The sequence below is a fragment of the Myotis myotis genome, unplaced genomic scaffold (genome assembly GCF_014108235.1).
Source record: "Myotis myotis isolate mMyoMyo1 unplaced genomic scaffold, mMyoMyo1.p scaffold_m19_p_1, whole genome shotgun sequence".
NCBI classification, from domain to species: domain Eukaryota; kingdom Metazoa; phylum Chordata; class Mammalia; order Chiroptera; family Vespertilionidae; genus Myotis; species Myotis myotis.
In genome coordinates, this window is record NW_023416313.1 from 96,127,351 (window position 1) to 96,614,937 (window position 487,587).

The 487,587-nt window shown below is 38.9% G+C and overlaps 2 protein-coding genes across 3 annotated transcripts; one reads left to right on the forward strand and one right to left on the reverse strand.

Annotated features, from left to right (window-relative positions):
* Nucleotides 1–64,326: 64,326 nt before the first annotated feature.
* PLXDC2 (plexin domain containing 2) lies at nt 64,327–477,125 on the reverse strand. 2 transcript variants are annotated; one of them, XM_036345506.1, is made up of 15 exons: nt 476,981–477,125; nt 475,875–476,663; nt 305,995–306,206; nt 267,645–267,791; nt 249,162–249,231; nt 195,693–195,815; nt 189,834–189,952; nt 174,989–175,088; nt 160,592–160,687; nt 160,290–160,371; nt 121,112–121,172; nt 118,561–118,711; nt 117,120–117,158; nt 100,141–100,301; nt 64,327–74,240 (listed from the first exon to the last, which is right to left on the reverse strand). In XM_036345506.1, exons 2-15 carry the CDS (start codon nt 475,984–475,986, stop codon nt 74,124–74,126), a joined length of 1,590 nt encoding a protein of 529 aa, XP_036201399.1. In that variant the 5' UTR covers nt 475,987–476,663; nt 476,981–477,125; the 3' UTR covers nt 64,327–74,123. The 2 variants fall into 2 exon arrangements, with proteins under 2 accessions (XP_036201399.1, XP_036201388.1); XM_036345495.1 differs by lacking the exon at nt 476,981–477,125 and having other exon boundaries at nt 475,875–476,875.
* LOC118674154 (dynein light chain 1, cytoplasmic-like) lies at nt 223,134–223,750 on the forward strand. The gene has a single exon (XM_036345519.1). The coding sequence runs from the start codon at nt 223,197–223,199 to the stop codon at nt 223,464–223,466; it is 270 nt and encodes an 89-aa protein (XP_036201412.1). The 5' UTR covers nt 223,134–223,196; the 3' UTR covers nt 223,467–223,750.
* Nucleotides 477,126–487,587: the final 10,462 nt, after the last annotated feature.

Sequence of the window (487,587 nt, forward strand, 5' to 3'; positions counted from 1 at the left end):
CCAAAGACAGCAATCACTACAGATTAGCCTATTTTTACTGAGACCACATTTCTTCAACTTGGATCCAGTTGAAATTTTTGAAAAAAGAAAGACTTAGAAATAGTGAGATCTACCTCTGATTCATTTCACATGCAAATAAAGTTATGAAAGAATTATATAATTACCATGATAATGATACTTTAATAATAAATATAAATTATAAGCTTTATTTAATGTATTTTCCAAACAAAAAGAAACTCTTGAAAAATTGACTTCCTTTTCTAGCAACTTTAAGAATGTGATAATTACACGTACATATCTTCAGAATCTGGATGGCTTTGTTATTGGGGAAGCTGAGGTTTCCCTCTCCTCACTGAGTGCTGGGGCTGAAGCCTGTACAATAGCTCCAGAAAAAGTATTTTCTGAGACTCACGTGGGAGGTCGAGTGATTTTTATTTGCATGGGATTACATCTCTGTGTTTCTAAAGTCCTATTTCCTTTGATCCAGTCCTGGAAGAAGTATGGGTGGGGGGGGGGGGGCGGCGTGCGGAGGGCTGAGGGGTGGTCAGGAAGCAGGAGAGTGAGAGACCCATAAGGTAGGAGGCAATCAAGAGCAAATTTCTTTGTTTAGGGGATTAAATATCTCAAATTTCCATGCACTTGCAGTGTCCACACCCATTCTGTGCAATAATCTGATCCCAGGTGTGACTGACAGGCAAGAACCCTCTTGACATCACCCCAACTTTATTGTGTCTCTCTTTCCTCTGTTCCCTTCCTGTTATTGATAACTAGGTGAATTACAATAGTATCAGTTTCTCCTCATTGTTTCTCTAAAATGCCTAGGTTTCTTTATTTCTTCTCTTAGAGTTCATGATTAAGGAGAAAATAGTTCAATAGCTTTCTGTCATGGTGCTAGGATCTCTCAGGGAGAAAGCAGTCCTTGACCTTTAAGAGTTTACATTCTGCTTAATTTCTCATTAGAATACACTGAAGTCTCACCTCTGGAGCTTGCCTTAAAGGTAAGAGCATAGAATCAGAGGAGGGAATCCGGCTTGTTGTCCATATTCAGCTTGACACTCTAAAATATGGGTGCCAGGAAATGCATTTCTGGACGATACCTGTTTGACTACATGGGCATCCACTATAAAGTAAGGAAAATCTCATCATCTACTAATTGTCCTCTTATATTATGAACTGGTTAATTTTTTAGGTTTTTTTTGGATTGCTTATTTTCCTCTTCAAGTTTAGACTCTAGAACACTAGTTCACATTGCCCTATAAAAAGTTATATCCCTAATATTAATCTTCAACTTTCCTAACTAAAAATTGAAAAATTTTCTCCTTGCTCTAGTATCCCAGGATTTGATGAACTGTTTCTCTCCTTTATCTTCACCTTTTGAAAGGGTGAGGGCTACGCCCTCCATCTTGCCCCGAATCCTCATTTTTGGGCAGAGCCATGTGCTCAGCAAGGAGCTTCTTCCCGGAAGAAGCCCAAGCCTCTGCTAGCCACACCTAGGTTTCTTTAAACTAACCAATGACAATCAAGGGAAGTGTGCGCCATAGATATGACCACATCCTGTGTAACAAGACACCGACTTGCTCCTGGCCAATCGGCAGGGCCCACTGTCCTCTCTCCTCCCCTTACTCCAACCCCCCTATAAAATCCCTCTACCCACAAAGCTCGCTCTCTTTGCCCCAGCAGCTGTGTGGGTGAGTGTGGGGGGAGCTCAAGCTAGCTTGAATAAAGATTCTTATGCTTTTGCATCAGACACAGCTGGCTCCCTCGTGTGGTCTCTTGGGGATCCTAAATCTGGGCATAACACTTTTACATTTTTTTAACAAAAAAAATGTAGCCTTACTCAGTCTTTACCTTTCCAACTATGGTTCTAAATTTTTTCAAGTGTCTTCATCAACATGCCCTCCACAAGTCTCATCATTTTACTTGTCTTCGCTGCACCTTTCCAGGTCATGATATTTTATTCATCACAAATAGATCTGTTAAATTTTCATTAACAAGCAGGAGAAAGAGGGAGAGCATAGTGTGTAATAAGCTTCATGGTAAATTTAGATCAGTGTTTAGGATGTATAGTAACTTAAAACATTTGATTGTTTTTGAGTATTCTGACACATGTTCAATTCTCTTTTAATTTAGTGATATTTTCACATTATTTTATACTATTATTTCTATGACTTGGTATCTCAGAGGTTACTCAGATAAAGTGTTGACACTGATAACATTTGCTAAAAGCTAAACAATTATTTCTGATCATTCATTAATGTGGTTTTCTGATTTTCCACGAGAGTTTTAAAGCATATTTTAATAAAAATGCTTTAACAGTCATACCAAAGAATTCTTCACATCTTTCATAAAAAGTGAATCTAGAAGTTTTTTTTCTGGTGCTTTTAGTAGTGAGATATTTATTATCTTATAAAGTTGATGTTTTCAATAAAATGGTCCTTGTGAGACTGTAGTATTCTATAAATCCTCTGATTTCATAATTTTAAAGACCTAATTCCAGAAATAATTATGATTATTCCAAGATTAATATGATTAATAAGTTAGGAGATATTTTCTGGCTTATTCCCAAATAGTCATTCTATTATTCTCTTACACTATTGTCTTTTTTCCTTAAACATGTGAGTCTAATATAATAATTTGGTGTGGGAAAAACATACTTAGTCACTTATCATAGGTATATGTAATGGAGCATAATTGATAAATTAAAATCTATTCTTATGGATGTATTTGCATTTAATTATTAGTTCATTAGCTTTTTTAATGCTCTCTTAGAATGTATTAGTCATTTTTGGAGTGGTTGTTTAATAATAAAGTATGAATTCATCTGCAGTTTTTCTTTCTGGAAGAATTTATTGGTGTATGTAAACTTGGTGATTTCCTCTTATACATTTTCCAATACTTAAAATATATATTAAAATAAGACTGATTTTAGATCTAATTCTTTAAAGAATTTCATTATTTATATTTGTTTCTTGCAAAAATGTGACCCTTTATGCCCTACAAATTTTATATTTTTTTTTGTGCTTCCTTTCTCATTGGGTTGAGAATTTGGGGGAGTATGCCTTACTTTGTATTTCCCATAGTTCTTACTAAGCACAAATATTCATTGAATTCAATGTCATCCTATATAATAAAAGCCTAATATGTTAATCATTTGAACCGTGTAATGACAAGTTGGTGGGGGGTGGGGCTGGCGAAAAGGCAGTGCCAGGCCAGACAAGGCGGGTGCCAGTGGGCAGAGGGAGGGGATAGTGATTGGGGCGGGGGGGGGGAGCAGGAGTGACTGGCAGAGGTGGAGGGGTGATGATGGGGGGTGGGGCTGGCCACTCACTGGCCGGTTTCATCCTCCAATTGGCTTGCCAGTTACCTCTACAGAGGGAGGCCTAAGCCGTCAGTTGGACATCCCCAGAGGGCTCCTAGACTGTGAGAGGGTGCAGGCCAGGCTGAGGGATCCCCCCCAAGTGCATGAATTTTCGTGCACCGGGCCTCTAGTCTATATATATAAAAGCCTAAGTGACCTTTATGACCAATGACTGGAATGACCAGAATGACTGGTCTCTATGATGTGCACTGACCACCAGGTGGCAGACCCTTAACACAGGAGCTGCCCTCTGGTGGTCAGTGCACTCCCACAGCCAACTTCCCCCAGCCAGCCAACCTCTCGCGGTCCCACCTCCTGGCTGGCAGGCCCTGATTGCTTGTTTGGGGCTGGGCCTCGGGCTGGGACAGGGAACTGAGGGGGGGTGACAGTGGATGGGCCCCTTTCCCAGGGTGGCCGAGGGCCGGCTCCCTTCTTGGGACCAGTGGCCAACGTCCCGTGCCCTGGCCCCGATCAGCCTACTACCCACCTGCCATGGTGGCGGCGCTACAGCCAGGGAAGGAGGAGCGGGGAAGGCGGGGAACTGTGTGGTGGTGGGGCACTGATGATGATGGTGTCTGCATCTAGCATCCGTTCCTTCCACACCTGGCCCGACAACCATCGCCTCCTCTCCCAATCCTTTGGGACCTTAGGGCCCCAATCAGACTGGCCCCAATTGGCCTGGCCTGGATTGGCTCTGATTGCCAGCCAGGCCTAGGGACCCCACCCATGCATGAATTTCGAGCACCAGGTCTCTAGTATTTTTATAATGGTGAAACAGTTTGCTCTTATTTCCAGTTCCATGGTGATTTAATTAAAACATATAGCCTTGGTATAAAACTTTCTCCAAGACATTTTGAAAGTTTAAACAAGCCATATACTCAGTGTCTGTTTTTCTACGTTAATATTTAGCACCTCAAAGAAGTCTATTCGATTAGTCAGGCATGATTTATGCTTAGGGAAACTACATTACCTTTCCCAAATAGATTATGTTTGAGAAAATGTTCCATGGTCCTGCTCTTTATTTTATATATATGCAATTCATTCTAACCAATTTTTATTGATGCTGGGAACTGGGAGGCCTATCTTGGGATGCCTTTCCATAGAGCATTTACAAGTGTAAGGTATTCATAATGTATGTGCTGACGAATGCAATGTGCATCTGGGCACAATTCTCCCCTTTGAATTGTCATTCTATCGACAAAAGTAAACTGAACACAATAGTCAAAAAGTAGGAAAAACCCAGGTGTCCATCACCAGATGAATGAAAAAACAAATGTGGCATATATATATACATATATATATATATATATATATATATATAATAATATATATATATATATATATATATATATATATATATATATATATATATATATATATATATATATATATATATATATATATATTACAGGCCCTGTGCACAAAAATTTGTGCACTCAGGAGAGGGTGGTCCCTCAGCCCGGCCTGTGCCCTCTCACAGTCTGGGACCCCTCGGGAGATAACCTGCTGGCTTAGGCCTGCTCCTGGGTGGCAGAGGGCAGGCCCAATCCCTAGGTGCAGCCCCTGGTCGGGCTCAGAGCAGGGCCAATTGGGGAGTTGGGGCGCTGTCCCCTGTCATGCACAGAGTAGGGCGGATCAGGAGGTTGCAATGCCACCCTCAGTCACGCTCAGGGTAAGGCGGAATGGGGGGTTGGGACACCGCCCCCGTCACACTCAAGGCAGGGTCAATGGGAGGTTGTGGAGCCACCCCCTGTCACGCACAGAGCAGGGCCAATCAGGGGGGTTGGGGCTCAATACCCTATCATGCACAGAGCAGGGCCCATCAGGGTGTTGGGGAGCTCCCCCCTGTCATGCACAGAGCTGGGGTGCCTGGCCAGTCTGGGTGAGGGGCTGAGGGCTGTTTTCAGGCTGGCGGGTGACTGAAGCTCCCAACTGCTCCTTTTTTTCTTTTTTTTTAATTCTGGGCCACCTTTAGATCTGGCTCAAGCTCTGAGGCCTCTGCTGCTGAAAACAGGTATCTGGTTTATTTGTGTTCTATAATCGAAACACTGTATCAGCTCCAGCTCTGAGATCCCGGCGGGCTGAAAGCAGGTTTCTGGGATTTTGTTTAGCTTCTATATTTGTTACAATGTTTCAAACTGCAAGCTCAGAGGCCGGCAAGGCAGGCGGGGAATGTTGGTTTCCTCCGTCACTGAAGCAAGCAAGCCTCATGTTAGCTTCAAGCTGCCTGGCTGCCGGCCACCATCTTGGCTGGCAGTTAATTTGCATATCTCGCTGATTAGCCAATGGGAAGTGTAGCGGATGTACGCTAATTACCATGTTTCTCTTTTATTAGATAGGATATATATATATATAATTTCATCCATGAAAAAGTGTGGGGGTGAGGGGGAGAGATCAACCAAAGGACTTGTATGCATGCATATAAGCATAAACAATGGATGTGGACAACAGGGGGTGAGGGTGAGTTGAGGGCAGGATTGGAGGGATGAGGGGACATTGGGGAGATAAGGACACATTTTTAATATCTTAATCAATAAAGGGGGAAAAAGAGAATTCATGTGTTGCCCTAACTGGTTTGGTTCAGTGACTACAGCGTTGGCCTGTGGACTGAAGGGTCCCGGGTTCAATTCCAGTCAAGGGCATGTACCTTGGTTGCAGGCATGTCCCCAGTAGGGGGTGTGCAGGAGACAGCTGATCAATGTTTTTCTCTCATTGATGTTTCTGACTCACTGTTCCTCTCTGTTAAAAAAAAAAAAAATCAATAAAATATATATATAAAAAAAGAAGTGACATCTTAGCATATTCTATAAAATGGATGGACCTGGAAAACATTATGCTAAGTGAAATATGCCACACACAAAAGGGAAAATATTGCATGATTCCACTTATATGAAATACATAGAGTAGGTGAATTCATAGAGATAGAAAATAGATGAGAAGCTATCAGGGGCTTATAAGAAGAGGAAATGGGGAGTTGGTGCTTAGTGATGCAATGATTTTAAAATAGTGGTGATGGTTGCACAACATCATGGACATAATTAATGCCACTGGACTGTAAATTTTAAATTAGTCAAAATGGCAAATTATGTTTTATATATCTTACCATAGTTTAAAAAAAATTAATAATTTAATATGATAAAAAACGATTGTACACTTTAACTGGGAAAATTGTACGGTATATGAGTAAGATCTCAAAAAGCTGCTTTAAAAAGTCAATTAATGAGTGGAGGGTTGGAGCATATGCCCCTTTATTGCCTTCGTGATCCTTTCCTTGGGAGAAAATATAGACATAATAATAACTCTAAAGTGACAAGAAAAGTTTATACTCTCACCGTAGAGAAACCTAGGAGTCTAGGCTGATTCTGGGGAATGTGTGGAAATAACACACGAATGGTGTTCTATAATGTGCAATCATCATTAATGTACTTTAAAAGTTTCAAAATAAGGTTTCTATTGGAAAGTCTTATTAAATACATTCTGTCTCACTCCCTCTCTTGGCAGAGCTGGTCATATTTCCAGAATGTCTTTAGGTGCCTGCGATGGATCATTTTGTTCCCCCACTCTCCGCCCCCCCTTCCCCACGCTCCCCCCTCCACCTAGGAACTTTGCAAACTAAGAGAATTGCTTTGTAGTCTGAAGGGCTCCCTGAGTCTGTGAGCTGCCTGGCTTTGCCAAGATTGCCAGCCTGCCAAAGATCAGCTGCCAAAAGACTAGCCCAGGCTTCCTCGTATAATGAAAGTACAAAAAAGGCCATGTGCTTAGAGGACTTGCCCAATTTTGTCTGCTTCATAGAGAAAATAAATCTCTGAAGAAGTCCAAGAGAGAGCTACCATCTGGTCAGGCTCCTGGCTTTCTCAATATGGCTCCCACCGCCTATCGCCAAGTGTCAGGAGGGCTTCCTGTGTTGGACGGAGGCGGGCTGAGGAGTGCAGGGCCAATATGCTAAAATCAGATGGGAGCCTAATGAGGTGGGGCTTGGCAGATTGATTTCAACCTGCAGTCTCATCATTGCTTCTGGCACATTCACAGAAGGGTCAACATTTCAGCAATAAAAATTGGAGCAATTTAATAGCTGGCTCTGTAGTTGCTGACTATCTGTTAATTTTTTGAAGAAACCACAACATATCCAAGTCAAAACTTACCCAACTGCTACAACACTGTGCATCCCAGATGACTCGAAGGCAACACTGTTGGAAAAAGCTTCAGAACTGTTTTCACAGTGCTGACACTTTGCAGCTATTTGGCCCAATTTCTGCACACTTTGATATTCAGTCCTAAAAGCCAAAACCAATGTTTCTTTTGCTATGAAAGTTCACATCTTACAAGAACCCTTCTTTTAGAGTAGATCATAGTATGAAATCTGTGCACTTATTATGTAGCTACATCGACCTTGGTGATCAGCTTGGTTTAAACATTAATCATGTTTATTCATAGAAACTTTGCCTTTAATATCTGAAGATGGTAATAAATAATAAGGTCAACATATTGATCTATATGTTCATATTTCAGATTTTTAGCAAGATTAGAAGTCATTGGTAGGTGTGCAGATTTTGAATCAGAAAGATCAGTACCAATTTGAGACTGTGAGAGAATTGAATTATTTTTATTATTTTATTTTTAATTTATTATTAGTAAAGGTTGTACATTAATATTTTTCTTCTTTAACCAAAAACTCTCTTCTATAAATTCTCCAGTCTAGTGAAACATCAGTATGCAGTTGTCCCCTGAACCAAACTCTTCAGCACAAACTGAGCCTCAAGATCACATCATATGCAAGTTTGTTTCTCCTAGCTGTGTTGTGCTGTTGTCACTTGAACACACTGGGAACCCCCTAAGGGATTCCCCTCTCCTTCATCTCTCTATCTAGTCAGGCATCAGGTCCTATTGGTCATGCCCCTGTCCCTTCCTTTCCCCTGAAGGGATGCAGAAAATGCCACCCCACAACATGCTGCTTTGGCATAGGTTATTTTGAATGGAAGGCACTTGAGAAACTGCAGATGCAGGAAAAGTTCTTTTCTACCTAAAAGCAGATCATAAAATTTCCCATGAGAGGTGAAAAAGGTCAAGGGATTAAGAAGTACAAATTGGCAGTCACAAAATAATCATGGGGTGTAAAGTACACCATAGGGAATATAGTCAATAATATTATAATAACTACGTATGGTACCAAGTGAGTACTGGAAATATCAGGGGGAACACTTTGTAAAGTATATGATTGTCTAACCACAGTGCTGTACACTTGAAACTAATACAAAATAATATTTAATATAAACAATAATTGAAAAAAACACACAAATACTCCATTGTCTCCTGCCAGCAGGAAGAATATAATTATTTTCTTATAAGAAATATGACATCATTTAATATGGAAAATGATTCATTATATATATATTTTAAAATTTATTTAATCTTTTTTTAAATTTTCAATTACAGTTGGAATATATAATTATATTAGTTTCAGGTATATACCCCAGGATTAGACATTAATTACATAATTTAGTAACTGATTATCTTGACAAATCTCACACCCATTTGACACCATACATAGTTATTAGAAAATTATTGACTATATTCTTTATGCTGTACTTTGCATCCCCATGACCATTCTGTAACTACCAATTTGTGCTCCCCACAGCCCCTCTCCTATCTGGCAACTGTCAAAACATTCTCTGCATCTATGAGTCTGTTTCTGTTCAGCTTGTTCATTTATTTTGTCTTTTAGATTCAATTGTTGATAGATGGGCATTTATTGCCATTTTATTGTTCATAATTTTTTTCCTTCTTCTTCTCAAAGAAGAACCTTTAACATTTCATAATATTGTTTTGGTGTTGATGAACTCCTTTAGCTTTTTCTTGTCTGGTAAGCTCTTTATCTGTCCTTTGATTTTAAATGATAGCTTTGCTTGGTAGAGTAATCTTGGTTGTAGGCCCTTACTTTTCCTCACTTTGAGTATTTCTTGCCAATCCCTTCTGACCTGCAAAGTTCCTGTTGAGAAATAAGCTGATAGTCTATGGGAGCTCTTTTATAAGTAACTAACTTCTTTTCTCTTATGTCTTTTAAGATTCTCTCTTTGTCTTTAACCTTTTGCATTTTAATTATGATGTGTTTTGGTGTGGGTTTCTTTGGGTTCCTCTTGTTTGGAACTTTCTGTGCTTCCTGGATTTGCATGTATATTTCCTTCACCAAGTTAGGAAAGTTTTCTGTCATTATTTTTTTCAAATTGGTTTTCCATTTTTTTTTCTCTCTCTCTTCTCTTTCCTGCATCCCTATGATGTGAATATTGGTATGTTTGAAGTTGTCCCAAAGGCTTCTTACACTGTCTTATTTTTTTTTATTCTTTTTTTTTCCCCTGTTCTGGTTGTGTGTATTTTTGCTTGCTGATATTCCAAGTCAATGATTGATTCTTGGCTTCATCTATGTACTGTTAATTCCCTGTAAATTATTCTTACTTCCAGTTAGTGTATCCTTTATTTTTTTGTAGGGTCTTCATGTCCTTCTTTATGCTGATGCAGCTCTAAGTTCATTGGGCATCCTTATCATCAGTGTTTTGAACTCTGCATCTAGTAGATTGCTTGTCTCCGTTTTGTTTAGTTCTTTTTCTGGAGTTTTGTTCTGTTCTTTCATCTGGGACACGCTTCTTTGTCTCCTCCTTTTGGCTGTCTCCGTGTGTCTGTTTCTGTGTATTAGGCAGAGCTGCTATGTCTCCCGTGCTTGGAAGAGTGGCCTACTGTAATAGGTGTCCTGTAGGTCCAGTGGCAAAACCTCCCAGATCACCCAAGCTGTGAATTCAAGGTGTGATCCCCCATGTGAGCTGTGTACATCTTACTCTTATATTTGAGCCTTGATTGTTGTTGGCATGTCAATGGGAGGGATTTACTCTAGGCTGATCAGCTGTTAAGAACTAGTTGCAACTAGTGACCGCCAACCTCTAATCACCATGGAGGATCAGCTGTGCAGGGGCCCACCCCATAGAGCAGGACTGCCCACTCCCCCTACCCCTTGAGTGTGAAATTTGTGGAGGTGGTTGGGTAGTGGTGCTCCAACATGGCCTGAAGCTATCCACTTGGTGCAATGGCCCTGGGGCCTCCTGTGAGGTGCAGGTCGAGGTCAGCCACCACTTGTGTTCTGTCTAGAGCCACCCAGCATGAGCTACAAAGCACTCTTCAGATGGCTGTTACATGTGCTAGGCTTCAAGGTGCCCAGGCAAGGCCAAGATGTAAACCACAGCTGTCTGCTGCCAGTGCTGGACCTGGGGCCACTTCACAAAAGGTACAGGACTCACTAAAGCCAGATATTGTTTGTTTGAGAGATTTTAGGAAAATCTGAAGCTTGAGCCAGGACAGGCCATTCTTATGGAAAAAACTCTGGAAACAGTTTGGGTGGGTCCAAAAGTTGGGTGGGGTAGGGCCTCAGGGAATCACCAAGGTGAGGCAACCAGTGTGAGCCATGTTGAGTCTCAGATATGGCACCCACCTGCCAGCTCTGTCAGAGGAGGGTCCGTAAAAGGAACAAAGGCCTCTGCCAGCATTTCTGTCTGGGAAAAACCTACCCCCCCAGCTCTTGCCTGATGATGGACTGTTCTGTTTCTCCCTGTATGTATCTGGTGCCTTTCAATTTGTCTACCCTCCTCAAAGTTAGTTTATTGAGGAAGAAAGAAATAGGGTCATTAAAGCTACAGTATATGGATTGAGGAATGCTTATATTGCTATGCATGTGTACATTACTAGGTGAGTCCAGAGAAATCTTAAGGGAAAATGATATTTGAGTTGAGACCTAAAAGAGTGAGCAGTCAGAGCTTAATAACCGTTAATAATTCTCTAATAGAACCAACTTGAAAGAGTAGACAAAAGGTTATTGTGGTAACTTCAATATAGGTGAAGGATAGTTTGTAAAAGAAAATGGCATTTTATTTCATTTTCAATTTCTCTAAAATCTTCCTCAAGAAGAAAAATTGTATGTTGTTTATCAGTTTAGCTTTTAAAAAATAAATTCTTCTCTACACTGAGATGAACAGTTTTAATTCAGTTTAGTGGACAGACTTTCCTGAGTAAAGTAGACAAAGAAACCAGTATTGAAGTAACTGGCTGAGGAGGCTAAAGCAGAAGGCCAAGATAAGACCAAGGGAAGAGAAATCAGAGTAACAGACAAAAGTAGGAGAATTCCATGGCTAAGCTAACAGTCGGGCCAGTTGGACCCAGGTTGGCTCGTGATGCAGATAACTACCTAACTGATGGTTAAAATACAGGTTGCATGGTTCTTAGAGTCACCTGTGTTAAAAACAATTTAATCATTTGTTGCTTTAGTAACATTTACTTTCATACCTAAGTGCTTGTGAATATTACATGAATTAATCAACATAAAAGCTTCTTGAAAATTGAAGGTTTCCAGCACTTTTTTTATAATCCTCATCCAAGGATATTTTTTCCATTGATTTTTAGACAGAGTGGAAGGGAGAGAGGGAGGAGGGAGAGAGAGAGAAACATTGATGTTGGAGAGATACATCAATTGGTTGCCTCCTGCTCAAGCCCCAGAGGAGGGTGGGGATTGAAACTGCAATTAAGGTAGGTGCCTTTGACTGGAATTTGAATCTGAGACCCTTCAGTCCTTGAGCCGATGCTTTAACTAGTGAGCAAAACTGGCCAGGTTGCCAGTACTTTTACTTATCACCTTCCTTTGTGTGCTACAATAGAGGTGTGTTTGTTTTTTTTTTTACAGAGTATACTAAAGAGCAGTGATTAAGCATGTTCTCAAATAACATAAATGTGTACAAATACATAACTACAGCAGGCCTCCCCTTATCCAAGACCCCCAATGGATCCCTGAAACTAGGGATACTACCAAACCCTGAATTCTATATATACTATGCGTTTTCCATACACACATACCTATATAATCTTGAATTTATAAATTAGGCAATTTCATGGATAGAAGATTAGTTGTTATGATAGATTTCAACAATCTTGGCATACAATTCTTTAAATTTGTTTATTAAATCAGGAACTTTCACATTTTCACTTAAAGGAAGCATTTTATGGCTTCTATTGAGCACTTTCAGCATTACCACTCTTATTTTGGGGCCATTTTTAAGTAAAATAAGGGTGACTAAATATAAGCATTATGATATAGTGGTAGTCAATCTGATAACCAAGTCAGCTACTGAAAGACTAACAGGTGGGCAACGTATATGTAAGTATACTGGAAAAGGTACACTGGGTGGGGCGGGATGGCAGGGGACAGTACAGGATAGCAAGAGGTTTCATCACTCTACTCAAAACAGCACAAGATTTAAAACTTAGGAATTATTTTTTTCTAGATTTTCCATTAATTTTTTGAATCACAATTCGCTATGGGTAACTCAAACAATGGATTGCAAAACTGCAGATATGGGGGCCACTACTGTACCAGAATTATATGGAGACTCATAATGGTGTAAATAATAGGAAGAAAATACATCTGTAGACTCTTTTCCTATAGCTATGTGAGACCCCTGTGACCCCTGGAGGCCAGGCTGTTCCCATGATGCATAAGAAAAGTGCACAGAGGACTGAGGGGAGAGCCTATGGGCAGATCAGATACAAGATGAAATGCTGAGATTTCCCCAATAACCAGTTTGCCTCATACAAAATTTCTGCAATTAATTAGTTTGACTCATGGGAGACATAACTTTAGTGACTGCAGACGCACCACTGAGCACTCTCCTTTGATATGTGCAGCCAGCGTTAGCAATGGGAGGTTGTGAGTGGATCTACACATAGACCTGGAAAGTGAGCTTTCCTGGGACTCAATGAATAGCATGTCAGGGAGTATTGTCATTGGCTCTCATTTTCTGTGCTGGATATAAAGCAGTACTTTTCAAAAGGATTTCAAAAATGCAAGAACTCCATTTTCAAATAAGATAGTATATGTAACTTTCATATACACACTGATAAACATAAAGATTCTCTGAATGAAGCTGGTGATTAAAGTCAATAATGGACTCCCTTCTTGGCCAGTCTCTGTGATGATGTCACTGCTCCTAGAGGCCCTCTCCCAGCTAACACAGACCTTCCTGGGATGGCTAAACCCAGGTCAGCCAATATCTTCCTTAAGCCAGGCTACATGGCAAGGTCTGGCGATGCATGCCCATGGTCTGTGATGGATAAAATAAGAAAGTACAGAAGGAAACATTGTCTCAGAGGGTAAAATAGGAATAGTGCTTCTACCACAACTGTGGATCCAAAAGGATCAAAATAGACACTCAGCCAGACTGGTACGTAGATGGTAGATAGTCCAAGGTGGGGCTGGGTGTAACTTCAGCTCAAGCCAGTAAGCAACGTTTTTGAACTTGGAGCAAATGTGAGTTATAAGCTATTGAGATATTCCAGGGTGTTTAGATTTTCATATTTTCTTATTAGACATCTGAAATAGTTTCATTTATATTTCAGTGTTTTATTCATTTTATAATATTCCCAGATATAGGATATGTGTTTAGAGTTTAGTGAAAAGACATAAAAATGTATCAGGATTCAAAATTGACATTGCAGCAATATTTAGCCAATGACTATTAAGCACTGAACATGGAAATAGAGAAGATAAAACTTTCATGTGTTAGAAATTTATTTTTAATGAAGAGCATTTTCTGTCTACTTAAATCAAGTACTGGTACTGTAAATCAGTTGATCATAAATTATAAATGCTGATATTTGAAATATGCATGTGTACACTTAGTCCATTAGAGTAGTCACTATTCTTTCATTATGCAAAACAAAGCATCCTCACAGCACCGTGCTTCAATGTGGGAAAAAATCATTAACATTCATTGTTGTCTCTGTCATTCTAATCAGTTTGAAAATAAATAGGGTTCCTAGTTGACAATATTTTATTCCTTTTTTTCTACCTGCTATATATAGCTCACTGCTTTGGTATTTCTTGTAGGCCCAGGTTCAGCTCTGGGTACCATGTATATAATACCTTATCCCCTGAACCAGAGCAGTCTGAATCATCAGAAGCATAGCCAATTTCAGACTTATAAGCATGGAAATAAAAGTGTGTTGCTCTAAGCCACTTGGTTTTAGAGAGGGTGGTTTCCAGCATTATTGTGGCAATCACTTATCCACATAGAACTTTAACCCTTCCTACTCCATGTCTTCCCTCCAAGCAGGTCTGAAGGAGAGAACATTCAGTCAAAAAGCACATTGTTTGAATATGTAGAAAAATAGGTTGCAGTGACATCACTGAAGAGTGCTTCTGTCATCTTGATGGTTGTACTTAAAGCTGAAGAGGAATTCATCATAGGCATCTAATGTGCCTTTGTTGCATAAAATATAGGCTCAGGTTTTTCACAGAAAATTCATAGATGAAGTAACTAATGAAATGCATACATAGGATATGGTGCAACTCTAACTCCTATAGGGGCTCAGAGTTTGCATATTTTGTCCTTTTGGAGGGAAAGGTTAATCCCATGTCCTGACAGGAGTATTAGCACACTGAGTGTGTTATGCATGGACCATTGTTGTTTTGTTCAGCTGGTAGAAAATATATAGCTTTCACTATCACACAAAGACATTTTGCTAATGAAATGAGAAATTGCAGGCAATGTGCTATGGATTAAAAGGAAAAAAAAGGAAAGGCAGGAATCCTAGGTTCCCATCTCCAGTTTTCCAGGTCTGTGGCCTTAGGGGAGGCACTGGATCTCTCTGCTCTTGGTGCTCATACATAGAAGTGATGTCTACATCAAAGTGCTGGTGTGAGGATCCACTGAGGATGCCGTGAAACTGCAAAGAGCTAGATGTGCGTTACTCTGTTAAGAGGCAATGCATCATCACACTGAAGACTAATGGCTTTGAAGTCATACAGACCTGGGTTGAATTCCAGCTCTGTCATTACCTGCACGTGTGATCTTGAGCAAGTTACCTTACCACCCTGAGCCTCAGGTTCCCCTGCATAAATTGGTAATAGCACCCTCTGCAGAGTGTGGGTACTAAATGAGCTACAGAATGTGAAGCTTTCAGGACAACACCTGGCATAGAGTAAGGGCTCTAACTAAGTCTGGCAGATGGCTTGATACCAGGCCTTGTTTTCTCAGCCTTGTTCATGCAGAGACAGTGCACATGGGCATCGAACCTCTGTTGTCACACCGTCTCTTTCACTGGGGAGATGGCCTAAACATTTGCCAGGCTTTCTGGCCTTTGGTTGCAGAAGACCTGTCCTCTTCCATCACTTTTGCTATTCATGATGGATGCTATTTTCCAGGCTAGAGTTTTTACCAATTGCCCTTCTCCATATTTCCTTGACTAGTTTGACTCTCCAGTGCTCACTCTATAGGATAACATCTGGGTTAAGCTGAGTCCAGGAGGATCAGCCTTGCCTCACCCTGATGACTGTCCTGGAAGTCCACCTCCATCATTCATTACCGTACGATTTGGTATGTCTCCATGTGGCAACTAGAACATGCCAGGAGGAAGCTACAGGTAATTCGTATTAGGGAAACCTAAGGTTCCCTGATCTCCAACATTTGTGAGGGTCTGAGCTTTCTCTATATACCAATCAACAATATATTTGTTTTCTTTATCTTATAAATTGAAAATAGGGTCCAGGGTCAGTGAATTGTTTTCCCTGATATGAATTACCTGGAGCTACCTCCGTGCCAGGAACATCTAATTAGAACATCTAAAAACATTTAGTTTCATCTCAGTTCATCACCATTCCATCCCCAGTGAAGAAAATTTAGAAGAATAAAGAGAATTTGGAGAAGGGTCAAAAGTCACACGTAGCTCTCCCACCTACCAGTGATGACTGTTTACATTTTGATGTATTTTCTCTCAGTCATTTTTGCTGTGGACAGTTTTTACTAGAACATTTCCAAGTGAAAACTTTCAACACTCTTCTGATAAAAGGCTGGGTGTCACTAAAGACATGCTGATGTCACAAAGCTAAGCATCTTCCAAGCCCACACTGGGTATTGGGCATCTTTGTCTTTGGGCTTTTCCAAATCCCCAGTATCTGGGCTGGCCATCCAGAAAGATTGTTTAAATCATCATGTCAACAAACGCTTGCTGTCTTCAAAGTTTATGTCCAAACCTCAATCATTTAACTAAAAAATTAAGGGACAAGTTTCAGCAAATTGAATTGTGTGGTATTATTCTTAGTCTTGCTTAAAGGAAAATAACAGATTGCAATTGACAATAGCAGACCCACCTTTTTTGGATTTGCTTTTTCTGAGTGTCTTCCACTTGAAATTTCCAAAATCTACACAGGCTCTGAAAAAAAAGTCAATTTCCTGTCTATTAAGCCCCAAATGGAAAATAACAAATACAATGAAAAACAGCAACCTAGTTGACAGACTCATGTATATTAATCCCATCGCCATGGTTGAGAGATGGAAAATTATTATTGAACAAGACCCTTTCATCAAACCAAATATTTCTTAATGCTCCAAAGTATGTATCTGGCATTGTTTCTGCTTTACACATCTGCTTCTGTCTTTGAACTCTGATATTAATCTGAAGTTTGCATGCAGCTGCACAGTTCTAAGATAATTAGTTCTTTCTATTACATATTACGATGGATAGGGCAGACCTCAAAAACATTCAGAACTTGGATTTGCATGAACTCTGGGCAGTTAGAAGACTTTTCCAAAATTCAAATCAATCTTCTGAAAAAACTTGTACTACTTCCCAGTGCCTTCCTGAAATCTTTTACATTTTACCTCTTTCTGAATATTTTTCCTTTCAGCCTGCTTCTCTGCATTTTTATACTTAATCGCTGGCAGGACTTCATGATTCTCTTGTTGGCTTTTCCGATTAAACATGGAGGACTTTGATGGCATTGCCTCTAGAGCAGCGGTTCTCAACCTGTGGGTCGCGACCCCTTTGGGGGTCAAACGACCCTTTCACAGGGGTCACCTAAGACCATCGGAAAACACATATATAATTACATATTGTTTTTGTGATTAATCACTATGCTTTAATTATGTTCAATTTGTAACAATGAAATTGGGGGTCACCACAACATGAGGAACTGTATTAAAGGGTCGTGGCATTAGGAACGTTGAGAACCACTGCTCTAGAGCTTCAGGAATTTGGAAACATGTATGCAAAGTGGTTTGACAGTAATCGCCCCACAAGAGATGAAACCCACCAGCCCAAGGATGCTGATGCAGCCGTGCATGCCGTGCGTTATAGTTTGTTTCCACAGCTGGACAATCATCCATAGAGAGGGATCCGGGGCCTCTCAAAGAACAAAGACTCTAGGTGTTCTCATTTTAGGTCCCATGTGTGTTGTCCATTGAAGGAGACAGAAGGCCAGGAAGGAGGTAACTCCTGACATCGGAGTGGGCAGCAGCTGGCCTGATGGGGAATGTGGCATGCTTGGATGGAAAAATAGTTTAAGCAAATTGCAGTGTTCACTTCCAATCAATGCAAGCCAGCTTGTACTTGCCCGGGAATACCACCCAGGAGGGCATCCCTCCCAAAACTCAGTTTCATGAACAGGGTTTGAAATGGAAATTTATACTTGTTAACAGCATTCTTATTTGATTTATATGTAGTGTCAAGATATATCATATCTTGGTTATTAATTTTCCCGGGAGACTGTCCTTATCTTTAAAAACAAACAGATAAAATGTCAAAATGTCAGATGCTTGTGTACAAGGGCAGTTTGCAGGCATGCTGTTGGTTTTATGCTCCTGTTCCTCATTCCTGCATATTGTTCCTATTAGGGATATATTCTGCTCAACCTGTAATTTTTTTCCCCTAAAACATCACATTATTTAAATATTTCCTTACTTTTAGAAAAACAAATTTTACAGTCTGGCCAAAACCCTGCTGGTAATTTTAACCTGGTAGAAAAGTCTGTTGTTTTTATTTGTTCTAGAATGTGCTCCATCCAGGGAAGCTGGCAGAAAGCCCGATGGGGAAGAGCGTGCCTATCATCTGCCCACTCTTTCCTTCTTCCCTGGTTCTCATCTATGACTTTCCTAGTACTGCACTGGCCTGGTCTTCCTGCCTTTCTGAACACTCTTCTGTCTACACTGCCGGCTGCTCTATTACTTGAATAGGAACTTCTTAAACATTAGTCTCAAGCTTCTTTTCTTCTTGCTCCACACTCTCTTTGTGGGTAATAGTATTCACGTTCTTAGCTCCCAGATTTATCCTCTAAGCTCAGATTTCTCTTTGGGAGTCCAGAGACGTATCCACATGCCTGTTTGAAATATTAACTTGTCTGTCTCCAACTCAATGTGCTGAATTAAATTGTCATCTTCAAACCTGCTACCCCTTTGTGCTTCCCCATCTGTATTAGATTAAAGATGCCTCCGATTACTTGATATTGCTTTACCTTTTCATAACTCTAACAGTCAAAGATGGATAGCTTCTAAGAAGAGACAGGATGATTTTCCTTCGATGAATCACAGTTTAATTTTGCAAGTCTGTTTACCCCATGGGGCAACTGCTTACTTTCCTTGACAACTTTAAATGCAATGGCTACTTCCATCGAGGGGCAGGTCTACCTATGTGCTCTACCCTTGAGTCTAGGCCAGCTTTATCAGAATGAAGTTGAGAAGTTTCTGGAAGCTCCCATGTTCTCTTTCCTGGAACACTTGCAATGTAGCTGGAACAGAATTTGTTACCTGGATGTAGGATGCTGCCATAACCAAATACCAAAACATGTAGCACCAGGTAGCATATGGGAGCTCAGAGTGCCATAAGGAGGCAATTGGTGAAGGCTCGTAGGACAGTGAGGAAACAGCTGGAGAAAAGATGACCTGTATTATGTAGTGGTGGGAAGTATAGCAAAACCCTCACCTGCAGAATGTGTGAGGCAGAGCAGGTGTATTATAAACTTGGGTATCTGGTTAAGGAGATTTCCAAATAGAATGTCAGAAGGACCAACTAATTTTTTTAATCCACATATGATAAAATATGAGAAGAGAGACATGAGCTTTTAAAATATCTTGTTAAATTTCAACCTGAGTTTAGACGAACATAAACCGTCTCTCATTCCCATTTTCATCCAGGCAAAAAATTCCCAAAGTAAGAAATGGCTTTAAGGCCAAGACCAAATCCAAAGCTCCACCAGGAAAACATGGTCTCAGGGCAAAGGTCTCAAGAATGTGGCTTTAATATCTTTTGTTGAGACCACAGAAAGCTTTAAGGGTATGTGTAGTAGCATTTCTGAGGATCAGAGGACTGTGCTTAAGAACCATAAATACTGTAGGTTAAATAACAGAGCTTTTAGGTTTTGGGGTAATGTTCCACAACAACCCCACCAATTACCCATGGCACTGAAGGGTCTACCCTGGAAAGAATCGTATAATGGAATTGATTATAAATCATAAACCTACAATTTTAAATATGCTTTTATTAATTTCAGCGAGGAAGGGAGAAGGGGAGAGAGATCGAAACATCAATGATGAGAGAAAACCATTGATCGGCTGTATCCTGCAGGATCAGGGATGGAGCCTGCAACCCGGGCGTGTGCCCTGATAGGGAATTGAACTGTGACCTCCTGGTTCATAGATTGATACTCAACCACTGAGCCACCACGACCAGGCAAAACCTATAGTTTTAAAGAAGAAATTGCTATCAGCTGAGAATGAAAGCGACAAATAATACCAAAAATAAAAAGAGGTGTCTGGACCACCAACCTTCCATAGAAGAAAGCAGATTTTAAAAAATACTCAGCTGCACTGTGGGTTATTTCTAATAGAAGAAGGAGCAGGGCGCAGAGGGGAGAACTAATTGCTTACAGAGCAGAGCCAAGAGCTCTGCAAGATCATGCTCAGCTAGCGGGAATCACCCTGATCAAGAAACTGGTGGTGTGTGCCGGTGCCATTTGCAAACTTGCAAAGGATCAGTGCCGGCTATGCGACTGTGTTCTGCTGCTTTTGGGTGAGACTGTTGCTCTCTTTTCCTGGTTTCTCCTCCTCTCCACAATCTGTAAACATCAGTTTCCCAAGCTTGGTCTGCTCTTCTTCTTTCTCTACTTGTAATCGCTCTCTGAGGAATCTCATCCCACCAAATGTCTTTAAATGACATTCACATGCTGATAATCCCCACATTTTTATCTCCAGGCCAAAACCCTTTCCTGAACTGCCGACTGAGTTAGCCTCTTGCTGCCTTGCTGACTCTGCTGGATATCTAATAGACATCAAACACTTTACAAGTCCAAAATCAACCTTCTGAACTTGTCCTACTTCACCTTTTAAACCTGGTTGTCTTCATCTTTCCCATCTCTGCAAAGAGCAGCTTCACTATTCCAGCTGCTTAAGACAATGATCTTGGAGGAATCTTTGACGGCTTATTTCCCCTCCTTCATCCCATCTCCAAACTACCAGCTAATTGTATTGGATCTATCTTTACAATAAATGTGGAATATGACCAATTCTCAACTCCAGTACTACCACTGGAATGAGCCACTAACATCTTTTGCCTGACTTAATGCAATAGCTTGACAACTGGTCTGTCTACTTCTGCCCTTCTTACCATAGTCTAATCATTAGACTCTAATGTCCTCCTGTGGTTTCATTTGCTTCTACTGTCATTCACGTTTACCATCTGGGCACACCGGCCTCTTTGCTGTTCTTCAAAAAAGCCAAGCACACTTCTTCCTCGGGGCCTTTGCACTTACTTTCCTATCTTCCTAGAATGTCATTTTTCTAGGTTGTTAACATGGCCCCTCCCTCAGTTTATTTGTTTCTGCTTAATTATCACCATAGCAGTAAGACCTTTGCTTACCATGCACAATAAAATACCTCACTTTCATTCTGAGCTCACAAACTCCTTTTCCCTGTTTTATTTTAATCAATGACACTGTTACTTGCCATAATACATATTTATTGTTTATCTATTTATTGTCTGCAGTGGAAACTCCATGATAATAAGTAGTTGGGCTTTATTCCATGTTGTACCCCAGTTTTAAGACAGTATCTGGCTTGTGGTAAATGTTCAAAAGATAACACAAATGAAGGAATGAATAAATGGAGATAGATTCAGGAACCATTTGGGGAGATTCATTTGGTCAAGTGTTGTCAGGAGCCATTCTAAGAAAGCTGATGTCAGAAGAGGAGAGGGTGTTTTCTTGCTGTATAAGAAAGCATCCTACAACGTTAAACAGAAACAGAAACAGGTTATAAGAAACCATACCTAAAAACAAACAAACAACAAAATACAACAAAAGAGTAATATCCACACATCTTGCTCTTCCTGATTTCACTCGGAAAAGGAATGTGGGAAGGAGGCTGCTAACTGTTCATATGCTAAGAAAGGACAGCTGGCAGCAAGGGAGGAGACAGCAGTCAGCAGTCTTGGCCATTTATCAATTTATCATCTTCAGTCACCATCATCAACAAATTGCCTCTTGCCACCTTTTGTGTATGACCAGAAAATGGAAAATTTATACGATACTAGAGACTTAGTGCATGGATTTGTGCACCAGTGGGGTCCCTCAGCTTGGCCTGCACCCTCTCACAATCTGGGACCCCTTGGGGGATGTCTGACTGCTGGTTTCGGCCTGATTCCTTCTGGCCAGGCTGAGGGACCTCACCGGTGCATGAATTCATGCAGGGGTGCAGGGGGCTTCTAGTATACATATAAGATTTTTGGTTAATCTCTTCCCACCCTCCCTCCTCCCCCTTCCCTCTGAGATTCATCAGTCTGTTCCATGTCTTCATGCCTGTGCATTGAGCATCTGCCCCCTGTTGGTCAGTGTGCATCATAGCTACCAGTCGAACGGTCGAACAGTTGAATGATCAAATGGTCAAACGGCCACTTAGGCTTTTACATATATAAATGGTCTCTGACCTTAAGAAACTCCTAATCTAATGAGAGAAACATGGTTTGATGATAACAATGTTTTAGAAACATAACTTAATCACTTTCTTTTCTTGGTTTGGTACTCTGGGCCAATGCAAAAGAAATTCTGTGATAGTACTCAGTGCCCTCTGCAATTTCTCTTATAGCAGTTAGCTTATTTTGATGGCTTTAAAAAATTAATGAGCTTTATTTTGAACCCCACCTTTATTTTTGGTGGCTTTACCACTGGTGATAATTTAAGGTTACTAACTTCATAGTTAGATTAACAGTGTCATTATTGCATTAAGAATTTTATAATTGTATTCCTGGTTCTGTAGTAGGTAGAAGGCTCCCCTGCATCCTCATTGGTCTAATATGCAACCTACATGCCAGCCAGATTACTTTTTTTGACTATTCTTTAGAATAAATTCTTATTTTCACTTCTATCCATTTGTCCTTCCTTTTTTCTTTCAAGCTATTCAATGATGACCCATCTGTAAGCTGTTTCTTCTTTTTTGTTTCATTTTGCTTTAAAATAATTTTATTTTTAGGTATTACAGAGAGATATTAAGCTGCTTCTATTTGATGAAGCCTCTGAGACTCTTTCACGTCAACATAGAGTTTTCTTTCTCAAAGCACATTTTGAGCTTACAGTTACTGCACACAGATTATTAATATCCTCTATTTCATGGAAGCTACGTTTTGAAAGGTCCTTAAAGGTGGTGCTAAGTCTTATGCATCTTTTTGTGACCTACAGGGATGGGTACACTGAAGATAATAGTGCTGTATAACTTTGTTCAATAAAATATGACTGACATTGAGTGACACACTGTACAAACCTTCACCTGGTAACATCGAGGGATACATGGGAATGAGGGTTCTTTTAAATCTTAGTGATTCTATTTTAGGATTTGAATGTCAGTAGTGAGCATGAGTAGAAAATAGAATTTGTGCTTAATTGTGAATAGTAGGTAGTATGAATAGAAACTACTTTCAAGAATGAAGAGTGGGATTAACGGTAGTAATAGATGTGAGGCAGAGTCTGGGCAGTAATTACTACACTTCAAGGCAAAGCTAATCCAGCCTTTCGTCTCCTTTTCCTTGGGCCCAGAGTAGCACTCAGGAGCACACAGCTCAGGGTGCATTAAAAGCTTCCCAGCTTCACTGGACTTTGGGTTTTCCTGGCCACCAACTGCATAAGCCTGTCATCTCTGAGGAGATTTGGGAGCAAAATGCAAAGCCAACGTAAGTGACAACTGTTAGATGTTCATGCACAAAGTGAAGTCCCATGTCCCCACATGTCCTTGGAAGTGTGTGCTCCCATGTGCTTGTCTAGGGTGGCGGTCACACTGCAGTACCACAATCTCTGCGACTTTCTGGGATGGTTAAGGTTTTCTCTCAGACTCAAGTCATTGAAAAAAATTTAGAAGAGACAACACTGAAAAACAAGATACTCCAGAATAACACCAATCCCATTAGCAGCTTTTCAAATGGGCATGTAGGGGAATGAAATATAACCAGCAAAACAAAGAAAGAGAGAGTGTGCCATTTAGTTGCTGACTTAAGTGATATGTTGCCCCACACTATTCTGTTGGCAAGAGCAGAGTAAGTTCAAATATCCTTGAAGTAAATATACCCAAAGAAAAAGACTTAAAACCATTATCTTCAGAAAAAGCCATTGGGTTTGAGTGGTTTCTGCCCAAATCCTCTGCAAGTTAATGACTTGGCTTCAGGTACACACATACACACACAAACACACACACACTCCAAAGTGCCTGCATTACGTGGGGTCCTTGGACTTCAAAGGTCAGACACACCTCAGGTGACCTCAGATGATGAAAATTTAACAAAGGCTATAAAGGGGACAAAATATCAAAAATTAAACTTAAGATTCCATTCTATAAAGACTCCTCTGAGATCAAGGTTAAAAGTCTTTAATCTCTACTTATCCTTTTTAAAAAAGTATATATTTTTTATTGATTTCAGAGAGGAAGGGAGAGAAAGAGAGATAGAAACACCAATGAGAGAGAATCATTGATCATCTGCCTCCTACATACACTCTACTGGGGATCAAGCCCACAACCCAGGCATGTGTCCTGACCATTGAGCCATTACTTCCTGGTTCATAGGTTGATGCTCAGCATCCACCTATCCCTTACGGCATTCCTAGTCACACATTTCCATCAAATTTCCTCCTATTGCAATGATTTTTAGCTGATCTCTGTGCCTCATCCTTCTTTGTTCTAATTTCTCATGTGTGACTCCACTAGATTAATATTTCTAAAATACTAATTTGATTGTTAATACCAAAATTTCTGAGTGCCTGTGTATGTCCTTAAACTTGACACTGAAGAGACAATAAGAGCAAACCAAACATTCTGGGTAAGAGAAATGCACCAACAATAATTACAAAAAATATATTATCAACAGAGGCAATAATAGGTACTATGGAATTTTTGGATCTATACCAAGGGGCTTAAGCACATTATTTTACTTAAACTTTTCAATAAGTCTATCAAGCATATCTTATTATCAGGCTGAAATAAAACATTTTCATAGTAAATATATTACTGTCCAGACAAGGAAACTAAACCTCAAAAGGCTTCAGTAAAGGCAAGTACATGGCAAAACTAGATTGTGACCCTAAGTCACTGGAATGATCAAGTAAGTTGCTAGAACGCCAATGCTTTCCAGCTTCTCACTCATAAAGTGCTCCTCTTTCTCCACGGAAGGTCTCTGAGGTTATAACCATTGGACATCGAAGGATGTGAGCTAAGATTCCAAGCTCCTACTTCAGATCACATGCCCCTGGGATAGTGGTTTTGTCTTTTATGTTGGAATTCTGAGCATTTCCCAGCTATTACTTAGCTCAGATGGCCCAGCCCCCTGTTTCTTTTCTGGGAGCCCCTGCATCTGTGAGGAGAGGAAGCCTTTCAGGCTGAGGCACTGGGACTTAAGCATCTACTTTTGTAAACCTGTAATTCGAGCCACTGGTCCATTTACATTAATTACGAAGTTGCTAAGGGTATAGATCGTGAAAGTTCTCATCACAAGAAAAATAGGTCACTGTGAGGTGATGAATGTTAACTAAACTTAGCATGGTGGTCATTTTGCAAGATAGACATAAATCATTATGTTGTACGTGTTCAATGAATATGTTATATGTCAATTACACTGCAACAATATTTAAACAAAAGTCTAAGAGAATATCATCACAAACAGACCCATTGTGGAAAATCACGACAGGCAGAATGCTATAGAGGAGGGACCCCAAAGATTATAAAAGTCACATTTTATAATCAAAGAAAATGTGGAAAAGAGAAATTGAGTGACTTGCCCAAGGCAACACAGCTAATAATTGATGGAACCAAGATTTGAACTCCTTGTACCTGGCAAATCTGATACTAGTTAGAAATTAAGCCAGAGTTGGCCAAATAAACAAATAAATAGAAAAAAAGAAAAAAAATGTTATGGATTTCATGATGAAATTGAAAAGGGGACATGACTTGTACTTCAGTTTATGTGACATACACCAGAAATGTGAAATTTTCAAAACCCTACAAAGCATGCACAAAAAAGGGACCTTTAGCACTGATCCTCAGAGGGAAAGGAAGGAGAATTTTATAATTATCAGATTGGCCAATTTTAAAAATCAGGACCAAATGAGAATTACATTATGGGGGATTAGAAATTCTTACACAGTGCTAGAAAATGTCAACATTGTTAAATCACTGTTAAGAGCAAGTTGGAAAGACTGAGTAAATTTGAAGGTGCCTGGGCCCTGGAACCCAGCCATTGCATTTGTATTATAAACAAGAAACCCTCATGCATGGCATTGTGGATATTTTTAATATTGACAAATTAGAATTAGTCTAGATGACCAAAAACATGTGTATACACTTTAACAGCTAATAGCTCAATTGATGTTTCTTTCTTTTCAGCCAGACTAAGCTTTGAACAAAGGAGATTCATCCTAAAATGCTACTGAAAGTTTGAAAACACAATTGAAGAACAAACACTGCCTTTATAATTATTCAGTGTGCATACATTATTTTTGGGACATAGAGTTTATCAGCTATTAAAGTTATGCAAGTTTAGCACCTGATAAAACTCACAATTTTCACTCCTTTTCAAGTTTAACTGATTTAAAATAATGGGTGAAGCCAGACTAAGCTCCAAACAAAGAAAATGTATTCACTAGACTTTTTTATGGGGATGCATCAAATATAGAGTATATGGATACAAAACTGACAATAGTTGATGAATTGAGGGCACACAAATACTGAATGAAATGATTATTGATGTTTGCGATTCCATTGCTTCAAGTTATCAGCAGTGCCTGGACCAGAACGGTCATCAGTTTGCAAACAGGCATTGACAAAAAATTATTCGCTTCTGCAGATTCTTTTAAATTTTAAAAATGAACTGTATGTTAATAAAGACTGACTTTATAAACAAAATGTGTATCCTTTTTTGGCACACCCTTTAGTTTTTTTAACGAGTTTTTTTTTGTGTGTGTTGTTGTTTTTCATAGAGGAAGGGAGACGGAGAGGGAGATAGAAACATCAATGGTGAGAGAGAATCATTGATCAGCTGCCTCCTGCACGCCCCTGCTGGGGATAGAGCTCACAACCCAGGCATATGCCCTTGATCGGAATTGAACCTGGGACCCGCAGGCCAGCACTCTATCCGCTGAGCCAACTTGCTAGGGCATTGGCACACCTTTTATATCGCTGTCTATCATATAATGGAACACTCTTTAGCAGGCGAATGAATGAATGAAGTTTACATATAAAGTTAGATAAATCTTAAAAACTTTATATTTAGCCAGAACAAAATAAGTTGACATACTATATCATTTATATGAAAAATAATACTATACATTGTTAGTGGTTACCTACATATCATAAAATTGTAAAAATACTTACTGTAATGATAAATATGAATGCAGGATAGCAGTTTCCTCCAGATAGGGAAGATGGAGAATGGAATTATAGTGAGATAGAGAGAGGGGTTTAAAATACCAAATAATGTTTCATTGCTAAAAATAATCTGAAATAGATGTGATAAAATAAAAAGAATTTATAAAATAAAGTGTGATGTGCAAGAGCCTTTATTTAGCCTCTATATTACTTGTCTAAATGCCTGAAATATTTTATATTTTTAGTTATGAAAGAAATAGCTGTGATCTTATTTTGCAGCTATGAATTGTAAAGATCTGGGATGCTGATTTGCAACTAAATACAATTTAGTAAATACAATTTGGAAGTAATAGAACAATTAGCTAGTTTATCTGATTTTTTATGCAAATTTATGACAAACCTTAGTGCAAACATTCTAGCTCTGATTCTTGAGCTCTTCTCTCTTCAAAGTCAGGTGATCATTTATCAAAGCCCTAGGGCAGTGGTTCTCAACCTGTGGGTCGCGACCCCTTTGGGGGTCAAATGACCCTTTCACAGGGGTCGCTTAAGACCATTGGAAAACACATATATAATTATATATTGTTTTTGTGATTAATCACTATGTTTTAATTATGTTCAATTTGTAGCAATGAAAATACATCCTGCATATCAGATATTTACATTATGATTCATAACAGTAGCAAAATTACAGTTATGAAGTAGCAACGAAAATAATTTTATGGTTGGGGGTCACCACAACATGAGGAACTGTATTAAAGGGTCGCGGCAGTAGGAAGGTTGAGAACCACTGCCCTAGGGAAAAACATCTGAAGCAATTTAAAAGCTCTTAAACTAATCTGGATTACTGGGTGACAAGGTGGATAAGAGGGTTCTATTAATCCTGTCAGTATCCTGACTCATCTGATTCTACTTAAGATTCAGGATTTGTGTGTGTGTGTGTGTGTAATTAAACAGCTTCCTTTGATTAAATTTTTATATATAAAAGGCAAGATTACCATAATCCATTTTTAAAAAAATGCATGAACAGGAAAATGAAAAATTATAATAGTTGTGTGCCTCCTCACACAACTCTCATTTCCCAATTGAAATCCAAGTTTTCTCCTCCTTGAGGTGAGAAAGTTGGTCTCCATTCCCTATAAAATAATAGAAATTTAAGAAATCCTACATAAATAACATGGCTAATTCTCCCCAAAGGCTCCGCTTTACCCTAGTTATTACTTTTGATCTCTTAATTATACTTATGACGTGAACCAATGGACAACAAATAGATTATGGTATCATATTAGCTAGCATTAGTTAGACTTCAGCTAGCATTTTCCCAACAACATTCAACAGTGAATTTGGTGGGTGTTTGTGTTCTTTTCCTAGAAAAATATATCCACAGTAGGTATATAAATCCTCCAGTTTTTGTAATAGCCTTCCCAAGATGTCTGGTTTGCTATGTAAGATACCCAAACAAATTACTCCTACATCTTCCTATAATTAAATGTTATTATTACTTTTATGATTGCACTTGCCTGAAGATCTAATTAGAGTACATCTACCAAGGCCCAATCATACTGAATTGTAACCTTTTTTACAACCAACTTATTGAGTATGTACAATGTTGCAGACATTGTATTATCATATATCTTATAACAAAAACTCTCTAAGGGAGTTATTATTCCAATTTGCCAGATGAACAAACTTAGGCGTGGAGAGGTTTAACCTCTATTTGCAGCACTAATCGATATCTGAATTACTTGGAGAGCTTTTAAAACACATCCATTCCTGAAATGGAGATTTGCAGGCAGGGGAACTCTCTAGGCCGTGCACCTGGTAACAAGCCGGAAGGAGATGGGGGAAGCAGGATGGGATAAGGGGAGAGCTGTGATGCCATTGCGCAATCCCACAGATTGTTCAACTTGGAAGAATCTTCAAAGTTATAGGCAATGGAAGGATAGGGACAGCCATTGTACTATTCTTTTTTTATATATAAAGCACAAGAATTTGTTGTTGTTTTCACACAAGGAAAATCCATCATTTTGTTCATATCTACTTTTGTTTTTATTTACTTATTGTTTTTTAGAAAGGAACATATACTTTATTAGGTATGGTTCAATCTGCAACTGTGAGTTGTTATGGCCCATAAATAAATGGCTACTGTAGATTTTATTTTTTATAATTTTTATTTTATTTCATTGTTGACAATATTATAGATGTCCCCTAACACCCACTCTTTGCCCCCTTCCTACCAGTGCCTGCCCTGTCCCAAGTCTACACCACACTACTGTCTGTGTCCGTTGGTTATGTATATGTGCATGTAAGTTTTTTGGTTCATCTCTTCTGGCCTTCCCTGCTCCTCCCCTCTGAGATATGTCAGTCTTTTCCATGCCTCCATGCCTCTGGGCCTCTTGTTTGTCAGTTTATTATGTTCATTAGGTTCCACTTATAAGTGAGATCATGTGATAGATATTTATCTTTCTCTGACTGGCTTAGTTCACTTAGCATAATACTCTCCAGGTCCTTCCATGCTATCACAAAGGGTAAGAGATCCTTTTTTATAGTTTTTTTATTCTCTCATCTACTGATGAGCTTCCAGATCTTAGCTTTATAAATAATGCTGCTATGAGCATAGGGGTGCAAATATTCTTTCCGATTGGTGTTTCCAACTTCTTAGGCAATTTCTTAGAAGTAGGATCGCTGGGTCAAACAGTAGTTCCATTTTTTATTTTTTGAGTAAATTCCATACTGTTCTCCACAGTGGCTGCACCAGTCTGCATTCCCACCAGCAGTGCATGAGGGTTCCCTTTTCTTCACATTCTCACCAGCATTTGTTGTTTATTGACTTATTGATGATTGCCATTCTGGCAGGTCTGAGGGATATTTCATTGTAGTTTTAATTTGCATCTCTCTGATGTTAGTGACCTTGAGCAGTTTTTCATGTCTCTTGGCCATCTGTGTGTCCTCTTGAGAAGAGCCTAGGCAGGTCCTGGGCCTGTTTTTAAATTTGGCTGTCTTCCTTTTGTTGAGTTGTATGAGTTCTTTATATATTTTGGAAATTAAGCCCTTAACAAATGTGTTCTCCCACACAGTGGGCCCCCTTTTCATTTTGGTGATGGTCTCTTTTGCTGTGCAGATGCTTTGTAATTTGATGCAGTCCCATTTGTTTATTTTTTTTTCATTTGTTTCTCTTGCCCTATGAGATAAATTGAAGAAAATACTGCTACTTGAGATGTCTGAGATTTTAGTGACTATGGTTTCTTCTAGGATTTTTATGGTTTCACGACTTACATTTGAGTCTTTGATCCATTTTGAGTTTATTCTTGTGCATGGAGTAAGTCGGTTGTACTTTTGCTCAGTTGATCTTTGCGAGCAGGCTGCTCCCAGGAAGGCCATCTCCTGCTGATGTGGCCATTCCCAGAGAGGAGCTCAGCTGTGAGCTACCGGCAGCCCACATGTGCAGCAGCCGGGGGAGTGAGTGTCTGGGTCCCAGAGGCACGATCTGGGTGGCACCTCACCCAGTGCTATTTCTTTTTAATTCCAAGGATGATTGCAAGACAGTTGAAGCTCTATATCATGACGTGCCTTTTTGGCATTGCTATCAACCAGGACGCAGAGGTCCTTGCCTACTTGTGTATTCATAGGTAATAGAACTGAAGTGTAGTACTGAGTCCCACCGCGGCATGACCTCACCTTTCCGTAGCATGGCACTATTTACAAAAAAAAAAAAAAAGGCTTTCATTTTCATTTTTTTATTCGAGACTAAAATCAACCTACCGAGGGGATCCAGTTTCACAGGATAGGACACTGAGATGCAAAGACTTCAAGTGCACGAGTCACTAGGTAGAAGGTTTCTTTGGCTGATTTCACAGCCAGTTCTCAGTTCATACAGACCCCGTTGCCTTGTGTATTTCAGCCTGTGTCCAACCTGCCAGGATGTTAATAAAACCTCAACCTCCCTTCATCTCTAATTTCTGACAAACTTTTAAGCTTCTCTACAAAGTACAAGCGTAGCACATCCAATGACTTTAAATGGTGAAGAGAACACAGAAACGGTATGTCCCTGAATAAATGTCTGCTTTATAAGTCACCCTTAATAAGGAAACTTATTAAATTATGAATTTTAGCACAAAATAAACAGATTGGTTTTGACAACCATTACATCTTACTTACCCACATGTTGTACTGGAAACAGATGAAATGTCATTGATATGAATGAACGAACCTAAGAAAAGTGTTTGTGTCCAGTATATCAAGATAAAGTGGAATGGGCCACTTTAAAGCAATACAAATATATCAATATGTAATGGTCCTCTTTTTCCAATCTTCATGGAGTGTGCCCTTAGCCTCTGCACAGTTTTTCTTCAACATTCCCAGGGTAATTCTTTTCCCCTTCTCTCTCTCTCTCTCTCTCTCTCCCTCTCTCTCTCTCCTCTCTTCTCTTTTCCCCCTCCCCCACCTTTTTCACTTCCTCATTTTTGTGGAACCTCAAAAGGTCCATAGGAATACATTGTTTTGAGAACTGACATGTCTGAAAAATTCTAGTCTACACTTATGCTTGATTTATTATTTGACTAGAAATGGAATTCTCAATTGTAAATTATTTATTCATTTTAAGGTAATTTTCCATTGTCTTCTATCTTTCAGGGTAGTTGTTGAGAAACTTGACGCCATTTTGATTCCTTCAGTATATAATCCATCCCACAATCCTCTCTTCCCTCTCCTTATTCCTACAAATCCCTGGAATGTCACAATGAATATATTTAATATGTCTGTCAATTTGTTGGACAAAATGTGGTATTTCATTATTCATTGAAATCTTGGGGAAATTTCAAATGAAAGGCCAGGAGTCACTTTCTGGATTCTTTTCGACATACTGAGGCAAAAACCCCTGCAACACGAATGTTCTTACTAAGTGGCGAAATCCACCAGACACAGGATACTAGTTAAATTAGGCCTATTTGTCAAATAGGTTGAATTCTGTTCACATTGACTCCACTTATCAAATGAGACTACTCTTCTCACTTAGCTGTGATTTTGCTCCCCACTTGCATTTACTTCATGCCATAGAGGAAAGTAGATGGCTTGGGGTGGATGCCAAAAAAAGAAAGTGTTTAGTGCGGATTTCTGTTGTAATACACCAAAATATAAAATGTGTTTAAGCCTAACAATGTAATGAAAAGTTAGAAAGTATTGCTAGAAAAATTCATATAATCCTAAAGAAATAGATATATTAATTTTGAGTTGTCTCATAAATTCAAACATGTTCTTAAAGTGAAATTCATGATAGTGTACATGATTTGGTTTAGCAATTAATCTTAAATAGGATAAAGGTGTCAAAACATAAAAAAGGGTCCTATAAATATTTTAAGCAGAGATCATTACAAATCACAATGCCCAAAGAAGCCCAACTCTAATTTGCAGCATCATCCCTTTCACACTTGTATAGTCCCCTGTGAAACTCTGCACACTTAACCTTTTGAATATGCAACTCTTGCTCCTGAAACTCTCACTGGTACCGCCCACTCTCTAGCCTCCTCTCCCCTCATGTTCTAGCCATATGGACCACCTAACCATGCTCACAGCTCTAAGCTTCACCTATACCACTTTTGCTCATTTCTCGTTATATGCATCTTATATTTGTCATTTAAAACTCCCTTCCTGGTTCACCTTCCCTAGAGACCTTGCTTGAGCCTGAATGTGACTTAGATTTCTAGACTCGATGCATTTTTTTTTTTACCCTGTTGTTACGTTTTAAAATTGTTTAGAACATGTTAAGGTTACTTATTCCCTACCCCCACCCTGCCGCCTGCTCCCGAAAGCTTCCTCCGGGCATTTGTCATGCCTCAGTCTCCTTTGAGCCTCCTGGCTCAGATCAATTCAGAGAGATTGTAAGCACCAGAGTCAGGCAGAGATTTTTGCGGTAGGTTGAACATAGAAAAAAGTAAAAAAGATGTTGGTGAAAACAAATCAAGACAAGGGAGAAGGCGAGAATCATGAGAGGTTAGTGTGAATTGTGGATTTGGGTGCCCCTGCTGGAAGTGAAGATGTGCACCGAGGAGAATGGCTCTGGAGGGAGAGGACGATAAAGGCGTCTTCCAGGGACGCTGATGGAGGGGTGCACTGGACTCTGAGAGAGAGGATAAGCATGGATAGAAATGGGGTGATCTTTTTCTTTTTCTATGGAAGCTCATAGATTGGCTGAGATTTCAGAGGAAAAGAATCTGGTGCGAGTTGTGTGAGACATGGGATGTGGGAAAGGAGCCGAGGAAGCAGAGCCAGTGAAGGAAGGAGAGGGGACAGGGAGAGCACCCTCTCTCAGTGCACCCCAGAAGTGGCGGGAGGCGCCTCCAGGAAGAGGATGTCCAGACAAAATGATCCAGTGAGAAAGGGTAGCAGGAGTGGGGCTGGGAACCCACTGAGTATCTTCGAGGCAGATGTCAGACCAAGGGTATTGAGGAAGGAATGGGAAAGGAAATGCAGAAGGACATACTGAAGAATTCTGAGGGGGCAATACTGAGAAGTGAGGAGGAAGTAAGCTTTTGAATATATAGAAAAAATGAGGAAAGTTTACTTAGATTTCTTCATTTGTGGAAATGAAGGAGACGGGCTTTTCATTCATACCTGCTGTCTACGCTTAGAATGCCTGGAAGAGGGTACAACTAGATAACTTTCATTGACTCTAATTAAGAGTAGGTAGCCATGGGTAGATTTAAGTGGGCATGATTTACCCGAGTCTCCATGTCTTTTGTAAATTAAAAAAGAACTTTTTTATTGAATTTATTGGGGTGACATTGGTTAATAAAATTATGTAGGTTTCAGGTGTACAATTCCATAACACATCATCTGTATGGTGTGTTCACCACCCCAAGTGAGTCTCCTATCACCATTTATCCCCCTGTTTACCCTCTTCCATCTTCCCTCACCCCGTTGTCCCTCTGGTAACCACCATACTATTGTCAGTGTCTATAGGTGTTTTTATTTTTTTTATTTTTGTTGCTTGATCCTTTCAGTTTTTTCACACAGCCTGCAATCCACCTCTCCTTTGACAGCTGTCGGTCTGTTCTCTAGCTGAGTCTTTTTCTATTTTGTTTGTGAGTAAAGTTTGTTCATTAGATTCCAAATAGGAGTGAGATCTATGGTACTGGTCTTTCTCTGACTGACTTATTTCACTCAGCATAATCCTCTTCAGGTTCATACATGTTGTCTCAAAGGGTGAGAGGTCTTTCATTTTTACACTTTTAAATTTGCATATTGTCTTACAGTATTTGTCCCACTGACCTTGGTTAACAGATGGAGGTGATCAGTGGCAGCACATATTTGTATAAGACGTTATTATTTTCATAATTAACTCCAGACTACTTAAGCATTGCTTTATCATGTTGTCTTTGCCATTTTGCCATTCAGTGTATCCATCTTTTGATCTCTTTAGTGGGGGAACCTGTCTACACCATGCACTATGCAGTTGTGGTTACCCTTTTAGGGAAGGAATTTTTAGCAAAACCTCTTGATGCAAGTCTTAGCATTTAATACTCCTTTTTTTTTAAAAAAAAAAAATAGTTATCTTTATTGTTGAAAGTATTACAGATACCCACTCTTTCCCTCATGGACCTCCTTCTTCATGCCTGCCCCTCCCCAGGCCTTTACCACACTATTGTGTCCATGGGTTATGCATATAAGCTCTTTGGTTAATCTCTTTCCATCCTCCCCCTGTCCCCTTCCCTCTGAGAATCGTCAGTCTGTTACATGCTTCCATGTCTCTGGATCTATTTTGTTCATCAGTATGTTTTGTTCATTGGATTCCACATATAATTGAGATTATGTAATATTTTTCTTTCTCTGACTGGCTTATTTAGCCTAGCATAATACTCTCCAGGTCCCTCCATGTTGTCTCAAAGGATAAGAGATCATTCTTTACTACAGCTGCATAGTATTCCACTGTGAATATGTACCACGACTTTTTATCCACTCATCTACTGATGGGCACTTGGGTTGTTTCCAGATCTTAGCTATTGTAAATAATACTGCTATGACCATAGGGGTGTATATTTTCTGATTGGTGTTTCAGGTTTCTTAGGATATATAGGCCTTTTAAATTTAAAGTTTTGAAATTAGAAAAAGAAAAATGTTTATTTCTTCCTAAGAAAGCTTTTTGCCAACATACCAACACTAAGATTTTCATTACAGTAGTCATGTGCTCCCAAGGCTACTTTCTGGGACTGCAGGCAAAGCTGAAAGGGCAGACACCAAGGCTGATGTGCTGCTTCTCAGAAAACAGAAAGTGAAGAGCAAGTTGATGCGACACAGGATAAAATAAACCCTGTGACTAGACACATGTGACAGGTGCAGCCTAAAGGCGAAAAGGCAGTGCTAGTGGTATTTCAGTTAGAGAAAGGAAAAGAAAATGGGATTCTAAAATGAATAGATATTAAGAAGAAACTGGTAGATAATGAATAGTAAATGCTGAAATTGAAGAATTTGGCACCTTGCAAAAAGTGTGCAGAAAGAATAGACCCAGCAGGGGAATGGAAGTAAGACCTGGAGGTGGGTGGGTGGAATTTTTCTTTTTCCTCGTCTTAATATTTAAAGATCCTTTCTTAGTTGGGAGCGCAGAATGAGTCTTGCTTCGGAGGTAACAATCTGTACCGCACCTCAGCCTGTGCTATCTAAAGGATGCTAAACACAGAAAGCCTGCTGCAGTGGCCCCTGCCTCAGTGACACTAATGGCACGAAGAGCGCGGCTTGCATTGTTAATTGAGTGAGTAGATTCCTAAACCTTGGTAGACATCTTATTATGTTTTAAAACAAGAGATGCAAGTTCTAAAGTACAATGTTTGGGTAATTGGATGTAGGTATATAAATGAATATGGCTACTACCTATCCTTCCAAAATTTAGAATGGATGGAAAAGTTGGAAGTGATGGAATTTCCATTGACTCTGAAATCAAGATAATATGGATTTTTGCTTCCTCATAATGCTGAAGCTAATGGAGAATGAGAAAGCACACTGACATATTGTGTAAAAGTATTTTGCAACATATCTTTATTTAATGTATTTTTTTAAAAGCATTTCTACTGGGTATTCTATACTCTAATTTTCTGATTCTGAATATTTGAATTCTGCCTGCATTTGCCCCTCAACAGCAAAGAGATGACTCATAAAACAGGAAAGATTTTTTCCAAGGGACCTTATACTATGCTTCTACTCAGAGCCTTGAGCCATAGAGTAAAAGCCATGCCCCTTGATGCCAGAAAGGTTAAAGCTGTTTAACTTTGAGAAGGGTTTTTGAAATGATGAAGTAAGTTCCCTGATTAAATAACTTCACCAGGACTTTCAGAAATGATGGAAGTTAATAGTGGGCCAGGTTTGTCCATCATGAAATATACATATAAGCGTATAATGCCACGTTATTCCTACATAGTACTTTACGAAAGGACTTTGACAGAAGCCTCTAAAGCAGCCATTCTCAACCTGTGGGTCGCGACCCCTTTGGCGGTCGAACGACCCTTTCACAGGGGTTGCCTAAGATCATCCTGCATATCAGATATTTACATTATGATTCATAACAGTAGCAACATTACAGTTATGAAGTAGCAACAAAAATAATTTTATGGTCGGGGGTCACCACAACATGAGGAACTGTTTTAAAGGGCCAGAAGGTTGAGAACCACTGCTCTAAAGTAAACCTTTACAACGAAGGCCAGCAGCATCCTAGATAAAGAGTGGTTTGTACTTGTGGTAGGAGTAAGGGGAGGGGATCTGCAGAGACAATGGCCCAGCGTCTCCCCTGAATTACACATCTCCGAGAGGCTTTGCAGAAGGAGCTCAGCTATTCCATTGGCCTCTCCATTTATTTCCAGAAAAAGCAACCCTGGCAGGTATTCTTGACACCTACCAACTGTGGTAGAGATGATTGTTTTCGTTGTCAGTATACACTGTTACCCTGTTTTCCTTTGTGAAACATTCTCCCATAAGTCTCAGTCCATGTGGTTAAAGAATTCTTGTTATTAGCGGCAGAGATGTGCAAGTGACTCATGCCTGGCTCATCAGAATACTCCCAGCACAATTATTAGTTCAGGGAAGGTCAGAGGTCCCTTTTAGAGACACATACCTTTTTTCTATGTTCCTGGAAGGTGTGCAATGCAAGTCTAGAGCTGTTAAGAGCCACTTTGTCATCATGAGGGGTGACTGGGCATGTTGTCAGCACATGGGGATCCAGTAATATAAGTTCTCATGAAAAACTGAAACACCTTTTAGAATAAAACAGTAACATCAGTATGCTATCACAGATCTACTAATCTGGTTCTAGGTTTGCATTGTATCACCTCTGCTGCCATTACTGAGAGCGTACTCTCCTCTTCCACGCCTATGGCTTCTGCTTACTCATGGCTCTTAATTACTGTTCTCTCTCTGTGTGTGCGCGCGCGCGCACGCGCGTGTGTGTGTGTGTGTGTGTGTGTGTGTGTGTGTGTGTCTTAGCTTCTGTGCTACTTTACTATCTGGGTCTTGCTATGCTTTTCTCATATTCAACATAATTAAGTAAGGACATCTGATTGAATTTCCCTACCCAGTACAGAGGGTACAAAGATTTTTTTTTAATGTTTTCCTTTATAGGAGAAGAAAAACTTATACCTTCTGAGGTTCTATGGCAGGGCCTGAGAATTAAGCTAACATAAGACAAATTAATAGGAGAAAAGCATATGTTCTATTTAGTATGTTTACATTCACACAGGAGTACCTATAATGAAAAGGAAGATCCAAAGAAGTCTTTTGGGCCCCAGAGTTTCATATCTTTTCAAATGAGGAACAACAAATTGTGAGGATGTGACAAGGGGCTTGGGCTTGGGGAAGTAAATTTTGAGACAGTGACTAGGAAATATGTGGGGAAACTAATGGAAGGTAAGAATTATTTTCCTAAGTTTGTTCCGACAGGTACATTTAAGTGTTGACTCACAGTCTCCAGGATAAGAATGGTTTTCTATTCTGAGAAAGGAGGTCAGAGAGCCCTTCCTGCCTCTGCAGTTTCTCAGATTCCTTCCACTCAAATAAGCAATATGCCTAAGTGGCACTGCTTTGGAGGAGCATGTTCTGAACCCCTTCAATTCTGACCCAGTGCATGAAATTCATGCACGGGTAGGGTCCCTAGGACTGGCCAGTGATCATGGCCGATCCAGGCTTTCTGGCTGCTGGCCGGGGCCTTCCTTCTGGCTGCCAGCCAGGGCCTTCCTTTGTTCCATGCCACCCCCATTGGTCAGCACACATCATAGTGAGCAATCGAACTCCAGGTCTCCCAGTTGAACTCTGGAGGGGACACCTTGCATTTATTACTTTTAAAAATAATATACAGTAGAATACATACTATTTAAAATTATTTATTGAGCACCTACTCTGTGCTAGGCATTGTCTATAGCCTGATTGCCTGATTGGGGCCTGCTGGCCAACTTCTTGGTCCCTTCCCCCAGTTGGCAGACTCCAATCACCTGATGGTGAACAGGGAACCGCGGGTGTGTGGCGGCAGATGCAGGCAGTGCCAGGCCAAGGCCCCTGCCCTGCCAGTCACCCCACACACAGACGAATGGGCTGGTGAGTGGGTGGAAATGGCCAACCTCTTGTCCTTTCCCCCGGCCAGCAGGCTCCAATCTCCCAATGGTGAATGGGGAACTGGGGGTGAGTGGTGGGGGAGGGGAGCTGCCAGCATCCAGGAAAGATGACCCTGATCGCAGGCCAGGCCTGCGTGTACCTGTGCACAAATTTTGTGCACTGGGCCTCTAGTGTGATATAGTCTAAAAGACAATCACTGATGACCTGTCTTTCATTTCCCTGACTCCTTCCAGACATAAGGTCATTTTCAAGGACAGTGTTAGGGTTGCCAAAGGAGGAACACATGAGGCCAAAGTGGTAAAGGATTATAAATTTATCAGGTCATCTGGATACCAAAGGGGCTGAGCCTCAAAATGGCACCAGCACCCAGGGACAGGGAGTCAGATTTTTAAAGGATTCTAGGCAGAGCATTCCCTGGGTGGATCCTGATCCTAGGAAGATCCAGAGGGGAATGATAATAGTCTTAGCAAGTGGATTGTGGTCTAAGCGAAAAAGAATGTCAGTTGTGGAGTGGTCTAAAGGTCAGCTCCCAGGGGAGGGGGCATTGATTCAATTATTTGATCAGAGCTAACAGATAGCATGCCCAGGGCTTCCTGATACACCAACTGTGCTCAGAGATGGCATAGTCTCAGGGGGTTGTGGGATAATCTCTTTGTGCTGCCACCCACGATGACCATACTTGGTGTGCCAGCCAAACGTGCCATAGACCCTGCCATTTGCTTCAACGTGTACCAAGTTGCAGCTGCAGTTGGGGAACTGGAGGATACGAGAAAAATTAAAGGTTGGGGGGTGTGAATTAGTGTCTTTTTTTCATTCTTAAAGTATAAATTATATGGATACGTTATCCAGAAACCCCATTCTTTTCTATTTTTAATTTCATTTTCTCATTGTATTTTTGGTAAGTACTTGTGGTTCTGTGATTGTTTATAAATGTTATGTTGAGCATCTAGATCCCAGGACTCACTAGAGATATTGAGATTCAATAGGTCTGAAGTAGGATCCAGGAATCTGCATTTCAACATGTTTGCTCCAGGGTTCTGACCCAAGAGTTTCACAGAACACCTTGGAGGAGAGCATGGCTTGCCACAGAGGGGCAGTGCGTTCCCAAAGGCTGGGTGTAGCGGCAGCAAGAATCCTGGACCTGAATGAGGGCCCAAGTACGCGAGGAAGAGGAAAAATGTAAACCTAAAAAGGATGGAGCCGGAATCAGCTGCTCAAACGCCTGTTAATCCCTGCCTTGGGTTTGCAAGGCCTCTGAATAGGATAGATACCATTGATCTCATGTGTGGCATACATATTACCTTACTTATTACCAAGTGTCTCTAAATATCAACTACATACCCAATAGCAAACACATCAGGTGGCATTTCTTCCTGAAGTTCAGGTCAGGATGGTTTGAGGACCTGAGATCTCATCTGCTATACTTCTGTCCCTGACTATAGGTGGACAGTGGTACTTTCTTCAAGCCATTGGGTGTCTCTCTAAAGCTGCTAATCTAAATCCCATTTAAGAGTAGAAGCGTGTTGTGTAGGTATGATGTTTGTGTGTGGCATCTATAAAACAGCACATACATATGCGATGGCAGTTGAAGAGTATATTTCCAAAAAATCCAGGAATAATACTGAAAAAGATTCTTTGCTGGACTAAACTTTAGTTAGGCTCCATACCTTTCTTAAACCCCAGATATGTCCACTTCCTTGTAAATTCTAGTTTTCTCAAGAACCCTGCTAAGTCAGTTTTAGTAAGAGTCATTCATCTGCATTTCTTTCTTTTTTAAAAATATTTTTATAGATTTCAGAGGAGAGAGAGCGTGCACACGCACGCATGAGAGAGAGAGAGAGAGAGAGAGAGAGAGAGAGAGAGAGAGAGAGAAACATCAATGGTGAGAGAGAATCATTGATCAGCTGCTTCCTGCACGCCCCACATTGGGGATAAGCCCACAACCCAGGCATGTGCCCTGACCGGGAATCAAACAGTGACTCCCTGGTTCATAGGTTGATGGTCAACCACTGAGCCATGCTGGTCAGGCAATCCTGCATTTCTTACTGCTTTCAATATCTAATCCAGTTCCTCATCCTCCACCATACCCCAATTGTCTTATTTGAAGATTCTTTTACCTCAGTGTAGCCAGAATAGCCCTAATCTTGATGTTTCCTCTTAATTTTCTATGCCCTGACCCCTGACCCTGCACCTTGGCTATAAATTCCCCCTTACTTCTGTGATTTTCAGAATTGTTCCTGGTTCTGTACTGAGGATCTTCTCCCCTATTGCAATAGTCCTGAATAAAATCTGCTTTCACTGCTTTAATTTTTTTCCAGGTCTAGTTTTTCTTTGATAATTCTGTTATTTACATTGAGATAATATGGGTAATATTATATAATATCTATAAAATGGGGGTGAGCCAAAATATTTATTTAATCTCAACAGGTTGGAAATATAAAACTTCATTGTGTATTAAGTACATAATGTCTATTATATAGTTTCATTTAATGTCAACAGATTGGAAATTAAAAACCTGATTGTGAACTTACATAAATACACATTATAGATTTTGATTTAGGAAGGACATATTTCTCTGAGATCTGAGAACATCTTGTTGTTTTTGTTTGTTTGTTTATTTGTTTAAACAACAAAACAAACCAAAAGAAATCAAACCATCTGTTATATTTGCCATGTACAAGAGAAAATATTCCTAGTTGGGTCGATTTTCATTAGTTTAAAGACATTGTGCTAACTATTTTTCAACCATAACAGCTGCAGGAATATTTTTTTTCTTTTTCCAAAGGCCCATTTAGAATATTCCTCAACTGTTGAGTGCCCGGATGGTGCAAAAGTGAAGCAAGATGCTTCCCCTGGAGTTGGGTGTCACTCAGTGTCCCCATGTGCCTGCAAAGTGTTTCTACATTAATAGAAAAAGAAAGCTAACCTGACCAGTGATATTTGTTAAATGTCAGCATTTGAAAAGAACAACAAAAGTAGATGTAAGTGAAATTTTAAAAGTTCTGGAAGTAGCAGTGAGACACTGCAGAAAGGAGAGCACTGAGGGGGGTCCTCTCTCCTCCATTTACTGGGTGTGAAAACGTCACATCTTGGAGGAGGAAAGATGAGTAAAATTATGCATTGTGCTTAATTGTGTAATGTTTCAGAGCTTTGTCCATGATTGGGGATGATGATGGCTATATATGGTTATTGGAGGGAAGTCCCAAAAGTCTAAATTCAGGATTGATTCTGAAGAATTGACACTCATAGCCTTATTCAAATTCATAAGAGCTTTAATAGGAGAAACTTATATGCAAGGGCAAAACAGCTGCTGCCAGTGGTGGCTGGCCGGAAGGAATCTACACTCCTCCCAGGACAGGATTCCTTTTCACAGGTTTTACTATCTATAATAATAAAAGTTATTATTATTATAGACTGGACATCCTTCAGGACGACCTTCCGGATGAAGCCGGGGCCGTGAGGGAAGCCTGGGCCCCAGGTGCCTTGTGGTGGCTGGAGGGAAGCCTGGGTCCTGGGTGCCTGCCAGTGGCCAGAGAGAAGCTGGTGCCGGCAGCCGGGGGAAGGAAGGCCTACTCTTGCACAAATTTCTTGCATCGGGCCTCTAGTAGGTTAATAGTAAAACCATATGGTGGGTAGTCATGCAGACCACCAGGAAGAACAATGCATTCCTCAATTAACAGGTAACATCAGGCAGTTATCACACTCTGTGCATTCATTAGCCTCCTTCCTGGGGGCATGACATTTATCTTTGGGCAACATTCGGCTTTCTGGGTAGTCAGCCAAGCCAGAGGCTACAGAGAGTTAAACAGTCACAGAGAATTAAACAGAGTCCACCATTTCCCAGACGCCTTTGCGCTGGAGCCTATCTCTAATGTGAGTTTCCCTCAGCGGTTCTCAACCTGTGGGTCGCGACCCCTTTGGGGGTCGAACGACCCTTTCACAGGGGTCACCTAAGACCATCGGAAAACACATATATAATTACATATTGTTTTTGTGATTAATCACTATGCTTTAATTATGTTCAATTTGTAACAATGAAATTGGGAGTCACCACAACATGAGGAACTGTATTAAAGGGTCACGGCATTAGGAAGGTTGAGAACCACTGCCCTATATTGTTGTCCCAGAGGAGCAAGCTCAACTACATGGGGGACTATTTATAAAAGCAGCTAATTCTAGCATAAAACTTTGGGGTTGGAATTCCTGATTCCCCCAAGGGGGAGGAAGGAGAGAGCTGAGGGAGTAGCAATCTGCATGTTGAAGGTGCTGAGCAACCTCCTGAGTCCAGGTCTCGGGGTCTGAAATCTTGGACCTGTATTCCTGGCCCCACTGTCTCTAGCTGGGTGACCGTAGGCAAGAAACTTGAAAACTCTTTGATTTTCTAAACTTCATATCTATGAAGTTGGGGTGATTCAAAATATTTACTTCTCAACAGTGTTATTAGGATGAAGAAGTAGCATCTAAACAGGCTAGACAAGGGCCTGGTGTTCACAGCACTCAGCACCTGCTGAATGTTGTTAATGTAATTCTCCAGGCAGAACACAAGATGACAATCAACAGCAGTGCATGCACTTCATTAACTAAGAACTCTTTTCACAGAACGTACTCTGAAATTTTCTCTTTCGATTTCTGAGGCTTTTATAATTATGATCAAAATGCCCACTAGTGACCCCTTTTAAGCCTTTTCTTTTTAATCCTTTGTTAAGAGAGTAGATTCAATTAACTTCTCTCTCCAGCAGATTTTCTGAAGAATATTTTGAAGCATAGTTTTCCCAGAGAAAACTATTGGGGGCGGGGGGGGGGGGGGGGGCGAGTGGTATGGAGTTAGGTGGGGGGCAGGGGTTTCAATAGTCAAAGAAAGCTCGGGAAACTCTAGATTAAGTTATTTTTGAAGACATTCAAAAAATCTTATTGATTTATTATTTTTTAATTAATGATGGTAAATAATTAGTTAATAGGTATTAATAAATACCTATTTCGTGTTTATTCTGTGTCAGGCACTGTTGTAAGTGCTTTATAAATACTAATGTAACTAATCCTATGAGGTAGAATATATCCTCATTTTAGCAGTAACAAAACAGAGAGGTTAAGTACATGGCCTAAGGTCTCCCAGCTAAGAAAGGGAGAGCTGATACTCTGGTTCCCAGACTCTGCTTTGAACTAATGGCAGTTTGAAGCTCCAAATGGGAGCTTGACTCACCTGTGTACTTGCTCTCATTCTGTAATTCCCGACACTTATTTGGCCGTAGAACCCACATTTTTGCAGAACATCTATGGGTCTAATTTTCTCCTTAATTCATTCATGGATCTCAATGGAGGGAAGAAATTTATATTTTTTGAACAGCTGCTCTATGCCAAGTATTCGTGCTGGCGCTTTGCTCTCAACAGTGATCGGTCATCAGGACACGAGCAAAGCTTTGACCTGGAAAAGATGGACTGTCCTTGTATTTGATTAATAAAGTCTGTATGATATGAACTCGCTAGGTAGCTCATCCTAGCTGCTGGATTTTCCCATCCATCAGACACAACTATTTATGCTATCAGCCAGAATGAAGTAAACTAGGTGTTAGGATCATAAACAACAATCTCACATTAGATCACAGATCATTTCTAAAAGAGCAGAGCCCACCACTGAACTGAGGGGTTTGGGTTAATAGGGCCCAGTGTTCCGACCTTCTCCAGAGATGATTCATCTCCCTGCTCAGGCCCCACCTACTCAATCACATCAGATGTTTCTCCTCCAAAGCCCTCCCACCGCCTGACAAAGCAAGGCTGATTGTTCTAGAAGCCGCCCGTCTTTGTAAAGAGACCTTTCTTATCTGGAGCTGGGAATTTTACGCTGAAGCATAGGACAGAATAAAGTCAAAATCAGAAAGTTAAATAAAATGCACATACAATTTAAATTTACTGAACAGTGTTCTTTTATAGCCACCTGGACAGCTGTAAAATGTGAAGGCATCTCTGAAGCACAGCGTTTGACTGATTTAAGATAACCTAGCTGAACACAGAGGTGGGAAAATGGAAAAATCATCAGGACTCTCATCGTTGTTTATCCTTCAGACAAAGCCATCATTCATCTCTAAGCAAATAAATTATTTTTTATAACTAATTTGTGTTTTGTGTCTCTTACTTTATTTAAATATGGTTGCTAGTGACGATTGAGCAAATAAATCTTCAAATATTCTGAAATACATAAGCTAAATATATGTTTCACTATGCATCATTTATATATCTCTTTAAAACTAAAAATAATTCAGAGTTTCTTTTGTTTTTTTTTTACATAAAACAAAGCAGGATGTTCTCTAAGTGTGATTGAATTGAATTGTAATTTTTATCCAACTACAGCTGAAGCTACCGTACCAGCTTTTAAGGCATTCCTAAGAGAATAGTAAAAACAAAACAAAACAAATAAATCCCCAGATAGTTCAATTTTTTGGAAAAAGGTTGTCTTTGAGAAATACTTTCCAATGCTAATATGTCTAGAATTAATAGAGGCAAATTTTCCATAAAGCTGTATAACTCAAGGAAAATGTTTTTATAAGAAAAAAATTGGTTATACTGGTTATACAGAACCACCGGGCTTTGATATTTGATACCAAACTTGGTGTTCACACACTTATTTAGTTAAAAGAAACTCTTTCCTCCTTTTCTTTGGAAACTCATGGCCATGGACCGAGTAATTTTTTTCTGGCTATATCTTATTACCAAGCTAGTAATAAATATATGCATGTTTTTCAAAATTTTCTTTTTTCATCTTGCTGTCCTGCCTCTTTGCCTGTCCCCTGTTCAACAACGGTTCTGCCCTACGCTCATAGCTTTACATCATGAGTGTGGCAGAGCAGAAAAATAAAGTTAAGAAGTAAAACATTTCCCTTTCCAATTTTGTCTTCCAGAGCCTGAGCACCAGGGTCATTTAGGTGATTTTCACAGTGAGATAAAAAGGACAGAATTCCTCATAGTGGATAGCCACTGAATTTGGCCAGAAACACTAGGAAACTTCACCAATCTACAAAGAGATTTCCTTTGGCTGGGTAGTGGATAGGAGAGTGGTGATTCAGAGCTTGTCAGAGTCAGGAGACCAGGGTAAATGACTGCATGCTACATCCAAGAAAAAGCCAACCATCCCCCAAGCACACCAGTCTGGGAGCCATTAGCAGCCTGGAAAAAATCTAAAGAAAAGACCATCATGAGAGACACTGGGGAGTGCCCAGGCTATGAGTTCTTGGTCCACAGAACTGCCCCCTCCCCTGATCCCACCCTTCTCTTGAGCAACCCTACCTATGGCTCTGCCCAGGGGATGCCAAGTGCCCGTCCTGTCAGAACCAATAGCAGACAGCAGCTTGCCCACAGAAAGCCAAACAGTACATTCATTCATCCATTTTAATCAAGTCAACAGCTGTATATTGAACACCTCCTATTGCTGAGCATTCTTGTAGGCACTGAGCAGAGATAAAAATGAGTGCCTCCCCTTATGGCTTTTCCATTCTCCTGGGAGACCAACAATAAACAAATAATATAAAACATGTCAGGTAGCCATAGTATTGCTATGAAGGATAACAGGTGTTGGGGATTAGAGCGAGAAGGAAGAAGATTGTAAATATGGCCTAGTCAGGGAAGGTGGCTGTGAGGAAATGACTTTTGGGTAGAGACCTGATTGCAGAGAGGGACAGAGAAAGGAGAGGGATCTGGAAGAGGAGAAAGAGTGTTCAGGGCAGATGGGACAGTGAGTGCTGTGTAAAGGCTGAGCCCGAGCATGGTGGGCCTGTGGGAGGGACAGTGAGGAGGCCAGTGTGCTGGAGAAAGAGGGTCAGGCAGCGACTAGATTGTGAAGAGAACTCATTGGAGGGTGGAGAACACAGAGATGACATTTAATAGGCCACTTCAGACTGTGAATCTCCAGGACAAAGAATGTCACAGGCAATGTTTATAGTACACTTAAGTGAGCAGGTAAGAAGCACACAGTAGCTCTTGAGTCCTACTGAGCTCAGGTTGAGGCATGCTGAGTTGGGCTTGCTGCTTGAGACTACTTAGTGTAAGCTCCTGCCTGGGAGTCTCAAAGTGAGATTTGTGTATATGTGTTTTAGAATGCATTTCATTTTAGTATCAAGATGTAGCATGGGAAATTAAAAAGATATTATATGTAAGATCACTCAAAAAGCACATTTGGCTCTGCCGGCTTAGCTCAGTGGTTGAGCATCTACCTATGAACCAGGAAGTCACAGGTTGTTTCCCTGTCAGGGCACATGACTGGGTTGCGGGTTCCATCCCCAGTGTGGGGTGTGCAGGAGGCAGCTGATCAGTGATTCTTTCTCATCATTGATGTTTCTATCTTTCTCTCCCACTCCCTTCCTCTCTGAAATCAATAAAAATATATTTAAAAGAAAGAAGAAGAAAGAAAGAAAGAAAGAAAGAAAGAAAGAAAGAAAGAAACAAACAAACAAACACATATGATGCTTATATGCTAGACATTAGCTGGTGTAATTATCCAGAACTTTATAGTATCCTATATAATAAAAGAGAAACATGCAAATTAACCATCCCTCCACTACGCTCAAGCCACGTCCACAACCCATGCCCACCAGCCAATCAAGAGCGAGTATGCAAATTAACTCAACTAAGATGGCGGAGGCCATGGAGCTGGAGCAAGCAGGAGGCTTGGGTTGCCCCCGGCAATGGAGCAAGCCAAGCTTCCTGCCTGCCCTGGCAGGCCCTTGGCTCCACTCAAGGCTACAAAGTTTCAATTATAAAAGATAAATAAATCTCAGATACCTGCTTCCAGCTGGCTGTGGCCATTGCTCAAGGAGGGGCTGGGAGCTTGGGTTGCCAGGGGGCGTGACCATCCTGAAAACGGCCCTCAGCCCCTCACCCAGGCTGGCCAGGAACCCCAGCTGGTCCCCACCAGTACACCAGGCCTCTATCCTATATAATAAATGGGTAATATGCAAATTGACCCTAACAGCAGAACGACTGGGAATGATTGGTCAGTATGACACACACTGGCCAGCAGGGGGCAGATGCTTAATGCAGGAGCTACCCCTTGGTGGTCAGCGTGCTCCCACAGGGGGAGCTCTGCTCAGTCACAAGCCAGGCTGCCAGATGCCAGCACAGCAGTGCTAAGGATGTCTGACTGCAGCTTAGGCCTGCTCCCCGCTGGCAAGTGGACATCCCTCAAGGGCTCCTGGGCTGCCAGAGGGATGTCTGACTGCCAGCTTAGTCCCTATCCCCCAGGGAGCAGGCCTAAGCCAGCAGGTGGACATCCCCTGAGGGGTCTCAGACTGTGAGAGGGCACAGGCCAGGCTGAGGGACCCCCCTGAGTGCACAAATTTTTGTGCTCCGGGCCTCTAGTAACATTATAAATACGTTAATAGCATACATTAACAAAGTGTACAGAATTGATTTAAAAACCTACAAGTCTCTAAAAATGCACATTTCACAAATGAAGACCATTTTATATAATTTCAGAATGCAAGAAAAGTTAATGTTATTTATTATCATTTTAACAAGTATTTAAAATACTGTCAGAATTATTATTATTATTTTTAAATATTTTATTGATTTTTTACAGAGAGGAAGGGAGAGGGATAGAGAGTTAGAAACATAGATGAAAGAGAAGCATCGATCAGCTGCCTTCTGCACACCCCCTACTGGGGATGTGCCTGCAACCAAGGTACATGCCCTTGACCGGAATCGAACCTGGGACCCTCCAGTTCCTAGGCTGACGCTCTATCCAGTGAGCCAAACTGGCCAGGGTGAATTATTTTTTTATGTGTTGGTTTTGGGTGTACAATGTAATGATTAGACAAACATACTTTACATAGTCTTCCTTTTGACATTTCCAGCACCCCATTAGGCACCACAAATAGTTATCACCATATTATTGTTAACATTTCATACACTTGCTTATTCCTTCGTGACTATTTTGTAAAAAGCAAATTGGGTTTCTTAGTTCCTTTACCTGTTTCACCCAGTGTCCCAACCCCTCTCTCCTCTGGCATCCATCAGTTTTCTCTCTGTATCTTTGAGTCTGTTTCACTTTTGTTTATTCATTTATTTTGTCCTTTAGATTCCACATATAAGTTTAATTATATGGTATTTGTTTTTGTCTGACTTCTTTCACTTAGCATTGTATTGTTTAGGTCCATCCATGCTGTCATGAATGGTAAGATTTCTTTCTTTTTTATGGGCAAGTAATATTTCAGTGAGATATTTTAATGGGCAGCTATATGGTACAGATTATTGGGAAGGCTATGTGGTAAAGTGTAAACAAAATTCCACTACTGGTATTTTTTAAAGTCTCTAAATTGGGAGACCCAAAATTTTGGAAGGAAGGAGTTCCAGACTGACTTTTCACCTAGATAAATCTTCCAGGCCTTTGGAGAAGATGAGAGTCATAGTTACTCCTTTTTTTTATTCCCTTCAGCTGTTGCTTGAATCGCATAATCAATATATATAAAAGGCTAAGTGTCCTTCCATCACACCAGTAGCTATGAGTGTCACCAGGGGGCAGACACTCAATGCAGGAGCTGCCATGAGGCCCACTGGCCACTTAAAAATAAAAAGCACCAGGGACCTGGTGCCAACAAACTGACACTTAGCTTCCCCCAAATGGAATACAAGCCCCACCACCACCCTGGAGCAACACCCCACCAAATTGCAGCAAATACTGCCAAGACCCCATGGTGCAAAATGCAGCCCACAGCCCAGCTCAGACTGGAAACCGTGGCTGTGGACGCCAGGTAATGACATCACATAGCAGCGCCTGGCTTCCTCTTCCTAGCGACTAGCCTCCTTGGTGTTTCTTCAGCCCAGGAACCCAACTTGCTTTATAGCCAGGTGCAAACATTTTATAGCTTAACCAAATGTTTGTGAAGCATTTTTCCATGCCTCATCTCATTTGATCCTCATAGAAGTCCTGGAGTACGTACTAGGAGACTCGATAGAATCCTACTTTCTTTTCATTAGCAAGATGCGAATAGTGATATTAAAATATTTATTCTTATTAATTTCCTTTCAATGTACACAAATCTGTGCACTGGGGCACTAGTGGAATCAATAATCTCAATCTTTTTCAAGGCCATTTAGCATTGGTTAATTTCTTTTTTTTTTTAAATTAATTCTCACCTGAGGATATTTTTCCATTGGTTTTTAGAGAGAGTGGAAAAGAGGGGGAGGGACAGAAAAAAAAAAATCCATGTGAGAGAGACACGTCAATTAGTTGCCTCCCAAGAATCCAACCTGCAACCGAAGTACATGCCCTTGACCGGAATAGAACCCAGGACCCTTCAGTCCATGGGCTAATACTCTATCAATTGAGCCAACTTGACTAGGGCTAGCATTAGTTAATTTCTGACAGAAAATTCAGCATCAGTGTGCGCATACCTAATGTTTGAGATGAGTTGATAAATTCTCAGTTAGGGGCTCAATTCCTTTCTAACTTATAGATTTGGATGTAATCCCATTAAATGCTGGTTTAGAACCTCTTACGTTTACTTCATAGCTCTTATCATAGTTTTGTTCATATATTTATGTATATGATGGCTTTTAAAAAAAATAATTTGTTTAATAGCTGCCCCTGCTTTTAGACTATATATTGCACCAGAGTAGGGGCTGGTCCTTTCTTGATTATCATTTTATCCATATGCTGTAATCAGTTCTAAAATGTAGTAATATAATCAAATAAAATATGGCCCAGTCTATTAACTTTTTGAAACTTTGCTTTCCCCTGATACGTACTTTACAGAATTAGAGACAATGTATATAAATTATTAGCACAATACCTTGCACACAGTAGGTACTCAATGGTAATTATTAACTTCATTGTTATGATAAAGGACTTTTTCTTATTTTCCTCAATTAATGAAGTATTATGAAGACTTTCATATGTCATTAAATATACTTTGGCATTATTATTTTCCTGGGCTAAAATATCCACTTTTTATTAGACTCTTAATATTTTGAATAATTTTCCTTCTTTAAAATGCAATTTTCTCCAGTTGTTCACTAATATAAATAACCCTGTAATAAACATCTGTGTGTATACAATTTCTGCTTATTTCTTTAGGGTGGATTCCTAGAAGAAAGGCTGGTTTTCAATATATAGACTTTGTATAGAAATCTCTTTTATATAATACTAGAGGCACAGTGCATGAAATTTGTGCACTGAGGAGGGGGGTGTCCCTCAGCCCAGCCTGCACCCTCTCCAATCTGCCAACAGTCAGACATCCCTCTCATAATCCGGGACTGCTGGCTCTCAACAGCTCACCTGCCTGCCTGATTGTCCCTAACTACTTTTGTCTACCAGCCTGATTGTGGGGGGCTGTTTCTCTCTTTTCCATGTTTGCGTGGAAAAGGAAACAGTCCATTTGCTGAGTGGAGGAGCTGGGGATTAAGAAATTAAAGAAAGACCAAGATGCAGAAATAGATTTTAAGCTGGGGCCAGGTGGGCACCATCCTCTCTGATGGAGAGGCGGCAAAAAGCAGGCTGAGCCACACAGCAGGTTTATTTTAAAGGCCTAGATTTACATATCTAGTTCTGCCCCTGCCTGATTAACATGTCCAGCCTTATTGGGGAAGCATGTCCCCAGGGCGTGGCTCTGCCTATGCTCTGAGTTCAGCTGACAATAATTATAAGAAAATGCCTAGGTGCCTCCCAGGCGGCCCTCTACACCTGATCACCCCCTAACTACTCCCCTGCCAGCCTGATCTCCCCCAACTTCCCCCCCCCCCCCCGCCAGCCTTATCGCCCTCAACTGTCCTCCCCTGCTGGCCCAGTCACCCCCAACTGCCCTCCCCTGCCAGCCTGGTTGCCCCTAACTGTCCTCCCCTGCTGGCCCAGTTGCCCCTAATTACCCACCCCTGCCGGCCGGATTGCCCACAACTATCCTCTCCTGCTGGCCTGATCGCCCACAATTGCCCTTCCTGCTGTGACCTGCCTCCTCCGCTGGGACCTGCCTCCTCCACAAAAGGCAGCAGAGACATCGGGACCACCTCCTCTGCGCCACACAGAGCTGCAGGACCACCAGGCCTCACTGCATGGAGTGGCCGCTGGGCCCTGCCTCCACTGTGTGTGCAGCCATCTTGTGACAGCCAACTTGTGACAGCCATCTTGTGATGACATGAGGGCATGATGCCACCTAGGCTATTATTAGTATAGATAAGCTATTAAATAGCTTTCCAGAAAGTTCAACCCAGTTATTTTTCCAATTATGGTATAAATTGGTAAACCACTTCACTGTATTCTTGACAACATCAAGTGTTTATTTTACTTCTTAATCTAATAGTCAAAATGGTATGTTATTATTATTTTAATATGTGACTTTGATTGCCAGTGATTTTGAACATTTCTATGCCCTCAAAACACTTGGTTTACTGGCCCCTTAGGCTTCATTTCACTGCTTTTCCTTCTATTCAGCTGACTTCTTCTCAGTCTCCTCTGCTGTTTGCTCCTCAGCAACCCAACTTCTTCCTGTCAGTCATTGGCCTACAATTTTTTTTCTACATTCACTTCTTGGATGATCTCACTGGTCTCATGGCCTTAAATAACACATTTACGTCAGACACTCCAACATTTATATCTCTAATCCAGACATCTCTCTTGAACTTCAGACCCATAAATCCATTTTCTGTTAAACATCTTAACTTAGATGTCTTGTAAAAAGAAGTAAAATTACATTTCAAACACAAGCTATTCTATACTGAGCTTCTAATGTTTTCCTACAAACCTGTTCTTTTTCAGTTTTGCTAATCTTTGTTAATGACAACTCCATTCTTCCAGACTTCTGGCCCCAAACCCTGGACTTCAGCCCTCTTACTGTCACATCCCATATCTAACCCATTAGCAAGTCCTATTGGCTCCTCCTTCAAATATAGCTATAATCTGAACAATTCTCAGTATCTTCACCGTTTCACTGTAATGCGGTTTTCTTTTTAACGCCATCTTGACCCAGTTTTGAGACACAGACTAGCCCAAGGCTAGCTAGTGTGTTTCCCTTCTGAAGCAGCCAATTAAGGATTAAGTCCACACTTTAACCACTTCCCTTTTTGGCCTCTTGCACCCACGATCACTAGAGGCCCACCAGAATCACCCCTCAGCCAGGTACCATACAGGTAGCAACTGCTTCAATGCTCCGGAGTCTGCGAAATTATTTAAGTTAGCCAATCCACAGGGGCCCCCATGGAAACCTAACCGACCTCCCCCCGAACAAAGAAATGAAATACAAACAGCTCAAAATAATTTTTAAATAAAACTCAGAAGGCTTACTTGATTTTTCTGCAAAACCAGAAATAAATGAATAAAGTAATGTCAACCCTTGAACAAAATGGGTTTGAATGGCATGGGTCCACTTATACACAAATTTTTTTTTCAGTAAATAAAGCCAGTACTATAAATGTACTTTTTCTCCTCTATGTTTTTCTTAATAGCATTTTTTTCTAGCTTACCTTATTGAAAGGATACAGTATATAATACATTTTACATACAAAATATGTGTTATGTATTTTATTGATAAGGCTGTTTATTTTATTGATAAGCCTTCTGGTCCACAGTAGACTATTAGCAGTTATGTTTTGGGGGAGTCAAAAGTTACATGTGAATTTTTGACCGACACTGCATTGTTCAGGGTCAAGTGTGTGTGTGTGTGTGTGTGTGTAGGCACCTCTTTAAATTCTATAACCAAATGTTCTTAATACAGATTACTTGTTGTGTTTTGGTATTTATTTATTATTTAATCCTCATCTGAGGATATGTTTTTATTGATTTTAGAAAGAGAGAGAAAGGGAAAGAGAGAAACTTCAATAGACTGTCTTCCATAACACACTGATCAGGGATCAAACCCGAAACCCAGATATAAGACCCCTCCCCCCCCCCCCCCCCCCCCCCGGTATACAACCTTTTGGTATAAGGAAAACACTCCAACCAACTGAGCCACCGGCCAGAGCTAATGTTTTATTATTTATTGCTGGGGTGTAAACCTCCTTTTCATTCGGATAAATCTCTCAGAATGGATGAAGAATAGGCTGACAAAGAGAGTGCGGAGAAATGGACTTGCAGGGAGAATGAGTAAGATAGATGATGGTAAGAAAGTAGCTTTCCTCCTGTGAAATTCTAGTTTGAACTACTTACGTCCCAAGCTGCTCTGTCCGTGCATTGCTCCCCTCTGCTTTTTTGTTTTACATTTATCTTAAGGACCAAGACAGAATATTTTGCTACCGAAATCAATGCATCTTTCATGAACAATAATGATGGCATAACTAACTTTTATTGAGTGTTCTGGCATAACGCAACACATATTTTAGTTCATTTATATGCCACAGTAACCCTAAAAAGTCTACTATTTCAATCCTCATTTTATCAATTAAAAAACCCAGGCTTTGAGAGGTCAGTTGCGACAGAGTTCATCTCCTTGCTACATGGGTAGTGTCAGATGGCCTAATATTTCGTGTTATTGGCAGAGACAGAAAACTTATCTCAGGAACTGACATGTGTAAACTTGAGAGCAGATGCCCCTGAGGAAGCTCTTGACGATAAGGGGATCCTGGTTGGACATTTATCAGAAGGGCAAAAGCAATCACCACTGGACCTTCTGTCCTGTTGAGAGGGAACGGAATGTTCCCCTGCCTTTCTCTGAGCCTTGACTGCCAGCCGGGTCAGCTCTTGGTTTTGATTTTATGTCAAAGAAATCAAACTGACTGCAGCAGTCTGTGTGAAGGAAAGGGACTCCCACCCCAGAGCCTCAATAAGTCTTATCAGGGCACAGCGTAGAACAATAGAAAAGCCACATGATTGCCCTCCCTCCGTGGACACCCCAGCTGCCACTTTATTGTGTTCGGTGCGCCTGGGGAGTCTCCTGTGATATTGAAGCCCTCCTTCTCACTTTTCTCTCTAACAGCAGTGCACCTTTCTTATTTGCTGGACTACTGCTTACCCCGCTGAGCTCTCTGGTCTTATTCAATAACAAACATTTCCTCAAAAGAAGGACATCTAATTAAATCCCAAATGACAGCGTCTTACAAAAAGGATGTTTCATTTTTTTTTGCAAGTCACTAATTCTGTTCCTTCTGATGTGTTCTTGCTTGTTCAGTCTCTCACTTCAAGGCATTCTGACGCAGATTTCAAACATTCTAGAAGGAAATAAAATGCAAGGTCCTATGGCATTTAGAATAATTTATGCATCTCATCCTCTAGGCTAACAGCCAAAGTGTAGTTGGAGAAATTTCCTTCACATTCTATTAAGGCTCACGCCACAATAAATCCTTTCGGAATGAAATCTAAATTGCAGTTGTACAGATAAATCTGGGGAGAAAAATAGGCCGGTGTTATTCTGCACCCCCCAAATGTTTGTAAAGTTCACTGAAAATAAAATTGTCAGGAGAATATCTGGTAGAAGTTCAAACATTCCAAGTAAAGTTTGTTGCAGTTTGTAAGAGGAATGCACATTGAAAAAGGGTCAACTAACATTTATCATGAGATGCTGTTGTGAATGAAGTGTATTTACTCTGGGCAGCCAAGTACATTCTGTGTATCTTCAAAGTGATGGGAATCAGAAAATAATAAGCCAGTCACGAGGTGGAGGTTGAGGCTCCTACATGGCCTAGAGTTGCAGACTCTAAGGGACTTTCATTGGTTTTCTCTTTTGGACACACTTTTGAAATGTTCAAAATCTATAAATGCCCTCCATTAGCGTTGAAGAGGCACATGTGTAGGAGATGTTTCTTAAAGTGGCCACTGGCTGCATCAGGGAAATCAGCAACAGCTAAGGAAGTAGTTTCCTGTTGGCAATCCTGTCTTTTCTCTACTTTTGCGCTCTTGTCCACCCTGCCTCTGTTGGTGCTACAGCCCATGGTAGTGGGGTGCAGGCATGAAATCTGGCTGCCTATAAATGGGAGGCATGCAGGAGGCAAATGTTTGGTTGTGTTCCTACAAGCTCCTTACATCTCCAGAGCATGCCCTCATAATGAGAATGCACTTGAACTCATGGTCATGATATTTAAAAGCAGAGTCAGGCTTATGGGAACCAATTGGCTTCACGACTGACATCTCAATAGCTTCACTGCTGACTACATCATGTGTAACTTCTTCCTTGGAGAGCTCTGGAAAATTTCATTCTATTCTCAAGTTATCCAAAGGCAGTTTGCAGTGAAATCTTCTCACTGTGGCCTGCTCACATCTCTGAGGCTTTATCTCGAATTGTTTACAGTCCTTGTCTCCACATTGGATCTGAAATGTGGATCTGCTCTTTAATAACATTTGACTGTAGGCTTGGTGCAGGCTTCATCTGTCTCTGGAAGTGAAACCACTTGATTTTCCAATTCCTTTCTTTAACTCAGGTTTGCTGAGTTTTGTGATAACCACAACACCCTTACTAACCATTAATTCTGAGGACAAGTCAGCAGGTAAAGTATTAACCTTATACAAACCAACAGACAACAACAAAATAGAACTTATATGCATATGTGCATAACCCATGGACACAATAGTGTGGTGAAGGCCTGGGGGCGGCGTCAAAATGAAGGAGGTCAATGGGGAAAGAAAGGGGAACACCTGTAATACTTTCAACAATAGAGATAAATAAAAACTTAAAAAAAAAAGAGAGATGCCCCCAAGGACCTACATGATAAAATAAATGGATAAATAAATAAATGAATAATAAATAAATAAATAAATAAATAAATAAATAAATAAATAAATAAATAAATTTGATTCTGTTACTTCAGGGGCAGTACTTAAACACAAACCTAAAATAACTTAATTAATAAATTTATAATGATGAGAAGAGAAATGATATTTTGTCATTATCCTGTTTCGTTCTCCTTGAGGAGGAAAGTTAACCTCTTCTTCAGAGAGTGTTGATTGTCTGGGTTGCCTTGGGATTTTTAGACAATGCAAAAGAGAGTTCTTGTGTAGATGGGTACACCTTGGCAGGTCTATCTGATTTCACATGGAAATTTGTCAGATTGTGTTGTGCTGTTACTTTGGGGGAAAATAAATGTATAATTTGCTAAAAGGGAGTGGGCATTACTCACATGTTGATGGGCTTGAGTTTTCTTCCATGAACATGGTATGTTCTTCCATTTGTTTTTCTGCCAATGCCATGATGTTTTGATTATCATAGCACTGTAGATAATTTGGAGTTAGGTAATGTGATAGCTCTGGCTTCATTCTTTTTTCTCAGGATTGTTTTGGCCATTCAGGGTCTTCTCTGGTTCCATACAAGTCTGATATTTTTTGTTCTATTTCTTAAAATAATGACATTTGTATTTTGATGGGGATTTTATTAAATCTCTATATTGCTTAGGGTAATATGGGCATTTTAACTATGTTGATTCTTCCAAACCATGAACATAGAATATCTTTTCATTTCATTGTTCTTTTTCAATCTCTTTTAATAATGTTTTGTAGTTTTTAGTATATCCTTTGTTAAGTTTATTACTAGGTATTTTATTCTTTTGGTTGCAACTGCAAAGGGAATTTTTTTCCTCTCTATTTCTGGTTTCATTGTTAGTATATATAGGAAAGCAGTGAATTTTTGCACATTGACTTTGCATCTGCAACTTTACTCTATTTGTTTCTTCTTTCTAATAGTTTTTTGGTGGAGTCTTTAGGGTTTCTATGTACAAAGTTATATCATTTGCAAAGTGTTACACTTTTACTCTTTCTTCCCAATTTGGATGTCTTTTATTTCTTTCTGTTGCCTGATTGCTCTGGCCAGGACTTCCAGAACCATGTCGATGGGAGTAGGCATCTGGTCTTGCTCCGGATTTTAGAGGACAAGCTTTCAGGTTTTCACCATGGTGTATGATATTGGCTGAAGTTTGTCTTGTATGGCTTTTATTACGTTGATGTACTTTCCTTCTATTCACATTTCATTGAGTGTTTTATTTCTGAATATATGTTATATCTTAAAATGCTCTTTCTTCATCTATGGGTAAGATCATATAGATTTTTATTCTTTGTTTTGTTAATATGGTGTATTACATTGGTTGATTTGCATATGTTGTATCATCCTTGTGCCCTGGAATGAACACCTCTTGATCGTGTTATTTTTTAAAATATATTTTTATTGATTTCAGAGTAGAAGGGAGAGCGAGAGAGAGATAGAAACATCAACGATGAGAGAAAATCATTGATTGGCTGCTTCCTGCACACTCCCCAATGGGGATTGAGCCTACAACCTGGGCATGTTCCCTGACCAGGAATTACTGTAAACTGTGACCTCCTGGTTCATGGGTTGATGCTCAACAACTGAGCCATGCCACTTGGGCAGTCATTTATTATTATTATTTTTAATGTATTGTATTTGATTTGCTAGTATTTTGTTTGGAATTTTTGCATCTGTATTCATTAGAGATATCAGTCGTAGTTTTCTTTTTAGTGTTATCTTTGCCACTTTTTGGTATCAGGACTATGTTGGCCTCATAAAATGTGTTAGGAAGTATTGCCTTTTCTTCAATATTTTGGAGAGTTTGAGAAAAATAGGCAGCAAATCATCTTTGAATGTTTGGTAGAATTCACTAGTGAAGACATCTGGTCCTGGACTTCTATTTTTTTAGAGGTTTTTGATAGTTGTTTCAATTTCATCAATGTTAATTGGTCTGTTTAGATTTTCCGATTCATCATGATTCAGTCTAAGAAGGTTATATATTTCTAGGAACTTATTCATTTCCTCAAGGTTATTAAATTTGGTGGCATATAGTCTTTCATAGTATAGTCCAGGGGTGGGCAACCCGTGGCACGCGTGCCAAACATCGCACGCCAGTAATTTTTGCTGGCACGTGAAACCCTCTCTTATAATCTTCCATTTACAATTTTTTTCTTAATATCGACTTTTTTATTTTTCAGATAAATTTAGTGTAGGTGTATCTTAGATAAATAAATAATTTTACATAACAAGTTATCTTAAAGAGCATAGACATGGCTGATTTTGAAATTCAGTTGATTGAATTTCAGAGTAGCTCAATTTGGAAGCAGAAATTTATTGACCTTAGAGTTGACTTGGAAAACATTGAAAAAAAGCGATTAGAGACAGGAGTACCAGAGAGACGTGCTGAAAATGAACTATTGAGGACTTGGAATGAGATTCCAGAAAATTTTTTCTGTTTAAAAAACTTTGCAACAGCGTTACTCTCCATGTTTTCATCCACATACGCTTGTGAATCTTTGTTCTCAGTGATGAATTTTGTTAAGTCTTGTAATAGGAGTAGCCTGACAGATGAAAGTAGTAGCTCGTGCCTATCTCTGAAGGTCACGAAATATAAACCTGATGTAAAATCTCTGTCATCAGTGATGCAGCAGCAAAAGTCCCACTGATAATATCAAACGGAGTCATAAAGTTTTCTGTCGGACTATCAGTGTACATGTATACATTAAAAAATAAATGTATTTTTCAACATCATACTGTGTTTTCATCGCTCAAATGAATTTTATTATTTCTTTAAGGTTCTTCACATACGTACACCTTAAGAGATATCAAGTAGGCGTAACATGTTCTCAAAAAGTTAAGGTTGGCATGCAGAAGGATTTTGAGTCAGAGATTTTGCTGGTTTTGGCACGCACTCACAAAAAGGTTGCCCACCCCTGGTATAGTCCTTTGTATATCCTGTGATGACTTCTCTTCTCTCATCTATGATTTTGTTTATATGGGTCTTTTCTCTTTTTTCCTTAGTGAGTCTATCTAGGGGATTATCAATTTTATTATTTTTTTTTAAAGAATCAGCTCTTTGTTTTATTAATTTTTTGTATAGTCTTTTTGTTCTCTAATTCATTAAATTGTGCCCTAATTTTCATTATTTCCTTTCTTCTGCTTACTTTGGGTTGCTTTTGTTCTTCTTTTTCTCATTCTTTAAGATGTGATATTAGGATGTTTACTTGGGTTTTATCTTGTTTGTTGAGATTGGTTTGTAATGATATAAACTTCCCTATTATTACTGCTTTTGTTGCATCCCAGAAGTTTTGATATATCATATTGTCATTCCTGTTTGTCTCTCTATATCTTTTGATCTCACTTTTTATTTCTTCTTTGGCCCAGTCATTTTTAGTAGTATGCTGTTTAATCTCAACATATTTGTGGGTTTCTTTACTTCCTTTTTTGCTATTGATTTCTAATTATAAAGCATTGTGGTCAGAGAATATGTTTGGTATTATTTCACTCTTCTTGGATTTGTTGAAGATAGTTTTGTGACCCGACATATCTTTGAGAATGTTTCATGTGCACTGGAAAAGAATGTATAATCAGATGTTGTGGGATGAAAGGCTCAGTAAATGCCAATTATGTCCATTTGGTTTAATGTGTCCTTTAAGGCCAATATTCCTTTTTTTAAAATTTATTTATTTTTGTTGAAAGTATTACAGATGTCCCCTTTTCCCTCCATTGATCCCCCCCTCCACCCTCCACCTATTACCCCTCCATGCCAACATTTCTTTATTGATTTTCTGTTTTGATGATCTATTTAAGTGCTATCAATGGAGTTTTAAGATCCCCAACTATGATTGTTTTTGTCTGTTCCTCCCTTTGGTTCTATGAGTAGTTACTTTATATATTTCAGGGCTCCCTGATTGGGTGCATGTATATTAAGAAGTGTTAGGTCTTGTTGATGTAGTGTCCCTTTATCATTATAAAATGTTCATCTTTGTCTCTTGTTATCTTTGTTATCTTGAAATCTGTTTTGTCAGATATAGTATGGCTATACCTTTACATCTGTGGATGTTATTTGCTTGAAGAATCATTCCATCCTCTTACTTTGAGTCTAACTTTGTTTTTGCAGCTTAGCTATGTATTCTGAAGGCAGTATATGGTTGTTGTTTTTGCAAATCCAACCTGCTATTCTGTGTCTTTTTATTGGTGAATTCTGTCTACTTATGTTTAGGGTAATTATTGATGTATGAAGATTTTTCTATGGTCATTTTTATTTTGTTTTCTGGTATCTCTCTGCCTCCATTGGTTATTTCCCTTTGTGTTTCTGTCTGTTGTTTTTCTTGGAGGGATTCCATATTTCTTTCCTCTGTTTCCTCTTTTCTTAAGCTACATGTCTTAGTTTGGGTTTTATGTGTGTGGTTACCATTAGGTTTATGAAAAAGAAAGATTTATATATACAGTAGTCCTCTTTCTTTTGAATGCATCTAATCTCCATCTTCCTTTGCAAATCAGACTTTCACCTCCTCCACTTTTATGTTTTTTGTTGTCCAAATTATCTCTGTTTATGCTGTAAATTTGATGGTGATCGTAAGCATAGTTTTGTGACCTTTTGTTCTTTGTTTCAGGAAGAACAACCCCTTGAGGATTTCCTGCAATGGAGGTTTCTGGTGATAAATTCCCTCAGCTTCTATATACCTGAAAAAGTCTTTATTTCTCCGTCATATTTAAAGGATAACTTTGTTGGATATAGTATTCTTTGCTGGTAATGTCTCTTGTTTAGTAGTTTAAATATTTGGTTCTATTCTTTTATGGCTTGTAGAATTTCTGCTGAGAAGTCCCATGATAAACAAATTGGCTTCCCTTTATAGGTTCCTTTCTTCTTTTCCCTGGCTACCTTGAAAATTCATTATTTGTCTTTACTTTTTGACAGGTTCAATACAATGTGCCTTGGAGAAGGTCTCTTTGGATTGAGGAAACTAGATGTTCTGTTTGCTTCTTGGATTTGAGGATCTACTTCTTTCCATAGGTTTTGTAAGTTTTCAGCTACTATTTGTTTAAATGAACTCTCTATTTCCTTCTCCTTCTCTTCTTCTGGTGTGCCTATTATTCTTATATTGCTCTTTCTGATAGAGTCAGACAGTTCTTGTAGAGTTCTTTAATTTTTTTTTACGCTCAAGTCTCTCTTTTATTCCCTCTGTATAAGTTTTAGATTTCTATCTCCCTTTCTCCACCTGGTCCATTCCTTTTTCTATGCTGTTAGTTCATTCTTGATTTCTTTTATTGAGTTCCTCATCCCCATTTTTCTGTTTGGTTCTTTTCTGAAGTTTTAATCTCTTTGGTAAAGTACTCATTTTGTTCATTAATTTTTTTTCTTTGTGCATTAAATTGCCTGTTTGTATTTCCTCATATCTTGTCAACTATTTTGTAGAACTGCAATCTTGAATTCTCTCTCATTTACATTACCTATTCCCATGTCCTTGAGTTTATTTTCTGGAGATTTTTCATTTTCTTTCTGAGCTGTCTCATTATGTTAGTTATTCATGGCATTCAATGTATTCCTTCTCTGTCTAGGCATCTATGTATGAGTTGCATTTCTCTAGCAGACTAATACAAAGAGGTCTCTTATTTTCCAGTAGATGGCACTGAATCACATTTTTGTTTAGCTTTGTGAAATCCCAGTGCTACCCTTGTAGCCACACACTGTCAATGCAGCTGCAATGCATGGGGGAGGAATAGGCTGGAGGAACCAGCTTGCTTCTTTGTTGTTTTTCCCTCCCTGTAATGGCGATCTTGCTGGAGTGTCTCCCCTGTGGCCTGACCTGGGACTGCTCACAGAGTGCCCTCTTTGCTCAGGAAAGGAAGAGATTCTGCAGTACCAGTTCTGGGGTTTGCAGATACAGTAATGTGCTCCACAATCTCACGCAGAGAGTGAAGGATGGTGAGCTCTGGGAGGCTACAGGGTGGCAGGGCTTTTTGGCTTTGTTTCTCTGCCTGGAATGACAACCACCTGACAACCATAGCCACACACCCATGCTGTGTCCTTCCCAGGTCTCTGGGCTCAGCTGCAGTTCATCCTACTCACTTTTGCAGGAATGCCCAATGAATCTCTTTGCTCCTTCCAACTGAAGGGAGCGCCAGCCACAATTGGCTCCCTCCCCTCTCCGGGCTGAGCCCCACTATGTGTTCCTGGCTGCAGGACTGTGTCTATGGCTCATCTGAGCCCTTCTCCCTTCCAACCTCCCCGTTTTGCTCCCATTTGCCCACATTTAGGTATTTCAATGAGCAGATCTCTCAGCCTTGCTCATGCATTGGGCAGGGAATCCTGAGTAATAGCTGTTCAAATTGTTGAAACTTTAAGGAGAGAGACCAAGGGGATCTCTCATACCGCCATTCCTGTAACATCACCTGGATGATCCTTCTAAAGTAGTTTGGATTATATGGCACCTCTGCTTAGAAACTTTCAAGTGTATCTACTGCTTTGAGGAGAGACTCTGAAGTCTTATGAATGTCATCAGGATTTTAACCCTCTGGTTTCAGCTCACTCATCAGCTTTCTGCTCCTTGCTCCCCTTTCACAGCCAGTCTATTTGCTCACTACCATCCTGTTCTAATATGTCTGTGCTGTCCCTGGTGAAATTGTTCTCACTTGTCAAGACCAGGTTCAAATATCAAATTGTTCTCACTTGTCAGACCAAGTTGTTCTGTGGGAACTCTCCTGACTCATTCCATACTGAATAAACTCTTCCCTTCTCTGTGACTTAATTGTACTGTGTAAATATTTCTATTCTGGGACTTATACTACATTATTTAGCATATTGGTTTACATGTTTGTTTCTCCCTCTATACTGTAGGCTAACTAAAAGCAGGGAGCTTGTTGTTTTTTGTTTGTTTGTTTGTTTGTTTTTTGTTGTTGTTGTTTTTTTTAGCTTTGTAGTCAAGCAGATTGCATAGCACAGGCTAGACATGTAATAAACGCTTGCTAAAACAAGGGGAAAACACTCCCAAGGACCTTTCAGAGGGTTCTGATTCTGAAATAAAGGACCAGTGAGGAGAAGACGTGGTCTCCACATTCATTGGAGATACACCTATGGCTAATTTAAAAGCTGTATGATTGCCATTAGCACTTTTATTTGCCCTGCATTATTTAATGAAATGGTACATGCTAATGGTTTCTAGAAGCTCTGGCATTACTCTTTTTCTATGGCTAGAGAGTTGCATGACTTGCATCAGTAATTTTTCACTTTTGGCATCATAAAGACAATTCACACCATTTACAATTGCAGTTCTGAATTTACTCCATGATATCAAAGAATAATGAATATAGTCCAAAAGATCCACACAGACTTAAGATTTAAAAAATCAGAGTTGAGTTGCACAGAGCAATTGCTCAATCTTTGACTGGAATTCTCCCCAGCTTTTGGCACCTACTTCCTGGCCCTGGGTTCAGGACTGTACGTACTTGGTGTTGTTAAAAAGATAGTTCAATAGTAATGGATGAGGAAACAGGGAAACAATATTTGGAATTCATAACATCTCACTCCAGACATTCTACGTAAATTAGCTGAGGCACACATCCAACAGCCCCTGAGAAATACATACAATCATTTCCAGTTTGGGAAAGGGGATGGAATAATTGAGCAACTTCAATAATTCATTTGAAAACTCATTGGAGCTCATAAACCAAGACGAGTGACAGAGACAAAAGCTGAACTGAAACACCCTGACTTATTCCAGGATTAGGATTTAAACTGCCAGCTAAAAACTCAACTCTCTGATCCAGAAGAACTCAGTATTTGAGCTCTGTGGGTTGTGGACAGGGATCAAGTCTCCACACATTTGCATAGATGCCATTCTAGGTCCTTCATTTTCTACAGCTCATTCTAGTTGGTATTGGCACCCTCACTAGGACAGGCTCAGAACAAAAAGGATTTCCTGTGTGTCCTTATCCTGTAGCTCTGGACACTTCACTGATTGTCTTCTGCAACAGGTAAAATGTTTCTAAAACCAAAGGTGGAAATGAAACAAAAATATGTTGAAAGACAAGGGTAAACATATTTAAGAAATTAAAACAAAATGATCATTTATTGTTTTTAATATGTAGTTAAATATGACAGCAGTATTACACAAATTGTTCCCTTCTCCCCTTTCTAAAATCCCAAATTTGTTGACTTCAACTGAAAGTGAAAAAAAAAATAGAACAAAACATGATTTAATTCTGAAGATAGCATTCAACAGAGAAAACACAGGTAACAATTGGTCACCACCTGCTTCCAGACCTTTAAAGATGAATTCTGTCACGATGGTGGTCGATACACTGGCTTTCTTACAAAATTATTACCAGGGAAAGAAAAAGATTTCCCATGTAGTGTAAGTAGGACCAGAAGAACTATAGAAAAACTTGACTTAAGAAGCTGTGTAAAGAACACTTAATGAATTATTGCAATCATAGGGATCTTTAGATAGCAAATCAATGAACTATAAGGAAATACATTCAAACTTAGATAATTTTTCTTACAGTGAAAATAATCAAGAAGCTTGCAGAAGTATGTAGCATCTGAATTACGGAATTTAAACAGTGGATTTCAGTAGAGATCACACCTCTTCTGCTATCAGACACCATTAGTGCAAATTTAGACACAATCATTTTTACATTTGCAGGTTCAGGTACATCAAGCATGAGGTCATATGCGTATGTTATTTTTTCGTGAAGAATTCAGCCTTGGAATGTCTTATTAATATAGAAAAGGAAACAAAAATGATGCCCAGAGGACTGGAGTAACTTCAAAATGCTCAGTTTTCCAAGCACTGTATTAAATTAAGTTTTGGAAAACCTCTGCAAAATTAACCTTCACCTGAAAAGCATGTCCTTGATTTGATGGAAACCAGTGAGAAACTAGCTTGCAATGTGCTGTGCTCACCCACGCAGTCTCTCCTCTTGTTGGAGGCTGACTGAGTTAGAAGGTCAGATTTCCCCCGCAGCGTTCTCTCTCAGCGGCACCACAGTGGGCTTTGTGATCCTGACAAAGGGGACAATTATACCCACTTTGAAAGGCATTTACAAATATTCTGTGTGCTGGTGCAACTGGCATAAAACACAGACAGCCCCCTGGGTGTCCAACTTTTCCTTTCACACTTCAACATTTCAAATTACTACAAGCAGAATTACCAGAAACAGTAGTAAATTCCTGGCATTGGGAGTTCCCATGATCCCTGCTGGCATGCAAAAAAGGCTGTCTTCCCCCCCGCCCCCCCCTGAAAATAATGTACTTCCCAGGCACTGTCCAAATACCTCAAATGAGGCAAATGAAAGATTTGTTTTGACCAACCTCTGAAAAAACTGAACCCTGTCAGACAGAGCCCCAGAATTTAGTAATAATATATACAAAATGTCTGTGTCTAAAGAAACTTAATTCATTGCCCTAAAATTATTTTAACATTTCTTAGCAAGAGAAGCTCTGATTTCACATAATGGTATTTTCAGAGTCGCCTGGTGGAGGACACTTAATTTGAGAATTTATTGCCCTGCTACTAATATGACAAACTGAGTGTATTTTTGTTCAAACACCTTGAAAATGATGACTTAGACTCGACTACAGTGTCTAGACAATATTCCTCGAGTCTGGGTCCTGCGATGGTCAAACTTCATAGAGATCCAGCTAGGGGTCATAGTTGAAAGTTCCCTTTCTTATCTTTTCCTCAGAAAAATTACTTCTGTTTTCATTGTATCTTATTGCCTGTGTATGGTTGGCTCCCTCGTGGTCCCTGGGATAAGGGAATCAAAGAACATTCCTTGTAAGTCACAGGAAGATAAATACAAGTCTTTTTCTGGTTATTCCCTGACTGTAAGTAACCCAACTCCCTACAGCAAAGGCCTCAGCGATTTATAATGAGTGCCATAGAAGTACAGGCAGGTGATGGCTGAGTTTTAGAGGAGCTAGGGGCATCCTTTACTTTCTGTATGCCATGTGTTTCTAGCATAATTTGCAGGATCTGTGCTCCAGTATCTGAATGACCTAAATTTGAGCTGAACCTAATTGAATATTTATTTACACGTTGCTCTGAAGAAGTTGAAAACTCTGCTTGGTAGAATATTTTGATATTTATTTTTTCTCTGAATTACCCCCCATCCACCCACTCCTATGTTTTTATCTCTCCCCACATAGCAAACTTCTAAAATTAGTTTCATGCTATGTGTCTATTCCATAGGCACAATAGGTTTTTAGCTGGGTGATGAATAAGAGATATAAATACATAGTTTTATAATGCTTGGGGACTCAGAGACTATGTTTAAAAATCAACATGGCACATCAAAATTTTTTACTGTATTTCCTTAGGAGAGAATTTCTTTTAGTAATTCTCAAATGCTAATAAATCTTAGAAATTAGAAAAAGATGAGTACTAGCATATGGTTTGCATTATTTTTTCCAGCCTTTTGTTCTGGATTTAAAGGAACATAAATCTTTCAGTGTAGACAGTGATCTGGAAATTAACAAGAATTAACATTGAGAAGCCAATGATGATGTAATTCACAAACTTCTAGGGAGACTTGATTCAAAAAATTAGGTAACTTTACTCTCATAATTACCACCTTACTTCTTGGCAATAATCATTGTGAGAACAGTGGGCACTAAATAGTTTAAAAGTTATGTGAGGCAATAACGAGGCAATGGTATTACATTTTAATTTGAAATTGAGTATCCACTTAACCAAAATGTTAAGTAACACCATATTGTCTGATAGAACAGTAGTAGAGTAGAAAATTATATATACACTTGAGGCTCTCCTCGGTTATGGTTTTCTGATTTCCGTGATTGTCTTATGAGAGCTCACTTGTCAGTATTCTATACCCTTAGACTTACTTTGCAAAGAAGGCTTTCAATTGTGTGTCCATACTAGCAACTTGTAGTCAATAATTATGAATGCTTTCAAAGTCTGGTTGGTCTTTTAGCAAAGGAATAAAGGGAGACATGATATTCCAGTTGGGCGTTTGTTGTTATTTGTGGGAATATCAAGAGGCTGACTTTGTATAACTTCTCCAGGTATTTTAATTGGTGCAGAAGAGACACAACGGATGGGATTCAGATTTATACGTAGGAAATGATTGACCCTACAGGAAAACTGACATAAGGCACAACAAATTAGTAAAAACTTTGGCCTGACTTGAAACTCCCAATTTTCAGTTACTTGGGACAGTCAAATGTTTTGTTTTTGTTTTTGCCCCCACAGAGGGCCCCCCTCCAAAAAAAAAAAAAAAATCAGCATCAGAAATAGAAAGCTCATCCAGATATACTTAAAATTAGAAACGCCGAACTTCAACTTCTCTGCATGTTTGGAAGCCAAAGATAAAGGAACAAGATTTGTAGATGTGTGAAGTGACCAAAAGAAAACTCCTCAAAGCAAAGTCTCTGAGATGCTACAGTTTCTGAGATACTACAGCAAGTCCACAAACTGAAGCAAATGTTACCACAGTAGCTGTTATAGCAGCAAACATAACTGCCAAACAGCCTAATCTCTAGCTACCAAGTTTCCAGAGATAACTAATCTTCTCCCAAAACATTTGTAAAGTCAAGAGATGGAGAAATAGATAAGGACATGATGTTGGGTTATGGCTGAAATAGTGACTTTTTACAGTCCCGTCTAATGCAAAGAGTTTATGATTCCAAGTCTTATTGTAAATGCAAACCTACCTATGATAAACATTAAGTGATAAGGGAAACAGAAAATTTCCTTTTTTTATCCTGATATATTTTGCTCACTAGCTAATTCAGTAGATTTCCCAATCCCGCCAGGGGACATTAGTTGTCACAACTGCATTGAGAGAGAGAGAGAGAGAGAGAGAGAGAGAGAGAGAGAGAGAGAGAGAGCGTATAGTCAATAGAAGCTCTGGAAACTGACAAAACAACCTACAATGCTCAGGAGGACTTCCACCCCTACTCCCCAACAAAGACTAATGAGCCCCAAAGTGTCAACAGTGCTGAAGTTGAGGACACTTGAGATGGTCTGATAAATGACAAAGAGCCATACACATCTAAAGTGCAAATGCTTCTCTGATACACTGGTGTTTCTGGAATATCTTAAAAAATACGAAGTTGATAATTTTAAAAAATGCAACAGATATTGGTGCAAGAAGGTGAACTATTATGCTTAGTCAGAAAGAATTCAAGTGTCCTGGAAAGTTCTCCTGTGTCCAGCACAACTTTGGATATATAATTTTCTTCTCATTAATGAAATTAACACATTATTTAAAATAGAGCAAACAGCACAGATGTGCATGCAACGATGTCCCATTTTTCATAAACATTCTTCAGGCAAATACTTGATAGTTCCTTATCTAAGTAGAATCGAACATTGGAATTGGATAAAGAAATAATATTGATCGTACCTTCTTGCCAAATTGTGTTTGAGGATTTTACCATACTACAAACAATTATCACTATTTGTATTTATTACTATATGCCACAAGATCTTCAATAATATTTAAGTTGATTGAGTGGTTAAATGAATAAAAAAATAAAGGAATGAATGAAAGTGCTCTTTAAAATGTAAAGTGCTTTACAAACACAATGTAGTATGAGTATATATGTAATAGGTAATGCTGCAGCCTCATAATATTTGCTCAAAAAAAACAAAAAAAAAAACAAAACACAACAACAACAATAAACCTTCTCAGGACAAAAAAAAAGTTCAGACAGTTAAGAAAGCAATTAAAAATTGTGATTATATAAATGATAAGAAAACCTGCTATGGATATCATTCATTTTCAGGTACATTGGGGAAGAAATGAAACAAAGGCAGAAAAAATTTAAATGGCAAAAAGAAATAGTATTGTTAACTTAGATAGTAACAGGTAGGAGTGGGGAGCGGGGAGGAACCTGAAAACCCAGACAAAGATCCTGTAATAGCTAGAACTTGAAACCACAGATTGTTATTAAAATGGCGCCATTCTTAAAACAGCAACATGATAGAGGAAGCTTGGTCCACTGTTCTACAGAACAGAGTAGACAGTCATATAGCACATAAAGCTAGAATTTAGAAGGACTGTGCCTTCTGAGATGCTTGGTTGACCTTACGTGCTGACAAAGGAGTATGGACAAGGAGAACTTGAACAAAAATAACCTGACAGGAGTTTCAAGTTCAAGACCTAGTTATGACAATGTGAAAATTACTTTTCTCTCTCGGACTCAATTTCTTATCTGTGAAATGAAAAAGTTGAATTAGATGACCTCCCATGATTCTGGCATACAGATGCTGATGCCCAGAGTGGGGCAGGGATGAGAAGAAAAAGCAAGAGCAATCTTTTGAAATTAGTAAAGCACATAAAATAATAAAATCTCTGAAAAATGTCTGAAGAAATACAAAGCAAAATAACATTTTACAGGAGCAAGAAACCGGAACCACAGGATATATTTTTCAGTTAATCTTATTTAAATATTCATTTCTTATCGTGGAATGGATGTCTTGAACCATAACATAGCTTATAGCAAAACTTTTTCTCAAATATGCAGTAAGTCCTAGGAGCATCACCAAATTTATACTTCTTCAGAATGAGGAAATAAGAAGAATTTTTTTTTGCCAACAGTTTAATAAATTATACTCATCTGAGAAAATGTATTATCTGCATATTAGCATAATTTAAATTAATTTTATTCTTTTTATGCAATATATAGTCTTCATTTGCAAATTTTTACAATTAAAATTAAGTTCCACATATTTATATTTTAATGTGACAGCCCCTTACATTTGTGTTACGGGGATAAAATATATTTAAAGTTATTTGCGTTTGAGGTATTTCCTTCTAAAGGGAAGCCTGCTGGTCGGCTCCTAAGCCTCCCTTTGCTGTGAAGAATAAACTGGGAAATTAGAAGAAGCTAGAGATGCTAATGACTCTACTTAATAAAGAAGTGAGCCAGTTGAAGTATGAACATAGAGGCCTTTGGTGTGGGAGAGGACAGATGGTTGGGGGAGAAGTCATGTAGAGGAATTAGTAAGAGAAAATATTAAGATGGGCAAAGAGAAACGTAAGTAATTTGTGTCTGCTTTGAAAGTATTCTCCTTTGGCAGTTTTTCAAGAAATGTATTGATCTGATTGTCTTTGAATGCTTTGTGTATTGATGAACTCTTTTTTCCTGAATGCAAATGTGTGCTGGTCCTGAACCAAGAGCCGTGCTTTATTTGGATTGCATTGACATATGGTTTTAAAAGTCTGTACATTTAGTCAGTCTGCATAATAATCATCTTGCAGGAAAGATAGGATGCAAATATTTTTATTTTCCCAAAGTGCAAACTCTGACTCATGGAGATTGAAGTGATTTTGCCAAAATAACATAGTGGACACTCAAAGTTGTATCAGCTGGTATTTTTTTTTCATTATTCCATCATGCCTCTCTGAAATAAAAATGCTTAGTTTAGCTAAGAACTACCAAATCTTCTTTATCCTCCTCCTTTTTCCTCAAGGGAGGGGGCTGGAAGGAAAGATCCCAGTAGCACCGCATAATAGAATTTCTGTGACGACAGGGAGATTCTGTATTGTCCAACATGGTAGAGACAAGCCACATGTGGCTATTGAGCACTTGAATGTGACTAGTGTGAGTGAAGAAATGAATTTTTATTTAATGTTAATTAATTTACATTCAAATAACCACATTTGTCTAGGGAATATAAGATTGGACAGCCAGCTCTAGAAGCTACATGTGACAGATTAACAAATGCCCTAGGTATCTTGAACTAAAATAATAACTGGGGCAAAGTGTAGCTTATCATGTATCTTTAGTTTTCCATTTGTCAATATATCTGGAAGTCTACACCCTTTATAAACAAACCAACATTGTGGTCACTGCTATCTGACTTAAAGTATTCTTCTTGACTTTTAGTACTTTTATGTAATCATTGAATATTATTTTTGCAAATAATGAAGATGAATAACTAACTCCCTGTATATTACCATTCACTTGATTTCTGCAGAAGTTTGCATGTTTTCCTTTGCTACTTTTAATTTTTAAAACTGTGATTCTCTCTCTATGCTCATAGTTTATTAAGCAGTGTACAGACGTGTCCTTTTTAATATATTATATATGTACAGTTCAAAGTATCAGCATCTATTCTGAATTTCCCGAAACTTCGTGTATGTCTGCTCTTCTGTTTCAATAAATGGTCACCAAGAAGGAAACAGAGACATATAAAATAGATTGAAAATTTCATGAAAAAAAGGGATTCAGTCAGCCTTTCCCCTAACCACTAAAGGATTCATGCACAACAGAAACATCTCACCACCCTTAAGTCTTTGTTCTGTTAGGAAGCTTTCCCACACTTCAGCAGCCTTTTCCTTTCAAAAAGTTGTATCTATCACTTGGTGCTTTAGTTCACTGAACAATTCAGAGGGTTTTATGTTTTTCTACAGAATGGCCGATTCTCTTGAATAAAAAATGGAAGAGCCCTAACCGGTTTGGCTCAGTGGATAGACATAGAGCATCGGCCTGCGGACTGAAAGGTCCCAGGTTCCATTCCGGTCAAGGGCATGTACCTTGGTTGTGGGCACATCCCCAGTTGGGGGTGTGCGGGAGGCAGCTGATCGATGTTTCTCTCTCATCGATGTTTCTAACTGTCTATCCTTCTCCCTTCCTCTCTGTAAAAAATCAATAAAATATATTTTTTTAAAAAAAGAAAGATGGGAGAGTATAAAGATAACATTACTATTTCAAAGAGTTGTGTAAGAAGTTGGATATATAGGCAGGGTTTATATAACTGTCAATCAACTGCTGTGAGAAGCCACACCTACCACAAAAGCTAGTGAAAGAAGCATCATCTTATCCTAAAAGGAATCGTCTAAGTGTCCCTTATGTCTTTGTAGAATACCAGTTGCACCAGTTACATTGGCAAGTCATTTGGTTATCGCTATCTGATCAAACCTACTCCACAAAAAAATAAGTTGGGATAGTTCATATAAACTGAACAAAGCTATGCAGAGAGATTGTCATCACATCCTTCAATCACCTTGTTTGTCATTTTTTTTTTTTTGCAATTATGAACTAAGTACTTAGGAAAAAATTACCACCCTCAACAGGTACTTAAAAATATAAAACAAACTGTATGGGATGGAAAATGGCATTAGTTTACATGAGACAGTTGTGTAGATAAATATGGTACTGTTAGTGAGCTGCTGTCATTCAATGTAGACACTGTGTACAAGACGTTAAGCTGTTAGTGAAGTGCTGTTTAAGAGATCTCTGCTTCTTGATACCAGAATCTGCAAATGGTAGACATTGTACCCTATCAAAACCAACAGCTTCTTGGCACAGGATGTAAGTTTCATGGGTCAAGATGCGATGAAGTTGTACACACAGTACCTTAATTTAAACTTTAGGAGCTCAGTATTTGGATATTAGCCACTTTCCTCCTCAAAAGGATGCCTTTTCTATCTTCGTTCAGGGGGAAATTTCAAGATCTGGATTTTCTTTACAGGGCAAATGACAGCTCCATTTAAGGAGTGTTGGGCATCTGGTTTATTTAGCCAGGGAGGGAAGGAGTCGATATGAATGAAAGGTGGCTCAAATAGGCAGGACAACGATTGGCATTGTAACCAATTGAACCACTTTTGCTAAGTGACATAAAAATATTCTAATATTAAGGATTATTTTACAACTCTATGGAAGTATGCAGTAATGCACCTTGCATTTGTTTTGTCTTCATGACAAAAATGCACTCTTAGAGTCACAAGAGCCTGCCTTGTGTTAGTTATAAAGAAAAATATATTTATATATATTTATGTAACTACTATGTGCTTTAAAGAAAATTACTGTATGATTCAGCAGGGTTCTTTCATTCTTTTTTTTATCACCAGGGATATGCTGACTTGAATGGCTTCTTAGAAGGGAATCGACAATGAAATGGGCCTTTAGTACTGAAACGGCAAAAAGTAAAAAATACCCATATACTAAGAATCCCTTAACATTTTTGTTTAAAAAGTGATTAAGGAACTACTCATCCTTTTGTTTCCTTCAGCCAAGAGCAACTGTGGCTTCATAGGACTTCACAGTTGGGAAATGGAGGCAATGCTTCGTAAAGCAAATCAAGTTTTATTCTGAGGAGCGAGAATAGAAAGCTTCATTTGCTACTCCCCTTTCCTAATCCTTAGCTAACAGGTTGGAAATTCTACCACAGCTCATAAAAGGGCATTCATTAACAAGGAAGAGGGAAGCATAGTTTAAACCTCCTGTGCAGATAAAGGTTCATCCTATAAAGTAATGAACCTGTTGGAACAGGTGGATGTAGACCAGAAAAAACACAATCCTTTGGCCACACGTCTGATGAAAAGATAGAAAATTTCTTATTTTGTGTTTGTGTTGTTCCTGCGTGAGCTATTTTTCTCAGCAATCTTGACATTCATCATTGCTCTTTTGGGTGGAAGGGTTCCGGCTTTGGAACACAGTTATCTTTGAGACATCGGAGAAGAGTATATGAACCAAAGGTGTAGATCCTTTGTGAACTAAAGCTTTGTTATTAGTGTTTTTGTTCTCGATCCCTTTGCAACCCTGCACCTAAGCCGATGGCACGCTAATCTTGTCATAATTCTGGGAAGTCCACACGAGATGTTCTGGGTGAACTATAGATGCCATCCTCAAAGAAATTCTATGTTCAGTGGTAAATGGTGGCTTTTATAAGTTTTAGTTTTTCTCTTACCCTTCCTGGGCTGGGCTTGTCCAAAAATCTTGTTTCCTTCAGGCTACAGCAGCTTAGGGCTCCGTGTGTGTGTGTGTGTGTGTGTGTGTGTGTGTGTGTGTGTGTGTTTTGTCTTAATGGTATAGGAAAGGTTTTAGTCTTAACACCTGTAAGCCAGCACTGGTGCTGTTCTGTCCTAGAAATCTTAGCACTGCTCTGATACAATAAAACCTTCCTTCTCTCCCACTGGTTCAACTTCAGCATAGGCTGGGTGGCCAGAACCTCTTCGAAACTTCATCGCAGGCCATCTGCTTGGGCGTCTCTAAAAGAGAAAATGAAAACACAATGAACACCAGGGTGGTGATCACATCCGAAGAAAATATATTTGCCAAATAGTTTAGATTAACTTCTGAATTAAATTTAGTGATATGTGAAATTCTCTCTTATTACCACCACAGTTGGAATTACATACCCACAAAGCCCCATGACTGAATTTACATTCTGGTACCATCAGCCCCTCTTAGGTGACAGGCATTTGCCATACCTACCCCCATCAGATGTAGAGCTTCTCAAAGGTAAGCTTTGCGTCTCATGCATATTTATGTCTAAAAGATCCTACAAATGCGCAAATATAACTAGGTAAAAATTAACTGTAGTAGAAAAAATGTCTTCTTACTATGTAGCCATTGACACTTTCTCTTCTCTAGAAGTCAATAAAGACATCATTTCATTTTATTAATTAACTTACTCAAAACTCAAGGCCATAAAATTCTGCAGGGTACTTAGAAGTATACCTCAAATTAGGTGCCAGATTTTCTGGCAAATAAACTAAAAGGAAAACCATTTAATATCTTAAAAAATTATTTATTAAGCTGAGACTTCATATATATTACTTTTTGTGCTTGAAAATTAACAGATGCCCTGCCCTGAAAACTGAATCCAGCTTTGAAGGGCATGAACCATCCTGACCCTAAGAACTAAATAATTGCCCATATGGTCACGAGTCCTAAAATGCAGGTTATTTCTATCGACAAAGGACTGAATGTCTCCCCAGTACTCCATCCATCAAACAAACACTAAAATTCATTTTATGGTCACAATGACACTAGAAACTATTAGTCTTCTTTAAGTCTAATAAAGTCAACAAAATTATGTCTACAATTTTGGAGTAAGTAATATAATAAATATTGAAGGAAGTTTATTTCTACCTAAAGAATTTCAATGTGAAAAAAATGTTAAATAAATTGCCGAAACCGGTTTGGCTCAGTGGATAGAGCATCGGCCTGCGGACTGAAAGGTCCCAGGTTCGATTCCGGTCAAGGGCATGTACCTGGGTTGCGGGCATATCCCCAGTAGGAGGTGTGCAGGAGGCAGCTGATCGATGTTTCTCTCTCATCGATGTTTCTAACTCTCTATCTCTCTCCCTTCCTCTCTGTAAAAAATCAATAAAATATATTTTTAAAAAAATGTTAAATATTAGTGTAGATATCCTGGCATTTGGCAGCTTTCTAGATTTGCCAATTATATTCCAATGTCAATTATTAATGGCTGCAGAAGAATTTTCATACCAAGTATGAATGAGTATTAGTTCTACTTCCTGGGAAAATACCAATTAAGGTAATTACATTTTGCCTTCTAATAATATTATGTACTGTCTATGTAACATTATGTGGTCAGAATGCTTTATATGTGTTAGCTGATTAAGTCCATGATGTAAGTAGAACTGAATTATTCATATTTTTCAAAAGAACAAGTTAAAACTGAGAGAGAGGTAGTGTGTCTCTGTTGGAACTAAAAATCATCATCGTTAGAAATATACAAAGCGTCTCTAGGCAGATGGCCCTATAACTCATGGTTACTCCTGTCTGTGGGAAAATGCCAATATGCCATTGTACTCACTATTTATGACCACTACTCTGGTTTCAGTAACTTCACAAATGGACTTCTGAAGCCACAACTGCCCTAGTCCTTCTTTGAGTCAAGCAGCTCAACTAAGTCTTATTTCTGAATCCCCACATTTCTAAGGCCTGTGGGTCCAGCTGGCAAGTATGGCCTGTGAACTAGCGCTAATTAATGTACAACCCAGATAATGAGAATGTTAATAATAATGCCTGTGAAAGTTATATTTTGTTAAGCTCCTAACAGTAGTTCATGCTTTGTACTAGGTGACTTATATATTATCTCATTTGATATGCAGAACGCCATCATTTATATTTTTTCACACTTGTAAAGTTAGTAAATGGCAGAGCCAAGATTTAAAATGAGATCTACTTCCAAAGTTAATTCTCCCCACTGTAGACCTTAATTCTTAAAATTCAGTGGCTTGCGTATAGCTTATCTGAAATTTGTGAACATGGTTCTATTTTTATTTCAGTCTTAAAAATATACCCTTATCAACAACTTTAGTATTCTGTTAATAAGTCAGAAACATTAAGTTAATTATTCTCTGTATTAGCTGAAAAGAATGCAGGATTAATAATGCTCATCATGTAATTTGTGATGATAAAGTACAAATAAAGTACAAAAACTTTGGACAGTGAAGCTTCCTCTGTTAACATAATCATAACTTATTTTCTGAATTAATTACCTTAAAATTTTCTCTTGATTTTTCCTACTATTTGTTATAAACACACACACACACACAGACTTGCCCCATCAACATTTAAAATCACCAGAGATCCCGCCACTCACACATTATTTGCTTCAACTTTCAGTGTCCACCACTTATATGCATTTCTAGGAACAATGAATCATTGCACATACTGTTTTAAGAGCTCTTTTTCCCCCCATAAGTAAACACTGAAAAAGAACTATGCCTCTACAAAATTATTTTAAATGTTTGTAGCGTATATTATTTATAACTAAATGTCTTATATAATCAACTTGATATTTGAGGTAGTTTTCCACATTTTTTGACAATAGAAATAACATTACATTGACTAACTTTGCTACTCATCTGATGAATATATCTCTTACTAGTTCCTTTTATAAACTCTCAGAAGTAGAATTATTGGGCCAAAGCGAAAGCACAAAATATTTACAAAATCAGAAATGTCTAGTATGGTGCTAGATGCTGTGTTGAAGGACATATGACCAAAGAAAGGTTTGGAACATGCTAGTAGTTTCTGGTCCCTTTGGGAGTATGTACATGTACTCCTGCTATTTTTGCCTAGATTAAAATAAAATGCCCTTTTTGATAATGATATCTTAATATAGCTCTTTTTTTTCTTTTTGTTAAATAACTTTTTTTTTAAAAAAAAATCTTTATTGTTTAAAGTATTACATGAGTCTTGTTTTTCCCCCATTGACCTCTCCCCAGTCACCCCCATCCCCCCGCACATGCCCTCACCCTCCTACTGTCTGTGTCCATTGGTTATGCTCATATGCATGCATATAAGTCCTTTGGTTGATAATGATATCTTAAAATTCATAATTGAACTCTAACAAATATCATACAACTGGGGTTTTAAAAAGTTTGGTCTGATTTTACATTTTCTTGATATCTCTAGCTTAGCCCTAAAGATACCAAAGAGTAATAACTTTACCAAAATTCTGCTTTATTTCTAGAATACTTTCACATATAACACAAATTAATTATATGATCTTAAATCATCTGATTTCTCTGGGCCTTTGTTCCTTCACTTGTAAAATATTATCTAAGGGTTTGTCCTCTAAACTCTTAGGATCCTTATATCGGCTTGTCTGAGATAATTGCCTTTAACGTTGTGGGGGAGAAAAGAGTGATATAAAAATTCCTCTGTATGGTGGTTCTTCTGATTATTGTCCCTCCTGCCTCTCTTCACGAACTTTGAGGATTTCTAAATTTAAGGGAAACCTACATAAATTAGTCCTGATTGAAATGCTTTTCTATGTCAATCTTCAGTCCTTCAAAGGTTTCCTTATAAAAGAAAATAACGGGGGCAGTTCTCTGTGAGGGAAAAATCTCTGAAGTTGATGCTATAACAGGAGGCATCTATCCAGTGGACAAGGGGGTCTAGACACCTGATGTCTAGCACTGCCACAAAGTGTTGTGGTCACAAGTCTGCATTTTTATGTCTTTCTCAAGGCTTAGACATGTCTAAATCTGACTTCTTTTTAGGACAGCGAATTCACATTCCTGCAGAAACTGATTGGGGAAACAGGATCACTTGCTAGCAGGGCAGGATGTATGCTGAAATTGAAAAATTCAAATCAGAGTGTAGTGGAATTCATTACAGAAATTCGGGAAGTAATGCCTTAAAACATTTGCGGGCATAATGCGTGGGTGACCTCTAATTTCATGCTGGAGAATTATTTATGTGATTAATTACATTCAGAAGTCAATGTTCACATTGATATGCCGGCTTGGGTGGGCTGCGCAATCAGGTATTCTCCCTAATTACTCCTTCAGTACTATTAATTGAACAGTCATCCAGATCTGTCTCAATGGTCTGTGGCACGATAATTAGCTGAAATATATATAAACAAACCTGCAGGGTACCCTCAGTTAGCAGTGTACACACAACTGCAGCTGGAGACTTCTCTTCGAGCTCAGTCAGCAAAGCAAATAGTCCTTTGAGTTGGGTTAGATGAGCTTTGAAAGGAAGTTACGAGGCATGAGTGTAAAAGAAAATGGACCAGATTTAAAATTCAAGGCTCAGTTGGAAGACACTTGACAAGCAGCTGGCTGGAAACTTCTGGTGTTTTGTGCTGCCTTCTTCAGTGAACAGGGGGTCGTAGAAAGAAGCTGGGATCAGACTGAAACAGCACCTGTTAGTCCCCATCAGAGGACTTAGGTAGTCACATGATGGCTTTGTTACTCAGTTTCCCCATTTGGAAAATGAAATAAACTAGATGATTGTTTTTCAACTTCTTTTCTTTTTAAATTGAAAAAGTGCTTGTCACAGACCCTTTGTTCCACTGAAATCTTCCCTTGTAATCCAAACCAGATTGTGCAGAGCAGGTCTCCCTTCATTGGGAGGGAGGAGCCCCTGCTGACATGCTCTTCCTGAGCCATGAGGGAGCCTGTGGACCCTACACCTTCTCAGAGCATGTTTTTGGAAACTACAGAACTAAATCTGCATTTCTCAGGCTTGACTGTGCATACAGGTCACAAGGGATCTTGTTAAAATGCACGTGCTGATTCATTAGGTCTGGGGGGAGGTTGGAACTCTGCGTTTCAAACAGGGCCCCAGTGCTGCTGCTGCTGGACCACACTACACACACACTCTGAATAGCAAGGGTGGTGACTAAGGTCTCTTCAAAAAGGAACGTCTTTAAAAGTGAGTGTAGAAACGGTATTAAACTCTGACCTTCCTGTGTCTCCCATGGGCCTTCATGGGAACTGAACCCTCCTTGTACAGCTGGATTAACCTTTCCGTGTTTAGCTTTGATAAAGTTTGTTCATGAAAAGGGATTCTTTTTTCTTTTATAGAACTCTAAATTCCAAATATCTCTATTCTCCTTATTTTGTGTTGACTATTATTTCAGTTTTAACAAATTACATGTCTGGTTTGCCAGATTTAGCAAAATAGAGAACACCAGTTAAATTTGAATTTCAGGTAAACAGTGACTAATTTTTAAAAACTATAGTTCATTGGACACACTTATACTAAAAAAAAGTACTCATTTTTAAATTTGAAATTCCAACTTGTCTGGAGTCCTCTATTTTACGTGGCAACCTTCTCCATGCGGAAACACAATGTTGTGGGGCCCTGGCCAGGCAAACTTGCAATCTAATTAAAGGAAACTACTCCTGTCTGTGGTTGTGCTTCTTTGCATCATGGATCATAGGTCACTTTTTCCTTAAAAAGAATCCTCAGATGGACTTGTCGTCTTCTGGGCTGGCCAAGAATTCCAGAAATAACTACCGTGTGAAGAAAGCCCTAGTGTCCTTTCACGCATTTTCTGCTCATCTGAAAGTGGTTGCTCTTCTTCAGGTGGAAGCTGTTTTGTTGTCCTCTTCTTCAGCTTGCAATTACTTGCCATTAGTATGTTGCCTTCATTCTCGAACTGCCCTGTGATGAGCCTGAAGAATTAGTCAACATAACCCAGAGCTGGCACATGTCTGAGATGAGAATCGTCCCAGAGCATGTAGAGAACAGCTACACACTGGGATAACAGAGCCATCATATTATTTAAGGGATTTTCTAAAGAGAAAATATTCTTAAAACAAAAATTAAGTGCTTTTCCATTAGCTGTTAAATTAAGTACTTTTTTTTCATATGGGAAGAAACATCTTTTAATCATACATTGCAAACATTTAGTGTCCATTAGTTTCTTTCAGAGCCTTTCTTTCAGAGTGCTTCACAGGCCTCACTACAAATAACATCACCGGGGGAGGTTTAAAAATTAAAATAAAAGGACTTAGGTTGAAGCCCATCTCAGCTAACTGATTCAGGATCTCTGGCTGTGGACTATTCAGGTGTATTTTTAAAAAAATTCTTCAGGTCGGTCAGGTGCACAGTGAGGGTTCAGAACACTGTCAAACCATATTTCTCTTGGTCCCATGTCCATATCCCAGAGTGTCCCGCTCTGAGCTTTTGCCTGTGACATTCCCACTCATCTGACCCATAATTTACTGCATTATGTTTGCCTATCCAAACACTATCCATTTCACATTATTTACAAGAAAGCTTCCCGGATCTTCACATATAGATTAGAAGTCACCTTTCATTCTCCTGCGTTGTCTCAGGCATTTCGTGGTACCTTTTCCCTCTTATGCTGTGACTTCTTCAGAGCCCTTCACTGTGCAGCTTACCCTCCATTCTTGACTCCATCCCTATTTGCTGGCTTGCTATGCTGGTCTATTCCCTTGGACCTTTTCTATTTCTTTTTCCCTCTTCAATTTGCCTCCTTTCCTGGTTTATAAACACTACATGTTAACATGTCCTAAGGTTTAGCTACAAACACTAATCTCTCTCTGTCCCTAGCATTCTTTTTTATTTTATTGGGTTTCAATTTGATTATATTCTCACCTTCATCCATTCCTTTTCCCCCGTGCTTTTTTTTAAAGGCACAAATGTGATTTGACCACCAGCTCAAACCAAATCTGCTTAAAATCCACCCCTCATGTTCATTCCTAAACGAACTCTGTCTTCTGACATTTCTAATTCTGTTCCTGGAAACAAATTTCCCAGTTGCTCAGATTTTGTCTTTTTCCTTCCTTCTTTCTTCTTCACCTCATGCATTCAATGCAGAGAATCAGGACACCCTCCACACCTTGACCACCAATTAGCTACAGAGTTGCTGGAAGCTGTTTAATTTCTTGGAATCTCAATTGCTGATCTGTAGAACAGCAATAAAATGTCTACATTTACAAACCTCATTGGGAAGTAGGTAAGAATAAAAGATGATTGGTTGTAAGCACTTTCAGACACAAACTTCATGCAAGTGAAAACTGCTAAGTTCTATCTTTTTCATTCATGTGGCTCTTCAATTAGCCCCATTCAATGGATACCCTAATTCAGCTCTCAACTATCAAGTCATACATGGATTATTGATACAGCCTTCTAATTCTGCTCAAGTATTCTTTTCCTCTACTAGCTTTCTCCACCCCCTTTCTATTTTCAAATTATATTTGAAAATATACCTGTCAATAGATATTAATAGAGAGCTGAATAAGTTGATTCCTCTTGTCCTTTCTCGACTTAATGCTTTTCTGAAATCATGTACTTCTCTTCCATGTAAAATGTCATCTCCTCTTCTTTGCTTAGGCAGAGCGTAACACTTTTCAAGACTGTTCAAATACTACCTCTTAAATGAAATCCCCCCGATTAATCTATCTTTCTTAAGAATTTTATGGTATTTAACTGCCCTCTTTATTCAGCATTGCTTATACTTTTGATGTTTGTTTTATTATTATTGAATTCATATGTGGATATTTGGCTTTACAGTTTGTATGTTCTATATGTCCACATATATAATAAACTGGGAAATATGATTACACACAGGGTGACCATATGACATTGTTTTAGAGTGGGAGAACTATGAACAATGGTAATGGACAGCGGATATAAACTGGGACAGTCTAGGCAAACTGGGATTAGATTTACTCTAGTTACACCCCTGTGATATTAATCACATCTACCAAATTGCACTGCACAAATAGGAGCTTTGGTTGTGATTGATTTCCGGTGATACAAGCTGAGAAATGTCCAGTCTTCTTTAGCGTTAGCTCATAATATTATGTTGATTCTACATTTGGCAGCACCTCTTGATTGTCTGAACCACGTTGCCACAGGGGTTGTTTTCTGCTAAACTAGAATAATACTTTGCTATTAGATAGGCAATTTAATCTGAGGAAAAGTAATTTGCATTGAATTTACAGGCCAGTCTGTTGCTGCACAGTGGCTTGGTTAAAAGACAAGATAATGCTGCTCTGGCCATAAATGTTCTAATACAAGTCTAATGTGAGTTAGTGTGACGGCACGACTGGCTGTATTCCTTAAGAGGTTGTTCTCATAAAGTTCCTTGTATCTGAGCATCGATGTGCTTCTCACATTGTGAGGTCAAACAAAAGCTGGCAAATTAAGCTCTATTTACCCATGACTTAACAATGGTAGTCAACTGCTTTCTGTCCTAAAATGTTGTGTGCTTTAATCCATATTTAATGACAAGATTATAGCACAACCCAATAAAATCATTTATGTCATCAAATTTAAGAGTAGACACTAATCATTTGAAGACTATATCATTGGACACTATATCATTTATTAACTATAAAATCTTTTACTTAGAATACTTTATTATTATACCCACTTTTCACTGAAAAACATTATAGGCAATTCTTATCCTATCTGCGGAGATGAATGAATGAGTATTTATTGTAGGCTTATAAAGGCAGCAAGGCAAGGCATATTTATTTGTCTCTTTATAATTTGGAGGTCAGTCAGAGATAATGATTTATTCCTTTAAGAGGAGATTCATAGAGGAAAGCTAACTGGTTGAATCTCTCCTCTTAATAAAGATTGGGGATCTACACCCTGCCCTCTCTGGAAAACAAATTTGCACCTCTTTGGAATGTGATTCAACTGAATAATTTATCAGCACAAGAGAGTTTCAAATGAGAAGAAAAAAGCACTTTGTCCATCAGTAGTGATTATAATATAAAGATACAAAGGACCACAGAGTTAAATAACATAGAAATGTGGTAAATGCCAACTTAAATTTCAGAAAATATGTTTGAATACACATTATTTAAAAATTCCCTAAGGCTCCTTGGCAGAGTGTGAAAGAAGGAAACAGTAACAGAAGTGATTTTGAATGATCAAAATAGTTTAAATCTTAGGAGAGAGAAAGAAAAAGCATGAAGACAGAACGCAAAACACAGAGGACTTTATTTCTAAGTGGAAAATGCCAAGTATGCTTTGCTTCTCCTACCGAAATAAAGAAGCATATATATTTGACTGTCAACTTCTCTTCTTAGTAAGATTTAAAAAGTTCATTTGTGGAAAGGACTGTGGAAGAAAGGAAAAAGCAGCACTGGGTATCTGGTTCTATGTTACTTTCTTCTGCTTCATGTATCCACTCATTGGGACAGGTTTGTTTAAAGCACTTTACAATCAGTTCTTTTCTTGATAAAAGCCTTTGTTTTTATGCAGACATTTTACAAAAGACAAACTGGAGTCTTGCTTGGCATTCTGAGAGATGAACATGAAATCTAAGGCATTAGCTATAATATGAACTCCCTTAAAAGTTGCAAAGTTAGTGCTCCTTCCTAATCTCAGGTTATTGCTGCATAAATACTTATACACTCTGGATAGGAGAATTGTGTCTTCCTTGCTGTGTGGGTATGCCTTTATTTTTTCACTTTGTGTTACTCAAAAAAGAGATGTCTTCAAAAACTGCAAGCATGTACAGTCATGACTTCTATTTTACTTTGCTTTTGTTTTGTATCTTTCAACTTTGGGAGAGGACACAAGAACATCCTACACTTACAGGGACAAAATGAACCTTAAATTCATTAATTACAGCTCAACCTGCTATCTTACCTAATAATAGACAAACATGCAAATTGACCATACCTTTGCTATGCCTTAAGCCACACCCACCAGCCAATCAGAGTGGCTATATGCAAATTAACCCAACCAAGATGGCAGCCGGCAGCCATCGAGCTGGAGCAAGCAGGAGGCTTGGTTGCCCAAATGATGGAAGAAGCCAAGCTTCCTAGCCAGCTGCTGCCTCCTCTCAAGGCAACAAAGTTTCAATGATAGAAGGTAAATAAACCCAAGATTCCTGCTTCCAGTCACCATGGCCACTGAAAAACACTGAAGCGAATAGAAAAAAAAACACACAAAAAAAGGAAAGGCTGGGAGCTTCGGTCGCCAGAGGGCGTGGTCAGTCTGAAAACAGCCATCAGCCCCTCACCCAGGCTGGCCAGGCACCGCAGTGGGGACCCCCACCCTGAAGGGGGTCTGGGCAGCCTGAAAACAGCCATCAGCCCCTCACCCAGGCTGGCCAAAACCCCATGGGGTGAGGGTCCCCACTGGGGTGCCTGGCCAGTCTGGGTGAGGGGCTGAGGGCTGTTTTCAGGCTGGCGGGTGACGGAAGCTCCCAACCGCTCCTTTTTTTCTTTTTTTTTTTATTCTGGGCCAGCTTTAGCTCTGAGGCTCCAGCTCTGAGGCCTCTGCTCCTGAAAGCAGGCATCTGGTTTGTTTCGGTTCTATAATCGAAACTCTGTATCAACTCCAGCTCTGAGATCCTGGCTCGCTGAAAGCTGGTTTCTGGGGTTTTGTTTAGCTTCTATATTCGTTACAATGTTTCTTAAACTGCAAGCTCAGAGGCCGGCAAGGCAGGCGGGGAACGTTGGAGTCCTCCGTCACTGAAGCAAGCAAGCCTCATGTTAGTTTCAAGCTGCCTGGCTGCTGGCCGCCATCTTGGCTGGCAATTAATTTGCATATCTTGCTGATTAGCCAATGGGAAGGGTAGCGGTCATACGCCAATTACCATGTTTCTCTTTTATTAGATAGGATGCTCTGTGTACTGGCCTGAGTGCCACTTCTGAGTGCCTCTGATTATTAGAATGTCTTTTTATTGAGCCCATATTCATATCTTCATAGTTTCTCCCCAGAGAACCTCGTGTCCATCCCTCAGATCCATTCAGATCAAGTCAGATACTCAATCATGTGAGAGCCAATTAACAACTGGTGAGGAGCTATATTGCTCTTCCTTTTATACTTATCTGTGCTAGAACTTTCCTTTTCCTTCATCCATTTCCTGCATGGATCAGAGGTCCTTAATATTCTTAATCTCTCTCCTTTGAACACATTTTAGGCTGGCCATGTTCCCCTATAAGCATAGGGTACAGAATGCACCCTACACTTTGGTGAGATGCCTTCTTGTCTTTTAGGAAATGTGTTACATTTTTAGCTTGACAGTCACATACTAAATTATACATTTTGATATTACTTTTCTCACTAAAATTCAATGTTCTTATCCTCCTCTACATCAAATTTCCTCCATATCAAACTTGTATATATTCGAGATTCAAGTACAATTATAAGCTACTGAATCACATATATTTCAAAGTCAACATCAAGGGAAATTAAAAAAACTAAGGAAAACTATGTGTGACATAAATTGAGAGGTAAAACAAAATATATAAAATTAAAAGAGGATCACTCCTTATTAGAACCATAGAACTTTACATTGCACTAAGATTTTAAAAAATTATCATAAATTTTTCTTTTTATAAAAGAAAAAGTTTTCTTCTTTTAACAAAACAAGTATAATTTCTCCTTCAAAGTCTTTGGCAAAGACAACACTTGGCACAGAGTCAGTGTTCATAAAAAGCTTTTTTGAACAGATGAATGGCTTTTTCATTAAAATATAAATGCTATAATTAGCTGAAAGAGAGAAGGCAGTAATATAACTAATAATTCTGACTAATATAAAAAGGAGTTTTAATTTTGAATCAAAATGATTTTGTTTATATAAGAAAGATTTTATAAAGTCATCACCTCAAGAAAATAGAGCAAACTAATCTTACTCTATTTGCAAATTAAAAGTACCTTTGGCTAATCTCTTCTAATAGAATTACCATTAGTGTGATTATTTCTGTCATTTAAAATACATCTCCTTATATTTTTATCCTCTAGATTCTGAATTTTTTTTAACATCTGGAACTAAAATCCAAAATCTTAATCCTCTACCAATCACAAATCACTTTAGTATTATTTATAAAACAAAGCATGTCATAATAATCAACTTATTTTTAGCTGTTTTGTATTTCTGCCAGAAAAAAAATTATTGTATGTGGAATTAGTGGGAAAAATAATCTTATAATTGAATAAATTCATTATTATTGTGAAGCAATAATTACTGCTAAAATTAAAGTTCTATTCCTGTCTCCACAAACAAGATGACTTAAGTGTTTATTTTAACAAAGAACAGTTACCAAAGTCACAAGGAAGAAGTTACTGGACAGTTGATATTGTAAGTGAAATAATCTCCTTTTAAAGAGGTAACAGAGGAAGGATCTGAACACTTAAAATATATAACATGTACTTACAGATGCTCATGTGAATTATAGCTCTGCAAGTTTTTATGTATTTATTCATTTGGATCTTTCAGCTACTAACTTCCCTGCAGATATTTCATATATATGTAAAATTATATATATATGAAATTATATATATATATATATATATACACACACACACACACACATATATATAATTTATTTGATGGCTTTATGCACCATTAAAAATAATAAGTTAGGGAATAGTAATTAAGAAGGAATTAGAGCAGAGAACTCAATGAAGTATTAAAGATTTTATTTAGTAGTTTTAATAGTTGTTCCCAATGAAGGGAAGAAAACATTTCATTAAATTAAAAACAATATTTTAGTTTTAGGAATTTAAATTAAAATATGTTACCTACAAGATGACATTCATAAAAAAAATCATATATATATATAAAATTATATATATATATATATATATATATATATATATATATATATATATTCACCATGAACTTGAACTGATGTATCAAAAACATTCAGGGATGTACATGAATTAAATTTAGCATCTTAGAAAGAGAGAAAAGAAAACCACAGAAATCCAGTGTCCTAAAAAGGAAAATCAAACCAGTTTCCCCTATTTTCCCTTATATTTTACTATGTTTCTGTAAAAATGCCATCTAATTAAATAGCTTCTTTAAGGAGAGTGTCAAACTATTTCAGAGTAAGGTTTAGCCTAATCTTTCCTTCCTTGTAGCAGTTCATCAAAAGTGAATGTCATCTTTTGCCTCCTTTAAAAAATAAAAATATTACGTTTCAACCAATTAATTTTTCCTTGAGTTTTCTTTAAGACTGAAATAAGACTAAGGAATACCTTAAAGGAAAAACTCTTTTTTAAAGAAAATATCTTTATTGATTTCAGAGAGGAAGAGAGGGATAGAGAGTTAGAAACATCAATGATGAGAGAGAAACATCGATCAGCTGCCTTCTGCACACCCCCTCCTGAGGAGGTGCCCGCAACCAAGGTACATGCCCTTGACCAGAATCGAACCTGGGACCCTTCAGTCCGCAGGCTGAGGCTTTATCCACTGAGCCAAACCGGTTAGGGCAGGGAAAAATTCTTATTAAAAAACATGTGACTTCAAGAAAAAAATAAGGATTGGTAGATCTAGGAAACGACTTCTGTATTTACTATAGGTTAGGCAACAGAGCTTCTTGACTCCCAAGTAGCAGCTGCAAAGCAAAATGCCAGACTTTCAGTAAACACTTTTTCCCCCTCCCATCAAGAACCTTGAAGTCTTTGCCTGGCACCTTTCTGGCTTCTCTCCTGGCAGAACTACCGATTGCCAGGAAAAGCGGAGGCCACGGCTATCTGTCTTTCTTTAATCATATTCTCCATGGGTTCTTGTTCTCCACAAATATGTATTGGGATGGGGAATCCATTGAGTGGTAAACTGCTCAAAAGACTGTTGTTATGCTATTGCTGTAGCAACATAGCTTGCAGGTCCAGAATAAGCAATTCTGAGTTCAAGTCTCATCTCTGAAACTGGGTGTCACATGACCCAAGCAGATTTTTAGCCTTCCTGGGTTTCTAATTCTTTATTGGAATCTACTCCAACAAAGGTATAGAAAGGACACTTCCCACTTAGGTTCCAGGAATGGAGGGCTCTGCTTGTTTGAATTTATCTGGATTTTATAGCATCTAGAACTATACAATAAGTGGCGTGCTTGGAATGCACTAAAGTTACAGAAGAGATAAGAATTGTCTTTCCGAATATTAACTTTGGTAGAAGACTGGGAGGGATTTTTTAAAATATCAAATAAATGTGTCTATATTATAGAGTAATGCAAAATTCACACAAGTTTTTAAGATAAAATATAAAATTCCAAGGAAATGTATCTGTGGTGGATACTTGGGGAATTCATAAACTTTATTGAAGAAAAGTCGCAGAATCCCTGGGTTGCATGGATGCTGAGCTTTCTTTTTGCTTTAATATCCTATGATTTTGCTGATAGAAAATACTAGGCAATTGCACCAAAGGACAGATATTTTGGTCCCCTGGCAATAGCAAGAATTTTAAAGCATAATATAAACAATGACTGGTATTTAGACATTTATGTAACAGGTTTTATTGCTAAAACCATTGTGCAATGTTTAATTCAAATCAGCACACACAATTTAAGAATAGTAAAACTGTTTTGTCCTTCAGGAAAAGTAACTGTTTTGGAGAGTGGTCATTTCTATTTTATTTACTTTTTAAATAAATATATATCCAGAACTCTACAAAAAATCCTAAAGATGAAATGATAATAATAACAGCAATAATTGTAATCTCTCTTATTACCAAACTAGTGGCCTGGTGCATGAAATTTGTGCACTGGGGTGGGGTGGGGGGGTTGTCCCTCAGTCCGGCCTGCATCCTCTCCAATTTGGGACCCCTTGGGGGATGTCTGACTGCTGGTTTAGGCCCGATCCCTGGGACATCCCTCTTGCAATCTGGGACATCTGGCTCCTAACTGCTCACCTGCCTGCCTGCCTGATTACCCGTAACCCCTATGCTTGCCAGCCTGCTCACCCGCAACTGCCCTCTCTGACAGTCTTCTTGCCCCCAAATACCCTCCTTGCTGGCCTGATCACCCCAACTGCCCTCCCCTGCTGGCCTGATCACCCCCACTGCTGCCCACTGCTGGCCTGCTTACCCCCAACTGCCCCCCCCCAACCGACCTGATCACCCCCAACTGCCCTCCTTCCTGGCCTGATCACCCCTAACTACCTCTGCCTCAGCCCTGCCACCATGTCTTCGTCTGGAAGGACGCCTGGAAGGTCTCCCAATCTAATTAGCATATTACCAAGTTTAGGCACAAATGTCATCACAGACTCTTATATCCTTGGTTATTTGAGTAATAATATCTTATTGCTCAAAAAAGATAACTGTTTTTCTTCAAGCATTTTATGAAGATTGCTTCTTTTATAAAACTGAACATTCAACTAGAAATCCATACCTAGATTAATATGGTTATCATCTATCTTCACCTACTAGGATGCAAGCTCCATGAGGCCAAGGATTGCCTCCTTTCTATTTTTATTGGCCTCTGTACCTTGGCTACATAATAGGAATTCAATAAAGTTCAATACTCGAATGAATAATTAATTGGTCAATTTATAAGATAGCTTTGTCAGCCATCTCTTTCCTCATGCTTCTAATAGCCTCTTTTCCCCCTTGCTGAAAATCACTTGGTTTTCCACATTTAAATGAATTTGGCAAGGTTTAACCAAGGAGGTAAAATATCTGTACTTGGAAAACTATAGGACATTGCAAAAAGAAATAGAGGAAAATACAAATGGAAGCATACACCATGTTCATGGATTGGAAAAATTAACATGATTAAAATGTCTGTAACAGATCAACATACCTTTATGTAGGGTGGGGGGTTGAGAAGAGATGAACCAAATAGCTTACATACTTACTAGAGGACCGCTGCATGGAATTTGTGTACAGGTAGGGTCCCTAGGTCTGGCTGGCCATCAGGGCCAATTTGTAGGGTGACTGGTGGGGTGATTGGGGGCCCCCCATTGACACCTGCCTTGGCCAGCATGGTGTTGCCCACTTGCTGGCTCTGCCCCCTGCTGCCCACCACCCCCACCACCATTGCCAGTTGGCCTCCCTCTGAGGGGTGACTTGGGGCAATGAGGGGGCCATTGCTGGCACCCACCGTGGATGGCCTGGGGCCTGCGAGCTGGGGGCAGCTCGTGCATTGAGCATCTGCCCCCTGGTGGTCAGTGTGCTTCATAGCAACCGGTTGTTCTGCCTTTCGGTCAATTTGCACATTAGGCTTTTATTATATAGGATATGCATAGTCCATGGACATGGGCAAGAGATAGTGAAGACCTAGGGGGTTGGGTAGGGGCTGGAAAGAGGAGGATAAAGGAGAGGGTAAATAGGAGATGTCTGTATTACTATCCTATCTAATAAAAGAGAAACATGGTAATTAGCATACGACCGCTTCCCTTCCCATTGGCTAATCAGGGCAATATGCAAATTAACTGCCAGCCAAGATGGCGGCCGGCAGCCAGGCAGCTTAAAGCGAACATGAGGCTTGCTTGCTTCAGTGATGGAGGACTCCAACGTTCCTGCCTGCCGCTGCCGGCTTCTGAGCTGCAACTCTAAGCAACTATGTTACAAATATAGAAGCTAAACAAAACCCCAGAAACCTGCTTTAGTCGCCGGGCTTCAGCCAGCAGGATCGCAACATTGTTTCAAATACAGAAGGTAAACAAAGGCCAGAAACCTGCTTTCAGCAGCGGAGGCCTAAGATCTGGAGCCAAGCCTGAGAGCTAAAGCTGGCCCAGAATAAAAAAAAAAAAAAAAAAAAAAAAAAAAAAGGAAAGAAAGGAGCAGTTGGGAGCTTCAGTCATCCGCCAGCCTGTAAACAGCCCTCAGCCCCTCACCCAGACTGGCCAGGCACCCCAGTGGGGACCCCCACCCTGAAGGGTGTGTGACCAGCTGCAAACAGCCATCATCCCCTCACCCAGGCTGGCCGGGCACCCCAGTGAGGACCCCCACCCTGATCCAGGACACCCTTCAGGGCAAACCAGCTGGCCCCACACATGCACCAGGACTCTACCCTATATAGTAAAAGGGTAATATGCCTCCCAGCACTAGGATCAGCGGAGCCGAGAGGCCTCCCGGCACTGGGATCAGTGTGACAGGGGCCAGCGCCCAAACCCCCTGATCGCCCTGTTGCTCTGTGTCTGACAGGGGGCGGGGCCACAACCTCCCTATCCGCCCTGCTCTGTTCCTGACAGGGGAAGGCGCCCCAACCCCTGATCAGCCCTGCTCTGTGCCTGATAGGGGGAGCTCCCCAACCCCCTAATCGCCCTGCGGCTCTGTGTGTGACAGGGTACTGCGCCCCAACCCCCTGTTCGGCCCTGCTCTGTGTGTGATGGGGTAGAGCCATAACCTCCCCATCGGTCCTGCCCTGAGTGTGAGAGTGGCAGCGCCCCAACCCCCTGATCGGCCCCGCTCTGTGGGTGATAGAGGGCGGCGCCCCAACCCCCTGATCCGCCCTGCTCTGTTCATGACAGGGGGTGGCGCCGCAACCTCCCCATCGACCCTGCCTTGAGTATGACAGGGGGCGGTGCCCCAACTCCCCAATCGGCCCTACCCTGAGCATGACTGAGGGTGGCATCGCAACCTCACAATCCGCCCTGCTCTGTGCATGACAGGGGGCGGCGCCCCAACTCCCCAATCAGCCCTGCTCTGAGCCCAACCAGCGACTGCACCTAGGGATTGGGCCTGCCCTCTGCCACCCAGGAGCAGGCCTAAGCCAGCACATCGTTATCTCTGGAGGGGTCCCAGACTGCGAGAGGGCACAGGCCGGGCTGAGGGCCCCCCTTCCCCCCTCGAGTGCACAAATTTTTGTGCACTGGGCCTCTAGTCAATAATAAAAATGTATTTTAAAAAATATATGGAGTAAATACGAATTTCTAATCTTCTCTTCTCTTCAAGGTTTCCTTTATAAACCATCATTGTCCAATAGAAATACAGTGTGAGCCACATACATAATTTTATGTGTCTAGTTTCCAGATATAAAAGTGAAATTAATTTTAGTAATATATTTTACTTAACCCAATTACCCAAATTATTTTCATTTCAACATGCAATTACTATAAAAATTAGTGGGATATTATATATTCTTTTTTATTCAAACTTTGAATTCTTGCATGTGTTTTACATGGGTCTCATTCAAGGCTAGCTACATTTCAAGTGCTAAATAGCTACATAGGGGTAGTGGCTACCACATTGACAGCAGAGCTCCATAGCCTGTATTTTATCCAATCCTGAGGGTAAAAATTACAATCTATGTAAAGGCAAGCTCCATTGCCATTGAAATCTCAGTGCCTTCCTCAGACATGAGAGGCAGTGCTCCTATCATGTTTGCTTTCTTCTCTACTACCTTTAAACAAGTTCTTAGAACTGATTCCTTTTTCTCTGAGGGTGCTTCCAGTACGATTTTGCAGCCATTGCAGCAAGATGAGAATTCTTAATTTTTACTTTTATGTTATTCAAAACAACAACAAAACCCACCAATATTTTATTCATAGCATCTATTTTTTTAAGGTATTGATCATCTTGATTGTTAGGGTCATGGACATTTCTCTTCTTTTATATTAATACTAGAGGCCCAATGCACGAAGATTTGTGCAAGAATGGATCTTCTTTCCCCTGGCTGCCGGCACCGCCTTTGCTCCAGCCGGAGCCGCCTTTCTGCCTTAGCTCCAGCATGGGGCTGCCTTTCTGCCTTCCTACACTGCCCAGAGGCCTGAAGCAGCTGGGGCGGTGCAGAATGCCTGTGTCGTCTCCATGGTGACAACACAAGCGTCCTGCCCTGCTCCTGGCTGCTCAGCGCCTGCATATGCAAATGAACCCGCCATCTTTGTTGGGTTAATTGCATACTCATCCCTGATTGGCTGGTGGGTGTCAAGAAAGTATGGTCAATTTGCATCTTTCTCTTTTATTAGTGTAGACTAGAGTCTGGTGGCTGCTGGCCAGGGCCAGGGCCTTTCTTCATTCCGTGCCGTCCCCTGGTGGTCAGCGCACGTCATAACGAGTGGTCAAACTCCCAGTTGGTCAAACTCCTGAGGGGACAATTTGCATATTAGCCTTTTATTATATAGGGTAGAACAATCAAATCTGTACATAAATGTTTAAAGACCAGCTATTATTTAAAATACTAAGAAAAGTCAAGGGCAGTGTTGAAAATAAATTCTTTTCTAATTTTGCTTGTCTAAATTATTTTGTTTATAGTTCACATAGAATACTTCCACGGGATTTTTTTATATGATTATTGCTTTTTAATATTATTTTCTTTACCTTCATTTAGATTACATTTTATGTATATTATTTAAAAATCTTAGTGTTATGCAACACTAAAATTTATTATAAATCATAGAATGTTCATCAAACATAATGTAGAACCTAAGGCATATTTAATTCTTCTAAAAAATTAAAGACAGAGTGTCATCAAAATCTATTAAAAATTAAGGGAGACATGCTTATTTGAATGTTTCCTATTTTGTTTCAAGATAATAAACTTAAAAAAGATTTTAAAGCATGTTAGTTGCTCTTGCATAACAGAGTAAATCTGGGTCAAAATCAAATGTCTTTTTAAAAAATTACTGAGAAAAGCCAGACAGATAAACATGAAATGAAAACCATTTAGTAAAATGTCCAAAAAATGTTCACTGTAAGATCTGAAGAGGATGATGGAGGAATACAGAAGATAAGTTCATGAAATAGACTGTTATGCCAGATAAAGACTGAATGTCTTGGGAAAATGGAGCTCTTGTACCTTATCATGTACATAAATACACAGCATATGAATAATTAATTCAGTTATTGTTTAATATAAAATATATCGGGTGATGATTTGCTTTATTATCAAGGCTTCCTCATCCTCATCTACTTTTCTCTTGGTTTTTATTTACTTTATTGCATTTAGTCATGTTTACTTAGAACTCAATATAAGAATGTATTTCTAGATTAGATTTTTAATTCTCACTTTATCCCATTGCCTATCTACAAACAAGAAGTTTAAAAGCTGAAGGCCATGTAAACACTTCACCTGAGGAAAAGTATTATATCCACAAAATATACAATAATTGGTCCAAATTTTCTGCAAGAACAAAACATAAATAATGGCTACTGTCTTTAGCATCACTATAAATAAACACTAATGACAGTAGCTATGTAAATTGGTGTACACATTTTGGCAACATTAATTAAGTACCTTTAAACTCTTTATTTCCTTTTATTCTATTTTTGGGAATCTATTCTAAGTACACAATGTATGCCCATAGGTATACATCTTCCTGTATTTCTACATACAGTGAGGCAACATGGCCCAGTGGTTAAGGATATGGTCTTCTGAGAGCCTTGCCTCAAATTCTGACTCCACCACTGACTAACTGCATGATGTGGAGCAAGTTACTTAAATTCTGTGCCTCAGTTTCCTCATATATGACAGGGAGATAATCTTAGTGCCTCAAAGTCTTTGTGATGATTAACTGAGGTAATAAGCATAAAACACTTCCACTAGTGCATTTAATAAAATTACAGTTACCATTATTATGTTCATAATGGGGCTTATGATAGCAAAGAGTGAGAAGAGCTCCCATGCTCCACAGTACTAAATAGTTGCATGAACTCTTCTTACATGCATTGGAAGATAAAGTCATTAAATTGTATCAGAGTATACACAGTGTTTAGCACAAGAACTAATTCCTGCAAGTGTTCAGTACAGTTTGTATTTCATTGTGAAGTACACAAGATACAGATTGGATCACATCTCATATCACTGAAATTTGGGTGTCTCTTATGGTCAAGGGCATGTCATAGTGTAATGGATACTGTGTGATGCATATTGCATTTGATGTATCTGTGGCAGGCAAAATAACAGCTTCTCCAAAATGTACATGTCATAATTGCCCAGATCTGCCAATGGTACCTCATATGGCAAAAAGAAGACTTTGTAGCTGTGTTTACATTAAGGACCTTGGGATAGGGTGATTATCCTAGATTACCCATGTGGGCCCAAGGCAATCACAAGGGGCTTTATAAGAAGAAGGCAGAGGTTCAGAGTTAGCAGTAAAAAATGTGATGACAGAACAGACGTTGGAATGATGCAAAGGGGCCAGGAGCCAAGCGATGTGTGCAGCCTCTAGCAGCTGAAGCCTGAAGCCTCTGGAAGGAACCAGCCCTGCTGACACCTCTAACTTTGTTTGACTCAGTGAGAATTGTTGTAGACTCTAACTTCCAGAGCTGTAAGATAATAATTATGTACTGCTTTAAGCTACTAGCAGCAACAGGAAACTAATACACAGTCTTAAATTGGCTGAAATAAGCTTCTCTTTTACTTAATAGGCCATGTTAAGCCCTCAGTGCTTTCTGAATTGCCACTTAGCATAAAAGGCAATCAATGCAGAGCTACAGAGTGAATGCTGAATGAAATAGTATACAGCCATTATAAAGATGTTTACAAAGAGTTAGTAAAACAGGAAAATGTTATTTGATATGGAAAGAATGTCAATTTGCATTTCAGTGACATCACAGTTATATTAAGTGGGCAAATATCAAATTATGCATATAAGAACTCCAAAAGAAAACAAATTAAAATAGTAAGAGTGATTGTTCCCTGCATGTTGGGACTGTAAATGACTCTTTTTTTCTTCTTTTTACATTTCTGCAAATTTTCTATAATGAAAAGGTATTGTTTTCATAATGCAAAAAAGTACATGAATTTTATTTAAAATTTAGATGTATAATATGGGATAAAAAAGCAATTTATACAATATTGGTGCATTCCATCTCTTTATGCACAAATAACTCTCATTTAATTGGTAATTCAGCCTGACCAGTGTAGCTCAGTGGTTGAGCATTGAGCCATGAACCAGAAGGTCATGGGTTGTAGGCTCGATCCCCAGTGTAGGGCATGCAGGAGGCATCTGATTAATTATTCTCGCTCATCATTGATGTTCCTATCTCTCTCTCCCTCTCCCTTCTTCTCTGAAATCAATAAAAATATTTTAAAAAATAATTGGTTATTCAAAGCCTTCAAATTCATAGATCTGTTATTTCACTTACTATGCAGTCATCATGAACCTGTATCTTGTTTTGCAAACCTGGGTCAGCTTGAATAATAGTAAAGTTATAATTATCACCTTCAGAAATCATCCACTGAGCAGGCCCTATGAGCTGCATGAGGACAGCAGGGTGTCAGAGGTAATGATTTACGTAGACACTAATAGTTGACTCAGTTGGAAGGAAAAAAGGCCAAGAGGGGAAAAGCTGGGAACCTGCAGAATGATTCTGCTTCACTTGAGTGTGGAAAGACCAGACAGTCTTCCCAGAGCTACGGCTCTTTGACGGGGAAGTCTTCCGCACCTCAGAGCCGTGGTCTCTTCTTTTGTGTTATGAGGGAAGAGGACCAAATTATCTCTATTTGTCCTTCTAGCTCTAAACATTCTATAAATATACGCATGTGTAAGTATTCATACAAACACATGGACATCTAGGCTCTGATTATAAAACAATAAGACTGATTAAAAAAGGCAAATGCCAGAAAAATGCTTTCACTATTCTATGGTCTCATTTTTTATTCATGCAGGGCTGCTGTGTAAAGTAGGTCTTTTGCACTGTGCAATTTTCCGCTCATACCGTCACCATCAGATATTTCACAGTATCTTCCTTTTTACGATGTCAGGAACTACCCTGCACAGTGTATTAAAAGGCTTTACCATCTGAGGGGTTACAGCAGCAGCCTGTTGTCTGGTTAGTTGCTGAAGCTTTACAGCTTGTCACTTGTCAGCTCTCTGAGGCATGCATTCATGACCTCGGGGAAGCTTTCTACTTCCTTCTGTGAAAATCCAGTACATTAACAACACTTAACAGCTTTCCAACTAAGTGCAGTTCCTGATAATTTCTCCATTCTTATGATTTTAAACAAGATGCTATTTCTAGAATACGTCATATGTAAATTTTTAGTGGGATCCTGAAGTGCCCTAGTATACTTTTTCCCCAGGAATATTAATGGGATACCTCTTATTTGAAAGAAACTTAAGTGATTTACTCCAAATCCTACAGAATTTAGAAGTCTGTAGGGTGCAATAAATCATGTGCATACTTTACTTTAATACAGAACAGAAAAATAAACGCAGGAGAAAGATACAATTATATTACAACGGACAGAATCTCAGAGGAGAAATAGATTATGTCCAGCTGTCCAGAAAGAAAGATGGTTCAGGGAAGCATACAGGGTACATGGCATTGGAGACTGTTCGCATCTTAAATTCAAGAACTGAGGTGGAAGTGGGGGGCTTTCTTGGTAGAGGAAACAGAATAAGCAATGCCTTGGTGGCAGGGAAAATTTGGGGTGTGCAAGGAGAAGAGCAAAGAGCGAAATCTGATGGCACTCTCAACTTGAAGTTGGGGAGCCATGGGTTACAGACTGAAAAGATGGGCAAGATCCAGTTCTCCAAGGCCTTAAATGCCAACCTAAAGAAGCTGCACTTGGTTCTACAGACAGTAGAGAGCCATATAGGGCTTCTGAGAAATTATTTAATTGTCTTTTCACTCACCTCTCTTTTTTAAAGGAAACAAAGGTAATTTTGACCCTGTACTTTAAAAAGAATTATAATTCCTTATTCAACAAGTGAACAAAATTCTAGGGAACCTTTCTGTTTATCAATCTATGAATTAGAAAATATTTAAACTTTACATGTTTGAAACTCTGAAGGGAAAGATTTCCTTTATTGCTCTAGTATTTATCTGGTGTTGGAAGAGCAGTGAGGCTATTAAGATGTTGGAATGAAAGCTGCACATAGAGGGGGCTCGGTAAGCTCACTCATCTGGAGGATAGAAGGTGACTTGGTCACCCCGACTTTGTCCTATGGGCTCCAGCCTTCCCAGTTCAGGCTTCTGGCCAACAAGGTTGGTTGTGGCCCTTTATAATCAGACCACGGTCCTTTACCTGAATGATCCAGGGCACAGGCTCCAAATCTATATTCCATGCATAGGAACACAACACTGATGCACCATGGTGCTACTTTTTGTGTTTGTACGAGTGTATGTGTGTGTGTGTGTGTGTGTGTGTGTGTGTGTGTGTGTGTGTATGTGTGCGCACGCACACACACACATACACATCTATACCCTATATAATAAAAGCCTAATAGGAAATTGTTCCCTTGACCGGGAGTTTGACCAGGAGTTTGACCAGGAGTTTGACTGCTTGCTATGATGTGCGCTGACCACCAGGGGGAAGCATGGAACATGGTGGGCATTGGCGACATGCTGCGACCTCTCATTGGCTACCTGGGGGCGGGGGTGATGGGGAAAGAGGTGCGGTGAGAATGTGGGGTGTCCACTGAGCTCACTCTCACTCCCCCTGCTATCCTCTCCCGGGATGTCAGGGCTTACGTGCCAGGGAAGCTCCTGTGGTCAGGTGCCAGGCACCAATGAGGAGCCCGCCCGGTACCCGCGTGGCCTCTTCTGGGTGAGCTGGGCCACAACTGCTGGGGCCTCAGGAGCTGGTCGGGATCCCCGTGGGTTCACACAGGAGCCAGTCTGCGAGGCTGACCAGGAGAGTGTGCGCTGCCTGCCCAACTTCCGTGCTGTGGCACTGGGTAGCCAAGAGGCCCATGCTGTGCCCCAGACCATAGCATCCAGCCGTGCTCACCACATCTCCGTGTGGGGACTCAGGCACTGTGACTCAGGTGGCAGGGGCGCGCGGGGGCTTGGGGGTCCAGGTGCTGCCCAGAGCCCAGAGGTTATCTGGGACTTGTGCTTCCACACCGGATGCTCATGCTTCAATCGCCAGCCAGGCCTAGGGACTACACCTGTGCATGAATTTCATGCACCGGGCCTCTAGTGTATGTATATAAAAGGCTAATATGCTAAGTGTCTGTCCAGGTAATGACATCACATAGCAATGCCCAGCTTCCTCTCCCTAGCAACTAGAAACTCCTTGCAGTTTCTTCAGTCCAAGAACATGACTTGCTTTATAGCCAGGTGGAAATATTTTACACTTTAACTAAATGTCTGTGAAGCATTTTCCTATGCCTCATCTAATTTTATCCTCACAGAGCAGAAGTCCTGGAGTAGGTAGATAGGAGACTTGGTCGAATCCTATTTTCTTTTCATTAGCCAGAAAACGTAGATTTAGAAAGCTTAGAAACTTGACCTGACTGAAAAGAAATAAGAAATGGTGGGCCTTGAAAATGACTTTAGGTTTTCTCACTGTGCAGAATATAGTCAAATACTGCTGCAGCTAAATATTTTACCCCTTGTTCTCCCTGAGTGATCTACAATAATAATCTGCTTTGTGTTGATATTTACTGCTGTGTTGCTGACAATTACATGAAAGAGAAGTTGGGGTGCTTCACTGGGCTGGAAAAAGCTTAGCTAAATCAGAAAGCAGGTCTAATTAAGCAAGTTCATTCTATATCTGTAAAAGGCTAGGTTGACTCATGCATGTGCGATATATATAAAGCTCTCGCTGGTGCCATTCGCATGTGTGTGTTTCGATCTGTCATTGTCAATCGTGAATTTGGTTGACACTTCTATTATGGAGAAAGGGCAAATAGCGATATTAAAATATTTCTTCTAATTAATTTCCTTTCAATGTGCACAAATTCGTGCACCAGACCACTAGTATAAATATAAAAATGTACATCATTATACAAAGTTGTGATGGCCCATACCATTATATTATTGTTATATCTGTTATAATATAAAGCTATTATTTTTCCGGAATAGTTTGTGAACATTTTGAGAGCAGGCCCACCCGATAGTAACTTGCATGCTACCAGAACTTAATTAGCATTTATTGATTAACTGACTTAAGAAAAGCTCTTTAGCCTCCAGCATATGCTGCATTTCCTTCTAGAATCAGGAGAAAAGCTGGTTAACATATTGGGCATAAAAGGACAAAAAAGTACGGTTTCCATTTTCCTTTAGATCTGTGAAAAGCAAGATAGGTTATTTCTTTAAAAACTCCTGAGATGAGATAACTGAACTCATCACATGAAAGCAATCAATCTATCAATATGTGTGTGAGAGAGAGAGAGAGAGAGAGAGAGAGAGAGAGAGAGAGAGAGAGAAATCAGCCAGCTCCCAACTGCAAAATGGAGAAATAATGTGCAAAATATTAAATACAGGTGATGTTAGCAAATGGAGAGAGTTTGTAAATTAGTATGGTTGTATGTGTAATACTTGCAACTTACCTCAATAAAGAAAATGCTGGCTGCTGATGTTGGATGGTGATACATGTAGACTGTCACAAGAATGGCTGCTGCTATAATGAGGACCAGGATGAGGATTCCAACAATGAGGCCAGCATGCAGGGCTCCCCCTTTCTTCTCGGCTGCACTGTCATCTGTGGAGGCTGAGAGAACAGCACAGCTGTCAGGACATTCAGGTGTGTACTCTTAAGTGTGAATTTTCATTAGAAGGAATATTTCGATTTTAAGTAAAGTACTGTTGGATATTTTTATTTTTCTTCCTGTGCAACTTTTCTTTTCCATAACACCCATTTTAGAAATTAGATGCTCTTTATTTGGGCAATAAAAAAATCCATACTATTAGTGATTAAACTTATATTTATAATTGTGTTATAATTTATAGTTCAATAAACAAGATCAATAGCCTTTGTTCTAAAAGTACTTCAGAAAATCTAAAACTCTAACTATATAATAACCTTAACTTTGATTTTTCTCATTAAACCACTGGCCCTTTTACCTATGGGAAAATTAATTACTTTTAGAAACCTCCTCTTTCATTTTCTTGTGGAAATTTTAAATTGAAGAGTATTAGACATGTTTTTTTGTGACTATACAGGCATTTTCAGAAAGTCTGCATAAGTTCAAAGGATAGTTTTCAAAATCTGTCTTAAACTGCAATGCTCTTTAAAAGTATAACAGATGGAAGCTAAATGACCCTCAAATAGTTTTATCACTATCCAAAGGGAACACACAGCATATAAAAATATCCTACTATGCCACAGAGCAATACAAATTTCTCCAACTCTTACTGAGATGCTTTCCACCATAATACTCATTTTCAGAGAGGTATTTCTGAATTTCTAAAGTAATAACTTTCCAACTTAAAGTCAATCAACCAAATAAAAGTAATCTATAAAGTATTATCTTGTTCTAAAAGTCTGTAATCTTTGATGACTACACGGGCATCTAGAGATCTTTTTAAATTATGTGCAGCAGGTAACCGTATCTTAGTGCAAAATAAAACTGGTATTTTTGAGTGAGAAAATTCATTAAGAGTCATAGAAGTTTTAGAACAGTGATTCCTAATAATTTCGTTACCAATTTATGTCTTTGTTATTTTCACCATTTGCCTCTATGTTTTAACGATTTTTGGTCTATTAAATCTCATTCAATAAGCACCAATTTCTTTTTAAAAAAATTTTAATACAAAAAATATGACTGCCTATCAGAATGTGTGGTGAATGCTAAATAACAGAATTCTAGATAAATCAAAGGAACTTGACCTCCCCAATTTTCCCACCCTTCCTTTGATGTTGCTATTGTTTGTATTCTCTGCTTGAGATCCTTATTTTTATTCAGTAATCTTTCTCCAAATCAAATAAAGATTAAAACCCTAAAGCTTTCCCTTAACTAGCAGAAATTCATTAGTGAAAGAATGTAAAATGTAAAGAGTAATTCATTCTATAAAGAGTCATTTACTGGGAGAATTCTGGGAAGACGGCAGTAAAGTATCAGGACTCTGTCTCTCCACCTAGATAACAATTGCACTGGCAGAATGTGTCTAAAGCAGTGATTTTCAAACAGTGTGCCGGGGCACGCACACTGATGTGCCACAAGAATTTTTAAACCATTCAATACCTGACTATTTAGTCAGGGACACTTGACTTCTTTTCCCTTAGATTGTTAAATTAAAAATAATGACAACAGTCAATACAACAACAGTCATCTGGTGTGAATGAATCAAAACTATATATATTTACACACTTTTTCTGAGTGGCAAAAATATATTTTTTGGTGTGCCATGGCATTTTAGTAATTAGTTTATGTGTACCATGAGATGAAGAAGGTTGGAAATCGCTGGTCTCCCATAACTATTTTGGAACTCTGGACTATATTGAAGGCCTTCAACTTACCAGGGAAGGCTTAGCCTTAGACCATAAATTGTGGTTAATTTTAGTCAATTTCAGCTCTTAGCAGAGTAGTAGCCACCTATTCTTCACCCCTGACCCATGTGACAGGCAGCTATGCATGTGTATTGATCACTGATTGGTGCTTCTGATCACAGAGGTGCACAGAGAAAGACAGGCAGTCATTGTTGTTGTACCTCCCCCATGATTGCAAGCCTCTTCCCCTTTGGTTGACTGTATTCCAAGGGATTTAAAGAGCCAGCATTCTTCTGCCCTGGCAAGTGTGGCTGAGTTGGCTGGGCATCATACTGTGCACTGAAAGGTTGCTGGTTCGATTGCAGGTCAGGGCACATGCCCAGGTTGCAGGCTTGATCCCCAGAAGGGGGTGTGTAGGAGGCAGCCAATTGATGTTTCTCTCTATATATTTCCCCTCTCTCTCTCTAAAGTCAATAAAAAAACCATTAAAAAAAGATAAAAAGAGGCATCACGCTTCTTATTGCTTCCCCTTTTACTTTGTCATTTTCCCCTTTTCGGAGCCAGATATGAACAAGTAGAACACTCAAAAACAACTATGTATAAGGGGAAAATTTAAAAGTGACAGTGCACACCCAGAGAAAGGCTCAGAATAGACTTGAGAAGACCTTAAGTTTACACTTCAAGCTGAACCTCAATACAGAGATAACCTGCAGCAATAAAAACACAACACAACACAACACAACAAAACACAACACAACAAAACAATAACCAAACCTAGCAAACCCTGAGGTAGGAAAATAATTTGATTCCCAGAGTTACCACATTATTAGGTTCAAATGTCCAGTTTCAAACAAAAATTCACAGAAAGGTGTGGTTCATTCAAAGAGAAAACAATCAATAGAAACGGTCCCTGAAATAGAATCTACTAGAAGCTGGGAGAATACTCAGAAAGGTCAGGAGGGACCCAGACTTTGATTCCACACCAAGGATTATCTTAATGCTCTTTCACTTATACCCCAAAGCCAAACAACATCCTCACCTCCACACAGGACAATTAAAATATTTAGCCTTTTTAGCTTTATATTGTGTATTCAAATAAGAGGAATTAATGATATAGGACAAGACACCATAAAGTAGAGCCTCAAAGCCACAAAAACAAGTATATACATATATTTGAAAAGTCTATCAAATCGAGGCCTTCTTTGTACTATGTTGAAGACATTTTAAAACATAAATCATGCACAGAAATGGAATAGTACCAAATACAATATGCTCTCATCTGATGAGACTTTCAAGTTTCTAGTTTTACTACTTTATAAGATGCAGGTCAATATTTAGACACAAAGAGGACTGCGAGAATTATCAAATGTATCAAAGCAATCTGCGGTGTGGGGCTAGTTTTAGTTATGATGATAGCAAAAACAACAGCTTTAAAAGGCATTAAGTACAGATTAGATAATATTTAAGATCTTACGTAAATGTGTTTAATTTGCTGCATTCCAAGAAAAGTTTATGACTTGTTGATAAGAGGAAAGATTTTAAAAAAAGAAAGAAGATAGGAGGAAAGAGAAGAAAGTTTGATATGTTTCTTCAAAGTGTAACATTTAATTTTAAACCTCTATGTCTTCTTGTTTTTTCTATGACTGACATTTTTCAAGGCTTACAGCACATAGCATTGATATTCTGTTAAAAGTACAATTCTTCAGTATGATAAAAAGATTTTTATACATTGCTAAAGTGATCTGTGCCCACTATTAAATCTTGCCAATAACTTAAGTCCAGAAATAAAGTAAAACTAAAATACAAATGCTCCTTGTCTGAAATTTTATTCACTTTAGAACTAACTCTTTCCTTGGCTTTAAAAAGAAACACCACAGCCCATAAATTCTGCTTTGTATTAATGTCCTTTGGGGGACCAAGAGGCTTTGGACAAAGTCTTGCACAAACTTGTTCAAAATTCATAAATCTTATGCAGATAATGTCAAAATGTTCTTTTTAAAAGATAAGTAAAGTTAAACTATAAATGCTCAAAATGTTAGTGTTCCATTTTTGGCTTAAACACACACACACACACACACACACACACAGGACATTCCCTATGGAATATTACCTAACCCATTTATAAGCTAAAGCATGTAATGGAAGAAAATCAAGTGATACAATTTTTCAATAAATTAACTTCCCTTTTAAAGTTTCCCTTGTAACTGATCTCATTTTGTAGCTCATATATTTTTCCTCTTAGCTCTTTTAGCTTTTCTATAGCCATGATAATTTAGTGTTTCTCCTGATGTTTTATGCTTTCTCTTATTTTTTTAAATCCTCACCCCAGGAAAAGGTTTTTATTAATGAGAGAGAGAGAGAGAGAGAGAGAGAGAGAGAGAGAGAGAGAGAGAGAGAGAGAGAAACACTGATGTGAAAGAGAAACAATCAGTTGCCTCTTGTACATGCCCTGACTGAAAGTCAAACCCAGGACACTTTAGTGCACAGGATGACACTCTAGTCAATTGAGCCACCAGCCAGGGCTCTTCTCTTATTTTTCATAATTCTCTTAGTTCTTTCAGCTTCTTAATCATGGTCTTATTACTTTTTTGGGGGCTTACCAATCTGTCAATATTATGTAGGCAGTAGGGTACCTTGAAATATTATACAAGCTATACCTAATCCACAATATGTTTCACTGTGACAACACATTCATAATTCACATTATGACATCTCCATAAGAGAGATTTGGGTAAGTGCTGTGAAAAGATGTTACAATGAGTGCAGAAGACACAGCTAAGTGCATTATGTATGGCGAGAACAACAGCTCGCAGGAGCAGCTGGCCCAGATTCTCTTTTGCAGCCTGTGCTACTACATGGCAACTGTGAAATTTCATTCAGGGAAACTTCTGGGCTAAAGGAGCTTAAGGTATGACAATCTTTTAAAACAATAATCCATTGCTTTTTATCTTAGAAAAATGACGCTAAATAAAATTACCATGAAATCATATTAAAAGAAATGCTTGATTCCATCAAAATGAGGGATTTTGGAGAGCAGCCACAGCCCAGCGTGCCTCTGGCCTCATTATGCGATCAGAGCTCTCATGAAGCACATATCTGAGCACCTAAGAGCAAAGGGTTCACAGTATGATGGCTACACAAAACCAAAAATAAACCTCTGGAGTAATCCATTATCATTTTTCATTTCTTATGTGTATGTACTACTTTTAAAAAGTAATATACCTATGCCTCCAATATTTTCTGCAACCAAGCTCTTTAAAAGACCTACTTTTTAAAGTTTTCCTAACATCAGCATTCTATACAAAGTTGTCTTGTTTCTATATTTAAAAATACATTAAAATTATTTTTGAAAAAATAAATCTTTACATATAACAATCCACAGAAAAGAAATCCTAGTACCTAATTCTCCAGCAAAAAAAAATTAAACTAAAGAATTTTGTGGAAACATTTTCTCTTTTAATTTTATGCCAAACCCTTGCAGTGGTTAAGAAATTAGGGTTTTAAATCACAGAAAAATCTTAGAGAGTTTCCTAATGAGCGTATTCACAGTGCTTTTGGAATACCAGAAATACGGTTGGAAAAATACTTTCAAGATGCAAGGGTACAGAGTGACTCTAAGCCACCAAGTCACTTATGTTAAGAGTCCATTTATAGACAAACTTTTGATTATAACAATGAATGCTTACTTTCTTATCAAATCCACAAGGTTTTCTGAACAGGGAGGAAGAATCCTCTTTACTACCTCCTATCAATGGAAAGATAGATGTGTGTCCAATCTGCTCAGGTAACATGGAACCTTCGTACCTCCTAGGTCAATATGAGGCTTTCTTGAAATTACTCATGGAAATGGGATTCATTCTCCTGCTGAAGTTTAAGTGCATGTTGGTTGGAAGCAAGGACATCTCAATGAATAGTTTTTTCTATTGGAAAGATTAAGATCTATCCCACTTGCACCTGCTCCGAATACCTACCCCTAGGAAAACAGGCCCCCAAGGTCCTTATGGGGTCAACTATCCCAGAGCCCAGCAGTAACTGGGAAGTTGGATACGAACCTGAGCCAAAATGTGAAAAAAAGCCCAGCGGCCAGGGCTCACAGTGGCAGTAAGCTATGCAAATAAAATTGACCTTATGGCGATTATCCATAAGCAGCTTCTTTTGAAAAGTGCTGAATATTAAACCAATCGCTCTGGTACCTGAGATTATGTTAGAAATTAATGAAAAGCTTTGGGCTTTCTAAGGAAGCATGGGCTAATTTAGTTGCTGTAGATACCAATCTGGCCAGTGTGTGCCTCAGGGTTGAAACTTTAGTTCTTGATGTCCTTTACCCCCATAAAATGCTTTTGTTATTTGCTGTGGTTTGATGTATACAATCCCCAGGAGGGTAAATGGGCAGGGCCACATGAATGTGCTCTGTATCTCAAGGAGACAATCAGAAACTGGAAAAAAAAATGAGCAGAGCCTGGAATTTCATTTTAGTTTGTGTTACCAGAACTAATAAAATATATAAAGGGCAGAAAGAAAATACTGAAACCGCTGAGAACCAGTTTTGCAGGCTATTTATATTTCACAGGCTAGTATCAATACTGGCAAAACGTGGCTCAGATAATGACCCTAACAGGGACAGAATACACTCGCCTGCCTGGGAAGAAAGATGCTATAAAATTCTGTTTGACACAATTGCCTGCCTCGCGGGTCTTGGAATATCAAGTTTCCTGAAACATGAAGTGCCATACGTTGAACGTGGGATAGACTATGATTAGGAGGTGAGCACTAGTCTCAGCCTAACCCTTCCCATCAAATCAGCTGTGTACATGGCCCCACTCACAGGTATGCAGAGCTCCCCTAAGCTTGACATTTGGAAGGGCTTTGCTCTCAAAGTCTTGGGGGATGAGATAGGAGGAGCCACAGGCTTATTGGACTCCTTGATTTGGCAATTGGTGCTGCTGTGTTCTCAGAGAACCTGCCTGGCTTTAATAGGGCGGATGGCAGACAAATGGCTGCATAGCTGGCTGAGCAACCTGTGGAGCAATCCTCCCTGCAGGCCAGGATGGCCAGGGGAGCACAGCGCCTGCTCTGACACCAGAGCATTTGGTGGTGTAGCCCTGTATGTCCCATATGAACTATGTGACCCCAGACAAATGAGTTAAGTCTGCGCTTCTAGTACTTCATGTGTACAATGGGATTATAATTGTTCTTTTGTTACAGGGTGCCTTAAGGATTACATTATATAAGTAGGCAAAGCCCTTAGAAGAGTGCCTGGTGGTATATAGAAACAGTCCAATAATTGCTAAATAATTTTATCATTATTAGTAACTACGCAGGGTGTAGTTAAAACATGAATCAAATAATCAGAAGTGTTAAGTTTTGTGCATACTGATTAGAGAAGGTGCTTTGCTGTCACTTTCTCTCTTTTTCTTTTTCTTGAGGTAAATTTTGGATCCTTGAAATACACAGATCTTAAGTGAATAGTTCAACAAATTTTTATAACAGTAAATACCAAAGTAACCATTAGCCAAATCAGAACACTTCCGTGGCCTCAGAAAGTTCCCTTTTCCTGTTTCCCGTCAATGTTTACCAAGCCCTACCACACCCCACCATGGGCAACCACTGTGCTGATTTCTACTATTGTAGATTAATTTCACCTGCATGGAATTTCATATAAATTAACTACTCTATGCACTCTGTCATGCGTATTTTAAAAAATGTATCTGTGTCACTGCATGTACCACTAGTTTTATTTTCTTTCTGATGAATAGTAAGTCCATTGTGTGCATATACTCAATTTATTTATTATTTCACCACTGAACATTTGGACTCTTTTCTGGTATTGGTAATATGAATACAGTTGCTATGAATATTCTTGTAAATATTTTTGTGAATGTGTTTCTCTTGGGTGAATTTTTAGAGGTAGAATTTATGGCTGAAAAGGAAGATATGTTTAAATTTGTAAGAAACTGCCACTTTCTAGTTACTGTATCTTCAATATCAGTGTCATGTCTTTTTAGTTTTAGTCACATGAATTTGTATTTCATTGAGGTTTTGGTTGGGTGCCTTTTTATTACTAACTAGAGGCCCAGTGCACAAAATTCATGCACTGGGGGGAGTGAGTGTGTGTGTGTGTGTGTGTGTGTGTGTGTACCTTAGCCTGGCCTCTGCCCTCTCGCAGACATCCCTCTCACAGTCCAGGCTCTCACAGTCCAGGATTCCTTGCTCCTTACCGCCTGCCTGCAGCAGAGGCCGGAGAGACTCCCACTACCACTACTGCACTCGCCAACTGTGAGCCCTCCTTCTGGCTGAGCAGCGCTCCCCAACAGTGGGAGCACACTGACCACCAGGGGGCAGCTCCTGCATTGAGCATCTGCCCCCTGGTGGTCAGTGTGCATTATAGCGACCTGTCATTCCATGTTCAGTCGATTTGCATATTAGGGTTCTATTATATAGGATTTTCAAGAGTTCTGATATTTTCTGGATAGAAGTCTTTTGTATTTGCAATATGAATATTGTAAGTATTTTTTTCTTCATTTTATTAACAGAAGTTTGATGAACAAAAGTTTTCAATTTTGATAAATTTATCAATTTTTAAAAGTCTTTTTAGGGGCTATTAAATTTATTAAAACTTTCAAAGAACCAACTTTTGACTGTATTAATATTCTCTATCATTTGCTTATTTTGTATTTCTTTTTCTTTTTTTTTCTACTCATCTTGTTTCCTTCCTTGTACTTATTTTGGGCTTAATGCTCATTTTCTTAGACTTCTTAAATGCAGGCATGAGTCATTATTTTAAATCTTCTTTTTTCCCATATAAGTGTTTAGAACTATACATTTCTTTCTTAGTACTTTCTAACAGCATCCCACAAATTTTGGTTTGTTGTATCCATTATCATTCAGCTGCAATGTTTGCTAATTTTCCTTACAATTTCTTCTTTGATCCCTATATTATTTAGAAGTGATTTTACCTGTCACATATTTGAGATTTTTCCACATATCATATCATTACCGATACTTGTTTGATTCTTTTTATAAAGAATATAGTCTATTTCAAACTAATATTTTGAAATTTAAGATATATTTATAGTTTAGTATGTGGTCTATTTTGGTGACCATGTAAATGTATACTTGAAAAAAAATCTATATTCTGTAGTTGTAAGGAACAGAGCTCTGAAATACCAACCAGAATAAGGTGGTTGACAGTGTTGTTTAAAGCTATATACTTTCTAATTTTATTATTTGTTGGCCCAATTTTTTAATGTTGTAATATCTTCCTGATGAACTGACCTTGCTATCATTTTAATACTTTCTACTCTTCTGTTGATACTCTTTGACCTTAAGTCTGTGTAATCTGTATTTATATTGCCACTCTATTATTAGGTTTTCATATATTTTTTCATCATTTTACCTTCAAGAATTTTATGTCTTTATGCTTCATATTCATCTCTTATACAGTAGATAACTGGGTCTTGCTTTTGAAAAAGTCAATCTGATAATCTATGCTTTTAACTGGAGTGCTTATTATTTTTACAGTTAATACAATTATTGAGATAACTGGATTTGGATCTATCACTTACTATTTGTTTTCTTTGTGTCCAATATGTGGCCCATTTTTATTCCACTCTTGCCTTCTTTAGGTTAAACAAATATTTCTTAGAATTCCATTTACACTTAGCTCTGCATTTTTGTATTTTTTTCTTTAATGGCTGCTGAGCATTATGTTAACATATGTTAAAATTATAGAGGGGATTAGCACAGAAAGGAAAGAGGGTATTGATGAGAGAGGGATGTAGTAAACTATTTAGCTGATGACAAATGGAAAGTGTATTGGTATTGAGAGCTACTTCTTGGAACCACATGTGTATTTCTTAAGAACTTCTGCTAAATAATTTTCTATGTTCTATGTTCTATCAGCAAGATAAACTCTATAAATCAACATGAAGGGAAACAGTGGATTCCAATGTGATTTTTCTTTATCTTTGTCTATGTCGGATAACAATTTTTTAAACTTTACATTGGACAATGAAACTGCAATTTTTTCAGGTAAAAAAATAATAAAAAGGAAATTAGCAATTCCACATGGTGCAACAAAATACAGAAAGTGTAACTATCTTTATCAAAATAAATGATTGCAACAGATAAACTATACAAATTTTCACATATATTGAAATGATTTGCAAGATATGACAGACATAATGCTTTTGGGGCCCCTGCCTCTGCTGAGTGAGCTGTGTCCTGTACATGTAGACAGAGGTAATTTCTTGTTGCCACTAATTCAAATTTTGTTTGAGGGGAGTCATGAGGTACAGGTAAGGGCCAATGGATGCACTCAGAGTAAGATATGTCATTCTTATGGGACTCTGGTAGAAAGAAGTCAAGAGTTCATTTAGTTCTTGAAATGCTAAGTGTGGTCTGTGAATTGGTGGTACCTGCATCACCGGAGAGTGTATTAGAGATGCAGTGCAAAGGTTGGGCTCCACCCAGAACTCCTACAGCAGACAATGGATTTCAACAAGACATCCTCCACTTCCCCCAATGATTCTGATGCTCATACTATTTCGGAGGCATTGCATCACACCACTAGCTCACAATTGACTTCCCATGGGAGTCCCTCGGGGGCTTAAGATACTGCTGCCTGGATCCCAGCTCCGGGGTCCAGTTTAACCAGACTAGAGGCCAGTCTGAGCACTGGGGGTGTTATAAGCTGGAATAATAAATTAGATGAGAATAAGCAGGTGATTCCAATGTACAGAAAAACTTGAGAACCACTACTCTGGATACCATTTTTTTTTGAGAGAAATCTTTAATCCTTGGGGATATTAAAAATAACATTCTGAAGTATGGCATTTACATACTTAGAATAGAGTCAGTGCTGTCATGAAAAGTAGTCAAACAGAGCAAAAGATAAAACCAAATGACAAGATGATTATGTTTTTTAGAAATGGAAAGCAATAGATATTCAATAGCCTGTCAAAAGGAAAGAACAGTTTCCCTTTGCTTACAAGCCTGACCTGTGCTGAAGAAGTAGATGAAAAAACACAACAACAAGGGGAGACAGGTAGAAGAAATGAAAGATAGGTTGCTTTTATTATTTATGTATTAAAATAAAAAAAATAATTCGACTGAATGATAAATGAAAGACTAGACACTTGGTCTGTCACTACAGACTAGGTCATAAAAATATACTCAGAAATGTTCCAGTGAAAAAGTCAGAATAATGTTCTAACATTTTCTCTTTGAATAAAAAGTCTTATGATATATTCAGAAATGAAAAACTAAACAACAGTAACAAAAATTAGACCAGCCATTCCATAGTAGCTCATCAAAGTATATCTGTTTTAGCTCTTTGAAATCACTTTGCAGGCTTGTACCTAAAATTAATTTAATCGTGTTCTGCAAACTGCCTCAATGTAGCTATTTCAGCATCTCTTTGATAGAGATACCACATTCTGTCTAAAGAATGTAGCCTTTTAGAATCCAGGTTTAGTAAAATTCCTAGAAATAAGAAGAGATGACAAATGCAGCACCACCTGCATAATACAGCTGCTGGGAGTGCTGACACTATTTAAATATTAGTAGCAATGAAGAACGTAGAGTCAAAACTTATTTTTAACTTAACTTTATCAAAGGGAAGAACCATTAGAGGAACCAAGAAAGAATGCAGCTTTTGGTACTTGGATAAATCTCAACCAATGAATTTTAAGTAATAAAATAAAATCACCGGATTTTAGAGCCAGAAATCATTTTAACATCTGCAGTACAGAGGAATGGCACAATTCAATTTGCTAAATTGAATTGAAATGGGTTGAAGATTTTACTTTTCAATTAAAAGAACTTGCCATTGATTTAGTTTTCAAAAATCTGTAATCCTGGATATCATTTTGTGCACTTTGCATAGGTCATTCCTTTCAAATGGAACTCTTCTAATAAGGTTTTGCTCAGAACTAGAAATACAAAGATGTGTTTTTTTTACCCCCCCCCCCAACCACTCCAATTACAGTTGACCTTCAATATGGTGTTAGTTTCAGGTGTACAGCTTAGTGGTTAGACATTTAAATACCAAGATGTGGCTTTATTTATTTATTTTTTATTTTTAAATATATTTCTTTATTGATTTCAGAAAGAAAGGAAGGGAGAGGGAGAGATAGAAATATCAATGATAAGAGAGAATCATTAATAGGCTGCCTCCTGTACATCCCCCACTGGAGATTGAGCCAGAAACTTGGGCATGAGCCCTTGGCCGGAATCGAACCTGGGACCCTTCTAATGCTCTATCCACTGAGCCAAACCGGCTAGGGCTCAAGCTGTGGCTTTAAATGCTTATAACTATTGTGCACATTTATATAACAAGAAGATGTGATTTTCAATGCCCACATATATTCAAAGAATACATTATAGATACCTCTTAATGGTGAACTAAGTTTGAATTTCTAGAGGAACCAAATAGGCTGAAAGAACTTTAAATAAGGTTTTCAACACAAACCACAGAGCAGCCCTGTAGTTTGGAGGCCACATGCCAGTGATGCAGCCACTATTCAATTACACAGGAGAATCAACCGATTGTGATTTTCACAGGAAGGATAAAGTGGAAACTAATGCACACTTACATGTGAAAAGGAAATTTCATTTTCAAGCACTTATAAGTATAATCCGTTGTTACCAAAAAGGACACAGAATATAATAGGTGCTCATCAAACACCTTATACTGACTGACATTTCCCATGTGAAATTTCATTGTAAGAGACCTGAATTATAAGGGACCAGCAATACTGTGAGGTTGTTAAGGAATGAACTGTGCACCAAGGTTAAATAGATTCACATCCCAGCTCTGCTACATACCAGCCAGGTAATGCACCCGTTCTGTGCCTTCATTTCCTCAGTTATTAAATGGAAATGAAAAACAGGACCAACCCATAGAGGTATTAGATAAATTAAGTGAGGTATATATGCACAGTATTTAGAATGGTGCCTAGAACATAGTAAACACTCAATAAATATTTTTTTCTCTTCTTTTCGCCTCCTCCCCCTCCTCATCCCCTCCTCCAATTTCTCTACTTTCTCTTCCTCTTCCGTTTTTCACATGAATAAGGGACAGGTATACTAACTGACTTCACTTATGTATTATTCTAAACTTAATACTATAAATATGCAACCGGTAACATTTCAGTTGGAGATATGTAATACTTAGAATGGTTCTTCTGAGTTTTTGTATTCAGCCACTTACAATAGTCAATTAATACTATATCTTATTAAGGGACCTGTGCTCATTAGATATCATTCTTTTTGTTCACATTTTTTTTCATGTTCTTTTCTTCAAGTTACCTACAGAGCTTAGAATGCCCACTCAACCCCGAAGGATGATAAAAACTTTTCAATCAAAGCACTAGTCTGAAACTTCCAGAGGCTCTGCCTAGACCTGTTCTAGAGGTAGCAGGAAACTCAATGCACAATGGGAGATTCACCAGGAGCGATTTGGCCGCCTGTAACTCAGTGTGGGCCCTGTCAATGGGAAACTCTGTGTGTGCTTTTGGGGTCTAGCTGCTCAGAGGTAATTTATGCTTTGATATCAAAGATGAAAGACAACTCCTGGAAAGTGAACGTATAATCGTGTCAGCTGTGGATTCCACGAAGAAAATCAGCTACTTTAACCACAGACATGTCCTAGAAACACTCAGAGCCAAGGTAGTCTCACACCTATGGATGAGATAGGTAAAGACAGTCATTGGTTTCTAGCTCCATATTGACTACTTTTCCAGAAAAGTGCAGACCTCTAACTTAAAAGACTTTTTTTCTTTATTTTAGTTGTTGATATTCTTACAGATGTTCCCTCCCTTATTCTCCTCCACCCAGTCCTCACTCTCCCTTCCCTCTGGCCATTACCACGCTGTTATCTGTATCTATGGGTTACGCCTGTATATGTTCTTTGGCTAAACTAGAAAGTTCAATCAAGAACTAAAAGGTGCTAAATGTCTTTGCAACAATATATAGCAATTTACAAAAATGTATTAGCTTGCATTAAAAAATTCTCAATAAATGTGAGAAAACATTTAAATCAGGCTTCCTTTTTATTATTAGCTCAATTTTGCAAAATGTTAAGCTGGAGGGTGATGGAGAAAACAATTCTGAGCTCTTTTTTTCAACACATTTAATTAACTAATGAAGTTAGATTTAAATTGGCAACTCTTCCTGCATCTCCATATTCCATAAAATAAAAAGCAATGCTAGCATGCTATCCTGATGGAGATGCTATAAAACATAATATGTGATTTTTATTAAACACTGTTTTGAAAGAAAATTTATCTTAATACTGATCAGGCTAGTCTGCTCTAACCGTATTTTAGGAAAACAATTTTATAAACAACCCTAGAGATGAAGAGAGTTCCAGTAAACAGACATCATTGAACTCTCATTGTGATATTTTAAAATTCTGATGGACACCTGCTGCATATCAATGATCTCAGTATCACCTGGAAATCCAAGTACACTGTTCTAGCAGAACAAAAAGTGAAAAAGGCCTCCATTTAAATGTTCGAACTTACTTAACTTTGTTTCTCACTGTCATAAGGTAGTTCTAATGTCCTGAATTAAAAACATCTCCAGTTTTATGATTCCTTGCTGCTTTAAACAATACTAAGGAATGTCTTTGGAATAATTGGCAATATTCTAGGAACCTATTTCTCAATGTGTGCTTGACAAAAAATGGAGTCTATGAGATGCTACTTATAAAAAGATTTTATGACCAAATGAAAAATGCTAGCTGCTCTATCTTTATTACCATCTCAGTTTCCTTAGAATACATGCTCTCTGAAAGCAAAGAACTTGTCTAAGTTTTGGTCTCTGCCATAGCCCCAAGCCTGCAACAATGCCTCCCCATGAGCAGTGTTCAGCAGGAATACATGAAAATGAATGAGCAAATGAACATTAAAGGCCCTGAACGATTCTCCAGCCCAAACCACTTTCATTTTTCTCTCACCCAGAGTACCTCACACCTATTTAAACATAGGAATCTTTTGTTTATTCTGATAGCATTATAGAATATTTTATTTAAAAAAGAAGAGAAAAGAGAGCATAGAGAGTATTAAAATACACAAGCATGTCACCACTACCCCTATGTAGATTTAAATGTTACAAATACAACAGAAGCCCCTTGGGAGCCCTCCTCGATATCAGTCATCTCATGCTACACATCTTCCTCAAATGAGGTACTCCCAACATTAGGATTTATACTCACATGGGATTTACTAACATCCCACTTTGAAAAATCCTGAACTGAGAGAATGCTAGAGTTCCTTTAAACACTAAGATTTAAATTTATTTCTCAATAGTATATAGTTTGCAAATGGTCAGCTGTAAAGCTGTCCATTTACTCCATTAATACAACAATGAGTAAAAAATAAATGAAATAACACTGATATAGAAGCAAGACAATGGACAACTGATATAATAATGACAAATATAAAGAGGATAAGTAGCTTACTTTGTATGTAAATAAACCGATATGAAATATCCTATATAATAAAAGGCTTATATGCAAATCAACCAAACAATGGAACGACTGGTCACTATGACACATACTGACCACCAGGAGGCAGACGCTCAATGCAGGAGCTGCCCCCTGGTGGTCAGTGCGCTCCCACAGGGGAAGCACTGCTCAGCCAGAAGGAGGGCTCAGTGCAGCAGCTATGGTGGGAGTCTCTCCTGCTTCTGGGGCAGCACGAAGCCATCAGTCAGACATCCCCCGAAGGCTCCTGGACTGCGAGAGGGTGCAGGCTGGGCAGAGGGATCCCCCGAGTGTACGGATTCCGTGCACCAGGCCTCTAGTAAATATATATATGTATATATATATATATATATATATATATATATATATATATATATTAGGTCACTGTACACATACTTAAGAAAACATAGATATATTTGCAACTTAACCTAGACTAAGTAATTTAGGAGCCGTCTGTATGGTTATAGAGAAAAATATCCTAACAATTTTGACATACTCACAAAATCACCTGGGGCTACACAAGTAAAACTGTGTCTAGATCAATATTACAGCAGGCCACATTTACATAATAGATGCTGCTAAGAAGAGGAGGAGACTCTTTTCCTGAGCTGAATAAACAGTTACTAATAAAGAATCTCTTTTAAGATCCAGTATACTATGATAAAGAAACACAATGAGCTAACAAAGTCTAATAAGGAAAAAACTATTTTTAAAATTTTAGTCAATATTTTTTACAGCCTTGTTTTGGTAAAATCTTTCTTCCTCAAATTTTCAAGTACCATTACAGATATTTCTAAATTATCTTAGACACACTTTAAGTATGCTCTAGATAAATGTTCTCTTGCATATTTAATTTTTGTGTTTTGCTTCAGATAAAAGATAAAAAGGCTTAACACAATATATTGCCACATTGTTTTATTTCTTAATTTTATTTAAAAAGGATATTGAATATTCAATTTAGTGAGAGAAAAGCACACACAATTGAACTTAATACCTGCTCTGGGTAGAAAATCACATACGCAATTAAATCAAGAATCAGAGCAGGGGTGGAGAACGGCCAGCCCGCAGGCTTTATAAGGCCCTCAAAATCATTTGGTCTGGCCCCACCGTGGCATTAGGGGTGAATTAATTAAATATTTGGCCAAATATAGCAGGCTAATTTTTAAGCTGATAATTTTGAATGGCCTGAGAATGATGTTATAAATATCCAAATGGCCCTTGGCAGAAAAAAAGGTTCCCCACGCCTGAACTGAGCAACAATGAATAGAAGATGTGCCGGGTGTATTAGCCTTAATCCTCTCCATCTTAATCCTTGCTATTATCCCAATACTACATACACCAAACACTGAAGCACAGAATACACAGTTTTCATTGGTCATTTGTGCCTTGTAGTTTTCATAGTAGAAGGACTGGAATTTCTTTCTACTCTTGAAACCATTTTACTTTTCAAGCCAACACATTAAATTCTTCTCTTGTAAAATACCAACAGAAAGTGAAATGTAACCTCACTCTTTATTTAGAAGCTCCAAAGTCCTTTCTTGGATTAAAATGAATGAAATGGATTAGTATCCAAAATATATGTATACAAGAGAAAAAGTGTTAATTCCTACCTCCATTATCTTTTAGATGCAGTGCTATCTTGGTATCATCTGAAAGAGAAACTCAAAGTCATTACAACAGAAAAACATTAAAAGTACATAAATCTCAGGAGCAATAATTGTACAGTAATGTTTTAATGATACTAATGTTTTAATGATAATGTGAATAGATTTTAACACTTTAGTAAGTTAATTTCTTGTTCAATGAGAGCAAGTCCTAGCTTACACGATGTAGTACTAAAATTTCTTCATGAAATCAAGACTTAATTGAGTATTATATAATTCTTAAGATCTGTGAGAAAAGTACATTGTTATAAATGTAACCTAAAATACATGTATTTTTAATTTTCAAAAATGAGTAATTGTAATAAGACTTTATAGTATGACTTTTTTTCTCATTAAAAATTAAGATCAAGAAAATTTCAAATTAATTGTAGTAATGATTTGCCAATATTTACAAATTTAACTTCAAAAATTAAATGCTTATTCATTGCTAATCAATATATCCAACTTCACATGAAAAATATCTTGACTTTAATGGACAAAATGTAGATCATACATTTTTATTTCAGTGGTTATATTTTATTTTATAGGGTAGGATTCAAATTGTAGGAATATTTCACAGGGTAGGATTCAAATTGGAAAAATATTTTCACAGGCTATATTCAACCTAAATAATTTGGATTAAAATAAATATAACATTGGTGTTAAATATCTAAATAAATGTGTTTAATAGTTGTCCTCTTCCTCACTATTACTTTATTCCAGTTAATTTTTGATATCCAAGTAAATTTCAATGAAAAGCAAAGGCTTCAAGTTTAATTCCCTATTCAAGTGAAAGCAAGGTTTAGTACAGTAAAGAACTGAGACCATTTTTCTCCCCTCAAAGCTTACTTTTGGCGAACTAGTCTCACATTTCTCTTTAGTGGTACCATCCAGAATATTCACAAACTTTGACTAATATTCCCCTCCCCCCAGTGAATTGTATCCGTGCATTAATGGGCTCTGGCATGTCTCTCTTCCCTGGCAGAGGCGATGTTTCCCACGGATAATTTCTGTGACATTTATAGTGCCCTCTACAGGGTATGGACCAACATATTATATTGATTGTGTTCAGGCGAATATTAGAATTGCAGATGAGTAGAATTACGTATTGTTCAGAATCCAAAGTCAATGCATATTTTATATAAATTTGCCTTCATATCCTGTGTCTAAAATGTGGAATTCAGTTACTTCAAAGTTTAGCAATACGAGAGGAAGTCTATACTTCTTTTCTAGGGAGGACAAGTAAGCCACGATTGAAAGGCAAAGTACATTAAAAGAATCCCAGCACATATTTTCATTCCATAATAATTTTGTCTTTTCCCCTTTAGAAATCCGGTTTGCTAAAAAAATAAAATAAAAATTCCCTCTAGAGAACAACTCCAGTCCATGTCACACCCTGAGTTTGCACCTTCTGTGGGCAGGCTGGTGGGCGGCTGGGACGTTGCTGCTCTTCTGGTTGTTGTTAAGAACCTAAATAGTACAGTAGTTGCTTGCATGGTTGTGGTGGTCTGAGAAGAACTTTCCACTGGCTCCACAGTCTCACACATCTTCTCTTTTGACTAATAAGAGAAACAAATGGGAAAGCAATTTAAGAGTGATCATATGTTATTTAAAATTGCATCTAAGAAATTGGTCTGTAAATCACAAAAGACTCTCGAATCAACATGAGGGCTTCACTTTTTTACAGGACTGTATTTAGGGATTTGTTAATTTACAAAGTATGTAAAATAGACGAGAGAATAAATTGGATGTAAAAAAGCACTTCCATCTTTGGAAATTTGAATTTCATCATTTTCTGCTGATAACCTTTCTGTTTACATAATACTGCTGTTAATCTTGCTCTAAATTTTATATCAGTATATGTGTAAAAGACATGATGTCAAAAAGGAAAAGGTTATACAAGAAGAAAAACATGTGCATGAAGATAAGGTTTAAAACATACTTAGGTATGTGAAGAAAAATGCATTCTCTCCATATCAAACTGATAATGACAAATTCTAAAAATTTGATGACTGCTCCATACTACTACTATTTTAACAAGAATCCCCCACAGATTGAATGGGTATTTAAAATGTGTTTCCCTTTGTGAAATATTGACACCACTCATGTGAATGATTGAGCAACCCTCATTTATCACTTAACCTATCATTTCCCTAGCAGAGCTTTACTGGGGACACCAGGGAAAGGTACATGCTGTATTTTTCACTTATAGTCTATGAAAATAAATCCTATACCAGTGATGGCGAACCTATGACACGCGTGTCAGAGGTGACATGTGAACTCATTTTTTTGGTTGATTTTTCTTTGTTAAATGGCATTTAAATATATATAATAAATATCAAAAATATCTCCATATCCTGGACCTTTTCTGCAGTTGAAAATACTTTACTTCTGAAATAATAACTCCAGTTACTCTACTTTCAGCTAATCTATGTACCTGTTCACTCAAATTCTTCTTATCCTGTGATTACATAGAGTTATTGTCTTCCTTTATGTATTCTTTTTTTTTCTATCACATCAACTTCTTTTTCTTTGTTTTTATATATTTTATTGATTTTTTTACAGAGAGGAAGGGAGAGGAATAGAGAGCTAGAAACATTGATGAGAGAGAAATATCGATCAGCTGCCTCCTGCACACTCCCCACTGGGGATGTGCCCACAACCGAGGTACATGCCCTTGACTGGAATCGAACCTGGGACCCTTGAGTCTGCAGGCTGACACTCCATCCACTGAGCTAAACCTGCCGGGGCATCATCAACTTCTTTTTCAATAATATCATGCATCTTTACCTTATTCTTCTTTCCACATCACCTTTACAGAAAATCATCAATACTGAATATCATTGGTGTTGTTGTTTTTAAAGAAATCTATCTTTTCCTTGACTGCTCAGGCACAGCCGGAGGAAAACCACACAGCCCCCCACAGGGAGGTCTGAGAACTCACCTCTTGTATCCTCAACAGTGTCTTTTAGGCTGCTTGGCAACAATGGCCTGCTTTGCTAACCTCTTCTCCCATTACCCTAAGTATAAATTTCAAACCCTCTTCAACCTACTTAAAAACCCCAGTCCCATAATGCTTCTCCCATTTTTATCTCATGGACTCATCTTTTATTTCTTAAATAAAAGAGCCGCCAGCAAGAATTCCTTTTCTTTACAAATCAGCATTCTTCCTTGAAGTAGCTCTTTGACAGGATTTGCTTAACTGATAAGAAAAATGGTGTAGCTGTTCATTGTTTTTATTCAAAATTCATACCCTAAAACTTAAAGGGTGAAGAAACATGATTTTCTTTGTACATAGATTTCTTTTACAGAATATCTTTATGTGACCCTGAAATGGCGATGTAAGTGCAATCCACTAGAAAACTGTTGAACAGGTTCAAATTGCCTCTGCAACTGTGCAAGTTTATATGAATTGCTTCATTGCATCATTGTCTCCATCACGTTCGCCTGGGAGTTACTGTTTCTACGTTATATCATTTTTAACTTATATCAGTCCAATTTGCTGCAATCAATCTTTTCCTTCATACCACTGGCTTTATAATTTGAGTGGAAAAATATGAAAAATGACTTCCTAGATCTTAGAAAAGCAGCAAGCAAGTGTTTAAGAGAACTATCCTTTGCTCATAGAAATTCAAATCCTGGTTCTATTATTCCCTATCCACATACCCAACTCTGGATACCCTCACTACATCCCTCCCCACCGTTTCCCCTCACCCCTCCCTCTTCTCCTCTTGGTACTATGGGGGCAATAACAGCTCCTACCTCACAGAATGGGTATAAGAATAAATTGAGAAAATACACGCAAAGATTTACAAGTAAAACCCCAAGTCTGGTACCTATAAGGGACTCAATAACTGCTGTCTACTTTTACCAAATGAGAAAGCATTTTCATTAAGTTATAGCATCTATCTATGACAGCGTGTTTCCCTGAATCTTGTCATAATAAAGAACATGTGTACCTCTTCAGGGCATCCACTGTCCACCCAGTCCTGGCGATGACGATCAAAGCCACTGGAACATCTTCAGAGAAGACCACATTGCAGTTCAGAAAAAGAAGTAAGGGTGCAGAGTGAGGAGCAAGAATGAAAAGGAAAAGATCGGTAAGTAGGTAATTCTCAAATTTTCAGTTTAGCACAACAGGCTTTCTTCTGCAGACCTGTTGATTGGAGCAGCCATAAAGTATTAACAGTGTTCTGGGGAACAACTCACTCCCAGGTGGTCATCCGATTGGGTCAAACATGGCTACAAATGACCCCCCTGAGGCCCACTCCACTGTGCAGGACACTGGGCTCCCAACCCAAAGGTAAGACCAGTTGCTATTCTGAGAAGCTGGTTTTCCTCATTTCTGTTCTCATCATCCAAACAAGTGGATATAGAAAAAATATTTTGCAGGTGTCATTTTTTTCAGAATATCAGATCTTTTTATTTGTTTTTTTTTAAGTTTTAAAATTTGAGACTCATAGTCATACAAACGCTACTGTATTGTAAAGGGTTAACGCATCAGGTCCGGGGTGTTCAACCCACACATTCCAAAGAAATAACCGGCCCTTGGGAGATAAAGCCTGTGGACTATCCTGTTGGATAAATGCAAGATAGTTTATGCTAACAAGATGATTTGTGGTGAATGTCTGTTTTATTCACCTGGAGCGCTGGGCCATGCTCTATCAGCTTGAACTCTGTGGGGGCTGAAGACTAGAGATAAGGTTAGTGGAGAATTTCATACCTACGTGACTGACCCTCCATAACAACCCTGGGCACCAAGACTTGGATGAGTTTCCTCAGTTGGCAGAACATGCTGTGTGTTCACAAACTGTTGCTGGGGGAAGAAGTGCTGCCTGTAACGGCTGCACTGGAAGAGGACAACCGGAAGCTTCTCGTCTGGACTCTGCCCTCAGTGCCTTTCGCCTTTGCTGATTTTCATCTCTATCCTTTGGCTATAGAAAATGGCAGCCTGGGGTATAACACCTTTTCTGAGTTCTGTGAGTCCTTCTACTGAGTCATTCAATCTGAGTGTGTTCTTGGGAATCCCTAACACTATGATTAGGTCATATCTAAAATGGCCACTTGAGCAAGCACTGGGCTAGTAAGATTTTGTTCACTCTTTCTTCCTCGACTGGAATAATTTTCTGCCCTCTAGCTACAGCCCATTGATTTTTTTTTTTTTTAAAGCAACACAAAAATTACTCTCCAGAGCCCATTCTGATAAAGTTTCATAATTGCTATTGATCACATCTTACTTTACTATGTAACTTTTCTTCTTTATACAAAATGTCATGTGCTTATTTACCAAACTTGATTGTTAACATTTTAAAGTTATGGCCAGTGTCATATATGATCATACCTAGTATGGCTGACACATGATTTTATTTTCTTATTAGAAATTCAAAGTATTTTTGTCAGTTTATTAAAATTAAAGACTTAAATTGCTCCTGAATTTAATATCTATATAGTAATTTACATACAATATATATGAATCCATCTAATAAATGTTAACCTAAAGATATTTAAATATTTTTAAAAAATAAATGAAGACTATTCAACTTTTGTCTTAAATTTCCTTATAGGGCTTATAGTGCTACTATTCTTTCCCACTTGTTTTGCAGTGGGTCCACATGATGACTTTTTCTAAGAATCTTTGCCAGAGATTATGCACTATGGCATGAATGAGCATAATTTAATTCAAGTGGAATGTGAAAACAACTCTACTGTCAACATAAAAAAAACACACCATATCTATCATTCTGCCCAGACATGATTCATTGGAGCTCAGCTATTTTATGCCTACCATCTGTGTTGAATGAGAATAAGTGTGGAATAAATATCAGTGTGTGACCCGGCACGCTAACTTTGAGAATCCCCAGTTGGTCAAGGCCATCTCTGGTTATGCAAAGAAAATCTAACAGTTAGAGTCTATTTAATTCCACTTGAGTTAGATGGTTGTTCCCTCCTATTCTTTTTGCCTGTCAAGTTTGTTTAAGTACTGAAAAATATACATACTGACATTGTGTTTTGCAAGGTGGGGATAGATTGATTTTTTACAATAACAATATTTTGGGGAGCCACCTGACTACAAATAATTAAGTGGAATAGATCACTTTAAAATGAAGTTTGTTTTTACATACTGTATGGCAAATGTATTCAAAGACAATGGCAAATAACAACTTTTACCTTATTTTATTACAAGATTGTAGTAAATCTTAAATTTATAAGTCAACTGAAATTTTATCTTAAGTAATTAGTTCTTTAAATGGTTAAATCAATCCCAGGGAAAAGTACAGAAGCACTGCATTTTTGCTTGATTTATTAGATGGTCCCCCCAGTTATATATGTGAAATTAGGTTCTACTGAAAATATGTGATTCAATTAAGCAATTTATTCATTTATTCACAATTGATTCTCTATTAATTGATCTGCAGTTTACTAATTGCTAGGGTAGGAAGGATTAACAATGGCAAACACCAATAAGATTTGGTTTGAAAAGCTCATGCATTCTGTAGCTTACAGCGCCTTAGAAATTAACACAACTGCCGCAGCCGATCTGGCTCCGTGGATAGAGCTTAGGCCCATGGACTAAAAGGTCTCAGGTTTGATTTGGTCAAGGTCACATAACCAATGGATCTCTCGATCTCTCTCTCTCTCTCTCTCTCTCTCTCTCTCTCTCTCTCTCTCTCTCCCTTCCTTCCACACTCTCTAAAAATCTTCCTTGGGTAAAGATTAACAACAATAACAAATATCTGCCGAAACCGGTTTGGCTCAGTGGATAGAGCGTCGGCCTGCGGACTGAGGGGTCCCAGGTTCGATTCCGGTCAAGGGCATGTACCTGGGTTGCGGGCACATCCCCAGTAGGAGATGTGCAGGAGGCGGCTGATCGATGTTTCTCTCTCATTGATGTTTCTGACTCTCTATCTCTCTCCCTTCCTCTATGTAAAAAATCAATAAAATATATTTTAAAAAAAACATAATAACAAATATTAACACAACTGAATGCTGCTTTTTAAGCATTTTTTATAACCTAATATAATCTAAATAGCACCCAAAAGCAATTATAAACAAAAGAGTGTGTGTATGCTATAAATTATTAAGAAAAACCACCTTCATGTTATTTCTGAATTCAAAACAAACCAAAAATCACTTTTGAGATCAACTTCCTCTCTCCACTGAGCTGCTGTGTTGTCGTTTTTTCTAAAACACAGAGACATTAACAATGCCATGCTCCGGCATATTGATTTCCAGACATTTAAAAAATATACTTTTATTGATTTCAGAGAGGAAAGGAAAAGGAGAGAGAGGTAGAAACATCAATGATGAGAGAGAATCACTGATCAGCTGCCTCCCACATGCCCCCAACTGGGGATTGAGCTCACAACCAGAGCATGTATCCTGACCAGGAATCGAACCGTGACCTTCTGTTTCATACGTTGATACTCGACCACTGAGCCACACCAGCAAAGCAATTTCCAGACATTTTTAACACTGTTAGCAAACAGACTATTCTACATTGTAATCATCTAGTATTCCTGTTACACTAAATTCCTGGGTACATCTGTATAAGAAAGATTCTCTGATGAATTTGGGTTCAGCAATTTTCATTGTAAATAGTCATCCCACATAATCCTTACCACACTGAAATCTGAGAACCACTGACATCCCATCCTATATGTCCCCATAGCAGGCCCCTTCCCACTCCTCCGCCCATCACTGCAACCTGTTCTTATGCCCCTTAGTGCCCCTCCCTGTATGTGCTGTGCTCTTTGAGGTCTCTGACTTTGAACCTGCTGTTACTTGTGCCTAGAATACCTTCCCTGTTTCTAATCAGTAAACCCAATTGAACTGAAGCTTATCTACTCCAAGAAGCGTCTACTTTCTTCCCATCCAGAAGGGTTAGCAACCCTTTCTCAGTGCCCTCAATATCAACCCAATGTCAAGTGCTAGTATCTATTACACTATAATTGGTTGTGTTCGAGCTTATCTTAACAAGACCTCGAGGAGAACATGGTTCAGTGAGGATTTGGAGTTCAGCTGCTTGAGCCGGAATTTTGGCTTGGGCACAAAACAGGTGTGTGATCTTAGGGAGTTATGTTTCCTATCTAATCTTGTTTCCTCATCTGCAAAATGAGGTGGGAGAGGTTATGTAAAGATTAAAGTTAGAGCTTGCTCCATAGTCAGCATTTAGTCAGTAGCAGCTGTTGTTCATGCCTCGGTCATGACTTTGCAGTGTACATGTGGTAAGGTCGACAATTGTTGAAAATGAATCAGTGAGATTTCCATGATATGAGCAGTATTTTGGAAAATGTTTAGGAATTAATTGTGTATCATATTAATGTGAAATATACTTTATCATCATATCTGGGAATCTATAATAATAAAAGGGTAATATACTAATTAGACCGGACATCATTCCTGATGAAACCAGGACCTGAGGGAAGCCCGGGTCCCGGGTGCCAGAGGGAAGCCGGTGCTGGCAGCCGGGGGAAGGAAGGCCTACTCTCTTGCATGAATTTCATGCATCGAGCCTCTAGTTAGTATTATAAAATCTTATGAGGGAATATCAAAGTTGCTCTCAAATATGGGACAAATCTTTATTCAATATTTATAAATAAGGCAGAGATTATATGGTCTTGTAAATATTTCTCAAAAACTGACTTAAATATGTTTATTTAATACATATTTAACTTTACACATCTATTTAATATGTATCCTAACTTTGATGTTTCTAATGTTTTTTGGAAGAAGTTATTTCCTTCTTCTCACTCTTACCTAATTCCAAAACAAATGGATAGAGAGCTATACTTCAAATTAATTGTACTATTCTCCTCTCACTTTCAATGGGATGTTGATTTCAAAGGCCTCCAGGGACCATGTTAAGCGAACCCTATTAAATTAGGCAGCCTAGAAAACAAACAATAGCTTGAAGTATCTATCCAGTCAAGAGATTAAAGTGTAAACCTCTTCAAATCTCTAACATATCTGTTTTGTAGAAAGAATTTCAGAAATGACATTTTATAAGGGTAATATATTCAGGCGATGGAAATAGAGTGAAAATACATATATATATGTATGTATGTATATTAGAGTGAAAATACATATATATATATATATATATATATATATATATATATATGTATATTAGTAGCCTGGTACATGAATTCGTGCACATTAAAATGGAATTAATTAGAGGAAATATTTTAATACTGCTATTTGCCCTTTCTCTATAATAGAAGTGTCAGAGATGAAAGAAAATTAGTAAAATTTATATGAAAATAATATATAAATTTATTAATAAATAAACATTAACAACATGATATAACAACAACAAAGACATGAAATAAAAACATTGATACAAACAATGACTGATAAATTGATTAAACTTATTGTAATATCTTCCTGTACACCACATTAAGAGTGAAAACACTTTCAGAGTACTTGACTAATTTCCCTTGTGATGAAGTATTTACAACTTTAACGTCACACACTCTTCAAACTCAAGAGAAATCAACATATAACTGACCATGTCCAAAAACGGGTTCAGGTAGAAATATTCCTACTCTGTCTAGAGTTTGTCCTTGTGATTTATTAATAGTCATCACAAATGCTGGCATCACAGGAAACTGTCTTCAAATTAATTTAAATGGGAGGCCAGTGTCAGACGGGGACAAATCAATTCTTGGAATCAGAACAACCTCTCCTTCCACAGATCCTGTTAATACTTCAGCTTAACAGGTCACAATCTTTTGATAATAAATCTAGTACAATTACAAAGACCCCATTCACTATTGAGATTTCTCAGTAGCATGATGATTGCACCCACTTTCAATTGTAATTTATGTCACGGCATTCCTGAAGGAGTAATACTATTAATAAATTCCATGGGAAAATTTCCCTTTTCAGCATCACCTGTTGGATCAATGGAATCATCACTCAAATATGTGTAAAAATCTCCATCAAGTATATCCAAAATTTCATCATTTAATTTTTGAACCTGCTCATTTATTTGGACACAGAATCGCACATTTAGATATATTTTTAATATTATCTATAGATATAGTATTTTCAAAGGTAGCTTCAATAATAGATTCATTACAAATCATTTTACAGGGGATTTCAATAACATCCATTCCTTGATGAAAACTGCTGTCATCTAAATGAAAACTTTGCCATCCCCAAGTTTTACTAACCATTCACTATAAGCAGAATCCTCTGATCTCATATTTGTTTTAAGAGATAACTTTCTGAAACATCCCCAAACATTGCAATACTTTAAACTCATTTGTACTATGGCTGATCACATCGCATGCGGCACAATACTGAGACACTGTCAAAAATCCCCTCTGAAAAGGAGAATTTTCCCACCAGTTGCAACATTCAAATTCATAATTTCTCTTAGTAATCTGTCTATGGCATGTATAGCATGACTGGATGCCATGGTGCATTTATCAATAATGAGAAGTTGGGCCTTTTTAATGGTTTTAGCAACTTCGCTCTTTATATCGAGTCTGGAAATGGAAGTTTCATTTAATGGAATTGGTAATTTATATTGGGAATGAAAGGTTCTTCCACCAAGAAGTAAATTTGCAACAATTCCGGTAGATGCTGTGGGTAAAACAGTACCACCACGACCTCTAATATAATGTGTTAAAACTTTATAAAAATATGTTTTTCCACTACCGCCTGGACCATCCAAGAAAAAGCATTTGGGGTGTTGAGTTTGATCTTCAATGGCTGAACTTATAGTCTGAAAGGCTGCCAACTGTTCATCATTCAGAGAATTTATCAAAGCCTTTGCCTGTTGTCGACCTTACGATTCCTCACATGTATTTGTATTCGTTAGTAAAGGATAGTCCAAATGTTTGAGATGTGAACATTTCATTCCATGCAATGTGAATACCTCTTGAATTTTGTTAAGGGCATGCACTTCACAGTTTACACAGGCACCTTCTCTTCAGTGTAATTTCCAACAAAAATCTTCAATAAAATGAGATTTATTCTCATCCCATAATTTGTCTGCACCAGAAGGACATTCAAACACACATATGTATGCAAAAAGTTGCCGTAGTTGTTTGGGCATATTAAGGATGATCACATCAATCGTATCTTTTCAGATAGTGTTGATTAATAATCCTCGATGTTTAGCAGCTTCACGAAATGTATCATAAATTACACCTCCTACAGTTTGCAGATCATCAAAACTTATTGCACTTTTTACATGCAGAAGCAAAAGTCTAAGGTAATATCGTTCTGGTTCTCTAAAGCTCACAGTGAACAGTCTACCTAATACTTTATTCCCACCCTTTTGGCATTTTGTCCTCAAAGAATTATTAAACACATAATGTTGTGGAATCTCCCAATAATAATAATTACGCACGTCAGAATCTTCTCTATTCAATAAGAACCATGCCCTCAAAGTCGAGTTATGCCTTTTAGCCCTATCTATAACTTCAGCAAAATCATCAGTATGAAAACACAAATTATTTTCATTTGGCAAATGAATAGCTAATCTTGTGATTGCATGAGATTGGTCATGCATTCTCATTGCAAAAAGTCTCCAAACAGCCTCAGGAGCGCTCACTTACCTGGAGTCAAAGAAGTCCTGTACTTCATCATGATTGATAATATTTTTTTCAGAAATTTGAATATTTGCACAATTGTGCCCTTTATAGATGTATTTAAATAAATATTTGACACTTTTAATTGATGCACAGACTTCAATGTTTATATGACAGTTATACTTAAGGCACAAATATGGGTTATAAGGGACAATCCAAGTGTTAAAGACAATTTTATTTCCAATAGACATGGTGCTACCAGGTCTTCTTTTGTATTTGGGATATCCATCAACATTTTCAGTAGTCACATTTTGAAATTCTTTTGGACATCCCTTTGAACATTTTTTTTATTTTCCACATGGACTATTTGGATTTTGCATTCCACATAGTCCATGTACCATATTTGATGTTACAATTTGAAAAAATTGAGGATACTGGTCTTCATCTGGAATTTCTGCCTTAACTATATGTCAATGTCATCTTCTGTTCAAAATTTGGATTCACTATCTAATATCAATAATATGTGAGCACGAGGCAGTCCGTGTTTCTGAAATTCAATGACATGAATTTTAGCTATTACTTTGCCAAATAAATGGAATTTACACATATCATTTAAAAGAGCATTCAACTTAATATTAAAAAGTCTGGCTACCAAGTCAGGTCTGTTTTCAACTTTTTGCCAGTGTGGTAAATTATTTCTAATTTCTGCCCATTTTGGGTTTCATGTCATGATTATGAATAAATTGGGCTTGCCATACTTCATTACAATTGCCATAGCATCCTGATATCGCTGCTGCATATTTCTGGGACTACCCTCAGAAGATGATGGAAGTATTATCATTTTACCAATCAGCACATTGTCATTTTCAGATTTAGATGTGAGATAATCCAACAAACCGCTATATTTTTCAACTCTCAACTTAGATTAGTTTGCTTTAATGAAATTTATCCGATTCGCTTCCATTTTTTAATATGAATCGACAATATACTGTTGAGTTAATTTTCCTGCATTTAAAATAGGATTGAACGTGTCCCAGACGGAGAGATGAAATCCATAATACTGCATTTGTGTGACTCGTATCCTTATATTTCATCTAGTATCATTGTCAATTACACTGTCATCTCTGAGTCTTAATGCAATATCCATTCCCCAGGCTATTTCACCATGTGGAAAAAGAATAGGATATGTCATTGCCTCTAATGTAGGAAACAGGATATTGATTCGTTTCATTTTAGTGGTGCTCAGATTATTGGGATCTGGTTTACAATGAATGAGCAAGTCCCTTTCAAAAGGAGGTTCTCCATCTTTGTTTCTGAATATGGCAGCAACGTCGGTTACACAGGGAGAATTATATTTACCCAGATCACTATTACGATCATATTTAATCACCATTGTTACTTCCGTGGGAGCAATACCTTTCACTGCTGCTTCAGATTGGGCTTCCTTTTCTACCTCATGTAGCATCTTGTATGATTTTGTTAATTCATTTATTTCATGCATGAGTTTGTTGATGTTGATCATGAGTCTTTCTGAGCAACCTTGGTTTTCTGACATTGCTAATCTTTTACTTGTAGCTTCAGCTGTATCTAAAATAGAGAGTTGAGCAAACTTCCAAGAAACACCATGCGAAGGGTGTAAAGTTCCGGTACGGTGATAAACTTGTCCGTGTATTCTAAAACAGTATGGCCCAAATCCTGATGGTGATGCAATATTTGCACCCATGGAAGCAAAAGCAAAAGAACTATTTATCGAACGAATATTTTCCATGAAATTTTTACTGTCAAGAATCTTCATTTATCATTAATTTTTTTAAAAAATATGCCGGGTATTCTGGTAAATGCATACCATTTGAACAAACTTTACCTTTGCTACAACATCAACAAATTTTCCATCAGATGGTTTTTTAGTGATAGGCAAAATTGACATGTAACAGTCATTCCACCACAACCATGTTCGATAATTGCATGCTCATTTACTTCATTTTCGCTGTGAAGGCAGTTCCTACCAGTATCGGTAGTACTTGCCGATGGCTGTTCGTCAGGCATATTCTGTTGACAATGCTGGCTTCTTTCAGCTTCGGAGGTATGTTGTGCCAATAGTTGGTCTTCAGACATTTCCTGTAATGGTGCCACTTTCTTTTGGCTGCAGAGGTACATTGTGCCAGTAGTTGGTCTTCAGACATTCTGTCCACACCAGCCGGGGGAGGGACAGGTGGAATCGGGCTCCTTCCTCCCTCTTGTCAGGGTCAGGAGTGGGGGTGGCCGATTGGGGGTGGGGCTGGTGGGAGAAGGGGCCTATCCAGGCTTTCTTTCCCCTGGTTGCTGGCAGCTGGCCCCACCCCTGAGGCTGCCACTGCTTGCCAGCTGTGTGGTGCCCCCCCCTCTTCCCCACCGGTCACCTCCTCTGTGGGCAAAAGGCGTGGGGTGCCATTACTTGGCTGGCCTGGGCCTCCCTCTGTGAGGAGATAGCCGGCTGGCCTCACCCACCGGCCACAGTGTTGCTAGCCAGTGGCCTGGGCCTCCCTCTGTGGGGCAATGGATTGCAGGCCCCCAGATTTATACCCTGCAGAGGGAAACCCCACCCCCCGCCTCAGCACGGCAGGTCAGGTAGCCTGGGCCTCCCTCTTTGAGGCAATCAGCGCACAGGAAGGCCCTGCCCACCCTGCGAGGCTCTGTGATCCATGCTGCACAGAGGGAGGCCTGCCCACCCTGCTGGAGCTCTGCAGTCAATCGCAGAGCAGAGGGAGGCCCTTCCAACCCAGCCGGGCTCTGTCATTCATCGCTGCCCACAGGAAGGCCCTGCCCACCTGGCCTGGGCTCCACCATTGATCCCCACCCACAGGAAGGCCCTGCCCACCCTGCCAGGGCTCTGCGATCAATCGTTCTTGCAGCCTTGGCGGCTTGCCTCTGCCCTGCAGGGGCTTGCCTTGACCCTGGCAGCCCCGGCTTCATAAAGATTAAAAATGAAGTGTGTTGACAGCACAGTTGAGCATGTATCATTTCACCAGTGAAAAGACGCACCTACAAAAGTGAAGTTAGGAAAGAAAACTCACAAAATTTGAAGTCCCATAGAGCAGTTAGTTTCTAGATCAGGAGTCAGAAAATGTTTTTTTTGCCAAGGACCAGATTGAGTAATTTAGGCTTTGCAGGCTGCATAGTTTCTATCTTAATAGTCACTTCTGCCATTGTAGCTCAAAAGCAGCCATAAACAGAGGCAGAAAGACACGGGTGTGGCTATGTTCCAATAAAATTGTATTTAGAAAAACCAGGAAGTAGGTCAGATTTGCCCCTTTTGCTATGGTCTGCTGAACTGTTATCTAAAAATAAAGATCTGTAAAATTCTGAAAATTTTAGGACAAATACCTCATAGAGTTGTCTGTTGATTTAAATGGTCCTTGCAGCCTTTGGTGTATTTATCATAGTGTGCAACTTAATGGAAAAATCTATTGTACATTTTTGCCACAGTCTGCAAAAGTGTGAGAAATGATCTTCAGGCATCAAACAAAAAATGGAAAGAGGTTTTTAAAAAAGCAAAAGTATATTATCTGAGAAGTAAGTATAATGAAAAACAGCTGTGATTATCTATATACTAGAGGACCGGTGCATGAAAATCACGAACTGGGGCGTCTCTCAGCCCAGCCTGTGCCCCCTCGCAGTCCAGACCCCTTGCTCCTTACCGCCCGCCTGCTCGCTGCTCCTCAGTGCTGCCGTGGAGGCAGGAGAGGCTCCTTCCACCGCCATTGCACTCACCAGCCATGAGCCTGGCTTCTGGCTGAGCGGCGCTCCCCCTGTGGGAGCGCATTGACCACCAGGAGGCAGCTCCTGTGTTGAGCTTCTGCCCCTGGTGGTCAGTGCACATCATAGCAACCTGTCGTTCTGGTCATTCCACGTAACGGTTGCTTAGGCTTTTATTTTCTACTAGAGGCCAGGTGCACAAAATTCTTGCATGGGTAGGGTCCCTAAGCCTGGCCAGCAATCAGGGCCGATCTGTGGGGTGACTAGTGGGGTGATAGGGGTCCCCTGCTGGCACCCGTCTTGGCTGGCCTGTCACCGCCCGCTCACCGGCCCTGCCCCACGCTGCCACCGCCAGTCGCCTCCCTCTGTGGGGCGACTGGAGGGACGGCCAGGGCGCCCCGCTGGCACCTGCCCTGGCTGGCCTGGGTCCTGCAGGCTGGGGACAGCTCCTGCATTGAGCGTCTGCCCCTGGTAGTCAGCATACGTCATAGTTAGCAGTCAAACTCCTGGTTGAACTCCCGGTTGAGAGGACAATTTGCATATTAGCGGTTTATTATATATCCTATATAATAAAAGCCTAAGCGACCCAACGACCCATCACTATGATGCACACTGACCACCAGGGGGCAGACGCTCAACACAGGAGCTGTCCCCCAGTGGTCAGTGCGCTCCCACAGCGGGAGTGCCGCTCAGCTGACCTATGGACACCAGACACCAGGCTCACGGCTGGCAAGTGCAGCTGTGGTGGTGCAAGCTTCTCCTGCCTCTGTGGCAGCGCTATCAAGTGGTGGCTACTGGACAGCGGTGGCAGGTGCAACGGGGTCGGGATGAGCGGGAACGACATGGCTGGTCTAGGCTCAGGCTCCTCCTCAGCCACCTGCCACTTTGCACACTACTACATCCCTCGGGAGATGTCAGACTGCCGGCAGTCCGACATCCCCTGAGGGGTACTGGATTACAAGAGGGCACAGGCCAGGCGGAGGGACCCCATTGGTGCATGAATCCGTGCACGGGGTCTCTAGTATAGATATAAAGTCAAAGCAACCATCTGACCAGCAGCTCTGACGTGCAATGACCACCAGGGGGCAGACGCTGCATAGGAGCTGCAGAGCTGTGGTGACTTGGCAGCGGCGGTTCTCAGGTGATGCACCCTGGAACTTGAGAGGAGGGAGCTTGATTCTGGGGTGCCTCACCTGAGACCCGCCATCGGCCTGATCCCTGCAGGCAAGGTTAGGGACCCCACCTGTTGGAGGGACCCCGCTCACTCCGCAGACACCCTTTGACCCGCAGTGCCACCCCAGATGCAGCCAGCTGGGAGGGACCCTGAAAGGTTGGCTCCAGGGCATGTCTGACCATCTCGTCCAGTCCAGCCCCACCGGCCACCTTCTAATTAATTTCCTTTAGATATGCACGAATCTGTGCACGGGGCACTAGTAACTAATAACATTTTGTTATAAGGTAAAACCAATAATATGAAGCTGTAAGATATGGGGATTTTATTTTGTTTTGAAATACTAAACATTTTTAATAGGAAAGGTGAGTCATATTAAAAATTTTGATTATAATCATTAATCTCAATAAAAGTTAGTAAAAAATTCTACCTCATTTCCTATATGGAACATACTTATTATTTCTAATTAGCCTTAGGAATGAGACAAGTGATTTCATTTCTAAAAAGAAGAAACTTGAGCTTAAAGTTTTTCAGAATCTTTATGCCTGAACCACTCTGGGAGTATTAGGTAAATCTAATTATACAACCTATTGCACACACAATAATGTAAGATAAATTATGACATTTTACATCATTATAATATGCAAATATATGCAAAGTATGCTTGCATAATATGTTTTATTTTCATGAAAGCTCTTGATGTTACTTGTAGCTCAGAATCGTAATCCAGTGCCAAAAGAATAGTTATCTGCAGAATGGGGAAAGTCTGTTTTGGAGATGAGTTTCAGATGGAAAATTGGGGTCAAATCATCTGATATCTGATATCCAGAACCTTGTAATTTCCATATGTGTTATCTTGCAGAGTGGCAGGTTTTATAAAATAAAGGCTTAATCTTTCCTCTAGATTTCTAGAATCTAGAAGCATAACAATAGCAGTTTGTTTATCTAATTTAAAAAATTCACATCTTATTCCTCTTTCCTCCCCCCAAAAAGCCATTTTTGTTACTTTTAGATTTTTATTCCTATATTTCACTAAAAAATATTTTCAATAAGGAAAATGATTTTTGTAATTGGTTTTCATGCTAGACTTTTTTCTTTGTAGGAGTGTCACCTCCTGATGTTAATTAAGTCTACCAAGATTATTAGATACCTGAGTACTTATTTTATACCTACATTAAAAAACTTTCTCAAAATGCTACTTAGAAGGGGCAAGAGAATGAAATATTCACCCACATGGAAATAATAAAACTATTTGACTCCAAAGACTTAAATTGATTTGCTTGCAAAATTAATCTCATAGTAAAATTCAATTTTTATCTTTGCTCCCCATCTAACTTTTAAGTGCTATTAGTGCACATGGAAATATGCTGACTAAGGGAATTTTAAACGATGCAAGTTTGGCTGTGTATTGACTTAAATAATCCTCTATTACAGACCATCATATTGTTCTATATTTTCACAAATCTGAGCATTGTATTTGTTATATTTTTTAACCAGCAGTAGCTGAAATAGTGAAATCTGGGTTCCTCAATGATTTCCACCTTTGTGCTATTTCATGAATAGAACGTGTTAGCAATGTAAAGTATGCCCTTTCAGAAAGCTTCAATTCTATTAAAAAAATTACTCCAATGTAGAGTCTTTCAAACTTTTTGGAATAAACCATAGTAAGAAATATAGGTAACATCAAGTATTTAGACATATAAATATCTGGATAAGAGGGGTGTGCGTTTGTGCACTGAAAGTAAATAGTTGTTGTGATGCTTCTTTCTTCTTTTCTTTCTTCCTTCATTCTTTTTTTTTTTTTTTAAAGATCCACATAAAGCACAGATATATTTTGTTTCATTAAAACAATGTTGGTTGCAACCCACTGTGCAATTGATAGCCTAACTCTTCTGAATTGTAAGCCTGAGTGTATAATGCTATCCCAATAAATAGATTATAATTTTAATCCCAATTGTGCTTTAGATAGTATTGTCTGTGTTTTCAAGTACTCATTTTAATAGAAAATTATAAAAAAGTTGCCCAGCCAGTGTGGTTCAGTGGTTGAGCATCATCTTATGAACCTGGTCAGGGCACATGCCTGGGTTTTGGGCTTGATCCCCAGTGTGGGGCATGCAGGAGGCAGCCAATCAATGATTCTCTCTCATCACTGATGTTTCGATCTCCCTCTCCCTCTCGCTTCCTCTGTGAAATAAATAAAAATACATTTTAAAAAAGAAAATTACAGAAAAGTATAATGACAGAAATTAAAGTATTATCCCAATGCTAGGATATTATTAGGTTTATTTCCCATCCAGTCTTTGTTTAATGCATATTGACTTATACAGATGTATTAATTGAATTCTAACATGGGATAACTTGTTTTTTTCACAGTTAATATTATAGTCTAGGTTATATTTTCCATGCCCATAAATATCTCTTGAGAGTTTATTTTAATGCCAACATAACTTCATTATGTAGCTTTATAAAAGATTTATTCAACCTATATATTAACATATACCTGTCATTTTAACACTTATAAACTATGTACCATCATCCCTTTTGCAATTTATTGGAATAAAATGATGTGCCATGCTTTAATGAGCTTTTCTTCTATCACATGTAAGGTTAAAATTTTAATACATGCTTTTGACTATTTATATTACTACATTTTTAATTGCATACTCCTTTATTTTCTTCAGTTTATTTGACTGAGTTACCTTTTTACAAATTAGGTTTTCTATGAACTATTTAAAAGCACTAAATCTCTACTGAATAGATCATTTGTCTGTCAGTTGTCATTCAATTCTAAACAGGAATATTTTTACCATGTAGCTGTTTGTATTTTTATATTGTGAAGTTTTTCAACCTTTTCTTTCAATATGTCTTTCTTTGCTTTTTTGCTCAAAACAGGTCTCTATTACTTTGGTGTTAAGTAAATATTTGCCATAGTCTCCCCTAGTTAGCCCATTATTTTATTTTTTACTTTTCATTCTCTAATCTATTCTAAAATTATTCTGGTAAATGCTGTAAAGTAAGAACCAAATCTAAATAAAAATTTGTATTAAAATAAATGGCTAAGATTCCCAGAATCATGTATCAAATAATAGATTTTTACTCATATTTGGGAGAACTGCATGTTTTAATAAATTCATATGCTAAAATCTATTTCTGAAATTGTATACTCTCCCAGTGATTACTTTGTTCCTTCTTGTGCACTGAAAGTAAATAGTGCATTTTTTACACTATTCTAATAATGATTTCTAATAATGTACAATTCTAATAATGATTTCATTATTATAGCTTTACTAGAGGCCTGGTGCACAAAAATTTGTGCACTCGGGAGGGGTGTGTCCTCAGCCCAGCCTGTGCCCTCTCCCAGTCTGGGACCCCTCAGGGGATGACCACATGCTGGCTTAGGCCCACTCCCCAGGTGATTGGGCCTAAGCTGGCAGTAAGACATCCCTCTGGCAGTCAGGGAGGCCTCCAGGAATGTCCACTTGCCAGCGGGGAGCAGGCCTAAGCTGCAGTCGGACATCCTTAGCGCTGCTGAGGAGGCAGGAGAGGCTCCCGCCACCACCGCTGTACTGGCAGCTGTCAGCCTGACTTGTGGCTGAGCAGAGCTCCCCCTGTGGGAGCGCACTGACTACTAGGGGGCAGCTCCTACATTGAGCATCTGGCCCCTGGTTGTCAGTGTGTGTCATAGTGACCAGTCATTCCCAGTTGTTCTGCTATTAGGGTCAATTTGCATTTTACCCTTTTATTTATAGGACTAGAGGCCCGGTGCACAAAAACTTGTGCACTCGGGAGGGAGGGGGTCCCTCAGCCCAGTCTGTGCCCTCTCGCAGTCTGGGACCCCTCGAGAGATAATGACCTGCTGGCTTAGGCCTGCTCCCGGGTGGCAGAGGGCAGGCCCAATCCCTAGGTGCAGCCCCTGGTCGAGCTCAGAGCAGTGTCAATTGGGGAGTTGGGGTGCCGCTCCCTGTCATGCACAGAGCAGGGCGGATAGGTAGGTTGCAATGCCACCCTCAGTCACGCTCAGGGTAGGGCCGATTGGGGGGTTGGGGCACCACCCCCTGTCACACTCAAGGCAGGGTCAATGGGGAGGTTGAGGCACCACCCCCTGTCATGCACAGAGCAGGGTCAATGGGGAGGTTGAGGCACCACCCCCTGTCACTCACAGAGCAGGGCCCATCAGGGGGGCTGGGGCTCTGTACCCTATCACGCACAGAGCAGGTCCCATCAGGGGGTTGGAGTGCTGCCCCCCTGTCACGCACAGAGCAGGGCCCATCTGGGGGGTTGGGGCTCCGTACCCTGTCATGTACAGAGCAGGGCCAATCAGGGGGTTGGGGTGCTGCCCCCTGTCACGCACAGAGCAGGGCCCATCAGGGGGGTTGCGGCTCCGTATCCTGTCATGCACAGAGCAGGGCAGATCAGGGTGTTGGGGCACCGCCCTCTATCACCCACAGAGCAGGGCCAATCAGGAGGTTGGGATGCCACCACTCTCACACTCAGTGCAGGGCCGATGGGGAGGTTATGGCTCTACCCTGTCACACACAGAGCAGGGCCCATGGGGTGGGGGGTGTTGGGGCGCCACACCCTGTCACACACAGAGCAGGGCTGATCAGGGGGTTGGGGTGCCGCACACTGTCACACACAGAGCTGCAGGGCGATCAGGGGGTTTGGGCGCTGCCCCCTGTCACACTGATCCTGGTGCTGGTAGGCCTCTCGGCTCCGCTGATCCCGGTGCTGGGAGGCCTCGCGGCTCTGCTGATCCTGGTGCTGGGAGGCATATTAACCTTTTACTATATAGGATAGAGGCCTGTGCACAGGTGGGGGCCAGCTGGTTTTCCCTGAAGGGTGTCCTGGATCAGGGTGGGGGTCCCCACTGGGATGCCTGGCCAGTCTGGGTGAGGGGCTGAGGGCTGTTTTCAGGCTGGCGGGTGACTGAAGCTCCCAACTGCTCCTTTTTTTCTTTTTCTTTTTTATTCTGGGCCAGCTTTAGCTCTGGCTCCAGGTCTGAGGCCTCTGCTGTGAAAGCAGGTATCTGGTTTGTTTGGGTTCTATAATTGAAACACTGTATCAACTCCAGCTCTGAGAGCCCGGCGGGCTGAAAGCAGGTTTCTGAGGTTTTGTTTAGCTTCTATATTTGTAACAATGTTTCAAACTGCAAGCTCAGGCAGGGAACATTGGAGTCCTCTGTCACTGAAGCAAGCAAGCCTCATGTTAGCTTCAAGCTGCCTGACTGCCGGCCGCCATCTTGGCTGGCAGTTAATTTGCATATCTCGCTGATTAGCCAATGGGAAGGGTAGCGGACGTATGCTTATTACCATGTTTCTCTTTTATTAGATAGGATAGAAGCCTGGCGCACGGGTGGGGGCCGGCTGGTTTGCCGTGAGGGTGTCCCAGATCAGGGTGGGGGTCCCACTGGGGTGCCTGGCCAGCCTGAGTGAGGGGCTGATGGCTGTTTGCAGGCTGGTCAAGTCCCACCCCAGTTGGGACGCTCACCCCATGGAGGTTTTTCCAGCCTGGGTGAGGAGCTGATGTCCATTTTCAGGCTGGCCACACCCCCTTTAGGGTGGGGGGTCCTCAATGGGGTGCCTGGCCAGTCTGGGTGAGGGGCAGAGGGCAGTTTTCAGGCTGGCCAAGCCCTCCTGGCAACAGAACCTCCCAGCCTTTCCTTTTTTTCTTTTTTTTTTATTCTGGGATTTATTTACCTTCTATAATTGAAACTTTGTAGCCTTGAGAGGAGCTCAGAGCCAGCCAGGGTGGGCGGGAGGGAAGCTTGGCTACCTCCATCGCCAGCGGCAACCCAAGCCTCCTGCTTGCTCCATCTCCATGGCCACGGCCTGCTGAAAGCATGTATCTGGGTTTATTTATCTTCTATAATTGAAACTTTGTTGCTTTGAGTGGAGCTCAGAGCCAGCCGTGGCAGGCGAGAAGGTTGGCTTTCTCCATCATTGGGGCAACCAAGCCTCCTGCTTGCTCCAGCTCCATGGCTTTCGGCCGCCATCTTGGTTGGGTTAATTTGCATATAGTCGCTCTGATTGGCTGGTGGGAGTGGCTTAAGGCATAGTGAAGGTATGGTAAATTTGCATGTTTGTCTTTTATTAGTGTGGATATCATAATTTAACACCAAGTAGTTTGTCTTCCATTATTGAACCTATTTTTAAATATTTCTTGAGTAGTCTCATTTATTCGTTTTCTGGGTTTTTTATAATCACACTGACATATTATGAATTTGACAGAATTGATGTAGAAACAATTGATATTTGATGCATGATAGCTTTCTATCCATTAAAAATATTTTTCAGGTGTTTTTTTAATTTTCTCATCAAATTTTCAATGTTTTCCTTATACTAGGGCATATACATTATTTTTTATTAGTAACAATTTTGTCTACTTTTGCAGTTGTTAAGGACTTTTAAAAATTTCATTTTCTAAATAGTTATTTCTGACCATTGGAAAGCTATTGATTTCTGTGCAGTTATTTTATAACTGGCCCCTTTATTTACACATAACAATGTTGCTTCTCCTCCCAATAGTAATGTTTCTTGGTTGTTTTTTCTCTTTGCATTAACTAGTATCATAGACTTCTGTTACATAACAGTGGTAATCACATCCTTGTATTCTTCCTTATTTTACTGGGAATATCTCTGGACTTCAATGACTAGTAATTTCCTCTATTGTTATGAACTAATATTTATTATTGTCCTTCTACCTTGGTCCGCTAACATTTTTTTTTTTTTAAATGTTTTTTTTTTTTTTTTTAAATATATTTTATTGATTTTTTACAGAGAAGAAGGGAGAGGGATAGAAAGTCAGAAACATCGATGAGAGAGATTGATCAGCTGCCTCCTGCACACCCCCCACTGGGGATGTGCCCGCAACCAACGTACATGCCCTTGACCGGAATCGAACCCGGGACCCTTGAGTCCGCAGGCCGACGCTCTATCCACTGAGCCAAACCGGTTCGGCACTAATATTTATTATTGTCCTTCTACCTTGGTCCGCTAACATTTTTACTTAGAAAAAAATGTTGGGTTTTATCAAATATTTTTTTTTCATCTTTCAAGATGACTAAATAATCTTCAATATTAATATTAATTCTATTAATTCTATTAGTAGAGTTCTTTAAACTAAGCCATGTTTACATTCATGGAATTGATTTATTATTTGGCCATTTTAAATTATTTTAACTTTGTTGGATTTTATTCTTAAATTGGGGGCGTTTTAAAATTCTATACTCATAAATAATATAGGATATCTACAAATAATCTACAGCTAACATCATATATATTATGGAAGACTGCCTTCCTCCTGTTCGGTTTGATGGAGCAATTGAATACCTCTTTTCAGGCCATTTCACTATGGACATTCCCTTTTGCTGTGACCACACTTTACTTGCTGAGACCACATTCCATTATCTCTCCCCCTGGACCTGCACAGAGAATTCCCCACCCACAAAAAGCCACCAAAGTCCTTTAAAATCCGCCACTCCTGTCACTGGGGTGCTGGAGCCATCCAGGCTCAGCCACCTGGTGTGCAGATGATCGGACAAATTTGTAATCCCTCACCACTCCGGCCTCATGCATTCCTCCTTCAGAGACCTAGCATTTGGAGGGGCCAGAGGACAGTCTGATTTCCAGTGGCTTCCCTTCCGCACCTTGTGCAGGGCCCAGGTGGGGGTCCTGGATTTTGGCACCAAATGTTAGGGTTGCTGAAGGAAGAATGCACAAGGCCAAAAGGGGTAGGAATTATGAATTTATTAGGTCAGTTGGATACCAGATGGGCTGAGCCTCAAAATGGTGCCAGCACCCAAAGTAGGGGAGTCAGAGGTTTTTAAAGGACTGTAGGTGGGCTTTTTCTGGGTGGAGAATTCTCTGTGCAGGTCCAGATTCTGGGAAAGTCCAGATGGGAGAGAGAATGGTCTTAGCAAGTGGAATGTGGGCTAAGCAAACGAATGTCCATTGTGAAGTGACCTAAAGGTTAGTTCCCGGGGAGGAGGTATCAATTCAATTCATTGATTAGACCTAACACCTCCAAGATCAGAAAGAAGACAAAATAGCTACGCTCACTATTTCTAATCAGCATTGTATTATTCGGTCTGAAGAGGCAGAGAGAAATTAAAGCCCAAGAAAGTGAAGTCTTGGGAGAGTAGTCAAATCATTATTGCTTCCTGCCTGTGTCTTATATCGGAGTAAAATGAGAAGTCAACTCATAGCTCAATTAAGCGGCCAAAACAAGGCAGCCATACCAGATTATAGAATTACTGAAGAGCTGAGACTCAGAACAACCCTCATTAGAGATGTATAGTAATGCTTGTTATGATTTTGAGAAGTTGAAAAGCTAATAATCACATTACTACAATAATAAAGTCAGCTATAACCCAAAGGATACCTTAGAGTTAAATGTTCAGAACAAATAGATAAACTCAGTGGATAGGGTAGAAATTATAAATTACTGATAAGATAAAGTTGCAGGTATTCCTCTTGTTAAAACACTGGGATTAGTATATATGGCCTAAGGAAACCAGACATCTCTGGTCAGAGAGCAACTGGTCAATAGAGTCAGCTTAAGAAATGATCAGCTCTAGTATTTCCTCAGGAAGGTAGCCAAAGACTTAACATTTCATAGACACCTTCCCTTTGCTTTCTATGAACTCCTTTTCAAATCCTTTCCCACTAGTTTATAATATACTTAATTTGCGTGCCTTCCACCTGTTTTGAAGTTCCTATTACCAACCATTACATCCCACTCACATCTTCAGTGAGACTTAACCCAATCTTTCTCCAAATGAAGCTTCAGGGAATGTTACTGAATCCAATTTGAGAACAGAATATTTAATAACTAATAAAAGTTACATGGTGAAAAAATACGAAATCTTCCGTTTACCAAGGGCTATTAACATTTAAAATAAAACTGCTGTCTTAATATTATGAAGAAAATATTTCTTCACTGATTGATCTCAAACTTGGCTTTGTCAACTACCCAGAATCTGGCTGAAAACATGTGTTGATGATTTGGCTCGTTATTTATGAAAGATTTTCAACTCCTTTAGAAATATCATAACTCTCCAAAGATGATAAATGATAACCTGAGGCTGAGGCATGGTTACTGAGGAAGATTTTGATTACAATTAAATAGTTTTCTTTTGTTTCTTCAAATTATATATACAAGAATCAGAAGTTGCATATTTTTTATCTTAGAAAAGGAAGATTATATTTATTTCTAACTATTTCTAAGAGGAAAATTAATTATTTTTGTAGCTTTTAGGATATCTATATATGTAAAAGCCCAATGACCGTAACAGCAGAATGACCAGAATGACTGACCAACCAATCACTATGATGTGCACTGACCACCAGGGGGCAGACGCTCAACACAGGGGCTGCCCCTGGTGGTCAGCGCACTCCCACTGGGGGAGTGCTGCTCAGCCAGAAGCCAGGCTCATGGCTGGCGCGCGCAGCTGCAGCGGCAGGAGCCTCTTCCAACTCCGCAGCAGCACTACCAAGCGGTGGCAGCAGGCGCAGTGGCTGGGATGAGCATGATATGCACGGCGCCTGGCCCCAGTTCAAGCTCCTCCCTGGCCACCTGCCACTTGGTGCACTGCTACCCTCCAGGGATTGGGCCTAAACCTGTAGTCGGACATCCTTGAGAGGTCCTGGATTGCGAGAGGGTGCAGGCTGGGCTGAGGAACACCCACCTCGTGCATAAATTTCATGCACCGGACTCTAGTATATTTATAAAATGAGTATTCCATTTAAAAACAATGCCAGTTTCTACCTAATTATACATGTAATTTTTGGAGTCCTGTCTCTGAGTAGCACACTCTTAAGAATTTGGGAACACAGTACACTGTAGTATCTTAGAAGAGAGAACTCCACTTTGCCATACTTGACTCGCTCTCCGAATTCAAGCACTGAAAACAATGGAGTCTCTAACCTTGACTTACTAATTAATAACTTGATTAATAATTTTCAACATGTTACTGGGGCACGGCTCCACCACCCCAAAATTTGTGTCATTGAATATAGGTATAATGGGAAAAAGAAAGATAAGGAAGTGGAGGCTATTGATAGTGTTCATTTGTAGTAATTGACATGTGTCCATTAACCATCAATTCTATAATTCTCACCACAACCAGGAAATATTCCTCCCAATTATCCTCATTTGATGCTACTGCAAAAACTTAAGGCCATATTATTCGGTGGAAAGAGCATGAGCTTTAAAATTGCACATGTAAAATGGGGTTCAATTCTTGATTCTGCTATCAATTGTGATCCATGGCAAGTTTTTATTGGAGATTAGTGGGTGGGATCTAAGGCAAGTTATATTGCAGATTCAGATTCAGTACAATGGAGATTGTAACACCTATCTTTGCTGAGCTTTAATAAGATTAAACGAGATAATATAGGTGACTGACATACTAAGTGCTCAATAAATGTAAGCTATGTTATATATTTTACCATCCATAATGTCTATCACAGGTTGAAAAGTGCACATTGAAAACAAGATCTAATATATAACTGGAAATCTGTGTAATATCCTCCCAGTGCTGACCAAGCTTCTTCAACCACAAAAGTTAGAATTATAAAATGAAGTGAAGAAATTTTCTCTTTCTGATAAGTGAATTATTTCAGAATCTAAAAATTCTTTGCCAAGCATTTAACTTTACTGTCTTGGTAAAACAGAAGTAGGAGTTGAGTCTTCTGGGAAAAGAAAAAAAAAAGGAAAAGGAAAAGATTTTTCCTTATGCTTGTGAACCTTTGAAATAGTCACAGATAAAACCACTGGAAATTTCAGAATTCCGTATTTTGACACCCTCTCTTAAATTTCTTCATATTAATTATAATGCTTAAATGACACCTTTAAATGCTTAAAAATGGACAGAAAGAGCAGTGGCTCTTACTTTGTTGTTGGCTCAGAAAATAGAACATAAAGTCTTAGGGGTTGAGGTGTGCCGTGCCTCTGTAAAATGCTACCCTTTTACGAATACATTTTTATTCCATGGTACTCAGATTCATGGCGCCGGGACTTTCAGCATTGTCTGTCTTCCCCAGGATCAACAATGCATGAGTCAGCTCACCCTTGTTCTGCCAAGATAGTAAAGCTGGGCTCTGGCAAGAACAAGAAATCCCATTGATGGAGGATTGTCTCTTCAAAAAACAGTTCTTTATTCTAATTTATTTACTATAAAAAGTTTCAGAATTTTACTAGGAATATTGAGATTTACAGAGAAATGAACAAAGATGGTGTTTCTAGTACCTCAGAGAACCCCTATCATGAAATTTTCTTATTCCTATGTTGACTCAGGAACATTCAGGAAAGGACTATAAGGGAATACAAAACACCATTACATTCGACCCCATCTCTTCAGGTGGAATGACTGACAGAATGTTCCAGACAAATAAAGGTCTGTCTCTCATTGCTTAAGCGACAAAGTGCTTCCAACCACAGAGCATTTGGGTCCTTGCAAATGATCTGCAGAAAAAAATGGGTGGATTAAGAAGCTTAGTATTTTTTAACTGGGAAAACCTGCATTAATCCCATATTTTACAGCTCAATCCAGAGCTCAGGGTTTAGTTTTGCAGAGGCCTCAGTGGCTGCTGTAGTGGGGGAAGGGGGAGTGGGAGTGAGAACGTGGCTGTGAGTCCCTCCGGACTGTACCCAAGGAGATCTAGTTCTATCTGCTTTACACGTGCAGTTTCATGTAGCAAAAATGTCTGTCCAGTTTAGGAAGAAAAAATCTGTAAACATTTTATTAAATCATTTATACACCTCATCTGATTAATTCATCTGGCTTGTTATCGTTATATTTTACAATGTGATTACGTCCTTCAGACAAGTAGTATGAGCTCACTTGAAATGTAATAACATTGACAGGGCCCTCTAAGAAGACCAACATCTTCTTCCTCTCTGCTTGTGCCTAGAAGATGCAATTTAAGGCATCATAATGCCAGATAATAGTACCTAAGTGACTCTTACAATGACCAGCAGAACACTGTCTCCTTTTTTAAAAACATATTTTTATTGATTTTAGAGAGGAAGGAACAGGGAGAGAGAGATAGAAACATCAATAATGAGAGAGAATCATTGATTGGCTGCCTCCTGCACATCCCCTATTAGGGATCCAGCCCACAACCCAGGCATGTGCCCTTGACTGGAATCGAACCCCAGAGCCTTTCAAGTCCGCAGGCTTACGCTCTATCCATTGAGCCAAATCAGCTAGGGCAGAACACTATCTCTTAAAAGATATTTGAGATGATTTTTTGAGAATGCACTTCTGTATTTTTCAAGAGATATTACGTTTGTGAGATAGCTTCTCTAAGATCCAGGTTAAATTAGAGTATCTTTCTATACAGATGTGGTGGCTTGTATTTGCTTAGCTTAATCATTCAAACTTGAAAATCATCATTCCATCTTATCAATTTATTTTGATCAAAGAACTGATGTTTCTGCATTCATAGCATCAGCTCATGGTAATTCAGCTTTATCTTTTAATGTCTAAGGATAAGCAAATTGATTTTGGTAGAAACACTTCCAAGACTTACAGAGTTTGTCGCAATGTTATACGAAATGATTTCCTTATTAATTAAAAAATGCATTATGGAAATTTTGAAATAAACATATATTAGTTAAATTAGCCTCTTGAAGTCTAAGCTGCAATATCCATGCTTAAAAAATAATATGTGTAAGTTTAATATGTAGAAAGCTTTCTTTTATTTTAAAATTTTTGTTATTCTTTGTACATTACAAACCTGTGAGCTCACCTGGAGGGTCTGTTTCTAATCTGCAGCGGACCGAGGTCCTGATGGAGATTACTAACAATGTTTTAGTACATTCATTCCACTGAAGGAATGATTCTAGACATAAAACAGTGCTCTGCCTCCTTATTTCCTTGCTTTATTCTATATCAGATTTGTCAGGCATATAAAATATCAAATTACTAAATGCTAATTCTATTAGAGTTTTATGCAGCTCATGTGTACAAATGTTCTATGTCTTATTAAAGGCAGCATAAAAGAAAGATTTTAAGAATTTGGGTATGAAGCAATTTTCTGCTTCATAAAATACAGTTAGTGTCAACTTATGTTAACAGAAACATTCTTGGTTATGTAGTATTTTTCTTCAGATTTGCTTTTAATGAAACTGACAGTATTTCAGAGCATACCCCTTTAACCCAGATAGAAAAATATTTATAGCAAAAGCAATATAAGCATATGTAGAGTGGATATGTAGACCTGACTATTCATGTTACTCTTTCTTTCAGCTCACAAGACCCAATTCAACGCCCTCATTTTTTTTTTTTTTACTATTCTTTACAAACACTATTATATCAGTATGACCTGATCATTCACTTATTATCTAATGTTTCCTTAGGTGATGTTCATTAAAATTGTCTCATTTATTCCAATGTCACTGTTTACTTCACGAAACCTCTAAAAAATAGTCAATATTTTCTGCCAAAAGCATTTTTTATGAAAACATATTTTATTTTTTTCACTACTCAACATATTTGTTATATGTTTTCATTTATCTGGAAAACATTTCCTGTAAAAGACCAGACAGTAAATATGTCAGGTTGTGGGCCATATGGTGTCTGTCACAGGAATTCCATTATAGAGAATAATTGAACTAATCTAGAAATTCTAGCACTGCCTTAAGTTTTAACCACAAAAGCGGTTAAAACTTAGACAATAGTTGGGTTCCCCAGAATGATGTTAGGGAGGGAGATCACTACACTTTTGAGAGAGAACAAAATGGGATACTGGTCTGTCCTGAGAAAACTAAGCATGGCCTGGAGGGGATGAATCTAATTCTCACGCTACACAGACATTTCTATTCACAGAGTCTGTGTTCGACGTCAGTAAGCTTTCCAGTCAGGTGTCCCTGTGTATTTATCACCTACCACGTATGTATTCTTGTTCACTTTGTTCTTTTAGACAATCTAGGTTTAAGCTTACACACTAAAATTTCAGTGTGTTCTGAAGTATCTTATGCCCAGTCCTCAAGAATTGTTCTATTTCTCGTAAGCTGAGTGCATGGGTCTGAAGAGGATTCTCTCAGATGTCTGTTTATGATCCATCTTTTGACATATGAGTAGAAAACAACACAGAGGTGAGTGATTGATACAGCACCTATACAAAATAAAAATTTCTTTGTACACCATTTTTGCTGCATTTAATAGCCCCCCCCCCACCCCATGAGAATCCTAACTATGTGCTACTTTTATTAGTTTCTCCAATTCATGGTTTTTCTTTTTTCAAGAAGATTCTATCTTGCCAGCCATGCACTTTACATGAATATAACCTTAATTGTAACAAATAATTCAAATAAGTTTTGAATGGATGTTAATGTAAATAAGCCAATAAAACCCTTTTAGTAGGCAAGGGAGTGGCCTCTTTCCTTTCCTGATGGATTGCTGACCAGCATATATGCGCACACTTGTTAAGCTGTAAGTGCTATAAGACGAGGCATAGAAGACTAATGAAGAATTTTCAACCCTAGCATTTATTTTGTTTTTCATCTTTCCAATCATCCATAGTTCAAAAAATTCTTATTTTAAATCCTGGCTCCACCAGTTACTAGTTTCATGACCTTGGCTAAGCTTCTCAACCTTCCTAATTCTCATTTACTTAATCTATAAAACAGGATCCTAACACTTACCTCTTAATGCAATTGCAAGGACTGAATGAGATAACAGAATTAAAAGACTTCAGTGGGAATAAAGTATTTTGAGAGATGCCTGGCACATAAAGGGTAGCTATTATAAGTATTTCAGTATCTCCATATGCAAGGCATCCTTCCCTTAAAACAACTATCATATCCTTTCTTTCAAAGCTCATACAATATAGCAGCAGCAACAGGAAATTTGGACAAGCAAAAATACACCTGTGTGCTAGCGGAGTGCAGAGGAGAGAGAGATTAACTCTGATCAGGACACAGATCAATATAGAGGTCTTCTCTGGTGGTTGAAAGACATTATTTAGGAATATAAAATCTGTGTATTATTAGGAGAGCCTATCATTAGAAATGGCCGGAGCCAAGGTCATGTTCTTGGAGAGAATAGCTCTCCCTTGACTATGAATTATCATTGAAGGGCAAATTCAAGAGCTGAGGTGAAAGAAAAAGTGTCTCTCTAGGAAAGAGAAATAAATGTTTCACTAATTTCAATTCTGCCAATCCATTTTATATCCCAGAAAAGAAAAAAACTGGATGCTAATCTTCGTTCAAGCAGAAAATCTTTATTTTTATCCTGGAATACCTTCTTTGTTTCTCCTAGTAACATATACCAGCTTGGTTAGATGGCCTTTAAGTTACATAAAAAGACAGCTAGGTGTTCTTAGAACTAAAGAAATAACAGGATTATTTTATGCATTGCTAAATTACTGGGTTTCTCGAACTTTTTCATGAATGACAATTCCTTTCATAAGGTTTCTTTAAAACTCTGGGCAGGCCTTTGTAATGGCTGTAACTCTGACTTGGTTGTCAGAAAATAAATTCTTTAGCATTTACAAATTTAATCAAAATCTTAAGTAGTATGTTCATATTAAGAAATATGCAATAGTTGCCCTAGCTGGTTTGGCTCAGTGGATAGAGCTTCAGCCTGTGGACTGTAGGGTCCTGGGTTCTATTCCAGGCAAGGGTGCATGCCAGGGTTGTGGGCTCGATCCCCATTAGGGGGCGTGCAGGAGGCAGCCGATCAAAGACTCTCTCATCATTGATGTTTCCATCTCTCTCTCCCTCTCCCTTCCTCTCTGAAATCAATAAAAATATATTTAAAAAAAGAAATATGCAATAGTAATATTTCATCTTTTCTTAGAGATAGATTTTAGCAGAAAATAAAAAGAATCTGAAGCTATCCCAATGACATTTGTATTTTCCTACATAAGTATTAATCAAGATTGCTTGAGTATGAACATATTGTATTTTGAATGTCTTTCTATATTTTTGATATTAGAATTCCAGCAAAACAAATAATTAAACCATAAACTACTTTTATTAAATGGTCTCTTTTATTTATTACAATGTCAGTCTTTTTCAAAATAAGACAGTTAACCTGAGGTTTTTTAATACTTACTACTCATATTATTTCTTTTATAGAATCCAACTAAATTTTTATTTCCTTGTCCTTTAAGTATCACATTTTTTTTCATAATAATTTAGCACCTACTGTTTTTAAATTAAACAAATTCAATTTCATTCTTGGACAATTTAACTTTTAATTATTTCCAAGGGAATCTACTATTAGTATAAGCAAGGTAAGGGAATGGCATATTTAATATAGCACTAAAATGCTTCATTTTTAGAGACTTATATATGTTTGTTGGATTGCATTTATTGAAAATTCCGGTTTTATAAATTATAACTATATTAAATGTGGCTACCACAGCTGGTTAACACTTAAGCAAAATTTTACAATCATTTGGATAATCTTGAAATAGCAGCTATAAAAAGTGGTGATGCTAAATAATTCTACAGATTTTATCTTTACTTTTCCAGCTGGCGCTCAAAGGAAAGCAAACCCAGCATTCCGAGACTGGGAGCATCAGGCTACTTAGAAGAATGCCTTGGTGTTTCAGGTGGTACTTTGTTATCAGGACTCTTGGCTCAAGCATCTGTGGCTGTAGAGTTTGGACAAAAGAAAGCTGGTTCCTAGTCTGAATTCACAGCTGTCCTGACTGATGGCCAGTGGACAAAAGGAAACACATAAAAATGTAAAGTAGATAGTCAGACAGATGGAAAGACTGACAGGCAGATAGATAGATAAAAACACACAGTTCAATGTCACTTATAATTAATTTATTTTAAAAAATATATTTTTAGTGATTTGAGAGAGAGAGAGAGAGAGAGAGAATGAGGGAGGGAAACATTAATCAGCTGTCTCCTGCACCCACCCAATGGAGGACCTAGCCTGAAACCTGGGCATGTGATGCCCTGACCGCGAATAGAAATGGCCCTTTAGATGCATGGGATGACACCCAACCAACGGAGCACACGGGCCAGGGCTCGATATTATTTTTTAAAAAGAAAAGAATTACATGTGTTTTATATTCAAAAGGCTAGTAAATCAAGCACCAGCTTTCCAGAGGAAAGAGATGTCGCCTATATTTTCAGCATTGATCATTTTCTAAAGTTCTTTAACAGTAGAATTTTCTAAAAGAGTTACTCATATTTTCCTAATATACATTAACATATATACTTATTTCTTTCTCTTAAAAATATGTTTGTTTATTGATTGATTAAGTGTAGGTTCTGTGGCCATGTGGTAAAAATTCAGTCTATAAAAGGGACTATAAAGAAATAGTAATATTACCTCTCTATGCCAATTTCTAACTCACCGCAGCTCCCCAAAGGTGAGCCCTTGTTACTAGTTACCTATGTATCTTTTCAAAAGTATTCTCAATGTTGAAATATACTTCATAATGCTTCCATGTAATGGATAAAATAATATAATACTTCATTTTACTGTTATAACTTATTCACACACAAAATAATCATTAGATTTTTGTTAAAGCTAGGCTTGGAATACTCAAAAGGAAGAAAAAAAATACCTTTAACTTTGTATCCTTAAAAGACCATTTGTGTATGCTATATTTCAGGACAAGCTAAAAAATAAGATTATTTAAATTTGAGAGGATTTTAAAGGGTCTTGCACTAAAAAATTTCAACTTCAATTCACCTCATAAGCATAGCATGTCAAAAACAAGGCTGTATGGTATTTCTAGAAATAACTTGGTCCCTTTAAAAGAATGAATTTCCACTTTGGTAGCAGTCATTTAATAAAAATTCATAAATCAAAGACATTCCAAAAACTTTAATTACCAAACAATGTTCTAAAATCTTCTGATTTATTATATATACAAAGACTTCTTGCTTTCTTTTATTAAGTCATATTTCATTAACGTCAAATAGATTTTTAACAACAATTTTTTTTCTTTAGATGTTTTTTCTATAGTATTTCTCGATCCCAAAGTACCAATAAGTGTTTCCACTAACGTTGGGAGGATTACTGCAAGCTGGTAGGACGCTTAGCCCATATGTGCAAACTTTGCACTTATTTCCATTGTGCTCTTCTCAGGACACAGGATCCCCTGAAGAGGTTTATTAAAAAGTTAAATTCCTGGGCTCCACTCCTGAATCTGACTCCCTTGGTGAGCTGCAGAGAAATTTGCATTTTAAGAAGCTCCTGTGACAATTCTTAACTGTTAACATTTGAGGACTCTAAAAGATGGGGCCACTCAGATTTCAAGAAAATAAAAATCAAATATATTTAGAGACATGTATGTCACATTTCAGAATATAGAGTCAAAGAGCTTTAATTTGTTTGTTCATGATAGGTCAGTAAATTATTGGCTGTGCCACTAGTCTTTAGACATCCAGTCTATTCCACGTCAGACAACAAAATATGACCTCCTCTCTAGTTGTGTCCCATATGCACCCCCACTTGGGATCAAACCAGCAACCTGGTTTAACAACAACAAATAAACAAACAAACAAACAAATAAATGTGTTGTATCTAATATTTTATCAAGGACATACTTTCTATCAAAGCCACAAAAATAGATTTTGTTAGACTTATAAGTAGCTTCATATTTTGCACTTAAACCTGACATTCAATTAATATATGAATATTTTTCCTATCAAAATATTACTAATCAGTAATTCTGATAAGTAAATGGAAGTAATTTCAACTTGAAAAAAGGTCGGCATATTGGAATATCAATCAATAAAAGTTTATTTAAAAATTTTAAATGTGATGAGTTCTCAATGTCTATCTGAAAGTAGGTGCATTTCCAAGCAGAGCTTTGTGTTAGCCCAAACCATTAAAATAAGCCTAAGGTTATAATTAGTTTTGGATCAAGGTTCCTACTAGATTTCTTAAATGGCTTCTATTTGATTATTAAGCCTGGACTTCAGGTCTTATTACCAAAGTCAATAGATTTCCTTATATGAAAAGATCATGTGAATGAAGTACAAATAGCTTCAAATATGATGTCAAAAGGGTTACAGGCTATGGCTTTGTCTGGGATATAAAAGGTACATTTAAGCAATTGCAATTATACTGACTCTAACTATTGACTTACCTTAATTAAAAAAATTATAGCCTTGGGCATATATTCCAAGAACATATGATTTGTCATTCAATAGTTGTGGGTTTCTGATCATCACCTTTCAATTTCAGAATCTTAAGACTAAACTAAGACTTACATCTAAATCAGACCAACAGAATGCTTTCCACGGCCCTTTAAGGATTACAGTGGAGGTGCACCTTAGTTGAGGCTAGGTATTGAGGTGAGTAAGTAGATGAAAATCATACTGTGACAAAATATGCTTGAAATTCCCTTAGTGCAGCCCTCTCAGGAACATGACACCCTGTCTTTTGATAAAACGAGTTCCTTATGCAATGTCAGAATGGACTGTGGGGTTTGGGGTTGACCCTCCATGAAGTTGTTGGTATGAAAAATACCCACTGTGTCTTTAAACACTAGAGTCAAACTGAATGCTGTAAAATGTGCCACTATTAAAGGAGTACACATGAACAAGACCAAAGGAGGAAAGTATATTTAAGTCTCATTGTTGTTTTTCGGGAGCAAAAGATTTACTGATTGGGGATCAGCTGCACCATTTAAATTTTCTCTCCCCATTTCTCTCTCCTCCCAAACTTACATAGCTTAATTTCTGTAAGTTAAATACACGTACAATGATATGCATACATTCTAATTTTAAAATCTAGCAGTGATTATATAAAAAGGATTTCTATGTTAATTAACTTAGGTTTATGATACATTTCCTATTATTAATGAATTATTATTAGCCAGTATTTGACTTAGACATTTTCAAAATTTTAAAAATATGTCACATGTGATACTTTCTATTTCTCTTGTTGTTACAGCAAAGAAATCCAGTTCATTCACTGGAAAACAACAGTCAGTGCCAAGGTGGCTCAGTGAAATGCAATTGAAATAACAGGTTGAAAAAATATACAGCAGTTGTTTGGAAACATCTGTCCCTCCTCCCATATTCCTTCTAAAGTAAATATGTCATAGGACTTTTCTATAAATAGAGGTATTTACCATTAGTAGGGGTTTGACAATTGTATTTATTCCTTTAATGGGAAGAAAAATAGAATGTATTTATTCACAAATTTTTACTCATACCAGTCTTATTACTTTGGTTGGATCTAGGTAAATATAAGGTGGAAAAGGCACCAAGAGTCTAACTCCCCAGTGTTCAACATGCCTAATTATAAATGTTGACCTTTTATACCAGGCATCAGCTTGGTTCTTTCTATAATCATCTGGTTGACATTGACAAAGCCAATGTCAGTAATTACAATTCTCAGGAAAATAGAAACTTCTGGCCGCAATTATCTGCATAATTCAGTCCAGCTTGTATATGCTGGATTCCTATATTAGCCCAGACACTGTGTTGGGTGCTGTGGAGGACACTAAAATAAGTAAGACTGCATTTCTACCCTTTGAAGAATTTATGTTCTGTTATTTCTTCTTGATGCCTGCTTTTATCTTCAAATCCATGTGGCAAAAATTCAAGTCATATGAATGAGACTTACTGAAAAGTAATACTCATTCTCATGCCTGTTCCAGCTCACTATAGTTTCCCCAAAGACAAACACTGTCATCATTCTCATATGTATCTTTTCTCTGTTGATAGAAACATCGTGTATGTAATGGAAAATCAGCACCACCCACAGTATGCCATGCCATGAGCTAGTTCCTGGATTCTCTCTTATTTTCAATTTACACTCCTTTCATGGATGATCTCATTTAGTTCCATGAATTTAAATATAGTTTATAAATCTGAACCTCTATACATAACTGTTCCTGGAATTTTTGACTTATCTATCCCCATCTACTCAACATTTCCACTAAAAACCTGCTAGGTATCTCAAACTGAACATGTCCCCAACCAAACTCTATTTCTCCCTGTCCTAGTCTCTATTTCTTGTGTCATCTTACCTAGGCTCAAAAAACAAGTGCCAGCATCTACCAAATTGCTCAAACCAAAAACTAGGGAGTATTCTTGATCCTTATCTTTTCCTCTCCATTCACTTCTAATCCATTAGTAAGTAACTTGTCTCCTTTCAAAAGACACCTCATATTAATTCATTTCTCCTGATTCCCCATAAGTATCATCCTTGTTTAGGTTTCAATCATACTTCCTGTAGACTACTATACACACTTTTTATTCTTTTCCTTTTAATTATTAACCCCCTAAAAAAACACAGAAAACCCCCAAAAAACCAAACTCAGAAAAAAAATAAAAGAGCCCTGGCCAATTTGGCTCAGTGGACAGAGTGGACCTGAGGACTGAAGGTTTGATTCTAGTCAAGGGCACGTACTTCAGTTGCAAGCTCGATCTGATCCCTGGTCCTAGTTAGGGTGCGTGCTGGAGGCAACCAGTCGATGTATCTATCAGAACGATGTTCCTTTCTTGTCTCTCCCCCTCCCTTTCACTCTCTCTCAAAAAAATAGTCAATGAAAAAATATCTTTGGGTGAGGATTAACAAAACAAACAAATAAACCTTGAGCGCATGCATGTGCGTACACACACACACACACACACACACACACACACAAATGACAAAAACACAGACACAATTTTCCTTGGAGCAGCCAGAGTTGCATTTTAAAAATATAATGAAATCACATCATGCCTCTGCTTAGGTTCTTCTATAATCTAAAGTGTTCCTGTCACCCTGATAATAAAACCTTTGCTGACTTCAAAGCTGTTTATATCTGGTTAGGGACTCAGTGCACGAATTTGTGCACTTTGAAAGGAACTGTAGGCCATGAGGCTGTGGTGGGCACAGGGGAGGGTCTCGGCCCATCCTCTGTGTCCCTGCATGGCCCCTGGTCCCCTGTCTGCTGGCAGCCCCACTCCTGCCGCTGAAGCTCCCACATGCTGAGGGCACCTGGCCCGCCTGCACCCACTGATGGCACGGAGTGATTGGGGCCAGCGCCAACAGCGGGTGAGAGCAGGGCTGGTGCTGTCAGTGGGTGTGAGTGGTGGCTGCTGCCCTGATTGCCCCTCAGGAACAGGGAGAGGTGGGGAAGCCCTCAGGAGCTATCAGGACCAGCAGCCGCCGCTCACACCCGCTGATAGTAGAGCAATTGGGACCAGCGCTTGGTGCCAGCAGCAAGTGCGAGCAGTGGGAAGGACTGCAGCATGAGGTAGCAAAGAATTTTCAGTAACCACCAGAGGGTGGTCCTGATGACAGCGACCAGTGCCCCGCCTTGGTCTGGCGCCCCTGCTCACCTGCTCCACCATCCCACCACAGCCAACACCCACCATGTTCCGTGCTCTGCCATCTGTTGCCGACGCCTGCCATGTTCCGCCCCCTGGTGTTAGCGCACATCATAGTGACCGATTGTTCAGTTGTTCTGCTGTTTGGTCTATTTGCATATTAGCCTTTTATTATATAGGATACTTTGCTACTTTCTGATCTCATCTGATAACATTCATGCTCACCCCTCAATGCTCCGAACTCACTGCACCTTTTTCTTTTCTCCTAGATCAAGCCTGAACCCCTTGTAGGACCATTGCAGTTGGCATCCCTTTGAAACACTCTTTGCCTTCACCTTAGTGTAGCTAGTTCCCTATCATTCAGATCTAAGTTTAATTTTCATTTCCTCCAAGAAGCCTTTCCTGGCCACTCAGTTGAAAGCAACTACTGGCTCTTTTACATTCAATAGCTCACTCATCATCAATTGATATTTTTGTTTAATTATTAATTCATTTGTTTTCCAGCTTAATAAGCTAAACTCTAAGGCCCTATGAGAGCTTTGGCTCTGATTAATAGCTGGTTATTGTTATAACTACCTCGATGTTAAGACTAGTGTGGAAAGCATTCAGTAACTTTTTAAGTAAGTGAATGAGTGAATGACTACTTTAAGAACCAAAATACATTTTCAATTTAAAAATAAACTTTTGGAGGATGATGCCTGATGAAACCAAGGTCTCTCAAAAAAGTCAAGGTTGCTTAGCATGATACCAACAAGTAAACTGTTATTCTTATCAATTTTGCTATATTGTCCATTACATTGCCCTGCTTACTTTTTTGCCATAATACTCATCCTTACTAAGTATATTTTCTGCATATCTATTTGCTTAAAATCTATCTCCCAATACCACAAATGTAAGCTTGGAGGGAAGTGATTTTTTTCTTGTTTGCTCATCGCTGAATCTACAATCTAGGATTGTAACTCCAACATAGAGACACGAAAATTGTTTTGTTAAATGAGTGAAGATATAAGGTGTGATTGAAAGTGGTTGATTCAGGTCCTCTCAATTTGCAGTGAATAAATAAAAGCATCCTTACCTAGAAGTAGTGGACCATCTAGTCTAGGTAAACACTTTCGATGGTGTTCTGTATATGTCCCCATGGCCCAGTTTCCTTTGTACGTTGGGTAAGCCACTACAAACATTCTACCTTAGCTTTTTGCTCCCTGAAGAATAAGAACTAAAGGAAATAAACAAACCAATTGAACTTATCTTCTTAAAGCAAGCCCATCTTGAGAGTTTCAGTAATCACTATCAACTGATTATTATTCAGGGATAAATGAGAACAAAGGAGAATATAAGAAGGATGAAAGGAAAATCTGTGAGGCATCTTTTGTGCTGCTATGGATAAGACCTCTCTTGTTTATATGAATTTGTTAATAAAAGCTCTAAAGGCGGGGGAAATGCTTCCAGGCAGCAAAAGCCAAGTTTTGAAGCTCACAGGTCAAAGGAGAAATTAATAAAAGGCAGTGGGGAAATTAAGTTAAACAAAGGTGCAATGAGCCAGAGTTAAACCAATTAATTAGGCACGTTTTATTTTGTATATAACTGGGTTGCTGAAGAACTAAAAATAAACCCTAGATTTTAAACCAGAGTTTGGTATTCAACAAAACATTAAGTGGTAACATGCAGAAAACTCATACCTTTTTTTTAAGTAGTGTTATTTGATGAGTTCCTTCATCATTCATATGCTTCACCAGGGACATTTTTTTTTCTATTATTTGTGAAAAAAAACTATGCTTTCAATAACATACAATAGTCTTATGTTTTGCTTGAGTCTCTTCTGCATTCTTTTATGCCTATAAAAACTTTATCACTTTTGTGCAATATCAATTATAAAAATATTGATTTTTCAGCAGTATGTCTACCATTTCTCAGGCTGTGAAGAAGATTAACTTATACCTGACACCTGGCAGGTGTGAGGCGGAACCGGTCAGATGTCAGAACCACAGACAGGGGCGTCACACCGATTAAGCTTCAGTTCTGAACTTAACACTTTAGAGCAATGAGATCCTGCACAGATAACTTAGCTTCAGTTTCCTCCACTGTAAAAATGCTGTACAAGTTAAATACATTTGCAAATTCCTTGGCACAATGACTGGCAGAGAAATCTCTCAATTCAATGAAAATATTAATAGTACAGAGCAGTTTCCAATTTGTGGATGTCATCTTATTGCCAAAATTGCTTGTTTGGAACTTGAAACATATATTTCCACCAACAGGATGTTTTAAAACCATAATGAAATGGTTAGCAGAATGTAGGTTTATAGACTAATGTCCCAAACCTTCAATTACCAAAACATTATTTCAGTCCAGAATTTTCCTAATAGTACTCTGGCTGGGTGGCAACCTTGACCTGGTTTTTCCTTGACTTTCCTGGTTTCCGCATTGCAAGCCCCTAATCCTGGGAAGCCCTTCAATCTCAGATAAATCTAATCATTTCTTCACTTGGGACCGAATCACCATTCATTCATTGACTCATTCATCTATTTTTCTGCAGCACCAGGTACATTCTTAAGTGCTGTAGGTAAAAGGGCAAAACATGCTTAATAAACCCAGAGCCCATGAAGGAGACTGACGAATGAACAGCTAAATGCTAATGATGAAAGTGTGTCCAGGACGCCAGGGAGACACAGGGGCTGACCATTTCACACAAACTTGTGGTTTAGGGAGACTTCTCAGAGGAGCTGGTCACTAAACTGGAATTTGAATTAGATACACACCCCCAAACCAGAAATTTCTACTTCATTCTTTTGGGCATTTTTCATGTCTGAGCTTAGCATTACTTAAATATGCATATTAAAATGCCATCTCTTTAGATTCACTTTGGTCATTATCTAAACAGATTTTTAATAATTTCTAACATGCATATAATTTTTGTGTAATGTCATCAAAATATAAATATAAATAGCCACACACCCTTGATTTTATAGCAGTGCTTCCCACTCTGGAAATGCAGCTAGTTAAAATCTACTCTTAAGAACGCTAATTGGCCGAAACCGGTTTGGCTCAGTGGATAGAGCGTCGGCCTGCGGACTGGGGGGTCCCGGGTTCGGTTCCGGTCAGGGGCATGTGACTGGGTTGCGGGCATATCCCCGGTGGGAGATGTGCGGGGGGCAGCTGATCGATGTTTCTCTCTCATCGATGTTTCTAACTCTCTATCTCTCTCCCTTCCTCTCTGTAAAAAATCAAAAAAATATATTAAAAAAAAAAAAGAACGCTGATTGCCTGCTTGCTTTTTCATTATTTGAAATCCATTGCCCAAAGGAAATTATTGGAACAACATGTTAAATTGAAAACAAAACATAAATTATAATAAATAATATGGTTCTATCCAGAATAATGTAGTGGTTGCCCCAAAGTTAGCAAGTTAAACATGTTTCCTAAAGCTTGTTATCAAAGAACTGGCATTCTACTCTCTATACTCCGATAACTTTTAAAATATTCCTGAACATGCCTCTATCATTACAGCAAATGCTGCAGCAAGATGATAAGACAGAGACAGCTTACGGCAGAAAACTCTGAGGCCACGGGCACTGACTAACAGCTTGAGGAATTGGTTCTCCACCGGAGGGAGAAGCAGATTTATCACAGACTCTGACGGTGAGAGGCGGACTTACTCTCACACAGACTAGACCTTACGCTCCGTGGGGGGCAGGGACCACGTCTATGTTATTCACGGATGCTTTCCCAGTGCTGGGGACAAAATTCATGCACAAATGGTTGAGTAAATACCAAAACATGTGTAAAGGTCTTCACTCTGTATTTCTAACAAATGATCATTCAGAATCTTCTAAGCTCTAAGGACTGAAAAATCCTCTTTACCATGCATGACAATCATAACCCTCCTTGACAAGTGAGGCGGCTTAAGTTTCAAAGTCAATCAGTTACAGCACAGACCAAAGCCACCCATTCTATTGTGAAGGCCAGTTGGTGTCACTCTCTTCCTCACCCTCAGACTACGTGTCTCATCCTGGCTAGTAACCTTTGAGATATTTACAGTATTTTCTAAAAATATTCATATGCTTGAGAATGAATTCTCCCTGTCATAGTAAAGATATCTAATACCATGCCTTCTGTAGAATATGGACCAAAAGCATCAATTTAAAGACTTTTCAATTGCAATCATCACCTATCTTCAGCCCCATAGAGATTACAAATGCATGTCAGATAACAACCTTATTGACATGATGATTCTTGATAATTTTGAGCAACCAGGTAAAGGAAAAAACAAAAATTTCCATGTGTAAGCATTTTTTTTTAATGCTTTTTGGTCATGGCATTTTTTAACTACACACACACTTGATAATCAACACACCTGGCACATTTAAAATTTAATGGAAGAGCAGAAGCAGCAACTCTTTTTAAAATTCAAAATTTTTTTGTATTATTCTTGTTTACCTTTGAAGTTTACTACACCAACTGCAGTTGAAGCCAATCTGGGAGGATACGCAGGGGCCGCAACCGTTGAACTGGAGGCACGCTAGGAAACAGGAGAGAATGCAGTCATCCAGACTAGTTGGGAGGATGGAGAAATCAACAATAATGATGGCTCAGTCAAAATAAAAACAAACCACCCATCCCTGTATTCATGCAAGATGCCTGTCTATGCCAAGCACCATGTTATTATTATTGGTGAAGAGACCAGATCGTCAAACTTGCAAATCATTTTCCCACCTAGTTGTGTTCAGATGTTAACTTACTAGGTAATGGGGTCATCTCCACAGCTGAAATGTTGGTAATTTTTGACATTTGTAACTCTACTCGGTGGTATTCATAAATAGTTCTTCTTCGAACATCTATGAAAACAAAAATGGGGGAAATCAACTTTCCACATTTCTTTACCTATAAAACAAGTATTTTAATAATGAATGTAGAGCTATATACTTTTACCTGGTGCAGTTTTAAAAATAAAGATTTAAAATAGCAATCTCTCTGAAGAGATTGATTATTAAAAAACAAAACAAAACAAAACAAAAAAAACCTAAAAATTATGTCCCATGTATTCAGAAGTCTTTTCATCAGTAAAGTTAAAAATGATGATTAGGGTCTCAGATATCTCATGTTGATAGCTGGGTTCCAACTCATTGTCACTCAGAGCTTCCCTAAGACAATTTCTTGATAGATTTATTTATTTTGAAATATTTTAACATATGAAGTCAAGGAGGTAAGAAAACAGACAACATTTGACTGAAACTAATGCTAAAGTAAGTCCTTTAGGAATAGATAGAACTTAAAATTTTTTTCACAGCCTAAATGAAGTTGTTTTTTTGCCAAAATAAGAGTCTTACTGCTTTAAAGATTTAGAATAAATTCCTTTAATGAAAGGAAAAATAGAACATAAATCATTATAAAATCAGTATTGCTCTTTATTAAATATACAGTATCGCATCTAAGAAAGGTTAATTATTAATACTTATATTGCATTCAGGAATTTATAATATTGATCAGCATATCCAGAAGTGTCTCTGAGGAGATTTGACAAGAACTTTAATAATTAAAAATCAGATAAATATAAGCAAACATATTTTTTAAACAATAAAACTGTTTATAAAATATATTTAAAATACATTTTTAATAAAAAACCTGAGCCTTATACTGGTAAGCCTGCCTGAGTAGGTAAATTTCAACAGAAAAGTAATGTCATCAGCATTTTATTTAGCTTTTGATATACTTGTAATGACTGAAATGCATTTCCTGAATTCTGTCTTATCTGTCAGGGATTATTTGGGATGATTTAAGTTATTTTTTTAAGTATCACAATATCCAATCTTGGGGAAGTAATATGTCATAGTGGTTAATAGCACATGGGGCTGTTAAACACATATCTCTGTGTTTCTACTTGGTATCTGTGTGACGTTGGGCTCCTTGGTGAGCCTCTTTGTGCCTCAGTTCCTCCATCTAGAAAATAGCAATAATAGTACCTACATTATTGAGCTGCTTTGAGAGTTAAAATGAGATAATAAATGAGAAAACTTAAAACAATCCCTCTCATGCCCTAGCAGTTTGGCTCAGTGGATAGAGTGTCAGCCTGTGGACTGAAGGGTCCCAGGTTTGAGTCCCATCAAGGGCATGTACCTTGGTTGCAGGGTAGATCCCCAAGCGGGTGTGGGAAGCAACTAATTGGTATGTCTCCCTCACATCGATGTTACTCTCCCTCTGTCTCTTCCTCTCCCTTCCACTCTCTCTAAAAATCAATGGGAAAATATCCTTGCGTGAGGATTAACACCCAAACAAACAAAACAATCCCTTTCACATTGCAAGTGCTCAACAGTGACTGTCTTCAGTATGGCAACCTGCATTGGCTACATGCTGCATATAGTGGTCTAAATTCTGTAGCTCTCACCTCACTGAAACCACACTAAGGCCTTGAAATCAGGCTTCTAAGAACTGTCTGCCATCTTACCTTAGACAGTGTTCAATTTTGATTAAAGTCAACAGACCCAACAATGGTCTCCTTTAGGACATAACGCAGAAATAGTGTGGTGACTCAAGAGAGCCAGTTGGCTTTTAGTGAAAGTGTTTAGGAAATGTGGATGCATACACATCCAGGAGGGAATTCAAACATCTACTTATACCCTGCATGTATCTCTACTTCTCTCCACTCATATCCTTCCACCCATTTCTGGTTATTCACCATGAAATTCTGCTCCAGAAGAGGAAGGGGCGGGTGTGGCCTCCAAATGAACTCTTCTGGGGCTAGGAATGATTCTAGAGCCACTCACTGAATATATCTTCAGGTTTATCAGATTGGAAAATAATGGTTAGAACCCTAATCCAATTAATTTCTTTTTGGTGTAAATGAAAGATGCATATATACTTTTCAAAGTGTAAAATATATTGAACATTAGAGAAAATGCTGACTTCATGGTATTTAGTAAGGTTTCAAGGCACATGAGTCATGTCTTTTTTCTTTTTTCCTTTTTTTTTAATCCTCACCCAAGGATATTTTTCCATTGATTTTTATTTTATTTATTTTAAATATATTTATTTATTGATTTCAGAGAGGAAGGAAGAGGGAGAGAGAGAGAGAGACATTGATGATGAGAGAGAACCATCGATCGGCTGCCTCCTGCACACCCCCCACCAGGGATCAAGCCCACAACCCAGGCATGTGCCCTTGGCTGGAATTGAACCCAGGACCCTTCGGTCCACAGGCCGACACTCTATCCACTGAGCAAAACCGGACAGAGCTCCATTGATTTTTAGAGAGAGTGGAAGAGAGAAGGAAAGAGAGAGAAATACTGATGTGAGAGAAACACTTGAATTGGTTGCCTCCTGCATGCACCCTGACCAGGGCCCAGGCCAAGGAGGAGCCTGAAACGGAGATATATGCCCTTGACCAGAATCCAACCAAGGACCCTTCAGTCCACAGGCTGACACTATATCCACTGAGCCAAACCGGCTAAGACTTGCTTTTTTTTTTTTTACTTTTAAGGCATATAAAACATTACTCAGCTTCTGCCTTTGTCTAAAGAGGATGTTTTCCTAAATACTGCTTTACCCTGTATTGTGCTAAACAATTTACTCCTCAGAAATAAATAAATGACATAGCTTTGCTACTGGGATGGAGGTTTTGAGTCTTCATACTAAAGTTTGCACAGTATCAGCCGTATTAGTAGATGCTTAAAATACTAGCTGTCTTTTCATTTCATATTATACTTTGAAGAGCTCAAACGACTAAGGTAAGGACTTGGAAGCCTCAGGGAGTTAATTATTGATCATGCATACGGGTGAAGGGAAAGAGTTCTATTGCCTGCTCAGACACCTCCAACTATGGGGAGGAGATTACCTTACCAAAACCAAAATTAATGAGAATAACTGATATTTGATGACCTGCCAATTAATGACAGCTTCCAAATGGTCATTTCTGTTGCATTTCAGAGATACCACTGTCAACGACAAGTAATTAGGAATCTATTTACTCATAGCTCCTGCCAATGCTAGGAGCTTTCATTTGATTCCAGGAATGTATTTAGCCCATGTGTCTTGTTTAGAAAGTCAGACAAAATAATGTTGTACCAAACATTCAGTCACGGCTTCTACTCTTTCGTACAACTTTACAAAATCAAGATCCACTGTAATGCCCATTAGGAGCTTTTAAAGTTGAAAAAAGAAAACAGATCTCTGAGCAGACTAACAGAATAAAGTTCAAGTTCAGCAATAAAAATCTTCAGGGGATATGATTCAGGGTGTAACTGCTGAATGACATTTTTAGAAATTCTGAGCAGTATCTGCGGGAGAAACAGAGTGATCGTATGGAAACACCAGGAATCCTTTCCAATCAATAGTCACTTTAGCCAAAGTAAACACGTTTAATGAGCACACTGTGGCACGGTTAGCTATGATAAGTTTACTAACCTGCCTTGAAAGCTAACATTCACATAGAAAATGTATGAGTAATTTCCAAAACTGGCTGATTCTTACATTTAGATAAATATTATAATACTTTGCATTATCATGTAAATTATTTGCTAACATTTCCTTGTTTACGTGTTGCCAGTGCTTAATGACTGGCCCAAATGATTATTTCTTATTTTCCATTCTAGTTCCAATTGAGTCTTCCACACACTATAATTTGCTGAACACTCTTCAACGTAAATAGCATACATCCCACAATTACAATTTCATCCGCAGGACAAAGACTCAGAGGAAAATAAAACCAACACAGACTCTTGAGAAAAGAAGTGCACTGTTGCAGCAATTATAAGCTTTCCAAACAAAAATGCAGTGCATTAAGAGAATTAGCTAGTTGTGGGTGTTAAATAAAGCACCTACAAATAGAAGATGCTTTTGCCCCAAACTTTTAAAAAATATTTCCTCTATAGTTCTAATTCTATCAGATAGCCGTGTAATGCAGCATCGGATAAGGCAACATAAAGTTTAGGTGACTATGAAGTGCTCATCTCAACCTCTCAGATGGTCCCCTTATCATTTCCTCACTGCTTCAGAGTTTCAGGGCACTGCGAAAACCTAATGGCCAGATTTCATAAGTTACTTGAGCATGCATACAAAAAATCAGAAACTTTAAAAACAATCCTCGCTTTTGTTCTCCTTCCACTTGTATTTACTAATGGCTTAAACAAGATGCATTTCTTGAACTCCTTCAGAAATCACTTTGCCCAAGTGTCAGGAAAGTAAGCGGTCCATGTGTTGTCACAGTGGGTCGGTGGGCTGTGGGCTGCAGGCCTGCCTGACGTCATGGCTCCCATCGGCTCAGGGACTCTTGCTCTGAACATGGGAGCTTCCACCAGGGGGACACATCCCTCCGCTCCGAGACATGGGGAGATTGTGTAATGCACATTTGCAATGTCATTAACTTTTTTTAAGAGAAACAAAAATTGAGACTTTATTAAATAAAATTGGGTAAAACGCAGTACAATTTCTTTATTTTAAAACCAAGGTTTTGAAAACCTTTTAGTGTTAAGTCACTCAGAAGCTTGGCACTTAGATAAGAAAATGACCCCATATTTTTAAGAAACTAAATTTCCTATAGCACAATGCAATTGGAAAAATAAGCATGTGGACATGTTTATAAATGTAGGCAACCATATTAGTTAAAAATAGAAGTATTCTGTATTGTAGGGAAGTGTAAGTTAAAATAGAAATAATCATGTAACAGGAAAAAAGTAAGAAATAAATTTGAAGGCATATAAAAAGGGAAAAGTGGAAAATCTCCAAGGTCATAATTTAAAACAAAAATGGCAAATAACAACTTGAGAGAAAAAATCAGCATAAATAATTTTTGAGAATTGTCTTGGCTACTTTCCTATGCCTTCCATAGGCTACCACAGAATGTAGTTTGGCAAAGTAGAGTTCAGTTCTTCTGAAAGAGTTTTTATTGGGCTGTATAAAATACTATGAAAGAAAATATTTTTCAGATTTTTTCAAGATTATTTATTTCTTCCATAGTTTGTCAACTTCTTAAAAATGTTATTAATTGCTAAGTAATTACAATGCATGTGTTCTACCACCAAATCAAAACTACAAATTGTTTTCTATGGGGAAAATCTGTTATAATATACTGCTTATATTTAAAGTGGTATTATTTAATCACTAGAGGTCCGATGCATGAAATTCGTGCAAGGGGCTCGACCCTTGCAGCCCCAGCTTCATTCTGCTGTTCGGTCTAATTAGCATATTAGCTCTTTACTATATAGGACATTTAAATTCAAAGGCCTTTTAAAAGGCAAAGATGTTAAATATGTTTATGTAAATATTATACTTGAAATTGAATATTTTATGTGTCTATGATTTATTGATACCCTGTCCAATAAAACTACTAGTTACATGTATCTCTTTAAATTCATTAAATCCAATTAAATATTTAATTTCCCTGTCTCACTAGCCACATTTCAGGAACACCATAGCTACAAAGTGAGACCTCACTGGACAGTTCAGATTTAGATGATTTCATCAGTACAGAAATTTCTAATGAACAAAGTACTAGTCTGTGCTATTATTATTACTGTTGTTATTATTTTAATTTTAATTTTTGATAATTAAAGCTTAAGACATTTAGCATGGTAAAAAGCAAAATGCTCTTGTTTGTTGAGTTTTTTTTTTCTAGTCTGTAAATGTCATTTTGGTCAAGTTCTTTGGAAAACTGCTGCCTGGCTTGTAACCTTATATAGTGTCCATATATGGCAAACTATATATATATTATTATTATTCAAAGAGTTCACTGAACCTCTAAATGTTCAAAAATATATATTTGCTTTCCAAATTAGTTGTCAGTTTCATTTTTAAAAATGCCAATGTTTCTTATTGAACTTTGAATAATAATAACCAACAAAGCAAAGGCACATTGTAGCATGAACAAAGTCAAACATTTAAAAATAGCTGATGCTGATGAGAAAGGTATTGATGTTTAAGAAAGAAAGAGCCAGGTAATATACTGCTGGTGAGAAGAATAAAGCAGAGTAGTGTAAGGGATTCAGAAATGGTATAACTTGTAGTAGAACCATTTCAAATTAGGTCAGTTGGTTTCTAGTACAAGAATTGGGCATGTGCTAGAGTAACTCTCACATTACTAAAATGATACAGCCTTTGTATTTGTATGCTACATCTTCCTTATCCAGTCCTCTATCTTAGGGCACTTTGGCTGTTTCCAACTCTTGGCCACAATGGAGTACTACACAGCCATAACAAAGGATGAAAGAGTGTCTTTTATAACAACATGGATGGACCTTGAGAACATTATGCCAAGTGATAAGTCAAACAGAGAAAGCTAAGAACTATATAACTTAACTCATATGTGGAATATAAAACTGAAACTTATGTACACAAACAGAAGTGTGATGGTTGCCAAAGGGAGAGGGGTGAGAGAAGAAAGGGGTCCTAATATGAGGTGACAGGAGAAGATTTGACTTTGGGTGGTGGGCACATGGTCCTATATACAGATTTTGTAAATTAGTAATCCACACATGGAACCTATATGTTCATGTAGACTAATGTCACCCCAATAAATTTAAAATAATGAAAAAAAATGATATAGCCTTAGGTTTCCAAGTAAAAGAATTGTAAAGGCACAAGTGGATTTTCTTGCTGAAAATGTGATGCTCATTTAGCTCAGAGGGTGGAGAAAAGGTGAGGCCTGATGGGGAAGGTCAGCTCCTGAGAGATTAAGATCGAAATTCAAAATGCTACATCGGAGGAGAGAGAAACAAACAAGTATGAATAGTACTAGCAAGAATTGTGTATTTATCCAAGACCTCTGCACACTGTGTAAAAGGATCTGAGAGGACATAAGCCAAGGATGAGAAAGAATTACTTAATGGAGCTGTTTAACAAAAATGATGGAAAGTACACATGGCCTCTGAAAATATGCCAATGTCAAAACTTTCCGGTAATCAAAAGAATATTAGAGAAACAATGAGATATCATGTTCTGCTTAACAAATTTGAAAAGTTTAAAATTTATAATCGCATCTGAGAGCATTTGAGGAAATGGGCTATAATATAATGCTGGTCAGGGAGTAAATTAATACAGCCTTGATAGAAAGCAACGTGTCAGAGTACGCCAGCCTTATCACCCACAAATGCCCAGAGTATTGAAGCCATTGGCATTCAATAGCTTTATACTCTTCTTTAAATTAAATTTGTTGCAGTGACATTGGTTAATAAGATCATATAAGCTTCAAGTGTACATTTTATGATACAAAATCTGTATATTGATTGCACTGCATGCCCACCACCCAAAGTCAAATCATCTACTGTCACCATATATTAGGCCCTCTCACCCCCCACCGTCCCCCACCCTCTCCCTTCTGGTAACCACCACATTGTTGTCCGTGTCCATGAGTTTCAGTTTTATATCCTACATATAAGGGAAATCATATGGTTCTCAGCTTTTTCTGACTTATTTCACTTAGCATAATATTCTCAAGAACCATCCAAGTTTTCACAAATGGCAGTATTTAGTATTTTCTTATGGCTGAGTAGTATTTCATTGTATATATGTATCACATCTTCTTTATCCAGTCCTCTACCACAGGACACTTTGGTTGTTTCCATGTCTTGGCCACTGTGAATAACGCTGAATTGAACATAGGGGTGCATATATCTTTGTGAGTATATAGTTTTTGGTATTTTGAGTAGATACCCAGAGGAGAGATTTCTGGGTCATCTGGTAACTCTATTTTTAATTTTTTGAACAACCACCATACTGTTTTCTATAGCGGCTGTACCAGTCTACATTCCCACCAATTTATTGTTTCAGGTCTTATATTTAGGTTTTTGATACATTTTGAATTAAGGACAAAATGTAATCTAGTTTCATTCTCTTGCATGTGGCTTTCCAATGATCTGAGTACAATTTATTGAAAAGGCTTTCTTTTCTCCATTGTGTGTTTTTGACTCCTTTGTCGAAAATTATTTGCCCATATACACGTGGTTTTATTTTTGCGCTCTCAATTCTTTTCCATTGATTTGTGTGTCTGTTTTTCTGCAAAAGCCATGCTATCTTTCTGTTTGGTTTTGAATATATATTTTTATTGATTTCAGAGAGAAAGGAAGAGAGAGATAGAGGGGGAGAGAGATGAGAGATGAGAGAGAGAGAGAGAGAGAGAGAGAGAGAGAGAGAGAGAGAGAGAGAGAGAGAGAATCAATGAGAGAGGATCATTGATTGGGTACCTCCGGCACACCCCACACTGGAGACTGAGCCTACAACCAGGGCATGTGCCCTGTCCAGGAATCGAACCATGACCTACTGGTTCATAGGTCAATGTTCAACCACTGAGCCCCGCCAGCCTGATCACCCCCAACTGCCCCTTGTGCCAGTGTGCTCACCCCCAGCTGCCCCCCCTGCTACCCTGCTTGCCTGCACCTTCCCTCCCCACTGGCCTACTCGCCCCCAACTGCCCCCCTGCTGACCTGCTGACTCCAAACTGCCCCCCCACTATCCTGATCACCTCCAACTGACCCCCACTGATGGCCTGCTTCCCGCAACAGCCCCGCCCCCCACCAGCCTTATCACCCACAAATGCCCTCCCCTCTTGGCCTCTAACTGCCTCTACTTCAGCCCCGCCACCATGGCTTTGTCCAGAAGAACGTCCAGAAGGTCTCTTGGAAGGTCTCCCAGTCTAATTAGCATATTACCCTTTTATTAGTATAGAGGCCTGGTGCATGGGTGGGGGTCAGCTGGTTTGCCCTGAAGGGTGTCCTAGATCAGGGTGGGGGTTCCCTGGGGGCATGGGGCAGCCTGGGTGAGGGGCCTGTGGTGGTTTGCAGGCCAGCCACACCCCCATGGGGTGAGGGTCCCCACTGGGGGTGTGTGGCCAGCCTGGGTGAGGGGCTGATGGCTGTTTGAAGGCTAGCCACACCCCCTTCAGGGTGGGGGTCCCCACTGGAGTGCCTGGCCAGCCTGGGTGAGGGGCTGATGGCTGTTTGAAGGCTAGTCATGGCCCCTGGAGACCCAAGCTCCCAGCGCCTATTTTTCTTTTTTTTTTCAGCGCCTCCTTGAGCGGAGGGAAGCAGGTATCTGGGATTTATTTATGTTCTATAATTGAAACTTTGTAGCCATGAGCAGAGGCCAGGGCTGGCCAGGGCAGGTGGGAAGCTTGGCTTCCTCTATCGCCGGGGGCAACCCAAGTGTCCTGCTCACTCCAGCTCCTTGGCAGCCACCATGTTGGTTGGGTTAATTTGCATACTCGCTCCTGGTTGGCTGGTGGGCATGACTTGTGGGTGTAGTGGAGTGACACCAATTTGCATGTTTCTCTTTTATTAGTGTAGATTAACACAAAAAGCAACCTACATGCCAAGCCAGTGTTGAGACAGGTCACATAAATTATGAAACAAAAGAATTTGTTGTAGTGATTAATGACCACATTTTAGACAGGAACTTGGCAATGTATAAACAAAAAAATGTGTTATATAAATTATGGGAAACACAGGTATTTATAGCATAATGCTAATTTAATTAGTGTGTGTGTGTGTGTGTGTGTGTGTATACTGTAAACAAAATATTAGATGCAGATACATTGAAACATTGCTATCTTTTTGCAGTAATAGGTTTATAAGCAATTTAAATTTTCTTCTTTGCATTTTCTGTTACTTTACAAATTCTTCTGAATTAATGTGCACTATGCTTAAAATCATAAATATATTTTTATACCCATATTTTTGTAATAAGTTACTAAAGTCATTGCATGCAGACCTGTTTTTCATCCCTGTACCTGTGGAGAATGAATTCACTGATCTTTGTGGTTCTTTCTGTCTCTAAATTTCTATAAAATAGTTTATGTAAATCAAAAGGTAATGCAGAGATGGGTACACACAGACAATAAGAAAAAAAATAAATAAAAGAGGTTAAAGTCAGAAATAATGAGCTTCATTGAGAGGAAGTCAAGGAGTTTTTTAGTGGAAATCCCCTGTAGACCCACTCAGGAGTCCTTGGCCTAGGTGTGGTCATTCTAGCATCACTGTCTTTTTAACTTAATAATGTAGATGATGATGGATAGGATAGTACAAATATGTATACCGCTTACACTGTGCCAGGTACTGCATGCTATAGACACATTTCATTTTGTATTAAAAGAAATTATAGAAATTAAATAAAATGCCTAAGGTCTCAGGACCAGTAATCACACTTACAATGTTCCTTATGCTTTCTGGACTTTTAATTAAATTTTATTTTTTAAAATTTAAGGGTTAATTTCACCATAGACTTTTTTCATTTTGTTGAGGAGCCAAGGAATTTCTCTTGTAACCTCAGAACTCCTTACTCATTTACTAACAATGGCTGAATCCCTTTGATATTTTAAACTATCAGACCACCTGACCTTCTTGGAAAGATAAATTATACTTAATTAATTATACTTGGAAGTTACATTAAAATCATTTACCATTTGGAAGCTTTTAAAAATGAAAAAACACCTTTTTTGTTCTTGATGATGTTATGAGGAAGGGGTGAGGGGAATCTTTATAATAAATAAATTAAGCTTACCTTATAGATTTTTGAATGCTTTACCAAACATTCACCAAATCTAATTAAAATGATATAGCAACTGTGGTCCCTCTGGGAAAATTGTTCTCAAAATTGTAACTCGTATTCCTATGTTGCCATTGCTAGATTAAGCCAAGGATCTAGATTCTATATCCTATGTAACCAAAATGAGTAAAAGAACAGAAAATTGATCTTATGAGAACCAAGTCTTACGTAATGGACCATGAAATGCAGAAGAAATGAAACCGCCTATTACTGAGGATAATGATCAGTTTTTCCCTAAATTCACTCAGGAGAAGAAAAGAGGTAACAGAGATGGATATTTTAAATTCCCTATGAGGAAAACTCCTAATAACTAGGCTGTTAAATAAGGGAACATAATTTTGAAATTGACTTAAATATTTATCTAAATTCTGATTGCACAAATAAGTAACAAACAGATCTCTAGGAATCATCTTATTTTCTCAGGAAAAATAATACCTGCATAACTTGTATTACACTAATCTTGGGTTGGCCTAATCTCTGCTGCAAATAAGTACACTATGTTGTTTTTTTAAAGCTGAGACTACAATGCAACCATATCTCCCTCCTTATACAGAAGTTCATGTAACAGACACTGTTACACTTTATCAATGTGGGAACAGATTTCAGAGGAGATTTAACAGTTTTATATTCCCGAAAAGATTTTAAAGTTGGACACATTTATTCCAGTATGTTTGCTGAAATATGGTCCCATCTAAAGGCAGGTATAAGTGGATTAGAAACTCAGAACTTTCATCCCTTTTTTGGCTAATTTTCTCAGTGAAGTCAACAAAAATGTGAATGTTGCTCCAGCATCAGCTTGCCTGAGGGAAGCTTTTCTCTGAAAGCGAAGCTTGAGTAATTTTTTTAGATGAATGCAGAGTCCCAAACTTGAGACATAATATGCTCTAAAAATTCATGAGTTTTGCTAATTTGTTCAATAAAATTTATATTTGGGAAGAATATTTTTATCCCAAAAAACATAATAATGAACCTATTATATTGTAACTAGAGGCCCAGTGCACAAAATTCATGCACTGGAGGGGTTTTTTTCCCTCAGCCCAGCCTGTACTCTCTCCAATCTGGGACCCCTTGGAAGATGTCCCACTGCCAGTTTAGGCCCAATCCCACAGAGATCCGGCCTAAACCGGCAGTTGGACATCCCTCTCACAATTCGGGACTGCTGGCTCCCAACCACTTGCCAGCCTGCCTGCCTGATTGCCCCTAATCACTCCCCTGCCAGCCCAATCACCCCTAACTGCTCCCCTGCTGGCCCGATTGCCCCCAACTGCCCTCCCCTGAAGGCCTGGTTGCCCCAAACTGCCCTCCTCTGCTGGTCTGATTACCCACAACTGCCTCCCCTGATGCCATCTTGTGACCACATGGGGGTGGCCATTTTGTGCGAGAATTTGCATATTACCACTTTATTATATAGGACAAGGGATGCAAATTTGCATTTGGGGACAAATTAATAATTTATTTAAGTACAATTTTATCATGTCTAGCTTCTCACACAAACTTGAGTAGTACATTATTAAAATTGTAAAATATTTCTTTTGCACTTTGGAGGGTATTTTTCTCTACACTATAATATATCAGAACATGTGTGATCTAAGATGGCTTCTGAAGAAGCTTCAAATAAAATTCTTTCTGGGGTGAAAAGAAACCACAAATAAACTAAAACTAGTGTTTCCTTTTACTCGTGCAATAATTGACTGGAGTCATGCTTTATTTAACCCTTCTGAAAAAAAGAATGAGAGAACAATCCTCCAACAGGAGTCAAGGTTGGCTTTCCTGGACTCAGCTTCTGACTTAAGAGTTCAGTCAGAAGGTCTCCCTGTTGCCTACATGTGCTAATACCTTGCTTTGTTCACAGTACAGTTTTGTTTCTGGAAAATATGCCTTGGTTTGACAGTTCCCTTGAATACCACCTCCCACAAGTTCTGAGCTAACATGGAGAAACCGGCACAATTCATGCTCTTTCCCACGCAGAACTGCCATATATGAATGTCATTCTAAACTCTATTAGTAAAATAAACCCTATGATGTATCCAGCTTACACACTGCTCTGAAAAATCTAATTTCCACTCCATTTGCTTTATATTAGTGAGAGATAGCATAATTAAAGAGAATCAGCTCACCTTAAGACCAAATAGCATAGATGTATGTGATAATTTAAGTCTACCACTATCTATAATAATAAAAGTATAATATGCTAATTAGACCAGACATCATTCTGGACAACCCTCTGGACAATCTTCTGAATGAAGCTGGGGCTGAGAGGGAAGCCTGGGTCCTGGGTGCCTGCTGGTGGCCAGAGGGAAGCTGGTGCCAGCAGCTGGGGGGAGAAAGGCCTACTCTTGCACAAATTTGTGCATTGGGCCTCTAGTCCTATATAATAAAAGGATAATATGCAAATTGACTCTAACGGTGGAATGACTAGAACGATCACACAGCCAGTCACTATGAGGTGCACTGACCACCTCTCGGTCCCTTTCCTTGACCGGCAGGCTCCCATCGCCTGATGGCAAATGGGGAACCAAGGGTAGGTGGCAGGAGATGCACACAGTGCCAGGACAAGGCCCCTGCTTTGCTGGTCACCCCACACACAGAGGGTGACCTGTGGCAGGGGTGGGACCGGCGAGTGGGCAGGAACGGCCAACCTCTCAGTTTGTCCCCCAGGCTGGCAGGCTCCTATCGCCCAATGGCGAATGGGGAACCAGGGGTGGGCGGTGGCTAGGGTCAGGGCTGACTGCAGGCAGCTGGGGAAGATGGCCCTGATTGTAGGCCAGGCCTAAGGACCGTACCTGTACACGAATTTCATGTGCCAGGCCTCTAGTCATAAAATAAAAGAAGAAAAAGAACTTTAAATAAAAGGAAAAGAAATGACCTAATCTTGAGATGTATTTTTTTATCATCTCTTGCTTTATATAAGCACATCTAGGACACAAACGAATAAGCAGACACTTTTAGTATGAACATACCCAAGCATTCCTGAGGACTGTTCTTAAAATAGAGGAGGTTTAAAAAACATTAGTTTTCAGATGATGGCTAGTTACAGGATCAGACTACTACAAATAGCACTTACATTTTGAACTTCTAATATGATGAACAGCTGCCCAAAATAGCACATGTTTTTATTCTACAAAATGCAAAGTTGACTAGATAGGCAAAACTAATTTAGAAGAGAAAATATGTATCTTCTCTAATAGATATAATTCCATCAAAATTTTTATTTACCTAAATTTATATTTATGTTAAACATAAAATGACACAGAGCTCCTCTTTTGCTGATAAATGTACACTTATCATACACCTTTTAGTCAAATAATGTGTTTCTTTAATGTTTTTCTTGTTAATAAAAGAAATATATCTGTACAGCCAAGCTAACCACCCCAAAGAATTCAAAATATGCAGGCTTGCCCTGACTATTTAATTTTACTTTACCTAAATTATTAGTGAGAGAGAGAGAGAGAGAACCTCAGTAAAAGTTATAAACCAAACAATATAATTAACAAGCAGCACTTATCTAAGTAATTCTATTGTTCAAAGAGTTAACATCTGCCCAAGTCAATTTCCTTTACATTTACCCCCACAGCAGGTTCAGACTTTGCAATTACCCTTCTTCTACATACTGGGAATTTGTTGGATCCTGTGGACAACGACAAATGCATCAGATAGCCCCACTTTCACTGGGTGATTGGTTGAACTTATCTGCGTGACCAAAACAGGAATCTGAAAAAGCAAAAGCAGATTGCTATGTGTTAGCATTTAATTTCACCTTGCTTAGTAAATAAAATCAGGCAATGGAGATGAAGAACTACAGAGAGAACAACTGGAACATAAATCTGAATATGACAAACATTCCTAATATTTACAGTTTAAAAAAGGACACATTGAGAATACACTAAACAAAATACAGCATTATAAATGAGACAGACTATTGAACTCTATTTTTTTTTCTAGACTTAGAAGAGTTTAATAATAATGATTACTAACTTTATTATCATTTTTATAGGAATAAAAGTGGGAACGAAACCATATTCAAGAAATAAAAGGACTAGAAACGAAAAGAGAAAAATAAATGCACCCCAAAAATCTTTAAGTAGAATAAATAGGTTGTGGGCCATCTGTGAGTAATTCATTAAAGAAAATATTAGATCGGACATTGTTATATAAACTTGAACAAATGGTATAGCAATAAGAAGGGAAAAAATAAACTGGAGAGAAGATGGTATATAAGAGCTGTTCTGCTCATTTTTGCCCTTGGCATCATAATATTTAAAAGGATCATTTTGTTGAAATTGACCAATTAAGAGAAAATTTTAATGTTTCTGAAATTATTTGAAACGTGTAAATGGAAGATGAGATTTTCCCTTTATGTACCAAATCAATCCTTTCTCAAACAATGGTATATTCCAATTTTATATCAGTATGTCTAGCATTAAAAATTATTCTGATATTTGGACAACAGAAACAAAACAAACCACAATTTCTGTTTCTAAGAGAGCATTTACTAAATTAAACTCTGATATACTGTATTTGCTTATTTACCAACCTATATTCAGTATCAGTATATGAATCCCTTTTCCTAAGGGGCATTATACTCAGTTTACGCAGCTTTATACTCCATGTGGAGGAGTACTGCTATAAATGTAACTTACATTTAAGACAGATTACAGTTAAAGATGAAAAGACAAAAGGATGGATAAGCATAGAAAAAATGCAAATTCAGGTTGTACTTTGTATATCCTAATAGGACAAAGTCATAATTTTTAAGCAGTATTATTAACAGATGCCTGCCTAGAATAATTATTAAAGCTCGCTACTGGCACTTGCCTTCATCCCGCAACATCTATGAGTGCAGCTTTCTTCTGCTAGGCGTGAAGTATTTTCCCAGATAATTCTGTGATAATTAGTGTATTTCTTTCCTTCTTTTTTATTGCAAGTCATTTTTTTTATTATTTAATTTGTATTGAATTTATTGGGGTGACATTGGTTAATAAAATTATATAGCTTCAGGTATACAATTCTATAATACATCATCTGTATATTGTATTATGTGTTCACCACCCCAAGTCAAGTCTTTCCCCCCCACCCAAACTCAAAGCAGACCTTGAGTTTTTATTGCTAGCAATTAAAAAATCTTACTGTTATTATGAATATTATTTTTTCCCCAGAGTTTTTTTTTCCAGCGCACATGGCTTGGTTGCTGCACACCTCCTAGTATAGTATCTCTTCCCCTTATGTTCAGATTTTCCATTCCGCCTTTTCTATCACTTTTTCTTATCTTTTCCCTTTCCTACCATCCTTCATTTGATTTGTTTCTTCACCGATTTCCTTCCTTGCACTGCCTTCCTTTATACTTTGTCTTGAAGTCAAACACTCTCCCCTGTGCTTTGTATCTGTGGAGGATCAACCGCAGTCATGGCCTCCAATCAATGTCCTCCTGTATCCACACGTTTTACTTTTTCCCTTGGCCATCCTCTTCCACTTTAACTCATGGCTCAGTGATATTGCAAAAGAAGATAACAACAAACATGAAGGAAAAAAGGAGCCTCAAAAAGTGCTTGCACATTTCTACCTCCTTGCAGGGCCCCCTGCCCCTGCCAGGAGAATGTCCCCTGCTGGTCTGCTGCAGACATGAGAGAGATGTGGAGAGTTACTCTCCTTCCAACAGAGGTCATCCTGGACCCGCTAGCCCTTACCCACTCCACCTGGCACATGAGTGAGCCCCATTGAGGTCAGAAGAGTACCACCCAGAAAAGTGCAACCACTGAGTTGATCCATAGGCATCTTGTGAGAAATAAGACAGGTGGTTGTTTTAAACCACTACATTTTGAGGTGATTTGTCATGCAGCCTTGACTGAATTGCCTTTTGGTGTTTTTAGGAATTAAAAGGCTGGAGCAGGAGTAAATAAACGTGTCAGAGGAGATGGGAGTGGTGGCGGCAGGTCACAGGGAGCATGCGTTCCCTGAAAGCTATGGCGATGACTTTACATTTTCTTCCAAGTCATATGGGGAAGATTTTAGAGGGTTTTGAACAGAGGAAAGAAGTGCCCTTACATGTGAAAGAGATCCCACAGGCTGCTGTGTGATCAAGACTGCAGGGCCAAGGGGTAAGAGAGAAAGGAGTTAAGACAGCATCTCGTGTGTCCAGGTACGAGATGAGTTGCTGGGACTACACTAGAGTGGCAAGGGTAGGAGGTGAAAATGGAACAGGAGGATGAATTCTGGATGAACTATGAAGGAATTGCTATCAAGACATGCCACAAATTTAGTAAGGAGAGTGAGACAAAAAGTAAGGTCAACCATGCCACCAAGACTTTGGGTCTAGCTAGCAGGAAAAATGAAGCCATGCTTTTCACCAGGGCTGCCACGTGTGCACTCGGTGTATTCCCGCTGCAGGCCATGAGTGGTGTGCCCTGGGCGTGCAGAGGAGGCGTGGGAGCTCTGGCGGGCACTGCCATGTTCTGAGATGGAGACAAGCAGAAGAAGGGTTGGAAAACGATGATAGCTTTATGGCAAGATCAATGGCTTCAAATGCTTCTCTTTAAAATTTTATAGAGTTCATGAATAAGAGCCTGGGCTTTCTAAAACTGTGGTATTTTATCCTGATTAAATATTAAAATGAATAAGAAGCTTTTGATTCCCCACATCTTCCTAGAAGCTACCTAGATCTTTTACAAAATAATTACATATCAGGTTTTGCAAAAACGGCTTCCGTCAATTGAATTAAATGACTAATGTTGCAAAAGATTAATGAGGGAGAGATAAACAACTCCAGGCTTTCTCATAGATTTCTTTCAGAAACATGTCTGCCTGTTTCCACCTGATATTGTCATTATCGTTTCCACTCTGCCTTATTGGACTGTAATCTTTTTACTTCTAAATATCAAAGGCGCGGGGTTGTTCTGAGAAAGGATCACTCATTCACTAACTGCAGCCAAGGAACTGAGCTGTGCCAGCATTTGGAGCCAGTCAGACCATTCGCAGGTTTCCACGTCAATGATTAGAGACCGTTCAAATGAACCAGGAGTGCTGTGAAACTGCATTTAAAATGTGCTGCTTTTTATTAATATCAGCAAAGCAACTGCATGTATATAAGTAAATAAATGATCAGATATTGAACAAAATGAGCACTAGAACATGTTTGTCATATTGTCGCAATCATCTATTCTTTGGAGAACTCTGCATTTACAAGGATTTGAAGTCCACAGCCAGAGAAGCCATGGCCAAAGATGATGTCCAAGTTCAAAAATTCTAAAAACTTTGCTATGAGAAGCTATTTGTTATCCTTTCTGCAAATTCATATTTATCTGGAAAATGTCTCTTACATTAGTTCATAGGGATGTTAGGAAACATGAAATTATATACTCTTAACTATGTCAGCCTTTTTTAAAGAAAAAGAAATATAGCTTCATTATTTTCATGTACCGATAATAGTTGCCTTTTATGATTAAAGCAAAACTCAATTTTTACTTGGCCTTTGTATGATTTGTACTGAATCATAAATTTCTGAGGCTGTTTTACAATTACATTCCTCCACAGGATAGAGATAGAAAAGAATCATTAGTGCCAGTTAAAATATGGCTGCATTTTGGCTTATACTACCATTTATACATTCTTTTTTAAGTCTTTTAATTTTTATCCCATTTAATAAGAGATAGATGTGTTTATTATTTAAATAAGCATATGTTCTCCCATAAATGACATAGTGAAGCACATTAAGCCAGACGCAGGAAAGAGCTGCAGTCACTAGACAACATTAAAGCAGGGAGGCTGCTAGGAGTGAGCCAAGGCAGGGCACAGCCCACTGGCCTGGGGAGGCAAGTTCAAAGTCAAGACTGCTCCCTGTTCTGCACTGTGGCATCATTCACCGGGACACAAGGGCCCAACACAATACCTGAAATGTGAACTTTTACATCCGTCTCTAAACAGGGAGGCAGCAGCATGCTGCTTGGATTAAAGGTAATGGGATTTTATTTTCCTGTCTGTTGTGTCCTGCAAACCTCGCCAAAACATTCATTTGTTTCCATTATGGACCCAGCTAGCTATCTGGTCAGCGGCTCAGCATCTCAGCAAGGGCTTGATTGTATAGCATGTGTGCCAAAGTATGAATCTTATGCCTATCGGAACGTAACCAGAAAAGAATTACTCTAAGCTCATTTTTGTTCACTCTTTTTCTTCACTCGCTAATCAGCAATATGCTATCTCTCTATATATAGATTGTATATGTGATTTAAACCAAAGCTTACTATTTTACCCATTCTCACCTGCATCCGACCCTTAACTTTCTACCTCATCTTCCTTAAATATCTGCTCTGGCTTCGCCATTACTAAGTAGGGCATCCAATTTTACAAAGCCACACTTTCTTTCATTATTATCAAAACAACACATAAAGTGCAGATTGTTAGTTCTTAGTTGTCTAAAAACTAAATTTAACTAGAAAGGCTTTCAGTAAATTTGACAATATACAAATCCATTTGCTTTACTGTATGTCGCCAACATTTCACACAATTATTTTATCCCCTTTTATTTTACAGTAACTGACCTCTCATAGGCCAGGTATCGAATAAAGCACTTGTCGGCATGAAAGCAAAAGAGAGCCCCATGTTGAAGATACATTCTTAGCATCCCTCCTGCCCCATCTCCACAATCATGCCCTGCAGAACATCTGGAAGGAGAGAAATAACAGCATAAAGCCGATAAGTAAGGACACTCCCTATATTCAGAGAGGCGTTTCAAACTTAATCTCTACAGAAACTCGTGCTAGTCTAGAGTAAGAAAGAAGTTGGTGAGGGAGGAATTGGGAGCAACAAGTGATCAAGGCTTCTGATTTCTCAGGAGAAAATGCAAATCTATATTTTTATTTGAAACTTTTAAATATTTAAATGTTGGCAACACATCCATTTTACACACCATACACACACACACACCACACACACACACACACACACCAGTGTGGCCTCTGATTTAAAGGTTGCCTACCATGGGGTTGGCAAACTTGAGTTGGAGCTTCATACACAGATGACAATGAGGTAGGCACCTGCGTCTTAGGAAGCCTGTGCAACTCGGCTCAAGAGAGTCAGAACTATGATGGGAACTTTATCTGGAATGATTGCTAGAAAAGGGAGCTGGTCTAAGCATGGCTGGGGAATAAAACACTAAGGGAAAAGAAAGGGGATTAGGAATCTCTGCACCCTGGGTTTGGGGAGATAGGAATGTCAAGGTCTCTACCTCAGCAATGAAGCAGCTCTTTGGTCATGAAACATCAGAACAGGAAGCTCGCGGCCTCATGGGAGTGAGAGCACCTCCTAAGGCAGACCTCTCAGTGACACCTCAGGGTAAAACAGTGAGGCTGGGGGGAGAAAGTGCACCCAGAAAGACCCAGTGTATTGCTCAAGGGCAATATAACTGCTAGTGGCAGGGCCAGCGTTACAACAAAAATTCTATTTCTAGAATTATTTTTTCTAGGTTATTGATTCTTCTACCTAATTATTCTATCTATTTATTTTTACCCACGGGATTTGTCATTGAAATATTATAAAGATAAAAAGGCTAAATTCGTCATTTTCTTACAAGATGGAAAGTAAAAAGAAATGAAAGCTTCTGGAACTTTATTAGTATGTATGAAATAACTAAAATAAAAAATATATCTGAATGAATTAGATCCTATATAAAGCCAGGTAGATAACATTTTATACTTTATATTTAAAATACAGGGAAGTGCTATATTATAAAATCATCTGTGTCTACATTTTCCTTAAAATTCCTTCTTGAGAGTTAATAATCAGCATTTTAGGCCATCTGGGTTTTTTCAATCTGGTATCATACATTCATTAAATAAATTTTAAAACAAATGTTATTTAAATAAAATATACATGTAAATATAAATATTTCTACTCACATAACTATAAAGTTTCTTGGATCCATATCTATTATATTACCACATGCAAACATTCTCAGACGTGCAGTAATAGATATAAACTTTACTTATTATTTAATGGCAATTGTTTCACTGTTCAAATCTTTTGCTTTCTCTTACTCTCTTGAATTACATCTCCCCATAAATTCTACAAGCTAGCAAGGGTCCATCTTTTAATACTTTCAGGATGCTTACCATGAGTGAAGGGTCATTACAGTAAAAAAAAAAAGAGAAATAGTCCTAAAAAAACATTACGGATGCCATTTAAACCTACAACCTTTGGCACTGCTCATTTATTAACTATGCATTCTTCCATAGAAGCAGTAAATGTTACACTAAGGAACATTAGGTTTAAATACTTAAATGGTAGAATACATTAAAAAGTGATTTTACCTAATAAACAATAAAGTTCCACTAAACCAACCTCCTCTAAAATTTGTTGCTAGAGGAGACAAGAAGCTATTGAACCAAGAAAACACATAGAATTAGGCCCTCAGTTGGAGACTGTATTGTCTGATTTCCCACTTCACCAGATAGAAATATTACATAACATTTTTTTTTTAAATTGCATTGTCCAAAACTGATGACCACTATGAGGTGGTAAAAAAAAAATTACCAAATTTGCAAAAGACACAAAAAGAATCACATCCTTCCCTAGTTTGTATCTAAAATAACAATGCATTCAAAATATAATAGGAGATGAAGCAACTCAGAGAAAGTACAACTTCTAAAATATGATAGAATTCTAGGATAGATAGCATCAAGGACTGTAAAAAATCTGATTTCAAATCTCTAATGTTTTTGTAAACAATTTATGAATATGCAGTGTCTTTTTTAAATTATGAACGGATGAAAATTTTCAAGTCTACATTTGTTGTAATCAAACAATCATCACTATTCAATGACAATTTAAAGTAACATAAAGAATCTGGGTCCCAGAGATATACATACCTATTAACAAAATAGGAAATGGGAATTCAGTTTTCCAAATTCCATTTCTCTAAGAAAGAATGCATGTTTTTATTTTTAATCTATGTACAACTTCTTTTCCTTTACAAATTTAACAAAATAAGATAAATGCTGTGGAAGGCAAACCATTCTCACCCCGTGCTCTCAGTGGCTGAGTTACAGTATTTTAATCACTAGCCAGGATAGACTGTCAATGACATCAATGAAGCAGTCCAGTCATTTCTTTTCTTTTTTTCTGTGCGCTCGTCTGCCCTCCGGCCTCTGCCTGCCACTGGGCCTCACTGCCACGGAGCCTCATGCAAGGTGGCCCCAGGGGCAGGAGGACAGGGAGGCCCAGGAGGTGAGGGCAAGTCGTTATTTCTGTACAAGGAAGTTTGCAGGGAGGCAGTGTGTATGGTACAGTGGTTAGGCCTATAAGCCCTGGAGTCATACTCCCTCAAATAAATCTTTGTTTCATAATTTTGGGAAAGTTACTTAACCTCTCTGGGCATTTCAGGTTCCTGCTCTTTAAATTATAAAAGTAACTTGCTGGAAGCCGGCCCATCCTTGCTGCTTGACACAGTCGCTGCAGGATAGAAACATCTGCACAGCATATGTTTCAAGGGACCTGGCGTATATAGCATACTGTTCTTAATATGTTTGCTCCCCTTAGCGCTTTGTGTTTTGACCAAGGTCACCTCTCCGAGAAAGGTTGTTTCCCCAGGCAGGGATTTTTCCCTGAAGTTAGGGAGGGGATGAAACTCCTTAACTAAGTGCCAGGCGGGTGGTTAATCACTTTAACTACAAACAATCATGCTTAAGCTACATAATCTTTACTCCCTGGAATGGAGATAAGAAACACCCTAACCTTTGTAATAGAAATTGACAGGATTAAAATCAACTGGTATAAATACGGATGTAACAAGACAATAAACACCAGAACCTCTCTGGAGATCCAGACCAGAACTTGGCTGGAGATCCTGGCTAGGCTGCTGATCAACTGAACACTGTCTCCGTGTCCTTCCTTCTTCGCCGACTCCATCTACACCTTTGGGAACCCCTGGACCTGCTGGGGTTGGACCCCGGCAGTAATTACCCTTGGTTTCTAGGAGAATTATATGAGAGAAATTTTAAGCATTAAATAACTGCCTGGTATTTATAAAGAGCTCAAGAAGTACTACATTTATCAAATTTGGAGGTTGTTATTAAAAGTGAACAGGACTTCTGGTTATGGCAGACAAACTTGTATAAGACGATTTCTATTATTATATTGAGATCCAGCAGGAAAGATAAATACGACGTGGAAAGCATCTGTTGAAGGTTTCAGGTGGCTATCAGAGAATTAGGACTTGAAAAGCCATGATTCCAGAGAAAGGAAATCACGAAGTAAACCCAACACCACCTTCCCAACAAGACATTTGGCAATTCATAAGCCAGGTTCAAAGACGGAGAAGCTGACAGGAACTGTAGTCAGTTTTATGGAGTTGAAGAAAATACATGCGTTCAGGGGCACTAAGGCCAAAAGTCCATAGCAAGCACCCAGGCATTAAGTGGAAATTCCTGCAGGACTAGACTCAAAGGGTAAAGGCTAATCAGACCTACTAGTATACAGCCTTTACAAGCACTGGTGTTCAATTTAGAATGCGCTTAGCACTGCACAGTATTACTCTTTCCATCCAAACAAAAAATAGTAGACCCTCTCTGAGGGAAGAAAACAGCAACTACAGCCTCACAGTGTATCTTTAGTATTTTATAAACAATGCATTTGATAGAAAATTACTTGGGGAGCCATGAGCCATGAATAAAAGCCCACAGAGGGGAAAAAGACAGATGACTGAAGCAGACATATAAGAAATCTAGACAGAGTTATCTGCCACAAACTTTAAAAGAACTGTTAGTAATAGATTTAAGAAAATTGATAAAATGGTTAATTTCATGAGATAATTAAATGTATGCAAAAGAAACATATGGCTATCCTGAAATAGAAAAGTGCATTAAAGTGAAGACTTGATCATTTGAGAGGACATTTTTAAAACGAAGACACATTTTTGGGGCTTTGGGTTCATCCTAAGTAAACTATGTTTCCGAAGTTAATGAAAATTAACAGCTGTGTAACAAAAAAGGTCTATAATTTAAAAGAGAATTTCAAATCTTTGGTTGAATAATACAGAGCTATAACCTCAGGAGAGAATTATGTAAAGGAACTGGTGCCGCCACTGTTTCCCTCACCAGTGTGGTTAGAACACTGCGACTTTGGTGAAGGAACACTGAGTGCTAGGAGCAAATCTGCAATCACTCATTTTAGACAGCACTAGTACTTTCCTATCTCAGTCCCATTACAAGCAAGATTGTTATGAGAAGAGCAAATGTATTTTCTAATTTATTGATCATTATCTACTTTGCACTCTAAAACTTCTGTTATTAGAGAAATGACAGTATATAAAACATGACAGAATTGGAGGTCATTGGAGTGGTTACTATGAGCACATCCAGAGTTACTAAGAGAAACATAATTAGCTACTGGAATAAATTACTTGAGGGTAATAAAATAAAATTTGTTTTGATAAATTTATTTAATGCATCATTAATTAATATTTTTAATACATAATTTTACTCTACAGTTTAACCAAGTTATTAATATTGGTAGTTTTTGCATAAATCAAATTATTTTATTCTTACATAAAATATGCTAAAATAAAACAAAGCTGGCATTACCAGCTAGAAGCAACGTATTGCAGAAAAAATTGTACTTACTTCCTATCTATAATTTTGGTTCTGTAAGTTTAACTTGGATAGGAACACAAAATTATACTCCTTATATTTATATATTCTCATGATTTTGTTAGCTTTGTAACTTAAATAGAAATACTCTCCTGATTCTGTGGGATTAAAATTGCATAATATATTGGAATCAGATAAAAGGATTATTAAACACTAAGAATTAACAACTATTTATTAAAAAAAAACAAAAACAAATGAGAAATACATTTGTGAATCATTACACATAACCACCTTGGGGGAAAATGTTGAGGTCACTTGGAGTCACCGAAATTAAGGTTTTTAGCCTTGAATTTGCCCTCAATTAACTCTGCAACTTCAAGCATGTCATTCAACCTTTCTGACTCAGTCTGTTTAGCTGTAAAATATAGCTAATTGTGTATGATCTGATTCCATAATTAAGTCAGGCACATTTATTAAACACCTTCCATGTGTCAGCACCTTTGTGAGGACTAAGAATATTAAGAATATAGGATCTTGAGGAAAACCAAGATGGCGGCATAGGTAAACACCGGAAATTGCTGCCTCCCACAACCACTTCAAAAATACAACTAAGAGACAAAACGGATATCATCCGGAACCACAGTAAGGCTGGCTGAGTGGAAATTCTACAACTAGAAGGAAAGAGAAAAGCACACTTAGACTCAGAGGAGGTGTGGAAGTAAAGTGCAGAGGTACGGAGGCACACGTGGAAAGGGTTGGCAACTGAGGACACGGTTGTCTTCTTCAATCAGGAGGGGGTCTCAAGCTCCTGACTGCTCTGAACTCCAGTTCCAGGCGAGTCTCTGGGGACCCAGACTCATACAGGGAGAAACTGGACTGTATGGAATCGGTCAGAACATGAGGGCGGCTTTCTCTCAGAGGTGCTTGTAGTGATTACCACAGGACACTGAGACCCAGGGCCTCTTAGGGTAGGACTGAGAAGCAGCCATAGCTGCTTGCTCCACCCTGTTGATTCCCTGAGACCCCGCCCCACCCAAGCTGTGCACAGAGGCTTTTGCATATGAAAGGCCTGGAACTTTGCAATCTGAAAATTACCTAACAATCTACAGCTGGGTCAGAGAGACCCAGGACTTCCAAAAGAAGGCCCAAGGCCCCAAAGCAGCTTGCATTCCTCATCTGGGCACCTCCAAACCCCAAACAAAGAAGAGGAATCTCTCCATAGCTCCTGCTGGGTAGCCTCAGGAAGAGGCTAAATTAGCACCTCTTTAGAGATCCAAGAGCCAGTGTACCCAATGGTCAGAGTGGGACCATCCAGATTACAACTCCTCAGATCCATAAAGGACACACTCAGGGGGTAGACTCAGTGAGCGCCAAAGTCCCACTGAAGCAAGTCTTGCCCCAGAAGGGTGTCTCCAGCACAGAAGATATCCCACTGCAGACACAGCTGATTCTCACAGCCAATTGGTCTGGAGGTCAATTCCTCCCAGTGATACCTACAACAATCAAGGCTTAACTACAACAAGACTGTGCACAAGGCCCACAAAGGGTTGCACCAAGAGTGTCCACCTTGGTAATTAGGGAGGCTGAGCCACTGGGCCCTACAGGACACCTAGCACACAAAGCCACTCTATCAACACAGGGAAGCATAAAAAATGTGGAGACAAAGAAACAGGTCACAAATGACAGAAATGGAAGAAAGCAAACTACTGGATATAGAGTTCAAAACCACACTTTTAAGGTTTTTCAAGAATTTTCTAGAAACCACCGATAAATTTAGTGAGCCCTTCAAGAAATTTAGTGAGAGCCTTGAGATTATGAAAAAGGACCAACTAGAAATTAAGCATACACTGACTGAAATAAAGAATATTATACAGAGTTCCAACAGCAGACTAGAGGATCGCAAGAATAAAGTCAAAGATCTGATATATGAAGAAGCAAAAAACACCCAACCAGAAAAACAAAAAGAAAAAAGAATCCAAAAATATGACAATAGTATAAGGAGCATCTGGGACAACTTCAAGCGTACCAACATCCAAATTATGGGGGTGCCAGAAGAAGAGAGAGAGCAAGATATTGAAAACCTACTTGAACAAATAATGACAGAAAACTTCCCCTACCTGGTGAAAGAAATAGACTTACAAGTCCAGAAAGTGCAGAGAACCCCAAACAAAAGGAATCCAAAGAGGACCACACCAAGACACATCATAATTAAAATGCCAAGAGCAAAAGACAAAGAGAGAATCTTAAAAGCAGCAAGAGAAAAAAGTCAGTTACCTACAAGGGAGTACCCATACAACTGTCAGCTGATTTCTCAGTAAAAACTATGCAGGCCAGAAGGGAGTGGCAAGAAATATTCAAAGTGATGAATACCAAGAACCTATAACCAAGATTACTTTATCCAGCAAAGCTATCATTCAGAATTGAAGGTCAGATAAAGAGCTTCAGAGATAAGAAAAAGCTAAAGAGTTCATCACCACCAAACCAGTATTATATGAAATGCTGAAAGGTATCCTTTAAGAAGAGGAAGAAGAAGAAAAAGGTAAAGATACAAATTATGAACAACAAATAAATATCTATCAACAAGTGAATCTAAAAATCAAGTGAATAAATAATCTGATGAACAGAATAAACTGGTGAATATAATAGAATCAGGGGCATAGAAAGGGAGTGGACTGACTATTCTCAGGGGGGGAAAGGGGTGTAGGGGGTGCGGAAAGAGACTGGACAAAAATCATACACCTATGGATGAGGACAGTCGGGGGAGGGGGGTAAGGGCAGAGGGTGGGGTGGGAACCGGGTGGAGGGGAGCTATGGGGGGGGGGAGGGAAGGAGGAACAACTGTAATAACCTGAACAATAAAGATTTAATTTAAAAAAAAGAATATAGAATATTGTTGAAGAACTGAAAACTATAATGTATGTTAAAGCATTCTGTCAAGTACATTATGTAAGCAACTAGTTTATGCTAACATGATTATAAATATTATTTTCTAGAAGTTGCAGGAGCACCTGGATCTCATCCCAAATGCATAGGTACATTCATTGTGGCAAATTTTACAAAGAGTAACTTGCCTCTACAAAATAAAATTCATGACAATTATCAGGAAATAAAAGGTAGAATAGGAAGTAAGAAACTGCTTTCTAACCAGGAGAGAAAGGACAGCAAGACAAATAATAATGTAATGACTTCTTTAGAACTCTGAGTTTAGAACTCTGATGTTCAGCGAGACAGTGTTATAATTGCCTACCAGTCTAATATTCCCCATTCCAAAACAGAGAAACCATAATAATTTTTTCTTTGATTAAAATAAAGAAAAAAATTTAAAAATACTAAATCCACTGTAAAGAGAGAAAAGGAAAAATAAACCGTTATTCTTCAATGCAAGACACCCATTGAGAACAGTGTAAACGGAGATGCAGTTTTGATAATAAAGACTAGAGAGAGAGACCACACTAAGAACACAGACTTTTGTTTTGCCAAAGGCTACAGCTATTGAGGTTTAAGACTCTAGACTTACTGACCCTTCATCTTTCCAGAAACTTTACCACTCTTGGCTAAACTGTTGAGAACTCACATTCCATTACACCGCTCTGCAGTCCCAGCAGTATTCTAGATTGTAAAAAAACCTTGAATAAGTCCCTTTGAGTGATATTTTCTCAGCTTCCAGGGAGTGGGATAAGAATATGGTGGGCTAGGATATCAAAACATAGCTCTGGATAAAGAAGCACTGAGCAGAACAGATCCTATACTATAATCTATTGTTATTATTGCCCCAAGCAAATGATTAATTCCACATGCAAGAATTCTTCAAAGGAGTAGAAATATCTAGCCTGGTTATGAAATTTCCAAAAGTTGGCTTATATTTAATTGAAATATAACTACCCTTCACTTTATAGAAAAGAAAAATTTCAGAAGACTGATCAAACTGAATCCTTTTTAAATTGTCAAAATCCTCTTAATAGCAGGGATTCCTTTCCTAAGGGAAAGTAACTCTTCAACTAAAATAAGATATTGAGCCTGCACCATTATAAATACCCATCAGTTCATGTGTCCAGAATGCCCACTGTCAATCCACATTGTCAGAAAGTCTCTCCTGCCTAATGACTGCCTAAAACACCCATCTGGTGTTCCTGGAACTTTATGCTTATAGACTGTTTTCTTTCCCCAAAGTTTAGGTTGTCTAATACACCTTAATTACATTGTCAATAGAGTTTTAAACCAAACATGCTATTATTCTAATTTAGACATTCCTTAAATTTAAGCTACAATTTAGTAAGTTTCCATTGTTTACTTTGTCAACTTGGTAAAATGAAACAAGTCATAAGTTTAAATACCCTGTTTTTCCTTCACTTAGACCTCTAATTAATCTTTCCTATCTGCTTGCAATGACCATTGATGAAAGGCTATCCTGGAATACTTTCAGTATTGGGTCATTGAGTCATACAAGTTTTCACGTTTACTATTACTTTTGGAGGTAGAACCAAACAATGTCACAGAAATTTACAAGGCAAAAATAAACACACACACACACACACACACACACACACACACACACACATATAAACAATTGCATTCTAAATTGAAAATATTTGTTTTAGAGTTATTTTATTATAATATTACTAGAATATAATTATTCAGTAAATTTGTAAAATTAATGGATTATAATGCCAGTGATATAAGAATATTTTAAAAAAACAACAAAGAATTAACAATCAGTACTACCCAGTAGATTAAAAACTTTTTAAATCAAGGTAAAGAAACCAAGAGGTAAGAAAATTACTTGAGTTTCATTACTATAAAGTGTCTCTTTCTTGACATTTGAAGGAAAGAATAGATAGAGGTCAAAGTCAAGGGTGAAATAAATTTTCAATACATTACTTACTTCTTTGTATCCAAAGATGATGCGTCCATCTATGAGGAGGGTTGCCTGGAATGTGAAGCTTCCCAGGTTGTAATTATCCTGGAGATGTACGTGGTCCCACTGGACAACAAGTGCTGTGCCTGGAAACCCCATCGGAGCAGAAGAAACACAACGAGAAAAGCATATCAATCGATTCTGGGTGGAGCCTTCACAAAAAATATGGATCTAGCCTTCAAATCTAGTAGTTGTGCTACTTAAGTTTTATATGGTTAATGGAATTCTGTAATTGAAATAGCATTTGGCATATGGTGAGCTTTCAGAACATGCTAAAATCATGACATAGATACATTTGGTCCTGAAGATGATGATTAAAACCAGTTTGATGATATTAGAGATGACGATGAAGACACTGATGATATCTAAATTGAATTCAAAATTTCTGAGTATTATTCTACAGTTTGGATTTTGGCCACCACCTGTTAAGAAGACTAAAACTTCATCATGGATGCAATTTGCTAAGGTATACTGATTTATTTTCATTATTTTTAAAGGATTCATTATATCCCTTTAAGTAAAATGTTAACACTTCAGAGAGAATGGATAAAAGAAATGTTTTCCAGTTTTAAAAAATTAGCATTTGAAATATTGCTAAAGAATTGGGTAGTCTCTAAATATTTGGTAAAATCTAACCTCATACGGAGGTTAATATTGAGCCCAGTATGAGGGGATTTTGCCCTAGGAAGTTCATTAGTGTCAATGGGTATTGTCTGCTTAAATTTCCATGAGCCACTTTCAAAATGCAGCCCAAGTGATTTGAATGAATTTCAAATACATTGAAAAATGCTGAGAGAGAAAGGAACACATTCAGGAAAGCTAGAATTGCTTATTATAAAAGACCCAAAAATGGCTCTTCCAGACTTAGAATTATACCTTTCCATGCTGAAGAAATTCCTTTAACCTGAATGGAAATATTCTTCTTTGATTCATAATGCCTGCAGTTCTGTCTTTGTTGTATTGCCTTGAGAAGGCTGCAAGGTAGCTTGAAGGTCCCCAGGCTCAGATTTCTGAAGCCTCCATGAAGTACACTGGGAAAAATCTTTAGTGCTATATATCATGTTCTAATGAGTTAATCTACCAGTGTTTACGATAAAACAATTAACATGGGATATAAATTGAAACACGGTTTAAAAGGCACCAATGAGAATTCATATATTTGTTTTAACGGACATTGTTTTTTTTCATATTTTTTTTTAAGAAAACAAATGAGCAGCTAATATTTTTGCTTAGCTCTAAGTATTGGATTTTCTGTTTGGTTAAAAAATCATTTTGTCAAAAAATGTTTTACAGAAAATGAAACTCACAGAACTAAAAGAGCAAAACCAGCCTTCCAGGTCCATAAATATCTGATTAAAAAAGAAAAAGTCAAGACTGTATGACAGAGAGCTTCTGGGTTGGTGAGGATGTGGAGGTGTGGGGAGAGTCATGCGCAGAGAGGGCATGGACGCTCCACACCCCTTCCCACATGCCTTACCCCTGCATTCCTTCCCTCTGACTGTTCCCTCGCTAAGAGCTGCACCAGATGACCCAGGCAGAACAGAACACTGTCTTTACTTGCTTTTGAGTATAACTTAGCCTGAGAGCTTTTGACCAAGATGGCAACATAGGAGGCTCCTGAATTTCCTTCCTCCAATCGACACACTAACTGTTGTGGATGAAAAGGGGCCACATGCTAAGCTGACTGCCCAGGTCTGGGTGGCAGCCTGGCAAATTCAGAGACCTAAAGTAACCACAAAGGATGGTCTGAAATGAAAAAAATTAAAACTAAAAGTAGTTTATGGTGGGTATCATGTCCTAGGCCAGTATCTTCCCTGACAAAGGTCAATCTTTACCTTAACTGAGCCTGTCCATTGTCTTTTTGCATCTATGATAACATATATTGTTGGAATGTCAAAGTCATTTTCCTTTTTCCCCTCAAAGCACAGGCACTGCTCTGCGGAGAGCACAAATCCCCTCATTATTATTGAGTTAATTGTTAACTGTTAACTGTCCTGCACCCAGCTATGTAAAAGAAGTATGTGTCTATCATTTTACTTTTTATCAATCCCAGAATTTCCCCACTTTGCTTTCTCCTAACTCCCTAATCTATCACTAATGGATTTCATGTAACTCACTTACATCTCCTCTTTTTTTAAAAAAAATATATTTCATTGATTTTAGAGAGAAGAAGGGAGAAGGATTGAGAGATAGAAATATCAATAAGAGAGAAACATCATTTGGCTGCCTCCTGCACACCTGCCACTGGGGATTGAGCCCAAATTGGGCATGCGCCCTGACTGGGAATCGAACTGTGACCTCCTGGTTCATGGGTCAACGCTCAACCACTGAGCCACATCACCCAGGTTATGTCACCTCTTTTGATTGTAATGTATAAAACAAGGTGAAAACTGCCTTTCTCCAGAGCATTATCTCAATCGGTCGAGATTCTGCTTCCTGGCATTTGTCGACAATTTGGCTAAAATAAACTCAAAAAAATTCTTCACAGGTTTGAATGTTTCTTACGTTGACCTTATATAGCTACACACAAAGCAGTTTCCTCTGAGAGAAATCCAGAAACTAGCTGAGTGACTGCTATGAATCGGGTGACTGAAAAAATTTCTACATTGAAAGTGCACATCGATCAGACCATCAAACCTCAGAGGGAAGGGAGGGGAGGGTGGGGGTCAGGGGGAGAGAGCAAGCAAAGGACTTGTATGCATGCATATAAGCCTAACCAATGAACACAGACACCAGGGAGGTGAGGGCATGAGTGGGGGGGGGGGAGAATTTGGGGGGATAAGGACACATATGTAATACCTTAATCAATAAAGAAAAAAATTATTTAAAAAATTAAAAAAAGAAACTGCACATATCTAGGTGTTGACTATGATCCTCTCTAGAGCCCAAGAGAGCCAGGAGGCAGTTCCCCTGCCTTCCCCCTTTGGCTCATACAACCACAAAACAAGGTCACCAGCACCTCCCTGGAAGGAGCTTACACACAAGTCTGGCACCCAGTTTTGTGGAATCACCTGCGGGACAGGCCCCCAGATTGACAGCTGTGATAGACAATGGGATGCGCATTCCTGAGTTCCACAGGCTTGTAGCAGGCAGGCTTCTATTTGTGCACTTGCCATGGCTATCCCCTCCATCCTGAGGATTCAGCAGAGGGGGAGCAGGCAAAAATGCCCATCCCCCAGTATTTTTATTTAAGGGATGTGACGATATATTTTATAAGCTGCTGCATGAGGGTCCAGCATCTAAGTAGCATTCATCTAATGCTCCACCTTCTCCCTGCAGCTTACTCCAACAGTAAAACCAAGTTGCCAGTATTCATCTCAAAGGAGCTCTGTCTATGTAGAGCGCCCCAAATTTTATGGCTGCCATCGAGGTTTGGCACCTAAAATAAACCGCCTTGCTCTGATAGCCAACAGGGCTTGCATCTACAAGTCAGAGATTAGAGCAAACAAAGAAGTTTCAAAATGGGTGCAGAAGCACTCCCAGGATTAAACTTCCAGACACAGTGCAGAGAGGGCAGGCAAAAATGCCTGTCCCCCAGTTTCTCCCTGGAAGGGGTTTGACTGCAGACTTCCCCAGCTGCTGCCTGAGAGTAGCAACAAATCAGCTTGCATCTAGGTGCTGACTGATCTCCCCTTTAGGACACTGATGGGTCTTAGAACACTCTCAGCTACTGAGAACAAAGATGATGTCTTAGACAACCACAAGGGTTTGAGAGGCAACCAGGAGCTTCAGGCTGCCTGATTGATGAGGGTCATCTCCTACACAAGACCCCTCTGACAAGAATGGAAGAAGTGGCTATTTTATCTAATGTGCAGAAACCAACACAGAGCCAAGAAATATGAATAAACAAGGAAATATGTTTCAAATAAAAGAACAAGATCCCCAGAGACAGATGTTAATGAAATGGAGGTAAATGATTTACCCAAATGAGTTCAAAATAAATCATAAAGATGAACACTGAGGTCAGAAGAGCAATGCATGAGCACAGTGAGAATTTCAGCCAATGACAGAAAAAGTATTAAAAACTATTAAAGAGAAATCATGTATCTGAAGTATATAATAACTGATCTGAAAATTTTAATAGAGGGGTTCAGCAGTAGGCGACATTAAGTAGAAGACAGGACTGATGCTCTTGAAGACAGGGCAGTGGAATTCATCCAATCAGAGGAGCAAAAAGGAAAACGAATGAAAGGAGTGATGATAGGCTAAGGGACATATAGGACATTATCAAGTGGACCAATATTTACATTCTAGGGATCTCAGAAGGATAAAGGAGAGAGAAAGGGGCAGAAATCTTATTCAAAGAAATAGTGGCTGAAAAATTTCCCTTCCTGGGAACAAAAACAGACATCCAGATCTAGGGGGCCCCCAAATACCAAACAAGATGAATCAAAAGAGACTCGCATGGAAACATTATAATTAAATTATCAGAGTTTAAAGACAAAGAAAGAAACTTAAAAGCAGCAAAGGAAAGCAATCTGTTTCTTAGAAGGGAATCTACATGAGGCTATCATTGGATTTTTCAGTAGACACCTTGCAGGCCAGAGGGAGTGGGATGAGATAGTCAAAGGGCCAACCAAGGGCATTCTATCAGGCAAAGTTGACCTTCGGAATTAAAGGAGAGATAAAGAGTTTGCTAGACAAAGAAAAGCTGAAGGAGTTGATCACCACTAGACCAGACTCATAGGAAACGTTAAAGGGAGTTCTTTGAGTTGAAATAAAATCATGCTAATTAGTAAAAAGAATTATATGAAACCATAAAACTCAATGGTAATGGTAAATATGTAGTTAAATTCAGAATACTCCAATATTGTGATGATGGCAGGTAAAGCACATATAACTCTAGTGTAAAGGTTAAAAGGCAAAAGTATTAAAAATAACCATAACTAAATTAACTTGTTAATGGATATACAATATAAAAATGTGTAAATTGTCATATCCAAAACAAAATGTAGTGGAAGATATAAAAATGTAGAGCTTTTAAATGTATCAAGCTTCTGATCATTAGCAAGACAGGAGGAAGAGAGAGGGAGAGAGAAAGAAATGTCAGTGTGAGAGAGAAACATTAATCTGCTGCTTCTTGCATGCCTCCTACTACCTGGGCATGTGCCCCGACTGGGAATGAACTGGCATGGGACAATGCTCAACCAATGGAGCCACATTGGCCTGGGCAGGAAAACTAGATTTTCTTACATGTATTTTAACTACCCACTACCCTATATATTTTTTAAAGGTGTGTTCATCTTATGGTATATAAAGTTCTTAAGTTTTGAAAATTTAATATCAATGTATTATGACACTTGCCTCTACTTGAGGATCAGAACAAATTATCCTTATTTAGTTTTTCTAATAGCAGGGGCTTACTGAAAATAGCATCAAATGTACTTGCTTGATTTAACAACTCATTTATTATAGTGTCTAATATGTCTTACTAAACATTTGTTGAACAATCAAATGAATGAATAAAATGAGTGGAATTTAACTATATATTTACTCTGCATATTAAATGTCATGGTATAACTTTGTCATCTTAGGGTATTTACACAGAGCAGTTTATAAATCAATCTATCAAAAACTAAGCAAAATACTCCAGGTTACATAAACATTAATATAAAGTTGATGATCACCATTTAAAAGTATGCATTCATGATGAAGGCTTGGGGTGGGGGTGGGGGGCAGGCCAGAAGGGACCAATTTGGGGGAGGAGAGAAAGGGAACATATGTAATACTTTCAACAATAAAGATTTAATTTAAAAAAGAAGAGCCAAAAAAATAAATAAATAAAAGTATGCATTCAGTAAAAAAAATAGGCTAATCAATATATACCATTATCAAAATATCTGACTGTTGAATTTCTGGAGACACTGGGATCAAAATTTGCCATTAAAGGTGCTATGTACTGTGTGGCTGTCAGCATTCGATGTACAACTTCTCCAGTGTAGATGAAACCTATAATTAGAAAAACAGGAAACATGTTAAGAAAAAGTCCAGATACAATTTTAATTACAATAGCTCCAACTCAGTTGCAGTATTATTTTGAAAATAAAATATCATAGCAGCTAAAAAAAAAAAAGGAATAAAATTAATGTCTGCTCAACAATAGTTGGGTCTGGATTAAGGAACACATTTGCGTAGGATTTGGTAGCACCCTGCAGACCATCAAATCAAAAACCTATATTATGAACAACTGTAATTGTGGACAAAATGACTATTATCTGGAAGAGATTATCAGGCTGAAAAGATTAGTATAGTACTATCAGTAATTCCAGCATTCAATCTGCCCTTATTAATTCCTTGTTATTTTAGCACTAGCCAAACATGTGAATCATTTTTACAAGTGAATGTACTTTCATGATGTTTAATTTTATTTTCCTAAACTGCAATTTCAGCTCAGGACATTTCAGAAGCTACACATACATGTCTTCATATATATTTTTATATCTTTCTCCATTACTAAAATGGAGAAAATGTGTCAGACCTCTTTTCCAAAGTTGAAGGGAAGCTAAACACCCATGAAAAAACTGGCACATTTATCAGGTTACTCAAGTCTTTGTAATTCTAGCACTTCATCAAAAAGATAAAGATTATATGTTTGCAGATAAGATGGTGAAAACACTGATATTGCACAAGGCCTCTTTGCTTATCAGTGGCGGCCTATGCTAGCAGTTGGATAATGAGAGGAAATTTACTATGAAGAACTTCCTCTTGAATTAAATTTCAATAGCTCTGATGTTACAACCTTATCCACTTTCAATCATTCACACTTGGTTTATTTACTTTGTGGATTAGCCATGACCAATTGTTAATTCTGTACTAGTTTCTTGCCTCCAAGTCTTAGGTCTGAAAGGAGAGTCAGCTCCTCAAAATGATAACTCATTTTGACATTAAGCTAAGGAATGCACAATTAAGAACATATATGCAAATGGGCACACACATGTGCGAACACACGCACACACACACACACACACACACACTATTACAAAATAAAATCCAGAGCAAGTTATTTGTGAAAATGCAGTTGTAGTGTTCAGGCAATCATAAGCTAACTAGATATCTGGGGCTACTGCAGATCATGTTTTAATTTTCACAATAATTGATAAAACAAGCAAGATTTACAATATATAAAATTGGGTAGGATTTAAACTTCTAAAAGTGTTCAAACTTTTGTCATCTAGCTTCATGATCCAAATAAAGCTTTCATTGTATATTGTGATTTTATTGTTTCAAATTATAAACTGGAATTATTGGAGAATTAAATCTGTAGTTACCGACTTTGAAATTCATTTGTCTTTCTAGCAGTGTCTCCTTTACTTCTTTTTTAATTTTTATTAAAGGCATATTTTAATTCTGACTATTTACCTTAAACACATATTTTAATTAGGAAAGTCTTAACATGTATTTTAATTGTTGATTGCATCTTGTTTCTTATTTGATAAGTAATAGCTCTCAAAATAAATTTCCTATGCCTTGAGGAGAATTTTGTCCATTTGCAATTTTACACAGCTCAAATGTACTAAAGATGTTACATAAAGTGATGTAGCCATTACTTTTACTTTATTTCCCTGTAGATTTTCAGAGACACACTTGAAGTTCAAAGCCCAATATCACATCCTTAACATTATACAGATGAAGAGTAACTATTTTTTCAAGGTCTATGATTTATTTTTTCTCTGATCCTCACCAACATGCCTTTGTAATCTCACCATTAAAATGGACAGAAAAATTCTAAAAGTCTGATAGTTTATGGAAAAAATTAAATTAAACTCTGCAAATGTTCTTTCAGGGACAGTAGCTCTGGATAGTTATTTCTCTACTCTATGTTCTCCAGGTACTATTAGAAGAAACTTTGCTTGATTTGAAGAGTAAAGAATGCAGTAACTCAAGGAGTAAGGTGATTTTAAATCAATACCAAATTCATTCTCCAAAACAACTCTAAGAAAAGCATCAGCAATTCCTAAAAAAAGGGTTGCAAAATGCACAACCATCGATGATTTCAGATGCTCCATTCTTACTGTTAGTTTCTAAAATCATATATATATTTGTCACTGAATGTTCCCACACAGACTTGGCAAAAAGTTATTCTCCACCTTCTGTACACCCAGTTTCAAATCATGGGAACCATTAACTGCTGCTTCTTTCATCAGGAAAAAGTTTTCCAGAATGAAAATTTCCTAAATTTCAAAGATGAAGTCTTAAATTGTTCCCAAAGAACAAAGTAAAAATATAAAAGATTTTGTTAGTATATAAAAGCAATAATTATAATCCTTGATTCTTCTACTATGTAAAATTAAAATAAATAACAATCAGGTGGTGCAACTACTATTAACAAGAAACAGCTGCTATAACTACTAGCACATCTGCCACCACTATTCATTTGCTACCACCATTACTGCCACCACCACCAAGAATGTGAGCAACAATCCAAGGAGGCAAGTACCCGAACCACTCCACAAAACGAATTTAATTCTGCTATTTCATGGTCCTCAGACATATTGAAATCTACTTCTTTTAATATGTTAGGTTACTTCTTATTGACCAAGAGGTAAGATGCTTGACTGCACTGATGGACTCAGTACTTACATCCCCGGGTTTTAAAATGTCATTTCAGCAGTGGTTATAACCCACTGGGCAGAAACCTTAGCAGTGGTTCTCAACCTTGGCTGCACATTAGAATCACCTGGGAATCTTTTTAAAATCCTGATTTCTGGGCCTCATCCTCCGGAAATTCTGTTTCTTTGTTACTAATGTTGTGGCCCCACCCCATAACAAAGAAACAGAATTTCTGGAGGATGAGGCCCAGAAATCAGGATTTTAAAAAGATTCCCAGGTGATTCTAATGTGCAGCCAAGGTTGAGAACCACTGCCTTACAGGCACTGAGAGCAGGGAAATGTAACTAGGTGTTGAATAAGAACCAGCTATGCAAATTAAGACCTTTAATGCAATAAATCTGTTCTAAAGCTTCAACGGTCCCACAGCACTCGTTTAGACAACCTGATATTTAGATAATCATCTACTTTACAAGATGCCCTCCCCAACCCTGGAATTTCAGGTACCCACCTGGCACCATAAATAGCTGGGAGTGTCCTCAAAAAATTAAAAATGGAACTTCCTATGACCCTGTGAGTCCACTTTTGGGTATATATTCGAAGAAACCCAAAACTCTAATTTGAAAGAATATATGCACCTCTATGCTCATTGCAATATTATTTACATTTACCTCTTTTTTCTTTCTTTTTTCTCTCTCTTTTTTTTTTCTTTAGCTGTCCTGGGCATGTACCTCGTAGTACAGAAAAAAAAAAAATATTTCATTCATTTTGGTCTTTCACATTTTGAGGTAATTTAGGCAATCTATTTTTATTTTATGTGTGTGTTTTTCAGACTTGGTTGTAGTCATTTGCAGGGCTAATCACATATCTTCTTTGCTCATTATATGCTTCTAGTTTAAATAGTACTCGTTTATTCAGGCATAAGTTTTGCAGAAAAATGGTTATTATCCAGATAACATGGTACCCAGAAGATACCTCCATTTGAAAGATCCAAATAAGTAAATTTGTTTTGCATTTTTGAATTTCAAATGATAGCTAACACACTGAATTTCCATTTGTCTTTACTAGTAAACGTAGGGTCAAATAATAAGTTCAGCTGTAATCACAGCTTTGCTCCTGTACCTGGAAGGCTCTCCGTGGGCTGCTTTCTGTAGAAGCTCTTCAGTCACTTGAACAATCTAGTTTTAAATCTGCAAGCCTTATCAAGTCATTTGAGGATTCTGCCCTAAGTTCTGACATGAATAAACCCTCCCCAGTAATTATCTATTTATCAACTTCAATTATGTATTTATTAACCATAAGTACTATTGTGATAAGAGTGAAATGAACAATTATCTTTTCTATGTTGGCCTTTACCAATTATATTTCATATATTCTCTTCACTGTATCCTTATAATAACTTTGGAAACAATATTATTATTATTATTTCCCTTTATTAAATGAGGCATATAATAAATTTGGGTAATTTGCTCAAAGCCAAATGGCTAGAATTGGTTTATAATTCCAAATTCTATGAACTCTTTACAATATATTTTAGAATTCATTATGTTTCCAGAACTATATGCTCTCCTCACTGGATTTCACATTTAAACAAGGAGCGTGAGGAGGAAAAGATCTGTTCTCTGTCAAAATTTCAGCACCTACACCGCAGAGCAAAGTTGTAGTCACCTCAAATCCTGCTACTTTTATTATATTACTTCATCCTCTGTTCTTTTAATTGGCAAAATGTATAGTTGAAATTAGCTTTCTTTTTTGCAATCTACCAAATGACTCAAACTGGTAGGTGAATGACAAATAATTATAGACTTTATGTAATGGTATAAGCAAATTATTTCTTAGCCATGTGACTAAGTTCTTGACCTCTCTGTGCCTCAGTTCTCTAATCTGTTAAAATAGAGTAGTAATGGCATGAATATCATTGAGCTGTGATGGTTGAACGAGTTGATATATTAAAAGCACTTTCAAACAGGGCTTAAAATGAAATTTGCTGAAAATAACCAATCCATTAAACCATCTCCAATTTTTACCTGGAGGTCTTCTCTGTCTAATGTATACCAGTTGATGGACTTGCACTAAGATGTCTATATGACTTCAAAGTCATGTTTCAGACCCAAATGGTACGAGATACATTTCTTTGCACTATTGCAGTTTGGGTTAAGGCACACCACTGACTGAACTGCAAGCCAACAGGTAATAGAACACCTTAATGCCCACACTCTTCGTTTGCTATGCCTTTCCTTACATTCCGATGGAATAAGCACCTTGTAAAAATATTAACCTCCTGTTAGTTGTAAATGGTTGTTTCATTTAATTGGAAGTGTCATAATAACAAAGAAAGCATGAAGCGGGTATAATTCCCTGTGAAACTTTAACGTATAAAGAGCTACATAAAATATTCCACTTCATCATCGTTCAGTGGATATTTTTGATCCTAGAGGAAAGGTGGGAGCTGATGGGTGTGCCTGTAGGACACTGAGCATTTATAGTTAAGTGCTATTTTTAGAGTGCAAATGACAGTGGTGTATGTCACCGTGGCCACCTTCAGGACATGTGTACTGTGACCCTTACACATTAATTGAATAGATCTGAAATTTATGGCCATTTATCCATAAGGATTTAGAAAATAGAGTTTTCATACTGATCCCTAATTAACCTTATATATGATCTGTTTCATTTCTATTCATGAAGATTTGAGTTATTCAACTTGCATTTTACAGAAATGCCATTTTATGAATCACAATATATTCTCACATGCTATATACTACCCCTTTCCAGACAAACACTTGTTTGTAACTCAGTCAGAATTTTAAACAAAGCCATATGTGGCAGCAATTGCTAACTTGGAAATTAAAAGTTGTGGTTAGTTATCTGGTAATGTAACTGTCTGCCAGCAGCAACTGTACAATGACAGGGTTCACCTAACAGGCTTCCTGTGGGTACAACTGTTGCTTGTAGACCGCACAGTTCACTGTGAGGACACGGATTTGTAGATGGTTAGAGAAGAAAAAGAACAATTTCAGAAGTTCCTGTGAGCTCACCAACCACGGGCTCCTTGGAAGCAACCTATAGTATTGTCAATCACCCAAGATTTCCCCTTCATAATTCCAACCAGCTGTCAAGATAAAATATACCAAATCTATTTTATATAATGAAACATTGTAAATATATATATTAATACTCCTTTATTCTATTGCCTTAATTGGCATCATTGGGGATTACAAATTACAGCAAAGTCATCCTCTGGGGGGAAAAAGCAACAAGTTATACTTGGTTATTGGCTGCAAATTATATCTATGAAATTACCAATGTAAAATTTTATGGTGGCTATATAAAGCGCCTCTCTCCAGCCCTAGAGAGAAAAAGCAGGAGCCAGAATTGTGTACATGAGAAAAGAGACAAAAATCCTTAACTTCTTTGATTTTCATTTTGTATTGCTTTTCAAGGAGGCATTAGCCTGCTCCTTTTCACTTGAAAATCAAGTTCATCCCCTCTATTCAGGCAGATCCCACTAATTTTTCAAAAACTTTACTCCTATGTGGGAGAGACAAGGAGTGTTGTTTTAAATTATTTATGCTCCTAGACTGAGGATTCAGGGATCCTATTGTCAAATTCTAGACTCACATGGGCAGCCCCAGCACTGAGGTCTTGATTTTCAGATATGCTGTCCCATGTTTGCAAAGACTCTATTTTGAATTCCATGTTGGACCCTGATTCCTCTGGGCAAACTTTCTAGAAGGCAACTACTTGGCTTCCCAACTTATGACTATCTGCTCCTGTGGAATTCCTCCATTTACCAGGACCCAAATAATCTCTTAGGGAACTACCTAGGACAGTGCAAAATGACCAGCTGGGCTCCCATCCGGGTTCTGTCCTTCTCTAGAGAGGAGAGCTCATTCCTTGCTCTGTCTTTCATTCCATGCCTGTCTGCCCCGTCCAAACGCCCCTCTCCCCACCCTACACTCCTCCCCGGTTCCTCTGCCCTGGCCCAGGTATACCAGGGAAAAATATGAAAACTGTCCCTTCCTTTTTGAAGGAGTTAAAATCTATCATTGAAATCCATTTTTCAAATGTCTAGAAACAGCCCTGGAAGGAGGATGGCCAAATGTAAAGAGAGACCACCTTCAGGTAGCCTCTATGTTATCAGACCGCATTGTATTTATAGAACAATCTGTAAGACCTTTACTTGTTGTAAATAAATGATAAAAAACATAAAGCACATGTGTACATACGTCGAAATGAAGGAACTTTTTTTTTATAAATATATGGGAGATGGCAATTAACCACAAATTGACGTACATCGAAACCGACGTAACTTGAGGGCTGTCTATATATCTTATCTAATAAAGAGGGAATATGAAAATTGACCGTCATGCCATAATGGTCAATTATGACCCACAGCAGAGGTCAAGTTCCCATACGAGCCTTTATGAGCAATCAGCAGGGACCTGAGGCTGCGTGGTGCTGGCCAGGGCAGGGGACCTGAAGCTGTGCCCCCCACCTGGTGGGGCATGATAGAGGACCTCAGACCATGCCCCGCACCCCAGCGCCAGGCTGGGGGACCTCAGGCTGTGCCCCCTGCCCAGCAGGGCTTGACGGAGGACCTCAGGCCACGCCCCCTGCCCTGACGCCAGGCTGGGGGACCGCAGGCTGCACCCCCCACTTGGCAGGGCTTGATGGAGGACCTCAGGCTGTGCCCCCCTTGATGGGGAACCTCAAGGTGCGTCCCCCGCCCCAGCCGCCCCCTGCCCTGGCGTTGGGCCAGGGGACCTGAGGCCACGCTCCCCACCCGGTGGGGCTTGACAGGGACCTCAAAGCAGCCAATCAGTGATTCTCTCACATCATTGACGTTTCCATCTCTCCTTCCCTCTCTAAAATCAATAAAAAAAAAATATTTTTTTAAAAAGGCAAGCAACAGAACCACCATCCTGAGACAATCCCAAAAAGTAAAGAAGAATTCTACACTCCTCTTAGGTTAACTGCTATCATCAGTAGAAAAAGACCTTCCAAGTGCTGCTGCAACTGTTTTTGATGCCTCCCAGGGAAAATAAGAAATTCTTACATTTATTTTTTCAACACCTTTACCTTTATATTTGTCAAAAGTCTCCGAGGGCAAAGCTATCATCTTCTTAGGTTGAAAAGAGGCCCTCATCTGAGGGGGCTGGGAAAAGGCATGGAAGCTATGCTGTAATTAACAACCTGCTTTTCTAATAGGTTAGCCTTTGTGGAAGAGCAGCAAGAGCCCGTGTCTCGCACGCACTTCCGTGGAACTGGTTCAGACTGGTCAGAACCGAAGGCACACATTTTTAAATTGTATTTCACTTTATGTCTGCTAAGGCAGAGCATGAAAAGGTCCTGGGAGGAATGCTTGCCCCGGACAGTCGCCTGCACCTCCGGCTCAGTGCCTGAGCGGAGCAGTCCAGGTGGCTGCAGTAGTTCGGCCTCAGTGACATAACCCAGCCTTAACAGTGCACCTGGTATATGCTCCCAAAGCTCAATAAAACTAGGGCAGGCCTGTACTGAATCAGACACCAGTGCTACAGTAATACCCCTTCAAATAAAATTTAATAAAGTTTTAACCTTTCCAAAAATTGGAGATATAGGAGGCATGGGAGAGACGAAATTAATAGTTCATTGCTCAGACTTCAACATTTTCTTTTTCAGACATTGCCATGATGAGAAATCCTGCTCAGCCCTGCCGGCGTGGCTCAGTGGAAAGTAGACCTATGAACCAAGAGGTCACGGTTCTATCCCAAGTCAGGGCACATGGCCAGGTTGTGGGCCCAACCCCCAGTGTGGGGAGTGCAGGAGGGAGCCGATCAATCATTCTCTCTCATCACTGATGTTTCTCTCTTTCTCTACTTCTCCTTTCCTCTCTAAAACCCATAAACTATATGTATAATTTTTTAAAGGAAACCCATCTCAGGTAGTTAATGACACCTAGCTCTCTCCTTCCTGTTTAAAACATCTCTCCGGGCGGGGGCGGAAGGGTATCATGTACTATGGTGTGAAGGGTATATAGTGTTCGCCATGCTATCTCCTCTCAGGAGTATTTACGTGTTGCCGAGGAAGATGACCCTCCTAATCCTCCTTACACTAAAGGAAAGGTTCTCCCCAGTCATTTCAAACAAGGGACTGAAATCTCCCAGATGAGCCTCTGCTCACAGCTGACCTTGAATAGAGGGTCAGCGCAGACCCCCCACCAACCCCTACCGTCCCGCCAAGAGTGGAGGCTGAAATACTGTGTGTGCGGCTCACTGCAGCCCCTCAGGGGGCTGTAACCACCTTCTGCTGGCTCTGCCATGCCGGCGGTTTCTGAAAAATGGGAGCTATGGTGCGGGTTAAGGGTGTGGGAGTGACATGGGAGCCCCTCTGGTTTATGGCTGCTTGTTGCCCAATGACTTTATAATGTACAAAACATTATACAAAACTAAGATTTCATTACAATCTAGCCACTCCAGGAACAACAGTAGCTGAGGAGAAAGTGCTAAAAACATAACATAAAAATTGCAGCCCTGGCAAGTGTTGCTCGGTGATTAAAGCGTCGGCCCGCCCACCCGAGGGGTCGCAGGTCAAGGGCACATAGCTGGGTTGCAGGATTGCTCCCCACTCCCAGTCAGGGCGCATGAGGAAGGCAACCAGTGGAGGTGTCTCTCTTACCTTGATGTTTCTCTCTGTCTTTCTCCCCCTCCCTTCCTTTCTCTCTGGAAAGCAATGGAAAGAATATCCTCATGTGAGGATTAACAACAACAAAATTGCTGTGGATTTCTTTTATCTCCTTATCAGATAAGCTTTTAAGAGTGTGTCAATTTACTTATCTTTGTACTATATGCTACTGGGCTTGGCACAGTGTCTGGCATATAAGGAATAAATTGGGTTTCAAGAATGAGAATGCTGAATTTCCAAATGCTGCCACAGAGATATAAACCACGCCCCCCCCCCCCCCCCTTGCAACAACCCCCCTCCCCCCGCAGCCTGGTCACTGCCGGCTCTTCACAGCTGTCTCCTAGCCCTCCACAGGCACCCTGCATTTCAGCTCCTCTCTGCTCTCCCCGGGCCCATGGGCTTTGTGACCTTACACATGCTGCTTTTTCTGGCTGAAATATTATTTCCTCCTTCTGTGACCTGAAAAATCCTATTCATCTTTCAAGCTTCAACTGAAATATCTCTTCAGTGAAGCCTTCTTTTATCCACTCCAACTCCGAAGATCTGATGACACCCGTCAGTGTTCCATCCCTATGCTCACCCAGGCTTCTATTATAAACTTGATCACACTGAGTTACAGTGGTTTCCTTTCACATCCATCCCCTGGCCCATTTTTACCTCTCTCTTAGCACCAGTTACTGACTATAGAGGACAGTGACTACAACTTTTTAATGTTTGCGTCTCAACATAGTGCCTGACCATTATTCGTGTACTCACCCAATCTGCAAGCAATCATGGAGTGCTCAGTATGTTTGAGGGATTGCACTAGGCATGACGGTTAGAGGAGGGAGGAGGACGTTCTCTGGGCTTCACAGAGAATGGCATGTGATGAGGCTGGAGAGCCAGAGTCAGGGGTCAGCCTGTGGGAGGCCATGGCAGCCACAGCAAAGGTTTGGGGATTTTTTTCAAAGATGACGGGAACACATTGAAGTGCTGAAGCAGAGACTTGATATGACCAGATCTGCTTTACTGGAAGGGCATTCTGATAAACTCCACCTTCAGGGGAGTGTTTATTTCTAGAGTAGACAAATGAAGAATGAGTACAAAGCAAAATTCAACTGGTGTTCGGGAGCACAGGAGACTTGGTTGGGAAGTTGTAAGGAGGACATGCTGAGAAAAGGGAAGTGTGTGGACGGCCGCCTGCTCTGTTTATCAGAATTCGACTTAGGGGAGACTTAGGGGAGTGTGGAAGGTGGCGCCCCTAATTATTCCTTGATCTTTCCAAACAAGCCTGTGCACGTGCAGACCCCTGAGTGTTTACTGGAATCCTTAATCCCCGGATGCCCTTGCCTAGAGGATAATGTAAACACACCTGTCCTCCCAAGATTGCTCACCCTACCGCTTGTATCGAAAGATAAAAACTACAATAAAAGCCTAACGAGGCAAGCTATGGAGGCTGCTCTGGCCTCTAGAGCTGGGAGCCCCTTAGCCCTCTTTCACTGTGGAACTGTGTCTGAGCAATCTGTCCATCCGTCGTTCAGGGCTGCTGGTCAGCCCTGAAAACTGGGTCTGTTTCTGCCCCACCCCCTGAATCTGGGTATTGGATACACAGGTGGTTTACATATTATGGATTTTTTAATACAGCTGATATATTTAAGATTATTTAAAGTCTATATTAGGCAGCATATATAAAATGAGTAAGGCGGAATCTTGAAACAGGGTGAACAGTTCACTATTTCAACAATCCATGGAAAGATGGAATGGGCTTAAAACTGGGAGTGAGGTAGATGGAAGTAGACACATCAAAGGGTTTTTCAAAAGTAGAATCAATACTCAGATGGTTCATTAGATAAAGGGTGGGGTGCTGAGAAAGGAGTTAAATGGAAGATGATGGTGACATTTACTAAAATAAGGGAACTCATGGAGAAAAAGTTAAATCTAGGTTTATAGACTAGTTTCAGAATAAAAGAATGCAAACAATATAACCCAACTCCTGTCACTTATATGCAAGCTTAGGTACCACAATAAAATGGGTCACATGGTGGTTTTTCCATCACTGAAAGTTTCCTGTTGAGTCAGGTGCCTTTGCATTAAGCCCTTGGGAACCAGAGGGATCTGGCAATAATCATATTCCATCCATTTCAAGACCTACAAAAGGGAGGGGTCACCTGATAATTTCACCATAAAACTGGGCATGTATTTCTGCCCCAGATAAGATGAGGATGCAAGGACACATATAGATAAACTTGGAATAACTAAAAAAAAAATCACTTCAAGAGTAGCATTGCATTTTGATGTAATTTTCTGTGGAATAAACCTTAATTTATAAGTAGAGCCTCTATATGACAAATTCATTTATTTCCCCACTGACAATGTATTTGCAATATTAGTAGCGCATAGATACTGTAAGGGGATATAGCAAATTTGTTCCATAGTAAAGATTTTCTTTCCAACTTTGATACGGTCCTCTCTTTGGAATAAACTAAGGGAGAATAAGTATTGACATAACATTAAATAAATAGAAAGCAAAAAAAAAAAGTATTATACTTAAAAATCTGTAAAACCCAACTGTAGACATATTATAAATATACTCTGACAGAAGTGTTTTTCTGAGGTTCCCAACCTGATTCAGATGAAGCAGAGGGTAACGGGGAGAAAAACATGGGGCTGAAATGCAGCGGAGGATGACTTTTCAGGAAAAGAGTAATGAAGACAATACAACGAGGAGAGGAGCGATTTAAAATCCAAAGTGAGGCTGGGCACAGAGCGAATCCTGAAAGGGAGCTGGAACCTTTTTATTTTCATAAGAAAACAATTAAAGTTCATCTCCATTCTGTTTAATAACTGAAAGACTCAGTGAGGGACTGTGAAATAAAATCCAAATGACAAATAAAATGTCGTGAAGAAGTATTAGAAAATATTTGAAGAGGTACATTAGGATCTGTGAACTTTCTGGATATAAAATGCTTCTCAAAATAATTGTGCTCCAGGAAAATGAATTTTGTTATAAGAAAGGACAACCATAGGTTGGTTCTCTGGTTCTCATGCAAAGTTTACCCCAAATGTGGTCCTTCGCCCTTTTTGTTTGTTTGTTTGTTTTAATTGTGGTAAGAACACTTCTTTGACCCACTGCATGAGCAGGGGGGTGTGTTGCTTAATCCCCATATACTGTTACTTTTCCAGTTTTCCTTTAGCTATTAATTTTCTAGTTTGTGGCCAGAAAAGGTGCTTGATACGATTTCAGTCTTCTAAAATTTGTTAAGACTTGTTTTGTGGCCTAACATATAACCTATCCTGAAGAATGTTCCATATGAACTTGAGGAGAATGTATATTCTGGGCTATTGGATGGAATATTCTCCGTATGTCTGTTAGGTTCTTTTGATCTATATTGTTATTCAAGTCCACTGTTTCCTTATTGATTTTCTGTCTGGAAGTTGTATCCATTATTGAAGGGGGGATACTGAAGTTCCCTGTTATGATTTCTTCCTGTCTATTTCCCCCTTCAGTTTGTCTTTGTTTGATTTACATATTTATGAGCTTTAATGTTGGGTGCACATATATTTAATTGTTATGTCTTCCTGATGAATTGATTCTTTTATCACTATATAAAATTCTTTGTCTCTTGTGATAGGCTATACTTACATTAGAATTCTACTTGTGTGATATAAGTACAGCTACCCCTTTTCTCTTTTGGTTACCATTTGTATGAAATATCTTTTTCCATCTCTTCTTTTTGAGCCCATGTGTGTCCTTAAATCCAAAGTGAGTTTCTTGTGACAGAATATAGTTGAATCTTCATTTTTGTGTTTTTCAATCCATTCAGTAGTAAAATCTTCTGATTAGGAAGGATAATCCATTTACATTTAAAGTAATTATTGAGAAAGACTTACTACTGTGATTTTGTTTGATATGTATGTCTGCCCCAGATTTTGTTGGTTGTTTTCTGTCTGTCTTATAGCTCCTTTATTCCTATTTTCCTCTCCTATCACTTCCCTTTGTATGTTATTGATTTTTTATAATGATATGCTTAAATTCCTCTTTATCTTTTATGTATTTTCTATAGGTATTTTATTTGTGGTTACCATGGGCTTACATAAACATTATAGTTTAGCAGTCTATTTTAGCTGATAACAGCAATGTTTGGTCATTCTTAATTGGTTTGAAAATGAATATGTCTTTCCTGCAATGATTACAGAGTGATTCTTTATAATGTTTATTTATAAACCAAGCATTTTACACAGACATTTTTGGTTTAGACTTTGAACCAAACTAAACCAAATGTTAGTTAATAAATATGTATATTTTACTTGGAGAATATCTATGGCTCAAGTGAAATATTTCTTTGATTCCCAACAAAATTGTCTTCAAAAATCTAAATTGAATTAAAAATGTACTTATCTTTCAAATTATAAAACATCATAACATTAGTTGCTAGTATAGGTAAAAATAAATAATTTAGTTTAAAGTAAGTAGAATAATAAATTTATTTTTAAATGGCATGAGGAATTTACCATCAAGGTTAAAATAAATAAGCATACATGAAAGTATTGGAAAATAATAGAAGACATTTTATTACCTTTTCCATTGTGCATAACTTAGGTTTACAAGTCTGTCACCCACACTAAACTGGACATTCCCGCAGAGCAGGGAATGCATTGTCATTGTAACCCCCTCTGCCTATTGCTCTGTGAAGTACATAACAGGTTCTCTATAATGTTCTATTGTGTAACGAAGCAGAAGAGTAATAAAACCACGTTTTAGTTTAATTCGGTACAATTATACTCCCTGGTGAGGGAGTGAGTGTAGACAAGTAGCCCAGAGAGGAGTCAGAAGTGATTGGAATAAGCCAGGTGTGAGGTGACATGAAGCCTAACTGTTGGCAGTGAGGAAGGACAGAAAGGGGTGGGTCAAATGGAGTCTGTGGGGGAAAGGAACACAGCTGATCAAAAAGGAAAAGCAAGACAAAGACAAAGACAACCTTAACATGGAGATCCTGCAAAACTGAAAAGAGTGATGAAATAAGGAACAAGGTTTGGGAGGGGAGGTAATGAGCCAGAAAAGATGGTGTCATAGAAGTTTAAACACTACCAATGCTACAACTGAGGTAAGTGAACAGAACATTTCTGATCAGGCCATTCCCTGTCACTGCTTATGATAAAGACCACAAGAGAAAGAACTAATTTTTGATGCAAGGTAATAAGAAAAGAGTTCTAAGAGGCATGGCCTGTCATTTTCTGCCTTGGTGACCCAGCACGGATTTATCTATTCAGTTTTCTCCCCAGGGTAGGCAAGGTCGGGTCTTCTACTCTTCCATGTTTTCCAGTTCTTTGCTGCATGCTCTCCTTTCTGTTTCCCCTTTCTGGAGAGCCCTTCTTCCGCATACACTATGCCTGTCAAAATCGCACCTATTTCTCCAGCTCAATCTTTAACACTTCTTCCTGAGCAGTCTCCATCCCTACCAGGCAGAGGTTGCATTCATTTGAACTTTCACGTCATTTTTCAACGTTGCCACGGTGGCATAGGCAATAGTTATTGGCATATCGTGTTTCTTTTGCTATACACATTAATCTTCCTTAAATGAAAGGGTCAGATTCATGTATTCCTCTAAATGCTTAGAAAAGAAAACTGTGCTTATTATATTTCAATTATTCCTCCATTTATTAAACAAAAAACAGATTTAGACCAAATGTTGTATTGGAGGCTGGCTACAGCACTGAAAAGATGGCGAGCACCCTGCCTTCCTGGAGGGTCCTTTACATGTTTTAGAATTGCATTGACTAGTTAAGGTTCTCTAATTCTAAATATGCATTACTCTATTGATCTTTCATAATTATGTAGTATTTTTAAAATACATTGAAATATCCTCCACTTAAATGACTTTGTAATTATTTCCCATCTGAAAGAAGATATCAGAAAGACTATTTTCAAATAGAAAATTACTGATTACAATCACTAAGAAGAAAAACCTGTAGACAAAAAAAAAATATGTTCTCAGACAAAATAATCTTACTAATCTAATTCTTTTGAGCTAAGCTTACAAACACTGGGCAGACTATCCTAGAAGAAGAAAGACTCTTGCATAATGAGTTTTTAATGCTTTCAGTGAATCACTGGAAATATAATTTATCAGCCTCAGAAAGAAGCTGCTATTTTTCTCAAGGGATCACAATATCTAATATGCTCAAGTTGCCAATTTGTGTGGAAACATTTAAAACCACTTCATGACAGTAATTCCCAGTGGTGGCCGCAACGTGGTACTTCATAAAACTAATGCATTATAAAAAATGATGACATATTTTGTTGTTGTGACAATGCCCAAAACTCAATACCATTGCTAAATACTTCCTGGAAACAAAAGGATAAAAACACATCCTAATATTAACTGGAATAAGCAGAAATTTGGGAAAATGTGATATCCTATTTCACAAAAAAATATAAATATTTTAACTTCCCTAAGGTATGGGTTAGCATTGCCAATCATAATGGATTGTATTCCTTCTCATTTTTTAAAAAATTAGGCAATGTATTGCCCAGGATTAGGAAAGGTTCAACTTTTTCTTTTTCTCCTTCAGAAAACGATCAAGACATTTATGGATCTAATTTCTGGTCATTTTTTTCAACCCTTATTTAATACATAAACAAACACAGGAAATCCTTGTCCTGGCCAGTGTGGTTTGCATTGATTGGGTATCACCCCGTGCATCAAAAGGTCCCCTGTTTGATTTCAGGGCATATGTCTGGTTTTGAGCACTGTCCCCAGTTGGGGAGTGCATGAGGCATCTGATCAATGTTTCTCTCTCTTGTATCTGTTTTTTTTCCTCTCTCCCTTTCCCTTTCTCTCTGTCTAAAATAAATAAAAACATATTAAAATCAAAGTAAGAAATCCTCAATCTATGTTACTTTCTCTTGATTGCATTACAAAATATTTAAAAAAAGAAATTAAAAAAAAATTCCACCTGTGATCTGAATTTGGCATCTATCACAATCTTAATCCTTGAAGTGAACAATTAAATATATATATTCCTACTTCTAGGCGGTAAGTACCTTGAAGTAATTTTTATTTTGAGGTTATGAATACAAATAACCAAAGCCAAAATACTTCAAACTTAATGCACTCTATTCAAAATGCCATAAACAGAGTAACCCTTTTCTGTTCATAATAACCCTTAATTGTCATCTGCTCATCAAGATTTTGGAAGTCACCTTTGCATAATATCTCTCCGGGAGCCTGTTAAGAACCTTGCCTGTGACAGTGAAGGAAGGCCACTGGAAATCATTATCCTCAATACAGTGTTTCCTAAAGGTTGATTTAGTCTTATAGTTGATTAAAATGGAAAGCAAAATAGGGATTTAGATGTCACTTGTTAGGTGCTTACTTCTCCCTTTATGGTTTTGCCTAAGCTATTCCCTTCCCCCATTTTCCATCAAATTATACAGCTTCAGAAATCTCAAAATTAATTTCTTCCTAAGGTCATCATTCATTATTCAAACTTTGAGAGATATTTACGGAGGCACTGGTTATATAATGGGAAACAACACAGCCATAATTTCTAACCTGGTAAATCTTTTTATTAGAGAAAAAGATATTTAAACAAATAACCAAAAACATTAATATATACTAAAGAGTAGTGATAAATGCTATGCTATAAATAAAATATATAGTATATAGTACATAGTGTATAGTGTATAGTATATAGCATATAGTACACATATAGGATACAGCATATAGTACACACATGTAGAATATACTAAATGGCATACAGCATACAGCCTAAAGCAAATAGTATTTACCATAGGGTGGCTAGGAGAGTTCCCTGAAAGGCCAAGAGTTGAAGGATGCTTAGGAATTAACGATGGGCTGACGGGGGAGAGTTCCAGAGAGAGAGGAAACAGGTTATGAATGACACCGAGATGGTAAAGAGCATGGTTTCTTTGAGAAACTGAAAGGAGATCAAGGTATAGCAGCTTCCAAGTTTTCTCTCCATCTCTGTGGTACCAGGGGCTTGGTAAAGAGGGGCAGAGAGGAACGGTTAGCTCCTAAGGAGCATGTTGAAGAACATTACAGTGGAAATTCTAGCACCGTGGCCATGGGCAGGGAGGCCCTCTTGATACCACTGTGTCAGCCAGTTACCTTCCAAACATCCCTTCACTGCAATGCATGGCCCTCTCCAGGGCCTCCATGGCTATTAGAATGGAGTCCAGATTCAGGGCCTGGACCAACCTGTGTGGTCTGGCCCCTGGCTTGGGTCACTCGCACGGTCATCTGATAAGATCTCACTCTGACCTCTGCCTCACATTGGAAGAAAATGAACAAGTTTCATGATGGCAATTACCCTGTCCACTTAGAGGCCTTCTATCTTCCGTGGCCAGAGGTCACGCTTATATGTAATTGGAGTCTTCAACTGACAGATGAATTGTCAAAAGATAAAATTGAAGGAAGTTCCTGCTACCATGGAAGCGATTCACTCAGTTTCTGAGCATGGACTTTCTGACTCCTTAAAGGCTGGGATTATGCTTTAATTATTCTGTGCCCCTGCTGCAGAGTAGAATGTCTGCTATAAAATAAGCATTCAATAAATGTTTGTGGAATTAAAGAATATTTTAAACTACTCAAGACCAACACTACATTTTAAATAATCATGATTCCCAGGGTTAATTTTATAGATTGTGTAATTCAATAGCTTAATTTTTAAATGAGCAAGTCAATTTGTGGCGATCCAGTATATGCTGCCCCAGGTCATATCACTAAGGAGCAGGTCAGGGATGCCCGAGTGCCAGATTCTCACAGGGCACGGTGCTCTTCCTCAGAAGATTCTCCACCAGGACTAGTGCTGGCCCAGCCACGTGACAGCAGGCCAATGTGCACACTCATGTCCCTTATTTCCTGACCTCCTCAGGCATGCCATAAAGAGAAAGCGGGGGAAAAGAGGGCAGCCGTGTCTTTGTTCCTAATAACCTATGAATTTTCAGACTGGGTTTTCTCTGCCACTTTGCACCATTCTCGTTCCCCTCACCCTTCCCTGCCTGTTGCTTGGAGAAACATGAACTAAATTTCACAATGTGTTCTGAAGCTAAAGAAGAACAAATATTTGATTTTTAATATGTCATTGCTTCCTAGCATGCGTGTAGGTAATCCTAATATTCATTTGAGGTTGACAGTGTTGAGACCTACTTGTGAATCAGTTTACCTGAGATGCAGAATAGATTTCCCCATGGAAATTACATTATACAGGGTTGAGCAAAAGTAGGTCTACAGTTGTGAGTACGTGAAACACAGAATTTATTCCTGTATTATTATTTTCCATAAAAACTGTAAACCTACGCTTGCCCCACCCTATTATGTCTGCAGGCTAGTCCAAAACGGTGTTGATTTATGTGGCATAAATATTTATTACATGTGTAACATTTCTGGAACAGGATGAAGCAGCAACAATATGGAAACAACTACTGTCTCGCCTTATACCTATAAAAGCTGGCTGGAGGCCGAAGAGAACAGAAGGATTACCATATTCCCAAAGGCCAGGCGGTTGGAGCGCCACCTGAGCCAGGAGTCATTAGGAACTGGAAGCTCTTATACAGTGAGAAGGTTGGCAAGATTGCAGAAAGTAAGGGAGGAGACTTCCGAAAATGCATTCCCTTCCTCCAGTTTTTCTAATTGCCTGACTGTGGTGACCCTATTTATTTACCTCCATGAGCCTCAGTTTCCTTCTGTGCATATTGGAGATAGGACAACCATACTGCTGGTTTGCAGTCAAGGGTAGAGATAATACACCTGAAGTCCCTGATATAATAACTAACACCCTGTCAGCACCCTGTGAATGGTGTCTATCACCGCCGTTACTATGATGATTACTGTTTCTCTCGCCATCACTGTTGTTTTCACTCACTGAATAGACAGGCTGACCCCAGAGGATGCAGATTTATTTTGTTTCCCACCACGGTCTTCAAAGAACCTATTGGATCTCTTCCCTCACCCTTGATGACATCTCAGGAACATGTCATTTCATCTCAGGTATTAAGGAGTAGTATTATTTTTTTAGGTATTAGAGTGCAGAATTAAGAAATGAAGATTCCTGCTTCTCCTGGTTTAAAGCCCAATTAAAGGTAATCCCCACTCTATGGGCCTAGACTGAATCTAGGGCTCAAGGACCTGGAGCAGAGGTGGTCTGTCCTTTTACCCCACCTTCTTCTTCTTCCTGGCTCTTTGACTCCTTTATGGTCAGCAGAAGGAAACAAGGGGAAAGGAGAGGCCTTTTAAAAATTAGCTCTCTCTCTCTCTCTCTGTCTCGTTGGACAAGCATGATGGCATGGCAGATACCAGAATACCTGAGGTGAATTTATGGGTTCTTCAGACACTGCCACCCCCTTCCCTGGGGCTCTCTAACACTGCCCTTCAGACCCCAGTGATGCACTCTCGGGGTGACGCCCCCTGCCACTTACCCATCTCCCCATATATAACCCTCTGTGGTAAGCACACAGACATTTTCTGCTGGATTCACCTTGTCCCCGCAGGAGAGGTCATTGAGGAGATAACTCAGGCTGGGCTGTCCTGGCAGCTACTGAACAACGGGAACAATGCACATTGTTGCCACCTATCACTTCTGCCTTTTGTCCTTGGTTGCAGGCTACCTTACAGCCTTCCCCCTCAGACTTCTCCAGGGAGAATCCATGGGGAGGGAGGAAAAACATCACATGGCTTTTACTTTCATCAATTCCCACTAGACCTTTCTCTCTAATGAGTTATCATCTTTCCTATACAACCTCTTCCATCGTTTGGTTTCCCCTGAAGGTGTGTCTGGCTTCTCTATTTGAACTCTCAAGCAACTTATCACCCACCGCGTTCAGAACTGAGAATTGATTTTTGACACAGAAGATTAAGTCCCATATCTTTTCTATAATCCATATATCACTGGGACCCTTTGAGGAGTACTGTGGGAAAGAAGGTGAGGAAGGAGAGGGAGAACATGAGAGCAGAGTTCTATCTCACCTCCTCCTTGTTCATCCTTAGACCTTATGGCTTCATCAAAACTGAGATGCATTTGGACGAAAGGGGATGAAGCAGTTTCTGATTAAGAACAGCTTGAGGATTTCATGGCCTGCAAGGACAGAGCAGGCTCTGCCAAAGTAAAAGAGGCGAGAGAAAACCCACGCATCAGCAAAGAAGATGGACATCTACGATATTTGTGAACAATGATGCATGAATCCTACATGGAACTTAGTTTTTGGCAATAAAGAGTTGGTAAATTCATTAGGAAAACAATATATTCATACAGAAAGCAGTTAAAATGACATAACACTATATATGACAAGATATCATCATACCCTGGAGATTAAGTTTTAGGAAAATTGTAACAAGGAACTGGAGTTGGTCCAGGAAAAAAGTCCTATAAGAAAACAGGAACAAAGCCAAGAAATAAGGGGTAGGAAGGCTGTTGGGTGTTTTTTTTTCTACTATTATTTTTAATAGCTTTTTAAAGCAGCCAAAGTACTTTAATGTAAAACTCTGAAAACAAAAATTAAAAAATTGATTCTACTATCCAGAGATAACTACTGCTGTCAACATTTTTAATTTTCTTACATTCTCTCTGCCTCACTAATCTTATTACATTTCCCTAGATGATGTGACTACTGCTTGTTTTGTCCTCTCCTAAAATTTCCCACACGCTCTCAGACCTCCTCACTCTCAGCCAGTGACTTGACCTTCTATTTCACTGTGGAGGCAAAAGCATCAGGGAGAAATGCCTCCCATCAAAGGCCAACTCTTCCCACAGGGACGATCCCACGCCCTTGTACCCTGAAGGGCTCTGCTCCTTCAATTATATCTCCTATAACATATGTGTTCCTAGTTTTCCCAGTCTCTCTCTCTCTCTCTCTCTCTCTCTCTCTCTCTCTCTCTCTCTCTCTCTCTCTCTCCCTCTTTCTCTCTCTCTCATTTTGGCTTCAGATCATATAATATAAAACAAAAACTTCCTTTGCCTGCACATCTCTTCCCACTATGATCCTATTTCCCTGCACCCATGAACGAAATTCATTTAAAGGTTTGTTTAAAATGCTGTCGGTCTCTGGTGTCCACATTCGATTTCCTCTCCCACTCTTTCCTGAATCCACACCTATCAGCTGTCTGTTCCCAGGTCTCCTCCAAAGCTGTTCTTATCAAGATGAGCAGAGACACCCACATGGCCTATCTAATGCTCAGCAGGGCTATGCTAAGACCGCCCACAGCCCTTTCTTTCTTTAGTAAAAAAGTATTTAAAATTATCATTTATGATTGCATTGTTACAAAGATAAATATAATCCAGGCTGGATTCATTCTTATATAGTCATTGTTCTTACATTATTTTTTCTTCAGATTTGAAAATAAGTGAAAATTAAAACATTTTGTGGGGCCCTACAGGCCTCATGGGTCCCAGGCACTGGGCCACCTGTAGGTAAGGGATGAGCTGGCCCTGACACTCAGACCCTCGGGAGCATTCCACATAGTTGATTATCCTCTTCTTGAATATCTTTGAATATCCTCTTCTTGAAAATACCCTCTCAGTTTTCTTCCCACCTTGTTAATTGCTGTTTCTCAGTCTCTTTCAAAGCATACCCCTTCCATCTTGCCTTGCATATTGGTATGATCCAGGGCTGAGTCTTACCAGCCGTGGGCAAACTACGGCCCGCGGGCCGGATCCGGCCCATTTGAAATGAATAAAACTAAAAAAAAAAAAAAACTGTACCCTTTTATGTAATGATGTTTACTTTGAATTTATATTAGTTCACACAAACACTCCATCCATGCTTTTGTTCCGGCCCTCCGGTCCAGTTTAAGAACCCATTGTGGCCCTCGAGTCAAAAAGTTTGCCCACCCCTGGCTAAGCCCACTTTTCTGGCTGCCTACACTCAGTTCCAAGGCTCTCTCACCCTGTCCTGTGCCTTTAAAGATGAATCACTCTTAAGTTTTTATCTTCAACACCTGCTTCTCTGAACTCTGAACTCAAAAATCTTAAATGCTTATTTAGCATCTCCATTTGAATGCTTTACAGCAGCGGTTCTCAACCTGTGGGTCGAGACCCTTTGGCGGTCGAACGGCCCTTTCACAGGGGTCGCCTAAGACCATCCTGCATATCAGATGTTTACATTACGATTCATAACAGTAGCAACATTACAGTTATGAAGTAGCAACGGAAATAATTTTATGGTTGGGTCACAACATGAGGAACTGTATTTAAAGGGCCAGAAGGTTGAGAACCACTGCTTTACAGGAATCTCAAACTTAACACACTTAAGATGGAATCTAACCCCATTCCTGTTCTTTCCCAGTGTCCTAAGTCACTCAGTTGCACAAAGCAAAATCCTTAAAACCACCCTTGACTTTTCTGCTTTTCTCAGACCCTTTACTAATTCATCAGCAAAAATTATCTCCAAAATATCTCCAGAAATCATTCCTTGACGGCAATGGAATAACATAGATGTGTATCCCACTTAACCTAAAAAATATGATTAGATTTATGGGTTAAAGGATTGTAGGAATAATGACCATATCTTGGGATAAGGGCTGTGCTACCGAGAGAAGTAGGAAAGTAGGAAAAGAGAGTTCAATCATTCTCAGAGAGGTGATGATAATTACCCAAAAGTACTACACTTCAGGAAGCACTGAATTCTCCATAATAACTATATCTGGGATGATATTTAGGTGAAATAACCATTTGGAATGTAGAAGGTGGATTTGGGTATGGAGGGACCAAAAACCTCTGAACTATACAAAGGAAAGATGAGAAGCTCAGGGTCACATCTTGGGGCATGCTATGTACACAGCGTGACAGATGAGCAGTCATTACAATGAGACAGAGAAGGCTCTCTTAGAAAGGAATTCAGTAGAAGCAAATGTTTCATGAGGAGGAGATAATCAGCAGAGGGTAATGCTATACAAAGGTCAAGGAGAATGGAGGTTGGTCAGGCCCTTAGATTTGTGGAGGTGTTGGGCACCACTTCCGCAGTTCAGTTTCAGTAATGACAAGCCTACAAAGCAGAGTGAGAACATTAACGAGAAATAGCATGGTAACCAAAGAAGGAAATTGAGTGAAACAAACATTTTCACGATGTGAGAGATAAGAAATGCATGAAAGCTGAAGAGAAGAAAGTGGGGAAACTCAAGAGGCTGGGAAGGAAAGGATTAATCCTGGCAGTTGATTCCCCTGGAGTTTAATCTAAGGAATAAAACAACTGGCAAAGGTTGACAGGGGTTTGTTTTAATTAGGCTTATAATTCCATTTTCCCTTTTTTGACTCCGAATTAACACTAAGTTTCTGACCTGTCTTCACTAAACTGAGAGCCACCACATGCTTGGGAAGAGTGTGGATGAGTAGACAAACGTTACTCCATCCTTTCAAATCTTTAACAGGTTATGTTATCCCCACACACCATTTTTAGCAGTCCCCATGTCACTAAACTATATGCCATTAATATGTTATCTCACAATTTTTCCTTGTGACTTATTTTCATCACTCTGCAGAAAATTTTTCTAAAAAATATAATTTGAAAAAAAAAATATATAATTTGCAGTTTCTGGTAAATGAATGCCTTAAAGTTCAAACTAAATCACTATGCTAGCAAGTGAGGGCAACATACAAGTTAATACGGTGATCATCATGTAACTGCCAACACAAATAACTTGCTTTAGGTACTTTTCCTTTTAGCTCTTGTGGATGTAATTTGTGCTGCTGATACTTCACCTGCAATTTTTATCTCAGTTTAGAAAAGTGCCCAGCAAAACTGTGTTCTGGTGATGAATATATATTTTTTAATTTTTATTTTTTTAAATTACAGTTGACACTCAATATTATATTAGTTTCAGGTGTATAGCATAGGGGTTAGACATTTATATAATACTAGTAGCCCGGTGCACGAAATTCGTGCACTGGAGTGGGGGGGGAGGGCAGGGTAAGGGCCCCTCAGTCTGGCCTTCACCCTCTCCAATCTGAGACCCCTCAGGGAATGTCCAACTACTGGTTTGTGCCCACACTTTTAACAGATAACAGCTCCAGTGTTGTTTCTTTCTTATGTTTAAAACCATTGGAATTAGTAGGTATTCAAAGTGTGTATACATTTTGGGGGGACACCTTGTATATCTCTAGTCAGCAGTGAAAGAAACCAAAAGCAGATTTGGAACTCCCAGACAGGGAACCTCGCTCACTCCCCACATGTCTCCCCACTTCACTTTCCACCTTAGTGGGCAGCAGGAGAATCAACGTTTTCTCTCATTAATTTGGAAAAGCACGTCCTATCACTCGCTGCCCGGCAGGAGTGCGCTAGGCCCCAAGCAAGCGAGGCTCAGTCAGGGCAGCCTTCGCACATGGGTGCTGGCACCCAAAGTGCACATTCCTCCTCTACAGTCGCCCCAATTATCCCACTGTTTCACTGAGAGGATGGAATTCCTCCACCTCTGGGTTCTTGATCTTGAACGCTGACCAAAGGCACCCCCCACCCCGGCAGGGTCATAGATCCGTGTCTTGGTCCCATGGACAGCTTCAAGCGCTGCCCCCCACCCGCCAGGTCACGGATCCGGGTCCCAGACCGCGGACAGCCTCAAGCGCTGCCCCCACCTGCCAGGTCATGGATCTGGGTCCCAGACTGCTGCCACCCGCCTTCAGTATGCAAATTAGCCGCCATCTTGTTGCTGCAGGGCGGGGGTCCCCATTGGGGTGCCTCGCCAGCCTGGATGAGGGGATGATGGCTGTTTGCAGCTGGTCACACCCCCTTTAGGGTGGGGGTCCCCACCGGGGTGCCTGGCCAGTCTGGCTGAGTGGCTGAGGGCCGTTTTCAGGCTGGCGGGCGACTGAAGTGCCCAACTTCTCCTTTTTTTTCTTTTTTTTTTAATTCTGGGATTTATTTACCTTCTATGGCTGTCACTGGAGCTGAGAGACAGCTTTAGCTCTGGGGCCCGGCTGCAGCTCTGAGACCGTGGCTGCTGAAAGCAGGGATCTGGGTTTGTTTGGGTTCTATAATTGAAACACTGTTGCGATCCTGCTGGCTGAAGCCCGGCTGGCCAAAAGCAGGTTTCTGGGTTTTGTTTAACTTCTATAATTGCAACATTGTTTCTTAGAGTGCAGCTCAGAGGCCGGCAGCGGCAGGCAGGAACCTTGGCTTCGTCTATCACTGGAGCAAGCAAGCCTCCTGTTTGCTTCAGCTGCCTGGCTGCTGGCGGCTATCTTGGTTGGCAGTTAATTTGCATATCGCCCTGATTAGCCAATGGGAAGCATGTCAGAGCTATGGTTAATTACCATGTTTGTCTATTATTAGCTAGGATACGAAGTGGTCCCCCCAGTAAGTCTAGTAGCCATGTAACACTGCAAAGAGTTATCACAGTATTGTTGACTGTATTCCCTATGATGGACTTTACATGGTGATGAATATTTTTGAAATCAACAGATTAAACCACAAATCAAAACATAAAATGTGTCAAATTATTGGCAAAGTTACTTAAGTGAAAAAACTCGCCTAGCCTTTTCTGTCACCTGTATTGCTAAGCGGTTATGAATTACTCTGGAGGCCAAGGAAATTTCACCTTAAATTACAGAGTAGGGGGAGGGGAGAAGAAGAATAGTAATAACACATCCTGCGCAAATGAGCTACAGTCAACTCTGAATTAAGTGAGTGTTTTCTGAATTACACGACATGTCTGCACTTGGCTGATACCTACAAAATGTTTATTGTGCTGCCGCCCTTTACCTTGGAGGAAGAAATTGTTCATATCCTATCACCTCCATGTTACGGATTTTTTTGTTAACATTGCTATGGAAACCTACTATTCCTTTCACTAACACACCTGCCCCCATGTGCATATGCAATTACAAATGTACACACAAGTGGACTTTCCAATTTATAAAAACTTTATTACAAACTCCTACATGCAGACTAAGCATTCGGTATCTTGGTCTCAGTGAGAAACAAAAGTATCAGATTTTCTCTGTGTGAATCACTGGTTTAACCAGAAATCCTTCAACACTTTCCTCCCCTGCTACTTATGGTTTTCCACAACTGGGAATGTTTCCATGGATAGTCAGCATTTGCTAGCATGAGATTCTCTGACTCATTGTGCCCATATTATATATTTATTTCCAGTGACAAGAAATGAGAGAATAAACTGTCAGACTCATGTTTTCAATTAAGTAATTTTTTGAACAGGTGATATGAGAAATATTTACATGTTGATTTTATATTTTAAGGCTTATTGCCACAGTTATGCTGTGTTACCTATTATACAGAAACTATTTTAATTTAAAAATATTATAATTGAAAAGGTTAGGTAAAACAAAATAATAAGACAAATTATATAATTCCTATCAAACATAATTAAGAGAATCATCTTAGCAACATAATCACTCCCTCAATCAACCGTAACTAGATTTTATCCTTCCAGAACGTTCCCATCAGATCTCTTTAAGTGAGAGGCAAGTTTGTGAAAAAAGCATGTTTTTTTTATTTTTATGGTTCTGAGGCCCTCTCTGAAACAACTCACCACTTTTTCCCCTTGTTTTGCTATTCATAGACTATCATTTTACATCTTATTGCTAAACAAAGAAACACTAAATAAAAACAATAATGAAAAACAAATCTTGAAACATTCTTTTGATGGTCTGTAGGAAATAGATTAGAAAGAAAAGTACTTAAACTTCCAATTCTTAATTTTAAATAAAATTTCAGTAAAGAATATTTAATTATGGTTCATCAAAATGATGGACTACCATGCTGGTATTAGTTTTACAAATTAATATTAATGACACAAGAAAATGGTCATAACATAATTAGATCAAAAACAACAATTTCTAAAACAGAATGTATTTCAAGATCCCTTTCCTGTGGCTGGAAGAATATCCTACAAAATATTAACAATGATAATTTCTGGGTGCTGGCTTTAGAGTCGGCATTTTTCTATTCAGTCATGAACTTAAGTTCAAAAAAATAATTTCATAAGTAAAAACAGATAGAATCATGCTAAATCCAAAAGATATAATTGGGACAAGATTTTTTAAAGAATCTATATATAGAGAGATGCACCACGGCTTCAATAGCGATGGTCTCTCTAGCTGGGTCTGAGCCTTGCCAGCCCCTCCCCCAGGAGACTGTTGCAGTCGTCCAGCCACTGCTCCACTGTAACCATGTGCGACCGAAAGGCGGTGATCAAAAATGCTGATATGTCGGAGGAGATGCAACAGGACTCGGTGGAATGTGCTACTCAGGCGTTGGAGAAATATAACATAGAAAAGGGCATTGCGGCCCATATTAAGAAGGAGTTTGACAAGAAGTACAACCCCACCTGGCACTGCATCGTGGGAAGGAACTTCGGTAGTTACGTGACACATGAAACCAAACACTTCATCTATTTCTACCTGGGCCAGGTGGCCATTCTTCTGTTCAAATCGGGTTAAAAGCATGGACTGTACTACACACCCAGTGATCCATCCAAAAATAAGGATTTCAGCCTAAATTCCAAATATCAGAGACTGAAATCTTTAGCCTTGCCTAAAGGAACACCTTGATCTTGAACCTTTATTGTGTTGTTTTGTACAGGGTATTTGCTCTATTCATTTGTTGTGGTTATAAAACAATTAGCAAAGAAGCTTACATTTGTATTTATTTTCTATTCCATACCTCTCTGCCCCATGTTTTTTCTCCTCAAAATCCATTCCTTTCCCAAAATAAAATTTGCCGGGGGGGGGGGGGAGGGGGGAAGAATCTATATATATAAAAGCCTAAGTGGCTGGCCAACCAGCTGACCAGCTGGTAGCTATGACATGCACTGACCACCAGGGGGCAGACACTCAATGCAGGAGCGGAAACCACAGGCATGGAAACATGGAACAGACTGATGAATCTCAGAGGCAAGGGTGGAGGCGGGAGGGCGGGAAAAGATTAATCAAAGATCTTATATGCATACTAGAAGCCTGGTGTACAGGATTGGCCACAAGAGGACATAGGCCAGGCTGAGGGACTGGTGCACGAGTCCATGCACAGGGCCTCTAGTAAATTAAATAAATGAGAAAAAGGCACTGCTCTCAATTTTCCTACAAAAATGAGGTTAAAGCAGTAATTGTATCTTTAATCTGCCATGGAAAATAACTGAGGGGTGACAGAATATTGGTATTCACTTCAAAACCAATTATTCAATTTTTTCATTTTTTCCTCCAGAACTCAACATGATGGGTTGTTTTCAGACTATTATCTCTCTTTCATCCAAGTTAGCACTAGTGGTGCAGACCACCTGCTCCATGCAATTACCTTAAGCACACTCTCAGTGTCTCCTGATTCAAATGACCTATTTCTTGGTGAAATAAGATGTCACTTAACTTTGGCTGTGAAAAATGCTCTCAACTCTAAATTACTGATTCACAGGAGACAACTGCTCCTGGATCAATCTGAAGCTCTGATCTCTCTCAATGGGCCCATCAGAATTCTATTCCTAAGGCTCAACAAGAGAGTAATCTGCAGATTAACAGATAGAAATGAAATGACGATATAGGTCCAAAAACCAGACAAATGGAAAACCTGAAGAAGAGTTCTAAAAATCTCATTCAGATAAACCTAAAAAGTGAATTCATTTTGCTTTTTTTCAGGTATAAAACAAATAGTCAGATTCTACCATTAGGTGAGCACATTGTTTGTCAAATACCTGTAATGACTTTATATTCATCAATTAACACTTTTTCTTGATTCCCTTCCCCAATACATATATTTACCATGAGGGGGCAGATGCTTCAACCAGTAGGTTAGTTTGCTGCTGGGGTCCAGCCAATCAGGACTGAGAAAGATGGGCCAGACATGCCCTGGAGCCCTCCCATAGTCCCTTCCCAGCTGGCCAACCTCCTGCGTCCCTCCCTGGCCCCAATCATGCACCAATGGGGTCCCTTGGCCTGGCCTGTGCCCTCTCACAATACAGGGCCCCGAGGGGGATGTCAGAGAACCAGTTCTGGCCTGATCCCACAGGTATAAAAGGCTAATATGCAAATCGACCAAACGATGGAACAATCAGTCGCTATGATGCACACTGACCACCAGGGGGCAGACCCTCAATGCAGGAGCTGCCCCCTGGTGGTCAGTGCACTCCCACAAGAGGAGCACAGCTCAGCCAGAAGCTGGGCTCACAGCTGGTGAGCGCAGCGGTAGTGGCAGGAGACTCTCTGGCCTCCATGGCAGTCGGACATCCCCTGAGGGTTCCCAGACTGCAAGATGCTGCAGGCCGGGCTGAGGGACCCCCACAGAGTACACAAATTTCATGCACTGCGCCTCTAGTATATTTATAAATACTCATGAACTTTTAAGTTTCAAGGTTAGACAAAAGTCCCAATTATCAAACACATAAAATAAATAATTAGCCTTTAATTAAATAATTCTTATAGGATGTAAGCTGGAGCCCTCAAGGCATGAAGATTTCTCCTGCTTGATTCCCTTTTGCATCTGGTTCTGTTGGCCACTCTCTTTGTCATGAAACTAGCCAGCTCCCTTAAGATTAGGCACTGACCTCCCTCTTCTCCTTCCCTGTCCCCTCACTCCATTTGCTCTTTTCTTCTGCCAGTCATTTAAATAGAAGTGACTCTCTCCCATATATATATATATATATATATATATATATATATATATATATATATAATCTTCCTCTCCTTTCTTGTCCCTTCCCCAAACTTTCCCAACACATTCTGTCCCTTCTCTTTCCTCTTTTGAATCCTTCCCCTCCCCTCTCCTTTCTTCTCATTTCTTTTCTTTTTTTGACTTCCTTTTTACCCTGATATTTCCCTTTACTTTTATTTCCTTCCATGGAGAGATTGTTATCTACAATTCTCCAAATTTATTTCTCTAGTCCTGGTCAAAAAAGAAAGAAAGAAAAAGAAGAGGAAGAGTCATTTATTCAAATTGAAATGTAGATGAAATGATTTTTTTTTTTGGCCTACAATTAAGATCCTAATTAGGACAAGAAAGAGAGTGGAAAGTTCTTTGAATTTTCACACAGTGTCCTCCTTTTATTCCAGCTAAGACTTTTCCTAAATCAGCATTTGCCAAGTACTCTAAAAAATACTTGTTCTGCAAGGTAGTCCTGGACAAGAGTCCAATTGACAAGTTAATTGGAAAAAGCTATATACCATATACCCCTAATGAATTTCAATAAACATTAACAACATAGATATTGAAAAATATTAGAGGAGATAAATGTATCTGTATTTAACCCAGTATTATATAAACTTATTTGACCATACAACCTTTTATTATAAGTCAACTAATCTTCATGAACATCCCTTCGGCCAAAGCAGGACCTCTTAACTATCCTCTCCTTTAAGCATCACCCAGCTTCAATCCACTCTACACTTCCACCAGGATTTTCTATTCAAAATTTAAAGCACATCTCAAAACTCCTCTGCGTAAAACAATCCAGTGACATTAGATTGCATGCCAGATAATATCCACACGCTCAGAAGAACACAGAAGGATTTTTAGTAATAATATATTCAATCTACTTTCCGTGCACATCTTTTGACACATCTCCTCCTCATTTAACACTCTAATAATCACCAAATTGCTTGAAATCTGGAAGATATCTACTTAGTCCTGTTTGTTCCACTCCCTATTCCTGGTATGCTTTCTCATATTTCTGGATAGTTCACAGATCTGCTCCATTAGAACAGGTTTTATTAATCATTTTCCCCTTTATTCAAGTAAGTTAATTGTTCCTTTGTATTTCCATACACTCTGTAAATACCTCCAGGAACATATTAATCCCACTGAACTTACTGCATCTAATAAATTTTAAGCCTGTATAACTGCACTGTATAATGTGGTAGGATGAGCCACAATGTGACGTTTGAGCACATGAAATGTGGATAGTCTGAACTGAGATACACTTTATACATAAAATACACATGGAATATTGAAGACTGAAGTAAATCCTATCTAATAATAGATGAAAATGGTAATTAACTGTACCTCCGCTACCCTTCCCATTGGCTAATCTGGGTGATATGCAAATTAACTGCCAACGAAGATGGCAGCTGGCAGCCACTCAGCTGAAGCGAATATGAGGCTTGGTTGCCCCAGCGATGGAGGAAGCCAAGGTTCCCCGCCTGCCTCGGCCAGACTCTGAGCTCCAGATGCAACAATGTTGCAATTATAGAAGTTAAACAAACCACAGATACCTGCTTTCAGCCAGCCAGCCTCGGAGCTGGAGCCGCAACAAAGTTTCAATTGCAGAAGGTAAATAAATCCCAGAATAAAAAAAAAGGAAAAGAAAAAAGGAGAGACTGGGAGCTTCAGTTGCAGGTTTGGCCTGCCTGAAAACAGCCCTCAGCCCCTCATCCAGACTGGCCAGGCACCCCAGTGGGGATGCCCACAATAAACAGGGTGGGGCCAGCCTGAAAACAGCCTTAAGTCCCTCATCCAGGCTGGACAGTCACCCCAGTGGGGACCCCCACCCTGAAGGGGGTGTGGGCAGCCTGAAAACAGCCATCAGCCCCACATCCAGGCTGGCCAGGTACCCCAGTGGGGACCTCCACCCTGAAGGGGGTGTGGACAGCCTGAAAATAGCCATCAGCCCCTCATCCAGGCTGGCCAGGCATCCCAGTGGGGACCCCCCCTAAAGGGGGTGCGGGCAGCCTGAAAACAGTCATCAGCCCTTCATCCAGGCTGGCCAGGCACCTCAAAAACAGCCATCAGCCCCTCACCCTGGCTGGCCAGGCACCCAAGCGGGACCCCCTCCCTGATCTGGGACACCCTTCAGGGCAAACCAGCCGGCCCCCACCCATGCACCAGGCAGCTGAAGCGAACAGGAGGCTTGCTTGCTCCAGTGATGGAGGAAGCCAAGGTTCCCTGCCTGCGGCTGCTGGCCTCTGAGCTGCAGTCTAAGAAACAATGTTGCAATTATAGAAGCTAAACAATCCCCAGAAACCTGCTTTCAGCCAGCCGGCCTCGGAGCTGGAGCTGAAACAGTGTTTCAATTATAGAATCTAAACAAACCCAGATACCTGCTTTCAGCAGCCGAGGTCTTAGAGCTGGAGCAGAGCCTCAGGGCTAAAAACGGCTCTTAGCTCCAGTGACAGCCATAGAAGGTAAATAAATCCCAGAATAAAAATAAAAGAAAAAAAGGAGAGGTTGGGAGCTTCAGTCACCCGCCTGCCTGAAAACAGCCCTCAGCCCCTCACTCAGACTGGCCAGGCACCCCAGTGGGGACCACCACCCTGAAGGGGGTGCGACCAGATGCAAACAGCCATCATCCCCTCATCCAGGCTGGCCAGGAACCCAAGCGGGACTCCCACCCTGATCCGGGACACCCTTCAGCGCAAACCAGCCGGCCCCCACCCATGCACCAGGCCTCTATCCTATATAGTAAAAGGGTAATATGCAAACTGACCCTAACAGCAGAAAGACTGGGAATGACTGGTCACTATGACACACACTGACCACCAGGGGACAGACGCTCAATGCAGGAGCTGCCCTCTGGTGGTCAGGGCGCTCTCACATGGGAGGAGCTCTGCTCAGCCACAAGCCAGGCTGATGGCTGCCAGTACAGCAGTGGTGGTGGGAGCCTCTCCTGCCTCCTCAGCAGCGCTAAGGATGTCCGACTGCAGTTTAGGCCTGCTCCCCGCTGGCAAGTGGACATCTCCCTAGGGCTGCCAGGCTGCCAGAGGGATGTCTGATTGCCATCTTAGGCCCAATCCCCTGGGGAGCGGGCCTAAGCCAGCAGGTGGTCATCCCCTGAGGGGTCCCAGACTGCGAGAGGGCACAGGCCTGGTTGAGGGACCCCTCCCCTCCCCCTGATTGCACAAATTTTTGTGTACTGGGCCTCTAGAATAGTTATATAATTAAACTTTAATTATATGTTTAAATGCTAATATATTGGATATATTTGATTAAATAAATATATTATTAAATTAATTTTGCTTGTTTTTTTCATTTTTGGTATTACTAGAAAAATTTAAATTACAGACATGCTTACATTCATGGACTACATTGCTGTATATTGCACAGCATTGTTCTAGAGGGATGGCACCCTCTCTTACCGTCACAGTACCTAGCAGTTACTTGTAGTTGATACTCAGCATATGCTTCTTGAATAAATGTCATTTATTAGCACAATAAAAACAAAGTTAGAGAAAGTTCCCAAAATTCTAAAGTTGTAGATTTTATGTGCATATTATATATGACTATTCCATAATATTATATACATGTTGCACATTGATATTAAAGTATCATTATTTTGCTATTTCATTGAAGACCCCAGAAAATAATTTCACCACACAATATAACTTAAAGGTTCACCACATGTTAATATTAGTTGAAAAAGCATACCTAAAAAACACACCATCATGAGTATTATGATATCACATTTTTACAGATTTCTAATATTAAGGTATTTTCCCCCTAGAATATCCAAATATCTGATGAATAAAACTTCAGACATCCTATTGTTACCCTGGCATCACAGTAACACAAATATTCCTTTCTCAGATGGAAAGAAAAGAGAAGGGAGAGGAAGGGAATTAAAAGCTAGAGATGATAATGATCCCTATAAATAACATCACAGTCTCCACAACTTCCTATGGAATCCATGCTACTGTACTTTGATGGGGGCAGATAAGAAATCTCAGTTGTAAGGCTGCTCAAACCCTCTATCACTTTCAGTCAGAGAATTTCTTCCAGGAATCATTTTGAGGACACAATCCTTGACAGAAATGAAGTGAAGTCTCTGGTCTAAGACTGGATAGAAAATCAAACCCATGCTATTTTTTATCTTAGCTGAACCTCTCTGTGTAACCTTGAGAGAACTGCTTACTGTCTGTGTCTTAGGATATGGCAGAATTAAAGAAATAATTCTGAAAATTTCTGTGTATTGTAACTGGAACAACCTAATGCTAAGGATGATTATCTCCAAAATTTTAATCTATATCAAAATTGTTTTCATCAAGGCACATATTATATTCCTTTTCTTCAGCTAAAAATCCAATGGTTACTTCATTAACAGATGTAGATGCCATTTACAGATTTAATAGCTGGAAAAATATTCTGTAATTACTTGCTCTGTTCCTGGGTTTTCTCTATGCATTCTCTATGTATAGCCACATTTTCTCCGTATAGAACAGAATATAAATTTCTGTTTTAGCCACTTATACTGTTTCCAGATAATGTGAAAAACAAGCAGAATGAGCTACTACTTACAAAATGGTTTCACCTGAATTTAAAATGTTTCTATTGATTTTTAGAGAGAAAGGATGGGGGAGGTTTATATATAGAGAAATATTGATGAGAAAGAAACTTCATCCATCAACTGCCTCCTGCATGGCCCCTACTGGGGACTGAGTCCCCAACCCAGGCATGTGCCCTGACAGGAATCAAACTGGTGACCTACGGTTCCTAGGTTGACACTCAACCATGGAAGCCACACTAGGTGGGCTCACCTGAATTTAAAAGCAAAGTTTTTTGTTTGTTTCCCCATATATGTCTTAAAGATTTTGTTTTGCAATAACCCATTTATGAGATAAATGTATTTTTTTAAATTAATACTGGTTTATTTCCCTAACTGAGCAATAAACGCTCCTGCACTTGGGAGTTCACATGTGGACAGCCACAGACTGACACCTTCATGACTGTGAGCACCAGTGGTGAGGGGACTAAAGCTCATAAGCAGCTTAGCGAGGGTGATGAAACCTCAATGAAAATCAAATTTGCCTACGCACATTGTTAGAAAAGAGACATATACTCAAACAATCAGTACAGACTCACATCCTATAATTTATTGATATTTTCATACATGCCCCTAAATTATAGTGTAATATAAAAATAGGAAGGAAGAAGACAATCAAAATAAATATGATGGCAATTTCCTTTTATTCATGAAGTTTTTCTATCAAGGGCAGCTGAATGCAATAAGCAACCATGCTATCCCTAGATTTATTTGTTTCAGTAATGCAGTTATAATTTCAGGTTTATACATTATGAGAATAGAAGAAATTATGACATGGACATAGTATTAGTAAAATATTTGTCTAAGGCTGTGGTTGAAGCTATGAAATTCATCTATGTATTTAGCCAACAAATATTTATTAACTGCCTTTACTATGACAGGTACTGGCCCAGGTGCTGGGCTGACATCCATACTCTCAGAAACTTAGAGGGAAGTGGAGGACACAGAAGGCAGGGGCTGCAGCACAGAGGAATAGATACTCCACAGCAGGAAGCAAGGACAGGTGCTAGATATTACATTGGAGCAACACCTGACAGAGTCTTGGGCTTATGGGGCTTTTTTTTATGAAGAAATGCATCAAGCTAAGATCTGAAGGATCTGCAGGGATACTGAAGGTACGGAATCTGAGGAGGAGCAGTTAGAAAGGCCTGAGAAAAGGGGTTTGGGTTATTGGAACCCAAAGGTTTTTAAATTGCTTAAACTTGGTACAGGAGGGATATTCAATCTCTCTCTCTCTCTCTCTCTCTCTCTCTCTCTCTCTCTCTCTCTCTATATATATATATATATATATATATATATATATGGCTAAATGACCAACTGTCCATCTGTCTGACCAGCCAGTACATATGACGTGCACTGGCAATTTAAAAATAAACATTGACTCACGCAGGCACAATACATATAAAGCTCTCACTGGTGCCAATCACACACGTGTTTTAATTTTATAATGCTATATTATATATACTATTTTGACATGCAATTTCTTGCAGTGACATAATTACCACACAAATCTTTCTTCTAATTAATTTCCTTTCAATGTGCATGAATCCATGCACCAGGCCACTAGTAAGAGATAAAGTTGGAGAAATGAATAGCTGTTATTTCATGGAATGAATGCTGAAGGAGAAAAACAAACCTCAGTTTAAAAAATTATTTTGTCATATGGAGAAAAGTTTGGAGGGCCAAGATTAGAAGAATCACAATAACTTAGGCGACTACAAGAGTTATCTAGGAGGGAGGGTAAAGGTGAAGACACAAAGACAGTATGTGGAAAAGAGTCAAAAGTGCAATTTTTCGCCGAAACTGGTTTGGCTCAGTGGATAGAGCGTCGGCTTGCGGACTGAAGGGTCCCAGGTTCGATTCCGGACAAGGGCATGTACCTGGGTTGCGGGCACATCCCCAGTAGGAGATGTGCAGGAGGCAGCTGATCGATGTTTCTAACTCTCTATCTCTCTCCCTTCCTCTCTGTAAAAAATCAATAAAATATATTTTTTAAAAAAGTGCAATTTTTCAAGACTTGGTAATTATTAGAAGTGACAAGAATTTGGTAAGAAGAGAGAAATCAAGAATGACAGCAAGATTTCAGGTCTGAATAAAGTAGTGGGTGGGGCTTAGTTCATGGAGCTGAGAACACAGTGGGAGGAGTGCACCATGATGAGGAGGAATGGGGTGTTGAAGTCAGCATTGCCATTGAGGTTCACATTGGGATCCCCAGAGTTCTAGACTGAATATATCTGCATATCGAGTTCTTAAATCATGGGGTATCTGACAATGGCCAAGGTCAAAGTTATATTCATCCTGTGTGCAACCCAGGTAATACAATGATTTATTATCTATTATTTCAGGATACCATGTCTGAACTTTTACTCATTCAACATTTGATTGGATATTCTAAAAAAAAATCCTTAATATTAGAAATTTTACAAATGGGACAACATACTCATGCTACTCTTAATATGCTTTAAAATAATGTTTTTTTGTTTTTTTTTTAAATATATTTTATTGATTTTTTACAGAGAGGAAGGGAGAGGGATAGAGAGTTAGAAACATCGATGAGAGAGAAACATCGATCAGCTGCCTCCTGCACATCTCCTACTGGGGATGTGCCCGCAACCAAGGTATATGCCCTTGACCGGAATCGAACCTGGGACCTCTCAGTCCGCAGGCCGACGCTCCATCCACTGAGCCAAACCGGTTTCGGCAATGTTGTTGTTTTTTAACTAACATTAACATGTGGCAAAGCATTACCTTTTAGGATATGTGTTGTAATTATTTTCTGGGAATTTCAATAAAATAGCTAAGTAAAGATAGTTTATATCAAAGCCATTTTGTCGTCAATATGCAGCATATATACAATGTTTATGGAATATCCTCATATATTACACAGAGGAAAACTCTACTATTTCAAAATTTTAGAATTTTCTCCAAATTTGATTTTACTTCCCAATAAATGACTCAATTTAAAGCATTAATTGTAGCTTAGACATTAGATTCACATAACACAAAATAAGGGAGGGCGAACCAGCAAGAACATATATAGGTGGCAAAGCAAGGTTAAATATATAAACTGCATGTCAGCAGGGCATGGAAGTAGAACTACACAACCCATCTCCAGCCATGGTTTTCCTTCCTTGGACTCATTAATCCTGCTCATGACCAGGCTGCTTCTTGCTTAGATTTTATGGCCTCCTAAGCCTCTGTTGTCATTTCAGATCTTGTTAGTAAATCTAAGAATGATGTCAGCTTTGCCTTTTCCTTCATTTCTATGGAAGATAGTTTCTGTTACTTGATTTTGGTGGCAATCATGCTTGATCTTTCAAAACATATCCTGGTACTCCCTTAGAAAACACTTGGACTTTTTTTCTTTCTCTTCTGACTCTTTGATTCTACCGCTCTCTTCCAAAAAAGTGGTGTAGGACTGGTGTACCATCTCCGTCTGTGGGCACCGGGCACCCAGCACTTAGGTCGCCTGGCTTACCCAGTGGTGAAGGCTCAGCTTCCTTTGTGGTGAGCCAACCTCCCTGACACTCAGCTGTGCCAAGGGCGATGCTACTGCCCAAGCCCCAGGGTTTACCAGGGGGTGTCAGCCAAGGGAACCTGGGCTTTTCTCTCTTCTTTACCCAACTGCAAAAAGGTCTTGAAAAAACACACACAATGGAATGAGGAGTCATTGCTGATTTGTACCTTTACCAAAGCAAGATGGAGCCCACGTGAAAACAAAGGTGAGGCTCTCACCCAGTGGTCGGCAAACCGCGGCTCTTTGGCCCCTTGAGTGTGGCTCTTCCACAAAATACCACACGCGGGTGCACACGGACGGTGCAATTGAAACATCGTGGCCCGTGTGCAGAAGTCGGTTTTCGGCCTGGGCGAGTCTATTTTGAAGAAGTGGCGTTAGAAGAAGTGGGGGGTGTCGGGCGACGGGAGACGCGGCACAGGCGGACCACGGGATACACAGCGCAGGGGAGGTGCGCGCGATTCATGCATGAGTTGAGTGAGCCAGTCAGTCAGCAGTCTCATGTGCAGTGGTTAGTGCTAGTCGCATCCGCAAATCGCATGCGGGCGACAAAAGACAGACGAAACAAGTATACAAGATGAGTGCGGATGGGAGAGTTGGAAGGGGTCGACCTCAGCAAACGTACCTCAATCAGATTGAGGACGTTTTTAGCAAAAGCCAACTTAGGAGTACCCTAATTAAGTTAATAACAATGTAGCTACCTATATAGTTTAAGTTTAAAAAATTTGGCTCTCAAAGGACATTTCAATTGTTGTACTGTTGATATTTGGCTCTGTTGACTAATGAGTTTGCCGACCACTGCTCTAACCAAATGCATGAGTGTTGTTATCCTGTGGTTCTTAAATCAATTAATGATTACTCTTGGTGGGCTCTCTTCCACTCTTAATGAACTACCTTGTGTAAGAGATGTGTCAATTAACTATCAGCCCTCTCAGTCCCCTCCTTTCTAGTCTTCTGTCTTGGCCCAATTTTGGTCCCATTCTTTTGGAACCAGACAAGAGTGTTGCTTTCCAGCAGCTCAGCTTTTCAGCCTGGATCCTCCTTTCTATCCATACAACTTCCAATGATTCCACCTTACTGGTTACTAAAGTTCAACCTTCTCTTTCAAGGATTTACTTACAATGCCTCTAAGCTATCTACTTGACCTAATCATTTAGGAAATATCTCCATTTGCCTCACGCACAAGTCACTGGACCACTCACCACTCTCCACATGGCTGTAAACATTTTACCTGCGCTTCTACTTCCTCTGCCGGAAATGCCCTTCCCCAGATTCTCAGCCTACCCAAACCCTATTCTGGCTTCAAATCAAATGCTGCTATTCCATAAGCTCATTCACGATGCATGTAGTAGAAATTAATTGTTGTTTTTGTTTCTTAAAACCTGGGCTCCCAAAGCTTTTGGTGATGTCTTTACAATGTGTGGCGTGTGTGTGTGTGTGTGTGTGTGTGTGTGTGTGTGAATTTAGCAGCAAACCTTTGAACCTAACTATTGTAACATTTCCTCTTTTGCTTATTTGTGAGTAATTCTGAAGGTCCATGACATGTATTATTTATGGTTTTGCCTAAGTACTGAATTGCCCACTGTGGGAGGACATGCTGGACTAGTTATGACTTCATTTGTGTCCCAAAATCCAGCAGCTATGTTCTTTAAACAAGATCAAATATAATTTTTGGGGAAATTATATGCTGTAGTAATATCCTTAAATTGTGAAAAAGATATATTCTTTAGCAAATATAAAAGTTATTTAACGTTTATTGAGAGCTTAGCATTTGCTGAGGACTATTCTATGCACATTATATGTATTGTAGCATTTAATTCTCACAACAATTTTTATGTTAGCTGCTACTGAAATACTCAATTTATATATAAGAAAAATACGGAAAAGAAGCACAAAACTATTAATTGCAGAGGCAGGGTTTGAACCACGGCCATATTACTGTACAGTTTGCACCTTTAACCAATACACTCTGCTGTCTATCTGCTGGCAGATATGAATGGACTACTGTAGATATACCACAGTACACCTGTACAGGTATATTATATATCTCTACCTCTCTTGGAAACAGAGACCATGCCTTTTGATATGTCTCATCAATAGTGCCTAGCATTGTTCCTCGTGGATAATGTACTCTAGTACTAACAATATGTTCACTACAATGTTGAACTTCAATACTTCTCTTCAACCCAGAAATATATCTCATTCACTTAGAACCATTTGTGAGAAACAGAGTTAAAGTATATTTGAAATACCTCCAGGCCACCTCAGTCCCTAGTACCATAAAGTATTTAAATTTTCACTTTTTGATCCATTTCTGTTTAGGTAATTTTGATTTTATGGAAAAAAGGTATAGTTATTTTTAAAGCCTATATTATGAGAATTTATATATGTATTTATTTCATTCTATACAGGCTAAGATGTATTTCATTAGCATTCAGGTTAAGGCACAGGCAGGTGGTGTGACCAAATACCATAACCAGCATGTGCTTGATTAAAACACTGGGACACTTCTAGGATGTCAGAAGTAGCAGGGAAATCAGTAATAAAAAGATTCTAATGAAATAAATGCAGGCTATGGAGGCCATAGTCCACTAACAGAAACATGACTCCTAAATGCAGCCTATTTTTTTTCTTTTTAAACAAACTGTAAATATATTGCCCCTGATTTTAAATTATCTACTTCATTAAATTAAGAAATTATTTTTTCATTACTACCAAGTGTCTCTTCATCAGGAATAATGTGTCCAACTGCCAAATGTCAAGGTCTAAATGCTTAAACTTCATCTACTGGAGGAAGAAAAATCACTTAAGGTTAGCAGGTGCCAGGGGCTGTAAGATCACTCAGTGTTTTGCGTACGTAGCTCAACAAACAAATGTCTCACTGAGCATCATTGGTATTTTTTGGCTTGAAGATACTCTCAGTGCAAGGCAAATGGAATGAGCATAATGAATTGTACTTTACTATATGAAAATGACAAACACAACTTGAAAAATTTTTAAGCTGTTCAGTAAGCTACGCATTTTCATCCAAAGTGTTCAGTGTTAATGAATTATCTTCAATATTCTCTGAGTTGCAGATAGATACTCAATATCTTCAAGCTGGACAGCACATATGAAGACCTCTTCTTCAAGCCAAAACATGGGCGTTTGGGTGGAGTCTACAAACCTAAATGTGGTTCCCATTTAAAATTCTGGGTCTGTGCAGGCCCTTGTAGGCTTAGAGGAAGCAAACTTTACTCCTAGGAAATAATGGGCCACGTGCACTTTAACGAACAACCTAAACTAGATTGATATCACAAAATCAAAGCCTCCAGAATGGTATTTTTGACATTTTTATTTTTAATTCTGCCTTTCCAAGACTGGGGACTTATGAAAGCTCCTTCTTATTTATGAATTTATTCTTTAACCTTTAAAATTTGAAAAAAAAAATTTATACATTCTTTGTCTTATATTTAAGACACAAAAGACTCTCACACAGAAGACTTTAATTTTAGAAAAGACATTTACTTTAATATAAGCCAAGTGTAAGTTACAGCAGTTACTCAGGCTGCCATTTACATCACTTCTCTGAAGTTAACTGTTGTGGTATGATGCAGGCTTGATTTTTGAAGGAGCTACTACAAATGTTATTCATTCCAAGAATGGATTGTTTGAATGAGATGGTTGTGACAGATACTGTCTTATTAAATCCTACTATTGAAGGGGAAAATTAAAAAAGTTTTCTATGCCCCCTTTGAGATCTTATTCACATAGCATATGCCTATAATGTTAATTTGAAAAGGCTAGCCCCAAATTTACATTTCAAACAAGCTGAGAGGAGATTGTCAATCTATGGTGAGCATTAGGGAAATACTAGCAATTATATTCAGACTCACTTAAAAAAAAAACCACAATTTGATTGTTTTCATGATTTGGCTACCGTGAATAATGCTGCAATGAACATAAGGGTATATATACCTTTATGAATAAACTAGTAGCCCGGTACATGAAATTCATGCATGAGGGTGGGCGTGTCCCTCAGCCTGGCCTGCACCCTCTCCAATCTGGTATCCCTCTTGCAATCTGGGACCACTGGCTCCTAACCGCTCATCTGCCTGCCTGCCTGATCACCCCTAACCACTCTGCCTGCTAGCCTGATTACCCCCAACTGCCCCCCCTGCTGGCCTGCTTGCCCCCAACTGCCCTGTCTTGCCAGCCTGCTTACCTCCAGCTGCCCCCCCTGCCAGCCTGCTGTCCCCCCTGCCAGCCTGCTTGCCCCCATCTGTCCCCCATGCTGGCCTGCTCGTCCCCAACTGCCCCTCCCTACTGGCCTGCTCTCCCCCAACTGCCCTCTGCTACTGGCCTGATCACTCTCACCTTCCCTCCCCTGCCGGCCTGATCACCCCTAACCACCTCTGCCTTGGCCCCACCACCATGCCTTTATTGTACAGAAGGACATCTGGAAGGTCTCCTGGTCTAATTAGCATATTACCCTTTTATTAGTATAGATAATGGAATACTACTCAGCCATAAGAAAAGATGAAATAATGCCATTTGTGACAACATGTATGCATCTCAAGAAATTATGCTAAATGAAATGTCAGATGGAAAAGTCAAGAACCCTATGATACACTCATATGTGGGATATAAGACTGAAAGCTACAAATGAAACAAGACTAGCAAACAAATAAAAACTCATAGACACAGATAACAGTATGGTGATTACCAGAAAGAAAGGGAGGGTTTAGGGCGAGAGGTACTAAAGGGCAAAGAGGGGCATATATATGATGATGAAAGGGGATTTGACTTTAGGTGGTGAACACACAATGCGATATACAGATGATGTATCATAGAACTGTACACACAAAGTCTATATAAGTTTATTAACCAATGTAATTCCAATATATTAAATAAAAATTTTAAAAAAGAATAATCTTTAAAGGAAATATAAAGAGGAACAGGGTAGGAGGGATAGGCTATATTATAGCATAGAGAATAGTTTTGGGGAAAAGTTAATGAAAGACATCAGGCACAAATTATCTTTAAATGCTGCCAAACCACAACAAAATGAAAACAAATACATGTCCCCAGTGAAAGACTCTGGGAGACAGACACAAAACAGAGGTGACACTGAGCCTTGTAAGAACAACCCGGTGCATGTCGTCTAAATCTTGACCTGTCAAGCAGACTATTACAAGAAAGTAATTAGGTCAGCTGTCTAGGGATGAGCAGTGACTTTTTTCCTTTTATGGCAGTGGTTCTCAACCTTCCTAATGCCATGACCCTTTAATACAGTTCCTCATGCTGTGGTGACCCCCAATTTCATTGTTACAAATTGAACATAATTAAAGCATAGTGATTAATCACAAAACAATATGTAATTTTATATGTGTTTTCCGATGGTCTTAGGCAACCCCTGTGAAAGGGTCGTTCGACCCCCAAAGGGGTCGTGACCCACAGGTTGAGAACCGCTGTTTTATGGTTTCTAGGCAGCTGTAGTTGAACTTCTGCCTAACACCTCTCATTGCTTTCTCCATGTGTAACAGGTGTAAGTAGAAAGATTTTTATAAGTTCGTTTTTACTACAGAGCCTCCACTGACCAGATGTTACATAAAGACACTCTTTTTCTTAGAATGTGCTTTGTCCCTTTATCAAGCATAACCCGGGGAATTTTTGAAAATCAGATTCTCGAATCTTGTTGCCAGAATTTCTAATGGAATAGGGAGTGGTGGTGCCTAGAGGTGGCTGGGGCTTTTAGTCTCCACGATCCACATCACTTTCCTCATGTCTCCCCAAATAAAATAATAAGAAGTAAAATCACAACTCATACATGCATTTTGAAATATGAACCATTAGAATATGTTGTTATTTTTATTGAAATAAAACAGACCCCAGGCAAAACCAGTGTCATGTTAATGCACACGCACCACAAGGACCCTTAAGTGGGTTCATCCTTCCCTTCCCTTCATTTTTCAACCAGATCACTGAGTCCTTGCCCCTCTCCCCAATAGAAATTCTAGATCGGCCAGTGTAAGTAGGTCTGGTGCAGGGCCCAGATCTTCACATTTAAAGAAAACGCTCCAGGTAATTCTGAGGTAGATTCTGTTATTCATTCTAACCTTTAATCAGTTCACTGGCAGCCACCTGCTAAGCATGGAATGTGAAATAGAGTTACAGTTTAGTCTATAAAATAAGATTTTTAAAACTGAATTGAACAGCAGCTTCCTCCTATCCCCCCATAGGTGGGAACCTGGCACTAAGGGTGCCAAGCTACAGGAGAAATGCTGTAGGACCCTTGTGTGAACAACCCACTGCCTCCAGAGGAAAAATAAATGCATGCTTCTGTCCTTGACCAGAGAGGTGTGTCACCTCTACGTGTATAGAAAAAGCAAGAAATGTGTATATTCTGTATGTACATAGAACAGTTATTTAGTGGACAAGGGAGACTCTAAAATAAGGAAGCTACTTGGACAATATTAAAAAGTCACAGATTTCTCAAAAGAGATAGTTTTACAGACCCAGAGCTACTGCAGTTCCTTATCTCTACCATTGCCTACAGAGCAACTTCAGGAGCTGGTCCTAGAGTTCTTCATTCTCCATAGTCTTGACCAAATACTAGACTGGGGTTTTTGTGGGCTATCCCATTAGACCAGTTTTTCCATCTGTCCAATAGTGTATTTACTGAAGGTGGCCAACAGCTGTCTGTTGTCCCATATACTAGTAGCTGTCCATTTTGAGGAATCCTGCCATCTGGACTCCATAGCATCTGACCTGCTCAGTCCCCGACTCCGTGCCTTCACTGAAATGAGCCATGTACCCAGCTTCTGCAGGGTGTCTCAGGTACTCAGATTGATTTATAGATTACCTAAACAGACTGCCACTTATCAAAGGAAAAATTTATTCCGAGCTGATCTCAATGACTAAAACTTCATAAATAGTAAATCTGTAAGTCATAAATTTTATGCTATGCATACTTTACTGCAATTAAAAAAGAAAAGTTTCACTATCACACATTTGTTTTGCAAAATTTAATTGTTCTAAATTCTCTTCTTAATTTTTTTCCTGGATTAGTCTATAAATGCTGTGAATTTTTTCTGCAAGCTATTAACTGAAAGGATGCTTTCTTTTTAAAGCTTTGAAAATTGATAATAAAACAACTAAAGGCATTTTTCCCTTCTTTTTTGCCTTCAGCAGAAAAAATCCTCATTTGAACAATAATTCAAGCAAATTAAATGAAAGTCTCTCTGTGGTCTTCAGGCTAGTCAGATCAACAAGGTCATCTAAACCCGTCATAACCCCATTAGAAATAGTCAACAAAATGTTTAGGGTTAATTTTTTATATTGTGTCTCAGCTCCAGAGCTTATCAGTTGAACTGAGAACATAATTTTGAGCTGTTTTGACATTGTACCTACTGGTTTTCTGTGACATTTTTTTTAATGGGGAAAAAATCCTGAAAATAAAGGTAGAATTGAAATAATATCTACACATAAGGATATCTGCCTCCTAATTCAAAGGCAAAACATCACACATAAATATAACTGAACAAATATTTAATTTACATTCAGAGTGGGTCTTTAATATATCCTCAAACTGGATTATTAGCAGTTAAGTGAATCTCAATTTTATGAAAGGCAGCCTGATGCTACTGGGAGAATGTGCATCTTCTATCCCTATCATTTTACTCATAACTAACTTTATGCTTTGGATGACTTGTTCTCAATGTCCTTGTTATACAAAGGATAGAATAAGAAGCAAGTGACATACGTGGCTTTATGTTATACTAATGCCTGTTACCCGGTTATGACCAAAGACACCACAATTAGAGAAACTACAAAATTTTTCTACCAGGTGTTACAAAATTGCTGACTTTTCTAAGACTTCCGGACAGTCATAGATTCACAGAATGTCACATTGTGTGGTCTGTAGTGGAGAGTCTGCACTGCACTTAGAGATGACAGACATATCCATGCTGATCAAGAGGACATCTCAGATCCTCTGCAGACTACTTACTATACCGCCCAGTCATGAATGGATGAGTCCGCCTTTAACAGGAGCAGTTGGAAGTGATGGTGAGTTAAGTCCCTAAACACCCCCTGTGCTGTGCATAATGCCATCAAAGAAAATAATAGACAAACTAACAAGCAAGCCCACCTGTACAGAGAAAGTATTTTGAAAAGGAATAAAGGAGAACACCTACATACAAAAATCTCTATATATAAAAGTCCAGCGACCTAACAGCATAACAGCCAGAATGACCAGTCAACCAGTCGCTATGACATGCACTGACCACCAGGGGGCAGACGCTCAATGCAGGAGCTGCCCTCTGGTGGTCAGTGCACTCCCACAGTGGGAGCACTGCTCAGCTGATCAGAATGAGCGATGCTCCCACAGCGGGCTGATCCCTGCAGACCATGCCCCCCACCAGTGCACGAATCCGTGCACCGGGCCTCTAGTATAGTAATAATAATATATGCTATTTCTGTAGTATTTTCTAGGAAGTAGTTTACAACATATATTATTTGACAAAAATCCTATGATCAAGGTACTTTTATTATGCTTTTATTATTTTTTTATATTACAGATTGGGAAACTGAGACAAGAGAGTTTAAGTAATATTCTAACAATCACACAGTTATGATTGGCTTGACTTATGGGCCCACACATTCTGAATCAAAATTGTGTTATCTTAACCTAGACGCCAGAGTGCTTCTCCAAGAAAATGAATTTCAGTTGCTGGCTTCAGCAAGAATTGAGGGAGCTCTTTGGAACTCATTCCTGAAATGGCAGGAACTAGAGTCAGACCTGCATTGTTTAGTGTTTTATTTTTTTTTTGCATTTTTCCTTCTTTTACAGGATTGGACTGTGTTAGAGCATCTGCTGTGTGTTGTTACTTTCTTAATTAAATGGTCAATGAGGCTCCCTTCATATTCACTTGGGTGATGTACTTGAGCATCTGTGCAATATTGTTATTTATCTGATTTATTGATGCAGTGACTAAGGAAGAATGCAAGCAAAAATACTTGTTCCCAATGTTTCAAATAAAACTGGAATTCACAAGAGTATAAAAGGTGCTTTCCTGAGGCAAATTTTCCTAAGTGAATGTCCAAACACTACTGATAAGTAGATTCCTTTGTAGCTGCTATGACAATGGAATAGGATGAACCTCAGGGGAAAAATTTTACTTTTTACCCAGACCCACATCTCTGCTGATTAGCCTTCCCCCACTCCTGTCCTTAATCAAGAAGTATGCACTGTGTACCAAAGGTCCTGTCATTTGCTTTTCTGTTAAGTGTCCTCCTTCATTCTACCCACATTTCTACCTCTGGTATTTTTCTTGTTTATGCCTACTGACTCAAGTCTGGCTCCTGGGTGGCCCCTCTCTGAGTCTCCTGCTGTTCTAATCTTGAAGGACACTTCACCCCCATCCACAAAAGCCAGCACTAATGAAAAACGCCTTGTTGATACATAGTAGAAACAAAAGGGCTGGTAATTATGCAATTCATAAAGCCACCAGGAAAAGAAATGTAGTAATGTAGTTGAGTCTGCTGAATATATTGCAGGATTCTAGACACTAGAGTAAATGATCAAGGAGGAAGCTCAGAAGAACTGTCTGGTTTTCAGAGGTAAATCACAGAGACTCATTTAGATCCCACATAGCAGACATCACACAATTTATCCCTCTGCCCAGGAGTCCTTCAGACCTGAGTTTGTTACTTGAAATTAGTGAACCAAATTGGAATGGATTGACTTTTGTCCAGCATGTATTCCTTCAGTATCTTCCCTTCATGCATCAGATAACCAGATAACCATAATCTCTGCTCTGTGTTGATAATAATAAAAAAGACAAAATAACTCCATTCACTTTTTCACTACATTCAGGAAGTTAATGCATACATCAAGTTCTGTTATAGAGATTACATACTTGAAAGACAATGGAGGAGGGTGATATTTACAAATTGATCATATGAGCAATAACTCTCCACTGCTCCTAAAAACCTTTATAACTATTTATAATCAAGTTCCTCTAAAAAGTATGGAGTATTATTTGGAACTAAAATATTACTATTTGATAGTTTAAACAAAAAAGAACTGAGACATTTGATAATATACTTCCTAAAAAAACAATCAAAATAATATGTTCTACATTTTAACCTTTCTTATTGGGAATTTAAAGGGGGAAAAAAACCCACTAATTATTTTGACCAGTTATAGAAAATTAGTCCAAATTTGAATTGAAAGAAACACACATACCTCAAAGAGTAATGGTTGCTTTTTCTTGGGAGGGGGGTAGAGAACTAGTAGGCAGGGGAGGAAGGGAGATTTTTATTTTAGTTTTGCCTGTTTATTACTTTTTAATTTCACGTATTAACTTTCCAGATATTAAAACCTGATTACTTAATGAATATCTTATATTTTATTAATTACCATGTGGCAAAATAAAATAGATTTAATTCTAAGTGCTTTTCTTATTAAACCTCCAACTAGGAATTTGTGTAGGAAGAAAGGGAGGGCAAATCCTTTATATAATCAATGTAAGCAAAACATGTTCATTATTATCTTTTTAATTCATATAATTTTTTATTCCTAATTTCCTGTACAATTGACTGCAATTCCACACGCTATTTTAATGAAGAATCAGCATCCATATACATACTTAAATTTTGGTGCCAGAATTATCTGGATGACTTCACTTCTTCTCTTCCCCATTATCTAAAGCAGCATTTACCCACTGCACCCCACCCTTTTTTCTCATCATAGTTATGTGTACACATGATGGACTCATGAAAAATATCATTACTAGTGATGGTTGCAGGAATTAAAAATCAAATCTTCAATTTTAAATCTACTTTTTGAAGCATTTAAAAGGTAACCTTTGCAGCCTAATAATAAAATAGAACCAATTAAAGTATTGGTATAGGAAAATAAAAGGCCATGTGATATGCAAACAATACAAACTATTGATGCCATTAATGAAGACACTTTTATAAAATCCATAGCAGACTAGCTTTTTTAATGCTTGAATATTTACATTCTAAAGTATTTTTTAAATAGTGATAAATTAATGCATTCAGATTGTGGTATCAGTGAACCAGAAAATAGGATGGTACTTCCAATTCATTTTGTGCATTATTGTGTGTATGATTAAAGCTTTTGAAACAAAATTAAAGTGCTTAATAAGCAAAGATTCATTTTTGTAGTTTATAGATAAATGACCAGGTACTTACTTTTTATTTACAATTTAACTGAAAATTTGTTCATTCATAATAAAAAAGATGGGTCATAGTAAATTATGTATATATCTGTATTTTTAAACTATTTTCTGTTTTGAAATGTTATTGATCCTAGCAATAACACAAGACATTATCTTCAAGTTCATTTCAGTTTTAAATAAATTTGTGTCTATGAAGGAGCAGAGAGTAAGAGAAGGAGACAGAAAAAGAGAGAGGGTGGGGAGGAAATATTTTAAGGGAGGCATGGGAAAAGGGAAAACAGTAAGGTAGGAAGGAAGGAAACTAGTTGAAAATATCCATCTTTACATGTTACTTTCTTTCCCCCAAAGCCAATGTTAAAACCAGCTCAAGAAGAATTTGTAGACACAGTAGAGAATATGTCTATTCATTTTAGTTTCATAGAAACCTGTGTGTTCCTACTTAAAAATCTCAGTCTACAATCTATTTGGAACGGCCTGCAGTAAACCTTATCTTATATTAATCTGACTGTGGCTTCTATTTTTCTGCCAAGCCTTTTGCAGTTAACAACACTTTCAAGATGTGTAAGGTGATAAGCCTTTATTGGGCAGGTCTGTCTGTTGATAGTACCTAGTCGATCACAGAAGAGATCCATCAGAAGTCTGTGGTTCACAAGTCCTCTGTTAAGTATTCTAAGGTTTTATTCACTGGATCTTTTTGGCTAGAAATCTTTGCAACTGCAGTGATTAAACAACTCAAATGATGAGTCTTGCACCGGTTCCTTTTCCTCCTCCATTGCACACATCCCAGTTCAGGCACTCGATATACAGAAATACTGAAAAACCTGGTGCAAATGTTCTCTTTGTCTTCACCCCCACACATTACCCTGCTCTCCCCTGCCAGAGCAGGCCGGATCTCTTCTTTTCTCACAGAAATCCAGTGCTTGCTGGCTATTACCCAAATTTCTAACGTTCAAGTTCTTCTCACCCCTCTTCCCATCTTCCCCTTCAGTAGTCTCTTACTCCAATTCTCCATTCAAAACATGCAGATTTACTTGATGGAACTTCAAATGTGCTCATTATGATCTCAGTGCTGTCACAGAGCTCAGCATCCCCTTGTCTGAAATGTCCCTCTCTATCACCTCTTTTCTACCTGCCCCTTTGCCTACTCAAATGCCAATAAGGCCAATATTTAATGTTAGCTTTTTCACAAACCTGTACTTGATTGGTCCAAAGGATGAGCAACCATCAGCCTAGCTGGTGTGGCTCAGTCAGTTAAGCATCGTCCCATGCACCAGGAGGTCATAGTGCAATTCCTGGTCAGGGCAATGCTCGGGTTGGGGCTCAACCCCCAGTAGAGGGCATGGAGGAGGCAGCCAATCAATGTTTCTCTCTCATTGATGTTTCTAACTCACCCTCTCCCTTCCTCTCTCTGAAATCAATAAAAGAATGAGTAACCTCCTGCTCCTTCAGCACTGAAAGTCGGCCTTCTCTTATCGATTAGTCATGGGCCCCTTCTCTTCTTAGATTCTAAGCTCCTGAACAGAAACCATAATTTATTCTTCTCTGCATACATTGATGTGTCATATACTGTGCCTCTCACATAGTAGCAGCTCAATCAATATTGATTGAATGAATAATTATTAAAGTGCAAGAGATTCTGGTTTCATTCTGAAGAAACCCAGCTCAATGTCTTAAGTATCTTGCCTATGCCTCTATAAAGAGGGCATGGATTTATACAGGCAACTTCCATGCTACCACATTTTAAATAGAGAAAGAAGAGTTTCTTTACATTAGTTATTTTCCTTAGCGAAGTGAGAGATGATTCAAGACACCATATTTTTTACTTATTTTGAGAATCTTTTCAAAGGAAAATGAGACTTAGAGCAATAAAGATAATATAGCCATCTGTCTGTTTTTTTCCTACCAACTCAGTTAAGGAAAATCTTACGTTAATAGTATATTGGCTGAATCCCCTTCATGAGTTTTGAAAATAAAACAACTTGAGAAATTGAAATTGAGCTAAAAAAGACAGTCTTTGTGTAAATTTTATTTATACATAGTCTTCCCCCCCCACCACCACCACAAAATTTAATAGTTTTAGAACTGAAGCCTTTAGTTTTCTCCTAAAACTAGCTCTTCTGCTTGAGTTTGCAATTTTTTGTTCATAGAATCATTTCTCTCCCTTGGTTTGAATCCACAGAATCACCAAAACTCTCAATATTTGTCACACAATCACTGCAATGTTTTTTCAATTATATGTACTAACTCTGTTATTATTTTATACTTTAAGGCAGCGATTTTCAACTGATGTGCCACAAGAATTTTTAAAACATGCAATACCTGTCTATTTAGTCAGGGGCACTGATCTCTTTTCCCTTAAGTTGTCAAATGATAATAAAAAAAAGACAACAGTCAACACAGCAATAGCCTTCTGGTGTGAATGAATCAAAATATCAAAATTATACCTTTTTTTTGGTCAGATTGGCAAAATATCTAATATTTTTTTGGTGTGCTGTAGAATTTTAGTAATTATGTGTGCCATAAGATGAAAAATGTTGAAAATCGCTGCTTTAAGGCACTACACAAATGTCTATGTTTACCTAAAGTTGATTACTTACCTAATTAAGGACTAATGACTCAAATAGACCCTTGAGACATTATGTAAAACTGTCCCAACCAACCTTTTTTCATCTTAATATGCTACACTTCTTGTAAACATACCCCCAGTTTCACTCACACTCAATTATTTACAAAAAAAATTATACCGTATCTATTTCCTCTTCTGAATATTTACTCGAGATAATCTTCTTGGGAATCCACTATTTCCCTGCACGACCATAGCAACTGCGATAGCCTTCAAGATATACCTTAAACAATATTTTTTTATTAAGTCTTAAAGAATTCTCACAGATATTTGAGCTTTATCCTGAAAACCTTTATTTCATCATGTGTATTTTCTAAGGAACTCCCCATAGTCAGCTTCCCCTTATCTAATAGTCCACTAGGCTGTACATTCCTAAGGCAGAGTAGCTATATTTACCATTGCTCAGAGTAGATGCTCAAAAACTTTTATTTAATCATCAATATTTCTGATTACCTATCTTTTTCAGAACCCTACCTATCTCCTAAGCGTTATATTAAAATATGGGAAGAGTAAGCAACATGGGTCACATCCAAAAGAGCGATGATGAAACGCTGTGACGGAGAAGGACTCTGACCTGTGGTGCTTTAGGCCCAGGTGCTCTACAGTCTTAGCCTCACGTCTCCTGATTTCTTTTTACTGCTTCTTGGCTTATGCTCCCATTATGTTTTTCTCTCAGTCTTCTACTTTCTCTTCGTCTCCGTGTTAGGCCTGCAGGGATATTCTTTGGCATTTTGCTTATCTCTGCCAGTAACACTCAAAGATTAAAATATGTCTGACTTCTGTGTCATACTATAAAGAATGATAATTGCCTTTCTAGGGCATTGCTAATCTTTAAACTAATCTCCAAAGTTTGTGGGAAAAAAATAAAAATAAAAGAATTCAAACTGAATGTCAGTGTTTGTTTTTAAAGCTCTCCAGTGAGCTGCCAGTCGCCCTGGCCGAGTGCTCAATTGGTTGGGCTGTTCAATTCCCTGTCAGGGCACATACCTAGGTTGTGCATTTGATCCCTGGTCAGGGAGGCAACCGATCTATGTTTCTCTCTCACATCGATATTTCTCTCTTTCTGTCTCCCCCTTCCTCTCCCTCTAAAATCAATAAAAATATTCAGCGAGGATTAAACACACACACACACACACACACACACACACACACAACCTCTCAACACAGGTGACATTAAAGGAAAGAAACAAATAGTTAGAGCTAATATACATGTCAGCTATATACATTAAAAGAAAAAAAAAACACCTCAACAGTTTCTTTAAGCACCTTTTCTTTCTACTTTAGTCCTGTTAGTGCAGTCTCACCATACTATCAAAAACAAATTAAAGCTCAGGTGGAAAGCAAAGGTGATGAATCTAAGTTGAAAGTTATTATAACAACTTTTTTTCTTGCTGAAAAGTTTTTCCAATAACTATACTAGTCTTTCTTAGATTTTATTTATACCCATGACTTCGTGATAGAAGACAATGGTTTTCCCAATAAATGTCCCTCTTGAAATATGGAGTGAATTAAAAATAATAACGGTAGTAAAACTGTAGATTATTTAGGGTGAATGGGTAGAAAACCACTTACCCCCCGTTGCCACAGTGATTTCACGTAGAAAATGGCCATAAAATGGAAAATCGAAAGACAGATTCACTCTCTGCAAGGAACAACACCAGAAAAGAAAATCAATAATGCACATAATAGTAAATGCAATATGAAAAGCCTTCCACTTAAAAAATTGATGTTTCTGCTTTACACCGCTATTATTGTAGTTGACTTTCAAAACCAGAATTCCAGATGATAAAAAAGGACTTTTTTTCCTGGTAATTACATGTTTGAAATGTGTGAAAAGAATAAAGTTGGGCTGTTACAGTCTGTTTGTCTGTTCGTTGCTTACAAAAGGAACCTCAAAGTTTCAACTCCAAATCAAGCTATTCTCTCCAACATCCCCAGTGCCTTTCCCATGGCCACTGCAAATCAGTTCAGGCATCATGATGAACACTTTATTCTGGGGTCATCTCCAAAAGAGTCCTCCTTATCTGTCAAGTTATATTGAAAAAAAATCAAAAGATTTTCATGTACATAATTATGTATTCAATTTGTTTTCTGTTCATCTCGCAATGCATGGCAGTCTCATGGAACAAGATATCTGCACCTATAGACCGAGACCTGCAGACATTTTTATTTTTTAGATATAATGAACTCTCCAGGTTCAGCATATTATGTCTATTTTTAAAAGCAAAGAATAAAAAATGCTGGTTATTTGGAAAAGTACTTTTTCTTTGTATAGAGAAAATTTGGGGAGACTTAGGAAGAAGGTTTATATATTTTGCCCCTCTGTTTTCTAAAAAGGGGCCTGAAGCTTGAGTTATACATACATACAAACATATATACATATATACTTTGATATTACATATGTTACTTATATATTACATACTTTATATATTATAAATACATATAATATATCATATACAAAAACAAAATACAACACAGCAAAACAAAGAAACAAAAAACCCTATATTATTTGAATGCTTGAAATAATATGAACTAGATGTATTATTAGAAAAACACACACAAGAAAAACAGTAAATTAGAACAAAAATTATCCACTGTTATAAAAAATCCAGAGGGAAATTAATTATTGGTTTAGAGCCTAATAGCATTAAAAACTATCTATAGCAAAAGGCTATTGTGTTAAAATTCAACAGTTTCTATATTATCTCTCCCAATGCACAAATTAAAAAAAAAAATAGAGAAGTATATCTAGATTTAATTTAGCTCTTTCCAAGTTTGCAAATGATTGCTTTTTTATATCCATCAGAGATTTTTAATAACTTATTTGGCATGAAATTAATCATTCAAAATTTACAGTGACTTTCAATTAGGTTTTCTTTCCTTTTTAATGAAAGCTGCATCTTCAGAACAGGTTTATCATCATTTTTATTTTTTGCTGACTAACATAACAAGAAAATTCATTTTCACTGCAATAACTGAAATGAGTGGTTACTAATAACTCTAAAATAAAAGCTTCAATTGCAAAATCATATATCTCAAAGAAGATGTCAGCAATAACTTCATAAAGGCACTTGCTACAGCATCTTGTTTTCCATTCATTCTAATGTATTTCAATGATCACGAGCTATTAGTAACATTACAGCCCTTTGTCCTTCTCACTTTCATAACAAGACTGTGGTTTAAACATATAATCAGTAATAATCTCTACCAATTACTACCAAAGATGAACCAGAGAAATGTGGCATGAGTTTCTCTACCACCACAAATATTTCAATACTTTTAGAACAAGGTTGAGATATACAAATCCATAAGGTAAAGACTTAAAAAAAAGCAAATAAGTTCTCAAAGAAAATTTGAAGAGCAACATCAATGACTGAAATGCTCCCCTGTTTAATGGTCAGTTCACCTTAGTTATCACCATGACTGCTTCACACTGATAAGAAATAGCAATGACAATTTAGAAAGATGCTAGCTTCTCAACAGTTGTGAAATCTGCCCATTTCTCTCCAGATACTACTGACTCCTTCCCCAAGTGCTGGTCACTATTATTGTAGTAACTTCATCACAGGTATCTTGACTAATTCTCCCACAATTCATTCTCCATAATATATAGTATATCACTCCCTTACTTCATATCTTTCAGCCTGGAATCCCACTGTCTCTGCAATACTGCCAAAGTAGTGACAATGGTTCTAAAGCCCACCACTAATTGGGCCCTGCTACCTCACAATTTTCCCTTCATTGCTCCAGCCAGGCATCTAGAACATCTTTTAGTTCCTTGATATTTCCACCCTTAACTCTTGGCTCTGGTACTTTTACATGATGTCTCTTCTGACTATTATAATCTCTCAGTCAATCATGGCTTCCATATTCTTTAAGCTTTGGTTAGCCCAAATACCAACCCTGACAAAAGGACTTAGGGGCAGATCATTTTTTGGAAGCATTTTCTAAAGAAAGTGGGAAACATGAGCTAAGAGAAACCAGTAATGGTACATTATTGGGTGGGCTACTACTATAGCCAGGTCTCCCTTTGGAGACTCTAAAAGACAGTAGGGAAAACATGCCTTAGAATCATTTCATTGGAGGTTAGGATTGGGACACTGTCCATCATCACCCATTCCCTATCGATTGAAGGTTGCTCCTGGGGGTGTTTAAACTCCCCATCTTCCCCAGGCTATGCTTATTTGTACTCTCAGCCAGAAGAAGAGATATAGCACTTGAGCTGGAAAGTTACTGGTAGGTTAGAAACTGTACCCACAGTTTTAGGTGCACTCAGCAGTCAGAGGGATATGGGGCAAAGCATCAAAGGGGACAGCTAAGTGTCACATCCTCAGAGAGTCATACCTTCATTTCTTGGCTCATGTTATATCTTTCTACTATATCTCATCTAGCATTTTCTACATATACATGGATGCATAAAGCAACTGCATAAGGTTCATACTGTAACTGCTTTGAGGTAAAACTTACTCAGCAAGGGGTAGTTAAGCATGGCCCAAGTAGGAAAATTGAATCTAAATCCAGGTTTGATTGACAATGAAGGAAATGTGCTTAATTACTTAGATATTTAAAACAAAGCGATAAAAAAGTCATACTTAAAGACAAATTTTTGAAAATTATTATCCCTCTTTAAAACACACATACACACCCATATATACACAAACAAAAACAAACAACAACAACAAAACACTAAAACATAAACAAAACGACCACTAGAATTCCATGAAGTACTTTGAAGCGAAATGATGATATATTTAACCTGATTACCTTTGGATAATTGGATAATTAGTCTGTCTGTGTATGGCATATAAAACAGGCATTGAGAGCTGAAGGAAGTGTTATTCATTCAATCATGCAGTCAACAATCAATTATTCAACACCTTATATATACCAGGCACTAAGTCAGGGACTAAAGAATAAACAGCAAATAAGTCCCACCCAGTTCCTTCCTTCAAGGAGTTCACCAAGGGATAAGGGGATCACAGAAGGATAAAGGATAGGAGCAGGCAGAGTAAGGACGAGGAGAGACACCTAACCCAGAGGAGAGGCACTGAGGCTGACTCTTTAAAAGGAACTACAGCTAGATGAGACCCAAAGGTATGAATCAGACTACAGGGTGTCCCAAAAACATGTATACGCACTTTAAAGCTAATAGCTCAATTTTGAAAATGAAATGCATCTTAATAAACACTGCCTTTATAATTATTCAAAGTCTGTGTATTCATTTTTTGGGACACCCTACATATGTAGAAAATAAAATTGGAAGGACGCCATGATTAATTAGACATAACAGTTGGGAGTGAGAGAAGACACTAGACTAAAGGACAGGTTTCTAGCTGAGTGACTGGTGGATCACAGTGACACCAACTGAGATGGTGAATACAGGAAAAAGAGTTAATTTGGTTAAGTGTGAGAAAGCCTGCTGTGTCATTAATTAGTGAGGGTTCCATTAACTGTAACCAGAAAGACTAGCAGAATCCTGGACACTGTCACAAAAAAAAGCCATTATCAACAAAAAGAAACATAATATTGAGATTATTGTATCACTAGAGGCCTGGTGAACAAAATTCGTGCACTGTGTGTGGGGGTAGTCCTCTCAGCCCAGCCTGCACCCTCTCCAATCTGGGACCCCTCGGGGGATGTCCGACTGCCGGTTTAGGCCCGGCAGTCGGACATCCCTCTCACAGTCCGGGACCACTGGATCCTAACTGCTCACTTGCCTGCCTGCCTGATCGCTCCTAACTTCCCCCCCTGCTGGACTGGTCACCTCCAACTGCCCCCCTGCCGGCCTGGTTAGCCCCAACTGCCTCCCTGACAGCCTGGCCACCTCTTACTGCCCCCTCTGCTAGCCTGGTTGCCACTCACTGCCCCCTCTGCTGGCCTGGTTGCCCCTCACTGCACCCCCCTGCCAGCCTGGTCACCCCCACGCAGCCTGCTGCTCAGTCATTTGGTCATCCCTCACTAACCCCCCTGTCGGCCTGGTTGCCCCACGCAGCCTGCTGCTCAGTCATTTGGTCATCCCTCACTAACCCCCCTGCCGGCCTGGTTGCCCCACGCAGCCTGCTGCTCAGTCATTTGGTCATCCCTCACTAACCCCCCTGCCAGCCCGGTCACCCCATGCAACCTGCTGCTTAGTTGTTTGGTCCGCCCTCACTAAGCCCCCTGCTGGCCTGGTCGCCCCACGCAGCCTGTTCGGTTGTCTGTTCAGTTGTTTCGGTTGCGACGGTTGCTTAGGCTTTTATACATGTAGAATAATATACTCTGAACATTATCCTATCTTGGATATCATCCCTTAAGAAATGCCTAATGTAAAAGAGAAAATGATTTAGGAAAGTTGTCATGTAAAGACACAATCAATTAATTAATAATCTGGGAAAAATACCAAATAAAAATTCAGAAGTGAAACTTTCAAGAGCATGAGTGACATACATGCAATCAACTGAATTTACTGCTTCCTTACACTGTGTGGAAAGGAGTTACTATTTGAAAGATGAGGTATAATACTTTTTAGACAAGCAAATAAAGCATCCCTTCTTCATGTAGGGAAGGATAAATTTATGAAATTTCCTTTGAAGAGTTTGATGAAGTATATTCATAGATTCCAGGTGATTTGGTATAAATGTATGGCAGGTATAGCCAATAAATGACTGTGACCTCAAAAAACACATCATCCTCTACCACAACATGGTCGATGACATTATAATAGCAGACATTTTTTCCTGTCCAAAATGCCCATGGAGGTATTTGGTCCATGCCAAGAAGTCCTTGATATTTTGTCCTGTCTAAAATGTCCAAAAATACACCCCTGGGTTCAAATAGTCCATAATATGTATTTATACCTTTGGTTTGTAGGATTAATTCATAAAACATACTATCATGCGTTATTGGCCCAATAATTGCACTGTGGCTGCATTGGCCATAACAGCCCTTCTTGCCTCAGTAGTCTAGCTAGTAATCGCACAAGAGGTTAGGTAAATGGGTTAGTGTGGACCAACTATGTCCATGGATGTTTTGGACCAAATATCAAGGACCTTTTGTCATGAACCAAATATCTCAATGCATGTTTTGGGGACATTTTGGACAGGAACTAATGTCAGACAAGGGAAATTACTGTTTGGGACTGACTATTAGACTTAATCAGGGTCATTCTTCTAGATGTCTAAGTATATCCACACCTTTTATTGCCTCTTTAACATAATTTTCTTATGCCTTCTATCTGTCTTCTCACTAATTATTATCACTTTAAATTCTTTTTAATAACACACGAATTTTAACCCTACATACACACTATTCCAGTTTCCCCTGCTTGCCTATTTCTCAGTTGTATTACAAAGGTAAATTAATTAGGGCCAGTAAAAGCTTGAAGACAGAAACTGCTTAAGAAGAATTAAGAATCTGGAAAAGAAACTTCTATAATTCTCAAAACTATTTTTAATGTCATTAATAACATCTGCTTTTTGTTTTAAGACAGCTTCTTCTTCATAGTAATAAAGCTACATTTTCTGGTTCTCCCAAGTCTTTATGCCATCTTTAGGAGGCATAATCCTGCTGAAAGCAGCTTGTGGAACAAAAATTGGTGGTAACTAAACTTTTAATAATTGATGATGTCCTGAGTCCATGAGAACAAATGGTCTTAAAAATATAGGAGTATTTATTTATTGAAAAATAAATTCATGGATTAATCACTAATTTCTATACATATATCTTAACATTCCATTTTTAATAATTCAAATAAATTTTTATTTATCTTGAAGCTTTCTAATAGCTGAGATATTATTTTAAGTAGTAATAGTAGTAAAGTGAGATTTGTGCTATTGTTTTGAAAAAGTAGGTCAAATAAATCTTGAGTCAAACCATTTTCAGTATATTTATTATGCCTGGTATTAACTTTGAGAAGACTTGCAAACTTGAGAAAAATTACATTATGTTTTACCTAAATGGCACTTTATAGTGATACTGGCTTTTATCTGAACTACCTAAATAAATGATCTTATTTCTAGTAAGATTTATATCTCTAATAGCTAAAAATGATTAAATAATCATTACTTACTAGATAAATTTTTAATAGATAACTCTGAATAAATTAAATTTTTTAACTGGGATGTAATATATTCTTCCAAAATGCAAGTAACAATTGACTGTCTTTCTTGGAAATAAATAAGGCCCAAATACAACACATTCACCTATTAGTGCTTAAAATAGATTACTGCAGTCTCACTCCTTTGCTAACCATAAGACACACATTTTACAATATTCTTTTAATGGAACTAGATGGAGAAATATTTTTAAATTTTAAATGGTTCTTTCCTTAATTTTGAATGATCTAGCATGTTTTGAAGTCATAGAGCCTTCGAATTACATCCCAGTTTGATTCTTAGAAGCTATGAGATTTCATAAGTCATTTAACTCCTTTAAGCCAGTTTGCTCACCTGTAAAGTCCAGACACTTCTTTAAAGATTATTATAAGGATCGAATAATCAAATGACACTTGACCCTTCATAAGCACTGACTGGTTGGTGGCTACTATCAGATTACGTACATGAAGGTATCTAGCATAGTTCCTTAAAACAAGTTTCCTAACCAAAAAGTGGCTCCTATTTGATTCCTAATAAATAGCTGGAAATGATTTAGTATATGTTGTCTCTAATAACAATGCAGGCAAATTCCTTCTCTAATAGAATCATAGCACAATTAGATATTATGTTTCTGAGCAATATTATGATGCCCTCATTTGTATTATATTGAAGTGATTATGACTACTGTGTTTACTAATGTTAGGAGAATGAAATTAACATTTAATGTATCAGACATTATGCTAAGTATTTTATCTGTTTTTAGCAAATATAAATGCTAAAATAAGGTGAACGTATGATGAAAAACAGAATATTTATATAGTCGTAAAATATCTTGCAAAAAGATACTTGATAAATACAAAAAACAACAACAACAGTGACTTTAAAGCAAAGAAACAAAACCTGGCAGACATCACATTAAGCAGATGATCAAAGATAACATCACCAGTGACAAGACATAGTGACATCATGTACCTCCTGATATGCTACACAGTGGAGGACAAAATACCACTGCTGTGTTATTCTGGCCAAAAGCAGAGACCTGTGTTTCCTCATGAAGACACAGAGGTTTTTAGGACAAACCCCAAATCAGGGAAACTATAACAGCTGGCCAATACTCTTTGAAAGAGTAGAGTTCATGAGAGACAAAGAAAGAATGAGGAACTGTTGGAGGAGACCAGGAGATTGGGTAAATAAATGCAGTGTGGGCCCTAGATTGGATTCTGGACAAGAAAAAAGAGGATAATTTACAAATTATGAATAAGGCCTATAGCTTAGTTAAGAGTATAGTAACAATGTTAATAGCTTGGTATTGATAACTGTACCCTGAGTATGTAAGGTGTTAACATTTGGGAAAGCGGGGTAGTAAACGATATCTGGGAATGCTTTCAATAATCCCTGCACGGCTTTTTATCAGCCTGAAATTATTTTTTAAAAACTTAACAAGAAAAGGTCAAGTAGTAAATTCACACCACAATAAGTAGCGGAGCCAGGATTTCAATCCACATAGGTTTGACTCCAAAACACTGTCTTAAATCCTATATCATTCTATCCCCCTTCTTTTATACTAGGTAATTCTTTTCCTACATGTCATCAGACTTCCCATAACTGTTTTCTACCTGGAATCCTTAATATTGCAGTCACATGCTTTGCTCTTATTAGATGTAACAATTTCCTTTAACATGTAATAACAATGCATGAGGCCACAGTAAAAAAAAAAAAAAAAAAAAAAAAAAAAAAAAATCTGAAAAAGGTGTAGAACAGTCTTCTCAGATGAAATGCATGGAATGATGGGGACTAGACTAACAGAGCACCATGCTGGGTGGAGCCACAGTGTGCTACACCCCATGGAGGTCTGATGGCAACACAGCAGGCCCCTTCTCACCAGGTGATGGGCACAACCTAAACCACTTCTATTTTTCACACTGGGGTTCAGATGCTTCCATTTCTTACCTTCTGAGGATAGATCCAGGGACCTATTTTCTAAACTTCCAGAACATTTCTTTCCTTTTTTACAATTCTTAATGGTAATTGCCCTTCACTGATTTAGTCACCTGTGTAACGGAAATCAAGTCACTTCTAACAGTGCTATAAATAGTACTGAAAGATAGCAGAGGGATATAAATATAAGCATATACACATGTATGTTTGTAGATATAGCTATAGATAGAAACATTTTAATTGACATATTTCCACAACAAGTAACTATTAAAGAGAGAAAATGGACTGTGGAGAGGCATATACATGTGGAATAGCAATGCAAACTTCTGATATAGGCCCTAAAATAAGATTCTGCTTCTAGTCCAAAAATGAGCTGAGTATATTCCAGAAAAAAAAATAGCGGCAGTGGGCACAATAATTCATAATGCTTTTACGATCAAGGATTTGTTATAAAATGATATTTTAACCAACTCTCACACTCTGGGAGGAGAGAACAGGACATGGGTCATTGATCCAGTGACTGAAAACACTGCAAACCTAATTAAAAGATCAAAATGTTCAGGGAAATTGGCTAATCAATATGCAAATGTAAGGACAAGAGACTGGCTATTCAGTCTTTTAGAAAAAAAACCCCCATCAATTGAATTGATTTTTTGAGTTAGGAATTCTAACCGCTTCAGCGCTCTTTTTCATAACAGAATTAAGAACTTCATTAACCCTGCATATTGAATGACACTGTGCACGGGCCTATTCATAAATTAGAAAACAACATGTAAACATTTTGCAGTTACCTGATGCTCGCTCATGTGAAACAGAGTAAGTGAACTAGCGCCATACCTCTGGCCTCTCACGGTGCATGACTGCCAGCAAACACCTGACTTATAGGTGCTTGCCTATACTTGGGCATTTTGAGAATTATTCAAATTAGTTAGGTAACTATCCTTCAGGCGGGGTGCAGAACAACAGCAGGTTCCAGGGCACAGAGAAAGCACAACAGGATTTGTAAAGAAACCCCTGAAGGGTAGGTGGGGAGGACGAGAAGCAGAAAAAGCCAATTCTGGGTTTTTCACCCTGCTCTAGAAGCAATGCCGTGGGTCTCCAAAGGCTTCTCAAGCCAGAGTGTGCCTAGGAAACACTTAGGGTTCTGGTTAAAATGCAGATTCCGAATTGGTAGGTCTGGGGGTGAATGGGCTAAAATTCTGTGTTTCAAATAAGCTCTCCGCAGGGAGCCCACTTTGAATACCAATACTTGATGTCATATCAATGGTCTTTGGAACTCTAAAACAACTGCTATAAGGACTTTGACAGGCGTGAAATGGATTAAAAGGATAAATAGACTTGATTCTGGATAACATCATCTTGCTTCGCCTGGTAGCACTTACATGTTCTGAAATTTTCCATTTGAGGAATTGAAGCATAGCAGTACCTGCTTGCCAAGTCCCTTTAAAGCAATGATTTGCTAACGCTCTTTGCAGCCCCAGTACACCTGAGGGCAATGACACCCCTGTTACCACCTTGACCAGTGATCCTCAAACAGGGTAGGCAGGAAAAATACTCCTATTAGTTTATCCTCTGCAGTTTAAAAAGTCCCTCCCTTGCCTTCATTGATTACAATCTGTCCTCCCTTTCCTGTCAGTGGAAAGTGACTGTTTTAAAGTTAAATATTTGCATGATGATTATTAGTATCAATGACACCAACATCTACAACACTGTGCCAGCCACTGAATTAAGCACTGTACAAATGTTAAATCTTTTAATTCTAATGTCAACCTTAAAAGGTTGATACTGTTATCATTCCATTTTATAGATGAGGAATTAATAGAGTAAATAAGATGTTCAAAATTACCCAGCTAGTAGTTGGAAAAGTAGGGGTTGGGGGGAGGGGAAGGCAGACTCAAAATCCAGGCAGCCTAAGTCCATCTCCTTAAACACTATTACCAAGCTGCCCCTCAACAGACATGCTATGATTTGAAATTCAATGCAGGGAGAGTGACAAAAAATTCAAAACTTGATTACAGGTTGAAATTGAAATTGGGACAAGTTCAACGTTAACTCTTCAAAGTTAACTCCTCTTTTGCTAACTTCTCTTTTTCTTAATTTTGTATTTGGAAATATTTTCAAATTTTAAAAAGTTACAAAAATAATAGAAAGAGCCCCCTATATATTTATTCAGATCACCAATATTTATTAACATTTAGTCACATTTGCCAACTTCTGGATTTTTCAAAAGTTAAGGAAATTGATGACTCTTAACACAGTCCCTCAGAGCTGCTCCCTTTGATACTTGCACATATCTACAGGTTAACCTGTCTGGGAGCAGGGCCCAGATGCTTAAACTTGGCCTATTTATCAAGAGTGAATCTTACTTGGCATTTCTTCTCAGCTGCTCCATGATAAGAAATTTCTGGCATTACATCTTAAACTAGAGGCCCAGTGCATGAATTCATGCACGGGTGGGGTCCCTCAGTCTGGCCTGCGATCAAGGATGATTGGGGCTGTCTCGCCCAGTCCTGATCAGGCCGATGGGGGCCAGCCAGCCAGGGAGGGATTGTGGGAGGTTGGCCAGCTGGGGAGGGACTGTGGCAGGGCTCCAGGACATGTCCAGCCCTCTTGCCCAGTCCCCATCAGCCAGACCTCAGTAGCAAGCTAACCTACCCATTGGAGCATCTGCCCCCTGGTGGTCAGTGAGTGTCATAGTGACTGGTCGACCAATAGGTCGGATACTTAGCATATTATGCTTTTATTATGTAGGATGAGAGTAGCTTACAGGAGGTTCACTTCCAGACGCATTGGCATTTTAACAGAGAAACTTAGTGAAGAAAGAGACACTCATTTTCTGGGGCTGGACTCAGGCACAGCAAAGTTCTGGTGGTAAGCCAATGTATAAATAAACCATGTGACATGTTGATTATTCCCAAGGGCAGCGATTTCCAACCGGTGTGCCCAAAGAGGCACACTGGTGTGCAGCAAGAATTTTTAAAACATGCAGTACCTGACTCATTAGTCAGGAGCATTGACCTCTTTTCCCTTAGATTGTCAAATTAAAAAAAAAAAAGACAACAGTCAACAAAACAATAGCCATCTGGTGTGAATGAATAAAAATTATGCCTATTTTTTTTGCCAGATCGGCAAAAATTATAATATCTATTTCAGCGTGCCAAAGAATTTTAGTAATTAGTTTATGTGTGCCATGAGATGAAAAAGGTTTTGAAAATCTCTGCCTCAGGTAATCATCTACAACTTAAGAGATAGGTTATAATTTGGTAAGTAGAAACAGACAAAAATAAAATATATTGAAAATAGCTATAAAATATTTTTAAAAGATATAAAAATACTAAGTTATCAAGGAAATCTTCATCTGAAAATGTCTTGTCTTTTACCTCCTATAACTTAAGATGTTTCACAAGAATTAAATGTACTTGCTGTTAGTTGTAGTCACTCTTAAGAAATATTATATTTCATCTACATTTTGCCAACTTTTCTCGTACAAAATAGTCATGTGTAAGCTTAACCACTGAGTAGCTTCAGGATGACAATGTTTTGTACTCATGTTATCTAAAATTAACCACTGGTATGTCTTCATGGGTTCATGGAGAGATCCCAGAAAAGATAATAAAAAATAGGTTGGAGAAGAGAATCCCGGATGAAAGATAGGAGTAAGTAGACTTATTTATTCCACCTGAGACATGGCTGAGGGTCCTATTTTAGCAGCTTTATGATTATGAAAGATTAATGTGAAATCTAAGAGAGTTTCATAGAAACCTCAAGTATTCACCTCACTTGTGACTTTAAAAAGCTGAGTAGATATTTGCCTACCTAGAATTATTTTACAGCCATCACTGGTAACAGAGAATGTATAAAATTACGTAGTGTTCCTACGTTAATTTTACATAAAGAATGGTGCCCACCCCCTACTAAAGACACAATATGGAGAATGAAGATGACATTGACCTGAAATATGATGAACTCAAGTATGATTTTTAAAAAAAGAATGTCTTGCTTTGGAAACCTAAGGCTTGTTATATGCGTAAGAATTGATCACTGGGGGCTTCATAAGGCTGCTGCTATCTTCAAGAATCACCAAAGGACCTGCAATGTCTAAAATCTGGTTCTTAGATTCAGGAAGGGTATCAAGGGTATCTTAAATAATTAGTAATTTATATAATTAGATCAGCAAAAGGAGTTTACTAAACTCAGCAACTTGAATGGGCCAAGAAGTGTTTGATGTGTTCTTAATGCCACCCGTGGGAGAGACTAGCTCTTTCCATTACTTCCTGGCCCTGAGGCAGGTGGACCAGCCTGTTTCCCTGGCACCCAGAGGAACAGAAGTCAGTTTCTCTAATCTCATGTGATAACGCTGAATGGATCACAAACCCTCAAATAACACTTCTTCAGTAGAGAGAGAATTATTCTCAAAATTGGTCGGTGGCTATTTGAAATAGTAAGAGTAAAATGAATGAAACCAAAATCAGGCTGGAAGGACATGTGCAGGCACAACTCATCTCAGTTTGTTATTAAACTAGAGGGAAATCCCATGAGCAAAACCAAGTAAGGCCAGGTGGGTGGACTGTGGATGTCTTACTTGAAATGAAACAATTCAAAAGACAGAGAGCAGCAAGTTTATTCACCCAACCCAACAAAAATAAGTAAAAGCAACTTGTTACATACTGTGAACAGGACCCGGGCAGAAATGTGTGGTCTAGATAATAGCCTAATAGGAACAGTAATTTAAATTGCCTTTAGAGTTAATCATTTAGAGAAATTAGCATTTATCAGTAGATTTTCTGATGCACAGAAAAAAAATGAAATTGCGTACTATGAGCAAACAATGGACTATAATCACAATTGGCATCCAAATTTAGCTCTCCCAACATCAACATTATGCAAATGTAAGACTGATAGAAATGCTAGTTGAAATGATGCTATTTTCCTGGGGGAGGGGGGGAAAGAAAATAAACTGCAGAAAACTTCATTTTTTTAAATGAAGCTTTCTGCTTATAAATCAAGTAGTCTGAGGATCTCTGCCAAGAACAGTGTTATTAAAATTTAGAACAATCACCATGTCAAAACTACAAGTTTCATCAAAAACCTTGCCTGCAATACGACAGAGGTACAGAGTAGCACTTCATTTCATTTTGCTGAGGTTTCTTATATAAAGAATCAATCTTTTTTACTAACAGAGAAAGATACAATTTTATAAGCTAAGAGTGGGCTTATATCTGGCAAAGAGCACATTGACAATTTCTTGGCAAAATAAAATATATGGAGATATAATATTGATATTAATATCTATCTACCTATATTCTTAGAGAATACTTAGAAATTAGCTTTTGGGGGGTTTATTATGTTTTTGGACTCTCCAATAACAATGCATTTGAAATCTCATTTTTATTTGATATTCGCATAGCTATTTCATTTTTATTCTCAAATAAGAACTGAGGGGTAGTCAAGGTGGGCAGGTTGTAAAAGTAAAATGCAGAGAGTCCAAAACCGAGAAAAAAAATTTTGGAGCCAAGGTTTTATAACTTCTATAACCCCAAACTCCTTCCACCCGAGAGTGGTATCAAGTTGTAAAGCAGAATTTGATAAACCATAGTTTTAGAAGGCAAAATTATTCTAATTTGACTAGCTACTTAATCAAACTTTGTGCCCAGCAATGAATGAAAGTATATGATTTAGAAATATAGAAAATAATCTCAAAATTATGAAATTTGAAGTTCCACACAGAGGGAAAGAAACAGGTACAAACAGGTTCCTGGGTTTGTAGTTAGAAACTTCCAGAGCTACAACCTGACAACTGTATAACTTTCAATAATGGAAAACAGATAAAACACAACAACCTAAAACAAATAAGTACCACTAATTGAATATAAAGTGCTGGCTCATTGCTTGCCATATGGTAGGGACTTACTGCAAATTTTTTCAACTTTATCTAGGAATACAAGATCCTTCCTTTAATTTGTCAAAGGTAAAAGTAGGCTTTAACATCTGCTTTATTTATTTTTAATAATAATTTAAGAAATGTTATTTAAACCAAAATGAGCAATGGGGAGGTTTGAAAGAACATGTAATGAAATTGCAATATACATATGTAATGTAAATACTGAGTATATCTTACATATAAAAAGAAAAAGAAATTAGTGTTTTCTGTCATGTGAAACGTGAATTAAATGATTTAGAAACAAATACTCAGCTATGAAATTTTAAGATACTAGAGGACCAGTGCATGAAATTTGTGTACTCAGGGGTCCCTCAGCCCAGCCTGCGCCTTCACGCAGTCCGGGAGCCCTTGGGGGATGTCTGACTGATGGCTTAGGCAGAGAGCAGGCCTAAGCCATTAGTTGGATATCCTTAGCAATGCTGTGGAGGCAGGAGAGGCTCCCACCACCGCTGCTGCACTTGCCAGCCATGAACCAGGCTTCTGGTTGAGCAACGCTCCCCCTGTGGGAGCGCACTGACCACCAGGGGGCAGCTCCTGTGTTGTGAGGCTGCCCCCTGGTGGTCAGTGTGCATCATAGCGACCGGTCATTCCACTGTTTGGTCGATTTGCATATTAGCCTTCTATTATATAGGATTATGTTAATGGAGAACAGGGATAACTTTTACTGTTTCCACCCTCCTCCTCTTTCTAGAATATTAATTTATGATCCCAAAATGGCTTTGGGCCACATTTATGAGTGATGGTGGAAGAGGGAACATATTTTTTTAAAAATTATGCTACCAAGTCAGACACTCCTTTGTCTTCCTCTGACCAATTCTGAGGAAGCCAGGAAAGAGGAAGGTAGCTGTGTCTTCAGAAAAATCAGTCTTCTAGCTGTCTCACTCTACCTCCTGCTTACTCAGGACTGGATTACTTAACTAACTGCGCCTGGGTCTGCCCCTAGGTATATAATTTCTTCTCCTTCTTCTTTCTTTTTGACCTTGGACATGCAAATTATATCCTTTGGTGATGCGATTATAGAAACTTTCCTCTTCTTTTAGGGCTTAAATGTTTGCAGCCAAATTACCAGAGAGCATTGCATCAAGAATTATGATAATCATGACATCAGTAAACCAAGTCAACCTGGATGTCTTGTTTCCCATTTGCCATTTTCCCTTGTGCTAAAACCTCTCAGTAACATCACAGGGAGAACAGCTGTGTTATGGTGTGTGTGTTCTGTGAAGGTTGAAGGGAGGGGTTCTGTGGATATTACTGAGTCCCCTAGTGCCTTAACATTAAAAATCTGTCCTCATCTCTAACAACCTGATTCTACTCAGAGGAAGGCATAATGGAAACAGAGCAGAGAGATCCAGGAAGGATTGGAAATGTGGGGAGGCCAATTGAGGACATGTTAAACCATGAATCACTCTTTACAAATTATAAATCTCATACTAATTTTTATGAAAGAAAGAATGTTCATAGAAAAATTTTTAAATGTTCTATTAATTTATAAGTTTCCAGATATAAAATTTAATTAAATGGAGTCTAATTGGCACATTTTGTGTACTATTGGTGGGGATGTAAATTGGTGCAGCCACTATGGAAAATAATATGGAGGTTTTTTGAAAAATTAAAAGTAGAACTACCATATGATCTAGCGATTCCACGTCTGGGTATTTAGCTGAAGAAATATATAACACTAATTCAAAAAGATATATGCAGCCCTATGTTCATTATAGCATTATTAACAATAGCCAATATATGGAAGCAACCTAAATGTCCATTAATAGACAAATTAATAAAAAGATGTGGTACATATGTACAATGGAATATTACTCAGCCATAAAAAACAAATGAAATCTTACTATTTGCAACAACATGGATGAACCTGGAGGGTATTATGCTAAGTGAAATAAGTCAGCTAGAGAAAAACAGATTCCTTATGATTTTATATTTAGGTAGAATTAGAAAACAAAACAAGCAAAAAAAAAAAAAACAACAAAGAAAAAAGTAATAATATTGAAGGGAAGCAGAGTTTTCCATTCTAAAATATGCTGTTGGGGATATTATTTTTAAAGTTGGATATTTTCAAGAAAGACGACTCAGGAAAAACCTTTGGCCCCTTACCCACCTAAAGGAATTTAGATAGAAAACCTGCTCCAGGAAGAAAACTATCATCTTAGATAACATGAATTAAATGCGATTGACAAGGAGGAAGCTAGTAAGAATCTTTTGATTAAAATCCTCCCTGTGTCCCTTTGTAAGTATGGCCCAGCAAGCATTTATTGACCAAACATTTGCTTTTTCATCTCCACGTGAATTGCCTTCCCACGCTTTAAAGTCCCAAACCATAACTCTCAACCCCCTTTCCCCTAAGCTTGAGAGGGCATGTAAGCCCCATCTGTCCTATATATATTTTCGTAAAGCAAAGTGGGATTTCCTGAGGATGCAATAACTTTCTAATAGACATTGTCCTACTATAATCATTTTGTCTTCTTTTGCAGATCCGTTCTAAACCCAACAGTGAATCCTTTCTGAATCTGTCATCTTGCCTGGGGTTGCTTGAATATGGAAAAGTCAGATGATGAAATTCAGCAAGGAAAGGTGGCTACTCTGTAGTGTTTTTGTGTGTATGTTGTTGTTTTTTAATCCTAACCCTGGGACATGTTTTTTATTGATTTGAAAGAGAGAGGAAAGGGATATAAGGGGGGTGGGGGGGAGGGAGAGAGAGAGAGAGAGAGAGAGAGAGAGAGAGAGAGAGAGAGAGAGAGAAACATGCCCCAAACAGGAATACAACCCACAGCCTTTTAGTGAATGGGAGGACATTCTAACCCACAGAGTCACCCAGCCAGGGCAAGCTGGCTACTTTGCTTCTCTGCCTCAGAAAACATGTGCTCTACATTGAAAATTGAATAAACCATTATGGTAGATCATAATTAACTTCCATTTTAACTGTTAGAAGTTGACCTCCTGAAATAGGAAAGTCTGATACATATATGTATATATACAATGAAGTTTGTGGCCAAAATTTTTGATATTTTACATCTACCGAATCCATGCCTCTGAGTCACTTAACCTATTGAGTCTTTATATCAATAATGGCAGAATACTCGACAATTTAAAGTTTAAGTCATACTAAACTGAACAAGACATCACCTCATTAACAGTAAGATCACCACTGTGGTCTATGATAGCAAAACTAATTAACTTCTAAAATGTTAAATCAGGCACTTATCAGGAAGCAATTCTCAAAATCTGCTGAAAACCAACTGCGATAAATTTTACACACACATTTTGAGTGTGGGCCTCACTGCTTACGTTAGCATCCTAATTTCATCACTTACTAGTTAGAGACTTGTAGGTAGATTCCTTATTTTCCAAGACTCCATTCTCTCATCTGCAATATCTGCACAGTAATAATATTGAAATCATAGGATTGTTGTGAACATTGAAAAGCTAACCTGCATAAGCATTCAGTCTATAAGGTAGAAAAGGATAACAATGACCATGTAAGGTGAGTCCTATATAACTTCCCCTGTCATCCCTACCATACAGATGCATAAACTGTGCCTCAGAATTGTTACATTATTTGTTTAAGAAACCACAGCTGGTAAATAATGAACTCAGGCTTAAAATATAATTGGAGACTTCTAGATTTAATTTTTTCATTTATATCAAACTTCTTCACTTAGATTTTTATCTTGGTTTATATGTGTATCGGAATCACAAATGTTTCTGGTTACATCTTTCCCAGGCCAAGAGTAAGAAACCCATGCAAAATGGAAGATACTAAATTAATGTAATTTTTAAAAAATATTGTCTAAACTCATGGATCACAAAAAAAACTGAAAACCATCCAAGATCTATCTCAACATTGAATACGTAACTCATCCTCTGATTAGGAAAATTGTTAATTAATTTAATTAATAGTTTAATTAAATGTGGCTTCTCAAAATAATTATTTTTCATTTTCTATAATATCTTATATGCAATTATTAATCTAAATTGCAGTTGCAGAACTAAATATACTTGAACAGTGATCATAACAAGAAATGTTGATATGTCAATTAAAACAAATTTTTTTTGGAGCAGGAAAAAATAAAATTGAAATGTCAAAGCACTTACTGCAGCTTGTCGATGAGTATTGGAAAGTATTCCGTGAATCTTCACTTTGTCCTTTTCCATTTGGTCTATGTTCACCCACAAATCCCGGCTGGCAGAATCAGATGGACCATATATCCGAGATATATAGTAATTGTGATCTGTGTCCTCCTGTTATAATAGAGAAAAATGCACATAAAGAACAGAGCATGGATGGACCTTGAGGGCAGTATGCTAAGTGAAATAAGTCAGAGACAGATAAGTACTGTATGTTCTTATATGTGCAATCTAAAAAAGCTGAACTCATAGAAACAGGGTAGGATGGTGGTTACCAGGGGCTGGGGATTTGGAGAAACGGGGAGATGTTGGTCAAAGGGTACAAACTGCCAGTTATAAAATGAATAAGTTCTGGGGATCTCCTGTACAGCATGGTGACTATAGTTAACACTGTAATACATGTACACTATTATGTACTTGAAAGTTGCTAAGAGAGTAGATTTTAAATGTTCTCCCCACAACAAAGAACTGATAATTATGTGATATGATGTCAGTGTTAGCTAATGCTACCATGGAAATTATTTTGTAATATATTATTGTACCAAATCAACATATTTTGTAGATAAACTTACACAATGTTACATGTCAACTTTATCTCAATAGGGCTGGAGAGAAAAGAAGCATTTAATCCAATTTATGTAATTTACAGAGTTATAGACAGTTTCATGAAAAAGAAAAAAGGGTCAGTTCTCAAAAGAAATGAACAGAGACATGATCCCCACAATTCTTAAAATACAAACTAAATAATGATATTATGAAATTAAAAATGTTAGTATTCTTCAAAACAACTAAAGGAGTTAACTTCTAATGGATGTGAATTAGATAAAAGATATATAAAATTAGTAAGCTTCTTTAGAAAAAATTTATAAATAAACAATAGTCTTTCTATTACAGGGATCTCTCTAATTGCTGACCAAAGAAAATGCCACTCTTAGAACTATTTAATGAAAACTTGAACTATAATTACCATTGAGTGACAACAAATTCAAACTTCTCTTCTTTAAAGCTGGGGTTACATTAGGGTCTGCTTTAAGTTAAAGATCCTAGAAATGGATAGTATATTTTTTCTCTATAATTTGGGTTACTAAATTCTATTTTTATGTGATTCTCATTATTGGTATCACCATGGTGCCTGCTACAAAACCTTTATTTTTCATGTCTCTCACTCAGTGCAAAGACTTAAATGTTTTAAAAGGCAATTTTGAAGAGAAACTCCCAGAAAATAAAATGATTCTTGACTAATTCAAATTGCAATTTTTTTTTTTTTACCACGAAATGTAATTGTGCATATCAATTTGTGGAGCCCACTAGATAGAATATATTTTAAAACATTCAGGTATATGTAAGAATAATGGTTATTGGTTATAGGGTCTGTGATTTGAATAATAATGTTTGAGATGTGAATATTGTCTAATGCATTTATTAGTTGTTCTAATTAAATAAAGTACAATTATTCTTGAAATCTTGTCAAAACAAGAATTCCAGCTACCTTTTCACAAGCCATCAGGCTATATATATATAGAAAACTGACTATATAAAGGAAGGGAATATTTTTAGTACTAGATTTTGCTGCGTGACTAAAAAATAATATTGACCCTAATTGTAAATATTGAGAACAGTGATTATATGTTAACATTAAGATTTTTTTTAAAGTTCCTAAGTAAACCTCCAATTAAACTCTGGGTATAACATTGAATTGTGTGTATACCAATAAGAAAATTATGCAGAGAAAGGAGAAAAAAAGAGACACAAAGGAAGAAGAAGGAAGAAGATTCCATGCGGCCCAAGAGAGATTTCATAGGGTTTCCAGCACTCCCTTGCAGAAGATGAAGACACTGATTATGTGGGTTCTGGTGGGAGAGGGTAACAAGCATTGCGACTATGTTGCCAGCGGGTCTTCCCTGTTGACTGGCGCTTCACCACTGGACACTTCTGAGGTGGGTCCCCTCCTTGCCACTGGGCACAAGCCATTCTGCACATGTCACTCCAAAGGCCACAAGGGCCGGTGGGGATCAGGAGCACCCAAGCATGGCAAGAAAGACCAACCAGTGAGACATCTAGAAGCTTAAAGGGGATACTTTCTCTTATTCTGATGGCTGAGAAACGTAGGGGTGAGACTTGAACTCCTGCCCACATGTGGCTGCCAAGAGGAAACCCGGCCTGAAGACACAGCAAACATAGATGAGAACAGAACAACAGTCAATGCAAAGAAAAAGCCAGACCCCCGATCAGGTACATGTAAGTGTGACCTACACTTGGGTGTGTTAACCATGAAATCCTTTTTATTGTTAAAACACCTGTTGTTGGGTAATTGTCAACTAAAAGAGTCCTAACTGACAAAAAAGTTTCCCTAACTTGCAACCAAAGAGACTCAACTTAAGCAACACACTGAAGAAGGCAAACTAATCTAGAGATTTACACATCTGTATAACAAACATCTCCCATTCAATTCTGGTATTCTAGCTTATCACATAGCAGAAATGGAAATTTAAATCTAACTTGCCAGAAATCATCAGATCTGAATAACAAGTGATAATGATTCATGTAATTTCCCAACGAATCATATAAAAGGGTGGTTTTGAAGAAAATTGTCTATGAGTTTAAATAAGAATTTTAATTTTTCCCTATTGCTAGAATTATTATAAACAGTTCAGCAACACTAAAGTCAGAGATGTAATCTTTAGGTGAGTTATGTAACAGATTATATGGTGCTGCCAAATTTCCACATAAATACCAAATAGTATCCTCTTTAAAAATGCAGAATTTCACTATAGAATTCAGTATAATTATTGCAATCAACACATTTAAAAGGACTTTGGTATTTCCCTTAACACCTATATCTCTGTAATAAGTCAAGATATAGTCTTAGCCCTAACCGGTTTGGCTCAGTGGATAGAGCGTCAGCCTGCAAACTGAAGGGTCCCAGGGTCGATTCCAGTCAAGGGCATGTACTTTGGTTGCAGGCACATCCCCAGTAGGGGGTGTGCAGGAGGCAGTTGATTGATGTTTCTGTCTCATCGATGTTTCTAACTCTCTATGCCTCTCCCTTCATCTCTGTAAAAAATCAATAAAATATGTAAAAAAAAAAAGAGATATAGTCTTAAAGTTAACATAAAGAATAATATCATTATGCTTAAATAACGATTATCTGCAAAAATATACATGTTGCCTAATTACAATCACTGATACAGGTATGTGATAATACACCTTTATTTTTACTCACATCTTTGAAAATATTGAAAAGCTAAAGATTGGCCTTGGTGTTTGACAAGTTTGTCAATTGCCATGGCAACTTTTATTCAAAGAGGAAGGCTATTTTTTACCCAGGAATTTAGAGGCATAAGTTATTAAGTTCCAGGGCGAAGCCCTGGGCTCAGTTATTCAGGGGAGCCATAAAATAGCTGTCTTAAGAATGTGACATTTCAGCACTATTAAATGACAGGGACCATATCCTGTCCTGTATAGGAGTGATGGCACTTAACGAGTTGTCAAAAGCCAATTCAGGCACAAAGATTTTCCTTTTCTTCTCAAACACAAACTATTTTTAACATCATAGAAAATAAAACAAAACCCTACTAAGAGACGCCTAGTTGCCAATTCACTTAGGAAACCAACTGTTACTGAAAGTAGATGGCACAGTAGGTAGCTATAAACCCTATAAATCCATTCTTCTCAAACATGCTGGGAAATGAGCAGCTGTAAATGAAAAGAGGATAGACAGCAAACACACAGAGGAAAAGTCATCGGAAGTGTAGCCTAAACATTCGGCAACGGGCAATTTACACAATTCCTAACTCATTGCCTTTTTTTCTATCATGGGGGTCAAGTTGATTTTATGGTGGGTAATTTTTATGAATGCCTCACATTGCCTTATGCAGTAATAGCACTTGAACTCCAAATTTATTTCACTGTGTTAGTCATTTGAAATATCTGGATACAAAAAACATAATCAAAGTTCTTAGGTAAAGCTATTTAGCATTGAATCAATTTGTTACCTCACAAAGATAGTTCCATAATAAATACAAGATTATAATTTCAACTGTTCCTGCCAGATATTAATATATATCAAATATATAAATCATTTCTTATACAAATCATTTCACAATAACTATATAGTGCATTTAAAGTTAAAGCTATTTTAAAGTATTACCTGTATATATTAAACCCTTCAAAAACAAAGAGTTAGTATAGTCCTCTTTGATATAAAAACATGTTAATATAAGAAACCAAAGAACATGGTAAAGAAAAAAGAGAATAAACATGATGAAATTACTAGTTAGGACACAGAAAACAGTCTTGAGAAGTGTATACAAGATGAAATGGAAAAGATAATGAAATAAGTGTCTAAGATAGACAACAATATAAATTATATATGTATAGTAGTAATATTTATATTTTTTCTTAAACATATATACATATAAATGCTTTTAAAAACATTAGAACAATTTCTCTGAAGTAAAGATTTAAATGCTTTTAAAAACATTAGAACAATTTGTCTGAGATAAAGATTTGAACCTGTACATCATGTCCCAAGAAAATTTACAATAGGATTTTGAGTACTAAGAATTTTCCTATTACTCAAAATATTCATGGATTTTTTTTAAATCATAAAAATCTAGAAAAACAAATCAAGTTCTCTATAAGGAGGAAAAAAAAATGAGATAGTCTAATACTTCCTCATAATATCCAGTGGAAACAATGCCCACACAATGTGAGATAAAGAAGTTGTGACTCAAGAATGTTTTACCCTGCAAAGTTGTAATTTAAGTATAAAGGCAACAAATATATTTCTAATACATACAAATGCAGAAGGAATAGACCATAAGTGGGACTTTCTTAAAAATGTAGTAACTGCCAAAGCCGGTTTGGCTCAGTGGATAGAGCGTCGGCCTGCGGACTGAAAGGTCCCAGGTTCGGTTCCGGTCAAGGGCATGTGCCTGGGTTGCGGGCACTTCCCCAGTGGGGGATGTGCAGGAGGCAGCTGATCGATGTTTCTCTCTCATCGATGTTTCTGACTCTCTATCTCTCTCTCTCTTCCTTTCTGTAAAAAATCAATAAAATATATTAAAAAAAAATGTAGTAACTAATAATACAACCAAAGCAATCAGGAGGTGAATCAAGCATGGCCTCAGGAACGAAGAAGCTGTAGTAAGCTTTAGATGGTGAGCACTGACTCCACAGCAATTATGTTCAGAGAAACAGGACATTTCGTTATTATGGTTATAAATCACAATGTAAACATCAACTGCGAAAATAAACAAAAATAGTCTAAGTCCATTATCATGTTTCATAGAAAGTAATCAGTAGAAATCAGAGCTATAGAAATCTAGTGTTAAAAAGTAAGAAACCCAAATTTTTAATATTAAGAGAACTCTTTAAGGAAAAACTCTGAAACCAGATGCCATGCATGCCTTCAAAGACCAGAAGGTACAGTTAAATTCATTATTTTCCTCAAATACAGTATTCTTAATGCAACCCAATTTATAAAATTATATCCATCTAAATATAGACACATACCTTTAGTCTTTTCTCTATTTCTCTATCTCTCTGATTTTATAGATAGATAGATAGATGACAGATAGATAGATAGATAGATAGATAGATAGATAGATAGATAGATACATACATACATACATACATACATACATACATAAAATCAAGGAAGGAAGGAAGGAAGGAAGGAAGGAAGGAAGGAAGGAAGGAAGGAAGGAAGGAAGGAAGGAAGGAAGGAGGGAGGGAGGGAGGGAGGGAGGGAAGGAAGGCCCCAGCTGACATAACTCTGTGACTGAGCATCAACCTATGAACCACAGTTGGATTCCTCATCCGGGCACATGCCCAGGTTGCGGACTTGATCCCCAGTGTGAGGTGTGCAGGAGGCAGCTGTCAATGATTCTCTCTCATCATTGATGTTTCTCTCTCTCTCTCTCTCTCTCTCTCTCTCTCTCTCTCTCTCCCTTTCTATGTCTTGTTGATTATATGAGATTATTGCACCAGTTCTCATTATGCTTATGTTTTACACACACCTTCACCATTTCTCTTTACCTACTTGATCTATTTGCACACTGATCTAATGCCCTATAGTTGACTATGGCTATTAATTGGCATGATTTATTTTATTAATCATTCACAAGAGTTTAATTAAGTGGCCTCCAAAAATGTAAGATTACTTGAGTGAGAGAGAAAGAGGGGGGGGGGGAGTTTGTGAGGTCAGATTACTGTGCAACACAAAAAATTTGGGATTCTAGCAATATTTCCATTATAAAATAGCTTCCATTTTTCCAGTAATAATCTTTCTCGCAGAGGACATGGTCTCTCGTGCTGTGCAGAGAGGTAAGTGTGTGGCCAAAGAGGCACAACATACTTATCTGTGATCCTCCCAAACAGTAACAAAACCAAAGCTCTATAATTCAGTTAAACGACTGCCTAGCTCTCCAGGCATTTTGGGATGTGTTGGTATGTGCTTATGTTGATTCATTTATTAAATGAAGCGGAGCTTATTTTCCAAGTGAATAAAGTATGCTTTTATCTGCCCCTGGTTGAAACCTTTAACCTGTGCAAAAAGGAGCCTCGGGGACCGTTCCCAGGCTCGGAGTGGTGAGAAAGAAGAGGTCAAGGAGAAGTTCTGCAGCAGCTCTGAGTGAATTATTAACATCTCAGTTATCTTTTATAAATACAAGCAAGTCATTCCCAAACAGTGGCCACTAAAGCGATTCACTGCCAACTCACAAGGGATCTTCCAAGACTCCAAACATCTAGCAAAACATGTGTAATTAAAAAGTTTTAAACTCTATGTGAGGTTTCTATTAAGACACACCAAGTTGGCATTAAAATAATGTAGCTCCAAGAAGATCTGGGGTTGAAGTACAGTTCCTGCCTCACTGTAAATTCTAAACTTTACTCTGTCTAGGAAGGGGTTGAATTAGGTTGTCTCTTAAATTGCCTTTCAGCTAAGGTTCTGACATCCTAAAGCCACAACACAAAGAGAAAGCAATTGCTAAGCATGGGATAGCAGACTCTTTGCTTTACTTAAGTGATACTCACCAAAAGAAATAAAAGTGTGCAGTTTGAAGAGCCAATATAGGTAGCTAGTTACAGTACCTGTACCTTACAGTATCATTGCAATATGTAATTAATCATCCTTATTGACAAACTAGTAGCCCTGCGCACGAATCCATCTGCCAGTAGCTCACCAGTAGCTTGCTGCAGCCCTCCAGTAGCTCTCCACCCGCTGCCCCGCCCTCCTGTAGCTCCCCCCACTCTTTCCCCCAACCCCCCTCATAGCTTGCTGCTCTGCCCCCTCCTGTAGCTCTCTGATGATGCCTGCTTGTAGCCAGTAGCTCCCTGTCAGTAGGTTGCTGCTGCCCTCCTGTAGCTCCCTCCGACAGCCCCCACAAGCTTGCTGCCCTGCCCCTTCCTGTAGCTCTCTGATGATGCCTGCTTGTAGCCAGTAGCTCCCTGTCAGTAGGTTGCTGCTGCCCTCCTGTAGCTCCCTTTGCCGCCCCCCACAAGCTTGCTGCCCTGCCCCCTCCTGTAGCTCTCCACCGCCCACTTGTAGCTCGCTGTCCCACCCTCCTGCTGATCCATGATCCAGTCATTATGCGTTCGGTTGTTATGCTTCATGGTGTAATGACCATTTGCATATTACATCTTTATTATATAAAGATTATAAATTGACCTCAATATTGGACTCTTTGCAGGGGGTGCTAGAATCCTTGAGAACACTATGCATACATGTGCACTATTTTTCAAATAAATATTGTTATGGGTAAATGTGTGAAAATTTTACAGCGTCACTGAACTTCTCTATAATTCTTATTATAGTGTATTTTCCCAATCAACTGAAAAAACAACAATTATGTGGAGGGCCTCGAATATTCTGATTTAGATTTAGCATCCATAATGGGGCTGAAGTTTGCAAACTATATACATACTCTCTTAGTCGGCTCAGGCTGTCATAACAAAATAACACAGACTGGGGGTCTTAACAACAAAACTTTATTTCTCACAGTTCTGGAAGCTGGGAAGGTCAAGATTAAGGTCCTGACTGATTTGGTTTTGGGTGAGAGCTCTCTTCCTGGCTTGTGGCTGGCCGGCCTCCTTCGTGCTGTGTCTTCACATGGTGGAGACAAAGTTCTCTGGTGTCTCTCCCTCCTCTTATAAGGACCCTGCCTTTATGACTACACTTAACCTTGATTACTTCCTAAAGGCTCTATCTCTAAATATAGTCACATGAGGCTTCAGCATGTGAATTTTGGGAGAACACAATTCAGTGCACAGCACTTGCAGATAATTTCTTTATTAAGTTTGGATTTGTAAAGAAGTCCCAGATTTATTAGCTTTGAAAGTTCATGACATTTTCTAGTACCAATCAAAACTGCCATTCAAGCATTCTAATATAGGAGGACTTTTGGAAAATCCACACAGTTCTCTGTCTTGGCCTATTTCTTAGGAAAAAAAAAAAAAGAGAAATGGCTACTATTTATAATTTCAAAAGATTACGGAAAATATTTATTCAGAAGCAGCTTTTAAAAATTAAAAAGTTGAGAATTTTCGCATAACCAACATGGTGAAAAAGTTGGATGGTTCCCTCCTAGCAACTGGTAACCACTTGGCCAACATTCTCATTTCTAAGGTAACTGTTACTATCCCCAAATTTTCCAGTCTGGTATTAAGTGACAGGCTAATATACTTTTAATTAGTCAATTTTTTACATATTATTCTCATTCCTTTAATGTCAAAGAATAAAACTTTTCTCCTGTCATCTTTTCTTATAACTTCTCATGTCCTCAAAATTTTAGCCCCCGAGTCAGTCAATGATTAATAAGCAATAGACAAGCTGTGAATAAAATGTTGCCAAAGGAAGTTTGGCATCACTTTCAGGAATCTAATACTAATTTACCTTTACAGATGACATTCTGTAAATAAAGTTAACTTTCTAAACCTCTATTTTCAAGACTACAAAGTGAAAGTTACAATAAAAATAGTCACATTACAATACTGGGGTTAAGTCCTTGAGATTAATATGTGAATATATGTTGGAAACTATGAAGTGCTATTAGAAACTACTTTTGTTTTGCTGACATAAATATTGCAGATAACACAAAAACAATTTCGGATAATTTACATTTTTGTGGTACTAACATTTATTGATCTATGAATTATCCTCAAGTATCAGAGAATGAAAGTTCAACATTCTCACCAGATCAAATTCATTTGCTTTATCCTACCATCTACCATCGGATTTTTGTTGGTTGGTTGGTCTTTGTTTTGAATCCTTTACTTTTATACCAAGTAAATAGTTATTTATGAGAACTGGTATATAAGTTTAACTATCACTTATGAGTGCAAATAATATTCCCAATTCTCATCTTGACACATAATATACTTTATGTATTTAATCCTAACAACAATTAAATGAATTACAAATAATCTAAAGCTCAGAAACACTGAGTATATTGCATGACATCCCTTGAATCCCAGAGTTATAAAAACAGTTGTATATAGTATCAGTCTGTGTTCTGTCTACTTACATGACATCTTTTAGGTATTAAATTGTTTAGGACCTCACAAATATTACATTTGGTTAAATTGTTTCATGAGGCTATTTACCAGGCCTTTTCTAATAGCTCCCTCACTGGTCTCTCTGCTTTTCTTTTCTTGGTTCTCTTCACTTTATTTTCCTCAGAGTAGCATCATCTTTTTAAAAGTAATCCTAAACAGGAATCTGATCATATAACACTCTTCCTCTACACACTTAGAATAAAACCCAGAGTCCTCATAAAGTCTGTGCTTGACACAACCATTTCTACAACTCCATCCTCTCCATCACACAGTCTGCACCAACCCTATTGGTTTTCTTGTTGTCCCATTGATGCACCAACTTGCCCCACCCTCAATACTGTACATCTGCTGTTTTATGCATCTGGAATGGTCCTCTCCTCTTCTATCATGCTTTAATTCTTAGTCTGCTTTAATTTCCTTTATAACATTTTTTACCATCAAACTTTTTAAAAATATTATCACTCCCCTAACTCCATTTAAAATATCTTTCCCTCTCTCTCTTGGGTTCACTGCTATATTCTAGGAATTAGACGGTATCTGCTACATGACAGACATTCAATAATTATTTGTTGATGTTGAAGCTTCTATTTCTCAAAGCTAGTTTCTTTGCCTTTGTTACCTCCTAGAAGAAATGTCACCATAGTGGATTTTTTTTTTTTTTTAGGTTTTATTTATTTTAGAGAAAGAGGAAGGAGAGGAAGAGAAAGAGAAAGAAACATTGAGATGAGAGAGAAACATTGATCAGTTGCCTCCTGCATGCAACCTGCCTGGAAATCAAACCCATGACCTTTTAGTGTATAGGAGGATGTTCCAATCCACTGAGCTGGGGCACGGTGGCTTTTACACCAAGGAAGAAATAGAAGATCATATACAAACAACCCAAGATCTTGATGGCTTGAAACAACTGTCAGGATTCTGCATTTGAACCATTCAGGATTCTGTTGAGGTGGGCTGGGCTCAGCTGGGCATTGCTACTGTCTGATAGTGTCAGCGGGGTCACCGCTGGTTTGCAGCCAGTTAGCATGTTAGCAGGGGATGGTAGGTGCCACGTGGCGTTGGTCACACGTTCAGGATCTCTATCTCCGGGTGCCATCTCCCTCTCAGGGAGGCTAGACTGGGCTTATTCAAAAGGCGATAGAATCCAAGAGAGTAAGAGTGGAAGCTGCAAGGCCTCTGGAGGTATTGCTTATACGTTGCAAACCTTCACTTCTGTCTCATTCATTTGATCAGAATAAGCCACAAGGCATGCCCTGAACTCGAGGGTGGGAAGGTCGATTCTACCTCTTTGTGGGAGGAATTGTAGGAATTTTTGGCCATTTTTAATTCACCATGCCATCCACATTTTCTGTCCATTAGTGGTTGAGCTGTTTTGCTAAGTTTAAACATAGAGATACTTTGCCCCTCCCCACCCCGAGATACTGTACCATTTTCACTTCGTAGAGATAGCATTTTGATAATACCCTCTGGGGAGCTTAAATTAAAAAAAAAAAAAAAATCTGTAAAGGTGCTTTCATTTGGCAGAGTTACTTTTGACAACATAAATCTTTGTGATGCTTTCTAAACAAGACATTAAGTGCCCATTTCAGATGATAAATTATTCTAGGATCACATCTTTAAAAAAAAGGAAAATCTTGTCGCCAGCTCTCTTAACCTTAGGTAGCTGTTTAGAGGTCAAACAAGGGCACAGCAAAGGGAGAGAGACTGCCATAGTTTCATAAATCATTAAAAGTAAAGAAGCAAAAAGAAAAGCACAATCTGTAGAGTAGTATTGTTTTAAAAACACTGATGCTAGATTCAAACAAATATTTTCATAATATAGTTTTGCTGATTTGCAGAATGAGTCTCTTTTAGATCTACAAAGCCAGCGTTTATACCTTAAAATAACAAGATAGCTAGAAAAGATTTTATTTCAGTGCAGACTGAGAAACATGTTTTCCTTTTTGGCTTCTGTCTTACAAGAATCACACAGGGGGAAGTCAGTGTTATTAGCTTCGCCCTTTCCTAAGAACTAGCTCAAAGACCTCAAGAAAAATAGTACATGCAGGTCAAATTTTCAAGAGATCAGATGCTAATGTAGTCAGATGCTATAAAATGGCCTGTTTATTTACAACCATTTCTTTTGAGTGTCACTCGCTTAAGCTAACAAGTATTTATGATGCATTGATTATATATGCGGAAGGCCTTGAGCTCAGTGTTGAGAAGGACCAAAAATATAGTCCTTGCTCTCCTAAAATATGCAACAGATTGAGCTAATGCAGATGTTCAGATATCTCTATTCTAACCCAGGATGAGGTAAATAAGTCCTAATGGCACCGACAGTTCCATAAGACTTTGAAGAAGGCAAACATTTCATTCAGTCTTAGTGATTTAAATCAGGGAGAGTGGGTTCAGAGTCATGATATTTAATGCGGGCCTTGAAGAATGATTTGGAACTACCGAGAAAGACTGGCCTGGCATAGGGGAATAAGCATGAAAAGCTAGGAAGATTATAGAAACTCTGCTAGCATAGGTAGCTAGATATTAATAAAGGAAGAAAACAAAGGGAATCAGACATTAAGCCTAATAAACTAGGGAGCAAAACTGGTTAAGCTAATTGGGTTGGGAGCTACAGCCTCACACACTCTATGGAACAGCTGCATCCTCCACCCTTGGGACCTAATCCCCAAAGTGGGAAGGAAAGATTGGTTACCAGCCATTAGCTGGGATGATCAAGGGAGAGAAAAAGGGGAAACTCCTTTGCTGGGCGCAGATACAGTAGGAGCCAAGATGGTGACCTAAAGGGGAAGGAATCTAGTCTGGGAAAAGGATCTGATTGGTGAGGGGGAGGGCCCAGCACAAGGCCCCTAGGGATCAGGAAGGAAATTGGCTAATTTGAAAGACAGCCAGCTCCTTCCCAGGACCTAGATAATAGTAGAGTCAAAGCTTAACAAAGGCCGCTCTCAATAGCACACAGGTGTTGGCATGTTCCCGAGCTCCAGCGTGTTCTCTCCTTTTGGAGCAAGCGCAGGTCCGAGTGTGGCTCCTAGGGCCAGCCTGGGCACAGCAGCACAGCAGCGGCCTGAGTGCAGCTGGGAACAGAGGCCAAGTTTGCTGGATGAGGACAGAGACTGAGCTGGACAAAGCTTTGGCCTGGGCTGAAACGAGCTATGCCTGCCAAAGCTGGGCCACTGGCACAGAATTCCTGGGCCCGGGCCCTCCTTCTGCGCTTGATGCAAACAAGGCTGGCCTTCCGCGGTGGGACGGAGCTGAACCATGGCCATCGATGAGACACAGACCCCAGGTACCTGGGGACAATCCTTGGTGTTTGTTCCAGCTTCAGTAAATCTTAGCACTCCATCGCATCTTCCCATGCATGGGCCCCAAAATGCTGTTCTCTAAACACCACAGGAACCCATGTCCACAGCCTAAAACTAGAACAACAGGCATATGCAGGGGAGTAATGTGAAGTGAGTAGTGAGATGTGCAGAGTGTAGATTGCACAACCCCTTGGTTGTCTGAACTTGATTCTGTGTAAAGAGAGAGCCTTGGAAATAATGGATTAAGTGTGGATCAAAAGGAACAATCTAGACAATACTATGGACTAGAGACGGGGAAGATTAGAATCAGACATTGGTTTGGGAGCTATTGCAAAAGTCAAGAATAAAATCACAACAGCTCCGTCCTAACCGGTTTGGCTCAGTGGATAGAGCGTCGGCCTGCAGACTCAAGGGTCCCAGGTTCAATTCCGGTCAAGGGCATGTACCTTGGTTGCAGGCACATCCCCAATAGGGAGTGTGCAGGAGGCAGCTGATTGATGTTTCTCTTTCATCAATGTTTCTAACTCTCTATCTCTCTCCTTTCCTCTCTGTAAAAAATCAACAAAATATATATTTTTAAAAATTCATAACAGCTCCAAATAGCTTACAAACAGGCAAAACAGCAAGGGGAGAGGCTATGGTGAAGAAGACAGAGGTACACTCAAAAATGACCCAGAGGCATTTAGTCAGGACAACTGGACAATCTAACAGTTCAAAGTAATTGGTGTCAGTTAACATTTTAAAGCAGAACTTACAATATCTACATGTCACTTTAAATTCTAGAAAACACATATAAGATAAATAATATCATTGATTTTCAAATACAGTGCATACCAAGGGTCACAGAAACAGGGACTTGAGAATAACCAGATATAATTGAAAGACCTCCTGTATTCAGATAACACATGTATTTATCTTACTCTCACTGAATTCGAAACATTACTCAAGGTAGGACAATGCCATGAGCTAAGGAAAACCTTTCAACCTTCCAATTCTTGTCTGCACATTAAAATTAGTTGGAGATCTTTTAAACATTTCAAAGACCAAATAATATGCAGGCCAATTAAATCAGAATCTGGTTTGGGTTGCATAGTGTGATATCCCAATTGTGCGGAAAAGTCTGGAAAACACTGAATAAGAGCATATATCACCTATTAGCTGAAAGTTCCAATTTGCAACTTGAACATGTTCTCTATCTACATTATCATGTCCAAAGCAAGATGTTAGAAATTTAAAAAAATCAACTTATCCTTAGAGAGATAATCAGATTTTAAGAATTTCATGTTTTTAAATGTTGAGCTTGCTATTCTCCAAACTACATACAGCAAGATTTATATTACAGAGAACTGTAGGAGTAATAAAAATCCATTTGTTTTTGAAATGGTGACTCTTAAAGTTGTAGCCTTGTTGACATTGATCTCAATAAAGGAGGCTGAATCCACATTTCTTTTCCTTAATGGATAGCAGAGCTGGAGAATTTCTGAGATATTTTCTAAATGTTTCATAGGTTGCATCTTACATGTCCCAATTTGGAATCCTCATGTCATGATTTTTGCTATATTAATTTGATGTAACATTTATGTGCCACCCAACCTCCCCCCAGGTTTACTAGCTTTGAAACAAGTTTATAGATAAAGCAACTTTAAAAGGCAATGGATATGCTGGATTATTTTGATATATTAACACAATTTGAAAGATCATTAGTCAGTCTACGTATATAATCATCAGGCTTTGCATAAACATAAAGTGCAAAGAATTAAACAGTGGTAAGTTGTATGTGACTATACCAAACACAATAGTAATTATAAACACTACTTTGAAGAAGATTAGCGTTGGGAAATTTAACTTGATTTACATGTATATTTCAAATGAAAAGTTCTCATTTACTGTTCAAAACTTTTCATTTATTGTTCTCCCATTAGAATTCTAGAGAATTTCCATTTGCTCATGGATTTCCTCTGTCTTGGCTTTGATATCGAAGTAGGTCTCTTCACTAACCTACAGTGTGAATAAAAGCTGCTTAGAATAGTCATTAGTGGATAAAATGAATTCAGCTAGTTATAGATACAATTAAGAATATTACTTAATAGTGAAACATTAAAAACAATCTGGGGGGAAATGAAGAAAGCTTATGTCAAAGTTATGTTTGGGTTTTGCTTTGGAAGGAACATTACTACCCCAGGGAATAAAGGTAGAGACAGTGGGGAGGAGGATGAGGAATAAAATTCCAACGTTCACTCAGAGAACAAAGAGTGTAGTAAATATTCATTGGAATCATATGAATGAAAACGGGCGTGTAGGCACAATGCATCAACATTCTGTTGTAACCAGTGTAAAATCCAAAGTCCATCTGGGTCTTTGCACTATGTGATTTTGACTTGATAATTTATAAGTAATCAGGCTAATATGTAAGACAGAGTTCACAAAATCAGACAAATATTTGGTCCCCTGATGCAGCATTTTTATATACACAGTGGAGCAAAGTAGGTGTACAGATGTTTGTATGGAAAAATAATACAATCATCCTATATAATAAAAGGCTAATCTGCAAATAGACTGAATGGTGGAACAATCGGAACAACTGAACAACCAGTTGCTATAATGTGTGCTGACCACCAGGGGGTGTGTGCGGAACATGGCGGGCATTGGTCAAGGCAGGATGGTGGAGCAGGTGAGCTGGGGCGCCAGACCAAGGCAGGGTGCTGGTCACTGTCATTGGGGTGAGCCTCTGGTGGTTACTGAAAATTCTTTGCTCCTGCATGCCACAGTCCCACCTGGCGCTCGCACCTGCTGCCGGCACTGGCCCTGCTCACACCCACAGGTGACACCACTGCTCACACCTGTTGCCAGTACTGGAGCCTGTCCTGATCACTCAGCACCATCAGTGGGTGTGAGCAGCGGCTGTCGGCCCTAATTGCCCCTCAGGGCTTCTCCACCTCCCCCTGCTCCTGAGAAGCAATTGGGGCAGCAGCCGCCATTCGCACCTGCTGAAGGTGCTGGCCCAAATCACTCCATGCTGCCATCAGGTGGAGTGGGGCCAGCGCTGTCAGGGCATGGAAGCGGCGGCGGCAGGAGTGGGGCTGCCAGCAGACAGGAGACCAGGGGCCACAGCAGGTGGGGCCGGGCTGGGGCGCGGAGGATGGGCCGAGACCCACCCCTGTGCCTACTGCAGCCTCGTGGCCCACAGTTCCTTTCAAGATGCATGAATTCGTGCACTGGCCCCCTAGTTAGTGAATAATAATAATACAAGAAAAACTGTGTTTCACTTACTCAGCACTGTCAAACTACTTTTGCCCCACCCTAGTCTAACTCATCATGGTCTAAAGGTTTATATTGCAAAAATAATGCCAGCAGTGGTTCACAAAACATGGAGAGGAGTAACAAACATAATTAAGATACATCTAGTAACTCACCTATCATTTATTCTAATATATATTCTATTTCTTTTTATTGTTTTCTTTTTCTGAAACAATAACAATTATAGATAATATAGATTTAAATGACATATCTTTTTGAATGAAAACATTGTCTTTCTTTTTCCATTTTGGTTATATGATAATATCCAAACTGCAGAGGTCGCTGCCATAGTGTTTTTTGCCTTCTTCTTTTGAGGTAGCTTAGAACATTTTTAAAGAATCAAAAGCATTGATCATAAAATTGCGGAGTTAGAGCCTAGAGAATTTCTCATATTCTGATAAAGTATATTTTATTCACAAGGACTCTAGGAAAGTTGCAAGGTTTTCATGTCAAAGTAAAAACTCTCCTTCTCCCTGTAAATGATAATAGTGAATCCAGAAACGGAGTATTTCCATGTGCTTCACATTTCTTCTTGATGGTTTAAGGCTCTAAAGCAGTGGTTCTCAATCTTGGCTGCACATTAGAATCACCTGGGAATCTTTTTAAAATCCTGATTTCTGGGCCTCATCTTCCAGAAATTCTGTTTCTTTGTTATGGGGTGGGGCCACAACATTAGTAACAAAGAAACAGAATTTCCAGAGGATGAGGCCCAGAAATCAGGATTTTAAAAAGATTCCCAGGTGATTCTAATGTGCAGCCAAGGTTGAGGATCACTGCTTTAAAGAATTCCTAAGGCCATTCTGGGGCCTATGAGTGACTTATGGACTATTGTGCAGGATGGAGAGCCACTGTGAATCCTCAAAGCAGAGGAGCAGTGGTATTTGTTCATGTTTCTGGTCTTTTACTCCTTAATCCAGAGAGCAGCTTCCAAGGGACCTCTGGGGATCAGGCTGTCCACAGGACAACAAGGCCCTTGGAGTACATTAGGCCCCAAAGAAATGCAAATGCCCTCACATGGCTTCCAAAGACCTCAAGCTCCAACTCCAGCCTCAAGCTCCAGTCCCTTCCTGTGCCTCCTTCTCTCACCCACCTTGGCCTTCCTTAATTAAACACATTGTATGCGGGAAACGTATTTATACGTTCTACCAGTGTAGTAGAGCGCGGGACACGTATTAATATGCTTTTATAGACTAGCGATAGAATGCGGGTAACGTATAAATACGTAAACTAAAGTTATCGCAATTTTACTGAACGTTGCCATTTGCGCAAAAAATTAGCAAAAATAGCCCACGCCACCTGTTAGCGCGCAATAAAAACTACCCACAAATAATGTGTTAAGGTCCTGGAACAAATCTACCTCCTCCCTGCTCACCACCTTCTCATAATGCTGCTTTACCTACACAGAAAGCTACATCGCCCTCACTCCACCATTAATGTTTCAACATAAATTTCTCCTCTTTAGAGATGTCTCACCAACACTCTTATTATAGAAGATCCTTCTCATCCCAGCTCCTAACCCTTATCTCTGCGCCCACTTTATTCCTTCATATTTATGATTCTAGATTGACTTATTTACTCTATGTCTATCCACCCTGCTAGACTGTAAAAGCTCCAAGAAGGCATGTTTCATTTCTGCTTTATTTACTAAAAATACTAGCAATGGACACTATTTAAATATCTGTTGAGTGAATAAATAAGTAGATGAATGAAACCAAGGGAACTTATTGTCTTATTTTATAAAAATGAAGAAGAAGAAGAAGGAGAAGAAGAAGAAGAAGAAGAAGAAGAAGAAGAAGAAGAAGAAGAAGAAGAAGAAGAAGAAGAAAAGTATTCTGAGTTCCTAAATGTCAGTTTATAAATAAATTTATACTATTTACCCAATAGTAAGTTGAGGGACAATTGCTTATTGGCTAATAGATCCAATGGTTCCATGATGAATTCTTGCTGAGTACAATTGTGAGCTCAGCATCCTATCTAATAATGGAGAAACATGGTAATTAACCGTAACTTCGCTACCCTTCCCATTGGCTAATCAGGACGATATGCAAATTAACTGCCAACCAAGATGGCGGCCGGCAGCCAGGCAGCTGAAGCGAACAGGAGGCTTGCTTGCTCCAGTGATGGAGGAAGCCAAGGTTCCCTGCCTGCGGCTGCTGGCCTCTGAGCTGCAGTCTAAGAAACAATGTTGCAATTATAGAAGCTAAACAATCCCCAGAAACCTGCTTTCAGCCAGCCGGCCTCAGAGCTGGAGCTGAAACAGTGTTTCAATTATAGAATCTAAACAAACCCAGATACCTGCTTTCAGCAGCCGAGGTCTTAGAGCTGGAGCAGAGCCTCAGGGCTAAAAACGGCTCTTAGCTCCAGTGACAGCCATAGAAGGTAAATAAATCCCAGAATAAAAAAAAATAAAAAAAGGAGAGGTTGGGAGCTTCAGTCACCCGCCTGCCTGAAAACAGCCCTCAGCCCCTCACCTAGACTGGCCAGGCACCCCAGTAGGGACCCCCACCCTGAAGGGGGTGCAACCAGATGCAAACAGCCATCATCCCCTCATCCAGGCTGGCCAGGCACCCAAGCGGGACTCCCACCCTGATCCGGGACACCCTTCAGCACAAACCAGCCGGCCCCCACCCGTGCACCAGGCCTCTATCCTATATAGTAAAAGGGTAATATGCAAACTGACCCTAACAGCAGAAAGACTGGGAATGACTGGTCACTATGACACACACTGACCACCAGGGGACAGACGCTCAATGCAGGAGCTGCCTCCTGGTGGTCAGGGCGCTCTCACATGGGAGGAGCTCTGCTCAGCCACAAGCCAGGCTGATGGCTGCCAGTACAGCAGTGGTGGTGGGAGCCTCTCCTGCCTCCTCAGCAGCGCTAAGGATGTCCGACTGCAGTTTAGGCCTGCTCCCCGCTGGCAAGTGGACATCTCCCTAGGGCTGCCAGGCTCCCAGAGGGATGTCTGATTGCCATATTAGGCCCAATCCCCTGGGGAGCGGGCCTAAGCCAGCAGGTGGTCATCCCCTGAGGGGTCCCAGACTGCAAGAGGGCGCAGGCTGGGCTGAGGGACCCCCCCTCCCACCCCCGAGTGCACAAATTTTTGTGCACCGGGCCTCTAGTTTTAATAATAAATGGAATTATTAAAATGTAGCTAGGGGAGAAAGATCTAAGGTCTGTTGTTCAAATCATGTGAGAAGTTAATGGGGAAGAGTCCACTGAATGACAGAGGGGAACTAGCCTTTCTGTGTGCAGAGGTCAGAATGAGGACTCTTGGGTGAATGTTTTGGGGATAAAATACTTGGCTAAGTAAGGATGAGAAACACTTAAAAAATTTTGGTGTCAGAAACAAAAATGTTCTCTCTTGAGCCGGCTGAAATACCCAGTAGAAGACTCTGAGCAAAGGCTGTTGGGGATGTTATAGATAAGATTAATTTATTTGAATTTTTAAAAAGCACTTTATAATGTATCAGATTCTTTAACTATCTTTAAATTATGCTCAGTTTAGCTATACTTAAAAATAACTCCCTAAGGTAATTGGTAATTAAACAAACAATTTGCCATCCAGATAGGAAATAACCTGAGATCTATCTGAATTTTTGTCTCCTCCACCATCTTTCCTTTCTACACGCCATCTCTAGCTTGTACTCATTTATGTGGGTCAGAGCCCTAGGGACACTATTTTATCTTATGCAACAATATTTCAGGATAAACAGTTATCTGGGTGCAAGAAGAAAAAGATGGTTAACTGATGTTTATTTTCTCACCAGGCATTCATGTCTATTGAAGGCTGTATGCAGCTGTGAGAGGTTCTGTCAACACACACACAAAATGTGGTAGATGTGAAGGATTTAGCTAAACATTTCTGATTCCAAAAATCTATAGCCAAATTTTTCAGACTGTTAAGGAAATATTGTTTACAAATAATCAGCCTTGAATAGAGAGATTCATACATAAAAGGGGTATGAAATCTCTCCAGTGCCACAAACTATGAATGAAGAAAGAGAAAACGCACAGTCTGGTCAATTGAAGCGGCTACTTTTCTCCAAGAAAACACTACCACGAGTTCACTGGGAGACGTGCTATGAGGAAACGGGCAGGAAGAAGATACAATGTGAGACTTGGGTTGTGGCGATCCACGCAGCCAGCCATGGGATTGCATAGGAGGAGGATCATTATTTACAAAAGAGTGGCTCAATTCATACTGGGAGGTTAAGTGTTCAAGTGTTGGAAACTTCGTAAGGACACATTTCAGAAAATGACATCTACCATGGACTCTCTTTACATATAGCAGGTATCTTACCCCAGTTGGGCGTGAATATCACAGAAATAGAAATGTATTTTCTCACCGTTCTGGAGACTGGAAGTATGAGTGTAGGGTGCCAGAACCATCAGGTTCTGGTGAGAACCCTCTTCCTGAGTTGCAAACAGGAAGCTTCTCATTGTGTCCCCACATGGCCTTTCTTCAATATCGCTCACATGGAGGAAAAGGGTCTCTCTCTTCCTCTTCTTACTATATAAGGCCACCGAGCCTATCAGATTAGGACCTTACCCTTATGAACTCATTTAACCTTAATTACCTCCTAAAAGCCCTGTCTTCAAATACAATCAGATTGGGGGTTAGGGCTTCAACATATGAATTTGGGAAGGGCACCATTCAGTTCATAGCACCAGGTGTCAGTTACCAGGAGTCAAGAGAAAGAGCTACCGCTCGGTGGTGCGTGGAAAATGGCTGGCAGGCTTTAGGAGCCAGAAACCAGATGTGGGCCCTTATCCTCACTCTGCCAGCAATCTAAGCTGAGCCTGGTTACTTCATCATACCTCTAAGAAAGTGTTCTGTGTAAGGTATCGCTTATATCTGTAGACACTGCTATAAAACTGAAAAGAAATGCAAAGTCTCAGATTAAAAGTTTTTCCCCCGCCAAAACCGGTTTGGCTCAGTGGATAGAGCGTCGGCCTGCGGACTGAAAGGTCCCAGGTTCGGTTCCGGTCAAGGGCATGTACCTGGGTTGCGGGCATATCCCCTGTAGGAGATGTGCAGGAGGCAGCTGATCGATGTTTCTCTCTCATCGATGTTTCTAACTCTCTATCTCTCTCCCTTCCTCTCTGTAAAAAATCAATAAAATATATTAAAAAAAAAAAAAAAAAAAGTTTTTCCCCAAAACAGTTATTTGATTCAGTTTCATTCTCGTTTTCCTCCAAGTTGATGTGCAAATTAGAAATGCTTATAGATATTTTATTTATATTGAATACATGGTGATCATGTAATCACACAGTTTTACTTGTTTGTTATTTATATTTTTAGTAAGCTGGTTATAGGCATAGACCAGACCTCTGCTTTATTAAAAACTAGAGGCCCGGTGCAAAAAATTCAGGGGGGCTTAGCCTGGCCTGAACTCTCTCACAGTCCGAGAGCCCTTGGGTGATGTCCTACTGATGATTTAGGCCCGCTGAGCTGGCAGTCAGACATCCTAGCGCTACCGTGGAGACTGGAGAGGCTCCCACCACCTCTGCTGCCCTCACCAGCCGGTGAGCCCGGCTCTGGCTGAGTGGAGCTCCCCTTGTGGGAGCGCACTGACCACCAGGGGGCAGCTCCTGCATTGAGCATCTGCCCCCTGGTGGTCAGTGTGCATCATAGCGACCGGTCATTCTGCTGTTTGGTCAATTTGCATATTAGCCATTTATTATATAGGATCGAACTTTTTGCCAATGTTTCAAATCTCTTGGACTTTTTAAATTTTGTCTAAATGTTTCTAAAGAAGTCTAGAATGTTTCAGTCTTCCAAGAAAAATAACAACAAAAAAATGATGATTTCTTGAAGAAATGTTATTGTTTAAATTATAATATTTATTTGTAATTAATAGAATATGCAAAAGTTATTCTTACTATGGATAAATATTCTTGAAAACTTGGTATATTATATCAATCAGATCCAAGCAGTAGGTTTCTCCTAAATGCAATTCCATGCACTGTACTATGTCAGAAGAACAAGAAAATAATCCTGGATGCTTCTTTTAAAATAGCCAGTTAAGGTGAGACCTCTAATACCATCTTCTACTACTTGTTTTCAAGGGAAGCATTAGGAAGCAGTCCACCTCCACTGTAAGTATAGGAGAAAAGCAGGACAGGAGGAGTCTGAAATATATATCCAAGAATCATATTGTATTTGATTGAATTCAACTTAACACATAGAATGCTGTCTCCAGGGTATACATGGAGGCAACAGTGAGGCGCCTCCCAGTGAGGATAGCTTAGTAAGTTTCTATCAATTAAGAATGTGATTAGTCATCTGTTTAGTACATTTCAGCAATACCATCTGGTAGCCATTGGATACATGGGCCTGTGGACATATTTTATTTTGCCATCATTGTGTTGGTCTACATGTGATTATGAAAAAAATAAAATGAATAAAGAGCCAACACTTAAGTGTTTGGATATCTCTTGAGAAACTAAAAGGTTTAGGACCTTATGCCCACATTCCCCCATGGCCTCCTCAGGCTTGGCATTCTCCTCTGACTGCCACAGTCCCCTGCCCATGACTTTCTTACATCCTGGAAGAAATTCCCTGCAATAAATCATGTCACACGTGCTTCTGTCTCTTTTTAACACCAGCTTGACCCCAAAGACTCAACAAAACAAAATCTGAGTATCGATCCAGTGATCATCTTTAATATGAGACTTGCAGACGAGTTTCAGAACACTCAGAGCCCAAACAAGGCAATTTTAGTGAAATATCAGGAAAACGAATTTGGAATGTGCTAGTAATTTAGGAAGTGGAAACCTAATCTCTCCATGTGGGATTCTCTGAAATGAAAGGGGGTAATCAATCTGAAGTTCAAAAAAAAAAATGGAATTCAATTACTTCATGCTAGAAGTAGACAGATCTACAATCCATCAACAGAATGAAAAGAGAAATTCCAGATTGATCACATGCAGGGGAGCTGGGAACCAGGTCTCTCCTGGTCCCCAAAGGGAGGTTAGGCTGTTAAAGGATGCCTGGGGCCATGGATAATTTGCCAAGGAGTAGTGGGTGCAAAACCCTGAAGGTCCCAGTGTCTTCTTAAGCCTCATTCCTTGTTTGCTACCGAGATGCCCAATGGCCCTGCCCATCTAGAAGTATTATGATGCCTGCTGTCAACTGACAAAGCCCAGTTGGCACTCAGGGTGGGTAGATTCACAGCTATGGCATCAGGCCTTCTGTCATCACTGGCATGAATAGAAATGATTAAGGTGCATTCTTTTCTCTGTCTCCAGGCACATGTGCTTTTGCAGTATTTCAACTTGGGGTGCCTGATATGGGAAGCAGACAGAAAGGCAGCAAAGTGGATAAAAACTGCCACAGTAGAAGCAAAATGACTGGAGTAAGAGCAGAAGGTGCAGCAGCTTGCTAAGCCAAAGGATACCTTTCCTGCAAGTGCACCCTTGCCTTTGCAAACTGCTGGGGCTCAGCTTTGCCCTGCCCCAGAAATGCTACATGAAGTGATGCTGCTAATACGGCTACCATCTCCTACTATTATTTTGTATGTGGACAGACTTGAATGTGTAATTCTTCAAAAATACAGTTTAGGGGAAGTGGAGAGAGAAAATGTGTGCAGGTAGCATGAGCTTTGATAAGCACAGTAGATTGGGGTGGGGGGGGGGCCTCCAGGGGACACAAGCACGGTTTCCAGACAGGCGCTGAGGCTGGGCCACGGTTCCTGTGCCCGAGGGAAAGGGCTTCTGCACTGTGGCCACGGGAGAAACACCACCTCTGTACTCACCTCACTTTCTCTCATCCTTCATCTCTTCTTTTGCAGAAGAAAATGGCACTCAGATCATTTGAGGATGAAAACAAAATTACTGCTGTACAGAGAATCCCAGTGGACACACTATAATCACACTCCCCACTTCACTACTCACTTTAATGTGAAGATGGCCAACAGCAATGTCAGGCTTTTGCTGGTGATCTACTCCTAGTTCTTGTCACATTCTACTTTACTTTTAACCCACTCCATGAGTCCATGTTTTCTTGGTCATAAAGGAAATAAAGTCTCTCTATCCTTTCTGGGTTTTATGTCAAGCTGTCCATTAAATACTACCCTCCCTGCATCCAATAATTTTGCTTTGAATCGATGGAAATTTTATGAGCATCAATAAAATATCTGGCCTTGTTTCCTCCTTCAAGGAGGTTGTAATCTGAGTCAGATTTCCCTAGATCAGGTCTTTTGAAATAGTCTGGTCATATCATGGCTATGTGGTTTGGAGAGATATCCACAGAGTTTTATTGCCAAACCATGATTCAAATAGAGAGGCCCTCTCGCTTATTCTAGGAAAGAATCTACTTTATACTACTCCCGTGGGGTTGCAATAATGATAACATGCCGAATGGTTTCAGAGTACACCCACTGTTAGTAGGCTAGGAGTTTCTAGTCAAGAGAAATACTTGGTTGAGAGTATTTCTTCATTTGCTATAAAGAAAAATGAGGGACCACAGTGATTGGAACAGACACAAGGAGCAAGCCTCACGGTGGGGGTGCATGTGCGGAAAGGGGCACATGAAGGAAGAGAGAATAAGAGAACCTCACTGGATCTGCCCCCTTGTCACGAGTCCACCATCATATCTCTTGTCCAGTTTTCATAATTTCTGATTCCTATTATTTAAAAAACCTATTGTGCTTTGATTCCTTTTACAGTGTCTCCTCATCTTCCAGAGCCAAAATCTGAAGAGTACGATTAAAGCTTAAAATGCTCACTGAAGTAAAAGGGAGTGTTAGCCAGTTTTCCAGGTAGCTATCTAATTTTTATTAGAAGCCCCGTGCATGAATTAGTGCACCAGTGGGGTCCCTCAGCCTGGCCTGCGGGATTGGCCAAAACCGGCTCTCTGACATCCCCCAAGGGGTCCCGGATTGAGAGAGAGAGGAGGCCAGGCCAAGGGACCCAACCAGTGCACAAGTGGGGTCAGGGCTGGGGGTAGGGGGGGAGAGGGGATGCGGGAGGTTGGCCAGCCAGGGATGGACCAACGGAAGGCTCAGGGCATGTCCAGCCCCTCTCACTCAGTCATGATCAGCCGAACTCTAGCAGCAAGCTAACCTACCAGTAGGAGCGTCTGCCCCCTGGTGGTCAGTGTATGTCATAGCAAGTGGTTGAATGGCCTTAGCATATCATTAACATATTATGCTTTGATTGGTTGAACAGCCGACCAGATGACCGGACACATAGCATATTAGGCTTTTATTATATAGGACTGTTGACCTCATGAAATAAAAACGCAAAACATGTTGGTTGTATTAACTGAGGGAAAGAAGACCCCCAATGCAAGTGTAAACTAGGTGTCTGGTAGACGGGGCTGTCCAAGCCACCATTTATTTTCTCCACAGAGCCAATTCTTATTTGCCATGATTAGGAATGATGCACACAGGTGTGTGTGTGTGCACATACATACACATAAAACATCGATACACACACAAATATACATTTACAAATTACTAGAACTTCTATTTACAGACTCAAAAAAACAACAACCCTCTAGTATATAGCAGCCCTGCCTACACAGGAGGATTTTTAAAACCACGGGCTACAATGCCAAGTTCTTCGATTTTAATTCTGCATCTGCAGCCCAAAGGAAGACAGTGATGCATTGGGATGGTGGCCCTGAGCTGACAGAGGATCACGGGCTGAAGGCACTGCTAGTGCTGGAAGAGAAGGGAGCAAAGTAGAAAATGACTGCTGGTCCCAGATTCTGCTTCCACGCTGACTCACTCCTTGCTTTGTTTCAAAGTGGGAAAGCACTTCCTCTTCCGAGCCCCTTTGTCACTGACATTTGAAAAGTCGGTAGAAAATCAGGAAGAACAGTCTCACAGTCATTTACCATTTACTGTAATTTGCATTCACAAGTGATCAGCAACTAAAAAAGTTTATAGTTTCCTTTAAAAATGTTTAAACATTTTTCTTAAGTAGATAAAAATGCAGAGTTTTTTTTTCCTTTTGCCCTTTTATGCAAATAACTTCGTATGCAGAATATATTGCATTCTCTTTTTAACATAAGGCAAGAAATACACATTTACAAAGCAAAAATGTTTTAAAATCCTTGAAGTGGCAGTTATGATTGTTCAACAACACAATGCATAAACAAAGCACGTCAACTACATTCTTAATCTGCTCAGACCATAGCAAACCTATTCAATGAGGCAAAATAATGTTTTGACCAACACTTTCAGTTAACACTTAACATCTTTGTGGACCAATAAGTAACTGAACCTTAGCTGTTCGTTAATGTCTGCTGCTGTAACGGATCCATGTTGGGGAAGGGATGTTGGCAGGAGAGGGAAGAGAGGCTTTGAATGTACTGATTATTTTTTTGTTTAGGTTTAGGATGAAAAATATTACTTTGCACAGAGTTTTTGAGGGACAGCAAATATATAGAGTTGTCTAAACTTTGTTTACCTTTAAAAGATAATTTTACTATCATGAGGTCCAAATAGTAAAAAGATAAAAATTTCTAAAGGATACTTATTATTTTGGTCTAGCATATTTTTCTATTTATTCATAAAGCTATCTTCTTACTCTTTGAATTACATTTTTACCATTTGAATATGACACTCTTCTTTTCTGGTAAAAATTAACCCCCATGAGTTGTAAAAATAAGAAAGCAATATCTGATTACTCATTGAATAGAGAAAGATAAAAAGTAATTAGTTGTTCAATTGGTATTCAAGCAAGATAAAATGATTGTTTATGCCAGGTTGTTAAGATAACAGATCCTTCTATCATACTATTTACAATGGACAAATTAACTGTTCTAAGTTTCTTTTGAAGGTTTGTTAGTGTTTCTTGTAAATATTTTCAAAAGATGAAATATTAAGTGATCTTTTACTTAATACTAGTTTTAAATGACAGAATAGTAAAGATTACACACAAATATGAAAACTGAGCAAAGCATTATAAACAAAGAAAATTGAAGAATATTATAATCTGAATTTTCTTACAGAAACAAGTCTGGGAATTACAAATCATTAAATTCATCTTTGAAAATGATAAAATTTTCCAGACTAGAATCCATTAAACCCTAACAGTTTAGGCAGCATTATTTTTTTGTTAGAAATCCTATCATAAGATGAAATAATCTTAGTTTTGGAAGTACCTAAAAAACTTTCTTAATAAAAGGTGCTGTGGCTAAATAAAAATTTTAAGTTAAACAGATAGAAATCCACTCTGCAAGTTTTTCTTACATATTCCTTTGGTCACAAGTAGGATCAACACTGTGAATCCAAAAACAATATGGATAGATACATGACTGATTGATAGGTATTGTTTAAAAGAGGAATGGTAATATGTTCTATAGTTTTGTTCTTTAAACTAGAGATACTGTAAATATATGAAGCTTACAAAAAAAACCCCACTAGATATTATTTGTAAAAGAGGAATGGTATCAGCAGTGTTTAATTCATTCACTCAATTCAGTACCACGGATTCCAAACTATTATTTCAATTTAATAGCTCAGGCTTGAAACATTATATAGAAAATAGCTCAAAACAACTGTTCCCAAGGGCTGCAAAGTTCAATTCTTCTCTTGACTCTAGACAGATTCAGGCATCTATGCACTGCTGGGTCATGAACAAAATGGTTTGCTTTTAGGGATACACAAAAAGAAAATTAAGGCAGTCTCTTTTCATTCTGAATGTTGCCACCCATTCTTAAAAAGACCTTCGGACATTTGATGCCTTTCTTAATAGAATGGCATATTACAGATCTGTTTATGACAAATGCGAAAGCAATGGCTAGGAATATACACGTGCATGCTTTGTTTTAAAGAGAACCTTTTCTACCCTAAAGTGCTTCCGAAATACAAGGCGTAGCAGAAATCCTGTGCACACTCGGGAAAGTATATTACTCCTCATTGCTTAAAACAGAAATATAATTTTTCATCCCTTAAGTTTAAATAATCAGGAAATGTAAAATGTCTTCTATATTTGTAATGGCCCACTTTTGTGTAGACCAAGCATGTCAAACTTGCGGGCTGCATGCGGCCCAAACGAATATTTCTGTGGCCCAGCCAATATAATGGTGTGAGCAGTTATTTACAACTATGAAAGGAAATAAGTCTCCTGTCAGATCCAGAATTACTGACATTCACCTTGGGTCAGTTTTGAAAGTCATCACTGCGAACAAGATTTCCCCCGAAGGAAGAAAGATAGTAGCAGAGAAGAGATGCCAAGTGTCAGGAAGGAAACATTAATGTTATCATTGCTCTTGTTCTTTTTTTTGTATCATACTTTTCAAACTAAATCTACGTTTCTATGAAAACTGAAGCTTTTGTTTTTTTGCAGCCCACATAAACCTAAACCTTATTTATTTGGCCCGTGTTAGCCTTTGAGTTTGACATGCTTGGTGTACTGGTAGACCTAATAGTCTTTCCATCTAAGTCACAACACTTGACAAAGACACATGAGACACTTTGGACAAAGGTCCATAGAAGCTACTGTGTATCACATAAAATAACAGAATATCATTGATTATCATAAGCCTATATTCCTTATTTTTTCAATGAATTGGTGCTAAATTATAGAGCACTCATTAATTTCTGAGGGAAGACAAAGACTTCGTGTGATTTAGTGTATCAAATTGGTATTAGTATTTCTAAAAATTAAGTAAGCTCATGTCATAGGGGCTGGCAGATTCAAGATACTACAAATCTTCACAGGAGTAAGTAGTAGCCCTAATATTCCCCCAGATGTAGTAATAAAATCATGCTGTTGACATGCCTGTACCCACTCAGATCTGTTATAGTCTTTGAGCTACAGTTACTTTTTATTACTCGATTTATGATTCTGAAAAAAAATCACAGAGAAAAACTAGTTGGTAAAACATGATGCATTAATATAGAATGGGACTGTCTAGTGCAGTGATGGCGAACCTTTTGAGCTCGGCGTGTCAGCATTTTGAAAAACCCTAACTTAACTCTGGTGCCGTGTGACATATAGAAATTTTTTGATATTTGCAACCATAGTAAAACAAAGATTTATATTTTTGATATTTATTTTATATACTTAAATGCTATTTAACAAAGAAAAATCAACCAAAAAAATGAGTTCGCGTGTCACCTCTGACACGCGTGTCATAGGTTCGCCATCACTGGTCTAGTGCAATGACCCCAGAAGCTCTCCCTTTGCTTCCCAGAAACCAGACAGCTGAGGACGTAGTTGAAGGGAAGTAGAGTTTGCCACCCCAAAATATGCCTTTTGGGATACTAGTTATTTTAAGCTGGTTATTTTTAAGAAACCAAAGACTCAGAAACACACCTCTATCCTTCCTCTTTAATGCCTAAAAGGAATTTAGATAGAGGACCTGCTCCAGAAAGTGAGATTTAATCACAGATACCTATCTAATAAAGAAGGAATATGCTAATTGACTGCCCCGCCCTCAAAGATGGCAGCGTCTAGTCACCTCAACCCTGCCGGGGCCTTGCCGTGTGCCTGCCTCGGAGTCCCCCAGTCCCCTCAGTCCCCCCAGCCACCCAGGGCTGGCCCAAGGTGCAGGCAAGCCTCAGATGGCGGCTGCCCAGCCTCCCAGGGCTGCCTGAGGCTCAGGTAACCAGGGCCAGCCGAGGCTTGTGCTGCTGGCAGTGGCAGCAGCAGAGGTGTGATGGGGGCGTCACCTTCCCCTGATCGCTGGTCGCCTCCCACCCCTGAGGGCTCTCAGACTGTGAGAGGGGGCAGGCTGGACTGAGGGACACCCCCCTCCAGTGCATGAGTTTTCATGCACTGGACCTCTATTAGTTTAATATAAGCTAAGTGTGATAGGGAGGGTCCTAGCAAGGTCCCTTTGATCAAAGTCTTACCTGTATCCTATTGTTAAAGACGGCCCAGCAAACATTTGCTTTTTCATCTCCATGGGAATTGCCTTCCTGCTCTTTGAGGTCCCAAACCACAACCCATCTCCTCTCCTCCTTAGCTTGAGATGACATGTAAGCCCTTAAATGCCCACTCTGTTCGTGGGTTTCATGTTCTTATGAAACCCCTGTATATAATACCACATTTGACAGTTTCTTTCTGTTAACTTGTTTCATATTATTGATTGTTAGTCCAGCCAGGAGAACTTTTAAGCACAGGAGGACAGTCCTTTTTCTGCCCCCACAAAAGGTTATGCCCTGTGCACTGATATTGAACTCAATGTTCCATGGGACCTGATAACCCCAACCCAGCTCCTGGAGACATTTCCTAGCACTTCTGAAACTGATGGCAGGCAAGCCTGGGCTGCATGGAGCTTGATCCTTGAGTGTTTACTTCCCCTGCACAACGCCTTTCACATGCTTGCCCCACAAAGAGGAAAAGCGAAGGGGACACTTCCCTCCCTGGAGCACTATGGTGGCCAGGAGAACAGGGGACATTCTTTATGCTGGCTTTTCTGCTCCTGGGTTCCAGCCCACACTTAGTGGCCACTTGCTCCTTCACCCTGAACCCTTTGCACAGCATATAAAACTGGATTATCAAACCAATCAATCTGCTTTTCAGCATGAGTTTTTAAAATCAATGAAAGATCTAGACCTATGACATTGGTCTGTACTATAATTTTTTAATTGAAAATAGTAATTTTCATGAAAGTGTATTTTAAATTTTCTGTTGAAAGTTAGTTTGGGCAAAGAAGAAAAATGAGATTGCAATTAGATAGAATAGAAATTCAACTGATTAATAGTTACCTGGTGTTTCCTATATTAGAAGTCTCCTATCACTGTCACTAGTTAGTGCAAAGAGAGGCAGAGGATATAATAGGGTCCCCATGAGTGGTAAGAAACTGAGGCTGGAAAAACTGAGTGCAAATATTCTTAGAATTAATCTCAGGGTCCTGGTGGGGGAGGTTAAATATAATATTTCTCTCTGTACATGGAGAATTCAAATATAGTTTTCACTCTGGAACATAATTCTGGTTCTGCAAATAATTTATATGACTAACACACTTAATAATTTTATGCCCTGTATACATCATTTTGAAGACTATTTCCATGCCAAAACTATGTTAACTTAATTAGCTCATGAGGAAGCATCGTGAGACAATGCACTTATTCTTTATGTAACTCTGTGAAGGACAGTTATGAATTTTCTTCCATTTTTGTTTCAATAAAGACCTGATATGTCAAGCTAAGAATAATATATAACTGAGCAAGATATATGATACCCTATTTTAATCCTCATTATCTTTTTAGAGGATGAGCAATCATTGCAGATCATGTCTGTCTGCTATTTTCAGTGCATTTTCTTCTTTGAAAACTAAAAGTCCTTATCAATATTCCGTAAGAAAATGAATGGGATTAAATAAGCAGTTTTAAAAAAACTACATGTTTTTGCCAATTACCAAAACAGAAGAAAATGAAATAGATTTTGTTGTCAGCTGACATACAATCTCTGGCAATGCAGAGTTGAGGACATAAGGTCAGTTCCCAACCCACGTGAAGTGGGTGCTGTCACACTTGTGGCTGACCACACAGCCAGGGAGGCAATTAACCCTCAGAGTCAAGCAAGCACCAGAAGGTTGGGCAAAACTTTGGTCCCGGCAGTTAATGTAAGTTAATAATTAGAAATCTAAGTCTTTCTCAAATTCTTATGCTTATCCACAGCCTTTTCTCTAACTTCCTTCTCATGTTACTCCACAATTCTCATCTAAAGTTAATTTATCTTTCCATCCCTAGATGTGAGCTGCCTCTTCCAACCCCAACTCAGACTCCCATAGCAATATTTTAGGAACATCAATGGAATCTTGCCTGATCCTATTTCAAATATTTTAGTGGCTTCCAAGTACCTTCCTAATGAATCCAAAACACCTTAACACAGTGTTGTGAACTGAATTTTGTGCCCCTCTCCTCAACCCCCGAAATTCATATGTTGAAATCCTAACCCCCCCTCCCCTCAATGTGATCATATTAGAAAGTGGGACCTTTGGGAGGTGATTAGGTCATGAGGGTGGAGCCCCCATAAATGGAATTAGTGCCCTTTTAAAAGAGGCCCCGGATAGCTTTCTAGCCCTTTCAACCATGTGAGGACTCGGTAGAATAATGGCCATTTATCAACCAGGAAACAGGCTCTCACCAGACACCTGATCCTCCAGCACCCCTGATCTTGGACTTCTCTGCCTGCAGAAGTGTGAGAAATAAGTATTTGTTGTGTAAGCCAAATCTGTGTGAAACTCACTGTCTAGATATATCTGACACATGGCTACCTTCTAACTCTTTCTTTCTGACTTGGTTCATATGCCCTCATATCTTTCTTTCTCATCTTTTGTGGAAGCCAATCTGACACCAACATGCATTTGGGAAATTTCAATTCATTCTTGAGTCAAACAAGTGTGTTCCTTCAGGACTAATCTTAGAATTCCCTTGCACAGCTTTCTGGTTCTGCAACCACATACTAAAGCCTCTGAGAGTTTAACACCCCCTAAAATGGAAATGTTTCATTAAGAAAAACCAACACCAGCTTTTCACATTCATAATAAATATAGTAACAGAGCTGTTCAGTATCAGGTGATACTTTTTCCTTTTGGAAAAATGTCACAAATGTGCATGGTCACATTCTTCCCGGATGAAAGTCTCCTCTTCCATGCGATCACTAAACAGAACAGTGGCCTAGAAAGAATCAGGACAGCAGTATTCTGCCAGCTTCCATTACTCTCTTTCCGTGAAATGGGATGTGTTTTATTACTACCTTACATTTTTATTCATTATTGTTGCCATTAGACCTCTGAGACACAGGAGCGGTAGGATTTTCATTTACTGAGAATATTCTGATGTATTCTCTATACTGCAAATATACCATGGACATTCTGCCCAGATGGGACATAATAGAATTTGCCTTTTTCTTTGTAACATAACCATCAAAGCAACCATACTCTTTTTTTTTTTTTTAAGATTAAGCATTTGACAGTGACTTCTTTCCTTTCAAATGCATTACCTAGTGAGAAAGTGTGATAAAATATTGGCACACACATGATAACCATGTGTGCACCAATTAGCAATTGCTAACTTTTTAGAGAAATATATTGTGCAAGTTGTTAAAATAAGATGCAGACACACTGGACAAATGTCGACCCCCCAACAGAAGATCAGAGAGTTTTCCCGTATGCAGTTAAGAGAAAAATGATTGAGCTCTAGTTTTTAGCTACATTTATCACACATATTTGGTGACCATTCTCCATAGTACCTCTTCAGATAAGAAAAACATGCATGATTCAAGAATTGCCAAAGATACCTGCAGTTTCTAATTTGGTACCGGAATGAGAAATCCATGAGACATGTTGATGGTAAGCAACTCTATCTAAGGGTTTTTGGAACCTTTCTATCCTCAAAACCACTAGGTAAATCTACCTGGTACTCTAACTCCTTGCAACTCAAAGTGTGGCCTGTGGTCTAGACACATCTGTATCAACTGAGAGGCACCGGTCAAGCTCACAATTTCCGAGTCAGTTTGGAACATAAAACTACACTTACACAATCCATAGCCCTACTTTTAAATCTTCCCTTCTTCAAGACATCCAGGTGCTTTTCAATCAAGAAAAAAGAATCACATGTAATAATCCTTTTCAACGATTAATCAAAGAACTTATATGCATATAGGCATAACCCAATAGTGGGGTGAAGGCCTCAGATGGGGGGTTGGAGTGGGGTGGAAAGGGTCCATGGGGGGAAAATACCTTCAATAATAAAGATAAAATAAATTTAAAAATAAATTAAAACCAAAAAATAAATGTTTAAAAAAATCCTTTTCAGAAACACTTCCATTTTCCCAAGAGAGGGAATATAAAACTCCATATGAATAAGTGTTAAAAAACACATATTTGGTTTAGTGTGTTAGAAAGGAATTCGGGGTTGATTTATGTCAAGTGAAGAATAGTAAGTTACCAACACCTTCACACAGGAATAAGATAATATAAGTGAGCTTTATGAAACTCACCAAACACTGACCCCTCAGGCCCTCTCGGTTGTACAAGGCACCTCTGACGCTCTGAGTTCTCTGGGCAGCCAGCGGCAAGGTGCAGATACCCGGACTGCTCGTGCATGTGTGTGTCCCTGGGGTCATGGGGTTCACTGAAGGCTGCTCAAGCAAGGCTGAGTGTGGATGGAATTCTACTTTACCTGAAAGTCCTGAAAGCCTTCATATTCCCAAAGTAATCACAAAACATAGCACAGGAATGATTGATTGCCTTATGACACCACACACTCAACACCTACAAATCAGAAGAAGGCCCTGTTCTTCTCCTTGGCTAAGTGGTTACATGTCCACACGATCAGAGAAATTACAAAAAGGAAGTCTCACATGGACCAACATTCAGATCAACAGTGGCATTTGCTCACTGTTGAGTCCATGCTGGCTCAACAGGAAGTACAAATGATTTCAAGACATCTTTATATCCTCACCGGAAGAATATTTTAAAAAGAAAAACAACAAAAAACAATGGCAACAACAAAAAACTTCACTTGGAAGAATTCTTTAGCTGGGACACTGGGTTCTACAATCCCACCATTATCTGTTCTTGTGCAGAGCCAGAAAAAATACTGTCACCAATTTAAGAGAATAAGAGTCTTTGTTTCATAATGAATTTGTGCCAAAATAGTAAATATGCTATTGTCTTTTGTTTTTGTTTAGTGAAAGTGGGATATAAAGTCTAGACATGGCAGAAGTGAGGACATGCACATGCCTAATGGGTGGTTTTAATCTCAGTGGGATACAAATTATTTTTTAAGAACTCCGAGTACAGCCCGGGCTCTCAGGCAAAATAATTCTGATTCCTGACATCGACTGTGGAAGCATCTAAAGCAGTGGTTCTCAACCTTCTGGCCCTTTAAATACAGTTCCTCATGTTGTGACCCAACCATAAAATTATTTTCGTTGCTGCTTCATAACTGTAATGTTGCTACTGTTATGAATCGTAATGTAAACATCCGATATGCAGGATGGTCTTAGAGGACCCCTGTGAAAGGGTCGTTCGACCGCCAAAGGGGTCGCGACTCACAGGTTGAGAACTGCTGATCTAAAGGAAAAAGCATACTGGCTTTCATGCTATTTCTTATAATCAGCTAAATAGAGCAAAATGCCTATTCCTAAAAGACAAGAAAGATCTTGCCCCGATACCCAGCACAGAACAGTCACTCTATAAACATGTGGTTCATTTCTCTTTTTATTCCTGTTTACCTCCATCCAGCAAAAGTGTTTTCCCCAAAAAGAGGTGCAACAATGTTCAAAAATACTATTTCAGGGGCCAGGATAAATAACCTTCGCAGAAAAGTTTCAGATGTAGGCTTTTGTTTCCAGAGTTATGGTGGTGCCAAGAGATGACTTATGGGACTTTAGATCCCCAATAATCTTCACCAGTCCCCAGAATGCCATCAAAATAAATAAACTCAAAATAGAGGGAGTCCTATTCCTGTACACATCTAATTTCAAGGTAAGTCCCCTTCCAGCCAGACTGAAACTCTAATGCTGCTGTCATATTGCTATCTGGGTGCTGCCGCTGTCCAAAATCCTCCCAAAATCAAAATGCCATTTATTGTTCCTTATATATTAGAGGAAGCCAAGTCCAGTAGGAAGGCTAAACCTGAGTTTACATGCGAGCTTCAGCTTCCTTACTCATTAATGGGAGTCCTTATTAAAAATGCTAAACCTGAATCTGAAACACTAAACCTGATATCACCCTCATGTAAGTCACTGAGATGGCTCCGAGAACCCGGGGATGCCGATCGCTAGGCCGATATAAGGACTAAGAAAAACAATATCCATGCAACGCCTGGCCGATCTTAGCGCCGCTCGAGCACCCAGTAAATAGCGCCCTGCACCATCTTTCCTTTTTCTTTTCACCGATTCAAAATCACTGACATGATGAGGTCTCCCTCTGTTAAAGTAGAAAAAGAAAAAAATGGCTGAATTACAAAGTCAGAGCTATAATAGCTACTGGGCTGTATTTCGAGGAGGGTTCATACATCCTTGAGCAAAGGGCTTTTCTATTCTACAAGAGATTAGGGGGAATTCGGCATCCTGCACAGAGATCACAGAGTTCTAGGAATTTGTGCCCCCGCTTGCCATCTCAGTGGTGCAGCTGTGTGCAGAGAGTAAACACCTCTGCTGAGCTCTCCTTTCTTTACTGCCCCCCAGCTGAAGAGCTTCTCAGGGAAGAGTAATGTTCCCTACTCTGAGTTGCTATAACAACATAGTTGCCAAAATAGCAGGCACACGGCAGGAGTCCAATAGCTTCTCAGAGATATTGTGCGGCTTCTGCTCCTGGCACACCCTCTGTGGCCTGTTAAGGGTCCTGGCTGAGGCAGCCCGGGGCCATCAGAGTCACATACTAGTTAAGGAGACGGAGAGGGGTTTTGAAAATCGTTGGGCTTCCCACATACATAGAATGCCACTGGCCTGTGCTGCAGATCTTCTGAAAAGTCCCCTCGCTAATGAGGCAGCAAGTGATGCCTTGATACAATTGGCAGAGCTATGTTGCTTCTATTTCATGAACTGAGTTTTTTCCTAAATAGTGAGTAGTTCACAGCAGTAAAAAAAGAATGGTGTCTGGTTTTTAAAAAGTATTAAGCATGTCACCTGGGAGAAAGTAGAAACTAAAACTGCAGATTGAAAGAGAATATACAAATGGACAATGGTCAGACCATGGATGACAACAGAACTCTGACCCCATCCTCTAGAGCAGTGGTTCTCCACCTTCTGGCCCTTTAAATACAGTTCCTCATGTTGTGACCCAACCATAAAATTATTTTTGCTGCTACTTCATAACTGTAATGCTGCTATTGTTATGAATCATAACGTAAATAGCTGATATGCAGGATGGTCTTAGCTGACCCCTGTGAAAGGGTCGCTCAACCGCCAAAGGGGTCGCGACCCACAGGTTGAGAACCACTGATCTAGAGTCCAGGGAGCCAGAACAGAAGCTTGGCAGCAACTGGCCCATGATGGGCAGGACTTGATTAATACTTCTCTATTTTTTTGTCCCTGCGTCCAACTCAGGACCAACCACAGAGAGCTGTATATGCCCCCCCCAACCAGTCACAGGAAGTGTTCTGTTTTTCAATAGCCTACCTCTAGCTTCTGCAGGCCAACAATCACCAATCAGAGCTTACGCAAAGATTTCTCAATTTTTTAACTGAAAACCTTTCCCATGCCTTGACTACTTATGAGTCTCCACCAAAGGCAAGGGATGGAGGCTGGCCCCCTTGTTATTGCAAGCTGAGTAAAACAGCTTCTGTTCTCATTTGGGTGGTTTTTGCTTATTTCCATAAGTGTTGTTTTTGTTATATCTAGTGTACTAACAAGATCATATTTTATGATTTGCAATGTTCAGGACTGAGGCCTCTGGGTAACCCTAAAATCTATCTAAAATATGCCCTCAGCAAATTTCCAGACTCACCAAGCCCATCACCAACCCGTTCTCCTTCCTCCCTTCCCCTTCCACCTCCTAGCTCCACCCATAACAAAGAATTACAGTCAGAGTGGCCAACCGTCCCAGTTTGCCCAGCACTGCCCCATTTTTAGCATGGAAAGCCCTACAAGCCAGAAGTACCCCAGCCCTGGACCCCTCAGCATGCCAAGCTATTGTTCGACTCGGCCTCTGCAGATGAAATTCTCTCTGCCAGGATTCTTCTCTCTCCCCACTGCCAAGTTGTCAATCTGGTGGACTCTTCTCAACCTGCCAAGACCCTGACTAAATGCCCACCTCTAGAGTTAACTTCTTTGACAACAGCCCACCTCCTAGCCCCAAGCAGATGGTCACTCCCTCCTCCATGCCTGCTATGCTACAGCCTGTATATATTTCTCTACATATCACATGGTATAGGGATGATTTGATAATGGCGAGGAGACCCTCTTACATGGTACATCCCCTGCAGGCAGGTGCTGTATTGTCTTCATCTTTGTGTTCCCCTCACTGCCTTCACCACACCAAGTCCATGCTTGTCTGTTTCATGAGTAAATGAATTTATGGGTGAGTAAATGGTTTACCTATTTATTTGTTTAATAGAATTGTTTATTATTGGATTACTGAATATTAACAAATTAATTATTTATCTATGAATTAAATTGATCTTTACAAAAAAAAAAAATGGTCCAAAAGTCCTAGGTTGAGCTGAAATGACAGTACATATATATCGGTGCCTTACCACAACTGTACTCATTAATCCATTTCAATTATTCAGGCTGTTTACCTCAATCTGGGTGGTGTTGTCCTGCCCATCTTCCAGCAGCAGGTCTGTGAAGCCTCGGGGCTCTGGGGAGTCTTGGCCCACGCTCGCTCGGTTCGTGTCCACAGCCTTGAGGGGATCTGTGTTCCTTTTCCACCTGTGGCTGAATGTATGTGTGTCTACTTCTACCTCCTCTTCTGCTTGCGGGAAGGCCTGAGCAACGTGGTGTTGCCAATCTGTTTGAAAGTAAATAAAACAACGAATTACTTACTTGCTATGAATCATACACATGGTATCAACTTCAGTAGGAAAAATATCTGCTAGTCATGAAAATAGAGAACTAATTCATACCAGTGAAATCTGTTTAATGGTAATATTTTGAGTCGGTATGCACGTCTCTGAGTAGAATGCAATTTTGGGACACATCATAAGTCGTGACAGTGGTTAATGTGAAGACCCAGCAGAGTCTCTAAAACAGATGTGCAGCCCTAAAGCAATGCATTTTTATTCCCTTCCCTCCCCACCTTCCATAACACACTCCATAAATATTCCCCGGTTGTTCTGAGAAAACAAGCTACAATCTAGACAAAGGAATGAAAACCAAGTGATTCTCAGTCCATTTGAATATAAAAGTCAGACATTATTAACTTGTGAACTAATATCCATTTCACATGAGTTATGTTGAACAACAGAGGGACAATAATGTGAACGGTTTAAATAATACACGGAATGATCTTCGTGTAAATGTGCTACCCTGCTTTGTAGCTCACAAGTCAGACTTGGCTCACTGCCTAACTCATTTAATAAGCAACGCTCTCAGGAGGCATCACAAATGCTCTTGTTCACTTGTGCTGTTCTTACCTTAGAAACTTGCTGGGGTGGTACAGAATGACAGTGATAGGCACATAGAGAAATGAAATGGAAGGCAAGGGGATCAAATCACAAAGGTATTCTAAAGCTATCTGCAGGGACTGTCCTTGCTGACCCAGCTCATCCTGCCACTACAGGAGGGAAAATTAGATTTAATCATTAGTCCTAGTCTTTCATTTCTGTGGGTCAGCAGGGGAAGGTATACCACAAGTCTGAGAAATCAGTTTCTGACTAGGAAGAACAGTCCTCTTCTACACAACTATTACCAAAAGATATGAAATGACAGCCTTTATAACTGGCAGGATACGGCTTCAAAAAGAGCTTAAGAGAGCAGTGATTTCATCATAGCTGTGAGGTTCCTCTCAATACAAGAACATTCCAAGAAACCAAAATGTGTTTAATGTGGCTTATGATACCATTGACTCAGTTACTCAGAACTCTAATAACTAAGGTAAGGCTACCACTACTCATCACAGGAAAATAGTCTAAAACATCTCCCTTTCAACTCAAAAAAAAGGTGATAATTCTTCTTGACAGAGAGACTATTCTTTGGTTTCATCATGAACTTAAAAGATCTCCTACTGCCTGATGCTTTAGTGGATACAGCTTAGAGAGAAACACTACCACAGGGTCAGCAATCTAGACTTTTCTATGGGCTCATAGAATGATAGGATTTAAAAGAACCATGGAGAATGAAAATGACCAAGAACTCCAGAAATACCACAAAAATGTAGCACTATGTTCAATTCATAGAACTGCTGTAAGACCACAAAAAGCTCATGTACGAAAAGGGTTGATTATGGTCCCCTCCCACCCTCCACTACAAGAAATATTTCCTTTTTTTTAATACTCACTTGAGGATATGATTTTATTTATTTTAGAGAGAAAGGAAGGGGAGGGAGAGAAACATAGATATGAGAGAGAAACATCCATTGGTTGCCTCCAGTATGCACCCTTACGGGGGATTGAATTTGCAGCAAGCTAGGTATGTACTCTGATCAGGAATTGAAACCTCAACCCTTTGGTGCATAGGACAACACTCCAGCCAACTGAGCCACCTAACCAGGGAGGGAAATGTTTGTTTTTAACACTGTTGTTCCCACTAGCCATTGGACTGTGCTCAGTAAATTTTTGTTGAATGAGTGAATAGGCCGATGAATTGTTGACAGTCTCTTTGGAGCAAGAATGACAGGACTAGACAGAATTGTGTAATAGAAGAAATACTGTACAAGGATTCAGGAGACTTTGAGTGGAAATTTTATTGTTAGGTTTGCTGGATATGGGGTTGAGAATAGTTCACAAAACTCCCTGTGCTTTAGTTACCCTATATTGTAAATGGGAATGACACTGTTTTACCTGAAGTAGACAGCTTTTCCTGAGGATGTGTAAGACCTATGATTCTAGGCGAAGATACAGAGAGCAGTTTTATTTGCTTCATTTATATATCCTGCCTCATTACTAAAAATATATGAGGCAGCTTACAACAAAGGTAAGCAATAAGTTTTACAACAACCAAATCAGGACCTCCTAGCACCAGGCTTAGGTTAACCTTAGGGCTGTGCATTTGCCTTGCTCTAGGGGGGTGGGCATCTGAATACAAACAGTCCTGGAGGGACAACTGAAAATCTACACAGGGTCCTGGCTCAATTGTCAACCTAGATAAGCAATGTGGCAAATGCAATGCAGTTAATGGAGTCAAAAGTCCTAGATACAAAGAAATATTTTTTAAAATCACGCAAAAGGAACGGGTCCAACCAGAGGTGTTTTTTGTTTTGTTTTTCCTTCTAGTATAATGTAAATTAGGGAAAATATACCAAAAACTTCAAAGACTTTGATTTTATTAAAATCTTCAAAACAACTCTGAGTTTCTTTTAAATTAGTATTATTGTTGGATATTAATTAACTGATATTGATTTTACCACTATCTTTTCAGATGTTTATAGCACAAGATAAAATATAGTATTTTCCATGATGCCTGTCAGGCCGGTCAGTCACACGAGCTCCTGCAGTTCTGGCCCAGGGCAGGCAGTAGGTGGAATAAGCAGCACGGGAGAGGCTGTGTGCATAGGAATTCCATTTCCCAACTTCCCTGAGCCCCCTTTCTCTTTCTCTCCCTGCTTTCTTACCCAAGAGAAGAAATGAAAGGGCACTTCAAATCTCAGGAACAATAAAGTTCATATTCCCCACTGTTAAGTTAATTAAACAAGGAGGCCATTAGAATGAGGTGGTACTAATACCTTAGCAGCCTGTTACATAGTAAGCAAACCCCAACCTAAGCCTGTAAATGCCTCAGGGTTAAGAAATCAAACCTAAGGGCCATCAGTCACTAACAGCCAACTCTGCTTTTCTGAATCCAGCAAATGCTGAAGCTGTAGCCAATCAAATGGTTTCCTTACTTTGCTTCCACCTTTTCTCCAGAAAAGTCTTTCCCCTAGCTCCTGTCCTTGGCGTGCTCCTAAACCCTTCTGATTTGGTGCTGTCCCTTGGAATTGATTCTTGCTCAGGTGAACTTAAATTTTGTAATATGTCAAACATTATCTTTTAACACCACTTACACTGAAGTTTGGGTTGTTTCATTAATGTGTCAAACTCCTGTTTTTACAGTGACTATTCAAATTTTATTATTAAGATTACTGGGGAAGGTAAATTAACCAACAGGTAGGCCTCCCAGATGAAGCAAGAATCAATGTTAACTCCAGCACTTACAAAGGTAAGTCTCCAGATACCTGTGCAGTTTTGGTGTTGTGTTTTTTTTTTTAGTTTTTCAGCTGTGTTTTAAAATTTTTCTCTCTTGCTTTACCATCACATCAGCTAATACAATCATTGATTGGATTGTCTCCATCATGGATGGGCTTGCTCCTTCTAAAATTTGCTAAATTAAACTGGATAAATTGATAAAAATGGATCACTTACTGCCTCCAATTGTATTTACAAAGACTAAACATAATTAAAGAAGGACCTGAGGGTTTTCTAATGAGAAAATTTTTAATTTTTAGAGCCTGGCCTCCATGAATTTTCCTTTGGTTGCTATTTTAGATATAACTCTTTTTCTCTGGTTATGTGATGAATAAGCAAGACCGCCCAATCATGTACAGAGGATGCACGCCTATATGTTCATTATTCAGTAGCACTTGGTTCATCAAGACTGAAGTATAAAATTGGCTTAGATTTTGGTCCCTTTTCAGAATCATTTTTAACGAAGATAAGACAAGTCAAAAATGGATGTTTTACAGAAATAAAGATGGAGAAAAACTGGCAAAACCACGACCTAGTTATCTACACTGTGAATTATTCCTATACACTTCACAAGTTTTCAAACTCATGAAAATAATTTAAATCACCACCAAAACAAATCATTCAGAAGCAAGATGAACGATGTATGTAATATAATCTTTCCCTTCCCAGCAGCAGTGAAAACAAAAGCAACAGGAGGGATCTTCGAATCATCTGTTTGAACAGATTGTATGCTTTCTGTCCACTGTATGTTAATTAAAATACCGCTGAAACCCTTCAAAGATAATGTTCTCCAACGTATTTTGCTATAGTTGTTAATCATATAACTCAACAAAACATTAAATACTAGAGGCCCAGTGCACAAAAATTTGTGCACTTGTGGGGGAGGGGGTCTCTCAGCCCAGCCTGTGCCCTCTCACAGTCTGGGACTCCCCGCTCCCCGGGGTATTGGGCCTAAGATGGCAATCAGACATCCCTCTGGCAGCCCGGCAGCCCTCAGGGGATGCCCACTTGCCAGTGGGAAGCAGGCTTAAACTGCAGTTGGACATCCTTAGCACTGCTGAGGAGGCGAGAGAGGCTCCCACCACCACCGCTGTACTGGCAGCCATCAGCCTGGCTTGTGGCTGAACAGAGCTCCTCCCATGAGAGAGCGACCTGACCACCAGAGGGCAGCTCCTGCATTGAGCGTCTGTCCCCTGGTGGTCAGTGTGTGTCATAGTGACCAGTCATTCCCAGTCTTTCTGCTGTTAGGGTCAGTTTGCATAGTACCCTTTTACTATATAGGATAGAGGCCTGGTGCATGGGTGGGGGCCGGCTGGTTTGCCCTGAAGGGTGTCCCGGATCAGAGTGGGGGTCCTGCTTGGGTGCCTGGCCAGCCTGGATGAGGGGATGATGGCTGTTTGCAGCTGGTCATACACCCTTCAGGGTGGGGGTCCCCACTGGGGTGCCTGGCCAGTCTGAGTGAGGGGCTGAGGGCCGTTTTCAGGCTGGCAGGTGACTGAAGGTCCCAACCTCTCCTTTTTTTCTTTTTTTTTATTCTGGGATTTATTTACCTTCTATGGCTGTCACTGGAGCTGAGAGCTGGCTTTAGCTCTGAGGCTCGGCTCCAGCTCTGAGACCTCGGCTGCTGAAAGCAGGTATCTGGGTTTGTTTGGGTTCTATAATTGTAACTCTGTTGCGGTCCTGCTCGCTCCAGCTCTGAAGGCTGAAAGCAGGTTTCTGGGGTTTATTTAGCTTCTATAATTGCAACATTGTTTCTTAGAGTGCAGCTCAGAGGCCAGCAGCGGCAGGCGGGGAACCTTGGTTTCCTCCATCCCAGGAGCAAGCAAGCCTCCTGTTCGCTTCAGCTGCCTGGCTGCAGGCAGCTATCTTGGTTGGCAGTTAATTTGCATATCTCGCTGATTAGCCAATGGGAAGGGCAGCGAAGTTATGATTAATTGCCATGTTTCTCTATTATTAGATAGGATATCTAATGACTGCCATTTGAATATAAAGAGAGAAAACTTAAGGATGTATTTTTTGTATATAACATATAAGTTGATCTTAACACATTCTTAAAATATTTTACTTAATTAAAATAGCTGATAAGCTATTACTGAAGGAGTCACTTCATTATATTTCAAATAGCACATCGCTATGAAATCCAATAATGCCTGGCTAATGAGAATAAAGGAAATTTATGTATATCCTTCTATCATTATTTGCAAACCTAGCAAGTCTCTTTTGTGCCATCATATACCATAAAATTAAATAATATAAAATAATATAAAAACAATAGGGAAGAAAGCTGTGCAGGGCTATATATGTTTATATTTGTGTGCTATCCTAATGATTTTATTTAAATACCTTACATTTAATTATTATAATAGTTATATGTTGAAAACATCTTGGAACCCATTTCTTGAGGCTTGCATACAAATCATATGCACAATACACATGGAACCACCAAGAAGTAACTACAGCCAAACCGGTTTGGCTCAGTGGATAGAGCGTTGGCTTGCGGACTGAAGGGTCCCAGGTTCGATTCCGGTCAAGGGCATGTGCCTTGGTTGCGGGCACATCCCCAGTAGTAGGTGTGCAGGAGGCGGCTGGTCGATGTTTCTCTCTCATCGATGTTTCTGACTCTCTATCCCTCTCCCTTCCTCTCTGTGAAGAATCAATAGAATATATTTAAAAAAAAAAAAAGAAGTAACTACATATACTGACATGAATCTTATGTAATTAGGATCCATCTGCTCTTTTTGATAAGCACTTTGGTCTGCACTTATCAAGAAAACAAAGTCACCCCTTTGAGTCCTCTGCAGAAACACTGATATGCTTCACTGCGTACAGATTTATTGGCTAGATTCATCTGAGAATAGATAAAATTATTTGGCTAAGGTAGACTGCCATATGGCTTTGCATCTCAATTTATTGTCAAAGTGAGGGAGAAATTTTATGCAAATGATATGTCCCTGGTTATGTCCTATAATGAACTGACTAGCCAGTGGACTTTGAGGTTTCACTGTTAGCATTATAGAGTAAGAGAGCTACATAAGTGAAAGCATACAGAATGTTTTGTTGAGAGATATAAAAGGGCTTTAGTGGGACTTAGACATCATAATCTTTTTAAGCTCCCGATGTAATTCTTTGTACCTTTACAGGTAAGAACTACTGCTCCAAATTCTGGTCCCTCCATAGGTGCCTTACGTCATGTCATCACCACCCTTTGCCTCAAAACTGGTCTTACTGTCTTCGAACTCTTTCTTGTCCAATCCTGTTTCCTTCTGTTGTTACCTGATATACTTTTCAAACGTATTCACTTATTTTTTCTATTAAAATCTCTAATGGCTCCTTACCACTCACAAAACTATAAACCACTTCATGCTCTTGTTCCAAACACTCCCTTGTCTCTGACTCCCCTTCAGGCCCTGTGCTCCCACCACGCAGAATTTCTCAGTAATCTCCTTACTGCAATGAATACAGTTACTTTTGCATGGAGACAAGCCTTTCCTCACTCTGGATTTTAGAAAATTTCAAGTTTCTTCAAGATTCAACTCAATAATTGTCTTGTTAAATGAAGCTTCCCTTGAGTCACCCAGGCAGAGCTAATTGAGTTTTCTTCTATAATGCAATAACTCTTTTTACCCGACTTTTGAAACACTTTTCTGCCTGTCACTTGAATGTGCAATTATGCAGAAGAGTTAACACAGCCTGAGACTGCTATCCACAGAAAATTGTGTTTGCGAGGCCCTTGGCTGGTGGTTAAGAAATTAGTCTTAGGGCGATTTCCCCCATTTCCCTAACAGATAAGAGGGGCTCACTGTGGCTAAGCCTTTTGAGTAAACAATAAGGTTTATGCCAAACACCTGCCTTCCTCCTGGGAGTCTGGAATTTGGGGAAATGCTGGACAGAAGGCAGTTATGTGAACAGCTCCCATTAAAAACCTTGGGCATTGAGTTTCTAATGACCTTCCCTGTAGACAATACTACTTCACATGTGTTGTCACAGCTCGTTGGTGGAGGAATTAAACATCCTGTGTGCTCCTGCTGAAGAGGGCTTTTGGAAACTTGCCCTGGTTCCACACAAGTGCCTTTCCCTCTGCAGATTTTGGTTATATCTCTTTTCTGTAATAAATCATAACCATGGGCACAGCTATATGCTGAGTCATGTGAGTCCTGTTAGTACATCCCCAAACCTGCCTTAAAGACCCCCGATGCAGGGATGTTTTAGAAGAGCGACTCTATCTTACTTATATTTTTTAAAATATATTTTATTGATTTTTTACAGAGAGGAAGGGAGAGGGACAGAAAGTTAGAAACATCGATGAGAGAGAAACATCAATCAGCTGCCTCCTGCACACCCACTACTGGGGATGTGCCCGCAACCAAGGCACATGCCCTTGACCGGAATGGAACCTGGGACCCTTCAGTCCGCAGGCCGACGCCCTATCCACTGAGCCAAACCGGTTAGGGCTCTTACTTATATTTTTGTCCCATCAGTACAAGCACAGACACTGAAATGTAATAACTATTTGAAGTTTTTTTTTATTACGAAAGAATGAATGAGTAAATGAATGATTCGTCAGTTTGCTGCTTATTTGAGAAGTGTCTTACAAGTGATGTATGCAATTTATTGTCCAACTTCTTAGGATTTTAGCCATGTTTTTTAATAGTCAGGTAACAGGGTGGATGAAGGAGGAAACTGTGGGAAAACAAATCTATAATAGCTCCTATTTATCTTATTTGAGTTCAATTCTAAAATAGTTGCTGGCCAGTTGAGTGATGTTCAACAACACTTAGGGTTGCAGTTCATCATCTCAGCCCTTTTTCCTTTAACGGACTCATAAGAAATGCAACATATGTCTTTGAAGAATGGACATGGCCCAGCTAAATTGAGAAGATCTGGGGTAGATGAAACGAGAAAAATTTTAAGTTAAAAGTAGAAAATAAGTGAGAATTACTCAAGAACTTTGAAGCATGGGAGCTCAGTTTCTGAGACAGCAGAGCATTAGAACCATAAAGGCCTTAGCCAACATTTAAGCACCTGCACACCCCCTTCGCCATGAGTCTCCTTCTCTGACTTCTGAGCCATTGTAGGGTTCTGTGTTACTGTAGGGTATTTTTCTAAAGAATATTAGGCAGGCCTAGCCAGTGTGGCTCAGCTAAGTGGTTGAGCATCGACCTATGAACCAGAAGATCATGGTTCAATCCCCGGTCAGGACACATGCCCAGGTTGCTGGCTCGATCCCCAATAGGGGGTGTGCAGCAAGCAGTTGATCAATGATTCTCTTTCATCATTGATGTTTCTATGTCTCTCTCCCTCTCTCTGAAAACAATAATAAACAAACATTTTTTAAAAAAGAATATTAGGCCGTGTAGAAAATATACAAAAAAATAAGCAGAATGGTAAAATCTAATCAAACATTACAAAATAGAATTAATTTATAATTCTAAAGTTTAATATATTAAATAAGATAATAAGCAGACATTTTAATTTTACCCATAAGAATGACAAATTATTCTATGGAAAACATGCTTAAAGTTTAAGACAATTTTAAAGTACTGTAATATATTTACTAAAGTATAAAATTAGAAAGAATAAACCTGTATTACGTTAATGGGAGTTTTATGTATTGCTTTTAATATGGGTTAATACTAATAAAAATAACTGATCCTCACTTAGGATTAGTTAAATTCCAAGCAATGCTCTAAAAATTTGCATACATTAGTGTATTTGACATGTATTATTATTTGCCCATTTTACACATGAAGACATTGATACATATGAGAGGTGCTAGACTAGGAAGGTAACCAGAGCTTGATCCAGAGGTTTAGTCTTAACTATTATCTAATCTGCCTCTGATTAGTGTTTCAGGGGTCAATTTAGCAATCTATTACAAAGCCTAATGACATGACAAAAAGAAATAATCGAAAATTTAAAAAAAGTAAATTAGACAAACTGGATTATTTAAAAGAGCAAAACTACATAAACAATCTAATATTTGAAAGCAATAAGAACTACAATATCCATCAAGTTGACTGTACCAATGAGAGTAAATGGAACAATATTAATTAATGTAAAAACATAGCCGTAATAGCACATTAATATTGATTATATTTTTATTATATCTTGAAAGATTGTTAAGTACTTTAAAATAAATGATTAATAATCTTGTTAATTAAGAAATTTCTATTATTAACTGCCAAGTAGAAATTTAAAAATAAATACATTACTTCAAGTAGATTTCAGCATTTGTTTTATGGTGATATAACTTCCTGTTTCATAATAAAAAGGACAATTGTCAAATAACTCAGACCATCCACTGAGTTTTCGAATAAAGCTGTCAGATTTGAAGAATAAACTCATTTTCACATGAGCCATATCTACAAATAATTTATAAACAGAGAAAATAGCATTTAATTAAACCTGAGAATCTGTCTTTAATAAGCTACTTTAGGTTTTCTGTAGAAAATGCTGTATCATGAACCTAGAACCTACATCGAAGTTTTAGGTATGTGACTGCCTACTATCTATAAAATGAGAGGGGGCAGCGTTATAGCCTTTACAATCCCTCCCAGCTATAAAAGCCTGTTACCTACTGGCTAGCTAAATATCTTAACATATTTAGGGCTATTTTGGATCATATACATTACATATTTGTTTTCAGGTTTTCTATTGAACTTGTGAAAATTTATGTATTGTGAGAGTTTATAGCAGCGGTTCTCAACCTATGGGTCGCGACCCCTTTGGCGGTCGAACGACCCTTTCACAGGGGTTGCCTAAGACCATCCTGCATATCGGATATTTACATTACGATTCATAACAGTAGCAAAATTATAGTTATGAAGTAGCAACGAAAATAATTTTATGGTTGGGTCACAACATGAGGAACTGTATTTAAAGGGCCAGAAGGTTGAGAACCACTGGTTTAGAGCCTCCAGAACACAATAAAAAACAAAAACTTATATGGTAAAACAGTTTAACACTTCTATTTATCATTAGTCATCCTAAACTACCCTTGTTTAATGTATTGGGGAATGGCTGACTTTAGAATAAGGGCTTTGCACAAACAAACTAATTCCCAACCAGGGGAGATGAAAAATTCTATAAACAAGGACCAGCCATGGCCAATAGCCTCTCTAAGAAAAATTCGAGTCCTCTAAGCCAGAACAGACCAGATGGAATCAATTGTTATAATGGTGCCCAGTGTCAAAGATGACGTCCAAATGCCTAGGGCCCGAATCACTGAGGGGCCTCAATTCAATTATGGCTGCCAGATGTCTGACAGACGCATCTCATTGCATATTGTCATCAGACCATATTCAGTCTGTGGAATCGGAATGTATAATGGCCAATGTCAAGCATAGGCTGACTTAGCCAATGGCCACACATGCCAACCAACACATGTGTTCCTATCAGATTATGTTTTATAAATTTTGCCTGATTTAAATCATGCAAATCATACCATTATCAAAATAGCCCACATTTCTATAGGTTAAATGCCCTCTAGAGACTTTGTGGGGACTTGGACAAGAGGCCAAAATCAACTTCAATTTCCTCATCACAAAATTATTTCTATTGTTTTTTGTTTTAAATTATGTCCCTTGGGTTATAACTGTAACCTCAGGCAAGTCCTTCTGGGCCTATGTTACTTCGTTAAAAGATAACCTTAGTAAGTGGAAGTTTTGATTCTATACTTAGATTCAAAGCCAGCAATATTTTTTGGAAATTTAACTAAGTGACTCTAAAGTTCAACCTGAACAAATAACAAGTTAACTGCACTCCAACTCCTCACTTCCCTGCAAAGAGATGAGCAATGCCCTCTATAGAACCCAACAACTAAGCGATAAACACCTGGTTTGACAAGGCCTCCAGACCTGGGCTCAGCCCTCTGGTCTGGTGTGTGAGCATTATGACTGACCATGTACTATTAGTTGTTAAATATTAAGTATCACCTGGATAAAAGTGAAAAATACCACTACAATATCTACATTTATGAGCTTCCTTCAGTGTGCTACTGTTGAAAATACAGAAAAACAAAATATTATCTTAAAATGCTCTAATTGGAGACTCGATCATTACATAAAACACACAAGAACAACATAAAACCATTAAAGAATGTTAAGAAAAAAAAGATGGTCCTATATTCAGTGTCATACAAGTGTAAAAGGCCAGCAGGAAAACATCAGTAGCAGCACAGATCATGATTAATATTATGTATATCTATTTAATTTTTACTTACAAAATGGCAATCACTTATGATGTATCTAAATATATATAACTACATACCCAATAAGTACACTAACAATTTAATTAGTCCTCAATTTTAAAAATGGGCAAGTGCCATAAATAGATAACTCACAGCAAGTGGCATAAATAGATAATTCAAATAAAATATAAATACTAAAAGATATATAAAATGTTTAACATTATAAAAAGTCAAAGAAATGCAGTAAAATACAATTATTTTTTCTACTCTGTTCACAGAAATTTATAGTCAAATTGTATTGTTCAGTATTTGATAGGAGTTTTTCCTGAAGCAAGTATTGTGTTACCTAATATTGATAGTGGGATCATAATTTAATCAAAGTTTTCTATGGGGAAATTTTCAATCTGTAATAAAGTTGTTTAGCATTTGATACTGTGTAAACATCCTTAGATGTGCAAAAAGACTAATGAAAAAGTAGAGAAAAATGGTATGTAGTCTTTGAATTCGGTAACAATATATATGCATATATATTTTGTACCTATAACACAAAAGAGAAAAAAAAGACAGAAAGAAATACATTGTAGTATTAATAGTACTTTTCTCTGTATCATGCAATATGTCAGAGCTATTTTTTTTGGCTTATTCTTTTGGCATATCTTCATTTTATATCTTTTCTATAATGTACTGCTTCTATAGTGAGAGATAAATAGCCCTAATGTCCATATTTTGATGGTCAAATTTAATATTTAAACTTGGTGAAACCTTCATGATCATCAAGATACATCTTCCTAGGCAGAGTTTTTTTTTTCTTTTTAAATATGTTTTCATTTATTTTTTAGAGGAGAGAGAGGGAGAGAGAGAGAAACATAGACAAGAGAGAAACACTGATCGGCTGCCTACTGCACACCTCTCTACTAAGGACTGAGCCTGCAACCTGGGCATGTGCCCTCACCGGGAATCCAACTGGCAAACTCCTGGTGCATGGGACAATGTTCAACCAACTGAACCACAACAGCCAGGGCTAGGCACAGTGTTTTAGTGTGATCTCATAGAACTTTACTCAAACCTACTGCCGTGTTCTTCTCATTATTGTAATTATTGATTAAATGCCATCCTACAAACTACCATGACCTTAGCCAGGGGAGGTGTCATTTACTCATCTTTTGCTCTTATTTGTTACTAGAGGCCCGATGCATGAAATTCATGCAAGGGGCTCGCCCCCCACACCTGCCGCCCCTGCTGCTGCCTCAGCCCTCACAGCCCTGGCTTCGTCCAGAAGGTCATCAGGAAGGACGTCTGGCCTAATTAGCATATTACACTTTTATTATTATAGATTCTAATGAAAAGCTCACTAAAAACCCAATTTTGGGTTTTTTTTTTTTACAAACTGTAATAATATATTTTAATCCACTGAATTTAACAAGATTTTTTTCCACTTTTTTGGAAAAAGAGAAATACTTAAATTTGAATATTAACTACCTTTCATTCAAATTACAGTTTTAAAATAAAGTTCCAAAGAAATTTAAAAATGCCATGAATGTCTGAATTTTGTCATTACTTTCCTAAATAACATTCCTAATTAAATTGCATGATTGCATTTATTTATACTGATTACACATTTAACTAACATTGTAAATAAACCACAATCAACAAAATTACATTAAAAAAAGAAATTAAGACAGAAAAAAATTGTGCTAAAATTAGATTTCAATTTCTGTGTTATTCCTTCCTTCTCCCTTTATTCATAAACTAGAGGCCCAATGCACAAAATTCGTGCAAGAGTAGGCCTTCCTTCCCACAGCTGCCAGCACCAGCTTCCCTCTGGCACCCGGGACGTGGTCTTCCCTTGCAGCCCTGGCTTTGTCGGGAAGGTCGTCATTTATTATTATAGATTACTTTTTTGTAAATGGTTTTTCATTCACACAAATTTCAGATAGACTGGAAAAGCCTCTGCTTTAAGTACTTATTACAGTATGCATTTATCAAAAACTTCTCTTCTATGGGTATGCCTACTTTAGTGCATGGCCAAGAAAAATGTCTGAAACTCATAAAATAAGGTAAAACCTATGAATTTTATTTTTGGTCATAAACTGCTTGCCAGGGTATTGCCAAATTTTATTTTGTATATTTACCAATGTTCAGGATAATATTAACACAGAAATTCTTTACTCTATTTCACAAATAAGCAATATCTGAGGGACATGGATTTAAAAAATCTTGTTCTAGTTCATAAGTGATGAATTTTACACTTAAATAAATAAGTAACCTTAAATAAATAAGCATCTCTCCATTTCATTTTTAAAAAACATTATTCATATTGTCGAGTGAATACCAGAACTCTAGTAATTAAACCATTTTTTTAAATAAGAGAACATTTAAAATACTTATTATTCTGTCCCAGATGCAGGGGACAGAGTTATCACCTTAATGAATGTCCTTCATCAATAGTTCTCTGCATGTCTGCAGATGTCTGTGTACAAAGAGTATATTTATGTGTATGCATGTGTACACACATGCACCTATATAACTGTTTATTTCAGCACTACAATATAAATGTTATTGACTATCCTATCTAATAAAAGAGAAACATGGTAATTAGCCGTACCTCCGCTACCCTTCCCATGGGCTAATCAGGGCAATATGCAAATTAACTGTCAGCCAAGATGGCGGCCGGTAGCCAGACAGCTTGAAGCGAACATGAGGCTTGCTTGCCTCAGTGATGGAGGAAGCTAACATTCCCCGCCTAACTCTGCTGGCCTCTGAGCTTGCAGTTTGAAACATTGTTAAAAATATAGAAGCTAAACAAAACCCCAGAAACCTGCTTTCAGCCAGCCGGGATCTCAGAGCTGGAGTTGAAACAGTGTTTCGATAATAGAACCCAAACAAACCAGATACCTGCTTTCAGCAGCAGAGGCCTTAGAGCTGGAGCCAAGCCTCAGAGCTAAAGCTGGCCCAGAATAAAAAATGAAAAGAAAAAAAGGAGCGGTTGGGAGCTTCAGTCACCCACCAGCCTGAAAACAGCCCTCAGCCCCTCACCCAGGCTGGCCAGGCACCCAAGCGGGACCCCCACCCTGATCCAGGACACCCTTCAGGGCAAACCAGCCGGCCCCCACCCATGCACCAGGCCTCTATCCTATATAGTAAGGGTAATATGTCTCCCAGCACTGGGATCAGCGGAGACGCGAGGCCTCCCGGCACTGGGATCAGTGTGACAGGGGGCAGTGCCCAAACCCCCTGATCACCCTGTGGCTCTGTGTGTGACAGGGGGCAGGACCACAACCTCCCTATCTGCCCTGCTCTGTTCCTGACAGGGGAAGGCGCCCTAACACCCTGATCAGCCCTGCTCTGTGCCTGATAGGGGGGAGCTCCCCAACCCCCTGATCACCCTGCGGCTCTGTTCGTGACAGGGGAAAGCGCCCCAACCCCCTGATCGGCCCTGCTCTGTGTGTGACAGGGTGCGGAGCCCCAACCCCCTCCCCCCCACGAGCCCTGCTCTGTGTGTGACGGGGTAGAGCCATAACCTCCCCATCGGCCCTGCCCTGAGTGTGACAGTGGCGGCGCCCCAATCCCCTGATCGGCCCTGCTCTGTGGGTGATAGAGGGCGGCGCCCAACCTCCCTCCCTCCACAGGCCCTGCTCTATGTGTGACGGGGTAGAGCCATAACCTCCCCATCGGTCCTGCCCTGAGTGTGACAGGGTGCGGCGCCCCAACACCCTGATCCGCCCTGCTCTGTGTGTGACAGGGTACAGAGCCCCAACCCCCCTGATGGGCCCTGCTCTGTGAGTGACATTGGGCAGCACCCCAACCCCCTGATTGGCCCTGCTCTGTGCGTGACAGTGGGTGATGCCGCAACCTCCCCATTGACCCTGCCTTGAGTGTTACAGGGGGCAGTGCCCCAACCCCCCAATCAGCCCTGCTCTGAGCCCGACCAGGGGCTGCACCTAGGGATTGGGCCTGCCCTCTGCCACCCAGGAGCAGGCCTAAACCAGCAGGTCGTTATCTCCCGAGGGGTCCCAGACTGCGAGAGGGCACAGGCCGGGCTGAGGGACCCCCCCTCCCCCTGAGTGCACAAATTTTTGTGCACCGGGCCTCTAGTATACTATATTTACAAATAAATAATGTCTACCACATCTAATTAAGTCTCAATTATTGAACTTCTCAGTTGAACCTAGAAGCTAAATTTTTGTGTGCAGCTTAATTTATTTTTAGAAACAACTTCTAAAAGAGCCAGAGAAAGATAAGTATCACATGAACTCACTCAGATGTAGAATCTAATCAACAAAATCAACTGATGGACAGAATAGATCCAGAGACATAGAAGCATGGAACAGATTGTGGAATCTCAGAGGGAAGGCAGAGGTGGGTGGATGGGTAGATGGGGAGAAATTGATGAATTTACATGCATATATGCATAATCCACGGACACAGAGGACAGTGTGGTGAAGACCTGGGGGGCGGGGGGGTGGGTACAGGGTAGAGAGAGTCAATGAGGTTAAAAAAAAAGGGTCATCTATAATACTTTCAACAATAAAGGTAAATTTAAAAAGATAAAAGAGTAATCTGTACTCAATTACACATTGTATCAGTTCACACGCTCACCAGTAGAACATTGAACATGGGTATCCAATATTTTCATCAATCCCTTAAACTGGTGTCTTTCAGAAAAACATTTTTGCCTATTTGTTAGGTGAAATATCACTATTGTAATTTACATTTTTGATTGCTAATGAGTCAACATGTTGATGCAATTTCCATTTTGGTTATATTATTCAAATCCTTTCTGTGGGATAGGTACTCAATTTTTTTTTTAATTTAAAGAATTGTTTGGTTTAGTAAAAACTAATTTATAAACAATATTCAGAGAATCATTTATATAAATCTGTCAGAAACAACTTTATTGAAATTGACACAATTTTTCTAACACATGAGAGTATTACATTATTCAGTTGCTTTTGCACAGTTCTGAGCTTTAAGGAAAGATGAAATAATTTCGTTTATATGTAAACTCAACAAACATGCTTGTCCACATCTTTACTTTCAGCATGTGCCATTGGGAAACATACTCCATAAAAGTGGGGGAATTGCTTCTGCCTCATCAGAAGATCCCTTCTAAATATTTTATTGATGGTCTCTTATCCTGCAGTAAAAAATCAACTGCCTTAGTCTTATTGTGCCAGTTATATCAGAGCATAGTATTGGAACTTGTGGAGAAATTTCCTTACCTACAGAAAGTACACCCATTTATGTGCCCCTAATTCAGAGATTTTTGTTCAACAATCAAAGTCCTTATTAAAGTATAAATCAAATATTTTCTTTGATGCATATTATCATCTACATTAGCTGATGAGGTAAAATGATAGCATAACACGTTTTGTATGCTAAATTTCAAAACATACTCTACAAACATTTGCTTATTTCTTAAAAATGGTACTTCTGTTAAGTACCGTCGAGGGTTTAGTAGTTTGATTGTTTATTTGGTCATTCTTACTCAAAGTAAGGCATAGTAAGTTAGTTTTATGTTGGCAGACATCTAAATGTGGCATTATTACACTAAAACTAATGTGAAAATGTGCCAATATAAACATTTTAGTCCTTATCAATAGGGTTAAAAATATTGACTCAAAAAATAACAACAATGAAAGCAATTCACCATTTGACTATAGAGTGAACAGTGAGAATATTAACATATTTATCCTTGCCGAATTATACAATTTGGAGATGATGTCATATATTAAATATTTCTCGTTTAATAACTATGTGGTATGAGTTAAATTATGCTAGTCCTAAAAATCCACAATGAAGTAAATATTCACTTTTGATACTTCAGACATAACTCTAAATATTACCTTCAGTCAATTCTCAAATCCTGTAGGTAACAGTAGTGTGAAGATTATTTGATTTTGAGAGGAAACATTAGATATGATTTCTATAACTTACAAACAGCCAAGAAAAAAGTATGCATGATGGCACAGATAATAAAACACATTAGACAAAATGTTAACATTAGAGTTATTTGTATTAGTCTTGCATCTTTTCTTAAATTAAAATTTATTTTAAAATAAAAAGTAATTCCCCACTCAAACAGATACTTTAACACCAATGTTCATATAGGTATTATTCACATTAGCTAAAAGGCAGAAATACTCCAAATGTGTATAAACAGATGAATACACAAGTGGCTATTTGTTGAATAAATAAATAGATGAATAAACAAAATGTGGTATATATATATATATATATATATATATATATATATATATATATGGATATTATTTATCCATAAAAAATCTGATACATACTACAACATGGGTAAATTTTGAAGACACTATGTTAAGTGAAAAAGAAAAAAACAGACACGAAAGGAAACATATTGTATGATATCACTTAAATGAGATACCTTGAGTAGTCAAATTCATAGAGACAGAAAGCAGAGTAGAGCTTACCAGAAAGTGGACGAAGAGAATAATGAGGAATTATTGTTTAATGAGAACAGTCTCAATTTGGGGTGATGAAAATGTCTGCTGATAGATAGGGTGATGCAAAACATTATGAATGTACTTAATTGCACTGAATTGTATGGTGAAATGGTAAATCTGAACGTATACTTATCACATAAATAGTTGAGTTTCTCCTCCCAAATAGGTCATTTGCTTGTTTTTCTATATTCCTATTTTTCATATAATTATATGTGTACCCCAAAAGGCTATACTTTATATATCTTTATACTCTTTATACTTTATAGAATAGGCTCCAGTAAGCATGTATTTAATATTCGATGAATGAGTGAACAGAACTCATTAACAAAAGTAGGAAGTTGTTTAATCAAGGCGAGGGTTCAAATTCTTATAAATCCTTGGAAAGGCCTCATCTTTCCTGGAAGCTATACATGTCAGGTATATTCAAATTCTGTATTTCTCTACTCATCGGTTAGATTTTTAAAGGCTTTCAAAAACACTGAGTCTTCTAAATTCCAACAAAGTATGGGGGGCTTATATGATAGATAACCACAACAAGAGCAGTTATCTAAAAGATAAATCTGGTTCCAAACCAAGGACTAAAGCACTAAATTTATTCATCGTTAATAAAGGCCACAAGGAAAAAAAGTGTAATTGTTTGGTGATACGAGTCTAAATTTTCAACAAAATAGAGTAGGATAAGAGGAGTAGGATGTAAAATGAAAGTTTCAATTCTGAACTCTTCTACCTAATTTCTACTAAAATAAATAAAAACAAAAACATCCAAACTCAGAGAAGAAATCAAAAGAAAGATCGCACATGTACTTTAGTAGTTTAATTTCAATCCAAATGTGTACATGACACCCTGGATACCTACGGTATTAAGGGCATTAAATTGGAGTAAAATTAAGATACCGGTAGTGGGATACATATTCCATTGAAAAGTCAGACAAGCCTTTTGACAACCTAGGAAAAGGAAAGAGGAAAGTTAAGAAAGCTTTAATTACAGGTGTCTAGAAGAGTGATGGCAAATTGCATAAAAGTAATTTTGGAAGCTGGTTAAAGTCCAGAGATCACCTTAGGAGATAAGCAACTGATCTGAGATGTGGTTTTTTGTTTTGTTTTGTTTTGTTTTAATATATTTTTATTGATTTCAGAGAGGAAGGGAGAGGGAGAGAGAGAAAGAAACATCAATGATGAGAGAGAATCATTGATTGGCTGCCCTCTGCACGCCCTCCACTGGGGATCGAGCCCAAAACCCAGGCATGTGCCACTGACTGGAATCGAACCTAGAACCCTTCAGTCCACAGGCCGACACTCCATCCACTGAGCCAAATCAGCTAGGGCTGAGATGTGGTTTTTATATGAAGGTGTCACCTGCTGTGACTTGCCTCATGTCTGGGTCTGAGGACATCTTTCTATGTTCTCGAATCAAATGGTATTCATCTTAATTGTTCTTTTACTCCATACTGAAACCTGAGTAATAGTTTTACTCCATCTATAGTTCCAGTAATATAGACTTAAAAACTATGGCACTTGAAAAGAGAAAACTGAGAAAGTGATATACATTAGGTCCAGTGCACGGATTCATGCACCAGCGAGGTCCCTCGGCCTGGCCTGCGGGGAGCAAGTCAAACTGGCTCTCTGACATCCCCCGAAGGGGTCCCGGATTGCAAGAGGGCAGTTCTTGTGTGATGCACCCCGGAATCGGGCTACCTCCTCGCTGGTTCCAAGTGTGTCACCTGAGAACCACAGCTTCCAAGACACTGCAGCTCAGCAGCTCCTGTGTTGAGCATTTGTCCCGTGGTGGTCAGTGCGCATCATAGTTACTGGTAGGACAGTCAAATGGTAGGATAGTCCCTTAGGCTTTTATATAGAGAGATGTTTTCACCCTTAATAACCTCCCACTTCAAAAATTAGTGATAACTGGCCGTGAGAAGTTCCGTGTTCATGTACGGAAAACGTAAGTTGACTAGAAGTCCATTCCCACTCAAAGGTAACTCCCCTGCATCTCTTCTAGAGTAAATTATCACACATTAACCTGTTTTTATTCTACATGCATCATTTCCTTTCACATCCCCCCACAGGGAAAGCAAAATGCTCTGAGACCAACTTTCAAGTATATTGCTTGTAATAAAGAATGGCATGTGAATAAAGAGAAGAAAGCACATCAGCTTGTCCTCCCTTTAACTTTACATAATGTCTCACAGCGCACAACACACTGCTCTATAGTGAAGCGTTCTAACCTGCCTTTTGTTATGAATCACTGGGCTGGATTACAGACAGGCTGTCTGGGATCATTTTTTTAAAGCCATCAATATCCTTCAATGCTGTTTAGAATGCCAAGAGAATGCTTTCTTCCTGGCTCACTTATTAATCAAATACTTCATGAAATTTAATTAAAATTAAGGGAAAAAATTCTGCATAAACCTTAAATTTGTTAACCTGTTATTGGATTTTCAAAAATACCTGTTTAGAAAACTGATTTAATTTTCTATTTATATGCAAATTTCCAATTCTAAGCTTACATTCTAAGCTGCTCAGAGAATGCTAATCTATCTCTACCATATTTAAACTCACTGTGGGTACAATTAGAAAGACCCTGTGCCAGCCCAAAATATCTCTCCCCATATCAGATATAAAACATTTCAAAGGAGTCTGCAAAATGCCAATCTAGGTTCTTGTTTAAGGAAATAAAATACTTTCTGCTCAACAAATTGTAAATCCATTCATTCATTCATTTATTCATTCATTCACTTATTCATTCATAAATCAGATCATGTTCCTTGACAGTGTCAGTGTGTAGAAGAGTATGTAGAAGCAGCCAGAACACTGGCCCAGGCGAGATGAGCATTCCATTGGAGAAGTGGAAGGAGGACCAGTGCTTCTGGAGAGGAGGAAGCCTGGGCAGGTGGATGAGAGGAGCCTGGGGTTGAGCAGGAAGCATATAACACAGGGCCTCGCAGTGTGTAAGGAAGTTGATTTTATTCTGAGAGAGTTAAAAAGCTATAGCAACATCAACCAGAAAGGATATATGCACCCCTAAGTTCATAGCAGCACAATTCACCATAGCTAAGATTTGGAAACAGCCTAAGTGCCCATCAGCAGATGAGTGGATTAAAAAACTGTGGTACATCTACACAATGGAATACTACACTGCGGTAAAAAAGAAGAAATTCTTACCATTTGCAACAGCATGGATGGACCTGGAGAGCATTATGCTAAGCAAAATAAGCCAGTCAGAGAAAGATAAATACCACATGATCTCACTCATTTGTGGAATATAATGAACAACATAAACTGATGAACAAAAACAGATCCGGAGACAGAGAAGCATCGATCAGATGCTCAAACCTCAGAGAGAAGGCAGGGGAGGGTGGGGGTAAGGGGGAGAGATCAACCAAAGGACTTGTATGCATGTATATAAGCCTAACCAATGGACACAGACACCAGGGAAGTGAGGACATGAGTGGGGGATGGTAGGGGAATGGGGGGATAAGGACACATATGGAATACCTTAATCAATAAAGAAAAAAAGCTATTGGAAGGTTTTAAGCTGGAAAGAGCATGATCTGAAATCAAAAGAACACCTCCAGGGTTCTCTGAAAGTGATTTGTAGGAGTGTGACAGTTTGCATTACCCTAGACTTAACTGATTGATAAAAGTAAAAAAAAAAAAAAAATGAATGCTTTCTTTCTGAAGACATTGAATTACCATACAGAAAGACTAACATGGTCACTCAATAAGGGGTTGAACAATTACCATGCACTATTAGTTAGCATAAAGAGTGGACTGTGAGAAGAAAAATAAGCAATCAGGCTGACAGATGATTAAAAATTTAAATGTCTAGGATCATTAATTTTCCATGTCATGTGTTTAATAAGACATGAAATATTTGCCTAAATTTAACACATGTAACATCATTAGCAACTTCTCTAAGTGAAAATCAGGAAAAAATATCCATTACAATCCACTCCAATAATCTCCTCTACAATAGAATATACATTTAAATTCAATGCATCAAGATGTGGCATGGAGAAGCAAAATAAACTGATTTGTTCTGTCCTTTTTTCCCCTCATTTAATATTCCAAAAGTAGTTAGCCCAGATGCAATGGCTCAGTGGTTGAGCATCAATCTGTGAACCAGGAGGTCACAGTTTGATTCCCAGGGTGGGTATGTGCCTGAGTTGCAGGCTCAAACCCTGATTGTGCAGGAAGCAGCCGATTAATGATTCTCTCTCAGCATTGATGTTTTATCTCTTTCTCCCTCTCCCTTCCTCACTGAAGTCAATAAAGATGTATTTAAAATAATTCCAGCTCAGCCTGCATGGCTCAGTGGTTGAGCATCGACCTAGGAACCAGGAGGTCACAGTTCCACTTTGGTTAGGGCACATGCCCCGGGTTTCAGGCACCATACCTAGTGTGGGGCATGCAGGAGGCAGCGGATCAATGATTCTCTCTCATCATTGATGTTTCTATCTCTCTCTCCCTCTCCTTTCCTGTCTGAAGTTAATAAAAATATATTTTTAAAAGTGTCCCAATAGTTACAAAAAAAACCCCAAAACAATTCTGGCTTAAATTAAAACAAAAAATAAGAGGAGGGGGAAAACACTTCAAAACTGAGGGCAGCTTATTGTCCATAAGTGTAAAAATTCATATTTTGACAAGGACTCTAACCAAAGACCATTTTCAATGTATGTATTACCTAATTCACATAGGAATGTAAACAGCAATAGAGCTGGTTTCCTGGACAGGAAATGGACCTTCACAGTTTTAGTAGGTGCTCAATAAATTTTTGTGGAATGAATGAGTGAACAGCATCTCAGGAAAAAAAAAAAGGCAGATGTACAATCTCCTTTTATAGGAATAAATATAAAAGGATAAATGAAGAGAAGCTGTTATAATTATAAACCAAAAGACCTACAAGTTGAACTTCAATTAAATTTCTACATTTTTTCCTAAAGTTAACAGTAAAAATCAGCTCAGCTAGTTTCTCAAACTTTAGAATGCATCCCTGTCACACAGTGGTCTCCAAGATTCTTCAAACCCATTCCCTTCACAAAGATACCAGAGAATTCTGAAGCAGGTAATCAGAGAATTGTACTTGGAAAAAGACAGCTGTCAGTAAACACTTAAGAAATATATTTCTTCTGGTCTCTGGAATTAAAGGTCATATGCTTGTACTTTGGGAGCAGCTTTTAAAGTTATATGGGGGATATGGAAGAAAACATAAAATAGTCTGTAGATATGAGTTCTGATTTTATTCTGAAATGGAAAAGACTTGTTCAAATATTCAGAACCTGCCCTAGCTGGTTTGGCTCAGTGGATATAATGTCGACCTGTGGACTGAAGGGTCCCAGGTTCGACTCCAGTCAAGGGCATGTACCTCTGTTGCAAGCTCCTGCCTGGCCCAGGCCCTGGTCAGGGCACATGCAGGAGGCAGCCAATCAATGTGCTTCTCTCAGATTGATATTTCTCTCTGTCTTTCCCTCTCTCTTCCACTCTCTCTAAAAAAATAAAAATAAAAAAATAAAAAAATAAATCAATGGAAAAATATCCTCAGGTGAGGATAAAATAAATAAGTAAGTAAGTAAGTAAGTAAGTAAGTAAATAAATGATTTTTTAAAAATATTGGAAACCTTATCTTTGCTCCTTATCTGCATAGACCACGTTGAAAAGCACATTCTAAACTATTACTTACTTTGTTTTTCATAATAAGCTGTGAGTTATGTAAGGTGCTACCATTGTGCTAGTTTTATAGGTGAAGCAATTCATTTGCAAGTGGGTATGGTGCCTTGTCTGAAGTCCCATTGCCAGTCATTGGCTGGCTGACACCTGAACCTGGTTCTTAAGAAATCAGATTTAGTTTATGCTCCCATACTAAGGCTAATTGGGCTGTTCAGGGTCATTCTCCTATCCATTGTTGTGCCAACATTCATTCATTTCACTAGTATCCCCATCGCAAAACCAGACCTTTTACTGTGATGTCCATATATGTAACAGCCAAAGGAAAAAAAAGAAGAAAAAATATATATGTAATAGCCAGTAATGGGGAGCCCTGAGATAGGGGTAATGGAAATTATGGATAATGGGGACCTAGATGCTTTTTGGAACTTGAATCTTAACCATTTGGAGATGCATATATGCATCTCAACGTAGTACTGTCTGTTCTTCCCTGCCTGGCACTTTGAATAGCCATAGGAATAGCTAGTCTTATGGCAAATTACTGGACCCCAACATAATGACAAATGTGGACTGATTTATTATCCCACAGTACTGGCGATGGCCTAAAATGATTGAGTAAGGGCAGCTATTACACCAGAAGCACCTAATTCCTTTGTCTCCTCTGCAGGATATTGTGCAAGTCCAGAGGCCAATTTTTCTACTCAACTTTGACCTCCAAAAAAGTCAAATAGCCATTTGTTCTCAAAAACCGAACAATAATAAAACAACATTAGAAAGCCACACATATCAATGTAGGCACACACAGGGAAGGGATGAAAACCGTTTCTCCCCTTCTTTTTTCCCCCCACAAGATAAATAGCATGTCTTCTTTACCAATTTGGTAGATTAATTTAGAAAAAAGGAATAGAATTCAGCAATTACCCACTGCAGGCCAGATTCCTATCAAATCTACTACTGGTACGAGTGCAATTCTCTCAGTAAAGAGATATGCTACTTCTAAGAGGATTATATAACTAAACATGATCTAAATAATTTTACTTTAAAATTATTTTATTGGAATATAATTGACATACAATATCTTATTGGTTTCAGGTGCACATCTTAGTGATTTGATATTTGTATACATTACAAAGTGATCTCCATGAAAAAATACTACATCACATATAAATACAATAAAAAAGAATGTGCTAATATAAAGTTTTGATAGTAATACATTTAAATTTTAACAGAGTCACTGTTCATAGAGATAAATCAACTTTGCAGATCTGCAGTCCTTTGTTCAATAATATTGATAATGCTATTACTGATAATTATATTATATAATGATTCAATATCCCCCCAGCAATATGAAGGACATCAGTATACTAGTAGAAAGAGGTTACACAGTTTATTTTCTTGAATCCTCTCTTTTGCATCTACCAAAATTAATTTTTAAAAAGCTGATTTCTATTGCAGGGTTTTTTTTAATGTAAAAAATACACCTGCTAGATGCTGAACAACAAAAAAACCAAGATGTCCTTTAGTTGGTGAATGAATACATAAATTGTGGTGTGTCCAGACAATGGAATATTATTCAGTGCTAAAAGAAATAAGCCATCAAGCCCTGAATAGACATGGAAAAACTTTAAGTGCATTTACTATGTGGAAGAAGCAATCTGAAAAAGGCAACATACTACAGGAGTCCAATTATTTGACATTCTGGAAAAGGCACAACTATGAAGACAATAAAAAGAGCAGTGGTAATGGGGGGTAGAGGGTCAGGAGGGATGCACAGGTGGAGCACAGGGGATATTTAGAGCAATGAAACTACTCTGTTTGATACTATGAGTATAGACACATGTCATTTGTCAAAGGCCATAGAATGTACAACAGCAAGAGTGAATTCTAACACAAACTATGGAATTTGGATGATAATGGTATATCAATGTAGGTTCATGGATTGTAACAAGACTACCACTCTCGTGGGGGATATTAAGGTGAAGTAGCTTGTGTGTGTGTGTGGGGGGGGGGGGGGGGCGGGGGGGGCGGGCGGGAAGGGTATATAGGAAATCTTTGTGTCTTCCGATCAAGTTTGCTGTGATCCTAAAAATGTTCTCAAAACTAAAGTATACTAAAAATGTCTTGCTATTGTCCATAAAAATAATTTAGCTAGTGACCATGATTTCTATTTTTAAATTACATAAGTAGTGTATTGTCAATCCTGTATAAAAACATAAAGATTAAGTTTGCTCTCCTAACATGGGGATTGAAGAAATAAAGTCAGATAGGTATTATGCGTATTATGCTTGTATTACTGTATTTGTTGCAAGGAGTTGTCTGTCTCAGAGCTAAAATAAGCACCGGAGCCTAGCATAGTCAAGAAGAAAATGATTGTAAAAGCGATGATTGAGCCAGAATCCTGCAATATTAGACTATTAGACTTCAAATGGCTAAAATAATGGAGTGATGGTTCTGAATTTATCACAAATCAGTCACAAATGACCATTTGGAGACTCCAGTATTAAAATTAGTCACCTGAAGTATTGTTATTTCTTCCTCAAAGAAAGAGATTATGAAATACTACTTCAGGTGATTCCCAGTTTTAGAAAAATGAGTCCATTTACTGTGTGGGGGAAAGGTCATTGTCATTTTTATCAAAAAGTTGAATTGTGGCACACTTCACAGAGGCGGGAATGGAAAATACCATGTATTTTGAATTAATGATAACGGCACTGGAGACTTCTGTTTTGCTCTTTATCAAGAACAAGGTGCTTTCACATGCATTATCTCACCTACATGACTCAGCTCAAAGAGAGGGACAGTCGGGAATTTATGAATGGGTAATTATTATAGAAAGTCTACATAGTGACTCAAGGCTAGGATTTCATCTCCAGAAAAGCCTGAAGAGCAGCTTTGCTCTCCTTCTGCAGTGGGCCCTAAAAATCAATGTCATATTAATTTGAAAGAATCAATTACTTTACTGTTTACATAACAGAAACTCTAGAACAAAGAAAAGATAAAATGAAGAGGAGAAAAATATTAAAGAAATCAGCCAAGCGAATTTCCCACAACAGAAGTTTCTAGATCAATAGAACCTACTGGGTGCCTTGCAATGTAAATGAATGTACATACATCGGGGCATATCACCTTGAAATTGAGAGAGAATACATCACAGACCTAAAGGTGAAAATAAGTTAGGATTTCTCAACAAGATCACAGGAAACTAGAAGGCAGAAAAACAAAAACAAAAAACAATGCCTTCAAAATTGTAAGGGAACTGAATTTCAACAAAAGTATATATGCAGCCAATTTTGCATGAGAGTACAACATTTAAGATATGCAGAATCTCAAAAAGTTACTTACCCCCAAACATTTTTTCCAGGAAACTACTGGAGGATATATTATATCAAAATCAGATAGTAAATCAAGGAAAAGTAAGATGAAAAATTTATAAAACAAGATAACCAACTTAAAAGAGAGATGAGGGAATAGTAATGTATGACATAGCTCTGAAAAATGCTTTCATGGTCCTAATATTAATAAGTTGGAGGAATGGTGTATAATAGGGGGCTGAAGCTAATTTAAAAGGTTAAGATCTCATCTTCCATTGTATTTGAGGGATAGTTGTTAAAATTGATAAACCAGAGCTAGTGCTATAAGTGTATTACTTAGATATGTGTGGTAGATAAATACCAATAGAAACAAAAAGTGAGAGCAGCTGCCTCTGGAAAGAGAAATGACAGTACTGTGTGTGTGGGATGATGATGGTTTCTCAACTCATTAACAATCTATTTATACTACTTTTTATGAAAATACTAGTATAAAGAATAACAATGAATTAGTCTACTTAATCCTTTTGAGTATGAAGAAACTGAGAGACTGGGAATTACAACCTTGTCCAGATTTCTCAACAAGTAGCCTTTAAGAATCAGGACCAGAACATTTCACTGCTTCGTTATTTAAACTAGCATAATTATGTTATTAAACATAATCACAGTTATAAAAGTTCAGATAATTGCTCACTCATTCATTTAACAAAAATCTATTGAGTACCAACTAGGTTCTCCAGGGTGTAATAATGAGCAAAACCAGACCGATGTCTGTCCCCATGGAGTTTGCAATTTGCTAAGAGGCATTAATATGACATTTACAACTAACTAGAAGCCCATAATATTTGGAAATTAGGTCTCCTAATTGTATACTCATTGGTTTCCTTCCTACATTCCTTGTGAAAGTTTGTCTCCCCACATGCACTCTAACTCTTGACTTCATTTACTGACTCAGTGAGCATCAAGAAAGTTTTTTCCTTTCTTCTTCAGTGCCAAGGGTCCAACCGCTATCAGCATGTGAACAATGGCCTTTAAGAGACTTCATGCTTCTATGTGAATGTTGCTCTGTCGCCAACTTTTCCGCCCATAGACTGGATGACAGCCCCCCAGGAGCCACAGAAACCACTGGCTGGTTGGGTAACTAACAATTTACATCTTGCGGTGTAATGACGATCCAGCAATAAGTTGATTTTGTTGAGGATTGTGGAACTACATGGGAAATTGGCTACATACCTACTTCCTGATGGAGATGTGACAGAAGAAACTCTACTTAAAGGAACAGTTTCATAATCTGGACATTGGGAATGATTCTCTGACTTTTCAAAAATAATTTCAAAAGGCAAACTATTGGTGCCCTCTATCAATCTTGCTTTCTTCCTTTTTAGGTTTTCAAACATTAAAATAGTTTGAAAATATTATACATGAAGTATTATAAAAGAGTACATATTTTAACATTTAAAATCTTATACATTTAAATATTTAAACTTTATACATAGCCAGTCACATATCTTAGGCAAGTTAATGAAAGTAACTACAAATAATTAATTTGTAGTTTTACCTATAAATCTCCCTTAAAAATAAAATGTTCACATTTTTGTTATTTTTTCTTTATTCCAAATGAAAATTTCTTCAGTCTGTTTTTGACAGTTCTTTTTATACTCTTTCATTCATTTTCTTACTGACTGTTCTGCATGTCTGATGGAAGCAGAATGGCGCTCTCCCGGGGAGCTCAGCCTCCATAATGATAGGTATTCAACCAAAGAGTGCTTATTAATGGTTGTTCTTGGGGCTTTCTAGATGATGGGCTACCATTGCCTAACCACTTCCTCACAGACTGGTCATTCATCATCAGAAGGAAAATTCCATTATCATAACTCTATTCTATACCAGCAAAACTGGTGCTTCTCGAAAGGTAAACTTGAAACCTATGTCCTTTGACTCCACAGGATCCACCAAAGTAATTTTGTCATATATTTTTACTTACTAATTTTAGGTTCTAATGAAAAATTATAAATGAAAGGTCAAAGTATCCTTAAGCAATATTCTTCTTTGCCTACTAAATCCCTTTATATTAAGGTAATTATTCCATTGGCAATGTAATAAAAATTATCTGAGTTCCCTGAAGAGGGAAAGAACCATTTGTGTTCTCAAATTCTGAAGGATGTTGGGCAGTGCAAATATCTGCACCAATTGCAAGTGACAAAATTTGCCACTGATGCAACAAATGTGGTATATCAAATTTGCAACAAAAATGTAGAGATTAACCATAGGCACAGTTTCTATAGAAAAAAGTAATAGTTAAAATTCAAAATTAATGACTCTAAATTTGTTCTCAAATTTTACCTATGAATTAATAGAGTTTTTACTTTGCTCTGATCATAGAAAAGTTAATAAAATCTTACAGGCTTTACCTATATCAAAAAACTAATTTCTCTACCATTTTCAATATTTTCATTAATTCTGACTATCTATTCCACGTAGGTAGGGAGTAGGGATGAATTTGTTTCACCAGTGCAGAAAAAAAGCACTAGAGGACATTAATTAGCTCACCATTAAAATGAAATCAGGACATTAATTCCTCCAACTGATAAAGTAAGTGCGCTGTTTCCTTTTTATTTCAATTTTAACACCAACAATTCAGGCTTTTGTTCTATCTTTTCTGTATCCTAATAGCTTAACCATTCCCCTGTATCCATTCTCTTTTCATCTTAGTCTCTCTTGCTCACTTTTGCCAGATATATCTTGAGATAGAGTCAGAGGACCTGATAAAAAAAAACTTGCACTGATTCTAATTTATCCACGGGATAAAGACTGGATCTATTAGTCTTGATACTCAAGACCAGGCCAAATGATGTCCCAACCCACCCTTTAAACCTTATACTAAAATGAACTACTCTCCCAACTCCCCAAGCGATCCTTGGACCTGCCTGGCTTATGCCACTCCCTATTCTTAGAATGTCTGCCCTGTTCTTTAAGCCCCAGATCAAGATCCTCTGCTTGATTTCACATCCACCAGACCTTTGTCTGCATTGTCATGACAATTAGATATGCTGACTAACATCACAGGTAATCCCCACTTTTCTCCCTAGGATCCCACATCAGACACTGCTGCATTAAAGGGAGTTTAATAAAGGTTTGCTGAGAGATGAATGAGAAAAACACATGCCAAGCAGCAGTCTAGGATGACACAGTTACCTCATAAACTGGTGAATATCCCAAAGGTATTTCGTCTGCCCAGGGGCTGTTTATTTTCCTTCAACCTAGAATTTTGAGCAAACCAATATCTCCCTTCACATTCAACCCCTTAAGCAGGCTGCTGAGTCACTAGGCTATGCAACTTGCCTCTCTAGTCGCAGAGAAAACAGATCCCTCATCTCAGCCCTTTTATTTATTCCTTATCTCTGACTTAGGCATAGCAACGTTGATTATCAAAGTTGAACCATTAGTTAGCCTATAGAACTTTTCCACTTATTTATAATAACAGGGAATTGTGATTGAATGATGGACCCAAATATATAGGTTATAAATCGGTTATAGCCAATGAATTTTACCTCTTAAAACAACTATCCATCACATAATTATTAGCAAACTAATAGCTTTTTGCAAGATAGAAATAAAAGGCAAGTAGCAGAATGCAAAAAAAAGAACAATTAATCTGCATAATTTAACAACATTAAAATCTACAAACAATTATAAATTAACTACACTATAAGTTAACCTGTTTTGTTTTGTGTTAATCATGTAAGCTCAAAAATCTTACTAAGGCAGGAAGAAAGGAGTAGCGCAGAACTTGAAGAACCGGGGAGCAGCTGCATGGTTTAAATCCAACACATTCTAGGGATTTTATATTTTTCAGGTCCAAGCCAACTTCTGACAAATCCTGCTGTGATGTCGGAATGAAGCTCAGAGGGAGACTTCCATGATAGGACATGTTTACTCTAGATTCCTCCGGCTTCTTCAACAACACTCAGGGGACCCCCAGTGGGACTACAGGCTTGTTCACTTGGGGGTACTTAGAGTTTGCCTCTTCTTCCCCAGAAATCCCTTCCTGAACCATGGTTGTGGGCCACAGAGCCATACGACAGGGTTTGGGAATCCAGAAGTTTAAAATATGCCTTTATGTCTGCGCAATGTAACCAATGGGAAAGGCCATCACTGTCTCCGAAATAAAAAGAATAAGCCAAGAAGGTATCTTCATTAGATGTGGAGGAGGTTACCACATGTGCTTCGCAGTTAGCCACTGCTATGAAATCTGAAGGATTACGTGAGGTAATCCAACAGAGCCTTTATTATAAACAGGAGGCTTACGTTCCCATTACAGTTATGCATAACACAAAGGCATTCACTGTCTATTTTTCATTCCTTGGTTATGTTTTCCTCATGTGAACTCTTGGAAATGTCACTGTAATCTGTGAAGTGACTTACTGTTTCTAAATTTCAACAAGAACCAGGCTTCTGATTAGGTAGGCAGTTGATGCATAAAAGGTATGAGGACCAGCATGAGCAGAAAGTTGGTCCCTAACAATAAATCAGCGATTCATTAACTAAATAAATTAATAAATTACAAGGACTTGACCAAAGCCAATGATGCAAGATGCTTTCTTCATTTTAGATAACAGATACATGCCTAGTAATGAAGATGCAATATGTGAAGATACAATTTCTCCTGGAGTGGAGGAGGGGAGGCAAGAGGCAGGCTGATGCACACTTCTGGGAATGAGATATGAATCCTACCCACTCCAGCTACTACTTCTTTTCATAATTAAAAATTTAGCCACTATTTGCAGCAGACTTCTGCCTTTTCGTTCTCCATATCACTATGGAGAAAGTACAGAGAGAGACTCTGAATCACACACAGTATATTGTCCTTTGACTTCACATAGTATTTATTTTTCCCAAACTGGGTATTCTATTTTTTTCATTTTTCAAAATGCTTTTATTGATTTTTGAGAAAGAATAAGGGAGAAAGAGATATGAATATCGATGCGAGAAATATATCAATTGGCTACCTTCTCACACCCCTTACCAGAGACCAAGTCTGCAACCTGGGCATGTGCTCTGACCGGGAATCAAACCGGTGACTTTTTAGGTGCATGGGATGACACTCAACTAACTGAGACAGACCAGTGAGGGCCGAAACAGGGTATTATTTTAAATCATGCTGCTGTTTTTCTTATATTTATATGTATCCCATTTTATAGCCAGTCTCAATTGTTATAAGTACAGTAACTACTGTTTCAACAAAGCAAATGCTTTCATGACAAACAACCCAGGGTATAATCAGAACAAAAATTATCTTACCATATTAACTGAAATGTTGGCCAATGGCATACAAGAATCTACAGAAATGTTCCCATGGCATGTTTAAAGACTCTGAGCTATTCAATTCTTTCCAAACTGAACAGTCTAGCCTTTACACAAAATAATTCTCACTCCCCACCACATTTTCCAAAGAAGCTTTGAGTACAAGACCAGACTTGGAAAGTCATGTTTTTGGACATTATTAGCAATTTAAGTCTTTATCCATCTCTTATCTATCAATTTCCCTATGAATGAAGTTTAATTCACTTCAATATCCACTGGGGAGGGGAAGATGGCAGTGGTGTATAATGTCAGAAAGGCTAGTAACATGCTTTTAAAATGAGCATTTTCAGTTCAAACCACGGTTTGGTTTTTGTGGGATTTAATTTCCACTGAACAGAAACCAAGTACAGATGTATTTGATTTCTCCTTAAGGGTTGGTTATGGATGAATGGTACAACCAGAGAAAATGCATCAGAGAAGCCCTGGAACAGTGCAGACTGGTGCATCTTGTCTTCCATCCTGTGATTATGATCCCTCTGCATTACAGAAATAAAATGTTTGGTATATTGCAACTTAGGCTAACAAAGTAGAAGTGAACCAAACACTTGTCATAGGTGATCAGCTTACATGCATGTAGAGCATTACAGTTCTAATTAAATAAAGCTGTGAGGTCCTTCAGCTATTAAGAATGTCATCAGCAATGAAGCTAATTTGTGTCTGACCAGGGCTTTTACAGTAACTGATTACTTACAGATGCCAAGTGCCTCAGGGAGCTTTTGCCACCTGTTTTCAATTTTTGGATTGGTAGCCTCACCCCTACAAAGCTTACTGGTCTAACAGTGGGTTGTGCCATCTGTTGCAATGATGTAGATATTTAATCAATAGTTTTTACAGGGTACCATCTATGTTACTCAAAGACATTTTATTTTAGCTTTTCCCCTATATTCTGCCACCATATATAATAAATAAATAAAAATGCTCCCAATGAACTACACTCTTCAAATGTTACACCCCTACATTCTAGAGTGGTTGATCAAGTCGAAGTGACACTCTCCTCTAAACCAAATGTAGAACTTTTGAAGCAAAGGAGATGTGATGTCATCATATTTAATCTCTCATGTAATACAGGATTTCCTTCCACCATAAACCTGAATGACTGACTTCACCTTCCATTTGAACCTGCCTACAATCTTAAGAGCAGTCCATTTCTAAATTTAAATAGCTGGCGATCTTACTTAGAACCCTTCCTTACATTGATTGGAGACCTGTCTACTTGTAGCTTCAAATTGCTGATTGTTCTTCTGCTCCCTGGAGTGACAACATAAATAAAGTCTAAATCATCAAACATATGACAGCCTTTCAAATATTTGAAATAGCCACCTTTTTCCTCAAGTCTTCTTTTCTGGGCTAAATATTCCAAGTTCTTTTGGCTAATTCACATGATATTTGTTCCATTTTCTTCATCGTTTTAGTTTATGTAACTCAAATGTGTTCCATCAACGCCACTGTAAAATCTTTCTCTGAAAATAAACACAAGACTAAATAACACTCCTAACTGGGATGCATACTTTAATTTTTCCTGGAAACTAGATTGTAAATAAAGCCTAATATGTAGTCTCTTCACTTTTAATGCATTATGCTCCATTTCTTGATTCTGTGATTTTTGTCTTCCCCCTTTAAAACAAGAAAGAAAGCAAGGTCTTCCTTTTCTTTAACTTGTACTATCAATGTTGTACTACCTAACAAACTTCAGATTAGTTCAAGATCCTAGGCACACATGAGGGAGGTGATATTTGCAATTATTTTCAGTGCACTAAAATGTCAATAATGCATGTCTGGAATCTTGAACTAATTTTAACCAGTTAGGTATGCTTTTAACATTTCTTCACATATTTTATTTCTTCTTAATATGTTTATTATTATCATTACTAGAGGCCTGGTGCATGAAAATCATGCACTGGTGGGGGTGGGGAGGGGGTCCCTCGGCCTGGTCTGCACACTCTTCCAGTCTGGGAGCCCTTGGGGGATTTCTGACTGACGCAGAGGAGGGAGAGGCTCCTACCACTGTGCTCACCAGCCATGAGTCCAGCTTCTGGCTGACCACCAGAGGGCAGCTCCTGCATTGAGCATCTGCCCTCTGGTGATCAGCACACATCACAGCAACAGGTGGTTTCACCATTTGGTCTATTTGCATATTGGCCTTTTATTATATAGGATAGTTGTTTTTTCTTAACATGATTGTTCTACCTTTTCTAGTTTGAACATGGTAGGTTTTTAAATTCTCATCCAAGGATAAGTTTTTATTGATTTTAGAGAGAGGGAGGAAGGAAAAGTGAGAGAGAAAGAGAGAGAAAGATCAATCTGTTGCCTCCCGTACTCCCCCCCCCCCCCCCCCCCCACACACACACACACTGGGGATTGAACCTGCAACCTAGGTATGTGCCCTGACCTGAAATTGAACCTGCAACTTTTTTGGTGCTCAGGACAACACTCCACTCCAACCAATTGAGCCACCTAGTGGGACTGAACACTGTGTTTCTTACAATAAGGAATGAAACAGGAAATAAATTAAGTGTTATTCCTGGGTCTGAGCTCAAGTAATTAAATAATAGTGGTCTGAGCCCATTTTGTTCATTTGGTTATTTATTTTCCTTTACATACATACTTTTCTGAATGCATCCAGACATAATTTAGTTAATATTATTTCTTTTCACTTGTATTTGATAATATTTCTATCTTTTGGACATATGTTTTGAAAATCCAGCTCAACATGGGAGTCTAGATTAATATTTATTTCCAAAGTTGCTGACTACCTTTTTTTGCTCAACAAACCCATTTGTGATTTTGTTACCTCAACACAATTTAGAATGAAGTAGTTAGTAGAAAAAGGTAGTGTCCTATGCATTGTCCTAAAACACATATTTAAGAAGTGGGTTTTTGCTCTTTAGAAGTAAGGAATGTGATGGTTTCATTATGGTCACATTTTACACAAGGTAAGCTGCCCCAAAGGCATATAAAACATGCAGCATAAAACAAGTTTTGCCAAAGGTTGCCATTTGTTAGCACTGATGAAGACAGTCTGGGGTTTATGTCGCAACAGGCCATTCAGAGATCCAAAATGTGGCTATGGATATAGCTACCCCAAGACCGGCTGCCACAATTGCATTGCTACATCCTCAGAGTCCTTCCCCCAATGGTTACCCTTGCCTCTGCATTCCCCACCTGCCTGTGTTAGGGAAAATGTTAATGCAATTGGTCCCTTCTCTGAGAGGCCTGCTCTCTAATTATGGTCCTTAGCACAATTGGAAAAGCTCTGGCCTAGTTTGGCTGAACTTGGGTGCTAAAGCCTTAAAAAAAGACAAAGGGATGGGTGGTAGGGAAGTAACTAGTAATAAGATGCAAGACTACTAGTATATGCTAAGCTCATGAGACAAGAGAATGGGATAAAATAAGCTCATATTTCTCCCATCTCAGTGTAGACGTAATATATAAACATAAAACAGAACAACTCTGATGTTTTCTTCTGTTCCTTTACCAAAAAGGCAAAAATGAGTGTGCTGAATATTACTGACATTTCACTTCTTGATTTACAATGGAGCCATTTAAAAATGCAAACCAAATTTTAATATTTATCTATTTAAAAAGAGAGTGAGAGATTATTTAGCTTGGGTTTGGTGTTTGTGTCGTGTTTTAGTTCCTGCAGTTCTATAGTTATATATTTCTCTGACTTGCAATCATGGCAATCATAAACTAGTTTTCCCCAGTTCAGGAAAGTTATTCAAGGTTTACTTGTCCCATTTAACTGATATCTACGAGAAGCACTTGATAGAATTCAGAATGGAATCTTATTAGTGAGAACGGCATTGTAAATCCACTTGAGGACTACTGGAATAATGAAATAGGAGCTTCATTCCAAAACTAGGGCAAGCAGCACAGTGTTAATAATAGCTGTTCTGAGGCACACTGTAGAATCTGAAGGTGATCATCCTGATTCCTGAGAATCAACATATAGGTGCTTTCATTCAATCCTGTAACAAAAAATTATTTTGCAGAGAATTCTATGCTCTTGAGGACCTGGGGAGTCTAAGCACATGCAGAGATAGGCTTCCTCATTGTCTCTGCTTCACCGAAGCCAGGGGATTTGCTGGTACCATAGACATGACTTTCTTATTTAAGACACAGATGTCATGTTATTTTGGCCATGAGCTATCACAGGTCATGTGGAAATTGCTTGTCCTAAGGAATCCCAGATTTTGCACTAAGAAAGTAAGGTGATGAAAAAGGTAAGTTCAATATGCCTCATGACATAAGACAAAAGGCACATACCTACATTTCCAGGGCAAGTACAAAAACAAACTGGCCAACAGTCCATACCAACCTTACAGAATTGTCTGGAGACTCTATGACTGTGATAGGACTCCTTCCTAAAAGAGCTTGTACTCTTGAAACTCTGCTGCACTGATCATAGCTAAGTCAGGCTATTTTATTATTATTATTGTTAATCCTCACCAGATGATATGCTTTTAGAGGGAGGAAGAGAGAGAGAGAGAGAGAGAGAGAGAGAGAGAGAGAGAGAGAGAGAGAGAGAAACATCCATGTGACAGAGAAACATCAATTGGTTACCAGTATGCACCCTGACAGGGATTGAACCTGCAACCTAGGTATGTGCTTGACCCGGAATTGAACCTAAAACATTTTGGTGTATGGGACGGTGCTCAAACCAATTGAGCCATGGGGCCAGGGCAGTCAGGTTATCTTAATGCAGAGTGCAGAGAAATTTTTAGGAAGTTAAAGAATCTAGTTTAATAGATACCTCAAGCAAAATGATGCTCTTTAAAAATAAAAGAAGAAAAAAGCCAATTATTTAATGTTGCTCCGAAGTGCATGCACTATTGTAGAAAAGTGCCAAATTTCCCAATTTTTCATTATGTAATATTCAAAATCTCAAGTATATGTCAGAGACATATCGAGTATTGTCTCTGAACTGGAGATCTGCGCCCAGGAGGTGTGCTGTGGCATTCTCTTGGGAACAGCACTTGTTAATGAGTGAGGAAAGCAAGAAGATTAAGCAGAGGGACACATTCAACTGTGATGCAGTTCCAACAGAGGCCTGGGGTGATTACAGCAGCAGCCCGGAGCCAGAGCTGGGATGGCCCCTCAGAGTTGACCCCTGTGGAGGCACAGAAACCAATGCTAGTTCCTATTGTTAACTAAACACTGTGCTAAGGTTTAAAGATAATGAAGGAAGCCCTAGCCGTTTTGGCTCAGTGGGTAGAGCATCAGCCCAAGGACAGGAGGGTCCTGGGTTCAATTCCAGTCAAGAGCACATACCTGGGTAGCAGGCTCAATCCCCTTGCATGTGGCCCTGGTCCGGGCATGTGCAAGAGGCAGCCAATCAACATGTCTCTCTCACATCAAAGTTTCTCTCTCTCTGTATCTCCCCTCCCAACTACTCTCTCTAAAAATCAATGGAAAAATATCCTAGGGTGAGGATTAACAACAACAACAAAAAGTGCTTGCCCTCAAGGAGGTCATGGTCTAGTGGGACAGACAGACATGCAAACAATCATGACACAATGCCGGGTGACAAGTGCTATAATAATGGGGAGGGACCCTGTGCTAGGGGAGTCACCAAAAACACAACCCACAGCTCACAGGCATTCCTACAAAGATACTGCTAGGATGCTATGCGTTTATGATTCCTTTAGTGGTGATCGATGAGTTCTAACTGCTCTTGGTATATTGCTTCAGTTAAATTTCTGAGTTATTTCTATAGGATTGAAAAATGGAGAAGGATTTAATACATTGCGTAGAAGTGGGAAGCTAGGTTGTTTGGGAAAAGGCCCAACCCTGACACTTCTTTTTGCTCATATAGAAAATCTGAGGATTCTCTTCCTTCTTGCTATACTCATTCACCTGAAAGCAAACAAACATAAAACTATAAGCCTCTCTGGTGCACTAAAGCCAGCTTTCAGAAATCAACTGTGTGCACCTCTAGCCAACTCCATTTCTCAGTTATGCCTATGTGGCCGCTTGAAATCGGTCATGTTGGGAGCACTAGCACCAAGGAAACTGGCCAATGCTACAAATCAAGACTATTTCCTTTCCTTCGAGAGCCAGTTGCTAAACACTTACTGGCACAACATTGCTTTTAACTGATAATACTTTCGCAGTAAATTTTTTTCCTATTTGCTGCATTCTCTGCATATCACTCAATAATGAATTAACAATGTTTGCACTTCCACAGGAGTGCTTTCAGAAGCACTTACCTAGAAGGTAAAAAAAAAAAAAAAACCAAAAAAAAAAAACCCCAAAAAAACTACTGCCACCTTCCCAAAGAACTAGAGGACAAACTCTTTTTCTGACTTTCAGAAATTACCTAAAACCTAAAGAAACAGAAGCGTGGCTCTAATCAGTGATAATCAAAAGGGCTCTTCAGACATTTCCCTCACTTCCCCAAGATCTGTCTGTGTCCTTGGTTCAAGTACTCCAAATGCCAGGAGAAAATAACAGTAATGAAAAGTGGTCAGAGCCTGACTTATGGGATCTAACAGTGTGTTATTTCCGATTTCAAGGGAAAAGAATGTGCTGCGGAATACTCTAAAGTTTATTTCTGAAATACTGTAAGCCTGCCATAGAAGATGAGTTACTGGCAGAGAGTACAGAGCACAAAGGGGTCTCCCAGAGAAAGGGGAGGGGAGAGCTCTGAGCCCCAATCTATTATGCAATCAGGAGAAAAACATTTATAAACAATTTATAGGTAAAGATAGCCAGAAATACGTCAGCGAAAATGACAAGAAAAAGTCAAAATAAGCACCCTAAAATGTGAATAAATCATATAATCAAATGACATTAACATATCAGGACCAGTATAGAGTAAATGCTACACTCCTCAATATTTAAACCTGTAGTTCTTAATCCATAGCTTGTACTGTTTTCATTTATCAAAAAATATTTTAATGTCTATCAAAAACTGCCCAATTTGGTTAATTCTTTAAAAGTTAGATATATTATAATACTGAATGTAAACTTTAATTAAAAAATAAAATTAGAATTAAAAATATAAAACAATTAAAAATTTAGAAGTGTCTTATTTTACTTTCAAGGTGACTTGGGCACACAAAAATATTACACACTTTTTAAACTCATTAGTTAACAGAGCCAAATATCAACAGTACAACGATTGAAATTTCTTTTGAGAGCCAAATTTTTTAAACTTAAACTATATAGGTAGGTACATTGTTATTAACTTAATTAGGGTACTCCTAAGGCTTAGGAAGAGCCACACTCAAGGGGGCCAAAGAGCCGCATGTGGCTCGCGAGCCCCAGTTTGCCAACCACTGAATTAAAAGGTCGGTTCTTTAATACTGAAACCTATTATCACTCGCATTGAAGCAGTTTCTGATTTTTATTTAGAGCACTGCAGGGTGGGTAAAAGTAGGTTTACAGTTGTTCGTGTGGAGGATAATACAATAATTAATAAATAACACAAAAATAAACTTTGTATTTTGAGAAATCACAACTGGAAACCTACTTTTGCCCAATCCTGTAGTTCTGGAAGTGTGGTTTCAAACTAGCAGCATCACCTAGACACCTGTTGAAATGCAAATTCCTGAGACTCATCTTAGAACTACTACTAGTAAACCAGACTATCATTGACAACACTGTATTGTATAACTGAAATTTACTAAGAGAGAAGAACATACATGTTCTTACCAATAAATAAATAAATAAATAAATAAATAAATAAATAAATAAATAAATAAATAAATGAAAAGCTAATGTGAAGGTGATGGATGTGTTAATTAACTCCTTTTCTAATGTATATATATGTCAAGTCATCTCATTGTACAATATTTCACAATCTTATTTGTCAATTATATCTCCAATAAAGCTGGAAAAATAAATTAATTAAATAAGAAAACTTAAAAATAAACTGGTTGTGGAGTCCAGTGACCTGTAGTTTGAAAAGCTCTGCAGGTGACTCTGATCTCCATAAGTTTGAGAATAACTGATTTAAGATGAAAAAGATGAATTGGGGTAAACGCTAATTCAAGCAAAGTTGAAGTAACACATGGCACATGTGAGGGCACAGATTATGTCTGTCCTGGTTACGGCTGTATCATTAGTATCTTCCACAGTGTCTGGCCCATGGTCAGGGCCAGTAAATATTTCCTGAATGACCAGCCTCCATTTGCTGACTTTATCAATTAAAGAAACAGTGCTCCTAACCGGTTTGGCTCAGTGGATAGAGCCTCGGCCTGCAGACTCAGGGGTCCCAGGTTCGATTCCGGTCAAGGGCATGTACCTTGGTTGCAGGCACATCCCCAGTAGGGGGTGTGCAAGAGACAGCTGATGGATGTTTCTCTCTCATCGATGTTTCTAACTCTCTACCCTCTCCCTTCCTTTCTGTTAAGAATCAATAAAATATATTTAAAAAAGGAAAAAAGAAACAGTGCTAACTGAGCACATCAGAAATCCGCAGGCTTCATTGCCTTGAATGCAATGCAGTTGGGGTCCAGCTTTTAAATCCATTTGATCACTATTCACCCTATTACTATTGTAGATTGAGTCCTATTTCAATCAAGTGATCAAGAATCTATTTATTTTCATTGTAAGTTCTCCAGGGAAAATGGTCAGACATGAAAATACCTAGATGCACTAAATTCAACACGATTTCACTTTTATTTCTTGAAACAAGTATTTCCCCTACAAAAAAAAAAGTTTACTAAACTTCAGCTTTACAGTAGGAAAAACACCGTGATTCATTTCTTTCCACATTTAAACATACACATAGGTGTATAATCACAAAAAACTCACCTCATCTCCACGGGGAAAGGAAAATGTGGTCCGTATCAATTGTTTTGAAAAAAGGGTATAGGAGAAATGATCATTAGAGCAAGTTCTCTATTCAAGTTTACAGCAATTGGCACACCAGGAAACGGAATCTTTAATTTTATAGGCAACTGCTTCTCAGCAAGTGCAGGATATATCATTTTGGGGGGCTTTGTGGCCTGGCAAAGACATCACCAGTGCAAGGCAATTTAGCTCTTATTCAGAAATCAAGACAGACCCTGATGAGGCCAATCAAACTGACTCCGTTCATAGTTCACTGAAATGCTTCCCAGAGAAAACATTCCTCCAAGACAGTGGTTCTCAACCTGTGGGTCGTGGCCCCTTTGGCGGTCGAACGACCCTTTCACAGGCTTCGCCTAAGACCATCCTGCATATCAGATATTTACATTACGGTTCATAACAGTAGCAACATTACAGTGATGAAGTAGCAACGAAAATAATTTTATGGTTGGGTCACAACATGAGGAACTGTATTTAAAGGGCCAGAAGGTTGAGAACCACTGCTCCAAGACCTCTCTGTTTAACGTGCCACCCAACATCTCCGCGTGTTAACTGTACGTCAGTGCCATGTGACTCATTTGGATGACGCCTTCATTAACAGAGCTGGCTTTGAGGTCTTCCACAACCTGGCTCACATCATGAATTCCAGAACTGACCCTGCTGAACCTTCTTTTGTGTTTAGTGCAATGTGTGTCACTTGTATGAGATTTTGCTAATATCTCTTCTCTCACAAGGTTTCCTTAGCATTGCACATGCATCAGAGACTTAACAGAATGCTAAGAACAAGAGGTTTTTTTTAAGTTAGACATATTCAAGTGTGCTTAAAGCTCCATAACAATCCAAACGTGCACTAACATTGAACATTGATGCCCCACTAACCCATCTGTTTGCATTGCTATGATCCTTATTGATACATTCAGTGAATCAACAGCTTATAGTTAGATCTTGAAAATAATGAGTTTGCACAATATACATTGCTGCTATTGTGTTACATCTGCGCAATCATTCAATTTGAGATTCCTCATTGGTGTGCAAGAAAATTCAGAGGTGCTATCCATAAACACTACAGAATTTTCTTGTAAATCCAAACAGGAAACATCCTGCTAACAACAGCTAAGTAAATTCAAACAAAGTGCCATGCTGTAGAGTCATAACCAGCAGCTTCCAGAACTGCCTGGCAATATAGATGTACAATTTAAGATGAGATATCGCAGCTCAAGACAAGTAACTTACTTATGCTCTGCTTTGTAAAGCACTAAAATAACTAGTACGTTCTTTAGTCTCAAGGGCCAGAGAGCTATGTACCTTGATGATTTGTATCCCAAATGATTATGCAAAATGGCAGTTGAGGAGTAATTAGTCGTTCAAGGCCTCTGCAAATAGACTTTGTGTGGCTGACATAGTTGAATATAAAAATTTTATTGTAATGTGGTTGGGGGTGAAATGTGTACTCTGTCACCACCATTCCTTAGTCAGAGTGGAAGGGGACTATCTTTGCTCAGAAAATATCTTAAATGTTTGATAATATGAGCGCAAGATAATAGGGGTTGGATCCATGCCACTTCGGAGTATTAGAAGAGAAGCATTCTACCTTCACAGTGAAGAGATGAGTATAAGAGAATAGAGGAGAAAATAGGGTGGAAAAAGGAGAGAGAATCTAGCAAGATCATGAGGCTCCATTTCTACCGGTCATAGAACTGGGTATTGAACAAACACTCACCCTAGATCTTTAAGATATTTGGGTCCCTAAGATTCTATTTGGCTTACTGATAGTTCTAACCTCTAAAGAAATCTGACACCCCTCTGAGGGGATTCTTTAAGAGAATCAGGTCCCAGGCTTAGAATAAAGATCTTTGTGATTCACTCTACATTAAGGTATATTTCAGATATGAATATTTCTCAATTTAATTTAAGTAAATATTAAGGGTACAAGGTATTACAAGACTTTTAAATTAAGACATGAACTCTCAACTCACAGTAACCATCAATTTAATGAAAACCTGGACAAGATTCTTGCTAAAATGAAAATAAACTCACTACTTTGATGCTGGTTATTTTTCTCTCAGAGATAAATCACTTTTAGCAGCTTTTTATCAAAAGGTAACATTCCATTCAATTATTTCTAAAAGCAAAGGCTTTTTATTTGATTTCATTTCCCTTTTTTATTAGAAATGTGTTTCTCAGAAACACCAACATTATCATTCCAGGTTATCTTTATTATCCCTCCCTTAAATCATTCCACAATTTTGTAAGATAAGAAGGGTTCATTATACAGATAGTTGAATTATTTTTATGAAAGGAATGGTAATCCTGGGTAAATTGCTTCACATTTTAGGATCAATTTCTCCACTGGTAAAATGAGCATTCAGTGACCAAATTTAGGTTCCAAATTTAGGTTCATTTCTTCCCTCTGTTCGGGAATCAGAAAGATACCTGGCTTTCTGTTTCCAATCAGAAACCTGTCTGCAATAGGCCACAGACACGGAATCCATGGTCTGCACAGCAGCTGCTTAGGACTCAAAATTTCCCCTGCTGACCACAGGATGAGAGGTTTTGACAACTTGGCAAATGGCTTCACTTACTTCCCCGGGAACAAGGTCTAGGCCAGTGTGGGAGCTTAATTTGAAAAACAATAATATAAAAAAAACCTGACATGATGCTTATCTGACCTAGGATTAAACACTTTTTTTTTTTTTTGAGAAGATCTATTCTGTCTTTATACCGAATTTAAAAAAACATACACACTAAAAACCACTCCCTTCTGCAAACTAATTCTGAACAACAACAAAAAGGCAATTGTGGAATAAACTTCAAGTATTGGGCTATATCACAGCCTTGGAGAAGAGGTACTAAACCCTAAATGCCCTGGCCACAACTACTTCAGATATAATTTCAATCAAATTTAGAAAGAGAGGGCATCTGGTTACAGAGACACTTGGTTTTATCAGACACTACTGAATAGTCAAAGAAGAAATGTCAGTTTTCCAGTTCTGATTTACATAATATTTATGTGTCAAAGGACAGTATAGTCTATAAGTTATAATGATTTATTTTATGTCTTTAGCCTTTATTACTTTTTGGATCAAGCACATAGTGAGTGATCAAGAACTTTATCTTGGTTCCGGGAGGTCAAACGTTATCTCTCCACAATAGTAATTGTCTAACAGGAGCCTCATTATACAATTGATTTTACCCAGAGATGACAAAGAAACAGATGATTAACCCCATCAACTCTTCTTTATGAAATACCAGAAATATGCATAGAAACAACAATTTTCATTATGTGTTACCCCAAGAAGAAATCTGGTCTAATGAAAAACAAGTCAGACTTCTAGTTAAGAAGTGAGCTTACAAGGATCATCTAAGTCAGTGGTCGGCAAACTCATTAGTCAACAGAGCCAAATATCAACATATAACGATTGAAATTTCTTTTGAGAGCCAAATTTTTTAAACTTAAACTATATAGGTAGGTACATTGTTATTAACTTAATTAGGGTACTCCTAAGGCTTAGGAAGAGCCACACTCAATGGGCCAAAGAGCCACATGTGGCTCGCAAGCCACAGTTTGCCGACCACGGGCTAAGTATTTAGTCACCAGGAGATAAAAATCAGAAAAGAATATGTGTATGTGCTGGCCTTTCTAGTATCAACTAATATACAGAACAGGAACCAAGACTACATAGAACTCAAATTCTAAAAAATAAATCTCACTGTCCCAATAGCTTTCATTTCAGAAATCATATTCTATTGCTAAGGAACATGAACACAGAATATAAATTAGTACAAGTTTTCTGAAAATAGTTTGGTATTAATATTCACATACCCTTGATCCATTAAGACCATAAGCATGTCCCTACTAGGGGCCTGGTTACATATTATGATACAATAGGTTCATGCAACTCTACACTTCCATAAAAGTGATAATTCCATGTTGTGACATGGAAAGAAGGTATTTTCAACTTATTATTGAGTCAAAAAAACATACAATTTATGCAATTTTTTTGTGAAACTATATACATATAATCTAAAGATACAGAGAAATGAAAAGCTGTCTGAAAATATGACTATAAAAATATTAAAAGTGGTTACATCTGAATATAAAAAAACAAGTGTCTTTATTTGTATGTATTAAACTTGTATATTTCACATGTTCTTACTACAAGCATTTACCATTTCTATAGTCAACAAAAACTATAAGGAGATCAATATCCATTTTACAATGTGATGCACATCAGTAGTGTATTATATTGGCTTTAAAATTAATCTCCACATGGTCTTAGTTGGAAGACTAGGATTAGAGATAGAACTAACTTGATTCTAGTTTGCGTTTGAACTCAAGATCCATTTTTTAAAGAAAGCATGTATATCTTTTATATAATTGGTGAAATTTCCAACTGTTGAATTTCATAAACTAAGTATGCCTAATAGAAGGGACATTGTTGCTGACATTTTATCAAATTATGCAAGTGTCCATAGAGTAGATATATGAAATTGTTCTTCAGTTAAAAAGAATTATTCCCAATAGCACATCTTAATTGCTAATATTTCTTAAGTTTTACTACCTGCACTATAACATAGGGGTCATTACGAAAACTTATGACAAAAGTATGAACACTAACAAAATAATATGTCACTCTAGATAGCCTCATAATGTGCTCCAGGAGACAGAATTTTGCCACTACTATAAAGTGTCGCCACTTGTAGCATGCACACAATGTAAGAGTTGCTGTCATTATATATTCTATTACAATTCTTTCACCTTATTCATGACTGTAGAGTCCCTGGACTTTGAGCATTTTTAAAATGTACATGTTCCCCTTGTGTCTACTGTGAGTTATATTATTAAAATAATTCTGAGTTAGAAAGACAAGCCAGAGAGACCTACTTGTCCATTTATCTTCTGGACAAGTGTCATGGAGAGAAGGGGGCATGTTACCCTTCACTCTTCCCCAGCAATGTGACTTGGCTTCACTAGAGAGGGGGCATTTCCACAGCAGAAAAGGGTTCATTGCTGTTGAGAGAAAACAGAAAAGTCAAAAGGAAAATGTTCGAAGGATACTTCAAGGAAAGTATAGAAAGGCTTCATGGCATATAACGTAGGAAATAAGGAATATGCAAAATGGATTTTTATTTTGGTTTGTTTAGTGTTTGATAACTTACAAAGAATATAGCATGTTCGTTAGAAGAAACCTAAGAGCTGTCATTAACTAATTTAACCTAATGACCGGAAAATAGTTTGACCAACTATCCATCAATTTTAAGCACAAATGAATGTAGTGAACCCTGTTAGGAATAGCCACGAAGTGATCTCTGTGCATTTGGGGCAATGCTCCCCACCCCAGTAAGCCTGTCCGGGTTCCCGTCATCAGAATCCACTGCTTCCATTGCCTTCAGGCCTCTCTATCACACACTGTGTGTCACTGCACCTAGGCTTTCATGTGCCCATTTCTTGAATGGGTTACAAGCTGGCAGCCAGCTGGAAGCATTAGAATTACAAATATATTTTGTCTGTCAGTGATAATGTTTCAATGAAATGAGTTTAAATGCCTTTGTGTAGGGTACACAGGGCTTGTTTCAACGCCCCATTGTCTTATTCTAGGATACTACACACCATCACTACCACTTTGGAACCTAAAGGGTCTTGAATTAACCATGAACTTGAAAGCAAGACTCTGTCTTCCTCATACTGACTTTCACCACCCAGCATAGTAACTGACTCACAACAAAACTGTAATACATTTTGTGAATAAAGAAATAATAAGAAATGTTAACTAGATTGCAAAAACATAGAGGGTGCTGTAGATTTGGGAAATAATGATGTTCCTTTTGCTTGGAATGCTCATTTTCCGAATAACCACAGGGCAAGCTTCTGCACATTCCTTAGGATTAAACTTAAATGCCAACCTTTCAATAAGGTCAGGCCCGGCCTTGTATATAACACTGCAAACTGGCCTCACCCCACTCTGGCCCTCCCCAGGCCCCAGGCCCTGCTATCTCTCACCTGTTTTTCCAAAGCCCATATCTCCTTATATATTTACAATTTATAGACAGACTCATTTTCTGTGTTTGTTATTTGTGGCCTCTGTACTAAGAATGTACACTCTAAGAAAGCAGGGATTTTTGTCTCTGATTCACTGTTGTGTTCCAGACACTAAGAGCAGGGCCAAGCAGGCAGTGGGTGTTCAGGGAATAATTGCCTTATTCGTCAATGGAGGTGTAATTAAAACGTATTGTCGGTGGAAGAGTTTCTTCCTCTGTCTTGATTCTTTTTCTGGAGTTACTCATTGTAAGGCTTGGAAGGAGGAAAGGTGAGAAAAGTGTATCACTGTCTTTCCCCAAATCTAAAGAAAACCACATCTAGACATGATGGTTAAATTGTTGAATACCAAATATTAAAATCAAGGCTTCAAAGCCACCAGAGAAAAACAGGCACCTTACATGGGAAAAGTGATAAGAATGATGGCTGACACCATCCAAAATGACAAAAATTGGAAAATAATGAAAAAATGAAGGCCAAATAAAGATATTTTCAAGTAAATTAAAGCTGAGAAAAACTGAAGTTTATCTACAAAATAACGCTAGACAGAAACTCAGATCTATAGGAAGGAAAGAGGAATAAGAAGGATATTCTATATGATGAAAGCCTAATATGCAAATCGACCGAATGGCGGAACGACGACGGGCAGAACAACCAGTCATTATGATGTGCACTGACCACCAGGAGGCAGATGCTCAATGTAGGAGCTGCCCCTAGCCCGCAGGCCCCAGGCCAGCCCAAGGTGAGTGCCGGGCGGGGTGGGGGGGGGGGGGGGGGACACGATTGCCCCACCTGTTGCACCACAGATCAGCCCTGATTGCCAGCCAGGACTAGGGACACCACCCATGCATGGATTTCATGAACCAGCCTTTAGTTCATACATAAAGTGATATAATATTCACTCAAATAATTCTACTAGGCTTTGATAACTTTAACTGTATATTATAATCCATAAAACAAGAATAAATAAAGAAGAAGAGCTAAAAAGCCAATAGAGCATATAAAAATATTTAAAAATAATCAGTTAATACAAAGGAAGGCAGGAAGGAAATAAATGGGAATATAAAGCAGGTAGGACAAATAGAAAACTAACAAGAAATTTCACTTAAGCCAACCATATAAGTAATTACATTACATTTAAATATACTAACTTCAAATTAAAAGCACACTGTTAGGCTGGATTTTTTTTAAAGAGTCAAATAATATGATGTCCATAGGAGACACACCATATATATAAAGATACAGAGGGTTGAAAAGTAAAAGGGTGACTAAAGATATACTGTACAAAAACTAATTTTGTAAACCTATTTCACTGTCAGTCAAAATTGATTTCAGGACTTGGCGGTATAATCAGAAATAAAAAGAGTCTCTGCTTCATGATAATATGGCCAATTCATCAAGAAGACAAAATAATCCTATGTGTATATGCCCCATGTAACTTTAAAATATGTAAAGTAAAATATGACAGAACTTAAAGAAAAAAAAGTCTAAAATTAAAGGTGCGTTTATATTTTCTTTTTTTAGTATTTTCTAGAACAAGTAGACACAAGTTATGTTATTAAAGATGTGATAACCTTTATAAATAATTTAATTTAATTGACATTTAAAGAACCTACAATGACCAACTGCAGAATATATGTCCTACTCAAGGACACATGGGCTATTCAACAAGATATACTATATACTAGTTATAAAACAGTCATAATATTTTCAGAAAAAAATAATCATATAGTATATATTGTTTGACCACAATGGAATTAACTTAGAAATCAAGTATACTATAGGCCTAAGAGGAAATTACAAGGGAAATCTGAAATGCTTTAAATTGTGTGATACTGAAAACAGAATGCCAACATGGATGAAATGCAGTTAACACAGTCTTTGGAGGGAAGTTTAATAGCCTTAAATACTTATTTTAGAAAAATATAGAGTGGGAAATCAGTGATCTGCGCTTACATCTTAGGAAGCCACAATGGAGGAAACAAATTAAAACAAAAGGAACAAAATGGGAATAAAATAACTCTACTCATGGAAAACCTTTTTATTTCAAGAGGCATATTTGAGATTTGCCAATTTGCAGCTATAATTTTTATAAAACAGTTAAATGGATTATAAGAGTTCAAGTAATAATTTAGGGCTATACAAACATATGAATGGAAATAGTATTATAAACAAACAAACAAAAACATATCAAATTGGAAAATAATTGCAATCTTTTTCTACCGTCTAAATATAACCAGCCCAGCCATTGTGGTCAGTTGAGCATTGGCCTATGAACCATGAGGTCAAGGTCTGATTCCCAGTCAGGTCACCTGCATGGGTTACAATCTTGAGTCCCCAGTAGGAAGTGTGAAGGAAGGAGCCAATTGATGATTCTCATCATCTCTCTCTCTCTCTCTCTCTCTCTCTCTCTCTCTCTCTCTCTCTCTCTCTCTCTCCCTCTTTCCCTCTCTCCCTCTCTCCCTCTCTTTCTTCCTCTCTGAAATCAATAAAAATATATTTTCAATAAAATAAAAAAGACTATTAAATGCTGGAATTCTACATAGATTTGAATGATGAATATTTAGCCTGCCTGTAAAAAACTAAGCTATTAAAGAAAAAAACTATCATGACAGAGTGAACTGTAATGTGGTTATTAAATGTGCTGCTCTAGTCACCAAACTGATTAATAAAATGAAAATAAGAACTTATTCTATGCCTTTGCCACCATAGTATATCTCCAACTCATATGAATATGTCCTTTGAAAGAATGAAAAAATAAAGATTTGTCAGAGTAAGGGCATTAAAATGAGACCTTAAAATATTAAAAAGTGTTCCATTAGCAAAATCCTTCAATCACATGCTTAATGTACACCAATAAAAGGTGGTCACTGTTTTGTTGTGTGTGTTGTTGTTTTTTTTCTTAATCCCTTAAATTGGGGGAAAAATGAAAACAGGATGAGAATGTAAGGTAGCCTTTAGTCACAGACACCACAGAATTGCGATAGTTTTATAACTAGAACTAAACCAATACATAATTTTAGGTAGTTCTAGTATGTAGCAAAGAATGTGCTAGATGCAGAAGATCCATAAGTGTATGAGATAACACAATAGTGCCCTCATTGATCTTTTATACCAACTCTCTTTTTTTCTATTTGTACATTTGTTCATCCACCCATTTACCTATTAATCTAAGTAATAAACTAGCTATGTCTGTTATCAATCAGCAGTTAAAAAATGCTCAAGTCAATAGGTTGGTACAATAGAAATAAAATGTGGCCATATATATACCGGTAAATTTTTAAAGGTACATTTAAATATTTAAAAATGGGATAAATTAATTTTAATAAGATTAAAATTATTAGACTCAATATATATCCAAAATGTTATCATTTTAAGATATAATTGATATAAAAATGATTAATAAGATACTTTGCATTCTTCTTAAAAACATTTATTTAATTACTCAGAACCCTTCTGAGGACAGCAGTTGGCATTCCCTTACCCTTCCAGTCAATAAACATTCATTTTCATGTAAAAAAGATTTATTTTTGGTCTGTGAAGATTACAGGCACAAATAAGACATTTATAGTTTCCAGGAATTTACAGGCAGTATAGATGACATGCCCAGTATTTAGTCTAATAGTTGAAAAATGTAAGAATGTAAACAAAGTTTAAATGGATGCTATGACAGCTCAAAAGAAGAGAGATTATTTCCAGCATGGTAAGAGAAAACAGATGGGGCAATTCTTTTAAAAGAATAAGCTAACTGATCTTCATTAAGAAGCGCTCACTGTATACCAGGCGTTTTCTATGTATTTTATAGATTATAGTCATATATTATTAGTGTAGTGATTCATTACCTTTTACAAGTGAAAAAACTAAAGCTGAAAAATTTAATGTTTCCACCTAAAGGCAACCCTCAGACCACCCACAGACTTGAAATCTCACATTTTTATCTGTCCCTAACCCTGGATACCAGTGATGGGAGGTAGCAAGTTGTGAACTAGACATGGATGTGTAGAATCTATTGATTTCCTGGGATAGGGTGGGAGCTTTTATTTCTTAGAAGAGTAGTTCAGTTTTATACAAAATCCAGAAAGGGTGAATGAGAGGCAACTATAAGAGATTATTAACACAGAGAAACCCAACCTGCAGCCCCATCTGGGCCTGACTTAGTTGGCAACAAGAGTTCTACATTTTTAAATAAAAACATAATCACCCATTCACTTTAGAAAAAAGTGTCCTGAAGGAAGTATATGAGACAGAGTTGGCAGTAAGGGCAGGAAAGCCATCTAAGGATGACCTTAAGTGACCTACCCCTTAAGGAGACCACAGGGCATCCTGAGAATAGTCTGACCGCTTAAATTGTGACAGAAACATGTATTTCAAACATATATCTTATTTATTTTTTTAATTATTATTTATTTTTTAACATATTTGCATTGATTTCAGAGAGGACGAGAGAGAGAGAGAGAGAGAGAGAGAGAGAGAGAGAGAGAGAGAGAGAGAGAAACATCAGTGATGAGAGAGAATCATTGATTGGCTGCCTCCTGCATACCCTCTATTGGGGATCCAGCCACACCCTGAGCATGTGCCCTTGACCAGAATTGAACCTGGGACTCTTCAGTCCACAGGCCAACGCTCTATCCACTGAGCCAAACTGGCTAGGTCCGTATATCCTATTTAATAAAAATAGTTTGAAACAACTTCATAATGTCCATTTGTTCTCTTTGAGAGCAATCTCAGTATTAAATACTGTAGCATGTTAAGTTATAGAAATCAAAAATTCTAATAGAATCCCCAGTTAATAATTTTCTAGTCATTCCTAACTAATTTATTTGAATTAATTTAAAAATAAATCCATGTAAATGAAGTTCTATTGTGAAAATTTAATTAGACCTCACACCATGTTTTTGTTCTCTCTAACAAGGCCCTGTATAGACAGTACAAAATACAAATGAATTGTCAAAAATCAGATGTCAGGTACAAATAATAAATTATTCGATTCTGCAAGATACAAATACTGATACCATTGTAATGAACCCAGTTATTAATAACTGGAAAGGAGCAAGGGGGAAGGCCAAATTTTATAGGCATGCCATTTGCACAGCTTTGCCAGAAAGCTGCAATTTAGACACATGCCCCATAAAGTCGGGGTGAAATAGGGAGGATATTTGTCTCAGTTACTCCTGGGAATAGGTCATTAGCCAGAGTAGGCGTGGCCACTGCAAGGGTGGGAAGATTTGAGATTCATAAGCTCCTAAACAAAGGAGTTTCCCCTCTTGGTTCTCTCATTTGCTCTCTCTGCTCCTGGCTGTCTTGTTGCAGGGGGCATGCTCTCTTGGCTCCCCTGCATTTGCCCACCTGGCTCACGGCCAGATTGACCCCATACAATGGACTGATGGACTGGAACTAGCCTGATGCTGTGCTGGACCCAACTTCACCTTGGAAGGAAACTCTGGACACTGGCTTTGCTTCTGGCTCTGCTGAGACCCCAGCTGCACCTCTTCCGGGACTGGTTGAAGGGAAATGGACTTTAGAAATACAGGGATGCAATTCCACCCAAATAAAAATCACTCATCCTCCTGGGCAAGTCTTAGGAAATTCTTATTTCTCACAATATCTAAGAAGCTGACCCTCAGCACCCAGTTGGGAAAGGGAGCCCTCACGTCCACCGGTGGACACCCCACTTCCATCAATGACAATATGAAACATCTGAATAGATGCAGTGGGCTACATGTTCCTTTCTGGGTTTTCTCCTCGAAGAGCATGTACTACTACTTTAGCTGCCTATTGCTAAAGATTGGTTTAGAGGACATTTTCATTCAAAGTGTTACTAAGGAAAATGAAGGCTAAACATGTACCGAATTTTGTCCTCAGGAAACAGCATTAAATAGGCTGACAAAGTCAGGCAATATGCAAGGCTTGGTATACTTTTATTAACTACCTTCAAAGAAAATGCTCTGGAAGATAAGCCAATATATTTTGCTTAACTAAATCCATCTTGCTTTTTTTTTTACACCATTATTCGCATAATCTCTGCCTAATCCAATGCCTACCTATACTGTCTGTTTTTCATCAGATGCAGCTTGATTTATGTCACTTGCTATAAGTTATTAAGCTTCTAAAGACTCAAGTCAAGCTTTTAATATGATTTAAATGCATGTTTCTGTCAACCCTCTCTCCCCCCACTTCCCAAAGCTATGAGCTGTCATTTTCTTTTCTGGACTCTTTGAAATTAAAAGGCAATCACCAATGCTTGGGAGAACATTATTTAATCAACAAGACAGTACATTCATTGGCATATTTAAAAGAAAAAAACAGGCTGCTTTCCTTCCTTTCTCTATCACAGATGATTATAATAAAAGAATTGAAATCATTCCTGGAGATCACTGAAAGCATGACAATTATAAACTCCTTTCAGAAAAATAATTTTAATAGTTCAAGAAAGATTCAAGATTGACAGGTCTGAAACTGAAATTTGAAATATCTTTTCCCTTTCAATCTTTCCACTTTAATGGCAATATTTTTCGACCTGCTATAAGTTTGAACTTTTGTTTGAATTGTAAACAAGACTGGTATTTTTGATAGACCTGTTCTCTTTTTCAAACCAAAAGATAGAAGTCATTCTTGATGTTTTCTGCTGCCTCATCCTTTATTTCCCTGCACATTCTTCACTCTTAACAACCCAGGCTGCATGGACTCATGCACTCACTGCACACACATTGAATGTTTCAGCAAGTTCTATGGGTTCTACCTCCTAAATATAATCTCAAATGGCTCTAGTTCTCTCCCTCTGGAACCCACAGCCCTTGCCCAAATCACTACCCCATCTTACCTAAGCTTACCACAGTCTCAATGGTTACTCAGTTCTCATGGCTATCACGCTAAAATTTGTTTTCTACACAGCAGTCTTATGTTTAAAAAAGTAAATCTCACACTGTTAGTATCTCATTTCCTCTTACCCTGGACATCTCTCAGTGGCTTCTCATTACCCCCAAAGTCACTGACTCTCTGACAACACCTACTCTCATCCTCCTTCAATAAGCTCTGGTGTGTCTTTTCCTCAGCTCAAATGCCTGGGAGTTTGTGCCTGACATATAGTAGATGCTCAATAAATATAAGCTAAATTGATTTATTATCATCTTCTTATGAATAATTCCTACTAAAACATCCAGTTTCTACCCAAATACTGTATGAAATCAATATTGCAAAATTAACTAGTAGTATAAATAAGGTCAACTAATGACAGCTATAATATCTGGAATTCTTGATTCTAAGAAATGTACAAAATCTAGAATTCTGAGATACACACATAAAATCAAGTATAAATATGTAAAGCATACTTTTTGAATATATTTCCCTTGGCCTATTCTTCTCAGGCCAGACAAGAATGAGTTAACCAGTTCACAACCTGCCCTTATGTCTTATTCCTACTACCCTCTTGGGAAATCTGAAGCAAGTGACAACTAGTCAATTCTTCTACAGAATTTACTTACAGCTCAATCTACTTCTAAGATTGCAGCTTTTCTAATATGTGCACACCAGAGAAGTTCCTTACAGCCCCAGCAATCACAGCAGAAAGTCATATATTCAACATTTTCCTCTACAGTCTCTGAACCAAACTTGGAGGTACTCTCTGATGAAGTCTGGAATCCTCTAGAGATTTTGACTGATAAATGGGGTTTCCTGCATTTCGACTCCTATTAGTTTTATACAGCCAAAGGTCATTCACTTTCAGCTGAACAACTTCTGGTTTGGTTTTGAGATCCAATGGGAGAATCCATGCTATATTTATCCAATTAAAGTTGAATGAATTTAGGTGGCTGATTATCATTACTTATAATGGTCATAAGAAATCAGTGTCATTTCCTGGAAAATTAGCAGCCACTCAGCTGTTGGGAAGGCTGACTTAATAAATAATTCTCTTTATGGTCCAAACAACAGCTGCTGTTAAGTACCTAAACAGGCCAAGAGATTCAGACACTCGGGATTTTAGATATGCACATATGTGACTCAAAAATTCTTCTGTTTGAATTAAAATCTATAATTTTAAGAGAATATCAAACAAACAGAGCTATAATACTTGGCAGAAATGTGACTTTGAGGCTGGTTTTACTTAAAACCATAAAAGAAACCAAATACATCCTAATATCAGTAGCATTCGCATTATTTTAGCCCCCTAATAGTACTCTGAAATGTTCATCTCATTTACCACAGTTCAACTGAGGTGAAAGGTTCATGTCTGACCTACCCCCTACTGTTCCTCTTAATTGTTTTAGTTTTTCCCTGCTTCTAACCTCATACACCCCCAGAAGATATTCAGATACCTCTGCTCTGACAAGCACTGGGAAAATGGTGTCAGAAGAGCTGTTAATTTTTTTATTTCTGCATGTCAGAATTTTTTCTCACTTGACTACTTATGGTCACATTTCAGCTAGCCTTCAAACACTAAAAGAATTAGTATTTTGACATGTAGAATGCTCCTGCACAAATTCAGATTCAACAATGAATATAAGAGCATACATATATTGTGTACATTACAGCTTTATAACATAATATATATTGTATGTATATTCTAATTTATTAATAAAAATGCAGTGCTTTATCCTTTTAAAAATACAAAAGATACAGGCAGCAGAACTTATGAAATAATAATCATAATTTTTTAAGATAAATTATTTTTATTATTAACACTATTATATATGAAAACAGAAGCTTGGTGAGGTTAAGCATGGCTCAAAGCCACAAAAGTCCTAAGTGACAAAGCTGGAATCCACATTCATATCTGTCTTTCTCTAGAGCTCAGAGCATTAACTTAACTCCCACACCCTGACAGAATTCTGCTGATTCCAACCAGAGTTTTCCATTGAAACGATCAAACATAACTTAGGGGAAGTGGAGCTCACAATGGTCAGTCACAGAGTCTGAAGTAGAATGGAATATCAAAATTATTTGTAATTGAGGGCGTTGCATTTTATTACTCCTGAGACAGAGACAATCATTCTGCAATGTCGCCCCCTACTTGCTTGCTTTTAAGACCTTTGTTTGTTTTTTCCATTTCCCCCTCACTGGAATCTGACAAATGGCACCAGTAAAGGGCTGGGGCAATAAGAAAGAGAATATATCTCTGCTAATGTGACCCTCCCGCTAGGCCCTGATAATAATGTACTGAGTATTTAAACCCTTCACTCCCTAACACATAGTGAAGGGCACCTGTGGGTACTGATTTTATGAAGAAATATCAGCTGTGAAGTCTTTAAATAAGCATATTTGACCATCTTATCTTTAACATTTTTAAGTGCCTAATGGGGACATGATCTCATATAATTATCAAAATAGGCAATATAACCTCTGACATAAAATACCTTATTGGACCCTTAATTTCACAAGACTCATGTCAACAGTCAAATTCAATAATTCCACAAAGTTTAGGGACATCTATGATAAACAATGTACTTTTCTAGAGTACAAAGAGATAGGAGATGCAAATATAAACAGAATGTACCCATCTTTTCAAGGGTTTTTAATATTAATAGTGACCATAAAGCAAATGCAACTAACTACAGCAAAAGTTATAACTTGATAAGAGCAAAACATTAGAGTTGCATCCCTCCAAAAAAAAAGGGGTAGAAAAAAATTACCTTGAGGGGATCAGAGATATTTTTGAAGAAGTGAAAACATTAGTGCAGGGTTCAACAGTATAGGTAAAATCTTTTCCAAAAATAATGGGTATAACATTAGCAAAGCACGGCAGTTGTAAAGCTCAAGATGTTTTTGGAGAAAGCAAGTATCTAGTTATCTGAAGCATTAGTGAGCAGGAAAAAAAAAAAAAAGCAGGCCTTAGGTAACTTCAAGATACTTCCCAGGGACACACAGCTAGTGTCAAGTCAAGATTCAAGCCTGGTATCCTGAGTTCAGAGTGTTTTCATAACGAGTTTCCTATTACTGCTGTAACAAATTACCATGAATTTAGTGGTTGAAACAACACAAATTTATTATCGTACATTTTGGAGGTCAGAAGTTCAAAAGGGGTCCCCCAAAGGGTAAATTTTAGGTTTCTTTGGGGCTGCATTCCTTCTGGAGACACTAGGAGATAATTCCTTTCTTTGCCCTTTCCAGATTCTAGAGGTCACTTGCATTCTTTGGCTCATGACCCCCTTCTTCATCTTCAAAGCCAGCAGTCGAGCTAGCATTTCCAAATCTCCCTTCACTCTCACTGTCCCTCCTTCCTCTCTTATGAAGGCCCTTGAGATTACAGTGAGCACAGCCAATTAATCCAGGATAATCTTCCATCTCAAGGTTGCTGATTAGCAAACGTAATTCCTTCTGCAAATTTACTTCTGCCTAACAATGTGAGATAATCACAGGTTCTCAGGACTAGGAGGGAGACATCTTGGGAGGGGCATTATTCTGTCTACTGCAAACAGGATATTAAATTTGGCTGGAGCAAAGGGACAGAGTGGAAGCTGTATCTAGAAAGGAGGATTATGGAGGCCATTGACGACTAATGAATTTCCATTTTTATGTAAGCAACAAGCTTCTCCCCTTCCCTTGCGTTATTAGAGCTACATTTTAGAAGTTAACTCCTCAGGCAGTGGTGAATAGAATTGAAGGATACGGTGATTAGAGGCAGGGAATTCAGTTAGGAATCAGCAGATTCAGCTGAGCTGCCTTGAGAAAATTCTCTAATGTGCCACAATCAATTCATGATGATGCCCACAGTCTTTTCAAAATTGAAAGCATTCTGCCTGAGCCATTCTTATCCGTCATCAATGGGTGGAGTGAATTCGAGGGCACACAGTATTAGTTCCAATTTAAATGATTGTTCTCTTACATGGTCTTGTCCAAAATTATAACAAGGGATTTGAAAACTGGTGTGAAAATACATTTCCAGTCCTCCGGAAACCTCTTTCAACTCAACAGGGTACAACGTAAATCAAATCTCTCATATCTGATTGGAATGAACTGGAAGCTTTGTCACATTGACTGAAAGTAGTTTGTTGGGGTTAGAGACGGGCTTTTCTCACTCCACAAGACAGTTACTTCACCTCTATAAATAGAGCCAATTGAACTCACTCTAAGCATCTGAGTGTGCTTCTGAAGACCGGGCAAGATGACAGGGAAACACTGTGGAGATCTTTACAGGTCAGAGGAGCCTGAAGACCACTCAGGGCACATAACAAACTGCTCGTAGCCAAAGATCTCACTAGTGTCACAAGGCTGAAAGCCATTCTCCAGTTCCATCAGTACTGCATAGGGAAGAATAAAAGACCAAGGCCAAGAGAACTGAATCCAGGCCAGCATGGCCTTGGAAAGGCTGATGGTCGATGAGCCTTGCCAACATGGCATCCGCTTCCCAACAAATTGGAGGTTTACGGAATGGGGGAAAGGCCTAATCACCAGCAAGACTGCACAACTTCAGTCCGCTGCTAGCACAGCGAGACTTTAGACACAGTTTCATCAGATTCTCTTGTTAACCACATGGGTCACTGACAACATGACAGGCTCCTCAATAGGGAGGCTCACAGTACACTTGGTGAGTCAGCAGAGAAAGCTTTAAAAGGATGAACAAGATCACAATTATTCGTGTGTCTGAACAGCAATATTTATATGAAGTTTACTACAACACCCAACAACCTGAATGTAATTAATTTTATTTACTTTAAATATTTTTCAATTGATATTAAAGAGAGCAAGGGAGAGAGAAAAACATCCATGTGAGAGCACAACATTGATCAGCTGCTTCCTGCATGCCCCCCTTCTCATAACCCAGGCATGTACCCTGACCTGGAACTGAACCAGCAACCTTTCGGTGCACACCCAACCATTTGAGCCACATCAGCCAGGGCAAAATTTTTGTTTGGTTTTTTTTTGTGTTGTTTTTGTTTGTTTGTTTGTTTATTTGTTTTAAATCAAGATTTACCAACCACAGAAGATAACAAGTAAAGAAATACATATTTCAAATTTATAATAACTGGCCTAACCATGTGAATTAATATAGATTCTGAAGGTTTTCATGTCAGAACATTGGAGAAAAAAAACAGATTCTTAATCTGGACTTTATTTCCATCTCCTCAAAACATATAAACCTATTGGATGTGATCACTTCTCAGTGGAATTATAGCATCATTCCTCTATTTTTCTAGAAAATATTTAATTACCAGCAGTCTATAAGAAAATCCCTCGAAAGAAATTCTAACTGGAAAAAAAATAAAAGAAATTCTACTCCTACCGGAAAGAATATCAAACTGATTTCAGGTTTATGAAAACATTGTATATATTTGTTTTTATCATGAAACCAAAAATCCTTCAAATTACTATCAAATTTCCTTTATACCTACTTCTGCAAAACAGCTATCAGAAAGGTAAATATAGCCCACACGTTTTTAGAGAAAAGTGATAAGAGTTAATATCCAGTCATTTTAATGGTACAAAAGCTGAATTCTATTAAATGTGGCAAATCATCATTCTCATGAGCAATGCAGAGCAAAAGTCTATCTCCGACAGAAACACAAATCACCTTTATTACTACTTGTTTTTCCAAGTCACTGAAATAACTCATATTCTCAGGATGGGCCAATTGGATTTAATAACTCTAAAAGGACAAGATGCTATGTTTCCTACTTTAAGAATTTCTTCAGTGGCTGATACTATAGCAGGAAGACGGAGGAGTATTCAGCAAATAGCAGTAAGAAAACCCAGTGACACAGGGAGCTTTGTTTGGTCTAGCATTTTACCAAGCACAGCAATTTTGTGCTTTAATAGATCTTGACCAGGGCTTTAATAGATCTCGACCAGGAAACTAAAACTATGCCAATAGCATATGGCAATGCTTACTCACTCAACCACTCTATAGAAGAGGGCTTGTATAATGGCTGCTCCACTAAAAACTGTTCACCATGCCAGAGGGAAGAAGTGAGCTCTCTGTCATCTTGTTTATGAGAGAAAGATGGCAAAGGTAGATAACTCATTAACATCAGAAGCTTAGAATATTCATCTAAGACCTAAAGTAGATTGTACAGAACATTAGAGAAATGTTTAAATTTAGAAGCCATTAGTGAAATACACACACCTATATTGAAAAAGATCCTACTGCCCAAAACAACTGTCAGCAAGAAAAAAGACTGCATTAATTATGCGAGCAGCAAAGCAGGGCTGAGTCTGGAATATTCTAGGGCTAAATATATAATTGTGGAGGGACTGCATACTTTGGCGGCAGCTGCCTCCTCTTTCTGAGAGTTCTTGAGCTATACTCTGATTTTTAGCAACTCTTCTGAGAAGCCAAACTCAAAATCATTATAGCTTCTATAAGTAATAGCCTGAAAAAGAGGCTTTTGAAAGGTGGAGAAATTAATGGCTAAAATACTGATCTTGAGTTAACTGGAGATGTAGTTATTCAAAATATGCATCTCCTTATTATTACAAATAAGCACTGGTTGTTTTGACTTTCCCCCAATAAATACTTAAATTAGTATTTAGTCAATTGAGGATGAAACTATGTACATTAAACTGGACCTGGAAAGCAAGTGGATTAGACCTTTCCTCCTATTTTTGGAGAACCCAATTAGGTTTAATGAGAAATATTTTGAGTCACATAAAGCAGTGCATAAAAATGACAGAATTTGGTAATCATAAGGGAAATTTATGGAATCATTTAATGCAACCTCCACGAGAGAGTACTTAAAACTCTTAGGGGAAACAACTACCACAGCCAGACAGGGGAATATCCTGCTTTTTAAGCCTCAGTGGAAGAAGGTGTCATGCAAGGCTACTTGGCACATAACAGGAGAGTCAACAGCTTTCACCGTCTGGACAATCTTCTCAACAGCATATCTTTACAATAGCATTTTTAATGTTTCAGTTTAAGTCCATTTATTCTTTCTCTGGCCTTGGAAATGATAGGGAATGGTTGCAAAATTACTACCATCTTTACAGAATAGCAACTAGGGATAGTTATTAAATACTAGAGGCCTGGTCCACGAGATTCCTGCACTTGGGGGGGTGGGGGGGCATCCCTCAGCCTCATGTGTGCCCTCTTGCAGTCTGGGAGCCTTTGGGGGATGTCTGACTGACGACTTAGGCCCACTCCCTGTGGGCCTAAGCCGTCAGTCAGACATCCTTAGCGTTGCTGCAGAGGCAGAAGATGCTTCTGACACCACCACTGTGCTCGCCAGCTGTGAGCCCAGCTTCCAGGTTTCTGGCTGAGTGGCGCTCCCCCTGTGGGAGCACACTGACCACCAGGGAGCAGATCCTGTGTTGAGTGCCTGCCCCCTGGTGGTCAGTGCGCATCATAGCGACCAGTCGTTCTGCCGTTCAGCCGATTTGCATATTATCCTTTTATTATATAGGATTCCCCTTAGTTCAAGATAAATAACACCAGGACCTCTGCTTTTTGTGTTCAACTCTTCAATCACTTAGGAAACTTCATTCTTATTTTTCTATATTTCAATGCCTGGAAATAAACACACACAGAAAAGAGGCCTGATGAAAGAGCAGGTATACCTCATCTTATAAAAGATAAAAAATATATATTTGGTTGAAGTGAAATAAGAGGACTTGTGTGGAGCATAATGCATGGCACACAAGGAGGACTCGATAAATGTTAATGGAATCTAAAGGTATGCAGTCAGGGTAAAAAACAAAATAAGAAAGATAAAGAGAATCTAAGGAAGATGAGCCCCAAGTTGCCCCGTGAATTTCCATGAATGAAAGAAAAAGTTCTGTAATTTTCATAGTCATAAAAGGCATTCTTTCTACAATAAAGATGTTTAAAAGGATAAACATGGGTTAGGTTACATTTAGTTTCAAGTAAGACTCCCATTGGAGCTGGCTTAAGAAAACACTTTTTTAAATATGTTTTTATTGATTTCAGAGAGAGAGGAGGGGAGAGGGAGAGAGAGAAACATTGATCGGTTGCCTCATGCAGCTTTAGTTAATCTCTTCCCACCCACCCACCATCTCCTGTCTTCCCTCTGAGGTTTGACAGTCTGTTCCGTACTTCTATGTCTTTGGATCTATTTTGTTAATCAGTAGAAATTTTGAAACTTACATTCTCTGGGAGGTTTTTTTGGAAGTCCACTTATCTAGGAATCAAGAGGATTTATTCTTGAAATAAAATTAAGCAGGGGCAGAGGGATTCTACTACGGGACAAAAGCCAGTTCTACCATTGCATAGCTCTATAAATTTGACCAAATTAATCCTGTTTGATTTTTGCTTCTATTGATCTATTTGCCTATAAAATTAGAGAATTGACCTTTTCTTGCTCTGTAATTCTTTAGGACTACAAGTGATATTAACCCTCTATTTTGTAGTGTGATACCAGCTCCTGAATCCATGACAGGATAATTTTTTGTGTTAAACATATCCTGCATCCCAGATATATCTCAGGTTAGAAATATTCAATATTCACAAGTATGAGAATTTGAAGAATTATTAACAACTTTGACAGAATTCTTTCCTATAAAATATTTAATTTTATCTCTGTGTTATAAATTCTTGTTAAATCTCAGAAGCAACAAAATGTCTTAAATTCTTTTCTTGAGCTTTAAGAGTAATAGGTGGTTGACATGTATTTTTTTTATTTCTTATTATTCAAGGGGGCAACAACTATTTATTTATTTTTTCTATATTTCAAACAAAAGCCTCAAGGTACTTCATTAATCTTGGTAATAGATATTATTATCCTGTCTCTGCAGATGATGAAACACAATAAAGTTAATCATTAAAAAAAGTCAAATAATCTTGAGAACCAATTTAATTTCTCAACACTAAAGAGGGCAATTATTAAAAAGAGAAACAGGATAAAGGAGGAGGCCCAACCCACACAAATCCTCTTCCCTTCTTCTATCCATGTTTAAATACTCGGAAGACCTAAAAGAAAGTTCAGCTCTGGAGACAATTTAAAACTTACGAAAATGCAATTATTTTCAGACAGCTATTTTTGAAATGGTTGAAAATTTAAAAAACATTAGGTTCTTTTTTCACATTTAAATAAGCTTTTATAAGCAAAGAAATGTATTTTCCTCCACTCAAATAAAGTATACAATGAGGAAATTACTTGTCTTAAAGCATTCAAATAAAAAAAATACTTATTCTATTTCTATACACTTAATTAAGGCCAAAATTTAGATTTATTTTCAAGGGATAAGTCATATAAATGATTTCTTTAATTCTCTCTATCATTTTGAACATTAGTGTGCATTTAAAACTCATGATCTCCTAGCATTTTTAAAAATTTTACAAAGTATATATTTCTAAACTCTAGGCATGTTAGTACAAATTATCTAATAATATTCAAAGTTCCTCACTTTATTTTAATTTAAGTAAAACCTCCCAGAATGTAGTATTGGTATGACATTAAATCATATTATTTTTTAACCTTCAGTTTCCAGCTTATTACTTAATTTAATGATATACCCTCTGCTCTGAAATTCTTTTACATGACTGTATTAAATCACATAAATTATTTTCATTATTGAAAAATTCTTAAAATTTTAATTTATTAAAGAAACCAGCTTGAATATCCTACATATAAAAGGCTAATATGCAAATCAACCAAACAGCAGAATGACCAGTTGCTATGATGGGCACTGACCACCAGGGGGCAGATGCTCAATGCAGGAGCTGCCCCCTGGTGGTCAGTGCGCCAAAGCTGGGCTCACACTGGCAAGTGCAGCGGAGTTGGTGGGAGACTCTCACACCTCTGCAGCAGTGCTAAGGATGTCTCGTAGGGAGCAGGCCTAAGCCATCAGCTGGACATCCCCCGAGGGCTCCCAGACTGTGAGAGGGCGCAGGCTGGGCTAAGGAACACCCTCCCCCCCCCCCCCACCTCCAATTGCACAAATTTCATTCGCCGAGCCTCCAGTATATGTATATACATATTATATAAAATGTCAACCATGCCAATATAATTCTCATTGCCTTGGCACCCCAAATCCAAATAAGTATATTTCTAATTTTAGTATTTGGAAAAAGAAAATTTCCTTCTCATAGCTCAAAACATCCACATTTTCTGCCATTTATGCCACATTTGTCACATTTTGCCCAACAGAATGTTTTAGTAGAACCTTATAAACATCAGTATTTTTCAGCTACTGTATTGCTTTTTCCTTCCCACATATCATCTTGTGACATTTTTCTAAAGGGGAAAAAAATGGACAGAAGAACAATTTCAGCCCTTTTAAACCTAACTTTTTATGAGTTTTCATGGTTATAAAATCTGGCGCATAAGAAGGAGGTGAAAGTTTTAAAGTGTCCACAGATGATTCCTGGAGCTATTTTATATGTAGTATATATTTTTCAACCTGGGAAAGGTATGTCCCCAAATGTTAATTCAATGAAATGTAACTATCATTGAGAAAACTCTGACCCAGGGTTTCCTTTTACTGACACATATAACTTTCTAGAATTTCTTATTTTAAGATAACATTTTCTCTAGATGGTTCTTCATTTCTGGAGGGAGGTAATCTTTCTCCCCAACTGAGGTCATTGCCAATGTCACTTAACACTGTTAAGTCCTATTTCATCTCAGCTGAGAAAGGGCTGTTTCACCTCATTGATTTATAGCTCCCAACACAGATATCCCACAGGGGACACTCAAATGTGCTAATTGGTTCATTTGTATTATTAAACCAATTTGCAACTTTGTAATCATGTATTCATCTTTAGTTCATTTGAATCTTCTCAGCCACTAGTACATAAAATTGAAATCTTTTCTGATTCCACATTTTAATTCCAAGAATATTTTGCCTTCACCTACATGCAACAAGCTGTGAAGGTCAGAAAACCCATCTCAGTTATGTTTTTCATATCCATTCTCATGTTTTCCACTCGTGATGGTTGATTATATGTATCAATTTGACTGGGCTAAAGGTTTCCCAGAAAGCTGTTAAAACAATATTTCTTAATGTGTCTGTCTGTGAGGGCATTTCTGGAAGAGATGAGCATTTGAATCACTGGACTGAGGGAAGAAGATTGCCCTCCCCAGTGTAGGTGGACATCATCCAGTCCACTGAGGGACCAAATACAACAAAAAGGCAAAGGAGGGCTGAAATCCCTCTCTCTTCCTGAGCTGGATGTCTATCTCCTCCTGCCCTTGGACATCAGAGCTCCTAGTTCTCCAGCCTTCAGACTTTGACTGAATTACATCCCTGCTTTCCTGGTTCTCCAGCTTGCAGAGGGCAGTTTGTGGGACCTCTGGCCCTTCAGGACCAGGTGAGCCAATTCTTACAGTAAATTTTATATATATATATATCCAAATGCTAATTCAATGAAATTTAACTATCATTCTATCATTGAGAAAACTCATTGAGGAAACAGAACCAATAAAGGGGGTGGGGGGGATACACACACACACACACACACACACACACACACACTGAGTGGCCAGATTATTATGACCACCTAATTTGTAGGCAAATTAGCTATAATTTTGCACTGAAGTTGCTAGAGGGCCAGATCATTATAAACGTCTGAATAGCACAACATACCTAAGCATCACTGCTGATCAGGTTCATCCTATCATGTTGATGGCGTATCCCAGTGGAGATGGCTTCTTCCAACAAGACAATGCGCCATGCCACGGTGCTCGTATTGTGCAGGAGTGGTTTCAAGAACATGAGGGAGGCTTTACCTTGCTTAGGTGGCCCCCACAATCACCAGATCTCAATCCAATTAAGCATTTGTGGGACGAAGTTAAAAGAGCCATCAGGCAGTTGGTTCCACAACCATCAAATCTCACAGAACTGGACAGTGCTATTCATCAGGCATGGTGTCAGATTCCTCGCATCACCTTTCAACATCTCGTGGAGTCAATGCCAAGAAGAATCGCTGCAGTATTGAAGGCAATAGATGGCCCAACGAACTACTGATGGGCTGGTCATAATAATCTGGTTGGTCATAATAATCTTAATCTGGCCACTCAGTGTGTGTGTGTGTGTGTGTTTCCCCCTTATTGGTTCTGTTTTTCTAGAGAACCCTGACTAATACACCAGCCATGCTGCCATTGCCATAGTTAGGAACATCTTACTTCCTGTCAGGACTATTACAACAGGTTTCTCTCAGAATGTCTAGATTCTGTATCTTCCTATTCAAATTTAGTCTACATACAATTGCCAGTTTAATTTTCCCATGAGCCAACTCTGTTACAACACTCCCTTGATAATCAACTTTCAGTTACTTCTCATTGCCTACCCAGCAGTGGCAACCCATCTCTGAAGATTCATTTCAAGCTCATCCACAACTTAGACTCACCATCTTTTCCACTTTATCTCCCTATAGCACTGGGTAACTCAAAGAATTCCTTGTGAGAGATCAAATTCCTATCCTAGGAACTATTTAATGCTTTTGCTTGAGGTAGAGCCTCAAGCTTCTCCACTGTGCTACTGACATAGGGCAACGTAATATAAGCAACATGTGCTATAGATCATATATTTTGATGTTATAGTTATGGGTATGGAATTTCCAAATCAGAAAGGCTAGCAATGGCATCATGCAAATAGGGATGTTTGAGTTTTTATAACCAGTGGGAAGCCAAATGCAAAAGGCATCCAAGGCTGAAGGAAAATGTGTGAGCTACTGGTTATGCTGTGCCAAAAGCCACAATTACAAGTGGTAGCCCACAAGGCCAACACCACACCATAAAAGTAGGTTAAAAGTTCTCCCAAAGGTGTTCTGGAGACACAACAGCTACCAAGGACTGGTTACTGCCTTTGATATGCAGTTTTGAATAGGAGCCCTTCGTTATCCAGACAGAAATTCTATTTAGATAAGCTTGTTCTGAGATGGCAAGTCCTTTCTGGGGGGCTGTGGCAATATTCTCATTATTAACTTTTTTTTGTCCTTCTGTTTTTCTGACTTGCATTCCAGCAATCTATTGGTATTCCAAGTAGAGTTATGGCAGCATATTAGGATAAAAAATACAGTCTCTGTCCTCACGGGACTCATGACTTAAATAGGAAAGACAGATATATAAACAACGGATTTTAATGCTATATGTTTTAGAATAAATGTTAAACTTAAATAAGTGTGGGGACAATTTCTTCTGCTGTGGGTGAAGCTGTGAGGGGCTAGTATGTAAAACTGACTTCATAGCTTCGGTAGAGCTGACTTGGGGAGGTGCTGTGTAGAGGCATCAGCATGACCTAAGGTCCTGGCGCATTCTGAGGGTAGGGCAGAGCAGGCAGAAGGTCTGGAGGTGATAAGGAAGGTGTGGGATTAGGACTGAAACAGGAATTTTTAGGGGTGAAAAAGACAGGCTTTAGGAAATTTTAGAAATTTTGGAAATTAAGGGGATCTTGGAGGAAGCACAGGGCTGCAGAGCAACAGAAGGTACATTTCCATAGAATGAGGGAGCTGGGAACAGCAAAAGGTCTATATTTACAAAATAAAGAGAAGGAAGCCCTTCATGCAGAAGGAGAAGAAGAAAGCCCAAAGGGAATAGGAAAACAATAGGGAAGGAGGGGGGAGAACCTCACATGGCCCATGTGAGGTTTGACCTTTGAGCCCAGGAGTTACTATGGTAACCAGTCTAAGAGAATAGTGACCAATCAGAGGGTATATCAAGGCATCAGGATCTGCAGCCTTTATAAGCCATAGGGGAAAAGGAACTCAGTGGGACCTTTTCCCCCTCCCCACTTGGGAGTCCGTTCTGTGGGACCCTTTCCCTCTCCCCATGTAGGAGTCTGTACTTGTTCTTCAATAAATCTCTACCTTTGCTATACTACCTTCTGTCCGTGGATTCATTCTTCAACTCCAGTGGACAAAGAATCGGGTTCCAGTTCAAAAATTCTGCTTCAGGACCATACATGACTTGCTAAAGGATATTTAATTTTTAGGCATTAAGAACCATAACTTGACTCAAAAGCAGATAAATGTTACACTGTGGAAAAGTCACTAAGAAATCATAGATCCAAAATTAAAAGGTAAAAAGTGCTAAGATGAGCTCTCAATATCTGCTAATATGTGGAATATTCTAGAACATGAGCACTGTGTTAGAATGGAATACTTCAGTAGCAGCCACCCTGCTAAGTTCATCATAGGTCATCTCTGGATGTTCCCATGTCCCCATTACAAATGAAGAAACAGGCAAGGATACATCAAGTGAATTGCCACTGAGACCCAACTCAGTCACATTCAAAAGGAAACAATGGGAGAAGGAAGCATGATTTGTAGCATTTGCCAATATCCATGATGTAAATACTCCACCATGGACAGCTTCAAGCTACCAACAAGAAGTCATTACACCAAGAGTTGGGGAGGAGATATGCACAATCAGTCCTCAGGAGTCAGTGTGAGCCAGCCCCCATGCACTACTGAATGGATCTCACAAACATATTGTTAAGGATTATTTTAAGCAAAGGTTAGCAAACTGTGGCCATGAGGCAAATCCAGCCAGCATCTGTTTGCATAAATAAAGCTTCATTAAAAAACAACAATGCCCTATGCGTATGTATTGTCTGTGGTTACTTCTGAATTGTAACAGCAGACTTAAATAGTTGCAACAGAGATTCTAACACCCACAAAGACAAAAACATGTACTGAGACTGAAGTATCTGGCCTTTAAAGAATCTGTCAACCCCAATCTAAAATGTAAAATAGACAAAACCAATTCATGTTATCAGAAGTCAGGATAGTGGCAAGAGGTGAGCAGTTGAAGAGTAACCAGAGAAGAGCACAGGGGAGTTCTGGGGCACTGAGAATATTGTTTCTTTATCAGGATGCTGATTATCCAATGGAAACATGTCACGTTTACAATTAGGACTTGTGCAGTTTTCTATATATAAATTATATTTCAATACATAAAACTTTGCTTAAAAAATTAAGATGTCTCAAGAACAAATTTAAAAATACTTTTCATCAGTGACAAACTTTTTATTTGTTTATATCAGAATAGAACTAAGACATATTTGCCTTTTTGATTTACAACAAACACTGATAAATTATTTAGATATACTTCAATAATAGCAGTAACAGGATCTATCTATTGAGTGTGATTCTTTTTTAATTTTTTTTAATTTTTCAATTACAGTTGACGTTCAATATTATATTCACTTAAGTGTACAGCATAGTGATTAGATGTTTAAATAAATTACGAAGTCATCCTCTCAATAAGTCTAGTATATTGATTGTAATTCTTGTCAAAACTTTCCTACTGGTGGATTGTACTAGTCTTTTCCCATCCTTACCACCCTGGAAGAGTCTCCATGCTTATAACTCCGCTGTTTTAAAATGTGCTTTCAGAATACTAGCTCCTTTGAATATCACTTATGATCAGGCTGTTTATGAGCTCACTGCACTTCTTTGGGGCGGTGACTCTTCACTGCTGTGATTCTCACATACAGTATTAAAAAAAAAAAAAATGGGGGGGGGCAGGTCAATCATATCAATTTCAACCTTCAGTGAGGTGACTGGGCTAAGACAAAGAGATGCTTGGCAACAGCCAAGCTGTGTGCACTGGAGCCAAAGAGGAGACAGCCATTGGCAAACCTGAGCTCCCAGGTGTGATGCCTAAACACTTGCTTCTCTTTCCATAAACTCTCATCAGAATTTACATTTCTAAAATGAAATAAGAGGAGCTGGAGCTCATACTGCCTTGGGCTCTTCCACGTGCCAGGTCTTGGCCTGGCAATTTTCCAGATTGGAGAGGATATTCCTCTAGCTCCAGGCCCACACCACCTGTCAGCTGTCAGGACAGTATACTCTCTGGCTGTAGCAAGCTGGGCAGCGTGTGCCCTAATGGTAATATGCAGGAGCACTGGGTGCTGGTGAAGCATGTGAGGAGGCCATTAATCTTGTCAGAGGGTGTTAGGTTCCCACTGTCAACTTCTACCAACCACGAACATCGAGACAGGCCCAGGCCACACAATGTGTGTAAAAGATGAGAAAAGGCTAAAAGTCCTCACATACAAACAGTCAATGGTTTGTTGAACATAGCCATCGTTTTTTTATTTTTCTACTGAATCTTCAATGGAAATATATTTCCTCCTTTTTGGAAAAGGGACAGTCCTAGGGCATGAGTGAGGCCAGCACTGATGCTGAAATACTATTGGCTCTACGAGTCAACAAGCCTCTCCACATACATGGGAAGACATTTTCTTTGGATAAATAAAGAAGCCATTGAAAGAGCCTGCTTCACTTTAGTAAATAAATCACAAAAGGAGCAGAGACTCTCTTAGGTGCGGATGAAGACCCCAAAATGATAGATGGTTAAGTGGTTCTTATAAGAATTAATAAACAGAAACCCCATTGAAAATGGAGTCAGGAGGCTAGGAAAGAAGCCACACGGGAGTTACTCAATGCACACTACTGACCCCAACAGGAAAAGACATCCCCGGTATTCCTGACAGGAAGTGATAAGATTTGACTACTTCAGCAGGAGGAAGAACAGATGCCTCCTCGCCCAGTAACAGTTCAGCCAGTGGGAGACTGCCAAAACTCAGCCAATGAAAAGTCACTATTTCATCCAATGGACTGTTCCTTTACAACAGCTCCTCTAAAGTTCATAAAAGAGTCTTTTTCTTCTTTGTTTCCCTAGACTTGCAAGTGGTATGCCATTAGACCACATGTTTCAAATTGTAATTCTATGTGGACCTGAATAACCCCATGTTGTTGGAGAAATCTCTGGATGTCCATTTCCTTAAGGTTAACACTATTGTGCAAACTCCAGGAACCCCTAAAAAACAGTAGCAACCAAACTAGTTATACACTGCTTGGGATAAATAATACTTTTAAACTAGTACACTGCATTTTTCCTTTTTACCAGCTGAGAAGTAGAAGTTGTGATGACAATCCTTATTTTGTTACCAAAACAAATCAGCAAATTGTAACTGAATTTGAGTAGGGGATCGAAGCACTGTCAGGTCATGACTAAACAGGTATAGGTATATCTTTCTTTCCATCAAGGTGATCAACATCTATTCTAATAATAGACAAATATGTAAACTGACCATCCCTAAGCAATGCCCACAACCAATCAGGAGTGAGTATGCAAATTAACCTGAAAAAGATGACAAGCTGTGGGCAGTGCACAGGCGCGCAAGCGCCAAGCAGCTGGAGACGGGGTGGGACACCGCCCACTCCGAGTCTGTGGAGAGCACGCGTGCGTGTGCTGGCGCCAAGCAGCCAGGGTCCCAGGGACTCCACTGGAGAGTCCGGTCCTATCAGCCTGGCCTGGGGCGGCTGGAGTTCCCAGTCCTTTTGGTTTCTGCAGCCCCTGGACTGGAAGCAGAAACCAAGAGCACAGGGAGCACCAGGAATGCTGGAAATTGTAGTTCTGGTGGCAGATGCGTTGCAGGATCTCCTAGACACTAGAGCAGCGGTTCTCAACCTGCGGGTCATGACCCCTTTGGGGGTCGAACGACCCTTTCACAGGGGTCGCCTAAGACCATCAGAAAACACATATAGCATATCAGATATTTATATTAAGATTCATAACAGTAGCAAAATTACAGTTATGAAGTAGCAACAAAAATAATGTTATGGTTGGGGGTCACCACAACATGAGGAACTGTATTAAAGGGTTGCAGCATTAGGAAGGTTGAGAACCACTGCACTAAAGTGAGCCTGGAGCAAGTTACTGTTGCAGGTGGGGGATGGAGAGAAAGCAAATGTGAGAGACATGAGTAAAGTCAGAGTGTCGAGGAAAAATTAAAAGGAAGATATCCTGCAACTTCTAGGAAACCTCTACCAGTGGAGCAAAGAAGAAAAAAAAAGGCCTCTATTATTCTGTGAGCACCAAACCAAACTGGGTTGGGTTCTCAGACAATTCGCTCATATGATTTCAAAGACAAACAGAAATTCCCGGATAGGAGAGGGCTCCCCTGAGGGCTCCCAGATTGGAGAGGGTGCAGGTTGGGCTGAGAGACCCACCCACCATGCACACATTTTGTGCACCGGGCCCCTAGTCATTATCATAATAGGAAAGCTCACACTTGTCAGCACTTACTTTGGGCCAGAAACTGTAAGATCAACCATAGTCATATCAACCACATGCAGAAAGTACCAACTCCCTTTTGCTGAAGAACTTGGCCCTGACATGAGCAAATCATTTGTCTAACACCCCAAGCATACCAAGTGGCTTAGCTAACTACCCTGCATGCTTGTTACCACAATTTTTAGGTTTACACTAATTTTCTCCTTCTAACCTACTGTCTAAACATCCTCTAGCCCCTCTTTGGCTAAGGGAAGCTGATGTATATGGCAGCAAGGATTTCCTAGATGAAAAGACAAATGCAAAAAGTAACTGAAGGTATCAAAGCCCTTTTTGTGCTTCCCCTTATCACTTCCTATATTATCCAAAGTCATGGTCTTAAATCTGCATATCTCAAATGTGGTAGGTTATCTATAAGAAGTACACACGTCCAGAAGAATATTTCGTTTGGGAAGGCTGGTATTCAAACATGTTCGGAAAGAGTATATTTTTTATTCCCACAACATTGTGACTTTGGACTTTGCAACTAAAACCTTCACTATGAGATATGAGGGTAATCTATCAAGAGATTATAATTTACTTATTAGTCATTTCATGTGGAAAGCTATGTTTTGCTCTCCAATTGACAGCACATGTGGTAGGTGTCTCACTGTGCAGAAGGAAAAAATCCTAAAGCAATAAGTCAAAAAGAAAAGGAAATACAAAATGCCATTTAGTTTGCCAAGCCAAACATAAATAAAGATGAAAACAAATCTGAAAACACATGTTTATTTTAATATTTGATGAAAGAGATTTGGAACTTGCCAGAAGGGCCACCCTAATAACTCCAGTTGGATGATTGCATGTCATTGGTATAGAAAAAAAAAAGAAAAAAAGCTGGAAGGTAAGACAAGTTTAAGATCAGGAAAGATGCATATATACCAAAAAATAAAAAAATAAAAAAAATAAATGAAGGGAGTGTGAAGAAAGACAAGAGGAGAGAAGACAGGTTAAAAAAAAAATAGACTCTTTGGAAGTACCTAGAAAAGAAATAAATCAAAAGAACACCACCAGCAATTGAGCTGGTGTCTGTTATTTTGTCAATTCTTTTTTTTTAAATTTTATTAAAATAGCAAAAACTATGTCACCATGATGCAATGAAGCAGAAAGGGGTTTGACCTGAGATCTGATGGGACTCATAGCTTATTTAACAGCTTGTGATGCACAGAATAAAAAATCTGTTTGCACAGGCATGTAAGTTCTTCAGGCATAAAGTTTTTTTTTTTTTTTTTAGTAGATTTCATTATTTAACTTCAATGCACACACAGGCACCAAAATTTTCCAAATTAGGAGGCATTTCCTGTTTTGAAATTTAACTGAATCAAGTCCCAAATCTGTCATTCTTAAAGCTCCAGTAATTTTATTTATGTTCTTCACACAACTAAGGGAGTTTGCAGGGAAGCCAGCGAGGACCCTGCCTGGCAGGAAAGGGAAGCGTTATGAACAATCTGCCTCCTCCTCCTGTCAGGTCCTGTGTCCGGCCTATGGGGCAGGCAGAAGCACAATGGATAGCGAACTGGTCAAACTCAATATGGCCTCTGCAGAGGGTAACAGCCTGAACGTACAGCTTACCCCACCCCACTTCAGACCTATTCAATATATCCAAGGCCAAGCCTAGGTGTGCTGACAGTTACTGACATAAAAAAGAGATGCTTCCCCTTTCAAAATGTCTTTGCGGTGGGGTTCTTTAATGAGTAAGCCCACCAAAGAGCATTTAAAACACATTTTTAAATGATTTACACACACCTTTTAAATTACATGTTAACTGTGAATTGTCGAACAATGTGCACCTGTAAAATAGTTGTTTGGCTGCAGCTTGGAGACAGCCATTAAAACCAGCTTGGCTCACAGCCAGGGTCTCAGCAATGCAGAGATGGGAGTGAAAGGGAAGGAATGTGTGTGCCAGGCTGGCTCATCCTTATGGCTTCTGAAGAGCAGGGGATGGACTCACAGAGAAATCAGCTCTCTGCAGCCCCTCTTCCTTCACTGCATGTGTTCTCTTAGTCAATGCAAACAAGGTCACCTGACCCAGACAAGCTTTCTTTCCCACAGTTTTCGCCACATGCAGAAGACAACACTAGCCACTGCATATCCCACTTTCAGCAAACACAGGGACCCCCTCTTCCTTTTTTTTCTAAAGCACCTCTGTTTTCCCTTTTTTAGCAATCTTCCCAAATGTCATACACACATTTTACCTAACCATTGTACAATTCTGCTTACCATAGAGCTTATTGTGTAATTGGAACAGGCCCAATAAAACATTTCTGAGTACAAATATCAGCTTCATTGCATTTCATTGATGGGAGTCAACATATCTTCTAGGTCGGCAAATATTTCCCTTGACAACCATGGATTACGCTAAGATCACAGAGCTAAAGACCTTATTATTGGTTTGCAGAGAGCTCAAGTGGAAAACACATTCCAGCTGCTTTTTGTAAAAAGACAGAGCTTCTATCCTCCTATAAATCAGTAAATGTTTGTTCCTGAAGTTCTACTATTTTCAACTGAGATATTTCATCCTCATTATAAAAACTGATTTCAGTCAACTTCTTAATGAGATAATCTCCCAAAGTAAAATTTTAGAATTGGGGCCTAGAAAGAGTATAGTAACTCATATATTTAAAACAGCATTCAGGGAATCTGGGGAGATTAAAATTTACAAAAAAAGAATGAAAAAATGTACTGTGAAATATCCTGGGGGGGAGGAAGACATGAGAATGTCTTTTGTGACCAATAACAGATGTCCAAAGTACCCATCCTCCAGGACACAGGAGAAATTTTTCTTCTGGATTCTCTAAGCAGACAACGACCAAGTTGCTAAGACAGTTCTATCCATAAAGTGATTTTCAGCAACTAGATATGAATAAGCCCAGAGAAGGACTAAGTCTGAGGGACACTAACACAAAATTGTAAAAGAAAAATGAGTCTGTCTTCCCTTTTCTCAGGACATGTAACCAACAGGCAGTTTCAGGTAATCAATGGTTATGTTTCAGAGTGCTGGGATGGAAAAACAGATTTGTCTTATTTAAAACTAGTGACCCAGTGCATGGATTCGTGCGCATTGAAAGGAAATTGGGAGCCCATGTCCAGGGAGATTCCACGCCCCCGTGAGCCACAGGGAAGTTGTGTGTGAACTCTGTCCTCCTCCCCACAGCTTCCTGAAAAAGTATTTCCAAATGTCCCTTCTGTGAGCAAGGTTGCACCTTACTGGCCGGGTGGTCCCTCGTGGACACCTGAGCTGTGCTGGACGCTTTCCACCACTCAGAGCCGGATAAGAGACCCTCCAGATAAGAGACACTCTGAGGTGAGCAATACAAAGTTGGGGGCTTTGGGGGCCGGGGGTTCTCTGTTGCCCATGCCCCCACCCTTCAGATCCAGCTCTCTTTGACTTTTACCCCAACTGTCAGTCACCACCTTGTGGCCACTGTTTTATTGCTGCCTTCCCCTGTAGCTCTGGGGCAATCGGTAAGGAATGAGATTTGATCTCGACCCGAGGCAGAGTTCCAGCAGGCAGAGTTCCAGGAGCCTGGAGGTGGTGTATCAGGCTCATCCTGGTTATTCGGAGTGTCCCTGCTTCAACCATTCTCAGGAGATTGTAACTGCAGGCTTACGGGGTAGGAGGGATGTAGCAGTGCGCTAAGCAGCAGGCGGCTGGGGAGGAGCCTGGGCTGGGCTGGGGCTGAGCGCTGCTCCGCTCATCCCAGCCCCGCTGAACCTGCCACCGCTGCTTCTCGGTAGCACAGCTGTGCTCACCAGCCATGAGCCTGGCTTCTAGCTGAGCCACTCCCGCTATGGGAGCACACTGACCACCAGGGGGCAGCTCCTGCATTGAACGTCTGCCCCCTGGTGGTCAGTGTGCATCATGACGACTGGTTGTTTCACCATAGGGCCAAAATAGGCTCTCCCGTCATTCCTCAAGAGGTCCTGAATTTGAGAGAGGGCGCAGGCCAGGCTGAGGGACCCTACCGGTGTATGATAGGGACCAGGGAGGGACATGGGATGTTGGCCAACTGGGGAGGGATTGCAGGAGGGCTCCAGGGCATGTCCAGCCCTTCTCTCTCAGTCCCAATTGGCCAGACCCCAGCTGCAAGCTAACCTACCGGTCGGAGTGTCTGCCCCTGGTGGTCAGTGCACGTCATAGCGAGCAGTTGAGGGGCCTTAGCATATCATTAGCATATTACGCTTTGATTGGTTGAATGGCTGATCACACAACCAGACACTTAGCATATTAGGCTTTTATTATATAGGATTCCTGACCTATAGCCTTATGTTAGCCATTGCTTATACTCTGATTCTGCCCAAGAAAAGAAAAACTGGTTCCCAATTTTGTATTTCTTACAGTCTCCAAGTGCGAAGGAAAAACAAAAAATAGGGGAATTTGAGAACCTGCTTTTATAAAGATTACTATTTAAAAAATTATCAATCCGTTGTTAAAAATTGAGAACAAATTTCCACAAGAAAATATAAATTCCTTTGACTGTCTACTTAACTTTTCACATGGCTGAAACAAAACCAAAGTATTCTTCATACAGAGACAATCCTAGAATCAGTGCAGACGTAGGATAAATCTCCAAGGTAGAAATCTCAGAGTTGGATATAAATCAAGGGCTCTAGCTCCTTGATAGAGTTTTCTGTTAGAAAACTGTTACCCTAGAGCAGTGGTTCGCAACCTTGGCTGCACATTAGAATCACCTGGGAATCTTTTTAAAATCCTGATTTCTGGGCCTCATCCTCCGGAAATTCTGTTTCTTTGTTACTAATGTTGTGGCCCCAACCCATAATAAAGAAACAGAATTTCCAGAGGATGAGGCCCAGAAATCAGGAGTTTAAAAAGATTCCCAGGTGATTCTAATGTGCAGCCAAGGTTGAGAACCACTGCTCTAGAGGGTAGGTCATTGATTAAAGGATAAAAGGCCTTTATCTTCCCCTCTAACCACCGAAGGTGGCTCACTCTAGGAGGGGAGACAGGCCAAGAGTCCTCCTTACAATGAAATCCACCAAACCACAGGCTGCTGCCCTCTCTCCCTCTGGAAGCAAGGGCAACTGAACCAAGCCTCACCCAAGTGTGGCCTGGAGTTCCCACACACTTCATGGTAGCATAAACCTCCCTCAGGTCCCCACACTGATAAGGGAATATGAGTGCTCTTTGTTTTCTTCTGATTACTCATCTGTTTTTCTAAATTTTGTAATAAACACAGTTATATCATAAAAAGCTATTTCTTTAAAAGACTTATTAAGCAGATTCTCTGCTGTTGTGAATTCATCTGTTCACCTGAATTGCCCTTATTCCTCCTTCATTAAAAAAAAAAAAAGCCACGTTGTCCTTCAAAAGCCCAATCGAAACAATATCAGCTCCCTCTGGGAAGCCTTCCCTGGGCTTGTAGGTGGTATCACCCCACCCCCACTCCCAACGGGTTCCCAGTGCACGTGGTTCATACCAATCATGTTCCACTGCAGTTTAATGTTAGTTTCCCAAGGTGTGTTTTGTCTTTGCTTTAACCTATTTTATTCTCAGAATTCTAGCACAGCTCCTGGAAAGTGTTAAGCACTCAAAACAGATTAAATGGCTGTTGAATGAATGAATAAACGGATGAATGAGTGAGTGCGTGAATGAATGAATGTGAGTAAATTTCGTTGGGAATATCAGCTTCATGGTAAATTGGAGAGCAGTCGGATAAGGGCAGAAAGACAAAAAGCTGATGTGCCTGGGGTTCCAGCAGTAGAAAGGAAGATGAAGAAAGAGATGGGAAGAGTTGGGAAACAATCATTATCCAAATAGCAGGAAACTCTATCAGGAGCTTTCTGCACACTTTTCCCGTCTCTGAACAGATGATGCAGCCATCAACCTGTCAATGGCTCTCATTGGTGTTGACAGATCCTCAAATAACCGTCCTGTCTCACTGACATGTCTTGTGGCGTGTCTCATTTCAGTAACTCTGAGCAACTCCACAAACTGCGGGCTCTCATTTCAGAGGAAGGTCTTCCCAGGGCCACAATGCTCGAGGCAGTGTTGGGAATAAGGTGGGACATACTTCAAGCAAGACTGATTCCTCTCTCACTGCTAATGCCTCTCCCGCTATAACAACAACAGGAGAACATGGAAGACATTCTGCATTTGTCCGTTTTGCCCCCAGCTCAGATGCCTGAGAAAGTGATTCCATCAGCCTTCGGTAATTGCCTATTACATTCCCCAGCGGAGATGAACACAGGGCAGCACAGACCTGTAGTTTTCCGCCTGCTGATGCCTCTCTTCAGCAGAGGACCCTTCTCTTCTACTCCTCTAGGCAATTTTCCGGCAACACAATACTGGAGACAATAAAAACCTGCATGTGGGCGGTTTCCTCTTTGTAAAATAAATAGACAGTTACAAAGGCAAATATAGCCATTAATTGTTCTTTTCATTTACTGCCACCTCCTCAGTGCAGAATTGTCACTCCTATCACACTAAGCTGGAATGGGGACACTGCCCATTCACATGGGGATGTAACCTCATCTGGATTCTTGGCTGAGCATGAATAAAAAGCATTATTTCTCTTGCTTTTATTTTTTGCTACCATGGGATTGGTTGGTAAAAAGTCACAGATATATAATCTATGGAGACTGTTATGTGAGTAACTGGCAATTTTGCTTCCCTAAATTCACTTCTGGTATAAACCTGCCAGATAGAATTGCATTGTGTCACCTCTTTTACTCTCCAAAATTTCTATTTTTACTCATATTCGCCCTATATTGAAAAATAAGGGGAAATGCCAACTTTATCTCCCTGATATTACAGATCACTGGTTCTGCTTAATGCAGCCATGTGGATGCCTTAAATGTCTATATGTGGGAACTTGCTAATTTCAGCCATCAGGTGTAATGAGCTTACCCTGTAGCTGATAAAATCTACCTCAAAACAGACACTGAGAAACTCCGCAGGCTGCGTGCTCCCTTGCTCCCCTGTGTGGAAAACAGCAGGCAACTCCAGTTCAATGAATGTTATTCCTCAGCTAAGGGCCATCCCACTGAGGCTGATGGAGACCTACTTTGGTATGAAAACTATTACCCCTTGCAGGCTCTCACCCCAAGTGGGAAAAAAGTCTGGGCAAAGCACAGGTTAGTTCAGTAAAATGTAATTTTGCACACAACTCCATGATTAAGTATTCAGATATTGTCCTTGTTTTCAAATATACTGATGTACACAGCCTGGCTGGTGTGGTTCAGTGGTTGAGCGTGGACCCATGAACCAAGAGGTGGCTGGTTTGATTCCCAGTCAGGGCACATGCCTGGGTTGTGGGCTCCATCCCCAATAGGGGGCGTGCAGGAGGCAGCTGATTGATGATGTTTCTCTCTCATTGATGTTTCTATCTATCTCTCCCCCTTCCTCGATCTCTCTAAAAAAATCAATGAAAACATATTTAAAAATTTACAAACAATAAAACAGACCAAAGCCTCTGCATGCCCTTCTCTCATTGACTATATGGAAACAAATAACAACAACTTCCTTACTATTTTGCCAGTCTGATATCACATCTACCAGACTGCCCTCATGGGGCCCCCTCAGAACAGAATTGTTGGAATGCTGCCGTGGGCCACCAGGTTATATAGTCACTGGTGTGCAGAGGCGAATTCAGCCTCCAGGCCTTTAGCTTCTTCCTGGTTCCGGCTGAGCTGCAATAAGCTTGACAGACTTTCCTGTAGGACCTGGGTGACCTTCTCTGGCGCTTGGCTGTTAAATACGGCTCACCGGTGTCATGGCTGGAAGTTAAGTGAGTTAACTGAGCTGTGTCTGCAGCAGGTCCACATATTTATCTTCTATACAGCAGCAGTTTGCAGACCTTTAATTTTGCCCTGATTTTGAATCCATGTCCTATCAATTTCCCAAAAAGCACAGAGAGGTAATCGATAAGAAATACAGCTTCCTTGTCATATGGAACAAGCCATGGTGGTATCTATAGGTGGTAGTAAATGGGCAGGAGGAAGCTGCCTCTGCCATCTGGAAAAAGCAGTACATTTACCAGCACTACCTCTTCACACCTGTATTGCAAGTGAACTCACAGGCCACCGATATCTATGCTCTACACGTCGAAAGCGAACTGTCAAGAAGTGGAATGTCTTCACCAAAATGTGTTCCCTGGTAGAGAAAAAGAAATGTGGATGCAAGTTTCTGTCACCTTTTCAGTACTCCTCCAAATGATTTGCAGAGACTGCTTAAAGGTTAAAAAAAGGTCTAGAGATTGTAGCCACTTTTCCCAAAAGTTCTATTTGAAATCCCATTCATCACTTTACTGCTCTGAGAGATCATTTTCCATTTTTGTTTCAATGTTTTCTCCCATAAGTAGATATGAATATTATTGACCAATATTATATAACCCTATTGAGAAATTTGGAGCCCCCACATACCAGTAATGTCAAAATAATTGCTAGCCTACGCATAAAATTTGAGGGAAATAGAAAAATTACACATTAACAAGTAATAGTAGTGGGGATGAGTTGAAGATTATCAACTTTATGCAATCATAGAGCAGCATTTACATATCAGTTTTTGCTAAGGAAAAATGCAATCAACCTTTTCAAGTGGAAGCAAAGATAACGCTTGTTCAATCCTTTTTACCCTCATCTTCTATTGACTGTCAACATTTTTTAAAATTATCTTTACCTGCCTCAGTGTAACACATGGGTAAAACACTTTTTCTGCCACTATCAAATGAAAATTATTCAGTTTAGTAAATATGTATGATGGTGCCAAGCTCTGAATAACATATATAACACAAAGAGAGATTACATAAATGTTTTAACTGGCTTTCACTCTCATGGAACTCTAAACTCTTCTATTGTGTTCAATATAAATATATTTGTATTTTGTTAAACTAATTTGGATAGACATGGTTCTAATTAGGTGAGATTTTTTCTGACCTTATATATGAGAACTTTCAACTGTTATGTAATATTTGGGGGTGGATTGTCAGTGAAATAAATCTGTTCATATAATTCATAAAACCGCATTCTTTCTAAATAAAGCTTGTACATACTTTCTGCTTTATGCTGGCAATTTGCAACTTCCTGCTCTAAAAAAGTAAAGCCCTGAACAGATTACAAAATGACTCAAAACATTTCTCAAATATAAGCATCCTTGGCCAAATAGCATTTGGGTGAGTTCTGAATAAAAGCAACAACAAAAACATGTATGGATACCGCGATCAAACTTCCTTTGAATTCCCAAGTCTCAAAATGAAGAGGTTAAGAGAACTCTGAATTTGAGAGACTCAAAGTGTTTGAACAGTTCAGTTATTTTTTTCAACCCTTAAAAATGTTTGGTACCACATCTGTTAATAAGGAAATAGTTCGATGAGTCAGTGTCTAAACTTTCATTGCTTGGAAGCCAACCCAAAATGGGAATTTCTGGCACTTTAGACCAATTTCATGAGCTTTAAAAACATGGTTTAGTTTTAGACTCACTGAGCTAGGTTTTGGCATTCAGATCACTAAGTCAAGTCTCAGATGTGCTCTCTGAAGGGTCAACTGTGTATTCCCACCACTTGAGTAAGGCCCCGCCCACACAACTAAGCCACAAAGGAGATGCAGTAGGACCTTTTCAAAGTGGTACACGTTCTCAAGTCACCCTGAATGGTGACTGCGGAGGGCAGCCTCACCACCAGCAACAACTCCTTCCTCCTGACCCCAAAGACCAGGGCTTGAAAAAACACCAAGCACACAGTTACTACGGTGTGTCTAATTGCCTCTCCATCCCAACACACATGTAACTTCCCCCTCAAGGAACAGCCTCATAAAGGGTAAGTTATGATAAGTTTTAACCACACTGGCAGACTGTCCCTCAATTCACAGTGGGTGGGCAGAGGCACAAGTCGAGTCCCAGGGCCTCTGCTAGCCTGGAGAGAGCCTTCCTGTAAATTAGAATCAGGTTTCCTCCGGGTGGGGCAGACACAGTAGTTCTGACTGGCTCCTGGGCACTGCGGTTGGCGTGGGCTTGACTTGGCCTTGTGTGCGGAATGCAGGCTGGGTTTCAGCCCCTCGCCTCCCTTGGTCAGTGTCACTGTGCAGAGCACAGCCCACACAACTGTTGTACAGCAACCCTATCTAGCCCTGTTGACCCCATTAAGCTAGAGCCGAAGCTTGAAAGAAGAATATAATAAGCACAATAGAGACTTCAGTGGGGGGTGGGGGTGGAGGAGCTAAAATTAACATGTTATGCTTTGTTTTCGTCTGGTTCCATGGCCTAAGTCAAGTAACCATCTCAGAATATATGCTCTATGAAAGCAACAATCCTGTCTTCTTGGGATACTCTCCAAATCCCTACATCAGTGTCATAACTATCCAGCATGTTCTCAGCATTTAGTTATGAGGAGGATGGTCAACAGAAATAAAACTGCTCCTCTGAAGCATCTACAAAAGAGTAACACTTTGTACTGGATTCACTGTATCTTACTCATGTAGTAAAACTCAATTTTAATTCATAAAAATCAATGATACTTAAAAGGCTATATCCCAAATGATGCTTTTCAAATTATAAAACCAAAAAGTTCTGTTGTTGTTTTTTTTTTAATCAAATTGAAGTTAATGAAGTAGAATGCTCACTTAAACAGAATAAAGTTGAATAGAATACAGCCTCATAATACCGGGTATCAAAAGAAACCTCAGAGGTCAGGAGACAAAACTGGAATGCCTACTGGGACGTACGTATCGTTGACAAACGCAGATACCATGTAAGGAAACCAATGAAGAGCAACCACAGGTGCTGGGACTCAACGTCGGGGATCAGCAAAGAGTGGAGAGAACGGGAGCTACTTGTCTTATCTGTTATGGACTGAATGTTTGTGCTCCTCCAAAATGCATATGCTGAAACCCTAATCCTAATGTGACAGCATTTTGAAATGTGGCTTTTGGGAGGTAATTAAGTCATGAGGGTGGAGTCCCTATGAATGGCGTTAACGCCCTTATAAGAAGAGAGCTACTGAGCGCTTTTTCCATCAGATGGGACGCCAGCATTTTGTGAAAACCGGAAGTCATTATCTGAAAGCAGTCATCGAATCTAAATATATTTGATGATGGGCAACCAACTAGTGTTTTTTTCTCTTCAGCTGGAAGTACATCTGTATCTCAGAGAAGGTGGCCGTCTCTGAAACCAGGGAGCAGGCCCCCACCAGACAGTGAATCTGCCAGCACCTTGATCTTGGACTTTCCAGCCTCCAAAACTGTGAGAACGAAATGTTTGTTACTTAGGCCACCAGTATATGGTTTTGTTATGCTGGGTTTTTTTTTCTTAAAGTAGTCCAAACTGACTAAGCCTCTAAAAATGGTAAATGGGAGAAATTCTCACTCCCAGTTACTTATTGCTAGGTGGGAAGGCACTGTTATAAATTATTTGAGTATGTGATTGGAGGGTGGGTAAAAGTGACAATTTACTTTCTCCTTTTAATTTGTTGACTAAAACATAGGCTTTCAAATACTGGAAGAATACTGGAATACTTTAGCGTGCCTTTGCCTACTCTTTTCTTATGCAGACTAAACATTGCTACTTTTTACAATCCACTGATCATGGACCACCCTAGTTGCCCATCTGTAGTTTGATGTCAGTATTAAAAAATATGGGATCTAGAATGGACTACTGGATCCTGTGTGATCACATGATACCTAAGTGCAAGTTGTAGCAATAAAAGGCAGAAGTGAAAGGTAAAATAAAGCAGGTCTTATGGGCCTGAATCATCGCTTTCAGCTACAGGTATATTTTTAAAAAATACTTGTAAAACAACCATCTCCATAAAAAACTACCACAGATGCAATATACATTGCTTACTTTTTTGAACTATTTTTGCTTCTCATTTTTTAATTGGATAGATTAAGTATCACCTCAATTTGTTAATTTCTTTCCTTAAAACAATTATTAATTATAGTCATTGTTATTAGCTTTCTCCAGTTCTTCCAAGCTGCAGATGTTTTTACAGCAGGCTCCCAATGAGATTGGCAGCTTAGAACATTCTCTGCCAGCAAACTGCATGCCTTTTAAGCAAGATCCTACATGCAAGATGATGTCCCTTTTAAAAAAGGTTTTTGTGCAAATAAAAATCAGCAGGACACTGTAAATGCACATGGAATAGCAATTAACACTGAAGTGTCTATAAAGTGGTTACTTTATATTCATTCAAAAGAGCCACACTGCATTTGCTTTGTAATAATGGCTTATTAACCTGCTCACACTGAGCAACATTTGATTCTATATTATTATCAATAAGACCAGAAAATTACAAAATAGAATGGGCTTTAAATTTATCTAGCCTATTTACTACCTTAATTTTACAATCAGAAAAACATTTTAAATAAATAATTTCAATCCCAGAATCTTTAAGTGAATCACCTATGACATTGTTGACAGAACTGAAAATACAACACAGTCCTTCACACTCTCAGTCCTGGCTGCTTTCCACTGAACTCCACTGCTTTGCTGCAGTTGCCACAGTTAACACTGAATTTAAAATTATAAGCTCTCTAAGGAGGAATTGTAATTACTAAAGGTTATGAGAAGCATACCAGCATCAATAGAAAATCTTCTATTGGCTTGAAACCTAAGGGCAAACCTTCTGATACCTATCAACAGAGTAAGCGGAGGAGCTATTCTTTGGCTACTAAGAACTATTCATTTCCTTTTATAATCCTATTTAATAAAAAGGTAATATGCAAATAGACCAAACTGCAGAACAATGGACCAACCAGTCAAAGTGTAATATGCTAATGATATGCTAAGGCTGCTCAACCGCTTGCTATGATGTGCACTGACCACTAGGGAGCAGATGCTCCAACTGGTAGGTTAGCTTGCTGCTGGGGTCCGGCTGATAGGGACTGAGTGAGATGGACCGGACATGCCCTGGAGCACTCCCATGGTCCCTCCCTGGCCGGATGGTGCATCGGTGGGGTCCCTCGGTCTGGCCTGCACCCTCTTGCAATCCGGGACCCCTCGGGGGATGCCGGAGAGCCAGTTTCAGCCTGATCCCACAGGCCACTCCCCTTGGGAGGGGGCCAGATGCAGGGCTCGTGACTGGCGAGTGCTGCTACAGCAGCGCAGAGCCTCTCCCAATCAGGAGTGATTGGTTGCGAGCCTGAGGCAGGCAAGTGGGGTTGGGATGAGCGGGAGCGGCAAGTAGGAGCTGCAGGCGGCATTGGACTGTGGGTTTCGGCCCCATCCCTGCAGGCCACCCAGAGGGACCCCACCCGTGCATAAATTCGTGCATTGGACCTCTAGTTTTTTATAAGAATCTTGTATATAGTGTTGATTGAAAAGCAGTGTTCAAACAACACACGATTGGGGATACTCAGAAATCTTTTACAAAGAGAAAGACCCACTAATTACATTTCTCCAAAATTTATAGCCACAAAGCAATGCATTAAATACTCTCTATTTACAAATGAACTAAATTTAAGTTTATATGATTATCACTGCACTTCACACAGTCTGTACTAATACATGAAATGTAACTGTCCAGATTGTTTCCTGAGAGATATACTCAAGGACACTCAGATCCAGTAATGCACAGTTAGGTTTGACTTAATGATGCTTATATGTCCTGCAGCTCCACATGCACCCATACATAATACTATTACTACTAGTACTTCACAATTTAGAAACTCTTAGCAGTCTGTTACCTGCCATTGAAAAGAAGCTCATCCTTGCAGATGCCCTTTAAGAAAGCTACACTTGCTGTTTGAGGAAAGAAAAGCTTGTCATGCTCAACTGACTCCAAACTTACAATACCCACCAGGAGAGTCAGTATTAGACTACAGAAGCACAATGCCTCTTAAATTATTACTTTTCTTTAATGTGCCCTTCCCCACCATTTTCAACCTTTTTAGTCTTACTCAGGCCAAGGCAAACCTCTAATTTTTGTTTTTAAAGATGTATTAGGTCAGAGTTGCTTTTATTGCTCAGTTTGTGTTTAATATACTTGATGTTAGAAAATACCAGTATGCTCACGGTCCTCCAAGCCCATCTATGTTTCTCATTATTTCCACAGCCTTCCTTTCACGGATTGTGACTACAGAGACTGTGGGGACTTGAACTCTACCTACTCATTGCTTTTCATCACTTAGGCTGACCAGAAAGCCCACCTTCTCTGCAAAGCTATTTCTCAACTACTAGGAATCAGGTTAATTATATTTTATTCTACAAGGCCAGGGGGGGACTTCCTGCCTCTTCCAAGACCAGCTGTATGTCTCAACCCACAGCTTTCTTGATCTCTTAGCCTAATCTCTTCTCCTATAAAATGAAGGGTTTAGGAAAGTGGCATTGCCTAGTGCAGCACATGGAAACTCAGAGTTACCTGCTTAACATTTCTGGAAAAAGATAGTATCTAAGTAGCGACCATACACAAATTAACCAAGGGCTGAAAGGGAGTGTGAGAAAAACAGATCAAAATGCAAAAGGGCTGATGAGCGGTAGGGCACCTGCAAAGAAAGGGTGGAAATATTTCACGAGCTCATTCAAACCCGAAGAGAAATATGGTGAGCTCCCCTTGGCACCATCCACCGGGAGAGCGTGTGCTGTGAACTTTGCAAATTAGGTTCACTGCTTTAGTCTGAGGGGAAAACTGATCAGAATGGTGTGCTTTCGTTGTTATCCAGGTCTCTAGTTTATGGGCTATTCAGAGGACGTTGAAGCAGAATATAAGCGTGACATTTATTTTGTTGTGATGCATTCAGATGAGTGGGTTTTAAATGCCCCTTCAAATGTTTCCTCCGCTGTTGACACACATCAGAGCCCTTGGAGGATGAAAGGCCTGTAAGAGACCCAAAGTGTCTGCATCTCCTTCTTCCTGATGTGAGCAAGACACAGACAGCCTCAACTTAAAAGGGCAGTTATTGAAATTCGGACTGAACATGTGCACTTAACAACTAGAAACCGCATTCAAGTTTCATCAACTGAATCGGACATTTGACAGAACTGCAGAATCATTTGGGAGGATGCATGTCCAAAATTCACGGGAGATTCGCAGAAGTTGATGAGGATGAAGCAGGACTTAAGTTCCTGTGACGTTTCTGATGATCAATCTCAGGATGGATCTGAAGTATCAGGCAAATACACTTTAGTGTGTAAGGAGGCCTGCCAGAGCTCTGCCCCAACTGCAGCTCATCACGCACACAAAACATCCTTCATTCTGTTACAGCAGCACCTGAAACCCAGTTCCATGCTGCTTCTGTGGCCAGCTCAGGTCAGCTGGTCTGTGAAAGGCTTTCTCACAGGAACTGCTGGAACCAAAGCCCTGTGCTACTCTGAGGAACACAAAGCAGGACTCAGAATTAAGGCAAGCCCAGACTGAACAGACTCCACACTTTTTTGAGAAGAATGGAGAACAGCTTTCTAACTTACATGATGAAATTCAGTCAACAGCCACTCCGGCCAGCGAGCCTTTTATAAAGGGAAAGGTCTTCAGACTCTTTGGCAGTACTTATATTATTGCTAAATCTCTGTTTTTGAATGACGGAAAGGCTATATTTATCCACTGTTGCTAGAAAAATGTCTTGGTGTTCTGCATACACATGGAATTTTGTACTTGAGCTTCACTGCTGAGAAATCAAATGATCATTTACACTACAAAAGAATGATTGTGACTATAATTCCCATTTTTGAGCACCGAACTTATGCCAGGTACTTCACATATTTTTCTTTTTTATTGATTTCAGAGAGGAAGGGAAAGGGAGAGATAGAAATATCAATGATGAGAGAGACTCATGGGTCAGCTGCCTCCCACACGCCCCCTATTGGGGATCGAGCCCACCACCTTGGCATGTGCCGTGACCAGGAATAGAACTGTGACCTCCTGGTTCATAGGTTGACGCTCAACCACCAACCGGGCCACATATTTATTTCTAACTCACTGATGTTTGAGGAAAAGTTGGAGCTCATTGCAGTTTCACAACCACCAAACTACCATGTAGATCTGAGATTTGTCCCTGAGCCTCAATTTCCAAGTCTATTAAAGGGAGGTAATACTAATAGTCATTTCGAAGAACTCTGTAAGGTTTAATACCACAGTAGTTTAGCACCGTGTAAATAATTGTTAGCTTCTGTTACTGTTGCAGTATTTTCCCAACTTTGACTTCTCACCCATCCATATGAATTCTAACAAGAAAAAGTTCCTCCACAAAATTTCCCCCTCAACATTTTGTGTACTTTGATACATGGTGTAATACCATCTAAAGTAGAATTCAGAGCAAAGAAAATTACCAGAAGCAAAAAAGAACACAATAATAATAAAAGTGTCAAAATATAAAAGAGTATATGGTTGGTTTCAAGTCACAAAGACATGGGGATAGACTTTGACTATTGCACTTAATACTGTTGACCTTGGCATTCAGTTTTCTGTTAAGTTTCTCTAAGCTTCAACGTTCCCATCTCAAAAAAAAAGAACTAATGTCTATGCATAAAGTTGTTCAAAGACATAAATGAGGTCATTACATGAAAGTGCCAAGCTCTTGTTCTATATTTGTTGGTCCCTCTAACAACCCTATGAATACTTTGGCCTAAAAGCTAAAAATGGACACAAGAAATCCTCAAAGTAACCTTAACTTTTCAATTCTTTACATATCCTGAATGATCATGAGCATTATTTGCAGACTATAATATTTTGCTGTGAGTTATCTCAAGGAAAAAATATACTGGTAAATTAATAAAGAGCTTAGAAAAATAGATTCGAATTAACTTTACAGCCCACTGTGTAATGATGGGTGAATCGATCAGTGAAAGATGGTAATAGAGTAGAATCTAGATTCTTACATATTTTTATCTGCTTCTTCATTTCAGACTTAAAATAGGAAGGACAAGTAAGGAATGAGAGAAATCAATTATGCCATGAAATTATTTTTTCATGTTAAATATATGCTAAAATATATTTTTATTGACTTCAGAGAGGTAGAAACATCAATAATGAGAGAGAATCATTGATCAGCTGCCTCCTGCAAGCTCCACACTGGGGATTGAGCCTGCAACTTGGGCATGTGCCCTGACCAGGAATCCAACTGTGACCTCCTGGTTCATAGATCGATATTCAACTACTGAGCCACACCTAGCTGGGCCCATGAAATTATTATCTAATATTTAACAAGAATTTCAAAAGAAAAAAAAAGAAAATGATTATTCAAGTAGTTTCATATGATGTTTTTCTTCTTTCTCTTTCTTTTTTTTTTTTTTTTTTTGGTTCTTTTCTTTCTTCCTTCCTTTCTTTTCTTTGCTTTCTATTTTTTTTTCCTAGTTTTTATGTGTACATTGGGTCTTCCTTTTTGGTGGTAAATGGAATACCTTATCTTTTTCTTTTGAGCATAATTATTGTGTGTTTGTGTGTGTGTTACTACTGTAACTCATATGATTTGGGTAGAATTAAAATACAAATTTTAGTTTGAAATTAACTTTTCTATTTTCTGACTAAATGGTCTAAGACAAAATTTAGTATTCCAAAGGACACTAGAAAAGATTTAAACAAAGAAGAGAAAAATAAAAAGAATGTTACCCCCCCCCCCACAAAAGGTATACTACCACTTGCTCTTGACTGATGATAGCACAGCATCTCAAATAGTAGGTACTGTTATTTTTCATCCATCATAATTGATCTAAATAATAGAGTGAACCAAAGGAATTTAAAATTTTATATTAATTACATTTTAACTTAATTTTAGGAAATAGCTTAGTTACCAAATAAGTTCCTAATAATAATTAATAATAAATGAATCAAAATATAAAATCTCAAATAACCTAACTTTAAGTTTAAAGTTGTGAATTTATTAATAGGAATAAAACTGATGTTCATATTTTTTTTTATGGAAACTCAACTCACTGTGTGTCACATTATTCAAAAATATTCAGCTACTTTGAAAAGTTGTGCAAGCTCGGATATCAGAGCTTATTAAAGGTCATGCTCTCTCAGGGCAAAGCTTAAGAGAACAGTTTTTAAGATTAATTATTTTAGATAATTAAACTGCCTTAGAGAACCGCTCCAGGTAAACAAAGCTCCCGTTGTTGTTTTCCATTTAATGCCATCATGTCTCTATTGCTATAGCCTTAAACTTTACATACTGCTAACTTCTAAAAAATGTGTGATAGTTTTCAAAATTAATCATATCATTAAATATGATTGCTCTAAAAATAAGTAAACTATAGATCTTTTAGAGGAGCAAAGAAAACAGATGTTACCAATCTCTGTTAACAATAGATATAACTAATATCAGTGCTCCCTTTGACCATGGCCAGTGAATTTGACTCTGAAGAAATGTTATATCAAAGTCATATGTCTTCTAAGTGATTAGTTAATCATTAGCTCTTTGTTCACATACATGAGAAATATTTAATAAATACATCTTTATTCGCTTCCCAAACTCCCATTCTCTTCATATTATAGCCAAACTCCAGCTGTGATAAGGTTAGACAATTTTCCAGAATGTTCAAAGGGGGAAAATCTGGATAGATTTCTGCCCAGTTGGTTAATTTGATTTCAAGATGAGCTTGTGAAAATCTACATTTATAGACAAAGAATAAAACAAAATTTTGTTTGTTTATTTTTAAGTCCCAGCTGGCTTATGGGAGAACAGGCAAAACCAAGACAATGCCTCCCCATCTCAGCTCTCCTAGCTCTGTGCCTCGGACTGAAATCCCTGCAGATGCTGAACCAGAAAAAGCTTCAGGGCCATTCATCCAAAGCCCTGAGATGCAGTGATTGAAAGTAACATGTGGAATCAGTTTGAGCAAAATAAACTAAGTTGGGGGAAAATGAGGCAAGTCATAAACTAAGATAAAGTGGAGACAATTTTAAAAAAGGAAATAGCTGCAGGGAAGTATTTTGAGATGCACCAGACAGAAATTTCAAAGCCAGAGACACAGAATTTGCTTACACAGAACGTGCACTCCGGAACATTGCATATCTATCTATTCACTATCTATATTTGCATGAACTGACTTTGTTTATTTTTTTAAAATTTATCTTTATTGTTGAAAGTATTACAGATGTCCCCTTTGCTTCCCCCCTGCCCAACCTCATTGACCCCTTCCACCTCATACTCATCACTCCCAGGCCTTCACCAGACTATTGTCTGTGTCCATGGGTTATGCATATTTATATTAATAATAGAGGAATATGCAAATTGTCTGGGATGCCGTCACAGTAATGACCGAACAGCAGGCTGTGTGGGGCAACCAGGCCGGCAGGGGGGTTAGTGAGGGACGACCAAATGACTGAATAGCAGGCTGCGTGGGGCAATCAGACCAGCAGGGGGAGCAGTTGGGGGCGACCAGGCTGGAGGGGGGAAGTTGGGGGTGACCAGGCTGGCAGGGGGGTCAGTGAGGTGCAACCAGGCCAGCAGGGGGGGCAGTTGGGGGTGACCAGGCTGGCAGGGGGGGCTGTTAGGGGTGATCAGGCTGGCAGGCAGAGGCAGTTAGGGATGATCAGGCTGGCAGGGGGGCAGTTACAGGTGATCAGGCAGGCAGGCGGGTGAGCATTTAGGAGCCAACAGTCCCGGATTGTGAGAGGGATGTCCGACTGCCAGGGATCGGGCTTAAACTGGCAGTCTGACATCCCCCAAGGGGTCCCAGATTGGAGAGGGTGCAGGCTGGGCTGAGGGGACCCCCCCCATGCACCAATTTCATGCATCGGGTCTCTAGTATGCATATAAGTTCCTCCATTAATCTCTACCCCCCTACCACACCCACACCCAGGCTTCCCTCTGAAATTCATCAGTATGTTCCATGCTTCTATGTCTCTGGATCTATTTGGTATGAACTAACTTTAAATACTGATCTGTAACCCAAAATAGATTATAATATATCTCACTGATAAAATACTTTTGTTCTTTAATGAACTTTACTGAAGACTTTACTGAGGCTGATATTATAGTATTTCACTGTCAAAAGTGAATTGACTCAAGCATACAATAAGATATGTGGACAATTTTGTAGGGTAAAAAAATAACCTTAGAGAATTTGAAAGATCTTGTTTAAAATTATGCCAGAGCCATTTAAAAAATGTTGAGAGTTAAAGAGGCATCAAGTATTTTAAGTAAATAAAAATGATAGCGAGAATGCCTTAAAATGTGTACAGATAGAATATACGTAGAAAGGCAATCTTTAAATCTTTATTCCATTTAACAGACACAATTTAAAATTTGTACTACTATTTCAAAATGATCAAAAAGCTCTGAGTCACATTTTTGTTTTTGTTTTTAAGCAAGCATGCCAGATAGTCTGTACACGTAGTCCCAAATGTGGTCCTGGCTTGATGAAGATTAATACCAGGCCATACCTGCAGCTGGAGAGGAGCGCACCCCCCAGGGAAGGGCCGAGTTTTGGAGGGGAGATGAGGCGTGAAGTAGGATGTATTCTGTTATTAGGTGATGGCAGTGTGTAAGCACAGACACTAGAATGTGCTGTCTTGGGCCTTTGATTGCAACTCAACTGGCTGCACCTCTCCCAGAAGCAAGCACTCCTTTCAATGAAACAAACAAGTGGCAATTTGAAAAGCGACCACTCTCAACCTTTCAGGAGATGGAAGGAGAAAGGGTGATTATCGGTGCTCTGCTGGGAAGACCTGGTTCTTTTCAGTTAGTAGAGGCCCTAGATTCATAATCTTACGTAGATGTTCAGACTCATTTTCCACCTCTGGGAGAGTGGACAGAAAGTAGCATCTACTTCACTGTGCTGTGAAAATTAAATAAATAACCAGTTTAAAGAGCTTAGAAAAATGCAGGGCACACATGCTACCTGACATATAAGTGTTGCTTTCTTATCACCATCATCATCAACATCATCATCCTCTTCACTCCCTGGACAATGTATAGTTAAATTCCAAAGATGAAAGAAGTTTACAAGTACAAATCCATCAAACCTGAAGTCAAATATACACATAAACATACAGTCTACTAATTCTTTGATGCCCTCATCTCTGGGGTTGCTGGCTGTCAAGGATGTTGCCGATCCACAATAGGGACCATAAAAACTGAACCCTCACTCTGTACCACTCAGGCCTGTGAGTGTGTGTGGCTGATTAACATACATCAAAAACACTGATTTCATGTCCTTCACTAAATATTTCCTTAAAAAGACAGGATTAGAATGCCATTGTCCTAATTACAATGGCATCATAATATAATATCCTAATGAGTCCACTAGCAATACATTGAACATAGGTATTTTACAGTACTTAGAGCATTTGAGCTTTAGAAGCTCATAGAACAGTGCCTAGCTTATAGTAAGTCATATAGAAAGAGGTGTAATTATCACCATCAACATCATTATTTCGGTAATTACTTATACATATCTATTCCCTCTAGCCATTAGTGATCAACAAAGTAGAGCTCATGGTTTATGCTTCTTGATATCTCTTTTACATTGAATACTACTATACCCCAGAAGTGTTTATTTATGAATGAATAACTGAATACAGAAATGAATGAATGAGTAATCAAATAATTAAGAGAGAGTAAATCAGTAAATACATTTGTTTGTCATGTTCTATCCTGCTGTGGCCATCTGGTCATTCCTTTAATCGTTTGCCAAGTTGTTGTCAAGCTTGATTTGTGACTTTGGTAAAAATATTTGCCAGCTTCTACAAGCTTTATTAATCTCTTTCTTCTTGCCAAGTTGTGTTTGGGTAATATATTGCTGAGGTGGTAAGATTCTGGGATAAGCTCTAGTTTTCCCATGAACCATAACAACAACTAATTTGAGCTAGATGAACATGAATCTAAACAAAGAAATGCGATTTGCTTTATAATCTTGTGTGTGTGTGTGTGTGTGTGTGTGTGTGTGTGTAAAGCTCTACCATGCAACAGGTACTGACATTTCCAAGATTTTAATTCAGGAATTCTCAGCTTTGTTGAGACTAGTCACCTTATTCGTTGGTCCAGAGCTTCAGGTCATAACCATACAAACTGGGTTACCAAGCAGTAACTCCCACTATGCAAGCTCATGAGAAATTGACATACAAACCAGAATGCCAATATTTTCACTGCAAAACCTAGCAAACAGTCATAAAGATCACTTTCCTAGTGTATTCTCTCCTTGAAGAGACCTTTACATAGTGGTAAAAAAGTATAATTAAAAATTGCTTAGTAATCAAAATTAAAAAAGATGAAATGATTTACTACAGCAATGATCAGCAAAGAAGAGTAAGGCTATCTTGCCCGTTATAGAAATAGAGTTTACAGTGTCTTCTCTGTAGAAATGTGGAAAGACCTATGGTCATTGTCCTGATGGAGACTTCAAGACTGTTGTGAGGAATAAATGAGAGAATCTATGTAAGATGCATTGCCAGGTAATTAGCAGTTACTCTGTATTGGTATTCATCAAATTGGATTGTGTGCACTTCTGAGGGAACACAAATGCTTGCCATCTTGATCCTAAACTTCCACATGCACCATGTCTTATTACTGATTTCCTTAAGAGCACCCTTTACTCTGCTGTCTTTCTTAGGTATGTTAAACCCTCCTAAGCACGAAACAAAGCACATTTCAAAATACCTGTGTTAGAAGAGCTTCTTTAGTCAAGGCCCCTAACACCTTTTTTAGTTACAATTTCAATAGTATTTTGCTTTTTTACATTTAATAACTGTTTATCATAATTACATAGATAGGGTGGTCGGAGAAGATTCCACACATAAAATGACTTTGGGCCAAGACTCAAAGTTGACTAGAGCATGAGCCATGTAGTTGTCTGGACTTCAGGGAGACAGAACAGTAAAGGCAACTGTCCTGAGTGAATATAGTTATGACATTTTGATCAATTAGACAATTCTAACAATTATAATGATAATTATATTTAGGATTACAGTCGCAGAGAACTTTTAAAATGCTATATTTTAATTTATATACATCTTTTATTGCAGAATTATGAAAATTAATCAGTAAAATATTTTTAAGCATAAAACGTTATGTTGGGATACATTTTGGGGGGTAATTATTCTTATAAAAGTACACAATAGGCTAACTATAGCCTGTTTCTTCCCTGACTCTTGTCTCTCACACTTCATCTTATCTTCAGAGCATAATTTTGGCTCTATCTTCAAAACAGATCCAGAAGCTGACCAATTTTGACAACCTTCCTTGGAACCAACCAGTTGGGCCCAAGAAACTGCTGCCCACTTTCCCCCAGTGTAGTATGTTCTCAGCACAGCAGCCATAATCCCACTAAAATGTAAGAGATCACGTCATTCCTCTGCGCAAGACACCCCAGTGGGCCTACCCCACCCAGAGTCCATTCAATGCTCACCAGACCCATGTAATCTCCTTCTAAGCCCGAGATCTGGGACATCATCTCTGACTTCTCCATTCACTGATTCTGCTCCAGCCATACAGGTCTCCAGATTGTTCCCTTAGAGGGATCAGGACATTTGCACTTACTGTTCTGTCCCCCTGGAACCCAGACAACTACATGGCTGACGCTCTAGTCAACTTTGAGTCTTGGCCCAACGTCATTTTCTGTGTGGAATCTTACTGCCCTATGTATAAGAGCAGCAACACACACACCCACACATTTCTTAAGCATGTCTTTTATTTTCTGTATTTTGATGCTTTGACATCTAGAGCCTTGCTGAGACTGGAGGGACTTCATGGTTAGCCCTGAAATAGTAAACCACTATCCTAAGAGCGCACTTTCCATCTGTAATCCAATCAATACAATGCTCACACCCCCAACACCTCCTCTCACTGGCTCTCACACTCAGTGCCACTGTGCACCTGCCTTAGTCAACCTGGGGCTACATACTGCTAGACCACTAGGGACAGCCCCTATACCCTATAGCCCTCAAAATTATTCAAACTAGTCAATCTAAGCCTGTTTTCCCTGACTCGCCATTTCCTTCCCATGCAAAGTGCAATAAAAGCTCTTCCTCATATGTTCCCTTCACTCCCTCAGCCGCCTGGCCGAACCTTGTGCTTCCCTGTGTAGCCCTGTGTGGCGTAGTATGCCCCTTCTTTTCAATTGAAACTGTCTTCTAATCTGCTGGCCACACTGTGCTTGAGTAATAATAAAACTTACATTCTAAAATATGCACACATGTGAGCATGTGCACGTACACACACACATTAGTCGCTATTCCTGCTTTATTTTGCTCCTTATCTGTCAGAATGGCTATCATCACAAAGACAAGAGATAACAAGTGCTGGAGAGAATGTGGAGAATGAAAAACTGTTGTGCATTTTTGGTGCGAATGTAAACTGGTGCGGCCACTATGAAATACAGTATGAAGGGTCCTTTAAAAATTAGAAATAGAACTACCATATTACCCAGCAGCCCTCCTTCTGGGAATATAGCCAAGGGAATTGAAATCATTATTTTGAAGGAATATCTGCCCTCCTATGTTCATTGCAGCATTGTTGATAATAACCAAGATATGAAAGCAACCTAAATAGAAGAATGAAGATGTGATATATGTTATATAATAAAATACTGTTCACCTATGAGCAAAAAATTAAATCCTCACATTTCTAACAATATAGATGGAACTTGAGGGCATTATGCTAAGTGAAATAAGACAAATAGAGAAAGACAGATACTGACTGATATTACTTACAAATCTAAAAAGGCTGAACCCATAGAAATATAGCATAGAATGGTGGTTCCCAGGAGCTGGGCGTGGGTGAAATGGGAGAATGTTAGTCAAGCTTCCATTTAGAAGACGAATAAGTTCTGTGGATCTAATGTACAGCATGGTGTATACAGTATTGTTAATAATACTGCACTATATAATTGAAAGTGCTGAAAGAGTAAATATGAAATGTTCTTACCACACAAAAGAAATAATTATGTGACTTGATGGCGGTGCTAGCTAATGTTGTGATGGTAATCATTTTGCAATATATAAGTGGATCAAACCAACATGTTGTATATGTGAAACTTACACAATGTAATTTGTCAATTGTATCTCAATAATCTGAGAAGGAATAATAAAAGAAGACAAGGAGACTAGACAATATTCCTGACCGTAAGATGTTTCTATTCTACCTGACACCAACTAGAGTAGAGATTTGGGAGGGCCTATTTTCCCAAGAGTTGGTTTATAGATTTCAAAGATGTTACTTCAAATCTAGAATTGTTCCTTATTTACTTAAGGAACATTTTTCCTAATGGCATATGTCCTTGGCGCACACTGAGAGACTGTAATATAGAAAGCCCTGGGGCACTCATTATTCCTAAACTATATGTATGTTGTTGTAGAGAATTTTATCCATTACAGCTCTTCTTAAAAATAAAGCACATAACTTATTTTTCCTTACCTGAGATTAAGAAAAATTATTCTTTCTTTTAAAGAAATAGCATGCATTTTCCTAATGGACAGTGTGATTCATGTAACTGTTATTTTCCCTTTTTTAAAAAAATATTTTTTAATGATTTCAGAGAGGAAGGGAGAAGGAGAGATAGAAATATCAATGATGAGAGAGAATCATTGATTGGCTGTCTCCTGCATACCCCCTACTGGGGATTGAGCCCACAACCTGGGCATGTGCCCTTAACTGGAATCGAACCCTGGACCCTTGAGTCCACAGGCTGATGCTCTATCTACTGAGCCAAACTGGCTAGGCCTTTCCCTTTTTGCTTTAGTCATCAGGAATATCAGAACCAAAATTTCAACTCCATGAGTGATTGTTGAGAAATATGTAGCTTATGTATTGTAATTCCATGGTACCACTTCCCACCATATACCTCCTGGCCCCAACTTCACCTTTTGTTCTTCATATTTCCTCAAATTCCATTTCTATCTACTATACTTCAATTTCATTGTATGCCTTTTAAGCCCTTTGTGAATGACATATTTAAGTAAAGAAGTCAGCAAATGAACTTTCATTTCTATGTGTCCTTGGAAACAATCACTAAAGTTCCTTTTAGTGGGACACAGAAAAACAATTTTATTGTAGCCAATTGAAAAATCTAAGAAGCATGACATTTCATATGTTTATATCTATATACTTTTCCCCATCATGATGTATTTAGAGGATTGAATAAAATCATGCTCTAACCTAAGAGAATATGACAAAAAGTCGAATAATTAGAAGTTCTTGGCCCAAGAAATATAAAGATTTCACAATAAAAATTAGAACAGGTGACACAGATTGTAATAAAAATACTGTAATTTTATTAAAATATTTAATATCATGAATGCAGCGTTTGAAGAAATCTAAAATACTGAACACACATTGTGTTATTACATAATGCTAACTCATTATCCTATCTTTTCTCATTTACTTTTTGGCAAATTTTTAAAATTTGAATTTTTCCCCCCAATAGTAAGAGTTTAATGATACGTTTAGACCAAGTATATTTTAATTATCCACAACTACTAGCAAGGTATTGCTCTGTTGTATATGTTGACTGTAATGACCTGGCCTTACAGGGTACTTTTGAGGCTACTTGATATGACTCATGAGTATTTATTCTCATACAATATATGCCATCAAAATTTCCTGCATTTTAATTTTGTAAAACAATGTTTTAATTATGCAGCAGTTGGTACTTACAGGCCAGAATGTTTAACTACCGGGGCTCTACCAGCTTTAGCAGCAGATGGAGGACAGGTGGGTTGTTTGGTCTTTATAAACTATCTGGTTGGAAAAGAAATTAGACATTCTGTTAACTTATTCTTATCCCTCAAGTCTTTAATGTATCAGTGGAGTGTGCCAATTTTCCACAACCATAATGCAAAAATTATGAGAAACAACTTTAAGAGCAAACTTCAGGAAGACAAGTCTGAGAGGTATCTGAGGAGACTGGGTTGATTGCTTGGGAGGGAAAGGAAACGCAAATGAGCAAGGGAAGGAGCAGAGAAGGAGACAAAGAGAATAACCAAAGTTAGCTTCCTTTTTGCAAAGCCAGAGTGAATTCTTCAGGTGATTAATGGGTCATGTTTTGAGGTTTCTTTCTCTCTGTTTTATAGCACAGACAAGGTGCTAAAAAGAGAGTAAAACTCCTAAGGACAAGAACTTTGTACCCAGAACCTAGCACAGTGGCCATACCAGATAAACATATTTATCTCAAGCATTCACGCTTAATGTAGCACCTACCTAGTTAGTGAATACCTGCTGTGGGCAAGGAACTGCTCTAGGTCAAAGGTGGCAGAGGGTAGTGAACAAATACTCTGGTAATTGCAGTGGTCTGACTGGGACAGGTCTCAGTTTAGACTGATCAAGAGACTTCTTCATTCTCTGCTTTCCCTGGCAAGAGTCAGGAACACAGAGGCAAATAAAGGGGACCCGTTGTTTACAAGCTAAATGTACTACTCCCAAAGTTAAAGTCAGTATTTGTTGCTACTGTTAAAGTTCAGTTTTGTTGCTGCTGTTAATTTTCTACTGGTTGTATTTGGAAGACTGAACAGGTTAGTTTTGGTTTTTGTGGTTAATTAAAGTTCATTTTTGTTGTCAATTTTCTACAAGTTGTGCTTGAAAGACATATAAATTAAGACCTTTTTTCATATTTCCAGATACATAATAATATAATAGTAAAATTCTTAAGTGAGCAAGGAAAAGTCACATATGCATACCCAGAACCATAGTTGGTTAACTTTTATAACTAAACTTTTTCATGTTGAGTTTGAGTTGTCTTTCCTATTTTTTTTGTACTTACTGAGTGAATAATTCAAAGCTGAAATTTAAGTCATCTGTCTATATGAAAGCAATGTTATTTAATTTTGTTTCTGAAAAATCATAAGTAGAACTTCAGAGTTTGCAATAGTCAGGATAAAATAATTTAATGACATTATGGGGGAGAGTCATGGAAAAGACATGACATAACGAAATAGTAGTATTCTCATGCCATCCTGGGATATAGAGGATCTGTAACCAAGACAAGTCTTATACCCATTTAAAGAAGGAGATCTATCATTGTCCTGAAAACAAATAGTGATTCCTCTGCCTCATGACTTTCCCTCATTGTTAAGTAATCCAATTAAGATTATCTATGAGGAGATAGGACGGGGAGGTTGGGGGTTAATGGGAAATGAGGACCCATTTGTAATACTTTAACCAATAAAGAAATTTAAAAATATATATATCTACAAGGAGATAGGGACGAATAAATGCCTTACGCACTCACTCACTCAGCCCTCTAAGGAACATATGAATTGTAGAAATTGGAAAGTGGTTAATTCAAATACATCTCTGATTCATGGGACTATTATATGTAGGAGAATTTCACACTATATTATGGGAGAGTTTAAGAAACACATTAACTTCTTAGGCTTATGCTATAAAATGGAAAGTACTGGACCTTAGGCTTGCCAGGATTCCTCAGATCTTGGACACATGAAGGACACTTGAGAATTCTCACTAAAATATACCTTTTTCTTCCCCCAGATTTTTCAGTCTGTTTCCTGCTGCATCTCCACTCTGTGGAGCTGTGCCCAGGCTAGTTTCTCGCTCTGAAGATTGGGCTTTTACTCACTCTGGCATCTCAGGACCAGGGTGCTCCTCTGATTAATCCCACTTTCAGGAATGAAACCCCACCAGGTCCAACCACTGGGCACTGGAGTGGGTTCAAAGGAATTGAGCTGTTAGCATGGTTGACCTTGGACCAGACCATTCATGTCATATACTAAATCCCACTCATAAATATTCAGGTTTCTTCTTCAAAGTTCACTTAAGAGGCTTCAAAGAAGAAAACATTTCTGGGAAGGGCTGTGTAATTAGTTGATCAGAACTAAGCTGCCATCTGCCCTTGTGACTTGCTGATGAGAAAGTAAAAAGACCTTGGGAATTGTTTTAATAACTATAAACTTTTACTTACAGGGTTGTTGTTTTTTCCTGTAAGATTATTTTCAACTGTTTATTTTATAAACTTCTAAAGCATTGGCCTTAATTTCAGAAAGGTTGCTTCTTTGCAAAGGAAGTCATTATTATGATGAACACAGACACTGTTTGCACAGCATTCCCACACAACTTACGTAAGCCTTAGAGTCATCGGGGGAGTTTATGGCAATTTTTAAATAAAGAAATGCATCCCACAATTCATTTATATTAGACTAGAGGCCCTGTGCATGAAATTCATGCATGGGTAGGGTCCCTAGGCCTGACTGGCGATCAGGGCCGATCTGTGGGGCAACCAGCGGGGCGACTGGGGCCCCAACTCACACCCATCTTGGCCTGGCACCGCCCACTAGCTGGCCCCACCCCCCGCCACCACTAGTAGTAGCCCTATGTGGGGCTACCAGCATGGCGATCAGGGCCCCTGCTCACACCCTCCTTGGCCTGGCGCCACCTGTGAACATGCTCCGCCATCCTGCCATGGTCCCACTCTCATTGGGGCCCACCGGGGCCGGCAGTGCCTCCACTGCCACCAGCTGCCAGCGCCACATCACTGATGCCTGCCATGTTCTGCACTGCCCCCTGGCAGTCACCACACGTCTAACTCCCGGTCGGTCAAACTCCTGCCCATGGGGACAATTTGCATATTCGCCTTTTATTATATAGGATGGCCTTCAAAAGGCATTTAGGACTTTGAGGGTGAACAATATAAAAATGCATGTATAGGTGGCACTCACTACATAAAAATTAAATTAAGCAGCCCACAGATAACTTTATTATGAGTCATCAACTATTTCAACTCATGCAAATGGATATGGCACTTTCCCCCCTCCCAATGGTAACTAATACTTCCTACAACAAACAAACAACATTGCAAATATTAGACATTTCAGCTTTGAAAATATGCAGTGGGATTTAAGATTCAGCATAAATATATATATATAGATAGATATATGTATATATATATATATGTGTGTGTATATGTATATATACATATCTATCTATATATATATAATTTATGCTGAATTTTCAATCACAAACACAGTGGACTCTTAGCAAAGTATGTGCCTGTCATACCTGAAACCATTGTAGGCCCTGCACTGAATCGATTCCCCAGGAGTTCCCTGCTAGGCTCCATAAGCTGATTAGTAATATATCAATACATATGTCAGCCCCTTGAAGTAGGATTATTATCTTTCTTTGATGAAAGCTGGAGCCAAACCCTGAAGAGATGAGATAACATAAACCTAGATCTCTAAATATCTATAGAGGTATAGATATTGAACTTTGACTCCTTCTGGCATCTCGGGACCAGAGTGCTTCTTTGACTTATTCCCACTTTCAGGAATGGAACCCCAGCAGGTCCAACCACTGACCTGTCTTGGATGAACCTGCTCCCCATGATGACAATGGTGAAGCATAACAGTGGCAAGCACATTCCAACTAAGGCAACAGAAAGAAAGAATGTCTCCGGCCGTCTGTCTTGGCTCTCCGTTTTTTCTATACCCCAAAGGCTTTACTTAGAGATAAACAAATACATATTGATACTCATTGCTGTGCAGACACAACAGAGAACATCAAAACTTACTGCTGTATGAAGTGACCACCAAATGCGGAGGCAATTTGGGGGAAAGAAGGAAAGGAATTTCAAAGTATAAGAAGGCTCACTGATGTATAGAAACTATCTTCTTTTAAATCAAATTTGTACCAGAGGATTGAGCTTTTAGGGCCAAAGATGAAGTAATGGAAGTAGCCTGATTTATGAAATCATAGCAATCAATATTCCTATATGTGAGTGACCATATATACATATATATATATATATATATATATATATATATATATATATATATATATATATATAGTTATACTGAATCATTTATATATGGCATACAGCAATTTTGATTGGAGTCATAGTTGTAAGTTTACATCAGAAATTTTCTTAAGCAGAATTATGTTCAGAAGTACATACTTTTGGCATGCAATGTCAAAAGCAAGTCTTTTCTCTACCTACACTGGGATGACAGTGCACACAGTGGGGGTAACAGCAAAACCTGGGAGCCAGACTGCCCGGTTTGGATCCCAACTCAACTCTTCCTGTTTGACTTTGGACAACTATAACATATAATTCACCATACTCCTAATCCTCGTTCATAATTCAAAAACAGTAATAGCACATACCTCTTTAGGTGGTTGTGAGGATTCACTAACAGTCCTTAGACAATGGCTGACACAGTAAAAAACAGACTTAAGTAATAGCTACTATGATTATTTAACAAATACTTATGAAGTACCTACAAGTATGAATATGACTCATGTGTCGGAAATTTTAATGTAACCTGAAATTTCTTTGTACTATATTAATATTCTGTATTTCTAAAATTCCTAACTTTTCTTTAACAAAAGGAAATGTCTCGTTGCATGAGTCCTTTTTTTAAATCCAAGAAACAAGCAAATTCATTAAAAACAATCTAACATGAGAATGAAGCTGCCCCCCTTTTTGTTTCCCTAAGGATCTCAACTTATTCTGAGAAAATGAAAATCCAATTTTTTAAATCAAAGAAGCAATTTCACATGTAATATCATATGGTGTTTACTTTTTTCAGACCTTAAAGGTAAAACCAAATCTTTGCATTATTAGACTTTGAGTTTTACTTAAAAGTAAGTTATAATAGCTAACTGGAATTAGAATCAAAAGAGAAGCTTCCTTAATCATGCCTAGCTTTATAATCACCGCAGAGGTGACTAACCTCCCAAAGGCAGCAGGTCTAAAGTCAGGCCCAATTTATTTGTAAGGAAGATGCAGGGAGCTTTTAAGAAGGAGGCAGAGGTGGGGACCCAGTGGCTTTCATTTTACAGCACCTGCAGTAGGTACTTGAGGATTAGGGAGCACAGCTCAGAAAATAATAATTCTCATGTTAGACTCTGTGGCTAAACCATTCAAAAGCCTGTAAGGCAATTTAACAAATGTGAAAGGTAATTACAGAAGATTGTGACTAGGAACAGAAGAAAAGAGAAAGAGGAAAAAGAGGTTAAAAATAGTGTGAGAATAACTTAAGTCAAGACAAGAAAAATTGAAAGCCAAGAAATCATGTGCTTTTATCCACATAGCATGACACACAAAACACTCTAATATTGCATTTATGAATTACTACAAAGAGAACAGAAATACTTACATCCCAATTTTTTAAAGGAGAATAGGGTATACTATGTTATATTTTAAGTCCTTTAGCTAAGTTGCTATATTTTCTGGTGTCTGGGAGACAGATAAAGTTTTAAGGGAGAAATAATTAAAGATGTGTAGAGAATGGTATAGAAAGGAGACTGTATGGCAGAATGTTGAGAAAGAAATGAGAATGGAGGCTGGACCCTAAAGCTGCAAAAGAAAAAAAAAACACCCCAAAACAAAACAAACAAACAAGTGGGAAACTCGGAAAGACAGGAATTCCAAGGTAAAGCAGAAAATAGAGAGAAAGAAATTAGTTACATAGAGCAAGATGTTTCCAGGTGGCTTCCAGTATTTTAAACTTCCATAAGAAGGACATATATATGTTGAAGATTATCAGCAAAAATAAGAGAGATTAAAAAATGAAATACTTATATTAGTTACATACACCTGCACATAATTATATTTTATAAGCACAAGAAGACGAAACTGTATTACTCTTCCCTGCCCTTCACTTTCACAGAGTGGCAATAATAATTAAGGGAGGAATGAATGAAGGAACCATGAATGAATGGCAGCGGCCTCTGAAATGTGGAAACGGAATGATGACAGGTTCTGTTAGGATCCCAATTCTACCACTTGCTCTGCCTGGGACTACTCTAAGCCTCAACTGCATCATCTAATGTAAAAACTACAACCCATAGTATTTTTGTGAGAATTCACTGAGAAAATTGAGATAAAGACATAGGCCAGAGCCTATACACAGCCAGCACTCGTTTTAATTATCTGGGTTACCTGCTGACACTATTATGGAGCCCATCTCAGAGCACAAGGTATAAAATTTGTCTTGGCCCATGATTTTCCTTCCTGTAGATGTTTAAAATTAAGGCCAATAAACATATTAGTATTGAAATTATAAGATTAGAAGCTTTTAGCGACAATATATATTTGTAGTTGGTGCCTCAGCAAGACATATTGGGAAGGCCACAAAGAAAGCAAAAGAAAGCAACCAACAGAAGCAACCCAGTTTATTATAACCCCGGCACAGTGTGGTGAACTTAATTTCCCTTTTCAAGAGTGCCTGAGTCATTTAAATGAGGCTTCACTTTGAGGGCACTAGGACACTATTTAATTGCAGGCTCAAGCAAGTAATTAAATGAGACCCTCGCGGTTTGAAAACAATTAATGAGTCATTTAATGAATCACACATCTGTATATTTGGAGGAGCCCAAGAGGCTTGAATGAGTTAACACATGCCTCTATGAGCATGATTAAAAGCAGAAGTGCCATTAAGAGAAAGAAAAATAACTGGCAATGAAAAGAATCAACAGAGCTCGTCACCATCTAAATTTAAAGAATATACCCAAAATAGGAGGAGTTACTACTTCCAAAAATGTTCAAATGGCCCTTAAGCATTTTATAGAGTCTTAAGTCATAGAGTAGGAAGAAGATGAACCCTAGCACTAAGCCATCTTTCAAAAGAAGCAATGAGTCAAACACTGAGCCCTATCACATTATAAAAATGTTTCCCAGAGGTAGATGGTATTTTTTTCTACTAACTTCTGCAGCATGTAAGGTCAAGCCATGGGGTAAGCTTGAAAACAAGAGTTATATCACATTACTCTAAAGTATTTAATTAAAGCATTCATAAAGTCTGAAATTCCTTTGCAGATAGCCTGCAAAGAATGCTGGCTGGCATCGTCAAACCACTACATTCTTGTTCTACACTCTCAGGTGAAGCAGCATCTTGCCTGGTCTACAGCAGGTCTCCCTCTTTAATGGCACTTTTAGTAACTGAGTTTTCCATTGCTTTTACTACCCTTTCCCAGCTCCCCAAGGTACGGCCAGTACTTCCCCAAACCCCGTCTTCTGACACTCTTCTAGATGCCAGTCTCTTGACCCCCTGGACCTGTGCAAGTATGGTCAGCGTCAACACTCTCTGTGCCCTGTTCTATCTGCCTCCTATGATAGGACCCCAATCTGTACTGAACTCCTCTGATGGGGATGGTGTGGGTGTCTGACTGCCATGCTGTAATTACAATAGTGTCGCCTGGCCGGCTCTTCCCTCAGTCTCCTCAGGCTACCTCTGCCTCAGTGGTACCTTAGATATTAATCTAATGAGAGATCTAACTCCCACCAGTTCATTGCTCCCTGATGTAGGTAATCTACTTCTGGTCATTCTTTTAATCATTCTTTTAAAGGCTGCACAACTATTTACGGGAGATCAATAACCAGAAGAAAAAAGACTTGGTTTAGAAAATAAAATCTGTAATTTATGCAAAATCCTAGATACAGTTGAAGAATTCCTCAATAATTTTAGTACTCCAGAATTCTCAGGAAGTAAAATTTATATCATCTTTGGTCAATTCAGTTCAATTAATATTTACTAAACAATACTTTCCTACCATTCTCTTGGCAAAGCTGACAACTCATTCTGCTAGTTTATTAAAATATTAAAGGAGAATAAAGATGTGAAAGGAAAGCTCCTCAAAAAATGAACACTTTAATTAGAGCAAATCCATTAATACTTTCTTCAGGGGACACCAAAGCATCTTGCACTGTCAGAAACAGATACATGTTGTTTCCCCACAAGACTAACCTGCAATACTCCAGGGGGAAATAAAGGAGCCTTAAATGAGTTCTCAGCATTTTTTTCTTCCTTCTGCGACCAACCATTCCTTCAAGATAACCATTATACATTCTTGCAAGATGTAAATTACACAAAAGTAAAATAGGAAGAATAATGATAATTTTCTATCTTGATTTTTAATGCTATTGGTTTTACAAAATACACAAATATATTAACAAGACTATCAAAATAAGGTATATGAAAAAGTTTCAACTTCACTAGCTATTAGGGAAATGCAAATCAAAACTACAATGAGATACCACCTCACACCTGTTAGAATGGCTATTATCAACAAGATAGGCAATGGCAAGGGTTGGAGAGGTTGTGGAGACAAAGAACCCTCATTCACTGCTGGTGGGAATGTAAACTGGTACAATCCCTATGGAAAACAGTAATGCAGTTCCTCAAAAAATTAACAATAAGTACCCTATGACCCAGCAATCCTTCTCCTGGGTATCTACCTGAAAAAAACTCGAAAACATTTATTTTGAACCCCTATGTCCATTGCAGCATTATTCACAGTGACCAAGACATGGAGACAACCAAAGTGTCTTTGATAGAGGATTGGATAAAGATGATTGTGCTACATATATGCTATAAAATACTACTCAGTCATTAGAAAAAATGAAATGCTGCCACTTGCGACTACATGGATGAACCTGAGAATATTAAGCTAAGTGAAATAAGTCAGTCAGAAAAAGCCAAGAACCATATGATTTCACTCAAATGTGGAAGATAAAAGTGAAAGTAGGAGACATATGTAAAACTTTAGACAATAAAAAAAGTGAAACGAATAGACACAGACAACAGTATGGTGGTTACAAGAGGAAAGGGGGTTAAGGGTTGTAAAATGTAAAGGGGGGCAAATATATGGTGATAGAAGATGATTTGACTTTGGGTGGTGGGCCCACAATGCAATATACAGATCATGTATCATAGAAATGTACAGTTGAAACCTATATAATCTTATTAACCAATGTCACCCCAATAAATTCAATTAAAAATAAAGAAAGTCAAGTTTTGATGGCATTTATCATGTCCAACAAGGTTTTCTCACAGTCTCCTAAATACCCTCCATTGTTTTCATCATTCCTTATAAGCATGCATTCTTAACTTTCTATTTACTTTTTTTCTGAATAAATATCAGAATTTCAGTTCCCTTGAAGTGTAGATGAACAAAAGAAGCCAAGACTCAGACATAGGCTCTCATTTATTTGTTCTCTATGTTGTGCTTCTTTTAACACTGGTCAAGGTGCAATCTTGGCTGATCTTCTCAGGACGTTGACTAATACTGAACAAATCTTTGTGACATATGCCAAATCTCATCCATTTGTTTGCAGTTGTTTCTTGAATTGAAGTGCAAAATTTAATATTTGTCCTTATAAACCTTTCACACTATTATAGCTGACTCCTTGATTTAGTTCTGCCACACTGCTTCATGACATCTATTTATGGAAACAGGACAGCAGTGTCGAAAAAGAACTGCCTGATTTTAGAGTCAAACAGAACTAGGTTTAAGTCCTGGATCTGCTAGTTGATCGTCTAATTTCTCCAAAGCCTGACTAACCTCTTCGTCCTCTGTTTTGCCATTATTAATTAGCCTACACATTTTGTTGGCCTCCTGATATTGATCTCTGGGCTTCGCGCTTTCCGTAATTAGTGGACTCAAACCATGATCCCTTAGTCTTGATTGCTATACATTCAGGTTAACATTCCTTCGGTAGAATAATGAATTAATATTTATTGTGAGAATCCGAAATAAATGTAAATGAAAGTTTTAAAATCTTATGAGGAAAGACAAGTGCTTCTGAATTAGTGTTATTCCAAAAATTCTTATAAACATGTATTGCTAAAATATGAGCCAGAGTTTCATATCAGAAATCCATCAAAAGAAAAATCCACTCATCACTTACCTAGGCACTTAGTAGGCACTAAATATAAATTTTGATTGAAACACATCACATTTTAATACATCAACTTGAGCTGAAATCCTGCCAAAATAGATGTCTGTCAGCTTAAGATGACTGCATGAAGAAGCGATTAAAATATTAAGTTAGGCTAGACATCCTTTCAGTCCAAGGAGAAGGACAGCATTGAGATTTTGTAGACTGCAAATATTTAAATATGGGTTATGCATAAGATATATTAAATATATGAAATGTAATGACACAATAACTTAAAATTGTTAATAAATGCAATGCCTTCTATAACACAAAACTGGAAAAGTTATCTTATCTGAACTTACTGGGAATTTCAACAATAGAGAAATTTATAAACAATTTTATTTAGCACTGTAATCAACTACCGAAGTTTCTTAACCATTTTTTTAATTATATCCATAATGTAACATAGCATTAAAAAATTTTTTTGTCACATCTGCCTTTTCAAGCAATTCAGAGCAGCCTTATAAAATTTTATGAATGTGATGTTAAAACAAGTTGTCAAAAATAAAAATATTCTGTTAAAAATTCCGTGATTTGGTACCATACAGTTGAGGTCACTCAGTAAATCTAGTAGGTAATTCACACTAAATTGTAAAGCTGCCTCATAGTTACTAATTCAGTAAAATTATTTTTGAAATGCCTTAATAGTTACAACACTCACATTATAAAGGAGACACTGGGGGAGAAAGTGAAAGACTCCATTCTTAAAAGACATTGACATTTTATACATAAATTTAGAGGAAGAAAAATGGGAAGTATCTAGGATACTGGAAAAAAACACCCAATTCATCCAAACACTTAGGCAAATTCAAGGTTCATTTGAACACAACTTCATTTTAATTACTCTTGTGTAAATATAGTGTTCTGGATCTCATAATAGTGTTACTAGAATTAAAATGAGATCATTGATACAACAGTGTTTTGCAGACTACTAAAAACTATAAATATATGGTTATTTTTAAAAATCAGTTTTGCTGATTTCTAAAGTATTTTAAGCAGTTTTTAAAGAAGCAGAAGGAAAAAAAAAGAATATTCCAGGAGTAACAACAGCATCAAATAAGATACAAACATTAAAGTAAAAATTTAATGTTGACTGGGTCTAGAAAGAGAATGAGAGTTGAGGAGGAAAAAGCTGAAATAAGGTAAGTCCTGGATGCTTTATTTTATAGAAAATTCCAAAATTGTCTCTCTGCCTAGCACATTGTATGTAACATTATTGACATTAATAATGTGTTTGTTGAAATAAATAGGAAATACTCTTGTCACTGATTCCAAATAGAAAACTTTAAAAAAAGCAAATCACTATTCAAGTTGGCCATGTAATAGATTCCATAGAATAGCAAAGAATTACTCATTAGCATAGTTTAAAAAGTGGTCACCCAAGCTTTAAGTTACTGATTATCACATGGTGCTTTTAGTGTTTTGAAACTATACCCACACATTTTTATCCTGAAGTTATGGTCAAAAGTGTTAACGCATGTTGTGGTTTCTTATGCAGAAGAATGCTGCTATTCCAGAATAACTTCTGTCCACATGAGTCAAAGCAACTAGAATTTTGTTTCAAAACTCCCCATATGGTTTTAATTTTTCAACTAGAGGCCCGGTGCATGAAATTCATGCATGGGGGTGCAGGGGTCCCTCAGCCCGACCTGCACCCTCTCCAATCCGGGAGCCCCCAGGGGATGGTCTACTGACGGCTTAGGCCTGCTCCCCATGGTTCTCCGCTCTCTGTGGGGCCTGCCTGCTCCACACACGGCGACAGCCAAGCAGGCCCTGCTGGGTGCTGACTGCAGGCCATGCTTGCCTGCTCCTGGGCCGCGCTTGGCTGCTCCAGGGTCACCATGGCGATGGTCAAGCAGGCCCTGCTGGCCACAGACACTCCAGAGGTGATAGAGCAGCAAGGCTTGATCTGCCACCGGAGTGGGCGGATTCCGCCTCTCCGCTTGGTCCCCATGACTCCTGGCTGGGCTGACAGGCTCAAACACTCCAGTGGCAGGGCTGAAGGGACTGGGCACCACCATCTTGTGGCTATGGGTGCTGACATCTTTGTGATGGAGTGAAGGTTAATTTGCATATTGCTCTTTTATTAGATAGGATAGCACAACAGAAGGGGAAAAAAAGCCCCTAGATCAAGGGCATTTCTAAACATTCAGAATGGTAGATTTACTAAATCAACTTACTGGCAATAAAAATCAGAGCTAGGTCAACCACAGTCTTGCATTATCTACTTGTAACGTATATTACCCACAATAAGTTTCAATCTGATGTCCCACCTTTACTTCCTTCATACCTCAACCCATCTTATAAAACTCAGTAAATTAATCCTTTTAAATGCACTTTTACTTCTTCTTCCTGATCTTAGACCTTCAATGAATCCCTACTGCTTACTGAAGTTAAGTATAACCTCCTCAGCTTGAAAAGCAAGGCCTTCTACAACATGGCCCTGGAGGGGTTCATCTCCCCTGAGCCCTCCAACCTCCCAATGTCTACACTATGGTACAGAAATTCTGAACTAATTGCTATTTGTCAAATACATTGACATTTTCCCAGAACTATCTCTTTGATAATGTTCTCCTGACCTCCAAAGTAGGCACTGCATGCTGATTGCACTCAGCATCAGCATTTTCTTTACCCTTCTACTGATCCCACGTTCCCTCTCGGCATTCCAGGATGATCCTTCACTTGGCATCGCAACCTCAAAGATGCTGTAATTTCTCCAACATGTGCTGGCCCCCTCTTTGGCATTTTGGGAGCACACTGCAGCTCCAACAGCATTTGCTAATTTACAGTGTCACAGTACTCTCTTCCTCCTCACCTGCAACCAACACCAACAGGACTGCCTGCCCTAAATATCTTTTGTAAGGTAGATAGGGTATAAGTATAAGTCATTCAATAAAACTGTAAGTTGGTTATATTCTCTTGAAGGAAGGAGTGAGTGTCCCTTAGTCCCTGAGAATAACACAGTATCTAAACTGCTTTTATTGTAGCAGCAGTTTTTATACCTAATAGACTTACCCTACACAATTCTAAAATAGCTAGATGGACAAAAAGAAAGTTTCAGACAGTAATGCTTTGAATTATAAATCCCTAAGGTTGATATTTGTTAAAATGCAAGCACCTGGCAAAATGTCTGACACATAATAGGTGTGCAATTTAACAAATAAATACTAGAATAATTTGTTATATATATTCAGACATGGATATATGAAACTTATTGATTGCAGAAAATTATACAAAACAGCATCTAAATATTCTGGATGGGTATGGATGTGACAAACAATCCACAAACCTCGAGTGAGTGCATTGCGTGAGCCAGCACTACGATGCTCACACAGCATTTGATAGGTCAGCGATGCTAATGTGAGTCTAAGTCAGGGGCTCTCAACCTGTGGGTAGCGAACATCGGAAAACACATATGGCATATCAGATATTTACATTACAATTCATAACAGTAGCAAAATTACAGTTATGAATTAGCAACGAAAATAATTTTACGGTTGGGGGTCACCACAACATGAGGAACTGTATTAAAGGGTCGCGGCATTAGGAAAGTAGACTCTAATAAGTACTGCAAGTGTAAGCAGACTAACACTTTGCATTTTGTTCTTAATCACATTCTAAAAACTGTAATCTCAGAGTTCTAACCAGATGTCCTCTCATTGCTTTAATCCCTAAATGAAGGAATCTCTCTCTCTCTCTCTCTCTCTCTCTCTCTCTCTCTCTCTCTCTCTCCCTCTCTCTCCCTCTCCCTCTCCCTCTCTCTTTCATAAAAGGTACCTAAAACATCTGAATCCCCAGATTCTACAGTGATTAACTGGCTAATACTATTGGCAGATAAGAATAGCTCCCTTAGTTTAGACCAGGTAGCATGCCTCAGGCAGTGGTATCAATAAAAACGAAGGAAGTTTAAGATTAGACACTAAAATAAAAAGGACACATTGTGTACATGTGGGAGAGAAGCCCTCTGTGTTAGCTTCCCCACACCTTCACCCAAGCTGGCTGTCAATTCTGAGGGAAAGTCAAAATGCCTAATGAGAACTATCTCAAATAGCATGACACCCAGAGAAAGCCAGAGTTCATTTTATATATCCTCTCTAATACATGGGAGATGACAAAGTAATTTGAAGCTGAAAAATATTAGCAGAAAAAAAGACCAAATAATTTGCTATGGCAATAAAAATAAGTTGAGCTATAAAAAGCTATGTAGCACAAATAATACATCAGAAAGATATTAAGCCATTTTAGCTTCAATTATTGGGGGTAAGGATAACTAATTGATAGCTTAAATTTTCCAAATGCCAATAAGCACATTTTATATTAAAGGTGTTTGCCTAGAGTTGAGCACTACAGTTAATCAAAAAGAATGTATTTGGGAATTTTATCATTCCTAGAAAAAGTATTCTTCTTGAATTTGACTGTAGATCAGCGGTTCTCAACCTGTGGGTCGCGACCCCTTTGGGGGTCGAACGACCCTTTCACAGGGGTCACCTAAGACCATCGGAAAACACATATGTAATTACATATTGTTTTTGTGATTAATCACTATGCTTTAATTATGTTCAATTTGTAACAAGGAAAATACATCCTGCATGTCAGATATTTACATTACGATTCATAACAGTAGCAAAATTACAGTTATGAAGTAGCAACGAAAATAATTTTATGGTTGGGGGGTCACCACAACATGAGGAACTGTATTAAAGGGTCGCAGCATTAGGAAGGTTGAGAACCACTGCTCCAGACAGTATTTATTAATACAATGTGCAATTCTCAAAGTTCTTTCAATGTTTATGCCCTGTTTAATGAAAATAAACTTTTTAAAATCTAACAGGTAGGAAAGAGCATTTGTAAAGTTAAATGTTCCAGGTGTATTTTCTTGCTTGGTTCCACTCTAAATTTCCTTGTTATCCCTTTCTCCAATGCATCTTCCCCACAGCAAGGTGGGTTTGGGTAGCATCTGTTGCAGCGATACTACCTGAAGGTGCTTTAAGCTCTTCCCCCCAAAGTATTTGCTGGTATTGTATTACATAGGACATATTCTTCCGTTGATGCTAACCCATGTCGAAGACCAAGGAAGAGGAACGCATCAAAAGTTTATAGAATATATTTTAACCACTGTAACCATAGTTAGGGAGTAGGCTAAGCTCCTATAGCCCCAAAGTACAGTGACTCGGTCGAGTTATAGGTTTATATCTCTCTCCAGGGGCAGGCAACAGGCAAGGGTAAGTGAGTGGCTTTGATCCATGAGTTCATCCAGCAGCCTGGCTCCCTTCCACTGCACTAGGGTGCAGACCTTAAGTTCAGAATAGAAGCTGTGTTACCAGATCTCCATTCCAGCCCACTCAGAGGAAAAGCAGTATTCTCCAAGCAATTATTCAGATGTTGCAAACATCATTTCTCCTCAATGATTGGGAAAAACCTAGTCATCTGGCCATACCTAAATGCATGGGTGTGATTAATAAATCATAACTAGCTAGGTAGTCATGTACCCAACTAAAACTTATGTAACTGGAAGAAATGGAGAATAGATTAAATGTAATAGAAAAAATGGTGACTCAGTAAAGGTTGGTCTAGTCCCAGTTCTGCTATTGACTGTGTGCGTGCATGGGAGAAGTCATTTACTATCACTATGTTGTTTTATCCCCACAGATTTCAATGATCATTCAACAGGCTGCAAAGAAGTTGTTGAGGTCATCTACACTAATAAAAGAGAAAAATGGTAATTGGCATACAGCGATACCGTTTTCATTGGTTAATCAGGGCTATATGCAAATTAACTGCCAACTAAGATTGGCAGTTAACTGCCAACAAGATGGCGGCTAATTTGCATATGTAGGCACAATGCAGGGAGGCGAAAGGGAAAGCAGGAAGAAGCCCCCTGCCACTGACAGTGATTGGAAACCCAGAGGGGAGCTAAGAGCTGGGGGGCAGGGCAAAGGTGGCCCTAGGGCCGCCTTTGCCCTGCCCCCCAGCCATGATCGGAGAATCAGGCGCCTTTGCCGCCCTGGCCAGTGATAGCAGGAAGTAGGGGTGGAGCCAGCGATGGGAGCTGGGCACGGTCGAAGCTGGCAGTCCCGGGAGCTAGGGGTCCCTTGCCTGGGCCTAAAGCGGAGCCCACAATCGCGGTGCCCCCCGCTGCCACTGCAGGTCCCCGCTGCCCGGGCCGGACGCCTAGGCCAGGGGCGTTAGGCCTGGGCAGGGGCGGAGCCTGCAACCGGGGGAGCTGGGGGTCCCCTGCCCAGGCCTGACACCTCTGCCGGAGGCCTCAGGCCTGGTCAAGGGGCCGATCCGGTGATTGGTGATCGGAGGGTGATGAGGGTCAACTCCTCTGGCCGAGGCATCAGGCCTGGGTGGGGGGCGGAGCCGGGGATTGGGGGGATATGATGGTCCCCTTGCCCAAGCCTGAAGCCTGGGTCAGAGGCGTCAGGCTTGGGCGGGGGGTGGAGCAAGCGATCAGAGGGAGATGGGGGTCCCCTGCCCAGGCATGATTCCTGGGCCAGAGGCCTCAGGCCTGGGCGGGGGCCAGAGCCAGTGATCGGGGGGAGATGGGGGTCCCCTGTCCAAGCCTGACACCTCTGGCGGAGGTGTCAGGCCTGGGCAAGGGGCCGATCAGGCGATCGGAGGGTGATGGGGGTCAACGCCTGAGAGCTCCCAGTATGTGAGAGGGGGCAGGCAGGGCTGAGGGACACTCTCCCCCCCCCCCCCGTGCATGAATTTCGTGCACTGGGCCCCTAGTCCTATATAATAAAAGGCTAATATGCAAATTGTCCCCTTGGGAGTTTGACTGACCTAGAGTTCGACCACTAGCTAAGACTGACCACCAGGGGGCAGCGCAGAATGGAGGAAGGCCCCAGCAGCCAGCAGACATGGGAAGGAAGGCCCCAATCGGCCCTGATCACCAGCCAGGCCTAGGGACCCTAGTGTGCACGAATTTCGTGCACTGGGCCTCTAGTCTTTACATATTTGATTATACTGGCATTTTATATAGGATCACCTGTTTTCTAGGTTTCTTTCAATTTGGGTAACTATGACTAATGTTAATTTGTTATCAAAAGATCAGATATGATTTTGTATGCGATTTAAAAACATAACTTCAATGTAATATCACTGATGAAATAGCTGAATTTAACCTAACTACAGTTAACAGTTGTTAGAAACAGAAATACTTTTATCTGCCAAGAAATTCTGTCACAATTAAGAATCTAAGAAACACTGTGAAATGAAATGGAAAAAACCTGATACATATGTGCTATAACTAGACACATGGTGACAATCTATCATAACTATTCAGATTTTGTGATGCTTTGCCTCTTCTTAAAGAATTGGTTTTAAAAATACTCTCCTTTTATTTAATTTTAATTTTTTATTAAATGTATTCGGGTGACATCGGTTAATAGGATGATAGGGCCATAGTGGTTTCAAGCGTGCATGTCTATGACACAGGATCTGTATGACTTTGGGTGGTGGCCTACAATCTTTTCCATTTACAGAGAAAATATATCTACAGCCCAATAATGGTTGAGAAACCAGAAATCAAAGTTTTGTGTACATTTATGAAATTCAAGCTGGAAAAGATAGTTTCTACAGTGATCTATAAGTCTTGATGCAAAAGTTTTGTTTTTTTGTGTCGGTTTTTTTTTTTTACTGGTTTTAAAATTATCTGCCAAAATTAGCAAAACTCTCTTTTTGCTACAAATAGAAAACATCTCGTAGTCTGTAATCATACATCTCTCCCTCCTAACTTATATATATATATATATATATATATATATATATATATATATATATATATATATTCCACTCTCCCAGATCCATGGTGCAAATAGAACTTGATAATAAGAAATTGGGAAGAATAAATTATGGACCAGTGTTTGGACTCATAATCGCCACCATTGGACTATGTTCCAATTTTGTGGAGTTTGTCTGAAAAAAAAAAAATGCTACAGGCAAATGCTAAGGTCTGTTTGTTTTTCCCCAAGGCAAAAGTTAACAAAAATTTCAGGATTAAATTTGCATTGAACATATATATATATATTTGCCCCTGAAAAATGGACTACATCAAATTCTTGGGGAGAAGTGCTTTCAAGTGGGAGAGAGGAAAATGGTGCCATTCAGCACAACAAGTGGGGAGTGCCCTAAGACAGCTAGTTCATACTGATTGCCTGAAAGTGGGAGACCACCACCTCACTCTCTCCTGAGCTGAAAGTTTATTACACTGCAGAATCCCAAGAGCTAGTGTTTCCATGGGACTAGTGGAGGGGCTTTCAGACATTTTTCAACTGTGAGGAGAGTCAGAAATCGATATTAAACAATACTCTAAGACACAATTGTGTGTGTCTGTGTGTGATTAAATATAATACACTTATTCAGTTCAGTTCTATTCTATTCTGTTCTGTCACATTCTGTTCAGCCCTGTCCAGTCACGTCCTGTCCTGCCCCCTCCTATCCCATTCTATTCCATAACAAAGAATGTTGGTCAAAACCAAATTTAAAAAAAAGAAAAGGAACACGCTGAGCTTTTCTATCATAACTAACATGTCCCTTATTTTATATAACATTGAATTAGAGAGAGAGATGACAAAACCTCTCACTTCTCTGATTCTCAGGCAAACTTGAATTTTTTTTTTTAATGTGAATGAAAATCATACAGTTGAAGAAAACAAAAATTCTGCTGTTGATGTTTTAGAAAAGTTGAACTATTACTTTAACTTGTATTTCCAGCTGCACTATAGAACACACATTCACTGAAAGCACTCTAAATTCTGTTTGCACGCAGCTCAGCATTCTGGGAAGAAACTGAACATTGATTAGTTTGCGCATGCACGCATGCATGTACACAAGGACCACACAGCACCTTTATTTCTAATGTACATGTTCATTTCCTTTACACAGTTTGGGCATTTTACTACCTTTGACTGTTACCAGAGTTGTTAAACTTCGTTATTTAAATTTAGCATTTCAAAATACTTCTAAAAACTAACATTACCTCTTTTTATCTTTTTAGCCTTGCTGATTACGCTTTCTGGAAAACAGAAAACAGCAACCATATTATTCTTTTTCCTTCATGTTGTTACATACAATTTCCAGTTATTTATTTTCATAAAACAATTAATGAGCAAAACTGCAAGAGCCACTGGCTACGTTCAGAATTTCTTTTCTGCTAATTTTCTATCACTGCCACATCTTCTAAAGTGAATGGGAAAACTAAAATGGCATAAAATTCTGCCTTTTGCACCAGTTTCCATGTTGAAACCCAAAGAAGTACAACAAGGCTGAGCATAGTATGGAGCTGGCTTTGTGATTTCATTCTTGGGCCTGCAGTCTAGAACGTTCATTGGAATAATATTGCTGGCTCTTCGGTGACACCATTAGAAGGCAGCAGAGAAATCATGTAGACTAATCACCCACCGCATGAGGAGATTTCCTCCAACTTCTGACAGCTGCTCTTCCTGATCATATAAAGTGAAGATTCCTTAACCTGGGTCATCTTTCCCGCAGCTCCCCTAGATAAGCACTCTACCTTTCTAGCCCTGCAATCCTTTCTGCCTTCAACTCTGCCTGCTAAGGTCACGTCCATCCCTCCAGGCCCAATTCAAATGGCATGTCTTTCAAGGAGCCTGGTCTAGTCTTTCCCCAGGTCCCCAAAACAAAAGCCCTTTTCTGCATCTGAATTTCTGACCATTTAGCTATATGTGCCTGTTCCCTAGCACATCGCACTTTGCGCCCTGCATTCTAAGTGCTGTGCTTTACTCACCCCCCTCTCAGACCTGCAGACATCTTAGGGCAGGGAGTCAACATCTGCAATTTCTACCAAGGTTTTATTTATTTATTTTTTAACATGTTCAAGGATCAGGGTGGGTAGAGATTAACTTAAGAACTTATATGGACTTATGCATAACCCATGGACACAGACAGTAGTGTGGTGAAGGCCTGGGAGGGTCAGTAGAGGTGAGGGTGGGAGGGTCAGTGGGAAAGAAAGGGGCTGTCTGTAATACTGTTAACAATAAAGATAACATTTTTAAAAAGAGTCATGACTCCATCATACACCCTATATAATAAGAGGGTAATATGCAAATTGACCCTAACAGCGGAACGACCAGAACGGCTGCTCAACCAGTCACTATGAGGCGCACTGACCACCTCTCCATCCCTTTCCCTGGCCAGCAGGCTCCGATCATCCGATGGCAAATGGGGAACTGGGGGTGGGTGGCGGTGGGGTGCGGGGCTGGCTGTGGGCAGCCGAGGAAGATGGCCCTGATCACAGGCCAGGCCTAGGGACCATACCCATGCATGAATTTCATGCAGTGGGTCTCTAGTAGTTATATATACAGTGTCAGATGGGTACTAGACTTATTGGAGTGAGTACTTTGTAAAGTATATAAAAGTCTAATCACTATGTTATATACCTGAAACTAACATAATATTGGTATATCAACTGTAATTGACAAATTGCTTTTTTACAGAAGGGTCAATGACTGTCTGAGGTTGAGGAAACAAATTGGGTAGGAAAGAGAGTGTGATTGACATGTCCCTGTTGAATGCTTAAGACGCCCTACCTTTCTGGAAATGTGAGTTGCCTTCCTCCATACCAGCTAATAAGAGAAGATTCAATGGTTTCCAAGAAACCTGTTGCCCTGGCCAGTGTGGCTCAGTTGGTTGAGCGTTGTTCTATGCACCAAGAGATTGCTGGTTCTATTCCGGTCAGGGCACAGGCCCAGGCTCAATTCCCAGAAGGGGGTGTGAAAGAAGCAGCCAATTTTGCTCCCTCTCCCTTCCGCTCTCTCCCTAAAAGTCAATAAAAACACATTTAAAAATTAAAATAAACTTGTCACATGTTCCCTTCATATAAATTGTTTCTAAAAAGAATAAAAACTTTATCTTAAATGCTCCCCATGCTTTCAACTTGATGCCATTTCCCAGCCCTCATTCTTCAAATCCTTAGTGATATCGCTCTTTTTACTGATTTCTCCGGCAGGAATAAGCAGAGTTAATCCACTGCAATCACAGCCTGCTCAGCTCTCCTGCTCAGCTGCTGACGGGGAGCTACCTTCAGTAAAGAAAGTGAAGTTTTCTACATTGTCCTCCACTTGCTGGAATGGCTCTCTCCTCTACCTTTTCCTTGACCACCCACAGGCAGGTCTGCGATTTTATGAATTTGGAAACCTGGGTTCATAATTTTAAAAGCCTGACATATCTCTTATGATATGTTCTCATAAGAACTGAATATTCTTTCCAAGAATGGACTCTCAACCTTTTTTTTACTCTGGACCATTTTAGGTGGTACCCAATACTCCATGGCTCCCACATAACCACCTACTCGCACTTTGCAATGGGAATAGGCCTTTGTGATACCAAAGAAATGAAATGGAATTTCTTATAATGTTAAAAAGTGAGTATACTTTATACATCGTTTATATTATGTTTTTTTAAATAAATGTTTTTGTTCCATTCTAGAACCACTGTAAGTCTCCCACCGGTCCATTGTACAAAAGCTCATACTTTGGAAACATAAAATAAGTGCTTCTCCACTAGAGGAAGCAGGGTTAGGTTCACATACCTCTGAGCCTAGAATGATCTACAGAACAGTCCCACTGCTCTGCTAGGTGTGCTTGCTGTACAATAACCACAGACACAGCAACCTTCCACACAACATCCCTCCCTTGTTCCCAACACGTCTCTAGACTCACCCCATCCTAAATCACTGTAGTAAAGAACTCTGGTAACTCCAAGGACAAACATTAGCACTTGAAATATGGTGACTCTGGCACACGTGATAGAAAAGAACTGCATGAACACCCTTGTTTTGAACCAGTACCGACCTTTTTGCTACATTAGGAGGTTTTTAGTCAAAACAAGTCTTTGGTGTCATATAAACAGCCAAAATGTTCTGTGAGGAGTTTGTGCAATCATTTGCATCAGCATAAAGATTAGACATGTGGAAAAGGGGAGTTAACAAAACAGTCCCAGACTCTTTCCCAATATTGGTGACCTTCAAGTAGACCCAGGGAAACTTTAACAGCATTTCTGAGGGAGCAACAAAGTGAAATTCTTTACACTTGGTTTGACTTACCCCGGGGAAAATCTACATCCCATGACCACGGACCCTCATTGCTGGAGAAAACCCTCGACAGAGACAACACACGTTTACCAAGCCCACAACCCCCACCTTGACTCTAACTGCCCAGCATCCCCACACTCCACCCAGTTTCCCAACAGCTGCCACATCCCTTCCTCAGTCTGGAGCATTCCAGGCCACATTTGTCTAAGTGCGGCTGAGACCGTTTTCCTAGTTGAGCTAAGCAAATGTCAAAATGTTTCAGGGAACTTTACGAGACAGTTAAGGCAAAACTGCAAAAACACAAATAGGCACAGGATTTCCTTAGGACAGAAGACTGACACCAGCTCTGCTGGGCTGGTTCTCTTTAGGAGACCACACATTCCAGGTCTTGATTTCCATTCCTGCCAGATTAGCATGTTCCTCTGGCCCATCACGTCCTCTAACAGGGCTGCCATCGCTGGAGGGGTCATGATCTTCTTGTGGCCTCCCCAAACTTGCTTTCAGTGTTTCCTTCACATCTGGGCGCTTGCCATTGTGGGCTTGAACTTCACCTCAGGGATGAAGGTGCTTTGGCCACATGCTGCAGCCTTCCCCCTACTTGCTCTGAGTAGCCTTCGCAGATGTCTTCATTCACTTTCTAGACTATTTTATGGCCAGTGGTCCCAGAAACTCTTTCTCAAACTCACTGGGTTTTCAGAAGAAAAATAAGTCATCTGTTCCTTCAGAAGAAAAATAACTCACCCATTGCTCTAGACAAGCATTTCAGCTTAGTTCTTCCCAAATATTCATCTATCAAATATTTATTAAACGTCTCAGAAGTGTCAGGCATGCATCCAGGCTCTGGCAATACAAGAGTGAATAAAACAGACAGAAATCCCTGGCCCTCATAGGGCTTACACTAAAGGGAGGTGACATGTAATAAAGAATACATGATTCAGCTATGTGGTACGCTACAAAACAAGTGCGATAGAGGAAAACAGAGCAAGAAATGGACTCTGGAATGCAGCATGCACAATTAAATGGGAAACGTCAAGATGAACCTCTTAGATAAAATTATACCTGAACAAGGAATGTTAGTTCAAATAATCTAAGAAAGGATAAATTTTAATAAAATTTGTCACCTGGTATACAATTTGACATGGATACAATGCTATTATCTGTCTTCTGCCTTTTTATTACCTTTTTATTTGTCATATAATGGAGGGTTTCAAACTATGATATGTCCATATGTCAACAAAATGTGGTTAAAAGAATGACATCTTCAAGAATCCTTTTACCATATATGTGAATTATTTTCTTCCTAAGGTCCTATTTCTGGGTTTGTTTTGTTTTGTTTTTGTTTTTTTGTCATTCTTCACCAGAGATATTTTTCCATTGATTTTTAGAGAGAGTGGAAGGGAGGAAGAGAGACAGAGAGAGAAAAACATTGATGTGAAAGAGACATATTGATTGATTGCTTCCCTCACGAGCCCCAACCAAGGTACGTGACGTGCTCTTAACTGGAATTGAACCTGGGACCCTTCATGCTACAGGCTGACACTCCAGCCACTGAACCAAATCAGCTAGGGCAGTCTTTAAAAAAGGAAAATGGTGCCATTGTGATTTCTTGCTTTGCTGCCCTTGCTTTCTTTCTTTAGGATATTAAATACTACAACGTTCCAGCTTCCAAGAGGATCTCCACCTGCCTCTGTCTCATTTCAAATCTTTCAATGTGAGAATGCATTAAATCAGATCCTAATGGTGGTTAGCAGCAAGGCTGCCTAAATTCAAATCTCAGCTCACGTCTTGGGCAATTCAAACTTAAATCTGATTTTTTTCATTCCTACCTCACAGGGTTGCTGTGTATATTACATGAGATAATGCATAAAAATATTTAACACAGAATCTAGTGCACAGTGAGCAGAAAATAAATTATACATGACGGATTTTTCCCTCCTCACCTGAGCCTAACACCAAACCAGTTTAGTGAGCTAACATCTTAGCAATCTATAATAATAAAAGCGTAATAAGGAAATCGATCGAATGGCCAAACAGCGAAACAACCATCCAGACGACCTTCTGGACAAAGCCGGGGCTGTGAGGGTGGCCAAGGCAGCTGGGGCTGCGAGGGCGGCTGGGGCTGCGAAGGCCTACTCTTGCACGAACTTTGTGCATTGGGCCTCTAGTCTATATATAAAAGCCTAAGCGACCGATCAACCGCTCTCTACGATGCACACTGACCACCAGAGGGCAGATGCTCAACACAGGAGCTGCCCCCTGGTGGTCACTGCACTCCCAAAGTGGGAGCGCCACTCAGCTGACTGACGGGCGCCAGACTAGTGCCAGTGAGCCTACCGAGTCACAGGGCAGCAGGCAGAGTGGGGCTGGGATAAGTAGGGGTGGCAGGCAGGAGGGGCAGGCGGTGTTGTACTGCTGGTTTCAACCAGATCCCCGCAGGCCACGCCGAGGGACCCACCAGTGCATGAATCTGTGCACTGGGCCTCTAGTAATAGATACAGAAGTTGAAATAGTGGTAGTGGTCATAGTAATTATAGCTAATCTTCATTTAGTACTTGCTCACTCCCGGAAATGACCTAATGTGCAATATTTCAGTTAATTTATCACCTTCAATCATATTAGAGATAAATAGCAGATCCCATGTTTTCTACTTTCAGTTTTGCTGAAATACCCTAGCACATTCAATCTTTTCCTTATGAAGTGCATTTCTACTCCTTTCTCTCTATTTTTCTGCATTTTAGTCCTATTCCATAGTATCATCAAATTTATAAAACTTACCACATTAAATGGTATGCTCATGATGTCTTATTAAATATTTTAATGATTATTAAACTATTGCATATTCCTCTACAATGAATTTTAAAATATATTTTACTGAACAAAACTTAGATGTGTTTCTAGCATAATCAGTATGTTCAGAAATATATAGCAATACACTGCTATTACATTAAAGAAAATAAAAATTAAACATTAATCTATAATAATAAAAGCTTAATATGCTAATTAGACCAGACAGCCAAACGACCTTCCAGATGTCCTTCTGGATGACCTTCCGGATGAAGTTGGGACTGTGAGGACCAGGGCAAGCTGCTGAGGCAAGCCGCCGCAGCTGCAAGGGCTGAGCCCCTTACACGAATTTTGTGCATCAGGCCTCTAGTTAAATATAAATAAACACTGCTCAACATAATGTTAATGAAACACCAATTAATTAAACATTTAAACTTAACATTAAAATTTAAAAGTAATACAATAATAACTAGCATATTGTGTTTACTCTTATATAATCCTTTTAATAGTTCTATGATATAATATTTGAACATGTGAGAATTGTAGGGTTAGAGAAATTAAATGAACTCATCCACAGTTATTAAAGGTAGAAAGGGGCATAGCCAAATCCTGAACTCTGAGTTCTTTCATTCAAACACCTATGTGAAACTATTCTAATCTATTTCTAATTATCTGTAGGATAGGGCAGAAGGTGCTAGCATATACTTCATTAAAAAGTAACAAGGATAACCAAATGTCGACAGGAAAAAAATTTAAAAAAAAAAACTTTCCTATTTTAACCTAAGAGTTGCAGTTTCCCACTCAAATTTTTAAAATTAACCACAAATATGCTTCATACTGGTGGTTCCTATGCAATGCTTTGTCTTAAAATAATATTAGAAGAAGAATAAAGTGTCAAAGTAAAAAAGTGCAAGCTGACAAAATAAATAAAAACACTGCAAAATTATTTTAAGGATAACAAAGATGTTTCATTAAACAAAAGGGATTCTTTTCCATAAATCAACAGAATTTGTATTAGCAGTAACTTTCACCTTTTAACTTAGGCAATTACTTAAGTTAATATGAATAAAATAATAATGGTTGTATATTTTCTTTTAATAGCGTAACTTTAAACTTTCTTTTGAAGCACAAATTATAATCAGAAATGGATCAACTACATTAAATTCAGATCAGGTACAGTGTCTGCAAGAAGTTGGTGTTTATTTTTGAAAATTTGTCAATAGTTTGAGGAAATCCTCAGTATTCTGCATCCCCTTTGTTTTATGCATATGAAGACAATTTAAATGAGATTTTCAAATTTACATATGAAACCTCCAAATATACTTGAAGAGGTTCTAAGACCCTAAATAACAGTTTTAATTTCTAAATATAACACATTTAGAGATGGTAAATTACACGTAGTAGAGATCTTCTATTAGTTTTTAATATTGGTGTTTATAGATTTTTATTAGAATTCTACTTACTGATATTGGCAATTATTAATCAAACTTCATTTGGACACTCTTTTTAGTTTTTCAGTAGTATTTTTATTAAAAGCACTTATAGCCGAAACCGGTTTGACTCAGTGGATAGAGTGTCGGCCTGCGGACTGAAAGGTCCCAGGTTCGATTCTGGTCAAGGGCATGTACCTGGGTTGTGGGCACATCCCCAGTAGGAGATGTGCAGGAGGCAGCTGGTTGATGTTTCTCTCTCATCAATGTTTCTAACTATCTCTCTCCCTTCCTCTCTGTAAAAAAATCAATAAAATATATTTTTTTAAAAAGCACTTATAAAAATTATTCTATTTATTTTTAACTATTTATGCTTTTGATATTTTCACAAAGAATATGAGGCATAAGATAAAATGGCTCTTGGCATTAGAATGTTAAAACAAAAATACAACTTTGCCTTTTAGGGAAATTGCTATTGGTCTGGCCTACTGAATCTAGTCATAACGTGTTTTCTGCTGTAGTGTCAGGCGAAGCCTCTGAGGACACCTAAGCCTAAGCATCAGCCTAATCAAGATGATGTTGAACACAAAGCCATATGACAGTATCTACAATGATTAATTAAAAATTCGTACACTGGGGGCCGGGGTGGGGGGTCCCTCAGCTTGGCCTCCGCCCTCTCGCAGGTGGACATCCTTAGCGCCAGGTGGGAGTCACTGCTGCTGCGCTCACCAGCCCATGAGCCTGGCTTCTGGCTGAGCCTCAGTCCCCCTGTGGGAGTGAACTGACCACCAGGGGGCAGCTCCTGTATTGAACGTCTGCCCCTGGTGGTAGGTGCACGTCACAGCAACTGGTCATTCTGCTGTTCGGTCGATTTGCATATTAGCCTTTTATTATACGGGATAAAAAATGTCATAGCAAATCAATCAAGGAATGAATGTATTCATAAAACGTTGGATTAAATTATAGTAAGTGAAATATATGTGGTGATAGTTACTTCAAATGTTTTTAAAGAAGATACATTTAAATCCGTAGCTCAAATCAAATCAAATAAAAATGAGGATACTAAGAAGGTCTTGCAAGTGCTCTTGGAAGATTTCACCTAAGATGGTGCAGGAGATAGTTATCTATCTTAGCCCAAGAAAGCAAAATATGATTAATCAGAATGAAACCATTCTTTCTCATATTCAAATTTAAAAATCTGTCCAAATTGATCACAAATGGCATTTGGCTTCAATTCATTCATGTTGGTGCCTCTCCGAAGAAAACAACATATTACATAATTTGTAGATAATTAGTTTGAATTGGTCAGAGATCCACCATAAATTTCATGAATTGCCATATTTAAATCACACACTTAGTAAGCCCAACAGTCTTCCTCTGATATTAAAAAATATATTTTGTAAAGTATGTTTGGTCTATACCTTCCATAAACCAGTGTTTGCTTTCTCTCTCATCCAGCATATGACATATTATCTTGAACCAAAATTTAAAAATGTTTATTAATGATTAATGTAGAATCTTATATTATTCTTTTAAAAATCCTTGGATTCTACTCTCAAAAAAAAGTTGAAATAGCAATCCTTTGCAGAAAGATATTGAATTAAACCTAGGGCAGGGGTGGACAACCTTTTTGTGAGTGCGTGCCAAAACTAGCAAAATCTCTGACTCAAAATTCTTCTGCGTGCCAACCCTAATTTTTGAGAACATGTTATGCCTACTTGATATCTCTTAAGGTGTACGTATGTGAAGAACCTTGAAGAAATAATAAAATTCATTTGAGCGACAAAAACACAGTATATGATGATGAAAAATACATTTATTTTTTAATGTATATATGTACACTGATAGTTCGACAGAAAACTTTATGACTCCATTTGATATTATCAGTGGGACTTTTGCTGCTGAGAGAAACATAGAAATTTATTCCCCTTTTGTTAGTACCGGTGGGCAAAGCGAGAGAGAAGGTTTCATTTTTATAGAGTAAAATTTTGAATAAGTAGGTGAGGCGGTTGTCTTGTCAATGAAAACCCGTTGTGTCTGAGGCTGAAACCAAAACACTGGTCAGATCTAGGAAGGCAGGGAGAGGTAAGGCAGAGGCATAGAAATTGCTCTTCCCCTCTCTCGTCAATCCATGTCTATGGTCTTTAAGATAACTTGTTATGTAAAATTATTTATCTAAGATGCACCTACACTGGATTTACTGAAAAATAAAAAAGTTGATATTAAGAAAAAAATTGTAAATGGAAGATTATAAGAGAGAGTTTCGCGTGCCAGCAAAAGTTACTGGCATGCCATGTTTGGCACGCGTGCCAGGGGTTGCCCACCCCTGACCGAGGGATATATTTCTTGCTCCATTCAGGTACCGAATCGTTAACTCATTCATACTTTGAAAATAAAAGCAAGAACAAAAATCCCAGTCTTGGCGTTATCTATCTACAAAATATATAGCTTCCAAACAAGGAATTGCTGCAGGATACACTGGCTCTCCGCCAGGGCCGTTTTAGGTGGGGCAGTGATGCCCATCTGTATCCCAGGATATCCTGCATGATATGCTGCTCCTGACAACATTCAATATACTTTCTAAGCAGCCCAGCCGTCAGTTCGTAAGGGGCAAATGCAAAACACTGCATGCAGTATACCGGTCCTGCGAAGACTTCTATAATGTAATGTCAGCTGACAGCTGTTTCTGAACAAAACTCCCTGAACTAAACATTGTTTTGAACTAGGATCTACACAGATGCCTCTTCAATACAACTTTTGCACAAACATCTACCCAAGATCTAAGACTCATCTAAACAAAACTTGGAGGGAAAAGAGCGTCCTAAACATAATAGCACAACATTCACATCCTTAGTAGCTCAGACGCCATTAAAAATTGAAGAATTCTGACATGAAGACTCAATTAGGAGCACGGTGGGTTCACTTTTAGATCTTAAAGATCAAAATCACATCCTCTTTCCCTCTAAAAACAAAAATGGAAAGAAAGGCTCCCATTTGTTACATTGTTCACATCACTTGAAAATCAGAGGAGCGTTCACATAAAACAGGCTTCAGTTCAGTGGCTAATAGGAGGCTCTTCACAACCTATTTCTACCATTTCTCAAAGCAGATTTAAATAGACTTGGGGCTCCGTAGCACTCACATTTTTCACTTCTAGCTTCTAAAGGAATAAGAGATCAGGGCCCTAGGACTAGTGACAATGAAAGGAACATGGATACAAACCTACAGTAACTCTAAGGAACTTGGCTAACTCTTGGCAGGATGTACATGGAGCCTGCACCATGTGCTTCCATTTTCTCTGATTGGGAAGTTCAATGTTAAAAAGAAAAGAAAAACGAGTCGCTGGAGGGTAGATATTGTGTAGCATAGGTAGTATAAATGCCTTTAATCGCAATACATAAAGCAAGAAAGCTATCTCATTCATGACTTATGAGCTGATTCAAGTTTTTAAACTTAAGGAAGACAACATAAAGAGGAAATAACCCTCTTCAGTTTCCTATGATTCTATTACTATCTTTATTGCAGAACTTGACTATCTTTACTGCAACTCTTTAGTTAACTACTGAGTTTCCAGGGTCTGGAAAATAGTAAACATTTAGTAGATAATATGGCTCAGCAAATACTGGCTGCATAAAATCTTTTCTGCAGAATTAAATGAGATTACTTATGCAATAAGTGTGTAAAAAGAGTAATAAAACATATACTCATATTTTACACAAAAGCACTAAATCTGAGTTGGTCACTAGATAAATACTATATATTACTATACTAAATAATTATGTATAAATATATATATATTCATTTATGCATATTATATAATGATGTTTACTAGTAATTACTATAAATTAGATACTAGATAAATACCATGCAAATACTAATCCAAAGAATATCCCACTAGCTTTGTAGAGAAATGACTAAAGCTATTTATTTAAAACAAGTTGAATTGAAATACTTTAGATTGAAATCCTGTCAGACTATGCAATGTGTTAATTATTACAATAATTAATAACATCTTGCCACTGTAAGTTCTGCAAATAAGTAGATATTTGGAACATACTTAATATCTCCCATATTTAGAGTTGAATATCTTTAAATAGCAACATTTAGTATATCGCCTATAGTTAGAGTTGAAGAAAGAGGGCTAGTAATTCCCTAGGAGTGTTAAATAAATACCACTTACTAATCAAATGTGAGCAAACCACAATGAAACCTTCTCTGTGTGAAAGACCAGAGTCTTGATGTGGCTTCTGGGTAAGTGAGAAAGAGTCTCTGCCATCAAGTTCATAGTCCAATGGAGATATTAGCATGAAGCCAATTATCACGGAATTCCGAAGGGTTTTAAAAGATGTGCTAAAGGAGAGCTGCAGGACAGGTTAAAATAAAATGGAGACTTGAACAGAGGCTTAAAGGATGGGCAAAAAATTGCAAAGCAGAAATGAGGGAGGGACAAAAAGGCTCCATAGACAAAAAGAAGGGGGGAAATACATGAGAGCGGACAGTGCCTTAAGCAAAGATAGGCAATGTAAGGGGAGCTGAGAATGAAGTGGCAGAAATGAGGCTGAAAAGGTTACCTGAAGACTGTGCTACCGAAAGGGGTTACACAATGTCAGAGTAGCGAGGGAGACATTAAAGTGTAAAGCACGGAGGTGGCAAAGTCAGATTTCACCTTTGGAAAGACCATTCAGGCAAGAAGAGTAAGGAAACAAGAAGACACAGTAAAAAAAAGGGGGGGGGGGCGCTAAATCTAAAATATGTTACAAATGCATTCCGTTGGAAGATTTATAATATTCCTTAAACATCTGAAATGTTTCCCTCTGCATTTTCCCCATAGGAACACTATAACAAATGGTCATATGTCTCTGGGTCAAGGCCCTACAACTTATTTGACACATAATATGTCTGAAATATAATATTAATGGTACCGTCTAAAATATGAGTCCTAGGAATAAGTAAACATTTTAGGAATGAAAGAAAGAGAAAGATACAGCGCATTGTATGCCAACTCTTGGGTATATCTGCAGTTTCCCTTTGGCATCCTTCAGAACTCCCTTTACTATTCTTTCTTCCCTCCTAATAGCTTGTGTTGCCAGGGTGATGCCTTTTTTGCTCCCTAACCCAGTGGACCACTCTACAGTCCAAAATACATTCTATTCTATTTCTCTTCTTCCCAAATGCTCCTCTGTAACCCCAACCTTTCATTTAAACTCACATATCTGTCCAGGCCAATGTTTCTAAGTGGTTAGTGTTGGCCCACACATGGAAGGGTCATGAGTTCAAATCTTAGTCAAGGGCAGGTACCTGGGTTGCAGGTTCAATCCCAGCCTCTGTCAGGACTTGGGTGGAAGGCAACCAATCGATGTATCTCTCTCTCTCTCTCTCTGTCTCTCTCTCTCTCTTTCTTGATCTCCCTGTCTCTCTCTCCCCTTTCATCCCTCTCTTTCTCTCTCTCTCAAAAAAAATTTATGGAAAAATATTATCAGGTGAGGATTAATTAAAAAAATAAATTTAAACTAAACTAAAATCACATTTCTTCACTGCAGGTACTTCCAATTACATGATAAGAAGACATAAATCTATATTAATTCATTCCCATTAACCTGAGAGAATGTAACCTTATCAAAGACATTTATAATGGCACTAAGTAATGGTTGCTAATTTAAATAAATGTCAAATCTGGTGTAATGTAATTATAATCCTAAAGTAAAAATGAGAGTGACTAGGAGAATTCATTCCTTCATCTATTCAACAAGTATCTATTTAGAATGTATTTTGTGGTTGAAACTACATCAAACAATATAGATTTCACTTAGATAAAGGAGTACGTGGTTTACCCTTAGGAGTGGGAGATAGCAGATGACCTGCATGGTATAGGTCCCTGTCAGGTGAAGTACCATAGGAAGTGAGTGGCAGAGGAAGACAATTTGAGAGACCAAAGTCCTCCATGAGGGAGCTTTCTGCTTGAAAGTTTGCCCCCAAACTGAGCAGCTCTAAGCTGTTCTTGTCATTCATAGGTTCTATCCTTACTTGCAGCCTCATTCTATTTCTGCATTTATTCTTCCAAGGGGCCAGGTGGTGGGTTGATTGGCTTGTCTGGAGGTTGCTCCCAAGGCAACAGCAGTGAAGGCAAACAAAGGAAAGGACAGTAACTTATAATTTCCAGGCCATGTTTAGGTAAGTCAAAGAACAAGCAAGTCAGATGAGAAATGCACCCAACAGCTGACTGCTTCCAACAAATATATTTAAAATATTCCAACCATGAATTCTAGAAAAAAACACCAAAAGGTTATTTTACATAATGATCCCATTGGCCATGAATGTAATAGATTCATTAACCCATTACAAACTGGGTAAGCAAAATTTCTGTACAGCTATTCCTGTGGGTATTGTTTGGCTTACATAATAATACTTTAGAACTTAAGTTTGCCCAACCACTGAAAGGAATAATTTTCTATTAAACACTTAAAAAAAAGAATTGTTCCTCTGTATCAATTCTGGATAGCTTCTAAAGTGTCAAGAAGAATATTTAAGTAAATTAATTATTCTTAGTGAAAAAGTGCACAAACAAGGTATATAATTAGACACATGAGTTATCTTATCCCTTATATTGATTTCGTGCAGTCTGCAATTTTAATACTAATACAGACTTTAAGAATTGGGTAGATTACAGATCTAATGGAGAGAGACAGAGATTGATTTAGATCTTTGTTTCTATCATCAAAATATAAAAACTATAAAATTTTAGTTATACTGTAAAACTGAAGCAGCAAATAAAGTGACTCTCTATTCTACGAAGGATCTGTCCAGCTCTGTAACTTGTTAGTTATAGGACTTTAGGCAATAACTCAGTTTTTGGATGCTTTAGTGCCCTCAATTGTACATTAGTTATTTAAGAGCTTGTTGTGAGTTTAATGAAAGAATCCATGTGAAGTGCACGCCCTGATATCTCATTCATAGTAAAATGGTTAATAAATTATGAATATTATTGTTTGTCTCTTGTAAAAAAAAAAAGTTAGCCATAGCAGAAATTCAGTTTGCAGTTCTTGTTATTGTGTACATCTCTTTTTCCAGCTGATTTTCAATAAGAAAGTAATTTCAGCAACTATTATGTTTTTTTTTTTTACCTTCCTGACAAGGTGTAATATATCTTGAAGGATGCAATTGAACAAGATATTTAAGACTAACAGTGAGATAAGATATAACGGAAAATAAAAAAATTTCAAAAATGTCAAAATTTCAGTCAAGTTGCTTTGATTTTCCCTCGTCATTCATGCCTGGATATAGTTCACTTTCCATATGAGAAAGTAGATGAAGCAAGTGAAAAGGCCAAGTTGAGCTGTCAGGGCCAGGAGAGATGAGCAGGAAAAAGATAAAATGCTCATTCAAACTCACAGAGCTCTAGCTCTCAGAGCTTACAGTGACTAACAGCTCTCCCACACCACTGACCTACAGAGACAAAGTTGTCAGTGACCAACTCTGGGTCAATGCCCATCACAAATCATAAAGTTGAGAGATAATGAAGTTTGTCAAACAACACTTAACTATAAGAAGATACTGACACATAGTGTGAGAGTGTGTGTGTAAAGCTTCCATTATTAGTTATCTTTAATAAAAACCATACCTTTTTTAGTATAATGTTCTCATGCTAAATTGTCTAAAGGGTCAAAATCAAAGTTGTGGTTTAAAATATTTCTACTAAACAAAAAAAAAATCAACAAAAGTACATGAAACCTGTGAAAAACAGTTCACAAAGAAAGACTGAGCTACAGTAGCATAGTAAGATGACAAAATATCTTCAAATAATAAAATCTGGTATACTCTGTTTTCTAATAGCACATAATACTAATGGTAGCTAACATTTTTGAGCACTTTGTTTGTAATAAGCACTAAATTAAGTCCAATATATCAACTTATTTACTATTGTCCGTTTTACTAAAGAGAAAATTAAGGCATAGCAAGTGCAGGTAATTTTCCTAAAGTTACACAGCTGATAAGAACCAGGATTCAGACCCAGGTCTGTTTGATCCTACAAATATAAGTTTCTAAAGGGAAAAAAGTAAAGAACATTCATTGCAAGAACTTGATAATGATTTGAAATGACACCACATTTTAATGAGCCTGGTGAGTCTGTTATATGAACCTGAACAAAAAGAGAAAAATGGTATTTGAGTTTTACTTATGTATTTGTATATTTCTTCTGTAAATATTGTCATTTCTACTACTATAGATGGAAATTATATTCAACAAATATTTACTATACGAACCAGGCACAATTGTGGCTTACTGGGCACATCCTGAAATAAAACAAAGATCCCTACCCTTATTTATTTTCTATTTTAACTCACTTATAGTTGCAGCTCTGAATAGTAATAACAAAAGTGATTTTAAAATGGGAGACTTCTTCAAATATTGATATATAAAAATATTTTAAATGAATGCTAGTCTGATTTGAACTAATGTCCAAAGGCCTCAATTTATGCATCAGGGCTGGTATTTCAATGGTACACATGTTAAAAACTGTTCAACGAGGGAAAACTGATATAAACGGTTAGACTCACAGATTTATGTTTACTACAAAAACTATCAGAACTATAAACTTAAAGATTCTGGTCCAAATTCTTCATCTTGAACAGAGTGGTCATAAAATTGCACAACAGAGAAGGCAGAAGTAAACATAAAAGTTTAACCTCTGTTCACTGTGCAGAATTGGCTAAGGGCACATTTACAAATAGCTGAAATTTGTCCCTGGCATTCTCCAGCAGCACCCTCTGGAGCCCATGGTGCCCCTCTTGTCTGGGGCACAGATTGTACCTAAAGGCACTGAAGCTTTTGGGAGGTCAGTCTAGGCTGGAATTCCCAGTCAGTGTTCAAGGGAAAGGAAGTGAGAGTTGTTTATTTCAAGTGCTTAACAAAATATTAAATTAACCCTATAATCAAAAACTAGGTTCTTCAGCCCTAGCTGGTTTGACTCAGTGCAGACTAAAAGGTCCTGGGTTCGATTCTAGGCAAGGGCACATGCCCAGGTTGTGGGCTCAATCCCTTGTAGGAGGTAGCTAATCAATTATTCCCATCATTGATGTTTCTATCTCTATCTCTCTCCCCGTCCTCTCTGAAATCAATTTATACACACACACACACACACACACACACACACACACACACACACTAGGTTCTTTGCCTATATTAACATTTCTCAATCAAGACATTTTGGGCCACATACATTTTGTGGATGTGTGGTTCTGTGTATTCTAGGATGTTTTGCAACATCCCTGGCTTCTACCAGCTAGATGGCTATAGCACCCTTCCAGTTTGGTGACTCACAATGTCTCTATGACATTGCATAAATGTCTTAGGAAACACAATCATCCCGGGTTGATAGCCACCGATTTATGCTAAAAACAATCTACGTCTTTGGGCCACTGGTTTTAGGTGAGTTTCATTGTTGTGGAAGGACAAATAGGTCTTTTCTTTTAAGCTGCTGTCATTCTAGCCAGTCATGCAGAGACCGTACTGAACACAGTTTATATCATGTCCCAGATCTGCTCAGTGCCCTTGCCCCACAGGCCTCAGTCGCTTGTAGGGATTCAGGCCAGAGCAGAGCCCAGTGACTCCTGCCCGTCTCGTGGTGCCACGCACCCAGCTGTTGTCGTGTGGTCCCGTTTCCTATGGTCACAGACAGACTCGTCCTCCCCGGAGACCTGGGGCCAGGACCCTGCGTGGATTCCCCTGCACCTACCCTGGCAGGAGTCACTATACCTCCAGTGCACTGTCTGACCTAACCAGACCCAAGGAGGTGCCGGATTCTGCAGAGGCTGGTCAGGGGGAGTTAGTACAGTGGAGTTAAAGCCCTTTGGGGTTACATTTTGACCAAAGAGAGACAAGATGGGAGAAGCCTGAAAAAATAATTAATCCAAATAAAAATCTGGTCCCAGATGTAGTAGCTTCATACAACTTTTTGGGAGACAACTTGTGGGACCAAAAAGCCAGCTGCTTTCTTGTGAAAGGGTGGCCAGTTCGGTATCACCCTTTGTCGGCCTGCCTTTCTTCATTCCTCATTTACCCTTTGCTCTCACTCTTGCGTTTCAGGGATTGCACACTCCTAGGAAAGAAATAACCAAACGTTGCCTCAAGTTCAGTGTTCTAGAGACCCGAGCTAAGACAGAAACTAAAGGAGAAAGAAGCAAAATAAGGCGAAGGAAAACAGGAGGAGAGTAACATTGTGAGCATAAAGTAGTAAAATCTAATCACACAACATCCACACTCTGCAGTTCTTATTAATGAAACAGTGTAGGGTAGAAAGCGGCATTGCTTCTAATGAATTGTCATACGTAAGCTAGGAATGGAAGCCAGGCATTGCTCACTTTAAGTTCTATAGGTTCAGGTAACAAGTGACTCTACATTGGATACCTTGGTCCATTTCTTTAGCCCTTAAAACTGTAGTTTCTATGTTATATATTTTCTGTATCTGCAGCTCTTATCCAGCAAATTAATAGAACACATCTCAGAGCAGTTAAATAAATGGCTTTCCTGAACGGTATCCAAGATTCAAATTATTCTGATTAGTTCACATCTGTAAACTAAATAAAAGTATTTTCACCCTCAGCCTGGTGATGATTATATTGCTTATCTTACTGTGCCTGCCTGAGAATATGATTGAGTTAGAAATAATCACAACAATATAAAGAGACAAAAAATATTTTTAACAGATTCTTTGCTTAATAACTGAGTCATGTTAATTTTCTAAACTCAGGAGGGAATACATACTATTCCATAGAGTAGACATCCTATTCTATAGACTAGACAAAATGACAAACTCCCTTATAAAAACTCAGATGCTCACTACCTGGAGGTTACAAAGAGAAAATATTGTCCATTTTACTAAGTATGTCTTTGGATGCCTCTATCATCATCACTTGCATCTCATATTTTCTATAGTCAATAAACTTTAGATGGACTGTGAAATATAACAGTATCACTGCAGGCAAAAAATTGTTGCTTCTAGAATTCTCTGGTATTTCTCCTTTCTCAATGATTTATCCTCTTTCTAACTTATCTAAACAAGTCCTTCTCCAGGCTTAATGTGCAAAGGAATGGCATGAGAATCTTTTTACAATGCAGATTCTTGTTCAATGTGTCTGGGGAGATTTCACTTTTTTAAAAAGCTCTCAAGTAAAGCAGATGCTGCTAGTTCATGGACCACACTTCAAGGAGTAAGATCTAGATTATCTTTTCACAGCCTGTCTTAATCCTTCCTCTTTTACCTGAGTTTAAATATCAGTGTCATTCTTCGCTAAAATCACCCCGAGTTCATTGCTCCCACTTACCATCTGCGATTTCATCCAGAAGACTAACTGGGCTTCTTCAGAAATAAGGGTAAAGAGCTGAATAAACATGAGATATTTTAGCTCTTTCTCTTGGTCATACACTCCATCAAAGACTACTTCTCACAAACATAAGTGTTAACTAAAGAAAGAGACAATGGGGACACCAAAACATGTTAGACAGGGTGGGCTGAAGGAGGTGGAACCTTTGTCAACAAGTACGAATTTTGTGTGACCACTCCTTAAAAAAATCCAGGACCTAGAACTACAAATGCTTTAATTCAGGTCAATTAAGCAACTATGTGTTGATTTATTATTATGGGAAAGGCCCTACATTACTCTTAAGAATGATGACAAGAAAGCGAGAGAAAACCAGTTATTTGCTTGGAATATAACCATCACTGGCAAGAGTAATTGTTCCCCATCATGTCCCAAAACATAGCACTGTGAAAATATCATTATTTATAACTCTTACTGGTGTCATAAAATATTTTGTTTAAATGTCTACCTTTGTCCATTTATTATAAAATCCTCTATTTTCAGGTACTTGCAGAAGTAAGAAGTAGGGCTTATTTTTTTACTCTTCTGGGGTTACATATCTGAGTGTGTGGTACATTCTAAGAACTCAACAAATGTTTGTTAAACCAGTTGAATGCTATGGAGGGTCTGATATCCTGGAATAAGATACCCGTCTTCCAGATCCAACGGCAAAGCTCCATGAATTCCAGGGCAGAATCCATTTTTTTAAAAATATATTTTATTGATTTTTTTTACAGAGAGGAAGGGAGAGAGATAGAGAGTTAGAAACATCGATGAGAGACAAACACCGATCAGCTGCCTCCTGCACATCTCCCACCGGGGATGCCCGCAACCCAGGTACATGCCCTTGACCGGAATCGAACCTGGGACCTTTCAGTCCGCAGGCCGATGCTCTATCCACTGAGCCAAACCGGTTTCGGCGCAGAATCCATTTTAACTTAGCTCTAGGGTCTTCATTTGTCCTTTGAGGATTCTGAGTAAGCCATGATTTGCTTCTTATCACCTCCTTGAAAATGCATTAAAATTCATGTCTTTCCTAAATAGCAGGATGCAGGATATCTTACTTAAAATGCATATTTGGTGGTTCTTATGAAGAATTTAACAGATAGTAATTCCAAAGCAGAACACTTGCTTTAGAATCAGTCTCTCAGTATGGGGTGTGTAAATTGTCATCCTGTAGGAGCAGATTAGATAGGTCTTTCATGATTAAACATCCATGAGATAATAATCTTTTAAGCAAATTTGCTTTGTAGTTTGCCTTTTAATTATAAGACCCATAAAAGAGTAAAGATTAAAAAGTTTTAGGACATGGCATCTATAAACAACTCAGCTAATTTGTCATTGAAACATTTGTAGGGAAACTTTTACTAAAGGAAGGATTTGTATTATGTACTCAAAATTACTGTGGGGGAAATATATGTTTCCTAATCCAAAAAGCATGTGTATCTAAAAATATCTGTCAGCGAGGCAGGTGCGGTTTTCTTCTGGATAAGTGTGGACAAAAAAAGGGGCCACATACTCAACCTGACAAGCTCAGGGGAGACTTGCATGCAGGCCACACAGACTCAGCGACGGAAAGTAACCACATAGGATGGTCTGAGCATAAACATTCCTAACCAAAAGGGGTTATAGTGGGTAGTCCTGTCCTGGGACTGTAGCTTCTTTGACAAAGTTTAGTCTTTACGGGATGCTGTCTGTTGTCTTTTTGCACCTATGATTACATACCTTTAGAATGTCAGAGTAATCTTTCCAGACTCATCAGGGCCAATCTCCCATCAGAGCAGATCACAGAATCTTTCATTGTCATCTTTTTCCCCAAATACCACCTGTATGTGCTGTCAGTGTTGATTTGTAATTCTCTGGTGCTCACCAAAGTAAAAGAAGGCTGCGTCCCTCTGTTTTATGCTTTGTCCAATCCCAGAGATTCCTCCTTTGCTTTCTCCTGCCTGCTAACCTACCACCGGTGGATTTCATGTGACCCCTCTTAAGTCTCCTTCTTTGATTCTAATGTATAAAGTAGGCTGCAAAACTACCATTCTCTGCAGCATTTTCTCAATCTATTGAGATTTTTGCTTCCCGAATGTGTGTGTGTGTGTATGTGTGTGTGTGTATTGGGGTGGGGGGGGGGAGAGAAAGAGAGAGAGAGAGAGAGAGAGAGAGAGAGAGAGAGAGAGAGAGAGAGAGAGAGAGAGAATATCTATTTATATACATGTAAATTATATATATAAATTTCATCACATGGGAAAGAAAAATGCACTTGGTTTATTTTATTGTGTAATTTTATTTCCCTTATCTATGATAAACATTTTTTTGTAGTAAATATGCTATTTTTCATTTAAAGTACTACAGATATGTGTGCATGGGTTAAAAAAACTATTGGTTATAAATTCCACAAATCACATAATTTAAATAAATGCATGGGCATCTATGGATCAAAAAAGAATGAAACACTTCATAAATATATGTGACGAGAGATATTAATAGGCACAAGTAGGAATTCCTTCTCCATATGATAAAATCTTAATTCCCTCTTAAAGTTTTGTAGAATTGTTTAAAACTGCAGCAATAAAACGAAACTGTCTTTTCTAAAAACAATTCATGGGATGAAGATGATGAGTTCATAAAAAAATCTGCCAACCTTTCATTCAAAACCCTTTGAGGCAAACAGAATCATTTCAGTAAATCCAAGTGCAGCCAAAAATAACAGTGTGGGGGTGCAATTGTGAAAGGAAGAACTACAGCAAGCCTGGCATGTACTTCCTGGAAACATTTGAAATTCCTCTTAGTCTGCACTGAAGACATTTGGAAATTCAAGTTAAAAGCAGCAATTGTCTCTACTTTCACTACTTTCATTAAGTACTTCTGATTTATTATAGCCATTTCCCTCCAAGGTGGCTCCTCCCCATGATACCTAACACTTGACTCAAGGACTATAAAGAGATTTTATACATATTCTTGTTATTCAACAAGCCTTACTTGGATGCCGACCATGTACAGAACCCTGCTGGGAAACTGAAAGAAGTCAACAATAAAAGATAGAGTTCCTCTCTTGGAAGAAGAATTAGCAATTTCTTTGGAGGGTTCCATGTAGGAGGCATGCAAGCAATGCAAAACCACCCATCTGCAGGAATAAAAAACAACAATAAAAACCGTGGGCAAATAAATGCCTAAAAAAATTATCTAAAATACGAATTTGAAATAATAGATGCACCCGTATCCTATGTTCATTGCAGCATTATTTACAATAGCCAAGATATGGAAGCAACCCAAGTGCCCAGCAATAGAAGAGTGGATACAAAAGGATGTGGTGGACTTACAGCAATGGAATAGCACTCGGCTATGAAAAAAAAGTATGAGCTCTTATCTTTTGCAACAGCATGGATCAACCTAGATGGTATTATGCTAAGTGAAATAAGTCAGACAGGGAAAGACAAATAACAAATGATTTAATTATGTGTGGAATCTAAAAAGCAAAATAAACAACAGAGAAACAGACTCATAGATACAGAGAACAGATTGACAGTTGACAGAGGGGAGGGAGGTTGGGAGGATGGGTAAAAAAGAAGGGATTCAGAAGTACAAAATAGTGACAGAGATATAAATGACAGCACAGGGAAAATAGTCAATAATGGCATAATAACTATATATGGGGCTGGGTGGGTACATGAAATATCAGGGAGACCACTCTGTAAAGTACATGATTTTCTAACTACTAAGGTGTACATCTGAAACTAATAGAGAGTAATACTGAATGTAAAATATAATTGAAAATGAAAAAAAATAAAGAAATAGCCTAACTGGTTTGGCTCAGTGGATAGAGCGTCGGCCTGTGGACTGAAGGGTCCCAGGTTTGATTCTGATCAAGGGCATGTACCTTGGTTGTGGGCACATCTCCAGTAGGAGGTGTGCAGGAGGCAGCTGATTGATGTTTCTCTCTCATCAAGGTTTCTAACTCTCTATCCCCTCTCCCTTCCTCTCTGTAAAAAGTCAATAAAATATATTTAAAAATAAATAAAAAATAAAGAAATAAAAAAAAACCCAGAACACCTTGATATATATATATATATATATATATATATATATATATATATATACTTTTTAATTAATTTTTCAATACTTCTAAGGATACATCTCTAAAATTAGTACCTACCCTCAAATAAGACCAGAAACAATATTTACCAAAACATATACAACATATTCCATACACTTCTTTATATACCCTTAACATTTTTTCATCCAAGATAGTCTATTCAATTAAAAAACAACAATTGTCTGTACTTTCACGATTTTCATTAAGCACTTCTAATAACAATAGTATGTATAATAGGTTAAGATTTGACAGTTTTGCCGTAACAGTCAACACTGACAAAGAGTACAAGTTCTAGTAGAAAATGGGTACAAACTGTGGTGGGGGATGAGGAGAGGAAAAAGTTTTCCTTGACCCTCTCAGGTTCCTGGTTGGATCGGAAAATTAAACTGATGGACACAGATGAAGAAAAGCATATACATTTATTCCCCAAGCTGCATCAGGGGACGTTTCCATGAGTAGGTGCGTCTCAAATTTGATTTTAAAAGCAGCCACAGAACTGGATTAAAGGGGAAGGAAAGCAATATTTTCTAGGTGAAATAGCATGCACAGGGGATGTTAGCAAAGACAGATCATTTTCCACCATAAAATGGGATTCCACTGGGTCTGGGACTACATTATTCCAATCCAAGTTTCCAAATGCCTTGCATTCAACACATACAACAGCGGCATAGCTCTGTGAATAGGTGCAAAGATTTAGGAGGTAAGAAGTCTGGATCCCAGCCCCATTTACTAATTGTATAATCTTAGAAAGCTTATCACTATAAGCATCCACTACTCCATCTTTAAAATGAAGCTAATTATATAGTCTATGTTATCAGGTTTTTCCAAGAACATACTAATGCGTGGATATCACTTGACACAGTCTGTGACACAATTTAGAGTGCAATATATGGTACGTGTTGGGCTAAAATAAATTGAGTTTGGGACTATGAAGAAATGAGAGTAAGAGATCTGAAGGACAAGATCAGTTTAGGACATGATTCTCGAACTTCAGTATCCAAATTACCTTGGGTACTTGTTAAGTCACAGATTCCTGGATCCCACCTCAAAGTTTTACACTTAGCAGATCTGAGGTGGAACTGAACTATACCCATCTAATAAATTCCCATCTCATTTTGATGCTCCTCACTTACAGAACCACTGAGTTAAGACTTACATACAGACAAGCACTTTCCATCAGAGAAAATGACTTTTATTAGTGACTAGAGGCCTGGTGCATGACATTCGTGCACTGGGGGTCAGGGGGGTCCCTCAGCCCAGCCTGTGCCCTCTCGCAGTCCAGAACCCCTTGATCCTCACTGCCCAACTGCAGCAGAGGTAGGAGAGGCTCCTGCCACTGCCACTGTGCTCGCCAGCCATGAGCCTGGCTTCTGGCTGAGTGGCGCTCCCCCTGTGGGAGCACCTGACCACCGGGGGCAGCTCCTGCATTAAGCATCTGCCCCCTGGTGGTCAGTGTGCGTTATAGTGACTGGTCATTCTGCCGTTTGGTCAATTTGCATATTAGGGTTTTATTATATAGGATTCTCCAAATGTATTCTGTAGACCTGCAGGGATACCAAAGTGAGTACTTGTGAATCTCCAGCATGTGTTCCACTCATGTACAGTGGCTTACTCAGAATATTTTTTTGCTACACATGAAAATCTACTATTTGAAATAATCTGGATTTTTCTACTTCAGGCCAAATATAGAAAGCCATTCAAATATATGTTGTACAAAGCTATAAAATACATTACCTTTACTAAGGACCTGAACTAGGATCAATCAAAATGATCAATAAATTATTTTTGTGGGAGGCTTGTCAAACTTCTCAAATGGCCACTTGTCACTAAGTTAATTAAATGCTGGGGGTCTTGGCCTTTGAGACTTTTCCCTCCACTTCCCCTTCCCCACATGTGTATCCTGGCATTGGCTCCCTGAGGAGTAACTGATGTCAGACCCTCCCAAAAAGTTAGGGGAGACAAAGAAAGTCTGACACTCAGGGCTTATTAGGGACCCAACCAAACACCTCAATTACATTTTAATGGACAAAAAATGTGTATATAGTTAAGGTTTATTTCTATAAAGAGAAGATAACTATTATATATAAAGAAAAGATACATAGAATATATCATATCACTAACAGTGAGCTAAAAGACTCAGGGAAGAAATTGATTCATAACCCATCAGTAGGACTTACTTTTTCCCTTCACTCTAGATTCGATCACTTCATAAAGCCCACATTTCCCCTTTCCTCTCTCATTTTGTATGATAAAAATATTGAGCCATAAGGAAATGCATAAATATCATTAATGCTTTTTTCCCTTTCATTTTTCTTCTCCTCCTTCCCTAAAAATAGCTTTCCTGACACTACCCAGATCCAAATTACTCACCTTTGGCCCAAGCATCAGGTTTATATTTACTGCTGAGGGTGGTTGCCATGACTACACATGGAGGTACCAAGCAAGAATTGAGAGGTCTGATTCATAAAATTTAGTGCAGCTTGGCAAAATTTTGGTGTATTCAGGATATTTTGGTAATAAGATAACTGACTTAAAGGATTTAAATAAATAGGCTCCACAGATAAAGACCTATTGATTTAGTCACCCTTGATATGGATGGTGTTGCTTACTAAGAACTATTTAATGCAGGGTTTTGCTGTATGATTGACATGCAGAAGAGTTCCCACAGGTTCCCACAAACACCTGTTCTTCTCTTGGCACGGGCTTAAAATTACACTTTACCTCCTGCTTACAATAAATTGCCCTTGCTCTACACAGCTCGTTTTAACATTTCATCTGACAAGAATTCACCATAACTGCCTCTCCAAAGGCGTAGCCAAAAGTAATCCTACAGGTTTATTACAATCTGTTAGCACACCTGTGAAAGCTCTGTGTGATGGCACACCTGGTCAAGGGCCGCCTGATACACACAGAGGGCGTGAAGCACACGGAAGTTAAGTGATCTGCCCCACAGGTCAAGAGTGGAAGGCTCACCAAGAGAACCGCAGTGAGGACCAGTCATCTTACTGAGAAAGAACTTGCATTATGTCCCAGCAAGTACCTATCACTCATAAGGGATAACTAACCAGAATAAACCAAAGTGAGACATTTTCTAGTACACATTTAGACTGTGACTATAAAAACAAAACAAAACTGGGCTTATCTCCCTAGTTCCAATGTCCAGAACTCTATGCATTTTGGATATAATAAATGACCTTGCATATGATCTCAAAACAGCACTACAAATTCCCAGGTTCCTGCGGCCTTTTGGGAAGCAAGACCATCCTCTAGTTATGAGTGTTGATAGCTAGTGGTTAATATTTGACTGAGTGAAAGCCAGTTAATAGCTATAATTCTAACCAGTCATGCAGATTTCAGATAGCACCCATGAAAATGCAGTTGGATCCAGCATTTTTTTTTGTTAGTAATTTTGACTGGAATTCTCTATCCATAGGCATAGAAAACATGGTTCAAGGACAAATTTACAAAATAAGCTATGATGCTCATCTAGTTTCACCACTAAGAATCAGATTTATTGCTGAACAAATCATGCTTTTGTTCTTCACATTCATGTCATAAAACACTAGCGAGAAACTGAGGCAATGGATGTTGGGACCACTGGCTTCTACATGCACAAGTTTACTGTCTCTCCAACTCTTGATTCTTTAATTATATTCTGCCCACATTTCCCACCTCTTTGGTTTTCTAACATTTTATCTCCCTGATCATCTTCTTCACTAGAAAATATCTCAATGAAAAGTTCCCGGTGGTACCCATGAATGAAGTTATTATGGAGATATGCTAGTTATAACAGTGGTTGACTCTGTACATCCAAAAAAAAATGAAAATACAGAACATGAGAATAAAGTATTGAATAATTATCAAATTAGTATATTAGCTTTAAGTTGTGAAAAATAAAAACATAAAACATGAAAAAAATATTTAAATGTATTTGTTATCCTTTAAAAGGCAGCAAAGAAAACTATACTTACCCATGAACATTTTATTTATCAAATAATATGCATAAATAAGTTAATTTTGTTAAATATTATTTAATACAACATTGGTGGCAAATTAAAACCCACAAACCATGGTAGAAATAATACATAACTGCATAGGAATTAAGAGTTTAGTAAGTTTTATTTTTAAAAAGTGACATAAAAAAAGCATTACTAAGTGGGAGGGAGCACATATATTATAGAATAATAAAAATATTTTTTTAAAGTCAAGCTATTTTTTTCTCTCTGTTAATAAAAATGCAATATACTTATATTTCAATTCTGCTCTGATTTTTTATGACTTCTTTTATATTCATTTATATTATGTCAGATAATAGAAACTTATCAGAGAATAAAAAACCTTCATGCTGCAGAAAAGGGTCCTCTTCATAGTATATGTTATGGAGAATGTAGAACTGTGAGGAAGCTATTCCTTAACCCAAAAATGAGGAGAAGCCTATCCACAACTTTCCATCTATGGTCCTTTTTTAAAATTTGTAACATATTTATCGACCTTCAAATTCAATGTGCTCAACCAGGAGAAAAGTTTCTTACAAGCTGGGCTTTCAGATGATTTCTAGGCTTTGAGTCAGTTCTTTTGAGCTGAAGCTGGCCTGAGTGTTATTAAAGATGGCCATTATGCTTGACATACACATGTGCCAAAATAGGCAGTTAAATGGTCAAAGTTCAAGTGAGTAGAACAGGAAGAAATCAGAGAGCGAGGGTTTTTGTGGGCTGCAATTGTCAGGAAACATTTTATGAAGTGGCAGGAGTGAGAAGTGGGTTTTGAGCCAAACCGTAAAAATTAATCCCAGCCTTTGAACCTGTTACTATAAACCTATGATTATTTTAGAGCCTTCAAAGTAAAACATCAGAAGATGCCCTTTAATCATATCTCCATTCAGTAAAATGACATAGATAACATTCGGAGAGTAACAAGATTTCAAATTAACTTCAGAGTCCTACTCCAAACCGTGAAAATAAATATAGTTCTGTGAATATACCTGTAAATACTGTCACTTATACTCTTTGCACATTTTCAACTCCCTATCCCCAGTGCTGTCCAACATGGGGCAGGGCACGCCATCCATTGGGTGCTTTGTTCCTTTCGATTTCTGTTTTGTTTCTCTTTTATAATTTAAATGTTACTATAGTAGTACAGGCAGATAAGTTATAAATAAAAAATGTGGAATACAGATCATTAGCATTTATTGAGTTTTCTGTGTGTCAGGCACTCTGCTAATTGTTTTACATGAATTAACCCATTTACTACCCAAAGTTACCCTGTGAGGTAGGGTTGTTATTATTTTCATTTTATAAATAAGGAAAGTAAAGCACAGAGTTATAGCTGACTGATGTCACAATAAGTGGTTGAGCCAGCAGAGATGGAAGAAAATGAATGATAGATAAATAATAGATAGGTAGATGGGTAGTTAGGTAGATAGATGATAAATAGATAGATAGATAGATGATAGATAGATAGATAGATAGATAGATAGATAGATAGATAGATAACAGATGATAGATAGATGATAGATAGATAGATAGATAGATAGATAGATAGATAGATAGATAATAGATGATAGATAGATAGATAGATGATAGATAGATAGATGATAGATAGATAGATAGATAGATAGATAGATAGATAGATAGATAGATAGATAGAAAAACAAAAGAGAAAGAAACACAACAAATTCTAATAATTTCCGACCAGTGGGTGATGGGCAAGATTCTTCTTCTATACACTAGTATCTATAGTTAACAGGGATTGCATTTACAACTTGGAAAAATAAGGCAGAGCATAAAATATTATGATTAAACACTGTAACTGAGTGAGAAAAGGCAGAAAACCAAAAGAGACACGGAGTAACAAGTGGAAACTTAGGTTACCTGAAAAATAAAAGAATGAGCATGGACTTATGTTCTATCCTGATGCACACATGCACACATTTCAAGGATGCTCATGGTCATATAAACACAATCATCTATCATCTAAAATGCCTCTATCTGGGGAAGTAAGCTTTGAAAAGCAATTAAATTAATTTGAATGAGATCTAAACTTTAGAGGTTTCGAAAGCTGATGTTATCCGGTAGATTTAATAAAAAATGTTTGCATGTACATTTTCTTTTCAGATGTGTTGGGAAAGGGAAGAGATCAGTGCCTATTCTTCATGGCTGCAGAAAATTATTTGCTTCATAAGGATTCTAGGCAGGTTTCTAGAATTAAATTGGTGGCAGTAATCATGTTGTTATTAGTGTAATTGCTTTCTGACATCTGTTTCTTTGTCATAATCAGTTCTTTGATAATAGCAATGACATGAATAGTATATATCTAATCAGTAATGTCTAAGGTTTCTCCAAAATAAAAATGAAATTATATACCAATTATATACACTCCTTACCAAATTCACTTCCACCAGGTAAGATTATACATCTGTGTGTGTGTGTGTGTGTGTGAGTGTGAGCGTGTGTGTGTGTGATAGAGTAATGAGGATAGGCCAGCTCTTACTCTCGTCTCACAGCAATTTGTTTTCAACATTTTTATGATGCCAAAGAAATGTGAAGGTCCTTTATGAAATAACAAGGAATAAAATGTATAACTTGTTGCTCAAGGCATAATGAAGTGCAATTTGTTAATAAAGTGTGTTTCTATTTACATGTCAAATATCAAAGCTAACCACTCAAGGAGCTCTATCTTGGAACTGTGAACTTTTACTGTAATGCTAAATTTAACTTAATAATTCTATAATGGAAAGAGCATTCCAGGTCTGAGCCTGCCACTACAACCAATATCGTGACCTCTCAAAGTCATACCAAATTCCTGCCTTTGTTTTCCATTATTCCTCTATATCAAGAATCATTTTCTATAAAAACAAAACTCTACTGCCTAGCCCACTCAAACTTTATGAAATATTGTATTTTTTAAGATGATCTAAATCAGTGGTCGGTAAACTCATTAGTCAACAGAGCCAAATATCAACAATACAACGATTGAAATTTCTTTTGCGAGCCAAATTTTTTAAACTTAAACTATATAGGCAGGTACATTGTTATAAACTTATTAGGGTACTCCTAAGGCTTAGAAAAGCCACACTCAAGGGGCCAAAGAGCCGCATGTGGCTCGCGAGCCGAAGTTTGCTGACCATGGATCTAAATGGATGTTTTCAGTAAATGAAAGCAGATGAAAATAGATTCAACCTTTGTTATCATAAAATGCTAATCCATATTTAACCTTCATTGTGACAGGAAAGTAAACGGATTCATGCTCAAACACTACATTTAAAAGAGTACACTAATATACATGAATATTTATTGAATACCTGTAATATCTATCATTAGTGATTATTCAATATGCCCCAGATGGGTTTCTAAGGGTTTTCCATATTTTACATTTTAATCCTCACAAATATCTTATGAGGTGAGCATTATCATTGTGTTTTTACAGATGAGAAAACGAAGGAACTGAGGATGAAGCAACTTCCCCAAATCACAGAATTAATAATCCATGGGACTAGGAATCGAGTGCAGGCCAGAGCTCTAAGGTCAGTGTGAGCTGAGTCCAGGCCTCTTCACCTGGCTTCTGCGCTAAAGGTAGCGGAGCCGTGATCTTCAGCATTGATTCTGAGGAGCGTGGCTTAAACTTTCAACACAGAGTCATCAGAATTCATGAGTGATCTCCACCACCCGGTGTGCATTTGTCACCACTTTTCTAATCGACCAACAGATTGCAAAAATCAGCAATGATATCATATTTATTTATTCTTAGATTCCAATTATAGAATTATCATGAAAATTAATTCCAATTATGTATAATTCAAATGGAGCTGTTTGAACTGACTACAATGATACTAAAATTCCAAAACAGAACTGCGACGAAGATAAGCAAAGTGTCACCAGTGTTAAGTACAACATATATAAAGCTGAATTATGTAATTAATACTTAAAATATCTCTTAGAGTAATTGAAGTTTTTTGTATTTTCTACAGCCATCTGCTTTTTGCTATCTATCCTAGATACAAAGTATCGCTGAAAGAAAGTACTAAGAAATGCACATGAAAAATAAATGCTTTTTACCAATTGATTTTTATTGAATCCTAACCCAAAGACAGTAAGTATCCTTAAAGAATAATAATCTCAATTGGTGTCATAAGTAAACCTCTTTACTGAAAAGTTTTTCTTGGAGAAAAATATATCCATGGCCCTGAATAGGAGATTTTGAAGCAAATGGTACAAGCTATTGGTTTTATGATACTTATAAAGTACAAATTAGCTAAAGGTCACTTCAGTATACATGAAATCAAGAAAATTTTAATTTCTTGATTATGATCAACAAAACACATACATACAAATAACTGGAAAGGTTAGAAAGTTCACTACATAATTGTCTGGGGCATGGCAGAAAGAAGACCAAATATGAATTCTGGAGCCACAGGTTCATTACCTATTCTCACTATGGTATCATCTCAGAAAAGCCTCTTCATCTCCGACCTAGAGTTTCTTTTCCCTATCGGTAAGAGTCAATGTTCATGGCAACATAATTCACAACAGCTAAGCCATGGAAGCCACTCAAGTGTCCATCGGTGCATGAATGATAAGTACAATGTGGTATATACATGCAACAGAACATTATTCAGCCTTAACAAGAAAGGAAATTCTGACATGTTACAACATGAATGGACATTGAGGACATCGTGATAAATGAAATAAGCCAGTCACAAAAAGACAAACACAGATGCTGTATAATTCTTCTTATATGAGGTACTTGAGTAGTCAAAATCAATAGAAACAGAAAGTAGAATGGTGTTTGCCAGGGGCTGGGGGAAGTGGGAAATGGGAATTTATTGTTTATTGGGTGCAGAGTCTCAATTTAACAAGATGAAAAGAGTTATGGAAGCAGACAAATGGTGGTGATGGTTGCACATTATGAATGTGTTTAATACCACTGTACACTTAAAATGGTTAAGATGGTATATATTTTATGTTGTATATATTTTACCACAATTTTAAAATGGGGGAAAAGTTAATGGATTGGTATGAAGTTTAAATAAGATATTATAAAAATACTTGGTGGTTTAAAGTGTCAAGTGAGTGTGTAGCAGCCTCTTCATTTTGCCTGCCCATCCCCTCTTCTTTCTGGAAATGGAGCAGACCCTAATCCCAGCCTGGCTCCGTCTGCATGTTTTCCAGAAGAGAGATCATTCCTGTGACATGCAGTGGTTGAGAACCTGCAGTGTGCCATGCCTCAGGTTAACACCCAGCAATGAACAGTAGTAGACTAGGTCCCTAACCAGACAACAGAGAGAACAGTATGTGGAAAAATAAAGAAACAAATGTAAGAGAATAAAAGGTAATTTCAGAGAGTGGCTACTGTCTACTGAGTAGTCAGCAGGACTGTTATAAAAAGATGACATTTAAACTGGGAGCTGAGAAACAAGAACGAAACAGGAGTGGAAGCATATCCTGTGTGAGGGGACATGAACAATAATTACTTCTGGTTTGGGATGAGATCAAACAGGTAGGCAGGGACCTGCTCATAGGGGCCTTCAAGCCATGGAAAACAGATAGGATTGTATGCTTTTTGTTTTTTATTGTGGACACTATTACAGATGTGCCCCATTTCTTCCCCTTGGCCTCCCTCTATGCAGCCCCTGCCACATTCAAGTTGGATTTCTCTCATTTGCTGACAAAAGAGTCCTAACTTTATTAAATTAGGTGATATTTTATTGTAGCTGTGGAGTATATCAAAAGCTAGAGGTCTGCATACAGTATTCATTTAAATCTTCTGATAATCCTTTAGTGCATTATTGAAAGTAACTAAGAACAGTGAAACAGGTTCTTATCTAAAAAACCACAGAATTGGTAGCACCCTGGCCTGTGTTACTCAGTGGTTGGAATATCAGCTGGCTAACGTAAGAGTAGTGGGCTCGATTCCCAGTCAAGGGCATGTACCTGGGTTGTAGGTTTGAACCCCGGGCACTGTCCATCTCTCTCTCATACTGATTGACGCTTCTCTCTCTCTTTCTCTCCTCCTCTTCCTCCTCCACCTCTTCCTCCTCCTCCTCTTCCTCCTCCTCCTCCTCCTCCTTCTCCTTCTTTTTTCTCTCTCCCTTCCACTCTCTCTAGAAAATCAATGGAAAAAATATTCTCAGGTGAGGATTAAAACAACAACAAAAAAGAAGTGATGAGGCTGAGTTCACTCCTGTGTACATCTCTCTGACTTTCAGGTCTGCTCCAACTAGCACCACTCACAGCTTCCATCTATGCTCCAGGCCCAGCACCTGTGGAATGGGACCCATCGCCTACTATGGGAGTGCCCACACGCAGATCAGAAGGAACTAGAAGCAGCTAAATCAAACGTCAGATGTGCAGTTAACTCTTACCCCACAAATTCCACTGTTGAAAAGGGAAGAGTACCAAGTCCTTTATCCTTCAGGTCAAAAACAGACAAATCAGTACATGAGTATTGCTCAAGTCCTTTCCAGCAAATAATGTGCAATCACCCAAGAGACAAGACTTATTGATGCAGCAATCCTATATAATAAAAGGGTAATATGCAAATTGACCCTAAAGGCAGAATGACAGGGAACAACTGGTCGCTATGATGCGCACTGACCACCAGGGGTTAGACACTCAATGCAGAAGCTGCCCCCTGGTGGTCAGTGTGCTCCCACAGGGGGAGCTCCACTCAGCCACAAGTCGGGCTGACGGCTGCGAGCACAGCGGCGGTGGCAGGAGACTCTCTCGTCTCCTCAGCAGCTCTAAGGATGTCCCACTGTGGCTTAGGCCCACTCCCCCAAGGGCTCCTGGGCTGCCAGAGGGATGCCTGACTGCCAGCTTAGGCCCAATACCCCTGGGAGCAGGCCTAAGCCAGCAGGTGGACATCCCCCAAGGGGAACTGGACTGTGAGAGGGCACAGGCCAGGCTGAGGGATCCCCCCAAGTGCATGAATTTTCATGCACCGGGCCTCTAGTTACACAATAAAATGTACAACTGACTGCCAGATTACCAGGTACACACAAAACATGCAGGAACACAGAAAAAGGCAAAGGAATATGGGAAGACTTCACAGAAGGCTTTCTGGTTGTATAGAAGCTACAAATTGAGTTGTTCTTTATCAGTCCAATATTTCAATCTTTGCTCTATAGGATTAAATAATTGACTTAAGTTCATTTTATTTTGCACATTTTAAAACTGTTTCAAAATGCCCATTAAGTTTAGAAGATGAAAAAACTGATTTATCTTTTTTATTGGTATATAAATATACTTGATGACAAATTTCTAATGCTGTATTTATTATCACAGGTTGGAAAGCACTGCAGAGTCTAAGACAGTGATGGCGAACCTATGACACACGTGTCAGAGGTGACATGCGAACTCATTTTTTGGTTGATTTTTCTTTGTTAAATGGCATTTAAATATATAAAATAAATATCAAAAATATAAGTCTTTGTTTTACTATGGTTGCAAATATCAAAAAGTTTCTATATGTGACACGGCACCAGAGTTAAGTTAGGGTTTTTCAAAATGCTGACACGCCGAGCTCAAAAGGTTCACTATCACTGGTCTAAGATAATATGTATATTACAAATATGTAAAATATAAAAAATTTGTGTTGTCAATGAAATACTATCTATATATATAAAAAGCCAGCTGCCCTAAAGACCAGAACAACAAGAGACCAGAACACCAGGGCCCCTTGCCCAGGCTGGCCCCACCCCCAAGGGAGCAGTTAGGCCTGACCCTAGGCAACGCGATAGGGTGTGAGTTTGATGGGGGAAAGTGGAAGAAATAGAGGGGAAAGTCTTAAGGGTCTGCAGAGTTGGGGTGGTGGGCCCAGAGTAGGTTTGGAGTATGCTGGGAAAGGAAGAGGAAGATCCGATTGGAAAACAGCTCAGCACAGTATCTTTCTCACTGAGAACCAGGACGGCACCAGCTGTGGACTGAATGGGCGATTGTTTCATGAATGAGCTTGGGGCGGCTGGAAAATTCAATGATTCCAAATAGTAAACAGCTATCCACATAAAGAACAGAAAAATCCTCTCCAACTAGAGGCCCTGGACTTGCAATGTGATTGAAAGAAACACCATTTAGGGAGGAGCTAGAAAAACTGGAAGTATGTGACCAGAGGATTGTGGGATAGTGGAGGACGCCTAGGCGCCTATGTCTAGGCTGTGAGCCTGTTACTGCGCATGTACGTAGTCAGCCCTATAGCCCTCAGTCTCGCAATATTTGGACGTGACTTCTGGCAGGAAATTATTTCTGTTGAGATTTGCTGTTCCCTTGCAGCGAGGAAGATCATAATTACAGGTCTCGTTTGTTACCTTGGTTTGAAGCGGAGGACAAGAGCCGGAGTACAACCAGCTCTACAAGGGGTGCACACGCACCTCCCAGGAGCTGTGGATAAAGCGCACCACAATTGAAGCCTTCAATGAAACCATCAAGATCTTGGAAGAGTCGGGCCAGACTCAAGGGAAGAGCAGCAAGGAGTGTCTGGAGCGCTTCCAAGGTGAGGGCATTGAGAAAGAGATGCAGAGGATCCTGCTGAACTCAGAACTGCTCAAGTCTCACATCGCCGAGATCCACAAGAGCCGCATGAGGCTGGAACAGGAGCTGCGGACACCGGCCTTGGACGACCGGGAGATCGATCAGCGCAGGAACAGCCTGAAGCCAGACCTCATGCAGCTGCGCAAGATCCGAGACCAGTACCTGGTATGGCTCACCAGAAAGGCGCCCCGCAGAAGAAAATCAATGAGTGGTTGGGAATTAAAAATGAGACTGAAGACCAGTATGCACTGATGGAGGATGAGGGTGACCTCCCCACCATGAGGAACGGACCTGGTATGTGAGCAAGATCCACCGCACGCAGGCTGAGGAAATGCTGAACGGCAAGCGAGGTGGTACTTTCCTCATCCGTGAGAGCGGCCAGCGGGGCGGCTATGCCTGCTCTGTGGTGGTGGATGGCGACACCAAGCACTGTGTCATCTGCCGCATGGCTTGGGTTTTGCAGAGCCCTACAACCTGTAGGGGTCTCCGAAGGAGCTGGTGCTGCATTACCAGCACAGACTTAGTCTCTGGACCTCTAAGTCTCTGTTGGAGGAGCGTACCTCTTCCACCCCATGCACCCTTGCCCCATGGGCACTGCCCTCCCCTGGCTCTGGTTGCCCCCACCAGTTCCTACAGTCCCCCCAAGCTCCCCCTGCCTGGACCTGCCATGTTTACAAAGGCCCCTGGGGTGCTCAGCCCCCGCCTGGTGCCCTGATTTTTAAGCCATAGACCTGGGGTCAAGGCAGGAAGAAGGCAGGAAAGAACCTCGCTGGGCCACTTCCAAACCTCAGCTGTAACATTTGGGGCCCAACAGGTCCTGCCCCACAGACCCAACTTCCCCTCCAAACCCTGAAGTGAAACCCACACCCTTTACCCCCACATGGAGCTTCTGCCCAGAAGCCCTCCTCCTCCAAAAGCAAAATTATGAAAAATAACCTCAAGAGCTGGGCCCTCTCTGGCCCCAGGCTTCCCAGGAACCGAAGCTGCTACAGGCACTGCTGGGCCAGCCGAGATGCACCGCTGCCCACAGCACCTCCGCTCCATGCAGCTTCAAGGCTTCTCCTTGATCATGTTGGGTTCTGATTTTGTATCCTTGACTGTAAACCCATTTTCTCCTCTTTTGAGACAAGAACCCGGTTTTCTATGCTGCCATGGGTCCCCCTCCTGCCTGCCCAGCTAGGCTGGAAAGTGGGTTTTGTATGGTACATTCATACTGATGTGGATATAAAACATGGAACTCAAAAAAAAAAAAAAAAAAAAGGAAAATGGGATAGTGACAAATAAGAAACTTTGGAGACAGTGAAGGGCAGTTTGTCCAAACTGTTGAGAGCTAAGAATTAGAGTTTAATTGGAATAGAAATCCTGCTAATAGCACCTGATGCCTGAAATCTGAGCACTCTACTTTTAGGTTTTTCAGTTCAAGTTTTTGGAGACTGCCTATTAAAACATTCCTGGTGCCGAAACCGGTTTGGCTCAGTGGATAGAGCGTCGGCCTGCGGACTGAAAGGTCCCAGGTTCGATTCCGGTCAAGGGCATATACCTGGGTTGCGGGCACATCCCCAGTGGGGGATGTGCAGGAGGCGGCTGATCGATGTTTCTCTCTCATCGATGTTTCTGACTCTCTATCTCTCTCCCTTCCTCTCTGTAAAAAATCAATAAAAATATATTAAAAAAAAATAATGAAAGTATGTTTTAAAAAAACAAAACAAAACAAAACAAAACATTCCTGGTTGGAAAGTGTTTGTATAGAAGCCCATAAGTATTAAGTATTTGCTGTGTTTACCATGCTTAGCTCTCTGTAAGGAATATGGAATAATGTTAAATGCCTCATGTTCTCAAGAAGCTTGACTTTTAAAATAAAAAATAAAGAAGAAATATAAATATTAAAAATAAAAAAAGAAGCTTGTGTTTTAGGTGCAAAATCAGGCAGGCAGGCAAGTGGTTAGGGGTGATCAGGCAGGCAGGCGAGTGGTTAGGAGCCAGCGGTCCCAGATTGCTAGAGGGATGTCTGACTGCGGTAGGTAGTTGGACATCCCCCGAAAGGCCCCGGATTGCGAGAGGGTGCAGGCCAGGCTGAGGAACCCCCCGCCCCCTGTGCATGAATTTTATGCACCAGCCTCTAGTGCTGCTATAAAAAAGAAGGAACTTTTAGCATTTGCAAAAGCATGGATGGAACTGGAGAGCATATGCTAAGCAAAATAAGCCAGTCAGAGAAAGATAAATATCACAAGATCTCACTCATATGTGGGATATAATGATCAACATAAACTGATGAACAAAAATAAATCCAGAGACAAGGGTTGGTGGGGGGTAGAGATCAACCAAAGGACTTGTATGCATGCATACTAGCATAACCAATGGACACAGACACTGGGGTGTTGGGGGCCTGACCTCAGGGGTGGGAATGGCAGGGAGGGGGTCAATCGGGAAAAAGAAGACATGTGTAATACTTTAAACAATAAAAAAATTGTGTTGTGATCATGTTTTATACATAAATAAAGCATTACATAGTCTAGATATCTGAGCATTTAGAGCCTGGAAATTTTGCTAAGAAAAAGTTATATACATTCAGCAAATTATAACTATTTTTTTAATTTTTGTTTCACCAAAATGCAAGTAATTGAAAGGCTAAGTGGCTTTATCATAGTAGCGTTTTATTAATACATTGTCAGGCTTAATATTAAGTGTCTTAAGTACATAAGAAATAAACTAAATAAAAAACAAGAAGGAGAGGCCTGTGTTTCTGATTTACAGGAAAGCATATGACAAAGCAATTTACATAGACAAACAATGATAAATGACCTAACAAATTCAGTTCCGAGCTGAAGGATCACTGTACATGGATGCACATTTATATTCAATATTAGCATTTCTGCATGTCTTATAAAACAAAATTCATTAATTTTGCACTTTGTTGTTTTAGTCTCTGAATGCATTACAAAGTTAAAATAGGACAGATCATTTACAAAAACGCAAACTAAGTAACTGCCTTATGGCACATCCATAGCATCATTAAATCATCAGAACTTGACCTCAGCCATGTCATTTTTCTTCCCTACTCATTCATTACCTTCCCTCCTACACACACACACACACACACTGGGAGCATGGAGCAATCTTTCAATTACTAAGAGAAACAAATTTGTAATCTATCCTGAAAGATAAGCTACCGATAAGAAGGGTTTGTTGGTTTTAACTTTTGTTCTCATTTTTAATTTCAAACTTGCATAAGATTGATACCTTTTCTTTTTTTTTAACTTCAAGCTGGTCAGGAATGTCTTGCTGGGTAGCATGTTACAGATTATAACAATCAGTCCTTTTATAGACTTAACAATTGTATAAAGAAACTGTTTATAAAACTCTAAATCACCTTGAAGGCAATATTGGGAGAAAATAAATACCTCTTTTATAAGACTTCATCAGTGAGAATAGAGTGCCAATAATTTTATGAAAAAATATTTGATACTTACTTCCATTAGTTAAATACAAACAAATGTTTAAAAAAACCTCATAGTTCACAAGTATTTATTAAGACCTACTAAGTGCTAGGCACTGTTTTAATCACTATAAAAACTCATCTTGAAAACAGTCATAAAAATTAATTACAGTGAAGAAAAACAACACCTTTTCCTCGGTTTGTTATTTTAATTCCTGGTCTCCTTATTGGAAAAAAAAAAAAAAAAAAAAAAAAGAAAGAAAGAAAGAAAGAAAAAGAAAAAAGCAATGAAGTCATTACTCCCTTCTTCAAGGTGTGATGTTGACTTAAAATAAAAAATGCCTGAAACATAGCAAATTATTTAAATATTCTTTTTTCTAATGCAGCTATTATTTATCATGTTATACTCATTTGGTAACTTAGACTTAACTGATAAAATAAATGAAACATTCATTTTTCCTGCTGCTACTTCTTAAGATAAAATTATCTTTCTAATAAACTATTTTATTTGAGGGATTTCATGGATGTAATGATTCATAAGTGTGATTTCATAAATGTGATTTCATCTAAGCCTTAATTAAATTTTTATTAGTTGTCACAGCAATTTTCTTACATGGGCTATAATAAAGAGTTCCTCAAATCAGGTTGAATTTTGGAAGAGCTTAGCTCATCTTCCCAAAGACAATTCTAAAATAGTTTAACGCATTTACATCCTAGTTATATTCTCAATCTGCCTATGTATCTACTGGCTGCTTCCCCCATTCCTACAGGCAGGCTCAAATCTCCAACTCTAGAAACACCCTCTCTTGCCCATACGCTCCCCTTTGGTTACTTCCTCTCCCATTTCTTTCTCAGCCATGCTTTCTAAAAGACTGTAGTTTCATTCATGTCACTACTCTCTCCTCTCCCCTTCACTGCCTACCTTACTGAAATCTGGTACTAACTGGCCACCATTTCTCCACCTAAAACATGCTTACTAAATTCCCAGATGACCCCTCCTCATCAATCCTCATGATCTGCTTTTCCTCCTACAGACCTTCCTCCCTCTGGGTTGGTTCAGTAATCAGGTGCAGCAGTACTGTTGTAGGTCTAGGAAAAATTAAGACTTACTGCTTCCATGGTCATGTGAACAGGCATACGGTTTGCTGACTGCACCTCCCACAGGCTTTGACTTGCATGACTCGGTTGTGGAATGCAAAGCATTGCTCTTTTCCAGAATCCTCCCCCTCACTCAGCCATAGCCTAGGGCAAGACTTGGATTTGAAGAACATTATTCCAATAAAACATGCATTAAAAGGACACCCAAAGGTCTTATTTGTTAGTGAACCCATGTTATGTAAAATGAGACTAAGCTCCCAGAAACAGTTTTCTTTTCTCTGCCTGAGCTGAGGACATGAAACAAAATTCTGCTGAGTCATCTGCTTTGCAGCAGGAAAATAATACTTTGACCTTATTCGTACTGGCTTCTGAGGGTAAATAAACTACCTTAAGAGATTACACAATTCACTTGGGTGACAAGTTAACTTTCTTGGATGGGGCTCTGTTTATAAAGTGTTTTAGTGAACTTATCTGAAAAAATAAGCAGTATATGCATAAAAGCAAGCCAGCTAGCTGTTCTAAGATTTCATCAGTAAATGAAAGAAATGTTAAAATAAGAAATAAATTAGTCTTTAAAAATCCAGAGGCTCCTGAGCATTTCACATTTAGCAGAGAAGATGCTATTACTTTTGACTCTATTGATGAATGTCACCTGATGTCTGAAATTTGAATTATGTTTTGGTCACTAAGTTGACACTCCAACCAATCAATGAACTTATGCAGAAAATTCACTTAACAATAACTTACTGAATGTCTTCTATATACCAAGCATTACGATAAATGCAAAACAAAAACAAAAAGAGGAAAGTAAGACAAACATGAATCCTACCCTCACAGAGTTTACAATTTAGTGGGGAAAATAATCCTCAATCAAATAATTGTTCAAATAGCAATACAATTAAAACTTTAATGTATTTACAGTGGCAAAGTATAAAAGACTCTTACAGTGGCAAGTAATAAATCTCAAGTCAAAACTGGAATTTTCTGGCTTACGCTATTAGGAAGTCTAAGGCTGCCTATAGATAGATGGCTTTAGATTTATATCTTCCTAATACAGCAACTCCTAGAAAAACTTAAAAAATAAGACAAACACCCTTTCTCTTCTAGAATATATATGCAACATTTGTGGAAGGACTAATTGGCCTGGGGTCCGAGAAAAAGGGTTATTATGAGGAGCCCCCTTGGAACACAAGGTGAACTGTCTGGGGAAGCACACTGTGATAAAAGGCCCAGGAGAACAGCACAGAGTCTGAGAGAGGGCATTCCAAAAGGATAAAATATTGCTATCATCAGAAGAAGGTGGTCAGAGATACTGGGCAGAAAAATATCAGAGGCTCACACCATAAAATTAGTATGGAATATAGGAAGAACTTTGGAGAGTGTTTCCAGAAAAACAATAAAGAAAAACAAATGTGAGGAAAATGTGCTTGGAGAATAACCAATACAAGTTGTTGAGTCCATAAAGGATGCTGACCAAAACAGATGTGAACTTCAACAAGTGAATCACATTTTAGGCCTTAAAAAGAGTCAATTCACATCACTGAGTGCAGTATTGAGATCTTTTAGACTCTTATGGGGGGTGCGGGTGGGGGATGAGCTTAAAAGGCTGCCCAATGATTTGTATCTGGAAATCTTTTAAATATGCAATCTTAAGGAATAGTTCCAAGTTTGCATCTTTAGCTTTGAGATACTGAGAAAGCTGTTTACACAAATTTTATGGTTCTACCTCTAATTTCTATTTTGTTGATTGTTTATCCATATATCCTTTTAAATTATGGAATTCTCTCCAGAGTGATAATTAATCTTAATTCATTAATTAAACGAATGGTAAATTAACTATGAAAGTCTCCCTAGAAATTAAGCAATTTTAATGTTTTATCAGACCATTTGAGTTGTTGCATTATAAATCATTAAAGTATCATTTTTGCTATTCTTGGTAGCTTAACAAATGACTTGATTATTTCCAAGCCATCATTTGTAAGTGAATTCTTCACAAATGCATATGACAAATTCCCTTACTCAGAAGTCAACCTGCTTGTTTATATATTTTTGTCATTGATGTGAAAATCTGAGGTGTCATGTTAAAGAAATTATGATTTGGAATTTTGCCCTACGAAATACGTAAAAATAAGGTACAAATAAATCTGAGCAAATATAGCAGCATCATACAAGTCGAACACTAAAAAGATTGCTTCTTCATTCAACAAATTTTCAAAAGGGTTACCCTATACTTGGAGCTAGTGATACATGATGATCAGTCACATATGGCCTCTAACCCTGGGAAGATTAGGACTAATTGCAAGTACAGACATGACTAATTACAGTAGTGATGGTAAGTGATATGATACGGATGTGTAGCGTGCACTTTGGTGAGGCACTCATCTCAGGCTTGGAGCTGGCAGAGAAACACTAAGAAATGACATGTTGTGCCAAAAATCTAGTTGAAGCTTTGACCTAAAGGGAAAATAGCCAAAAAAAAAAAAAAAAAAAAAAAAGAGGAAAGGGTGCTTCAAGAAGAGCGAATGGCATGTGCAGTTTCAGAAGGGAGAGAGTGTGCGGGGAAACTTGGGAGAGTAAGAAGGATGATGTGAGGAATTTAAACCTAGAGAGGTAAACCAGGGGCAGTTGAATAACACAGCAGCCTTATTTGCATTTGCAAAAGATCTTTCAGGCAGTGGAATGAAGAATGGATTCCAGCAGGACAATTTTGGAGGGAAGGTGGGAAGCTACGGAGCAACCCAGGTTAGAAAGGATGATGGCTTGCCAGAGCTGGGAGAGGGGAATTGGGGGATGGAGAAAAGCTGTCTAAAGTCAAACATCAGTGCTTGGTTTTAGAAAAAGCATCTTCTTACTGGCTGTGCCTGTCTTACAAACCTCTCTTCTAAAAACAGCTTGACAAAACGGAGATTGCACAAATTTGGCCTCCCACATAAAGCTGTTTTGCAATGTCCAGACCAGACTATCATCTGCAGAATGGCTTTGAATTGTGCTTGTTTTTAAAAATATCTAAAATTAATAACAGATGTTTAAAAGATAATGAAGGCTAAATAATAAAGAAATAAAACAGACTGGCTGGCTTGTCCATTTACTCGCGATTAAAAAAATATCTTGATCAGCATGCGATAGCCAGTGATAAACTGTGCTGTGATGGGTGTGAAGTTGGGATTTTCAAATCAAGCAAATTATAAACCACTAATTTATAAATGCCTGGAGTCTAAACAGATTTGTGAATCTATTATCTCTAAATGGCAGCAATATGTAGTGTATGCTCTTTCAGGTAAATCTCTCATGAAAGAATCCGAAATCCAGGGGATTTTGCCATTCTCACCAGCCTATTCCTCATAAAGCAGCAAACTTAGTCTTGCTCCGAACTGCAATGCTAGTCAAGGAAAACTAAAAAATGTCATCGTTTCCATGTAGTATTTGCCTGGGACTCACCCCTCATTTGTGGTAATTCCTAAGAAGTTGAGTTGTTCCTTTTAATTAACCAATGATTTCTCCCTGTATTTCATAAGAGACAATTAGATGTATGGTTAGCTTCATGATATGAACAGGAAAACATCACTAACCCCCAATCTTGGAACATGTATCAACTGAAAAAGGTCACTGCCAAATAGCCACTATTAACAATTTGTTAAGAGGCACTGTGGTACTTGTTCTAATGTAGAAAAAAACTACATCGTTTCCATTAGGAAATTGAAATCTTTACCAAATGACTCTGAGATTTAATGTGACTTCAATAGAAAGTCCAACAGATTTTTTTAGCAAAAGCTGAAAAGTTTATTCTAAAATAGATATGGAAAAGCAAAGAGCCTTCTAGAATAGCCAGGACACTTCTGAAGATCAAGAATAAGGAGGAAGTGTTTGCCACCAGATATAAAGACTTATTATGAAGCAAAGTAAGACTGTGATATCCATATAATGATAATTATCAGGGTTTTGAACACCCTCTCTTTATCTTTGAAGTACTTAATCTTGGAAGATCTAGCAGGACTTATCCCAGGATTTATCTTTTATAGGACATCCACAAGCCCAATAACTTATGAATTCCACCTCTAAATAGAAGCTGAGTCACCCCTGCATATGAAGAAACACATGCAAGGATAGGCATAGCACCAGGGTGCAAAACAGGACTAATTGCTCACTGATGGAAGGTTGGATAAATCAATTGTGGGGTAAACCAATTGTGAAAAAAGTACGGCCAACACAAGCACATGTAATACATGTGTACAAAACAGCAAGGGATGTAAACATTACACAACTCAGCCTCAATCAAAATTGTTTTGTAACATACTCACCAGTATTTTACTACTCTTGGTATATTAACAAATGTTACCACAATATTCTGACAGAGGAAACAGTTTTATACATACTTCATGTCAAATAAAAAGTTTTCATAAAATTCATTTAATTTGATTAAAAGAAATAAACATTTTAAGAAGATGTAAAATTTTAAAATCCAACTTATGAATCAAAACACAGTCATGTACATTATGAAAGATATGTTCTATCCTATGATGTTAAACATATGATATAAAACATCAAGTGATATCCCTGTAATATAGCAAGAATGCTTTCAAACTAAAATGTAAAATGGCAATTTTTACCCTTACAAGTCAACTTTACTTTTACAGGGTATCCAGAGTTTTCAGATAGATGTTTAAATATTCTTTGAACTTTTGTTGTGTGACAAAAAAAATCAAATGACCTTTTCTATTCCCACTCCAAACAAGAACCAAAGAACAAAAATTCAAATACACAACGATAATGTCTTTTAGTTCAGTGTTTGCTTCTTAGAATATTATCACACTGAAAATAACTGCAATTCAAAATCCAAAAAATAGATCCAAAATATCATGTAAATTAGCAACTAGCAACAAGATTAATAACGAGTTGATTGTCTACTTAAATGGCTAAATTACCAAAAAATATTCAAAGGTGTATATTCCTATAACCTATACAAATACTAAATAGAATTAAAATAGATAATATCAAATAATATAATTCTTGAAATAATTATGCATATGTGGTATATTTTAGCTAATTTCAAACATAAGTATGGACTAGCAAAATAATTAAGAGATTAATTATTTTTTAATCAAAAATTCAGGACAGCATTGATTTAAATGCAAGATCCCATAGTCACTGAGAATGTGATTCAGTATACTAAATACCATCTCACTTTTTATGAGTATTTTAGAATGCAGATTACATTAATGCAATTTGTGTACAGACTTTCTCGATGCATTGAAGTAAACAGCAGAAAAAGGAGAGGGGCAGCTAAAAGAAGTCCAATGCAACAATGGACTTGCTCCCAGCTCTGCCTACAGAAGGGTAAGTGACTTTTTTTGACCAACAAATGAAAAAATATACACCAGTTCAATAATTAGTTTCCTTGGGTCAATGGTAGCTACAGTCGAAGTTCTTACCTTGGAGATAGTTAAGCAAACATATATAATAGATTCAGCATGAGCTATACCTGAAATGGACCTTCAAGACTACTTCACGTCTTGAAAATCATTATTATTTGTGACTCTCATCACCTATAATTTTAAACCCTGCCTACCTTACTCCCTTTTTAGGGTTTAGGGAAGCGGTTCTCAACCTGTGGGTCGCGACCCCTTTGGGGGTCGAACGACCCTTTCACAGGGTTCACCTAAGACCATCGGAAAACACATATATAATTACATATTGTTTTTGTGATTAATCACTATGCTTTAATTATGTCCAATTTGTAACAAGGAAAATACATCCTGCATGTCAGATATTTACATTACGATTCATAACCGTAGCAAAATTACAGTTATGAAGTAGCAACAAAAATAATTTTATGGTTGGGGGTCACCACAACATGAGGAGGAACTGTATTAAAGGGTCGTGGCATTAGGAAGGCTGAGAACCACTGGTTTAGGGGAATAAATATTTTCTTGGATGTCAGATTATGGCTTCAGTGAGAAGAAGAGAGCAACTACCCAAAAGCCATCATTGCATGTTGAATATTCCACATTCCAACTGGACCGAAGAATACATTATCCTAATCTAAATACACCAGGGCGTACTTACCAAACATCATGTGTAAAAAAAATCACCTTTATTTAGACTCCTATCACTGAACACTCCAAGGAATGTGTAGAAAATTCACTTTTAAATATTTGATTCTTATGAAGTTTATCTACTGGACAAATTCTTCATATTCTCTCTCTACTCTCCAAGCCTCAGTGAGCTAGGTAATTTATCTACAGGATGGGATTTTAAGCAATATGGATTCTAGGACCAATTTCCAATTAAGGAGTGAAAAATAATAGGTGGAGAAGAGGGAGGAACTTATTAATGAGTCCAGAAAAGTCAAGTGGAAGTCATTCTGCATCCTGGCCTTCATGATCCTCTCTTGGCGAAATCACAGGCCACTCTCTACCACACGCCTGAAGCAGAAACAGTGAAGCCAGCTGATTCTAATTTTCAGCGGGAAAGGAGCTGCTAGTGCTTAGATCCCTTTGGATGGCCTCTGGAGAAAGGGATTAAAAGTCTGGATTTCAAGGAAGGTCACACCGTTTCTGACCCCACGTTCAGCTCTGCCATCTTTAATAGGCTAACTAACCTAATTCCAAACAGGTGCCTGACAAGGCTTCTAATGCTATTGAAATGCCCAAATCTGGACCGTCAGTCCATACCTCACCACCATTTTAACTAAAGAGGGCAAAATAAAAACAATCCAAAGAATAGGAAATGGGTTCAAAGTCTTGCTACAACACAGCATAGAATATAATATATTCTATTCTTTCCTCAGATTTCATTCTGTTAATTGGGCCAGGAAATATATGACTCAGTAAACAGTGAGAGAAACTGTCTTCAAGAAAGCATCACTATTTAGTCTGTCATTCTGCCGAAACCTCCTCAGATGAACACCGTCATTGTCTAGGGATGGTGAGGAAAAACATCCTGTGTGAACCTTAGTGAGGAAAAAAAGATTTCTCGGAGTGCAGTACTGCAAGGAGGTAATTAAAACTTTGAGAACAGATGTGCTCAGAAAGGAAGGCAAGGCTGGAATTAGATTAAAGGAAAGCCGAAGAGCAATTTAGTAATATATAACTTTATGTATGATAGCCATTACCTTTTATTTACTTATTTTTCATCCCTAAATACCCTAAAGGCATCTTACTTCTTTCCCATCTCTTGTATAAATACAAGACAGGATTTTAAGTGAGAAAAGCTGGACAAAGATAAATGAGAGAAAGAAAGATAAGATGAAAACCCAGGGAAGCTAGTGCACAAAATGTAGGCCAGAAGGTTCAAATACTTGCTGGAGGTGGGCCACTAATTATGCCTCTGAGCTTTCAAGAAACCAAGACGTAAGAGGTAACGCATCTGGTCACTCTTCATAATGTTCAGAAGACACAAACAAACACAAACAAACCCGTTCAGAAGAACTGTATATTATGTTATTTCTGTTAGTGAAACACAAGATCCTGTCTCTCTCTCCCTGCCCCTCCCTCTCCCACTCCCTCTCCCTCTGCCACTCAGGAAGCAGACCCTGCACTAAGCATTGAAAAACACCACCCGCCATGCCCCCATAACAACTACCGTAACAAGTTTATGAAACTATGTTTTTAAAGCCTCCTTCTGTATATGTTAATGGCATCAGGCCTAAGCCCAGTTCCGTTCAAAAGTAATTTCACTGGGTACTACAATTATTTAATAGTGTTCATCTCCACTGAAATTAGACTATCACTGATATAATATATATATATATATATATATGCATTTACACATATACATTTTATATACAAACGCACACATGTACACACCATACTTCAAGGTATTAAATTAAGAACATGAGAGAAAGTTGAGTCAGAAACCAGAAGTATAGTAAGATGGTAAAATAAACTTTTTCAAAGTTCTGTATACTAATAGAAAGTTTAGTGTAAATATCTATCATCTGCTAGATGCATTATAACAGTTGGGCAGACCTCTTCATCCTATTCTCTCATTTTAAACTATTATTCTGTAAAGCCCATCTATGTATTCATTTCCATCTTATTGATGGAAAAAGTGATAGAGGTAAGAAAATGCCTTCCAAGGTGACCTTCAAGTCAGCAGTCCATCTAGCTTGAACTATAATTCCACTCAGTTCAACAACTGCTTATTGCATGTCTTGGTGGCAGGTGCCTCAGGGGATTCAGAAGTGAACGATGTAGACTGTGACTTTCAGAGCATGTGATGTGGTCTCTGTGAATACATGAAAGATGCAGAAAAGGGAGGAAAAAATACTCCTACAATATCAAGCAGAGTTAAACAAGTGCCTTAAACGAGGCATAGAGTTCTCCGTGGGATCTAAAACATCACATCCTTCTGTGAGGCGGGAAAAGTAGAAGAGGGATGGATGGAGATGGATTAGGGAAGGACGAGCAGAAGGAATGGCAAAGAGATAGCAACACATGATATATGCTCAGGGAACATCAAGAAGCCACCTTTGGTTAGAGTGTTAAAAGAACATACAGAGGAGAGATAGGTGGAAAAGTAGTTTGAGATGACACGGTTCTGAAAGCCACAGTGAAGAGACTGTATTGAAAGGAAACGGCTAAGGCTTTGGGTCTCAGGATCACAGTTGTTGATCAATCCATTCATCTTTATAAATATACTCACTCAAAATCTCTATGCGGACATCCATGAACTAAAACCTATCTCTGACATAAATGTTCTAGATCACACTGACGTCACAGGCCAAACTTGCACAACCTCAGGCTTCAACTTGCATGTATTCTCTTAAGGACAAAGCCTCTCCATTTCATATTTTAAAATTTTTTGGTATGCAATCACACGTAATGGCTGTCATTTGTCTGATTACCCGACCCATGTCTTTTGCAGTTGGAAAATGTATACTGGTGACAGTGTGTCTGAACAGAGATACTCTCATAACAAACTCCACAAGTCAGTAATGTTTCACACTAAGTTTTGTAATTCCAATGAAAACAGACAAATGAAATACCCAACTGGAGAAACAACGAAAATAAATGTAAATAATCTACTACATATAAACTACTTGTCCCTAGAACATAATGATATTAGAAAGTTTAAAAAGTTAAAATCCCCTTGGGTCCTAAATTAGTTTTGCTCTCTCTGCATAGTGATAATAAGCTTTCTTGTTGCATTAAGTTACATTTGAGAGTAATAAATAAAAATCTAACTTCATGTTTTAGGCCTTTTTTCTCACTTAAATTTTAGAAATTTTCAAGACAGAAATACATCTTTCTCCTTGGACATTGTTACTAAACTGTTTTTCAAAAATGAATATATTATCATATAAAGATGATTAAAGATTTATTATTCCAATACTTATTCTAAGTATTGGTGTTGAGATATACTACTTAGCATGAGCAAAGACTGTGCATATATGCATAAAGTATATTCAATCCTAAACTTAAATTAATTATATAATAATGACCTTTTAATGAGAGGTATTTTAAGCTATATTCGTGGGAATTCTACAGTAATTTTTTTAACAATCTCCAGCAATAAAACAAAAGAGGGTATTTGTTTTTTTTCCACTGCACTTATTACACCATAAGGATGTATTCAAAATGTAGGTCTTTTTACATGTAGGAGGTTGAATGAATTTATATTTAGTTAATTTCAATGAAAACAAAAAAATATATAACAAGCTCTCATTATAGAAAATTGTCACTCATTTATAAAAGCTGAAATACCAAAAAATATTACACATAGGAAAAACAAAATATTGAGGATCATTAATCAGAAATTTGGGGAATAGAAATAGAAGAAAATAGCAGTTTTTCTGCCCTCTGGTGGCAATAAAATCAACTGCAGCATTACTCAAGTAATGCATAATAAAATATCCCTGTTATGAAATCAGATTTTATCCCAATGCCAAAATGTCTGTAATAAAAATCCTGATTGCTACATTTCAAATTTCAAGACTGTTGGACTCTTTATTTACTGTGTTGAACGTTTAGGTAGACTGTTTTAATAGGAATAGGAAACTGTATTTTTTCTTCCCTTTCATTGCTGTATTTTATATATTCGATAGGCTATTTTATTCCAGGATTATTTCATAAAACTATATGTAAATTGATATCCAGAAAATAAGCTACTTCAGTTTATAATAAGTCTCCAAATAAATTTGTCAAGAAATTTAAAACTATTCTTTCTTTACTCAATCCTATAAATATATGGGTTTCCAGAGTAGTTTTCCACCAGAAAATATTGGGCTGATTTACCACACCTGCACATTTACGTTGAACAATTTAAGTACTTTATATTTCCCAAAGCAAAGGCTTTTAACTAGCTGATCAATTTTAGAGTGAAATGAATTTCATCTTCAATTTAAGAACTTAGAATAGTAAATTCATTGTATATATTATTTTCTCAGTATTATATTTTTAATGAAAAATTTTGAGAAAAAAATAAACATTTGCTTTCTTTTATTTTTTTTACAGTAAATGCTTTATTTACTTCCAGTGCCAAATAAGTTTTCAAATAAACAACTTGGGATGCACTTTGGCACGCACACCACTCTGAGGTGAATTAAATTGCTTATATGCTTAAAGGCACTTATTTATTCCATGAAAAAGTCCATGAAAATTACTGTTGCACCTTTTAACATAAATATATTGCTTCATGGAGGGGTAAGTCTTTTTTTTTTTCTTTAATCAATATTATCAGAGAAATAAACAGAAGGTATGCTCTACTGATCTAAATAATACCTAGTGAAGAACGACCTATATCCCAGTATGGAGAAAAATTGCATGTGATAAAGACAAGTCAACTTCCAGGAAATTTGCGTTTTATTCAGTTTTAAAAGTGTGATCATCATGTTGGCCCCGCCCTCTCTAGACATGCACAGACACCCTCCAATCCTGAATCTGTACTTTCTCTAAGAATCTGCACCTGGGGCAGACACAGTGTTTTGGCTGTCTGTCTTCTAGGCTTCAGCTTATAAAATCTCCTTCAAGTACCTCCTTGAAGATTCACTCACCTGAAAGCCCCAGGTGCCCTCCCGGGCCTTCTTCCATCTGCCACTTTCATTCATGCCTGACATTTTCGGACACTTTTGTACTTTCTGAAGAATCACTTACCATCCTCCTCCCCGGCCCCCTTTAATTCCGCTCCCAGAATTAAAACAAATCAAAATCTTATTATCGTAAACTGAAATGTCTCCTTTTTTCCCCCTCTCCAGGTGTTTTATTTATTTATTTTTTCTTTCTTTCTCATTTCACCTACTCTTGAAGTCCCCCGGAGTTCACAAATTTCTGCCAAGGTCTGTCTCTGCCTGTTTCCTCGCTTCCCTTCCGAGGGGCAGAAACGGGGGACAGCACGGGCGGGCAGCGGGCAGGGTCCCGGGAGGCGGGCGGACCTCCGGCTCAGCGCCTCGCCCGGAGGAGCCAGCGGAGCGGACCCAGGGCTGCATCGCGGGCTCCGCACCCGCCCCGGGGCGCGGCTCCCGGCGGGACGCGCACCTGGTTGGAGCGGCGGCGGGAGCAGGAGGCGCTGCCCCGGGAAGTTGCGGGGGCCGGGGCTGCGGGCGGGGGCAGTGACACGGCGCTCGGAGGAACCCCGCACGTTCAGGCCCGTCTGCAAAGCAGCCGGCGGAGGACAATGGGGCCAGGGGTTGGTCACCCGAGGCGTGCCCGCCCTACATTGGCCACCTCCCACGCTCCTCGGCGCCCCGCCACTCCTACCCTGCCCACTTCTGGCACCCGCCGCGCCCCAGACGGCGAAAGGGAGCTAAACTGGAGATTGCCTGGAGGTAGAAAGGTGCAGCCACTGGTAATTTTCTCCACCTGACAGGAGCCTTGCAATCCCGGCTGCCATCAAGTCCTCCACCCACTGCCCCCATCACGCGTTCGCTCAGTTTCTCGGGGCAGCAGGGAAGGAGGGGGAGCCGGAGAAGAGACAGCCCAGGGATGCCAGCTGCTGGGCGAGGTAGCCACAGAAGGCGGTTGGCTCTCACACCAGAGTCCTCTCGGAGCGACTTGGGGGAGTCAGTGCCACCCCCTGGCGCTCAGGTGAAGCAAGCCCGAACCCTCGTGAAAGCCACAGTCCCCTCCATCCTTCGCTAGCCAACCCTCTTCTCCGCATTTGGGAAGCCCAAGTTTACCCCCAAAGCAACTGCAATAACTTTCCTAAGAGCAGAGAGATGAGGTGGGGGTGGGTTGAGAATGGGGGTGTCCGAGAGGTCTTCAGCTGCACACAAAATCAACAAGCGTTCGAAAAGCAGATCTTACCACGGATCTGGTTCCCAGGCTCCCCTCCAGCGAACTGAAACCGGTCCATTAGAAAGTGGCAAAGTAACACAACTCCTGCAGCAGCCAGGTCGGCCCTCGGGAACCTCGCCATGCCGCCGCCGCGACCCCCCTCCTCCTCTTCCTACGCGCCAGTCCTCCCCCGGCGCCCTGGGCTCTCAGTGGGACTGGGGAGGTCGGAGCTTCACGCCGTGGAAGGTTCTCCGCGGTCCCGGGCGGCCTTTGTAAATTTCGCTGGGATTTCACAGCCGGGAGCCAGGAAGAGGAAGGGCGGACCCGGGGGAGCGCAGTCCTCTCCGGACCTCCGGTCTCTCTTCGCAACTTGCCACCACACTCGCAACCCTCACCCCAGACACCAAACCGCAACCGCGGGGAGGAAAGACCACCAGCAGCAGCCGGGGCTCGCAAACTCCGGCTTCCGCACCCGCAGCGCCACCCGGGTGCCTTCCGAGCCCCCGTGATGCGCTCCACTGGGTTCAAAACAGATCCAGTTCCACAGGCAGCGCGGGTGCCTCCTCCAGATGCAAGAGAGCAGTCGGATCCGAAGGAACTTTTCCCGATCTTGGGCTGGCCACCGCGGGAGGTTTGGGTTTGCGGGGAGGGGGTGACTGTGGACTGGCGAAACCCCTCCGACAAGTTTTTCTTCTTTTCTTCGCCCGACGCCGGGCGCGCGTCCTTTCTGGCCGCCGGAGGGATGGGCAGCCCGAAAGAGCTGAGCCCTGGGAAGGCTCAGGCTGCAGCACTCTTAGATCCAAAGTCAGGGAGAAAATGCTGTTGTTTTTTAAAAAAGGAAGAAGAACAAAGAAATAGGTAGGGGGAAAAAAATCTGGCCGAACCTATTGAGAGAGGGTTCCTCCTGGCTAAGGAGGAGGTGGCCCCAAGCCCAACCGAACCCCGGAGTTTGGTGGCGGAGGAGACGCCGCCGTGGCCGCGCTCCCCAGCGCTCCGGCTCCAGTCTTTGGGGAGGAAAGGCAGCTCGCAATTTGCCAGATCGGCCGCTGCACCCTCCTCCCACCTCCCACTTCCCTCCCCCTCGCTCCTCCAGCCTTCTCCCACCTTCCTCCCCGAAACCGGCAGCTAGCACCGACCTGTCCAATGGCTGCACTTTCCTCGGAGCTGGCAGAAGAGTCCGAGAGATTAAACCCGGGGAGCAATGCAAGGGAGCGGCAGAGGGCAACTCCGGCACGGCTCGCCCCCCGCCGCCGGCGGCCCTGGGCGCGGGGAGAGGCGGTGAGAAAGCCGAGCCAGGAGGGGAGGGGCGGGCGGCACCTCCATGCCGCCGGGGCGCCATCCCTGCACCTGGCTGGCCCTCGGGCCAGTGGCGCCCGCACCCGCCTGGCCCCCGGGTCGCCTTCGCGCCAGACGGCGGGGGGCCAGACTGCGGGGGGTCGTGGCCGCAGAAGAGGTTCTTTCTGGACGCAAAAGGGTTAATTAGAGTTCCCCTGTCCCGGGAGGCTCGTATGGCAGGGGATGGTGTGTGAGGAAAGCAAACCAGAGCGGGTATGCCTAGTGACCCCGAGAAGCCCCTTCGAACCCCAGACCCCCCGAGGCGGGTGGAGGGGGGAGGCGCGGGGCCGCGTGGTCCAGCCGCCACAGCTGCTTTGTAAAGTGTCAGCCAGAGCGAAAGCGAGAGTTTAAAGAAACAGGAGGCCCATTGACTATCCTGCGGGGGCTGGAACAGGCTTTGCTAGCTAGTTTGTTTTTGTTTGTGGGTTTTTGTGTGGGTTTTTTCTTTTTCTTCTTTTTTCCCTGCTCGCGGGTGTGCTTTAGCATTAACCCTTCGCACCCCTTTCATTAGTTTACATCTTATTTTGCAGTTAACATCATGTTATTAACGGGATAAATGCAAAGAAAGAAAGCAAAGCATACTGGTTAAAAGTACAGATTCTGTCGCCAGACTGGATTGGAATGCCACCTACTCCACTAAACAGTTACATGACAGCAATTTCTTTAATCTCTTGGTACCTCAGTTCGCCAGCCATCAAATGGAGAGAATTGTAATGATTCCCTTATAGGTGTTGTATTGGATTAAATGAGTTAATACTGCAGACTTAAAGAACTGAGATCAGTGCCTGGCTCAAAATACATGACTTTATGAGAGATGAGAGATGAGAGAGAGAGAGAGAGAGAGAGAGAGAGAGAGAGAGAGAGAGAGAGAGAGAGAGAGAGGAGACGCTCTGGCGTCTGGCGGGGTGGCTCAGTTGGTTGGAGCATCTTCCCAAACACCAAAAGGTTTGGGTTCAATGCTAGTGAGGACACATACCTAGGTTGCAGGTTGGATCCCCAGCCAGGGGCTAGACCTGAGACAAACAATCCATATTTCTCTCTCACATCGATGTTTCTGTCTTTCTCCCCCTCATTCTTTCTAGAAAAAAAAAAAATCAATAAAAACATATCCTCGGCTAAGAATTTTTTTTTAAGAGAGAAAGAAATATATGTTCATATTTACCAATGTCACTCCCCAAACATTCATTAAAAAAAAAAAAAAAAAAAAGAGCAAGAAAGAGAGGGGAGGAGAGAGTCCTAGATCAAACGGAGGTTTTAGCTCAGTGTTCTAAGTGCAAAAGGTCTCGTTAGTCCCTTCTTGTCCACTCTGTTCCATGCTCTGAGGAGTTTATGGATGCCATCCATAAGTACTTTGATTTTGTCACAAGACTGGATTCCGATAAACTTCTCTGCTAATTTGATGCCAAATGAATGGCTCTCTCATGGTCACTTAGCTGGTGAAAGGGACATCAGGAAGGAAATCATGTTTTCTCCAAGTCAATACTCAATTTGCTTTTTCTTTCAGAATATGTGTGTGTGTGTGTGTGTGTGTGTGTGTGTATACATATATATTCAGAATTATATGTAAATATATAGAGATCAAGATCCTTGCTCTCCCAGCAGGTTCATTTCTTCTCAATATATGTAGGTCACCAAGAATATTTAACTTCTATGAAACATTACATATAAATTAGAGTACCTGGGACACTATTTAACATTAAGTTAGACAATTGAGTATTCTTAATCAAAATTTGATTTTCATTCAATTGATGTTGATTTTTTTCTGTCTGCATCCTTAGTGAGGTTACCATGTCAGGAATCTATGTGGGAACCTTCCTAAAGCAATACTTTGTGCAACTCCAATTCTCATTATATACAAAATTATGGGGAGCCGAGGAGAAGTCATTTACTTTCACATTAGAAAAATGGGTGTCTCCTGTTTCTCTGAGAAGAAACAAGTCCCCACCTCTCCCTGGTATCATATTCTTCTTTTTTCCTTTATTATTATGTGTGCAAATTAGCAGTGTTTATTTTCCTTACTTGTTGCCATCAATGCTTTGCCCTCCTGAATGAAACTATATACCTTCAGGGGAAATTTGATGCCCCAAAATTGAAAGGGAACCAAGTAATAATTCAGAGTGAGTCTGGAGAGGATTTTATCCATCTCCATCTCACTGGTGCTGCTCCATTATTCCATTTTACTCATATCTGCATCTTATTCTGAAGAGCTGGCCTCATAGAAAGTAAGTATAGAGAGAAGATAAAGGTAAGCAAAAGTCAATCATGCATGATGATTTAGTGTCCAGACTAAGAAAGAAAAAAGATCCTAATATATAAAAAGCCAGGGGCCGTCACTACCAACACAACTGGATGGACGACTGAACAGCAGGCTGCATGAGGCAACCAGGCTGGCAGGGGGCGCAGTTAGGGGCAATCAGGCAGGCAGGCAGGTGAGCAGTTAGGAGCCAGCGGTCCTGGATTGCGAGAGGGATGTCCGACTGCCCTGGGATCGGGCCTAAACCGGCAGTCGGATATCCCCCAAGGGGTCCCGGATTGGAGAGGGTGCAGGCTGGGCTGAGGGGACCCCCCCCCACCATGCACGAATTTTGTGCACCGGGCCTCTAGTGTCATTATAATAAAGTTAGGCTTTGATGCTTTGCCTTAAATGTCAACCAATAAGTTTTTGTAAAAAATATATATTTTTCTTTACACTATAGCAAGCAACCAATGATTAAAATATATTTAAGATAATATGTTCAAAGTGAAATTGAGTTGATTACTCACATAATCCTGGCTAATTAAAAGAGGTTAAACCTTCCTTGTGGCCTAAATGATTTAAGTTTGCCATATACATTTTACCACAGAATTGTCTACTTCAATTTCATGGAGAGAAATTAGGATTTCTTTGTGGAAAAAGTTTAATCTTCCATCTTACTGTAGTCATAAGAACTAAACTGCTATTTTGTTTTTCTTTGTCCTCCCCCCCCCCTTCCTTCCCAACACACAGTGGTTTAATATTAGTTACCCTCTCAATGAACAAACAGATCAGAATTCACAAAAGAGTACTGTTTATCTGTGGGGAGTTCTCTGTTTCCCCACCTGTTGCAGGTGGAAGTGGGCTTCTTGTGATATCACAAGAAAAAAATAATTTTAGGAGACTCACGCAGGACAATGAGATATCCCAGAAATCTATATTTCTGTGGAATCAAACCCCTGAGTTTCCAAGGTGCCATTTCCCTTTGTCCCACCAAGGAAAAAGTCCCATTTCGTTTTCAGCAGGGCTAAGATCAAAGCCAGTGTCCAGAGTTTCCACTCCATGCTGGGGCACAGTCCAATCCAGCATCAGGTGAGCTTAGTTTGTGTTCCCAGTTTCAGTCTATCAGTCCATTGCCTGTGGGATCCTCAGGGCCACATGGCTATGGCGGGAACACAGGCCAATGCAAGAGAGCCACATAAGAACCAAGAGCCCCAAGAGAGAGAATTCCTTTGTCTGGGGGATTATGTATTCCCAAGTTTTCATGGCTTGCAGTGGCCCTCACCCCCTCGGGCCAATGATTTCTGTTCTGAAGTTTGGCTGGCAGCACACACCTTCTCTACATCACCCCAACTTCACTGTGCATGTGCCCATCTCCTCTTTGTCCAGTCCTTTCCCCAGTGATCTGCAGGGAATAGACCATGGAATATAAAGTTGCAGCTTCCTGGTGAAGCTGCCCAAATGACCAATCTTATAATGTCTGGCCTTCTCTTTGCTTTTTTCCTATTGCTAATAACTAGCTAATTACAATGGTATCAGTGCCAGTTTAGTTCTTTGTGTATGACAAAGATGTGGAATTCACAGAACATTCCCTCATTTAAGATCTTAAGATAATATTTCAGAATCACTCTCAACAATGTAGAACTTTAGTCAGACATTAACAGATATGAAACCTGTTTGCAACCCAATCAACACCAACTTTCGGAGAGGTTTTTAAACATTCTAAATGCAGTTTTATCTTTATGAAATTACCCATTTCATCCCACCACCCACATTCACATTGCTGTATTTCCAAAGATCTGTCCTAAATTGAAACTTGGCTAACAGATACTCATTATGCTCAATATTTTTACTTGTCATTAATCTACTCAGATGTTCTACTTCTTTTGGAGCCAGTTATGGCATTTTGTATCTTTCTCAGAATTTGTCCATTTTTACCTAATTTGTTGGCATACTGTTGTTCATAATATTCCCTTAAGGTTGGTAGTAATGTTATCGGTGGAAGTGGAGTTCTTGGGGGGCCTTGAGGAGATGAATTTCCTGAGGCCCCCATGGGAGGATGGGGTTTAGTAGAAAGCTTACTGATGATGTAAAATTAAGAACCGGTTTGGCTCAGTGGATAGAGCATCAGCCTGCGGACTCAAGGGTCCCGGGTTCGATTCCGGTCAAGGGCATGTACCTTGGTTGCGGGCACATCCCCAGTGGGGGGCGTGCAGGAGGCAGCTGATCGATGTTTCTCTCTCATCGATGTTTCTAACTCTCTATCCCTCTCCCTTCCTCTCTGTAAAATTAAAGAGTTCCCCCTCCAAGGTCCCATCTCTGTTCATCTCGCCATGGAAGATATACAATCTTGTCTCTGGCAGGTCCAGAATAAGGCCACTGCCCAGAATTTCTGTTCCACATTGAAGTCCAGTCCAGCATCCTGTGTGTAAAGTCCGAATGGCCAATAGGCCACGTGGGTGTGGGGAGAGAATGAGTGAACACACGGACACGTACGCGTCATGGAGCAACTGAGAACAAGAGAACAAGAGAGACGGAAACCTCTCTTGGGATCTTCGCCAGGACCTTATTCAGACTAACCAACTAACTTTCCAAGATGTCCCATGCTTCTGATGGCGTCCACCCCTAGCCAACCCGTTGTTCCCAGGCTAGACTGACAGGCAAGCACCTTCCCTGCACCATTTTGACTTTATTGTGCAAGCGCCACTCTCCCCACAACAATCCGGTACCACCAGGTGGGAGGAGGGAGGGGTGTGAATCCCCTGGGAGGAATATGCTCTATGAAGCCATAGCTTCCCGATGAAGCTTCCTAGGTGGCCATGCTTACAATGTCTGGCTTCCCTTTGCTTCTTTCCTTTCTTGGTAATATTAACTAGTTAATGAGGGTGATAGCAGTAATGTCCGCTTCTTCATTCTTGATATTACCAACTTGAGTCTTTTCTCTTTCATTCTTGAGCAATTGAGCTAAAGGTGTGTCAATTTCGATTATTCAAAGAACCACCTTTTGGTTTTGCTGACTTTTTCTATCCTTTTTTAAATTCTCTATTTCATGTATTTCCCTCTAATCTTTGTTATTTACTTAATTCTGCTTGCTTTAGATTTAACTTATTTTAATTTTTTAGAGTGAACAATTAAAACAAGTTAGGATATTGATTATAGATATTTTTCCAACTTTATTGATATATAATTGACCTATAACACTATGCATGTTTAAGCTGTGCAATGTGATAATTTGATACAGTACATATTGAGAAATGTTTACCACAATAAGGTTAATTAGTGCACCCTTCACCTTACATATTTATCATTTTGTTGTTATTGTTATAGTGGGAATATTTAAAATCTAAGCGATTAGTGACTTTCAATATACTATATAGTATTGTTAGCTATAGTCCAAACGCATACACAGGTCCCCAGAATGTATTATTTTTAAATTGGGAGTTGTGCCCATTGACCAATATCTCTTCATATCCCCCACCCCATCCCTTAGTCCCTGGCAATGCCCAATATACTTTCAGTTTCTATGAATTCCATTTATTTTAGATTACACACCTAAGTGGGTTTAAACATTGTCATTCTTTGATGTTTCACTTACCATAATTTCCTCAAGTTTCATCCATGTTGTTGCAAATGCTTCTTTTTATATGGATAAATAATATTCATTCATTTATTAATTCATTTGTATCACATTTTGTTTTATCCATTCATCTGTTTTATCCATGGACATTTAAGTTATGCCCATGTCTTGGCTATTGTGACTATAGCTGCAATGAATGTGGGGGTACAGGTAACTCTTCGAGATAGTGATACCATTCAGAAGTGAGATTTCTGGATCACTTTTAGCATTTTTGAGGACCCCCATACTGTAGTCTGTAGTGGCTGAACCAATTTTCATTCCCATCAACCGTGAACAAGGGCTTCATTTATTCCACATCTTCACCACCATTTGTTGTTTTCACTTACCTTTTTATAATAGCCATTCTAACATGTTTGAGATATTTTGTGGTTTTGATTTGATTCAGCAAATGAAAAAGAAACCACAATAAATAAAAGTCCTTTAAAACACATGGTGGCATATATTATGGTGCCACATTTACATGGCTAGCATGTAGGTAAAATTGAGTTTTTCATCTGTTGATCTGGGTACTGTATGGATTGCTGGCTAATATTTAATGTTTTCCTGTTTTATTTTGTTTCATGTTTAACTTTTGTCTGATTTTTTTTATCTCATGTTAATATACTTTGTGTAAAAAATCTCTAATTTATTCTCAACATTTGCCCTAACTAGTTTGGCTCAGTGGATAGAGCGTCAGCCTGCGGACTGAAGGGTCCTAGGTTCGATTCCAGTCAAGGACATGTGCCTTGGTTGCAGGCACATACCCAGTAGGGAGTGTGCAGGAGGCAGCTGATCGATGTTTCTCTCTCATCGATGTTTCTAACTCTCTATCCCTCTCCCTTCCTCTCTGAAAAATAAACAGTAAAATATGTTTTTTAAAAAGAGAATCATAAGGCATAACACACACCAAAAGTCTTAATGAATACTTGATAATATGACCTTTATGTCATCAGTTTTGCAATAAGCATGTTTTGTTTTGTATCCAGTTAGTCTGGTTTCATCCTTTATTCTAACCGAGGCTTTTTTGTCACTAGTCTCTGAATTTCCCTGGCAATCTGGTTCCTCCCTGAAGGTCTCCTTTGTTTCTTTAAATATTACAATTTTTTCCTTATTAGAGATCATAATTCTATTTCTAGTTTGTCTTTCCTTTTATTCTGCAATAAGAAAAATACCATGGAGATTATTTATTATAAACATTATATATTGTTGCTAGGAAGGACAATTAATATGAAAATAATTACAAATAGACACTACTTAAACGAGAAATGTTAACAGGTTATCAAAACTCCAGCAACCTTTATTAAGGAGTGAAGGCCCAACCTCACATGGGCTGTGGATGATTAAAATCAAGACATGCAAGAGGCAAGGTTTCTCATGCAATGTGCTGTAAAAGCTTGAGGAGTCAAGAAGGGTGTGGTGAGACGCTTTCAGCTGTGCACTCAGTCAGCTGAAACCTGATGGCTCCAGTAACTTTCTGTACAGCCCTATGAACAGGCTGTCAGCCACAGCTATCTTAAAGACTCTTATCTATGCCTCCTTTTTTGGCAAAATGAAAAGATAAACCCAAAATTTTGCAGATCATATTCTCTTCATGTGTAATCCTCAGAAGATCTGAACTAATATTTCTAAAGTTAACAACTATTTCTGTTTCTTGTTCTGTTACATAAATAGTAGGTAAGTTCTATTATACTAGAAGAGGATTAGCAGACAAATGTGTAGGAAATTAGTTCAGGGTAATCTATGGGTAATCCTCATTTTAACTGGAAACAAGTTTAAAATAGCTTTCAAAGAAGGTTAGTGGAGATTGTATGGTCAAGTTCTACATGACTCCTTTCAAAATGTGTAAAAACCAGGCAGATCTAGCAGCATCTTTCAAGAGAGGAAGATGCAAAATCCTGGTTAGAAAACATTGTGTTCCAGTGGTCCAAATCTGCTATTTAAAATTTTAATCTAGAATAAATATTCCTATAGCAAATATATTGTGATGTATGTTATGAGGTATGTTAATACCATAATAAGTTGCCAGGACCATCTAAAATACCTTTTTAGTTCATAACACTACTCAAATTGTATTTATTTCTAAGAATAAAAAACAGGTTGTCAAAAGAAAAACACAGTCAATACTATCATATATTGAGTACATATCTAAAAAATGTCTTATTAATTAACCAGAGACAGAAGGGGGTAAAGGCTATTTCATGAAATACATGGGATAGTATTATATCGATCTAAGAAGTAATACTATGACTATAAACCATGAGAGTAACAAAAATAACCTTCAAGTAATATACTATTATCTAATTTGTGCTTTCCTACAAAATCCTGTTGACTTTATCAGAGTAAGGTGCTTTCAAATATATAGAACTTTGTTGCCATTGTATTTTTGTGATAGAATATCAGTATTATTTAATTGTGATTAACTCATTGAAATACGCAGTATTTATTGAAATTTATTGAAATTCTGCTAACAATAAAGGAACATTCAAACTCGGGTATTCTATGACCTACTTAAAATGACAGAGAAAATAGTATAATTTGTGTAATCAAAGGCACGTGAAAGCTTTAGAATCTCTTACAGCATCAAAAATATTTAATGATTTCTAATGTGCTGCTGTTAATGAATGCCATTTGCACATAACTGGAAAAGTCGACTAGTTTCTTTTAATACTTAGAGGATTCCATTTATTATTAAAGAATCCAATAACCCATTTTTTTTCTAGCTCTACAAAATCTGGTCTGACATATTTTACTGCCTGTGTGTATTCTCTTCTGATTGGATTCTAGTTGTCCTGATTAAATCATCCATCATTTTTAGGAAGATTTTTCTCCTTATTGGTTTTTGGTACTGCCTTACTAGTTTGAGCTATTTGCTATTTTCTCTTGCTGATATGTCACTTTGAAAATATTTCAGTGACTTTCTTATATTACATTTTCTAATAACATTTTAATTTTCACTTTAGTTTTAGTGAAAATGAAAACTTTTCCTATGCCTTTTCCTTCAGGCTTTAAGTCTTTCCATCAGTAAATATAACTTAAACTTTGAAAATTTAGATTTCCATACATATTTGGGACCATCAATAAATAAGCAGCTCTCCAAATAGAAACCTCACCCCTCTATTGTCATTACATAGCTTGCAAATATTCTCCACCCCTAAATCCTGTGACATCCAGGGAAAAGAGTGTTCTAATGTATTGGATTTAGATTATAATTAGCTACTTACATTTTCCTTGTTTTATGAACTACGAAGTGTTTTGTATTCATCCTTAGAAGATTATTTAAACTTTTTATTTTGTGAGGCCTGGAAAGGAAAGAGATAAACATTTAAGGATTGAGGATTAACTTTTGAATTTACCTAATGAAGGTCAACCAAGACCAAGGTCCATACAAGAAATGTTTGCATTACGGTAGGAAGGACATATACAATAGTTTCCTTGGTAGTATCTAAATATGGAGATAGAGAATACGTGTAGGTAGGAAAACAAAGGAACTCCAAACTGGAGTGGAGGAAATTGCATTGATGGTAAAACTCAGGAGGTTGGACTTTAAAGACTCAAAAGATCTTTGAAAAACTGAGGATGGAGCACGGTCTAAATAGAGATGTTTATTAGCAAATGAGGACCATGAATAATCGACATGAAGCAGCGTACAGAGAGTGCGTTTCTGGAGACAGTATCGAGGAATGGTTTCAGATAGAGGACAGAGAGATACAGAGATAACATCAGCAAAGGGCAGTCAAGCAGTTACAACCGAAGGATGATCTCTTTCTCCACTCCCGGTGATACCCAGAGTCCTAGCCTCATCCACTAATCATGTGACTTGTGGAGTCAATCTTGTAAACTATAAAACTGGGTCCAAGATTAATAATGGCAACTTGAATCAATATCTAAATTTTCACTTTAATCATGATATATTTTTTTTATTTTATTTACTTTTTTTTCATTACCATTTACCCACATATCCTCTTTCACCTCCTCCTTCCCCCCACAATGGCCACACTGTTGTCTATGTGACTTTCTTTCTTTCTTTCTTTCTTTCTTCCTTCCTCTTCCTTCCTTCTTCTTTCTTTCTTTCTTTCTTTCTTCTTTCTTCCTTTCTTTCTCCTTCCTTCCTTCCTTTCTTTCTTTCTTTCTTTCTTTCTTTCTTTCTTTCTTTCTTTCTTTCTTTCCTTCTTTCTTTCTCTTTCTTTCTCTTTCTTTCTTTTTCTTTCTTTTTGATTGCTCCCTCCACCACCCCAATATATAAATTTGATTCTCAATAAGATGCACGTTGGTACTACTTGCAGGGCTAGGGTGGAAAGCAGGCTGAGTAGACCAAAAAAATGATGTTATAATTTGATATTTGAGAAACAAAGAAAATCTACATTTTATTTTATTTTATCTTTTTTTTTTTTTGAAAATCTACATTTTAAAGTACAAACTACAAAAAATATTACCTGAGCTAATGGAAATGCAAAAAAATATTATGATCCTTAACTGGGGCTGAGGCACAGCTGGCACTTGCTGGCAGAGGTCATATCAGAATCGTCATGAGGAAAGGTTGTGACTTTTATGTTTATTAA

Bases quoted from the DNA above. Each gene is read 5' to 3' on its own strand.
- LOC118674154 (XM_036345519.1), top strand. From the start codon at position 223,197: ATGTGCGACCGAAAGGCGGTGATCAAAAATGCTGATATGTCGGAGGAG.
- PLXDC2 (XM_036345506.1), bottom strand. From the start codon at position 475,986: ATGGCGAGGTTCCCGAGGGCCGACCTGGCTGCTGCAGGAGTTGTGTTA. The intron at 175,089-189,833 runs GTAAGTAATGTA...TTGCTTTTTCAG, and splicing joins TCATCTTTGGATACAAAGAA to ATTCCTGTTTTGGTCACGCA. The intron at 117,159-118,560 runs GTGCAAACTCAG...TTTCTCTTTCAG, and splicing joins CACCAGCCTGCCCACAGAAG to ATGATACCAAGATAGCACTG.